Genomic DNA, 487587 nt, shown 5'->3' with positions numbered 1-487587 from the left:
AGAAGCAGGGTGAGTGAATGTGACTCAGTGGAAATAAGAAGACAAGACCTAATGAGGAGCCCAGCGGAACGAATAACTTTGAGCGACATTTTTCCGTTTTGTGAATGCCTGGTAGAAGGGAGGGTTAAAGAGGGTCTTGGCTGTGAACAGACTATTAACTAGACTAGCAACTGGGAGAGGAAAGCCACTTTATGCTTAGGAGGCAGAGTGCAGATGGGAGACAAGATTGTTAAATCCTGTTCTGCAGAGACCTCTCACAGAGTCTGTAGCGAAGCTGGATACATTAAATTATGACTCGCTTCTGTTCCATATTGCCAGGAATAATGCCTCTTTGCACGGATATGGAGGCTGTTTTTCAGTTACTCCTCAACAGGGCTGCATAAGTAGTGGCTGGCACTTCTGCGTGACAACAGGCACAGAAGGCACAAACAGCAGACTGGGCAATGCCATGCTGGATTTCCTCACAAATAAGACCTGATGCTCACATGTGTAAGACTCCGAGGACTGCCTACATTGGTGCCCATGTGTTCAGCTTGAATCTTGTATTACATGTTGTTCACCCTAAGGGTAGGTGGTAAACAGTAACATGTTTATACACCCCCATTCATGGTAGATCCTGCCTCTCCAATATCCAAGCTCAGCTGACCCTCGGCTACTCTCCATGGCACATTCCTTGCACCAGATGGAAAACTCAGCAACAACAGAAACAAGCCCATGGAACCAAAGCCCGGCTTATCCACTCACTGTGGCAGTCAGATGATGGGGTAGGATCATAGAATCATAGAATTCAAGATCAGAAGGGACCATTATGATCATCTAGTCTGACCTCCTGCAAGATGCAGGCCACATAAGCCGATCTACCCACTCCTTATAGAATCATAGAATTCAAGATCAGAAGGGACCATTATGATCATCTAGTCTGACCTCCTGCAAGATGCAGGCCACATAAGCCGATGCCGGCCAACGATTGGATGTCTGATGGCCTTCCACATGTGTCCAACACAAACGGGGACATTTCTCCTCCCTGGCAGCACAGAGGTTGTTGTTACATATCCATTAGGCTGTTTGCTTTTTCCCCCCCTCAACTATATTCTTGCACATCTTCTCGAGGAAAGTAAAAGGCTGAAGGCATTATAAACAGGACACGTTTGATTGCAAAAAGCCATGGCGGGTGATTACTTCATTTTAAATTCTCAGTCTTGATTGTAAGGCATCATCCAGTCTTAGGACTTGTTAATAGGCAGCTTTAACTGTATCTGTTTAGAAACGGACCTAATTAAAGTAGTACAACCCCCTCCTTAGTGTGGATGCAGTTATATCGCTGTAAAGGTGTCTACACCAGCATAGATTATTCCCATAAATGTATAGGAAAAAATGGTTACCTACCTTTTGTAACTTGTTCTTCGAGATGTGCTGCACACGTCCATTCCAATTTAGGTGTGCGAGCGCCCCGAGCAGGGCTGTCGGAGATGTTTCCCCTAGCGGTATCCGTTGGACGTGCTGGCACTCGAGGAATAAGCTAGAAGGGTGTAAAGCACCTGTACACTGGTATAACTGCATTCTCTAGAGGGGGTTGTACTGCTTTAACTATACTGATTGGTAGAGTGACAAAGGTAAAGTAGTACAAACCCAGCCCTTATACTGCAGGAAGGGCTCATGTGTGGTCTGATGGGCAGGGCACTAGAGTGGGACTCAGGATGCCTGGGTTCTCCTCCCAGCACTGGTACTGACCATGGGTGGCGCGTGGCATAGGTAGGGGAAGGCTGTGCCTCCTCAAAGAGCCTGGTGTGGCCCTGCCCATGCTTTGCCCGGAAGACCCCCTCCTGCTTGCCCTAATGCCTTTCCCCTTTGGCCCCAGCCCAGGCAGGCGGGTCACTCATCTTCAGGGAAGCGTTCTGGGGCTGGGGCCAGGGTTAGGGAGGCCATGGCTGGCCTGTGGCTGAGACTTGGGGTGGCTGGGGCCTCCGAGTGCTGAGGGGCCCCTGGGCAGTGGGGCTGTGCCACCCAGCACTGGTGGGGGGCTGCCTGCCCTGTGCTTGGGGGCCATGCACCGCCTGGTGCTTGGGGACTGGGGGGGCCATGAACTGCCTGTCTGGCACTCTGGGGTTGGGAGCTGCCGTCACCCAGCCTGGCAAGTGTGGGGGGAGGACAGGACTCTGGGCTCCGGCGGGGCCTCAGGCAGGAGGGGTGGGAGCTAGCCTCCCTAGGCCGGCGGGTCACCAGCCGCCCATGGTACTGACCTACTATGTGTCCTTAAGCAAGTCAGTTCACCTCTCTACACCTCTATTTGTATTCCTGTCCTTGTCTATTTAGATTGGTAGCTGTTCCCAGCAGGTTATGTGTATTCACAGCACAATGGGGCCAGATCTCAGCTGGTGTCTCTGGGTGCTCCTGTAAAATAAATAAATAGCCCCTGAATCAAGGAAGAGAAGCTACCTGTATAATCAGCTGGTAAGGGGCTGAGGGGAAACACTCCTTGTGAAAAAACAACAACGAGGAGTCCGGTGGCACCTTAAAGACTAACAGATTTATTTGGGTATAAGCTTTTGTGGGTAAAAAATCCACCTCTTCAGATGCATGTCCAAAAAGAGCATCTGTAATGCAGGGCACAGGAGGCTCAATGTTCAGAGGGGCTAACCCTGCCCAGGGAATCTCAGACAAGTGGCTCTGGGACACTGCAACTTTGTCTCTGGGAGCACACTGAGGGATGTTCTCATCATTAATACACAGTTAAATTAGAAATAATAACACTTAGCATCCAGCCAGCACTTTCTACTTTCAAAAACTCTTTGCAAACATTATTCAGTCCTCACAACACCCCTGGCTATTATCTCTGTTTGATACATGGTGCAAGTGATGCTTCCTTAAAGTTACCAATGGAGTGTCGGGGAGCTGAGATTAGAATTCTAAAGGCAGTCCCAATACTCACTTTACTAAACCACGCCACTTCCTAATAAATCACAGGTGGCCTAGTGCATTGTCTCTCAACCTCCCAAAGACCTCAGGGGGGAGGGATAGCTCAGTGGTTTGAGCATTGGCCTGCTAAACCCAGGGTTGTGAGTTCACCCTTGAGGGGGCCACCTGGGGCAAAAATCAGTACTTGGTCCTGCTAGTGAAGGCAGGGGGCTGGACTCCATGACCTTTTGAGGTCCCTTCCAGTTCTAGGAGATTGGTATATCTCCAATTATTATTATTACTACCATCCATGGCTTCTTGGCATAGACCTTCCAGCTCCCATAATCCATTCCAGCCACAAAGGTTTTTGCATTTGGAGTCATGGCAAGAAACGGCAGATAATTTAGGGCTCTGGATTGGGGACTCCTTCTGTGCACAGTGCTCAGCTTAAGGGCAGCACCAGTAAAAGAGGCTGGGAGATGCCTCTTGAAGCCAGGCTCTCCCTCCACAGAGTGAGTGCTGTGTGGAGGGAAGGGGGAGGCCTGAGAAGCTGCTCTGGGAATGGAGGGGCTGGTGGAGCAGTGGCAGAGGAAGGAGGAGGGAGCAAATTTCTCCTTCTCTCCAAGCCCATCTCCCATAGTGAGGGTGGGAGTTTGCTATTTTTACTTTGGTGTCTCATCCCACCAGAGGATGAAGTCCTGGCCTAGAAGTTACATCACCCTGAATTACATTAGCCTGTCCTGTATTAAGAAGTGAACAGCATCATTTCGCTTCTCAACACCCATTTTTATTTTATTTTATTTTTTTGACAGAAGACAATTGTGTTTTCTGCTGTCTTTCAGCTCCTTTTCTTACTAGTGATATGAGGGAAGGTAACATGGTTACCACACAGAGGTAATGAAGGATATGGGAGAGTTGGCAAACCCACAGACTAGGCTGTCCATGTCATGGAACAGGACATGCTGCCAAACTCACATCATCTACAAAATAATTAGTCTCTTCTCCTTGCAAAAGTTAGCCCTTCATAATCCATAGCTGTCACACTAGCAAGAGTTAAAGGCCTAGCAGTGCAGTGTGGCAGTCCATACACAGTGGGCTCACTTAGACGTTCTACATGCTTGATAGTCAGTAGGAGCCTGAGGTAAAACTCACTAACATCAATGGGAATATTTCCAATCACTTCGAGGGGCTTTGGATCAGGCCGCGTGCACGCAGAAAATCTCTTTCAAAGCAGCAGAAACAAAATACAATTACAGGAGGTCCATTCCCACTAATGTCCTGAATATCCTTAACTCCCAGTAACTTCAACAGGAGTTGAGCAGCCCAGCACTTCCCATGGCCAAGTTCGTCAGATACAAAATAAATACATACGGATTTATACCGAAACTAAGAACAGATTCTTAAATATTTGGTTTCCTTCATTTTTCATTCTTTAAAGTGCTAAATATCTAAATTATACAGGATTACAATTATATTTTTTTTTCGAACTTCACATTTAAAAACCTATATATATAGGAAAAGTACTTTTCAATTTCAGTTGTATGTAAGCCTTTGTTCTTTTCTTTTTAATGTTTAGCTCAACTAAATCTACTTGTCAAAATAATCTCTAATACTTCATGAACATCCAGTCAACAGTTATCAAAAAACTCGTTCTTCATACATCTCCTACACACTTCTTCTGTCCATATTACCAGTGCATATGCAGTGTTCCAGTAACTGTATGCAGTGTGGACATGAAAAGGATGCTTAAATTGGTCTAGTAACTAACAGCAAAACCATAAAGTTACACTGCAGATCCTCTCATGGACAGAAAATGCTTTAGGTTCTACATCACGCATTTGAGAGTACAACTGGATAATTCTTGGCTTTCCACTAAAAGTCTGCTCCGTGGGGAGCATCCTGGAAAATGTGTTCGGGTTCATCTTGATCTTGCTCCTTTTTACTGCAAAGTGGAAAAGATTCTTGAACAAACTGCCTACACATTGGACACTGTTGAAAATATTTCACACACCCATCACACAGACACGTATGCCTACAGGGCAGGAGGACCCAGTTCACTGTTCCATTTTGGCAGACGACACAGTCTTTACAGTTTTCCTCATGTAATTCTGATTCAACTTCGGCCAGTCCAACCTTTTCCAGCAAGCTTTTGTCAGTGCTGCTCTCTCCAGAGGCATTGCTCGAGGGCGGGACACTGTTGCTTGCAGACATGAAGAGTTGCTATGGACAAAAAACACACAACCAAGTTTCAGCAGAATTCAGTAATTGCACATTGTCATGTGATCTACAATAGAGCAAATGCGAACTAATGGGGCCTTTCTTCTCTCTACACACATGCTTCCTATTAAGTTCAACACAGGACCAAATTCAGCTCTGGAGTGAATGGACACAACTCCCCTGACTTCAGTTATGTATATTTTGGGAAGATAAAGAGGTGCAGAAACACTAAGGGGAAAATTAGAGATAAGGGACCAGATCCCCAGCTGCCACAAATCAGTGTAGTTCATGGACTTCAGTGGAGCTATACAGGTTTACAGTGGATGAGGTTCTGGTCAAGGCTTTGTACTTTCTAGCATGCTGCTCCATATGCCTGGACTTATGTCCCTAACCTCTTCTAGCAAGCACATACTCTCTCTCTCTCTGCCTTCAAATCCACCACATTTTATCATCTCTTGTGCTTTCCTGTCTTATTTCATCTAGACTGCAAGCTCTTCAGGGAAGGGAATAGGTCTTTCATGTTTGCAAAGGGTCTGTGTTTGCAAAGAACTACCTAACACCTATGATGCTATACAAACATTGTGTGTAAAACAACAGCATCACCAACATATGTCAGATATATAATTCCAAGGCACTGGAAAAGGAACACCCGACTCATTAAGAGAATGGGTAACACTGAAGTCTACATTAACTTCCTAAAGTGTCCAATTGCAAGGGGAAACGGAACTTTTTGAAGATATCTGGCTATTGACCTACCTGAATGGAAACCTGCTCTTATATTCTATTCTAAAAAGCAGTTAGAGAGTATATATATGTATATAAACAAATCTGTACACACAATTCAAAATTGTAGTGATTATGCAGATCCATTATTATTTGTTTATTGCCAATGGTATGTTTGATGCAGTAATAATACCCCCACCATAAAGCATACGGGGATTTTTTAGGGTGGGTTATGTGGAGCAAAAATCTACCAAACAAATTGCTGGACTTAGTGAGATAAATCTATTCACAGTTTAAACTTCAAGTCAACTGAGTTCCATCAAGGAATGAAGTTGGCCCATTCTTCATAATTCATGGATACTATACAGACATTATCTGTGTATTAAGTATATTGTATTTTACTGTTATACTATAAAACCAAAGACTTTAGAAGTTATCATAAATGATTGTCAATATCCACTTTCAGCACACTGATTTAATGCTGCACACTGGGCCCAATCCAAAGACATGGAAGGCAACAGAAGCACTCTCATTGACTTGAATGGGCTTGGATCAGGTCCATTCTGAACACTCTCTAATATTTGCAGCTATTATTCCTGTCAATCTGTTACTACCACTTTGACAAATCAGGAGGGCCTGGGGTTGCCTGGAATATAAATATATAAAAACAAAGGATTTCTGTAGGAGAGTTCAGACATTTTCAGATACGAATGTAGGTTGCATTGTAAGTCTGCATGGAACTAATTTAGTGACAAGATAAATTTAACCATCATCCAGCTCCTTGCATAATAACAGACTAAAAAAACCAGAGACTGTACCAATTTAGGGTAATTGTAATCTACACAAACTAAATGAACATTGCAGTCAGAGTGAAGTAAGACTCAGAACACAGCTTACCTTAAGGTCATGAAATTGACCTTGGGCCAGAAGTAGATACTGATATAATATTCTGCAGGAAAGTCTGTAACTCTCATCGGGAATATGAATTACGGACACCATTGAAATCTAAAAACAAAGGTTTTATTTAGCACTATCTACTTCCTTGTTGATTTATATACGTGCAGTGACATGCAAACAATAGGAAGTCTATTAAGAGATTAGACAAGGTAAAACAAGTATATGGTTCAGTTTATGTCCCTTCATAGCGTGTTTAACTGTTTGTCTTGGTTCTAAGGGTTGCTTACGGTACTGTCCCAGATAGCTGTTGAACATGTGATCAAACAGACCAATCCAAGCGTCAGATTCTACAGCCACTCTGTGCTGCGTAACTTCTTCTGTGGCTAATTCACAGCGAAGATTATCCTACTACTGCTCTCAGCTAATGGACTTGGGCCCAACCAGAAAAACACGTAAGCACATGTAGTCAAAAGTAGACAAATGCTTAAATACCTGATGACTGTAACCTCTTTGGAACACAGGCTGTCTTTAAGTTCTGTGTTTGTACAGCACCTAGCACAATGGGGTCTTGGTCCAGGACTAGATCTCCTAGATGCTACGATAATACATTACTGTTTACTATTATATGTGCCTCATGCTGGACCTCTGCACAGCAATGAATTTCATCCAGAGAGAGCATGACTGAAATTGTGACTCGCTCTTGCACAGGGGCACACAAAGAGGGGGCGAGGGAGTGAAACTCCTTGAGTACCCAGGAAAAGCCAATCACAGTCTGGCCTTAAAGAACCGTAAATAGTACAAGTCCAATATGACTTGGTCTTCTGTGGCTGGATTCTATCCTGCCTTGGACAATAGCAGTAACCAGCTAAGTTCTGACTGTCACTCCACTGTCACTTTCCTATTTGTGTTCTCCTTGCTACCACAAAACACTCAGAGGTTGGTTTTCAGATCCCAGATGGCATTTAGAGGTATCATCATTCAGCCTGTAAACAGAGCAAATACAGGACATAAAAGTCACTGAGAAGGACAAGATATGGAACCCGCAGACTGATTTTTACAGTCACTTTGCAGACAATAATAGTATTTTATACTTATGTATTGTGTTCAAGCCAAGAAGACAACCAACCAAGCAACCATAATGGATTGTAAAGAAGAGAGAAGCCCAATATTATTGCAAATTCCAAGGCTCTCGGAACAACGAGGAATCTATAAGTTGTTTTTTGTTTAAAGTTATTTTACAAGCTTGGGGATCAGACATGCACTTAGGATACCTCTAGTTAGCTAATGCAAACATAAAGCATGCAGAGATTAAATGAATTAAACATATGTATTTATACTAATCACATTGACTATCCCCCAGGGCTAGCTATAGCCTCATTTTTTAATCACAGAATATTTTACATCTTAATAGTGATCCATTTGTTTAGTTTTGGAATCAAGATGTCCCTAATACTCAGAATGACAGATTTGGTATTAGATAACAAGAATTTAAGAGTCAACAGCCCCAGTTCTATTAGTGCAATTACACTGTGTCAATTTGCAATAAGCAATGATTATTACATAGATCCCTGCTTAATAAATGCGACCTGGTCTACAGCTGCATTATCAAAACTATGTTTTAGTTCACAAGAAAAAATATATAATAGAACAGTAGAATACATTGAGTAGTATCCCTTAAAATAGTACGCAAACCCTCTGTGGGCATATATACGCTGCAATTAAAAATCTACAGCTGGCCCGTGCCAGCTGACTCAAGCTCATGGGGCTTGGGCTGCAGGGCTGTTTCATTGCAGTGTAGACTTCTGGGCTCGGACTGCAGCCTCACCTCTGGGACTCTCCCACCTTGCAGGGTCCTGGAGCCTGGGCTCCGGCCTGAGTCCCAGGACCCTGCGAGGTGGGAGAGTCCCAGAGCTGAGGCTGCAGTCCGAGCCCAGAAGTCTACACTGCAGTGAAACAGCCCCACAGCCCAAGCCCCATGAGCCTGAGTCAGCTGGCACGGGCCAGCCATGGGTGTCTAATTACAGTGTAGACATGCTGGTAAGGTTCTCACTATCCTCTGTGTTTCAGAAGCTGCTAAAAAACCCAGGAGAAGCAGCAGTGTATATAGATTCATAGAGTTTAAGACCAGAAGGGACCATTAGTCCTGACTTCCTGGATATTACAGGCTGTTAAATTTCACCTAGTTACTCCAGTATTGAGCCCAATAACTTGTTTGACTACAGCATAATGTGCATTTGGCTTAATCATATTTTCCAGAAAGGCAACCAGTCTTGAAGACATTAAGATATAGAAAATCCACCACTCCCCTTAGCAGATTTAACCATCACCCTCACTGCTTAACATCTGTACTTAATTTCTAATTTAAATGTTTCTGGCTTCAGTTTTCTAGACACTGGCTCTTGTTCTGCCTTCTCCACTACATTAAGAGCATTTTGGTATTTTTCTCCCCACTAAATACTTACACACTGTGTAATCAAATCAACTCTCAGTCAGTTTCAGCTTATCAGAAAGGTTAAGCTCTTTATGCCTCTCACTAATGCATTTTCTCCAGCTCTCAAATCATTCCTGTGGCTCTTTTCTGCACCCTCTCCAATTTTTCAACTTCCTTTTTAAAATGTGGACAGTTATTGGTCTCACCAATGCAGAACACAGAGGTAAAAATCATTCACTTACTCCGAACTCAGGACTCCCGTGTTTCTACATCCAAGGATCACATTAACCCTTCTTGTCACAGCCTGGCACCGGGAGCTCATGTTAAGTTGCTTGCCCACTGTAAACCCTAAATCCTTTTCGGAGTCACTGCTTTCCAGCAGGTACGAGCTGCATTTCTTATCTGCATGTGGCTGTATTTAAACACATTTTGTTTGAATGGGCCCATCTTACCAACCAATCCAGACTGCTCTGTATGATCCCCCAGCCCCCATTGTTATTTATTGTTTATCTATTGTGTGATATTCTGATTAACTAACATGTCACGTCATTTATAGTCATTGTATGTTGAATAGATTTAAGAGTAGAATTATCCAAGTATAAAGTTGACCAGTAGTCAGAAGGGATACGTATGTATTAGGCACCTAAGTAAGTAGGATTGAAATGTAAGGCCTACAGGCTGAGGCCTATAAAATGTCAGCTTAGCCATACTAGGCCAGAGGCTTAAGCAATGCTTGACATAAGATGGTGACCAAAGAATAACCCAATGCCACAAGATTACGGGAAAAGATGTGCCAATGAGTGGTACAGCGAAAAATTAACTGTAAAGTTAATTTTGGACTACAAGGTACCCGGTAGTCAAATTTCTTCTAACAAATGCCCTAACCTATGTGCGTAAATGCTAATGAGAACAAAAGGAACTATAAACAACCTATGAAAAATGGGGTTCCCAGTATTCTTAGGGGATACAATGCAAATAAGGAAAAAAGGGTGGACACCTTCATGCACATGTGCGGAGTATTAGGTGAAGTTAGAATCAGAAGATAAACTAGGGCTCCCAGACTGGGTAAAATGAGTTGCCTATGGGAAAACACCAGCAGGAATCATCCCTCCACTGACGATCAATTGGAAGGAATCCATCAGACCCTAAGAATATTGTTAAGGATGTGAGTATGACTTTATTTGTAACTTTGAGATCATAGCTATACAAGTATAAAGTTCTGTAATAATGAAAAAAAAAAACAAAAAAAAACTTTAGCATAGGTCTTTATAGGATTTCTATATGCATGTCTAATCATAACCTTAACTGTAACTTCAATAAAATTTGTAAAGAAGACTAGACCTTATACGTGTGAATATACGTGGGGTCACTATCCCTGGTCTTTGTGTGTTCCTAGAGGCTCTAAATCTGAAGCAGATAGCAGAGGTGATGTTCACTCTGAGCTTGAAACTGTAGCCACCAGAGCCAAACCCACAGTGGTGTAATATAACATTACTACATTCACTTTAAATAAAATAAAAGGCTAGAGTGACATCCACACATTTTATTATCAGCAGTCATTTTATATTTACTTCCAGATCCCTGATAAAATGTTGAATAGCATCAGGCCTAGTCCCCATCCCGTTGGAATCCCTCTAGAAACACCCCCATTGACAACTACTATTGGAGATCTTTCAGCCAGTTCTTAATCCATTTAATGTGTACTTTTCGGAGATTGTATAGTCCTACTTTTTAAAATCAGAACATTGTGCAGTACTAAGTCACACAACTTACAAAGGAAGTAAATTACATCTACACAGTTACCTTTATCAACCAAACTTGTAATCTCAAAGAATGAAATAGGTTTTGTCAAACAAACCTATCGTCCATAAAACCATGTTCACTGGCATTATATTCCTATCCTTTAATTCTCTATTAATTTAATCACATATGTAGCTGGTCCTTGCATCTCATATATAGTTAGTAAACATGGTTATTTGGATCCCATTCTGCTCATGCAGTTGCTTTATTTTACCTATGTTGTGTAAATAGCAAGTGATCCAATAAAAACTTATCTAGCCATGATAATGGAGCAAATAATTAAGCTATCAATTTGCAAACACCTAGAAGATAAGAAGATGATAAGTAACCAGTCAGTTTAAATAATAAACATATTTTAAATGTGTTAGCTGAGATTTCTGATAAATACATTCCATTTTTTCCACATAGATGAGACCTTTGATTCATGAAAACTCATGATTCCTACAATCCCATGCTCAATTAAAAAACCCACACATTATTTAGGTACACCTCTACCCCGATATAACACGAATTCGAATATAACACGGAAAAGCAGCACTCCGGGGGGGCGGGGGGGGCGGGGCTGCGCACTCCAGCGGATCAAAGCAAGTTCGATATAACGCGGTTTCACCTATAACACGGTAAGATTTTTTGGCTCCCGAGGACAGCGTTATATCGGGGTAAAGGTTTACCAACAAATGCTAATTGTGTGACAGCTATTAAAAAAACCAAGCATGAGTTTGCAGGGGAACATACCAGAGGTTTACCTTGGATGTATTATTAGACTTAAATATAAATATGCTTCCTTAAGATTTTTGAAGTTTTGCATCAAAGTTAGATTCAATCCTTCCATTTGGACCATGAAAAAATCTAGAATCTGTTTCTGCTTTTAATGTACAAGTGGATTCTGCTTCTGCTACTTTGGCCAATTGAAAGGTGTTTGACAATGACAATCAGGAAGAAAAACTATCAAAAAAAACCCAAAACAAAACAGGAAAATAAAGTGGGTTTCTCCCCTGGTAGGTGATGCAAAAAATGTCATGTTAAACAATCCAGCTTTCTCATGTTAGTTTAAGAAACCTTCTTGCAAGTTTGTTAAATCTACATTTTATCTTTATTAAACTAAACTGAATTATAAGCATACTTGGATGTACTGACTGGGGAAGGAGCTGGATACATTCTTCTGTTGAGGCCTTTATGGTGGGGTAGCAGGAAGCTAAGGGATAGGAATAGTTGGAAAAGGTAATATGTAAGTTTTCCTGGGTATTATTTTGGCCATGACTGATTTCTATATTAGTATGTAGAGAAGGTCAATCGTATTGGGGAGTTTGCCTTCAAATGTGTATGCCTCGATATACATTAGTATTCATGCACCTAAAGCTATTGGAACAAAATATAACATTTAAACTCAGAAAGACACTGGATAAATACACATATTGCACAGTGAACACTCAGGAACTGAAATCAATTCCTCTGTGGGAAAAAAAAGTTTTGGAAGGGATATTAAACTTCTTGCTTCAGCATTTAAGCTAATCTCTAACTATTAGGTATTAAGAGAAGATTTTCATGGGGAGTAGGTTACTGAGTATCCCTCTACTGTGGGATTTTCGCAACTTTCTCTGCAACATCCAGTGTTGCCATTGTCAGGACAGGACACTGGACAAGATGAACAATGGGTCTGATCTGATATGGCAATTCTTACAGTCTTAATCCTCTCCCCAGAGATCAGTCCAAATAGTTCTGCCAGGTACTGGGGTGAATCCCTCTTCTTGACCCACAGAAGTTACAAAGACTAAACCAAATCAAAGGCTCCACAACACTCCATATGGTAGGGGAAAGGATTTGCAGTGATTGATACCCGGGCCTGACACTTCCTTAGCCCTCATGCCCTGCTCCAATGTGCTGGCACACAAAGACCTTCATGGCTATGAGCTCTGTGTTGTGCAGAGGGTGAGCACTTCCTGAATGGCCCACCCATACATTCATCCCTACCCCACGCACAGCAGGACCACCAGGTGCCTCTGTTTAGGGAGCCATCATTAGTGCACAGGGGAGGCCTACATTCTGTTTTCGGCCAACATGAGAAGAGCAAGCCAGTCTTTCTACTCAATCCTAATGTACGTTCTGAAGCATCCAAACACATCAGTACAGTGCCCTGCTATACATTCTAAAATTACTCACAATGTCGTATATTTCTCTGTCGTCTTCGTCAGCTAAAGTCAACAAAGCTACCAGCGGGTAACGAGCTCTAGGCACTGGGCCAAAGCCTGCAATTTGAGCATCTTCTGGCAACTGACAGTATTTTTCTTCCTTGTCAGTTTTTTTAATGCTTTATTTGTGTAAAGGAAAACAATCAATGTCACTGCAATTGAAGACAAATGTGGCACTTGCACTAAGAGTATTCTCAATCCTATTCATTCATAAATGCACGGTGCCAAAAACTGCAGACTGCTCATGAGGCTCAATTCTCCCTGTGCCAGAAAATTAGCATAGTTTGTCAAAATATTTTTTTAAAATAAAAGGATACAAATACTGCTGTCGATAGATGTATTCGCTGTAGAGAGCGTCTTCTAGTGCCTGCGGAGTCTTTATTCTGAAGCAATAGACGTGTTTCTGCAAAGCTTCGTGTAGTTTTTGAACACTGCACCCCCAGTAGCAGGTAAGGATACAGTCTTCCAGACAATCAGGTGTCAGTGTTATGCCCCCTTAGAGAACAACATATAAGTGCATGAAAAGAAAACGCATCCTACACAATGCAAGCTTCATCAGCTCACCAGTATACAGAAATCCTGCATTTACCAGCCGTAATTCCTTAAAGGCAGCAGAGGGAAAGCAATGCCAGTACCCAGATTTTTTTTTTTAAATTTAGAGTGGATTTAGAGCACTTGAAAGGGGAAGGCCATGAGGTGCCTTTTGCTGCTCCAAGGGAACCTCATGCAAGGTAAGATTTACTGCTGACAGCATTCTATGTACTAGCTCTCTTAGGGGACTGAGTATGACTCCTACCCCAAAGACTATGCCGTTTGGAAAATGATATTTAACTAGACTCGCATCCTAGCACGTGCCTGTGCTTGATGGAAGAATCAGGCCCTACTGCATGTACACAGTGGGGATGAAACTATGTGCCATGTTTCTTTCCCCACTTGTTATCAGTGCAGGAGACAGCAATACTTAGCCATTAGGGACAGATTTTAAAAAGAGGTGTAGGCCAGACTTTCAAGAACTCAGCATCCACAGCTTGGGACAGATTTTCAGAGGAGCTCAGCTCCCACTTATGGTCAGATTTAGAGAAGCACCCAACACCCAATATGGTGAGCTGTTTGGAAACGCGGATCAATTATTCTGGTGCCTGAATGGGAGTGGTCAGTGCTTCTGGAAATTCTGGCCCTGTAATGCCAAGATTCTTTGTGGGAAAAGGGATGAGGAGACTTGAGCTCATTACTGCAGTGCTTTTTATTTGCATACAGGAAGGTTTTACAGGTTGGCTGCCCGACTTTGACACAGGCTGGGAGAGGATCTCCTGAATTCTGCGGTGACTCTGGAATGGACTGGATGTTTGAACAAAGCAGCACTTTAAAAGAAAAACACACACAAACTGCAAGCCACCACTTGAGTTTACATCCCAAGCACATACAAATATCTTTCTTCTTTGGCTGGTGTGGACAGCCATACAGGAGGAGACTGGGAGTAAGGGGGCTGGGCTGAGACCGGGCATTGCATTTATATAGATCCAGCTGCCCCAACACTTTGTGCAAGGAGCAAGAGGGGCTCCTATACCAGCCCATAAGCTGCAATAGCATCAGTGGAAAGCTGCTCATCAGCTGAGCTCACTGTTCCCAATTGGTGCAGAAGGACACAGATCTCCTGCCTCTCTGCAGTTCACCCGCATGGGGCCCAATTATTTCAATTTCAAGTGGATGGGACGGATTTCACAATGAATGAAGTTGTGTCCAGTATTTTATCATCTCCAGTTGTTTTCAATCACTGAAAATATTTGTCGCTAGAGCAGGTTTTATTAATGAAATTTATCTCTCTCCAAAAAATCTAATTTTTGAGCCCCACAATATTGACACTGCCACTTTAAAACACACAACGGTTTGGTAAGCTGCACCAGTATAGCTATTTCTATGGCAACTGTGTAAGGAAACACGTTATGGCAATGGAAGTAAGGGCTGGGAGCTATAGGTGGGGAAAGGGCACTGAATAAAACCTAACATAAAAAAATCCACTGACTTGTTATGGAAACTGCAGCAGGATGCGGAATTTCTAAGCCAAAAGGATTCTTCACTTGTCTCATCTGCTTTTTGGATACTCTTACGCTGGATTCTATTTCTTCTGAATTTCTCAGGATCACAGGAACATCCCAACCAAACCTAAGAGACATGGAACCACGAGATGCATAAGCGAGCATGTGTTAGTGCTAGCGTATTTGAACTGCCTTTCGGATCTAAATAACAAGCAACACAATAGAACTACAGCTTGGAATTACAGAATCTTTGCTAGGATGCATGCACAGTAAATACTGTCAATCAAAACCTGGATCCATGGAATACAGTGGTTTACAGTAATAAAAGTGGGAATCTTTAACACTAGTAAGAACATAAGAATGGCCATATTGGGTCAGACCAAAGGTCCATCTAGCCCAGTATCCTGTCTTCCGACAGTGGCCAATGCCAGGTGCTTCAGAGGGAATGAACAGAACAGGTAATCAAGTGATCCATCTCTGTCCCCCATTCCCAGCTTCTCGCAAACAGAGGCTAGTGACACCACCTAAGCTGATCCTGGCTAATAGCCATTGATGGATCTATCCTCCATGAATTTATCTAGATTTTGAATCCTGTTATAGACAAACTTTTGAAGGGAGAGTATTTTCCCTCTTTTTCAAAGTTTTGCAGAGGTAAAGTAATGAAGATGATTAGTGCCCTCTAGTGGTAAAGTTTTGACTAAACTTCCCCAAAACCAGATCTATAGGAGCTGCTGCTTGCTCAGTGGCAAGTGACGTTGCTTTCAGTGTTGGGACAAACCTGATGCGTTGTGTACTTTCAGCAGTAATAAGAAGCAGTAATAAGAAGCCTCTAGAGCCTGATCCTGCAGCCCTTGAATTCATATAGCTTTTGTTATAGCCACTGGGATTTGCATTCATGAGGGCCGCAAGATCCGGGTTTAACATTTTAATCTTGATTATGAAGATGTTTCTTTGAGACAGTTTCTGATTCAGGCCCAGAATCAAAGCCCAAAGAAGTTGACGGGGAGGCTCCAATTGATTTCAACAGAGTTTGGATCAGGCCCTCAAGGCTGAGGTTAGCATGCCAGCCCAAGTGGGGTCACTTGTATCAGTCCGGATCCTTGGCCATCAGTTTTTAAAATCATAGCTCCCTACCTATCATTACTCACAGGCACTGTTAAGCATGATATTGAACCTGAAGGAACCAAGAGGGAATACTGCAGGAGGATCCTATTAAATACAAAATGCACTGCAGCTTTTAAAATGCACCAGCAACAGAGAGCTGTGATGTACACAATCTAAGAGCAAAATACACACTCATTTCTGTTTTCAGATAAATTCACCTTTAGAAGTGACTGGGGATACTGTCCTGGAAACAGTATGCTAATTCAGAAGGCAATTTTAGGGACTGAATAGGAGAAATGTTGTTTCTGTATTAATCTATCCTAGATTTTATACAAAGGAAGCAGCAGACATAGCTTGAAGGGTTTGGGTTTTTTTGTCACCTCATTTTATATATTGTCATTTATTAGCTCCACGGAGCTGCACCATTAACATTTATGACTTAGTACATTCGCCAGTGCTAGCTGTAAAGTTGAAGTGATGGCCCTTTTAAAGGGTTTACAATGTTGGTTCACTCAGTCATCAGCATATTACACCCTGGGGAATTCTTCGGGATGCTCTACCTGCTTCTTCATAACAAACTCCCTGATAAGGATGGCATAAAATGTATGAAATCCCCAGATTTATTGTTTCCCTTAAATATGCTAGACTAGTTTGCTGGCACAATGAGATGGGTCTCATAGAAGCAAATCAAGCTTAAAGGGACATTGTCAGTTTAAATCTAGTCAGTTTTAAAAAGCGCTAAAAAAAGTTTCAGCTACAATGTCTGTCTCTGAGCCTGTCGGAATTTTTGTGGCTTCACAACCAATTTCCCTCTGTCGCTGTGTGAAAGGACCACGAAAAACAACAGGGGAAGCAGAACTATACACAAAGTGCTGGCAAATGGACAACTAAAATGAGATTTGTTTTTCCTCTAGTCTGTTAGTGTTTTATAGAACATAAGGTGTTGTTTGTAACAACAGCAAGTAAAACATCAGACAGAAGTGTGATTTTCAGGTTGACAGTGTCTCTTTAAGAAATAAAACCTCAAGACTGTTCTTGGTAGCAGCAATATGTTCCCAGTAGCTTAACAAAGGGCTCCCAGAACCACTGGATTCCTTAGCCTGCTTATCAGGATTGCGCATATTCACAGAAGGGAGGGCTAATAGGCTGGAAAAATCGATAGAGCATTTTTATTTAAAAGATGAATGTGTATCATAACCATAATCAAAGAAGGAGACAACAATACTTGGCAAACAAGCTTACATTTAACTGCACTTTGTTGGCAACGTTCACCCTTTTTCTATAGTATACTGAGTAACCTGGTAATTCAGCAGTGTTCAACTTGTGCACAAACGGCCAGTTCCTCAATCAGCAGCGCTCTACTGACTTCACTGGTATTATACTGATTTACATTAGCTGACCCTGAGAGGGTGGATTTAATATTTTGCAGGTAATCTCCCCAACTATTGCTTTTTTAATATACCTGCTCTTTTATGCCACCTGGTTGATTCCAAAGGTAAAAAGCTTTGCTCTTTGGAAGCATTTTGCATTGGTCAATAGCAATCAGATATTCACCAGGACAAATAGACATGGAAAAACAAGTCTCTAGTATAGAGTCTTTTCATCAGCGAAAGGCAAAAAATGTGTTCATCGATAACTAGATGTACTGAATACACAAGGCCCTTCATTTTCAGTTTTTATCTTGTTTAAAAAGTTTCCCAGGAATTTATCAGGGCTGATTAGCAAACAATATATAAAGTGAAAAATCCGTGCAAAAAATTAAGTTTGCAGTTTTTTAGGTAAATAACACTTTTCCTTTTTTTTTTTAAATCTTAAAAACATTCTGAAACATAGTTGTATATAGGTTTCAGAGTGGTAGCCATGTTAGTCATCGGATGCATGGGTTTTAGCTCATGAAAGCTTATGCTCAAATAAAGTTGTTAGTCTCTAAGGTGCCACAAGTACTCCTGTTCTTTTTATAGTTGTATATAGTTATTCATTTTTGACCCATTTTAGCATAAAAAGTAATTCGCTAACTTATTTGCTTTGAATGCTGATTACCAACTTACAGATAGGCTGGATAAATATGGGGTGGGCGGGGGATTTGACAACAGTATATACACTAGTGCTTAAGTCATTCCAGTACTTCTAACCAGGCTTCCCACTCTGGTCCAGGTTACTGCGCCACCATCTCTACTTCTGGAGTGGGCGCAGAAGTGGAAGAGGTGGCAGAGACAGTGTGAGAAGATGGTGTCCTCGTTTCCCCCATCTTTTCCACAGCCTCTTCTAGGTGCAGCCCTGGGAGTTACGACACTTTCAAAATTCAGGTAGTAGTAAAAACCTAATAATGGCTTCTGTGAAACCAGGGAAACTTTCAGTTTAAAAAAAAAAAAAGTAAAAACTGAAAATGAATACTAAATTCGAAGTTACAATAGCACTGCAAGGAGAGTGAAATCAAGGTTAGAATATGATATTCTAGTTATCAGGGGTCAGATCCTTAACATGTGGAAACTGATGTAGCTCCATTCAAATCAATGGAGCCACATCAACTTATACAGGCTAAGGGTCTGTCCAGGGGCAGCTCTAGGTATTTTGCCGCCCCAAGCACGGCAGGCAGGCTGCCTTCGGCGGCTTGCCTGCGGGAGGTCCCCGGTCCCGCGGATTGAGCGGCAGCCTGCGGGAGGTCCGCCGAAGCCGCGGGACCAGCGGACCCTCCGCAGGCATGCCACCAAAGGGAACCTGCCTGCTGCCCTCGTGGCGACCGGCAGAGCGCCCCCCGTGGCTTGCCGCCCCAGGCACGTGCTTGGCATGCTGGTGCCTGGAGCCGCCCCTGGGTCTGTCCCCATATCTTCAAAAGTATAAGCCTTATAATGCTGCTCGTGTGACACTAGTCTGAAGGCACATGTGAAAATTCAGGAGTCAAAAATCTGCATAACAAGTAAGGCCAACATTTTCAAAGACTGTCCACTAATTTTTGAATGCCCAACTTGAATCCCTTGGGACGTCTTTTTCAGAGTGCTGAGCCCACAGTTCCTGTTGGCAGCATTTGGGGATGCAGATACTCAGCTCCATTGAAAATCAAACCCTAGGTGTCTCAGGCATGCTACAAAAATGGAGGCATAGAAAGTTAGTGGATGCTTTTGCAAATGTAGGCCTCAGTGTTCATACGTTGTTGGTGTATCTCAGGTTGACTTGCTTAGTCAGGAACACCTCCATAAAATGGGACTGCTGATTGCTTGCAGAAAATGACTGGAAAACAAGAGACAAACAACATCATAGAAAAGGAGATTGTACCAAATTATTATTTATTGTTTAGATCACACCATAGGCATGCACAGCACTCGACAGAACAAACAAAGGGGCAATTCCCTGTCCTGAGTTTACAATTTTAAATCCTGTTTCTGCAATGAAACACATGCAGAGAGCCCCCGCACTCACTTGTAGCCCTTCTGAGGCCAATGGAAACCTGTGTGAGTACAGGAGTCTGCCTCTATGCACCTAATTATAGCATCAGGGCCTAAATCACACATAACACAGCAAGGGATGACCATGAACAAAAGGTGAGAGGGTAAGTAATGGTTAAAACATCAAAGGATCACAAGATATTGCTTATGTTTCATGCACATCTTGTTCATTCCAAGTCTAATTTTTCATTTTATTTATATATATGTAGCCTGGGTTAATGGGTCTGACAATGGGAACCAAGCTTGTTGGTGAGTAGATGAGAGATGGGGAAGACTGCAGTGTGTTCACCTCCCCAATGGACGGGGGCAGTGCTGAGCCTTGTGAGGAAGTGAACCCTAGGCAATGGAAGGCTGACTGAGCCAATCGGAGAGGGGATGAAAGCTCTGCCCAAGGGGGCACGGGCAATCTCCTGCCTCTCTTCCTCTGCCTGAGGGAGTTGCCCATGTTATCCTGAAAGGGGTTTGTTGAACTATTCTGGGAGCGACCAACTGGACTTAAACACTGAGGAGGCCCTCCAGCATTGTGGAGGCTTTTTCCACAAGGAGTAATGCCTATTGCTGCCGAAGAGAGGCCAGCTCCCTAGGCAAATCGGCACCCTCATCACCTCCTCGCACTCAAGCACCTTCAGGCCTAGAATGACTCATCAAGATATGTGAGGTTCCTCCACCTTACAGAGCCCACTAGTATGGAGTAAAACAGACTTGTGAATGCATGGAAATCCACCCTGCGGATAGTGTTACTTGGGAGTTGTATGGTATTACAGATGTACCCAGTCCAAATCAGTCCTCCTCTCCCCTTTATATGTTTCCTCTATATTTCCCCTTGTAGGTAAAGTGTAGCTTGATTGTTGGTTCATCCATTAGAGAGGTGTCAGAAGAATATATGTATGAGGTACGAGGCTAGTCACAGGGATAAGTACTGGGTGAGGAATAATCAAAATGACATTGGGAGGTAAGGTACGGTTCCTGATTACTGTAAACAGTCAGGTGGAAGCACCCCTAGTTAATGGCTAAGAACCCAGGCCACTGAAACCCACCGCAACCAAAGCAGAGGGACACTGGATAAGGGCTCCTGGTGGTGATTAGCAGCCCTTAACTCATAAAATCCCCTTATATATATATGCAGGCATGTTTCCACGCACACACACACATACACACCAAGGAATTGTTTAAGCTGTGATTAGCTGTTGTGAGTTCTTCTGTGTTTATAAAAATATTAAAAACTGAGGGAGCAAAAATGTGCTAGAGGTGAGAAGCAGACAACAGTGTTCTAAGGTTAACGTGTGAGGAGGGAGAGAAGGAGAATGTTAAAAAGGAACCACCACCTTAATTGTGTTCTACTTCCCATGCACACACAATGCCTGGCTTCCATCAAATTTCTTCAGATGATGCAATGCTCCAAGGGAAGAACCACCACGGATGGAAACTGGCAACTCCAGATTGCTACTGGTCAGTCGTGAATCAGTTTGGAGTTGAAGAGTCCACCACGGATTTATACTCAGAGTGGATTCTATGATGTTTAATAACGTGACAGAAATGTTATAATCTACACAATTTAAGATAAGACTTTCCTAAAATTAGGCCCCATATTCATGCACTTAAATAAGGAGCCTGATTTTCAGAAGGGCTGAGCACCCAGCATCTTCCATTAAAGGAGATCTGAGGAACAACTGATAGGAACCAGAGTGGTGCTTGCGGGATAAAACTCTATTATAGAAATTCTGTCCCTTTAATCAATCTCTTATTCTCTTCCAATACAGGTTAAATTTAGAACATTGGTATCATCCATGAGGCAGAGATTCCACAAGTAAGAAAAAGTAGAGTTTCTATGACAGCTTTTCCCACACTCAGTACATTTATGGAGTGTCTCTGCTGTGCAGATTCTCTGATGCACAATAAGGTTGGAGTGGTGACTAGCAAGCAAGGAAGGATCAGATTCTGCTTTCATTTACACCAGTATAACACGAGGGGAGTTAATAAAAAATGAGAACAGTACTTGATCCAAAAACATATTTGAGAATCCCAGTTATAGAAAAAGGTTATGCTTCTAAACATTGGAAAAGAAATCAAGAGGTAACTTTATATAATGCTCAAAGGAATTGATGCTACGAGTTTATCTAGTGACTACTAAATAAGAGGTGATAACATAGAAAGGACATTACACTAAAGGAAAAGTCAAGCAGAATATTTATAAGCTACCAAAAGTACCAATACCAATAACCAGAGTCACTAGTTTCAAAGGATGAGGAAAATATTGTCAAGTATCAGAGGGGTAGCCGTGTTAGTCTGGTTCTGTAAAAGCAGCAAAGAATCCTGTGGCACCTTATAGACTAACAGACGTTTTGCAGCATGAGCTTTCGTGGATGAATACCCACTTCTTCGGATGCAAGTCTTGCATCTGAGGAAAATATTGAGACTCAGTACTACAGGTATCAATGCTAATTCAATAAAGAGGCAGGATCTATGCTGAGTCAATTTCCTGACCCCAATGCAAACATGGCTTTCCAGACAACAGCCATCTAGACGCTTTTGATTATTTATCAGCTGACTAGCTGACAGGGAATAGGCTCTGCTGGAATGGCTAGATACCTCATTAGTTGCAACTGCATCGCATCCCGGCCTACCACTTGGTTAAGATCTGCATTTATTGCTATGAACTGTAGGAAGCAACCCTGTCTTGGCAGATGTGGTCTAGCCCGCGCTGCCCATCTCTATGGGAACAGTGGTGTCTGTTTCTGAAAGTAGTTGACAGTAAGACTGCTGCTGAATCCTAACTCTACAGGGGACCCTCCATGCTCTCTTCACATTCAACAGGCATCAGGCTGCCTCTAAGCTAGACCACCCACCACATAGGGAAACCAGACAGCAAATGTGAAAAATCGGGACAGGGGTGGGGGGTAATAGGAGCCTATATAAGAAAAAGACCTAAAAATCGGGACATCTGGTCACCCTACCACCACACGCAGGACACTGTCGCCTCTCCACCTAAACATCCACCTCCCACCGAGCTCCAGCACCAGAACAACCGGGCAGCGTCCAGTGACCCCTTAGCCCCCAGCCATCAACAAACTGCTGCCCTGTGCAAGTCCCGCGCTGCCCAGCCCCAAGCCCGCACCAGATCCCCCATCCCTCCATGCCGGTCCCAGGCTCCTGCTCCTCCTCCTCCCCCCCCCGCCCAAGCCGGTGCCCGACCCTCAGCACCCCCCGGCCCCGCCCCCTCCGCGGCCCCGATCCCGGGCCCCGCCCTCACCAGCCCCGCCCCCCGCGGCCCCGATCCCGGCCCCGCGCTCACCAGCCCCCCGGCCCCGCGCTCACCAGCCCTGGCCCGATCCCGGCCCCGCGCTCACCAGCCCCCCCGGCCCGATCCCAGGCCCCGCGCTCACCAGCCCCCCCCCGGCCCGATCCCGGCCCCGCGCTCACCAGCCCCCCCCGGCCCGATCCCGGGCCCCGCGCTCCCCCCCCCCCCCCGGCCCGATCCCGGGCCCCGCGCTCACCAGCCCCGCCCCCCCGGCCCCCGCGCTCACCAGCCCCCCCCGGCCCGATCCCGGGCCCCGCGCTCACCAGCCCCCCCCCGACCCCCGCGCTCACCAGCCCCGCCCCCCCCGGCCCGATCCCGGCCCCGCGCTCACCAGCCCCGCCCCCCCCGGCCCCGCGCTCACCAGCCCCGCCCCCCCCCGGCCCCGCGCTCACCAGCCCCGCCCCCCCCGGTCCGATCCCGGCCCCGCGCTCACCAGCCCCCCCCGGCCCGATCCCGGCCCCGCGCTCACCAGCCCAGCACCAGGCCGCTGGTAACCAGGAAGCAGACAAACACCACAGCGATGTAGAAGAGCGGGGAGTATTCGTAGAGCGTCACCAGGAACACGGCGGCCATGGGGCTTCGCGGCCTCCCCAGTACGGGGAGGGGGAGGGGAGGCTGCCAGCGGAACCAGCCGCCCGGCCTCCGAACCGGCCGCGCTCGTTCCAACTCCGACGGCTGCGGCCCTACTGCGCATGTGCACGGCTTTTGCGCATGCCCACTAGAAACGTGAGGCCCCACTGAAGCTGCTGCCCTTAGTCTGCCCTGAGTTTGGTACAGGAGCGGGAGCAGGGGCGGGGACGGCACGTGGAACGCACGGGGCAGGGCAAGGAGATGATCGGGAGGGGTAGGGGAGCATGTGCACGCGTTGCTAGCTCTCCTGCTTGTGTTGGGAGTCTCCCTAGAGGTGAGGGTTTCTCAAAGCCCCAGCTGCTGGAGTACAGTGAGGAGGTGAGAAGCTCAGCTTCCTTTTTTTTTAAAGTAACTGTCTAGCGCTCAGGGTTGGGGAGCAAACTTGAAAACACCACCACCTCGATGCACTCTGAAGACTAGGCCGAACCAAATGAAATGACTGTCAGAGAATTATCTTTTAAAATAATCTTGTATTTTTAAAGCAGTTTCATGATTTGTAGAAGCCTGGCTTGTGATTTTTGAATACTTGGCGTTGGACTGGAACAGGAGGGCAAAGAAATAACTCTGGTGGAGGGTGTGGGCAGATGGAGCAGCTCAGAGGCTGTGAATGGATGAAGTGGGAGATGAGGCAGCATGATGTGGGAGTGGACCAGGAGACATAGATATGCAGGGGATGTGGGATGATGGATAAGGGATGGGAAGAATATAAATATATGGATAGGCTTTAGAATTCTGATCTGGGTTTCTTATAGGGAACAAGAAAAATCTAGGAGGAATAGCTCAGTGCATTGGCCTGCCTAAACCCAGGGTTGTGAGTTCAATCCTTGAGGGGGCCACCTAGGAATCTGGGGCAAAAATCAGTACTTGGTCCTACTAGTGAAGGCAGGGGGCTGGACTCAATGACCTTTCGAGGTCCTTTCCAGTTTTAGGAGATTGGTATATCTCCAATTATTAAATTAAATTATTAAAAAAATTAGTGGATCTGGTAACTGAAGACAAGGGGCCCTGGCCTGCAGCTCTAAAGCCCCTTTCGGAATGTGGCCCTGGGAGCACGGGTCAGAGGACTCAGGGGGAGCAGGGGCAGGAGACAAGCAGCACGTTGAAGGGGAAAACAACCCTGCAGCCCCTGCCTGGGGGGGGGGTCGGGGCAGCTTCCCCGCTCGCTCGTTCCCTCCCTCCTACGGCCACTCTTCCCCCACGGCAGCGCTCCTCCTGCTGCACCCCCAATGGATCCTCTTGCTCACCCCACTTTGGAGACCACTGCTTAGCGTGGGACCAACCCCCGCCCGCACTTGTCCCTGTCCCGCCTTGGCCGCGCCCGCTGCTCTCTCAGCGCACGGAGCCCCGCCCCTTGAGCACCAGCTCAACCCTCCGCCAGGGGCGGCGTGAGCCTTCCCGCGTCCCGTAGCCGGGTGAAGCCCGCAGTCCGCTCCGGCCGGCCTCGCTGATTGGCTCCGGAGCTGCCCGGCGCAGGCGCACTGGAGCCGGTCGCCGGGAGGAGGTCGCCGGCGCTTTGGTTCTTAAAGTGCGAGCGGAAGGGGCTGGCGGCGGCTGCTGCTGCTGCAAAATGGTGAGTGGAGCCGCCTGAGGGAGCGGTGCCCGCCCGGCCCTGGGAGCTGCCGGGCAGGGCACTTGCTGGCGATCCCCCGGCCCGAGGCACGGCGCCGGACCCCGCGCCCCGCCGCGCCCGCGGAGGGGGTGGGTGGGTGAGGGAGGCCCGGGCGCTCGCAGCCGCCCTGCCGTGGGCACCCTTCGGCGGCGGCCGCCCCAGCCGGCGAGCCCGAGGCGGGGCCAAGCGGCCGCCCCCAGGGCCTGTCCTGTGCAGGGCTGCGAACCCGCGTGTGACTCAGGGCGCCGCCCGCAGAATGCGGCTGGGGGGTGTAAAACCCCGTGTGTCCCTCCCAGCGCTGGTGGAACCCGGGACACGCTGGACGGAGCTCGCAGCCCCGCCTGTAGCCGTTTCCGTGGCTTCCCAGCGACTCGGCAGACCGGGGAGGTTTGGCATTGATGTTGGGAGGGGTGTGTGTGCTGGGAGAGTTGTGTGGCTTTGTGCTGCCGTGAGGGTCTGTGTGTGCTTGGGGCTATTGCGTGTGCTGGTTGTGTCCCGTTGTGTGGCTGGCTGTGGTGCTTCATGATGAGCCGCACGGGTGATGCGTGAAGGGGGCGCTCTGCCCTTAGGGGCTAGGTGTGTTTGGGGCTGCGTGCTAGTTGTGTTGACTTGTGTCTGGATTGGGGGTGTGTGTGAAAATTCACGTTCATGTGCACGGGTGGCGAGTGCGGAGGGGGGGGTGCTGCAGTGAGGGGCTAGGTTTGTTTAGCGTTATTGTGTGGATTGTGTTGGTGCTGAGACAGTTGTGTGGGTGGTGAATGAGATGTGTGTGTTTGGAGTCATTGTGTGTGTGCTAGTCTTTGAGGAACTGTGGCAGCTGGGCCAAGTAAGCCACCATCTGTGCAGTCTCCCTCATAGAGTCAATGAAATAGTTTTATGCAAATTAGCTGTAGAGTCAGGGTGGTGGTTGGCTGAATTGTCTGATATCACAGTGGCCCAGGAGTCTTGGTAGGTAGTAGATAGATAAATGCCTTGCAGTGGGTGTAATTTATAAAGTCAAAATGGCAGAGAGTTTATAGATTACTGCAAATCCCGGTAATGATTGAACCTAATGATATTTGGAACAGAAGGCTCTCAGCCATGCTTGTAGCTGTTTCCATTACTTCATACTGACTCAACAGACATTCTAGGCTTCAGAGTGACAATCTTGGAATCTTATTTTGTATAGATGGAGCAAAAATTATACCTGAAACCAAATGGGCAGGGTCTGAAGGGGACAGGAAACGGAATCCTGCAGGTGTGGTCTCTTGAGTCACTGCTAGCGTATCACTGTTTTTCCACACGCTTCCTTTTGAGTTTGCTACTTTGTAATAGCTTTTGTTAGGTGGAGGTGTGAAAGGGGAGAAAGGGTTCTAAAATGATACTGTGTATGGAAACAAGATTGCAAACTGAGGACTTGTCTACACTGGCAGTTAACAGTGGTGCAACTTTCTTCCTCAGGGGTTTGAAAAAACACCCCCTGAGTGCTGCAAGTTGCAATGCTGTAAAGCACCAGTGTAAACGATGCCCCAGTGCTGGGAGCTGTGCCCCTCGTTGAGGTGGGTTTTTTTTTTAAAGAGCACTGGGAGAGAGCTCTCAGCACTGTGCCAGTGTGGACTAGCCTGAGAAAGCTGCATCCTTTTTTCTTGTAGAGTTCAGAAAGGTCACACAATGAGAAGTTCTAGCTCTGCTGTAACTGAAGATAAATGCTTCAGTTGAAACATGCATTTCTCAGCTTTTTGCTTACACTTGGTGTGTTGCTAGAAAGTGATCATTTGTGGCTGTGTGCGCACCTATGGGGAGGAGGGATATGAAAACAGTGAGACTAACTCTTAACAGGTTTCCATCCTGCCTTTCTACAGACATTGCAATATGAAAAAAATTCTGTGTAAACAGTTTAAAAAGTCACTCTTCTGTGATCAGTTGGGAGGAGGGCAGCTGGCTAAGCTATCAGTTTTGGAAGAATTTAAAGTGTGGTTCTAGCCAGAAAAGGGACATGGTATTAAAAAAAAAAAAAGGCACCCCCTTACTTAGTAGATTTGCTCTCTCTCGGTGTAGTCCGTCATAGAACTGCTGGCTTTAGTGAAAGCATATTTATTTATGTTTACCTCTGGTGTTGGAGAGCTAGTTTAGCCAACAGGGAGTGAACTGGATTATGTTCCTCCTGTATCACAAACAGAATGGTTTGTTTAATTATATTTACAGGGCTAATTTGAGCCACCCGTAGAACTCCAGGGGATTGCACAAGTGGTTTGGCCTGCAGTACTTTGTTTGCTATTTATGTTGGAGAGAAAAGAAGTCTCTCATCCCAAAATGAGTTTGTGGAGCTGGCAGTTGGAAGAAATGTCTTACTTTCAAAATGGAAACACTTGATGTGCAGTATCACTTAAAAACAATTAACATGGATCACAATGCAAGATTTAATCACTTCATGACAGCAGCAGAAGTAGATGCTAATACTAGCCATGTGAGAGAGGATGATCCAAAATAGAGTCTGGGGAAACAAGCACACAGCTGTCATCCTCATCCTTGGAGCAGCCAGGAGCCTGAGAAAGAGTAGAGTAGTAGAGTGCTATCACAGCAGACTCATAGGTGGTGGAAGAAGTCTCCATTCCAGCAGTCAAAGGGAGCAAACTCAAGACACCTTTCCAGAGGCTGATGAAGATGGAGTCCAAGATGCAGAGTCTAGAGACAGTGAGAGAATGCTTGGATGAAGTTTGCCCTTGTGCTTTTTTTTTTTTTTTTTTGGTGAGGAAACTCTCCTTTCTTCAATATTGGCCTCTAGTAAGGTGTCTGGTAAACTGCTCGAGGCCTAAGTTTTAAAGACTAAATTTCTTCTGATCACTAAACTAGTGATTCATTCTTTTACCGAATGATTCATTTAGTGGCTGCCTTCAATAATTTTAAAATTGTTGACTTGTATTTAAAGATAGGTTTTAATTAAAACCTAAGGCATGTCTGAGTACTTGCACGGAAACATTCATGGGACTTCCTCTCCCTAGCTAATTCTTGACAAATTCCTTTTTATGGAGGAAGCTAAGATAAGTGGACTAGGACTTTGGTGTAGTTGCATATGGGCTCAGAACCTTACTTCAGTTTCTTTCTAAACTCTAATTTATTCCTTTAAGACTTGCTCTTCATAACATGATCATTTAGCTTTATATATAGATTTTGTTAGCCCTGATTTCTCAGGAGTGAGTGTATAAAAGAAACTCCTATGTATGGTGGCTACAGTAGTATAATTGAGCTAAAGATGGTGAACTAATTTTTCTTCCTTCTGCTTGGCAACAGTGTTCTGGTATGCTTGGCATTCAGTCAAAGCTACCTGTGGTGACAGAACATTTGCTGAGCAGTGGAGCTGACTGTTACAAGAAGACACACAAGGGAGTGTGTATAAAGAATGGTGCAGGAAATTGGCAGTGGTCAGTATAGCGCAATTACAAATTAGACTTCTACCTCGATATAACATGACTCGCTATAACATGAATTCAGATATAATGTGGTAAAGCGGTGCTCTGGGGGGGTGGGGCTGTGCACTCGGTAGATCAAAGCAAGTTAATATAACGCCGTTTCACCTAAACATGGTAAGATTTTTTTGTCTCCCAAGGACCGCGTTCTATCAAGGTAGTGGTGTATATGTAAAATGGTTTATAGCTTAGAGGGCTAGCTGTGAAGGAACTGATCACTTTCTTTCCTACCTTCAACAGGATAATTTTTCTAATACTATGTTTTAGATTTCACTAAATCTAAGTTTTCAAAAAAGTGACTTGTAAATATAGTAGGGAAGATGCACACTTTTATCATTTAATATAGTTTGTTAAACACTTCACGTTAGGCAAAATTTGAAGGTTCGGAGTTCTGCTTTCATACCTAGCACCACAAGGCCCTAATTAGGGCCTCTAGATGCTGTTGAAATATTAACAGCTCTTATTTAAATATTCTTATTTCAGGACTAAACTTGTAAAATCAGTTGCATATCTGATTCATTATTTTAACCTGTAAGTTGTGGAAACAGGATTGCTTGATAAGGTAGAAGTATAGAAATTATTTTCTGACTTCAGGAATCAAGAATGTAAAGACATTTGGTCCACATTTTTCTGATATTTAACTTTCCTTTTTTGGCCCAGTATGAAAAGATAAGACAAGATTTTCACTGTGTTTAATGCTTATGTTGTCTTTTTTTGCACATCTGAATTTTATGCATGTTCTGAATCTTCAACTAACTTCATGTAGTCATATAATTTTGAGAGGATTTTTGTTAACTGAAATTCTTTTTTCTGTAGAGTGAATCTCTGGTGGTTTGTGATGTTGCTGAAGATCTGGTGGAAAAGTTGAGAAAATTCCGGTTTCGCAAAGAAACCAACAATGCAGCCATTATAAGTAAGCTAAAATCATTGCCAACAAAAGCAACAATGTCTTACAGAAAATCTCTTTGATAATTTTTAGCTGCTGCAGCAAAATGGCGTGCACTATGCTTCTATTATACCACTACCTTTGATATTTTTCCCATTCCCTCTTACCAGAAAATGTTGTTCTATTGTTATGGAACTAAAGCTTTCAGAATAAAAGCTGTCACACTTGCTGTTAATAGAAATACTTACGTGCTTAAACATTGCTTAAAGTGGAAAAAGTCTACCACTGGCTTCAAGAAAGTGGAGGAAAAAGCCAAGACTTACTCAAACCTAAGAGGGTTATGTTTGACATTCTTAAAGTGGGCTGTTTCGAAATTGCTAGTTTTGTAACAAAGTTTGGGGGGAGAAGTCTTTACTGCACTGAAGTTAAAATTCCAGTTGACTTCCGTGAGGCCAGAATTCCACTCACTGATCATTGTCAGAGAGGGCGGGAGAGAAGAGGGAGTGAAAGTACAAGATAATGCATTAGGTGGGTTAAATAAAATCTGATTATTATATGCATGTAATTCTAGAAAAGTTGCAATTTTAACCTTTTTAATTAAAAAAAAGTGTGGAGACAGCACCCCCTCTAGATGCACAGTTCACCTATGTTATGTTTTTATTATAGTGAAGATTGACAAGGATAAGCAGCTGGTGGTACTGGATGAAGAGCATGAGGTTTGTTATGTGAATTGTAAATAAGAATATCTTCAGCTTGCCATGTGGTGTTGCCGCTGAGGTACTGTCTTAGTGTCAAATTGTTCTCAAACTGTTAATCTCATTTGGGTCATGAATCTCCTTCAAATGTATGGTTAATCTGTGGGTGATGCATGACACACTATTAATTGAGCTGTACGGTAGCAATTGTTTGGATAATTAGCCATACAAGATGGTTTAAACATTAAAATGTTAATTAAATTATATTTTAATAAAAATTATGCAAAAAGCATCTCTCTCCATTTGCTGGCTCTCTGGAAGAATTCTTGCTGAGCCTTTTGCTGACTTGCACTCTGGACTCTACATTGACCTGCCATTAGTTAGAAGTTAGGATTGTCTTAATCCCTGTAGACAGGTGGAATAATAACTTGATCTCAATCTGTAGTGTTGGCTCACACAGGGACAACATGAAATCTTATGCAATGATTTAAGAAATAACTTTTAAAAATATATAATATTTGAAGAGGAAACTATTGGCAACTATGAATAGTTAAGCTTGTTCACTAGTCCAGGAACTGGTCTCTTACAGATGGAGACCAAGAGCTAGATTTCAGGATCGGTTTGTATTGCTGGTTGTAGCAAATATTGCACACTCGTGTTCAGTAGCAGAGACTGAAATAAGTGGTGAGTGCCAGTATATCTAACACTAGAGTGGAGCCACAAAACATCAGTTTCTTAAACTGCGAAGGACACAGATTTATTTTTTTATATTAACATTAAATCTCTTATACAAAATTACTAAAGCAGTTTAGCAGTCAATTAACAGTGGCATCTTCCTGTGACTGTTCCCATAGGATTGTTTTCAGTTTAGATATGTAACTGTAGATGTAGCAGTGTCTTACTCCCATTACCCTTGTACTCTAGCCGGTATAGTGTATAGGTCTGAGTTCACCTATTGAAAGACTGCTTGTGTTTCAATAATACTAGGACATTTCCCCTGATGAACTAAAAGATGAGCTGCCTGAGAGACAACCTCGATATCCTTTCTAATGTTGCTAGTATTTTTTTGTTTACTGAAAAAAATTAAATTGAAAATGCATTGGAAATTTTCCATTTTTTTCAAACAAATATTTGTCTACAGTGGAAATTCTCCCTATATTAATTCAAAAATTGATTACTTTTCATGATATATTCTGTAGTCACATGCCATTTCTTAGTGAAGACTTGTACAATAGTATAGTGAAGTCTCTACTTCTAAAACTTGGTTACTTTCACCATGTTTTGAATGGCTTTCAGCCCATTAATACAACAAAAAGATTTAAATTAATACTTTAGCTATAGGTTCTCCATTTAAAGGTTAGCAAAGTACATGAAACCATCCAATGTTTGATGTGCAAAGAGTTACCAACAAATCATTTGCCAAGAGTATGCAACGAGCAGCAAAAATCTCTTTAGAAAAAGAAATCTGACTACTTATGAAGTTTCAGCTAAATTAGATATTTAAAACATTGGAGAGAAATCATTGGGAAATGACTTTATAGTTCTCAATATTGTCCTTTTCACTAACATTTATTTTGCAAAATAGTCACACAAATCTCAGATGGGGGTTATGTTACTGAAAAGCAGGGTAAATCCTCCAATGGCTCAAACTCAAATCGGAAGAGAAACTGAGATGGGAGCAAGATGAAACAGTACAGAAACTGATGTATGTAAGCATCTTTTAGAACAAACGGCTAAGGGAGATTTATTTTTGCCTATATCAAGCTCAGCTAATGAATGTAAGGATTATGTTCTAAGAGATCAGTGAGTTGTGTTTTTTTTTAGTTTCCTTAACCTCAGAAAAACATTCATTGTGTATAGTTACAAGTATCAGCACGATGATGGAAGAGTTTCTTATCCATTGTGCTTTATCTTCTCCAGTCCAGTCGGTGAGTAAACATTGTGAATAGTAATTGCTATATCCTATAAATGTGGAAGTCCTTGTATCTATGAAACAAAAAAGGCCTAATGCTTAAGATCAGTGGTTTTCACTTAAGGCCAAATTCATCAGTACGCTCTCTCTGGCTTAAAGGGGTTGCAAATTCACAGTAATGGTTCCCTGACAAACTTCTTTAGAGGGGAGTTCCTGGCAGGCACAGAGCCAGTTGTATGCTACCTCCTACAGGAGTGCCAAATATTCCTGTATCCCAGCTGCCAGAACAGCTGTTGCATCTGGGGCCCACATTAGAGCAACTCTGTCTTAGTCCATACCAGGGACCGAGTGGCCCTGAAGAAACCTAGGAATGGGGAGGAAAAAAGCCAGCTCAGCACCTCGACTTTCTTGTAAGCTTTGTTCAGACACGGGGAATGAATTGGCCCCTTGAGATCAGTCTGCACTTTCTGAATTGTAATAGGGTGGCTTTCTGCAGCTATTAAATTATATTGTAATCCTTGAGAGAGAGAGAGCGCATTGTTTTACCCTTCACTACTCTGCTTAACCAGATGGGTGTTAAAGTTTAGCAATAAAAGTACGGAAAAAGGTGTGGATAAAGGTAATAATTGGAGATATACCAATCTCCTAGAACTGGAAGGGACCTCGAAAGGTCCTCGAGTCCAGCCCCCTGCCTTCACTAGCAGGACCAATTTTTGCCCCAGATCCTTAAGTGGCCTCCTCAAGGATTGAACTCACAACCCTGGGTTTAGCAGGCCAATGCTCAAACCACTGAGCTATCCCTCTTCAGTAGTTAATTTATGTAACAAGTTATAAGCCATGCCTACAGTGTTAGGTTCTGCTCTGTGGTAAGATGCTTCACGGGAGACCTTATCCAGAATTTATTTCTGTAATTATTGTATCTTAAGATTTTGTTTCTAGAAGTTCCCCTCTATTTTCAGTGTCTAGTTAAAACTACTACAAAGAGTCAGGACATCAATGGCTTGCTAAATGAAATCAAGCTGGTCATATTTATTTTTGGTCCAATCAGTTTATTTTTCTTTGTCTTGCCCTGAAAGTTATTGTACAAGATTAGTGGCTAGACTCAGATAAATGCATTCCTTGTATAAGACTGCATCTGTGGTTCAGGAAGAAATGGGAATCTATTAGAAACAGCAGCAAAAGTAACTTGCTTTCTGATCGATCAACGCTCTTGTAGAATATAAGATAGCAGGAAGAAGTGATGGGTTTAGCCTCTGCTTTGCTGGCTGTGCAGTTTGAATTGTGATACAATGAAGCTTAATAGTTATCTTCCTCTCGAGTACAGTTTTAAGCAGAACTAGAGAGACAGCTAGATATGACCTCCGACCCAGCCCACTTTCACATCACTTTAATATAGTCTTGACAAGTACTAAACATTCAAAGCAAAACTAAAGATGATACTGTGTACAAAGAGACAGTTGGGTCATTCTGTTGGTTGGAAACTTCCTGCATACAAGTTGGATTTAAAAAAAAAAAAAATCTTTAACGGATTTGCTTTCCTTCCCCACAACTACAGGATGCAAGCCTGAACAACAGATGATGTACGCTGGGAGCAAGAATAAGCTTGTACAAACAGCTGAACTCACTAAGGTACAATTTAATATCTAGCTGACCAGTTGCAAGAATCTTTCATAACAAGCAGAATGTGAGTGTACATAAGATACTGTTCTGTCTTGCTAGTCTGTCTCGCGTGTACACAATACAGCAGGATCATTATGTTCTTGCATGTTTTAAATTGCATTCAGCAGGTGTCCATCTTGCAGGAAGCCTAAAGAAAGAGGAGAGTAAGCATGGAGATTGATGGATCTTTTTTTTTTTTTTTAAAGAGGACAATGAGCCCTGTAATTCATGGTTGAACTAGGACGTTTTTAATAGAAGTACGTTGTCTTGATTTAAAGATTCCAGATGGTGTGGTAGAACCTCCATCTCTTGATAAGCTGTTGCAATGGCTAATTACCCTCACTTAAAAATATGTGCTTTATTGTAGTGAACCCTTCCTAACCATCACTGAAGCATGAAACACCTTAGGTGTCTATTTTCTAACAATGGTAGAATGGGTCTTGCCAACTGAAGAAGCATCCTCTGGTTGAATAGTTGGTTCTGACACTGTTGGGTCAGAAATAGGAGACTATAAAATCTCCTTTGGACACCTACAGTACACCTGAAAGTTAATGCTGAAACTCACAGGTGCTATTCTGCTTTCTTTTCCCCTTCCCCTCTTGGTTGCTGCTACCTTTGCAAATCTTCTACTTTAGCCAGGGCAGAACGGGCTTAGTGGTCTGGCCTGCAGTCAGCTCCACAATACATTTGGGAAACACCAAGCGTGGAGAAGAGGCCCCTCCAGTTGGAGGGGAGAAGTGGGAGGAAGCAGGCTTTAGAGAGCTGGCTGGTCTGGCAGAAGGAGACTGTCTCATAGGCCTGCAAGGAACTGAGGCATGAGAACTATAGCCTGCCAGAAAAGAGGGGAGACAAGGAGTGGGGTCCCCTGAGGAGAGAGGTGAACTCGTTCTATGCCCAGCTAATCCACTTGGTGAGTGGGGAAGACTGGTCAGGTTTCTCAGGAGCAAGGGAAGCTAGAGACCAGTTGCATGTGGGGGTTACCCTCTTTTTTTGGGCAAAAACCACAAACCATTTGAAAACTGCCTGGAGGAAGGCCGAGGAATGGGTGAGAGTCAGATCTGATCTTCTGGGACTGACCCCACTCTGTACTCAGGTCGGAGTGTTAACTTTCTGCTTCAGATTTAGATTTGAAATGTGCTTTATTCATACCTCTCACTGAAGCTTGATTTTTATTCTGGCTTGTGCTAGGGCCTTCTCCTGATCTGACTCTCATACGTGACTTAATCGACTTACCCCACTTCTTGGTGGCTTGGTAGATTAGCCTAGTTTCTGTTATGCTAGTCTGTGTTGTCATATTGATCTTTTTTTTTACTTTTTTATCCCATCTTTTACTACTTAAATCAATATGCCAGTAGACAGCACTGAATAACAGATTGAACATGAGAATCTGTGTCTGTAGGCTGGGCCTGAGAGGATAGAAAACAAGAAAAAGTGGAAATAAACAAAGGGACAAAAAAATGTAAACAAACAAAAAAAAACTTGGGGATTACTAAGAAGGTAGAATAGATGGGGAGGGGTAAACAGGCAATTCATGCCCTGCAATGGGTAAATTCACTGGTGATTTTATGTATTTTGTTATCCCTTTTATTGTCAGCTGAATACTGGAGTGTCAACATTAGCGCCATGTGTGTGTGGTGCTGAAAAACGTGACTCTTACTATTAAGACCAATGTGAAATGGTATGGTCACAATATCTTGCATTCTTCTATTAGTATATAGTGTGTATTGCTAATAATTCAAATCTGATTCTCCACAACTTCAATTTTTTTATCTTGCTTGCATTAGATAAAAGCATGTTCTCAAGGCTCTGTGGACATGTTATTGATACAACATTTTTTTATATTGACTTAGCAATTAACTGTCCTAAAAAGATTGGGCATCACTCAAATGAGTTGCAATGATTCCAACTGGAATGGAGCAGTATAAAATCCATCTGTTCTGTGCCATATCAAAATCCATCTGTTCTGTGCCATATCAAAATCCAGAGTTACTTTCCTGCTAGGTGTGTGTTGAGCAGGGAATGGTATACTTGTTTCTGTTTCATTTGCTGTATCAAGGCCTTACTGAAGACTCTCTCTTCTGCAAATCTTTGTATGTATTTAATACTTAGATACACCAGTGAGTACTGACACGATACCTTTAAGTATCAGATGAGCAAAATATTATGGTGATACTTTGAGGGTTTTGCCTGCTTACAAGTTAATAATAATCTTGGGCAGAAAAAAATTAAAAGGCTTCAGAGTTAATTCAGCCCAGAATATAGTTATTGTATTGCAAACAGGAAGCACCTTAACATATTATAGTAAATAGATCAGCATCCCTGAGCTGTGACTGACAATGCCACTTCAGAGTCATTTAAAATTTTTTTTTGTTATATCCTTATCATATATAATGTAGAACAGGGGTCCCCAACGCGGTGCCCACGGGCGCCCAGGGCATCTAAATGCGCCTGCGTCCTGGCCGGCGGTCAAGCATCTGCCGAAATGCCGCCAAATTTCGGCGGTGACGCCTCTGGATGATGCTGCTTGCTGCCGACAAGTCACGTCATCCAGAGGTGTTGCGGCCGAAATGCCACCGAATTTCAGTGGTGCCGCCATGGTTCTTCGTCTGGCACCTGCCAGATGAAAAGTTTGGGGATCACTGATGTACAATCTTAAGAGAACTACAAACGAAGGTAGCAAGTCCCAGAAACAGTAATTATGGCTCTCCATAACTTAACCAAATTGTAACATGTATTTCCATTAGGGTCTAACATTTTATTCTAGGTTATTAACCCGTCCTTGCAAAAATGTTCATAAAGCAAAATGGTGTATGGTGACTATTTATTTTTTTTAAAAGTACACTAATGCATTTTATCACTAGAACTGTGGTATAATGTGTTCTTTTCTTCCAAGTACTGGAATGTAAATATTTAACCTGATACAATTTTGTTTTAGGTATTTGAAATAAGAAATACAGAAGACCTAACTGAAGAATGGCTGCGTGAGAAACTGGGCTACTTCCATTAAGAGAACCTCTGTATTAAGTATTTATATACCATCCTGACAATACTGGAACCAGACATGAATACTTATGCCTAAAAATGCACTATATTTACAGCAGTTTCCTGCAGTATATTTCTCATACAAAGTTTGAGCAAGGAGAGGAAGATTAGTCTCCGTGAAGTAAAACTTTGCAAAGTGTTTTCTTGTGTATAACTATAAAAGGAAATACTTTTCTGCAGGGATTCTCTTTTTGCACTCTTGTGACTAATATTTCTATAATTACTACAGTTCAGAAACTGTTAACTATTTACAAACATTTGGAAGCTGACACTAACTTTTCATGAGCTGCAAATACATCCTTTTGACAGATACTGTATACTAGCAGTTTATATGTTGAAATAGCATACGGCCACTTGTTAAAATTGAGAATTTTTTTGAATTTCCCAAATTAAAGTCTATGGAAGTGTTTAATATTAAACTGAAACCAAGTATTTATATGACAAAAATAACTTAATGTGAAAAAATTCTTTTTAGGACTTTTCAGGACTGATTCTCTTTAATTTTAATGAGTATCTGACTCACAATCAAGTGAATCTAAATTTCAGGGCAAAGTTCTATGACCACTAGTCAGTCATAAACTAGTTTCTGTAAGACTATTTTATAACTCTTAAGGGCTTAATTACAATATTGGTTACATGCATTCTGGATTTTTACATGCGAGACTTAATATTACACTATTTATAAATTAACCTCTTCACTCCCATTACCTGTTATATGAACACCTGTTAATACTGCGTGCCTTTAATTTGTTAGCTTTAAAAGGACTAAGAATTTTACACTATTTACTCCAAATTTGGTAAAAACTAACCTTTGTTAAATGGTCTAAGTAACATGTTTTCTAATGCCTAGTGGTGCAATTAAACATTTATAAAATAAAACACACTGGACTTAAAATGCCAGCTGTCTGCTCCCATCAGTGAAGACCTGGGAGTGCAGGAGTTTAGAGCTCTTAAGAACTTATGAGAGATTTAGAATAGTCTGATTTTTTTTGTTGTTGAGAAACCTTGGCCATATATAGACCTTGTATCTTTTTAATGAAAGGAGGTTTCCTAACTTAATTGCTTGTCAGTCAAAAGTACATTCCAGCTAGGACTTCTGCTCATAAGTAACCTCATTCAATCTTGAAGTTTCATCTCTTTTTGGTAAAACGGCAAAAATTCTAATATGAAAATAGTACTTTTTATAATCTAGCTAAAAACTAACCCTTTAAAGGGTCTGTTTTTATATAACAGTAGAATAGTAGTTTGAGTTGGGATATCCTGTTTGGCCCATGCAGTGGCAAACAGGTACTCCTGTGACACTATCTCAATTGACTCACATGAGTGTTTGTCATGCTACTGAATACATGGCTTCTCATGAGCAGCTTCTAGTCATGAATAGCTGTAGCTTAAAGTATAGTTGCCCTAATAATGTGTGTTTTGGTGAGGAGGAGTGAATTAATCAGTTGTTAATTTTGGGAGGCCAGTATTTCATTCTGTAAAACCTTTGCTGGGAGAATGCATGTTTTCTTGCAAACACATGCTGTGTAAGAGTATTAAACATGACTCTGTTTAAGATGACCGTACGCACCCATGCAGTGCTCTTCAGTAGCAGCAGTTCATGTTTAGCTTGACTTATTGATTTATTCCTCCTTCATACACACACCTCTCAAACATAAGAGGGCTTTTCAATGTGTACAGGTTATGATGTAATTGGGAGACCATTAGTTCAGTGTAGGAAAAGTGACTTAATTGGAGGAAATAAGATCCTTATATTGATGGATTGAACTGGAACAACATTATTTCCTCATTTCCTTGGACAGAACATGTATTGATTGTAAAAAATGTTCCTTTGTCTTTCTCATGTGCTACAGATCAATAGAAGCAATTTCTTTAGTGGCAGACTTGTATAAATAAGGCTTTGGTATTACTTTCAAAAGCAATTTAAAAAAAAATCCGACTTGAAGGTCTTGCTTCACTTGTATTGCATGAACTATAAGGCATTGTGATGTCAAAGTCCAGTAGGACAGAAAGAAACTGCCAGTTGTGCTGTGAGCCTGTGGCATTCTTTAATATTCAGCCTAGCTTGCGGTGGGAAAACTGGATTTGTAAACCTCTAACCAGACCAGTGTGCTTTGTATGCTATGTTGGACTGGCAATAGCCACCTTACTACTTGCACAGGGTTTAGCAGGAAGAATGCTCATAAAGGGGGGGGAGAAATGTGCCCCATCAAGAAAACTGTTCTTAATGTGTCTTTTTGGATGAAAATATGGGGTTTTCTGCACTAAACTTATAATTGTACTTACAAATTAAGTGATTCTGTGAGAGTCACCTGGGGTGTCACCAGTTCTCTGCACAGAGTCTCCTCCTGCCTTGATTCCCCATACCAAGAGCACTTCCTCCTGTTCAGTTCTTCCCACTGCTCTGTAAGTTGTCGTCCCCTTTCTTCTCAGTTCTGCAGTGAAAGGGAGGGAAGTAACTGCAGCTACTGTGGGGGGAGTCCTTGCGGAGAATAGCCCTAAAACAGCAGCTGATCTACACTTAATATATGTCAAGATACTGTACAGTCTCCTGCTGCTCACTGTCCAGGTCTCAAGGTCCCAGGACTGGCTCTGAGATATGGTAGTGTGCAGAACTCCAGTACTTTTAAAGTAAAGGCATGACTAACCCCATTCAAATCTCTACTGTGGGTATGAGATTTGTAATGCTGTCATATCGCTGACTGTTGTTCAAACTGCCTTTCTTTACAGCTACCCATGAAGATTAGCAGGAGGCAGATACATGGTGTTCGGAAAGCCAGTATATTCTAACTTTGCTTATTGTTTAATTTATGCCTGTCTGATGTAACCAAACTCCTCTCTTCTCTGCCAGTGTTTCGGAGATCTCTAAAAAGAACTCAAAACATGGGACAGAGGTGTGCTTTAATTATCATGAGACTTGTTAACCTTTGTAGCTAAAGGTCATTATTTTTTTCAGGAGTCAATAACTCAGCCATAAAAATGTTTCCTGACCAGAGACTTTACTTAAAGGTCTCCAACAGGTGGTGTTTTTTCTGCCACACTTAATTTGGCTGTTTTAAATTTCAAATAGGTGTATGTGGCAGGGAGGAGGGGGAGAGAGAATCTCTTGTAATCCCGTGTGTGAGAAAAAGCCAAACTGACTAAAGCATGAGCGTTTTTGCATGTTTTCACTTCATAAGATGGACTGGTTCTATTGCATATGTTCGTGAAAAAAATTAAATGCGATATTTGGTGGTTTAAAAGTGTTTCTCGTACTATGTAGCCTCCCTTGATAGACCAGAATGTCAATAATGCTGGGACCTACACCTTCCAATGTATTGTGTAAAGGTGCCTTGTACATTCCCATTGAGCTGAGATTTTTCTGTCTTAAACTATAAAATGACATTTAGTCCAGAAGTTGCATTAAATTAATGCTAAGGGTCAAAGTTAAATGTGCAAAAGCAAGGGAATTCCGATTTTAAAAAAATCACTCTGATTTCTCAGTTGTGCTTTGGAATGTAAGCATGTCAGCATTCTGCTCAGACTGCAAAAGTGAGTTGTGATGGGAGTAAAGGCTGCAGTGGAAGCTCTCCATTTCTTTCTTTGCGTTGATTACGTTGGTCAGGTGTACAGTGTTACCTTTGGGTGCTGATTATGTATGCCAAGGCAAGCTGCCAGTGCTACAGATGGTAAAAAGATCAGGAGTCTTGAAATATTGATGGTCAGTCTTATTAATCTAACAATTCCATGTAACTGTTAATGCCAATAACTGGCACAACTTCCATCAGGTATTTAGTCTCTGCTAGTTCACATTGCATGTTTATTTTTAAACCAAATCGTTTGCTAAGCATGGTGCTTGTACTGGTTTAAATAAAATGTGAATACTCAAATCACTATGCTGGTTCTTGTTTCAGCTACCTACAGAATGCTGGGCACATGGCCCACATGCAAGCTAGCCACACTAGGCCTTTATTCCATTCTCCTGTAAGCCGCAGGCACTGTGAGTAGCCCCATCTGGGGAGAGGAGGAGCTAGTGGACCTGGTGGGTGGGAAGAGTACAAGTGCCATGCCATGATTCTTTCCTCCCCCACCTGTGGGATCAAGGTTGACTGTGGCAATTGGGGAGGTCTCTACCTCTTACACCTGTGAGGCTTCATCTTCCATAAGATAGGGCTAACTTTGTTGCCCTTAACTAACATCGTCACAGCGGGGGGGGGAGCAAATGGAATCCTGATTCTCCATTGCCTTGGGTCATTGTAAAAATATGATCAAATCGGAATGGTAGCACTCTTCACACCTGTGCCCCGGGAGTATAAGATGACAGTCAAGAATGGGCCTTAGCACAAATACTACTTGTGGGTGTGGGGTTTCAGGGCAGCAGTCATTAGACCCCCTTCTAACGGAACCATGCTACCATGGACGGAGTTGATCGAGTTCATCGCTTTCATTCCAAAAACCTGCCTCTGCTCCCAACTAAATTATTCAGAGGAAGCTAACTTCTACAGCATAGTTATGTGTACACACTGCTTAAGTCGGTATAAGTTGTAAGTATGAATAAGCTACCCCCCCGAGCGATGTAAGTTACACCAACCCAAGCACTAGTGTGGACAGCGCTATGTCTGCAGGAGAGCTTCTCCCACTGACATAGCTACTGCCGCTTGCAGGGGCTGGAGTAATTAAGTGGAGGGGAGAGCGCTTTTCCACCAACGTAGTGCCCGCACTAGGAGCACTATAGTGGTGCAGTGCATCGCTGTAAGCTCTGTAATGTAGCCATAGCCAAACTTCCCCTTCCTTGCCTACCTCTTCCTTTTCTTCTAGCTCTGCCATTGATTTAATTCTGCTGCCCTAGTTCTCAGCCCCCTCCCTGCTCTCTGCCAGAGAAGGTTCAGATGACTTTTGTACATCCTTCCTCAGTCACCTGAGATGGGGTGGGGGGTGACCTGGCCAATCTAGGGAGTCGATAAAACAATAACCTGCTAATATTCAAGAGAGGCTGCAAAGAAATGCCGTGAATAAGCGCAAGTGCTTGTCAAAGCAGAAAACTTGCAGCGAGAACTGTTTGTAGCTCTAAAAATGGAAACTCTTTGGATTTAGTCTCTAGACCTGTGACTGTTTGGCAGAGCAGTCCTGTAACTACTGCATGAAAGATTCCTCACAGTGCACTCCTTTGGTGCTGGAAGCCTGCCTGTTACTTCTCTACAGTGGTGAGCCACATGGGCAATGAGACAATTGCCTTTGTGTGGATCCACACTATCACTTCTTCCGTCCCCACTCTGTCTGGAATTGCAGAATATTTAGAGGAAGAAAGTGAGTGGTGGTTGGGGATGTTATCCTTTATGTTGTATTAGGGTCTGAGGTCCTAGCAGCGATGACAGATGCTGCTATTAATGGCTCAGTTAAGATTGCCTTATGATAGCTTGTGCCATTCCAGAACGCTGAGTTTGCCACTCAAACATCTGAAAACCAGGAAGTACAGAGTTAAGGTAAATGCCTACTGTGATAGTCTGTAGCCCCATATTCATCCCTTTTGCAAGCCTGTTAAATTTTGTACAAAGCATACTGTGTAAGGTATAGTTTGAAAATTCATGATTTGCTGATTATTGTCCTGGTAAAATGTGTGGCAACACCGTATGTAAAGATGTAAAATTTCACTGTATGATATTACCTGGACATATTCTGGAGGGCAGTCACAGACAAGTTCAACAGAGACAAAAGGCCAGCCAGGTGCCTGTGAGATCAAATGGACCACTGCCTGATTGAGTGGCCACTCTTGGGCAAGAGAGATCTACATTTTGACAAAGCAGCAATTAAAGTTCCTGGCCATACCAATTTTCTGTCTCCTGAACATCAACTGGAGATAATTCTTGCGCAAGAGAAAGGGCTATAAATCGAGAAGTTGGACTCCCTCCCCCGCAATCATCTTCCCCTTGCTCTCCACCAATGGCATCATCAAGACTTGAACAACAAGGAAGCAGCATTGGACTAGAGGGGCAGGGTGAGATCTTGACTGAAAGACGTTCAGCCAGTAAGATGGCGGGAACGTGGTGAGAGAGACCTTTGCTTTGTATTCACTTAGCTTGTTGGTTGTGTTTTGCCTTTTATGTCCTTGTAACCAATTCTGACAGATGCCTCATTACTTGGAGTCACCTATTAACTATAGAGAGAGATTTTAAATTTGTTGTTTTATTCTAATCAAGGTGTTTGGATTGAAGTGGTTGGGGAAACTCCATTTGGGATAACAAGATGTGTGCATACCATTTTCTAGTAATAAAATGACAGACTTTAGATGAGCTTGTGTTGTCCAGGAGTGGGCTGGGCAGTACAAGCTGCACATTTCTGAGGGAAAAGTCTGGGAATTTGCTGATGGTGTTCCCCTGCAGTGTAGTTCATGAGTGGCTGGCTCCAGCACTCATACAATGTAGCTGGGAGTGATTTACATGCTGGGGGCTGTGTGTGAGCTGACAAGGAGTTGCTCTCACAGTGAAGCAGTGTAAAAGGCATCCCAGGTTGGAGAACTGAGGGGACACAGCTGTTAATCAGTTCAGATTGCACCCTGGGGAATGTCACAGTAAGTAACCACTCTTGGTAATTGGATGGGGGTGGCTTTTGGCTCCCTAGAGGTCATAGGAAGCAATTTGGGATTGTGGGATGTTTCTGCCAAAATGATCAGCAGTGAAGTCGCTTCAGATATGAATGTTTAATTTATTGTTAGGTTTCAGAATCGCCATGACTGAGATGAATGGGCAGTTCACACTTCTGAGCTGTTGCTTATGGTAGACAACACTGGACGGGCTTGTGCTCCATTTGTGGTTTTCAGGGTTTCCTTTACAACCACAGCTCTTTATGAAGGCTTATATTCTGAAGTGCAGTTTGGTGGCAAATTTCACAGTTGTGTAATACATGGGGCTCTGACTTTTGCTTTTACCTTGTTCCATATATATATATATATATATATATATATATATATATATTTTTATTGATCATGACACTTTGTATTGAAAAGTTTAACTGAGCAATTACCCTATTCAAATTTTCTATCAACTGCTGATCTTTATCACTTGAGGTAGCAAACTGAGAATACTGGTTCTGGTCCACTTATTGATCTTGATTAGCAGTGGCCTTTTCATGTCCTGCTAATCTATGCAGAAATATGCTTTTATCACTGTAACCCTTTTCCTCTATTCTCTCCTGTCACTCCCTTCAGTCTTTATTTCACACACTATTATGATGGGGCTTAAATTAAGATTGTATAAATGCTTTGGAACAAGGGCTATCTATATGATACATCTTTACAGCACCTAGGACAATGTAGTCCTTGGTCTGGTTGGAGGCTCTAGACAGCTACTCAGGAATTGAAGCAAACACTTTTTTCAAGAGTAGATTTACAAAATAGGTGAGATTTATCAGCCTCTTTCACTTCTTGATTATTTCCCCACCACCATTTTGTAACATGCCACTCTTTTGGGAACCTCAAACATCCTTTCAGTTAGGTAATTTTCACTGTTCATGTTGCAGAGATGTCTCCTACCTAAATTAACTGATCTTCAGTGAGATTATACTCTGCCTAATCTGACCGCTCTAATAGTTTAGCTGTACTAAACAAGCATTCCTCAGCAGGAAGCTAGAATAGCGCAGAGGGTGCAGGCAGAAGAGATGTGGATGTTTGGGATAGGTACATGGTAGTCAGCCCCCCTCTCACTGCAAATGTAGTTCTGCTCGTGTGGGTAAAAGCAGCATGGGGCTTTTCTGGCAGGAACCTACTATCCATCCCTGCTGCTGTGATGGCCCATAAGGCAGCTAGCTCCAGGAGTCTGGCTTCTCTGTTCTCCTGGCACTTAGCTAAGCTACACTGAAACCCTGCTGCAGAGCAACATGTGCTGTAACATTCTCAGCAGTGGAAAAATAGGAAGGGGGTGGGGTGGAAAAGAGGATACATCAGCAATTGTTTGTGCAAGGGGGTCAGGAGATAAAGGGGACCCAGCTGCCCGCCTGTCAGAAGGGAGCTCCAATACAATCAATCTGAGTAGGGCAGGAGTGATCCTTTTATGCATCCTCCTTATAAAGATTTATTATTTAATACATAACCAGTTGGAAAATCCTAATGGATAACTGGAAGGAAAACATGCCTGCCCTGCTCCCCCATGCTGTGCCATCTGCTCTGATATCCACAAATCCTGCCTTGATTTGTGAATGTGATTAATTCAACTAGGAGGACTGGCTAGCTCAAGGGATCCCTTAAAGATATTGACATGTACTCTGCCCTTAACTGTGAGTGTGCAATTGTTTGCCTCAGAAATGCAACGCAAACTGCCAGCTAGGTTTGTGGAGGAACAGTCAAGTATATGCATCTTCTATGCAGCACATTCTATCTAGTTTAGATCTTTCGAGGCCCTCTCACCACAGTAGCTTACAATCTATGATGTATTTACCCTCACAATGCCTCTGTGAGCTACAGAAGTGCTCTTACCCCCATTTTACAGGTGGGGAACTGAACCACAGAGACACCAAGGGCCAGATTTTTAAAGGTATTTAGGAACCTAGTAGGATTTTCATTTTGAAATCAACAGGAATTGGATGTGTAAGTGCTGCTGGGTATCTGCCTCTTTAGGCATCTAAATACCTTTAAAAATGTGACCCCAAGTGACTTGCCCAAGATCATGCAGGAAGGTAGAGCAGGGAATCAAACCCAGCTCACCTGAGTCCTAACTTAGGACACTAACCATTGGGCTATTCTCCCTACAGCTAGCTTGTTCCTTAAACCTAACATACAAGGCAGAAGCTCTAGAACTATGCTGCACTCCTCTTCCTTCCACCTTCTCCTCCCTCATTTTTCTACCCCCAATCCAGCTCAGTCCAATCAGTACAGTATCCCTCATGTTACTTATTTTGATGTTAAATTCAATGGTTGAGATTTTCAAAGTGGTGTAAGGGACTTAGACACATTTTCTCTTTGTTTAAGATGTCAACCCAAGGTCCTTTGCCCACAAACTTTCAGTTTTCAATGTGCTGCTGATTTTTGTATAGAAGGTACATAATTGCCTTGTAAGAGTTGCTGGGGGGCGGGTGGGGACTGAAGGTGACAGTTGGGTTGGGATTTTTAGTTCCTGGGGTGGCAGGGGAAGTGGTTGGAATATTGGGTCTCCGAGGTCAGCTGAGGATTTTGGCACTGGGAAGGGGCTGCATTTCCCCTTTCATCCCTCCTTTTGGGCAGAAGCAGTGGTGACCTATTTTGAGGAGGATGCTTGAATTTCTAATTTTCCATCCCAGTAACTAGCATTCCATAGTGCCCTGCCCCAATATCTTCAACTGCATCTAGTAGTCATGGGTAAGTGTGTGTTTCTGCTGAAACAGTCACCAGTGAAATAGTGAAGTGTTGACTTAAATGTTAACTTCAAGGTACTTGGTAAATGGGACATTTTTGTCAATCTTTGACATGATGAACATGTGTAGAACATCTTATTCATTTGTCTACTTTTTTCTGTATATCTGTTTTACTATTGGACTTCTCTTTCTTTTTGATCATAGCATGCTATTAAAATTTTCTCTTGTGCTTTTAAAACCAATTAAATAAAAAAAAGAGGTTTGTCTCATTAATAGGTACTAGAATTTAAAAACACGCTGTGTGGCAGATCCATAGTACAGCAGCAAATGCGTGAAAGGTCACATACGACAAACTAATGCTTGAGAGAAAATACTTGGCAGTAATATTTGAAAACTCAGGTGCCATTTAGTGTCTTCAAAGTATAGAATTGGAAAATGTTATGCTATGTTGTTGGATAGATTTGGTGCTTATGAAAGTGAGTATTGCCTAGGTGTAATTCAGAGGAAGTGCTATGAGATCTCATCTTCCCCCTCCCCCCCACTTGCCAATATACTACAGTCATGAGCTGCAACAGGCTTGCCATACCAGTGCTGGGGTAAACCTCCCTTAAGATCAGACTATGAAACATGCTGACTTATGCCTGATTATATTATTATTTTCTGATGTGGACAGATGCTTTCTAGGGATTTACAATGAAATCAACTAACAGTGACATTTTCACTAGGGATTCAAACTAGGATTAAAATCCATGCATCTATAAGTAAAAGGATAATGCATTAAAGCTTATATGCCTCCTCCCAGCCTCCATGCTGTGATCACTAAACATTTGTTTAGTGTGTATAAAGTATATACATGGAAATTTCTGAGAAATTAGTGTCAATTGTTGGGTGATCTGAGAAGTGACATATATAAATGAAATGAGCATTGATTGACCATTGCCCCTAGAACTATTCTTGAAAATGTTTTTTCTATTGTCCTAGAAAGATAATCCTGACTGTAAGTAATCTTTCATTGAACAGATCCTAGTGATATAACATTGCAGTTGGTTTACTTCCAGTTTTCCCTGCAAAATAATTAAATTTTAGTGACTTCTACAAATGTGTGCAAGTATTAAAGCTGATGAAACACATTCTTTTGAAGCAGCAATAATACTAATAATAAATATAAATTCAGTATATTGTTAACAGTCCCTACTGTATGTATTGCATATCTGTATTGCACATGCATTTTATTGTAAATGCCAGCAATAACATTAGCAACGCTATTGCTTATGTAAAATAAATACTTCCTCCTTCTTTTCCCCTTCATGTTTAGGCTAAGATGGGGGATACACCTAATCCAAAAATACCAACATCTGTTATCATAAAGTCATAGAACTTAGAGTGGTCCCTTCTTGTCTTATCATCTACTCTGATCTCTTGTATCTCATCAGTCACGGGGAGTGATGTAGGCTGTGTACTGACAGAGCTTGAACGTGATAACAGCATGTCTCTCAACAGGACTTGGGAGGTTTCCTTTCTGAATAACATTGTAGGGTTACCGCCTCAAGCAATCACTAATATTGCAGGATTTGTTTCACTGAGGGATGGACATACTGAATAAAGCTGTAGCTAATAATGGTCTTGATGGCCCAGTGTTCTTTGCTCTAAACAAGGTAAATACACAACATTTCCTTTATATCTTTGCCCTGGAGAGGCTATGCTGCTGCTTCTCATCTCCAGTTTAAGCCCTGTCTCAATTACAAAATTAAGTTGACCTAACTTACGTCGGCATGTAGCCACCACAGTAATTACATCACTTGTGCATGTCTACACTTTGCTCCTTGAGTTGGTGGTGTGCATCCTTACCAGGTGTGCTTGTGTTGATTGTACTGTCAGTGTGGGGCATTGAGGGACAGCTCCAGGGGTTTTGCCATCCCAAGCAGCCAAAAAAAAAAAGCCTCGACTGCAATCTGCAGCAATTCAGTGGCTGGTCCTTTGCTCCGAGCGGGAGTGAGGGACCCTCCGCCGAATAGCTGGATGTGCCGCCCCTCTCCAGCGTGGCCACCCTAAGCACCTGCTTGCTAAGCTGGTGCCTGGAGCCGGCCCTGGGGACAGCTACTTGAAAGCCTGTAGCCATCAACATAAGCAACACAGCATCTACGCTGACATGACATTCACCTTGGTCCTATGCCGCTTGTGGAGGTGGAGCTTTTAAGTAGGTGTAGTGGGGCACTTGTCGGTGGAAGTGAAATTTAAGTGTAGACACTGCCAGTTAGGTCAATGAAAGGCAGACCTAAAACTTCTTATTCCCCTATATCATCACATACACTAGTCCTGCATGCATCCACTGTTGCTTCACCTCCTGTTGCCTCTTCTGATGGGAATGAACCCTCCAGCTGGCAGGCGTGAGCAGTTTGGAACAGGGAGGAGGTCAATCAAATGGCTTTGCTGGTATGTTTGTACCAGCCTGACAGCTCCTGGTAGGCCACAGTGATTACGCTCCCAGCAGAAGTAAGGGGTATGAGTCTGATATGCTGACAGAGATTGATGCCTAACCAAGGAACATGGCAGCATGACATAAGCCACACGCGCAATGAGTTGCTGGATGCCCAAGCACACACAGGCAACCAGACACACTGCTACAGAGAATGGTAGTGATGGATTGCCAATATTTCAAGAAGGGGCTCGCACACAAATGTGCTGTCAGCCATTAACACAAGTGATATTCCCTAAGCAAAAAATACTACTCCTGACACCATAAAAGCCATCAAGTACATATGCCTCACTCACTGCTCAGAATATTGATACATCTCTTGCTTCCTATCCCTTTCTCACCTCACCTCACCCTTTCTATCCCCCCTACCCCCACACCCTTCATCAATCCTTGCACCACCAGAATGGTGTTCTCTCACACTCACACGCGCACACACACATGCTCAGTTTTTACTGATTTTTTTTTTCCATCCAGTTTCCACATCACCTGAGTCCCACTCCTGATCTCTAGTTATGGGTTACTTTAACCAAATACCTACTACCCGGAGCTCATTCTAGAATAATTTATTACCCAAACTAACAATACCCACACTGCAGTCTGGTAAAGGACAGTGAGGTGAGACTAATAAGGAACTCATAGTATTTGCATTACTTACCCTGGGCCTTGTGGAAAAACCTGAAGTGTTAGTACTAGCCTTCATCTTCACCATCACCTTCCTCCTCGTCACTAGTGACGCTCATCCTAGTGTCTCCCCCTACCAAGGGATGCAGGCGTGATAAAGTTTTTATAACGTGTTATGCTGACGCCTACTGGGTTACATACAGTGGTATTGTGACGGTTAAGTCATTTTGGCAAAATTATCTGGGGAGCCTCAGACAGAAGGTGCAATGTAAATGCAAGTATTATTATTATATTTATTATTCAGATCTTGTTCTTGATTTGATGGAAAGTGTTGCTACTGGCTATATTTGTCGAAGAATTATTGTGAAGCTGCTAGCCAGGCTTCTGCTTTATTAAATGACACTTTTTTTTAATTGAAATTACTTGCATATGATTGATATAGCAGGAAAACATCTGCAGTTCCCCTCAAACGATTTGTTTTCTCATCCTCTTGCAGTTGCTGTTTCCTTTGAGTAAATCCCAAATTATATTGATTTTTGGATTGTACAAAACTTTTCCTCAGAGTCCTTCATAGTTCTTAACTGGCCTCTTATCCGTCTTACCCTTTTCCAGCCACGGGATGCTAATCTTATAAGATCTTATCTGCTGTGTCACTGTATTTATTTTCAGTGTATGTCTGTCTTCCATGTCTCAGCCTTGCGTTTATTCAACAAGAACTGGGTTTTTGTTATCTAACTTAGAACTTTAGGCTAAATTCTGTGCTCAAAATGTAACAATGTTGTTGATGTTTTTCTTACTTGTCAGTTTCACTTTGCTCAGTTTTGTGTCCAGTTGTGTTACATGCCCTCTTGGAGCAGAGGGGGGAAAACTATGGCCCGTGGGCCACATCCGGCCCCCAGGACCCTTCCCTTTGGCCTCTGAGCTCCTGCTAGGGAGCGGTGTCAGGACAGGCTTGCGGAGGAGCCAGCCCACCTCCCCGGCAGCACAATGAGCGGGGCGGAGGCTAGCCCTTGGCCCTCCCTTCTGCTCCCTTCCCTCCCTTTCAGTCACAGCTCCCCCCAGTGCCCGGGCAGTGTGGCTGCAGCTCCGGCCGGCCTGCACAGCTATAGCAGCGCCAGACCTGGTGCTCCAGGGTGGTGTGGTCACGGGGTGGGGAGCAGGAGGAGTTCTGGGGAGCCTGCAGGGGGGCGGTCAAGGAGCCTGGACCCTGCTGCCAGGGACAGGGGCAGAGCAAGCCAGGGCCCCCCTCCATCCCCAGCATGCTTGGCCCCTGTCCCCAGCAGCCCATCCCAGTCAGGGAGCGAGCCCTGCCCGACTGCCAGGGAGAGCAGCCAAACGAGCAGGGGAAACACACAGGGAAAGGACTGAGCCCCCGTTTCCCCCACCCCACAGGTAATGTGGGGCGGGGAGAGCAGGGAGGGTTGGATAGGGGGCATGGGTCCCGGTGGTAGTCAGGGAGTGAGGAGCAGCGGGGATTGGATAGGGGATGAGTGTCCCGCAGGGATGGTTAGGGGGCAGAGAGCAGGGGTGTTTTGGATAGGATGCGGGAGTCCCGGGGGCAGTTGGGGTGGAGTGGAGGTTCTGGGGGGCAGGGGCCAGGCCACGCCTTGCTGTTTAGGGAGGCAAAGCCTCCCCCAGTCTTCCCTACCTGGCCCTTTATACAATTTCTGTACCCGATGTGGCCCTAGGGCCAAAAAGTTTGCCCATTCCTGTCTTGGAGTCTCACTGTGCTTACAAAATGGTTTTATGTAAATTATTTTAGAAAAATTGAATACAGGAGTCGAATAATCTTCATTTCAAAAATTAAGGAAATAAAGGTCAAGTGTGTGAAAAATGCAGGCCAGAGCTCCATTTTAAGAGAAAGCAGAGCAGACTGTTTTGTCTGTCATACAAAATTATGCATAGCTCTAAATCATACACACCATATGCTCCTTTGTAGGAGGATTTTAAAAAATATATAGGTCAAAGGATCTGCTCCTGCTCCCACTGAAGTCAAGGGCAAAACTCCTTTTGACTTCAGTGGTAGAGGATTAAGCTCAAAGTGCATCCTGCTTGGATTTAGTATGGGATGTTAGTTCTAGACAAGGGACTACATGCTAGTCTCAGCAGCCAGGCCAATCAATGTCCGCAGGCATTGCTTGCTGTGTGGATAAGCTTAAAACTGTTGCTTCCCTTGATGCATTCTGTGGCCAGCTTTGGGCTGTAGCCTCCAGGGATACAAAGCCAGCACCTTTGTAAATGCCACCTTGACACTAAATAAAATTAAAAACAGAATTGGAGAGGATTGGGTTTTAATTATGTTAAAAGCATCTTGTAAATTAAACACACTGGCAAAGTGTGTTTTGTCCCCCTCAAGTGGCTGGTCCCTTAGAAGATAATAGCTTACTATTGCTACCATCTAAAAAAAGGGATAGATGCTTGTGCTTAAAAGTCCCAAGGTTGAAACCCTGCTGATGATGCAGGTGATGGTGGAGGGGGTCCTAACTTAAAGTCTGTCTCAGTCTCAACACGTGTATTGCAATTTTTCTCTGAGCCATTACAACCAAATCGTGGGCAGTATAATGACATTTTGCACTCTGATAGCATCTTTCATCTGGGGATTACACAACGTTTTACAAAAATTTGCTAATTACATCTCTCAATTTTCCTGTTTGGCCCCCCATTTGACAGATGGAGAAACTGAGGCACAGATGGATTAATTCCACGGCAATGTCGTTAAATCATTGCCAGCTCGAGAATAAAACTCTCATCTGTTGATATCTGGACCACAGACCAATCTCCTCCTTCTAGAAAAGTAAAAGATGAAGGGGGGATTTTCATCTACTATAGAGGGCAGATGGGAGGTTGAGACTCTCTGTACCTCAAAATGGCACCCTGGATCCCCCAAATTCACTACTGTAATATGATTATGACATGCTTTGTACAATGCATGCCTTGTGAGGTATCATTTAAACAGTCTTGATCTGTTGAACACTAATATTCTGTTGAATTGTCTGTACTGTCATTGTATGTGAAGTTATGAAGTATTGCTATATATTTGTTACTGAAATATGTGGTAAATGGGGAACGCCCACCGCTAGCTTTTCAACAACAAAGGAACAACTAACAAGACAGATTTATATCTAGATTGGCCAGACAGGTGTTGATGTCCCATTAAGGGAACTCCATGCTCCCAATGGCCATCCCAGAGACTCCTCAGAGGGCATGTACATGATGGAGGCAGCCTAACTCATGTGACCCAGCAAGGATTTTCTAGCAGCTGGAGGAAAGTATAAAAGAGGGACAGTGACATCACCACTTGGCCTCTCTCCTTCCCCATCTCAACACCCGGAGGATTGTCTGGAAGACAAAGATTTTGAATTGGGGAGATTGGTCCTAGGCTGAGAGGGAATTCAGCCTGTGTAATAAGAACTGTACATTGCCTGGAACATCCAGTGGGGTGAGAAAAGCTGTTTGATTCAAATCTTGTTTACTCTGTTAAAGTTAGAATTTAGATTGATTCTATTTTTATTTCTTATGTAACCAACTTTGACCTCTGTGCCTAACCCTTACAATCACTTAACATCTATCTTTCTGTATTTAATAAACTTATTTCAATGTTTTATCCTTACCAGTGAATCTGTCTAACGTGCTCGTGGAATCTGGTGGCTGGTGCATGTCCACTTTCCTTAGACAAAGGCTGGTGCATGTCCACTTTCCTTAGAGAAAGTGGCAAACAGACTGCAAGTAGCAGAAAAAGAGAGAGACTATGAGAGTCAGTTGAGAATGAAGGATCTGGAGATAAAGGACAATGAGAGAGAAACCGAGGCCCGGAAATAAGCTGAGACGTTAGCACATCAGCAGGCCCTAGAGCTGAAAGGCAAAGAAGCGGAGGCCCAGAAACTAGCCAGGGAGGAGAACTGAAGGGGTGCAGTAGTCCCAGAGGGGTGGTGTACCAGGGCTGAGGGCACTCTCCCCATGTTACAGAGGGGGAAGCTGAGGCACAGAGGGGCAACATGTGGGAAGTGTCCCTCCATGTCTCTGAGATGGCTGGGTGAGGATGTCCCAGGCAGGGGGTTGTGCCCCTCACATTTCTGCAGGGGAGTGGGTGAGGATGCCCCTAGGTGGGGGGGCTGTGCCCCCCCCAAAGGGCTGGGTGCTGATGTCCCTGGGTGGAGTGGGGGGACTGTGCCCCCTATATCCCTGCAGGGGGCTGGGTGCTGATGTCCCTGTGTGGAGTGGGGGAACTGTGCCCCTCATATCCCTGCAGAGGGCTGAGTGCTGATGTCCCTGGGTGGAGTGGGGGGACTGTGCCCCCTATATCCCTGCAGGGGGCTGGGGGCTGATGTCCCTGGGTGGAGTGGGGGAACTGTGCCCCCTATATCCCTGCAGGGGGCTGGGTGCTGATGTCCCTGGGTGGAGTGGGGGGACTGTGCCCCCTATATCCCTGCAGGGGGCTGGGGGCTGATGTCCCTGGGTGGAGTGGGGGGACTGTGCCCCTCATATCCCTGCAGGGGGCTGGGTGCTGATGTCCCCGGGTGGAGTGGGGGGACTGTGCCCCCTATATCCCTGCAGGGGGCTGGGGGCTGATGTCCCTGGGTGGAGTGGGGGGACTGTGCCCCCTATATCCCTGCAGGGGGCTGACAGGGATGCCCCGCGCAGGCGGGCTCCGCCAGGGGTCGCTGTGGAGCGCGCTTTGCTCAGACGGCGGGACGAAAGAGCAGGGGCGGTGCCGGCGGTTCCTCAGTGCGCCTGCGCTGCTGCATCCCCGGGCCCGGCCTCGGCCGCGATCCGGCCCGGCATCCCCCGCGCGCCTGCTGCCCCGCTGGCCGCGCGGCCCGCTCTCGCCGCCATGGCCTTCACCTTCGCCGCCTTCTGCTACATGCTGGCGCTGCTGCTCACCGCCGCCCTCATCTTCTTCGCCATCTGGCATGTGAGTGCCGGGCCGGGGCGCCCGGAGCGGGGGCGGGGGCGGGGCGCGGCTCGGCCCCTGCCCGCGGGGAGCCCGGGCACCGTTTGTTGCCTCCCGTTGTGGCCGGGTCGCTTCCCGGCCCCGGGGTGTGTGTGTGTGAGCGCGCGAGCTGCACAGCGCCCCCCCCCGCCGTCTCCAGACCCGCGCTCACAGGGGTGGGGGGCAGATCTAACCGCCCCCTATTGCTGCCCCCCCCAGCCATCCCCCGCCCTCACAGGGGTGGGGGGGCAGATCTTACCGCCCCCTACTGCTGCCCCCCCCACCCATCCCCCGCTCTCACAGGGGTGGGGGGGCAGATCTTACCGCCCCCTACTGCTGCCCCCCCCCAGCCATCCCCCGCGCTCACAGGGGTGGGGGGGGCAGATCTAACCGCCCCCTACTGCTGCCCCCCCCGAGCCATCCCCCGCTCTCACAGGGGTGGGGGGGCAGATCTAACCGCCCCCTATTGCTGCCCCCCCCAGCCAACCCCCGCGCTCACAGGGGTGGGGGGCAGATCTTACCGCCCCCTATTGCTGCCCCCCCCCGAGCCATCCCCCGCTCTCACAGGGGTGGGGGCAAATCTTACCGCCCCCTATTGCTGCCCCCCCCCCGAGCCATCCCCCGCGCTCACAGGGGTGGGGGGGCAGATCTAACCGCCCCCTACTGCTGTCCCCCCCAGCCATCCCCCGCGCTCACAGGGGTGGGGGGCAGATCTTACCGCCCCCTATTGCTGCCCCCCCCCGAGCCATCCCCCGCTCTCCCCGGGGTGGGGGCAGATCTTACCGCCCCCTATTGCTGCCCCCCCCCCCGAGGCATCCCCCCCGCTCACAGGGGTGGGGGGGCAGATCTAACCGCCCCCTACTGCTGCCCCCCCCAGCCATCCCCCGCTCTCACAGGGGTGGGGGGCAGATCTAACCGCCCCCGACTGCTGCCCCCCCCAGCCATCCCCCGCTCTCACAGGGGGGGGGGCAGATCTAAGCGCCCCCTATTGCTGCGCCCCGCGAGCCATCCCCCGCGCTCACAGGGGTGGGGGGGCAGATCTAACCGCCCCCTACTGCTGCCCCCCCCAGCCATCCCCCGCGCTCACAGGGGTGGGGGGCAGATCTTACCGCCCCCTATTGCTGCCCCCCCCCGAGCCATCCCCCGCTCTCACAGGGGTGGGGGCAGATCTTACCGCCCCCTATTGCTGCCCCCCCCCGAGCCATCCCCCGCGCTCACAGGGGTGGGGGGGCAGATCTAACCGCCCCCTACTGCTGCCCCCCCCAGCCATCCCCCGCTCTCACAGGGGTGGGGGGCAGATCTAACCGCCCCCTACTGCTGCCCCCCCAGCCATCCCCCGCTCTCACAGGGGTGGGGGGGCAGATCTAACCGCCCCCTGTTGCTGCCCCCCCCCGAGCCATCCCCCGCTCTCACAGGGGTGGGAGGGGCAGATCTAACCGCCCCCTGTTGCTGTCCCCCCCCAGCCATCCCCGCTCTCACAGGGGTGGGAGGGGCAGATCTAACCGCCCCCTGTTGCTGCCCCCCCCCGAGCCATCCCCACGCTCACAGGGGTGGGGGGGCAGAGATCTAACCGCTCCCCTGTCGTTGTGTCCCCCCCAGCCATCTCCCCTCTCACATTCATAGGGTGGGGGCAGAGATGTAATGGCCCCACATTCTTATTTCTCTGAGGCATCTCCCACCCCACCCCCACCCCCCGCATTCACAGGAATGGGGGCAGAGATCAACCCACCCCCACATTGCTGCCCACCCATCCCCGAGCCATTTCTCCTTCCCCCGCACTCAGGAGTGGGGGCAGAGATGTAACCTTCATTGCGGCGCCCCCCCCCCCCCCCAATCTCCACCCTCTTCACTGCTAGGGGTGGGGACAGAGATTGACCTGCCCCTATTTCTGATGTCCCAGAGCCCTCTCTACATCCCCATGGGCTCACAGGGATGGGGACAGAAATCCAACTCCCCTCCCCAGCCATCTGTACATCTCCGTGTATTCACAGGGGTGTGGGCAGAAATCTAATCACCTTCCCTCTGCCCCATTGCTACTCCCACAGAGAGCCAGCTCCATCCCACCTATGTGCACATGGGGTGGGGGCAGAGATTTCACCACTCCACCATTGCTAACCGTGTCCCTCCCCTCCCCCGCCCAACTCTGCACCATGCAGAATTGCACCCAGTTGCATGTGACCTTTGGCCATGGCTGGATGTGCTTAGGGATTATTGGTTTGAGGAATAGTGCCCTATTTTGCGTATATTTGAAATAGTATGTGTAAAATAATTGATCAGATATGTTTAGTAACTTCCTGTTGGTGTAAACCAGCTTTGCAAAATTGTCCTGAAAACTCACCAGTCCAGATACATAACCTGCTTGCTCATCATTACTTTAATGATGCAAAACTGACAATATTCACCTGTGGATGAGTAGAATTTTCAAAGGCTAATGCAAACTGGGTTTGTTTTATTAAACATTTTTGTTGAAAATGTGGGCGTCTTATATTTTTAAATATTGGTGTTTTATTTGAAGGAATATGTGTTTAAAATGTTTGAGTCTCAAGTCAAATAAAGTTTTGTAATTAATGGAAAAATTTTGCTTCCCCCCCCCCCCCCCCCATGGTTTGCTACCTTTTAAAATGCAAATCCTGTGTAAATATTACTTATTATTTGAGGTCTTGGATTTTCTATTGCCACAGAGGGGAAAAGACTAATGGTGGAACTTTAGGAAACCTAGTTTCAAGTGGCTATGAGATGCCTGCTCTTGGAGAGAAGCACTGATATGAAGTTCATTCCTAAAGATGATCTCCTAAGTGAATGAGTGGATTTTTTTGAAGATGATATTTTCCTTGATGAGCTTGGAGGACTAAGCCATTAATATCAGCAGAATTTAATTTTTTTTTTTAAAGAAAAAAGTTTTGGTCCTTGCAGTTGCTAAGATACCTATTTAGATGTGTACCAGATAAACTGATGATTTTTTCTCTGAGTATTTTAACCAATATTTTATAATTTTCTTCTCCATTAATCCAGTGCAACTTCTTGGTTTTCTGAATCTGTCCCAGGATGCATCATTGTGGGACATCCCTGTTACCAGAAGTCTCATGTAATCCAAGTGATGCCACAAAGATACATTCTCAGGCAGCTTTAAGCAAACCAGGAAGTACCATTGGATCTGAGGGAGGAAATAAATTAAAATGTGTGTTAAGTGCTTCTCCCCCAGCATCAATAGTGTGTGTGCGTATATAATATATTCAGATTTGTTCAGTTTCAATTTTTGCTTTGTAGTTATGTAATAAGCTTTTTATTGTAACTTAAAGGATGCTATGTAGACATGTTCTAGTTTACATTGAATATGAAGGATACTGATAGTACTGATTACGTGATGTTTTGGTTCTCATACTTATTTTTCTATGGTTCTTGCTTTTTTGTTTATAAATTACCTGTTTGGTCTTGTTTGGTGCCATGATATCCATTTTACAAAAAATGGGTTTGACTCTATTTCACCCTGGCAGGTTCACCTTTTCCTAAGCATCAGTGTATGGGTAAAACTTCTGTCATTAAAAGATGTTCTTGACTTTTTCCTGAATATATCTCCCTTGCCTGCCATCTCACACTCTGACCCTGAAGATAACACATCCATTCAGCCTCTTCAAAGACTCCATCACTTCCTTTTAATTAACTGGCTGGCATAAGTGACAAGCACTTAGCACAGAGGAAGTGTGTCACGTGTGCAACCTCCTGGTTTTTTTTATGCACCATGGATATATTCTGTGGGACTGAATTCTATTTGCAATGACACTATATAACTCCTCTGCATGGTAGGGGGAAAAGGGAATGAGGGAATGAAATGCAAAGATGTAATGCCAGAGCATTGTGAGTATATAAAACGTCTAGAATAATCTGAAGCTAATCTAAATGTGCTTGAATGTTTTTTAAACCGAAGCAGACCTGTTTCAAATACTTTGTTGCTCTAGGTGATTTAGTTTATGGAATTATTTCTTTTACATGAGTAAAACGACCTTACTAAGATTGTGTTTGTAGCACTTATGGCTCTGTACCAATAAATGATATTTTGTGGTGAGATGTTTTTTATTGCTTTTTAATTGAAGATTCCTAACTGTTCCAATTTTATTCTAGATTATAGCATTTGATGAGCTGAAGACTGATTACAAGAATCCCATAGACCAATGTAATACACTCAATCCTGTAAGTTACATAATAAGGAATCCTCTTTGCATAAATTTATAAATAATTTTTGTTGCTATTATCTTGATTTAATCAAAAAGGCCATTAAAAATTCTGTTCTGCTGGTAATGTCTAGTATATTTGATAGAACTTCTAGACAGAATTCTTTATCTGATTCTTCTTTACTTTCAATCTTGAATATTCTGACTATTATTAATCTGCTGATGATCTTGTCAGCTGTCCTACTAACATTCTTTCAATCTGCTTTTTACATTTTCGGCACAAAGACAGTTGAAAAGGTCAAAAAGATTAAAAGAGTCAAAATTGCATTAAAGGTGTGTACTGCTTTTTAGTTTAATGTTTTAATCCCACTTTTACTTTCATTTTGTTAGGAACATTTGTATTACTATTAAGATGTTTTGTTCAGTGTGCTTGCTCATCTGCCTGTTGTCTGTTCAGGTTTATAATAACTTCATGAACTTTCATATTTTGTGCAAAATAAGTTTGCTTGCTTACCCAGTGAAGTGGGGAAAACTGTTATATGCCTAAAATCTATTGAATAGTTACAGCAACTGAAGATGTACAATAAATGGTATCAAGCCAGGTTCACTGAACTATCTGATGTTCAGAATCTAGGAGACTAGTTTGTTTAAAAAAAAAAAAAGGGGTGGGTGTGGGGGTTTAATTCTGATCTGGCCTTACAATTTCCGGGGTGGAGGTCAGCTTCCCAAGGATATCCCCAGTGTTCTTTCAGAATACTGTGTGCTCTCTTGGATACAACTCTTAATTATACTCCTATTTGTTAATGCTGTGCCTCAAGCACTTTTAGCTTGCTTGTGTCTTTGACAGACAAATAATATTAAGGCTTTTTATTAGAAAGTCTGTATTTTCAGTAACGCAGTATGTCTGTGCCCATTCACCATCCCTTTCATTTTGACTTGGAGTGGGCAGATTGAGATAAAAATACAGGAAGGCTGCACTGTAAATCATGGTGTTTTGCAGAATTAAGTAGAATCACACCAATGGAGACTGAATTCAAAGCTGAAAAAGTATGTGTCTTAGACAGCCAGAGAGCTTTGCAGCTTGAGGGTGGGTGAGTGGAGAGAAAGAAGATGTTATGGAGAAGATTGCATCTTGGAAAGTGGTGCCTGAATAGCTGTGCATCTAACAGTTTCCCCAACTCAGTCTGTTTTACAGTCATTTCTGCAACAGTATGGGGGAAGGCAAATACTCATTACATTAATGCATTATGATCTTATCACAAATTTAATAAAAGGCTGTTATAATGTGCATGTTCAAAGCAAATATTTTATTAACCTAATGCATGAGGTGTTATATGATAGCTTTGTGTAAACTGAAAATCTTGATCGTGGTATTTACTATGCTAGTGGAGTTAGATTAGTCATGAAAAAGTGAATTTGCGATCGTTACTCTTTGAAGAGTATGGTAAATGCACATGGTGCTTTACAAATACATGAAGCGACATGATCCATTGTCTTGAAATTTAAATTCTAGGGGAGAACATTTTTAGTCATGAAAGGTAAATACTTCTCTAGAGTACCATTTTTGGTTCACATAATGCTTAGCATCTCCATCTCTGTCTGTGGCCCCCACCACAACAGTATCCAAGCTTCTCTTGAGTATTTAGAAATATTTCTTCCTTCCTAGCCTTTAGGGAAAAATGCATGGTAACCTGTGAACTAATCAAGCTAGTTCTTGCGTAGGCTGGAAATGAAGAAAGATAACATAGTTTTAAATACTTAAAAGGCAGTCTGATACTCTGGTGTGGGGGCAGAACACACAAACCTAGATGGAAGGAGCAAAGAATCCTGTGGCACCTTATAGACTAACTAGATGGAAGGGAAATACATGCTTTGAGACATATGGTTAGTCTTAATTTTTGTAGATTTCAGGTGTAGCAAACAGGTCTTGCTTGGTGGTCAAACTTTTTTTTAGCTTAAATAATTGGAATAACATCTAAAAGTTACATATGGTGAGTATACAAGAGTGATCTGGACAAGAAAAGTAATTGTTTTACAAATGTAAAGAAAGTTGATGACTTGGGTTTGTGTTGACGTAAGTTGGTTTTGTTTGACAATAGTCATTTACAGAAACAATGTATTAGAATGTGCATTAGGAACAAAAGTCTGTTTGCTTCTAGTTTATAGATTTCTAGTTAGACCTTTTTAGGTGTTTAAAACAAGTATCTGCTTTTAGACAGTATTAAAGAAAACTGCAAAATACATTCTGAGGCAGTCATCCTAGATACACAAATTGGGCAAAGTCAAAGAGTAAGAGTTGTCTTGTGTGTGCTTCACTTAGAGAGTAGACTCCTTAGTAATTTAACTACCAGTAAATCTTTAGTTTATGATAAACCCTTGACTGAAATATGTAGTAGCAATTGAATAAGTTTACATGAAACAGCTTTTAGTTATTTATCCTGTGAGCATTTCAAATATATGGATGAACTTTTGGGGAGAACTGTATAATTCAAAAGAGTAGGTGATACGATTCTTTCTGGTATATTTGCCTTTGAAGGATTTTACTTTTGTGATGAGCATGAGGTTTTCTTGAGTTTAGGGTATTTCACCTACATTTAATCTACATATATTTCTATACTGCTTATCTTTTAATAGCACTAGCAGGGTTACCTGGTATTTTATGCTCTCAGTAATCTGAGAGTAATCAGCATTACCTCTGTACGCTTCTGCTGGAAAGCACAATGTTAAAAAGGCAGGTGTTAGGTATTTGAAAGGTCTTGTACAAAGGAAAATGGAACTGGCTAATATGCCACAAATTGTATGTGTATTTTACTGTTGTTCCCTCCTACATTGCAGAAAGCATATTGCTTGTATTTGTGCATATTGGTGTGCTTAACAATGTTGATGCTCCTTTTGTCTAATAAAGCTTTGTACTGGAAATAAGGTTTTGGTAATAAGTCTGTTTTAATAAATACTGTACATATATAGTGTATCAAGTTCAAAGCTTCAAAAATAGTAGAATACAAAAGAAACTCTTGCATATAAACTGTTCTAGGGATTACTTTTCCCATGGATATTTCTATGTGGGGCATGTGCAGAAATATTTCAATGCTCTACTCTTATGTCACAGAGGTATGTTGTAAAAACATGGAAGCTGTTCACAGTGCACATAGCCAATTAATAAGTAATAAAAGCTTCCATAATCTGAGCATTCCAGCTTGTAAATTTTCTTCTGTATATTCATGAATACCCAAACTTTTCTGTAAATATCAGGGTGTATTCTGCCAGTTGCTGTTTTCACTTTCTGCAGTTTACTTGCCCATTTGAGGGTTTTTCTCTATATAGTAGTATGGAATTTTTACCAATAATTTACCTTATAAATAGAAATTCAAACCAAGCTGTATGATGTTTAATTACATGTTCTGATGCATATTTTTCTGTTTCAGCTTGTACTTCCAGAGTACCTCATCCATGCATTCTTCTGTGTTATGTTTCTCTGTGCAGCAGAGTGGCTTACACTGGGTCTCAATATGCCTTTGTTGGCTTACCATATTTGGAGGTAATATTGATCTCTCTACTCATGTTAATTATAACTAAGGCTAAGATTTTGTCAAGGATATTTTTAGTAAGTCAGGGACAGGTCACGGGCTTCTGTGAATTTTTCTTTGTTGCCTGTGATCTGTCCATGACTTTTACTAAAAATATCCATGATAAAATGGGAAGGGAGTGGGCAGCTGCGGGGTGGCTGGGAGCTCTGGGGCTCCCACAACCTGTTGGGGCTCAGAGCTCCAGGGTCCCCTTACTCCTTCCCCAGTGGTGGGGAGCTGTGGGATGGTCCCTCTGCCCTGCAGCGGTGGCCGAGAGCGTGGAGGTCCACTGCCTCAGGCGGCGGGGGTACCCAACAGCTCCCTGCCGCTGTGGGAGGCAGCGGGATCCTGCAGCTCCCAGCCACCAGGGCTGAAGTCACAGGGGTCTTTGGAAGTCATGGATTCCGTGATTTCTGCAACCTCCGTCGGATTCCATGATTTCCGCAACAAAATCGTAGCCTTAATTATAACTTACTGTCCTTTTGCGATGTTTAATTGTCCCATTTCTTCAGCATAAAGGCCCATTGTGATAAAATGGTGACAAGCTTACGCTACAGTTATAAAAAGTAAAAAAAAGACTATTTTCCTTTTATTTTTTAAAAGGAATGTGTTTTCCAACTAGATAAGCAGGAATGGGAGTACTGCAGTACATGTTTTAAACGGTTCTGAAGTTACCAAAGCCTTCCTAAGTATTTTACCATACCAATTACGTTTGGTTCTCTCCCATGTTGCTCTCTTCTGCAACATTTCCAGTTCTTTAATAAGCCTGTAATACGGTGCCTTAGATCCTACATTCTATTTTAAAGGGTTGTCGTGCCTACCCTTGGCATAGCACCATCTATAATGTAATATGATTTGAAGTTGAGATAAGTTGTGCTGGTGCAGTGCAGCTACAGTGCAAAAAACCACCATGAGAGCATAAGAATGGCCATATTGGGTCGGACCAACGGTCCATCTAGCCCAGGGATGGGCAAACTATGGCCCGCGGGCCGGATCCGGCCCTTCAGGGCTTTGGATCCGGCCCGCGGGATTACCCCTGGTGGTGCTGTGGGCCCGGCGCTGCTCTCAGAAGCAGCCCCCGGGCCGGGAGGCAAAGGGCTCCATGTGCGCACGCAGAGCCCTCTGCCCCCCCTCCCCCCCAGGGGCCGCAGCACTTCCTGGAGTGGCGTGGGGACAGGGCAGGCATGCAGGGAGCCTGCCCTGGCCCTGGTGTGCGCCACTGCCACCCCGGAGCCACTTTAGCTAAGCGGCACCGGGCTGGAGCTCAAACCCCTTCTGCCCCCCGCCCCCCAGCTTCCTGCCCTAAGCCCTCTGCCTGTACCTCGCACCCCTCCTGCACCCAACTTCCTGCCCTGAGCCCTTCTGCACTCCTGTGCATTCCAACCACCTGCCCTGAGCTCCCTGCTGCAACGTGCACCCCAACTCCCTGCCCTGAGCCCCATCCTGCACTCCGCACCCCTCCTGTACCCCAACCCCCTTCCCTGAGCCCCCTCTTACACTCTGCACCCCTTCTCTGCCCCAATCCCTTGTCCTGAGCCCCTTCCTCCACATCCCGCACTCCACCCGCCCTGCCCCGGCCCTGCATACAATTTCCTCACCCAGATGTGGCCCTCGCCCCAAAAAGTTTGCCCACCCCTGATCTAGCCCACTATCCTGTTTTCCAACAGTGCTCAATGTCAGGTGCTTCAGAAGGAATGAACAGAACAGGCAATCATGAAGTGATCCATCCCCATACAGGCAAGGCCTTAGGTTGGGGTCTCAGACTTTACTCTCATGGTTTGTTAATTGCTGGCTGGAGTAAATGTTTAGTGCAGTTAAAGATGCATGGTTCCTTATGCAAATTTCTATTTTGTGTTTTGGGGTGGGGGAACCTGCTTTTCCCATAGCTTGCTTTTCCAAACTTAACTGCTAACCTAATTTGTCTTTTCCAGGTATATGAGCAGACCTGTGATGAGTGGACCTGGTCTTTATGATCCTACAACCATCATGAATGCAGATATTTTAGCATATTGTCAGAAGGAAGGATGGTGCAAACTAGCATTTTACCTCCTATCATTTTTTTACTACCTATATGGGTAAGTTTCTTAGTCAGAAACTTTTTGTTTGAGCTTAACCCAGAGTGAAAATTTAAATTTATATGAAACTTTCTTTAAAAAAACAAACAAAAAAAACCCCAAAATGCCGTGACATTTTTATCTTAATGTGTAAAAATATTTCAGACGCTTAGCCTGGGATGTAATGTCTATGTATCTATTTTAAAAAACAACCCACCCTCCCACCAAAGTTTGGATCATAATTTAGCAAGACAGCTGAACCAAAGAATCAAAAATCCCAACCTTTTAATTTTTATTATAAAAGTATTGGGATTATAATATGGGTGAAATTTGAATATTTTAAAAGAAGTGACATTTGTCTTAAAATTTGGGTTTCACTGAAGTTTGTTGGTACAATGGTCATCATGGGTGAGAAGACAGAGAAGCTGTAAACACAAAGTCAGACTCTCTAAAAAGGGGGGATGTGGGAAGCAACAGCTGGTGATAATGTACGGATGTAGTACTATTCCCAATACATTGCATAGACTGACTTTGACAGCGTTTCTTCATGCGATCATACAAAAAGATTAGGAAAAACATGATTAAAAAAACTTCTTCCAATATATATACATATAGTGTGTTTGAGCCTATGCAAGACTGCCTGTTGTTACTGCCACTTGATCCCAGTGTCCAGAGTGTTATATACACGACACTTCTGTGCACGGGTTCGTTTTTAATGCTTTAACCTGGATTTTAAAAAGTCATGGGGAACTCTCAGTATTTTATTGTAATGACACAAGCTGTGTGTGTCTGCTCTTTTTCAGTGGGGAATGAATCTGTGCATAATATAATGAAATGCATAATACTGTTAACTTATCTAATCAAACTATTACATCTAAATTTAGTACATTTTACATTTTTCTTTTCTTTTCTAGCATGATTTATGTTTTGGTGAGCTCTTAAGAAGACACTCTGCAAACCTGGTTCCAGTTAAGTGCATGCAAAAGCCACAAAACAAAAGGATTCTTTCCAACAAGAATCTGTTGCCAAGATTAAACTATGGAATCTGATGATCACAGTTGCATTCGGAAAAAAAACAAACAACTCCCCTATTTTTAAAACGTTTCCACACTTTATACTTGTGGAAAGACTGTTTTCGTATATTTTGCTGGGACGTTGAAATTAAAAAGAATTAAGTGTAAATTGATATTAAATGATTCTCTGGTTTTGAACAGTTTTGACTTTGCGCTCCCTAAGGAACAGCCATAGCTCTTCAAGTAGTTCTTAATTACTGACTGTCCTTAATATCCTAGAATTTTTTGTTTACAGGACGTTATAGTGGCTCACTTTGGACTTTTGAAACTCCATTTAACTATAAATCAGCTGTAGCTATAAAGTGCTTCTGAAGGACTGAAAGCTTTATGTATTTTCTCTGCAGATATCATCACGGATACACGTGTAGAAAGAGTAGTTCTGTTTTTTTATATTTGGGTATCTTTCCCTGTGTATGCATGGTTCTGAAACTTCCCGTATTTCCACCAAACACTAAATATCCTTGCTTTAATTTTCAAGCATAAGTTATTGTGATAGGAAACACTGAGTTGTCTGTGAAGGAATGAATTTAAAAGATTTTATTTTTAAATGTTTGTGCAACAGTCTTATTAACCAATTGGCTAATAATGCAAGATTGATCAAATCCAATGGTAAAAATCCTGCTCCAATGGGTTCACAGGTCACACTAAAGACATTTCCAAGACCCAGTGAGATTGAGAAACTGCCCTGCTGTTCCTTAGCGGAATAAATAAAAATCTCAAATTCAGAAATGTTCAATTTTTTCCAGTGCTTTGTTTTTAAAAAAAGTAAGTTTACTTGCTGTACTTAACTGCTTAATTAATAATAGACAGTAGCATTACTATTAAAATTCATATTGAAGTGGGTTATATCTGGGAGAGAGATACTTACACAGCACTGAGACACTAACAAGGTTTCTGATCTTGTTTCCTGTACTTTCAGTTGGTCCCTGTGTTAATATTTTTTAGTGGGGGGAGGGGAGTGGAAATAGATGTGCATTGATAGACCTGCATTGTAATTCCTCTTGCTATGAGCTACTGGTTGGTTTAGCTTCAGAAGTTTAGAAATCTTTCCCACTTAAACTACGGTAGTTTAAAGAATGGTAAAATGTTTGCCTTGAGGAAGGTGTGTGGTGGTGCAGATTGTGTCTCTGGTTTTAGTAAAATGTGTTTACATAGATTGGTATTTGACCTTTCTGATATGGACCAGATTTTTGGATTCAATGCAGCCACTTCATGATGCAGATTGGCCTTCAGTTCTGGAATAAAGGAATCTGAGCACTCTTATAAAACTTTCTATGTGGATAATGATTTTTGCCTTAGCCAAATCAAAGGAGACAGCTGACAGAATAGATACAAACTCCATGAAATTAAAATCCCATAGCTTCTTAGTTTGAAGTGTTTTTTATCATATGGCATGCTTTTGTTGCAAATGTTTTTTTTCCCTCCATGGGATAGAAATAACTAGAGTTAAATTTTTTTTTCTATTTTCATATGGAATAATGTACCCCAAACAGTACATAATTGAGAATTCCATTGAGCCATTCTAATGATGAAGTATGATTAATTTGTATAGTCTTTTCCCCAGAACCACTGTTTGAAATTGGAGCTTTAAATTATGTACTTTCAGGATCATAGCACTCTTCAAAAAGGATTAAAGCTGATTCCTCTCTCTACCCTTTGCCTAGTTTAAAAAACGAATTTGACAAGCTGCTGAGCTGCAAGGAAAGTGTTGCATCCCACAGCAATAGATGAAAGTTAACATCTTTTGCTTTTATGGAGTTAAAGCTGTCATGGCTTTCAAAAGTTCTTCCCGCTGTGGCTTGACAGCTTCTGTTTTCAAACTGTTTCCTAAAGTATCTAATTAAATTGTTGTGACACTTTTTTGCACTGAACGCTGTAGATTAACAAACTATCAGACCATGAAATCTAGTATTGAGAAGCCTTCACGAAGAGTTCTGCCACCAGCCCCCAATCATCCAAAAGTTGGAGCCCTGTATTTGTCTGCTCCAGTGGGAGTCTCTCTCTCAAGTAGCTACAGCCTGAACCATTTTAAGTCTTTAAAGATCTAAATTAGAGGTGGGGGCTCAAATCATCTTGAATCAGAATATTCCTGAATAGGAGGGCTTGCAATCATATTCAACTCTGAACTTTCCAAGGGTGAACTTGCAGCCAAAATTTTGGTTTGAACCCATCATTCAGTATGCTTCTCATCATGGACAAATAAATGAAATGGAAGTGCCTAGGGTTAATCTAACTGGGAGAATGTTCTCTGAAACTTTGGAAGACTTCATAAAAGAAACGGTTAAACTGCTGTGGCATGAGAAGTTGTGGATTGGATTTGGCTAGTTAAAACTTTAACAGAAAATAGCATTTCTTTTTCTTGTTAAAAATTGTGTTACATCTAACCATAAACTACTTGTTTCTCATGAAAGCAAATATGGTCAGAAAAACCTTTGCACATACAGAAAAGGACTAAGGAGCAGAACTTGAGTTTTTCCTCTGAACAAAATTACTGTCCCTGTATTCATAACTGACAAGTATTTATGGTCCTAATTGTACAGCCTCTCTTACCTGTGCCTTGCCTTTAGGCATGGGAGTATTCTCCTCTGAATCAAATCATGCACATGGAAAAATGTGCAGAATTGGGGTCTAGAGTAGTAAGTTGAATTCCATTTTAAGCACCTGTTAAACTTAAGTGCAGTTTTACCTTTAAAACTGAGTTTGTAAAATTATGCAGTTTGCCAGTAGTGTCTTTTCTGTCACCCCTCTCTGCCTGCCACCTAAAGCTTCTACAGGATAAATTATGTCTACATCAACACTTGTTACTTCCATTAGCGGTCAATGGAGTTGCATAGGTATAGTTAGGGCTATAATTTGGCTTGCAGAATTGTAGTGCTAATTATAGGCAAGACAGAAGAACCCAGCTTGACACTCAGATCTCAGCCTTAGTTTGTAGTGCTGGTACAAATCCAAGTTTGGTATGGAAGTCATTGAGAAATGGGGAGCTCTGATCAACTAATTTTTCAGGATCAGACCATCTATGAACCTTTACTTGTAAACATTAGACAGTGAAGTGGGGAGATTGCTAAATGGTCTACTTTTCTTTCATTCTGATTTCTGTATTTTATGCTACCTATAAAGGCCCAGGTGCAGCAAGCTACAGTTATTAACTATCTCCAGGGTGATTCAGAAAAGCTTGCACTGACCACTTCACAAGTGGAGAAAAGAATACATGGTGCAGTCTAAAGCCTAACTACTTTACAATTTGTTGGGTAGGAATTAGCCTTTACACATGGTGGTAAATTTAGAACATGAGACTAGAACATGTAGTGCAGGTTAGAAAATGTTGTCATTTACACCTTCCAAAATTTAGGTCTCAAATTGTACAAGTATATTTGCACAACTCAGGGTCAAGTGGGTATAGTCTGCTACATTCATTTAGGACCATATTACTCAAAATTCTAGAAGTCCTAATAAGTGTAACAAATTCCAAGCTTTAGTCACTTTCCCCACAAACTGCAAATAGTTAGGAGTTGGATATGTGCTCAGGCTGAAAGAATTGGGTTTGTTTAGTTTGGAAAAGAGAAGACTGAGGGGACATGATGATAGTTTTCAGGCATCTAAAAGGGTGTCATTGGGAGGAGGGAGAAAACTTGTTCACCTTAGCCTCTAAGGATAGAGCAAGAAGCAATGGGCTTAAACTGCAACAAGAGAGATTTAGGTTGGAGATGAAGAAAAAGTTCCTAACTCTCAGGATGGTTAAACACTGGAATAAATTGCCCAGGGAGGTTGTGGAATCTCCATCTCTGGAGATATTTAAGAGTAGGTTAGATAAATGTCTATCCGGGATGGTCTAGACAGTATTTGCTCCTGCCATGAGGGCAGGGGACTGGACTCGATCTCTCGAGGTCCCTTCCAGTCCTAGAGCCTATGAATCATTTCTTGTTTAAAAGATCAATGATTGAGTCAGCAGATAAAATGGAAAGTTGTCACTTACAATAAATTGAACTAATTTTAGTTTAACATTCTAAGTTAAACCTGTCCCATTTTGAATTACAAGATGTGGAGCATAAAGAGCAAATAATGGCATGATGGCAAAGGTTTGAATAGTATTTCTTTACTCCAAGTCTATGAGCTCACTTTTCACTGATTTCGATTAAAATAGTGACCTAGGTGTTGAGTACAGAACCAGACCACCCCACACACACATATGCCATCAAATTACATTAGTCAAGGACTTGTGGAAAGAACTAGACTGCTGCTCTGGAACGCTTTGAAAATCCTTAACAGAAGAGTAAAAGGAGGCCCTTTCTGGCTCTCAGTAGTCTTGGCTCTTAGAGCTCAGCTGGCTACTGTTAAGTTACCAGATCTTTTTACTCCCATTTCAAGCTTCCCTCCCCTTTCACCCCCAACTATTCCTGCTGACTTACAAGAAAAAAAAGACAATGCATTAGTTTTATTTCTTATTTGACATTCCCTGTAATACCCTCCATTCAGTAAATACATAAAATGCAAAATACAGAAAACACCAAAATTTAAAAACCAAAATACTAGTTCAGAGTGTTGAAACTTGTATGCTGGTAAGGACATCCTTGATGAAGGGAATTAATGAATCAGCAGTTCACTGCTGAAGTTACTGTACTAAAACAAGTCCATTAGAAATGAAGGGGACACCAGCATAGCATTTCTCCCTTCATGGGTGGAAATACTTGTAGAGAATGAACTTAGAAATTAGTCCTTGGAAGTATGAAATGCAGGATATTACTATAGCTTACAAGACCCTTTCCAGCACCAGTCTTGTATCTATTTACAGTAGAGAGACTGGGTGTTAGGATAATACTTTGCTAGAAGCAGTGACTAATAAAGTGATATTAAAAGGTCATGTAGGTGAGAGATGTCTTTTTACGTAGAACTTGTACTCGCCAAAATACCATATGTAAACAGATATACCATGATGCCAATATTAGTTTATCTTGATACTGATCTTAATATTGCATCTTTTGTTGACTGATGTGCAGCCAGGTTCTCTCGAAAGTCATGGAGATAGTTGTATTGCTGAAAAACATACAATCATATTTAGCAAAAGTGCTGAATGTGACAGACATGTTGTAAAGTTTTAAAAGAGATATTAAATACTTCGTGGTTTAGGCAAGCCTCTAGCTATTAGGGTACAATAAGACCTAATCGGGGCAGGAGAGGGCAGATTACCCCACATCTGCCTACCTCACAATTACTACACCTTACTCTGAAGCATTTGGTGCTGGCCACTGTTAGGCCAGAGACAGGATATTGGACTAGATGGACCTTAAGTCTGATCCAGTCTGGCAACTCCCGTGTTCCTATTATAGTGAAGTTGGAGATATAATAATTCTGGTTGTGGTTGGCATTATTAAATGGGAAACCGTTTCATTTGTGAATAAGTAGCTCTACTTCCTCTGCATGTAGTCCAAGAAGAAGAACACTGCTTCCAGGTAGCTGAATATAGGGCACAACAATCTACATAGAGTGCTGGTGGGCCCACTCAGTCTTGAGTAAAGATTCCAAACGGTGTAAACTACATAACAAGTGTTCCAAAAAATATATAGGCAATCAGGGGAATTAAAACACAGATCCCCCATATCTAATAAAAGCAGGGTGGGACTCCCTAGCTTCAGTAAACAGTGCTTACTCTGACTTAGCTGAAGCGTGCCTGCTTCCCAAATCCTGTTCGGCTACTTCAGCTAGCAGTAGGCAGCCTTCTCTGCCACTCTGCCTTCTTTAGAAGGCATTTAAAATAACGTTAGATCTAGAAGTTGTGGTGAGATCTTGACTGGTGTATATTCTCTGGCTTTATGAACTATAGTCTTGCCTGTTGTATGACCTATGTATTCTGAGTAGGTTTAATACTAGCACTGGGACGTGGGCAGAAGATAAATGGTAAATGACAGCTAGAATAGGAACTAATATGCAAGTGTGAGTCGGAGAAGAGAAGAGTTTAAGAATCAAGGCAGATCAAGGTGCAGTGAGAATGAAAGGAAGGATTTTTCTAATAGAAAGGAAGAAGCAGCAACGCCTACTACGAGCCATAGGTGGGAGTGGGGTGGAGGGCAACAGGGGAGAGAGGTAAAGAACAGAGCAACCGGGTGGGGAGGGGGAGGGAATAGAATGGCTATTGGCGATAAAGGAGGAAAGATGTGAAGTTCTGGTGTAGACAGACTGAGGCTGAGTTGGTGTGATAGCATGTTACTACAAGCAGCTCAATCCCAACATTCAGAGGTAGTAAGGGCATGAATTACTAGAGACCTGCTTTAACTCTCAGAAAGACAAAGCCATCTCTTCATGAGGACAGATCCTAGTACAGAGGCACAGTCCCACCAGAGGTCTTCTCCGTTTTAGTATTCCCTTCCCCCCACAGCCTCCTTACCTTTATTGTCTGTATTGCCCCAGATCCTCTTAAGTCTCGGAGGCTCTCTATTGCCTCTTGGGGTTCCATTGCATCAGATAATTGAAGCAAAAGACATGCAGCTACTGTAAGGAAGAGACATGCATAAGTATGCATGCTAACAATCATTTCTGTATGTAATGAAACTTCTGCTCACTGATGTTTGTGCTTAGACAACCACTGGAGTCTCACGGCCACTTCAGAACTGCAATTTCTTCATCATACGAAGGTCCAGAGATCTGTTACAATGGATACTTCAACCTGGTTGCAGTTGGGGGCAGAACAAGGCCTGCCAGTCATTAGCAGCAGGGAAGTTTGCTCAAGTTTTCCCTGCATCCTCAGCAGCTCCCCCAGCATTCCTGGCTGCAGAACTTTTTGGAGGGAAAGTCCAAACTTTAATTCAAAACTTTAACAGGTTGGCCCCGTAACATCTCGAGGGCCGTTTGTGCATTTTGGGAGATTGTTGTTTCAGCTCCATTCCCCTTCTGTGGTGTTTGCAGCTTTTGGCACCCCTCAGGCTTTGGGGAGAGAACTAAGTTGAGAAAAAACAGACAAAACGAGAGCTGTGTGTCTCCTGCTTCCCCCTCATTGAGGGTCATGCAGGGAGCTCTGCGGGCAGAGTGCAGTCCCCACCATGGCGGGAATGGAGGCAAGTCACAGCGAAGGTGTGGAAAAGGAGACAGAGGCAAAGTCTAGTTTGTTCCCTTTACAAATCAGACAAGAAGTCTCTCCACACTTCCATATAGTTGAGTGCACAGAGCTATGGTGCATTGTTCACTGGCTTTTTTTTATTCTTTAAAAAGTCTGACTAAAGAAGTTTCTTGCTTGATCAGTACCAAGAGCTCCTAAATAAACTGGCTTGAGCCTGCTCCATTTATTACAGTGGATGCCTGGTCAGGCCTGATGTGTTCTCACCCATGTTTCTGCCAACAACTGTAGTAACCAAGGCCTGTCAAACTATAACCAACCTTATTATATGGAGGCTATTAAACTTCTCCCATTTTCCACATGACTCCATAAGGCCTCCACTGTGCAAGGGCACCAAGTTCCATTTCCAACTCAGAAACCCCTGGTTCATAATGCATTTTGGTCCCTTAGGTGCCAGACTAATATATATTTTAGTTCTATTACCAGAAGAGGATGTGGCTAAATTGCATCAATATTAAGCAATGACATGGGGGGAGGAGGGAAAAGATGCTTACTGAGACATGAACGTCCAAGTCCTCCGTAACAGCTGAAAGAAAAGAAGGACTTGTTTTAATAGTGCAGTAGAACTGGGGCCTTATTGTGCTTGGTAATCCTTGGGAGATCAAGATGGCTAGAAGCTACTTCCCTCTTCTGTGAACCCAGTGGAAAAAGAATTCATTCAAGAATACCTTGACCACAATTCCACTGTCTCCTATAATCTAAGGAAACAAGCCTCACAGTACAGCCTTGGGACATCAGAGTTGTGTGAAAATCCAGTCCTTTGGTAAAACCTGTGGGAATCCGCCCCTGCGGAAGAGTTGCGTTCTAGATTCACAGAAAGCAAGATCACATCATTTTGGTAGATTTTATGCCCATAGCTTCTCTGGTGCCCAATGGGAAAGAAGAAACACAGCATCCAATGGAAATACCTCATCCTACCTCTAGATCAAAATTCTTCCTCCCCACCCAAAGTCCATTTCTTAGTGGATTAGTAGAATGCACCATGATATCCTTATGTAAGGTGGATGGCCTAAAACAAAGTAGACATTTTTTAGTAGCCATTAGTGTTTCCTAAAGGCTCAAGGTATGTCGCCCTGGTAGCTGCTGTGAATTTTAGTTTCTCAGGTAGTACGCCATGGGTCATCCCACTAGACCAGCTAGGAAAAACGGGAGGAGGCTCTAGGTGTCCAGCCCTACAAAGCCTAGCATTATTTCTCACTGAACGGGGCAAGGAAATGGAAGTAGTTGTAAGTGTGTGCCAGACGAAGACACGGTGAAAGAGAAGGAATGTCACAGTTTGAATTAACCCTAAAGGAAGCCAGCCAACTGTCATTTGACATTATTATACATTAAAGTTTTGATTGTTCATCCATCTGGAGGAAAGTTGATAGATGCCTTGTGGAGGTAGGAAGGAAATAGGAACTTACTGTATTAATGTTTTCCGGTTGTTTTCCAGACAGCCCCTTAGTTCTTCCAGAATGGTACAGCAGTTGGCAATGTCAGGAGTGTCTCCATCAGGAATAGGGTGGTGGTGCACAATAATCCCATGCTGCTGGTAGGAGTTTAGTAGGTTTGGCACCCGATATTTTGAGAGCTCTCCTCTGGTACAGAGCACAAATATATCCTGTGTCCCATACCTCTTTAATTCTTCTGCCAACAAACCAAGACACTTGCAAATAAAAAAAAGCGCCTATCAAGTTAAAGATCTACTTAGACAAAAATGCTAATCAATTCAATGTCAAGGATTAATGTAAGAATCAGCAAGAACTAAAAATTCTTTTCAGCATTAGCCAAGTCCCCTCTTTTCTGATCATCTTTGAGCAGTCACGAAGGGACTTTTGCTGATACAACACAAGTCTTTGCTACAAAGCAGAGGTGTGTTAGAACAAAAGCTTGAGGAATCATATTAACTATCACAGCGTTAAACAGCAACCAGTGGAGATGTTGTGGTTAGCACAACTGCTGGTCAGCTAACATTTTGGTTCTAGTACGGTTTACCCATGACCAGCCGACACAAACACTAGAAGAACTGTAGGGTTAACCATGAACACTGTGTTTATGCTCATTGGTAGGATCCTGAAGTTGGCAAGTTATTGAAAAAGATTAGATGTATTTGTGCTTAGGCTTTGAACTAGCTCTTCTTGGGAAGCTTGCTATCCTACATTGGGATTATCAGAGCTTCCTGTTACGGTAGAGGAAAAAGTAAAGACAACTGCCTCTGACTATGGGCTGTACATATTCAGCAGTGAGTACTCTCAGTTGGTGGTGAACCCATGTAAGAGGTGATGTTTTTCTCTTGCAAAAGAGACTCATTACATTAAACAGTGCACACAGCTTCACATTCCCCCAAGCACATTGAGCACTACAGAAGCCCGGATTAACACAATTGTTAAATCAATACTCCCTCAGGAACTTTTCACCCAGTAAAAGGAAACACTACATGTATTTGTAAAAGGGAAACTCTGAACACTAATGGAGATGGCACAGCATAACTGTCATGATTGTTTCATTTCTGAGAAGATACACATGGTATCTGTAAAAAGAACAGGAGTACTTGTGGCAACTTAAAGACTAACAAATTTATTTTAGCATGGTTAGAAAGATTATGTGATACAATCTCCAGTCTAAGAGAGCAGGCAAGATTCTAGTGACTAAAATAGTAAATTTATGCACTTTTAATTCACCATGTGCATTTGAAAGTGCTTACTTACAATATGAAAAAGAAAGATCTAAATTAGTGTAGAGTCCATATAGAACATATAAATCAAAAGAGCAAGAGCATGTGTTCATGGGTGTGTCTATGTAGCATGTGTGCATATACACCTCTACCTCGATATAACGCTGTCCTTGGGAGCCAAAAAATCTTACCACGTTACAGGTGAAACCGTGTTATATTGAACTTGCTTTGATCCGCCCCCCCACCCCGGAGCGCTTCTTTACCGCGTTATATCTGAATTTGTGTTATAGCGGGTCGCTTTATATCGGGGTAGAGGTGTATATATTTTATATAAACCTACCTATATCTTTCTGAAGATTTCTTCTAACATCCTTGAACCTACAACCTAAAATAAAATATGAAGAAGTGAGTTGGATGGAATAGAAACATTTGAAAGAACAGTTCACTGTCGCAAGTAGAGTAGTTGTGTAGGGGAGTGCAGACAGAATCATCATGTTTAATAAAGTAACAGGGCAGCTTTTCTAAGCCTGTAACTAACATTTAGTTTTTAAGCCTTCCCAAAAGGGAGAGAGCTTCTGATATGATTAACTGGGCTACACTTAAAGAGATTGGCAAGAGATCAGCAAGAAGTGAGATAGTTGTAGGGTTACTAGTAAGAAGATTCCCTCCCTCCCTCCCCACAAGTTCTTGCATATAACCGATATTAAACTCTCCTCCCTACTTGGGTTTGCAGCGTGTCATTATCATTACCTTATTTTCTCCGACTTCATTCTACAAAGAAGAGCTACAAAAGTGCATTTAACATGATGCATATACCCACCTACAAGAGGTATCATGACAGAAAATGGGCACAGCAATTCCTGAAACCCAGGGGCAATTGCATGGGTTGCAGTATAGTGTAGAAGGCAAATGTATGTGGCTAGATTGCAAGCTCCAATTACTACTCAAACTATTCCTCTCCTCTAGGTTTGCTAACTTTAAAACTGCCCTTACCACCTTTAGAATTAGCTGCTCTCTGGAAGACATTTGTTCCCTTCTGAAGATGAGGTGTTGGGATCCTGCAAGTAGGAAGCTATAGCTGCCTGCCTCCAACACATGGAATTTTGTGAGGCAGGAGCAGGCAGGCAGTGTTTAAAGAACAGACATGAGTTAAGAAGGGACACAGGTAGTTTAAAGACCAACATTTCAAACATGTTTTCTATTGAACAGATTTCCAAAGCCTAAATGTTTATATAAAAAGTGTTAAACACATGTGTTTAAAGTGTCAATGAAATTCTGTTTGGAATTAATCCCCATTTTGGCATTTGCAACCCAAACATTACAACAGAATGCTAGTGCATGAGAACGAGACAGTGATAATTGATTCCAAACTGGGTGAAATACTTTACTAATATTTTACATTTTTAGAATGTAACAGTGTAGGATTTTTCAGATGTGATCTTTAGTTTGACATTCCTTATAGTGGAAAAATTTGGCTTGGTCAGAGTTGTCCCATTTCATGGGCTTGCATTGCCATTTACGATCATAAAAGGTACTCCAATTTGGAAAGCACACTAGTTTATCTGCAGTTACCTTTCATCACTTCTTCTGGATTAGGCAAAACAGTCTCAGGCATCAAACCAAGAGATCTGATACCTCCACTCTTTCCAATATTGTGTGCTCAGAAGACGTGTATCACTCCACTAAGCGAGTAAGGTTTAGAGAGATCTTTGGAGACAGCATAATTTCCTCCTAGCTTTAAACCATGCTTTCAACCAAACTTCTAAAACCAGCGCTACGTACCTGGCAGAGAACATATTCCCAGAAACTGAGAACAATAGACAGATGACAGGGCTAACCTACCAAAAGAAAATGCAGAATATAAACTTGAATTCCAGCTCAAGTTTTCAATACTAGACAGCTACTTTCTCAGTGGGGTTGTGGAAAAGTTATTCAGCAGTAGTCCAGTTTGAATATCAAGAATTAGAGCCAGAAAACTTTGTAGTGTTTACTGATAAAAGAGAATCACATGTCCACACTACAACATTTTATTTCTGATCACATGTATCATACGCTTAAGTGAGAAGAGGTACATGAAGTGTACACACACAGTGAAGAAGTTTTAACACTTCTGAGGTGTATATTAAAGTATCAATACTTCATTCCGAACCATTTTACTATTTGATTAAATTTCATGTTGCCTCCTCTGTAAGAGCTATGGATCAAATCTTCTTAACCTACAACATCTTCACAGTGTGTCAGAAATGATTAAGAATTAAGTTACTTGGGAATTAAAGTTAATGGATTTTAGTCACTCACAAGTTATGTTTTAATCAGAGTCTGGACTAATATCTTCAGGTTGCAGAGAAACATGGCAGTTATACTAGCAAGTTTAGTTGTCATGTATGTCCAGTGTTTGATTTCATTACTATTTCTATGACTTCTCTGAAATATCACTGAAGACAGTGGCCTGCTGCAGGTACCTTTAGGACAGGTACAATCTATTGTCCAGCTGTGTGGTTTTATGAATATTTAGTCCCACAGTTAGTGCAGATATTTAGCTGCAAGCAGCATACAAGTGTTCTTCAAACCTTATATATGTTACTTGGGATATTTCTGAAAGGCCAGAAATTGCTGAGTGAAACATCCATGAGGGTATGTGATTACAAAGAATTTTTTGCTCAAAAAAAGTGTGTCTTACCATGATATCTGAAATGGTATCTGATCATCTTGAATAGGCTCTTCATCAGATGAGTCAAACTCATTTGCTTGCATCGCGCCAGGCTTCAACAGAAGAGTAATTGCTATAAGGAATTGTTTGTCAACATCTGCTGTGTTGCAAGCACACTACAACAGATGAGGTTTTTCTCTTTAGTAAAAGGTTACCATTGTTCACATAGGATGCATTACTTATAAGACCACTTTGATGTAGCTCAAAGGTTTAGTTTAAGATGATAGCCACTATCTACACTGAGCCCAGGTATACACTAGCGGGGGTGGGAGGGTTGTCGACCTAAGATATGCAACTTCAGCTATGCGTAGCTGAAGTCGGCATATCTTAGGTTGACTTACCTGGCCGTGAGGATGGCGGCGAGTCAACCGCTGCCACTCCCCCATCAACTCTGCTTCCGCCCCGTGAGCTGGAGTTCCGGAGTTGATGGGGAGTGCTACCGGGGAGCAATTTTATCGCATCTACACTAGATGTGATAAATCAACCCCTGATAGATTGATCACTACCCGCCGATCTGGCAGGTGGTGAAGACCTGCCCTCAGGTTCAATCTTATATAAGATTTTGAATACTTGTCTGTAGCTCTCTGCTATATAAATAGTTCATCAGGCTTGTGAAAAAAAAACACAACAGGTTTCAAATAGCAAAAAATTATATATATTTCTTTAAACACCTGTCACTCTGAAGCATTCACATGAACATAACATACTTGAACAGAAGATATGGATGTTAGAAACAGGCTCTAATTTTAATGTATGAAGAAGAACTTTTTTTCCTCAAGGTTATGAGCACATCAAGGTTCTTGTTATTCCTATTTTGAAAGTTTTAGAACTGTCTATGAAGTGAGAGGAGAATCAATGGTGATTCAGAGCAGTGCATTGCTAATAGGTGGATCAACTGTTATTAAATGTTAATGAGAGGGAAGCGAGTGGAGCAGTGAACGTCAGGAGGCCTATAGCTATCTTAGCTAGAAGACTGGCATGGCACCTAATACACAGCACTGAACAAAACTGGCTAGCTCATTTTATTTTATGATCTTCACCATATTGATCTCATTAGATGGTTGTTCTGCATTCTAGCTAGTGAATGGAAGAGCTGCAAATAAGCGATTTGTTAGATGTATTCTGACTTAGCATGCCTAATTTTGAAGGAAGTGGTAGGAAACAAGGCAGTGAATGGACTAAAGTAATAATAAAGTCATCTAAAGCAACATGTACACAAGATAGGCTATGTGCTCAGCTCAAAGTGCAGAAAGTAGTTTCTTGGATTCTTTAATATCAGAGGATCCATCAAATGAAACTGTCTATTGAAGACAACAAAAACATTGATTAGTTTGATGATCCTGCAAATAAGACATTTTCAATGCTGTTGTCATCACTCCAGTCAGAATGATTGCTGAAGGAGACTTCAGTTGTGTCTGTTCATCTTTATCATCCAGAGATTAGCAATTATGACACTAACAACTGAAAGGCAGAGACTTGAGCCTAGTGTTCTTTAACACTAACCTCATCCCCCTCAGTGTAGTACAAAATGAGAAACGAAAAGAGACTGAAGCACTTCACCCTGGATATATCTCCATACAGATTTTTAACTTACAAGTCCACTAATACATGCTGCTAGAATCAGTAGTAACATTAGTATAGCAGAACCTCAGCGTTACGAACACCAGAGTTCCGACCTGACCGGTCAGCCACACCCCTCATTTGGAACTGAAAGTACACAAACAGGCAGCAGAAGGCAATAAAAGAAAAGAAAAAAAAAGCAAACAATACAGTACGGTGTTAAATGTAAACTGCTAAAAAAAGGGAAACGGAAAGTTTAAGAAAAGATTTGACAAAGTAAGGAAACTGTTTTTGTGCTTGTTTCATTTAAAATTAAGATGGTAAAAAGCAGCATTTTTCTTGTGTATGGTAAAGTTTCAAAGCTGTATTAAGTCAATGTTCAGTTGTAAACTTTTGAAAGAACAACCATAACGCTTTATTCAGAGTTATGAGCAACCTCCATTCCCAAGTGTTTGTAACTCCGAGGTTCTACTGTACAAAACTGAATACTAGCAATGATCTAATAACAGCTAAAAGCATCTATGCGGGGGGGGGGGGGGAGGCATCTCTACTTAATGCAAAGATTCTACGTCTGAAAAGAAAACTGTGCAAGTAGCTGCAAATGCCACCCAAAAAGGAAAAAAAATGACAAAGTTGTCTTGTTTTGATAAACTGAAAATAGAAGAGAACAAGTGTTTTCATCTTAAACATCTGACATATAGATGTTTAGCAAACTAGTTAAACCTTGTTGAGAAAATAGTGACAGTCCTAAAGTACACTGTGGAAGTTAGTTGACTTAGAACAACGCTTCCTTAGCTCTCGTTCCCTAACGCCCCTACTCTACTTGCGCTACATTGATGACATCTTCATCATCTGGACTCATGGAAAAGAAGCCCTCGAGGAATTCCACCGTGATTTTAACAATTTCCATCCCACCATCAACCTCAACCTAGACCAATCCACACAAGCGGTCCATTTCCTAGACACTACTGTGCTAATAAGCGATGGTCACATAAACACCACCCTATACCGGAAACCCACTGACCGCTATACTTACCTACATGCCTCCAGCTTCCATCCAGGACACACCACACGATCCATTGTCTACAGCCAAGCTCTAAGATACAACCGTATTTGCTCCAATCCCTCAGACAGAGATAAACACCTACAAGATCTCTATCAAGCATTCTTAAAACTACAATACCCACCTGCTGAAGTGAAAAAACAGATTGACAGAGCCAGAAGAGTACCCAGAAGCCACCTACTACAGGACAGGCCTAACAAAGAAAATACCAGAACACCACTAGCCATCACCTACAGCCCCCAACTAAAACCTCTCCAGCGCATCATCAAAGATTTACAACCTATCCTGAAAGATGATCCCTCACTCTCACAGATCTTGGGAGACAGGCCAGTCCTTGCTTATAGACAGCCTCCGAACCTGAAGCAAATACTCACCAGCAACCGCACACCATACAACATAAACACTAACCCAGGAACCTATCCTTGCAACAAAGCCCGATGACAGCTCTGTCCACATATCTATTCAAGTGACACCATCATAGGACCTAATCACATCAGCCACGCCATCAGGGGCTCGTTCACCTGCACATCTACCAAGGTGATATATGCCATCATGTGCCAGCAATGCCCCTCTGCCATGTACATTGGCCAAACCGGACAGTCTCTATGCAAAAGAATAAATGGACACAAATCTGACATCAGGAATCATAACATTCAAAACCAAGTGGGAGAACACTTCAACCTCTCTAACCACTCAGTGACAGAGTTGAAGGTGGCAATTTTGCAACAAAAAAACTTCAAAAACAGACTCCAAAGAGAGACTGCTGAACTCGAATTAATATGCAAATTAGATACAATTAACTCAGGCCTAAACAGAGACTGGGAATGGTTGGGTCATTACACTAATTGAATCTATTTCCCTATGTTAAGTTCTCCTCACACCTTCTATGGGTCATCTTAATTATCACTTCAAAAGGTTTTTTTTCTCCTGCTGATGATAGCTCATCTCAATTGATTAGACTTTTCCTGTTGGTATGCATACTTCCACCTTTTCATGTTCTCTGTATGTATAAATATCTCCTGTCTGTGTGTTCTATTCTATGCATCCGAAGAAGTGAGCTGTAGCTCATGAAGGCTCATGCTGAAATAAATTTGTTAGTCTCCAAGGTGACACAAGTACTCCTGTTCTTTTTGTGGAAGTTTAGAAGTTTTCCTGCAACTGCTAGCAGCTTCTTGGGTTTGTTGGTTGAAAAAGGAGGACAGATCACTCCCACTTCCCAACTACACTTGGTGGAACACAAGAAAGTTATGGCAGTTAGATGCATAAATATATTGAAAATTTGCATTAAGCGCAAGGAGAACTTTCATCAAAAATAGCATGTTTTACATAACAAAGGAACTGACAAAGACACAGTTTACAAAAGCAATTAAAGGGATTTCACAGAGTACAGGCTATCACCCATACTGCAACAGCAATATAAATCTGTCTTGAACTAATTAAAAGAACTGCAGTCACCAAAATCAAACTCAAAAAACAATTCAGAAATGCTGTAGCACCTTTCCAATACTTAACCAATGTGACAGATCCTAAACATAGATGTCACAGGTTTAGATTCTCCTGCCACCATCAAAAAATCTAAAACATGGTTGCCACCGTGCAACCCCAATATCCTTCCTTTTATTCTAAAACTTAAAACTGAAGACCCAGATCTGTTTGTGAAGGAGGTTGCAACAAAAATGAGCAAGTAAAATAAGGGAAGACAGGACAGCTGAATTCAGAATAGTGTTAGGTTTTTATGACTTGTGTTTCTGTCTAGTCAACCAAAATATGTACTGAGCACATACAGACTGTTTTGGTCAAATCCTTATAACACATAGGCCTGGTCTACACTGGAGGTGGGGGAAAGACTAGATGCGATAAATTGACCCCTGTTGGATCGATTGCTAACCGTGGATCCAGCCGATAAGGTAGACAAGCCCATAGTAGGTGATGAAAAAGGTGGTACATTGGTTACATCATCAGCTTCTGTAGGAAGGTACAAGAGTAATAACCCTAACCAGTTAGACTGGAGACACTTCTTGCACTTTAATGGAGATCTTGCACTTGTCTAAGTAGAGACAAGGTGTATGCTTTTTTTAAAAATAGTTGAGGAATAAATAAGTTTACTAAGGCCATGTCTACACTTACAAGCTTACAGCAACAGAGCTGTATCGCCGTAAAATTGCTTGTGTGGCTGTGTTATGCAGACGGGAGAGAGCTCTCCCATCGACATAATAAAAACAGTTCAACAAGCGGCAGTAGCTATGTTGGTGGGAGAGCGTCTCCCATTGACATAGCGCTGTGCACACGAGCGCTTATGCCAGCAAAATTCATGTCACTTGAGAGGTGTTTTTTCATACCTCTGAGCAACAAAAGTTTTGCTGACCTAAGTGCTAGTGTAGACATGGCCTAAATGAATCATAGTAGGCATTTCATTTCTAAAACCTCTGTAGGTTTTTGCCCTCCCTTCCAGGAAAAAGTGGGGTATTTTGTATTATTGGAAAAAAGTCACAATTCTGTACTATTGTCAAACAAAAGTTTCCATGAGCAACCTTGAAATAACCACAAAAGTAAAATCAGTCAAATAAAACATAGCATTCAAACGATACATGTATGATTGCACTAAAGGTATGCTGAAGATGGGAGCAAGTGTCAAAACATCAATCATATAGCACTTATTAATATTTATCCATAAACACAGCCAGGGGCTGCTCTGAAGAATTCCCCATGTCTTTAAATGATTGGAGTTTACCCTAAGCACACAGAGCTGTGTAATTGTGCCTTAGAACAAGTGTAAAATAATTCATTTCTACAAGGTTCCTCAAGCATATTTGTGAAACAAATCATCTGGATGGAAGATACATAAATTCAGTCTACACATGTCAGGGCACCTCCAATAGCAGAGTGTTGCCTATTTTTGTTTGAGTTGCATGCATGAAAGTAGTGCTTCTGAAAATCTGTGACATGAAAGCCCTGAAGACTGAAATCCTCTTGCCACAGAACAGGTACAACACTGGCACCTGCTGTGCATCCTCTCCTACCTTTTCATGTCTTTGTCTCAACATTATCCTAGAGAGATTACCTTTAGGGATGAGAGGGGAATTTAGTTCCCAGGCTTACTCAATATAGAGTGAACAGTTATTGCTAATTGGGATGATGATGGTTTGTCATATGAACTGGGCTGACACCACTATACCCATTTCAAACGATGGACCACAAACAGCCACTAGATAGTAATGATTTCCAGCCACTACCAACCAGGGAAGAATTCAAATGGTTACCCTAGCTGTCAAAGGCTCCATACTCATTACTTGTCTGAGCCATTCAGTTACGCTGCCAGGCAATTGCGAGCTCACCCATGTCAGAAACAAGAATAGTGTCCTGAAATGGGAATAGGCAACAGTGTGCTGGGCCTTAGGCTACGTAGCTAACAAGAAACTTCAGTGCCTGTAGTATGCTTAGAGTGGAGGTGGAAACTTCACAACTGAGGGCTAAGTGAAAGCAGCACCAACCTGGAACAAGGTCAGGGTTGTGGCAGCCCCATGAAAATCCCAGAACTGTAGCGAGAGGCAAAGAGCCTTGGCATTACTAGAACTATTCTCTAGCAAGGAAGGTAAGTGGTGCTGCAACAGCTTCACCAGCAATATTACAATCACAGAAAGGAGACATCATATGGATACATTCATGTACAGTAATTGGGGGGGGGGGGTAGCAGACAGCAGGGCAGAAATACAGTCCATAAAGCGGAGGCCTTACCACTTGTTAGCAGCCAGACTATTTCCCTAGGGTAGGCGAGCATCACATTTCCTGGGTTCCCAAGTCACTGACCTGCAGATTCAGGAAGTAACTAAATATTCAGAAGAGCTATCACAGAACAGAGGGATGTTTTACTGGGATGGAGGGGAACCCTGTCCTCCCCCCACAGCTCAGGAAGGAGGAGAAGGGAGAAAAGATAACCCTGTCTCCCCCCTCACCCCCCCAGCCACGGGGGGGGGGGAGGGATAACCCTGTCCCCTCCCCCCCCGGGGCTCAGGACGCGGGGGGGGGGAGGGATAACCCTGTCTCCTCTCCCCCCCGGGGCTCAGGACGCGTGGGGGGAGGGATAACCCTGTCTCCTCTCCCCCCCGGGGCTCAGGACGCGGGGGGGGAGGGATAACCCTGTCCCCTCCCCCCCCGGGGCTCAGAACGCGGGGGGGAGGGATAACCCTGTCCCCTCCCCCCTCGGGGCTCAGGACGCGGGGGGGAGGGATAACCCTGTCCCCTCCCCCCCCGGGGCTCAGGACGCGGGGGGGAGGGATAACCCTGTCCCCTCCCCCCCCCGGGGCTCAGGACGCAGGGGGGGGGAGGGATAACCCTGTCCCCTCCCCCCTCGGGGCTCAGGAACGGATGCTGGGGTAACCCGGTCCCGTCCCCGGCTCAGGGGCGGGGTAACCTCCCCCCAAACATCCCGGCCCGGCTGAGGCGGCCGCTCCCCGCCACACCGACCCCTCAGGCCCCGACACGCCGGGCGCCCCTCACCAGGTTCACCATCCCGGCGCTCGGCCTCGGCCGCCGCCACCGGTTTGAACAGGCCGCTGTCCCTCCCCCTTGGTTCGGCCCGGCCCAGGGCGCTCATTGGTCAGTCCCTTCCCGCTCTCACCCAATCCCCTGCAGGCAGGCGGCTCGCGCCGGATACAAATAAACCCCGCCCCCTAACAACGCACAAGCCTCTTCTCCTCCCGAGCAGCATGAAAAGCACCTTCTGATTGGCCGAATTAGGCGGTCTTTAGAAAACGCGCCCAAGCTTTAACTGGATTGGTTAGCTGGGAGGAAGGGGCGGGGATTATGACTGGTCAATGCGGATGCAGTTGCCAGGGTGCAGCAGGGGCAGGGAAGATGGTTGCCAAGGAGCAGCCCCTGGTGGTGTTGGTAGGGTTCCCTTTGGCCAAGGAAGGCAGGGGCTGAAGATGGCTGCTAAGGGGTGGGGCAGCAGCAGCAGGCAGGGGTAGGGGCAACTGCTAAGGGGTGAAGGAGACAGTAGGGTCCTTGCTAGCCAAGGCAGCCCCTGCCAGACCCAGGGCATGAGCATCCTACAGCTCCTGGGGAAAAAAATATGGCCTCCCTCCACAGGGTGTATTGATCCTTAGCTAGCCCTGTCGCATGTGTCTAACGGGCTCTTCTGGAGAGAGCAGCGCAGAGTGTCCATAACCAACTTAGGGATCAAAGTTCTTCACACACGCTGTGTGCGCTGCACCAGTCTTGCCCCTGTGGTTGTCTTTGGCATAGCAATGCTCTGCTGAGCCTGATGCTCTGCTGAGCACAACGGAAAGGAAGAGGGAGGGAAGTGTTGGTTAAGTGCAAGGGTGAACTCCCTACCACTTACGAAATGTGCTCTGGTGGTAGATTCTTCATGCACAAGATCTGAGGCTGAGTTTGAAAAGATGACCCTGAGTTTATACAAAGAGCACATGGGAGAGGAAGGATGTTCTTGTGGTTAGAGTACTGGATGGGGACTCAGGTAATCACTCTGGCTCTACTGCAGACTTGCGGTGTGACCGTGGGCATGTCACACACCTGGAAATGTTCAAAGGGCCTTTGACTGTTCTGCAGGGTATTTGGCTAGCCAATTTTGGGTGCACAGAAAATAGGGAATTTTCAAAGAATGCAGGCAGCATTTGTTATTTCAAACTATGCACTTAGTATTGGACACCCAGTCCCTGGAATGTCAGAAACTCACACTATATGATGCTATGCTCTCCAGGCACTGCTATTCTCCTAGGGGCAAACTCACCATTGCATCAGCAGAGAAAGAGAGAAGTCAGCTTGCACCATCTCTGTTCAGGACTAATTTAGTCCTTTCATAGGATAGGGTTGTCCTGAAGGTTGCCATAACTTGTCTTTGTTGAGATGGCCCCTGTTAGAAATTGCTGGGGCGTAGAAACAGCAAGATGCTGGTCTGCCCCGTCCACATCTGTGGTCTAGAATGTCCTCTGCAGCCAGGGCTCTTGTGAGGTGGCACACAGATGGCCAAACTTGCTCTACACATGGTGTAGAGGCTCTGGAATACAGAAATTGCACCTGGCCTATGGCCTGTTTGCCCCAGCCTAGCTGGGAGAAAGGGAAGACCACAGGCCAGCAATGAATCTCATCTGGCCCCATTTTAAAAAGTCACAGCCTCCCCCTCATTCAAAGTGTTTCAGCCAACCTCTTATGGGGCATCTATGGCTTATTGGGACAGTACAATGACATAGGAACATAAATTAAAAGCCTTGGGAATAGTGAGGAATTAATAGTTTGTTTGAAAAAGTGAAATTAGAACAGCATTTCACGTTCTGTGCTTGAATACTGTAGAACTAGATTGTGAAGTGGCTAATGGGTAGTTTCTATACAATCTAAAAAAAATGTTCAAAACCGAGGGTAGGCACAAATAGCTATTGGGGCCCGGATCTCGGGGTTGAAGTGAGATCCCATGAATTTTCAAAGTAGGTGTTTGGCTGTAACAAAGTTGCTGGGATGAACTGAGATTAGTGGGATTTTCAAAAGGGCCTGTGCAAACTTTCTTGGTATGCAGGGCCAACCTGAAAGCTATATTAAGTTCATATTAGCATACATAAATTATACATGTGTGTATGCTAATAAAATCTGAACGAGGAGCATTATAAAAGCAGGCTTATTTTCAGACACCTTTGGAGAATGGCCGAAAATCACAGGATTTAGGGTAGGTGCAGGTGATGGGAGCATCAAGAAGACCCCAAAATTGACACAATAGTTACAGAAATGACCTTGTTGAGGAAGAGCTGATGGGGGGAGTACGTGGGAACCCTTTTTGCCAGCACAGAGCAGAGGCTGTAAATGAGACAAACACTGTCAGAAGAAATGGGAAGATATGAAATTTGTGGCAGGAGAGTGAACCCCATCTTTGCATCTTCTGTGGCTGACACGGAACAGGTATGTTTTCTATTTCTATAAACTGCCTTATCTAACCCGGGTCCCTTCAGAGTTATATGTGCAACACTGACAATGTTCAGTACAGATAGGAAATTCACCATGGTATAGTATTCTTGCAGTTTTTTCTGCCCATTCTTGGGGAAGATAACAATTTTTATACTTGTGGATCACATTTAGGCACACAACAGCAATGGACTTGCTGATAACAGTAGTGTTCCCAATGGTCCTTTGAAAAGACCAAGTGACAAGGATGCCAAGTGCATCATTGATCAGGACTTGTGTAGAGATGGGATTCTGTAAAGACATCATGTCAGTACTGCCCATCATGACATCAAAAATGGTAAGAACAATTCACAGTGCTGTCTGGGTATTGAGAAATGTAAGAATAGAGCCTGAGATCTATTGTCAAAGGCAAGATATCTATCTAAATGTGAAATCTGCAGTGAATGCAGAAAACAGGATATAAAAGAACCACTGGAAACCACATGAGATTCCTGATCACACTTGGCCCAAGATTGGTGTAGATCTATTCAAATGAAATGGGACATATTATCTCTTATTAGTAGACAATCACTCAGGTTTGTGGTGTTTTTAAAAAAAATAAACTTGCCCAACGCAGCATGTTGCAATAGCACAACATTTAAATTGCAGTTTGCGCCCCAGGGTACGTTAGATGAGTTAATACACCTCTACCTCGATATAACGCTGTCCTTGGGAGCCAAAAAATCTTACTATGTTCTAGGTGAAACTGTGTTATATGAAACTTGCTTTGATCCGCCAGAGTGCGCAGCCCCCCGCCCCGGAGCGCTGCTTTACCGCGTTATATCCAAATTCATGTTATATCGGGTGGCATTATATCAAGGCAGCGGTGTAACAGGTAATGGTCCACAGTTCATGAGTGGCTTATTTGTGCAGTTCTCTTGATATATCAGTTCAAACTCACCAACATGAAGCCCTTACCTTTCCGACTTTCTAATCTGTCTAAGGAATGGAGTCTTGTGCAAAGTGTTAATAAATTGTATAGTCAATTGCGTGACCACACTTTGGTTCCTTATGAAATATACTCAAAAGACCAAATAAGCAATGTCAGTCAGGTTTATTAATATGGCACAGGAAAGGGTTCCATATGGTACCAGTCTCTAAAGAACAGCCCCATGCAGCGATGTTACATTTACCTTATGCAGAAGGTGTGCTCCCCAAGTTATACATTTCAGCTGGATTTATTTATATAATGATTTTACAAGTTATATCTCTTTACATGACACTAAAACCCAACTCATCAGTTTGTCCCAGTTCTCTAACTTGTACTTGTTTTGTTCTTTCCTTATCTTTGTTTTGGATACTAGCATTCCAGGTACTGGTCTGAGAAGGTATTTTCCTAGCTTGTATTAAGACCTGGAACAAGTGTATCTTGATTTGTACAAGTTTCCTATCTGCTTATGCCAAATGCTTATTTCAGGTAATGCAAGGAGTTATGGGATAATTAGCATAAATGAATAGGATTATGGTATAGGCCAGTTTAGGCTATATCACTGTTACAAGTATTTGTGCTTAATGTTATGGGTTCTTAATGCATATTAATCTATGTATGGTGCTGATAATGCATATTATTAATATGATATATTTATATACTAGTCAGCATATAGTCGTCAACAAAAGAGAGGGTGGGGAAGAGTCTTGGAAGGATGCCGTAGGGGGACAGAGTGAGAGATTTGGTTCACTTTCGAGGGAAGTTGTGAGGAGCGGGTCTGAGAAAGGGGACAGTTTAGGTAGAAAATTGTAACATGTTTGAAAAATATTAAAGTAATTTGGCTTTCTAGAAAAAGATTGGTCGGGAACGAATAACGGCTCAGTAGAGGAGGAATTGGAGATCATTTTATATTAAATAAATCACTGTGGGACTAATAAGAGATGCATATCTTCACCTTGATTGCGTTGCTTTGTGTGTTGTATCTCCTTCCTTCCTACGTCTTTTAGTCTTCGCTCCTGCATTTTGCTCTGCACAGATGAACCCCTATACTGGGGCAGGGCCTGTGTCTTCCCTCTGCACTAGGCAAATGCCTTACACATGGTGGGTGCTATCATAATCTAAATAAAGAATAGTGAAATATTTCTTATGTAAGCATGGGAAAAAACCCTGCTATCTCAGATACCACTGTGTAGTGACTGTTGACTTTAAGGGTTCCATCTACTGTTTAATTTATCTGTGCACCAAACGCCGAAGTATCTGCACTGTATCCATAAATAAGATTCACACTGAATGTTTCTGGAAAAAAGACAAAGTTTTTCACCCCTGCTTTTATTTATATGCTCTCAAGACTCCATCTTAAAAGTTTCCTAATGCTGGAATTGATGTTTACATGTCCTGTTCCTGATAACCGTTCTATTTTCAAAATACTTGACAGCAATAAAAATTTTTAAAAAACAGCTTGGCTTATGTTAAAGTTTCTGTTTACGTTGTGGCTGCTCAGGAATAGATATCATTTAGCTTTTTCAGGGAATAATGCTTGTATCATGTATAATATGTCACCAAGCGCTTATGCCTCCTAAGCAATAAATAAATTAAAAAATTCTCCCATACGCATCTAAGAATAATTTACAACATGAAGGATCAAACAGCAAGATTTTTCCAAGGAGTCCTATATCCAAAGATCTAAACACAAGGATAGGAGGGGTTTGTGGTCTGGCACCAAAGCATCTATGTGAATTTTGTAACATACAGAAACTGTGTGTGAGAATCCAAAGGGTTATGCTGAGTTAGTGGAGAATTTCCATGCAGACACAGTCATGACTGCTATGAAAGCAATCCTGTTTGAAACCTTTTGGGTTTTGGACCCTTTCTGTTTCTCATTTGATAGCAAGCAGGCTCCTGATGGCTGGCTCAGAGACCGAGGCATGTGCTTGTTGTATTGAGGCCTAAGTGCTTTGCTGAATCAGGGCCCTAGTGAAGGCATTTGTACCTTGAATATAGGGTATGTACAGGTAAAGGGTTAAATTTATGACTGTCAGACAAACAAGCATCCCACTCCAAGATAGAGGTTTGCTGGACAAACTATACTCAGCTTTTGCGAGGAGTTGAACGGAGATCTGGAGAGTAAAAAGCATCATTGTCGTATGTTTCCTTTGATTGGGACAATCATGGGTAATAGGATCCTTCCAAGCTACCATCATGCTTGTTAGTCACCTACCACTGCATAGCTCAATTTCTTGAAGGTCTTTTTGGAAAAAGGTTGTTTAGTTTTCTAAGAGCTCCATAGGAGTGGGGTTAGAGAGCTCCAATGGTGATATCGTCAGAAATCCCAAGGTGGCGGCATGTCAGTTTTTCATATTGTTTTGAAAAAATTATAGGTGGAACTGAGAGTTTCAAAATCTCTCTCTTCCCTCTCCTGTTCTATTTATCTTCCCTTATCTCTTTTTCCTTCTTGTTAACCACCCCCTCTTTCTTATGCCATTACAGGAGAGGTCCCCAAACTGTGGGGTGGGGAGGAATGTTTGGTAGGGTGTGGTGGGGTCCAGGCTAGCCCCCATGGGGGGCAGGGAGGGAGTGCCACCCAGCCCTGCTCTGCTCCCAGCTCTGCTCCAGCCTGCCCCCAGCTGTGGCTCCGATCCAGCCTTTGCTCCTGACCGTGGCCTGGCCATGGTCCCGCACCCAGCCCTTGTCCCGCACCCAGCCTTGGCCCCTGGTCATGGCCAGGGACGGCTCCAGGCACCAGCACGCCAAGCGCGTGCCTGGGGCGGCAAGCCACGGGGGGCGCTGTGCCGGTCGCCGCGAGGGCAGCAGGCAGGTTGCCTTTGGCGGCATGCCTGTGGAGGGTCCACTGGTCCCGCGGCTTCGACGGACCTCCCGCAGGTGTACCGCCGACTCCGCGGGACCGGGGACCTCCTGCAGGCAAGCTGCCAAAGGCAGCCTGCCTGCCATGCTCGGGGCGGCAAAATACCTAGAGCCGCCGCTGGTCATGGCTCTGTTCCCGGCCCTGGCCCCAGACCCAACCCCAGCTGCAGCCCCAGTCTCGGCCCCCTTACCACTGGTTTGTTCCCCCTCCTTGCTCCCCTGTCCCAGAGACAGATACCCACTCCTGGGTGTGGATGGGGTAAGGGGTGGAGTGACCCTGAAAACTTTGGGGACCACAGCATTAGAGTGTTATTATGTGTAACCCCGTTTCTCATGTATTGTTGCACAATTACAGCTCCCAAGAAGGTACATTTTTAAGGTGCAAAAGCTAGTCAAACAGACTTGTTTGCAGAGTGTGAGCACCGCTATGCTCTAGGGCTCATATTATGCTTTATAATGAAGAAAATAATGGAAAATTCACATTGTATGTGATAAAAATTGTTTGTGCCATGTTTGGAGAATGTTACTTTCTTGGTACACAAAAACTCAGAAGTCGCTGGTGGAATTTATAGGAGAGTCTATATGTTTTCCATGCTATTACCTAAGCATAGTTTAACGATTGATTATGTTCTGGTAGGGTTTTGTTACAAAGTTCTGCCAACAACACTCTGATTGTTAAAAATACATTTGAATAGTGAATATACACTGAAAGCCTAAATGTTTGCTGCAGGCAGACTTTGCAAGATGCCATTTCAAAAAGGGACAAGCAACTGAAACTGCAAAATATGAGGAAGCTTCATTTTTTTTTTTTACATGCATGTGGCTTTACATTGCTTTCAGCCACCACCCAAGCACATTTGTGGTAGACATTTGGCTGGAATTATATAACTCATTGATTGGCTGTCTTTTCCATCAATACAGTTTCAAATGAGCATGATTTCTCTGAAATTCAGAATGAAAACATACAACCCCTTGAGAACCATTGCTATCTAAGTGACTTCCTCATGAATAAAATGTTGCCGGATGCTGCTGACACAGTAGTGGACTCAAGAAAGCCATGGATTATTTTGTATTAGTATTTTAGTGTTAAAAATTCAGGGTAAAACAGAAGGGACCACAGTGAAGCTAGATCTGCTCCTCCTGTAATCTCATTGAATCAAAATCAGGCCAGAGATTTGGCCCCATATCTGGTGGTCAGCAACAAATTTGTAGATTAACTGCTGAGAACCGTGGTAAATTAGTAGCCTATGCCATTTTAATATAATTAATATTCATTATTCATACAAAGAACAACGTACTCTTGATTCTACAAAAAGGGTCCACTCCTGCTCCTGTTGAAACCCATGCCATAAATCCCATTGGGAACAGGTCCAAAGAAAAGTAATTATTCTATTTGACATCTTCACTGCAGAGCTCCATTGCATATTCTGGACTCATCATTTCTGTGTGGAATGAGTGCAGAATTTCAATACAGATATAGTGAGGTTTGGAGAGGGGAATTTTGCTTCTGGCTGTAATTCCATCAATGGAATCTAACAGCACAGCAGGACTGAAATGATGCATGTGTCTTACGCTGGTCCTCTGCACAGGAGTGAATTTCATCCTATTATCACAGTATATGCACTGTTTTTTCTATTTATACTAAACACAGAAATTGTCTTGTTTCCCAAAAGCATTTTCTGTAACTTCTAGCTTCTACTGTTTGCATGACTTTCGTTCCTTTCACAGTGGCTTCCTTGTGACTTTTTCCATAAAATTGCTTGGCTGAAACCACAGTCCCATAAATGACCATTTAAAAGCAAGATCTTCCTTAGTGTGTGGACCCATCATTTTCATTGTTTCACAGTTAAATTATCTGAGAAGAGGATTCATAAGGGGCAAACTTTTTCCCCCTATTTCTTGCACAATGGGGCCCATATTCTGATTTGGGTTTGGATTGGCCTGGAGTCTCCAGGAATTAAAGATTAATCTTTACAGATTATGTCATGTGATGAGATCTCCAGGAATACATCCAACCAAAACTGGCAACCCTACTTTTAGGAACTACTGTAATATAAATAATAATAAGTAACTAATGTTTCAGGTCAAAGATGCAATGGGTGAGGCTGCAAAAATGAACCCTTTGCAGCAAAAAACAGCTTTAGAAATTTGGCTGTCAACAGCATATTCTAAATTACTAGTCAATTTTTATTGTTTGCTCCTTGTTCTATATGAAAAGAGATTTTATTTTGCTTTTTTTATCAGAAGGGACTACTCGTGCTTTGTTAACATATTAAAACATGCTTTATTACAACTCATTATTGTAAAGGACTACTATGAATATGAAAAGTTCTACATGCAAACAAAATGATTTATATTCTGTTTAGTATTGTTTGAAGGAGAAAGAAGTCTCCAAGTAGTAATCAAAATAGCAGGTGGCAGTGAGACTAAGAAGGAAGGTAGGAAACAGAAATAAAAGGGAGAGATTTTAGGACCATATCTTCAGCTACTGTAAATTGCCATAACTTCACTGACTACACTGCATGCCCGAAGTAAAGGGGCAGGGTGAAATGCGTACACGTTACCAGGTTCCAATCCAAGGGGGAACCCTTCCAGAGGCCTACAAGCCCATCAATATGAAAAGAAAATTCAGACTTTGACTAAATATTATTTATATAATCCCCATGAGTAGATTTGTACCTGTGTATCTATGTGTGGGATGGGGGCCCATGTTATGAGTTTGTCCTGGGCCCAGCAAAATTTTGCTTGGGGCTTGCTACACTGATTTAGTCCAGCTGAGGATTTGGTTTTCTGTGTCTAACCAAGAGAGTTCATACTGAGTGTTTTCTTTTGGGTGAATCCCACTAGTGTTATGTTGTCCCTATTTCAGGCATAAAAAACATGGTTATAACCTCCAGCTGATAGAGAATTGTACAATTTCTTTATACTCAAGAATGTCAAGAAGAAAACATTACGCCAGGAGTCAGCAACCTTTGGCACGAGGCTCACCAAGGTAAGCATCCTGGCAGGCTGGACTGGTTTGTTTACCTGCTGCGTCCACAGGTTCGGCCGATCGCGGCTCCCTCTGGCTGCGGTTTGCCGGCCGCCGCTTCCTGTAGCCCCCATTGGCCTGGGACGGCAAACCGTGGCCAGTGGGAGCCGCGATCGGCCAAACCTGCGGACACGGCAGGTAAACAAACCAGTCCAGCCTGCCAGGGTGCTTACCCTGGCAAGCCACGTGCCAAAGGTTGCCGACCCCTGCGTTACACAGAGGATGTCTACACTGGGGGGGATCGATCTAAGATACGCAACTTCAGCTACGTGAATAGCATAGCTGAAGTCGAAGAATCTTAGATCGAGTTACCTACCGTCCTCATGGCGCGAGATCGACGTCCGCGGCTCCCCCTGTCGACTCCGCTACCACCGTTCGCATTGGTGGAGTTCCGGAGTTGACAGGAGCGCGTTCGGGGATCGATATATCGCGCTACCCGCCGATACGGCCGGTAGTGAAGACGTACCTACAGTGTATAAATGAATTTGCTTTTCAACTGTTCTCTCAGTGCACTGCCCAAATTGTTAGTAACCAAGCCAAGAAACATGCTTGAAACTAGAACTCTTGTGCATTGCTGGCTTGCTCTTGCATGCACTGTCTGTTCAGTGATACTTGAATACTCGGTCTATGACCACATGGTCTTCTGCAGAGGGAATGATATGAAATCCCAAACCGACAGCAGAGTTATTACCTCATTCTTTGTGAAAGCAGTAGGGGGTGAAGTTACGAGTGAATCTCCGTGAAATAGCTTCATGAACTGTAATGGAGGTGAAGGATCCAACCCAAATATTTAAAAGATGGACTTGCATTTAAATTATGTTTAAAGTTTGACAATCCAAGAGAATTTCTGAAGGTTCTAGTGAAGCATGCACTTTTTGTTGAATGTATTAGCCAGTGGGAGTCCTAGCAGAGCATGGAGTTGAGTGGATTTACTTGCTTCCTCCTTCTTCTTCAATCTTTTCCTTTGTGCATTTTATGTGGTTTTAGTGAGAATGAGCCACATTCTTGTCAGTTTAAGTGAGGGTGTCTGGTAGGTGACAGGAGAGAAGGAGGTTACAATTGTCTGGGCAGGACATTACTAAGGGTGTTTTAGCTCTGGGGTTAGAGAAGAAGGGATGGAATTAGAAGATGTAGAAGAAAAAGCAGCAAGATTTGACAACAGCTGGGATGTGAGAGGAGAGGGAAAGAAAGGAATCAAAGTCCTGAGATACAGGGAGAGTGGTGGAACTATCTCTTGTGATGGGGAATATTTTTGATTGGGGAGATAAGGGGTGTGGTTTTGTGTGTGTGTGTGTGTGTGTGTCTGCGTGCGCCATGCTGTGTTTTGCTTGTTGGCAGGAAAAGATGCTTAGAATTAAAGGAATTAAACAACAGCTAAACTACCAATTAAATAAAAGGCAAATAAACAATGAAAGAGTTATTGAATGTTTCCTTTCTTAAGGCTGTAATCTCAATTTGTACCCATAATTCCTGTTAACAGGAGAGCCACCATATGAGGAATCAGAAGAGTCCTCCCAATGTTTTATTTGTATTGCAATAACGCATAAGAACCTCAGTCATTGACCAGGACCCTATTGTGCAATGCGCTGTAGAAACAGAGCAAAAAGACAGTCCCTGCCCCAAAGAACTTGCTTATTCTGCTTTTTCATGTTACAGTTCTTGTCTGGTGTAACTTCACTGATACCAGTTGAGATACAACAGGAGAAAATTTGGCCCCTAGATTTCATTTTTAAGGAGGCATTGATAATGGCTTTAGGTGTAAGGTTACACCAAGATTTCCTGATCATGGGATCTTTGCAATCTTCTATTGAAAATACCAGTTCCAGAATCTGGGTCCAAAATTCTGTGTGAAGTATGCATTAATATAATTCTGCCAACCTAGCATCAGGGTTTGATCTCATTACAACTCTCAGACTAGAGCATTTGGATCTGATTCATATCTAGATGGGACATATCCCAGGAAAACTCAGGATTCCATAGGAAGTGGCATTTGTGATTCAGTCGGTGGACCTCTTCCCACTGAATATTTAACCAACATGCAAGGATGGTACAGGGCAGGGGGCTTGCCACAGGTACCATCTTTCCACTGAGATATAAAACTAAGATTCTGCTGCTTCTGGTCATTAAAGAGCCAGTACTTTTTGCAAGACTAGGATTGTTAACCTCAGTGTCCTGGCTGAAATCCAAATTTCACTCTTACTCCCTAAATTCCCCCCAGAAGGTAGCTGGCTCAGCCAGCAGGAGAGGCTGCATTCCTCACAGCACCCTGCCCCAAGGGGATGGGGGACCAGGGGGTGCAGGGCTACATGGGGACAGGAGGTGGGGGTGGCTGAGTGGGGGTGCAGGGACAGATGGGGAAAGGGGTTGCAGGGACACATGGGGACAGGAGAGGAGGGGTGGCTGAGTGGGGCTACAGAGACGCATGAGAATGGTGGGGAAGGGTGCAGGTGGAGTTGGTAGCAAAAAGGGCTGGGTTCAATATCTAGGGGTTCCTCTTAACAATACAACACAGAACCAGCTTGAGTCCCCACCCAATAATCTGTAAAAATTAAATACCACTCCTGAGCGCCTCTCACAAACACTGACACTGTATACAGAAAATAAAAAATTTTAATAGAAAGAGGAAAGGAACCTGGCATTAATTTGGGAAAATGCCACAAGTATGATTCTGAAGCCCAGGACCATGAGCAACCCTCCCCCCCACCCGCCATCCAGAGTATGTTGGGTTGTGTCCTTTGCCTTAGTTTCTCACCTTGTGTGAAAATCTGACAAACAAATGTTCCTTTAATATGCCGCTCCCCTCTCTCTTCACTGCACCTCACTCACAGATGCTCTCCATGGTCAGTGAAGACCTAGAGTTCAGAGACATTCATGTAAGTTCATGTAAGGAATTGAGCAGTGCCTCAGCTGCTGCTGCTGCACCATTCACGCTACATTGCTGCCCACTGCCATTGCTGATTCATTGTTCACTTGGCCACTGCGCCACTGGCTGCTCTGTCATTGTTCACTGTGCTGCCATTGGTCACTGCACCGTTGCTTTCTCTGCTGCAACCTCTGTGGTGCCTTGAAGTGGCACCACTTAACACAGCTCTCCACGATTTCAGCAGTTAGCGTGGGAAGGACCTCATTGAAATGCTGTCCCCCAGCAGATCTAAAGTTTAGCACTTAGAACTGGTTATCAGAGATTTCAGCTCTAGTGATCACTGAACAAAACAAAAGATTCTTAATTGAATCTAATCAGCCCTGTCCTTAAATAGTGGAGCGGGGGGAGGGTCAAATGGTGTCTAGGACTCTTTGGGCAGATCCCACACCACAAACACCTGTCCCCACCCTCTCTCATTCACTGGGGTTTGGTATCCCTAGCCCCTGCTCAGTGAGTGCAGTTCGGTTGAGGGTGACGGCTTCATCTAGGGCAGGACAAGCACAGCCCTGCTGCCTCTCACTTGCACAAGGACACAAACCTTTCATCACTCCTGCACCCAACACTAAAGTGACTTGCAATCCAACACCAAAGTGATCATTTGGGCAAAGCAGCTCCATCATGCTGTGCACCTAGGCAGAGAAGGTGTGTCTAAGAGAACAAGGTCGGTTCCTGAAATCTTTTCCCCCCAGCTCATCGCTACATGTCAGGGGAGAGCTCATTCAAACCCTGCTTACAACAGCCATTGATGAACCTATCCTCCATGAGTTTATCCAGTTCTTTTTTTGAACCTACTTATGCTTTTGGCCATCACAACTTCTCATGGCAATGAATTCCATAGGTTAGTTGTATGTTGTGTTGACAAGTGCTTCCTCTTATTTGTATTATGCCTGCTGTCTATTAATTTCATCAAGTGACCCCTGGTTTCTGTGTTCTGTAAAAGGGTAAATAACACTTCTGTATTCATGTTTTCCACACCATTCAGGGTTTTATAGACCTTTGTCATATCACCCTTTAGGTGTCTCCTTTCTACACTGAACAGCCCTAATTACCTTTGATCATCTTTGTTGTCTTCCTCTGAATATTTTCCGGTTTCTATATCCTTTTTGAGATGGTGTTACCAGTTTTTCTCGTTACTTTGGGGTATGCTCATTTATGAGGGTTACTCTTGGGGCAGGGGGGTGGGTGGCCTCTAATTCTATCAATGCTGCTTGTGTCACTTGTGTTCTCATACAGAACTCTACTTCTCCTTGCTGCAAGTTGTTCTCATACGGAGCTCTACTCCCTACTGCAAGTTCCCTCCCAGTGGAGCTATCCTGCAGGACCTAGGTTCCTCAGGGCTGGGTTCTTCCAGCCCCAGAATCAGACACATTAACAGAGCGCATCTGAGAGGACCGAGTTAGTCAGCACTCCCAAGCTGACCCCTTATATGTCCCTGGACTCAGTAGGCTGGGTCGAGCAGCACTTCCAAGCTGTCACCCTCATAGGTCCTTGGATTCAGCAGGCTGGGTCGGACAGCACCTCCAAGCTGTCACCCTCGTACGCCATGGGCACCGCACCAGAATAGAGCACGCCTGAGCAGGCTGGGTCGAGCAGCACTTCCAAGCTGCCACCCTCATATGTCCCAGGTTCAGCACTTCCCTAGTCCCACTTTCCCATTACAATTGTTCTGGTAGTAACCCATTGATGAGCAAACCTCACAGGAGTTTTGGGCACTGCAGGGATCTTTAGCTTAGGTACATGGAGCGTTGCTGCAGAGCGAATGAGGAAGCCAAAAAACACCCATGGGGGGTGAGGGGGGGAAGAAGCAACCAGCTTAACCATGAAAGTAATTTATTGGTAATAACCATAGGGGAGCCAAACAAAGAAAACAGCGATAATATTAAATCTAACTTAAATTTGATTATAAAACTCAGGTTTAGAAAACTAACTGATCACACAAGTCAGGGTCAGAAGGCTACACCTAGAGAGAGCTGGGTTCTCCCCACTCCGTGAAGCTTGAATCGATCGGGGGTCCCAGGTGGTGGTGATAGCTGAGGGTCTGGAGTGTGGGAGACAGGCAGAGCCCCCAGCATGATCAATCAGAAGAAGATGAAGTCCCAATGGAACTGATGCAGATTTTGGATCCAGGCATCAGAACACTTACTAGAGCATAGGTTGGGGTTTCTGTAGAGAAACAACAGTGGTTCAAGGGAGACACTAGATTTGTTTATGAGTAAACTGATGGCTCAAGGGAGTATACAAAAGTTGTTTTGTTCAGGCTAGACAGTAGGAACTGATCATTCCTGGCTTTGGGCGGTGTTCCTTGGAGGGAGCTCACAATGCAATTAGGGAGCTTCACTATTTTGGATACCAATAAAGGATTTATTACTAGAATTGGTCTGATAACTACTGAGCTGGATGTGAGTAGGCGGGTTCATTAACATCTGGAGCAGAGATCTCCCATCATGCAGTGTTTCCCTGCTTTTCTGGTCCCAGAGTTCTTTGCCGTTCTTGCCTTGGAATCTCTGTTCTCTATTCTATATGCTAATGGAGATGCCTCCGTATCCCGTCTTTGATGCAAATGAGGCTAGGGGAGTTTCCTTAATCCTGTCACCCTTGTCCCAGGGGTTTAGGTGCGTCTCCCACTGCCTTTTCATTGCGTTTGTAAGTCTGTCTTCTGATCAGTTTTGGTTCAAGCAGAGGCTGCGGGGGAAGGAAGGAGGAAAGGTCTTTCATGAGTCAGACAGGCTGGGTACTGCGCCCTGGTTCCCCAAGAACACAGAGCTGATAGGTAACATTGGGGTGATGAGAACTGGACACAGTATTCAAGGTGTGGGCACACAATGGATTCATATAGTGGCATTGTGATCTTTTCTGTCTTATTTTCTATCCCTTTCCTAAAAGTTCCGACAGTTCGCCTTTTTGACTGCTGCTTCACATTGAGCAGAAGTTTTCAGAGAACTAGCCACGGTGGCTCCAAGATCTCTTTTTTGGGTGGTAACAGCTGGTTTAGAATCCATCATTGTATATGTATAGTTGGGATTATTTTTCCCATTGTGCATTACCCAGTTTTGTGAGATCCTTCTGTAACTCCTCGCAGTCAGCTTTGGACTTAACTATCTTGAATGTAGTTTGTACTGTCTGCACATTTTCCCACTTCACTGTTTGTCTCCTTTTCCAGATCGTTTATGAATATGTTGAACAGCAGAGATCCCGGTGCAGATCCTTGGGGCACCCTGTTGTTCACCCCCTCAACTGTGAAAACTGGCCATTTATTCCTACCCTTTGTTTCCTGTCTTTCAGCCAGTTATTGATCCGTGAGAGGACCTTCCCTCTTATCCCATGACTGCTTAATTTCCTTTCTGAAAATCCAAGTACACTATATCGACTGGATCACACTTAGCTACTTGCTTATTGATTCCCTCAAATAATTGTAATAGATTGGCGAGGTTGACTTCCCTTTACAAAAGCAGTGTTGACTTTTCCTCCAACAAATTGTGTTTATCTAGGTGTTTGATAATTCTATACTTTCAACCAGTTTGGCTCACTGGCCTGTAATTGCCAGGATTGCCTCTGGAGGTTTTTTAAAAAATCAGTGTTACGTTTACTGTATTCCAGTCATTTAGTACAGATTTTATATAAAGTCTTAGAACAGCTTCTTAAGTCTATGGGTGATCCTTCTTTTTAATTGAGGAGAAATTGAAACATATGGATCTATACAGTCTCATAACAGTAGGGGGCATCCTTGTCTTAAAAACATTGGTACAAAATTCTTAAAAAACGTATCAGTGTTTTTCTTTTACACATTGTAGCAGATAGATTTGAGGGTTTTATCTCTGGAAATACATAGGATCAAGTGTCTGTATTATTGTCTGTAAATGTTATCTTTGTTAAAAATACTTGCAATAACTCTCAGGTTTTAAACCACACTGCAACATTTCTATATATATTCAGTAAGAGGTAAGAAAGTATTACTGAGTGATGAAACAAATTATAAAATCAAGTGCTTTGGGAATGCTATGTAGATTCACTGCAGTTGGGTCATATTCGGGAGGCAATATGAAATAAGCTTTTCAAGACTTTGAGAAAAAGTTGAACATGAAAATATTTTAATATTCTTCTTATTATTTGCCATCTAAGGCTTAAAAGAGTGACTTTATCCTAAATGTATTCTGCGAAAAAATTTGATACAAAATGCTTATCTGTTTTTGATGCTTGTGAATGGAGACAATTGATTGCAAATTAAGGCACTGAGCCAGCAACCGTTACTCACGTGAGTAGTTTATTGATGATAGTGGGACTGCTCTTGTGAACAAGGATTATTCACATGAGTTAGGATTACAAGATTGGGCCCTAAATTACCAAAATACAAAAATAAAGTGCAGCTAATTTATCATATAGTTATATTTTTGAAAAATTTTCCCTAATGGCATTAGTGAATTCTTTTAAAAACAAAACATATTTCAAACAAATGACTTTTACGTTGCATTACATGTCAACTGGTGACAAGTGTGCTAAAACATTTGGTCCCTGTGATAGGGGAATGATAAAGCTATTGTAGATGGCCCATCTTGATAAACATCTTTGTGAATGAATCTGCTTGCAAACGCCCTTAGTCTTCCAACTGTGTTTTCCTCTCACAGGCTTGTGGTAGTTACCTATGGCTCCAGGATGGAGCAATCCAGGGCAGTAAAGAGATTGAGATAATGACAGTTCATGGTGACAGCAGGACTGGCAGAGCCAGCCTGGGGGAAGAAAGTCACATACTTGTCAATAGAAATGTCTCCATCCTTTGGGAATTGTGACTTGGGAATCAAAGCTGACCTCATAGGCAAGAATGATGGGGAACAAGCTTTTGATTTATGACTAGATGAAGCTCAAAGTCTGCCCTTCTGATCTTTCCTCACAACACACCTTTTGTATTTTATTTCAGTTTTTTTCACTTTATTCTCAGAATCTTATCTTCTGAGGTATCATCTTTGGGTCTTTAGTCATCTGTTTCCTAAGAGGATTCTCTCTCTTTTTCTTTTTTAAATAAAACAGAAATTCCTTTTTTAGCATCACAAATTCCCCAGCCATTTATATTTTACATGGCTCATTGGCTGCTTTGCTTTTCATTAGTGTGGTGAAGTCTTATAAAAGCTGAAACCATTTTTACCTTCAGGACCCTTGATTCACACAGAGATCCCAGTTTGCAAATGTGGATGCCTTGTTAGGGCACTGCTTATTTGCACCTACATGTAAGAAATGGGCCTTTATCTGACTAAGTAACAACCTGGGCATCCACACTCATAATTTATGGGCCAGATCCTTAGCTATTGTACAGACCCTCAGTGGAGCTATACTGATTTACACCAGCTGGTGATGTGGGCTCACAATTCCTAATTAAGGCACCTACTGCTGTAATGGGCTCCGTATGTCCTGCTGTTAGTGACTCCTACTGTTTGTGTCCTATGGTCTGTGACTCTATCTAATTGAATCCTAACCAAAACCCTCAACTTCCCCAAACTTGAGCGTGTTCAAAATCTAGATCTGGCTCTGAATTTTGCAGCGCGTGCCTTTCTCTAGTTTATGCACCAACTAGGTTCTCTTTGCTTTAGGAAGGTTAATGTTTGTGGCCTGAATGACAAGCTGCCAGGCACAAAAAAAAGACATTTTCAATAATGGCTGTTATAAAGAGGGGTAAAATTATTATGGCTTAACATCAAACATTGCTTTTTTTTCTAGATCACTATATATATCGGCACTGGTATATCTGTGTTTAGGGTGCCTGTATTCGATATGTCTGTCATCTGCCTGCCTGTCTTCCCAACTTACATATATGTACTGTAGATAAATATGCTCCTTTGGTGATTAAAAGGAAGTGACCTCATAAGTTTGTCTTTTCAACCACAAAGGTTTGGTTGTAATATGACATTCCAGCCGATTACTCTGGTTTACACCAAATTCAACAACTTGGGGCCTGCAGATACTCAGAATAAAGAGCAGAAAGCGACTGACCTTGACAAGCTCATTTCTCATTCCTTTCTTGTTATAGGTAATATAGCTGAAAACGTGGTTTTAATTATAGCACTAATGAAAACTGAAAATCCAGACAGACACTTGACAAACTCTGGTACGCTTTATATTACATTGGTGCTAACTACAAAGTATCCAGCTGGGTGTAACATTATCTCTCTTTTCCTTGAGCATCCGCCTGACTTAAGCTGTATAATTAATGTGTGCTTTGGCTGGAGGTCAGCTTACAGTTGGTTTTTTAGAATTTTTACATTTTTAAAGATGTTGTAATGAAACGAATATGTTTATTACCTCTGTGCCTGCATTCTCCAGGGGGAGCTAATACCTGTGGAGGAGCACTGGCTGGGAGAACTCTAACAAAGTGCCTAAGCCAGCTGAATCTGAAGCATCAGGCAAAAATATTTTCAAAACTTTGTTAAGAAACATGACCAAAATCTGTAATTTCCATAGATGGATTTTGTTTAGGTTCATCTCCCTTATATGGTCTGACTCCAATATGGGACAGGACTATGAAAGTTCAAACACAAGAGTCATTTATTTGTTTGTTTGTTTGGAAAGGGCTTTGATTGCAGTGCTTATGAAAGAGAAACTGATGTCCCTGGCTAGAGGTAAATATACGAAACATGGGTTCCCTGCAAAGCTCCGTCAGTACACCTTCATCCTAACCTGTTTCAATTCTGTTGTTGTAATCTTGGGCCTTTTCTAAGCATGTGCATGTAATTGTGTTAAATTAAGTGGTGGTTTTCATGATATGGACAAATGCCCACTGGGGACTAGATTGAGTTTAGTTTGGAACTGATTTCATTGTGATTTCAGGCATATTTAAATTTGGGTTGCCAACGATAAAAAAGGCCAGTGCTTTACATGGCAGCGCCACTCACACCAAATGCCAGTCTGTTGCTTATGTCAGCCTTGCAGAAATTATTTCTTACATAAAAGGAAATGATTGCAGTATAACTGTAGTCACAATTGGGGGCCTCAAGGTGCTACTCTAATAGAAATGAATAAATAAGGTTTTTCAAATGATCTTTTCTGTCATGTTCATATGGCTATCTGTGGACTTTGGATCCTTTGTGAGCATGAATGATAAACTGATCTCCCAAATACCGCTACACTTGAAACCTGTTTGTTGATACAGGTTTCTATAAAGTGTTTAATTTTCTTCAAAGAGCCTCAAACTATCTCTTTATTCTTTCACTGAGTTCTGTGTGACCAAATATGAAAACAAAAGAGTAGTTTCTTACACAGAATTATTCACAAGCAGTTTTATTAATGTCTAGTTATCTGTGAAATGGCCAAATGTTACCATCTCCTCAAAAAGCTCTGCAGAAGTAATGGATGGATAGTCTTTGGTGTTGCTTCCCTAGAAGTGGCTAATGGGGCCAGTTCACTGAAGATATCTATATTGTTTATGACAGTATTTTGAAAACTATGTCCCCAAGATCATGAGACTTCCCCCTTGCCCAAAAGACTCCATTTTATAGGTTCTGAAAATTAAGGGTGAGATTTCAAAACACCAATTTGACTTAGGGGCACATGGCCCATTGAAAAACAAAGGGATGTATGCTTCACTCGCTTAGGTACTTTTGAATATTCCACCCATTATTATTATTTATTTGTATTACAGTAGCACTAGAAGCCCTGACTGAGATCAAAGTCCCATGATGCTATGTGCTTTGTGACAATCCCTGCCCCAAAGAGTTTACAAACCAAGTAGACAAGCCAGACAGACAAATCCCAGCCTTCTTTCTGCCCGCACTGCTGAGCTGGCTTCTGTATTGCCTCACGAGTGCCCATTCGGCATGAGGGTTATGCATTGGCATTAATAAAGGGATTTCCCATCTCAAAGAGGAAATAACACCTAGTCTCCAGTTAGTTAAAAGTTCAAAAAATGAATGAAACCAGACGTTGCTGGGCTCTTGATAGTGACACACTTGAGAGTGCAACCTTAAAAGTGTCCCTGCTGTGGCCCCGTAGATGTATTAAGATCTTATTTCCATCCTATAAACATCTAGTAGACTAAGTAAGCAACAGTATTCCAGGTGTATCCCATGTTATACCAAAATAGTTTGTGGCTGTATTGTTCCTGGAGGAAAAGTGTGCTGGCTGGGTAAAGGGGTATCATTTATTTGTTGGTTCTTTAATAATTAATTAACAAACTTGCAGGACAAAAAGACCTGAAAATGAATAAGATCTTTTGGGCTAATGTTTGTGCATTATAATGTTTGCTGTTCCACTAAGTGGAATTTTGTTGGGGCAAATCCTCCTTGCTTTACCCATGCAGGTGAATAGCCCCATTAACCTCAGTGGAACTACTTGTGTGAGTAACGTGAGTGGGATCAGGTATTTTCATTTCCTGATTTGGAATAATGCTCAGACACTAATTCTACAGTTGGCACCACTTACCAAAGATGTGCACTAAAGTGAGTACTTTCATAGGATGGCTCATTATTCCTCTGTCAGTCCTTCACAAATAACCACGAGTGCCCTTCAAGACAATAAAATGGATGCTTTATTGTCAAAAGGTTCTCTCCCATACCCAAGTAAGGAAAGCTATTTTGTTTTCCTTTGGTGTGTCTTGTTTTCTTACTATTGTTGAGAGAAAGCTAAGGCAGAGAGACAGGTCTTGCACCTGTAATTGAAGGCAATATCTGATTGATCTAACTGATATATCTCAAAATTGTTAATGGGAAATAATCAAGGAATGGGAGTGTTTCTAGTGGGGTCCTGTAGGGATCAGTTCCTGGCTGAACAGTATTCAATATTGTTATCAGTGATCTAGAAAAAAAATCTTTGCTGATAAAGTTTGGAGTTGGAATTGATGGAGTGGTAAATAGTGATAAGAGCAATCTTGATTGTAAAATGGGCATAAGCAACCCACATGTAAGACAACCTTGCATGTGCTGTATCAAAGCACATCTAGATAAAGAATGTAGGCCACGCGTGTAGGTTGGAGGACTGTATCCTGGAAAGTAGTGACTGAAAAGGATTTAGGAGTCAAGGCAGATTACGTGATTTTCAAGTGCAATGCTGTGACTAAGGCCTGGTTTACACTGTGGGGGGGAATCAATCTAAGATACACAACTTCAGCTACGAGAATAGCGTAGCTGAAGTCAACGTATCTTAGATCGCATTAAAATTACTTACTTCACGTCCTCGTGGCACGCCACGGCTCCCCCGTCGACTTTGCTTCCGCCTCTCGCCGAGCTGGAGTTCAGCAGTTGACATGAGAGCGATCGGTCATTGATTAAACGCGTCTACATTACATGCAATAAATCAATCCCCACCCGCCGATCCGGCGGGTAGTGTAGACGTACCCTAAGAGGACTAATGCAATCCGTGGATGTATCAACAATGAGAATGTAATTAGGGGTAGGGAGGTTATATTACCTCTGTATATGGCATTGCATGAAGATTTATGATACTTTTGCACTCTTTAATCTAGTGGGCAAATGCCTAACAAGATCCAACAGCAGAAAGTTGAAGCTAGACAAATGCAAACTGGAAATAAGGCCCACATTTTTAAGTCCAATTAATTAACCACAGTTAATTAACCACTGGAACCACTGGAACCACAGTAAGGGATGTGGTAGATTCTTTAACTAAAGATTGGATATCTTAAGGTATGCTCTAGTGCAAGCATGGGTTGCTGGGCTTGATGCAGGAATTACTGGGTGAAATTCTCTGGCTTTTGTTAGACAGGAGGTCAGACTAGGTTTGGTCTCTTCTGGTCTTAAAATCTACGTGTGTGTGAGATCTGAGGACATTCCAATCTCCTCAGGAGGGGGTAGCTGTTGTTGTGGGCTTGTGTCATGCGGTTCTCTACTCACCATTGAGGCACCTATTGTGGCTACGTCTGGGGAATAGCTCCACCCAGTCGTATGCCCTCTTTTATCTCTTGCTTGCGCTGAGTGCCAGTCCACACTCCAGGAGTTGCATTGCTTCCTCTTTGTGACTCAGGATGCTCTTTCTTTGTAGCTTAGCCCTCCGTCCAGGTCACTATAGTGTTCCCCTTCTGGGATATCAGACTGTGACTGGACTGCCTGTCTGGGTATCATTTGTGGCAATCCTCTAAGTCAAAGCATTGCCCTTTTCTCCACTCATTGGCTGGTAGGGGAACCTGGGTCCATCCACTATTCCGGTTTCCAGCTGGGAGACCCTCAAATCAGTGGTCAAGGTCCACACCATCCCAAACCTTGCTGCCATGTCCTGAGCCTTTTCCTACTCCACTTCTATCAGGCTTCCATTAGCTTTCTGAGTACTTCCTTCCCTCACGGCCCGGATCCCAGGGCTCCTACTCTACCCCTGGGTTTTCTCCTTTTCTCTCTCTAAGCCCAGAGAGTGACTGTAGGCTTCCTCACTGTAGCCCATTGCTGCTGCAAACTTCCCAGTTTGATACTAGGCCCATCTGCTCCTACTCAGGTGGGCTCCATCCTTAACCAGTGCTTACTCATCAAGCATAACTCTGCCTCAGGTGTGACCTACTTAACCCCTCCAGGTTAGTGTGCGGTGAACACCTCATCACAGCTTGGCACTGAGAAAGCTTTGCCTTCAGCTCTCATGTTTCTGAGTCTGGTTGTGGAAAGCTCCATTGTTTCTGAAAAGTGTCGCTGTCATGGGAGGCCTGGTCATGCAATGAGAGATGATGCTTTAGGTCATTGGTGGGCAGCCTGTGGCCCGCAGGCGGCACACAGCCCATCAGTGTAATCTGCTGGTGCGCCGCAAGACCGTTTGTTTACAGTGACCATCCGCAGGCCTGGCTGCCCACAGCTCCCAGTGGCCGTGGTTCACTGTTCCCGGCCAATGAGAGCTGTGGGAAACGGTGGCCAGCATGTCTCTGTGGCCCGCGCAGCCTCTCGCAGCTCCTATTGGCCGAGAACAGCAAACCACGGCCACTGGGAGCTCTGGGCAGCCATGCCTGCAGACGGTCAATATAAACAAGCTGTCTCGCAGCCTGCCAGCGGATTACCCTGACGGGTCGCAAGCGGCCTGAGGGCTGCAGGTGGCCCACCACTGCTTTAGGTACTTTGCACTCAACTCATGGAAGGATTGGGAAATTAGGCCCATAACCTTGAACTGGATCGGGTGAGTAATAGAGTTTCAATTAAGTCGGGGACTGCAGCACTGGAGTGATGTGCTTTCACCTCCTGCTGTTGCTGAGCAGGCGAGCAGCCATATTCTGGACCAGCAGGAGTTTCCCCAAGGTTTGCATACACATTCCCATGTATAACACATGACACTAACTGAGCCTGGAAGGCATGACATTCTGGATTGCCATGGGCATGTGTGTGTGGTGCACTTGGGGGTCAAGTGGAAGATAACCTTTCAGGTGGCTAAGTGAAATTAATAGGCAGCAGGTTTAAAACAAATAAAAGGAAGTTCTTCTTCACGCAGTGCACAGTCAACTTGTGGAACTCCTTACCTGAGGAGGTTGTGAAGGCTAGGACTATAACAATGTTTAAAAGGGGACTGGATAAATTCATGGTGGCTAAGTCCATAAATGGCTATTAGCTAGGATGGGTAAGGAATGGTGTCCCTAGCCTCTGTTCGTCAGAGGATGGAGATGGATGGCAGGAGAGAGATCACTTGATCATTGCCTGTTAGGTTCACTCCCTCTGGGGCACCTGGCATTGGCCACTGTCGGTAGACAGATACTGGGCTAGATGGACCTTTGGTCTGACCTGGTACGGCCGTTCTTATGTTCTTATGGTCTTATGTTCATTGCTATTTGGGTTTCTGGTGCTGATGAGGAGTCAGAAAGACCCAAAGGCGTCGCTTTGTGACAATCTGTGGACTGACTCTCTTAGTGTTAGGTGATATGTAGCTAGAGAGCTCTATGAAATGCCTGTCTCTTCCACCTGTACCACTTCCATCTTGCGTAGGTTCAGCTTCTGGCAGAAGGATGGGCACATGCTTCCATTTACTTGATTGGGAATAATTAATTATTGTGTCAGGCTTTATTTCAAACCCACGTGAACAACCATGGGCAGAACTTAGCTTAATGTACTTCACCATTTCATGGCTGGGTCCTTCCAGACGGGTGGTGAAGGGCCTTGTCTTTTCTGTTCTGCATACATTATATATAATTACACTGCAATACTATCGTTTTATTGCAATATGCTATTTGTGTTTTGCATTAATTATGTACTTATAAAACCTACAAAAGTACATAGAAAATGGATATGGAGGGGCTCATTGTCACCATCTTGTATAGTAACATGAATTGTTTTGTTTTATACACTTGACAAGCTGTTCATGATCTTGATTTAAAGTGCACAGAACACAGTATTCATTGGGGTGAGTTTTCACTCATGGAGAGGTGCTCCTTATTTGAAAATTCAGAGTGCTGATTTGAAGAAAATGGAGACAGTTTTCCTTTACATAATATGAGCAATGTAGGAGAAAGGTTAGATTTGTCCGAAATTAAAAAAAAAAGTGATATTTGTGTCTCACTGGAATCAGTTCAATGATTTGTGGGGCCAGAATCTTTCAGGAAGTAGCACAAATCCATATGTGTGCCTGAGTGGTTTTGCATTTAGACCTTTGATTTACTTGACCTGGCTGATTTGTATGGCTAGATGTTTAAAGCTTGGCTTCCTTATTTATGGTTCCAGCTGATGCCCGTTAGATGTTTTGGTTCCTGACTTGCAGAAGCAATCAGGTACCTCATTCTCTAAATGAGAACAGTTTCACTTGCAAATGACTGTGTGTGCAAAGAGTACATGGAAATATTTTTACTCAAACAACAGTGGGCTCAATAAGGAAGGCCAGGCTGCAGGTCCATTTAAAATCAGCCCATAAAATATTATGTAGCTGGACAGTTCCCTGTTGACTCCACAACTGAGAAGGATCAAAAATGTAAATTATTCTAGCTATTATTTTTTGTTGAGCATTGTCAGGATGCTCAATGCTGTACAGCACAAAGAAGGCTTTGAGGGAAAGCCGACAGGTGTGGAGGAGCACATAGTTCGGACAGAGACATCCCTTAGGGGAGGATTTATTAATGGAGATCTCTATGTCCTAATAAGGAGGAGAGGATGGAAGATGATAAAATACAAGTCAGCTCTGATGAGAAACAGTCAAATGAAAAAAAGTCCCATTCAATTACATCATGTAATGGCAGACAGCTAAAAAGTGACAAGTTTTTAAAGTGCTTATATACCAATGCTGGAAGTCTAAATAATAAGATGGGTGAACTAGAGTGCCTTGTATTACATGAGGATATTGATATAATAGGCATCACAGAAACTTGGTGGAATGAGGATAATCAATGGGACACAGTAATACCAGGGTACAAAATAAATCGGAAGGACAGAACAGGTTGTGCTGGTGGGGGAGTGGCACTATATGTGAAAGAGCATAGAATCAAATGAAGTAAAAATCTTAAATGTACCAACCTGTGCCACAGAATCTCTATGGATAGTAATTCCATGCTCTAATAAAAAAAATATATGGAGATATACCTATCTCATAGAACTGGAAGTTACCCCAAAAGATCATTGAGTCCAGCCCCCTGCCATTACTAGCCGGACCAAGTACTGATTTTGCCCCAGATCCCTAAGTTGCCCTCGCAAGGATTGAGCTCACAACCCTGGGTTTAGTAGACCAATGCTCAAACCACTGAGCTATCCATCCCTCTCACCACCTGATTAGGATGGTGATAGTGACTGAAATGCTCAGGGAGATTAGAGAAGGTATTAAAATAAAAAACTCAAAAATAATGGGGATTTCAGCTACCCCCATATTGACTGGGTACATGTCATCTTAGGACGGGACACAGAGATAAAGTTTCTTGACACCTTAAATGACTGCATCTTGGAACAGCTAGTCCTGGAACCCACAAGAGGAGAGACAATTCTTGATTTAGTCCTAAGTGGAGTCCAGGATCAGGTCCAAGAGGTGAATGTAGCTGGATTTAAATAGTGACCATAATATAATTAAAATTAAGACCCTGTGGTGGAGAAAACACCACAGCAGCCCAACACTGTAGCATTTAATTTCAGAAAGGGGAACTACACAAGAATTAGGAAGTTAGTTAAACAGAAATTAAAAGATACAGCACAAAAAGTGAAATCCCTGCAAGCTGCATGGAAACTTTTTAAAGACACCATAATAGATGCTCAACTTAAATGTAAACCCCAAATTAATAAAACATAGTAAGAGAACCAAAGGAGTGCCACTGTGGCTAAACAACAAGGTAAAAGAAGCAGTGAGAGGAAAAAAGGCATCCTTTAAAAAGTAGAAGTTAAATCCAAATGAGGAAAATAGAAAGGAGCATAAACTCTGGCAAATGAAGTCTAAAAATATAATTAGGAAAGCCGAAAAAGAATTTGAAGAACAGCTAGCCAAAGTAATAGCAACATTTTTTTAAGTACATCAGAAGCAGGAAGACTGCTAAACAACCAGTGGGGCCACTGGACGACCAAGATGCTAAAGGAGCACTCAAAGACGATAAGGCCATTGCGGAGAAATGAAATAAATTCTTTGTGTCGGTCTTCACAGTTGAAGATGTGAGGGAGATTCCCAAACCTGTGCCATTCTTTTTAGGTAACAAATCTGAGGAACTGTCCCAGTTCGAGGTGTCATTAGAGGAGGTTTTGAAACAAATTGATAATCTAAAGAGTAATAAGTCATCCGGACCAGATGGTATTTACCCAGGAGTTCTGAAGGAACTCAAATGTAAAATTGCAGAACTACTAACTGTAGTTTGTAACCTATCATTTAAATCAGCTTATTTCCAAATGACTGGAGGATAGCTAATGTGATGACAATTTTTAAAAACGGCTCCAGAGGTGATCCTGGCAATTACCTGTTGGTGAGCCTAACTTCAGTACCTGGCAAACTGGTTGAAACTATAGTAAAGAACAAAATTGCCAGACACACAGATGAACATAATTTGTTGGGGAAGAGTCAACATGGTTTTTCTGAAGGGAAATCATGCCTCACCTATCTACTCGAATTCTTTGAATGGGTCAACAAGCATGTGGACAAGGGTGATCCAGTGTATATAGTGTACTTAGATTTTCAAAAAGCCTTTGACAAGGTCCCTCACCAAAGACCCTTAAGCAGAGTAAGCTGTCATGGGATAAGAGGGAAGGTCCTATCATGGATTGGTAACTGGTTAAAAGATAGGAAACAAAAGGTAGGAATAAATGTCAGTTTTCAGAATGGAGAGAGGTAAATAGTGGTGTCCCCCAGGGATCTGTACTGGGCCCAGTCCTATTCAACATATTCATAAATGATCTGGAAAAAGGGGTAAACAGTAAGGTGGCCAAATTTGCAGATGATGCACAACTACTCAAGATAGTTAAGTCCCAGGCAGACTGCGAAGAGCTACAAAAGGATCTCTCAAAACTAGGTGACTGGGCAACAAAATGGCAGATGAAATTCAATGTTGATAAATGCAAAGTAATGCACATTGGAAAATATAATCCCAACTATACATATAAAATGATGGGGTCTAAATTAGCTGTTACCACTCAAGAAAAGGATCTTGGAGTCATTGTGGATAGTTGTCTGAAAACATCCGCTGAATGTGCAGTAGCAGTCAAAAAAGCAACTGGAATGTTGGGCATCATTAAGAAAGGGATAAATAATAAGACAGAAAATATCATATTGCCTCTATATAAATCCATGGTATGCCCACATCTTGAGCACTGTGTGCAGATGTGGTCGCCCATCTCAAAAAAGATATATTGGAAGTGGAAAAGGTTCAGAAAAGGGCAACAAAAATGATTAGGGGTATGGAACGACTTCCATATGAGGAGAGATTAATAAGACTGGGACTTTTCAGCTTGGAAAAGAGGTGACTAAGGGGGGATATAATTGAGGTCTATAAAATCATGACTGGTATGGTGAAAGTAAATAAGGAAGTGTTATTTACTCCTTCTCCTAACACAAGAACTAGGGGTCACCAAATGAAATTAATAGACAGCAGGTTTAAAACAAACAAAAGGAAGTATTTCTTCACACGACACACAGTCAATCTGTAACTCTTTGCCAGAGGATGTTGTGAAGGTCAAGACTATAACAGGATTCAAAAAAGAACTAGATACGTTCATGGAGGATAGGTCCATCAATGGCTATTAGCCAAGATGGGCAGGGATGATATCCCTAGCCACTGTTTGCCAGAAGCTGGGAATGAGCGACAGGGGATGGATCACTTGATGATTATCTGTTCTGTTAATTCCCTCTGGGTCACCTGGCATTGACCAATGTCAGAAGACAAGATATTGGGCTAGGTGGACCTTTGGTCTGACCCAGTATGGCCGTTCTTGTGTTCTTAGGAAGAAGAGAGACAATGCCTGCACCAAAGAGCTTACAAATTAAATTACATAAACAACCTAGAGACGTACCATAGTTTCCAAGGAAATGAACTATGAGCCACATTAACTTAAGCACAGTATTTTCTCTTCAGCCCTTTGCTTCATACATTATCATTAGGACTGTCGATTAATCGCAGGTAACTCACGCAATTAACTCAAACAAATTAATCACGATTAAAAAATTTAATCGCAATTTTAATCGCACTGTTAAACAATAGAATACCAATTGAAAATTATTAAATATTTCAGATGTTTTTCTACATTTTCATATATATCTGTATTCTGTGTTGTAATTTTAAATCAAATTTTATATTATTTCTTATTACAAATATTTGCACTGTAAAAATGGTAAAGAAAAGAAATAGTATTTTTTCAATTCATCTCATACAAGTGCTGTAGTGCAATCTTTGTCCTGAAAGTGCAACTTACAAATGTAGATTTTTTTTTGTTATATGACTTCACTCAAAAACAAAACAATGTAAAACTTCAGAGCCCACAAGTCCACTCTGTCCTACTTCTTGTTCAGCAAATAGCTAGGATGAATAAGTTTGTTTACATTTACAGGAGATAACGCTGCTCTCTTCTTATTTACAATGTCACCAGAAAGTAAGAACAGGCATTTGTATGACGTTTTTGTAGCTGGCATTGCAAGATATTTACGTGCCAGACATGCTAAACTTTTTTATGCCCCTTCATGCTTTGGCCACCATTCCAGAGGACATGCTTCCATGCTGATGACGCTTGTTAAAAAAATAATGTGTTAATGAAATTTGTGACTGAACTCGTTGGGGGAGAATTGTATGTCCCCTGCTCTGTGTTTTACCTGCATTCTGCCATATTCTTCATGTTATAGCAGTCTCGGATGATGACCCAGCACATGTTGTACATTTTAAGAACACTTTCACTGCAGATTTGACAAAATGCAAAACAGGTACCAATGTGAGATTTCTAAAGACAGCTACAGCACTCAACCCAAGGTTTAAGAATCTGAAGTGCCTTCCAAAATCTGAGAGGGACGAGGTACAGAGCATGCTTTCAGAAGTCTTAAAAGAGCAACACTCTAATGTGGAAACTACAGAACCCAAACCACCAAAAAAGAAAATCAGCCTTCTGCTGGTGGCATCTGACTCAGATAATGAAAATGAACATGTGTTGGTCTGCACTGCTTTGGATTGTTACCAAGCAGAACCCGTCATCAGCATGGATGCATGTCCCCTGGAATGGTGATTGAAACATGAAGGGACATATGAATCTTTAGTGCATCTGGCATGTAAATATCTTGTGACACTGGCTACAACAGTGCCATGAGAACGTCTGACATTGTAAACAAGAAGCAGGCAGCATTATCTCCTGCAAATGTAAACAAACTTGTTTGTCTGAGCAATTGGCTGAATGAGAAGTAGGACTGAGTGGGCTTGTAGGCTCTAAAATTTTACATAGTTTTATTTTTGAATACAGTTTTATTTTTTTACATAATTCTGCATTTGTAAGTTCAGCTTTCATGATAGAGATTGTACTATAGTACTTGTATTAGGTGAATTGAAAAATATTTCTTTTGTTTTTTACAGTGCAAATACTTGTAATAAAAAAAATACAGTGAGCACTGTACACTTTGTATTCTGTATTGTAATTGAAATCAATATATTTGAAAATGTAGAAAACATCCAAAAATATTTAAATAAATGGTATTCTATTATTGTTTAACAGTGCGATTAATCGTGATTATTTTATCACTTGACAGCCCTAATTAGCATATAAATTAATGTTGTTCTTTACTAATTATTTCCACTTGTACTCAAACAGCACTTAGCAAAGACATGGAAAACACAAGATCTGGAGATGTACCTGTGTGGAGGACAGAGCCATAGCATGGCCCAAGCATGCACTTAAGTATATCTCTATTCAGAAAAGCACGTAATCATGTGCTTACGTAGTTTCCTGAATTGGACCTTTGTTAAGTGTGGATTCTGAGGACTTCTCTCCACAGCCCCTTAGGTTATGTCTACACTTAAAACACAACAGTGGCACTGACATAGTGCTTCCATGTCTGCACTGGGTTTTAGGTTGGCTTAACTATGTCATTCCGGGGTGTGGATTTGTAACACCTCTGAGTGAGGTATCTCGGTCGATCTAATTTTCTAATGTAGACCAGTCCTGAGCCTTGTAACTAAAGCCAAATTTCTAAAGCTATGGATAGCAGATTTGACAATACCATTTGGCACTTACGACTAAAACATTATGGACAAGAAAAATGTGCAGCAATTTGATAGCGTGCTATAGTTGTGTTTAGACTTTTTACTACTGTAGGAAAAAGGAAGGATGGTCTTGTGGGTATGCAATGGAGCGAGACTCAGGAGACCTGCGTTCAGCTCCTAGGGTCTGTCACAAGACTTCCTCTGTGACTTTGGGCAAATCACTCTTTGATTCACTTTCCCAGCTGTAAAATGGGGTAATACTTCTTTTGTGTGACTTTTTTATTTAGATTGTATGCGCCTTGCAGGGCTGGCTCCAGGCACCAGCTAAGGAAGCAGGTGCTTGGAGTGGCCAATACAAAGGGGCAGCACTCCGTCCGCTGTTGGGGCGGCCCATCCAGATCTTCGGCGGGAATTCGGCGGTGGGTCCCTCAGTCCCTCTCTTCCTCTTTGAGCTGCCACCGAAGTGCTGCTGAAGAGGAAGAGAGGCAGTGAAGGACCCACTGCTGAACTGCCGCCGAAGACTGGAGCGGTGCGATTGAGCTGCCGCCGAAGTGCCGCAGATCGGCTTTTCTTTTTTCCCCCGCCACTGCTTCGGGTGGCAGAAAATCTGGAGCTGGCCCTGGCGCCTTGGGGCAAAGATTGTCTCTTACTATTTGTTTCCACAGCACCTAGCGCAGTGGTGCCCCAATCTCAGTTGGGGGCCTGCAAACACTACCATAATACAAATAATAATTGATAAAGTAAACACCTTACTATCCCAGTATTTCTCAGTTGCATTCTGCTACAACATTGCAGTAGGTGATTTGCTTTTAAAAGCAGCAACAATTTATGGTTTCACAGAGTAAGTTCTAGTCGTAATGACAGACATAGTTTGGCACTAATCAATGGAGGTATATATTCAGCATGGCAAACAATATACTTTCTGATACCTGTTTAAATTATGATGCAGATGGTGGCCTCTGAATTACGTGTGGAATAATTGTAGTGTTACTCGATGTGGCATTTTATACATGGGATGCAGAACTTTTATGATGGCCAATAGTCTGAAACTCATTCAAGCAATAAATTTACTTGCCTTTGAGTTTACAAGGCAATAAACAGTTAAGGCCTTTGACCTCAACATTTACCAAATACATTTGCAGCAGTTGTGTTTATTGACAACTATTTATAGGGAAGTATTTTATACTGAATTTCACATGTGAAATAAAGAGTGATTTAATTTTGCAGATCTTTTTCTTCCTTTTGGTTTCCATTTCTACTTCCTGGCTATTTGATTTGTTTCAGTTTATTGGAGTTTCAGGCTAATGCAGCAGAAAACTCTGCATTTGACTGGGACAGTTAATTTCAAACTTTGCAGATGTTAGAAATTCCTCTAGCTTTATTTAGCTGAGTGGGTTAAAAGTATGTTTATGCTACATTTTCAAAGCATTGTGTGAGGTTTTATCTACGGGACTCTCATTAGGCTCAATGGGAGTTACTGGTTTGGAAATGGTCCCTTTGCTTGAACAGGAAGTCCAAAGAGTAAAACAATAACCATTAAAGCCCCTTTCCCATGAGTTGTGGGAGTCGATAGTACTCAACATCTTCCACTGGGTGCTCAGCACACACAGGACCAGGCTCTGCGACATATCCAGAATGTCTGTCATGGAGGTTGAATTCAGTAGTGCTGTCATACAGACCAGGGGCTCAGTCCTGCCCTGTGAAAAGTCCCCTTTGCTGCTGAGGATTCCCCCCTGTTGGAGCATGTTGGAGGTAGGAAAGGGTGGGTTGAAGTGAGGGAGTTGACATATAGGGTGACCAGACAGCAAGTGTGAAAAATCAGGACGGGGTGGGGGGTAATAGGAGCCTATTAAGAAAAAGACCCAAAAATCGGGACTGGCCCTATAAAATTGGGACATCTGGTCACCCTATTGGCATACCAGGGGTATGAGGCAGTGGTACACAGCTATCTGGCTGATCCTCAGTTGCTGGAATTTTAGCCAACACCAGAGCCGTCCTGAGGCTGCTCTGGTTTATACCAAGGGCTAAACTAGACCTGGGCTGGCCACAGGTTTGCTAGGAGCAGAAAGGCAGCACTACTCTCCCATCCATCAAATGAGCACATATCAGGTGCACCTGAGGATTTAGCCCTGAGTTACCGTTCCCAGAACAAGTCCTGCTTTTGGAGTTGACACTTTTAAAATGGCCTTGGCTTTAATCCAGCCAAACACTTGAGCAGGTGTTTAACTTCAAGGATGAAACATTGACTTCAGTGGGACAATGCACAGGTTTAAAGGTAAGCACATGCTTGAGCACTTTGCTGGATCAGAGCCAGCGGGCCCATTCCCTTTCAGCATTGAGCCCGTAAGATGCTGGTTTGAATATGTTGAGCTGTTTTTACTTGACGGCTTTTTAAAAAAATGATCTTGTTTCAGATGGAATGAAAATAATTCAATTTTTAAAATAATGGGCTAGATCCTCAGCTGGTGTAAATGATTGTACCTTCAATGACTTCAGTAGAATTACACCCATTTACACCAGTTGAATATATGGCCCAACATTTTGAGGTTAATGTATCTGTATCTCTTTTTCTAACTTTTTTTTAACAAGAACAAGATGTTTATATATTGTGACAGACCCAGCCCAGAGGGGTACAGGAGTCTGGTAGAGGGCAAATATACTGGTCACTGGATGAGCAGTTTTCTGTTCCCTGAGTGACCAGAGCAGGGGCTGCACTAGAGTAATCAGGAACCTGCTAGAACCAATTAAGGCAGCCAGGCTGATTAGAACACCTGCAGCCAATCAAGGCAGGCTAATCAGGGCACCTGGGGTTAAAAAGGAGCTCACTTCAGTTTGTGGTGTGCGTGTGAGGAGCTGGGAGCAAGAGGTGCAAGGAGCTGAGAGGGCGAGGATGTGCTGCTGGAGGACTGAGGAGTACAAGCGTTATCAGACACCAGGAGGAAGGTCCTGTGGTGAGGATAAGGAAGGTGTTGGGAGGAGGCCATGGGGAAGTAGCCCAGGGAGTTGTAGCTGTCATGCAGCTGGTACAGGAGGCACTATAGACAGGTGCAATCCACAGGGCCCTGAGCTGGAACCCGGAGTAGAGGGTGGGCCTGGGTTCCCCCCAAACCTCCCAACTCCTGATCCAACACAGGAGGAGTTGACCCGGACTGTGGGTTCCACTAGAGGGGAAGATCTCTGAGGCGAGCAAATCTGCCAATAAGCGCAGGACCCACCAAGGTAGAAGAGGAACTTTGTCACAGTATAAATATGTACAGAGCATGTGCAGTAATTTGCATAAGGCCTTGGCATTACAAAACCTTTTAGAAAATCATATGCACTGGATGGCTAGAGCCTCAGCTGAAATTGGTCCACTGAAGTCAGAGAAATTATGTTCAGTAGTTAGCCTGCTGGTGTGCTGAGACTACAGCCCATCATGCTGACCAATATTGTCTCATTGTTTCCTTGTGTTCCTCCATCTGTCTGTATCCATCTTTTGTCTTACTCTTAAGCTAAGACTCGTGAACTGTTTGGGGTAGGGACTGTTGTCTTGTTCTGTTTGTACAGTGCCTAGCACAATGGGGTCTGGATTCATGACCAGGACTCCTAGGTGCTATAATACTACTATGATTAATAATAATAGAGTCATGTGTTGTCGTATAATGGTGAGTTTCAATCACAAGAAATAAGAAAATAGTCCTCAAATGTTTCAATTAGTAAGTAAGGAAGAGGCTTTATTAATGCAGCTTCCCCAGCTTGCTTCCAGTCCGTATCCTGGTTTCCCGACGTTTGCATTAGAAATCTGTAGAAATAACCTGAAGTGGAGCTGACTCATGTTGAAGTGGTGACACACCAGAGTTTTGGGGTGGGCTGCATTATTTTCTTGGCACCTCTGTCCTCTGGTTAATGAGGTGGCAGTGATGGCTGGCTCAGAGTAAGGCACTGTGTGATGAAGGTGTGGAGAAAAGCCCATTGCCTTGTTGGAGTGGACTTATAGTTGGCACCAGATCCCTATTAAGGAAATCCCTTATGGGGGCCCCCAATAAAGACATTACGCCACTATTGTTGCATAGTATTAAGAGGGGACAGACGTGTCAAGTTGAAGGGATGAGTGCATGCAGATTCATTAGAACCAAATATAAGTCCAATTAAAAAAAATGACATGAAGGAGGACCGTCTGGGCAGCCTGACGATATGACAAAGTAAAAGGCAACTCCGGAGCTGTCAGCAGAACTGTGTGTGGAGCATGCCAAGAAGCCAGATGCTGTTCCTGCTGCTGAAAGATTATTTTCTACAGCTCAGTGCTGGGGCCTTCTGATGTAAATCCCTGCCCCATGTGTGGCCATGGGCGCGGGACCCTACTGCTGGATAAAATAATGAAGGCGGGAGAAATCATGTACTTACCGGGGATGATTTATAAACTAAAAACAAATTAATTGGAGCCATGGAGTCCACTTAAGGGGGGGGGAAAGTTAATTTGTGTTATAATATTTAGTGATTTATGTGTGTGGTTAACAGCATCTGCCTTTATCTCTAGGCCTCTGAACTCTAGTCCTCCCCACAAAGAGCGATAATGAATGTATTTTTTTATTTTGTGTGGTTAGTTAATTTAAAAATACATGTTATAGAATCGTGGAACTAACAAGACGCATGCTTAAAATCACTGAGCATTGCTCAGCTATCTGCCTTTGGCACTTTCCATCCCTTTCTCTCTTCTATGCATCCATCTGTTGAGAATGTAAAATGTTTGGGGCAAGAACTTGTCTTCCTGGCTTGTTCAAGAATCATCTATCACACTATTGGCACAGTAATGAGAATTAATAATTTTGCAATTATATGGCACCCTTCATCTCAAAGATTACAAAGGGCTTTTTAACTAGTCTTTGCACTTACATTGCCACTGAAAGGCAGGCACCTCTAAAGGGGAGGCTGGTACTTAGATGGCCATTCAGGGTGAAGTTCACCCCATGCAGAAGGCAAGCACAAAGATCCCTGTTGTAGCGAAGTGCCTAAGCCAAAAAATGTGACGTTCCCCAAATTGAGAGCTTTGTATCTGGAATTCTGGTTTGGATGGTTTACTCTTCTCTTGGCATTTGAAGATTTTGAATATATCCTCCCATATGAACCCATTCTCCCAAGATCGTGCATTGACACAGACAGGATATGAAGACATCAGAAGGAGAATCAGCATGACATTTTTTCCCCTCTATCTCCCATTTTCTATGGGACAAATCCTCAACGTGGTGCATATATTGGGTACATGGGCTGTGCTGAGGCCTAGGGGCAGGAATCCTCCCCCTCCTCCCAAACTGCAGAGTAGCAGTGAACTATTGCAGTCTTGGAGTTGCAGTGGCTTCTATCGCTAACAGGAAACTGCAACAAATAAGAGAGGAAACAGGGAGAGATGAATCGCTGGGAATCCTTAAAGAAGTGATAATTAAAGGGTGGCTTGAAGAAATAAGCAGTTGCTGTCCAAGTATAAGAGATTATTGGAACTGCAGACATTAACTTACTATGATAGATGGGGTGATATTCCTGGGCAGTAAGATTGTAATTGCAATGAGCTTCTGAAAAGAAATGCTATGCAAGATCCACGAGGGTCATTTAGGAATTGAGAAGTGCAAACAATGAGCATGAAAGGGGCTGTATTGGCCGCGGATCAACCACAAAATCACTAATGTTATAGGAAATTGCTTTTCCTGCTTGAAATACAAGCCATGCCAACAAGCAGAGCCACTGAGACCTCATCCAGTTCCACAAAGGCCTTATGAGAAGGTTGGCACTGATTTATTTACCTGACCATCAAAGGATAATTTAATAGTCACAGATTATTATTCTCTGTATCCAGAGATGTGCACAGTGCACGGTAGTAATAGTAAGTCAGTGATAACTGGCATAATGGGAATCTTCTCCAGACATGGAATTTCAGACGAAGTCTTTAGTGATAATGGGACGCAATTTTCCAGAGCAGATTTTAGGCAATTTGCCATAGATTGGGATTTTCATCACAAAACATAAAGTCCAAATTACCCCCAATCAAATAAATGGACTTGTGGAAAGGTCTATATGGACAGTAAAGAACCCTATGAAAATTTTTTTCACAGTAGTGTGATTTGTGTAAAGCTTTATTAGTTTACCAACGTACACCTCTGGAGAATGGCTTTTCTCCAGATCAGCTGTTAATGGGAAGAAGGATTGGATCTAATTTACCAAAGGGCCTGTGATCTTCCATTTCTTAACTCAGGTGATAGTGTGTGCCTGAAGAATCACACCTCTAATACTTGGGACCAAAGGGGTTAAAGAACAGCTGCATCCAAGGTCTTATGTAGTCCAGACAGACCAGGGAGACACATTTTGATGCAATCGAAGGGATCTATGAATAATTTCAGAAAGTTTCAACACTTTGTCAGTTGGTGCGGACTCTGGCATTTCCCATCCTTTAGGGAGAAACTGTCAAGGAACAAGAGATCAACTCAGACTCCAATGAAAGGTTGATACTGAGAAGATCAAAGTGGTAGATTAAACATACTGAAAGACTCAAAGAGACTTGCTAACCTGCCTGGAGAAGGGGTATTTGAGGAAAGCGAATGGTAGAGATGGTAACCTCTCCTTTCTAGGTAGTTGACACATCGGGTTTACAGAAATATACTAGATGGGTTGAGAATTGAATGTATGTGTTATCAGATAGTGGTATTCCCCTAAGATTTCTGAAGGAGATCAGATATGAAATTGCAGAACTACTAACTCTGATATGTAACCTATTGCTTAAATCAGCCTCTTTACCAGATAACTGGAGGATAGCTAATGTAACACAGATTCTTTTAAAAATGGCTCCAAGGTGATCCTGGCAATTATGGGCCAGTATACCTAACTTCAGTACCAGGCAAATTGGTTGAAACTATAGTGATGACCAGAATTATCAGAAACATAGATGAACACGGTGTGTTTGGGAAGAATAAACATGGGTTTTGTAAAGGAAAATCATGCCTCACCAATCTATTAGAAATCTTTGGGGGTATCGACAAGCCTGTGGACAAAGGTGTTCCAGTGGATATAGTCTACTTGGACTTTGAGAAAGCTTTTGACAAGGTCTCTGACCAAAGACTCTGAAACAAAGCAAGCAGTTCTGGGATAAGAGGGAAGGTCTTCTTATGGATCAGTAACTGGTTAAAAGACAGGAAACAAAGGGAAGGAATAAATGGTCAGTTTTCACAGTAGAGTGAAGTAAATAGTACAGGAAGGGCTCCCCCAAGGATCTGTACTGGGACCACCGCTGTTCAACATATTTATAAATGATCTAGAAAAAGTGTAAACAGTGAGGTGGAAAAGTTTTCATACCGTACAAAATTACTCAAGATAGTGAAGTCCAAAGCTGACTGTGAAGAGTTACAAGGGGATCTCAAAAAACTGGGTGGCTGGGCAACAAAATGCCAGATGACGTTCAATGTTGACAAATGCAATGTAATGCAAATTGGAAAACGTAATCCCAGCTCTACATACAAAATGATGGGGTCTAAGGTAGCTATACTCCATGGATAGCTATATGAAAACATCTGCTCAACGTGTAGCAGCAGTCAAAAAAGTGAACAGAATGTTGGGAATAATTAGGAAAGGGATAGAAAATAAGACAAAAAATATCATAATGCCACTATACATGTCCATGGTACGCTCACACCTTGAATACTGTATGCAGTTCAGATCACCTCATCACAAATATGATACATTAGAACTGGAAAAAATACACAGAATGGCAACAAAAATAATGAGGCGTATGGAACACCTTTCAGATGAAGAGAGATTAAAAAGACTGGGACTGTTCATCTTAGGAAAGAGACAATTAAAGGGGAACTCCGTAGAGGTCTATAAAACCATGAATGGTATGGAGAGAGTGAATATGGAAATGGAATTTCCCCCTTCACATAATACAAGAACCAGGGGTCACAGAATTAAATTAATAAGCGGCAGGTTTAAAACAAATATAAGAAAGTACTCAGGGCCGACGAGGGCGGGGGAAGCCAATACAAATTACTGGGGCCCGGCGATCTGGAAGGGGGCCCAGGGCCCAACTATGTTGCATATGTTTTTATCTTTCTCGGTAGTATCATTATTTGTCGATTGTTTTTTACATCCATTGTAAAATCGGTGAATTTCAAAGAAAATAATAATGATATACAAAATTCCGTCAGTTATTGGCCAATATAGACTCTAATCAACCAAAGAACTACTAATTACATATTAAGAACAGAATATAATTATATTTTAAAGTAATTCTTAACAAAATATATATTTCATGCTCAATGCACGCACAGTTCTGAATAACAGCTTGTGAACTTGTGCCGTGAACCGAGCATTTCTGGTATTTCCGACTCTATACGAACATTCGCGTCTGTGCTTTGACAGTATGACAGTGCAGTCTCATCTTATTATGTGCAGTCACATTTGTATGTTTTCATAAGTGAACACCGTGTGAATACAACAAAGTTGTTGTGTGATACACATTGTGTTGTGCTACACATACAAGTTTAACGTTTAAAGTGTATGGTTAGTTCAGCAACGATTGTGTGGGTGCTTATATTATTGATATTAGTCATTAGGATCTTAATATTCTCAACAGGTACTAATATTATCATATTTATTATTAACATAAAAATGAGATCACACATTTATTTTATATTGCAGTGAATTTAAAATAACTATAATACATTTTTAAATTTTAGATAATGTTTTTTTTTACCCCTTTTCAATTCTTACTGTGGATTATCATCACAAATCTGGTGCAAAAAAACAGAACAAAAAAGAAAGAGAGAAAAAAGCTGCTGTAGGTCAAAGAAGTCTTGAATATCTCAGATTTACCATCTCCTCTCATTCTCATTCGTCTGAAGATCAGAAAGGAAATAAGTTAGTCACAAGTGAAGTTGAAATTGTTTCAAAAGAAAGAATTGGAAAAAAAAGAAAATGATGAAGTGAATAAAAATAGCTCTAATAATGAAAGTGGTTCTAGTAATATAGCAACTTGTTGTTCGAGCACTATACTATCTTCGGAATCACAATACACTTCTGCAGATAAAACTGATGTTACCGTCACTGAGGCTTGTTCTGCTTCTTGCTCAACAAAAATAATATTGCCGTCTTCTGAAATTGCGCTAAATAACAACGAGAAGCGATTAAATTGTGATATTAGCCTTCTAGAATCAAATTTCACAGTCAATGAAATAGAAGATGCCATTCGATGAGGGCTGGAACCATATCCTAAAATTTTACCACCTGATCAAGATGGCAGCCAATTTCCTGTTTATGTATTGAATTTTTGCTTAAGGAATAATGAAGTAGTTCCTTGAAATTGGTTGGTGTGGAGTAAAACTAAACAAGCCTTGTTCTGTTTTCCCTGTTGTTTATTCTGTAAATATCCAGAACTTCATAGTTCAATTTTCACAACTGAAATTGGCAGGAGACCTTCTAATGGTTATAAAAAACTTTATAACAGAATACCTGAACACGAAAATAGTAATAATCACCAAGCATGTTACGTAGAGTGGCGAAATTTATAAATGAATCTTAATAAGAATACTACAGTTAATTGTTTATTATTGCAAAACATACAAAGTGAAACAAGTATGGAAAGACTTATTACGACGATTTCTGGATGTAGTTTTGTTTCTTGCAGAACGTGGATTAGCTTTTAGGGGATGTAGCCACTTAACTGGGGATTCAAGAAATGGCAATTTCTTAGGAGCGTTAGAAATCATAAGCCATTACGACCCTCTACTAGCAGAACATTTGAAAAGAGTAAAACAGTCGCAATTTGAGAAAAAGAGATTGCCAGTACATTATTTGTCAGCTGAAATCCAAAACAAATTTATTTCATGCTGTGCCGAATATGTATTTAGCTGCATTTTAAAGGAAAGAGAAATTGCAAAGTATTTTTCCATCATTGTAGATGTGACACCAGACTCGGCACATATGGAGCAAACTACATTCATTTTGCATTATGTTCTTGTAAACAAACAAATGAATATGAAGTTTTAGAAAGATTTATAGAATTTGTAAACTGTAATAAAAAAACAGGAGAAGCCATTGCAGATTTAAATCTACAGACGCTTCAAAAATGCAGTATTCCAATAAGTGAGTGTCGTGGACAGGGCTACGACAATGGCTCTAATATGAGTGGATCGTACAAGGGTGCTCAAGCTCGAATTTTACAAATCAATCCACTAGCTATTTTGTCTCCTTGTGCCTGTCACAGTTTGAATCTATGCGTGTTCATGCGGCAGAATGTTGTCCTGAGGTAATAAAATTTTTTGGAGTCGTACAAAAGCTGTATAATATATTTAGTGGCAGTCCTCAGAGGTGGGAAATTTTGAAAGAAAACATTGGTAGTTTGCGCCACTCCATGTCAAACACACGCTGGTCTGCTACAGTTGAGTGTGTTAAACCCTTTGCAAAAAATCTTCCTGCGATTAAGAAGGCAAGCAAGTCAGTGTTGGAATTAAATCTAAATTCAGAAATTCGAACAGATCTAAATGGTATAAAAATATATATAGAATCATTTGAATGTGTTTTGATGGCATCTGTTTGGCTGAAAATTCTTACAGCTATAAATTATATAAGCACTGTTTTACAAGCACGAAAGACTACAGTCGATGTCGAAGTTGAAAATCTTTTCACTCTTCTGGATGATTTGGAAAGAATCAGATATAGTTGGCAATCCATCTTAAATGAATGCAAGCTAGTTGCTGAAAATTTAGGTATGCAGGCTGAGTTTATGATAATATGACAAAGAAAAAGGAAAAGAAAATCTGACGAATTGACAATAATTGAAGAATCCTTAAACTCAAGCCTGGAAGAGATATTCAAATACGGTGTATTTAATGTTCTTTTGGACACTGTTATTGGCAATATGACAACACGATTTGAGGCGGCAAAAGCAATAAATTCTTTATTCGGCATTTTATGGAAATTCCACGAATTAGAGGATATAGAAATTGTAGAAAAGGCAAAAAAACTGCAAAGTAATTATGAACAGGACATAAGTGAAAATATTTGTGATGAGCTAATACATCTTTAGGCAATATATAAATCAAATTTGCAAGAAAATTTTCTTTCACCAATAAACTAAGACAATTAAAACTTGAAATTCTTTTTCCAAACGTAGTCGATGCTTTAAGGTTGTTCTGCACCATACCAGTAACAGTGGTTCAAGCAGAACACTTTTTCAGTTGTCTTTCTAGAATAAAAGACGGGTTAAGGTCTACAATGGCCCAAAACCGATTGGCAGATTTAGGTTTACTGTTGGTTGAGGCTGAATTAGCAAGAAAATGCGATTTTTTTCTGAAGTTATTGATTTATTTGCAAATCGCAAAGCTTGTAAAGCTCCACTGATATAAATAGGATACAGTAAATTTCACAAAATGCAACTTTCCTGAATCGATTGTTTTAAAAATGTAGCTTTTTATGAATAAAGTTGCAATTTGGGAATTTTGGGTACAATTTTATTTTATTATTATAAAGTATATATTTTAAAATTTTAGTTATTCTTTAATTACAAAAGGTTAAATGGCCTACATATATATTTTACAAAAAAATTTATTTTTTAAGATATTTCTAACTGTATTTTCTCTTAGTTTTCAAATACACAAGATCTCATGTAAAAATTATAAAAATGTAAAAATGTAACATTCTAGTGAAAAACAAAAAGCAGTTGCATTTTGTGAGTAGTTAATGTTAAATATGTTGCATTATACAAGTGTTGCAATTTGTGAAAAGTTGCAATTTGCAAGGTTGCATTTTGCGAGTATTTACTGCAATGTGAATTATAATAATGTGATGTATGTGATTTTGATTTGTTTTTTTATATATTCTTTTCATTTGTATTTTTATATGTTCTTTAAGATTAAATGTTTTCTTTTCCTATTCCATGTTTCATGTTCCATGTATGCCAGGCAGGGCATATGTTTTTTTTTTTTTTTTTTTTTTGCATATCAGTACAAATCCTGTGTAAAGACTTTTAGCTGGTCCGCCCTTGCTGGGGGGCCCGAAAAAAATTTTTCACCGGGGCCTGAACCTGCTCTCGGCGGCCCTGGAAGTACTTTACACAATGCACAGTCAACCTGTGGAATTCGTTGCCAAGGGATGTTTTGAAGGCCAAAAGTATAATTGGATTAAAAAAAAGAATTAGATAACCATTGAAGGATCTATCCTCCATGAACTTATCAGCCAAGATGGTCAGAGATGCAACTGTATGATCTGGGTGTCCCTAAACATCTTACTGCCAGAAGCTGGTACTGGAGAACAGGATGGATCACAAGGATACTGAGCTAGATGGACCATCTATCTGACCAAGTATGGCTGTTCTTATGTTCTGAAGTTTCCTTTGTGGTGCATGCCAGTAAAAAGGAAGTTAATACCAGCTGCTTGGAGATGCAATTGTCAAATCTGATTGGTGTTCTACAGAAACCCCACAAATGAAGACTGCCCAGATGGATGCACTGAATTAGTCCATTGGCCACTGGCTTTGTCTCCCCACTCTGAGCTGTTCCTGCCATTTATGGGACTGTGTGAGCCTGCTCAGCATCTCTTGGTGATAAAGGGGTTGTGGGTGGTTTGCACTGATGCTCTCCCCCATTTCTCCTGCCAAGTTGCTGCTACTGGGGACCTGCAGCCTCCAAGGAGCAAATGGAGCCCATTTGTGTTAACTGTACACTTTAATCTTACATTAAACCAGAGACTTAACAATCCAAAATGTTTAATATTTGTCATTTTATTGCTCAGTATCCATTTCCCAAGTGCATAAATGAATCCTGCCAAAGTGATCAGATGTGACTGTTTTAATTAATTTAGGATGATAAAATGGGGGAAAAAATGCATATGTACCAAAAAATTAAACATGAAAGGAAACAAAGAAACTAAATCTCTGAAGTCTTTGAAAAACCCACTCTGTGATCAGATTCTTTTGCCGCCTTTATCTTTTATTAAAAGCTCCACAAAGGCAAAAGGCTACAGAACCTTCAGAGAAAACCAAAGGAGGTGTTGCCAACTCTACTGACTATATCACAAGCCTTGTGATATTTAGTGTTTTTCTTAAAGCCTCAGCTCTTGGAATCATGGGATATTTTTAACAATTTCAGCTTTCATGTAAAATGAAAAGTAAATGTCTATCCTCATGATTTTCTAGAAAATCTTAAGAACATGAACCCTAAAGGCTCAAAACCCAGAAACCAAATAAAAAAGAACCCAAATCTGTTATTTTTAAAATCTAATGATTTTGTGGGGGCTGACTCATGATTTTTGAAAGCTTGAGGTTGGCAACATTGGAGACAAACAACTAGCCAGCTGACCATGGCTAGGTAGGGATCACTAGCATATTGATACTTAATAAAATGAAAAACGTTGAACCAGAATTTGTTTGGCCCCATGCATGGGTGTATTGTAGCTGAGACATTACAAGCAGCAGCCTTTGACCTTCTAGCCCAGGGGGTCTCAAACTGGGGGTTGGGACCCCACAGGGGGTCACAAGGTTATTACATGGGGGGTCGTGAGCTGTCAACCTCCACCCCCAACCCCACTTTGCCTCCAGCATTTATAATGATGTTAAATATGTAAACAAGTGTTTTTAATTTATAAGGGGGGGTCGCACTCAGAGGCTTGCTATGTGAAAGGGGTCACCGGTACAAAAGTTTGAGAACTACTGTTCTAGCCCTTTGACCTCTCCTCCACCCTTCATCTGTTGCTTGTCTTCTTGGACCCTGTGCCTTCAAGTGACTAGGGGGGCAGGGTCCTTACCTGCACTATCACTTGCAGGATTGGGTTCTTAGAATTGTAGTGTAAATTTGGGTCAGCAACTGTGTCACACTGTGGATGCTGCCCTAACAGAAACAATAACCAGTAACGGGCTGGATACCCTGATATGGAATAGCACCTTACTACGGGAGTTGTCCCATTGATTTCACTGGGGCTCCATTTGCAAAGTAATATGAGCAAGGGTATTGCAATCTGGCTCAGTGAATGTAAAATCAGGACACTATTTTTGTTCTGTACTCGGGCAGCTCTAGCTTTTTTGCTGCCCCGAGCACGGCAGGCAGGCTGCCTTTGGCGGCGCACCTGCGGGAGGTCCCCGGTCCCACGGATTCGGCGGCTTGCCTGCGGGAGGTCCTCCGGTCCCGCGGCTTCGGCATCCCTGCTGCCAAATTGCCGCCGAATCCACAGGACTGGTGGACTTCCCGCAGAAACGCCGCCGAAGGCTGCCTGACTGCCGCCCTCGCAGGCACCGGCAGGCTGCCCCCCGCAGCTTGCCACCCCAGGCACACGCTTGGAGCGCTGGTGCCTGGAGCTGCCGCTGTCTGTACTAAAGCAGCTAATTCCTTAAACATGACGATAATTCCACACAGAGCACTTTGTGTCCTTTAAATTAAAAATCTAAATAATTCCCAGTTTAGAAGAAACAGATATAAATACCCGGTAAACATTCTAGCTGAACAATGTAAATGAGTAAAATGTAGACACTCACTTAAGCCCGGTAGTGCAAGTGGAATCCATTTCTTCCCGGTATGGGGGCAGGGGCGGAACGGGGGGCACGTGATCTCCTCATGTGACCCTCCACGTGACTTCTCCCTGTCCCTAGCCCAGGGCTCCCATGATCCACTCCCCTTACCTGGGGAGTGCGGGGGGGGGGGCTCTGTTCTCCTTCCGCTGCGCTGGAGAAGCAGAACATGTACCAGTCCATCCCATCCACGTAGGGTCTCCTCTGTCTGTACAGCAGCCAGCCCCGCTGGAGGACAGGGCTGGGGGTGGTACAGCATCTGGACTGGAGGAGCTGCCGCCATGGGTGGTCCCAGCTTCTGCTCCTATCACCTCTGCAGTTCCTGGGAGAGCTCTGCTGGGAGCAGACACAGCTCCGTGGAAGGGCAGGGGGGTGGGGCTGGGGTTCCGCTCCTTTCCCCGCTGCGGTTCCCGGGAGAGCCCTGAGCCCATCCCATGCCCTGCCCACAGCCCTTTTTTCCGGCAGGGCTGCTGTATAGATGGAGAACACCCTGTGTTGAAGGGCTGGGGGCAGTACAGCTGCGCCGGAGAAACTGTGGGCATGGGGCCGCCTGGTGGTGACGTTCTGCTGCTCCTCTTTCCGGCACGCTGTACCAGAAGTATCTTGCTGGTACGACATACCGTACCGTTCTACCCTACGTGTACTGCTGCGTAAGCCTGTCTGCACATACCACTGGTAACTATTCTCTTGGAATGGTTTTCCAACCAGTTATACACGCACCTTATAGTACAGGCGTGGGCAATAATTTTCACAGGGGGGCCACTCCACGAATTTTGGTAAGTTGTCACGGGCCGCAGATTTCTTATTAATGAAATTACCTCACCATCTATTGTAAAAAGACCCCATTATGTTCTTTACACAACAAACTAATTACATTTAATAACAATTAACTGAATACACGATTATCCAAAGCTTATCTTGCAAGGCAATTTATATTGCAAACCGTTTTGTGAACACTTGTAAAATTTGTAATAATAACACTAACGCAAAACTTTTACTTACAACTTATGTTCATCATTAAAATTAAGTGTAGAAGAAGAAATGAAACTCACTCAGTGTGAAGAAGAAAGAATCTGATGGGCATTAACAAGGGAGGTGAAGTCAGGTGTCATTTCTGTTGTTGCAATGCAGAACACTGCTGCAAGGTGGTCATCATTGATCGAAGATCTGTTCTTTGATTTATTGAATTTCATCACAGAAAATGTCTGCTCGCAGACATAAGTTGATCTGAACAGTACAAGCATCTTTTTGGCCTGAGCCTTGATCTTTGGAAAATTCTGTTAATTGAGAGATGTATAAAACCTCGGAAGTGGCGCTGATTCGAATTGCTTCGCAAGCAATGCATCACATTGGAAGTCAATAAGCTCAAGTTGGAAGTCACTTGGGGCGTTGTCCGCATCACATGTGAAAAGCCATGTCATTTTCTATCATTCTAAAATCCTTGAAGCAGCGAGAAAATGCAGCATGCAAAGCAAGCAGTAGCAACGTGTATCTTTCCAGGTTCTGGTCAGATATTGTAATCTGTTGCAAAGTGGGGAAGTGTGTGAACTGCTTGTTTCCAATCTGATGGGCAAAAAGGAGCAACTTCGTCATGAAAGACTTGACAAGGGAATACATGTCATGAGCAAAAAGCCCCCTACCTTGCTGTTTCGAATTCAGTTTGTTCAGTAACATCAATGTAGGGTGACCAGATGTCCCAATTTTATAGGGACACTCCCGATTTTTGGGTCTTTTTCTTATATAGGCTCCTATTACCCCCCGCTCCCATCCTAATTTTTCACATTTGCTGTCTGGTCACCCTACATCAATGGCAAGTGCAAAATCAGAGAGCCAGTTCACATTGTTCAACTGAGGGAAATCCAGATCTTTTCCTTTTATTTTCAAAAACAAATTAATCTCTGCTCTCAGACACCACACTCTTTTCAGAACTTTCCCCAAACTAAGCCATCTAACATTTTTATGGTACTGAACATCCCCGAGCTCTGACTCAGACTCCTCCAGCAGAGAGACAAATTGCCTGTAGTTTAATGCTCTTGCTCTAATAAAGTTGACCAGTTTTGTAACCATATTCACGACATTGCTTAATTTCAGAACACTTTTGCAGAGGACCTCGTGGTGAATAATGACATGTAGAAACATTATTTTCTGCTCTGCGTTTGTTTCTGTCACTTGGTCTTGTATTCTTTTCAACAATCCAACATTTTTGCCTGTCAGATTAGGGCTTCCATCAGTGGTCACACTTGCCAATTTTTTCCACTCCAATACCAGTTTTGAGATGCTGTTATTTACTGCCTCCAGTAGATCTTTTCAGTAGTCGTATTTTTCATTGACGGCATAGATGCCAGTTCTTCTGTGAGATCAAAATTTGTGGGCTGCTGATGGGGGAAGGGGCAAAAGGGGCAACTTCCCTAGGGCCCGGTGATTTAAAAGGGCCGGGGCTCCCAGTCACCACCACCGCTATCCCAGTATTGGCAGCGGTGGTGGCTGGAACCCCGGGCCCTTTAAATCGCCGCTGGACTCCCGGGAGGTGCAGGTCGGGCAGTGCTGAAGGGCTGGCTGGGGGAGGCTAGCCCCAGCCCCCGCCCCTTCTGCCCGGGCCCCACCCTTTCTGTGGGCCCCAAACCAGCCCCCCGTACCTTGCCCAGGGGCCCAGAAATTCTGTCGGCAGCCCTGCAGCTACCTCAGTTGCCTCAATTGCCGGGAGTCATGGCAGGCTGGACAGAAATATTAGACGTGCCGAATCTGGCCCGCGGGCTGTATTTTGCACACCCCTGTTATAGTAGCTCTATCTAAGTTGTATTACCCTGATTTGTTGGTACAGTCATGCGAGACAGTATCAAAAGCCTTACTGAAGTCAAGATATACCACATCTACCACTTTTCCCCATCCACAAGCTTGGGGTCCTATGGAAAGAATAGCATGTGACTATGTAATTAAAGTCATATGATAAAGCATATGCAGAATGTGGCCAAATTAAGGTTGCAGAGGCAGCTTCCGTTTTGGCATTTCCTCACTTTTTGAATGCTTGACTTTGCAATCTTAATAATCTGTTAACATAGTTTTTTTGGATGTAATAAATAATAAAGAATGATGCCTTGGAAGCCTGTGTTTCATCCTCAGCTCAGTGAAGCATTCCTAATCTTTTCCCCCAAGGAGCCTAGAGGGACTTTTTTGTAGAGTTCAGATCCCTGACAAATAGTTCACAGCAGCATTTTAGAAAACAGTCTTAGCGCCATCTTCCAAAAATGTGCATTTGCATTTCGCCTCTGCAGCCATTTTAGCAGCTAGACATCTCATTTGTACACTCAGAAGGGATTTGCACACATAGGTCAGGAAGTTGGAAGTACAATTATTTGACTAGTGTGCTCAAATGGGTTTGCCTGCAGTTTAGAGTGTTTACTTTTGTAGATTGTTTAAAATTAATTCCTTAAATATTATTTAGCATTTAAGGAACTGATCCAACTCCCATTACAATAAATGTTACAAGTCCCATTGTCAATTCAATGGGAGCTGGATTAGGCCTAAATATTAGACTATGATCCTGTTTCAGCAGAGCACTCTTGTCCAGCTAAATACTTGTGCACATACAGTACTTACATTTTAAGCGCATATTTAATTCCACTGAAGTCAATGAGATTTAAATACATGCTTAAAGTTAGCCACATGTTTAAATGGATATAAGCATATGCCTAACTACAAAAACATGAGTAATCCCATTGATTTCACGGGAACTACTCATATACTTAAAGTTAAAAATGTGCTCAAGTTCCTTAGTGAATTAGAACCAATGGGCTCAATTGTACTTTTAAGAGACTGATCTGAGTAGGGGCAATGTGGACCGACCTATCCTGCTTTTGTGTATTTATATAAAATCTTGAAGGTGATTTTAACGCAGTTGCTTTGCATTCACTTGCTTTTGTTTTTTAAGTAAAAGTTAGGGACCAAAGTTATGAAACCAACTTCCAGTCTACAACTTGTCCTGTTACATTGTGGCAATGGCAGAAAATGTAATAATACTGTGTATGATCTATGCCTTACAGTGCACAGACAGTCAGCCAACAGACTACAAAGCCTCATGGGAAACTGCTCAAGACTCCAAACTTCAGGGTTAAATACTCAGAATAATTGTCAGAAAGGAAATAGTCCCATGAATGGACTAGTGGCATGTCAAGTTTCACATTTCTATGGGAGTCATTTTTTAATTAAGAAAAAGTTCTGAAGTGTCATGATCCAAATTTGATTTAGGGGATGTGTATTTTTTAATCCAACTCTTCCCCTGGGGCAAAGTCCTGCTTGTTTTACTGATATGAGAAGCCCAAGTGAGTTAGGTTAGCATGGCCTAGGAGTGAATTGTACGTACTTTTCCAGTAGAAACATGGTCAGACCTTTAACTAGAGTGGTGCCGGTGCTAGAGGCTGGCTGCTATAATGCAGATGTTGCATGACTAAACTGGGTCAATCCAGAACGGTATTTCATTGGCAAGATTTAAAGTTCTTAATGCAAAGTGAGCCCTCTACCAGGGCCTCTTGTGCTGCAGATTTTATACTTTAATGAGGTAGATATTTAATCAATTTTAGAGTACATTGGCATCTGCATTTTGCATATGTTTCAAATAACTATGAAATTTATACGCAGATGAAGTAATTGAAGCATAGCCTGATTTCTGAAGGGCACAGAGTCTTTATTGGAGTGTAATTTGAAGAGATTGGGGATCAATCAAAGCATCTTAAAATTAAGAGTTTTCTGCAGCTGGGACACTCCCAAGTTGAGATTCGTTGCTTTCAGTTTTATAGCTCAACTTTTCCCCCCAAATCAAATAGTTCATTAGAGGGTTGTAACCAGGATTTTTTAGCTGTCACATCTGAAAATTAAAGGTCTCTTTGAAAACCTGATATTCTGTCAAGGTGCCCCCAAAGTAAAAGCTCTCATATCCAAGCATATGCCTGAACTCTGGTGAGAAGGAGGCTTGGATTCTAAACCCAGATCCACATTTCATTGCTTATATCTCAGAACTTGAATTTAATATTCAGCTAAACTAGCTCAGCTTTTGAGTTTATTTAACTGTTCCTACAGCAGTTTCAGTCTTGGCAATGAGTTACTGTTCTTAGGGAAAATAATAGTTTTTATCCCCCAAACAATTTTCTATCCTTAGCAAACAACTCGTATTCTATCCTACCGAAGTATTGGGTCCATGAACATCTGAGCTGTAAAATACAGGTCTGAATTGTGTTGTATAGGCCCATTGCAGCCTTTGATAATGTTGCTTTATAAATTCTCTTACCTTCACAGAGAGTAGATTTTCGAGCTTTTCTCCTGAGAGTATAATTGCTTAATTATTCACTTAGGGCCAGACTCTGGTACAGTTATGTTAAATAGCACTCTACACTGTGAGGAGTTCCACTGAAGTCAAGGAGCTCTGTGAATAAGGGTATCAGCATCTGGACCTGCGGACCTGATCCAAAGCCCATTGAAGTCAATAGAAAGACTCCCATTGACTTCAGGGGGCTTTGTGTCTGGCTCTTACCAATCTAACTTCCACTGAAGTCAGAGACTTAACATTGACTTCAAGGGCAGCAGAGTTGGGCCTTTTAGCAGTTCTCATAGATATCTGACCCATTTAGGTACCTCCTGCTACCTCTGAATTTCAGCATCCATGTTTGGATGGATCAGGAATGCCCGTAAATTATTGAAGTAGAACCTCAGAGTTATGCACAGCTTGGGAATGGAGGTGTAACTCTGAAATAGGGTCAATGGATTCTTCCTAAAAGTGCTGCTCCTACCCCTCCTTGTTCTCCGAAGGCCTTGCCCCCCAGCCAAGCCATAAACTGGATCCTGGCCGGGGAGCCCGGGCCCCTCCACCTCTCCGGGGTGGGGTGGGGCTGAGAGCAGCCCCTGGCCCATGTTCCTGCCCCCATGTCCCCTGGCTACCGACAGCTGCCTGAACTTCCTGGGCTGCTCTTACCGGGGCTGCGTTCGAGCTTCTGGCCTGGTTGGGGGGCAGGGCCTTGTGGGGAAGAGGAGAGGCTGGGGGCCAGGCCCTGGGGGAAAAGTGGAAGGGCCATAGCCATTTGTCCATTAAAACTGGCTTTTGCATGCTTTACATGGCTTTCTATTGTAATTTTCCTTGCCATTTTATGTAAATGATCCAACATTTTCCATGTTATTTCAGCCTTTTGAATGACAGAATATTTCATTTAGAAAACTTTAAAGTAGATGTACAGTGGGCATAACCTTCAAACTTCAATGCTGAATTGAGTCGTGCTTGATAACAGATGCATACTCTCCGGATTAATGTGAAACATAAGTGTATTGTAAGATAGCGTAATGCACTTCAGAAAATAAAGTCTGATGTATTTAGATCTGATTAGAAGACTGAACTATCAAGCCTTGTATTGGAGACATAAACTGCATGCACTTAACAGTGCTTCTCTGTGCTTATTGTCATTTATTTTTCCCTTCTAGATATATTGCTTGTATTGTGTTTTCTCCTTCTCCTGCTTCCTATGCACTTTGACATTGAACTGCAGACCTTAGGCCTGATTTGCATTTTTTCACTACACCTTGCAGGTTGTGCGGCCCAGCAGGTACAATCCAGGGAAGATGTGGGCAAATGTAGTTTTATAGCATCTTTGTTCTGTCCAACTTCTGCCTTGCCTGCCTGGCCCCGGTGCAACTTAGAGCAGTCCCAAGTGGCTGCTGTAAGTTTTGGCAGCCTTGCATGGCTGCTTATGGGCTGCTCCATCCCAAAATAGCCAGAGCACAGTCCTGCCACCCTGCCTTCGCTCTTCGCTCTTGTGTGACTGTCCCCTGCAGGCCACTATGCTGGAGGCTAGACAGGAAAGGGATGTAGGGTGACTCACATCACTTCTACGTTCATTGGGGAACCTCCTATGCCAGGTACTGCAGTGAGAAATATTTGCCAATGGCAAGACTCACTTTCTTTTGGAATGCTATTTAGTGGTTAGATTAAATTGCAGTTAGGTAGGGGAAAGCCCAAACAAAGCCACCACGAATTATTCAGCAAAATAAATATTTTGAAAAGTATTTTAAATGGCCCCTTTTTTAGGCAGTATAATTACACGGTGAACATGAAACCAAGCAGCAAAGTGCATTCAACCTTTAAAAAAAAAAAAGTCAGTGATTTGAAATATATGACATATATCTATCACACACATCTGAGGGAGACTAATGATAGGGATCCAGTGTGCTTCAGAACAGAAGATTCTCTGTGTTTTAGCCTTTGTATCAATAAATGAAAATAAAAACCCTAGAATTTTGTGGTTTGAATATGGCTTTAAGTGCATAGATAAGAGCCCAAGTAAATACAAGCACTCCTCCATTCCTGAGGGAAGTTGGTGGATTGCCCACATAATTTGCTGATAAAGTCCCATCTGTTAAAACAAAGTACTGCAGCACTGGTAATAAATTTCAGGCAAAGACCATGAGAGGTTATTTTTGCTTGACAGTCTTTGGTGAGATTTTTTTTTAAACCAGAAAACCATTTGAAAGTGAAATATAGATGATAATATTGGCTTTAAGTTAGCTTTACACTTTTATAGGGCGAATGAGAAATCCTGCTGCACTTTATTTCCCTGGTAAACAGTGTTGCATGATAAACTGTTATGAGACTAAAGTCATAAGGAAAACTCTGCTTCACAAATGACATACGTAGAAAAACAGCAGATGTCTGATGAAGTAAAGAACAGACTTATTGCCAAGTCCTTGGAAAACAAAATTAATTTCCTTTCGTCTTTGATAATGATGATGTAATGTAGTTAATAGGAAGAGCCTGCCATGCTCTTGGAGTTATTAAAGAAGAAAAGTTAGACATGCAGCAGGTCAGAATTATTGGTTTACTTACCAGTGCCTTAGCCACAGGAGTGTTTATTGACATGAAAGGAAAAGATGGAGAATAGACAGAGTTGATAGTATACTTGAATTTTGCATTGTGTCTTATTTGAACCAGAAAAAATTATAGTTAACAAAATTGTGAATGTCAGTTTAAAGAGCTGAGAACTGTGGTGGTTAAGTATTAGAGAAAAAAATCTTCTCTGGGGGTAACTTTTTTTTCTTTCAGACTAGGATCTTGTTTCCAGGATAATAAAATCTCTCTTCAGAGTAAAATTCAAAAATAAATAAGTTGCTTCTTGTTTTTTCATAACTGGGGTAAGTGAAGTGAAAATACTGGAAAGGAACACAAGATATTGGTTGTATTTAATGTACAGAAATTGTCAGAAGTGTTTCTCTTAACTGTTAAACATTTTAATTTTGTGTGCTCTGTGATTCAAAGAAAATGGAGCAGCTTAGTGATGTAACGATATGTTTATTTGCAGAATGTTATTGAGCCACTAGATGTCTCTGTGTGCTGTTTAGAGTTGCAGAAAGGGTGTGGTGCCTGGTAAACTAGAAAGGCAAAGCGAAAACTCAAGCTGTGTACAACTTTGTGTCTGTAACTGTTTTCATTAATAGATGCCTTTTGTTTAAGGAGGACTGTGGTTTTGTCTATCATGACAGGCTGCACATGAGAACTGGGGCCAATGTTGAACCTTGATGTACCGTCCTGGTAATCCTTTTACCGTATTTTCCTGCCACAGAAAGAAAATGAGATTTGGCCAGGGAAGTTGTTGAGGAGAGAGTTACCAGAATGATCAGAGGAATTGGGTGTGTTCTGACAATCTACTGGAGACTCACTACAATCTCTGGGAGATTAATACTGTAAGTGGTAGAGGGGTGACATTTAAAACTGAAGATTCATTGCTCCAATCACCAGGCCTAATTGCAATAAATATAATATAAATACCATAGCCTGGCAATCATTGTAGCAAGTGTTAATTTTATTCCACTCTAACAAGCTTTGCCAACAATGGCAGTAAGATTTTACATAGGGTTGTCGATTAATCACAGTTAACTCACGATTAACTCAAAAAAATTAATCATAATTAAAAAAATTTATTGTGCCTAATCGCATTTTTAATCGCACTGTTAAACAATAGAATACCAATTGAAATGTATTAAATATTTTGGATGTTTTTCTACCTTTTCAAATCTGTTGATTTCAATTACAACACAGAGTGCAAAGTGTACAGTGCTCACTTTATATTATTTTTTATTACAAATATTTGCACTGTAAAAATGATAAACAAAATAAATAGTTTTTTTCAATTTACCTCATACAAATACTGTAGTGCAATCTGTTTATCGTGAAAGTGCAATTTACAAATGTAGATTATTTTTCTTACATAACTGTACTCAAAAACAAAACTGTGTAAAACTTTAGAGCCTACAAGTCCACTCAATCCTACTTCTTGTTCAGCCAATCGCTAAGACAAACACGTTTGCTTACATTTACGGGAGATATTGCTGCCCACTTCTTGTTTATAATGTCACTAGAAAGTGAGAACAAGTGTTTGCATGGCACTTTTGTAGTCGGCATGGCAAGGTATTGACGTGCCTTCGGCCACCGTTCCAGAGAACATGCTTCCATGCTGATGACGCTCGTTAAAAAAATAACGTGTTAATTAAATTTGTGACTGAACTCGTTGGGTGAGAATTGTATGTCTCTGGCTCTATTTTAACCACATTCTGCCATATATTTCATGTTATAGAAGTCTTGGATGATGACTCATCACATGTTGTTCATTTTAAGAACACTTTTACTGCAGATGTGACAAAACGCAAAGAAGATACCAATGTGAGATTTCTAAAGATAGCTACAGCACTCGACCCAAGGTTTAAGAATCTGAAGTGCCTTCCAAAATCTGAGAGGGATGAGGTGTGGAGCATGCTTTCAGAAGTCTTAAAAGAGCAACACTCTGATGCGGAAACTACAGAACCCGAACCACCAAAAAAGAAAATCAACCTTCTGCTGGTGGCATCTGACTCAGATAATGAAAATGAACATGCATTGGTCCGCACTGCTTTGGATTGTTATCAAGCAGAACCCGTCAGCAGTGTGGACGCATGTCCTCTCGAATGGTAGTTGAAGCATTAAGGGACATATGAATCTTTAGCGCATCTGGCATGTAAATATCTTGCGACGCCGGCTACAACAGTGCCATGAGAACACCTGTTCTCACTTTGAGGTGACATTGTGAACAAGAAGCGGGCAGCATTATTTCCTGCAAATATAAACAAAACTTGTTTGTCTGAGCCATTGGCTGAACAAGAAACAGGGTTGAGTGCACTTGTAGGCTCTAAAGTTTTACATTGTTTTATTTTTGAATGCAGTTATTTTTTGTACATAATTCTACATTTGTAAGTTCAACTTTCATGAAAAAGAGATTGCACTGCAGTACTTGTATTAGGTGAATTGAAAAATACTATTTCTTTTGTTTTTTACAGTGCAAATATTTGTAATAAAAATAAATATAAAGTGAGCAATGTACACTTTGTATTCTGTTATAAGTAAAATAAATGTGTTCTATTATTGTTTAACAGTGCAATTAACTGCGATTAATTATTTTAAAATTTATATTAATATAATAATATTTATATTATGTAGCAAGTTAATGGTCGTACCTATTTTCCCTGAAATCTGATGTATACTTTTTAGTTAACAGATTTAGGTCTTTTTTTAATGCCTTCTTCCTGTGAATGGGAATACATTTAGATTACCTTGTGGGCCAAACTCAACCATGGTGCAAGTGGGCACAATAGAAATGGAGTTGTGCTTTCTGACAGTCCGGTTGAATTTGGTCCTCTCTTTCTAATAAACGTTTTGCTGCTAGTGGTATGCAGACATTCTCTTTCCAGGAGGTTAACCTCTAGAAGTGCAGGAGTATAAGATACACTATTATCCCCAAGCTATTTGCTTGCAAAGACTGTTACTGTGCTCTTTGAATAGGATCTTGGCCATTTACCTTGGTGGCTTCTCCACATCCATCATCTGACAGTTAGTTGTCTCTCCAACAATATTAATATGTGCTGGTGCAAATCCGAAATCTAGAAAGCTGAGCAATGCACAACATATGTGATCGTTGTTTCTAATTAGTTATGTAGAATAATGCCATAGGTTAGTGTAAAATGCCATACTTACCTCTCAAGAGAAGAAGGCTGCACAAGAGAATGTTACAGAAGCTGTTCTATTAGGCTAAAATGAATGCATAAGGTTTACTAATTTGCTTGTATTGTTACTGTTATATTTTTGCATATATGACTGGAGAGTTTATGAAGGAGAGTTTATACACATTTACTTTAGTGCTAGGCTGACCTATTTCCCTACTGACTTCTTCCAAGTTATTATGAAAATAATGAATTTGGTCCACTCCTATTTGTTGTATAAATGAAAAATTATTACGGTGATTAAAATAGATCCAAGCCAAGAGACTGCGTCTTTGTTGACCCTGGATAGTTGAACCTCTAAAGCCCATTTCTCCAGTGGATATATTTGATTCCAAAAGAACCACGTACAGTTCAATCAATGCAGAGGTTAAGACTAAATGAGACTATAAAGTGGGTTGTTCCTGAGTCAATGGAACCTACTTGTATGTCTTCAAAATGTTGAGAGGCTCTCAGCTCTCTACATTCAGCTGTACTTCAGGGTGAATTTGCAGTGATGTTGCAGAATGAAGTGAGTATCTTGCACTGGAAAGTTAGTTTTCCACCCCCAGAATTCCTGACTTCAGTATGAAATGAAAACTAGAGAGTTCTCGTTCATGTGTGAAGGTTTAAAAAAGTTATACTATATGCTTGTTAAAGTATTGAAAGCAATCATTTTAATGTTGCAAGATTCGCTTGAGATTAGGGAAAGCGTGACTCTGTTACCACTGAACATACCACAAGTGCTTACAAGGGAAAGTGATCTTTTTAAATCTTGTATTCAGTGCATGTTTATTCTAATTTTGTCTGTATAGCTAATAAATTCTTTATTGTGCTAACAGGCAGCTATGCATATGTGGAAGCCATTTGGGGCATGCACGAAAATGGAACCAGACTCATATTTCACATCTGAATATTTAACACTAGATAAGGTAGCCACCTGTTTTTGAAAGTTATTACAGCGTATTCAAATGCTTCTTTACTGCTCATCAGAGAATATGGGGATTATTTTTGATCTCCTCTAATGAAACTGGCCAAACCTATTTAATCACTTTAAAAAAATTCTAGCCCTGAGTACGCTTTGGAATTTGAAGTGAACCTATTATTATTAAGTTACACATCACTTAGAAAGGGGTTTGCAATTTTAAAAGCCATGTCTTAATATCGAAATTTTAGTACTCATAAAAGAGAGTCAGCAGAACCATGTAATGAGCACTCGGCATTGTGTAGGCAGGTGCTCAGCTGACATCTCCATGGAGCTCTGTCAGTTCTCTTCAGCCCTGACCAGAGCTGTGTGGAACATTTGCAATGAAATCTGAAACCAGATGAGTTGGTTCTGTGTGTTGTTATACATCTTATATTCTGTCCCAGTTTGCCAAAAGATTTGCCATGGCTCTTGAACACAGTGCAAGCCAGAAGTTGGTGGGGTGGGATTGCAAGCATTGGGTCAGCCAGAAAAATGTTCTGAATTACAATGTTTGGCATCCCTGCAGGGACCAAGTTAAGGCAGCATGGTTTTCTTGTGTGGAAGGTGTTCCCTTAATTCAGCATTTCCTCTTTTTCTAACATTTTCTGTTTGATTTTGGAATGCACTCAGATACCACGGTGACGGATATGCAACATAAGAACCTGAAGAGAATAATACCACATTATGCTCTTCTAATCTGCCTGTCACCTTCAGTGCAATGCCAGAGTGGATGGGAATTGCTGACATAATAGCTCCAACAACATAAATAATCCTCCCGTCACCATCCCACAGTGCAGGTGTCACAGTTGCTGGAAGCTGCTTACCTGTAAAAATAATGCCCCATTCCTTCCCACAGCCTCAGAAGAAAATGGTGTGTTTTGGTGTGTGTATGTTTCCGGGATTGGAGGGAAGGAAGAGATTCCTTAGTTTTGTGTTGTTTTTTGAGCAAGCTAATATGACATGCCTTGTTCTAGGGAAGGCAAGTTCTAAGATATGTGATTTGCATTTGGACTGGAATGTAGTAAGGTTTGTGATAGTTCTTAGGGCTGCCAGACTGTGGAACACACTTTTGTAGGAAGTATCTCCTGAGCAAGTAAGATTCACCTTTGTGGTAGCCAGTTGCATTGTTCCTGAATGGAACTGTTGAAAATAGTCATGGTCCTGGAGGTTAGGTGGTCTTCTTGGTAACATAGGCCCAGGCTGTTTAGCTCTTAAAAATAAGGACCAAGGGCTTAAACTTAAGAGGTGTTCTGTGGAGCCAGTGGAGGAGAGCATAGCACCAGGAATATGTGCTCTCAGTAACTACTGTGGCGGGTAAAGTGAGCTGTTGCATTCTTCATCAGCTGCAATTCTTATGGGGCTGACATTCAAAGCTCAAATGGATTGTATTGCCAAAGTCCAGATTGGAAATAAATAAGGTATTTATTGCTAAGGCCAGGTTATTATCACCACGGATGCAATGCAGACTCCTGGCCAGTCACAGATGGTAGAAAGCATTTCTCACAGATGTTGTGTATGAGAGCATCAGTGAGGAGTCCACAAGAGCTTCCAAACTGCAGACTCTCTTGATGATCTGTGAGCATGCGTCCTCAATCAGAGAGGCCCCGACTGCTCCTTGGAGCATTTCCCTCTGCCCATAAGCATATAACCTCTGTTTTGCTGGGCCTCAGCTTCAGCCAGTTCTTCCTCATATCCACGTGCTAATCTTGGCCAGACACTGGGACAACTGAGTGTCTGTTGGGTTATCCTAGGTTATAAACAACAGACAGAGTTGTGTCATCCATGAGCAAGTCTAATCCAAACAGTGGCCTGAGCGCCTGTGTACCATTGGGAGCGTTTTTGAATTGTGTTATAGGCGTGCTAGTGGGACAAGTGCTGGTTAACATGCCAAATTTCTCTAGCTCAGACAAGACTTACAGTTGAGGACATGTACATGAGACAAAAGCTGTGCACTAACATCCACAGCAGAAGCACTCAGTAAAACAGCTTGAGTGATTTCTCGCCACTAATAGCTTTCTTTCTTTAGAGGCAGATAAGTAAAGGAAATGTCTTTTAAGTGAATAGTTCCCCTTTGAGGGAACTGGTGAGTGTCAGAAAAGGCCAGTGGCAGGAAGTACCTATCACAGCTTTTGAAGATAGCAGTGACAAAAGACTTCACTTTTTTTTTTTGTTTAAATTAGCCTTTTTCATACAAAACACAGACACAGTGCTGGATATGCAGCTTCTGCAGTTCTTTAGCTGCTACAGGTGTAAGCCCAGGCTTGTCTGAAGTAGACAAGTTGCATTGGTTTCACTGCTCATTCTTAAGCTCCTTTCCCTCTAAAATTAAAAGGAGTAAAAATCTCTGTTGTCTGATAGACAGGACACTGGACTGGGAATCAGGAGACTTGGGTTTTGTTCCTGGCTCTGCCAGTAACCTGCTGTGTGATATTTCACTTCTCTGTGTCCCTGTTTCCCCATCTGTAAAATAGAGATGTTGATATTGACCTTCCTCTGCCAAGTGCTTTAAGATGTATGGGGGGAAACGGAAAATAGAAAAGGGGCCTGATCCAAAGCCCATTAAAGTCAATGAGTGTCTTTCCATTAACTTCAAAGGGCTTTCGATAAAGCCTTAACTGAGGAGGGCTAATTTACGTGGCAAGTTACTGCGTGGCAAGTCAGGGTGTGAAGCTACGGTGCAACAGCCAGCTGCGCGAGAATATCCGTTGTGGACACTGCAGTGAAAGTCTCCGAGTGTGGCGTTACTGCACGGCAAGCTGGCACACTGTAGATTCACACCCTGACTAGCTACGCAGTAACTTGCTGTGTAGACAAGCCCTAAATACTCAGACAAAAGGATCAAATGAGAAGGCTCCTGTTTGCCATTGCCCTGTCATTCAAAGTGAACAGCAACATGGAGAAGATTTAGAGGCCTTGTTTACACTAGGAAAATGCATAATATTTGAAAAAACAACTTGTTTTAAGTAACATGATTTTCCCTGTAGTGTGGGAAGGACAGTCATGCTGAAAAGCTGTTAGCTGGTCAAAATTAACCCTACAGGTCTTCTAGGGGTAGCCATGACCAACCAACAGACTTTTAAATACAACTTCTCCCTGTCTACAATAGGTACCAAGTCATGTTTAACACCATATTAATTATATCATGTTAACATGTTTTTAACATAGTGCATTTTCCCAGTGTATTCATAGCCTTAGCACAAGCATGTTTAGCTGTGATTACCCATGCGTTTTTACACACTCAGTTTTGTAATGCGTGATTTACACACACCTGCTAAAGTAGTGGTTACCTCCCTCTTTTCCTTCTTGGCTCACGCGGAAAGCTCAAAGCAACTCTCATACTGGTCAGCATGCCCTTTGCATAGGATTGCGTCGGCGACTGCATGTTCTGGAGGGAAGCCATGTGCTGTGTTCGGGTCTGTGGGACACAGCGAAACAGGTGGACTGGACTCTTGTTTTTAGCGTATGAGTACTGATCACAGATAGGCTTTCTCACTCAACACCGTACATCTAAAAAGCCAGTTGTTAAAGAGCTGCTCAGGACTACAATACTTCTAGAGTTCAAACATTGTGCCCTACTGTTTGCGCTACTACTCTGTAGTTTGCGAACCCAGTAGGAGAGAACCATCCTGGTGTGTTGTGAACGCTTTGTGTGAGCTGCACAGGCTCTTGCTGTAGGAATGCTGACACAAACAAAAAGGAGATAACTTGGAAATTCTATTGCTCAGTTTATGTTGTTATTGTAGTTAATGATCTGTCAGTGTTTCCATTATAAATCCCTATTTTCAGGGGTTTATAACTCAGCCGTAAAAATTCTCTCCAGGCTGAACTTGGCATGTGTGTTCCCAGCCTGAGAGCACATGTGGTGTTGTTTTTTTTTTTTAACAAGGATTGAGAAAAAGAATTGCGTTCACAATTTTTAAGATATAGAATTGTGAAAAAAAAAAAGCAACGGCAAGCCAACAAAAAATAGGTGATTGGTTACAGATGCTTTCTTTGCACTCATATAACTCAAAATTGCTGAGTTATTTCAGCTGTAATTGTGGGTATGTGTAAGGTTAAAATGTTGGATTTAGTACTGTTCCTTTCTTTATGGTGTTGGTATTTGACAAGTAAATAGAAAACAGACCATGATACTGTATACACTCATGTATAAGCCGACCCACGTGTAAACTGACCTCCGCAAACCTGCCCTGTTCTCTCCTCATCTGGGCCAGGTTGTTTAGCTTTTGGCAATAGTGTGGATGCAGCCAGTGGAGTGTGGGGGACAGAGTGTTAGTTTTTGGTGAGTTTCTTTTTCTTTTTTTCATTGTCTCTGATTATTTCCTGTTTGGTCCATTGTCATGATAGATAGAATCATAGTCCATTTTAAACAGAAGAAGTTTATGAAATAAATCAGCTATAACAGACAGAAACTGCCATGCAGCTTGAATCCCAGCTTTGTCTGTCTTGTTTACCAGGGGACTACACTCTGTCTGACACTCACTACAGCACACAGAGACATCTAGTGGCTTACTGATACAACTGCAAGTGTAAACCACATGTTATATACTGAATATTTTTAAAGGGATATAAGCAGTGTGGAGGAGCAATTGATTTTATCTGAATCATCTGTGTCTCTACACATGTGCTGAAAGCAAAGTAGCAGATTCAGCTAGAAGTGCCCAGAAATAGTAAGAAGAAGAGTGCTGTAGTTCCTGCACATGTTCAGTAGTTTTTCTTGAAACCATATAGAAGGTTACCATTATGGGCAAGCTTTCCGGTATGTCCTACATGTCCTCAACTGGAGAACTGAGCCAATTAGAGCTTGGGAGGAAATTTTATAAATATTAGAGCTACGGAGAATCCTAGTGGAGTATGCTGCTGACACAAGGCTAAGAAGATGGTTATTGAACACACACTTGTCATTTCATCTGTCACCCACATGTCCTGTCCTGAGCTTTCAATCTGCCGTCTCCTCCTCTGTTTTCCCATTTAGTTTTTTCCTGCCTCTGGTCAGCTGATGACCCATGATTTCTCTGGCTCTCAGTACTGGCTCAGGCCCACCCCTGCTTTCAGTTCAGCTTCATGGCTTTTCCCAAGCCCTGCACTCACACTTGTCTCTCCCACAGCCTTACCTGAACTATAAGTGAATAGATATATCTTTAAGAAGGGGAACAAAGAGGATTTAGGCCACTGGTTTCCCCAGGAATTGAAATTAGGGGGGGTGTTCGAATTTACAGGGGGGGGGTCAGAACCAATGAGATATATAAAAGAGATATGAATAAAGTAAATGTTTTGTTAGGATAATGCAAATTTAACATAAGGAAAATGCAAGTTACACCAAAACACATAACAGATCTAGATTTCTAAAAAAAATATATAATTTAAAAAAAATGTATTTAATTTAAATTGACTTTTGAAAAGTAAGCCATCATAGGGTAAGAGGGAAGGTCCTCTCATGGATCAGTAACTGGTTAAAAGATGGGAAACAAAGGGTAGGAATAAATTATCAGTTTTCAGAATGGAGAGAGATAAATAGTGGTATCCTTGAAGGGTCAGTACTGGGACCAGTCCTATTCAACATATTCATCTGGAAAAATGGGTAAACAGTGAGGTGGCAAAATTTGCAGATGATACAAAACTATTCAAGATAGTTAAGTCCCAGGCAGACTGCGAAGAGCTACAAAGGGATCTCACAAAACTGGGTGACTGGGCAACAAAATGGCAAATTAAATTCAATGTTGATAAATGCAAAGTAATGCACATTGGAAAACAATCTCAACTATACATACAAAATGATGGCATCTGAATTAGCTGTTAACACTCAAGGAAGAGATCTTGGAGTCATTGTGGATAGATCTCTGAAAACATCCACTCCATGTGCAGCAACAGTCACAAAAGCAAACAATGTTAGGAATCATTAAGAAAGGGATAGATAATAAGACAGAAAATATCATATTGCCTCTATATAAATCCATGGTACGTGCACACCTTGAATACTGTGTGCAGATCTGGTCACCCATCCTAAAAAATATATATTGGAATTGGAAAAGGTACAGAGATGGGCAACTAAAATGATGAGGGGTATGAAACAGGAGGAGAGATTAAAGTGACTGGGAATTTTCAGCTTAGAAAAGAGATGACTAATGGAGATATGATAGAGGTCTACAAAATCTTGACTGGTGCGAAGAAAGTGAATAAGGAAATTTTATTTAATCCTTCAAATAACACAAGAACTAGCAGTCACCCAATGAAATTAATAGGCAGCAGGTTTTAAAAAAACAAAAGGAAGTATTTCTTCACACAATATAAAGTCAACCCAGGGAACTCTTTGCCAGGGGATGCTGTGAAGACCAAAACTATAACAGGATTTTAAAAAGAACTAGATAAATTCCTGGAGAACAGGTCCATCTGTGGCTATTAGCCAGGATGAGAGGGATGCAACGCCATGCTCTGAGTGTCCCTAGCCTGTTTGCCAGAAGCTGGGAATGGGCAACAGGGGATATATCACTTGATGATTCCGTGTTCTGTTCATTCCCTCTGAAGCACCTGGCCTTGACCACTGTTGTAAGACAGGGTACTGGGCTATATGGACCATGGGTCTGACCCAGTATGACCATTCTTATGTAAAAATTAATTATAATAAAAATATTTAGTACAGAAACTCCCCAAAATAATGACCTCCCAAGACAGCAACAATGTGAGATAACAACCTTGGCAAATACTGCATTTTAAAAAACTTGGCCTACTGGGAAACATATTTATATAAGTTTCCATTCCCAGTCACAAATCTAGCATTCGGGAGCAAAGTGACTAAAATATAGTCCAACAAACAAATGTTTATTTAACGTGCCCCTCGCTTTTCCCTCCACCGCATTCCACTCACCGGTGTTTTCCTTGGTCAGTGGAGACTCAGAGTTCAGAGGTGCTTTCACGTGAGTACACCTCCCAGGTGGGGGACATAAAGGCACAGTTCGCTCTGGCCACGGCTGTTCGTTGTGCCACCGTTCACTCCACCGCTCTGTTGCCAATGGCCCTGCACAGTCACCTTCTGCTGTCACCTACCACTGTGACCTCTGCGAGTTGGTCTCTTGAGGTTCCACCAGCTCTCAGTGATTTCAGCTGAGCTCTCAGTGCGGGAACCTCGCTGCTAGTGCAGTCTGGGCTGTCTCTTACACAAAAACACTGTACCCACAGGAACACTGTCCCCACAACAGGACTAAGCACTTAGACCTGATTGTCAGTGATTTCAGCTGCAGTGATCACTTAACAGAACAAAAGACTATCTATGGAGCCTAATCAGCTCTGTCTTTAAACAGTGGAGAGGGACAGGTCCCCACCCTCTCTCTTGATGCCTTCAGATCATCACAGGCTAAGTACAGTTCTATTGCCCTTTACTCATACAATAAGAACAACATTTCATCCCCTCTTCCCCCCACATTCAAGTGGTTTGTAAGCCAACCCCAGCCAAAATCTATCACTTGGACAACACAGCTCTGTTTGCTGGATACCTAGGTAGATTAGGTGTGAATGTAAATATAATCGGGCCCTGAAGCCTTAGCCCCCAGCTCATCACTAGCTGTCAGGGTGAACTCATTTAGACTTTGCTTACAAATCATCATTTGAAATTATTAGGTTGGCCAACATCACCGAAATGAATGCACTGACATCATAAAAAACAGCTGTATAAGGAAGCAAGGAAGCTAGTCTATGTTCATACTTTTCAAATCTATTATACTTTTTCAGATACACTTATTTTATCATATACTGTATAAGCTTTTAAAGTGTGTATTAATGTTTCAGTTTAAATTCAGATTTCCAAACAGTCACTAAATTGGTAGGTAACTAGCTCACAAAACTTGGGGGGGTGTTGGGAAAATTCAGGGGGGGTGTAGGGAAATCACTGATTTAGGCTGATTGGTCTATAATTCCCCAACGTTGATACCTAGTAAGATACTGGAACAAATTATTAAACAATCAATTTGTAAGCACCTAGAGGATAATAGGGTTATAAGGAACAGCCAGCATGGATTTGGCAACAACAAGTCATGCCAAACCAGCCTCATTTCCTTCTTTGACAGAGTTACTGGCCTAGTGGATGGGGAAAAGCTGTAGATGTGATATACCTTGGTTTTGCTTTTGACATAATTCCACATGATGTTCTCATAAGCAAAGTAGGGAAATGTGGGCTAGATGAAATTACTATAAGGTGGGTGCACAGCTCAGAAGAGTAGTTATCAATAGTTCGCTGTCAAATTGGGAGGATGTATCTAGTGGGGTCTTGGATCCAGTATTATTCAATATTTTCATTAATGACTTGGATAATGGATTGGAGAGCATGCATATAAAAGCTGTGGATGACACCAAACTGGGAGGGTTTGCTAACATTTAAGGGGACAGGATTAGAATTCAGAAGGACCTTGATAAATTAGAGAATTGGCCTGAAATCACCAAGATGAAAGTCAGTAAAGATAAGTAGAAAGTACTACGCTTGGGGGGTGGGGTGGAAAATCAAATGCACAACTACAAAATGGGAAATAACTGGCTAGATGGTAGTACTGTTGAAAAGGATCTGGGGGTTATAGTGGATCACATGCTGATTATGAGTCAACAATGTGATGCAGCTGCAGAAAAGGCTCATAGCATTCTGGGGTGTATGAGTAGGAGTGTCGTATGAAAGACACCGGAGGTAATTGTCCCACTCTACTTGGCACTTGTGGGGCCTCAGCTGCAGTACTATGTCCAGTTCTAGGTGCCACAATTTAGGAAAGATGTGGTCAAATCGACAGAGTCCAGAGGAGAGCAACAAAAATTATGAGTTTTGGAAAACCTGACCTCTGAAGAAAAATTAAAAAAACTGGGCGTATTTAGTCTTGGGAAAAGAAGACTGAAGGAGGAACCTGATAAGTCTTCAACTAGGTTAAAGGCTTTTATAAAGAAGATGATTATCAGTTGTTCTCCATGTCCTCTGAAGGTAGGACAAGAAGTAATGGGCTTAATCTGCAACAAGGGAGATTTAAATTTTCTAACTGAAAGGATAGTTAAACTACTGGACTAGGTTACCAAAGGAAATTGTGGAATCCCCGTCCCTGGAGGTTTTTAAGAACAGGTTAAATAAACACTTAGCAGGGATGGTCTAGATATATTTGGTCCTGCCTTGGTGTGGGGGGGATAAACTAGATGACCTCTGGAGATCCCTTCCAGTCCTACATTTCTGTGATTCTGTATAAATGATTCACATATAAATTGACCTCCTCCAAATATTGAGGTGAAATATGAACACCGACTTTCAACTTTAATTTCTGAGCTATACAGATAACGTGAAACCCACAGATTGTGAATTCATTTATAATCAGAACTCACCGTATCATGAAGTGTGACATTTTCAGTGGCTTCAATGCCTTTTGAATGGATTTTCACTCCTCTTTAACTGGGTTCCACTGTGCTGGCCCCTTTGGGATTCAGCAGTCATCACCTTCCAAACAGACATCAAATGCTGCATTCCAGGGAGAGGGATTGTCACCTCCCTGTTTCTCTGCTCTTTTTTGAGGGAGAGGAGAGGCAAAATTGCCTCTGGCTTTTTGAGGTACAGGAAATGAGGAAATGTTTGCTTTCAGGCTTGCTTCAGCAGCTCTCAGTGAGCTTCTTTTAAGGAGTATTGGGCTAAAAAATGTAGTGATCAGCCCTCCCCAAGATGGTGTCAAGCAGGACACAGAAGGATGAGGAAAAGTCCAGTGTGGGTGCAAGGAGTGTCAATGTCTCACCTCTTGTGTCTATACTGTTAATTGATATTTACTGCCTCAGCTTCCTTGTATTTTGGGGATGCTCAATTCATGGCATATGTGCCACCCAGGAGAGGATTAATTTGTTAAAGTCAGCTAGGCCACTGTGTCCTACTCTGTGTCACTGGTCAGCCAGGGAACATGTGCACTGACGGTATGATTCTTCTGTTAGTTGTTTCATTGGATGCATGGGTTGTCACTCACTTTATAAACCTGGTTGGAATTGTTGACAGTTTTTTCTGTCTCAAAATGGCCTTGTTTAAAAAAACAAACAAAATTTTTCATGAAAAGCTGATATTTTTGAAATTTTCTGTTTTTCTCAATTTTTTCTATTTACTGAAAGTTTTACTGACATTTTAAAAAATTGTTTTCAACACATAGACAAAAATGTGTTTTCTTATTGAAACTGGATTGACTAAATACAAATTTTTGAAAACAATTTTAAAAATATTTCAGTATAAAATATGACAGAAAATTTCACAACAAAATTGAAAGTAGGTCAGTTTTTCTTCCTGTGAAACATCATTGAAATTTTTTGTAAAATTGTTCTTCTGATTTTCAGTCAGATCTCCTCACTATTCTGCTAGGACTGCTTTGTATGGGAGGAGCTGCATGCCATAGAATCCAGCCAGAGTAAGTGTCATCTGCTTAGAGAACTCTTTCTTCCACGGTTGAGTAAATCTCTGAAAAGGCCTTTGCTTTCTAATTTGACTCCACTCCAGGCTTATAGGACATGACTTTCAGAGAAACCGAAAATCCAATTTTAGGCATCCCCAGCTGAATACCTAGTTCAGTGCCTTTGAGAAACAGACCAAAGGTGTTTCACGTTGGGCTCTCAAAAATTGAAGCACTTGAAATCAGTGGCCATTTTTAAATATGTGGTCCGTTGACTGTTGGAAATATATTAGCTTTTAATATTCCCAATAGGAAATATTAGTTCTGAATAAATATAAAGCTATGTCATACTTATATAGGTACTTGCCCAGACACATACATACTTGTCAACATGTATTTCTGTGTGCAAGCGAGATGATGCTTGTCTGCTGTATATATACCTAAGTATGGGGTCAAGAATGGAAATCAAATTACCTTCACAAGAACATGTGAAGAACCCTCGTTAACTTGAGAGAGGGTTTTTAGTATCAGGCTCTAAAACAGCAAAACTTCCTATGTGAATCTCAGTGTTGGGATTGGTTTTCTTAAAGACACAAACACTGGTTTGAAATTGCAATATTAACTGGGAAATCACCCTTCATAATAAACATAGTGTTCCCACTTCTTCCAGCACCAGGGTCTAGTTTCTGATATCAGTGCCACCACTCTGCTGAGTGGGAGCAAATTTTTTGGGGATTGCAGGTTAGCTTCCCAATGGAGGAGATAGCAAATGACATGGAATTTGGGTACATTTAGGTGTAACTTATTCGATTTATACACATTCACCAGTGTGGGAACAGAGATGGTCAGATAGCATGCAGGCAATTCCTGTTTTCAGACTCTCAGCCCAATACAGTGCCTAGTTCCCAGGAATTTTGCATCAAGAATTGCCTCTAAACAGAGACTAAAAGAGAGAGAGCAAACTTTTCTGCTGCTCACACAACTCTCTCTAGATACGATTTTGCATAACTAAAACTAAGATCACCACAGCATGTCTTCCAAAGACTGAGCATTTGCTTGCACACTAAGAAAAGGAACTTAGAAGACTATGTTTAACAGCTCTACCTAGTGACATCTGCCATAACATTGGCATTTTACAAGTGTTAAAAGTCTAAAATCTATCTATGGAAAATTGCAAATAATATATACTCTAATATGAAAAAAAAATCTTATTTTGCTTTGTGTGTCTATTTTCCAAATATTTAACACTGTACATTTTCAATGTCTTGACACTTTTTCCATGATATTTTTAACATTCCTTGATATATAATGTCCCCTCGTATCCTAAACTTTTCCTTATGTCAATATGAAAGGTCATGTATTTGGGATGGTTTTTATTTCACAAACATCTGGTCTTATGAGATTAACAGAACAGTATACTACTGCCCTCTTTTTGGACTCTTTTATTAATACTTGTGAATTACATTTGTCTTCTACCATGTGGATTATACTTCAGTTTTGGGCAATTTCCTCAGTATAATAAGGGCCTCTGGCTTTTGAAACTCTCCAGTCTTAACCCTTATTCATAACTTCCATTGTTATTAGCTCAAATACAATTCTTTACGTAGTCAAGAGGAGACATTTTTATGTTTTGGTTGGATATGTCTGTCTTTCTTTCAAAGAACAGAATGAACTGGATTTTCTTCAAGAAGCTGTCACATAAAATTCCAAAGTACATATTTAAGGTCAAGTTTGAAACAGAGATATGTATTTAGGCATAAAGTTTAGCATGTGCTCAAATGCCTCCTTGCCTCATTCACTATAGACCTTCCAACTTCTGAAACAAATGAGGGGGACCTACAGACTACAATCTCTTTCACTACACTGCCTTGCCCTGATTCATCCACATCCTGTACATGAAAGGGGCAGGGGTCCAGTGGAAAAAATAGTATGGGATCATGTAATTAAAGACTGTCTTATAGTGTATACATCCAATTAGGCTGAATTAAAGTTGCCCAGGTGTTTCCTAACTTGCAAGCATTTCTGAATGCTTGATTTTGCAACCTTAATAATGTTCTTTTAACTTAGGGTTTTTGGTGGTGGAATTTCCTAGGTATTTAAAAAAGTAAACTGAAAAAAGAAATTCCATTATGTGGCATCACATTGATAGATCCATGGTTCATAAGCAGTGTAGTGACCATTAGATCCTCCGCTCAGACCTCAAGGTGCTTGAGCTAATAGAATAACTAGTGGCTATAGTAGGTTGTCATCCTTTATGTGGACTATCGCTAGAGGGGGATGAGATATACACATTGTCCGTGGGTTTCCCAGATGTTTGCTGACAGCAGAAGAATGGTGAGACTCATGAATCTTGGATTGCATTCCAGACCCTGGATTGTGAGCACAATCTCTTTTTCCTGTTTCCCTCAAGGTTGACCCCCTTCAACCCCGTCCTTGTCCCTGTCCTATCTCTTCCCCACTTCTTCTCCTCTTTGTCCTAGTCCCAGTCTCCACTCGTAAGGCTTCTCCTCCCAGTGCCCTTGTACAGCCACTCTGCACCTTTCCCTCTAGGCTTGCTGTTTGAATCCCAATCTCCCCACAAGTCCTAATCTCCTTCACCACACCCAGTCCCAATCTCCTTGTCCAGCCGGTCCCAGTCTCCCAGCCCCTCATCTGATCTCAGTATTGCTCCCACACTCCCAGCCAACTAGCTCCCGGTGTCCCTCATTGGCTCCCACTCCTAGTCTTTCCTCCCTTGTCTCCTAGACCCAGTCTCTTTGCCCAGCCAATCCCAGACTCCCCTTTACCCCAGGCTCCCAGTCCCAGCTTCCCTGCCTAACCAGTCTCCACTTCCTCCGGTTCCCAGTCCCACACAATTTCCCTCCCCTCCCCCTTCAGTCCTAGTCTCACCAGCCTCCTTGTCCCAATCTCCTCCGTTCTTTGTATCCTGCTTTGGCTCTTGTCCCCTCTGCATTCAAATCAGATGTCTTTCTCCTCCATGCTGCCTGGATGCCTCTGGGGGTCACTGAAGGTACAGGAGAGACAAGGCTTGCCTACACTTAAAATGCTGCCCAGTTGCTCTGCTGCAGCTGTGCCACTGTAGTGCTTTAGAGAAGACACTACCTATGTCGACAGGAGGGGTTCCAGGGAGAGGCTGGCTTTTTCCATAGCACGGGGCTGGAACATGCTCTGATGTTCAGGGCTGTGAGAGGCTCTAGCATGCTCAGTGAGGATGGAATCTTTGGAGCTTTTAGCTGTTAAAATTGTAGAAGTCACTACTAAGCACGTGCGAACTGTGATTTTTTTTTCAAAGGTTTATAATTTTACTAATTCTAGGTGGAATTTCATGAGGATGGTAAAAGGCACATCCTTAACACAAAGGCGGGTGATTTTATGTCCCTGCTGCAAAGTATACAGGTGCTAGAACTTTTTAAAGAAAAGATCTCAAGAATTTGTTAATGTCAACAAAACAATGCATTTTTTCCCACGCTTCATTCTTGGAAAGAGCTGACCCATTTTGTCTGAAATTTTATAAAAATTTCAGCCTGAGTTGGGCAACCAGCATGGAAAATTTCAGCTAAAATTATGAGCAACTTAGAATATCAGGGTTGGAAGGGACCTCAGGAGGTCATCTAGTCCAACCCCCTGCTCAAAGGGCAACCCATCCCTGGACAGATTTTTGTCCCAGATCCCTAAATGGCTCCCTCAAGGATTGAGCACACAACCGTGGGTTTAGCAGGCCAATGCTCAAACTACTGAGCTATCCTGTAGGTTGTATAATAGGAACTGTCAGGCAACCTTAATAATAGGTGATTCTGCCAGCCATGACAATTATGTATATTTGTGTGTATGTGTGTGTAAGTTGGAACTATTGTGAAACACTAACCACCTTAGGTTTTCATATTTTGTTATGACTTCCAAAAAATGTAAAAAAGAAAAAAAAAACTTCATAATTTTGACAAGTTTTGAATCTCAGAATTTGAAATGTAATTCACAGACCAAGTTTGTTTTGACATGAAAGTCCCATTTAGAGAAATGTTATGGGGACAGAAATTATTGTGCAATTTTTTGGACTATTTCTTTATGTTTTTATATATATATATATATATATATATATATATATATATATATATATATATATATAAAAACACAATGATGCACAACATTGTATAAAGGTTTCATCTTCAGAAGAATGGGAGGTCTGTAGTACTCATGAGTGGCCATGCCATGAGTGAGATATGCAAGTCATCCAGATTGTATGCCAGTAAAAGCCTTACATGATGGTGTGGTGCGGTATATTCTGTATAGGCCACATGTGTAAAAGAAAAGCTGTTGCAAAAATATTTGAGAGAAAAGGCAGGTGCCTTATTACAATCAGTTCAAGCATATGGAGCTTGGAGGGAATCATAAAAACCTCTAAAAAAACCTCCCTAAAATAACGTTTCTATACCCAAATATGTCATTATTTTAGAGTCCAATATGGGGTCCTTCCAGGGCTAGCAGCAAGCAGTTGGGGAGCTGGGATTCTCCCTAGAAATGGTAGAAAGCTCTCATTTCTAGCTCTGCAGAGGTGTGAGATATCAGGCCATAAACTGTCACCAGACCAGAACTGAAACTTGCCTCTCCAAGGCTTTGAGACAGATCCACAATTGAGGGAGGGAGAAAAAGGAAAAATGTTCTGACGGCAAGACAAGGTCCAAATAGGCTTGTGCATTTGGATAGGATAGGGGGGTCGGGTGAAGCAGGGGCAGTACAGCTATGTCCGTGACTTTGACCCTGGAACTCCAGTGTAAAAGGATCTGGAGGGAACCCAGAGTCCACCTTTGTGTTATGAGGTGAATGGATTTCATTACCTCAAATTCCCATGCAGCCAAGCTTACACAGCCTGCTTACACATGTTGCCTTATTCATCTTCCTCCCTCTCCTCTTGCTGCACTGCCCCATCTCAGCCATTCTGCCCACGCCTCCTGGGTTCAGAATAGTTGTCAGTTCTGACCCAGCGTGAGACAGCTGGACCCCAGAACCAGCTGGCATGTGATATTCAAAATGCTTCTCCAATGGGAAATGGACTGAGACCAGCAACTTATTTCATGCCTGTCACAGAATATAGCCATCAATCAGATGGTAACAACTTTCAATTGCCCCTTTCATTTGCAATTGCATGTGTTACCACCATGTCTGTTGTCAGTCAGATCACATCCTTGTGGCAAATACAGCAGTTGCTCACCTGGAAAACTCATATCAGAGAAAAATTCCTGTATTTTTAGCTGTCTTTTAATGTAGTTTAGCAGCTGGAAATGAGGACCAGCTAGCACCATGTCACCAGCCTGCTTTTCATGGATAATGCTTGGAGAACTGCTGACCTAGAGATAAAAGGCTGTGTACTATACTACCTCACCAGTCTCCTGAGCTAGCAAGTCCTTTCCCCGTCTCCTTTTGTGTGTGTGTGTTTTATCTACTGTAGTCAGCACTTTCGTGGCTTTTGACCACAAGATGGCATCTGGTTTCATGATCTTCCCTCAGAAGCACAGTTTTCTGTCTAGGTTTGACCCAGCAATACACTAATTCTCTTGCAGCAGGTTATAACTTACTATCTTCTTTCTCTGCCTTAGGGCAAATACTCTGAAACAAACTAGAGTGGCTTTTTATCTGCCTTCCTAGCGCTGAAATATCCTTCTTAGTACTTCATAGTGCCAGGGATGATGACTTTGGCTCAGTGATGCCCCCCATAAAGACTCTGCTGTGTGTCCTCCATCACCTTTCCTGATGTTAGCAATTCCCTTTGTTTCAACTGTCACCTTTCTGTTAAGGGAAAATTCCAGCAATTCTAATTAATTACGATACCCAGGAACTGATCCAAAGTCCATTGAAGTCAGTGGAAAGATTCCTACTCGCTCCAATAAGACTTGGACTAGACCCCTAATTACAAAGAGAAGTAATTGTCTGACAGTGTCTTAATTCTGCTTGAAGTGTCTTAAACCTTGGCTCGTTTTGTTTCTTCCTCCCTGAGCTCCAGGTGGGCTCCTGAGTTTGGGAACTGGAGAGGATACTCAGGCTTGGGGGAACAATCAGGGAATCTCTAGGAAGCCAACTGCATCCCAGGCATGACTAGGCAGAAGCGAAGGTGATAGGGAATGAGGACAGCACCTTGCTCAGTGGATCCGAGAGAGTTTTTGGTGCCCCCTCCCCACCCGAAAAGCACAAGCAACCCCCTCCAAATAAAACCTGTGGATTTGGCACCCCTTAATATGATGATTTGATGCCCCCAAATGTTGGCACCCAAGTGATTGCCCAGGGAGCAGGAACCTGGGAGATATTAAGCCAGAGAAGGGTCACTTCTTGCAATCTAGGGTAGAACAATTGGGAAGTTTATGCAGGAGTGAGGAAGCTGAAGGTTTTAACTTTCAAACAAAAGGTCATGTCATGTGGCCGAGTTTTAGGTGGAACTACATAAATACCAATGGCATGTCATGGCCCTCTAGTGTGGAAATGTTGTGCCATCTGGAAACCCCTGGCTCCCCCACATGGAGGAGGGGTGATTTGTGTTCTTCTGATTAACTTGAACAAATAAAATCATTGTGAAATTACCCGAAAATGCTTTATAAAATTTAACAGCTCTTACCATGTTTCACAACAGCTTTGGAAGCCTTTTTCATGCATTCAAATGCCAAACTGCCTATCACCTGTCTTAATTTACGTCAATGATCTTCAAACTTTTTTTACAGTATATGGACCCTACCTCAACAGGAAAACCCTCAGATCTCCTGATTGCTATCCTATTTCCTGTTCTGCTCTCCACTTGTTCCTCTTTATTTACTTGAATGCATCATTTTGATTCAACACAGTGTTATATATTGAAGTCACTGGAAAGTAGCAAGTATTCTGCTAACTGATTGGATTATGTAGCTTTGCTAATATTCTGACAAACTGCTTCCTGGAAAGGAAATTTGATATATAAAACACCATGCTCTGATTTCTAGATCTGGATTAAATACAGAACACTTCTACTCCAATATAACGCTGTCCTCGGAAGCCAAAAAATCTTACTGCGTTATAGGTGAAACTGCATTATATCGAACTTGCTTTGATCCGCCTGAGTGTGCAGCCCCCCCCACCCCCCTAAGCACTGCTTTACCGCGTTATATCCAAATTTGTGATATATCGGGTCGCGTTATATCGGGGTAGAGGTGTATTTACATACGGTGGGGTCAAGCAGACTATAACTTGTTCCTGATGGGCCCTATTCTGCCATGCTTACTCGCACTTACCTTCCTCCATGAGTGGCTGCATTACTCTCAGTGAGACTACTCACATTGTGAAGTACTGCTCAGCATAAGCCAAAGTGATAAAATATGGCTGATGTCCTTATTCAGGCCCTCAGTGCATACTTATTGATGCATCTTCATTTGGAGAATTTGGAATTTGTGAATGGAACCAGCAGCCTTTGAGAATGGCTCAGATTGCAGAAATCTTTGACAGTGCTCAGCAGTGGCTTGATGGACTCCTGAGCTTCTTGGCAAAGTTAATATAATCTGCTGTAGGCATGAACGCAAGGCATTCTGAAGACAAGCAGCGAACACGCTATTTTATGGCAGAAGTGTACTCCTCCTGTTTCTCTAACACATTAGCCTGAAGAGCCTTCTGATTCTAGTTTGCAGCATGATTAAAAATAACCTCTGAGGCAGGTGGTTGTAGACACCCCCAACTGTGATTATGAATGGTTTGTAGGTATTTTGAAACCTTGCCCTTTGTCTGAGATGGTGCTGGCATGTTATTGGATAAAGTACTGCTTCTCAATGGTGCTGGCATGTTATTGGATCAAGTACTGCTTCTCAATGGTGCTGGCATGTTATTGGATCAAGTACTGCTTCTCAATGGTGCTGGCATGTTATTGGATCAAGTACTGCTTCTCAATGGTGCTGGCATGTTATTGGATAAAGTACTGCTTCTCAATGGTGCTGGCATGTTATTGGATAAAGTACTGCTTCTCAATGGTGCTGGCATGTTATTGGATCAAGTACTGCTTCTCAATGGTGCTGGCATGTTATTGGATCAAGTACTGCTTCTCAATGGTGCTGGCATGTTATTGGATAAAGTACTGCTTCTCAATGGTGCTGGCATGTTATTGGATAAAGTACTGCTTCTGAGGCTGCTCTGGGGCTGGAAATGCTGGTTGATTGACACCTTTCCTAGAGCCACCACCTTCCAATTAGCTAATGTTTGGGCAGTGTAGGTGCTATGTTGTTATGTCACACCGAGTGGTGTCCATTAAAGTGTTATTGAATATGTACTATGTAGCAAGGTGCTCCTATGTCCGTAGGTTTTAGGGCCAGAAGGATCATTAGATCATCTAGACTGAGCACAACACACATAACTCCATATAGGAAACAATTCAGTGATATTTTTTGGTAAACTGGTCACTAGAGGATGGAGGGTCAGGAAGACACTTGCACATCTTTCTGGTTCTGCCTCTAATTCTTACTCTCTATAACCTTTGGCAGCACTATTAACAGTTGCGCTTGCTGTCCCCGAGGGGTTTGTGCAGTTCCATTTAAGGTATGCCAAGGTCTCTGAGACTCTTGGAAGAGAGATGCTCAGTAGATGCAAATTATTTCAGATCTTATTTTATTACTTGTATGTTAGTGAGGATGGGGGACAAGGACGGAGTTTTGAGAAAATAGAGTAAATTGAGAAATGCTTGTGAGTATCAAGGAGAAATGTTTTGTGATTAACTCCTCACACTCCATGAAGCTGGTCGTGAATCTCAAAGTACATTTGAGGACGGTCCATTAAAAAAAAATGTCTGCACTATTTTTATTATTTAATTAATGTTTTCACTTTTTACAAATACAACTAGGAGATGCTCCTATCCCTTAAATTAAAAACTGCAGCATAAACCCAAAGGACTGCCCAGCAATATTTCAAGCTCCAGACTCCCCAGTCTTAACAAAGAGGGGAAGAAGATGGGTGTTGCAGTGTGGCTAGAAGGTTAATAAATCTGGGCTCTGGTGCAAGTTCCAAAATCGAGGACCCCTCACAGAGAACAAACGCCCTGTTAGCAGCCTTGTCTAATGTACATGGAGGGAGCTCCATCTTGAGTGCCTCTGCTGATCTCAACTGTGGCAGTATATCATGTGCTGTCCATCTGAGGGTAGCAGAAGGGGCAGTAAATGAAAACATTTACAAAGGGGCATTGTCCGGTGTTTAAACATTTGTCTTCTTGCACTCGTCTAGTTGGTGAATTTCCATTGACTGCACTGTCAGAAGCCTGCTTCCTCCTTCTCTGCAAGTGGGTTGAGGGCTTAGGAAGGAAGGTGGGAGATCGGGTTGACAAAGAGAATCAGGGTATTATCCTAAGGATAAATGAGCTAACCCATCACTGCAAGTACTGGGTGGCTCTGTGCTGGCGGATTTCAATGCAATTAGCTCCCCAAATACCAAGACAGGCAGTCTGCAACCAGACTAAAAGGTCTTCTAAACAATTAGGGGACCACGGCCCCATGGACCCCTGTCATGCACATTAATGTCACTGGCCTTAGCAAAGGGTATGTGTTTTCTTTGATGACAGGAGAATCCAGAGTTTGATTCTGTCCCATAAACATCATATCCCTTTTGGTCTAACTCATGATTCCATGGTGTTTTATTTACTACACTTAACAGCATTTAGTCAATAAACAAATACAGGTTAGACAGATAGAAGGTCTATCGTGATCTTAATTACCTCAACTCTCAGGCTTGCCTTTTGTTATGTACATCACGGATACTTGACAGCATTAACATTCCTGGAATTGTATCTGACCATCCTTTGTAAAGGGATTGAATACTACAGCATTAGTTTGGGCTCGTGGGGCATTTGTGTCACCAACAACAGCTTAATTATGGACATTGTTTACTAATCAGTATTAAATTGACAGACTATGAGGGCTAATCTGCAGATTAACACAATAGTTTGTTTTCATTTTGTTCTTCTAGCAGTGTATTGAACGCAGGATTTAAAACAAGACCCCTTTTGTGATCATTACCATCCACATCATGGTGCGTGTGTGTGTGTGTGTGTGTGTGTGTGTGTATGTATGTACATGTGTACACAAAAGAGATCTGTATATTTCCTTCCTAGAATTTAGTGCTTGAGCGCAATGACTCTGCTTAATAAATAACAACAATCCATAAATGTCAGGTTATATTTCATACCATTCAACATAAGAGCGATAAAACTTCCTTTTTGTAGCATCAGCAATTCCAGAACTCTTTAGGCTGCATGTAAGCTTTCTGACGGCAGGAGCTGAGCCTTCTCTTTGTTCTGTCTTGCAGGCACACTGTGAACTCTCAACAATAAATAATAAAAAAAGTAATATTTGTGCAATAAGTATATTTAATATCTCTTTGTGTTGACTGTTCATCCAGCGTCAAGACAGTGCTGACTTTTGGGTGTTCACTGTTGCACAGATAAATGATTAGCCCCTACAGTGTAGATGTGTACCTATTTTGCATGTAAAAGAACCCCGGATTTGCATGTGCAAAACCAGTAGCTGATCGCCAAACCCTGGGGTCTGCACTTGCAACCGGCTGTTTGCCCATGCAAAGTAGGAGCATGCTCAGTTCTGTGGCACAGTTGGTTGAGTGTGTAAAAGAGGGCACACAAGAGTGAATGCTGAGGCAGAAAATACTGCCCATGATGTATTTTTGCAGAACAGTCTTCTTTGCACGTTGCTCATCTTTCACTTCTTACTGCAGCTGAGAACACTTTGGGTTTTATAGTAATGTCAGTGATTTTGGCAGATCATATCTTCCAGGTCTGCAGGGGATAGACATAAAGTTGCCCATCCTGCCTGAATTGTAGTTTTGCAATGGAGGTTTTCATATTGCTAGAAGTGTCTTGAATTTTGTATGCCGTGTTGTTGTAGCCATGTCAGTCCCAGGATATTAGAAAGACAAGGTGGATGAGGTGATATCTCTTATTGGACCAACTTCTGTTGGTGAGAGAGACCAGCTTTTGAGCTACACAGAGCTCTTCTTCAGGTCTGGGAAACATACTAGCAGGGCTGGCTTTAGGAAGTGCGGGTCTCAATTCGAACAGTTTCGACGGGGCCCCCGCAGGGATGACTAAAAAAAAAAACCACATGTAAAAAAACATGTGGGGCTTGTACTCGCCGGGCGGTGCTCCGAGTCTTCAGCAGCACTTCGGCGGCGGGTCCTTCACTCGCTCCAGGTCTTCGGTGGCACTGAAGGACCCGCCGCCCACAGCCAAAGTGCCGCCGAAGACCTGGAGCGAGCGAAGGACCCGCCACCGAAGTGCTGCCGAAGACTCAGAGCACCGCCAAGTGAATAAAAATTAAAAAGGTGCCTCTAGCCAGGGAAGGGATTCTCACTGAGTGCGGGGCCCTCTTAGGCGCGGGGCCCGATTCGGGGGAATTGGTGGAATAGGCCTAAAGCTGGCCCTGCATACTGGGAGTATCATAGCTAAATACAAGATCAAACTGGTCCCTTAGAATTTGTGTTAACTACTTATGCTAAACTATCTGTTTGATCTTGACCTGAAGAGGAGCTCTGTGTAGTTCGAAAGCTTGTCTCTCTCACCAACAGAAGTTGGTCATTTAGAGATTTTTACCTCATCCACCTTGTCTCTCTTGAATTTTGTGGTCAGAAAACCCTGTTTATTTGAGGGATCGTGTACCTGATTTTTGTTAGCTAATCAAATCAAAACTTATTTGATAATAACTAGGTGATTATCTTATGTTTTCTCACTCACCTTGGTTGTGCTTGAATTGTGGGTTTGGGGTACAGGAACTTACACTATACCCCACTTCTCACCACCGTTGGTGGGAGAGGGAATAAAAGGATGTGGGGATGGGATGGGAAGAGTGGTTACCTTCATTACCTCTTTCCCTCCATCAGAGCACTACTTCTAGGCAAAAGCCATTGTTACATTTATCTTTTCTTCGCAATATAATTAGATGATATGAGGGTAGATGATAACGTTAGGATATGTCTACCCTACAATGGCGAGAACGGCACTGCTTCAGCTGTGCCACTGTAGTCCTGTAGCATAGATGCTTCCTACATCAACAGAAGGGGCTTTCTGTTGATGTAGGTAATCCATCTCTTTGAGAGATGGTAGCTATATTGATGGAAGAATTCTTTCATGAACTCAGCTGCGTCTACAGAAGGGGTTAGGTCGACCTAACTATGTTGCACAGGGCATAAAAATTTTCACAGCCCTGAGCAATATAGCTAGGTCAACCTATGTCTTAGGTGCAGACCAGGCCTTAGAGTCACAGCTGGAAGGAAAGTGAGGGGTCTTGCTCTTCTGAGATACCGCAAGAGACATTTGGCTTAATTCAGCCAGAATTTCTCCTGGGTTCAGTTCCCAGCTCTCTCTGACCTTTGAGAAGTCACTTAATCTCATTGTGCCTCAGTTCCCCACCTGTAAAATATTTCCTGTCTCCCACCTGTTGTCTGTTGAGACAGTAAGCTCTTTGGGGTGGAGACAGTTTCTTACTGTGTGTCTGTACAGCCCATGGCGCAATGGCGCAATGGGGCTTAGCTCTCAATTGGAGTTCTTGGTAGTGTTCAAACACCATAAGATGTTGCATTGCAGACAAGCCCCAAGTACCTGTCTTCTTTGCCTGGGCCAAGGAAACGGGGGAGGGTTCCTTTTCATCCCCTTCTTTCTCCTGCACATGAGTTTGGTCACAGCTTAGTCCACAGCGTTCAAGTCACTGTGGCAGCAAGTCATTATCTTGCTTGTGAAAAGATTGCAAATAGATGACTGGATACATTCTGCTGGACATGTTAGTGCAAAGTCAACACCCTTCTGGCCTGCGTGTTCTCCATTTTTGAACTAATTAATTAATGTAAAAATCCTAATCTTTGTTTTTGCATCCGAGCCACGCGGTATAATCCAGACTTTTGGAAGGATAAGTCAATGTTTGTGAGCTCACTTGGATTTAATGTAAACAATGAAGGGCTAATTCACTAAAATGGCTTAGACCCATCCGGATCTACTTTCATGAGCTGTGGTGCAGGGCTGGGAGCCTAGGGGTTAGAGCTGCAGATTTGGAATGCCTCAATTTTTGAGTGCCCAGTTTAAGACACCTTATTGGGGCCTGATTTTCAGAAAGTGCTGTATTCACACCCTGTGATAATCCAGACTTCTAAACATTTCTCAAGGTGGGCGTTTGAAAATCATTTGTCACTTTTGAAAGTCTTGGCCATTGTTAACTGGAGCTATGTCATGGTTTCCTTTGAAGCCACTTTTCCTTCCTTTCCTTTCCCACTGTCCACTCTTCCTCTCTGTTTATTCATTTACAAAGGAGGAATTGGGTTTTTCAAACACAGAGGTGCTGCAGGGTGTGTTCATGGATATAAAGGTACATGAATAAGCAGGTATTTTAATTACCATAAACAGTTATAAGCACTTGACACCTGAACCAGCCTTTTTAAAATAAATTGTTTCGAGCCTGACCATTCCTGAACTAGGTTCATGCCTGTTGGGGAGGTGGTAACTTTTGCTAGTTGAGCCTGCTGTATCAGGCTGCATCAATCAGATCAGTTTACTACACGGTGGCTTTTAGAGAAGCTCGGTGTTTATTTTCTTTAAGAAGTACTTGTGAATTGTTTGTTTCCTTAATCATATTGTAGTGTTAATTAGCTGGTTGGGTTACTCATCAGGAGGAATGGCTAATTTGGGCGTCTTTTGTTCCTCAGGCAGTAGGTGACATCTGGCTATTTGGTGCCAGAAACAGTGTACCCTTAAAAACATCCCAGTGCTTAAAACAATGAAATGACTAAAAGGTGGGTTTTTGGTATGTTTCCAAGGACCTGATCCAACTCCCACTGAAATAAATACGAATCTTTCCCAGTGACTACAATGGGAGTAAGATCAGACCCCATAAAAGGGTTTCTCTACTGCACTGTGGACAAGAGAAACAACATTTGTGAAAACCCTCAATAAGAATCCTCTTAGCAAGTTTATGATATGCACAAGTAGTACCTGCAGGCCCAACGTCATGTCCAAGTTTCGCTGTGTGCAGCTCTAAAGGCACAAAGAAGGTGGGGCCAGTGCTAGGGCCAGTTCTGTGCTATCTGAGAGGGAGAGCAAATAAATAACAATTTTGCTGATGCTCACAAATGTACAAAATCTGGAATTGTAGAGAAGCTGCATCTGGAATTTTAGTTTCAATGTTAAAAACAACAGCAACAAACCAACCAGTCAAATATAAACAAGGCCAAATGCAAAAATTAAAAGTAGAAAGGGAAAGAATTTTCCATGTAGAGTCTAGTTTAAATTATATTTTCCGGTGGAAAATGCCTCCTAGGCCCCTTACTTTAGTTGGATGTCTTAATCCTTCACCACACCCAGTATTTCAGATGTCCCAACCTGGGACCTAATGAGCTACATGAACTATGAAGCAACTATTTCTTAGGTCAGCAGCATTTCTGTGTTGGAGGCTATAGGGGAAGCAGGTTAGATTTATGATTAACACACAAGAATACAAGCTTATAAGACCTGGGTTCTCTTCCAGTGTGACCTTGGGCAAATCGGAGAACTTCCCTATGCCTCAATCTCCTTAGCTGTAAAATGGGGATCCTGTAATAATATTCATCTTCCTCACATAGGAGTTGTGAGACCAAATTAATCAGTGCATTTAAAATGCTTTGAGGATTTCCCCTGATAAGTGCAAAGTAGGCTCTCAAGCTGTCCCTGGTTCTTAGGTAGAACCCAGTCTCAGCCCAAAGTGCTATAGCAACAGACAACAGTTGACTACAAGACAGAACAGGCCTTTGCTGTAGGTAGGGATCAGACTGGGCAAGCAAAGGTGATGCTACTCTTCCCAACTCTGCCCACAAAATAAACCCACCCGAGTCACCAGAATGAGACATTGTTCATTGTAGATTGTGCAGATGTTCAAAATATGATTGTCTGAGCTCCCTGCTGAGCTCCTTTGGCTTGGCTCTTTCTTGATTAGAGAGTGTGGGAGATGCCCCCCAAGGATGCCATGAGAGGCAACAGGTTTGCTGCTCCTCTCTGAAAATGTGCTGGTGATGATGAGGATTGCAGAGCATTGGGTTCCCCTGGAAGATAATTTTGTCCAAAATTAACAAACCTCTGTGAATTGAGCAAAAGGAGAACTCCCGTAGCTAGCAGTAGTAAATAATTCCTGTTATGTGCCTCGGCCAGTAGAGGTAACATTGCACACACAAAGCCAACTTGGTACATTACACAAGGCTTTAAAGAAAACTGCCTTGAAAAATTTCCACCCAGTGATCAATATTATATTCTTAATTTATTCAATTACAGCAAATTAAGAAGTTCTTAAATCAGTTAAAAGGAGGGAAAACATTATTCTTGATCTTTGTGCACATTCTACATTAAACGATATAGGGCTAGGCTGCGAACCCCTGAATGGGATTACTTATGTGAGTAACTGCTCACCAGTGTGAGCAAGGAATTCATAATCTAGCCCCTACTGGGTAGGGAAGATGCTCATGGGCCCTCATTTCTTATCGCTCTGTCTCAGATGAAATTCCAAATTGCATTTCTAGGCACGTGTAGACACCATCAAACTCACTTAAATTATTGCTAATAATAGAGATGTTAATATGTCGCTCTGCATGTGACTGTATTTCCCTCCAACAGCTCCATCTTGTGTGTCAACAAAGGATCTAACAGCTGCATGAGGAAGGGAAAGTGGCCTGTGTTAATTAGAAACTCTTCCTCAGCTTCTCCCAGTGGCAAACTATCAGTTGGTAATTACAACGCACCAGTAACTCCCCATTCTTCTCTGCTAATGCTGGACAGCGAGCTAACGAGGAGGAGAGGAAAAGCTAGCGGAGGAGGATGTACTGTGAAAGAGCATTGCATGGTTTCAAGTTCACGCTCTAACAACAAAGACGAAGCAAAACTATTTGGGGAATGTTTGTATCGTTCTTTTAAAAACGAAGCCTTCAATATAAGGTAGGGATCTTTCCCATTTTTATGCTTTTTTAAAAAAGATTCTCCTGTCAAAGATTGTTTTAAAATGATGAACAACTCTCAGTTGCGGCTTCATTGTGGATTTGCCACTAACTGCTCCAGGAGTGCAAATTGGTCCCTTGTCCTCTTGCTCCGGAGCAGGAAGTTATCTGTGCCAGAACTTTTCCTGGTGCAGATAACCTATTACTTCACAGCAGGTCAGCTGTTCTGGCTGACACGTTGGAAGGGGTAGAGTCATTTCCACTTCCCTGTGACCCATGATGTGGGGATCCATGCAGGAAGGTAAACGGAAAGGTAGGTGAGGTAATATCTTTTATTGGACCAACTTCTGTTGATGAGAGAGACAAGCTAGTTTACTCCCCTCCCCCATGCCCTCCAGGGGCACCTGGGGTGAGCTGTGAAGAGAACAAATGTTCCAATCCAAGTTTTTAACATATATACCTGATCTCGAAACCTTGTCACTAATCAGTGGCTCAAGTCCTGAGCTGGGTTAAATTGACCCCAGCTGAGCATCTGGCCCAGTGCTCCTAGGACCTTTAAAAATGGCAGCTGCCATGTTGTTTAAGATGTTTTATCAATAACAAGATGGACATCTAGGTCCGAGAGCAGGTCCAAAATGGGAGTGGAGGGGGACTTTTCATTCATTTTTTCCCCTTCTTTTGGTTAAAATTTCAATTTCAATGATAATTTTCGTTAAATAAACGCCTCAAAACTTAAAGTGTCATCAGCTCTATAGCTGGTTAAAAAAACTGAAAAAACAAACAAAATAACCAATATTGCAAACATTTTGTCAAAATTCACCCCATCCCTTTTTCCCCACAAAATTTGATATTTAGATTAAAGTTTTCATCAACATTCCAATCATTCCAGCCCACATTACTAGACCCTGTGGTTGGAATGACTTATGTATGTACACAGAGGTGTTACTTTTGGATACTCAATTTCACTTGTTTCGGTGAGATGGGGGCACAAGCTCTGTTTTCAATTTTAGATGGTATCTATTTTGTGCAATTCATTTTTAATGCATTTTAAGATTCTGCTGCGTGTCTTGGCTTTGGTCCTAATTCAGCACCTACTTAACTTTAAAAGCACATGCTTCACACCATTCCTCTGCAGAAAAACACTTAAGCATGTGCTTGTATCTCCTTGACTTTAGTGGGACTTAAGTACCATTGATGCTCAAAGGTAACCACATGCTTAAATGTTTTGCTGAATAGGGATAGAATTACGTACATGCTTACAGTTAAGCTAATGCTTAAATTCTTTAATTAATTAATTTGCAAACTGGATACCATCAGATTAGGCCTGAATAAAGACTGGGAGTGGTTGGGTCATTACAAAACCTAAACTTAATTTCCCCGATACTAATTTCTCCCTACTGTTACTCACACCTTCTTGTCAACTGTCTGTAATGGGCCACTCTCTTACCACTTCAAAAGTTATTTTTCCTCCCTTGGTATCCTGGTGTTAATTGATTTATCTCGTTAGACTGACCTCACACTTGGTAAAGCAACTCCCATCCTTTCATGTATGTATATCTGCTCCTGTATTTTTCACTTTATTCATCCGATGAAGTGGGTTCTAGCCCACAAAAGCTTATGCCCAAATAAATGTGTCAGTCTCTAAGGTGCCACAAGGACTCCTCGTTGTTTTTGCTGATAGAGACTAACACGGCCACCACTCTAAAACCTTTACGGAGTCGGGGCGTTTAGGATCAAGGGGGGAGAGACAGACAAGCAGAGCAGGGAATTTGGCTTAAACGATCTCCCAGAGCATCAGTTAAGGCTGCTTTGGGTCAACTTTATATCATTAGAAGAGAGAGGCAGGCACCTGGGATGAGACCTCGAGCATCAAATTTCTAGCTGAAATGAGTTTTTATGGCCAAAAAAGAGTTCCATGGTGGTGGATAGATGGGTTTGTAATGGAAGTACTGTTGGCATAATAGTAGCCATCAAACTGAATGGAGACTTGGAAAGAGCAGTGCTTGATAACAGCTGTGTTGGCACTGCACATTTTAGTTCAGAAAGCAGCTCTGTACCATAGATGTAGAATTCTTCTGCAGAATTTGCATACGGAAAGCATGGAATGCTCTTTACTGGGTAAATTCTTTGCTTCTGCTATTTATTACACTCCCTCTTTCCCCTGAGCATAACTGGCTGCAAAGGCTTTGAGTTAGTAGAGAAAACAGGTGTGCCTGTTCCAAAGAATGAAAAGCATGTATTCCAAGTAAAAGTAGGGTTGGTGTTTAAAATAAGATGTATAATACCAGGCTTCCCTTTGGGGGTCAGCCTAAACTGACTCCTTGGCAAAGCTGGATTAAGGCATAGGAACTATAAACCTAGGCCTAGAATCCCAGCTCCTGGAGTCTATTGATTGCATCAGAATATATTTTCATGGGGCAGTTACCACTACTCAGAGCTATTGTTCCAGGCTGTCTGCAGACTCAGGCAGACACCAATGCATTGATTATGTTCAGGTTACATTTTTAAGCTTTTTGTCACAACTGTGAGGGCTAAAAAAGTAAAGACAGTTGTGACAAAAAGTTTTAAAATGTGCCTACTACTACCAGAACAGCCTCACCAGCTTGGGACTTGTGGGGCTTGGGCTGTGGAGCTGTTTCTTTGCTGTACAGACTTCCGGACTTGGGCTGGAGCCCGAGGTCTCAGACTTTCCCACCCTGCAGGGTCCTAGAGCCTGGGCTCCAGCCTGAGTCTGGGAGTCTACACAGCAATGAAACAGCCCCTAAGGGATAGCTCAGCAGCTTGAGCATTGGCTTGCTAAACCCAGGGTTGTGAGTTTAATCCTTGAGGGGGCCACTTAGGGATCTGGGGCAAAAATCAGTACTTGGTCCTGCTAGTGAAGGCAGGGGGCTGGACTCAATGATCTTTCAAGGTTCTTTCCAGTTCTAGGAGATAGGTATATCTCCAATTATTATCTTTTTTACTAAGTCCCCCAAGCCCTGTGAGCCTCAGTTGGCTAGCATGAGCCAGCCACAGGTGTCTAGTTGCTGCATAGACATACAGAGAGACTCTTATGACTGGTCTTTGCCCTAACCAGGTTATTCCCAAATAGGTTTGGGAAATGCAGAATTTGAATGCATGGAGTTTCTCTGGAATTGTTCCTTTGGTGGCAGTAGGTTTTGTTGCCCTCCTGGACCAAAGCAGCTGGAGGTGTGGCTCACAGAACTATGCATCTCCTAGCTGCCTCCCACCTTCCCTGCCTCCAGGGAAGCCCAGCTCCAGCATGCTGGAATTTGGCCAAGACACCGGGGTTAATACCCTCAGTCTGGCAAAAAGTGCTGTCAAATCTTTAATGACCACAAGTGGTCAGGGCCTCACTTTTACATGTCATGTGAAAGACTGCATCCCCAGCAGCACAGTGCCCCAATACCATTTTGGGTCACTGGTTCCGTAGTGCCTCAGAGGGAAGAGACCCATCTAATGAATCACCATCATCCCTTCTTATAACAACTAGATGTTCCATGGAGGTCTCTGATCCAAACACTGACCTGACCCCACCCGGCCCTGCATAGCTTGTGAGATCTGATGGGATCACAGCATAAGGTGGTATATGGCTAATTGATTTTACACCATGTTTGGTGACAGCAGCACTATCTTTCCTTTTGTGGAGAGGGACAAAGTGTATAGTGACAGATATTGTAACTCTTTTGGTGTTTCTGCTCTGTTTGTCAAATCCTTGTTTATTTTTTCATTGAAAATCATCGAGTTATGAATGGAGGTGAAATATGAATGGCCCGTCTCTCTTTCATATCCAAAGGAGAACACCTAATGGTGATATCCTTTCTCTGTCCCGTCACACAGAATCCTGGGAACATACATAGGATGGTCCAGTAGATTGAATGTGGGTTGGGGAGAGAGAAGGCATGTGTTCTAGCCTGGCTCTGCCACCTACTCACTATATACTAAGTCACTTACACTCACATTTGCAACTGTGGCCTTTAATTTTTGAGTGCCCCGTTTTTTGAGTGTCCAGCTTGAGATAGCTACATTATCTCAGGTTGAGACCCAAACACTGAAGCATCAAAAATCAGTGGCCTCTTGAAAACTCTGGACTAAATCTCTGTGTGTCTCAATTTCCTTGTTAGGCATTTATATACCATATGGATGAACATGGTGTAGAAACTTAGATTTCATGTGTAGAACAAAGGTAAACTTACTCTTCATGTTCTTTATTTGGGCTTGAAATAATGTTTGAACAATGTCCTTTGTATGTAACTTACAAAAGGCTTCACTGTTTTAAAATAAAGGTTCAAGGTTGAAGGACAAGTGGACAATTTTGGAAGCATCTCTTTTTCGTGGTAAGAACAGCATTAATTTCTTAACGCTCTGTTTTGTGTTAAGGGAGGGAGAGTGTATTCCCATGGTTTCAAAAGAAGAGTCTATTGAATATGACTCCCATCTTCTCTCTCTTCGTTGTTCTTCCCCAAGTCCTTAGGATTCCTTATAAATTACAGTCTTTTTAGATAAGTGAGCACTGTGCTATTTCAGCCACTTTGGAGGGGAGAGGGGTAATATAATAGGCTGAGAAGTGTTTTCTTACAATCTTAGTTGGATTGTTTGTTGTGGCCTGCAACAGGGTTCAGCGGCTTGGACTCTGACAGCCCCAGTGGGACTATATGTGGATATAAGAGTTCTGCTGCAGGATCAGGACCTTCAACATTGCTTCACACTTAGGACACAATAGCATCGTGATTTGTATAGGATGACAGTGTGATTGTACTGGGTAGATAGTGTGGCAAAAGAGGAGCTGCTGTGTAAGGATCTAAGAACACAGATATGTAATGTTCTTCTTGAGAGAGTTACAAAACTTTTCTTGTGAGGCGGGGAAAGGTGGTTACTGATATTCCCTGGACACCTAAATTCAGTTCATTTAACTGAGAAAATATGTCCACCAAAGATGCCAACTGTGATAGCCAAATTTCATCTTTAAGACAGCCCGAAAGCTCAAAAGGATAATCCATAGAAAGCAACAATATCTCTGAGTGAAGTTTGAAGAAATGGGTCACTATCTTACCCCAGGATAACCAACAGACTCCCATGTGTAGAAGTAATGTCGAGGGTTCACTTCCCATGTCTCTGGAAAGAATGTTTCTATAAAAAAATTTCAAAAAATATCTTCTGCTGTTGTGCATGTGGGCAAAAGACAACAAATCAAAAAGTCTTCAACCATCTCATCACCAAAAATATAATAAATGTATGGAAGATTAGCCACACTAGCAAAGTCTGTCAATTCATCGATTTCCAAGGCATTTTATGGACACAGCTGCAAGTGAAACACCAGTTGTTTTTCCACTTGATCACTTGTGTCAGATATTCTTCTAGATACCGTATTGTTTGACAGGGGAAAAATTTCAATTGTTTTCCTTGCTTCTCTCCTAGCACTATGTTTGCCATGTTCTTCACTGCTGGAAGAATCAGTTCTTCAGCAATTGTGTGCAGTTTTCCAGCCTTAGCAATTCTGTAGCTAACTTTATATGAAGCCTTGGGAGCTTTCCTATTGACATGGGTCGTGTTAATAATGCTCAGTTTTCCAGCCTTCACTTAGCATAATTTTATTTGAAAAATTCTACAGGCTTATCTTTGTATGGAGCCTGTTTGATAGCTAAATAACAGCTGAGTTTGACTGGTTTTATACACTCATCAGAAAGCACTTTGTAACATAAAACACATTGTGGCAACTGTATATCTTCTTGTACGACACAGGTGTAAAGCCAAATTTAATGTAACGGTCATCACATGTCCTGTTCTTCTTTGTGCTTTCATTCAGTTTGTCAGCTTCTGTATTTTTATGTTTCTCTCCAGTGATAATAATTAATGAGGCTTCTCTATCACTGACTACACTTCTGTTGTCACTTTGATCCTTGTTGATTTCATGTACTTTTTCAATAGTAGATATATTTTTCTTTTTAATCCTTCTGCTTTTTAACCACTGATCCATTTTTGTCACATAACCCTTATTTTCACTTTAACTAAAATTATTTTGTGGTATAGTCCTGAATGGACACCCCCGCCACGCCAGCTTGACCTCTCATGTACAATATGTGGTCCCACTCTGCAGAGAATGCCATTTTGAGAACCAAATGGTGTCCTCCGTGCAGCAAAAATGCCAGAACACTTTTCTGGTGCATTCCGGCCACAGTGCAGTTCTGGCCCCGCTGCCCCCAGCTCAAGGGATGGACCCCCGCATAACCTACAGTGGACCCCCACTGATCCAGGGACCCTCTCTGAATCTTATTTTGATAAACTAAATAGATTAAGCTTCTTTAGTCTCTCACTGTAAGGTAGGTTTCTTCTTTGAGTGCTTGCTCATATCGATTCCAATTAGGTGTGCACACGCCGCGTGCACGTTCGTCGGAAGATTTTTACCCTAGCAACACTCAGTGGGTTGGCTGGGTCGCCCCCTGGAGTGGCGCCGTTATGGCGCCGGATATATACCCCTGCCGGCCCATCACCCCTTCAGTTCCTTCTTGCCGGCTACTCCGACAGAAGGGAAGGAGGGCGGGTTTGGAATGGATATGAGCAACACATCTCAAAGAACAACAGTTACAAAGATGAGTAACCGTCTTTTCTTCTTCGAGTGCTTGCTCATATCGGTTCCAATTAGGTGACTCTCAAGCCTTACCTAGGCGGTGGGGTCGGAGTGAGGATGCTTGGAGGGAGGTTCTCGCCACCTTTTTCCCTTCTTCCAGCAGGGCCGCGAATTCTTGACGGGACTCTTGGGGAATAAGCTCTGTAAACTTCCCCATGGAGGTGAGTAACCGTCTTTTTCCAGACCTCAAATCATTCTTGTAGTTCTTATCTGAACCCTTTCCAATTTGTCAACATCCTTTTGAAACATGGACACCAGATGTCAAGGCTGATTCCCCACTCTGGCACTTCGAGTGCAGAAGGTGGGGACCCACAAGGACTCTAAAAATTAATACTGGCCACTCCAGGCTGGTATTAAACTCCCAAGGTTACAGCTTTCTCTGACCTTTGATTGATAGATGCTGCCACCACTGAAGTGTAAAAGCCCTTTGAGAACACAGGAAGGCACACGTGGGAATTCCTTCCTATGGGGTACCCTCAAGCCATTTCAGCCCCCTCTTAGGGGAAGAGCTGAGAAAGGGGGAAAAAAAGAAAGGAAATCAGCTGTTGCCACCAGCTAATTAAACAGCATGTGCACAAACCTCTTAAGACACAAAAATCCAATTCTGTTCTTAAAAAAAGGTAAATTTTATTAATAAAAAAAGAAGAAAATACACCTGGGAACTCAGGCTTTTGCTAGATTTAAAAAAAAACAACTACAAGGACTAAGCATCAAGAATAGCTCTCTTGAGGTCCAGCTTAAAGGTTACAAGCAAAATAAAAGCACCTGGGGTTAGCACAGGGGAATCCACAAGCCATAAATTTTTGGGGCAAAAATTGGTCCTGCTAGTGAAGGCAGGGGGCTGGACTCGATGACCTTTCAAGGTCCCTTCCAGTTCTAGGAGATTGGTATATCTCCAATTATTATTTTATTATTATAAGGAAATAAAAGGGATAAACCTAATGGTGTCTTCCTAGACATTTCCTGATCTACTTACATATCTGGGGTTTTAGATGAGTAGTTTCTAGGTATGATGCTGATTACTTTTCATACTTGGCCCAAGCTTCTCACAGCATAACTGCTCCCTGTCTGCCTCTCCCTGAGAACAACAGACAGACAAAAGGGGAGTCTTGTTTCAATTTTTAAAAGTTCTAGCCTTCCCATTGGCTATTTTGGGCAGGTGCCCACTCACTTCCTTTTATCTATGTATCGAAGTGAGACTTTTTAACCCTTTACAGGTAGAGCAATTAGAGAACAGCTACTAAGAGGGATTTTACAGCTACTGGCTGGCTGGGTGTCGATAAAAGGGAGCTACCCTCCCTGCCCCCCTGCATTTATCACATCAGAACTGGGCACAGTATTCCAGTAGTGGATCCAGTAATGCCATATACTGTGTTAATACCACCTTCCAACTTTACTCAGTATTCCCCTGCTTAAACATCCAAGTATTGTGTTAGCTTTCTAAGGATATGTCTGCATCACCTGCCGGGTAGTGTAGGTGGGTAGTGATTGATCTATCGGGGATCAATTTATTGCATCTCATCTAGGTTAAACATTGATCCCCAAACGCATTCCCCGTCGACTCCGGAACTCCACCAGGGCGAGAGGCAGAAGCGGAGTCGACGGGGAAGCGGTGGCCATCGATCCCGCGCCGCAAGGACGCAAAGTAAGTCAATCTAAGATACATCGACTTCAGCTACGCTATTCTTGTAGCTGAAGTTGCGTATCTTAGATCGATCCCCCCCCCAAGTGTAGACCAGGCTTTATCCACCACATCACACTGAGTGCTCACATTAAACTGATTGTCCACCCGCGTCCCTAAATCCCTTTCAGGATTGCTGCTTTCCAAACTACAGTTCTCCACCCTGTAAGTGTGACCTATACTCTTTATTCCTAAATGCATGACCTTTAAAATCTATGTTGTTCATATCAGCCCAAGTGATCCAGTGAGACAGATTACTCTGCAGAACTGACCTGACCTTATTGTTTACTGCTCCACCAATTTTTGTGTCATCTGCAAACTTTACCAGCAATGATTCTATATTTTCTTCTAAGTCATTGATAAAGATATTGAATAGCATTGGGCCACAAACAAATCTCCGTGGGACCTCACTAGAAACACCAGATAATAATTTCCCAATTACGGCTTTTTGAGATCTATCAGTTAGCCATATATTAATCCATGTAGTATATGCAACATTGATTTTTGTATAGTGCTGATTTTTTCATCAGCTGTAGGGCAGTACTAAGTCAAATGCCTTATAGGACTCCAAGTACATTATGTCAGCACAGTTAAGTCTATCAGCCAAACATGTAATCTCATCAACAATTAATATCAAGGCTGTTTGACAAGACTTATTTTCCACCAAACCATGTTGATTGGCATTAATTGTGCTGCCATCCTTTGATTCTTTACCCATAGCAGCCTTTCTTATGATTTTCCCTAGGATCCATGTCAGGCTAACTAGTCTATAATTGTCCAGGTCATTCCATTTACCCTTTCAGTATTGGCACATTTGCTTTTTTTTCTACTCCTCTGAAATTTCCCCAGTATTCCAAGATTGATTAAATACTAATACGAATGGCTCAGAGCTCTTCAGCCAATTGTTTTAAAGCTCTTGGGTGCAAGTTACCCAGTCCTGCAGATTTAAAAACGTTCAGCTTTAGTAGTTTCTGTTTAATATTCTGCCTAGTTACTGTTGGAGTAAAAAGTAACACACACACACTTTCTTAGCTACTACAATGAGGGATGCTTCAGAGAGCCCTGTGATAGAGCAGACATATACACATTCATATGCATATCTGTGTTTATGATAACCACAGAATTCAGCGGGTGACATTTTATTCTGTGCCTCTTCTAGGTCTGGGGGCATGAGGGCGAAGGTGGCGTTATGCCATCTGTGTGGCCTCCTGACTCTGGGAGCTGAAACAGCCACTGGAGTAATTTAGGCAGTTCAGGAATCTCTATATCACACTAACACTATGAAAGCTGATACGAGCCACTCCACAACACGGAGCTGTTCAGAACATACCTTGCAGCCCGGCCCTGCCCTACCTCCTTCTATTATTATTTATTTGTGTTACCATAGCAACTGGGATCACTAGTCGTGGACCAGGACCCTATTGTGCTAGGCACTGTACAAACACAGAACAAAAAGATGAGGCTTGCAATGGGTCATATATTGTCCTACACATTGTCCGTGCCAGAATGGATTCTTCCCTGTCCATCTTCCCTGTGTGTGGCTTTTAGGCCCTGTTTGCTACAGGGCATGGAGCCATAGTGGGTGAAAGAATGCCTCCCACTGTGTTTATTTTTCACCTTTGTATTGTTTACCTGCATTTTTTTATGCATTCGGGACTTTAGAGAGAGCTTCAACTATTTTGCCGGTTGCTTCTTCCTACAAGCAGTAACATAAATAGCAGATTAATCCCCAAACAGTTAATCCACATTTACAAAAGAGACGGTTAAGAGACTGGCACAATATCTGAAAAATGAAAAGCCCACTCAGCAATTACTTTTCAAGGTCAACTTTCAGGCATTTTGCCAAAAAAACCTAAAAATTATGTTGGTCATCCTCAGCTGCCATTGCATCTTGCTATTACAACTTGTGCTAATGACGACTGTTTTGAAGACTTTGAGTAAAACTAATATATATGTCTTAAGGAATTACCCTGGAGAGTTTTCATTCATTGTCTGGGTTCAGGGTTTTGGCAATGTACTGTATTGACATTTGTTGTTACACTTGCAATATTTTGTATTACGTTACTGCATGAATATAGTTTTGTAGCCAGACAGAAAGCAGTCTGAAGGAGAGAAGAGACATAAATCAAAGTATAAAACTGCCCCAAATAATAAGTTTTGCTTCACTATATTGACCTGGTAGTATGGGATAAAGCAGTTTTCTGCTTTTGCACGTTCCTTTCTCACTTTCTTGAGTCTGCTTCAGGCTTGTTGAGGTTCTTCAGTTTGTATCAAATGAGCTGTAGTGTGCTGCAGCACATAAGGGTTTCAAAGCAACAATTACGCTATTATTTCAGCAGAGATTATCTGTTTGAAATGAAACCTACACTGAATCCTTTCTGACCTGTTCCTTATTGTGATATTGATAACGAGCCACACTTTCCAGCCTTTATCTTACCTCCTACGGGGCAATCTTTTCTTCTGGATCTTAATTCTACTAATAGCACCGTTGACTGGTTGCCAGACAACAAACACAAGCAGGTGAAAAATGAATGGCTCCAGTCTGACAACTGATAACTACTGAAGACTTTTTATTCTCGGAATTCCCTCCAAAAATACAAGATGACTGGTTGACAGTCAATTACATTCCTTGTATGCTTCTCCCCCTTCAGATTGTTGATGCTTTGAAAGAAAGGGTGATGATTTTTCTACAGTTTCAGATTCTTTTTTTCCCCTGATCAGCAGCAAATGGCATATCCAAATGGTGCAAAATACTTTCAGATCAGATTGGTTAATGCATAGAGTGTATGCTTATCTAATTCCACTGCTTTATGTGGTAATGATACAATGGAAACCCGATGTGCAGTGAAGGTATGCAAAATAGTTTGAGACTGTAAAATACTTTTCGTTTCTTTTTCTGATTTATTGTCCATGGAAATGAATTATAGACACGTGAAGAAAACAGAAGTTTTTATTTGCTGAACTCAGTAGGCTGCTTTCTGGGGACTTGAACTCTGCAAAGTACTGAAAAAAAGATTACTGCATTCCACCGAATAGGAGATATACAGTGCCCTACCTGTCTGCTTCCCAAACAAAAACTCAAGGCCATCTATTATTAATCTGCTGTATATGTAAAAGAGAAGATTAAGGCCTTGACTCAGCCAAGCATCTAAGCACATGCTAAATTTTAAGCACATGTTTATGTGCTTTGCTAAATCAGAATGGTCTTAAGAATGTGGTTATCTTTCATCAACTGTTGTTAAAGCCAATGGGAACAGAAGGCTCTTAGTACCTTGCAGGATTGGGCCTTATATGAATCAAAACCTGTATTCCCAAAGGATCAAGATACTGAGCTGGTGTAAATTGGCATAACTGCACTGATGCCTGGGAAGCAACACTAATTTACACCAGCTGAGGATCTGGCCCCTAGACCTGTTAAGTTTTTAACATTTGAGCATATGATTATAAAGTAACCAGTTAGTGCTAAAGGGGAGTGTGGTTGGCTTTGCTGGAAAATATAAAAGTATCAACTCTTCCTTCAGGGAAATCATTTTAATAGATAACAGCATGTTGTACAATGTTTCATCAGTGATATTTAGATCTAAATTAAGAGCAGTTGTGAGATGGGTTGCCGATTTTCTTGTGATAAAAGGGAAATAGTTCAAGAAATATAGACCAGATGTTATCTTAATCCAATCCTCATGTACAAAAGCAAAGTATGAGACAGTAATAATAGTCCATTCTACCTGTTTCTAATTTTCCTGTTCTCAAACACCCCCTGTGAAAAATAGATTAAACCAACACATCATTTATGAATCGGCACTAGAAGGGTTGAATTTTTATGGAATGTGGTGTGCGCTGCACAGACTGGAGGGTGCAGCCATTGAGTTTTGATGCATGTTTAAAAATGCTCCTCTGACAGTAACATTTAAGAGGGCAGCTCTTTGTGATTTAAAAGGCAAACAGCCTGTCTGGGTTTGAGTCAGACTTTTGGTTCAGCATATTCCTACACAGTTTCAAATTTGTCATCAACCTTTCTAGGGTGTATATGTTATACACTCCAAGACAGGGGCGCGGGGGGTGGTGGTGGTGTCGGGGAGGAGGAAACGTGTGCGGGGGGGAGGGTGGCGGCATGGTGATTCTCAGCTGCTATAAATCAGTGTCCTGTCGTTGACTAAAATGGAGCTATGCTGGTTTACACAAGCTTGAGGATCTGACACAAAATGTATTAACCTTAATAACTGAAAACCCTTCACAACAAAGTGTTCCTCCACATCCCAGTGGGTAAACATTAACCAATATCTCTCCATGCCCATTATAATGTTTAATATTTGAATCGTTTCCTATTTGCAGAGGCTTTTGAAACATCACTCTTTGCTTGGACCTAAAAAGTTAAGTACTGTGTATTTGTAATGCTTAGTACACCTCCTTCCATTAGACTTCAGCTGAAATTAAACACTGTACTTGGATCTTCACGTCTGGGAGCCTGAATGTGCCAAGGAAGCATTTTTGGGAGCTCTGTGGGCATCCAGGACTCAAGACTTGACTTTCCACCATGGAATACAGGAATATAAAAATGCAGCATTATTATAAATCATCGTGTGGCGATTTTCAGCACTGATTCTTTTTGCTTACTCCTCTCAGTGAAAATGGCAACAGCGATGATGATATAATGGTACAAATAAGAGAAATAATAAGGGTATTAGTAAGAGTAATTCAACTCCAGCGTACATGCTTCACAGTGTTTGACTCCTCCAAAGTATTTTTCAATCAGAATTAAGTTCTGTTTTCCATATTGGCTATTTCCATATTTCTGTGGACAGAGAAACAAGAGCAGGCAATAAGATGATTAATCTTTAGAGACTGCCCACACAGCTGGCTCTCTGCTACAAAGATTCTCCAGAGATGAGGCCAAATGTTTACTTTTTAAAAGAAATTCTTCACTCTTCAGTAATTTTTTAAAAAATTGTACGACTGCAAATGTATTTTGTACCCTTGTAATTTTTGCAACAGCTTTATAGATCAGTAGAGAAGATTTTGTTGGAAAGAATCTCCATAAAGAGCCAGAGTGCAATCCTTTTACTCGCGCTGGGAAGCAGGAGTCCTGTTGACCTTCTAAGGGGTTAATGCTCTGGCCTTACATATATAAATATTACAGTGTGGTGTACCAGTGCTTTGGGAAACTACATTTGGCATTATTTTATGGAGGGAAATGTTTTCATTACACTTTAATGTATTAAATATAGATTAACAATCCAACCATTATTTTATTTATATTGTGGTTGAGTCTAGAGGCGGCAATAAAGTATCGGAGCCTCACCATGCTTGGCGCTGTACAAATGTGAGCTCCGAAGAGCTCTCAGTCTAGGATTATGAGAAGATGCAATAGATGGATCAACACAAATAGGTGGGGAACCCAGTAATGGGTACAAAAATCATGGTACAAGCTCAGTGAAACACACAAGGGAGCAGATCAGTGAGTATAATATATACAAACAGTCCTCCCTTTGGGGTCCTGATCCAAAACCCATAGAAATCACTGGAAAGGTTTTGACCTTTGCGGGCCTGCATGGCACACTTGATGGATTAAAATGGCTAATATAAGAGAAGAAAATGGGTTGAAAGAGAAGAACAAAGAGATAGGGGAAAGAAATGATAAGAAGAGTGGCAATGCGCTCTGCTAATCTACATCTAGATCAGGAAGATTTTGAACACTACAGCACTGGCATATATTTATATAAAAATCCAAAGTGCAATTTGGAGAGCTTAATACTCAAAAGGCACTGATGGTGATGGTAGTGGGGTATATAGGTTAATATTCAAAACATGTTATTAGTAATGACCAACGACCTTTAGTCTCAGGTCCAAAATTATTTTTTACAGTGTAGAATGGGAAAGTAAACTGTATGATGTTGGGCTATTTAGTAACCTATTAGTACATTCATCTTTTCATCATTTGACAGGTGGAAGTAGTAGTCCAGCTTTTAGTTTTAATTATAAGGGATTCCAGATGTAGAATAGGATAGAAATTAAAACCAGATCTACTCATATGTCTTTTCAAAGTAAGCCAACTTTGAGATATCTGCTTTTCATTTCAAACTGTTATTAAAGCTATTACTAAGAAATTCATAGTCTTAGCGTACTTCAATAATTGACACCTTTAAAGTGACTAAACAGATTTAGAGTGTGCAGAAAAGTAAATTTGTCTTAGAAAATGACTCTAATCATCCATTTACATAAAATGGACAAATCAGTGTCCGTGTTCTGAAAGTCTGGGTGAGCAGCCTGTGCGGATACTCTTCATGTCTAGTGGTTCCCTTCTTCCCCTCCCTGATCTGAATTCTGGATCTTAGTTTGTTGTCATTAAGTTTGACTTGTGCTGCTCTGTGATTGGAGGTAAACATTTAGGGCTGATCCAAAGCCCAATAATGTCAATGGGAGTCTTTTGATGAGTTTTGTATCAAGCCAGGATGGGCAGGAATGATGTCCCTAGCCTCTGTTTGCCAGAAGCTGGGAATGGGTGATGGGACGGATCACTTGATGATTACCTGTTCTGTTCATTCCTTCTGGGGCACCTGGCATTGGCCTCTGTCGGAAGACAGGATACTGGGCTAGCTGGACCTTTGGTCTGACCGAGTATGGCCGTTCTTATGTTCTTAAGCCTCTTCCATGTGTGCTGACTTTAGCTGTGTTGCATTATGTTGGAAGTTGATGCTTTTTTCAGAAAATTAAATCCAGAAACATTTTTTGGTGGTGGTGTTAAATCCCTAACTGTGTAAAGAAACCTGCAGGCCTTGTCAAAAAACGTTTGCATTCCCCCTCCCCCAAGTCCTATTTATCTAACAATATATTAGAGCCATGCAAATAAGGCTGCACATCTGACTTCATAAAAAGTCTGAGGTTTCCAGTAATTAGAATGATAGCTGGCAAGTCTGATAAATTAGAGAAATAACTTGTTTGGTGTAAACTGAGCCTGTTTCTGAGGCAGAAATGTTAGGCTTTTATCCTCTGGAGTGTGATTGAAAGGGTGAGAAGTTAATTTGGCAGCTTCGCTTCTATGGTTTCATAATGCTTCTCTCCCTCCTCCCCTCAGCTTCAGTGAAGGACTGTGATTTCAGTGCTTTGCGCCTGCCCTCATACAAGGCAAGAGCATGACCCGAAACGAAACCCCTCTCCCCAGGGCACATCCTGAGCGGCAACAGCTTGGCTCAAGTGTTTCTTATGAACAGCCGTCCTGAGCACTTGATCTAAATCATGCCATTTCCTTCACAGTATGGCACAGTTAACAAGTCAGTGCATCAACACAATCTGCAGATGGCAGTTCAAAAGGTGCACGTTCCCCAGCAAGATAAAGGGCAGTGAGTTCCATGGGTAAGCTCATTACTTGGATTCAGGCAGGGGCTCCGGAGGGGTGCGAGGGAGGGAGGAAGAGGGGGCAGGAGGATGCAGGTCTGCGCAAGTAAAGTCAGCATCGCGAGACCCACGTTATTGAAGTAAAGTGCAAACAGCTTGCAGGGAAAGGCTTCCTTGGGAGGCGGCGACCTTGTCTGCTGAAAGCAACGGAAAAAAGGAGTGAAACTGGTGACAATGTGCAGCACCTACTCTGCTTCATTTATCTGCCAGGCCTGGCAAATATAATGCAATTTCCTGAGCAAAGCCCTGAAGATCAAAAGAGGTTAGGAAAGCTATCAGCAAATGCAAGAGGCTCTCTGTTGCCTTGCGTCTCACTTGGGAAGGGATCTGACTTCTGGAGGGTTACAGAGGAGATTCTAGAGAGCAGCTTACACTCCTACACAAATTACATTAGATCTAAACGTCCAGTGAAGAATCCGTGAGACATATTGGTCCTTTAGACTTCAAAACAAGTTTAAATTGGAACCATATTGCTGGAATGCGTCTTAGCTAACATTTATATTACTTCAGTTACCAAATCCAGACTGAGTCCCAGGACTCGGCAGGGGAGGACATAATATATTAGGAAGTAAGATGGGGGTGTGTGCACTTCTGGCCCCTTTTTTTATATAAATGTACAAAAAGTTTCCTCACACTAGCAAGGAAATGACTACAAGGCCTTAAAACGCTGATTTCCAGAGGCAAGAAAGTCCACAGCCCCTCCTCTGCCCCTTCCCCCCTCCCCCACCGTTCTGTGTGTGCCATGCCTTTGGGGATAGTTTGGATTACTTGCAATAAGGCTGTTGCATTGAAGCTCAGGTATCAGAGCAGATAATTATACACATATAGCTAGATACAGCAAAGGTCTCAGTGAATTGTCAGAGGATGAGATATATCTCGGGAGACTAAACAAGCCTCCCCTATACTGATCTTTGTAAATGAATCTCTTTGGGAACGATCAAGATGGTGCTTTACCACGAATTTCATTGCTTAGGAAAAAGGAACTCTTCTGAGCTGTTTCTTTCTAGGTTGCATCAAAAGCTGGCAAGTGAAGATTTTTTCTTTCTGCACGTATTTTAACATGAAGGCACTGAAAAGGAGGTAAGGGTCACGCTGCTCCCTGAATTTCCACAGTGGAACAGTTTGGAGTGGGCGAGGAAAGAGAGATTTGTAAAGGAACATTAAAAAAAAAATCAGCACGACAAAGGCTTCCTTTGCAATGAGCCCTTGGGAATTGCTCCCTACCCTACTCCAAGAATTCCTACAGGGAAACAAGCACCCAGGTGAGGAGAGTAAAGCAAGGCTGACCCGCCAAAGGTATGTTGAGTCAAAGTCATACCCCATTGACTCCAGTGGAGTTATAGCAGAGAGAAATTTGGCCTGCAGATTTTAGGGTGAAATGTCATGCTGCTTTCTTTAACGTGTCTAACAGGTGCTGAGCAGCAGCATCTCCCATTGGGTTAAATCCAGTGGTCCTGCCTCAGTTTTTACACAGTCCTTATTCAAGCAAACTCCCAATGGGTGTAGAGTTAGGCCTGGTCTACACTAGGGAGGGGGGTTCAAACTAAGGTACGCAACTTCAGCTACGCGAATAGTGTAGCTGAAGTCGAACTACCTTAGTTCGAACTACTCACCCGTCCTCACGGCGCGGGATCGACGTCCGCGGCTCCCCCGTCGACTCCGCCACCGCCGTTCGCGGTGGTGGAGTTCCGGAGTCGACGGGAGCGCGTTTGGAGTTCGATATATCGCGTCTAGATGAGACGCGATATATCGAACTCCGAGAAGTCGATTGCTACCCGTCGATCCGGGCGGGTAGTATGGACGTACCCTTAGAAACTAAGTAAGGACCTTAGGATTTGACCCACTGAGCACTGGAAGTGCGCAACACCTTTCCCTAGGCCCCGTGTCTAGCTGTTGCTCACTGTCCTGCATGATGCTCTGTATAAGTGTTGCTCTCCCTGAGTCCAGTGGCTTAAGGATGGAGTGCTCCAAGCCTCACCTCTGAGCTTTTCCTGGCTTTTGTGAGCCCAGCGGGACACTGGCAGCTGAGCGCGCTCAGTTTGAGTGTCCTTTGTAGTTTAATTTCCGTTTCACAGGAACTGTTCTACCTTCCATTGAAATCAGTAGGAGGCAGATGGGGCCTGTGGGTCCAAGGTCCAAAGTGATGAGTTGCATTCTTCAGTGGTACCCTTGGCTGCTCACAGCTGCCACACAAGCATGAGCTATACAGAACAATGCTCCGAACTTGCGCTTGTTGGACCATCGCCATCCCAGCCACTGCCAGAAGGGTCTTTACATGTGTACGTATGTAGACATTTTACAGGAGTCCTATTTGCTGCTCTCCTCTCGTGCAGTGACCCTCCAACTGTGCTCTGTGGACCACTGGTGGCCACTTAGTAACATTCATATCCACAGAAGCTGGGCACTTATTGTTAGACACAGACCCACAGTGGGGGCATTGTGGAACCTCCCTGCCCGAGGAGAAGCCCAAAGAGGCATTGTGTTCCCATGTGCAAAGGGGCAGCAAGAGCACCTTGATGGGGGAGCTGTATGCACTCCTCTCTGCAGCCATGGCCCTGCCTCTTTTGGGGTGGCTAGTCACTGGAGGCACCCGTGAGGAGCTGTCTGTGTGCTCAAGGCGGGTCTTGTGCAGATGAACTTTTCTTGGTGGCTAGTCAGAATCAGGTTGTCTGGGGCTCCAGCTTCTCCACAGTGCAGGTGGCAGGGAGTTGAGGTCTGGCAGCTCTGATCTTGGGCTGTGCCCTGGAGTTAGGTTCCAAAGAACTTCCTTTTGGGCCCCAGTTTATATAGTTAAAAGTTGAGTCCTGCTTAGTTCTACCTCAACCAATCATTTAAAACTAAAATACTACAAAACAGTATGTTTCACCAATCACAGCCCATTTTGAAACAGTTCTTTAACCAATTATGCCCCACCACCTTAGTTGATTTAAATCTTGCAAAATTAGTTATGCAACAGACAGAAATAAACAACGAATCAGACGGAGACCATCCAGATAAACAAAAGAGAAGGAGGGACCATAAAGGCAAAACAATAGAAGTATAGATTTCACAAGCACAACTGTTGATAAGAGATTCCTTGCCAGACAGAATGCTGTCAAACAAAGTTTTCTTTAAACAGCTTGAGATCTGTTTCTTTACTTGGTGATGGTGGGTACTATTAGAACAGGATCGCTTTCTTAACAGCCTGATAATACATAGTTTTAATGTCATTTAGATGGAATGTGAGCGGGGTGCCTTTTTGCTTTTTAGCTTATGGCTGCTGTCCTACCGTAGCTGCAGAAAAAGGCGACGACCGTACACTTCTGTATTCTTCTTACTGAGTAACATGGTGTTTCTTTGAACTGCAGTGGAAATGACAGTATCTTCATATTTGAAGGGGTGCAGGATGCCAGATTCTCATATTGCCTTAGTCTCCTAGAAAATCTTAATAATTGTTATTAATTATTAGTTTTATAATAGTACCTGGAGCCCCCAGCTGAGCTCAGGGCCCTGCAGTATCCGGTGCTGCACATACCCATAGTGTGAGGTGTTCCTGCCCGGAAGATCTTACAGTCTAAATAGACATGAGACACACAAATCATGGGAGAAAGGAAATGTTGTCATTCCCATTTCACAGATGGGGAACTGAGGCACAGAGAGGTGAAGTGACTTACCCAAGGCTGTACAGGAGCTCTGCAGCAGAACTAGAAATTAACCCAGATCTCCTGAGTCCCAATCCTGTGCCTTAATCACAAGACCATCCAGTTGATTAAAATGACTAGCTGTAAGTCATTAGACTGTCTTCTTAGTACTGCAGTGTGTTCCTTCCTTCATGTAGACTGAGCTTTGTAGTGTGTTTAGGGCAGTGCTTAATCTGTGCCAGGGATTGCCAGGACTGAGCCCTGGCACCTCTCGGCTTGCTGCATCAGTTATGAATGTAAACAAATTGCTTGAGCTCCAGCACCCAATTGCTTGAGGCCTAGCACCTCTTTCATTACAAATTAAGCACTGATTTAGGGCCCTGGGTCCTCGGGGTCCGTTGCTTCTTTGGTGTCAGGTTATTATAGAGCATGATGCTATCTCTGTCGTCACTATTTAATATTTTCATTAATTTTCATTCATAATTTGGCTAACGGGGTAAAGAGTAAGCTTATAAAATTTGAGGATGACACCAAGCTGGGAGGTATTGCAAGCACCTTGGACGACAAGGTTAGAATTCAGAAGGATCTTAATAATTTGGAGAATTGATCTGAAATCAACAAATTGAAATTAAATAAAAATACAAGTACTAGAGGAAGGAAAAATAAAATGCACAAAAGGGACGGCTTAGGTTTATTTCATCCTGCCTCAGTGCAGGGGACTGGATTAGACTTCTCAAGGTCCCTTCCAGCCTTCCATTTCTATGGTTCTGTGAAAATGGGGAATAACTGTCTAAGCACTAATATTGCAGAAAAGGATCTGAGGGTTTTAGTGGATCACAAATTGAATAAGATTCAACAATTTGATGCAGCTGCAGAAAAGGCCACTATCATTCTTGGATCTGTTAACAGGATTGTTGTATCTAAGACACTGGAGGTAATTGTTCCAAGAATGGTGTCCCTAGCCTCTGTTCGTCAGAGGATGGAGATGGATGGCAGGAGAGAGATCACTTGATCATTGCCTGTTAGGTTCACTCCCTCAGGGGCACCTGGCATTGGCCACTGTCGGTAGACAGATACTGGGCTAGATGGACCTTGGTCTGACCCGGTACGGCCATTCTTATGTTCTTATGTTCTACCTGCACTGGTGTGACAAAATCTTGGTTTACAAAGCTGTTGTCATCCCCACCCTTCTCTATGATCTGAGACCTGGGTAACTTACAGATGACATCTCAAGCGGCTGGAGTGGTTCCAACAGCGCTGCCTCAGAAGGATTCTCAAGATCAGCTGGGAAGACTGATGCACTAACATCAGCGTTCACTCTGCAATCAACATCAGCAGTATAAGAGCGCAGGTCATGAAACACCAACTCTGCTGGGCTGGTCACCGTGTATGTATGCCTGACCCTCGCCTCCTGAAGCAAGTGCTCTTCTCTCAGTTAAGTCAGAGAAGAGGGGCTCGCGGAGGGCAGCAGAAGCGCTTCAAAGACATACTGAAAACACACCTTAAAGAGGGAGGCATCAACCCAACAAACTGGGAGGAGTCGGTACGAAACAGAACACGGTGCCACACCATTCACCAAGCCACAGCTCACTTTGAGGAGAACAAACATGTTCATGAGACAGAGAAGCGACAAAGAAGGAAAGAAAGTGCACAACAGTCCAGCCAACAGCTATGTCTCCTCCAAGATTACACCTGTCACTCCGGTGGGAAAAACTGCAGGGCACAAATTGGGCTCCTCAGCCACTTAAAAACCCACCAATGAACCCCCCTTGGCAGACATCATCCTTGAATGGAGGGGTCGCCGAAGACATTTCTATGATTGTGATTCTTTCATGACACCCAGGGAACCTGTTTTTGAAGTTTGCACCTGGTCACAGGAATGGAGTGTGGATGGGGAGCCAGCTGTGTTTGGATGTTCTGTTATTGGAAAGTGCAGGGTTTCTCAACCTGATGAGCAGGTCCCTGAAGGGCTCATCATTAGCCTACGTGTGTGGAGTGCAGGAGAGGAACATCAGGGGTTGGGGAAAGCTGTATGACCCCTGGGCTGTATTCCCACCACTACCATCACCCACCCTCTTAGCTTGGCCATGAGAGCACACACATTCTTGCCCCATGAACCCACAAAGAGATGGCTCCTCCCTCTCTGCTCAGCCCCTGGCAAGTGGGGAACGGGCAGGGAAGCTTATGATATTTTTTTATAAAAAGAAGTAAATTAATAGTTTGTATCATGCAATAATAGCTGTGTCCTTTGTCCCTAGTTCTCTTCTCCCCTCACACTGCCTCGGTTCCTGGCTCTGCCACTGGCTTGCTGGGTGACATTGGCAAGTCATTTAATTTGCCTATGCTTCAGCCTGCCTGTCAAATAGATAGGGTACTTACCTAGCTCACAGGGCTATTGTGTAACTAAGATCCATGTGGTCTGAGGACTATCACAGATCCCGCAACTTGCTTCATGTTACCTGCTTGTTGAATGGCTTGGGGCAGATCTAAAGCCCGTTGAAGTAATTGGGAAGACTCCTTAACTGCAGTGAACTTTGGATCAGGCTCCTTGTGAATGAAGCCTGGAGGACTGGGATAGTGGGTCAGAAGATGGTGCCTGGGAAGATCTTTCTCCAGTAAGGAAATCTATTTGATAAGATTTTGGTAAGGGTTAAGGGTGTGTTTCTCAGAACAATGAAGGGCTAGAAAGGAGCTTTGATGTAGTAGTGGCAGTGTTCCTGCCGGAATAACCGTTTTAATGCCAATGGGGTTCTGTGTTTAATATTAATTACACCCTGGGGAGCCTAGAGCCTTGTATAGGTTTTTTAAATTATTCTTTAAATACAAATAAATCCAAAATGATCCACAGAATGAAAAAGCTGGAGAACCACTTGGAGAGTCTACCTAATAAATGTTTGTAAAGTGCTTTGAGATCCTCAAGTGAAAGGTGCCTCATCAGTGAAAAGTATTTATTATTATTATTATTTATTGCAGTCTAGCATCTTGCTTTCCTCTAGGAGGGGAAGTGACCAGTTCCAACCCCAATTGGTAGAGAGACTGTCCGTTTTGCTTCCTTGCACTGGCCAGTGAGAGAGTGTCATCCTGCCACAGCCATGAATGAAAAGTCCTCTCTTGTGTCCAAGCTAACTGTGGAAGATAAAAAGTAGCAATGCAGGGCTAGATTGTACCTTTAGCCACCACGGCCCTGAGTAAGGGCTGGTGCGTAGGCTGCACCGACCCAGGACTAGCCCTGGAAAACATGCTTCAGAAACACCTGTCTGAGGCACAATTCCTCCCATTGCTTCTAGGGAGTAGTTATTTGTTACTGGCCTTACCAGCCAGTTACCACAACCCCACGCCGACCCAGCGGTGATGGGGGAGAAGCTAAGGCTCTGCCATTCCCACCCAGTTATTCTGTGGCGGGAGTGAGCCCGTGACTAGTCCCAATTGTTATATGCGCCTGGACTGAAGTCTGGGTAGCCTGTCAAATGGGATGAGGGGAGATTTTATTCCTTACTCCATTGCGTGAATGTGCAGTGTCTGTGTATGCATTCCTTGTAGTGTGCCTACTCTGTCCTGTCCTAGTGGGAAAGTCCTATAGGATTTAACAGGGTTGGCGCCAACTGGATTCTGTAAAAATCCACTAGTGTTCTATAGAAATTACTCAGGCCAGGGCTACTCTACAGACCTATACCGGTATAACTATGTCACTTAGGGGTGTGACAATCCACACCTGAGTGATGTAGTTATACTGACCTAACCCCCAGTGTAGACCTAACCCCAAGTGTATTCTTGCATCAGTGCAGCTGCGCCGATGCAGCGTTTTAAGTGTAGGCCTTCCCCCCCGAGAAGGCTGTCCCTTCGATAGGGTACTTCAGAAAACCGTAGACAGGATTTCGGAACTATCTGAGAGATTTCTGTGGAAGGAATATCATTCTCTATTCAGTTCTATAGGAAGATTAAAAAAGCCCATGGAAAGGTTCTCCTTTTCCGTTAAATGCTATAGGACTTTTCCGTAAGGAGTATATATTTTTAATACTTATAGTTTTTAAGGCCCTAAATAGGAGGCTTTGTGAATTTCTTAAAGTAAAATTCATTCACTAGGGAAACATTCATATTTTACTGTCCACAAAGTGTGTGGGACCGTAAGTTGTAAAACCACATAGAGAACCACAATTCCTTTGTACTTTAAAAATAGAGGTGAAAATCATTTTTTCCAGAAATCCAGGGCAGATTTGTAGTGGTGACTTTTCATTTCTGTAAATGGGGTTACAGAAAGTGTTGGTCTGCTTCTGAAAACTGCAGGCTAATAACTAAGTAACTTAACTAACTTTTTAAAAATAAAAGAGAGACTTAGAATAGTTAGCCTATATCTCAGCAAATCGCCTCTTCATTATGCGCTAGATTGCGACTGGCCCTAATGCAGCTGCATGAGGAATTAAGGTGCGTCCCCTCCAGTAGAACAGCCTGTGGGCTTCAGGTACAACTTGGGTGTAGTGGGAGAGCAGAGGCTGAGCATTCATTATCTCTCCCACTGAGCAGAGAGGTGGCAGATAATGGCAGGAGGATCCTTGGCTCCACCTCCTTCCCTCCCAACCAGGGCCGGCTCTAGACCCAAGCGCGCGCTTGGGGCGCCGTGCCGCCGGGAGGGCGGCAGGCGGCTCCGGTGGACCTCCCGCAGGCATGCCTGCGGAGGATCCGCTGGTCCCGTGGCTTGGGTGGAGCATCCACAGGCATGTCTGCAGGAGGTCCACCAGAGCCGCGGGACCGGCGACTGGCAGAGTGCCTCCCGCAGCGTGCCGCCCTGCTTGGGACGGTGCAATTGCTAGAGCCACCCCTGCTCCCAACATGCCAGCCAGTAGAGCTGAGCCTTTGTGAAGGGAGAAGTAAGTAGCACCTGGTTAAGGGCTGCAGTCAATTCTTCCCCTCCCCTGTGTCAAGGGGTAAGCAGGGAAGGAATTGTGACTTTCGAGTTATCGCTTGTTTCCATGGCTCTTACTGCGGAGGGGCAGCTATGCCCATACTCAAGGCTTTGAGCAAACAACTGTCTAACCCTGTTAGCACTAGTCCGCAGCCTTCACAGTATGGTCTGTGGGATGGCGCTGGCTCTTGCACATTGGGACCTGGTCAGTGTCTGGATGGGAGAAGCATGTGCACCAGGAAATGTGGTGGTACTTCAGAAGCTGGCATTCTTTTGAGTCAGCACAGGAACAACACCCCAGCATGGCGAAGGGGGCACTATGCTGGTGGAGGCAGTTTCCATTAGTGAGATATAAAAATGAGGCTATGACATTTTCCTAAGAGTATGCCTATGTCCTGTCCACATTTCAAATGGGATAATAACATCCTGTTTACTAAAGTTTCTCCTGTCATTTCAGTGGGTAGAATTTTCTTTTCCATGTCCTGTCCTAAAATGGTTGCACAAAGGAGCATCCATGTGCATTGTTAATCAGCTGCTGCCTTTCATCCTGGAGGTGGCTGCATTTCAGTGGTGGGTGATTGATCTCTGTTGCCAAATCTCGCTTGCCTTGCTTGTGTGTAATGCCAATGAATTCTTTCTATTATTATGATCCCGTTTCCCAAAGTATAGAACTATCCTTTTCTTGTTTCATTAAGTGCAAACAGTAGAATAAGATGGATGTCTATCAATTCTGGATGTTGATTTAAGCTCTCATAACAGAAACCTGCAGGGCTGGCCTTACCATGAGACGAACTGAGGCGGCCGCCTCAGGTGCCAGACTGTGGGGGGGCTCCACTAGGACCCAGAATTGTGTCTGCTGCTGGTGCATATGTATTCTCTTTGCTCTAGATGCATAGAGATGGTGGAGTGCTGTGCTGGAGGAAGGAGGGCACAAGAGACATAACAGGCAGGCAGGAGAAAAGGTGAGAGGGAATAACAGAAAGCAGCAGGAGCTGCAGGGAGCAGGGGTGACTCTAGATATTTTGCCACCCAAGCACGGCAGGCAGGCTGCCTTTGGTGGCTTGCCTGTGGGAGGTCCCCGGTCCCACGGATTCGGCGGCACGCCTGCGGGAGGTCCGCTGAAGCCGCGGGACCAGCGGACCCTCCACAGGCATGCCGCTGAAAGCAACCTGCCTGCCGCCCTCGCGGCGACCGGCAGAGCGCCCCCCGTGGCTTGCAGCCCCAGGCACTCGCTTGGCGTGCTGGTGCCTGGAGCCACCCCTGGCAGGGAGAGAGAGGAGGAGGAGCCTCTTATGTATCTCTCTAGCACCCCCAGAAGCCTGGACTGATTCACACCAGCTTCTCAGGGACCTTCCTGTTTCCTGCTGCTTCCTTGAACCCACTTGAGGAGAACAGGCAGTCAACTGAAGCAGTAGGAGCCAGTTAGGCCCTTAAGAGGCTGATATCTTCCCTCACTCAGGCCCTGCTACCAGCCTGCTTATTTGTCCCCTTCAACTGAGTGTTGAGACCTATTATAGCTGGCACAGAACAGCACTCATGTGTGAAAGAAGAAAACGCCCCTCTGAGGCAGCATTCATAAAAAGAAAGAAAGCGAAGGAAGCTTTTCTATCTAAGCAGAAGGAGGTCTCCTGAGATACATACAGTAGACACAAATGTTCACAGTGAGCCTTCTGGCCCCAGTGAGAATGTGAGTGGTGAGGAGATGCCTGATCTTCCAGTGACCTGGCAGCTACTGCAGCATCCATATCTTCATCTCAAATGGATGTAACCATGCACATTCCTGAAGAAAAGTGTAGATCAGAGAAGAGTGTGGTGGAGGCGCAAGAAATAGCTGCTGCTGAGTTTAGTTCCTTAAGTCTAGATGATCCAGGACTGTGGACTCACTTGAGGAGTAGCCTGAGGGACTTCCTTGTACTACATGGGCCACAGCAAGTGAAAAACTTCATGTTCCTCAAAGACAATGAAAATAGAAGTTTCCATCCAACACATTACCGGTGTGAAATCCCCAATGGTGACAAAGTGGAGAGTCCATGGCTTATGTACTCAAAAACCCAGAATGCTGCATATTGTTTTTGTAGCAAACTCTTTCAGTCTAATGTTCCAGCCACACTGGGTTCTACAGGAACAAAGGACTGGAAAAATCTGGCTAAAAATCTGACATGCCATGAGAAGGCAACAAATCACCAGAGAGCATTCCATAGGTAGAAAGAGCTTGAGATGAGACTAAGGTTAAAGGTCATCATAGATGACCAGCATCAAGAGAAGATTGCATCAGAGTCTCTTTACTGGCAAAATGTTCTGAAAAGACTCATTGCCATTGTGAGAATGCTTGCTACCCAAAACCTAGCACTGTGTGGCTCTTCAGATCAGTTGTATGTGCCAAACAATGGAAACTTCCTTAAAATTGTGGAGCTGATGGCTGAGTTTGATGCTGTACTCCAGGAGTATCTAAGAAGAGTCACCACCCAAGAAATGTACACGCACCACTACCGTGGAAAAAACAATTCAAAATGGGATCATAGAGTTACTGGCAACAAAAGTCAAACAGAAGATTGTGGCAGATCTGAAGTCAGTAAGATATTACTGTTATTCTGGACTGCACACCTGACATCAGCCATACAGAACAAATGACTTTAATGGTGAGTTTTGTAACAACAACAGAACCCAGTGAAAATGTCCCTGCAATGGTGACTGCCAGAGAGCATTTTCTAGAATTTATTGACATTGATGATACTACAGGAGCTGGTATGACAAATGTGCTTCTTAAAAAGCTGGAAGATACGGGAATTGCGATAGCTGACATGAGATGTCAGGGCTACGATAATGGTGCCAACATGAGAGGAAAGAACAGAGGAGCACAGACACGGATCCGAGAGTTAAACCCTTGAGCTTTTTTTGTCCCGTGCAGTTCTCATTCATTGAACTTGGTGGTCAGTGATGCAGCATCAGCTTCTAGTGAGGCTGCTGAATTTTTTAATGTAATTCAAAGCATCTATGTATTTTTCTCTGCATCAACTCATCAATGGCAAATTTTGAAGCAACATCCTCTTTGACACTGAAACCACTAGTGCCACATGATGGGAAAGTCGAGTGGAGGCGATAAAGTCTATCAAACACCAAATTGGGAAGATAGATGATGCCATAGTTGCCATTATGGAGGATAATGCTATGACCGGAACTGTTCGTGGGAGAACAGTGGCAGAGGGAAATGGAATTCCCAGAAACATACCTAACTTCAAATTTCTGTGTGGCTTCGTGTTGTGGCATGACATACTGTTTGAAATAAATGTTGTAAGCAAAAGACTCCAAGGTGTTGACCTTGATCTATCTGGAGCAATGGAACAACTGGACAAAGCAAAGTCATACCTGCTGTTTTACCGGTCAGATAAGGGATTTCAAAACATTCTGAAGAGTGCACAGAAGTTAGTAGAGGAACTTCACACTGAAGCTATTTTCCCACCCATTCAAGAATACAAGAGTCACTGTAGACATTTTGATTACGAGGCACGGGATAATCCCATAAGAGACCCCAAACAACAATTCAAAGTTGAATTTTTTAACCAGGTGCTAGATTGTGCAATACAGTCAGTTGAAGAACATTTCATGCAGCTCAAGGAACACAGCAGTATATTTGGGATGTTGCATGATATCCCAAAACTCCTCACTATACCTGAAGAAGACCTACACCAGCAATGCAAGGCACTAGAGACAGTGTTGACACACAATGACATGCGCGATATTGATGCGAGTGAACTGAAAGCCCTTTAAAGATACATTTCAGCAGGATCAACTCCAAAGGTTGTTCTGGAATATAGGTGCACAAATAAGATGACCACCCTCTTTGCAAATGCTTTTGTTGCTCTGCGCATACTTCTAACACTTCCTGTAACAGTTGCCAGTGGAGAACACAGCTTCTCCAAGCTGAAGTTAATAAAAACACATCTACGCTCCACAATGACACAGGAGAGGCTGGTCAGCCTTGCAACCATCTCAATAGAGCATGAGCTGGCCCAGATTGTGGACCTTCAGAAAGCAGTTCAAATCTTTGCAACCAAGAAGGCATGGAAAGCACCACTTTCATTATTTAAACAGATAAAAATACCAGTGTTTACTATGCAGACAAGAAAAATTACATTTGCTGTTCAGGTGTTTCAAGGTTGAGTGTTACTTAAAATTTTTGAACAAGGCATTTTAAGTTGTTAGCTCTCCTTTATTGGGGTAGGTAGCAGAGCAGTACCATGAGTAGAACAGGAAGAAGGCAGAATTGAGACCGTTCAAAATTTTGGCCCAAGTGAGGGGGTGTGGGGGCATCATTTGAGCTCCCCGCTTCAGGTGCCAAAATGTTGGGCCGGCCCTGGAAACTTGCTTATGGCACGCTGTCTAAAATTAAACTTTAGAGGCCCCGGTACCTAATGCGAAGTGGAGCAGATGATTTTTCATTTTCAAGAGGGATGGAGGAGACAAGGAGATTCCAGATGGACAACATTCCTGTGAAGGGCAGCTAGACGGCTGGAAAACTGAAAAGTGAAAAACTTTCCTAGTTCTCCTGTGCAGCTGTCATCATTCGTATGGACAGGCTGGTGCTGCTAGAGCTGCTGTGCTGCTCAGTGCAGTCATTTAAAACAAACGTGCTGCCCCACCTCATAGCATTTAAATGGCTTCAATTGGTTGCCCAGCCTACTGAAAAAACCCACTTTGGGCCACTAATTCATGACAACCGTTTGTTTGCAGGTTGTGACTGAGGGTGTGTCTAACTGCAAAAAAAACAAAACAAAAAACATCAACTACCCACTGAACAAACAAACAAAAATAAAACAACCGCCCCACCCAAAACCAATACAAAACCCTGCATCAGTGACTGTCAGAGCCCAGGTCAATGGACATGGGCTCAAAACACCAGTGTAGATGTTCCTGCTCAGGCTCAGACCCTGTCAGGGAGTGGGTCTCACAGCCTGGATTCCAGCCTGAGGTGGAATGTCTACACTGCTATTTTTAGCCTGTAGCACAAGCCCCCTGAGCCCAAGACAGTTGTTCCTGACTCTGAGATTTGCTGTTATGTTTTTTTGGAGGTTTTTTGTTTTTTTGCAGTGTGGACATACCTCAAGTCAGTTCCCATTTGCCAGAGCATATTGAAAGGGCTGAAGAGATCTGATCTGGGCCATGGAACTTTGAATAGCATGGGAAGAGCAGACTGTATTATGTGAATTTAGAATAGTGGACTGATACATGGTACAAAGATTGGTTCCAAAAGGGAGTAACCTCCCAGAGAGGAAGGATGGTGCAGTGATTAGGTCACTAGCCTACGTCTTGGGAGACGTAGGTTTAAACCTGGCCGAGCGCCTTCGCTGCTGAACTGAGTCTATGGTCTTCTTGAGCAGTTCAATCGAGGTCTGCTGCATCAGCTGTCTGTGCAGAGCTGAGGCAGCACACAGAGAGCACACACGCAGCCAACAACTGACAACAGCATAAGTGCAGCTGTGACTATTCCCTCAAAAGCTCTTGAGCCTCTCTGTTGGTGGGAATTAAAAAACAATGTATGGACACTCCATCTCCATGAACAGAGGTTATCACAGATGCCCGCAATCTGAGTTTGTGGGTCTCAGTTATGAAAATTCATAGCTCATGGCCATTGGAAGATGTGGGAAGCCACATAAACCCTCTAGAACTGCAGGCCATCAAACAAGCACCAAAGCGCTTTTTGCCTCTACTCAAGGACCACATAATTCAAGTACTGACAGACAACCCCATGGCAATGGTCTATCTCAATGAACAATGGGAGCTCATTCCCAGACAGTCTGTTGGGAAGCAGTGTCCTTCTGGGACTGGTGGTTAGTTCATCAAATGCATCCTGTGGCTGGTGAAGAAAATGAGTGGGAAAAGGCTAGTTGTATACCACAAAATAGCACAAGTGGTCTCAGAAGCAGTTATTGTTGGATCTGCTGTTCATGATGTGCAGTTTCCCTTCAGTAGAGTTGTTTTCCAGAAGCAGCAACGCAAAGTGACCTTAGTTTTGCTCCAGAACGATCATGAAGATCAAACAGGAGAAGGCTGGCAGTCTAATCACTTTGGTCTAAGCTAGGCAATATTGGTATGCGGATCTCCTGGATTTTTCAAAGGTCTTGCATGTAGTCTACCAGTATCTCCAGATTCCTTATTAAGGGAGACTTTCTTAGGGCTTATCTACATTACCGTTTAAGTTGATCTAATTTATGTCACTCAGGGGTGTGAAAAACCACACCCCTGAGCAATGTAAGTTACATGTACTTAAAGGCAGCAAAGAATCCTGTGGCACCTTATAGACTAACAGACGTTTTGCAGCATGAGCTTTCGTGGGTGAATACCCACTTCTTCGGATGCAAGAATGCAAGACTTGCATCCGAAGAAGTGGGTATTCACCCACGAAAGCTCATGCTGCAAAACGTCTGTTAGTCTATAAGGTGCCACAGGATTCTTTGCTGCTTTTACAGATCCAGACTAACACGGCTACCCCTCTGATACCATGTACTTAAAGAGATGTCTACACCACGCTATGTTGGTGGGAGACGCTCTTCCACCAACATAGCTTCCGCCTCTCAGTTACGTCAGCGGGAGAGCACTCTTCCATCGACATAGTGCGTCTTCACCAGACACGGTACATCGGCACAGCTGCATCGATTCAGCTGCACCGATTTAATGTGATAATGAAGACAAGCCCTAAGTCACTTAACCTCTCTGGACACTGACATCTGATTAAGCATGTTCTGCAAAGATGCAGGGTATTTTCCCTACTATTTCCATTATTTTCTCATCACAGAGAAGAAAGAGGGGGTTGACTTTCCATTCTGGATCTTCAGCTTTTCAACAAATTCATCTGTCATTTCAAGTTCAGGATGATTTTTTTCATTAAATCCTCAGGACTGGTCTGTGGCTCTCGACCTCCAAGGAGGCTTACTTTCACACATCCATTCATCCAGCCCACAGGGAATACCTCACATTCCTTGTAGGAACATCTCACCACCACTGCCCTGTGGCCTTTCCACAGCACCAAAGGTAGTCCCCAAGTGCCTGGAAGTCATGGCAGCACATCCAAGAAGACAAAGAATCCAGGTACCTTGACAATTTTCTGTTAGGATGATCTTCCTTGAATCAGCCAGCCATCAAAGGGGGTGAATAACTGGATCCAAGTAAATCTTAAAGCTTTTTGCCTCACTGGGCCTCAAGGTCAACAAAGGAAAATCCACTCTTACTCTGACTCAAAGCATAAAGTTCATAGGAGCAGTGTTAAATTCCAGGTCAGTAAGAGCTTACCTTCCACAGGAAAGATTCCAGATGATACTAAACCTCATCAAGCTGATCCAAAAACATCAGTAAGAGCCTGCCTCGGACTTCTGAGGCACATGGCCTTGTGCATCTATGTGATACAGTTTGCCAGACTTCACTTACGCTTCATGCAAGGCTGGTTGAAATCAGTGTATTTATCCCACAGAAACCGTATGGACAAGACAGTCACAGTCCTGCATGAAGTCATCTCCTTGTTAAGCTGGTGGAAAGACCCAATTTAAGTGTGCAGGAGAGTACCTGTCTCTGCGCCTCTACCTACCAAGACTCTGATTATGGACACTTCCACTCACGAATGGGGAGGGGAATCTTCAAACTCAGGGGCTTTGCACTCCTATAGTAGCTCCTCTGCATATAAACATCCTGGAACTCAGAACCATCAGTCTGGCATGCAAAATATTCCTACCTGTAGTGTGAGCATCCACAGTCCAAGAACTGACAGACAACACCACAGCTATGCATTATGTCAGTAGGCAAGGAGGAGCCAGGTCATCTCTGCTCTTTCAGGAGTCCATTCAATTATGGAATTGGTGTACTCTGAACCAAGTCACAACAGGGGCTCTGCACCTTTTCTGCTTCAGAACACACGGGCAGATCAGTTCATCAAGCAGTTCTCCAGTAACCACGAGCGGTCTGTCAACAATTCAATCCCACAGTGTATCTTCCGCCTGTGGGCATTCCTAGAAAAAGACCCATTTGCCATAGAGCAGGACAGAAAGTGACAGATATTTTGTTCTAGAGAGGGGTTCAGTTTGGGGTTCCTGTCAGGTACCCCTGGACACTGGGACTGATATATGCCTTTCCTCCGATCTACATGATACTGCCTGACCTTTAACTCTCCCTGAAGTGGTCACAAATAGTCCAGGTGTGTGCCTGAATGTTTTTGTCCTACCAATGTAAAAAAGACAGTGCCTCTACTACATCAAGTGTATGAAATTTTGCTTCCCCAAGCCTCTCTCCACCACAGGGGAAGCTAAACTTCACACATTTGATGTAGTAGGGGCACTGTCTTTTTTACATTGGTAGGACAAAAACATTCAGGCACACACCTGGACTATTTGTGACCCCTTCAGGGAGGGTTAAAGGTCAGGCAGTATCATCTCAGAGGTTATCTAAGTGGGTCCCCACAACTGTATAAGAATATGTTATGAGTTAGCTAGGTTAGATCCACTTAGTCACATTAAAGCTCATTCCATGAGAGCTCAGACAGCTTCTCTTGCCTGTTTGAGGAATGTCCCTATTTCTGAAATTTGTAGGGCATACATGGAGCTTGGTCCACTCCTTTAAAAGACACTACTCTGTGGTAGAGGCTTCCAGTTCTGATGTCTGCTTTTGTAGGGCTGTCTGACAGTCACTGTTTAAATAGGACACTTACTACTCACCTCCAAGCAAACAGATAACTGCTTGTTAATCACCAAGAGTAGAGTCTGTGTGGACAATCACTCAGAAAAAGAGAGAATAGTTACTTACCTTACAATAACTGTGTTTCTTCAACGTGTTGTCCACATGGATTCCACAGCCTGCCCTCCTTCCCTGCTGGTAGGGAGTCCTGCTCCTTTGGGATGTAGTGGTGAAGAACAGAGGTATGGTTGGCCCCACTCTGCACTTTTTGCCCGTGGGTGGGTGGCACGTGGGTTTCTAGGGGACAGGTGTGGCTCCTATGCACACAGCAGGCCAAAATAATCTGATCTTGGAGCTCCTGTGAATCAAGAGTGGAATCTATATGGACAACACATCTTGAGCTACAGTTACTGCAAGATGAGCAGCCATTCTTTGTTGTCTTTCTGCCAGTCAGGTAACCTGTCCTGAAATGGGATCTCACATTAGTGCTGACAGAGTTCATGCACTTTCGGGGAGTGCTCGCTCTTCCATCTGTTGCTAAAGACACCATTCTTGACCATAAAGATGTCTGCAAGAAGAGGTGAAAGAACTGTAGGCTTTGACAGCTTATTCTTCCATTCCACAGAAACAAAGTTGTCCTGTGCCCTTATCCAGAATTGTCCTACATCCTCAGCCAAAGTCTTTGCCAAGAGCAATATCTGAGTTCTAAACTAGACCATTAATCTTCAGGTCTTCCTTCTGGAATCCTGTTATCCTTCCAGGGGTGCTGGAACAATTTGTATACTGGGGGTGCTGAGAGCCAGTGAGCCAAACTATAAACCTTGTATATGATGGAAACCACTTCAAGCCAGGTGGTGCAGCCACACTCCGAGTTCCAGCACCTACATCTTGGGAAGCTAGGCTCTATGACCTGGCTGTAAAAGGGCCTTGAGGGTAGCTTTTTTGGGAGGGGTAGGAAGGGTAGGGACAAAGTGTTTAGGAAGTCACCTAAACCTTTTTGTACCTTTAGGCATCCATGTGAGGGGAATGCCATTTCCGCTCAGTGCCTTTTTATAATGGGCTCGATTGTACATTGAGACGTATGCTTTGGCTAGGATGTCAGCCCTTGGTTTTGGGGCTTACAGTGGTTTCTGTGGCCTGTCTTCGTAATGGTTTCCATTATGGCACGGCTGCTACTTTCAGACTCCTACCATTGGGAGGTCAGTTCTGCAATCTTTGTTCAATTAAACTCCTCCATCCACCTTCCTGTAGGGTTGTACCTAAGCGTTACAGTGAACGAGAAGCTGGATATGAGTCAACAGTGTGTCCTTGTTGCCAAGAAGGCTAATGGCATTTTGGGCTGTATAAGTAGGGGCATTGCCAGCAGATTGAGGAACATGATTATTCCCTCTATTCGACATTGGTGAGGCCTCATTTGGAGTACTGTGTCCAGTTTTGGGCCCCACACTACAAGAAGTATGTGGAAAAATTGGAGAGAGTCCAGCAGAGGGCATAAAAAATGATTAGGGGGCTGGAGCACATGACTTATGAGGAGAGGCTGAGGGAACTGGGCTTGTTTAGTCTGCAGAAGAGAAGAGTGAGGGGGGATTTGATAGCTGCTTTCAACTACCTGAAAGGGGGTTCCAAAGAGGATGGATCTAGACTGTTCTCAGTGGTAGCAGATGACAGAACAAGGGGTAATGGTCTCAAGTTGCAGTGGGGGAGGTTTAGGTTGGATATTAGGAAAAACTTTTTCACTAGGAGGGTGGTGAAGCACTGGAATGGGTTACCTAGGGAGGTGGTGGAATCTCCTTCCTTAGAGGTTTTTAAGGTCAGGCTTGACAAAGCCCTGGCTGGGACGATTTAGTTGGGAATTGGTCCTGCTTTGAGCAGGGGGTTGGACTAGATGACCTGCTGAGATCCCTTCCAACCCTGATATTCTATGATTCACACTCCCAAAAAGGGGACTATGCAGAGGCCAATTCAAAGAAAGAAAGGAAATTTATTTACCAGTGACTATGGTTCATCAAGACTTTTTTCTTTATGGGGGACAAAGAAAACATGTATTCCTTCAGTAAAATGTGACTCAGTGTATCATTGGATGTCCGTCCGTCCTTTACTTTTCTGGTTTGTGTGTGGGGGGCTGTTGGGGTGGAAAGTGCTATTTCTGGTTCTTTAACTTGGGGAAAAATGTTAATTTGATATTTTCTGGAAAGACTATGGGCATCCAAACAATTCTGGTAGAGCATGTGTTTCATCCAGTGCATATTTCATACTGGGTCTGCCCATGGATATTTATGAAATTAAGTGGTGCTTGATTTGATTTGGTGAGAGGATTATCTTTTAAAAAAGACAGGAAAATGAAAACAGATCAAAATATCTTTATAAAATCAGGGAGCCAGGGTTGCTGGCAGCAGGGAAGGAAGGATGCAGAAATCAGGCTATTTTGTGTGTGGGGGGGGGGGAGGGAGCCAAGTTGGGAGGCCAACTTGGAGAATGCTGGGAATGTTCTATGTGTTTACAAGCTCTGTTTATCCACACCTGTGGGTTAGAAATGCTGTCATCCGAGGAGTGGCCCCATATTACAAGAAGGTCAAGCACCAAGCAGACCTAATTAAAAGCTCATTACAAGAGACAATCTCCATTAGCATGCCAAGCTTCATGCAAATCCATTAGCACCAGGGCTTTCTTCGGAAGCTTTAAATTCCAGTCCTGTGCCCCAGGGACTGGAAACTGTGGCCGGTTAATTTGCCGTTCTCAGTCTGTGAACATTAGGCACAGTCCTCTTACTTTCTGGATTATTTCACATTCCAGCAAATTAGTTTTATCCGTTCTGAGAACATTTTAACAAAGAAAGTTCTTTTGGCATCACATGGATAAAATAACAAGGGATAAAAGAATGAGCACTTCACCCAATCAGGAACAAATAACTTTAAATCTCGCCTGAAAATGCAGCCTTTCCTGTTATTCCCCCCGCTCCCCACCCCCTTCATTTATCTTTCAGCAGTTGGATTTTTTAATTACGGTTCTGCAGCCAGACCCCTTTCTCTCTCTCTTTTATGATATCCTTCTCAAGATACATGTTTTTTTCTTTATTCCATTGTAGCAGAACTTGACTAAAGATCTCCAAACTTGTTAAATATAAAGTTGGTAAATGATACTATTGTTTGAGTTAAGGGAAAAAAAAGGGTAGTTTATCTGGGGTGGGAGAAGGTTTTAAAAAAAAAGGAAAGGAAAAAAGGCTCAAATGAACTGAAATGGATCAAAGTAAACAGAGACATCTAAAAGCTTTTGTAAGTTAAATGTGGCTATCTGTTGCAAGTCCTGCCTCATTAACTACTGATAGAAGCACTGCCTTGGCCTTCTGGGATATCTAACACCCACTGCCTATAACAAGATGAACTCTGGGTTATTCCCTCTTGCCATTCCCTGTGTTGCTGTGCCCCACTGCTTACCCTCAACCTCTTCACAAATGTTTATCCTCTCCACTAGGCGCAGCAATGGGAGATTCAGCCTTCCAATCTCCTGGCCAGCCCTAGGCAGGAAACATAAGCTCAGATGTGAGGAGCAAAAAAAAAAAGGAAAGCAAGTTTCTCCCCTGGGTTTTCGGTTTAGCACTGTTTCCGTACGCCTTTTAGAAGAGTGAATAGAGTGAGAGATGGAGATCAGCCTCCAAGCTCCGGGATACAGTATCCCCATCTCCCCTGTGCCATTCAGTTGGGAAAGCAAGCTGAAACTGAGAGGTCTGTCTAGCAGAAGTAGTGAAGTTTGGGGTGGGAGTGGGGGGACGATGGTTCTTTGACTAGGACCAGATAGGTCTCTGTGTAGAGTAATATTACAGCTCTCTTTCTCATAAACAAGCTGCATGCCTGCTTCTAAAGAGCCCATCTGGCATAGCTTTGAGAATGGCAATAATTACAAGCTGATGACGGACATGGAAAAAAAGCCCCACTGAGCAAGCTCATAAGGAAGTACAGGCCAGGACTGTAGGGAAATTACAGGCTAAACCCCTTTTTAGTTTAGGCCTTTTGGTGTTCTTAATCACAGACTTTAAATGTTGTAATAAACACTGTTGCATTTTATTGACCAACTCCCATGACAGGCAATTTTATTTTATTTTATTTTATTTTATTTTTACCATTTGTTAGTTTTCGAAAGCAGCTTGAGCGTGATTACGAGTCTGTAGATTTACTGCTATTGATGAAAGGGACGCAAACAGAGAGTCTCCTACATGACTTTGCAATTAAAAAAAGAAATCTTTAGAAGCTCCACTTACACCCATGTGTTGTAAGGTCACTGCTGGTGGCGGCCTTCTTTTGAGATGATCATTCGGTTGTGCGCACAGTGAGGAGCGAAGGAAATAAAATGAGGCCTTCCTGGTTTTTAGGCAGAATTCCCATTGACTTCAATGGGGCGGCCAGGATTTCACGCTTGGTAATATACATGGAAAGGGACTGAAAAAATCCAGCATTTTCCTAGCTATGCTGTTTATAGGCCTAATCCTGTGCCCACTGGTGGCAATGGCACAACTCCCATTGACTTCCATAGCAGGACAGGCCCTATAACAGCATGGATGGAAGCTCGTTAGCCTGATCTGCCAGTACTGTCAAGTATATTATTTCCATTGTGGCTCAAAGAAGCATTTTTAAATCCCGGGGAAGATTTTAGAGATTCACTGAGGTTCTGGAATCAATGGGACTCTTGATCTAGAGTCGTAAAACGTATGCCCAAAAGCGACTAGTGATTTGGGGTCTGATTTTTGGAGGGTGGGTGCTCAGCATTTAAACAGAAGCATCTAAAATCCCTAATCACTTTTGAAAATGTTGTCTATAATTATATACAAGCAGATCCTCAGCTCTTGTAAATTGTCATAGGTCCATCATGAGAACTGACAATTTACACCAGCTGAGGTTCTGTTCCATAGAGTCTGCATTTTCCCCCAGACTAATTCCACTCTCTTTTTTATTCCACAGGCCCTAGAAGATCAAAAGTTAAACTGTTCTGAGTTTTATTTGACTTGAGTGCAATAAATCTCCTAGGGTGACTGATAGATTTTGAGAGTTATCCGTCTATTCGGTACTTTGAGTGTCAAATCAACAGTGAATGCGGCACATTGCCAGTTGTTTTAAATAATGCTGTTTTGACAGTATGTGGTTTATTACAATTCAACAATAGCCTTTTTGGAGGAAACCTAAATTTATTTTATACTGTTTTTTTAGTTTAAGAATTTCAGTCATGAATTAAAAATGCTGCATAATGCAGTGGACTGAATTTACTGATTCCGTTGAATCCTGGAAATGAGTCCGTGTTTTTACAAGACATGTTTTCTTAGAGTATCCCATAGAGCAGAGCGTTCTCTTCCTTTAAACAAATGTTTGCCTGCAGGTATAGCTTTGCTTTGTAAGTTCCGCTCCCATCTCCACCCCAATTTCTCATTCAGAGTAATTTAAAGGCTTGTATTTGACTCATAGCTATTTGCATCCCAGCACTTAATACCCCCGATGCATTAGTTAATTTTACCCATTAGCATTTGATTACTTGTTCAGGCATCTAAAATAGTTTGTAGTTTTGCAAAGTTAAAGGAATGAAATGGCTGGACAGTGGATATTTACCAATCCAAATGCAGACTCTTTCCTTTCATTAACCTCCTTTTGGCTTTCCAGTCTGAAGCTCCCTTGTCAATGTGAAATGATTTCTTGATATTTAACTGCCTCTTTCTGATACAGACTGGAATTGTTCCTAACAAAAGAAGCATGAATTGGTGGAAACTATATATTAAATGCAAGAACTATTTGTCTAGTTTTCATTAGGTTGCTGAGTGAAAAGCCTAAACTCCTTTCTTTTCCCAAGGTACTCGGATATCCACGAAGTGCCTTCATCCTACAGCCTGGTTTCTTCTCCCAGCAAACCAGCTATCCAAAAGAATGCTACACTCTCTGCTCTTTCTACTGTCAGCAGTGACAGCAACCAGCAATGCTGACATTTCTTATTGTTTACAAGGGATAAGCACCAGCAAGGCATCTCTGCTCATCTGATAAGCTCTTTTAACCCCCTCCCCACACAATCCTCTGCTTTGCTGACCAAACTAACCTTTTCACGGTACATTGCCTATAATTGCCAGTGAAAGATGCTAACCAGAAAGGATCAAAACTTTATCTAAACACAAACAAACCAGCAAAACATCTATGAAGATAAACTGCTTCCAGCTAACATTGCTCTGCAAGCAGTATACCCCCAGCAGAAACCAAGTACCCCGGGGGAAAAATATCTAACCCTGAATTCCTTATGTGCATATATTTTTCATCTGTATTTGAAAATTCCTTGAAAAAACAGGCTAGAATAGCATTAAATTAGCCTTATTGTTTATTATCATAATCCTGTGTATTTAATATCCTTTTTCCCTTTCAGATTCCCCCATCCCTGCAGAAACTGCAGCCAACACAGTGATCAGACAAAGTTCATAGTTTCTTCTAATGAGCCCAGGACTTGCAATCAGTTACTGTTAAGAAATCACACACGTTCATGCTGTTTATTTAAAAAAAAAATCAGTTCAGTGAGCAGAAGATGTGTATTTCTTACTATTTTGATAGCAGAAGATATTTGTATTTCTGTTAAATGGGAAGCACCAGACTTTAGACACTTCTTCCTCCTCCTTTTCCATGTTACAAAAAGTGAACGGGAGAAGAAGGCAGTATCAGTGGATTTTGTTTGCCAGGAATGGTGTTGTAGCTGACAATATTATACAAATGGCCTAAATTCTGCCCAAATGGGTTTACACTGAGTGTTCCAGTTTCTGTCCTGATTTAGCTTAATAACAATCTTGCCTTGGAAGTAGGTCTGGATAGTATTAATTTCTTTAATGCTGAGGAGCTAAACATACTTTGTCCAGGAGGGAGCGGTTTTATTCCCTGTGTCATTCTGGGCTCTTTCATCTTCCCTTGTTCTGTCTGTGTGGAATCCTCCTCCTAGTAGAAGCTCCTGTCCCACTTATGATGGCCAAACTGGCTCAGGGAAAAACAATAAGAACCAGCCCACATCTCAAGCTGAGCCAGACCTGACCCTGTATTGAATAGCATTGGTTTGGGTCAAGTAAAGACACAGTACCAACAGATAGTGCTCTGTCTCTGCACCGCACCTTCTCATTCTCTCCTGTAATGTGTTAGAAATACTACCCCCACAAAGTCCCTAGGTGTCCTGTCATCTCAGCAGGGTGTCAGCCTTTTCATCACTGAAAGGCCATTTGCCAACATGCTTCTCTTCTAGAGGTGCCAGTGATGGAAGGAGTGTTACAGAAGAATAACTAATGTGGCATTGGAACTCATAAGCAAGTAGTGTCTATGCTGTCTGCGTCAGTACCTGGATGTTGGGAACATCTAAGACAGGGGTAGGCAACCTATGGCACGAGTGCCAAAGGCGGCACGCGAGCTGATTTTCAGTGGCACTCACACTGCCCAGGTCCTGGCCACTGGTCCTGGGGGCTCTGCATTTTAATTTAATTGTAAATTAAGCTTCTTAAACATTTTAAAAACCTTATTTACTTTACATACGACAATAGTTTAGTTATATATTATAGACTTATGGAAAGAGACCTTCTAAAAACGTTAAAATGTATTACTGGCACGCGAAACCTTAAATGAGAGTGAATAAATGAAGACTCGGCACACCACTTCTGAAAGGTTGCCGACCCGTGATCTAAGAGATCTCTCCTGATCTTTTCCTCTACTACCACTAGGTGACACCATCATTTGATGTATGAAACGACTCGTAGTTTAACCACAGAACTCTGGAACCTTGGTCGGGGCTACTGCAATGCAAATAATTGGTTGCTAAATCTGAAAGCACCTGAATTCTGTCCTGTTCTGAGTTTGCAGCGCTTCTGTGACTAGGCAATGTATCTGCAATCTTTTACACAGTTTTCCCCCCTCATTTTTCTGGATGTTGATGTCAGCTTTCTTGAGTTCTGAGCTGGGCTGGGTGGGGTTTACAACAGGTCTAACAAACATGGTATTTTTAAAGGGCCGCTGAGTGGCTCAGCCGACCCAATGAATCATATAATCATAGAATATCAGGGTTGGAAGAGACCTCAGGAGGTCATCTAGTCCAACCCCCTTGCTCAAAGCAGGACCAATCCCCAACTAAATCATCCCAGCCAGGGCTTTGTCAAGCTGGGCTTTAAGGGTGGAGATTCCACCACCTCCCTAGGTAACCCATTCCAGTGCTTCACCACCCTCCTAGTGAAAGTTTTTCCTAATATCTTACCTAGACCCCCTCCACTGCTACCTGAGACCATTGCTCCTTGTTCTGTCATCTGCCACCACTGAGAACAGCCGAGCTCCATCCTCTTTGGAACCCCCCTTTAGGTAGTTGAAGGCTGCTATCAAATCCCCCCTCACTCTTCTCTTCTGCAGACTAAATAAGCCCAGTTCCCTCAGCCTCCCCTCGTAAGTCATGTTCCCCGCCCCCCAAATCATTTTTGTTGCCCTCCGCAGGACTCTCTCCAATTTGTCCACATCCTTTTTGTAGTGGGGGGCCCAAAACTGCACGCAGTACTCCAGATGTGGCCTCACCAGTGCCGAATAGAGGGGAATAATCACGTCCCTTGACCTGCTGGCAATGCAGCCCAATATGCCATTAGCCTTGTTGGCAACAAGGGCACACTGTTGATTCATATCCAGCTTCTCATCCACTGTAATCCTAGGTCCTTTTCTGCAGATTTGCCACTTTGCCAGTCGGTCCCCAGACTGTCCTAAGTGCAGGACTCTGCACTTGTCCTTGTTGAACCTCATCAGATTTCTTTTGGCCCAATCCTCCAATTTGTCTAGGGTCTTGTGGTCCTAAGTCACTTCAGTACTTTTGAAAATCCCACTCAAGTTGTCTTTTCCACTTTTATGGCTTCTCCCCCAAAGGACAATGGCCAAGGTGGCTGCTGTCCAACTTTCACGTCTGCATGAAATTTTGTAGCCATAAAGTTCTTTGAGTACTTGCTCATGTTCATTCCATTTTAGGTGTGTGTGCTTGCCATATGCACCGCTGCTGGAACTTTTTCCCTCAGCAGTATCCGTAGAGGACTGGCTCTGGCGTCCCCTGGAGTGGCTCCTGCATGGCGTGGTATAAGGGCCACCGCCGGCTCCCCTCACGCTCAGTTCCTTCTTGCCGCGAGTGACAGTGCACAGAACATTCGCTGCTCTTACTAGCATTGCTTAGGCTTCGTTCGTATGAACTAGAGTTCTTGTAAAGTTACTGTACATAGTTAGTAATTGAGTTAGTTAGCCCTTAGCAGTAGTTAGTTTTGTTAGTTAGTCCCATCAGGGACCTAGCCGGGGGACAGGGCATGCCGATTACCTGGCGCAGACCCACTGAGGCACGTGCTCCCCGGAAGGAACATGTGGACTGGCTCTTCGTGTCACTGGAATGCCGTTACAGATCCCGGGAATGATTGGAGGACTGGAGCCTCAGGCCCTGCCAACGATCCCCAAGATGGGTGTCACAGTATTCGGGGAGATCCGCCCAGCCCGTGGTATCTCCAGGTCCTGCTCCTCGTCCTGTTACCGGTCTTAAAGCACGAGGCGTGGATCGCTAGTCTCCCATCACGGATCCGCTGACCGCTGCTGGTCATCGAGGTCCCCACGGAGGCGCACGTCCCACTCAGACTGGTCCTTCTCTAGACGTGACCGCGATTATTGCCAGGCACGGGGTCACCACTCCAGTGGATCTGGGTCAGTGGATAGTAATCACTCCGGATATGGCTCCAGTATGGAGCAAGGCTTCACATCGGCTGGGCAGCCTCCCAGACCCTTATTGCCACCTGCATCATCGGTACTGAAACCTGCCCCAAGATCCCAGGCCCAGTGGCCAGGCCCATGGATCCTGGGGGGCGTTCTCCCAGCCTGCCCGCTTGGTGTTGGGAGGGAGCCTGTGGCCTCGATGACCCAACTCCCTACGGTGCTTGAGGCCCCAGGGGGTAAGACCTCGCAAGTCCATGTGCACCAAGGGGAATAGCCTGCTGGACTACCAGTGGGTGTCTTGGAACCCACAATACTGGCCTCCTCCTTGTTGTCACTGGAGGAGGCCATCACGGAGCCCCCTCACCCGGTTCCTCAGGATGACGCTAAGGCGCATCAGGAGCTGTTGAAGAAGGTTGCATCCAACCTTGGCCTGCAGGCGGAGGAGTTGGAGGAGCAAACAGACTTCCTGTTCAATGTCCTCCCCTCCACTGCCCCTGCTAGGGTGGCCTTTCCCCTTCATGAAGGGGTATTGAAGATATCCAGCGCCTTGTGGCAAACCCCCTCCTCTCTGCCCCCCATTTCCAAATGGGCAGTGTAAGTACTTTGTCCCAACTAAGGGGCACGAATACCTTTACTCCTATCCTGCCCCAAATTCCCTGGTGGTCGAGGCAGTTAACCACAGGGAACGCCAGGGCAACCTGGAGCTACCCCCAAAAATAAAGACTCCAGGAGACTGGACTGTTTGGATGGAAAATTTATTCTTCGTCTAGCTTACAGTGGAGGGTTGCCAACCGCCAGGCCCTCCTGGGCCGCTACCACTTTAATATGTGGCAGACTGTGGCCAAGTTTGAGAATGTCCTCCCAGAAGGTTCCCATAAAGAATTCCGGGCGATCCTTGACGAGGGCATGGCTGCTGCCAGGGCGGCCCTTCAAGTGGCATCTGATGTGGCAGACTCTTCCGCCCGCACCATCTCCATGCAGTGAGTGTCCTGGCTGCTCCTCTCCGGGTTGTCCCTCGTGGCTCAGCAGTCAATTCAGGACTTCCCCTTCAATGACCAGGCCCTATTTGTGGAGCAGATAGACAACAAATTACATGGGCTGAAGGACCCCTGAACCACCCTAAAAACACTGGGGCTCTACGTTCCAGCCCCAGCACATAAGTGGTTCAAACGGCAATTTCCCCGGGGGCAAGGAAGCCAGCCCTGGCAGGACCCGCTGCACAAAAAGCCCAAGGGCTACAGATGGTGCATGAGCAACCCGCCCCCACCCTCTGCCCAGTCAGGTTCAACCTGCTCCAAGCAAGGAGCTAAAAAGTTGTTTTGAGGGTATGTCCGAGTGCGTCCTACCAGTCTATTTCCTGGATCTGATTTTCCCAATTTTTTGCAACCGCCTTTCCTTTTTCCTCCTGGTGTGGTCAGCAATAATTTTGGACCACTGGCACCTCAGTATGGTGGCACACAGCTACACCCTCCAATTTATTTCCACCCTCCCTCCCATCCCCCTTCCTCATCCCTCTTCAGGGAGCCTTCTCACAAGAGTCTTCTCGAGCAGGAAGTTCAGGGGCTCTTATAGCAAGGGGCAGTGGAGAAGGTCCAGCCTCCTTACCAGAACAAGGGTTTCTATTCCCCATATTTTCTGATCCCAAAGGCCAAGGGTGGTCTGCGTCCCATCCTGCACCTGCGAGACCTTAACAGATACCTAAGGAACATAAAGTTTTGCATTTTCTCCCTGGCCTCCATTATCCCCTCAGTGTCTCCTAGAGACTGGGATGCTGCCCTCGACTGGAAAGATGCATACTTTCATGTAGCGATCTTCCCAGGACACAGACGCTTTCTCCGTTTTACAGTTGGTTCGGCTCACTACCAGTGTGGTCCTTCCATTTGGCCTGGCTACAGTACCAATGGTGTTTACCAAGTGCATGGCGGTAGTCGCGGCCTACCTCAGGCGTCGGGGTATCCAGATTTACCCGTACCTTGATGACTGGCTGGTCAAAGGCAACTCCAAGGCTCAGTTCCAACATGACGTCACTACACTACAAGCCACGTGCCGGTCCTTGGGACTACTGGTCAACCACAAAAAGTCCACATTAGTTCCAGTTTAAAGGATAGAATTCATCGTAGACATGTTTGACTCGACCCAGGTGAGAGCGTTCCTGCCGTTAGACAGGTTTCAGGCCCTGACGGACCTCGTTGCGGAAGTGATGGCATTTCCCCTGACAACGGCAAGGGTGAGCCTGCACCTGCTAGGCCACAGGGCAGCTTGCACATATGTGGTCTGCCATGCTAGGGTCCGCATGAGGCCCCTGAAGCAATGGCTGGCGTCTACCTATTCCCAATTCAGGGACCACCTGGAAAAGATCGTAACCATTCCTCTGGCGGTTCTCACCTTGCTGCGGTGGTGGACCGATTGCGAGAAGGTCCCGGAAGGAGTCACGTTCGACAGTCCCACTCCATCTACCGAGCTAGCATCGGACGCTTTGGACCTTGGTTGGGGGGCACACCTTGGACATCTCTGGACCCAGGAGATGTTGACCCCGGCGGAGATAACATTACATATAAATGTCAAGGAGCTCAGAGCAGTCCAGCTGGCCTGCAGGGTCTTCCTGCTGCACCTGGTGGGCAAAGCGGTGAGAGTCCTGATGGACAATGAGGCCTCGATGTTCTACATCAACAGGCAAGAAGGAGCGCGCTCGTCGGCTCTCTGCCAAGAGGCGCTCCATCTCTGGGACTTCTGCATTGGCCACGGCATCCATCTGGAAGGTGGTCACCTCCCCGGCATCAGGAATGCCCTAGGAGATCACCTCAGCAGGGACTTCTCATAAGAACATAAGAACATAAGAACATAAGAAAGGCCGTACCGGGTCAGACCAAAGGTCCATCTAGCCCAGTATCTGTCTACCGACAGTGGCCAATGCCAGGTGCCCCTGAGGGAGTGAACCTAACAGGCAATGATCAAGTGATCTCTCTCCTGCCATCCATCTCCATCCTCTGACGAACAGAGGCTAGGGACACCATTCTTACCCATCCTAGCTAATAGCCATTTATGGACTTAGCCACCATGAATTTATCCAGTCCCCTTTTAAACATTGTTATAGCCCTAGCCTTCACAACCTCCTCAGGTAAGGAGTTCCACAAGTTGACTGTGCGCTGCGTGAAGAAGAACTTCCTTTTATTTGTTTTAAACCTGCTGCCTATTAATTTCATTTGGTGACCCCTAGTTCTTGTATTATGGGAATAAGTAAATAACTTTTCCTTATCCACTTTCTCAACACTTTCTCCTCTGACCACGAGTCGTCACTCCACCAGGAGGTGGCCTGCATGACCTTCCAGAGGTGGGGAACTCCCCAGGTAGATCTGTTTGCTACCAGATGAAACAGAAAGTGTCATCGGGTTTGTTCCTGGCAGGGCCTGAGCAAGGACTCCCTCTCTGATGCCTTCCTCCTGCAATGGGCTGAGGGTCTGATGTACGTGTTCTCGACGATTTCTCTCCTCAGCTGGATCTTAGTAAAGATGAAGAGGGACAAGGCACAGGTTACCATGATTGTCCCTGCGTGGCCTCGCCAGCACTGGTTCTGCATGCTCATGAACATGGCAGTGGCCCCTCCCTTACCCCTTCCCTATCGTCCGGACCTGCTGTCACAGGCTCACGGTCGGCTCCTACACCCCAACCTCGAGTCTCTACACCTCTCAGCATGGATGCTGTGTGTTTGAACCCGGAGGAGCGTATCTGCTCAGAGGAGGACCTGCTGGACCTCCTTGGAAGTAGGAAGCCATCCACAAGACTAACTTACCTGGCCAAGTGGACGAGGTTTTCCCACTGGGTGTCAGAGCACAGCATTTCTCCCTCATGTTCTTCAGTGCAGTCCATCTTGGACTACTTACTGCAGATTAGGACCCAGGATCTGGTGCATTCTTCCATCAGAGTGCACCTTGTGGCCATCTCCGCATTCCACCAACCGATCCAAGGTCAGACGGTCTTTTCTCATGACATGAATGTCAGGTTCTGAGGGGCCTCAAGAGGCTTTACCAGCAGATACGGGCCCCTGTCCTGCAGTGGGACCTTAACCTGGTCTTCTCCAGGCTCACTGGCCCGTCTGTCCAGCTGCTGGGATCCTGCTCCCTTTCCTACTTGTCCTGGAAGTTCGCTTTCCTGGTGGCGGTGACGTCGGTGAGATGAGTCTCAGAGATTAAGGCCTTGACCTCGGAACCGCCTTACACACTGTTTTATAAGGACAAGGTCCAGCTGAGGCCCCACCCAGCCTTCCTCCTGAAGGTGATATCTTCCTTCCACATGAGCCAGGACGTATTCCTGCCACTGTTCTGTCCCAAGCAGCACAAGACTCCTGAGGAGAGACGTCTGCACACGCTGGATGTTCAGAGGGCCTTGGCTTTTTACTTGGAGCATACCAAGCCTTTCTGTAAATCGACCCAGCCATGCATCACTATGACAGATAGGATGAAAGGCCTTCCGGTTTCTTCGCAGAGGATTTCCAGCTGGATCATCTCTTGCATAAAGATCTGTTATGAGCTAGCAAAGGTCCTGCTGCTGCTGATCATCAGGGCCCATTTGACTAGCGTGCAGGTGTCTTCAGCAGCCTTCCTGGCGCACATCCCGATCCAGGACATCTGTAGAGCTGTGATGTGGTCCTCGGTCCACATGTTCAGGTCTCATTATGCCATCACTCAGCAGGCCAGAGATGATGCTGGGTTCGACAGAGCTGTATTACAATCTGCGCAGCTGTGAACTCCTGCCCACCTCCACAGGAACTGCTGGGAGTCACCTAATGTGAAATGGACATGAGCAAGTACTCGAAGAAGAAAAGACAGTTTATCTGGTGCTTCTTCGAGATGTGTTGCTCATATTCATTCCACGACCCATCCTCCTTCCTCACTATTGGAGTTTCTGGCATGAAGGAACTGATGGTGAGGGAAGCCGGTGGCACCCCTTATACCATGCTATATGGGCACAATTCCAGAGGGCGCCAGAGCCGCTTTCCTACGGATACTGCTGAGGGAAAAACTTCCGTCACCGGTGCACGTGGTGAGCACACACACCTACTGTGGAATGGACATGAACAACACATCTCGAAGAACACCAGTTACGGAAAAGCTAACTGTCTTTTCTGGGCAGAAGTGGCTTTTCATCTATCTCCCTCCCTCCCCACTTCAAAGTGAAAAGCATCCATTGCCCTGAAATGTCATGAAAAGCAAAATTTGCCAAACAGAACCAAGAACTGGTGTGTGCCCTTATTTCCTCTCAGCAATTCTTGTCACGGTAGGTTTGCCCAAGTAAATCTATTTCCTATTCAATACTTGCAATAACATACATAGCTGCAAACAGCATAGATGTGCATAGTGCAAGGGCATTGACTTCAGTGAAGCGCAACTGATGTGCACTGGCTGAAGATTTTGTCCTTAGATCACTGTAAAAACTTGAGGATAAACTCAGTTTCTATGCCAAACTATTTTTGAGATAGGACAGGACTAAAAGAAAAGCATTATAAGAATTTGCAAAATGCCTCTGACACCTAATTTTTAAAAAACTCCCCCAGCTAAGAAATGGCTTGTCTGATGTACCTCACATTTGGCTGAAAATAGCCCCACTGGCTCCAGAACACATGCAAAATGTGAAAGAATTTGGGGTGGGGGGATTGTAGTGCACGTTGTGAGAGGGAAAAGGGTGAGTGCAAATCTGCCTTACAATATAAAGCCTTAACTAAAGAGAAGCTGCTTCCTCTCCATAAACACTGGAAGAATTTTAAGGCCAGAAGGGACCCTCATGAAGGCTGCATTTGTAATGACTGCCGTCTTGGCTAGCACTGGGGACCTCCCGAGGTAAAAGCGGGAGTCTGTACAGCATGAGCTAAAGAGCCGGGTTCTGTTGCTGGGGGCAATAACAGACTCTCATCCTCTGTGGATTGGGTGTAATGGGAGACATGTAACACACACTGACCAGTGGGTTACACTGTCACTGCAAGTTACACTATCAATGTCCTTCTTCCTGCTAGAACTGTAATTAGGGAACAAGTGGAGTCTTTGTCTCTGCTCTCCTTTTATCTTCTTTCTCTTTTATGTTTCTGTACTTTCTTATCACTTGCATGCTAATCTAGCAGTACTTGGTTAAGTAATCACATGTTGTTACGTTGGTAGAGTAAATGGGCAGGCTGGGTATTTGAACTTGGCCCATCTTGAATCATTTTCTCACCGTTTTCCACTAGTAACTCAGGCTGGAGTAGCACATGATTTGCAAAGCTGAAGAGTCCATCTGAGGTGAAACTAGACAAGGAGCGATACCAAGAACACACAAGTCAGATAAAAGCATTTTTTAATTCCTCCATGCTCGCACATATGCTAGCGTTGTAATAAATCAGAGCAGTCCATAAATTAAGATGATGTGGAGATGCCACTGATCCTTTGCCCTCGTATTATCTCTACCATAATGAAGTCATGTCTTGGTGTTTCACTTCCATGGTCCAATTAAGAGTTTCATTTCTGAGTGTGATTCATTGCAGGGAGAATTGCCTTAGAAAATGCTGGGGAGGAAAGGGAAAGCGATGTGGAAATGGATGTTTTCTTCTACACTGATTTGTTCATTCCATCTCATGTTGAAAAGACTTACAAAAGCAAGTCTCATAATTCTGAGTAACAAAGCATTTGCTTTCTTCGGGTCTGATCCACACCCCACAGAATTCAGTGGAAAGACTTCTATTGATTTCAACGGCCTTGGGATCAAGTGCTTAATGCTGATATGCTAATAGTTGTTCTTGGCTCATGGCCTTCACTCCCTCTGTTTGCAACTGCTGGTAAAAACGTGAGCTCAGTGTTTCTGTTATTAGTGCATCAAAAGAGCTCCACTTAGAGAGATGGTTAAGTAGAGTGATAGCCCTGTGTCACATGACTGATTTTGGTTTCTCTGCTTCATGTACCTAAGATGAACTGTTGATTGTTAGACAAGCTCAGTGCTTCATTAGGTATTGGGTGAAGCTGACTTTTATTCTTTTCTCCCTGCATACAGCACAGTGGTTTGAGCATTGGCCTGCTAAACCCAGGGCTGTGAGTTCAATCTCTGAGGGGACCACTGAGGGATCTGGGGCAAAATCAGTACTTGGTCCTGCTAGTGAAGATAGGGGGCTGGACTCGATGACCTGGTGCCCAGGGATTTTGTGCTGTGATTTCCTTACTCAGCAACTGTACTCATCTGTCCAGGGTATTTGGTCAAGATGCCAGAAACATACCTCTTTACTGTATTGATTCTGCCCAATTCTTTCCCAGAAGAGCTTTTCAGTGCAGAGCCTTTCATGTACATCATTAGATTTATTGAATAAGACATTTCCCCTTCCCGATGACTTGGTCAAAATCTCTTCTGCAATGATTAATTTTTTTTAAAGGTTCACTTTTTTTATTCTTTGTTTAGAAGCTCCCAAAATGGCAGGTTTGCTAATTGCTAACGTAATGACTGTCATCTTGGTCATCATTGGGGATTGCACATTGGAAAAAATAACCTCAATGATACATACAATATCATGGGGGCTAATTTAGCTACAACTAATCAGGAAAAAGATCTTGGTGTCATCATCGACAGTTCTCTGAAGATGTCCACGCAGTGTGCAGAAGCAGTCAAAAAAGCAAACAGGATGTTAGGAATCATTAAAAAGGGGATAGAGAATAAGACTGAGAATATATTATTGCCCTTATGAATCCAAGGTACGCCCACATCTCGAATACTGTGTACAGATGTGGTGGTCTCACCTCAAAAAAGATATACTGGCACTAGAAAAGGTTCAGAAAAGGGCAACTAAAATGATTAGAGGTTTGGAGAGGGTCCCATATGAGGAAAGATTAAAGAGGCTAGGACTCTTCAGCTTGGAAAAGAGGAGACTAAGGGGGGATATGATAGAGGTATATAAAATCATGAGTGATGTGGAGAAATACAAGAACTACAAGAACTAGGGGTCACCAAATGACCAAACTACAAGAACTAGGGGTCACCAAATGAAATTAACTAAATGATTAGAGGTTTGGAGAGGGTCCCATATGAGGAAAGATTAAAGAGGCTAGGACTCTTCAGCATGGAAAAGAGGAGACTAAGGGGGGATATGATAGAGGTATATAAAATCATGAGTGATGTGGAGAAATACAAGAACTACAAGAACTAGGGGTCACCAAATGACCAAACTACAAGAACTAGGGGTCACCAAATGAAATTAATAGGCAGCAGGTTTAAAACAAATAAAAGGAAGTTCTTCTTCATGCAGTGCACAGTCAACTTGTGGAGCTCCTTGCCTGAGGAGGTTGTGAAGGCTAGGACTATAACAGCATTTAAAAGAGAACTGGATAAATTCATGGTGGCTAAGTCCATAAATGGCTATTAGCCAGGATGGGTAAGGAATGGTGTCCCTAGCCTCTGTTTGTCAGAGGGTGGAGATGGATGGCAGGAGAGAGATCACTTGATCATTGCCTGTTAGGTTCACTCCCTCTGGGGCACCTGGCATTGGCCACTGTCGGTAGACAGATACTGGGCTAGATGGACCTTTGGTCTGATCCGTTATGGCCGTTCTTATGTTCTTATGTTATGTTCTTAACTCGCAACCTACACAGCTAAGAACATTTGTCACTAGAGCTAAAGAACAAAATCCCATCTTTGGTATCTGTAGCAGAGTCACATCCTTTGTGGGTGAGGTGCAGAGGGAGTGACACACTGAATAATGGTTTACACCAACTCTTCTGAAGATGAACTGTTTAAGATCCGTATTGAAAGTAAAATTCATAAATAACAAGCCTGTCTGTGTGAGGCAGCACACCCCAAAGGCATAAAAAGTGGTAGAAAAGCACGTGACTTTGAGCACATCTGCTACTGGAATTGCAGGCTCTTATTGGTGCAGAAGATGAAAAAAAATTCTGCTTCTTTCTATGTGCACAGGTTTTGGGGAGGTAGCTTTGCCAGTTGGTCTCGGCCAGTTGGGGGAGGGGAGACAGTATGGGGGGCTTGGCTGGGCCCCTCCAGGCAAGTGGGGGTGTTGTGTGGAATGGCATGGGCCCACCCCCAAGGGAAAGGGGCATGCTGGCAGCACAGGCCCAGATGGGCCATTGTGTGTCTGGCAACTGCCGGTTTGTAAATCGTGCCCTCGCACTGGGCTGGGCGGAGCGGGGCCGCCCCTGCCATGCCAGGCCCCTGATTCACCACTGGCTCCAGGGACCGACCCCCTGCACCGTGCTCCATTGCCCCCATGGGGGCCCACAAATATGGTTGGCGCCGGGCCCACAGAAGGTTAATCCGGCCCTGGGATATAGGGGATATAGGGCTGTTAGAGCCTTCCTCCGGAGCAAGGGGGAAGCAGAGGGCACACCGTAGTTCTCTCAACCACAATTTCATCCCTGGGGCAGCTCAGCTTTGTACTGCCCCGTACTTAGGGCTCACTGGAACTCAGCAACCCAGCTCTGTGGGAATAACCCCATGGAAACCAGTTGACCTGTATTAGCCAGACTTTATATAAATGCCATTCATCCAGCTGGGCACAGCTTCCTGCACGAATGTGCTGTGGCCTGAGAATGTTTGATCTTTCAGAACTCCACCATCCATTTCCTCCCCACTCCTCTCCTTCAGTGCACTAGGGTGAGCCTAGCAGCGCGGAGAGAGCTCCTTGCTCAAAGCGTCCATGCAAAGAACCAGTTCCTTGCGATGTTTGGAATGGCAGTGGTTTTTAAAGGCTGACTGAAGCAGAGTTTACTGGTGTTGGATAAACCTTTGTTTTAAATCCACTATAAAAATGTTTCGGAATCTGCCAAACATGGATTAAAATATTTGTCTCCAGTTATGCCTATGTCTAACCTTTTGGTTTCTGAAGAGCTTTAATCAGTAATCTTCAAGTAGGAAGTTATTCATCTTTATTGCCAGTCAGTTCTCAGTGGTGGTCGCAGCAACAATCTTTTCATTGCTTCTGTGTTTAGTTGTTCTTTGACATGATAGAAGTCAGCTGCAGTTCAATGAGCTCACTATTTGTGCAACTTAATTGCTTGCTTCCTTTAATATGTACTCAATTTTTCCTTTTATGAGTAGGGTTGTTGGAAAAATTAAGCTTAAGGATATAGCTATCCACTGTTGTTAACCTCCTTCCCAAACACATTAGTAAAATAGGTCAAATAACTGGTGAGTGTTAAGTGTACCATTACTAAGGTATTTCTCAGCTGGAAAATGAACCTTGTATTGGTTAAGGCTGGGATGTTTCAGAGAAGACTAAGGGAGTTCGGTGTCCAAATCCCATTGTAATTCACTTGGAAATGAGTGCCTATTTCTCTTGTGCTGGGATTTTCAAAGGCATCTAAATGAAAGAATGTGCTAAAGAGTTTTGATCCTGTGTGTGAAAAAAGAATATTGCTTTAAAAATTGACTCAAAAATGCTTCTTTCAGTAATTTCTCTTTTAAACTAAATAGATTGTCTTCCTTTATATTAAGATGCGATTCCCCCCTCCCCCCAAGAACAAGGAAAAAGAGAGACTTGGTTTCTTCTAAGGTATTTGTAGTTCACATTAGTAAGGATGCCAAATCTATTTGCTCTTTCAAGAGTGACTAATATTATTATTCAGATTTGAAATTCCTTGAATAGCTCTGATATGTGAGGATGTATAAATGTGTTTGATGAGTATAAAATATGCTCAGTGAGGGAACTGATCTCTCAAAACAGCTTTATACAGTGATAGTGTAATTTCTTTCCATGTCAGGGTTATATCCAGATGGAAAAATCACTTTAATTGCCGTGGTGATAGATTCATTGGAACTTTGCCAATTTAAAACAAAAATTGTGTGTCTAATTTTTTTTTTAATACCTTGAATTCGGTTGAAATGTACAGGTTGCTAGTTTTGGTTTCAATATATTTTTATTTGCATGGGGGAATAAGAAATGGAAGTTGGAGAAATTCCCATAGGGATAAAGGCCTAGGTTTTGCTATGATTACATCTCCCAGTTGTATTTCCCAAACCAAGCCTTGAGGTTTATCCAGCCAGCCAATGAGACTATTTGCATGAGTAAACACCACTCATCTAACTATTGTTATCATTATGTGTTATTAATTTTATAGTAATGCTTAGATGCCTGACCAAGATGAGGGCACATTGTGCTTGGGGCTGGGCGTACCCGTAGTAAGAGCCAGTCCCTGCCCCAAAGAGCTTACAATCTAAACAGGCAAAAGGTGGGAGAAAGGAAGTATTATTGTTCCATCTTTATACATGGGGAACGGAGACCAGAGAGATAAGTGACTTGCCCAAAGTCACGCAGTGAGAACATGGTAGAGCAGGGTGCTAGAATAGGATCTCCAGGGTCCCACTTCAGTGCCTGAATCACAAAGTCGCTAATTGCTTTGTACAGCATCACCAGCAAGAAGACTGTAGTGTCAGAATTTAATTGTAAATGGAGGGATTTATGTGAACAGACCCTATCTGGTAAATACCAAAACATCAACCAACAAGTACCAATGTTAATTACACTTCCAACTTTAAGGCTCCTTTGGACTCCTGGAGTGATGCAAAGGGGCCTTATTGTAAATGAGAGGCAGGCCCTGATTCTTAGTTTGAAGAGATGCATTCAAATTGTTGGAATTGTTGTGATACAACCACCAGGAAATTGTATTTTTGCCGTATGGCTGAAACCAACTGAGAACCTCCATGGAGTACTTTCTTTGTTACTATCACTGTAAAATAGTGATGAAGAGAATTAATGCTGAATTACAGTAACCATCATAGAGACACACTCATCTTGATGTATTCTCAGTACTAATATCCAATGGGTTACTACTCCACAGAATTGAGGAGCTATTCATTGGCTTTCATAGGCTACCATCTCATCTACATGTTCGTGTTTCCATGTGGCATTTTGTGATGCAAATCTGAGACTCTTCTGGAAATACCTGATGCACAAAGGATGTGAAATATTTGAAAAGTTCTTGCAGTTACAGAAAAAGCTAGGTGTTTCTACTACTGTACTGTAGTTTGCAGAGCTGCAGTTACACCCAGAATACACTGGATTGACACTACAGTATGATTCATGCGCCACTACTTGTGGCAAAAGAAGTTTTCTATTTCCAGGTCCTGATACTCCTGGCCAACAGAGGAGAGGGGGGAATTGGCAATTACTCCTTAGCTTATTTATCTTCCTCTGAGGAGCAAAACAGTCTGTGGATAGCCAAGCTGTAGAATTGGTGTACAGAACATATGGTGCTTGACAAATGGCTAGAACTTTTCAGGGCTATGCTGCAGGGCAGATTAGGGTCTACTATTCTATATGGAGCGTCCTCTGTTGTGTTGCTTATGTCGAGCATAATAAGAATCTGAATAGAGCAGAATATGAAAGTATGCTGGACTAAAGTTGCACAGTTGCTGTTCCCTTAGGACCATTGCAAAAGTGAAATATTGTATGGGTTTTATGAGGCTATCCCAGTCAGCCACATTCGAAATGAATAAACAAATTACCAAACATTTGTATGACGGTTACTCAGCAGGGCGCTGCCATTCATTCATGTAGTAGTGTATTGGAGCCAGCAGGTGGCACTGTGGATACTGCATTTGAGCAGTCCCTGTAGGAAGCAAAAGATGAAAGTGGGGGAAATATTAGGATACTGAGTTAATGCAAATTAGCCTACTGCTACCATGGAATGTTAACCAGGGATCTGAGAGTGGTATTAAGCAACAGCATGAATATAGAAGGCAGCAGTTTAAATGTGCATTTTTCTGGATACTGGTAGTGTTCCTCAATATTTAGTCTTCAGCTTGCAAGAGTTTTAGTCTGTTGTCTCCAAAATAAAGTGTGCAAAACTTTGAAAGTTTTAGGTTTCGTTACTAGCCCCAAGTATGAATGAAATCCACCCGGAGGTTTGGCCTGTGCTAAATTGACCCTAGGCTGGTTTATAGCTTTGGGTGGGGAAATGTGGAACAATCATTGGTTTTGACCTGAAACCAGGCACAAGTTTTGGCACTTTTTCTGAGTTGTGCATTTCAAGCCCCTCCCCAGCTCCGCTGACAGCCCATCTTATCCTTGGAAAAAACCCTTTATTTGTTTCACCTCCTTATATCAGTAAATAAGCATCACCGTTGTCAAGGTTAATTCAGTAGAGAGAGAGATGAGCAGGTTGATGAGCCATGGTTACCAAAGTAGGAGAGAAGACAGACATTGGGAAAAACCCTATATCAACTCCCAAAGAAGTTTGCTGTGACTCAGCACATACCTCTGGGGTGGCACCAGATGAGAAAAACTCCCACCTATCCATCTCCTTACTCTAGAACCTATGTGTATTTTGAGGAGGATTCTGTCTGATATTCAGGGGGAAATTCTTATTAGGTTCTTAAAGACAATTTGGATGGAGAGTCCTCTGGAACTCCAGGGGTTATTCAGAGGGACAGTCCAACTGAAATTCCTCCCCAGAGTTTTTTGGCAACATTTGTCTCACCAGGTGAATTATTCACTCTCTTGGTTAGCTACCTTGCTCAGGTGTTCTGAGGTACTATAGAAAAGGGTGTTGTAAGCTTCCTGATGCCACTTAGCCTGCTTCCACTCCTGTTTGCACTACAGTGAATCTGGAATAACTGTATTAAAGTAAATGGGGGTGCACTGGCGCCAGTGAAAGGAAAATCAGGTCCTCTGGCTTCCTAAATGTGCCACCCAGTATGAATTGTGTCTCTAGGTTGCGGCTCAATACTGGTCAGGATTGGCACCTTGTAGCTCATGCTGAGAAAGGGGCAGTGAAGTAGCCCCAGGAGCAGAACAGAGACGGAATTGTGACTCTTGGAGTAATGTCTCTGAGAGCCACAGTTTGGTTCCTACTGCCCATTTACTCCACGGGGCAAGTAGCTGTGCCAGCCCTTTTCTGGGCAGAGTTTCCCTCCTTCTCTCCCCACCCCCATCTGAGCCAGTAGGGAGGGGAAAGGGAAGTAAACCAAGACTCTACCCACTCCAACCTCTTCCCTCCCACTCCCCATCCCCCTGTGTGGGAGGGGAAGAAATGGCCCTGCACTGGTAGCTCTTTCCACGCACACAGACCAGCACACTTCACTCCACCTTATGCTCCCTTATTTCCCTGTGTGGACACTTTAGGGGGCTGTCAATGGTAAGGACTGTGTGTGTGGGCTAGGGGGTTGCAGGATTGCGCCCACGCTTGGCAGCAAACGACTTGGCTCTGAAATACTATACGTGACTTACTGCGTGCAGAAGCCAACCCTTCTTTCTGCTTTTTCTGTTCTTGCGGAATATTGAACCTGGCCAATGGTCGTGCAGCCTCGAAGTGCACACATTTCCTGTCGCTTCCCTCTTGGCAGGTTTTGTCTGCAGACACTGGCTTCAGTACCCCATAATTACTTTTTCACATTTTTTAATATAGTAACACACGGCTGGGCTTGTGGGTAGGGAGCCAAGTGATGTCTTTAGGCCATGACAACTATAAATAACCAAAGGGATCATTTTATTTGGTTAGGGAAGGAAGAGTCTCTTTCTTAAGTAACAGCACTTACTGTACATACAAAATTCGGGAGCAAATAAAGATTCTTGTTTCTTTATAGAGGGGGAGATACCGATGAATTCAGCAAACCAAAAACATGCCTGCAATTTACATCTATCTGCAAAGTGCCTAATGCACTCTGAGTACAATACAGATGCTTTACAGTAACTTTGTTTGCATTTTAATTAGGGCCATTCTGCCGTTGTTACAAATTTTAAATAGTGTATATATATAAAATATGTACAGTGCCAAGCACAGTAGATGCAATCCATGATTGGGTTTTCTAGGCTCTGCCACAATTCAAATAATAAATAGCTCCTAATGGAATGCCTCTATGTAGCAAGATAGGACTTCCCAGGGCTGTTTCCTGTGACCATACATGTATGCACACACTTGATCCAGTTCCCGATTGCCCTGCATCATGTGCAGTCATTTACACCAGTGAAAAGTGGGTGTGAAACACTACCTAATCAGAATGGGAACAGTTTGCACTGTGGGATAAATGACTGCACAAGTTGCAGGGTAAAGGAGAATTGAGCCTCCTGTGTATTTAATTAAATCCTGCTTTGAAGTGACATACCCATGGCCTATTAACTGGATCTTCCATAGACAGCGTGTAGACTTGAACATAAACTCCTCCTGAATGAGAAGGAACGAGCATATGATGATAGCAATATATTTTCAGTGAGATGTTTGTGCACTGATAGCAGCTGGTATCATAAACAAAAGATTATGGAATATCTTTCTGTGCCACAGGGGCCAATATGCATAACTGCTGTACCAAGTTGTTTAAAAATGGCATTAACTATATAGAAAAAATAGCTGATTAGCCATAAAGCAAAAGCATTAACCATGGAGAAAAAATAGCCAATTCTGAGTTAAATTTGCCATCTTTGGGTTACAAAGTGCGGTCAAACTCCACTATGCCAATGACCAAATAGGTCAAGAGTATTTATTCCTGCTGAAAATTGAAACCGTGCCTGATTCTCTTTGGAGAATGTGCTCTTCTGGACATCAAACTGTTTATTCAGACAAGCACCTAACCTGAAGCACACCTATTGCAGAGGTAAAGTGCTATTTATTCAATTGCATTGTTACACAGAGGCTATAGCTGCATTATTTTCCTCAATAAATGGTGCTATCAGATAATTTCTTTAAAAAAAAAATCCTACAGTGCAGTGAATCTGATAGCGCGTATGTTTTGATGTGGTGCAGTGACAGCAACAATGTCTGTCAAGAAGAACAATGACAGATTAAATAGCAGGGTGCTCTTCTATCATGATGGGGCAGTTTCTGGGAAAAAGCTCGCATTGTTTTCTAGGCCAACACAAGGCTCTGTTGATTAAATGAACTGGCAGTAGAACAGCAAGTTCTTGTTAACCATCGATGCCAAAAAGCCCCTAACACAAACAATCCCTATTATAAATTAAGCCTTTTACAAACAATATTTCAAAAAAAAAATACTTGTCCGTTTTCCCTGCCATTATCCATTTTTGGGATGATTGCATGCTTCTGCTGGATAATGGCGCTTAGCCAAAGGCAAAAATGGAGTTTCAATAAGGCTCATTATGAAGTGAAAAGTTTTTCTATTCCTACCCTCTGAAAGGAAAAAGCTACTCACAGATAAATGTCTGATATAATTACATTGCTTTAGATAATCAGAAGCATTACTTCCGAAACGATAAGGACGTGTTTCTGCCCTTCCTTAATCACATAGGCCACTCTGAGTCTTTTAATAGGAAGTGGTGGCAGCTGTGAAGGCCACTTGATTGTTTGGAAGCTGCCGGAGTACTAGGCCACCATGCTGGTAAAAGTCAGAACATCAGTTATTAGGATCCCTGTTAGAGGAGGAAGTTTTCTCTGAAGGTGCTGGCCAGGCCAGGCAACTTTTCAAAGTACCGCTAGGCTGTTATGTTCCATTATAAAGCGTCCCCTCTTCCTATACAACTCTACAAATGACTTGTCCCTCCCTTGCATTAAAAGGCATTACAATGACTCTCTAAGATGACACATGAAATGGTGTGCTTTCAGTATTAGGGCTTGATCCTGCAAGATGCTGAGCAACCTCTGGGGTTTCAAGCACTGTTGACGCCCATTGAATTCAACAGGAGTTGAGTGACTCCCTGGGAAGCTGGGTGTCATTTGATACCTAGATCAGTGCTTCTCAAAGTTGGGCCGCCGCTTGTTCAGGGAAAGCTCCTGGCGGTCCGGGCCGGTTTGTTTACCTGTCGCATCCACAGGTTTTGCCGATCGCGGCTCCCACTGGCCGCGGTTTGCCGCTCCAAGCTAATGGGTGCTGCGGGAAGCAGCATTAGCTGAGGTGGGAGGGATAGCTCAGTGGTTTGAGCATTGGCTTGCTAAACCCAGGGTTGTGAGCTCAATCCTTGAAGAGGCCACTTAGGGATCTGGGGCAAAAATCTGTCAGGGGATTGGTCCTGCTTTGGACAGGGGGTTGGACTAGATGACCTCCTGAGGTTCCTTCCAACCCTGATAGTCTATGATTCTAAGAGAAAGGATGATCTTGTGGTCCAGGCACAGGACAAGGACTCAAGAAACATAGTTCAATTCCTGGCTGTGCCACAGACTTCCTGTATGATCTTGAGCCAGTCACTTGATCCCTGTGTATCTCAGTTCCCCATCTGTAAAATGGGTATGGAAACACTTCCTTTTTTTCCTATCTTTATCTATATGGTCCATTTAAATGGTAAGTGCAGCAAGGCAGGGACTATCTTTTGCCACATGTCTATATGGGGCCCTGATCTCAACTGGAGCCCCTAGGTACTACCATAATTTACTAACAACTTTCCTGTGATATATGGCTCATGTCATCCATTTCATCTCTACATGTGTGCACCATTTTCCTTTATATTCTTTCCCCCATCAGTACAGCATGAGTGTCACCAGCTGGGAGGAGGGGCAAATATTACTAGCTGGCTTGAGAACAAAGGTTCTGATTCATGAAAATACATTTTGAGGCAGCAAAAGCAATTTATTAGACCCATGGAGCAATTATGGTTAAATCACTGATTCTGGGATTTCATTACTACTATTATTATTAATAATAATAATTAATAAACCTTTTGCACATTTAATAATTTCTTTCATCTGAGATCTCAAGCTACTTTATGAACATTAATTAAAGCTTTGCAGCATCCTTGTGGGGCAGGTAAGTATGATTGTGCTGTGCCAGCTAACACTTAGTGGGTTTGGGCAGGCTAACTGACTTGTCCGGGTCACACAGCAAGTCAGTGGAACAGGTAGGAATGGGCACAGAAAGCTGCCATGACAGCTAGGGGTTACCCTTGCCCAGGGGAATCCCCAAGTGTCATTGAGCTGGTAAGAATGTAAGACGTGCTCGGGGATGACTCAGCTCTGTGGAGTGAAGGAGACTTTTGTCTGTAGGACCCCTGCTTTAGTTGTTGGAGAAGTGGGAAGGGGTGTGGTGAAGGGATGCTTTTATGTCTTAGGTAGTTAGACGTCACCCTGGACAATTGGATTCTATGCCCGCCACTGCCATAGAGTTCCTAGGTAATGGTGAGCAAGTAACTTAAACCACAGTCTTGAGAGGTTTCAGAGCGGTAGCCGTGTTAGTCTGTATCCGCACAAAGAACAGGAGTACTTGTAGCACCTTAGAGACTAACACGTTTATTTGAGCATAAGCTTTCGTGGGCACTAATTGTGTGTTCCTCATTTTCTGGTGACAAACTTGAGGCATTTGGGGTCTGATTTGCAGACTGCAACTAAGGTCAGTAGGAGCTGTGATTTGAACATATCATGTGCTATAAAATACTGAGTGTTCTGAAAAATCTGGCCCTAGGTATCTCCTCTTGGACACCCAAAATTAGTGGACACTTGACAGTATTGGCATCCATTCCCCATGTGTCAAACAGGGATAACAGTCCCAGCTTGCCTTGCAGAGCTGTTGTGAAGATAAATTCACTTATGTTAGTAAAACACTAACATACCATGGTGATGAGGACTTTTTTATGGTGCTTGAAGAAATTTATAATTCTGTATTCAGAGCAGGGTTTGGATGGTGTGCAACAAATAAGACCTGGGGCCACACGTTGCACAAGGAGGATAATAAGCAATGTCAAAGTTCTTCCCATTCATTGAGCACTGTCCATTCTGTGCACTGAATGAAGCAGGGATCCAGTGGAAAAAATAGTAGGTGATCATGTGATTAGAGATTGTCTCAAAATGCATATGCACAAGGGAGCTGGGCTACTTTAATTCTGGCTCCTGCTACCTTTTGAGTCCTTGACTTTGTAACTTTAATGCTCTTTTCCATTAATTTATTTGTGTGTAATATATGTAAAAGAGCTGAATACATGTACGTACATGTTGATAATAGTTAATACAGAATGCTGTCTACTGGCACATAATATGTAACATTGTTCATGAATTTGTAGTGCTATTAACGTTGTGTGAACTGCAAATGGCTTATGGATTACACAGCTTTCAAGAGTGAGAATTATTGCAGGCACACTTTTGTACCTGCTAGTAATTGTACCTACATTTTTGCAGCCACAGTGGATTATAGGCATAAAATTAGGCGTTGGACGTTTAACTACCTATTTGTACCTACAAATGAGTACAATTTTTAGTTACTACTGTTTGTGCCTGTGAAAACAGAGACTGGGTTGTGTCTTGGTTGCACAATCTGACTACAGTGGCTTGTTACCGAATGTCACGCAGGATGTCTGTGGCAGAGCCAGGAATATACCCTGTTCCTCCTTTGCCATAAACACAAAGCTATCCATTCTCCCTTTACTCTTTAGGTTGTCCCGTCATCCCAAGCCTATTACCTTTACTAATGAAGAGAGAGCAGAAGAAATTATTTCACATTTCTGATAACAACCTGGCAAGAAATGTCTCTGTTCCTAGGGCTGGGAACTGAGGGCTTTGCCCTAAGCCCACTGAAGTGAGTGGAAACGCTCTTGACTTCAGTGAGCTGAGGATCAGACCCTAAGCAAGATGCTCATTCTGACTGCATTTGGGGAGCTGGGCACAGTTACAGCAGGTGAGCTCAAGGCTAGAATGATGACCGTCTTGGAGAGTGGAGGGAAAACACATGCGGGTGGAGAGTTTGATTACGTAATGAGAAAGAAACACGGCGGAGAAGCATTGATTCATGGGCCAAGAACAGCACTTACACGGGCCTTATTCCAAAAAGCATCAGAGTGAGGGACAGGTGGTGGTTGGCCTAACACAGCGGAATGGGGGCTAAGACTCCAACCTTGTTAGGTTTCCCTGGACCTCAGGTCTAGGGGGGCGGGAGAGAACAGGGGCTGCATGAACTCCCAAGAGGTGGGTAGAGAGGTGGCAAAGAGAGCTGAGGATGGGGCAGTACCAAGAATCTCCTTCCCCTACATGCCAATGAGCAGAGAGGGATAGGGAGTGGGAAGACCCTTGGTTCCAACCCAACATGCCAGTCCAAAATGTTGAGCTGGTTGAAGGTGTGGGGAAGGACACTACTCACAGTAAATGGCAAATTACCTTCATGGAAAATAAGGGAGGAATTGTAACTCTGAGTCACTATTTCTCTAAGGGCTCCTCCTGATGTGGCACAGCTATGTGCTGCCCCTTACTACGGGCGTTGACCCAAAGACTCAGTCTAGATCGAAAGGAGGAAGAGAATCAAAGGAAAATCCTTAAATGGCAATTTTGTGTTGGAGCCTTATGGAAAAGCCTAGTAGGAGTGAAACCAGTAGGGTTCTGTAGAAATTCATGAGCATTCTATAGCAGTTAGTCAAAACCCCTATAAAAATTAAAAGACAATGATAGCCTTCCTTAGGTCTTTTGAACCATCCTATAGAAGGAAGATGATTTTGTAATAACCTTTATAGGATGGCCCAAAAAACCCTATAGAAAACAGATGGTTTTAAATCACTTGAATATTGTGTCCAATTCTGGTGTCGGCATTTTCAAAAGGACGTTGACAAACTGGAAAGGGGCCAGAAAAAAGCTACAAGCGTAATAAATGATGATAATGAGCAAGTTCCTCTTACAAAGCTAGTCCTTCTCTCTAGAAGGTTTTTGGCAAAAACTACCTAATTTTCAAACCACCTTTCTGCCTTGCAGTCCATAGTGTTAATTTTCTGATCTTCTCTTTGAACGAGATCCGCAGCAGCTCATATGGCTGACATTCAGGGCCGGCTAGGGAGATAATGTAGATGAAAGCAATGAGCATGAGATCGAAACTGCCCTGCATTTTGAAATGGTTTGCCTTTTTTAATTTGTACCTCTTCTCCTTTCACCCATACGTGATTGTGAGCAAGTCTCAACCAAGGAATTGCAGGTGCCATGGTTATCTTGCTATTTACTGCTTAATGCTGCTGCTACCAACTATTCAATACTAGGAAATGACTAATGATGTGGTGGAAATTATGAACCAGGATTAATAAAACTTGAAAAGGAGCAGTCTCGTCTGTTTGATCCTCTGAAGAGGAAGTATGTCTGTGTGCTAGTCTTTTCCCTGAGGTGGTGTTCTTATTAGTCTGTTCTGAGTTGGGAGCAAAGGAGATGGAGTTTGGAAACTGTTTAAAAAGAAGACATTAAAAGAGGACATGAAGCATTGCTCAAAATACTATTGACAGGTTCCTTCCTTGTGACGCCTTTCAAGAGACTGTTGTGAGTGAGGTGTTATTTTATAAACTCCAGCTTTCTTGGTTTGCAAACTTTTTCTGTAACTTAAAAAAGTTTTATGTTAATAGAATTTCAGACAGCTCTGTTGCCAAGGGGTGACTCCAACCCTATCAGCCTAAGCAAAACTGTTGCTAGTTCCACAGTTCTTTGCCAGTAAAAGCCCTGAATATTTTCAGAAACGCAGAGAGAATGAAAGGCTGAGTGGAAGGATGAGTGAAGAAATAACATGCAGGACATACAGGAGTTTAATTTGCACCCCTTAACCAGGACCCTAAAGGAGGGGGGAGCCAAACCTGTATCTTAAGGACTCATCTTCTGATCTCATGTTTTTTGTATTCCTGAAAGGCCATCTCTTATTGCTTGGGGAAATATGTCGTCACAGGACTTCTAGTAAGAGGCCAGACTTTCCAGACGGACCAAAGGTTAAGCTCACCCACCGTCAGCCCAGATTGAACCATGTTATCTGGGTATGCGACCTGTAACCCCCTGATTTGCTCAGAAAGATCTTTGTGGAGATGCTGTGGTGGAGCAACCTGGAACGGCAACCTTAAAGGTCCAGGTAAATGCAGAAGAAAGTGTGATCCCGTTGGGCCAGCACAACACCACAAAGGGCTGCAGCCCCTCCTTTCCCTAGGAAGCAGGGGACCAAAACTACTACAGGCTCTGCCAGCCCGACCAGCCAGGTGCCCTGGGAAAGCCCCCTAGCCAGTACAGGGCCAACCTGGCTACAACAACACTATATGGACCAGCAGCGTTATCTTGGTTTACTACTTCCATGTAATTGAGCCACCCTTTTTAGGACACTATCTCTTGTAGGGTTCGGGGGGGGGGGTTGGACACATTAAATGAGTTAAGTGGCCTTTCTGCGCAGATGTTCAAGTAATTCATGTTTCTTGTTTTCCCTTTAAACTAGACAGGTGGAAAATTCTTCTTAATTTCAACAAACTTGAGTTTAAAAGGATGTTTAAAACCTTACATTCAGTTCAAATATGAGCTAATATTTCAGATATGAATTAAGATAGGTACCCAACTGACAGGCAAAGCCTAGCTGAGCTTTTTGTCTCACATCGTAAATTCTCTCCTTTGCTATGAAAATGTAATAAAATATGGAGCATGGCAGATTTATAATTATCATGCTGCTGCTTTGTCAAGGGAACTATTTCATCCTTTTGTTTTAAGAGACAGTTTTTACTGTACTACATGCAACGAGTGCTTCCTCCAAGAAAGCAAAGTCCACAAGCCTCACATTAAGTTAAATATGATCTCAGCAACTCTTCATCAACTTGTTACACCGTCATCTCCTTGCTGCTAATAAATTTTAGGAGCTAAAAATTTATATGCAAATGTTTGACTCAAGCTAGCATTAAATTAAGATTATCTGTAGTTAGTGTTTACAGTAGATTCCCCACCCCAATTACATCATCCTCGTAGACAACTATGTTCAAGCTGCCTTTAACAGCCACGCTACAACACTAGCTAAGTAATCGTACATCTTCAAAGCAAGCACACATGACCCCCTGACCTCACATGTGCAGTATCCGTCACTCCTAACTATGGCCCCGATCCTGCAATCTGATCAAGCAGCAGACTCTGTGGACATATGAGGAGCCCTGTCAGGGTGACCAGACAGCAAGTGTAAAAAATCGGGACGGGGTGGGGGGTAATAGAAGCCTATATAAGAAAAAGCCCCCAAAATCAGGACTGTCCGTATAAAATCGGGACATCTGGTCACCCTAAGCCCTGTTCACTTCAGTGGCACTCCACGTGAGAAGGTAATAGGCCAGTGGCTAGGGCACTGAACCGAGACATAAGAGGATCTTTTACTCCTTGCTGTGCCAGACTGGGCATGTCACTTGACCGTCCCATCTTTTGTCTGTCTTGTCTCTTTAGACATCATCAACTTAAATTCTAGGGCCAAATCCTGCCCCCTTTATGGTGAGCAATGCTGTACTCAGCAGCCTTACTTCTGGAATGAGGTATTACTCGGTGTGAGTTGGGGTAGTGGAAACTGGTCCTTAGTGAATTGAAAAACATTACTTAGAAGTAGTTTCAAGAATTACACTTACCCCAGAGTCCCGTTGCCAGTTTTTGTAGCTTTAGAGTTAGTGTTTTTCTTTCACTTGGTGCTCTGGGAAAGACCCACACAAACAGGAAAGCCTGGCTTTCTATACCGGGAAATAAGCGAAATTGATTCAACATAAAGTGCTGTCAGTTGTGCAAAATGAACAGCGCCCCCCCCGCCATATCTTTCCCTTTATAGTCGTCTCTAGTCTTTGTGGTAACAGTAGTAGATACAAATTTCACGCAAGTGTGAGCTTTATGTTGGCACTGTCCCTTCGATACGTATGGCTGTTTCCCCTTCTGGCTGCCGAATTAATGAATGGTTCTGATACGGAGTCAGACATCTGAAATGGCTGCTACAGACAGCAGTGTGTTATTTGTTTGTGTTTTACTGTTTAATTTGGTCACGTTAGGAAGTTAACAAGGTATCGTCTGCAGTGATTTCCTGTATCTCTGGTTTAACTCAGGAATTGTATTGAATTCTGTATTATGTTTGCGTGCTTCCCTCCTCCCCCGCTCCCCTTCCTGGGCCCTACGCTGAAAAGCAAAGAGCGAGGAGATAATCTCCGGTATTTATAAACATTACGGATAAAATCTTACCCCCCTCCTCTATTTATTTATTTGGCGTATGCAGTCTGGTCAAGCCAAATCACAGCGTTCTTATCAACGATGTTCAAGGCACGAAGACCTCCAGGAAACTGAGTCATTTTGCAGTCCTCAACAATATGTGTCATGGTTTGTAGAGGACTGTCTCTAAAACACCGCTGAAATTCTGCTGCAGCACAAATTCCATGTCTGATATGAAACCAGTTCAGAAGGCTCCATTGCCTTTGCGATCAATCAAACCTGGGTTGATGGCGAATGGGGTCCGAGACAAGATGATTCTTTGTCACTTTCTTTGCAGATCGTGAAGCTTGTCACGTGTCCTCTACCATAAATCCCTCGCCTGGTAAACTTATCCACACCGGGCGACATGAGGGCAGTTGACTATGTGGTGCATTGAACAAGTCTTTAATTAGCGGTAGATATGGCATATCACGCAATTTCATCGCAAGCTTTGCTACACTTTCCTCTCTGCGAACACTGGGCAGAACAATATTGCAGAGAATCGGGAACTATGGTAGAGGAGTAGATTTAAGTGTGCCTGAAATAATATGCATGGTGGAATTAAGTTGTACATCAATCATCTTTGGGTGAGACGAGTGAGCTCGTACTGGAGCGCAGTACTCTCCTACTGAGCAACGGAGTGCCACAGCTGAAGAGCGTAATGTTTGGGCATTGGCTCCCCATGTCATTTGGGCCAGTTTTCTGAGCAGGTTGTTGTGCATTTTGACCTTAGTCGCTGTCTTTGTAAGATGGTCAGAATAGGTGAGAGTTCTGTCCAATGTGACGCCTAGATAGATTGGGTGTGAATCATGCTTTATTCGTTGTGTGAGGTTAACCCTAGCAGCAGAATGCTCTAAAGCAGTGGCTCTCAAACTGTGAGTTGAGACCCCAAAGTGGGTCCCGACCGCATTTTAATGAGGTTACCAGGGCTGGCTTAGACTTGCTGGGGCCTGGGCCGAAGCCAAAGCCGGAGGGTTTCAGCCCTGGGTGGCAGGGATCAGGTTACAGCCCCCCTGCCTGGGGTTGAAGCCTTGGGGCTTAACCTTGCCCCCCCCAGTGGTGGGGCTCAGGCTTCAGTCCCCCCTTCTGGGGTCTTGTAGTAATTTTTGTTGTCAGAAGGGGGTCGTGGTGCAGTGAGTTGAGAACTGCTGCTCTAAAGGCAGCAGAACTGGTGTGTTTCTGCTACATGGCCCTGATTCAGCAAAGCACATCCTTAAGTCCATCGTAGCTTTGTGGCCATTCACACTGCAGAGTCAACTCCTAGGGGACTCCCCCATACCCTCACCCAAGTGAAGTTTGTGGATTAGGACAGCATCAGTCCAGGAGAAATAAAGGTGGAACATACTATTATGGGAGATCTGTAAGCTTCTGTCTTTTGTTTTTACTTCCGTGCTGCTAAGAGGTTTTTAGATCTGCCTACATTATAACATCTCTGGGACAGGAACTAGCTTCTTTATTAATTGTCTGTACACTGTTTAGCATGATGGTGCCCTGAATCTTGATTGGGATTTCTACATGCTACTGTAATAAATAATTAATAATAATATCACAAGTAAATAGCAGGAAATTTCAAGAGACTAGACCTCGGCGGGGAGATTTAAATGATGATGATCTGGATGATTTTTTACTTCTGGAATGCAAATGAATTTATCTAAGTAATTTTTCCAGTGGACTGAAACAATTTGTGGTTCTCAAAAATGTCTGCTTATTATGTACCAGATTGTTATGTTTTGTACATTTTTCTGTGTCCCTTGTTGCTAAGAAAACATTTTCCATTTTTATTGCATCTATGAGAATGGTGTGATTTGCCTTAGGATTTTCCTCTATTCCTGTAACTACTAATGGGGAAAAGTTCTGTTGACTTTAATTCACGTTATTGCCTTTTAGTTCGTTACGTATTTGTAATTATGTTAATAGATCAATGTAATGATGATGATAAAAGTTAAAAGACCCATAATGGAAAATACCCAAAGAGAAGTTGGGAGCTACTGTTCTCGTGTGTCTTAGTTTCAAATGTTCACCAGGTATTTCTGGTTCGTCCCCCAAACTTTAGTTATAAAGGCATGCTCTTGTCCTCTCCGCTGGTGTTGCTGCTCTGTGAGGTGGCCGTGGTACCACCTATCTAAACAAGAAGTCCCAAAGACCAGAGCATTGTCAGTGCTGGCACCAACCCTGAGCAAACTATGTACTGCTACTTTTCTCCTCTGCCATTCAGCAAACCAGAAAAGATCATTTGAGGGAAAACAAAGGTGTTAAACATGGTAGGCCTGATCGGTGTGTTACTTAGGCCTGGTTTACACTACAGAGTTAGGTTGACGTAAGGCAGCTCCCTCCCCAGAAAATCTGACAGGCCTGTTAGGACTCTTACTGTTGACCCTAGAGCTTCTGCAGGCTGTATGTTTACACTATGCTATGCTATGCTATACTATACTAAAGCCTCCTCTAACTCAGCTGCTCCAATTCTAATTAGCTAACAGGGCACCACCTGGCACACTGGATTGCTCACTGGTGTAGCCCACACGGTTTCTGTGGGCCAATCAGGCCCTAATTCTCCTGAAGCAAGGGGTGGGCAAACTTTTTGGCCCGAGGGCCGCACCTGGGTATGGAAATTGTATGGCAGGCCATGAATGCTCATGAAATTGGTGGTTGGAGTGTGGGAGGGGGTGAGGGCTCCGGCTGAGGGTGCGGGCTCTGGGGTGGGGCCAGGAGTTCAGGGTATGGGAGGGGGATCCGGGCTGGGGCAGGGGCTTGAGGTGCAGGTGAGGTGAGGGCTCCGGCTGGGGATTGCGGGCTCTGGGGTGGGGATGGAGGGTTGGGGGTGCAGGAGGGTGCTCTGGGCTGGGACCGAGGGGTTTGGAGAGTGAGAGGGGGATCGGGGTTTAGGGTGCGGGAGGGGGTCGGGTTGCAGGCTCCGTGCAGTGCTTACCTCAAGCAGCTCCCGGAAGCAGCAGCATGTCCCCCCTCCAACTCCTATGCAGAGGTGCGGCCAGGCAGCTCTGCATGCTGCCCCATCCACAGATGCTGCCCCTGCAGCTTCCATTGGCCACGGTTCCCAACCAATGGGAGCTGTGGGGGCAGCATGTGGAGCCACCTGGCTGTCCCTACATGTAGGAGCCAGAGTGGGGACATGTCACTATTTCCGGGAGCCGTGCAGAGCCACGGCATGTATGGAGCAGGGCAAACCCCTGATCCCACTCCCTGGCTGGAGTGCCAGAGTGGGGCAAGCCCCGGACCCTGCTCACTGGTGGGAGCTCAAGGGCCAGATTAAAATGTCTGAAGGGCCAGATGTGGCCCCCGGGCCATAGTTTGCGGACCCCTGTCCTGAAGGATCATTGGCCCCAGGACAGCACCTATCTCCCATTGAAGATCTGGGCTTTTGTGCTCCTAAATCATGTAGGTACTTTTGATAACCCCACCCACATTGACTAATAGGGCCATGGAGGCAGGGGCGGCTCTAGGCCCCAGCACACCAAGTGCATGCTTGGGGCGGCAAGCCGCGGGGGGTGCTCTGCCGGTCGCCGCAAGGGTGGCAGGCAGGTTGCCTTCGGCGGCTTGCCTGCGGAGGATCCGCTGGTCTTGCAGCTTCGGTGGACCTCCCGCAGGTGTGCCTGCGGAGGGTCCTCTGGTCCCGCGGCTTCGGCGGACCTCCCGCAGGTGTGTCTGCGGAGGGTCCGCTGGTCCCGCGGCTTCGGACCTCCCGCAGGCACGCCTGTGGGAGGTCCGCCAAAGCCACGGGACCAGCGGACCCTCTGCAGGCAAGCCACCAAAGGCAGCCTGCCTGCCGTGCTTGGGGCGCAAAATCCCTAGAGCCGCCCCTGCATGGAGGAAAACATGCTGACTGAAGATCTGAAATTGAAAGCACTGTACCTTCACTGAGGAGAGCTTTCTTTTTATCCAGGGATACATACACGTTCCCAAGTGATGAGAAAGAACATGTCTCATCCCAGAGTGAACTCTAAATGGTCTACAAAGTTAGAATTCAATTATTTTCAGGAAGTGTTATACCGTTTGATGTAAAAGAAACCTGGTGTTTTCAGTTATTCAGCAAGCGTATGGTACATTGCTGTGCATTTACACCATCTGTTGCACAAATGTCTGGGCTGGTGGACATCAGGGACATTAGTGCTGAAGTACCATTTATAAGACAAATATTGGCTCAACAGGTCAAAGGGCACATCAACAAAGGGCAAGGATAACGAGGCATCCAGGGCTAGTAGTAAGTACATGGAGCTATGCCAGCATCCCCTAGTCACAGAAGACAATTCTATACTTAAAGGACTGCATGGGGTAGCTAATTTCTACATTCTAGAAGTTTTCTTCCTAATTTATAAGGAACTAGTGAAAAAGTAGTTATCACAGTAATTAATACAGACCTGGGTGAGTATATGAGAATTTTAGACCAAGTCGCAAATATCAGCATCAAAGACAAGAGAGCCAAAATAGCTTCTGCTGATCCTCCTGACAACATGGGATTGGCTTAGCCAATCAAAGAACCTGAACTAACACTGTACGCAATAAACCATGTGGCCAGTCCCAACCATCCCAGCTTGAAATCTGCACTGAATTTTCTGCAGCCATAAGGACAGTAAGTAAATGTGTCAAGTATCAGAGGGGGAGCCATGTTAGTCTGGATCTGTAAAAGCAGCAAAGAGTCCTGTGGCACCTTATAGACTAACAGACGTTTGGGAGCATGAGCTTTCGTGGGTGAATGCCCACTTCGTCGGATGCATGTAAATGTGTTGTGTCCAAATTCATACTTGTTCCAGTTAATATGGATTCACCTTCCTTTGTCTTCAGGAACACCTTTCAGCTGAGTGAGAGCGTATTTGGAGGTGGCTCACACACAGGGAGTGCTGGGCACCAGCAGCTGCTATTTCTACTTCCCATCAATAGAACGGGGATAGTGATATTGACAGGTCCCCCAGTTTACCAGTTGCACCTTAGATCACAGCTCCGCTTAACACATGGCACTCAGATTTGTTTATAGTGAACGCAAGAAGTTTATTTAACAAGGACCAGAGATTCAAGAAGAGACAAGTAGAAATAATGGAAACAAATGGTTACGTATAAAATGAAATCATAAGTGCTTTCTAGACCCTAAACTTAATTAACAAGACACGCCTCTAATAAAGTTTAGCTCATCCCAGGGTCTTTCCAGTATTTTTCAGCCAAGTCTGGCTTTGATCCTTTTTTCATGAAGCAAACACACTGTCAGTATACTTCCTAGTTGAAGGATGCAGAATGAAACACACTGTCAGTTTACCTCCTAGTTGAAGGATGCAGAATGAGTCCCTGTACCTATGGCTGTAGTCCAAATATCTATTGTCTCCACTTGCAAACAGGACTCTCTCCTGGTGGTTTATTTCTTCCTGTAATTTTCCTCTATTGAGGATTTTACAATCCCTTCCTTAACATTCAGCTCAAACCGTAAATGAGTGTCTGTTGTGAACCATACAATTTAAATATATCCAGCCAGATAGATAAATATCTCTTGCCTGAAAGAAACTTGTGTATCATGTTCTGGTGACCAGCTCCAATTCACGGACCTTAAGAACATAATTTCAGTATATAAACATAGCTTCTTACAGATAATCACTGTAAGATGTCTGTACGGATAATGATGACCAGTGTTAAATAGGCTTCAGTAGAGATGTATCTTGACATTCTTTGGCGAACTAGTATGAAGATATCAGACCCAGGAGATCCCTGTAACCCTTATGTACGACAGTGCCCTCTTCCCGTTGGCTCCAAAAAAGGTCCCTGGTCACAATATCTCAGCTTTTGCTCACTGTTTATTTCATTTTATTTGTGGATATTTCACACAGCTCAGTGGTGGTTAGAATGCTGGTGGCCAACAGCTACGGGATATAAGTTGTATATTGCAGTGGTATTTGTAACAAAACCTGTGTTTGTTTTCTGTTCAAACTAACCCAGTGGATCCACTTGGCTCTTGGCTATTTAGTGTCAAAGGACTAAACGCAACTGTTCTTCCTTTCTTGTCTGCTGCATGTCCTGGGGCTGGGCCAAATATCTACCTAAAGTGACTCTACTGAGTTCAACAGAGGGTGTGACTGCGATAACATCGATCCAATATTTCTGGCAACAAAATTAAACATGAGGAACTTGTTCAGTTTGTTTGAGCAACAGTTGGCGGCTAATTTGTTAGTGATCATGTGCCAGTTAGTTGGTTGCTAGCGATCTGAATGGCTGATGGTTATTGGCAATTCAGCTAATGACTTGCTGACTATCTAAACAGCCACCTAACTGCCTGCTGGTTATTTGAGCAACTTGCTAGTCTTTCTAGTGGCCAACCAAATCAATAACCTTCTGGTTATTCACAAAAGATTTGTATACACTAGGAAAATGTGCTGAACATGCCTTTTTATTAACATGGTTTTAAACACTAGTAAGCACCTAGTGTAGACAGGGTCATGTTTCCAAAACATGGAAGCTGGTCATGACTAGGATGCTAAGGAATAATTTAAGGCTATTATGTAACTTTGCTGGGACTTTGAGAGGCTGTTACAGGGTGGAGAGAATCCAGGTGCAGATGCTTCTAATGGAGCTACCTTAAGCTAAATACCTTTCTCGTGGAGTCCCCTAAAATTGCCAAGGTGGACACTATGTGAGCCCTCCCCCTGGGCCAATGTGTTTCTATTCTACTTGGCTTGGGATTAGGGTCATTCATGGAGCATCTCCTTCTATGTGGATCTATAGGGCACAATCTGACCCCAAGGTCTTACTGAGGCAAACCTCCCTTTGAAGTCTATGGGAATTTTGCCTGAGTAAGGAGATCTGAATTTGGCCTAACAGAATCATTAATATGCGTGCACACACCCAAAACATCCACACACAGATACAGATATGTATAAAATAGAATGGTAAAAGTACAGAGTAAATCATTCTGACTGTATGGAGCATTGCGTTATAGCTAGGATGCTGTAAAACCCAGTGACAAAATTAAGTACAGCTGCACAATAGGCAATTAAACTGGCTTCCACATGCCTGTAATTGAGTTAGCTCTCTTTAATGCTCATTTAAGCATTCTTTCTCTTTTATAGGACTGTAATAGTATGAACCCATTCTTTTTTTTTTTTTTTGGCTTCTCCTTCCAGTCTCCAGCAATGTTCTGTTTAATGCTCTACCTATATTTTATTACTCATTGAAGCCAAACTCCTCTGAGCCTCCATTCCCAGAAACAGGGAACTTCTTGGTGGGACAGGATGGAAGACTCCTGGTCATGGAGTAGGACCAGAGCCACTCTACATTAGTTATACCAGCCTAATGACTGGAGTAATGCCTGTGGGGACAGAGGATAGGAACTTGGCAGATTCCCCTCACCTCATTTCTGCCTCAACACCGCCTTGTGAGGTGAAGCCAGTTGTAGGGTTTAAGGCCCGACAGGATCACAGATCATCTAGTTTGACCTCCAGTATATCACAGCACACCAACACCGCCCAGCACCTGCACACTAACCCAACAGCCCAAATTAGACTAAAATATTACCGCCCACAGGAAACTAAGCTATTATGTGCCACAGGCAGAGAATAGGAAGAACCAGGGTGCACACTGCCCAAGGCCTCTGCAATGCAAAGGAATTCATTAAGTGAAATACACCCAGATAATCCTGGTGAATGACCCGCACTCCATGCAGCAGAGGAAGGCAAAAAAACACCAAGGTCATTGCCAGTCTGGCTTGGGGGGAAATTACTTCCCAGCCCCATGTATGATGATCGGTTAGATCCTGAGCATGTGAGCAAGAACCAGCCAGCCAAGCACGTGACAGAGAGACTGCTCGGTGCCATCTCGGAGTTCTGGTCCCGTCCCGTGTTCCGTCACCAGTCATTGCCATCTCTGATGTGTCAGAGGAAGGAGACCAAACCCCGCCCCCCTCACAAGACAAGGGGAGGGAGGAATCGCTTCCTGACCCCTGTATGTGACCAGCTGAAGCTCTGAAGATGAACTCTAGGAACATATGCCATAAACTGGAAGGGATCCCAGGGCACCGAGCCCTCTCCCCACCTTCACAAGCAATCTCATCGTACAATTCCACTCATAAATGTGTTGAGCTGTCTCTCAAAACTAATTAAGATCAGAATCCAGGCACCCCAACAGGAGAACAGGGGGTCTGAACCTAAAAAAATAAGCAATTGAATCAACTGGTTGTATTAGGGTTACCATATGTCCAGGTTTTCCCTCTTTGCCTCTTTTTTTTTTGAGCCTCTGTCCTCTGTCTAGGTGGATTTTTCAAATAACAGGCAAAGCCTGGGATTTTTTCAAAGCAGACACAGCAGTTCAGAAAGAGCTCCAATTGGTCTGTTTCCTGATTGGTCCATTCCCCACAGCCATAGCTGCTGGATCCTGCCCGCCCAGGCCCTGGCTTCCAGTCCTGGGGAGGGGTCCTGCAGGGGAGGTGCTGTGACTGATGGTTGTTGCTGCGTGACGGGCTTGTGTCAGTCCCAGTCCCACCCCCGCCCCACACACCTCCAGTGAGTACCGCCTCCAACTCTCCCAACTGTACCCCCTCAGCTATCCCCCCGCCCCGCAGTGTCCTCTTTTTTAGGAACCTGAAGTATGGTAACCCTATGCACTGTGTTTGTGTATACAAATATGTCAGGTAAGGTTTTTTATGAGTGCTTGTCATGTTGTAGACTTGATGGTCATTATGAGATATGCATACAGATTGTGGTTAGCAATTTATTAATTTGTGTAGATATAAAACTGTGTTCATAATTTTTGCCGCAACATTCAGCTTCACCTCACTACAAGGAGATGGTCAGGCAGGCAGAGAGGAGCTGCGTTCCCAACCCAATAAAACTAGTTCCAACCACCTAGCATTGTGCAACCCAGAAAAAGATAAGCGATCGTCCATTAAAATTAATGGGAAAACACTGAAACAGCTTGAAACTGAAAAGAAAACCCCAGTCTTAGAAAACTAAGAAAGGAGGGAATTTCCTTCACCATGAATCACCATAGTCAGAGAGAAAGACGCCCCCACCCCACAAACCCTGTTAAAGGTAAAGGGGTTTGAAGTGAAAGCTATCCAATCCTGAGGGACAGTCTTGAAGGTAGGGGGCTGTCTGTGAATACTGGATTCCCCCGTAAGTCCAGGGGAGGTATGCTGGGAAACTGAGCAAAGGCAGTAGGTAACTTATATTAGAAAAGGGGGTTTTATCTAATGTATAAATATAAAACCAGAGGTTGCATCTTTATGTTTATTTTCTGTGTAACTTGCGTATGTTTGCTTTCCTTACAATTTCATCTTTGACTCTGCGATTTTTCCATTAAATAAACCTTTTGTTTATTTTTACCGTAAACTGGTCTCTATCACGCACGCTATGTGGAAAGTATCCCCCCAAGGGAACTGATAACCGGGGGCAGGTTTCATGGGCGATGAACCGGGGGGAAGAATTCAAGAGCCTGATGGTTAAGAATTCAGGGTAGACGGATTTGGGGAGACTCAGGACCGGAAGGACTGTTGAAGTCACCCTGCAAGGAGTAACTAGGCTGGTAGAAGTCAGGGTGGGACCTCAATGCTTGTGGGCTAATTACTGGTGTCAAGGCTCTGAACTAGAGCAGCACAGCATTAAGGCACCCAAAGTTATAAGGCAGGTGGTGAGAGAACCCCTTATTAGTTTGGGTGATTGATCCCCAAACATCACAAGTTGTTTGCCCCCACAACTCCTATTGGGAGGCTGTTCTAGAACTTCACTCCTATTATGGTTAGAAACATTCTTCTAGTTGCCGGCCTTAATTTGTTCATGGCCATTTTATACCTGTTTATGCTTGTGGGTAGCTGGTAGTAGCAGCATAAGCTGCTCTACTTCAGGGTATGGTGGTCTCTGCCCAGGAGAGCCTCAGGTCCAGCTGACCCCAGTAGGAAGTACCCGATAAGGGCCCCTGCTCAGGTTAACAAGCAAAGGCCAACAATGGACTCAGCAGATGAGGGCCAGATTACCTAATGGTGGTGAAGGTGGATGAGCTTTTACTGTAGATGCATAGGGCAGAAAAAGAGCTAGATCTTCATAATGGTCACCCATGCCTTCAGGAACCAATGGCATCTGGCAGAAGAGTTCCTAGGATGAGGGATGGTGTCCCAAAAATAACCTCCCTCTACATCTCCCCACTTCCAGCGAGGCAGAAACAAAGGGCCAACCAGCCATGACAGTCCATCACAATAGCACCAGGGTTAAAACCCCTGTTTCTACTGACTTCAGTAGGAGGGGAGTGTTCTGCATGCATAGGATGGGCACAATCCAACCCCGCATAAGGAAAACACAGCCCCACAGACCCCCAACTTCCTTGAAGTCCAAACCAGATCTTAGAGGTGTGTTCCTTGTCGCCATATGGAATATGTTAACACCGAGTGGCAGTGGGTACAAGACAGCTCTAGTCAATGAACTCACCAGATCATAATCACTAGCACCATTGAGGCCCATCTGTCACAAAGCAATCAAGTCACTGTAGAAGGAGCAACTTTCTTCCTCTTTAGTGGTCTACATTGAACTCTACACTGCATGGCACTTTGTTATTAGACAACCTCTAGCACAGACTTTAATGACTCTGTACTCCGCTCCAACATTGTCGGGATCACTTATCTGTCACTGTGGCCTACGTGCCAACAGAAAACACATCACTTGCAGAAGAGGGCACCACCACCAGCTAGCACCAAAATCCAGTCAACTTTGCCACATGACACACTGCTATTGCTTGGAGATTTCAATGCCGTGACTGGTTGCAATCAGCCTTTGTATGGAACCGTGATATGTCCTTTGGCATGGGTTCCCCAAATGATACCGCCACCCAGCTTTTGACATTGTGTGCTGCTGATGGCTTGTTTGTCATGGGCCCCTGGTTTAGGTGCCTTGACCACTGTAGCAGGACCTGGATTTCAAACAACGGATGTGCTATGAAGGAAATTGACCACATCCCCATCAGAAATCTCTCTGGGTCTTTGGTAGCACAGAAGCACCAGCAAATTGAGACAATTGACTAGTTGTTGCTTAGCTCTCGCTGCATTTTCCAGCTGTCCACCAACAGTACAATGTCAAGCATCAGTCTGAAGATCCGGTTGAAGCCATGAATGTAGTCCTCTTTGAAAGAGGACTATATTAACACAAACTTTTAGTTTGTGCCAGCAGTGTCCACCTGGGGCACAACACTTTGGCAGGCTCTACAATTCACACTTCCATAGTCCACACTGTGGCAGGGTGTAGACAAATCCTTAATATGGAGTCCCCAAGCATATAGATCTGTCTCTTCCTGGTGTTGGTATGAATCTGTCTTATGTTCTCTCTTGCAGTCCCATGTATGTCATCTTCATTTTTCCTTGGGCTCCAGTCCCTAGCTGTCTCCATTGTTTCTTCCTCTCTTCTGCAGCGACTGGCTGTGACCTAGGATCCTCTTAATGCCAACTGGCAAGAGGGTGCAGAATGGCTACAGGGAACTCTTGGGTCTGACATGTACATTTTAGTTCACCAAAGAGTATCATGTGAGGTCTCAAATAAAAGCCAGTGTCACACTGATCATCAGTATTGTTGTGAAATGTGTGTACAGGTACTATGTAAGGAATTATGTATACATGCTGAAAATGATATGTTCTTAATGTCTTTGGGGCTTAGTTACCAGCAATGGTGAAACACAGGTTTTCTGTCAGACAAGACATGTTTATTCATCTATGTGTAAACTGAGTGTTGTCTTCTTCACAATGAGTTTCCTATTATCAATATGAACTGAATGCAAATGCATTATTGTAAGAACCTCAGAAATAAACTAATAGGAAGATAAAAGTCGGGGGAGGGGAAGATAAGCTTATCTTGAGGTGCCCTTCCAAGGTTTGTTCCACTATATGCAGTGGGCAAAGAAGTCACACAGGCATCCTTCACTGAGGAAGTGAAAGGACAGTGATTTTGCTTCATGAAAAAGGGGTCTTAGACAGGTTTGGTTGAAAATGTTGGCAAGATCTTTGGGTGAGATAAACTTCTTTGGATAAGAGGGTAACATGGCTACCACTCTGAAATCTAGAAAGAGTGTTATAAATGTGCTTTATATTTAACCAATGATTTCCAATATTCTTTCTTACTATTGCTTAAATCTCTATCCTTTGATGATAAACTTTTATTCTTGTTTTCACTATAAATATATCTCAGTGCTGTGGTGTTAAACAAAGAGATGGTCCTGAGTTGAATCTTACAAGCAGGTTTGTACTGTTCCTTTGGGAACATCAGGCCTCATAATTCTGTGACTATTCAGTGGATAAGGGGCTGGCGACTGCGGGGAGTGCTCTGAGGTCTTGGGGGTAGGCATGTGCCTATCGCAACCCTGTACAGAGGGAGGCCTGCAGGGGCCTGGAAGGCAGTGCTTGTGCTGCTAGAGGCTGGTGATTTCAGGGAGCTGATCCAGAGCAGGCACAGACAAGATTGCTTCACACTAAGGCAGGTGGTGGTGACATGCTTTATAACCCTGGACTCCCCTGGGGAGCACCACAGTGGTGTAGTCAGCAGGATTTATACCCAGTTTCCTGGCTAGCTAAGGATCGCACTCCAAGTACTTGTAAACTAGTTTCTGAGAGATTCACCAGTGAGAAGGTTGGGAATAGATAAAAAAGGATAGCTTGTTATTTTCCAGTGATTTATTGTGGATAAAGGAAATAAAACAAAGGAAAGTATAAGATGAGTAAGCAGGAGAGATGGCAAAGAGATCCACCAAAGGGACCGAGCGCAGGGGTGGACCGAGCTTGGAAGATGAACACAACAGTTCTAAGTGAAGCAGCCATGAAATTCAAACTATCTCAGGTGGAGGTTCAAAAGATGGAGATAGCGGAGCAGACCAAAAGGCTGGGAATAGAAGCTGAGAAGCAAAAGCTGGAAGCAGAGAAGCAGAAACTGGCAGCCAAAATAGCAGCATGCTAGAGAGCCCTGTAGCTGGAAGACAAAAGGTGTGAGGCCTGAGAAGCAGAAGCCCACCAAAAAGAGAAGTGTTTCCAACTCCAAACCTCCAAAAATCATGAGTTTGTCCTAAAAGCAATGGGATTTAAAAATAATATATTTTGGGTTCTTTTTCTTTCATAGATTTATAGAATTTAAGACCAGAAGGACCTATTAGTCTCCTAATCTGACCTCCTGTATAACACAGGATTTAGAATTTCACCACGATTCCTGTGTCAAGTCTAATAATGTGTGGTTCAGCTAGAGCTTATCTTTTAGAAGGAGCCATCCAATCTTGATTTAGAGAACTCAAATTCAGAAAATGCACCATATCTGTAAGATAGTTGTTTCAATGGTTAATTACCCTCACCGTTAAAAAATTGCCTGCTGATTTTTAAGCCTTTAAGGTTCATGTTTTCAAACTCTCATAATTGTTGAGAACTATTTTTTTTTAAACAGGAAAACTGAGATTCTCATGTAAATCACGTGATGCCAGGAGTTGGGGTTGTGACAGAACATACCCCTGTGTCCACATCCTACACACTATTGTAATAATCTTTGCACAGAGTATGCCTTGTAAGGTATCATTTCAAAATTAATAATTTGCTGATCATTATTATCCTGATACAATATGTGTGGCAACATTGTATGTCAAGTTATAAGATTTCACTGTATATTGTTATTAACACAAGTTCCAAACTGAGGTTGGCAAACAGGTCTGTCTCAAACAAAAGAATGTGTGCTTTGATTGATTTGCATTTAAGCAGTAAACAGAGTCATCAAGCAGGAAGGGGAAACAAAGGCCACTCAAACAGGCGAGGAAAAAGCAGCAGGGAACATCCTTCCCCATAGACCATTTGTCTTCTGGTTCTAATTGGAAATGTTTTTCAAGAGGGGGACTGAAACTATAAAAAGGAGGGACAAGAGCCCCAAAGCACCCCCCCGCCCTGCCCATTGTATTCAAGATACCAGAAGTGATAAAGGAAGCATTTGTTGAATTCTAGGTGAAGGGGTTCTGCCTTAAGAAGTTTGATCAGTAAGACTGCTGAAAACATGTGCTGAGAAAACTTCACTTTGAATTTAATGTAGTTTAAGTTAGACACCAGTTGCATTTTATCTTTATTTTTCTTGTAACCATTTCTGATTTTTATGCCTTGTTACTTGTACTCCCTTAAAATCTATCTTTTTGTAGCTAATGAACTTGTTTTATTGTTTTATCTAATCCAGTGTATTTAAATTGAAGTGTGTGGGAAATGCCATTTGGGGTGGCAAGTTGGGTGCATATTATTTCTATTAAAGAAATAACGGACTTTATATAAACTTGTATTGTCCAGGAGAGGGCTGGGCAGTACAGGACACACACTTCTGGGGGAAAATCTAAGACTTGGAGTGTGTTGGGGACCTTCTGTAGTATAACCAAGGCTGGTAGGACCTAAGCTGTGACTGGCTGGCTGCAGCACACATGCAGACATAGCTGGGAGTGACTTGCATGCTGGAGGCTGTTGGTGAGCAGTCCAGGCTGGAGGCTACTGCAGCCAAGCATTGTGAAGGGCACCTCAGGTTAGAGCACAGGGGTGACGCATTTACTCATTAGCCTGGATTATGCACTGGTGTGTCACAAAGGAAAACATCAAATATTGTGAGACAAGTGATAAAATTGATAGAGTCGGCAGAACAGGTATTGCCAGCTTACCCACTCAAACCAAGATGAGGAAAGGAGTCTGGTTCTGATTTACTCAGGGTTAGCTGATTGTTTACCTTTTTTTTTTTTTTGGAAGAATTAATGCTCCGTCAATCCAAGGAACTGTATCTATGTGGCAATAACAGTAAAATGGATTTTTTTCATTGATTAAAATATTGTTCTAAAGTTCTCTTGGTCCCTAGTGACAATGAGTACATCTGCCTCTATGTTGAGAAGAAGACAGAGATGAATTTGGATACAAGTGAGAACTCAAACTGTCTCGGTGGCCTGTTTTGTGGAGACAATTAAAATCTTGGTATGGGAAGTTGTACAGGTCCTTGTGCTCTTGAAAGGGTGCCAGAATTCCATGTCTGCTTAGTGCACCCACATGGACTGGAAAGGGATTGCTGTGCCACATAATATGTCCAAGTTACTATTATAGAATATCAGGGTGGGAAGGGACCTCAGGAGGTCATGTAGTCCAACTCCCTGCTCAAAGCAGGACCAATCCCCAGACAGATTTTTGCCCCAGCTCCCTAAATGGCCCCCTCAAGGATTGAATTCACACCTTTATGTTTAGCAGGCCAATGCTCAAACCACTGAGCTATCCCTTCTCCCACCCAAAATGACTAGATGCCAGACTGGACTTTTTTCATTTCCATGTGTTTGTAAATTAAAGAATATGCATTAAATGAATTTTCAGTGGGTGAGCATCCAAATGACAGTTTGATATGGGTAACCAGGCTTCAGAGAGTCATACCAGCACTGAAGGATTTTCTATTTAAAATGGGTGCGCATCCTTAACTATGAATCTGATCAAACTTTCCTTTACGTAAAGAATCCCCTTTATATAACTCTTTTTTCTTTGTTCTGCAAATTAAGCAATTGTCATTTTAATGATCAAAGGATCACATTTTGCAGATTTGTCTACAGTTGATTACTCCTGTTTGCTGCTTTGATGTATTCTGATCTCTCTCATTCTTGTTTCAGATTTTTGGGGAAAAAAAACAAATATTGCCATTTCTGCTGTCAGACAACCTGTGACTATGACTATGTTTTTTCCACCAAATGTCTTTTCCACCAAACCCAATAGCATTACCTGGCTCTGATTCATGCAAGAACACAGTATAAATAAGGCGCTGGATTGTCCCCAGCCCACAGGGGATCCACTGCAACACCCAGATTCTCTTTCCAGGGAGAGTTTTATTTCCCAAACATCGGCAAAATGCAAAAAGCAGTTCTTCCACCCATCTGGGCTCCAGCTGCAGGGGGATTTCCCCCTTTAAGTCCTTCCTGCTTCAGGGTCTGTTACAGGATCCTTCTTGTCCTCTTTTCACTGAGCACCCGCTCCCTCCCCAGAGCTTTCTCCTTGGAGACCCCTTTTCCCCAGCAGGTTCCCAATGTCTCCCCCCAACCCCCGGGGATCTTCCTCACTGACAGCCTGGCTCTTCATAACCCCAGGTGCTGCCCCACTGCCCCACCCTCTTAATTGGCCAAACCGGGAGCAACCATTCTAGCCTGAGGCACTAGGCCTGCTTCATTTAAAGGGGCCAGCCACCCTGTGAGAGACAGTCTGAGTAGATACTGTGTTTGGATACTGCTGCTGCATTTCTTGTGACAGAGTTTGCTAAGATATGATCAGCGAGGGGGCCTTGTGCACAGATGAAACAGGAAGAGGGGTAGTGTATTCTTGCCCATGGGAAATCAGTAAGAACCAAGCTTATAAGTCACTAATGATGCTCTATGGGCAGAACACTGTAGTTTCCCCTAGTCACAGAAGACAATTCTATACTTAAAGGACAACATGGTGTATCTAATTTATACTGTCAGCTCCCTTGTATCGCCCATATGGAAATGAAGAGCAAAGAAGCACATGTGCAAGGAATCTGCAAACCTTATGAGTTTTCTTCCTGTTTCCATCCAAAGAGCATCCCCCCCAATAACGTTTCTGGTTTAATCTGGAAAGACTGTAGCTAACATTTAGACCATGCTAATTAGAGCTATGAGCTTTTGATGGTTGCATGATTGCATGTTCTCCCTTCTTTTAGGTGTCAGGTGATGCTCCCGTCCAACGTATGTCTGAGAGAAGACTAGTCAGCTATTTTTGGTACTGTCCCAGATGTGTAATTAATTGATCAAATGCATTTTAAAAATATCTGCCAAGAAACCGAAGGTATATTTTTGATAACTGACCGCAAGAATTTCATTCAGAAGACGGGTTTTACAAAAGGCTTTCCATTCAAAGTGCATGTTATCATTTCCTCAGCATTACATATGTGCTTTGAAACAGAGACTTGGAATTTGGCAGTGGGGTGGCTTTGTGTCAGGAATTTGCCTTTTGCCATTCCTGTGAAAATCTATCCAAATATGACCAATTTTTACGCCTTTGAAGAATCTCAGTTTGTACATGCTCATTAGAGGCTTAGGTTTTAGCAGCTAAAATCTCTTTCTAAGCAAGGAGTCAGGTGAGACTGTGACTGGAGTGGTGGGAGGAGAGAAACTGTGATTGGGAGTTAGGGGAGAGCTGGTGAGGAAAATTGTGGGGGGATGACTGGGAGCCAGTTGGCTTAATGATGGGAGAATGTTGTGGGAGAGGAGGGGAGACAGATCTGACAAGAATCTGGAGTGCAAGGTGGAGAACGGGGATTGGCTGGGCAAAGAGATTGGGAGAAGGAGCCAGGGAGGGGGAGACTGGGACAAGAAGCTGTGGAGGGAGGTCAGATAGGAGCAGAGGCTGAGATTTGATGAGAATCTAGAATAGAATCCAAGATTCCTGAGTCTCACCATGCCTCTGCTGTCAGCAAATATCTGTGAAGCCCTCTGGTGCAGTGTGTGTCTCATCCCCCCCTAGTCCCAGGCCACGTAGAGACAGGTTTCAGAGTGGTAGCCGTGTTACTCTGTATTAGCAAAAATAACGAGAAGTCTGTAAGGTGCCACAAGGACTCGTCGTTGGTTTTGCAGTCCACACAGAGGATGGCAACCTACTATTGCTATCATTTATTCTGGTAACTCAAATGACCGGTTTGTGTGGCGGATCTAAAGGGTCCATGTAGGTATCAATGTGATGCCACATGATGGAATTTCTGTTTGCTCTTTTAAAAAACTAGGAAATTACAGATAAAAAAATACGTTAAAGGAATGTTATTAAGGTTGCAAAGTCAAGCGCTTAAAAATTCGAAAATGCCAGAATTCAGGTTGCCTGTGCAACCTTAATTCTGCTCTTTTTGTGGATGCATAATGATACATTCATTAATTACAGGATCACATACTATTTTTTCCACAGGCTCCATCCCTCAATCAATGCACAGAATGGACCTGCTGTGCAGATGAATGAGGGCTGTGTAATGAAGGAGGCTGTTGGCTGTAGGACCCTGACTCATTTGTAGCAGACGTTGGAAGGTGAGTAATGAATGAGGCAGGGGGCTGCAGGAAGAGCGAGGACCGTCTCATGATTAAGGAAATTAAATGATGCCTTGGGATTTGGATTCTATCCCTGTCTCGGCAGGCAATGTTAAATCTGGCATTTCCCAACGTTTGACTGCTTGACTTTGCAGCCTTAACAGTGTGCTTTTAACATAGTCTTTTGTGTAATATATATAAAAGCCTCCAGGATGTGGGTTTTAGGAAAGGTTTACAACCCAAATGGATTTAGTTTAAGAAAAAAGGGGCTTTAAAAGAAAAAGTGTGTGCAGAGACGTAATTATAGATGACAAACTGCTGATCCTGCATTCTTTGCACACCCCAAACCTCCACTGAAGTCAAAGGGGACTATCCCGTTGTTATTTATTTGTGTTATGGTAGTGTATAGAGGCTCCAATGGGGACGGAGGACATTGCCTACAATCATAGTAAGATGGTCCTTGTCACTAAGAGCTTACAGTCTAAATAGACAAGAGAGACAAAGGGTTGGAGGGGAATAAAGGAGATAGAAAGGTGAATCAATTTAACAAGGGTCATAGTCATCCAAGAGCAGGGACTAGAACCCATCTTCCAACCCAGTGCTCTATCCACTAGGCCATGCTACCTTTCTGGCTCCCATTGACGCCAAGGGAAATTCTGGGCGATCAAAGAATGTGCTAGGATTGCATGCTAAATAGCACAATGTGGACTTGTCCCCCTAGAAAATAGTATCCAAAATTATATATATATAAAGAAACGGAAAAGAGCAAAAGCAAATGGGTGGCTTCCTTTCCTGAAGTGCCTGACTACCACCTTTACTTACATTCTTGACTACCTTATTACGCGAGTAGTCTCGTTTGCAATTGGTAGGACTACATTACACGTGTAGTAATGTAATACTCAATGTGATTGACGGCCATAAAGGAAAACTTTATCTTGGCTATGAAAGAGGGGAAAGTGAGTAGTAGTTTTCGTGTTTATGCAGGTGTCAGAAATGTCCTAGATGCTTCACTCGACAAATACAAACACAACAAACTCCCTGCCATGAAGAGTTTATAATTCAATGTTAGCTCCAATACAACCAGGGTTAGGACAACTTTAAGGAAGAAAGAAAGAAACTCTCCTAGATTTTAGAGCACAAGAGGGCAGCCATCACGGAAAATACCAAATTTATCACCTGGTGCGACCCATCCAAGACCTATCCTCAGCTTTATTTTTGCATTGGTGCTGGTCATATGTTTGCAAAGTCAAAATCCATGGTAGATGTAGCAACAATTTGTACAGCCCTCTTTGTATACTAATTTAAGTCGACCCATAATGCCAAAATAAATCAAGACATTCTTTCTGGGGGTTTGGTGGTCATGTTTGCTTTTGTAATGAAATGGTGACTAATTTAAGAAAAAGTTTAACAGCCTTCCACCATAGTAATGTTTGACTAACTGCAATAAGGCATCAGAAGAATTGAATCTGATCAGTTATGTCATAACTGAAGAAGAGGACGACAACATATGTTTTTGCTAAATTTATTTAGGACATCCTGCTGTTAGTGCTGGCCTACAGAGTGGTCAAGTTTCATAAAAATAATGTTCAGACTATTTGTACTCAATTAAATGTTTATTTAAAATTTCCTCTTGGTTTACTGATGTAAATGTATTGTTCATTTTTCACATACCAAGCACTGTTGTTTAGTCTCAAAGGAATTACATGTTACAAATTTAACAACTGTGATATATTAAGAAGAACATGTAAGGAAGAAATTAGGGGTTGAGAGGATATGACCAAATGTTTCCATGGTGTTTTGCCAAAATGTCACTTATATGCCAACAAGATTTTAATAGGGATATTTCTTTCAGAAATCATCTTACGCACCAATAAAATAAATCTTGTCTGCATCAATACCAGGCCCGTTTTTATTGAACTTGACAGAAAACCATTTCTGAAGCTTTTCTTTTCATATTTGAAACTGCTTTTAATATGGGAGATGAACATTCTCTCTCGGCATATTAAGCATCCAGTTAGCAAGGGGAGACTCCGTGGTCAAGGGATGTCTAGGCCAACATTTTCGTGCTGAATGTCTAAAGTTATGCACCTGCATCCATATTTAGACAACTAGGCCAAGAAGTTCAAACACGACTAGTAATTTTGGGTGCCTCCACTTTTGGATGTTCAATCTGAGACACTTTAGCAGTGTCTGATTTTCAGGAACTTCTGAACCTTTATTCTTGGGAAATCAGTCGCCTTTAAGGTGCCCCAGGTTGGGCACGTAAAAACAGCAGTCACTTTGGGAAATCTTGGCGCTAATAGGGATGTGGGTGACTAACTTCAGGCACTCCAGTTTGAAAAATTATGACTGTAACTGTCTTTCCATTATGCATCTAATTTTGATTACCCCTGTAACGACATCAACACAAAACTTTTCCACTAGGCATTTTCTGATATATGATCTTTTACTGGAGAAGAACTCTTTGGGAAGGTTTGGGACTGAGTGTCAGACAAGGCATGCCTGAGAAATATGTGTCTGAAGAAGTAGAGGTGTTTTATCTTTTACCATAGTTTTCTAATAGTATTTTCCCCTCCCTATGGAAGATCTTATCTGAAAAATATCTTGATCTAACAACCCCAGATGTGGTTTATTCCTGTGTCCTCAGAGAGAACTAGTGCATTTGAGTAATTTTAGGAAGTACAGATGCTTAAGTTACGGGTTATTGACTACAATTTTTTTGAAGTTGGCTGTATGTTGCCAGAATCACCCTTATGTTGGGGGTGATCCACCATTTGATTAGGGTTTATTTATGGTGAGATTACACCAGTAGTGGCATGTAAAGCAGTGACACCACACAGAGGATATGGCCCATTGCTTAGCTATAGGAAAATATAAAACATGTATCCATTTAGAATAAAACACATCAGATCTGGTGCCTGAATACCACAGTTATGGGCAGATTAGAAATATATAGCACAGTATCTCACTTATGTGCATGTTGAATTTCTCATCCTTGAAAATGACACTATTTCTATCTCCTTTGCTCCCTCCTAGGCAGGTGAATAACTCAATCCCCTCAGATTTCATGTGTTAATCTAAGTGATGCAACATTACATATCATGCAGTATATAAACAAGGTCTTGTGTGAAGAGAGTCTCTGTGATAAACAGAGCTCAGTGTTTTTTGTCTGTCCCTCAAGAAAGCCTAGGGTGCAATCCAATGTACTTGTACAGTAATACATAGTAGATGTTTATTTAATTTTCTTATGAACTTTTGATATTGTATATCTGGGAAGTATCGTTTCCTTCCTTTCTCTTATGAAACCATTAATTTTTTCCCAGTTGTATTTAAAAATATTGCGGGGAAATAATGATTGACAATTGTAATGCTGGATCCAGTTTTTCACCTCTGCAGCTTTGTGTTGCATCTTCCTGGAACCTGTCTAATTTTAATATATGACACCCACTGACGATCTGTAATGGCCATGTGTATGCAGAAAGATGCAGAATGTTAGTTTGCCAGAGGGAGCAGCCATCCCTAACTGTGCAATGGGGGAATCTATAGCTTGGATGATCTAAACCAGTGATACATCATTAGGGAGACCTCAGGGACCCAAGGCTTGGCAGCAGTTGTGACATTAAATGTACAAGACATTACTAAAGGAAGCACTTGAGCAAACTTTTTTGGCTTCCTGAGACATGAACCTAAAATGTTCTCTGCTGTGGTAAGTACATTGTTAGTGAATTAATGATGAATCCAATATTGTGTCCTTGCCCTGCACAGACAAAAGAGCATGACTCCGCCAGCCCAGAAGCTAGGGTTGCCAACTCTGAGTGAACCTAATCCGAGAGATTTTTCCCTCCAAGATGACATAATGTCATTTTCTTAAAATATCCTATTAAAAACTCCTGGGTTGCTTTCAATAGTCACTGGGAAATCGATGCCGATTCTGGGAGACTCCATGCCAATCCTGGAGGATTCGCAACCCTACCAGAAGTTGTCCCTAGTTGTAGATCCCAGTGTCAGATGCCAATGAGCAGCTGTATTTATCCTGAGAATTTCAGCTGTGTGACTGAGAGATGCTCATGCTATAAAATTCAGGTGGGAATTTTGAACATTCCCATAGCTTGTCTTTGTAGTGGGGTGGTCACCCGCCCCTGCCTTAAAAGGGTTAAAACAGCCCGGGGAGAGGGCTGTGGCAGGGAAGGAAAAGCGGGGCTGATTGGGGGAAGCAGTCTCAGCTGGGGTCCATGACTCAATCAGGCCGTGACTGGCTTAATGAGGGCCCAGGTGGCCCTTATAAGAGAGCTGGGGCCAGAAGCCAGAGACAGAATCTCTCTCTAGCGATAGAGAGAGAAGGGCCTGGCTGCCGGGGAGCTGAACAGGGTACCAAGACTGGAGCAGGGCTGAGGGAAGGCCAGAGGAGCTGGGGAGCTCTGTACTGGAAACCCCCCAGGCTGCAGGCCTTGTTAAAGGCCAGGAAGGCTACTGGGGTTGCAGGGGGCAGCCCAGGGGTAGGCAAAGGCAGCAGGTCCAAACCCCCCTAGCCTATGATGAGTGACACTCACACTGCAGTCTGCCCTAGGGAACAGGGGCTAGGTGATGACTAGCAGTGGCCATAGACTGAGGCAAGGTGGGGATTGGGGGTTCCCCGGGGAGACCCAGAGCTGTGGGGGTACTGCCAGGGGGCAGCACCCTGGCGTGAAAGGGGCACCAGGGTCCAGGAAGGACTCGGGCCCAGCGGCATGCGGGACAGCAGCCTGCAGAGGGCGCCCCAGAGCTGGAAACACTAATTCCCTGGATAACCAGCAGGAGGAGCCACAGCAGCGAGTCCTGCCCCATGACAGTTTTGATTTGGAGCTTCGGTTTGTTTGTCTTTAAATCTAAAAGGCCATTTTGCAAAATCTGGAATCAGTTTCAGAACAGTCCCCAACGTTCTGGAGTGTATGGACCTGGGAACTTGTGTTTGGGCCCCATCTCTAACATCAACTCTTCGGGTTACAGCGTATTTCCAAGTCAGAGCGTGAGGAAGACCGGAGTACGACGACTGCTTCAGCAAAAGCCACAGAAAATGAGCCACAACTTGGACGGGTATATCTTTGTTCTTGGGTGATGCAGTAATAGCTCAGCTCCTACAGCTGATTGTACAAAAATATTTACTGTAGCAAAATTAATTCCAGATCACTCTTAGTTTCTTCCTTTGTCATATTTATTCTTGTTTCCTTCATTTGACCCTTGATGAGGTGAGCGCTATGCTGGTGGCATGCAGAAACTATGGCCTGGTCTACACTACACCGTTAGGTCGACATAAGGCAGCTTATGGCGACCTCGTTGTGTCAGTGTACACACTACAGCCTTGCTCCCGCCAATGTAAGTGCTCTACTGCACAATCATAGTAACTCCATCTTCACGAGATGGAGTTATATTGGTGTACTTGGTGTACTTAGGGCCATGCAGTGTCCCTGAAGACACTGAGTTACTTACATTTATTGGCTGTCATGCTTGTCTATTTCACAGCGCCACGGGAACCCTGAAATTGACAAAAAAAGCCGCCTTCCAGTTCCCCAGCTGGGCTGCTGCCTAGTCTCCACTTCCAGCCCGGCTGCTACCAGGCTCCCGGCTCTTCACTCTGATCTGGGCTCCCTGCCTGGACTCCCTGCTCCGATTTGGGAGCATGTCTGCACCTGGCAGGGAGCTCCATGCCTGGAGTCTGGTCGGCTGCTCTGATCCTGGTAGGGAATGGGGAACCGAGAAGCTGGGAGGGGGCAGCCGGGCTCCTGGCGGGGAGCAGGGAACCAGGCTACTGGTGGGGAGCGGCTCATGGATCCAAGAGCCCCCAACACTGCTCCTCTTAAGTCAGTGGAAGCACTCCTGATGAGGACATGCACTACCGACAGAAGGAGGGCAGTGTGGACATGAACCACCGAGTAATTACTGCAGTGGCTGTAAGCAGACCTAACATACGTCGACTTAAACGTATAGTGTAGACATGCCCTTACACTTGTAATAACATGATCCCAATGACATAAGGGCTTGCAAGAAACACAAGAAGGCACAGTGTCACTGCGTGGCCATGTGCATTGAGACAGCAATACAGTGATGTTGAAATTCAAGTTGCAAAGGCTTCAGATCTGCCTTACTTTGTAAAAGAACAACATTAACATTTTCATAAAATGTTCTTAAAGGAGTTTGCTTTGGCTTAACATTCAAACACTTAAGCCAAAGAGTTCGTCCTGAGCAGGAGAGATGGGTGTAGGCAGGGAGGCAGTGTAGTGTAGTAAATTTAGGTCTCAGGGCCTGTAACACAGTTTTAAGAATATAGTAAAAATGCAGCTATTTTTAAAAAGTCTTTTGTTGTTGACTGTGCCTAGTGGGACTAGAAATGTACATGCAAGCAATACATATGATACTGCACCTCTAGAGACAACTGACAGGTTGAGTCCTGGGTGAACGCCAAAAGGTTCAGAAGAATTCAGATGCGGTTTGGAGAAACAACCAAAAGTTTGGCAGCTTTTCTGACGCTTATCTGAACTGTCCAAAGCTTTGTGAACCATGCTGGTCAAAGAGTCCAAAACAGTAATCTCAAGCATTCAAAGAGAAAGTTAAGAAGTGACTTGATCACAGCCTGTGAGTACCTACTGTACTCGAGAGTCCCTCACCTTCTAGTGCCCTGGAGTGACTCAATAATTTAAAGAAAAATTGGGGAAAAAACAACCCAAAATTATCCCGTTTCCTTCCATTGTATAGCTGGGATATATTCTCTGGTGGCCTTGTGCATTTGTTATATGCCCTTACAGATCTTGCATTAACTGTAGCAGAGCTATTTAACCAGGGGAGCACCAACACCACATAATAACAACAATAATAATTAATAATGCTTATTGTCAAGAGGAGATGTTAAGTGACGTGACTAAGGTTGCAAGCTCTGACAGTTCATTTCTCTCTTGCTCTCTGAATGTCCTTGAAAACAATTTTAGCTATGGCCATTTTGTGCTCATTAGATCTGAAGACCCAAGCCAAATTAGAATATCTGCCTCTTGTGTAAAGGCTTCTGTTAGAGGCTGTTGTATTCCAGGGGTATCCTGTGGGCTGTAGGTAACTGGGCAATGGATCCTCTCTCCTTTCAGAGCCTGGCTCAGTCTGTCAGTTACGAAGCTGAGCCTTGCCAGAAATGCAGTAGATAAATCATCCAAATGCAAGATCCACACCAGGAAAAGATGTCTCAGACAACAGTGTTTTTAGTCTAACAGATAAAGGCATAATATGATCCAATGGCTGGAAGTTGAAGCTAGACAAATTCAAACTGGAGAATTGGTGCAAACTTTAACAGTGAGGATAATTAACCATTGGCACAACTTCCCACGAGATGTGGTGGATTTGAAGTCTGTAAATCAAGGTTGGAGGCCTTTCTAAGAGAAAGCTCTAATGCAACCACAAGTTACTTTAGATGCAGGAATCACTGGATGAAATCCTATGGCCTGGGATGTGCCAGAGGTTAGACTGAATGATCATCATGTTTTCTTGTGGCCTTAACATTTATGATTCCCGACGGCTGGCCAGATCAACCCTGTTCATGCCCTTATCATTCGCTGTTTCGGAATGTGGGCCTGAATGGATTTGTATTTGCATGAATGTTAGGGGGAATGGTTGTTTGAATATTCATACTTATAAAGGAACAGCAGGATTTACACTTCATCATACTTTATTTTCCCATTTTAAAAGGTTTTGCTCATCCCCTCCAAGAATGGAAGCAGTTCCATGTGACTCAGGTGAAAGTTCGTGCCCCAGGAACACCGAATAGTTAAAGTTAACAGTTTCTGAACAATTGACTGTCCACCCAAACTGCACAGCATGTACTTGTGTAACAAATATATTCTCCCAGATTGAGGTTGATTCGTGAACAATTTTCACTGGATAATTTATTTGCAACAAATAATTCAACCGTCTCTTCTCCAGATTCAGGCAAAATGTCTAGATGCCTGGGGCCAGATCCTCAGCGGATGTAAACCAACATAACTCCATTGCCTTCAGTGCAGTTATGCCAGTTTACACTGTCTGAGAATCTGGCCCCAGAAGTGCAGAGGCACGTGAAAGTGAAAAAATAATTTGGGGGAGGGGTGGCTAATTAAACATTTCAGAACATTCAGAAAGGGTTCGGGGGTCAGCTGTAAATATGGTCTGGTTTTGTGTGGATCATACAAAATTTGTCTGTCTTACATTCTGATTCTCCTATTCCTAGATGTAACCAAACGCATGAGTTCCCCCTGTTACTGCATTTACAGGCTTAAAAGTGCAATTGCCTTGAGTTACCTCCCTCTACCCCCAACAGCAACTTCAGATATTTGAAAATGAAGCAAATCTTCCCAGTTTCGAGCCCCAGGCAGGTCTAGGAGGAGGCATGACTCCTTAGAATAGGAGCACCTGGGAACCTGAAATTCATTCTGGCCACTGGCATTGCTACTGCGGTATCCTGAACTTGAACTGTTTTAAAAAATCATTTTTGCTTTTAAAATAAATGTTAGGATTAAATATTGTGCCTCATTGAACTCAAACCAACCTTGAAGCAAACCAAACTCAGGGCTTAGTTGCTGTTAATCTTGATGGATGTAAAAGTTGTGCCAGCTGAAGCAAATATTTAAGGGGAATACTTTAAGCGAAATGAAACAAGCCTCTGACTTCACTGGGAGTCAAGCAGCTAAAATCGCATTGCACCACTTTGAAAATGTACCCTTCTGGCTTTTCTGGTTGGGGACTGTTGTGTGTGGTAGTGTCAGTGCATGAAAAGTCAACAGTTGGCCCTGTACGATCAGTTGATCTGTATTATTCGTCGGGAGAATTTTCTCTTCTGTTGGAATTATTCACAATGTTCCTTGGTATTGGGCAAGTATCTGTTAGCTCTGCCTGAGTTCTTGCTCTGGTTTATCATATAGTATCAGTTACACTTGGAAATAAAAATTAAATAAGCATCATATCTAAGTCTTATTAGGGTTATTTATTATTATTACAGTAATGGTCAGAGGCCCCTACCTGGACTGAGAATGCTACCCCCTGTACAAATACATAGCGAGACAACTCTTTACCAAAAGGGCTTACAGTCTTAATAATACAGTTAATATTACATAACTTCTCCAAAAGAAATCTAGGGTGATTTCTCTTATCCAATGACCAGATATTTGCAGAAGGACAAGATTCACCAATTACTTAATCTGACGTTTGTTTGCCATTCGAGTTTCATGGATGGTCTCGGATTTCTGAATTATTACTGCAACAAGCAATGCCAGTAAAAATGTTTTTAAAGTATTAAAAATAATCTGTAAAATCTGTGTAAATGCCAGCGCATAACTTGCTTGAAGAGTGAGAGTCCATGAATCTTGTCAGTAATCCTGTTTTAAGTATAGGAGACCTTTCTGATGAATCTTTGAACGAGGTGGAAAAGGTTTGGAAACTGGGCAAAAAGGCTTTAAACAGTCTCAGGAGTCAAATATTTGTAAATGCTTGGTTCTAATAACTTAGAGTCACATAGAATCATAGCAGTGTAGGACTGGAAGGAACCTCGAGAGGTCATCGGGTCCAGCCCCCTGCACCAAGGCAGGACAAAGTAAACCTGGACCATCCCTGATAGGTTGTTCTTAAAAACCTCCAGGGATGGGGTTTCCACCATCTCCCTTGGAAACCCATTCCAGAAGTTAACTACCCTTAAGTTAGAAAGTTTTTCCTACTATCCAACTTAAATCTCCCTTGTTGCCGATTAAGCCCGTTACTTCTTGTCCTGCCTTTAGTGGACCTGAAGAATGATTGATCTCCGTCCTCTTCATAACAGCCTTTAACATATTCAAGAGCTATCAGGTCCCCTTATTAGCTTTTGAGAGTCTCCTCTGCTGGAATAAGTGCATGTAGCTCTCTTGCCTCCAGTACAGCTATGTCCATTGGACCCAAGAAGTGTGGTTGTAATCAAAATACTGTAGGTTCTTAAAGAGTTACCATCGTAATTCACATTCACCATGGAGCGCTCACGGGGGGTAAAACACAAAAACTACTTTCAAAAGTGGTTTAATTGGTGAATTAGAAAATAAGCGTGAATCTGATGTGTCCGGCTGTGCAAATAAAATGTGACTTTAAACATAGCTGCCCTGTGCACACTGCATAGTGGTGAACTTCAGACCCAGACCGAATGAGGGAAAGATGGCTGGCTCACAGCTCTCACAAGCACCGTGTCTGAAGGCTGAAATCTTTACAGAAGTAAAAGAGAGTTTATTTTAAGTGTAACTAAAAGGAACTAAGTACCAGTTACCACAAGCAGGGTGATCTTTATCTTCCTTTGTTGGCTTGTGTGGAGGGGAAGGAATCTTAAAAGACTTGAGCAGCTGCAGGCTTCACAAAGAGGACATCTCCCTCACATTTCTGACGTGTCTTAAATTTTTCCGGCGCTACCTTACATTAAAGGAAATTAACAAGTCATTTTAATGCCCTTTTCCTTCCATGACTGCTGGATAGGTGTGATCAAGTAGCAAAACACTTACACAACCGACATTTTTCCAAAAATGTTTATGTACCCATCCAGAGATTGTTTAACTAAAGCCATTGTTATTTTCTTCTTGTGCAGTTTTTCGGCTTGGGCTATCTTTGAGCAGCACCTGTAAGCACTCACTTTGAGAGATTGCTAATGTGCTAATTACCCAGGACCCAAAAATGTAAGCTCTAAACAAATGAGAACTGTATTTATAATCAATCAGTTTTATGACCTTCTGATGGTGATGATATCAGTGGAGTTTACATTGGAAGACCTTGTACTCCTCTACAGCAGCTGTGCACTTATGTTTTAGTTACAGCTCAAGGAAGATTTTGCTAATTTTCGCTAGCAGGCGTACTTAAGAAAATATTACCTTTCCTAAATGTCTGGGGCTATTACCAAGCCTCATTTTTAAATAATACAAACACACTGAGTGTCATTACATGGAAGATGTATGGTCAAGCGACAGGCTGTTTTCATACATCAATGGCAGAAAGTTAAGATGTTAAAGCAAAATATTGTTCTCGTGTATAACTCACTTTAAGGCAGATCCAGATCCCTCTGATGTCAATGGAAAGACTCCTGGTGACTTCAAAGGTAGTTGGATCAGGCCCTGTTAAAAATATTACTGTCATAACTCCATAAATGCTATATGGGTTATACACTAAACGTTGCTGTTCATTGGGGACTCCGGGTGCAGTGTACCTGGCTACTTACATGCAACTTACAATTTTGTGTTTGCCTTGCCTTCGGTTTATGATAGGAGAGTGCTTATAAAATATGATTTGTGAAGTGTAAAAATGATGTCTTGGAAAGTCACCCAATGCCAAGATATACAAAATGCCACTTTAATACCTCAGCCAATGCAGGGCCATCCAACTTTTCTGATGTTACTAAGTTCTCCCAAAGAAAAAATAACATTATTTAACCACAGGCAGGAGTGTTTAAAGTGGCTGAGTTGTGTGTCCTCATTCTGTTCCTGGAAGCCTGAGCCTGTCACTTTAAATTCAAAATAGAGCTTGAGAGTAGAGTGTATTTCTGTATATTCAAGGCATTGCTAATGGCAGCTGTGGATGTGTAACACAGTGCTCCTGAATAGTCAGCAGTAGTGGGATTCAATCCAGCACTCCTGCATTTAAAAACATGCGTCTCTACTGCCTGAGCCATGAGACCTCCCTATATTAGCTTATAGCCAGTAGATTCAAGTTCTTCTGAAGAAGCAGCAAAGAATCCTGTGGCACCTTATAGACTAACAGACGTTTTGCAGCATGAGCTTTCGTGGGTGAATACCCACTTCTTCGGATGCAAGTTGCATCCGAAGAAGTGGGTATTCACCCACGAAAGCTCATGCTGCAAAACGTCTGTTAGTCTATAAGGTGCCACAGGATTCTTTGCTGCTTCTACAGAACCAGACTAACACGGCTACCCCTCTGATACTTGACAAGTTCTTCTGAGTGGCCCCTCCACTCCAGGGGGACAGAGCACACTCTGTGTAAGTGCAGATTACAAATGGAATGGTTTGTTCATCCTTGCCAGGGTTGTTTTAGGAGCATTGAAGTGGCCCTATCAGATCAGAGCTCCATCTAGTGCAGTGTCCGGTCTCCAACATTGGCCAGTATCAGATGTTACAGAAGAAGGTGCTAGAATCCCCGTACTGGGCAAGTTGTGGATCGACTGTCCACAGGTGAAGTTTCTTCATAACTCCTGTCAGTTAGTGGCTGGCTTATGCCCTCAAGCATTGAGCTTTACAGCTCATGTGGAGCATGTGTGTCTCCTTTCCTGCTCTCTCTGGTGCAAAGATGATGCAGAGGTTTCTTCCTTTAGGATGGTGCAGACCTCTCCCTCCTTGCCATTGGCCCTATCTGCCATGACCTCATCTCCTCTCTGCTTCCCCTTTGGAGGTGTGCACCCAAGGGGCACGTGAAGGGAGCAATCATTGCACTCCCTTAAGCCCAGTGACAGTGCAAAGCATGGAAGGTGTCTGAGAGACATTGTATGCCAACCCTCTGTACAAGGTCCAGGGACGATGTGGCTCTTGTTTTCCAGCAGACTCAAGATATCGCAAATATCCAGCTTTGGAGAAATCGCTGCCAGTCCTGGCTGTGGACAGAACAATCCATTCCGGCAATCGTGCACTGCTTCTCCAGGGAGCTGCTTGAAGAAAGCTGTGTGTTTGAATATTAAAAAGCCCAATAACAATGCTGCCCTGAGCTCACCAGTTTAACTTTTCAGATCCTGGTTGGAGGACAGGAAACATTATAACAGCCTAGACAGCCAGATTGCCATAGAAAAGGCGACGTCTGGCCTTGCTAGATTTATGTGCAGCAGTGAGTGGAGTCCTTCTGGAGACACTGTGCCTAATGAATGAGAGAATGAGTAAAATACTCTATACTCGCTGTCAGAGGTTAACTGCCCTTGCCTTCTCAATTCTGTCCCCCTCAATGTTTTCCTTCTTTGCTCCCCCGCATTCCCTCCTCTGCCATATGTTCCTATTTTCTAAGAAGTGACACCACCCCACTACCCCAGCCATCTCAGCCTTTTCCCCATGGGGTGCCTAGACTAGCCATGGTTGTATACCCACTTGGCCCCCAATTGGCAGTGTTCCACAGTGCTTGGGAACCCGTAACATTGGACCGATGGGTCTTAGAGATTGTCTGATCCAGGTACTCCATCCATTTCACCTCCCTACCCCCTCCACAACACCCTTCCCCGTCCCTCTTCGGGGACCCTTCCCACAAGAGTTTACTAGGACAGGAAATAGATCGCCTCCTCCAGTTAGGAGCTATAGAACCAGAATCTCAACATCTAAGAGGCAAGGGGTTCTACTCTCATTACTTCCTAATACCCTAAAGAAAGGGAGGTTGGAGACCCCTACTGGACCTCAGAGCTCTCAACAAGTTTGTCAATGCTCAGAAGTTCAAGATGGTCACCTTATGGATGATCATTCCAACAATGGAACAGGGAGACTGGTTTTCAGCCCTCAATCTTCAGAATGCCTACTTTCACATCTGAGGAGCCCTGTCTCTCTGGGAGGCTCACCAAGCCATCAACAATATGATTCACTTGTTCGCAGAACTGGGTGTACAGCTCAATACCCAGAAGTCATCTCACTCCAGTGCAATGCCTGGAATTCATAGGGACTGACCTAGACACCCTAGAGGCCAAAGCCCTCCTACCTCAACACAGGTTCCTATCCCTTGTTTTGCTCATAGACACCATTCAATGCAGTCTATAGATACTGGCCAGACTCTGCTTCCAACTCTTGGGACATATGGCAGCGGGCATGGCAGTAGTACTGCACACCAGACACCACATGTGATGCCTCCAACTATGATTCAGTTCAGTTTATAGACCAAACAGGGACAGGTTGGACAAACCCCTGTCACTACGCACTAGGATCAAAAACTCCTTAGGCTGGTGGAAGGACCTGGCCAATGTTTGCAAAAGGATCCCCATCTCGCAGACATCACCATCATCACTCCTTACCACCGACACGTCACTCATAGGGTGGCCTCACAACGCAAGGCAAATGGTTGCCTATGGAGATATCCCTCCACATCAATCTCCTTGAGTTGAGAGTGGTCAGGAATGCCTGAGCCCATTTCCTTCCACCGATTGCAGCATCACGCACAAAGACCCTAACGGACAACATAGCCTGCATGTACTACATCAACCGACAGGGAGGAGCTAAGTTGCCCTCTCTATGCGGGGAGACAATGAGATTATGGAACTGGTGCCTCTCCCACAATGTCACTCTGTCTGTGGCTTACCTCCCGGGCACTCAGAACTTGATAGCAGACGGTCCCAGTCACAAATTCTCACATGATTGTGAGTGGGAGATACACCCATCAGTACTCCATAACTTATTCACACGATGGAGAACACCTTCCGTGGACCTGTTCGCCACTTACCAGAACAGGAAATGGCCATGCTACTGCTCCACAGCAGAGATAAGACAGTACGGTCTGGCTGATGCTCTTCTCCTCCCCTGGGACAAGGACCTTCTTTACACCTTTCCTCTGTTTCCTCTACTGATGAAGGTCCTGCTAAAAATAAAAAGGAACAGAGCTCACATTATCCTGGTTGGCCTCCCTTGCCTTCTGGTATACCTGCCTGAGCTCCTTGATCTTCACATGGCATGGCTGTGTGTCCCTTTCGTGTCCCTTCTCCTGCATACCACTAGCAATCAGCCTGTAGGTATCAAAGTTCCTACAGCTGGAGCGAAGCTCTGGCTGCACAGCCTCCTCTCTCGATAGACTCAGATCCAACAGCTCTGATGTACTCCACGCGGCAGATCGTCTCCTGAGGAAAGCCGGCATGGTCAGCTTGGACGATGCTGTGTGAACTGTCCACGCAGAGCAAACAGGAAGAGGAATTTCAAAAATTCCCAGGCCATTAAACGGGACACATGCCTATGTACCTTGGGGCAGCGGAGTTCAAACTGTTGACGAGATTGGTCCTGATGGGCATTATGGCACACCTCCTAGAGGTCAATTAGGGCGACATAAGCAAGCGCAGCGTCCACACTGTCACTGCGTCAATCTGACTTAGTCACAAAAAGCTCTCCACCTTTCATCGAGGTGGTTTTATTTTGTCAGCATAGCAGGAGAGTTAAATCGGCGTGGGGAGCATTGCAGTGTGCACACCTCCACGGTTTTGTCGACAAACCTATGTAGTGTAGACAAGGCCTTAAGGTTTGATTGGGTGCTGTGCCAAGCATTCTCAGCTCCCATTGACTTGAAACTAAGGATGATCAGCTAATCAAGCTAAATGGATGCCTGCAGAGCAAACTTCAGGCTGTCAGCCTACCCTCTTGATAGACTCAGTACTGCCTTTGATTCTCGTTACTCTTAGCACTCAGAATCAAACAAGGACCTTGAATGTTACTCTCTGACTTCTAATTCCAGGCCACGTTTAACCACCCCATCATTAAACATTAATTTATATTCATTTGTAATAATAATTAATTTTTAAACCCATGATTAATGGCTGTTTTAAGAGCTAGAGAGTAATCTCTGTGTTGATTCATTATCTTACGTGCAGCTGTCTCTGAGGCTTCTCTGTTACTGGGCCTCCTCTAGAAAGCTTTATATGATCATTTTATTGTTTCTGATAAAATTGCTGGGTCTTCAAAAAGCTGTGATAAAATAAAACCAGAATGGCCATCGGGATATTAGAGGCCGCTGTCGTCTGTAGTGTGGTTGCTGTCAGCTAACAATTGTGACTCACTTATATAAGAGGTACCATAATTTACTCTATACTGACAGTAGGACATAATGATAACTGGGTGGTTTCTCTTGGCAAATGTTGACTATTGAATGGCTACCAAAGTTATTCATGCTTAAGTATTTGTAGAATTGAGGCCTAACTTCGGAACAAAAACATGCAGTTTCACCTGAAGGAAGACCAGAGGAGCATTGCCAGCTCTAGTGATATCACAAGTCTCATCTTTTTTTTTATAACCCTAATTCTTGGAATCATGTGATTATGTGAAAATGTCAGCTTTCATTACAAATGAAAAGTAATTTTTTTAGCTCTGGAGTAACGCTTGAAAACCTGAGCCTAAGGGCTCAAAAACCATGAAGAAAATACCCCCCCTCCCCAATTTTTAAAAAAAATCTTATGATCTTCTGGGGCCTGACCCATCGTTTTCAAACACTTGAGGTTGGCAAAGCCAATGAAGCGCTGTCTACACCGGCGCTTTTCATCGTTAAAACTTTTCTCATGCAGGGTGTGTTTTTTCACACCCCTGAGTGAGAAAAGTTGTAATGATGAAAGTGCCTGTGCAGACATAGCCCAAATGTTTGCAGGATCAGTGCTTTCAATAGAGCTGGTCCAACATTTTCTGTTGAAGCGGTTTTCAGCTGTCAAAAACAAACAGAAATTTAAAAAAAAATAGACTTTTGGTTTTTCAACAAAAATGTTGATGAGAAGGAATTTTTTTTCCATTTTAATCTAAATATTTCATGGAAAAATAAATAATTTGGTCTAGCTTGAATTGGCTGCCTTCAGCTGTGTTGGCTCATTGGATCAATGACATAGTGAGCCTGATCTTGTTTTAAAAAAATAAGTACACCTCTACCCCGATATAACAGCACCCGATATAACACGAATTTGGATATAACGCGGTAAAGCGGCGCTCTAGGGGGGCAGGGCTGCGTGCTCCAGTGGATCAAAGCAAGTTCGATATAACACGGTTTCACCTATAACGCGATAAGATTTTTTTGGCTCCCGAGGACAGCGTTATATCGGAGTAGAGGTGTACATACTCAAAGAGTCGATATAGGTATGGATGCTAGTCTAATAGATTCACAGTTATGATAGATTGGGTAAATACTGTTTCAGCCACTAAACCATTTTAAATTAGGGACAGTTTTGTTATTGTAGAGCTCAAATAGTTTGCCAAATATATTTCTTAAAACTCAAACATTTTCACAATACAAGCAAACACAGAACAGGATCTGGTGCCCTTTTATTTTGTGTGTGAGTACTTCTATCATTTAAAGTGGTCTAACTAAAGCCCCCAAGTCTACAAATATTTGCATTGATGAATAACTTTGCACACATGAGGCTTGTTATATTCAATGGGATGTCCCACATGTTTAAAGTTACCCACACATGAGAGGTTTAATGGTCCACTGACATGGGTACCGGGCTGAAAGAGAGATCTAGAGGGCTGGCTTCTATTACTGGTTCTGCCACTAGCCTGCTGCATGGCCTTGGACGTCACCCTCTCATCCCTCCCACCTTTGTCTGTCTTGTAAGCTCTTTGGGGCAGGGAGTGTCTTTTACTATCAGTTTGTACCATGCCCAGCATTATGAGGCCTTCATCTCATCTGGGGCCTGTAGGTGCTACCATAATATAAATACTGAAAATGTGTTTGCTGGATTGGGCACCAAGTTTGGTACAGGGCTTATTTATTACCAGTATCCTATAGGTTGTTCACAGTAAACAATGCAGGTTTTATGATGTGTAAGTAATAGGAGAGCTGTGCATTTTTCCACTAACAAACGTGCCATGGGTAATTATTCCTGAATTAAAACGACATGTGGCCATATTTGTGACATGCAGCAGTCCCATTTCTTTGAAGAGAAGTATTATTCTAAACAAGGTTAGCCACCACTTATTTCAAGGGGCTCTTGCATTTCTGTGTTCGAAGCGCTTTTGTGGCTTTCCTTGTCTATTTGATAATCATTAACATGCTCCGTCGTTAACCTTCAAGCAGCTTTGCTTGAAACTTTATATCCAAGTTTTCAAACATTTGTCTTGCATTGCAGACTGTGGTTTGCTGGGGCTGGTTTTATAATCACTCGAGGTACAATCAAGAAGATGAAAAATGGGCGTGTATTGAAGTGCAGCTCATCCAACATTCTAGACCTTAAATTAGTGACGAGCATAAACATTGCACACAGAGCTTTTTCAACTCGATTGCAATTATATTTGAAATTACCTACAATTACCAGTAACCATCTCAAAGCTAGAAGTTAACGTCTTAGGCTCCCCTCCAGATGGATCAGCTGTTAAACGTGCTATATTGTACAGCTGAATGGAGGGAGGCAAAAGCATGAAAGAGAGGCATGAATAGCAACTGTGTTGCGTTCTAGCACGAGCGGAGTTGCTGGGTTGCTACCATCCTTCTTGGGTTGTAAATGTGTATGTTTTCAGTTTGGACTAAACCAGTGGGTTTTTTAGGATGGTGATTGTGGTATCCACTTAAAAAGCCTCTGGATCCAATTCTCTGCTGCTGCAAATGGCCACAGCTCTATTGACTTCAAAAGACTTTTACCCATTTACGCCAGTGGAAGATTTGGCTCTTTATTTCTGACTATTGCCTCAGAAACTGCTCTCTCTCTCCTCCCTAAAGGAATAACAGAGAGCTGGGGTCAAGTCAGAGCCTTGGCAATCCCCCCACTCTCTGCACTAGCTGGCCATGCCTATTAAGAGTTGTAGCAGTGTATATCAGGTTGCTGTGGGAGGTAGCATCCCTCTTGGAGCTGGAATGCCTCCTGTGCTCACTCTGGAGTGCTGTAGCTCTGCGTCCCCCGCCTCCCCCCCCCGCTATGGACTCTGTGCAATTTACAGAGCTTAGTGCGTTGAGATTAATTCTGAGAGCAAGAAAATGCTTTTAAGCTACTATCAAATTTTACGGATAAGTAAAAAAAGAAAAATAGACACTTAGAACAAAACTCTCTGATCCTTGCCCCAGCACCTGGCTCCAGTATCCTGCATTCTTTTCACATGTGGACCTCAAGTGTGTGGGGAGTGGTATATCAAAATTTTCAACCTCCCTGGACACACAATAGCAGATTTAAAGGTAGCCATCCTGCTGCAAAAAAACTTCAGGACCAGACTCCAAAGAGAAACTGCTGAGCTTCAGTTCATTTGCAAATTTGACACCATCAGCTCAGGATTAAACAAAGACTGTGAATGGCTAGCCAACTACAAAAGCAGTTTCTCCTCCCTTGGTTTTCACATCTCAGCTGCTAGAAGAGGGCCTCATCCTCCCTGATTGAACTGACCTCGTTATCTCCAGACTGATTCTGGCCTGCATATTTATACCTGCCTCTGGAAATTTCCACCACATGCATCTGACGAAGTGGGTATTCACCCATGAAAGCTTATGCTCCAATATGTCTGTTAGTCTATAAGGTGCCACAGGACTCTTTGTTGCTTTTTACAGATCCAGACTAACACGGCTACCCCTCTGATACTTTCTCCTCAGGGTAGCAGAATTTTATCCTTATTTATTTGTGTATAATATCACATACTTAATGTAGGTCTGTGTTCTTCCTGATCAATCAGAAAATACAACTCACCAGTTCATACACATCCTGCCAGTTTCCTGTTGTTACTTCTTCAACTGATCTTAATATTTAATTTGACTAAGGTTATAAATATGTCTTCAGCAGCCACCACGGGTAGAAAGATTCAAATAGTACACTTAGTTACTCCACAGTAAATCAGTTGTGCTGGAGTAATTCCATTGGCTTTGGTGGAGTTACTCCGATTTTACACTTGTGGACCTGGGAGAAGAATTTAGCCTAAAGCATCTAAGAAATATTCACGATTTCAGCTTCCAACATGACTTTGAGTCTTGGGAGTTAGCCTGTGCCAGGAGTGTCAGCGACAGCTTTAGAAATGGATTGTTTGCATAAACTTGAAAACAGTACAAGCATAAATGTATTTCCTTTGTTTAACTTTTCACTCGTGTTTACTCATTTCTGCTTCTAAAAGGCTTTGTAAGTAAACTCCCCAGTTCTTTAAGTGATGCAGGCATTAAAGGGGGGGCTGGAATTCTGGGTTCTGTTCCCGGCTCTGCTCTTTGAGTAGCCTTCTTACCTTGGAAAACTCATGAAAGGCCTGATCCACAACCCACTGAAGTCAGCGGAAAGACTCTTGTTGACTTCACTGGGCTTTGCATCAAGCCCTAAATTTATCTGTGCCTGGGTGAAATAGGGATACTAGTATTCAACTACCTCACAGGATGCTGTGAAGCTATGTTCACTAATGTTTCTAAAGCATGTTGAGTTCCAAAACCCGCGTGTGCTTCAGAGGCAGTCACACAAACATTGGCACTGGAGGACGGGGTCTAACTTGGCTAATCATCCAGGCTTTGGGGGCTCATCTAAAGTTCTGGAGGTTCACCCATTGATGCTGCTGCAGCAAGCAGAAGCTTCTGTGCAGCCACTTACAGTGCCGTGGTTTTCTTTGCCAAGTATGGTACCTTATACCCTAACAATTCCCCTTCCCTTGCATCTGTCTGATGAATCCTCATGCCTCATCCTTTCCATGCCCTTTTAGGGAATTAATGCAGGGTGTAATTGGGGTGTCGATATGGATCTATAAAGCCCTAAATGGATAATACCCTGGCTATCAGAGAAACCAAATGTCTCCTTCCACGGTACCACAGTTATAAGGATTTATTGAGCTGCTTGAGCCTATAGCTCCTTGGTATAACAATAACAGGAAATGGGAAGGGGGCTGATGGCATGGGATTTTCAGTAAAGAGGCCTTCAACTCTGGAGCTCAGCTCCTCTCCTTGCTTTGGGCCAGACTGGAAACCTCCCTGCTCACAATGGTGAACAGTTACTCACATGTGCAGTCTTCCTGGAATCAGTGTCACTATCCAGGGGAGAAGCCACTCACTAATGGGACTAACAGGTGCACACAAGCTGTATGAAAAGAACACTAGAAAGACGCATTCTCTACTACCTCAGATCATTCCCCCACACAGGAGGAAACTGTCAAGGAACAGGAAGTTAGGAAAGATAAGGAAGCTACCACCTCAAACATCTCCTTCTCATCCCCAGACAAAGCACTAGTGCCACCTCGACTGTCTATGGCCAATGACTTTCAGTAGTTCCAAGACCTCATTAAATGAGTGTCAGATTCCCCTCATGCACCATTCAAGGGGGTCAAGAAATAGCAAGACAGACTATTGGACACCTTCCAGTCGGCAACACATCCAGAGTCGCCCTGATCAATGAGGTACTTCTGGATCCTACGAAAACAATTTGGCAAACCCCAGCAACAGTATCACCAACTTGTAAGAAGTCTGACTGTGTTCCCATCACAAACTCAGAATTTCTGTTCTCCCACCTCATTCTCTGATGTTTGATGCAGTGAATGAGCAGGCATAGAATATCAGGCCTACGTGGCCCCATGTGACAGGGACCAGAAGTGTCTGGACCTGGTCTTATTCATCTGTGACTCTACATTTTTGGATTGCTAATTATCAGGCACTCGTGGCCAAATCCAACCATATGAACTATGCAAAGTTCATGGTTTGTGTTCATGAACACTAGTTGCAGTGTTTTCCCAAATTAATGTTGAGTTAATTCCCTCCTTTTATTAAAAGTTTTTGCTACACTCAAGTTTTTGCTAGATTCTGTGCTTGCTAGTGGGGAAGTATTGCTATGGGGGGAGGGATAGCTCAGTAGTTTGAGCATTGGCCTGCTAAACCCAGGGTTGTGAGTTCAATCCTTGAGGGGGCCATTTAGGGATCTGGGGCAAAAATCTGTCTGGGGATTGGCCCTGCTTTGAGCAGGGGGTTGGACTAGATGACCTCCTGAGGTCCCTTCCAATCCTGATATTCTATGATTTATTGAACACCTTTGTCCAGATTAGAGAGAGTGATTTAAGGCTGAAGGGCAATGACTAGCTAGGACATCCTTTCAAGCATTCTTGACACTGCAGCCCCTTCTGTCTCAATGGTGGTGGTTATGCACAGAGCATCTTGGCTTTGGCTATCTGGTCCCCCAAGGGAAGTCTAAAGCACTGTAGATGTCAGAAGAGGATTGTCCTTCTATCCAGAGACTATCAAGTTGGATTTCACAGTGTATTATAACTTGCTATGATACTGCCAATGACCAGACTCCTGCTGGGGTATTGGCCCACTCTACGAGGTCACAATTAGTGTCTGTCACCCTACTTAGTTGTTCCAGTAACTGAGAGCTGCTACATGGTTTTCACTACACACTGTCACCAAACACTATACTTTGGTCCATACCTCTAGAACTGACATGGCATTTGGCAGTGCAGTTCTGTCCTCAGTACTGGATTCTATTGTGAAGCTCCCTTCTCCTTTTAGGAATACTGCTTGGAAGTCACCTGAAGTGGAGCACCCATAGGGACATTACTTAAAGAAAAAGAAGTTACTGACCTTGTGCAGTAATTGGAGTTCTTCTAGAGATGTGTCCCTATGGGTGCTCCACTACCTGCCCTCCTTCCTCTCTGCTTTGGAGCTTCTTTGGCGGACTTTGTGGTGGAGAAAGAACTGAGAGTGGTTCACCCACACAGCCATGCCTAGCCTTAGTGCCAGGCCCAAGGATGTTTAGGGTGAATGAACAGGCCAAACAGACACTGCTAGTGAAAATCTCCAATTGAAGGTGCATTGCTCATCTGAAGTGGAGCACCCATAGGGGGACAATCTCGAAGAACTACAATTACTGCACAGGGTGAGTAACCTCTTCTTTAACAACATGGAATACTTTAGATTTTCTTACCCTTGCCCTTGTCACTAGTGTTTCCTCCCCTGCTCCAATGCCACAACCACCATCTTCCTTAAAAGCTCTGCAGCCTGGTTATTTTCCTTCGAGGAGGACTGGATAAAGTCCCTCCAAGGCATGCCAGTGCTGCTTCAAGTGTTGACCACGTAGTGTTACCTAGGAGCCAAGGAAAACCCTTCCCACCCACAGAGGTTGAATGTGCTGGCTCTTCTGAGAGATTGGAGATCCAAGGAGCATGCCCATTGCTAATCTTGCATTGCCCGTATGATGGTGCAAAGACTTGCTACTGCCACCCACTTGAGTAATAATTTTGATTAGCACTCATTAAGGCTAATTAACATGAAAGGGCGTTCCTTGAACTGACTGATAAGTCCACATTTAGGCCTGATTCAGCAAATCACTTAAGCATATGCTTAATCAAAACCTGGCTTAGACAATAAAAGAGCTACTGGATAAGTATCTGAATCATGCATATCCAGGTCTGTCTCAATACTCTGTGACTCCTCCACCAGTTCTGATGTAAATCATGCCATTCAAAAGCCAGTTAGTTGTAGAAGTACAAAAGGGCCTGCTTTTCAGAGCTTATGAGCACTGCAGCTCTCACTGATTTCAAAAGTGGGGCTGGATGCTCAGCACATCTGGCAAATCAGACCCATATTACCTTGGCGACTTTATTAAGTCAACCAGTGGTTTGGCGCTCATGAGAAATTGTCACAGATTTGTATCTGCGGCTCTTTTTGCTCTCTTTTGGTGACCATCCTGCACTTACCGCTGGGATCATGACCCACTTCTCAACAATAAACTGTTTGTAGATCAGTTAAGAAATAAGGAAGGTGGAAATATGAAAGATGATGAGATGAATAAATTCTGATCACAGTTACAAGTGTCAGTTCGGAGTTTTGCAGTGAATAGTGTTCTTCCAGAATTACCCCAGCATAACCGAGTTCAGGATCTGGCTCAGAGAGAAGTGAAGTGAGGTCATGCCATGAATGATGGGTGTGTTCTTAAGTATGACAATAATACAATTTATTTTGTCCAGTGAAACAGTATTCACTTAGAATCATAGAAATGTAGGGTTGGAAGGGACCTCAAGAGGTTATCTAGTCTATCCACCTGCACTGAGGCAGGGTTAAGTATGCCTAGACCATCCCTGACAGGTGGTCATGGAGAACAGTTAATCACCATCCTCTTTATAACAACTGTTTACATATTTGAAGACTGTTATCATGTCCTCCCCCACCGCCCCAAGCCTTCTCTTCTCTAGACAAAAGAAGCCTCAATTCTTTCAACCTTTCTTCATAGGTCATATTTTCTAAACCTCTTATAGTTTTTGTTCCTCTCCTCTGGACTCTTTCCAATTTTTCCACATCTTTCTTGAATTATGGTGCCCAGAATTGGACACAGTCCTCGAGCTGAGGCTCACCTGTGCCAAAGAAATTAAACATTTATCTCCCATGTCTTACATGTGATCATCCTGCTAATATATTCCAGAATGACATTTGCCTTCTTTGCAACAGCATCACTTTGTTGACTCATATTCAATTTGTGATCCACTATAACCCCCACTCCTTCTCTGCAGCACTGCTGCCTGGCCAGTTATTCCCCATTTTGCATTTGTTCATTTGATTTTTTTTCATTCTTAATTGTGGTTGTTTGCACTTATCTTTCTTAATTTCATCTCACTGATATTAGACCATTTCCCCCATTTATCAAGATCATTTTAAGTTCTAATCCTGTCCTTCAAAGTGCTTGCAACCCCTCCCAGCTTGGTGTCACTTGTTCATTTCAAGGTTCACTGCTTTGTTTGAAATGGGGACCAAGGATGAATGAAGCCTGGTGTTAGCAGCTAGTTACAAAACTAAAAGGAAGATAAATCAGGGCTAGGTGTCAGAAGACACCAAAAGATATTTTAAAAGGGCTTTATGTTTGTATCTTACTTTCTTAACCCATGGTTTAATTCTAGGTGGAAGTAACAATGGACAAGAAAATATGGTCTCCAAAAATGAATGTAAATTATACACATAGGTCATGCTTTTAAAAAGGGGCTAGAGATTTTGGGAGCCCAACTTTGCGACATCCTGCAGGGGCTCGAAGTTCAGAGTGACGGACGCTCGCCCCTTTTTGAAAAGCAAGCCCCCACTTGGTGTCTCAAGTTGGGTACCACACATTGCTGTCTGCTTCTGAAACTCTTGGTCATAAATCCAGCTCAGAATTTTCGTGCACAAAGTAAAATGCCACTTTCCATAAAATCATTTTAAAAAAACAAAACCAAAACAAGCTGCTGGACAAACTGTGCTCTGACTTGAACCCTGCACAACCCAACTGGAGTTGAAGGAATTACGTAGGGTTGAAGTCAGAACAAAGTTTGGCCCAGTATCAGCTATTTTACCGGTCAGTAATGTAAGAGTGCAATCAGCCTCTATTTACATCAAATAATATTTGTGTTTAGTGTGTAATTACCATCGAGCCTGTGTTGACATCTGTAGAATTCTAAAAAGGCTCAATATCTCCAAAGCGTGTTTGTGCTTCAGGTTAGACGTGGTCTGATTGTCTAAATTAAAGACATGTCAAACCACATGAAAAGCTAAGGACAGAAGGTAACCACACAGGACGTGGCATGTAGGCCAGGTAATTATGATGGGGTGAAACAACGGCAACGTGAGGGAGACCCTATCCCCTGCATGCTTTGGAAAAGAAATGCTCATCTTTGTTTTTAATAGGAAATAAAAATTAGTAAATGCACTCTGTGGATCCAAGGACACATAAATAAAGAAAAACAGATGTTCATTAGCTAATCACTTGTAATTCCCCCTCCCGACTCCCAGTTCTTCCTGGAGAAAAAGAAAATCGAGCATGTGGGAACTTGTACTCTGAGAAAGCATTTGTATCTTCAGTCATTTATCTACCTCACCTCTGGCTCAGTTCAGGCCTCCATTAAAAGGCAGGCAGGGTGCTATCACAAAGAAAGGTCAGTTGGGATCATTTCAGATGCCTTTTAGCTGGGGTAACGCTTAAGGCTATTTTTTTTTCCCTTATGTCTTTCTTTCTTGTACATTTTGAGTCAGTTAAAAAGCAAAAAAGTCTAGTGAGCGCTGAGGAACTTATTCTTTGAACTACTTTGCTTGTGTTTGTCTTCTTCCGAAATTACAGTGTCATTTTTATACAGTGCTCATTATAACCACATGCGTGCACCAGGAAGTGTGTTTATTACAACGAATACCAAACGAATTCTGAATGGCAAGCCACTGATTTTCAAGTGTTATCAAAGGAAAGTTATTTTAGCATAACCCTCTCTTAGGCCTTCATTCTCTTTTGGTTTATGTGATTTTTTCCCCCCCTATTCAAACTGTTTCCACAAGACAAAAATAGTTGCACCCTTTGTAATGCAGCTTGTGGACTTTATTAATAGTAATCTGTTAGTTATATGAACAAGCATCAAAACACACCCCTTAATTTTTAATGGTGGTATTAATTTGGGTGAGATTACAGTAGCTCAGCAAGCATCTCTTCATGAGTGGTGCTCATTTCATGCTATTAAGCCATCAATTTTAATGCATAATGACATAATTAAGAAAACGGGAGCTAGACAAAAGGCTTGGCAGGTGTAAGATCTCTCGCTCTGTTGTCTTTTACCGTGTCATTCACATAGAATCCGAGTGCCTTTCAAATTAGGGAGACAGGGTGAGTGAGGTAATAACGTCTATTGGATGAACTTGTGTTGCTGAGAGAGGCCAGCTTTCAAGCCACCCAGAGCTCTTCTTCGGGTCTGGGGGCAGGTCTGCACTACAAACGCCGTGTCCAGGCAGCTGTGCCACTGTAGTGCTTTGATGAAGATGTTCTAAGCCGACGAGAGCTCTCCCATTGGCTTAGTTATTCCATCTCTGCGAGAGACCAGGGGCAACAGAACTGAGGGCAGGAAGACAGAGGGCCACGCAAGTTTGGGAGGCAGGGGGTCATGTCACCCCCTCAAACTGGAAGCCTCGGAGGCAGCCAGCAGGGGCTGTGCTTCGTGGCAGGGGTGACCAGCTCCCCCACCATGAAGTGCAGCCCCTGCCAGCAGCACCAGCCTCCTCCCAGTGTGGGGCCTGAGGTGTGCCACGAGGCCCAGCCCCGCTCTGTGGACCCATCCCTGCTCCTCCTCTTGCCTCAAGGCTCCGCCCCCTCACCAGGCCAGAAGCCGGAGCCAGGCAGTGATAAGAGCCGCCCAAGGAGCCTGGACCACTGTGGGGAGTCCCCGGCCCTCCACCTGCCCAACAGGTAACAACTCCTGTCTCAGCGCCACCCATCATCCCAATGAGTCCAAAATGGTGATGTGCAGCGTGACCCATCCCAAACAGAATGAAAAGAATTAATGTACAAATTACAAACAATACTTACACAGTGTTTTTTGTCAGGACATATTCACATCACCAACCCATCTGATTTCATTTCCATCCAAATTTCCTTGGGGCTTGTCTCTCCCTGCCCAATTTCTTTCAGCCAACCAGTGGGGGCCTCTTCTAGTGGGACCCTGCAGAGTGTCTGTTGTTTTTTGTGCAGTCTGCTGGCTGGGACCCACTCTGTCCATTTTGTTCTAATGGGGGTTTCATCTATGTCACAACTCTTCCAGGCTTAGTTTTTACAGCTCCATTGCCAGTGTCTGAGGGTAGCCATGCTGAAATCCTGTCCCTCTGAGACCTTCTCAAATGGTCCTTATGGATAACTTTGGGTTTCATCCTGGGACCCAAATGTATTCTAGACACTACTTCATTTGGGTCGGTATTGTATAGGTTCATTGAGCCTAGGCTCCTTCCTTTCTTCCTCCTAGGATTGTGGAACCAGACTAGATCCCTTCTTTTAACTTTTCACATATGACTTTATGTCAAAGAGTCTTTTCATTTGGTTAGAGGCTACCATCAAATTTTCTCTGGCAAAGGTGTGAGCGTTCTCCGTTTTGTAATAATGCAATAAAATAATAAATACATAATAATGGTAGGATTAACCCATATAGTTAAGATTAATCTCTGAACTGTGGAGTTAGGTGATCCAAACTGGGGTGTGTGTGTGTGTGTGTGTGTGTGTGTGTGTGTGTGTGTTGTTGCAACTCCAGCTTTTATGATCCAAATTGCAACCCAGAGAAGAGGTGTGTGTGGGGCTCGGTGCAGTTCCTCAAGGAAGTGGATGGGGCTTTATCCCTGGCTGCAAGAAGAACATGGGCAGGGAATTTATCTCTCTGGTGGAGGGGAGATGCCTGCACACTGCCTCTTTGCAGTCCAAGGAGCTGTCCAGCAAGGTAGTGAGCAATTGCTTGGCCTTCCCTTTCTTGGCCCTGGGGAGGCGGGCAGCATGGCTGCTTGGAGGATGCCCTGGGTCTTGTGCTCTGTGAGGAAGCGAGGCATCTTTTGGCAGTGCAGGAAAGCCTGAAAAGCATCCCCTGCTCCACTTGCTTGCGGCGTGTCAGTGGTCAGTTGTGAGTGTAAGATGTGATGATGTCATGAACCGAGATGTGCGGCCAACCATCCAAATTGGGACTTTACAATGGCAAAGGAACAACTTTAAAAATTGGGCCAGATACAGGACATCCTGCATGATGAGGTATGGTGGTCAGTTTCCATCTTCCTCACTAGCAGCTGTTTCCTTTTTTGGTGGGCTGCTGCAAGGAAAGAGTCAAGTTCTGTGGCAACTTCCATATCTTCTTGAGGTGTCCTTGTCTTCCTTTCACTGATCTTCATCTGCAAGTTCACGTCCACCTAAGCATCTCTTAACTGGTCCATTGCCAATTGACTTTGGAAGTCCTCATTGGGTATCTGGGTTCTCAAGTCTTCTGCTATTTCAGTTGGGGGTCTCTTCTTTCCCTCTCCTAGGTATTACCTGTGACCTGGCCAACTCAGATTGATGGCTGATTCCACACAGCATATCAGTGGCTTCTAACAGATCTGGATAATGCAGTCTCTTTTCTGGAGGTAAATTCTGCATCATGATCAGAGCTGAGCCACTCATGTTGGCTGCTATAAATTCCCTCTCTGTTCATCCCCCCAAACATTCTGTGATGTTGAACTCAGCCAAATAAGCTACTAGAGAGTTTTTTCCTCAAAGGTAATGGGATTTTGCATTATTTGAGCTGAGATAATTTGACCTTTCCCTTCTGGGTCTCTGTGAGCTACAGCTGAGGTAGAAAACTGTTGTAAATGTCCTGTCTTACCCAAGTCGTCTGGCTGGCTCAGTTACTCACCTAAGTGAGTAATTCCACCGTGAAAGCCTTCCACTGTGGTCTGCAACACTTTGAATTCCTTCTCAAGATGATTTTTAGCTCTTGAAATCCTTGCTGCAGTATATCTCTATTAGCAAATTCCAAATTGGCCAACATTTTCTTGGGTTCCCCCATGTCCTGCTAAACTGTCCATGACACTCGGGTTGCTGGTCACCTGTTGAATCTATTTTGCGAGTCCAACTTGGGAGTTTTTCAGTTGGACGTCTCAATCTGCCCAGACACTTGGTAGCTGCTGCCCCAACAAAGATTTTGTCTCCAACTGAAGGTAATTTCTCCTTTCTGAGAAGCTTCCAGATGGTGCTTTAATTTCTTTTGCAAAATCTCCAACTCTTGTTTGAGGTCTAATTTTAATTCCCTTTGTGAGGTCTCCAGCTCCTGTTTTAAATCCTTTTGGCCATCTTTGATTTCTGTGAATATCTCCATTATTTGTTCCACTGTGGCTCAAGAGGAATATCAGCTCACAATTTCTCACCTTGGAAATTGGATCCCATGTCGGCCACTGGAGGCCCGAATGATTAATCAATATTTGGGATCTTGCAGGTTATTTCTATTAGGAGGAGAAATTGATGATAGTCAGGTATATCTTTGATGCATTCCCGTTTATTTACAAAGAATGTACAAAATCCTGTTTCTCTGATCACACTAAGATAAAATGACAGGAGGCTGTTTCATGCACAGGCGCCAACTTTCATTGTTTCTGGGTGGGTGCTCCACCCCTGCTCTGCCCCGAGGCCCTGACCCCACTCTGCCCCTTCCCCAAGGCCCCTCGCTCTCTCCACCCCTTCCTGCCCCAGCTCCACCCCCTTCCCCAAGCACTCCGCCTCTTCCTGCCCCTGCGTCATCTCCTCCCTCCCAGTACTTCCTGCCAAATTGCTGATCGGTGGGGCCCACCAACTGCTGATCAGCGGGTGGCTGGTGGGTGCTGAGCATCCAGTACTTTTTTTTCTGTGGCTGCTTCAGGGCTTCCCTTAGATCAGTAGTTTTCAATCTTTTTTCATTTGTGGACGCCTAAAAAATTTCGACTGGAAGTGCAGACCATTTTGGAAATCTTTGACATAGTTAGCGGATGGACCACAGATTGAAAACTACTGCTCTATTGTAACAACATCCTTTTGTGGATCCCTTAGACATAGTCTCTGAACCCCCAGGGGTCCGCAGAGCACAGGTTGAAAACCACAGCCTTAGATTGTAAGCCCTGCAAGGCAGGTATTATGTGTCTATGTTTCTATAGCACCCTGTGCAATGATGCTCCAATCCCAATTGAGGCATTTGGTTCTTCAGCAACAACAATGAATAATATGTTTTCTTCTCAAAGCTCAGCCATAGGCTTTAATTCAGTATCTTGCTCCTGGGAAGATATTATTTTTTTAATCCACAATCTTTAGGCACATGCACTTAGAAAAAAACAACCACCACCACCACCTTTTCTTTCCAGTTCCGTCCAACATAACCCATGGTTGTGCTGGTTTAAATGCTGCAGCTTCTGCTCCAGTGCTGGGAAATGCTGATTTTAACACATCTAATGTCTATCTTCTGAGTTGGGTTCACAAGATGGGTCAGGAACACATATAACTGTACTGTCCAAAAAATCTCATTGAAACAGACACTGAAAAAGTAATGTTGGGTAAGCTCCTGGCTCCACTGAAGTCAGTGAGAGTTTTGCTCGTCACCTCAAAAGGGTTAGGATTTTGCCTGATATTTTTAAGCAAAACCTGATATTCAGAAAATAATGACATCGCTATCACTTCACACTGGCAGATTCTGGAAGCAGAAATGTTCTTTCCATTTTGAAAGGTGGATTCAATTCTCTCTCTAACGTCTCAAGCCAGCAAAATACATGCACACACTTAACGTTAAGAATGTGAGTAATTGGGTTGACTTCAGTGGGATTTCTCATATGCTTTAAGATATGCATGTGCTTACCGGTATGTATTTTGCTAGATCAGGACCAGACTTCTCAACCCCTAAAGTAGTTCATAAAAACTCCATGGTATCCCCATCCAATTCCTTCTTTTACAACAACTACTCATCGTAGTCTTTTTAGCCCTGGTATTATTTTCTGGTACCGCAAGGTTTTCCGTACCACTGTGATTTCTTTAATTAGTGGCCTAGAATCAGCCTTAAGACAGTGTAACTCCAATTCCAATGTGCCCTGTCAAATCTTTTCTATTGTTTCTTTAAAGGTTTCTATAGCATAGTTCAACAGATCTGTCCATTCTTCATAACTTTAAGGCAAGTGCATCAAGTTAATGCTCAAATCTTTCTTTCTTAGCTTTGCTGGACAAAAGACTGAGCCCCACAGAGAAATATGAAGAGAATCATTGATATCAGGAGTGAAGTCTCCAGAGCTCTTTTCTCAACTGTATTAGGCAAGCTGTAACCTGCAGCTTTCTTTTCCCACCGCATTGGACCAAAAGTATAATGAATACCTAGAGAATACTGATATGGGGCTAATGTTCTCTCACTGCCAACGACAACTGTCCAGTTTTGATGTGTGTCCACTGTATGTGTGGGCTGTAAATTCTGTTTCATATTGTTACATGTTCAAAGGACACGGTATCTTAAAGCTGTCCTATACGACCTGGCCTATCCATTATTACCCTACTGGAAATGCGTGAAGGCTGGGAGCACACCAGATATTGTGCCAAAGAAGGAACTAAAAGCTTTCAACGTGTGGTGGAATGGTGAATGCACAGGAAGGGATGTGTGGGGAATCAGATTGCTGGATGCTCTCTAGGCATGCTGCTTTCATTTCTCTCTAGATTATAAACTGATGACTTTGGTTATTTTAAGATTGGATTATTTAATGACTTTATTACTGGGTAGGTAAAAATACCTGACAATATATAAACCCTGGATCTATTAACAGTTCAGCAATGTCCTCCTTGCATGTCATAAACCGGGAAAGGGGCACACCTTCCTAACCGTGGGATTCTGGCCTGAGATTCCAGCGTTTGGGGAGATTCTCATGCCCTCCAGGCTACCTTTGAAGATCTCATCTTTGGTGGCCATGTGGCAGCCATAGAAGATGCACCTTCCACCGCACTGGGAGCTGCAGCTCTGAAAACGATGCTAAATAGAACCATGGAGGCATAGAGCCCGTCCCAGAGAAGATGACCCATTGGCCCAGCCACTGTTGAGATTTACCAAGGGAAAGCCTCCCACTGACGCTTTTATGGGGGGAGGGGAGCATTTATTGTTCTAAGTTATAAAGAAATTGCATTTATCAGAGGTCTTTTTTTTTCTAAATTAAAACTCAGTGGAAGTGGAGGGCAGGGGATTTTCAGTTTCCCATTGTGGGGAGGGGTCTATGCAAGTTGGCTTTTTTCACCATCAAGAGACAAGGATTTATTGGCTTCTGAAACAAAGTGGCTCAGTATGTCTACTTAGGCCCTCAGCCTGAGGCAGGCTGGCTCATTGTGAATGGTTTGATTGCACCCTTCATTAAAAGGAAAGTTACCCCAAATTAGAAGGAAACTAACACTGAAAGAATCCAGCCGAATCCCCATTTTATTTCTCAATAAAACATCTGTATTGTTCTTTCAGGATGGCTCTGCCAAACAAGTCAACAATAAACCAAAGGCCTGGCAATAGACGAAACGCTGGAAAGCGCCTTTTTAATATGGAAAAGTATCCTGCAGTGTCGCAAAGCCCCCAGTGGAGACTGCCTCTCTCCCCTGTGAAATGTATAAATAATATATGGCCAGATCCTTAGCTGATGTAAAGCAAAGTAAGTCCACTGATGGCAATGCACCTATGCTGATTTACACCAGATGGGGGAACTTGGCCTAAATTGTTTTGTTTGTTTGTAAGAAAAAGAAGGGGGAGCTCTTTCTTTTTTTTTTTTTTGTATACAGAAACGTTGCAAGTTCTTGTTTTATTGTTAGCTCGTTTGGCAGGAGCAGCTGAGCAATAGAAGTGTTTTATTTGGAAATACTTTAGGGGAAATTTGACAGAGTCCTAGCTGCCTTATGGTTGTTCTAGCTCTGAGAGGTTTTCACCTCTTCTTGGAGGCTGCACCAGGCTAGGATTATCTCATTTGATTTCCTTGGATCTGCGTACAGCTGAGAATTGAAGAAAATTAAAGGTTAGTGAAGTTTGCTTTCATCTCACACTAAGAGCTTTCAGTTATTTAAATGTAACTTGTTCTCCCTCTTTCTTTTTTTTTTTCTTCCTGACAACTGCCTTCTTGTTTTTGTGAACTAAAAATACCACTCGAGATTTTATTTAGTTTGATTTGGTTCAGTAACCAAACTGTGACCCAAACAGCTTTTTCTCCTGTGCAAAAGAGGCTCAGAGGAAGAGGCCTGGGGCCAGATTCTGATCTCAACTACGCTGGTGTAAACCCAGCGCAAGCCACCGACAGCTGAATCTGACCCATCCGTTTGAGTATCAGGTGCGGAAATGGGCACTCATTTATGGCCAGCAATAACACGCTGGGTTATTTTGATCTGTGTTGTCACACTGCTTACTTTATTTCTCTCCAAATCTGTAAAAGCCCATCAGAAAAGCTCTACTCATTTTCAAAGAATGAAAATAAATCAGCAAACTGCTTCTTACACTCACATAGCCAGTTCTTTCCTCTTCTTCCCAGGTCAGGGCCAGATCCTCAGCTGATGGGACCTGGCATTGCTCTGCTCACTTCAACAACCAACGTGCACCCAATGTGCTGAGCTCCTTTGAAAACCTGGCCACTTATCGTGGGCGCTCAGTGGGAGCTGGCCTCTTCTGACAATCTGGCCGCAAATGTGGGGGCTGAAAATCTTGCTCTAAAATTCTAATCTTGGCTCTGATGCTGAATGGCTCTGAACCTCTCTCTGTCTCCAAAGTGTCCCCATCCATCAAATAGGTATAATACTTGCCAACCTCCCCGGGCTGCTGAAAGGGTTAATTCATTAATGCTTATAACACACGTTGCAGACGGAAAGTGCTATTTCATGGTTATATGTTATTAGAAGTTTGTAGGAGTTTGCAAATAAAATGCAGCATTTCCCTGCTGGAGTGATATTCTCCAACTAAGCTGCAGCTTGAGTGACTGTCCAGCAATTTATACCCACCTCCACAGAGAAACACCTTCTCAAATTCTGGTGGAATTCAGTACTCCCAATCCTAAACATTTGAAAATCGGGAGTCAGGCCTCCAAAAATCTAGAGATTGGCTTAAAAATTATGATTAAAAAAAAACGACAACTACTACAATTTTTGGTTTGTTTTATTTGCTTTCTAGTTCATAGGGTGACCAGACAGCAAGAGTGAAAAATCGGGACAGGGGGTAGGCGGTAATAGGAGCCTATATAAGAAAAAGCCCCAAATATCTGAACTGTCCCTATAAAATCAGGACCTCTAGTCACCCTACTGGTTCATGACCCTTTAGGGTGCACTCGGGTCATGTTTTCAAGTTTCTCGCCACAACCAGAAGGGCTGGACACTGAGCTGGGATTGCAGAAAAACCCCAGACGTGGCATTGTGATAAAGTTGCAAGTGTTGGCAATGCTGGAATTCACTTGTGAAACGGAAAGCTGGGCAGTGGGCATGGTTCAGGATTCAACGGACACCACGAGCCAGATGATCCTCAGCTGGTATCGCTCCATTGACTCCACCAGCTCCAAGGGAACTATGCCAGTTTACAGCAGTCTAGGGTCTGGCCCCCTGGGCTAGATTTTAGCAGTTCGTTACTGACCTATGTTGGGGACAGTGCATAGCAAAAGGAGCACTAGCTGGAAGCAGGAAGCCACCTGCAGTTCCCTGCTGCTCAGTGGAATGCACCCACTCTTTCATCTTTGGGGGTGCTGCCCCCTGCAGTTCGCCAGCTGTACTGGTCGGTGCAACGTGGGGGCTGGCCCTGCCCCTCTCCATCCCCTTGGGAGTTGCCTGTGCCCAGGGGGAGGGGTTATCTTGTAAATCAAGGAGACCAGTCATTGAGATTGCTGCGGGTTCCTACATAGAGTCCAAGGCGGCGGGAGTAGAATTTGGGGAGGGAAGACGTCTCATACCTCCCCGCCAACCTGTGCACTGGAACAAAGGCCAGCACACTCTGCTCCTTAGCGTCAAGGCTGCAGGACACTGTGGCTTTGGAGATGATGATCATAGAACCACAGAATCATAGGACTGGAAGGGACCTCAAAAGGTCATCTAGTCCTGTCCCCTGCATTCCTGGCAGGATTAAGCATTATTTAGACCATTCCTGACATGTGTTTCTCTAACCTGCTCTTAAAAATTTCCAATGATGGAGATTCCGCAACCTCCCTAGGCAATGTATTCCAGTGCTGAACCACCCTGACAGTTAGGAAGTTTTTCCTAATGTCCAACCAAAACTGCCTTTGCTGCAGTTTAAGCCCATTGCTTCTTGTCCTGTCTTCAGAGGGTAAGGAGAACAATTTCCCTCTCTCCTTGTAACAACCTTTTATGTACTTGAAAACTGTTATCATGTCCCCTCCCCCCAGTCTTCTCCAGACTAAACAAACCCAGTTTTTTCAATCTCCCTCAGAGGTCATGTTTTCTAGCCCTTTAATCATTTTGCTGCTCTTCTCTGGGCTTTCCCAAATTTGTCCACATCTTTCCTGAAACGTGGCACCCAGACCTGGACACATTACTCCAGTTGAGGCCTAATCAGCGCAGAGTAGAGCGCAAGAATTACTTCTCGTGTCTTGTTTACAACCCTCCTGCTAATACATCCCAGAATTATGTTTCCTTTTTTTTCCGCAACAGTGTTACACTGTTGACTCATATTTAGCTTGTGATCCTCTATGACCCCCAAATCCCTTTCTGCAGTGCTCCTTGCTAGGCAGGCAGTTCCCCTTTTGGATGTGTACAACTGGTTGTTCCTTCCTAAGTGGAGCACTTTGCATTTGTCCTTATTGAATTTCATCCTATTTACTTCAGGCCACTTCTCCTGTTTGTCCAGATCATTTTGAATTTTAATCCTATCTTATGATCTCAGCTTTCTCTCAGCTGGAGTCCCCAAAGACTTGAGGATAGAAGAATCCCCGATCGTTTCGGGGAACAGACGGTGAAGGGGTGAGGATGGTTAATTTTTAACCTCCATCTATAGTGTATTGTATTGCATCGCATTGCATCTTGGGGAAGGTCGTCTGGCAGCATCCATACAGCGCTTGCAGAATGTGCAGCTCTTGGAATGAATATAATTTTACAATTGGCCTGAAAAAGCTCCATCTAGTTGTCAGGGTTCAAGAATGTTGTTTTATTAGGATTACGGTCTTGTTCTTCTTTGGTGTCAGCAGGCGTTTATGACTGTTACAACAGGAATGAAAAGCTGGGTCTGGAATAAGTGTTGCTTTCTCCTGCCAGGCGCAGGGTTCACTGTGGAGGCCAGACATATGTCTTTCTTTCTCCCACAGATGCTACTTTCTTTCTGGATGAGGCGGTGGACTGCACCCTCACACTGGAAGAAATGGCTGATGACAGCTCTGACCTGAGACATAGCTGCTGCACTGCTTGCGATGGGTTCATATGGTGATGGTAACTGAAGGACCATGTCATCCCCTCTGCCTCTGCAGTGGAGGAAACCAAACCCTGGTGGGTGTGACAGGGAGATCGTGATGCAGGGAATGCCCCATGGAAGTCCCTTAATGGGAGCCGTGCAAAGTTTGCTGGGGTGAGGTAGGGGTCAGAATAGGGTTGGGCTAAGTGGGCAGTCACTGGCTGTAGCTTGCTCCTTCTCTCTGCTCAGCCGGTCTGTTATGGGTACATTAATCCAGAGCCTGGCTTCCCCTCTGCAAGATGGAATCCGTCCTCGGGGGAGTGGGCTCTGCAGACAGCGTGAGATTCCCATGACAGCACAGCTCCTACCCAGCCACTCTGTCCGAGCCAGAGGGACACAGGAGAGCCAGAAGAGAAGCCAGTGCAGAGCTCCGGGGGGCTCTGTGCCGATTACCCTGACCTCCACAGATCCCCTGTGGTCCATGCAGATCTTGGCAGGCTGGTCTGCGGAACTAATCACCCAGCTTGTTTCCCAAAGGTGAACAAATTCTGCGTGGCCCCAGGGAGAATGCCTGGGAAGCTCTGCATGGAGACCCTCTCAGAGCCTTCAGTCCTCCTGTGGGTCATTCCTGCCTAGGGCACATTCAGGCCATTAGCACTGTAATAATCAGCAAATCCTGCTGAGGATGGAAAAGTTGGCTGGCTGTTTGCTTGTTTGTTTGTATTTTCTGAGACAATCCATATGCCTTTCAGATTCGCTTGCTGTCAGTGACTTGAGGAATAGCGACGCGTCGAGGTCAGTGGAGTTTTTTGTTTATTTGAAATAGCAGATGGAGGACTGGCAAAAGGGGTTAAGTTTAGCTCCTTTGTAGACCGGGAGAACTCTCAGGTCTTAGTGCAAGGATAGCAGAGCAGGCGTGGCAATGCCCAGTGTGGGATGTCGAGTCGGGGATCTTCCCAGAAGGCAGAGTTATGGATTGTCTTTTGGATACCACTGAGCTAACATAGCTCCCCTTTCCTTTGGGGGAAATTCTGATAAAAGGGTTCATTTTATTCCTCTGCACAAACTATTGATTTTTCACATAACGCAGGTACAGCCTCCGCTTTGCAACCATGACCTTCCTCCTGCAGTTGGAATTACTAAGGCTGCTTGCATGAATAAGTGTGTGTCAGTGAAATGGGATCACAGAACGGGCCGTATATAATGCCCAATCCTGAAGTCCTTACTCAGCCAGAACTCAGTTTAGCCAGTAGGAATTTTGACTAAATGAGGACTGAGTAAAAGCTATGTAGGATCCTCAGGATTTGGCCCATACATCCCACATGTAAGTTTTTGGGCTGCATGTTAATTACTAGTGTGAATTATACATCATGTACCCTGAAGAGCCCACAGAATTCTGTGGGGTTTCAATTTAGGACAAGGCATAATGTTCTGTGATATAAGAGCTATAATCACTGGAGCGTGTGGGGTCTTGGTGGTTATGCTGTATGAAACTCCTTGGGAGACCTCAGATATAGTACCTCACCCTCCTCACTGGCCCAGTTGCAATCCCCAGAGAAACAGGATACCGTGCTCCTGGAGAAGGAGGGTCCTCTCTGTTTCTGTGACACCTGCAGTCAATCAATGCTGCAGGTCGTTTCTGCATTCAAAATACAGTTTGATCAATACGTGAATCTGGAATACCTTCAAAGTCATCGTCTGCCATCATGATCAGAGCATCCCAGATTTTCACCCAGTCAGAATTAGAGACCTGAGCTGGACCACTTTAAATCTGAAGGTGACAGCATCCAGTTATTCATAAAATTGCTCCTCTTGTGAGGACATTTCCAGTTACCAAGGGATGGTGCCTCTCTTTCTAGGGAATGGAAAACATATCCAAAGCATAGTATCTCTTCCATCTGAGTGGGTCAGGAATCAGGACTTGCAACAGCACCAGACTCTGGGCAACCTAACGAGCGCAGCTGGCTTGTAGTCAGCTGCCTGATAGTCTACACCGCCTGTTTGGTGGGAAGAGTCAGCAGACCAGCTCTTAAGCCCAGCAGCAGCAGCAGCAGTTTGGTGGCTTCTCAAAGCATCTGTCCACAGCTATGATAGTGTGTCTGCTTGTCCCCAGCCCTGCTCCTGCCTTGGACCGAGCCGTACCTTGCTCCAGGTAACCTGGTCCCGACCCTCGGCTCTGATTCCTTACTTTGGCACTTACCCTTGTCTCTGGCACCTGCCCCCCAGTGCAGCGCCGACCCTGGGCTCCGATTCCTGGCTCCCGATTCCAGCTCCAACCACTAAGCACGACCGTCCACGTCCCAGTCACTGATAGAACGTTCTACTGAAATCTCTGCTGTCTCCACTCGTTTAAAAGATATTCAGCAAAGTTTGTCCGATAACTTTATGGAGCCAAACCTGCACAAACTAGAAGCACAGATCATCGGCTCTAAATGTTTGCTAAGAGACGCTCCAGCCCACTATTGGTAACGTATTCGTGACTACAGCTTCAAGGATCAAACAGAATATCGTACCACCCTCTTGCTTGTGGATGAATCTGAGTCTTAGGTCCATTCCTAAAACTATATCACCTCCACGACTTTGCCAACCTGAACCCAGTGCTGAGCAAAACAGATTCAAAGCTACTGACAAATGCTGCTTTGATTCCCTCAAGTTTATTCAATCGTTTCTCCTCAGGAGTCCCTATCTAAGATGCAAGTTGTTCAGCAGGTCACAGCCTTGCAGGGAGCATCTGTTCACATGTCTGAACATCCTACACCTGGTGTAAAGATCTCCAAGCTCGCTTTCTAATATGTAGTACCTGTAATGGTGCACTCCATTATGAAAGTATGCTTATGGATCTGATGTAACTGGAATATGCTTTATGCAAAAGGTCTCTTGTAAGGTATCATAACAAAGATTATAAACTACTGAATACGTTCCTCCTATTTGTATGCATCTATCATTCTTGTATCTGAAGCTAGAAATATGAAGTATAACTCTGAGGTCCTATTGTAATTATGCAAAGTGTGGACCATTAATGGTGGGTTAGAATCTTGATGGCTCCCATTGACTAGGACAACTGGTTGTAAAAGGTTTATTTACCCGCATGCCTTACTGTGTACCTGTGGGTGAACCCAGGAAAAATGGAGACTGGGGTCTTACAGTGACATGTGACCATGTCACCTGACAATGAAATCCATCTTAAATCTGGTACTTTTCCATTTATAAGGAGGGGTGAGGACGCAAAGAGACAAAAGATTCCTGCCTTGTGCCAAAGCTATAAAAGGGGTGGAGCAGGACAAAGGGGGCTGCCAGTCATGAGAAATCCCGTAGTTACCACCTGAGCTGGAACTAACAAGGACTGTACCAGGGGAAAGGGTTGGGCCCAGACTAGGAAGGAGTCTAGGCTGTGAAAGAAGCTTACTGGAAAATCTCTGAGGGTGAGAGGACCTATATTTAGTTTCTTAATGTATTAGGCTTAGACATGCATGTTTTTGCTTTATTTTTCTTGGTGACTTACTTTGTTCTGTCTGTTATTACTTGGAACCACTTAAATCCTACTTTTTATACTTAATAAAATCACTTTTGTTTATTGATAAACCCAGAGTAAGTGATTAATACCTGGGGGAGTAAACAGCTGTGCACATCTCTCGGTCACTGTTATAGAGGATGGACAATTTATGAGTTTACCCTGTATAAGCTTTATACAGAGTAAAACGGATTTATTTGGGGTTTGGATCCCATTGGGAACAGGGTGTCTGGGTGCTGGAGATAGGTAACCTGCTGAGCTGTTTTCAATTAAGTCTGCAGCTTTGGGGGTGTGGCAGACACCCTGGGTCTCTGTTGTAGCAGGCTAGTGTGTCTGGCTCAACAAGACAGGGTTCTGGAAGTCCCAAGCTGGCAGGGAAAATGGGCTCAGAGGTAATTTCTGCACATTGGGTGACAGTTCCCAGGGGATCTCCCTGACCGAACCCGTGACAGTACTTAAAACTGCATGTGGTATTCCAGATATGATCATATCGGTGTAACACAGTATCTCTTACTTTTCCTGCCTGATCCATAACATGATGCCTCTGTGTATGCAGCCCAAAGCTACACTGACCTTTTCGGTTGCTATATCCTGGTGCACTGCAGACTCAGGTCTGATTTGCTCTCCTCTACCACTTCTAGCTTTCTTTCAGCATTATTGCTTTCCTTCCCCAGAACAGCTATATTTTGGAGTGTTTGTTCTCCATATATATTTATTTGCATTTTTCCAAGCCCCATCTCTTTTCTTTTGTGTCTCATTGGCATGCTATGTGCTCTCTCTTCCAGACCATCAATGAAAACATTAGGTAATACTGGATCTGCCACCAGTCCTTGTAATATTGCACAGATCACTTCCAATGGATTTGATACACTGCTGCTTATTGTTATACTTTGTTTATGACCCTTCCACTGGTTTTCAGTCCTCTAGATACAGCATCAAGACCCCTGTTCACCAAGTCATAGTACAACTCACATGTTCAAAATAACGCACGTACATAAGTACCTGGTTGAATCAGAGCCTGAATATTACTTGTGTCCAAGGCTTGATCTACACTACAGACTTCTGTCAGTATTACTATATCACCTAGAGGTATGGAAAATCCACACCCTGAAGCGACGCAGCTATAGTGACTGAACTCCTGGTGTAGATAGTGCTATGTTGACAGGAGAAACTCTCCCTTCGCTGAAAGTAGCATCTTCACTAAGCGCTACAGTGATGCACCTGAATCAATACAGCTGTGCCGATGAAGCACTGTATATGTAGACAAGCCCCAAATCTACTACATCTACATCCCTTCACCCCCATCTTTTATAATTCTGTTCAATCAAGACTGGCTTAAAAGCCCTGCTCATTGCAGAGGATGCTAGTCTTTTCTTGATGTTCAGTGATATTTTTTTTTCTCTTCATATTTGTTACATTAGTTTATAAGAGACAGAAGTTCATTAATGTAGCTTATTAATTGCGGGATCATTCTCCTTTCCTTCTTTGAAGTCAGTACAGCATTTGCTTACTCCAGAATCCTGACCCCTCCCCACTTGCCCATGATTTTCCAAAATAATAGTCAGCAGGAAAGTAAGTCCCTTAGCTAGTACCCTTCATATTCCAGGAGATATGTCATTCAGACTAGCTGGTGCGTAGGTGAAATCCTAACCCACTGAAGTCAATGGCAAAAGTCCCATTGACTTCAGTGGGGCCAGAATTTCACCCACTAGCTTCCAATTTCCCATGTATTTCCTCACCTGCTGTTTATCAGTATTTATTTTTCCAGGGCTTTCCTTCCTTACCAGAAGCCAGATCACCAGCTAGTGCAAATATGGCAACACTGAAACAAATGGATCGCTGGATCTCTGATCCTTACTTGTTTAAATTTGTTTTCATGCTAAAGACACACAGCTTTCAAAGTTCTGTTACTCCGGTTCTATGCCTGAATGACTCTGGGCCAGCCTAACTGGCCAGTCTTCACTCCATTAAGTTCCAAGCCAAATATTACAGTCTAAATTGGTTTACCCCAGTTTGTAAACTTGAATCATCATTGGGAATTAGGGCATTTTGTTACCGTATGCCCTGGTGAATGAATTTGCTGCGTGATGCAATCAGAGATGCTCAGTATTTCTTTGTCACTCAAGGAAATGATAAAGATAAATGATAAATTGGCTTCACTTTGTCTGTGTTCTTAAATATGCAATGACTCCTGGAGGTTCCCTTGGGAGTGGTACAGCTCCCTGCTACCGGCCCTGATCCAATGCCCATTGAAGTTAATAGGAATCTTCCCACTGACTTCAATGGGCTTTGGATCAGGTCCACACTTCTCTGCTTTAATGGTTTAAGCTATCGAAGACTTTTCTAAATTACACACAAAAATCTATGTTAAAAGAACATATTAAGGTTGCAAAGTCAAACACTCAAAAGTTAACCTCAGTTCTGGCATTGGTTATCTGTGCAGCCTTAATTGAGCTCCCTTGTGTGGATACATTCTGACACAGTCTTTGGTCACATACATTTTTTCACAAGGCTCCTTCCACATTTATGTACAACAGGGGTTCCCAAACTCTTTGCAGGCATGGCCCCATTTTAATGAACTATTTCCTCCCGGGGACCCCAGACACCACGGAGGATACCATTTTGAAGAGCAAAATGGCGCTCTCCGCACAGCGTGACCTTGTATGTATGGTGTGTGTGAGGTCATGCTGCATGGAGGATGCCATTTTGAAGAGCAAAATGCTGTCCTCCAAGCATCATGACCTCACACGTATCGTACGTGCAAAGTCACGCTATGTGGAGCAAAATGGCGTCGTCCGCACAGTAGGGATCACCACAATCCCATCTGCCCCATTTGGGGTCATGACCCACAGTCTGGGAATGGCTGATGTGTAAGACGGATGGTGCTCAGTTAATGAGCTGCTATTCAGTATGTGGCTGTCCTCTCATTCTTCAGTGTATGCCCCAAGAGCTTATGTACTGCACACTATTCAAACCCTTCAGAGAAGACAAAATTATTAATTTTCTCCTAGGCTTTTCTGTCACGGCTCTCATCACTAGAGTAGCTCAGTGCTCCATAGACTTTTAAGGCCAGAAGGGACCACTGTGATCATCTAGTCTGACCTCCTGCCCATTGCAGGCCACAGAACCATGAGCAGTGGGTACCATAGGCTGGGGAAGGCTAGGCCTCCCCAGACAGCCAGGCATGGCCCCGCCCATGCTCTACCCCCAGGCCTCCCATGTCCTGCCTCCCACTCTGCACAGAATCATAGTGTGCAGGGGCCCCAGCTGGAGCCGTGCCGCTGGCCCTGCCGAGCTAGGAGGCTGTGGCTGTGTGCTACCCGCCCTCCCGGCGCTCCAGGGTTGGAGAGACTGCAGCCGCGTGCAGCTAGCGGTCCGGGGCTGGGGAGTCTGTGGCTGGTGCTGCCCGCCCTCCCTGTGCTCCGGGGCTGGGGAGGCTGTGGCTGGCGCCGCCCGCCCTCCCGGTGCTCCCGGGCTGGTGAGGCCGCAGCTGGTGCCACCGGCCCTCCTGGCGCTCCGGGGTTGGGGGGGGCTAGCCTAGGGTAGGGGCCAGTGGCCGTGGTGGGGGGGATCTGGACTCTGGCGAGGGGTGTGTGGAAGGGGTTGGGTCTTGGGTGGAAGGGGCGGGGCTGAAGGCTAGCCTCCCCCAGCCGGCGGTTCACACTCTGCCCATGCACAGAACCTCACCCACCCACCCCTGTAGTAGACACCTAACCTCTGACTGAATGACTAAAGTCCTCAAATAATGATTTAAAGACTCAAATTATAGAGAATCCACCATTTACACTAATTTAAACCTGCAAGTGACCCATGCCCCTCGCTGCAGAAGAAGGAAAAGACCCCAGGGTCTCTGCCAACCTGCCCCAGGGGAAAATTCCTTCCTGACCCCAACTATGGTGACCAGTTAGCCCCTGAGCATGTGGGCAAGACTTACTAGCCAGACACATGGGAAAGAATTCTCTGTAGTCACTCAAAGCCCTCCCCATCTAGTGTCCCATCACCAACCACGGGAGATATTTTCTGCTAACAGTCGTAGATTGGCTACATGCCATTGTAGGCTGTCTCATCAGACCATCCCCTCCATAAATTATCAAGCTCAGTCTTGAAGCCAGTCAGGGTTTTTTGCCTCCATTCCTGAACTTCACTCCTCCAATGGTTAGAAGCCCTCATCTAATTTCAAGCCTAAACTTGTTGATCACCAGTTTATATCCATTTGTTCTTGTGTCTATATTGGTGCTTAACTTAAATAACTCCTCTCCCTCCCTAGTATTTATCCCTCTGATGTATTTATAGAGAGCAATCACATCTTCCCTCAGCCTTCTTTTGATTAGGCTAAACAAGCCAAGCTCTTTGAGTCTCCTCTCGTAAGGTAGGTTTGCCATTTCTCAGACCATCCTAGTGGCCCTTCTCTGCATGCACCAGTTCCAGTGTGAATTCATCTTTCTTAAACATGGGAGACCAGAATGGCACACACTATTCCAGATGAGGTCTCACCAGTGCCTTGTATAACAGTACTAACACTTCCCTGTCACTACTGGAAATACCTTGCCTGATGCATCCTAGGACTTCATTAGCCTTTTTTCATGGCCACATCACATTGACAGCTCATAGTCATCTTGTGATTAACCAGTACACCCACATCTTTCTCCTCCCCTGTTGTTTCCAACTGATATGTCCCCAGCTTATAGCGAAAATTCTTCTTGTTAGTCCCTAAATGCATGGCGTTGTATTTTGCACTATTAAATGTCACCCCATTTCTATTATTGCAGTTTCCAAGGCCATCCAGATCTTCTTGTATGATATTCAGGTCCTCCTCTGTATTGGCAATACCTCCCGATTTTGTGACACTGCAGATTTTGTTAGTAGCAAAGAGTCCTGTGGCACCTTATAGACTAACAGACGTTTTGGAGCATGAGCACATCACACGATCCATTGTCTACAGCCAAGTACTGAGGTACAATCGCATCTGCTCTAACCCCTCAGACAGAGACCAACACCTACAAAATCTCCACCAAGCATTCTCAAAACTACAATACCTGCACGAGGAAATAAGGAAACAGATCAACAGAGCCAGACGTGTACCCAGAAGCCTCCTACTGCAAGACAAACCCAAGAAAGAAACCAACAGGACTCCACTGGCCATCACATACAGTCCCCAGCTAAAACCCCTCCAACGCATCATCAGGGATCTACAACCCATCCTGGACAATGATCCCACACTTTCACAGGCCTTGGGTGGCAGGCCAGTCCTCGCCCACAGACAACCTGCCAACCTGAAACATATCCTCACCAGTAACTACACACCGCACCATAGTAACTCTAACTCAGGAACCAATCCCTGCAACAAACCTCAATGCCAACTCTGCCCACATATCTACACCAGCGACACCATCACAGGACCTAACCACATCACCGGTTCATTCACCTGCACGTCCACCAATGTAATATATGCCATCATATGCCAGCAATGCCCCTCTGCTATGTACATCGGCCAAACTGGACAGTCTCTACGGAAAAGGATAAATGGACACAAATCAGATATTAGGAATGGCAATATACAAAAACCTGTAGGAGAACACTTCAACCTCCCTGGCCACACAATAGCAGATCTTAAGGTAGCCATCCTGCAGCAAAAAAACTTCAGGACCAGACTTCAAAGAGAAACTGCTGAGCTTCAGTTCATCTGCAAATTTGACACCATCAGCTCAGGATTAAACAAAGGCTGTGAATGGCTAGCCAACTACAGAACCAGTTTCTCCTCCCTTGGTTTTCACACCTCAACTGCTAGAAGAGGGTCGCATCCTCCCTGATTGAACTAACCTCGTTATCTCTAGCCTGCTTCTTGCTTGCATATATATACCTGCCCCTGGAAATTTCCACTACATGCATCCGACGAAGTGGGTATTCACCCACGAAAGCTCATGCTCCAAAACGTCTGTTAGTCTATAAGGTGCCACAGGACTCTTTGCTACTTTTACAGATCCAGACTAACACAGCTACCCCTCTGATACTTGACAGATTTTGTTAGCACACTCCTACATGTTGTGCCAAGGTCAGTGAAAAATGTTAAATAAGATTGGTCCCAAGATCAATCCCTGAGGAACCCCACTAGTAACCTCCCTCTAGCTTGACAGTTCCCTTTTCAGTATGACCCGTTGTAGTCTCCCCTTTAACTAGTTCCTTATCCACCTTTCAATTCCCATGTTAAGCCCCATCTGGTGCAGTTTAATTGATACGTTTGAATGTGGAACTGTATCAAATGCCTTGCTGAAATCCAGGTAAATTAGATCTACTGTATTTCCTTTGTCAACAAAAATCAGTTATCTTCTCAAAGAAGAAGATCAGGTTGGTCTGGCACGATCTACCATTTCTTAAACCATGCTGTATTTTGTTCCAGTTACCATTCACCTCTATGTCCTTATCAGGGGTGAAAGTAACTTACAGGACTTACAGGTACTGCCGGAATCCTGACGGGATCGTGACCTCATCCAGAAGAGGCGTGGCCTCAACTGTAAGGGGCGGGGCCTCTCATGATTTAAAGGCTCTGGTGCTCTGGCTGTGGCTGGGAGCCCCAGGGCCTTTAAATCAAACTGGGGCTCCCAGCTGCAGAGGTGGCTGGGAGACCCCGGGGCTCAGGGGCAAATTAAAGGGCCTGGGGCTCCGGCCGCCACGGCGCTCCAGGCCCTTTAAATCCCGACCGCAGCTCCCGCTGCTGGAGCCACGGGCGGGGTTTAAAGGGCTCTGGGCTGCCCGCAGCGGTGGGGAGCTCTGAGCCCTTTAAATCCTGGCCCCAGCCCGGCCGCCGGAGCTGTGGGTGGGATTTAAAGGGCTCTGGGCTGCCCGCAGCGGTGGGGAGCTCTGAGACCTTTAAATCCTGGCCCCAGCCCGGCCGCCGGAGCTGCGGGCGGGATTTAAAGGGCTCTGGGCTGCCCGCAGCGGTGGGGAGCTCTGAGCCCTTTAAATCCTGGGCCCAGCCAGGCCGCCGGAGCCGTGGGCGGGGTTTAAAGGGCTCTGGGCTGCCCACAGCAGCGAGGAGCTCTGAGCCCTTTAAATCCCGGCCCCAGCCCGGCCGCCGGAGCCGCGGGTGGGATTCAAAGGGCTCTGGGCTGTCCGCTGCGGCGGGGAGCCCAGAACCCTTTAAATCCCTGCCGCGGAAGCCAGTGTGGTCCGGCACGGTGTACCGGCTCTTGCTGGTATGCCGTACCGGACTGTACCGGCTTACTTTCACCTCTGGTCCTTATCTATGTCACTTTCAAAATTTGTTCCAAGAGCTTTCATACAATTGACGTTAAACTAATAGGCCTGTAGTTTCCCAAATCACGTTTTTCCCTTTCTTAAAAATAGGATCTATATTAGCAGTTCTCCAGTACTAGGGCATGACCCTTGAGTTTACAGAGCTTTACACTTTAGCTATAGAATGTATCATAGCCATTAAATATAACCGCTAGGGAATCTGATTATCCCATGCAGGATTAATAACCACTCTTCCATGACCATGACATTTATTTTCTTTCAAATAAATATTAAACTTACCAATTCCTGTTCTATGTGAATTATTGTCATTTAAAAACAAACAAACAACTGATTCACTATTATTCTTTTTTAAACGTGGTTCACTTTTCATTATTATGTTCCCCTGTACAGAATAGCTAGACTAAGCACCAACATCACCAGCAACTTTCTATTCACAAACAATTGATTGTCATCCTCTGAGGGGGATGGTGGTGGTATTAGCTCCCTGGTACAGATGGGAAGCTGAGACAGAGGGAGATTAAATAAAGTATCCACTAGTTTTGGGTGCCCAATTTGAAATACCCCAGACCCGATCTTTCAGAGTACTTAGCATTATATAGCATGTTGTGTTCAAACACATTGACTTCATATGTAGCTGTGAGTGCTCTGCACATCTGCAACTCAGCTCCCAGAGCCCAATGTCAGGCACCCAGAAAATGAGGAACACACAATTAGAGATCATCTCCGAAAAGTTTGGTTCAAGTGACTTGCCCAACATCACTTAGGAACTTTGTGGAAGAGGCAGGGATAGAATCCAGTTCTCCAGGGCAGTATTCAACTGCCTCACCTGTGAGACAGACCATCCTTCCTCCTCCTGCAGCCCCCTGCCTCATTTAGTACACACCTTCCATCTTTTGCAAGAAATGAGTCAGGGATCCTATGGACAACGGCCTTCTCCATTGCAGGGCCCTAATTCAGTCCTGTGCATGAATGAAGCAGGATTCCTCTGGAAATAATAGCATGTGCTCTTGCAATGAAAGACTGTATCATACGCACAAGGGGCCCAAATTAAGATTGCCTGGGCATCCTTAATTCTGGCATTTCCTAACTTTTGAGTGCTTGATTTCGCAACTGTAATAATGTTCTTTTAACCTCGTTCCCCTTCCCCCATAATTTCCTAAGTTTAAAAAAAAAGGCAACTGAAAAACCCATAAATTCCATCATGTAGCAGCATAGTGACACCATAGGGGTAATGAGTGGGAACGTTAAGATCTACTGCACAGACTTCTGCCACTTCAGCTTATGGAGTAACTGATAACAATAGTAGGTGGTTATCCTCCATGTAGACATGCACTAGAGGGGGATGAGACACACATTTTGCCAGAGGGATTCCCAGGTATTTGCTGAACATACGGGAATGGTGAGATTCAGAAATCTTGGTTTCCATTTCAGTCTGTGGAAGGGAGTGTCTCCTGTGGGCACAGACTCTTCTGCCCATTTCCCCCAAACTTGACCTCTTCAGCCCTGTTGACTCCAACTTCTCTCCTCCGCACCCCTGGCTCCTTACTCCAGTCCTAGCTCCCCACTCCTGGTTCCTTGTCCAATCTGTCGCTCCCCTGCCCCCCAACAGGCTCTCAATGTGCCCCCCTACCTTCCCTGACTCATTCCAGTCCCTTTGTCCAACCATCCCAATTCTCCCCCATAACCCAAGCTCCTTGTCAGCTCTGTCTCTCCTCTTCCCTTCCCTCGTTCCACCCCCGCCCACTGATTCTTAGTCCCAGTCTCCCCTCCTCCACTCAACTCCTCATTTGATCTCGGTGTTTCTCCCCAAGTCAACTAGAACTCAGTCTGCTCCAGTTCTCTGACCAGTTCCCAGTCCTGGTTTTCCCTCCCCACAGCTCCTAGTCCCAGGCTCCTCCCTCCAATGCCCAGTTATAGTCTTCGCTCCTCTGTCTCCAGTCCCCGTCTCCTCGTCCCAGTCTGTTCCTTTCCCTTCCCCGTGATCAGGCTTAGTCCCCTTTGCATCCAAATCAGACAGCTTCATCATGGGCGGCGGGTATAATAGGCCAGGACGCCTGGTTACAGGTTTCACGGGGGGAAGCTTTTGCTTTATTATGTACCATGCAGGTTCTGGGGTGGCTGAGGAGGAAACGGTATGTGCTATTCAACTTCATGGGTTCATCAGTAACCTCCCCAGACTCCAGAGAGATTACTGAGGAACCCAGGAAGCTGAGTAGCAGATACCTCCTCCTCCACTGCCCCGGGACCTGCATGGGGCATATCAAAGCCCAGGTTCTTCTTCGGGAAGATACGCTATCACGCTGTGGCTTTTCCTGGGTGGCTTGGGGTCTAGGGAGGGGAGGGGAGGCACAACATGGCTGCGGCTGGCCAGGGGCTCCTCCAGGCAAGTGGGGGGTTCAGAGTTGGGCGTGGGGTTCCTCTGGGCAGGTGCAGGGAGTGGGGCTTCGGCCAGCCTGGTGCTCCTCTAGCCAAGTTGGGTGGGGTACTTGGGCCTCTGGCCAGCCTGGGGCTCCTCGGGGGTGGGGGAGGAGTCTTGGGGCTCTGGGCTTGGTGGGGGGGAATGCTGGCAGAACGAGTGGAGCTGAGGGCTAGCCTCCCCAAAGGGGGGCTCCACCCGCCGCCCATGAGCTTCATCCTCCACACTGCCTGAGTGCCAGCAGTCAGCACCCAGAAGGGTCATTGAGAGCACAGGAGAGAGGCCCCCTGCTCACAGTTCCACGGTCCATCTCCTTCCCTGCCTGGAGCAGCCATTACAGGGAAAGTCCTTATGAGGTCCCAAAGCCCTGAGCTGCAGCACACTCAGTCACTTCGTAGGGATGGAGCATGTGCAGTCTGGTCTGCACTTGGAATGAAGGTAGGAGCACGTTCAGTGAAGACACAAACTTCAGAGATTTAAAATGAAAGAAGTCTCTAATAAAGTAATTTGGCCAAATTCAGGTGGATTTTCATGACGATGGTAAAAGGCACATCCCTGATACAATGGTCACCTCCTTCCCAAAATTCAAGACCATTCTCAAAATTCTGGGGGGTGATACATTTTTTTCAAAGCAAAGGTCTCAAGAATTTATCATCATGGACAAAACAACTTTATTTTCCATCGTCTCATTCTCACAAAATGGCTGACCTGGTTGGACTGAAATTTTCCAAAAATACTCATGCCCAGGCAGCCGCCTAGCATGGAAAATTCATCCCAAATGGTTAGAGTTTGGAAAAGTTACGCAGCTGAAAATAGGGTGTTATAATGGGAAATGTTGGGCACCTTTAATAAGGCCCTTCCCCTACCAAGACTTACGTACATGCTTAAAATTAACCCTATAAATCTTTACAGGACTGGGCCCTAATGTAGGAAGGGCTGGAGGCTAATAAAAACAAATTAAGGTTAGATTCTGCCGTCATTACCTGAGATTATATCAATGGGACTACTCAGCAGAGCTAGCTGGAAAAGGGGAAGAACCCCATTCATAAATTACCTCTGGGGGGAATTAACTTTTCCGCATAGGGAAATGTGAAAAATTATCGTCTGAAAAAAGCCTACTTTTCCTCATTTCTTTTTTGTTTTCCCACATTTCCTCTCACTGTGACTGTTTTCCAACTGGAAAATAAAGTCTAGATGTTACTTTCTCTCACATAAAGAGAGCGTTACAAAGTGAAATTGTTACTTTTAAAAGTGAAAAGTAACACACTTAAAAACTCTTTACCTTTAGAAAAAAAAAAGTCCCCATTTTTCTTGGTGAGGGGGAAGATAGCTAAAAAAAAATGGTGAGGTCAGCATTTCTCATAATGTTGAAATGAAAAATCTTCAGAAATGCAGAATAATTATTTTTCTCCAAAACTTCTCATTTTGAGGTGTTTTTAAAAAAAAAAATGTTGAAAAGAAGAATTTTTATGTGAACATTTTTGTTTTTGATTAAATCTCACTTTTTTATTAAAAACCCTTTTCTATTTACTCTCTAGGGTCTCTATTACTCAGGGAGTAAATTACTGCTCCTCATGAATAAATGTAGCAAAATTTGCCCTTAAAGTTTAGATACAGTCTGCAGCCCCAGAATTTATCTTTGTAGTAAAATTCATCACATGGGTGAGCTATAAAAAAAGGACTCACTGTACAGTCAGAGGAAACCCTTTTTTCTTGTAAATTAGAAAAATGTGAACAATGTCATTAAGTGATTATACAGAAATCTGAACCCACCTGACCTATCTTTTGTTCAGTTTTTTATAGTTGCCTTAGTTGGGGTTAGTTTATTTACTTACTGCTCTCCAGCTCTTCATCACTGTTTAAAAAGTAGACCAATAAGCAAGTTGTTTATTGCAAATGCAGCATTCCTGGAAGTCAGATTGCTACTGCTGCCTGAAGTACATTGTTGCGAGGGAAGAGACCACATATTGGGGGAAGGAATTACCTTTTATTCATGAAATTGCCGAGCAGCAGTTTTGAATGTATTCTGGTACCTCCAGCCATGAGATCCTCAGTGACTCTTCGGCCTGTGTGTGTGATCTACTTAAGTGAGGTATCATTTAGAAGTGTTAATTGTGATCTGTTTCGACTGAAAGAACCAAAAAGATTGTGGCAGAGTGACTGAATTAGAGCAAGGCAGCGGTTGACCTACAAAAACAATGTTTGAAATGCTATAGTCTCCCCCCGGAATATATCCGTTGGTCAAGGCCTGATTTACGAGTGCCTGGGTTACGGGTTCAGAACTTGAAGAAAAAGGCAAACATTCATTTTGTGTATCCATCTAAACACGTTTCACATGTGTTAAGTGGTCGTGCCATGTAAAATAGGGCCACAGTGGCAATTAAAATAATGAGATACGTAAAAAACACCTGCTTTAAATGAATACAGTAACCTACCCAAAGCTCAGTGAGTGGAGCGGTGTTCAGAAAGAGCTCCTAAACCTGCATACCTACCTATGCTTAACAACATAATCATTAAAGAACAGAAACCTTTCCTTCTAATCCCTCTCATACAGGCCAACATGTGGATGTTAGCATATTTGAACTGCTTCACATTCCTTCTTGCCTGCTTTTGAGAACATACTACATTTTAAAACTTGTTGGGTTCTTTCATGTTTTATTTGACCCTATGTAATTGCATTCCTGAAGGAATAACAGGCTCCCACAGTGATTTATACCCTGTATTAAATGTCAGTTTTGAAGAGACACAGTTAGCAGTTTGGTTTAACCTCTTGTCTTCCTATGTAAGTTCAAAACTGCACCGGAGCTGGGATTCTGAGGGGGAAGAAATGAGGAGAAGATGGGCTTATAGGAGACATTGTACGAAACGGATTTGCACCCTACCCCTTGCCTTTAAACGCCATTAGAACAATATTCCGTAAAGCCATCCCTGTTTTTATTATTTGTGTAGTTCATTGCTGGCCTTGAGCGGTTGGGAAGGCTGTAAATCAGTGCTGCAGAATGAAATTGCAAAAGCTCTGCTTCTTGTAGCCACTCACTGCTCTGACTGGGGAGACTCCAACAGTAGGCCAGAACATTTTTTCCTCCAAAACAAAACAAAAAAAAATCCACCACCCATTGAATAGTGGATTTGGCATCTGGCCCAGTAATAAGGTCAGGAAAATAAATTGTCCTTGTAATTTAGTGTTGGTCCTTTGTCTTTATGCATTTAACTTTCTGGATAGATACGCTATTATTGTTTTAAATATTTCATTCTCTTTGTAGATTTCCTTATGACACAGTTAACAACTGCTTAATCATGTTATGAACTAATTATGGGGGAACGAGTTAAATAAATCTTGATGTCATGGTACATTCCCTGATGTCTCTGTGTGTGTGTGTTTAAATCTAAAAGTAAATACCGCCCACGATATAATCTGGCATGAGACTTAAACAGTCATTGTCTTTAGAAAAACTGGTAAAAAAAATACGTAACAAGATAACCTCTCTAAAGACTTAAAAGCTTCTTTCTTGCACCCAAAACAACCTTCTCCAACTCCCACCAACAATTGCTTACTTCAGTGTGTGACTGTGACTTTAGAACTTTAGCAGCAAGTGCTACAAGAAAGACAGTCTCCCTTCACAGTGAGAACAGTTAGCCCTGTTCTACACTGAGGGGGGAGGATCGATCTAAGTTATGCAACTTCAGTTATGTAGCTGAAGTCGACGTACTTAGATCGATTTACTGTGGTGTCTTCACCGTGGTGAGTCAACTGCTGCCACTCCCCCGTTACTGCGCCTTTACCTCTCGCGGTGGTAGAGTACAGGAGTCAATGGGAGAGCCCTCAGGGATCGATTTATCACGTCTAGACTAGACGTGATAAATTGGCCCCCGCTGGATCGATCGCTGCCTGCCGATCTGGCGGGCAGTGTAGACATACCCTAAGTTTGAGCCATGTGCATCATCCTCACTTGAAACCATTGAAAGTGCTTGAGTAAGGACTTCTCCAGTGAGGAAGTGTTTGCAGGATCAGAGCCAATGGGCAATTGGCACATAGCTCCATTGAAGTCAGTGGGCCAGACCATCACTTGGTGTAATTCAGTGTGGTTCCGCTGGTTTCTAGCGAGTGACACTGATTTACAGTAGCAGAAGATCTGGCTCAATGTTTGGCCCTTTGCTGGTTAGAAAGTCTAAAGGTGATTCCGTAGCTGGATGGGGAAACACAGATAATAACTTTTTCTTAGTTAGTGTTCACCCTAGGTTATACATATTATGGGCCAGATGCAAACTGGCATAACTCCACTGAGTTCTTGTGATGTATCCCCAGACTTCTGCTTCTTCATCAGACTTCTCTGCACACTGCTAGATCACTAAAACTAAGAGCATGTCTACACTTTCCGGGGATTGACACTATGACAATCGAAGCACCGGGGTCAATTTAGCGGGTCTAGTGAAGACCTGCTAAATCGACCCCAGATTGCTCTCCTGTCAACTCCGGCACTCCAACGGCACGAGAAGCGTAAGGTAAGTCGATGGGTAAGTCCTGTTGACCCAGCACAGTGTACTCACTGCAATAAGTCTTAGAATCGTAGAATATCAGGGTTGGAAGGCACCTCAGGAGGTATCTAGTCCAAATCCCTGCTCAAAGCAGGACCAATCCCCAACTAAATCATCCCAGCCAGGGCTTTGTCAAGCCTGACCTTAAAAACCTCAACTTAGGCTATGTCGACTCCAGCTACATTATTCATGTAGCTGGAGTTGTGTAAGTTAGGTCGACTTACCCCTGTAGTGTAGACAAGGTCTTACTGTGCCTACTGCACTAATGACTCTGTTGGGCCACATCCATTGCTCCTTCCCCAGTCAATTGGCAGTGGAAATCAGCGAGTGTTTTCCTTAAGTGAAGAGTACAGGTTCGGGCCCTCTGTGTATAATGGTATGTCTCTGTGGGGATGTTATGGGTACACGCAGCATAAGACCCTCTCTCAGTCTGTGCCTTTCTCGGCCGCACTTTGCTCTCCTCTCTTTGCATGGAGAAGATGGGCAGATTCCTTCTGCAGCCCTTTGGATAACGATGCCCTTCCTGGAGCTACAACAAAGTTATTGGAGCTAACGTTAAAGTACAATTGAATCACCTAACTTCATTGCCATCCTAAAGGGGTAGATAGCTGGTTAAGTTAGCACGAAGCCAACTGGTGGCACCTCATCAATGTTTTATTTTAAAATGTCAGCTAACCAGAGGTCACTAGGGTCTGGTCATTCCTATAGACAATTAGAACTCTTCTCCATTCAACAGGGCTTGGTATAAGGCATCTAGAAAAAAAACCCTTTACCGTAAAAAGGAAAATGTGCTTAAGTGTCCGATTCAGCAAAACACTGATTTAAACCATCCCACTAAATAGATTTAAGCATGTGGTTAAGTGCTTTGCTGAATCGGGATTTATAAGATGGTAGAAAGGGAAAAAAAATGAAGCTCACCACTTTTTCATAAGTAAACTCTTAGGTGGGTTAGCGGCTTGTCTCTACTAGGAAGTTTTGTTGCTTTAAATCTACTAGTATATTTAAAGTGCTACAGCCTCCCTTATTATGGACGCAGTTTTTCTGTATAAAAGTACTTATATCAGTGTAGCTTATTCTGGTTCAGAAAGCAGAATAAGCTATTTCTGTATAAGGCACCTTTAATTGCATCAATGCTGGGGTTTATACCAATATAACTACATCTCTACCCCGATATAATACGACCTGATATAATGCGGTAAAACAACGCTCCAGGGAGGCGGGGCTGCGCGCTCCGGTGGATCAAAGCAAGTTCAATATAACGCGGTTTCACCTATAATGCAGTAAGATTTTTTGGCTCCCGAGGACAGCGTTATATCAGGGTAGAGGTGTATATAGATAGATAGATTACATCCCTGATCAGAATAGTTTTACAGGTATAACTTTCTACAATAGACCGGTCATAGATCCAACATCAGAATCTAGTGTGAAATGTCCTCTGGATTCTGGGCATCTCTTTACAAATAAAAATCACCTCCAACCAGCCAAGGAATTAAAGCAAAGGCAAGAACCAGGAGAGGGAGACCAATCTTGTTATAGGAGCAGAGCTGCCATGATGTCATACTCAAACAAGGACGCAACCAGACGTAATAGAGACAGGTTAATTTTAATTCCATTTGCAAACACAAGGAAAACCACTATGGTACGAGGCCAAAATGGGAAGAGGAAAATGTTTTCTATTCAGTCCTCAAGAAGGTAACTCTAAAAATTGGAAGGGAGGGGAGAAATGATGGGCCTGGACTTTGAACCCTTACTCATGTGAGCAGTCTGATTAACATCCATGGGATTTTACTTACATGAAAAGGGACAAGTTGTATAAGTAACGATTTCGGGATCAGCCCCTCTCATTAGAGAAAAATCATCTGAGGATTTCCCTGGAACACCACCACAGGTCCTTGTAGTCCTGGAAAGCCGCCTTTTTGATTGACTTAATTTGTACAAATCTGGTTTTCATCCCAATTGAACAAAAGTGATCATTTCCCACAAAATAATTTAACTCCCCCTTATTACCTTATAAAATACTTTCTTGCCCAGTTCATACATGGGTGCTCATTGGTACAGCGTCCTGGAGGGTACAAGATTAGCTACACCCAATTCAATTACTCTGTGTGGATATGCTTGGGTTTTGTTGTAACAATACTTTCCTACCAAGAGTCACAAAACGCTTCACAGAACGGGGGGATGGGGGAGTGAGGTTCTCCTACAGACAGATGGGGAAGGAAGAGGCAGCAAAAAGCAAATAAGACTTTAGTCTTTATTTATTCATCTCGGCTAGTTCTGGGGGAGGAGTGGAAGGATATGGAAATGTGGAAATAGAAAACTATTGTGTGGGGAGAAGAGAGTTAAAGGCAATTTGCCAAGGGAAAAAAATGGGCTCTTGCCTCTTTTAAAAACCCCGTTATTATTAATGTAGTATTGCAGTAATGCCTCGGGGCCTTAGTCGTGCACCAGGACCCAGTTGTGCTAGGTACTGTACAAACAGAGCTAACGGCAGTCCCTGCCCCAAAGAGCTTCCAATCTAAGTATCAGACAAGCACCACCACACAGTTGCGGGAGCACAAGGAAACAATGGGAGAATATTGGTCAGCATTATTGGCAGTTGTCAACACACCAGCTGCCCAGCTGTTTATTTTGTTATAGTGGCTAAAGACTGATTGAAAGGAGATTTTTTTAAAAGCCTTGTTTTTTCTGTTTTTTACCTTAGAACTATCAGAAATGCGCAGTCTGCTTCTCCATGCTTCTGTCTGAGGTTTCCTTGAGGGACCCAAACAATTGGAGTGGCAGCTTCCTGAGTCCTTAATTGAAAGTGCAAGTCGTTGAATTTACATAAAAATATCTTGTCTCCCCATGCCCCAGCTGTTCGTTAGGCCTTGGGGAAAACCGGTGTTAACAACAACAAACCAAACCCAAAGAGCCTGTAGCAAAACCCCTTCCCCTTCCAGTTAAGTCCTGGGTGTTTGTGATGTCGTAATCATATTAGCTCCCCGCATGTCTATAGAGTCTATTGGGAGAAAAAGCATAGACAAAACCTGAATTTCTAATGTCAAAATTAAGCAGAAAAAGAAACACTTGTAAAAATAATCCAAGAATCAACCTTTCGGGCTTACTTTGTGTACCCGAGAGAAGCAAAAAGGAACACAAAGGTTTTTTCCCTCCTCTCCTTTGCTGATCACCTATAATGTCACAAGGCCCAGCTAGCGTTTTAAGAGGAGATTCCTAGAGGAGGAGTGACTCATTGTTCCTGCCAGATACCTCCAGGTTCATTCCGGATCACCCATCTTTGAAGTGGGTTATGCGGTTCAAGGGCTTCCTTGCTCAGAACATGCTGTTATGCTGAAAGGTGTTAACGACTGCCATGAAGTGAGTCTTTGATCTATATAGATCAGTCACAGACCTGGCTAAATTTGATGGGCGTGCTAAGCACCTTTCATTCAGGCTAAATGAAAGAGCAATAAATGCCCCTTTCTGTGATGATGGCTGAGACAGCGGAGGCAACCACCCAAGGAACTGACCAGCATGGAAGGGTTTGGGCCGAGACTGGGCCCCGTGGGCAGGGAGATTTCCCTTGGGGGCTTCTTGTAAGTGCAAGGGCTGGAGAACTGAGCACCTGCAGGTATGTGTGTCTGTGTGTGAGAGACAGAAAGCACCAGAAAGCTGCAGAAAGCCAGCATACAGTGAGAGAAGCAATTGGGAGTGTGATCCTTACAGGGAGTAGAGACAGAGCTCCTTGGGACATGGGACTGGTCAGAAAGGCAAGCTTGGCAATTATGAGCAAGGAAGTGTTGTTTATCCCCACTGTGTTCAGGGAAACAGGACTTTGTGCACGTTCTTTGTAAATAAATGGGATTGCACTAAGGAAATACCTGATTCGTATGATCGATTTCTGCTCCTAACAGAACAGTCCAGCAAGGCCTCAACCTTGGCTAATCACTAGGGGCAAGGGTTGGAATATGTATATGCTTTGGGCTAGGACTAAGTTTGCTTAAAAAAACAAGGGGTGAAATCCTTGCCCCACTGAAGTCAATGACAAAATTCCCATTGAGCTCAGTGGGGCCAGGATTTCACCCAAGGTGACCAAGAAAGAATTTTCAAAAAATCCACCTAAATGAATAGAAATCATTTAAAAAGCAGCACTCTCCCTGTTCTCCTGAATGCATTTTTTGCTTATAAAGATCAGAACAAAATAGTCACATGTTCCTTAATACTTAAAATAGACATTTGGGTTTTTCCCCTTTAAGCATGTGAACAACACAAGAAACATCTTATTACAGTTTGCTTCTGTGATAAAAAAAAATGTTAATCTCGTTGGAAGAGAAATGGTTGCAAAGCTGTTGCTTCCGCCTTGTGGAATGACGATCACCTCTGTGTGGGGAACACGCACTAGACCTGTGTACCATTTAGGTCTCTTCCCCCCTTGAGGACTTAAGAGATGCATAGACTTTGTGCTGGCCCTCTATAATGGAGTGAATTTCACAGTACGCCTTTAGAATAACAAGCAATATGCAAAGAGATCTGTGTAGTTCGAAAGATTGGCTCTTTCACCAACAAAAGTCAGTCCAATTAAAGATATCACCTCAGACAAGGTGTCTCTCTAATATCCTGGGATCAACATGACTACAACAACACTGCAAACAACTAGTGTATGAAGAGAACATAAAGAAAAGAAAGATTTACCCTGAAAAATGGATGTGCGTATCCCTCTTTGCACAATAAGGGGAGAACAGAAGGATGTAGCAGAGGGCCACTGGAAAGGTGAGAGGTTTAATGTATTCTGGTATTTGTGATGCAGAAATGCAGAATTATCTCTTTGGTACCTATGTGAATGAAAAACAATCAGTGCAAAGTGCATGTAGTTCTCAGACCGATGAAAGCCTGTTTTGGAAAGAGCCTTCCAAAAGGATCCATCACCAAATCACTTTAATTGACCCGTCAAATCTAAGGATTCTGTTTGTTAAATTTGAAGCCTTATCTATGGTGAAGATTATTGAGAAGTTTCCTATAGTTCTTCAGCAGATGAACGAAATGAAACAGGTGTAGTGAAGCCAATGATAGCCACTTGGTGCAAATGACTGAACAGAAAGGAAGCTCTTCCTCAAACTTTGCCATCTCATCCAAAGTGCAAAGGTTCACTAAATTTGTAAGAGCAAGATTCTAAAAGAATGCGTCCAACATTTCCTCTGAGCAAAATCTTGGGGACCAGTGAAGTATTTTGGCTGAAGGGAGCTCTGTTCCCCCCTTCATATGCATGTAGGTTGATAGCTTCCAAAACTATGATTATGCTTTGATAGAGAGATTGGGGGTTGCTATTGTGTTGTATTACAGTAATAATCAATACATTATTCTGTTTTCAAAGAAGGGACTTTTTGCACCCACATTTTATTGCGAACTTGTGAAGATTCTTATTTTTTAAATGTATCTAAAAAAACCCATATTTTTCAGAACTAATTAGACATCAAAAGAAAACTGTATAAAAACAATCAACTTGATAACAGCTTCATCTTTCACCATACTCAACTCGCCTCCATAGCTAACGACACATCACCAAATATTGCAGTTCATTTAGTCCCATAATTCAGCGAAACACTGAAGCACATGCTTAACTTTAACTATGTGCTTAACTGCAAGCCGTCAGCGTTCAGCAAATGCACTTGAGCATGTGCTTAAATGCTTCGCTGAAGAATAGGGATGGACTTCAGCTCAAGCTTAAAGAGAAGCATGTTTTTACGTGCTTTGCTGTATTGCGCCTTTCATTAGTGCTACAGTAACAAGACAAGTGAAAGATCCCATAATGGATGAAACATGAACAGATGCACCAGTACAGCTACAGGCTTTCTGGCCTAATTCAGAACCCAATCAATGGAAAGATGCCCTTTGGGATCAATGGGCTTTGGGGGCAGAATTAAAGGCAGATAATGAACTTACATATCTAGAGTTTTCTTGTGGAGGTTCCTTCTCATGTATCCAGGTATTGCTGGCAAAGCTTTTTATTGGCTATTGCAAAAAAACAAGAATGGCATGTTTCTATTTCTTGAAATATATGCACAAAAGTACGGAGAATAGTCATTCTGCAGTAGTGATTCATATCTGTTGAGATGTGGGTGTACTTCTGAACTACCCCAGTTTTTATTAATGTGTCCTTAATTTTTCTTGGTCCCATTAAACTTAAAAGAAGTTTTGCCATTGACTTTGTTAGGAGAAAAATTGACTCCTGAACAATTTTCCCTCATGAGGTGTGATGAGGTGAGCAAAAAAGAGAAAATTCCTTACGCAAATATCATCTATTTGAGAGGGAAGAATTTGCATGGTAGGATCCCCGAGTCACTTAGAGCCAGATTCTGATCCTCTTACTCATGTTGAAGAGTCCCATACACCACAAGTGGTCCCACTGACATCACTGAAACTATTTCGCCTCTCCGTCCCTTAGTTTCTTCATCTGTAAAATGGAGATAATGAGACAGACTTTCTTTGCAAAGCACATTGAGATCTACAGGTGAAAAGTGCTACAATAAGAGCTAGGTCTTATTATTATTATTTATTACAACTTAAGGTGTAAGATGTTAGCCAACAGGAGCCAGGATATCAGACTCTGTCTGTTAATGTCTCTGTGCCATTGTTCACTATCTATCAAGAATGGGGATGATCGTTCCTTTCTCCCACCTGATGTCTGTCTTGTCTGTTTAGACTAGGTTAGATTTAGCTTTTGGGGGCAGGACTATGTGTATAGATAGCACCTAGCAAAATGTGGCCCTGTCTGTGTTAGGCCTTCTAGATATTACCATAATACAAACTATAGTTATAATACACAATGGCCTGGCCATTTCTCTTTACTATTTGAAGTAGTGCAGCCCAGGGATTAGCACAAAAGGCATGTGATGTTTTAGACATATAAATTACAGTGATGTTATGCTCTGACCCTGCTTTCTATTGGAAAATTCTTTTCCAAATTCTAAAATGTGAAGAAAAGATTTAAGAACTGGGTGTCTCTTTTCACTAGCTGGTCAGACATCACAGTCAAAAATCACTTGAAGCACTTTTTTCTCTTAACATCAAACTAGATTCTGGCATCAAAGTAAAATGGAAAGAATGGAATATCTTTAGAATGCTGAGAAGTCATCGGAGACTTAGACATTTTCCATCATTTACTTCTCAAGTCATTTTACAGCACTTTGAAGTTGTAAATCAATAGATAAGTGCTAAATATCCTTGCTATTATTTTATCGTTATCTCATTTCATTATGATTATCTAGTAGGACTCACTTCTAACTACTCACCTGGAAGAGATTGTTTGTCTCTAAAGCCTGTATCTTCTCCTTTCTTTTTGGTGGTATTTCGTGACCTGAATCTGCAGTCCCTATTCTTGTAAAAAACTCCCACTGGCATGAAAGAGCTAAGAAGAAAAATGTTAACTTCTTGAAAGAGCAGAGGGGGGAAATACTTTGGTTGCTCAAACACAGATAATTAGACTGAGGACTTTCTCCAGAGTAAACCGTGACAATCTAACAATCATCTCTGGCTTTTGCACTGTACTGAGTTTCTTTACATTGTTAAATGCATTCCATGTTTCAGTAAATGACACCAGGATCACCAGCAGCGAGTGAGTGATTAGTTTATCATCCTCTTAGTGCAGCCATCTAGATCTTTAACTCTTTAAGCAGTGGCATTTAAGTCTTGAGAACACCCAGGATCATGCCTGAGGCTTTAGACATTCTCAATTCAGACAAATCTTTGGGTATCAAGAGAACAGGAATAGAAGAAGATAGGTGGGTCCATACCGATAAGACAAATTCTGATAAGGCCTTAAGCAAATCTAGTAAGCTAAATTGCAAATAAGCTCCATGCTTTTTGCAAAGGAAACCTACTCCTCTTTCTAGGACCAGATCCTGCACCATTAGGAGCGTGACCAGCATTGCAGCCTGAACGCATTTTGCAGCATAAAATTAATTGGAGCATACCTGATAGTTAGGCTTGGAAGGATTAGTATTTTTAATTGGTAAATGTCGATTCCACTGCACACTCACAAACTGCTGAAAAACATTTCCATCGATAATAGTTGAAGTTTATAGATAGGCAAAGTAAGAAAAACGCTGCTTGAGAACTTCCCCGAGTTTGATTTAAGAATATTTAGTTTGCATATTTTGACATATGAGGTTCACAATGTGTGTTTTAATGGTTATGAACCTTTAGCTTTTTGAATCTCAGTTTCTACTGTCATGAAATAATTATTGTCGATTTCCCACAACTCTGAAAATTTAAATTAATCAAAATAAACATTGGTGTTATCCGTCAAAACTATACAAAACTAAACACTGACTTATGCCAAGCCTGCTCATAGCACACAGAGGAATGAAAGGTTTCAGGGTAGCAGCCATGTTAGTCTGTATCCGCAAAAAGAACAGGAGTCCTTGTGGCACCTGTAACAAATCTGCATTTCCTGAGAATCAAGGCTACAGGATTGGTTTTGTTGTGTCTGCTCACCTTTCATTAGGCAGTAAAATTAACGGTTTTGCAAAACACCTGGCTATGACAAATGTAATTGGGCTAAAAAATGAACAGCATAAAGAGATCCCTGTACTTAGGTCTGAGTTGTGCAAAGCATAACTTCATGCACGGTCGGTAATGTCAATGGGACTGCTCAGAGTGTATCGTAGGTCGACTTACCTCGTATCCTCACGGCGCAGGGTCCCTGTCGACTCCGCTTCCACCTCTCGCCGCGGTGGAGTACAGGAGTCGACGGCAGAGCGATTGGGGATTGATTTATTGTGTCTACCCTGGACACAATAAATCAATCCCGAATAGCTCGATCACTACCCGCCGATCCGGTGGTTGAGTCAGAGTTATTGTGTGACCTTCAGCAAATTATAGAATTTCTGTGACTCAGTTCCCTTCCCTGTCTGTAACACGGGAATAATACTCCTTCCTCCACCCTGGTCTATGTAGAGTGTAAATTCTTCACAGCAGAGACTGTCGCTTACTATGCGTTGGTCCAGTGCCTCACGCAGCAGGGTCCCAATTTTGATTGAGGCCTATAGGTGCTAATGTAATACAAATAATTAATCATAATAAAGTGCCACCCTTGTACACAGCCACACCCTGAAGAATTTGCAGTCAAAGAGAAACAAGACAAAGGCAAATTAAAACATGGGACTCTTCAGGGGAAGAACAAGTGTTCAAATTTTCTATATGTTGAGCCCTGCCCCTGGCCCCCCCAGACTCTATTCCACAGTGTTGCTAACACACAGGATAATGTCATGATATTTGATGTTTCTCTTAAAGCTCTTGGAGTCATGTGATTATGTGCAAATCTCAGCTTTCACTTTAAATAAAATGTAAGCTTCTACCCCTCATGTGTGCCAGGATAAGCCTGAAAATGCCTAAAGGCATTTATTATTAATAAATCTGACATTTATTATTTTCAAAATCTTCTGATTTTTCAGCCAGTCTCCTGATTTTTGGAGGCCTGGGCTCATGGCTTTTACCAGGCTGGGGTTGGCAGTGTTGGATCTAGCTAGGATCTCCCCCTCTCATGTAGTGACCTGGGAAGGGCAGGGTGGTGGTGATGCCACTGGGACAGGATTGCAGATGGTACAAAGTAGGAAGGCTTTCTGGAAGAGTGCATGTTTGGAAGGAGGCTGTGAGAGAGGTGAGACCTAAGCCCCCATTTTAAGCATGTGCAGACCTGTTATGCTTCCTGCTTTCAGGTACTGTCTACTAGGTTCCTGAGTGGCTACCAGAATCTCCTAGATCACAGAGGTCTCAGCTTCTGCTACAGCGGCCTGCACACTCCCGTAGACACCAGGGATATTCAGCCAGCGGCCTGGAGTGCCCCTGCTCAGCCTGGGAATACCATGAAAGAAAACCAGTTCTCAAAAGCGGTCACTTTGTGCTGTTGCCTGAGCAGTGTCTTAACTAGTCCTCTGGAAAAGCAGCAAAGAGTCCTGTGGCACCTTATAGACTAACAGACATATTGGAGCATGAGCTTCCGTGGGCGAATACCCACTTCGTCAGTATTGCATGCATCCGACGAAGTGGGTATTCACCCACAAAAGCTCATGCTCCAATACGTCTGTTAGTCTATAAGGTGCCACAGGACTCTTTGCTGCTTTTACAGATCCAGACTAACACGGCTCCCCTCTGATACTAGTCCTCTGGAGGCGTCTCTCAGTTCTGTGACACCACTGTGTAAGGCAGCAAGCATGACCTCTGTACACCATGGGACCTGCTGGTCATGGCTGCCAGTGGGAGCCACATGTCAGCTCAAAAGCGGTCAGCCCCAGGCTGCAGCCTGGCAGGCAGAGGTCCCCATGGTGGGGGCGTGCTCTGGAGGCCAGAGTGGCAGGCTGGATCCAGGGTCCGTGGGGGAAGGAAGTTCATCCCTGCACCACCTCCAGCCAACATTCCCCCAGACCCAGCTCCTCTCTGCCCCTCCACTCTATCGCCCTGGCCAGTCCAGCCGCATAATAATCCTCGCCCAGGCCCAGTGTAGGCACTTCATTCTCCCTCGTACAGCCCCCTCAAGTCCCATCCCACCCATCCTCCCTCCCTCCCCAGGCCCCACCCCATGCGCCTAGCCTGCTTTCAAGTGCATCAGCATCTTTCCCCCTATTCCACCTCCCCCTCTGACTTGTATACCTGGGAATAGCTTAGTGGCTGAAGTGGCTTCTTGAGGTGTAGTGAATCTGGGCCTGGAGGAATGAGTGTTAATTTAATTCCCCCTGGTGGGGGCGGGGCGGGGAATGAGCTAACTTGGGGGGCGTACAGTGCAGTGCTATTGTGTTGCTGTCACCCGGCTTGGTGCTGTTTATGTAAACGGCAGTGCATGTTCATTAAACAAGCCAACTGGGCTATTTGCATACAATACCTTGTTTACACACGTTTTATCAGGTGTGCATCTCTGAGAGTGGAAGAGGGAAACAATATCTGCATTCTGGAGATAGAAGAGGCGGGGTGGAGGGAGGGAGAGGGGATGCATGAGCTCCTTGGGGAAGGCACAATGTCTTCATTCTGTGACTCAGATATTGCCAGCATTCGGCCCTTATATATGGATAAACAAACAGGTCTTGTCACATTCATAGAACTTGCTGGATCAGATTCTTTACTGGTACCTTTCATTTCAAATATCCAGGTTGTAGGTTCAGTTCTTTTTGTGCCTGGACAGTAGTGTGCCACTTCTGATCGAGTGCCGCTGGATACAATTCCTGCCCGTGCAGGGAGCGAGCACAGAGCCTATGTGCCTAAGTCCCAGTGAATTAAACCCTGTTTTCTGGACTCCAGTGATGTGAGGCCTTGCGCTGGCCCTCTGCACCGGAGACGATTTCCCTCTTGGTCTCCATTTCTCTCCCGACTCAAGTTTCCCTCCTCCTACTCCGTGTTCCAGCTGCTCCTTCAGGCTGGGGCCCCGTAATACTTACGCGCATTCAACTTGCCTTCCGTGGGACTGCTTGTGTGTACGTGTTGGCAGGGTTTGGGTCTTGGCTGTGTCACTTCTCTCCTTCCCACCCTGCCCGCCCACACCATCCTCTCTTAGTGGTTTCTTTTCTCCCATTTTGCTTTCCTCTTTGTACTACTTTTTATGTCTCCCCTTCTCTCAGATCTTTCTTCTTTCCCCACCCTCTTCTATGAGTCACTCTCTTGGTTTTCTTGTCTTCTGTGAAGGCTGCTCCAGGATCAGTAATTTAGAAATGAAATAAGCAGATATTGCAAAATGCACTATTAATAGCAAGGCCAGCTTTCCTGCGGGGTGCACACATGTACAGTATATGTATACAATGCCAGTCCCCTTGCGTCACTTGGATAACCATCAGCAAGAACATAGTGTCCTCACATGGAAGCCTGCATGCGAGTACAGTGGGCTTCCCTTAAATTCATGAGCCTTATGGCTGTCAGCCAGTAATCAAAAACTCCGCTTACTATTTCTGGAAACTTTTGGAAATCCACCTCTGGCTTTGCACAAGATCCTTGTTTCCAAACACGTGCACTCTCTCGTCTTTCTCATGCAGGAGATTTTGTTTCCATCATTTACAAGATATCCCAGACACAATATTTCCCTTTGCCCTTCCATTCAAACCAGCATGTCACATTGCTTCATGTATGATTGAACCATAAATTCAATGCTCTTGTTTCTATGGCAATGAACCAGAAATATTGGGTAGTGTTCCCCATGCATTAAGGAGATAGGAGAGGCAGTGGTAACCCTTGTGGTTACTCTTGGCTTTATGTGATGTAAGTAGGGGATCAGATAGCACGTGTATGTATCACAGTGCTCTCTGGTGAATTGTAGGGGTGAAAGCACAGTTTTGAAAACATTACATTTACGGTTCGGGACCTCACGCGGACAGAGTGAGCATGTTCATTTTGAGTGAGTTTTCAAAAGAAAGTTTTTAAAGATTGTCAAGATCTTCCTATATGATCAAAAGTGAAGAGCTCTACCCCCACCTCCGAACAGCTTGCACAACCCTTAATCCTGATCCTCCGCCAACATTCTTCCATAGTTTTCTATGATTAGTTTTCAACGATTGTTAAGCATGTGCTTAACACGTTGCTGAATCAGGTCCCTAGTGACTCACCCAAGATCACACAGGGAGCCTGTGGCAAAGCCAGGATAAGATGAACCTAGGTCTCCTGAAAGTCAGTCCAGTTCCTTTAACTGTAAGACCATCCTTTCTCTTTAGGAAACCCATCACATTATAGCTAAAGAAATATTTTAAAATATCGATACCACATTCTGTACCTGACAGCAGCTAAATGGGCGATTATATTCAAAGTAGAGAAAAGATGGTATCAAGGATCCCCGCTACCAACAGAAACTGGAGTCGTGTCTACCTAGATTTTTAGGTGACTGATTGGTGAAGACACCTGGGTACAATATTGCAAAAATGGTGCACACAAAATGGATTACTTGCTAGTGCAAGATGCAGGCGTTTATGGTCCTACTTCTGGAAGTTCAATATCCCCTACAGTGAAGATAACTTAGTATGGGGTGAGCACTAGCATATAAAGAACTTTTGACCTTCTAGCTTGCACTTTTATTACGTAGAGCAGAAAGGTTCACCACAGATAGAAAGATACAATAAATTTGGTCCTGCTCAAAGGCACAGCAGAAAAGACTGAGTTCTTTCAGCTGCTTCCTCAGGGCAGGAGTACAAGGCAACAGGGCTGTGCTGTCTTGTAGCCCCTACAACAGGGAAATATGCATGGAGGGTCCAACCCTACTTTCATCGAAGTCAGTGGGAGCTTTGCCCATTGACTTCAACAAGAGCAGTACTGGCTCTGAAATTAAGTGAGTTGTCTTGAGGAAGGTCCTCATTTATTATATATTATTTTGTATTACAGTAGCTCCTACCGGTCCTAACCTAGATCAGGGCCTGCTTGTGCTAGGGGAGGTACATACATGGGAAGAGACAGTCCCTTTCCAAAAGAATTTATCACCTAAACAGACAAAGGAAGGATTATTATGCCCACGTTACAGCTGGGGAATTGAGACTGGAGAGATTAAATGACTGATCAAGGTCATGGAAAAAGCCTGTGGCAAAGCCACATCTGCTGGGGTCCATTCTGGTACCTTATCCACTAACTAGCCTTCCCTACAGTAGCCTCTTTACATACCTACATACAGAGCAAACCAACTCTGCTCTTACAGCACGTCTCACAGCTACGCTCAGTCAAGTGTACCCTTATTCCCAAGTCTTGGGCAAATTAACTCTTTGGGATCCTGTAGAACGATTGGGCCAAACCCTACATCCCTCACCGGTGTGAGTGGCCCCATAGACTCATTGCTCACTCCAATGTGACTAATCCCAACAGCACATATCACCCATCGGAATGGCTTTCAGGACTTGGACCAGGTACTTAGGCACCAAAAGATGCAGAAAGGCCATGGATTAGCACATCCTCACCTCGCGGGAACTAGAATCGTAGAATCATAGACTATCAGGGTTGGAAGGGACCTCAGGAGGTCATCTAGTCCAACCCCCTGCTCAAAGCAGGACCAATCCCCAACTAAATCATCCCAGCCAGGGCTTTGTCAAGCCTGACCTTAAAAACCTCTAAGGAAGGGGCTTCACCGCCCTCCTAGTGAAAAAGTTTTTCCTAATATCCAACCTAGACCTCCCCCACTGCAACTTGAGACCATTGCTCCTTGTTCTGTCATCTAGTATCACTGAGAACAGTCTAGATCCATCCGCTTTGGAAGCCCCTTTCAGGTAGTTGAAAGCAGCTATCAAGTCCCCCCCTCATTCTTCTCTTCAGCCTCTCCTCATAAGTCATGTGCTCCAGCCCCTGAATCATTTTTGTTGCCCTCCGCTGGACTCATTTCTCCTCAACCTCCTCATTTCTGGTCACAGCAGTCTATAGGGACCCACTACTGGGCTCCCCCTCAGCCTTCCAATGACCTTTGTCAGCCTGTGTCTTCTCCCAGTTCCCCATCTGGGTGTTCTGTGGGTTGGCCCTCTGGAGAAGTCACATAAAAATCTAAACCTTTCCAGGGTAGCACAACCAAGTCCAAACAAATTTCCAAACTAAGAGCCCATTCAGCCCCATAGTTGGCTGTACCTCAGGGGCTTCCCCCGTAGGAGCCTAACCTGCTCCTGTAGTGTCCTGCCTCAGTTGTTACCTCTCTGTTAAACCCTCTCCCAGGGCTCCTCACCACCGGAGAGACCGGTGTCCTCTGCAGTGTCCCCGCAATTGAGCTCCCTCAGTCTAGTTATAAGGCCCAACCCTGCCCCCTTAGGCCAGGAGGCAATTAGTCAATCATGCCTCAGATGTGGAGCATGATTCACTGGGGTTCCTTCCTTTGCCTTGCAGGTGATGGGGGGTAAGCCCCATCACTGGCCCCCAGTGGAGTTTTTACTAGGGGCCTTTCTGCAAACTATCAGTGCCGAGATACCTTTACATCTGGCCCTTTGTCCTTAACACAGATTGGCCCTTCCACCTATGAACACAACATTTTACTTTACAGAAGATCAGAAAACAAACAAACAATACAGCCGAGGGGTTCTTTTCTTTCCCCAGGCACGCTGGTAAACTCACATCCCATACCAGTCAGTTTGCCTTTACCCCAATAGGTGAGCACTGCCATTTAGTTATACAATTTACAGCTGTACGTTTGCCCAGCAAAGCTGATTTCCAGGGAGCTTTGTGCAGGCACAGAGGGCTTCTTGCCTGGATGAATCATAGAATATCAGGGCTGGAAGGGACCTCAGGAAGTCATCTAGTCTAACCCCCTGTGCATATGCATATCACTGTGTCTACTCTTACTGTGCTTTGAATTGGGGCACTAGCCGCTTCATGTATATCACTTGACTACAGAGGCAGGTGAATAATTTGTAACAATGTATTTGATTCATGTCATCTCTTTTTCCTTTTGTGAATTGTTTGTGGGAAGACTGGGGTTTTTCATCATTCAGAATTATTCAGTGAATAATTTCTGTGAATAATTCTCAGTCTGTGGGTTGTTCTTAACCAAGCAGTTCATTGCAAATATCTGATTTAAACAAAGCAGGCTGATTAGTTTTGATTGGACCAGGAGGCCACATGGGCTGTTTCTGTCCCCTGATTGGAATGTGGTAATCAGTGTGAATATTCACGTTAATGAATTCAAAATTCCATCTTTGCAACTATTTCCCAAGAGCTGCAAAGATTTCTGCTAGTACGCTTGCTCACTAGACGATTAATGGAAAGCAAATCAAAGGGGTGTGAACACAGTCAGAGCAAACTTGTTTTAAAAAGTCAAACAGCTGTTCCGAGAACTATTTTTCCAGGAGCCACCCAGTTGTGCTTATTTCAGTTTTGCTCTAATGTTTGAAATCATTAATGCTTTTGGTGATAACAGATCTCAAGATACAATTAAAGGACAAAGACAGATGTCAGCACCCTAGTGGTGCTCCGTGGTACTATGACGTGGTAAATTTGGCATGAGTGCCTAGACAGTAAGGAAACGTAAAGCATATAAATATCTGTGTCATAGCGGAATTCAGACAAAGCCACATATCAGTGCGAGAGGCATAGTAAAGAGGGATTTCAGAGATGCTGCCAAAAGCTTGTGGTATTCTTAAAAAGGACCCATGACTCAATGGATCCAACATGCATTTGCTTATCTTAGATAGCTGTACAGTCTTGTGGTGTATGTTAGAAGAATCACATTCTTTATTAGTGCCAGCTACTATTTCAGAACATGAGGGCTGGGGTCTTCATCTCCTGGAGCTACTTATTAGCTGTCAGAGTTGTGGTTTGATTGAGTAGGGATTAATAGAGTGTGGATGTGTGTTTAAAAGTGAAATTTCACTTAAGAAACTGCATCAGAGCCATGCGTGGTCTCCCTGTAACACTGATCAAGGAAACCAAGCAAGGTGTAGATGATGTTAGGACGGATGATTTAGAAAGATATTTGTAACAGAGTTCGGGGGAATTTTAATATCAGGCCTTGAGAAATGACTTTAGCTTTATGTTATTACGTGTACGACAGTAGCACCATGGGTAGCACACATGAGAGAGCCTCCCAGGCCAATTCAGCTTGCATGACCACGCTAAAAATGTAGGCGATGTGGCCTGGGCTGAAGCTTGGTCTCTGAAACCTGCAGGGCCGCCCAGAGGATTCAGGGGGCCTGAGGCAAAGCAATTTCAGGGGCCCCTTCCATAAAAAAAAGTTGTAATACTACAGAATACTCTGTTCTCATGGGGGCCCTGTGGGGCCCGGGGCAAATTGCCCCACTTGCCCCTCCCCCCACGCCCCCGGGCAGCCCTGGAAACTTGGGAAGCAGGGTGGGGGGGAACAACTGTAGCTTCAAAGTGCTATCTACACAGCTATGTTTAGTGAAATGTAGCTCCTACAGCACTAAAAACTGGTAAATGGATTCAGCCAATTTAGGGAAACATCTTTAGGGGCAGACATTTTACATTCCAACTTCTGAACAGGTATTAAAAAAAAGTTTTTTTGAACAAAATCCAAGAAAACGACCAAGCCTGCTGTTTCAGTGATGTCTGACTACCAGCAGTTCTATTTTTGTGTATAGTTCCACTATTGGCAGTGCCAGCAGGATGGGGGGAGGGATAGCTCAGTGGTTTGAGCATTGGCCTGTTTAAACCCCGCATTGAGAGTTCAATCCTTGAAGAGGCCACTTAGGGATCTGGGGCAAAAATTGGTCATGCTAGTGAAGGCAGGGGGCTGGACTCGATGACCTTTCAAGGTCCCTTCCTGTTCTAGGAGATTGGTATATCTCCAATTATTATTATTATGGTTTTAGATATAAATCGTATTTGTAAAAAAAAAATGGCTTGCAATAATATAGCAATCTTGGGCCTGATTCTGCTCTCAGTCGCACTGGTGTAAATCAGAAGTTACTCCGTTGAAGCCAAAACAGTTATTTTACTATAAAACCAAAGTAGTCTCAGAATCGGGTCCCTTGTGTATATCAGGAAAAGCCCGAATTTCTTTTTAAACCCTGTACTTGTGAGCTATGCCAGCTTTAGAAAGTGCAGAAGAATACTGAATAAATCAGGGAGTTGTTCAATATACCCCCACTTGCCACTCAAGCATGTACACTTGCTCTTGCTTATTCTAGTATAGTCTCTAATTATGAGCTACTTTGGAAGGGAAGTATGCAGCTCATGGGAGTTGTTCTTTCAGTTCCTTTTGTTTTAATTGACAAGCTTATCCAGTTACAAAGAAAAAGATAAAGATTCCAGCTTGGTACACTGTGGGCATCTGTTCCTCTAACCATAGACACCGACTCCAGAGGTGCTCTGGGGCTCAAGCACCCACCGAAAAAAAATAGGGGGTGCTCAGCATCTGCAGGGCCTGATGAATCTTTTGTGGGCCCCAGTTCCCAGACCGTGGCCATATCCTCTGCTTTGCCACCAAGTCCCTGCCCCTGCTTGGCCTTCCCCCCACCCCCTGAAGCCCCGCCTGCCCCTCCATCCTGAGGCCACGCCCCCACTTGGCTTCTTGCCCTGGAGGCTCTGCCCGAAGCCCCACCCGCCGCTTGCACAAGGGGAGGGGGCGAAGAGGAGCACCCACCGGCAAAAACAAAAGTCAGTGCCTAACACAGGCCATTAAAACAGCTGTGACTTTATTTTAATTTATTTTATTTAATTTAATTTAATTTTATTTTTAAGCTTGTTTCTGCTCAGGCACAAATCTGGTGGGGCAAGTTTTGCACACGGTAGATTGTTTGCAAACTTCAGAACCCAAAAGGTGCAGCTGCTCTAAAAATAACTAGGGATGCCAGAACTGGTTTGGGAAGGTCTTTCTGCCTGAGTCCAGAGGCATCTTCTGAAATGCTGCCATTAGGGGAAAGCGTTGCCTTATAATAGAGCTGGCTTGATTTTCAGCCGGTCTGAGCATCCACAATGCCAACTGATGTCCAATGCGGTGTCAAACCACACAAGTATAAAGGGCTGGGATTTTATCAGATGGGAGACCTGTGCAAATCCATGATCACAAGGGCAAAGGGTCATTTTTTTTTTCTTTTGGATTCTTCTAAAGATTGAAAAAAGTAAGTAGACAAAGGTCCTCAACAGGTGGCCTCTGTAGGCAGCAATGAAATCATTGGTAGCATGCAGCATCGCACCAAATCTAAGTCCGTAGTCAATCCCTGGGGATCTCAGTATTGTCAGGCAGTGCATTTTTCCCGGGGTGGGGTGTATATTTGTGGGAATTCAGCTCTTTTCCCTTTGGCATTGTTTGCGGCATGCAACCCGAGCGATCTCAGTCTGTACGTGCTCCGCTCCAAACAAGGCCATCAGTCTTCTGTATGGTGCGTCCTTGGGCAGGTACCCCTCAGAAGGCAGTTCACTGAGGTCAGAGAGGAAAATGCCGTCTGCAGAATCTCCAGCACAATTAAGGCTGAAATTCCAGACAGGAACCTCATTCAAAAACATGCGAGACTTGAACCCCTCTGAAGTTTGTGTGCAGTTTGTATGACCTAGATGAAGCAGCTCCTATTTTAGATTCGGTGGATCGTTAAAGTACACAAGGTAGCTGTGACTCTGAATGAGGCAATGTTTGCTTTCCTGAGCTTCCTAACTTTTATTTTTAGCTGCATTTTGACATTCACTGTTTCGCTTTGACTGTATATCACACTTGGCTCCTTAGGAAGCATGGGCCAGATTCATCTCTTGGGTAAGTCCATTGCCTTCAGTGGGTGCTACAGCAGGGATGAATTTGCCTCCAGAGGTGTAAGGAAATACAATCTCTGTTGGAATATATTTCAGTCCCCTAAGTAAATGGTACACTATGTCCATCAATGGTTATTTCTGTTGTGGTTTGGGACTTATGTATTTACATCTTAGGGAATAAATGCTAAGTTAAACAGCACAGTTTTCCTCCATGACTAACTCTTTTTAATAACCAATAAGCCACTGAAACACCCCCTGACTTCCTCAAGTTTCAGAGACAAGAACCTAACCCACACCATCCTCTACTGGATTTCTGTCCCCTACTGTCCCCTTACAGATGCATGGTTTACCTGAGTGGCATAAGTGAAATGCTTTGTATTTCACTTTAAAAGGCCAGTTCACTAGTGAAAGATACAAGGCACTATGGAAAGGGATTAAATTGCTTACACTGACAAATGTTTTCACTAAACATGGATGTTTAGTTATATAAAATCTGAGTTGGCTATTTGGACAAGTGGGATAAAATTCATTCATTATAGATTTGTTTGCTTGTACCACAGAAGTTGAGAGTCAGTTTCTTTTACAAATCCAGAGGACTGTTTTAAAAGCAGAATTATATAGGCACTCGAATAGCCTTTGTTTATAGACTGGAACATTTTCAATGAAAATATTATTTAACTTTAATGAGGTGCACAGTAGCTACTTTTCAAATGGTTTCCCCCTGCTATGAGTAATGTACAGTATGACACATGTGAAATGGTTAGGGTGATATTTTACCAGCTTTGATGGGCTCTGAGATCAAATACTTTGCAAAAAAGATGTTGCTTTTAAATATCCTGGTATAGGAATAAAGCAGGGGTATGTCAATGTAAGCATTGCCCTTTGTCCACACACGTACTTTCAGTGATGTCAGTAGACATTTGTAATGCATGGGCCATGAATGAGCTAAAGAAAATGGAATAAAAAATAAAATAAAAAAGCAATGTTATCCTAGTTCTGTAGTATCACTGCAGCTCTGGTGTGTAACATCACATCCTCAGCTCAGACTCTATAAATACTTGGGGCACAATGACATGGTGGTTTCTTGGATGTGTTGCTTTACAGTTACCATTTCTGAGTTTGTTCCAGGTTGTGTTACCGTATTAAATGTAGGTGGTCCTGTAGCATTGAAGGCCAGAGTTCTCCTAGGTGGCTAAAACTGTAGGTTCAGGTCCTGCACCTCTATGCAGCAAATTTCCCACTGCCTTCAGTGCTAGGTATTGAGGGGTGAAAAGGCTGAATGAAACTGTGCCAAGCAACATCTGCGATGCAAGAGAGCAGTATGACAACACTAGAGTCAGTTTTGGGGCTAACTGAAAGTAACAGGATGAAAGAACCTGGAGATGAAATCATCCATGGCCACTTCTCTGGCTATATCTGTGTCTCTTTCGGCTTTAGACCTTTGGATAGGCTTGGATAGTGCATAGGGTGACCAGGTGTCCTGATATTTGGGGCTTTGTCTTATATAGGCACCTATTACCCCCCATCCCAATTTTTCCACACTTGCTGTCTAGTCACCCTATTAAGGCATGTTCCTCAACACAAAGTCAGTGCTTGGTGATATCACTGAATTATGATAATGGGACAATGTCTGAAAGAACGGCAGCATTGATGGTGTTTCCTTTGTTTCTGATGTGGCTGTCCAGGGTGCTTTTTCTCTCAGTATGTGGAAGTCCCTTCACTAAGGGAGACTTGTGCCTGGTCTACACTTATGGCTGCCTATGGAGTGCAGGCACTACACATAGAATCATAGATATCAGGGTTGGAAAGGACCTCAGGAGCTCATCTAGTCCAACCCCCTGCTCAAAGCAGGACCAATCCCCAGACAAATTTTTGCCCCAGATCCCTAAGTGGCCCCCTCAAGGATTAAACTCACAACCCTGGGTTTAGGAGGCCATTGAGCTAGCCCTCCTCCCAGCTATGAAAGGTGCCAGCAGGAGGACATGGGAGGCTTGGGTGAGTAGAGAGCTGGGTAGGGGACATGCCTTAGGGTTCAGGAGTATGGGGCACTCTCCTTGCCTAAGCCGTGCCTCACTGTCTACACTGCTGTTCATACCCACGTGATCTGGGTGTGCGTGTCTGTACTCTACACACCCCCATCAGTGTAGACCTTTTGAAAGCTAGTGAACCCCCATTGTCTTCCCAGGGGGTTCACTACCTCCAAGGTGACTGGAGGTGAAGCCCCTGTTTCAAGGACAGCTGGGTCTGACCCAAAATCTCAGATGTGAACTGCCTTGAAGTCTGCGGAAGTCTGCATCTGAATGGTGCAGCTGGCCTATGTCTGTGGTGAGCCAACCCCGCCCCACCCCAGATCACGGTTCCCAGCTTTCACGCGGTAAATCAGCACCCCGGCTGTCACAACAAGCCAGAAATCAAGCTAATCCCATTTCAAAACAAGGCCAAAACAAGCCAATCCCTAAGAACCCAACACTCTGTGACTAGATCCCCACTGCGTGCAGTCTAGGGCTGGGGTAGGCCCCGAATTCCCACAAATACACACCCTGACCCTGGAAAAATGCACTGCCTGACAATACTGAGCTCCCCAGGGATTGACTATGGACTTAGATTCGCTGGGCACCCCCGACTCACTCTCCTGCTTGCCGGGAGCTGATTAAAAAAAAAGAAATAACAAGCTACAACAAGCAACAAACTACAAGCCAAACAAGCTACAAGCCAAAAACTAGCCAACAAGCAACTCACAAGCCAATTGCGCTGAAAACAAGCCCAATGGCTGCGTTTTTTCTGTGGGTTTGACATGTCTGCCCCAGATCCCAGCCACCTTCAGGAAAGTGTGGATCTGGGGTTGAACTCTGAGGGGTGGGTCCATCCCTCATTCAAGCAATCAGCTGGCGCGATTACTGTGATCAGGGTAGTCTCTAAATACCTGTGTCTGAAGCGTACACCAGTCAGCGGCAGGTAGTCTGTGCATCCTTTGGATTGCCATTGCATGGGGTCGGCTAGTCCAGCCTGGCCGTGGGGGGGAGGGGGGGAGTGACATCCTCACAGGTGGCTGATGGGAGCTCCCAGGACTTGCATGCAGGAGCCCAGTGAACTGGCTGGGGTGGGTTAGCCTGGTCCCTGGTGTGGGTTAGCCAGGGAAGGCAAAGTGGGAGGAAGGGATGTGGGAGAGGTCGGGGGAAAGGAAGAGAAGAGGGGGAGAGAGGACACTGACTTCTGAAGTTGGCGCTGGTGACAGGGGCGGCACTAGCCATTTCGCCGCCCCAAGCACAGTGGCATGCCGCAGGGGGCGCTCTGCCGGTCGCAGTCCCGTGGCTCTGGTGGACCTCCCGCAGACGTGCCCGCGGAGGGTCCACTAGTCCCCCGGGTCCGTGAAGCATCCGCAGGCATGCCTGCGGGAGGTCCACTGGAGCCACGGGACCAGCGGACCCTCCACAGGCACGTCTGCGGGAGGTCCACCGGAGCCGCCTGCCACCCTCCCGGCGACCGGCAGAGCGCCCCTCGCGGCATGCCACCCCAAGCACGCACTTGGCGTGCTGGGGCCTGGAGCCGCCCCTGGCTGGTGAATACCCATGCAAAGTGGCTTTAGCAAGGACCGAGGGTGCTGCTGGCAGCTGACTGTGGTGTCCCCTCAGTGCTGGGATTAGCATTTAGTACAGGGGTGGGCAAACTTTTGGCCTGAGGGCCACATCTGGGTATGGAAACTGTATGGCGGGCCATGAATGCTCACGAAATTGGGGGTTGGGGTGTGGGAGGGGGTGAGGGCTTCGGCTGGGGGTGCAGGTTCTGGGGTGGGGCTGGGAATGAGAGATTGGGCATGCAGGAGGGTGCTCCTGGCTGGGACCTAGGGGTTCGGAGGGTGGGAGGGGGACCAGGGCTGGGGCAGGAGGTTGGGGCGTGGGAGGGAGTCAGGGGTGCAGGCACCAGGCAGTGCTTACCTCAAGCAGCTCCTGGAAGGAGCGGCATGTCCTCTCTCTGGCTCCTATGCAGAGGCGCGGCCAGGTGGCTCTGCCCCATCTGCAGGTGCTGCTCCTGCAGCTCCCATTGGCCGTGGTTGCTGGCCAATGGGAGCTGCGTGGGCAGTGTGCGAAGCCTCCTGGCTGCCCCTATGGAGGAGGGATGTGCCACTGCTTCCGGGAGCCATGTGGAGCCCTGGCATGCATGGAGTGGAGCAAGCCCTCGACCCTGCTCCCTGGCTGGTACAGGGACAGCACCGGACCCTGCTCCCCAGCTGGAGCTCGAGGGCAGATTAAAATGTCCGAAGGGCCAGAGGCAGCCCCCAGGCCGTAGTTTGCCCACCTCCCCAGACTGCTGTGTGTGCCCCCCTGCTTCCTGCACCCTCCATCAGAGCGTGCCAAGGATCATGCTGGTGCATGGACCTGTGGTGAGAGATTGGGGCAGCACCACCTGCCCTGTGTCACCCCAAGGACGATGCTCCCCCCCAGACCTGACTCTGGGCTGGGGGTAACCAGGCCTCTTTCCCCATCTGGTGGGGAGGGGGGAAAGAGACCAGATCTGTAACCCTCCCAGCGCGGCTGCTTTTCATTCCCAAACTCTGCCTCCTCTAGCGCAGGGAGAGGCGACTCCCCAGGTCCCCTTTCAAAGGCAGTGTCCTGCGTGATCCTTGGGGGTGTCCGATATCCTCTTTGTGCGCTCCCCACCCCGCATATTCCTTGGGGTGATCAGCCCCCCAGGGACGTTCTTTGGGTCTCACCAGGCGAGCGCAGGTGACAGCTGTTCGCCGAGGGTGCGGTGCGCTTGGCTGAGGATTTCCGAGGCGCTTCTCCTTGCGGGGGGAGGAGACGGACGGGTAGAGGGAGTAAACAGCGGCTTGATTTCGGGTGATGTCCGCATCTGCCCCGTTCTGCCGGAGGAGCGTGGTCTGATCGTGAAAAGGGGACCTGAGGATTTGGAGCGCCGCCTGGTTCCTCTGCTTTCGGGGGGGGGGGCATTTTTCCTCCTCCGCAGGTGACAAGTTCTACAAATACAATCCTGGGCTTAAAGGGAAGGGCCAGACCCAGCCGTCCCAAAGCGGGACCATCTGAAATCTCCTTATTCGCACTTCTAAAGAGTTTCCTCTAAGTTCGTTTTAAACCGCCCGTCACTGAGGAACCTGCCTTCCAGCCTTTGAGGAAGCGTCGGGTTGACCCGCTTTCCTTCAGTCGCAGTTACTACGCAATAACCCCCCCTCTCCTGCATTTTCAAACATCAGCGGTTCCTGTTTAAAACTCGCCAAGCCCCGACCGGGGGACGCTGCTGCACCTGCAGTCCCCGGGGAGATCGTAGCTTTCCAGTGCAGCGCGGAGCAGGAGATGCTGAGTGAATCCGCGCTATTTCCTGTCCAAACGGATTTCGGTTTTTATTATTGCTCCTTTTCACGAGTTCACAAGAGCGAGCCACGGGGACAAGTGAAATACACCAGGTGAAGTGGGTGGTCAGCGAGAGACAGGGCGGAATGCGGCTGCTAGGACGGGGTTGGTGCCAGGCTCAGGTGAGTGGGGATGGGGTGGGATGGGATGTCTCTGCTAGCTGGGCTCTGTGGCGCTCCTTGATGGCCCTGCTTTGGGCCTGAGAGCGCTGGGAAAGGTGGTGCCCCGGTTTTGACTTGACCCCGTGTAATGTTTTTCAATAGGCCCTGTCCGATGACAGACTCCTGCTTCCAAGCGTCCCTACACGCCTGTAAATTACTCGAGCTGCTGAGATGTCCAGTTCTGGGAAGCCGGCATGTAGCGGTAAGAATTAACTGAACACTCAAGTGCCAAGACAGGGGGTGGGGGAGGATCAGATGCCAAAGGCTAGTTCCTATCTGACTTGCTCCTAGAAGCGAGGAAGACGTTCCCAGGGCCCCCTCCCTCAGCTGGGGAGCTCAGCGTCAGGCAAAGCTCCCTGCCTTTTCTCCCGGGTTTGATGGCGCTGGTGAAATTGACCAGGCCTTGGGTTGCCGTCGTGTTGTTGTGTTTTTAAACTCAGGTGGGAGCTTGAATCGCAGCAAAACAGGCCTCTGCCCTATTCGCAAATCCTTCTGTCGGTTTGTGAAGAACATCAGGATTTGACAGCCCCCCCCCATCTAATTCAATGCTGGCAAGATTCCTGCAGGCTGGGGAACACGAGGGTTCTCCCCCATGTGTCTAGTCCTCTTGCTTAGGGTTATTTTGCACCAAAGGTGCAACGCTGGGGGACACGTGCGCTCAGTGTGTGTGTGGGGGGGGGCGGGGGGTTACTTTATCTACGGGGAGGGAGAGCTGCTGGGTCGCACACACAGGCTTCGCTAGACAAGCGCCAGGCTGCAGGGGGAGGAGGGGCAGGGCAGGGCCGGGCTGACGGGGGGCAGTGGGGCGCTGGAGCGGTGGGGCTGGGAGGCCGGCTGCTCAGGAGCTGCAGTTCTAGACACACAGGGTCGGTGCAAGCGCAAGGCAAAGGAGGGGGGGTCTCCAGTTTAAAGCCCGATCCTGCTCCCCCTGCAGTCCCCCTCACCCCCCACCCAGGCCAGGGGATTTCAGTCGGGGCAGGGCCCGGCCTGCCCCTGCCCCTTGGCAAGAGGAGGTTTCTCCAGCCAGGAGACTGACAGGGGCGGAGGGGCGGGACATCCCTTTTGGAGCCCAGGGGGGGCGGTGCCCGGCTGTGACGGACAAGCGGTGCAAGGAGTGACTGGGGCCCACGTGACTCTCCGGGGCTGGAAGAAAAACAGAGCCAGTCCGCTTTGGAGGCTCATTGGATTCAACTATTCACTTTAGGAGCCGCTCCGGAGTCCCAGCCCCGGCAGCCTCCGAGCCCCTGAGCTTTTCCACCCGTTTGTTCCAGACTGGCTGGCAAGAATCATGGACTGTTTTTCCATGCCTTGTTTGCTGTCAGTGAGTAGCCCCTTCTCCTCCTTCTCCTCCTGCCCGCGGGCTGGGAAGGGGTGTCACAGCCTGGCTCGGCTCCCCGCTGCCTCCCGGGGCTGGCCGGCCGGCGGGCCGCCCCCCTCCGAACAGATCGGGGGCTTTTCGCCCTCTCTCCGCCTTGGCTTCGCCGTGACCCGAAATCCCAGGGACTTCCCTCCTCCTGGCTCTCTCCGGCGGGTCCTCGCCTTTCCCCCCAACCCCTGGAAGGCCGCGGCCAAGCTGCAGCCGCGCAGCGCCGGCAAAATAAGCCAAGGGAGGGGGACACGTTGTTTCGGTGCAAACCCCTCTGCGCGGGGATCCATATGCTCCCGGAGACCCCCCCACCCCTGCACCGGCCCCTGATCAGCTGCACTGCAGCCATCCGTTGGGCTGGCGAGGAGGCGGGAGGGAGAGGGGAGAAATTCCACCCAAGCCCGATGTTGGCTGTTTATTCTCGAAAGAAGTTAGGCGGAGACCCTGGCTGAGATAGCAGGGCCCGGACAGATGAGCCGGATTGCGGCTCTCTGATTGTGGGGGCTCTGGGGCCGTCAGCAGCTCCCAGCGAGCCCATTACAGGCGAGCCCTGTGCCTCCGAGCCGCGTTCGCTGCGGCGGGCTCGGGGTTTGGGGGGAGGGGGAGGCGGGGGGGCTGTTTTTAATCTTGACCCTCCTTGTTGTTGCGTTTTTGTTGTTGTTGTTTTTTTTGGGAACCCCAGAGACACCATGATTCCCGGTAGCCGAATGCTGATGGTCATTCTGCTATGCCAAGTTCTGCTCCGAGGCGCTACCCAGGCCAGTCTGATACCCGAGCCGGGGCGGAAGAAAGTCGGAGAACTCCAGGCTCAGGCAGGATCTGGACGCCGCTCCGGGCAAAGCCATGAACTCTTGCGGGGTTTCGAGGCGAGTCTGCTGCAGATGTTCGGGCTCCGCCGGCGGCCGCAGCCCAGCAAAGCAGCCGTCATCCCCGCGTACATGCTGGATCTCTACCGGCTGCAGTCCGGGGAAGAGGAGGAAAGCCTGCAGGACCTCAGCCTGCGCTATCCCGAGAGACCCGCCAGCCGGGCCAACACCGTGAGGAGTTTCCACCACGAAGGTCAGTGCCGCAGTTCTGGGGGGAGGGAGGCGATCGGGATGTGGAGACTCCCAGCTCAGCCAGCAGCAGGATGCAGGCGGACTCCCCCCCCCGCCCCCCAGCCCGATGGCCTGGGCTGCTCCCGCGGCTGCATTCTCCAGCATCCCGCGCTGAGATTGGCATGGACCCGTTTTGGCGAAGGGCTCCAGTCACTCCGGGTTTGTGCCCGTGTCACCCCCTCCTGAGCTCCCACGGAATTCACTCCGGATTCAACTCCGGAGTAACCGAGATCCCTCCCAAATCGCGGCCCGTGTGTGTTTGTTTTGAAATAGCAACGCGATCGCTGCCTGCTTGGGCTTTTTTTTTTTTTTTTAAAGAAAGAAAATAAAAAACCTCCTCGATCTTGAATACCGACAACAGCGTGTTTGTGAGGTTCGTTCAATGGGGCCTTGTAATCTGATCCAAATGTTTCGTAGCGGATGTTTCTTTTCCAAAGTCAAGCGGAGCTATTAATCCACCAGCATCATTGCTGTGTCGGAATTTAACCCCCCCCTCGCCGCCTCCCCAGTAATGGGATCAACAAGGCAGGGCTCTCTGTTTCCCAATCGCTGGGCAGCTTGTGAGCAGGATCCTTGGGGTGGGTGGGGGTTAAAGAAACGTTGTTTTAACCCACCCCCCGGGTCTGTAAATCCATAGGAATCAGGCCCCGTGGCGGTGAAGCGGGGTTCCGGGGCAGGAGCTGGTTGGACACGGGAGATGATGCGTTGGCGAGCAGGGGGGGAGGTTGCTGCCTCGCCTTTTGGAGGCACCCGGGGATGTGGACAGGGAGGGCTGAGCTCTCTCTCTGCGGGGCTAGGGACAGGTGAAGCGGTGCGGCCGGCAGGGAGGAGCGGTGGGGCCCGACTCCCCCGGCGCCGTGTCTGGGGGCCCCCAAACGTTCACACGCTTGGTTTTTGCAGAACACCTGGAGACCCTCCCCGGGCCCAGCGACCCTCCCCGCGTCCGCTTCCTCTTCAACCTCAGCAGCGTGCCGGAGAACGAGGTGATCACCTCGGCCGAGCTGCGGCTGTACCGGGAGCAGCTGGGAGCGCGGAGCCCCGCGTGGGAACGGGGCTCGCACCGGATCAACATCTACGAAGTGCTGAAGCCCCCGCCGGCCCGCGGGCAGGTGATCACGCGGCTGCTGGACACGCGGCTGGTGCATCACAACGTGTCCCGGTGGGAGAGCTTCGACGTGAGCCCCGCCGTCCTCCGCTGGACCCAGGACAAGCAGCCCAACCACGGGCTGGCGGTGGAGGTGACCCCGCTGCTCCCGGCGCCGGCCGGGCCGGGGACTCACGTCCGGATTAGCCGATCTTTACCTCAAGGAGCCGGGGACTGGGCCCAGCTGAGGCCGCTGCTGGTCACGTTCAGCCACGACGGCCGGGGCCACGCACTGACCCGCCGGGCGCGCCGCAGCGCCAAGCACCAGCGGCCCCGCAAGAACAAAAAAAACTGCCGCCGCCACGCGCTCTATGTGGATTTCAGCGACGTGGGCTGGAACGACTGGATCGTGGCCCCCCCGGGCTACCAGGCCTTTTACTGCCACGGGGACTGCCCCTTCCCCTTGGCCGACCACCTCAACTCCACCAACCACGCCATCGTGCAGACCCTGGTGAACTCCGTGAACGCCAGCATCCCCAAGGCCTGCTGCGTGCCCACGGAGCTGAGCGCCATCTCCATGCTCTACCTGGACGAGTACGACAAAGTGGTCCTGAAAAACTACCAGGAGATGGTGGTGGAGGGGTGCGGGTGCCGTTAAAAACCCGCCCCCCCTCCCCCTCCCCCGCCAGGACTGCTTGTGCCAGCTGGACCCTGAGCTAAACTAAACGTTCACCTTATTTATGACTTTACGTGCAAATGGGTTGACAATAATGATCCTATATTTTGACAAAATATATTTATAACGACATATTAAAAAGGAAAAAATAAAGCGAGTCATTATTTTAAAGGTAAAAGGCATCTGCTGTGTGCGGCGCCTGAGGGGGCCAGGCTGGAGAGGATCTTTCTGCAATGGGGACGATTCGCTTTCTGGTTCTTGGCTGGGGGGCAGGCAGGAGGGGAAAGCCCCGGGAACTCCGGCTTGGCCGCCCCGGGGAGCGACCCTGGACGTGCTAACTTGCTGGAAGCGTTTGCAAAAGTGCCTGTGAAAAGCGGGGCTCACGCCGGAGGGGTTTGTGCTGAACCGGCGGGGGGTTTGATGTCCCCCACCCCCCAGTGTTCAAAGCGATTCGCGTGTTGTTCTGGAGGGGGGGGGGAGGCGGTCATGGAGACGTTAATGGAAGGTTTGCATGAGCCTTTGAAGACCAGATCTCCCAATTACACCCCCCCCCCAGCAGTTCCCTATGGGTTATGCTAACGCCCACCTGCGGCTGCGGCTGCTGCCCCGGGGCTGCGCAGCGGGAACGGCGGGGGGAGATGCCTTTAAAACTCTCGGGTTCGGAGCCGAGCGAGGCTCCGTCGCAGGAGTGCGGGGCGTATCGGGGGCTGCTGTCGCTTTGACTCCGGGGGATTCGGCTCCGGCGGGGTTTTCTGGGCGACCTCGGGTCAGTTCGCAGCGGGCTGAGCGGGGGCGGGATCCTCGGGGAAAGGGCCGGGGGCGGGGTGTGCACGGGGCGCTCGTGTTCTCCAGCCTGCCGAAGCGGGCAGCTGAGGGGAAAGCAACCAGCCCAGCCGTGGCCGGGCTGCCAAGCGCTCAGCTCCCCGGGGAGGGCAGGTGGAGGGGCCGGAGCAGGCCAGGGCGGTCGCGCTGGAAAACGCCCCGCAGCGAGGTGCCTCCCCCCGCGGCTCCCCGTTGCTGACATCGTCTGGGTCTAGCGGGGGCCGATCCGGAGCGATCGGGCCCCGCTCCCCCAGCGGTGCCCGCTTCCCGGCCGCTCCTAGGACTTGAACTAATCCCCCCAGGCGCGGGTCCCACTGGCTGGCCGCTTGTCCGGACCGGAGAACGCGGCTTGTTTGTGCAGCCAGCTCTGGGGGCTGGGGAATTTACCGTGACATCCCGCGAATTGCATTTACCTCGTTAGCGGCCCGGCCCTTCGCGCTGCTTGGAAAACAAAGGCCGGCGGCCCCCCCCCCTTAACGCTTGCAAGCCCGCTCGCCACTCGGGCCAGCCCCGGGGGGATTCTGCATGCGGGGGGGGGGTTGTTCTGTTTGCGTGGGGGTGCCCCGGACTAATACCCCGGGATCCGAGAGCCAGCAGGGCTAGCAGCGGGGAGGGGGCCCGGGACTAGCAGCGGGGAGGGGGCCCGGGACTAGCCCACCGCCCCCAGCTGCTTTGCACCTTCTCTCCCCTGCCAGCGCGCGGAGACACTGGCCGAGCCGCCGCAGCGATCGCTGGGTGGCTTAAACCGACCCCCCCAGCCCGGAGCGGAGCGTGCAGCCATCGCTCCTTGTTACCAGCCAAGAGCCCCGGGCAGGTGCGGGCTCTGCCCCGCAGCACCCCCAGGTCCTGCAGCGTCTTTCCCCGCTCGCCAGCCCGGCCCGGCCCGGCCCCCCGCAGCCCAAACCGGGAGACACTCGGCCCGACCGGCTGCAGGGGCCGGACTGGCTCCAGCGGGCGTGGGGCGGGTAGGGGAGCTCCCCGGGGAGCCCGGCTGCGAGCCAGGACGCGGCGCTGGGCTCCAGGAGGCTCTTTTGGGTCGCCCCCCGCCCTCATTCCTGTCTTGAGCCGGGAGATCTATGGCCCGGGGCAGCGGCGACCTGCTGCCTGCGCTTTGATGGCGGCGGCGGAGCAGGCAGGGCCCGGCCCAGGAATGAATTTCATTGGGAAGTGGCAGAAGCTCCAGGGGGAAGCGCCTTGCAGCTGCCTGACAGGGCAATTACTGCCCGCTCCACTGATCTGCGCCGCTGGAGATAACCCGGCTGGGGGGCCCCCCGGGGAATGGCCTCCAGAGCCAGCAGCTCCTCGCCAGTCTCCGGCCCAGGAGCAGGAGCAGCCGCCGAGCGGGCACCCTGCAGGGCAAACCCCGCTTGGCAAGAGAGAGCGTCTGAGCGGGGGGGGAGGTGGGTGTTGCACTGCTGTAAAAATTCCCCATCACGGCTGGGTTTTTTAAAAATGCCTTTTTAGGCCCCCACTTATCCACCTGCTGAACCTCACTAGGGCGAGAAGGGCAGGCAAGGGGAACGCTCCTCCTAGTAAAGGTAAGCGGCACCCAGTCTTTGCAGCATGGAGAGGGGACTCAGGTGGTTAACGGAGGGTGAGGGTTATAAAAACCAGTCTGCCCCTGCATGTTGGTTTTTGCATTTAACTGGTGCAAGCCAGGGCTTTGGGCCTGCACTGAATGGTGCACCTGCTTCCTCTCACAGGTGGTGAGCACTCCCAGGGAGCCCAATTACTCACCTAGCTTGTTATGCCTTTTATTTCTAGTGGGTTTCCCTCCGTCTCTCTCCTGCCCTAGCATTGCCCTGCAATGGTTGGGTTGCGAAACCTTCAAGGGCATGTTTGCCCCACGCGCTGTTATAACAAGCAATGGGGAAACAGCCGGAGAGCCATGAAGCATTTTTAGACGTGGTGCAAAACTGTTATTATAAACGCTTAGCGGATTTTAATGCATAATATGTGGGTGAATTCCAATATCTATCTATCTGACAAGGCGGATGAGGTCATTCTTTCATTGGACCAACTTCTGTTGGTGAGAGAGAGAGAGAAGCTTTCCAGCTTCCGCAAGTGCTCTTCCGGTCTGGCAAGAGCTCTGTGTGGCTTGAAAGCCTGTCCCACTCACCAACAGAAGTTGATCCAATAAGAGATATCACCTCACCCACCTTGTCTGTCTAATATCCTGGGATCAACATGGCTACACTAGCACAACATGTCTGTCTAACATAGATACAGGAAAACAAGCCAAAGTTGTGTCTGAAGATAGCAGGGATCCTGAAAAAAGACAGCAGGATGAGGGCCTATGTTGGCGTAAGATATTTCAGGCCCGCCTTGTACCACTGATGCAGTGGAAATGTCATTCACGTCAGTGTGATACAGGTAGGGTGACCAGATGACCCAATTTTATAGGGACAGTCCTGATTTTTGGGTCTTTTTCTTATATAGGCTCCTATTACCCCCCACCCCATCCCAGTTTTTCACACTTGCTGTCACCCTAGAAGTGAAGTTGCTGGTGATCAGAACAGTGTTACCTGGCTAAAGGACACTGCTTCATACAGGGGATTGTGAATTATGCTCCAGTGCAGGGAGACCCAGGTTTTTTAAGAGGAATTTAAATGGAGGATTATTATGCTGTTTTAGGCATGTGTTTAGCATAACACAAATGGGTTTCGACCCTGCTCTCCTTGAAGTTAGTGCAAAGGCTTCTGCTGCGTGCTCCCCTGTCGTACCACGCTGCTTTAGCTTTGTCTTAGCTAATTAACAATAGACACTAACCTTGCTCACATCGGTTGAGAGATGCTGGAGTGCTCTTTGGGCCCTAAGCACTTACTCCGTGTTAGCTTTATCTGCAAGTATAACGTTTTGCATATGTATCTGTTGTGTGCCTGTCATAAAGCCCATGGATCTGGGGTGTGTTTTCTGCAGACCTGACTTACTTCATAGTGATTGAATGCTTTCTTTATGATGGCGAGCAGAGCAAGGCCTCGACTTTGAGTGGATTTAATTCAGGGATTTGAATAGCATGAGGCTCTGAGAGAATTTATAGCAAATTTAATCCTCCTCATCCTCCCCAAAATGCAATGATTCAAACTGAAGTTTGAAAAAAAGAGGTGGAAGCGGAGGCTGATTATTGATTCAAACAGTCCGGAGCAGTATTCAAGGGATTAGTTTTTGGCTTCTCCCGGTAGCTGAAATGCAGGGTATTGAACAGTACGAAGAGAGAGCCCCTGCTACAAATGGTCGGGGCTCTCTCTTTACTCTGTGTTTGGGCCTAACACAGCAGGGCCTTGATTTTTGATGGGGCCTGTAAGCATGATTGAAATGTAATAATGACAGGAACGAGCTGGACGGCCCCTCCATTGCGTGCATTGTTCTCTTTATCAGGGGCGGCTCTAGGTATTTTGCCCCCCAAGCACGGCAGGCAGGCTGCCTTTGGCTGCCTGCGATGGGTCTGCTGAAGCCACGGGACCGGTGGACCCACCGCAGGCATGCCGCCGAAGGCAGCCTGCCTGCCGCCTCGCGGCGACCGGCAGAGCGCCCCCCGTGGCTCGCCGCCCCAAGCACGCGCTTGGCGTGCTGGTGCCTGGAGCCGCCCCTGCTCTTTATAGCAAGTGGGGATAATGAGGGGAGGACAGAACTCACAGAGGCTAATAATCCTGCATGATTTCAACTGAGTTGTCAATAGTGATTTTAAGGCCTGTCCACGGTGAGCTCTGCCTGGCTCGAGGTAATAACGTTCCCCTCCGTGCTCTCCTCTTGCAGAACAATTTATGGGGTGAGGGAGGGAGTGGTCAGTCTGACCGTCCTTAACTCGTGCTTATTCAAAGGGGAGGGATCTGAGAGGTTATGGGCTCAGCCCCCAACCACGAGAGTCTGAGCTGCCATTGGGAGATAAGACTTCAAACCTGACAGCCATGAGATGGATCTCTTCCTTCTTGCGGCTCCCCCATCCTCAATGGCTCCACCCCTTTCAGCACTCAGCCTCTTGCTTAGGGTTGCCAACCCTCCAGGATCGTCCGGGAGTCTCCAGGAATTAAAGGCTAATCTTTAATTATCGATTATGTCATGCGATGAACCCTCCAGGAATATGTCCAACCCAAATTGCCAACCCTACTCTTCCTCTGACTATATTGCCACTGTAGAACCTTCACAGATCAAGTTCTCCTGGTTTTCAGGCCCCTTAGAACTTTTTGGCAGATGTTTTTTGCCTGCAAGTCAAATTTCCCAGCATAGTTTTAGGGAAAGATACTGCAATGGCTATGTAGCAACTGAGGAGAACTCGTCACACAGCCTGGCTTCACTTGTGTCTCCTACCTAAAGGGAATGAGACTTTGGAAATTAGTTTCACCATGTCAATGTGTTCGAAGAGAAACGCAGAGGTTTGCACATTACTATATAGGGAGGGACACTCGGGCTGTCCAACAGAACTAGCAGGTGCTGGTTTGGGCTCTTTTCATTTTCTCTGCAACACTGAAACAACCAATTTTGTTTTTTCCTGGTATTTATTAGCACTGTGATGGCTTGAAAAATCGACTTCTTCAAGTAACCATCGCTTTGTGCTTTTTATCTTACATTAGTAATTGTGTTCCGGTAATGCCTGGAGTCCCCAGCTAAAATGGGACCCCTTTTTGTTAGGCATTATACAAACACATAGTAAGACGCAGGCCCTGTCTCCAAAGATCTTACATGCTAATCAATAAGACAAAGTGTGGGCAAAAGGAAGTGTTATCACCCCATTTTACAGCTGGGAAACTGAGGCATAGAGCGATGACGGGACTTTGTCAAAGTCACACTGGGAGATTTTGGTAGAGTCAGGAATTGAATCCTGAGCTCCCAAGCCCCAGTGCAGTGGCTTAGCTGCAAGATCATGCTTTGTTCTTGAATCTCCTCTTTTGATGATTCACAAACTTAACCTCAAAATAACTGGATTTCCATGTAAAATAAAGGCAGTTGAAATTGCATCATATTTTGCTCTTTCATTTTCATGTGCAGATGTGGTCGTGGGAAGGGTCTTCAAATTGGACCCGTAAGTTGTTGTATCCTTCCATGTTTCTTTCCCCTTGAAGTATGCCATGCTCTGGATTCTGAGGGGTCAAACAGGATTTCCAATAATCTTTTCATTACGTATCATGGGCAAGAAAATGGACTGTGTCTTGCATTCTTGGAGGTTCATCCATACTCCTTCTAACACTCACTGTTTCAGGAGAACCATCTCCACAATTCGATTATAGGCTGGGAGGTATTCCCTTGTGTATATATCTAGTTGAGGCATCGTGCTACAGTTAACAAAATACACTTGTATATGAGACACTGATGGCGGAAGGAAAGTTTTGAACAACTGAAAGTCAACACCCGAAGGAGTTTGCAACAGAAAGGCACCCTGACTAGATGGCTTTCCCAGTAGTGTCTCAGAGAGGTGAGGAAAGCTGGTTCTAACTAACCATACAGATCCATTGAGACACTTGCCATGTGTACAGGAGAAGGGTCATATTTATATAAACTCACATGCACAGTGGGTTCATGCACTACCTCCAGATCCTCCTCCTTTCAGATAGTGGCATAGGCCATATTTATGAATTTGGCTTCTCCTGCCTTTTTTTTTGTCCAAACCACACCTCTTTCTGGGGTTCCACCATCTCACAGGCAGAAGTCATGCAGCTCCAGTCTTGCACACCCTGTAGCAGATACAGGAAATGGATGGAAAATGCAGATAAGTCTCTCACATGCTGACGCTATTCCAAATTCAGGAGATGAACGGGGCAGGTCTGAGGTTCCACTGGAGTTCTTACCAAGGTTAACTTACGCTGCTGAGAAAAGCAGCAACTGGAAAATTAAACATTTCATGGATATGCCTAAACACTGTAATTTGTATCTTAAATTTGGGATCCCAGTGGTCTGGTCAGCTCCAGTTTCTCTACAACACACACATCCTTGAGTCTGTGTGGCCTCTTCAGGGATAGCCGAGGGCCACCCCATCACCTTCTGTCCCCAGGGTGAGCTGCCTGGCAGAACCACTGGTCCTCTAGTCCTTTTGGGTTTCAGGAGGGTCAGGGAGCCGATATAAGGTAACACTTCACCTCTGTTGTCAGCCAGGAGCTACAACGAAGCAGAGGGAGCGATGCTATTTTATAATCTCGAGCGCAGGAGCTGAGGAATTCTCTGCAGTTCCCACTGTACATTAGGGCTTATGCTTTTGGGTTCTCACTGAACCATTCCCACAGCTGTTGTAATACTGTTTTCACAGGAGAAAGGGAAGAAAGGCATTAGCTCATTCTTGTTTAAGCTTTGGCCTTTCTTCATTAGATAATCTCACTCTTAAGTGGTTTAGTTCTGTAACACGAATTACTTTTCTCCGGGTTGAAATGCGACCACAAACCCCTTGTCAGTTACAACGTAAGTCTAGGCTCAGCCCAGAGTCCCACAGGCAAAAAGCAAGTGCTTTTTCAACTAATCCACTTGTCCCTCACCTCTCCCTCCAGTAACATGAGATTATATGTTATGAAGTAATGACTTGAAACAGTCGGCGCTGTTTTACATATTAAATTATATGGAGGACAGTAGGCACTTGGCGTTGCTTTTATTGGCTTTGTTCATTTTGTCTAAACTGTAACGAACACCTGTTATTTAATACTAAAATAAGTAAAATCCTTCATGCCGAGATTAGCTAAGGCATGCTAAACTGAGGATAGATCTTGTTTTGGGGGGAGGGGAGAAAGGAAGGGCCTGTGTGAACGGAGTCTAATAATGGATAGAACCTGAAAATCTTTGAGGGTTTGCTGAACGGACTAGGGGCATAGCGAAGAATAAAGCGGCATGCACAGATACAGGAGATGCTGGGATGCATGACCTCCTATATAATATGAACTTAATAAAAGCCAGCAATGGGCCTGACTGTCTCTCTGAGTGGTAAAACCCAGGGGAGAGAGCTCAGAAAATCTCACAGCCAACCACGTATTTTTCTCTCCTGTCCTTTCATCAGACAGTTTGCCCCCCCACAGAATAGATGGTAGGACCGTATGGATCCATAGATGCCAAGGCCAGAAGGGATCATTGTGTCATCTAGTCTGACCTCCTCTATAGCCTGGGCCATAGAACTTCCCCCAAATAATCCCCAGACCAGAGCTTTTAGAAAAACCTCCAATCTTGATTTAAAAATTGGCAGTGATGGAGAATCCACTGTGACTCTTGGTAAATCGTCCCAATGGTTAATTACCCTCGCTGTTAAAAATGTCCGCCTTATTTCCAGTCTGAATTTATTTAGCTTCAACTTCCAGCCATTGGCTCATGTTAGACCTTTCACTGCAGAGCCCATTATTACATATTTGTTCCCCATGTAGGTACTTATAGACTGTGATCAAGTCACCCCTTAATCTTCTCTTTGTTAAGCTAAATATATTGAGCTCCTTACGTCTGTCCCTATAAGGCAGGTTTTTGTAATCCATTAATCATTCACGTGGCTCTTCTCTGACCCCTCTCCAGTTTATCAACATCCTTCTTGAACTGTGGGCACCAGAACTGGACACAGGATTCCAGCAGTGGTCGCATCAGTGCCAGATACAGAGGTAACATAACCTCTCTACTCCTACTCAAGATTCTCCTGTTTATGCGTTCCAGGATCGCATCGGCTCTTTTGGCCACAGCATCGCACTGGGAGCTATTATCCGCCATAATCCCCAAATCTTTTTCAGAGTCCCTGCTTCCCAGATAGAGTCTCCCATCCTGTAAGTATGTCCAACATTCTTTGTTTATAGATGTACGCATTTACCTTTAGCTGTATTAAAATGCATCTTGATTGACTGCCCAGTTTACTAAGCGACGTAGATTTCTCCAAATCAGTGCCCTTGTCTTTTTTATTATTTACCATTCCCCCAATTTTTGTGTCAACTGCAAACTTAATCCATGATGATTTTATATCTTCTTCTAGGTGATTGATAAAGATGTTATATAGCATAAGATCAAGAACTGATCCCCAGGGAACCCCACTGGAAACACACTTGCTTCGTGACAATTCCCCATTTACAGTTATATTTTGAGACTTACCAGTTAGCCAGGTTTGAATCCATTTAACGTGTGCCGTGTTCAGTTTATATTGTTCTAGTTTTTTAATCAAAATGTGCAGTACCAAGTCAAACGCCTTATAGAAGTCTAAGCATATTACATCAACACTGTTACCTTTATTAACCAAACTTGTAATCTCATAAAAAAACCCGTTAAGTAGTTTGACAGGATCTATTTCTATACTCCCATATTGATGTGCATTAATTATATTACCTGGGTTTAGTTCTCTATTAATCAAGACCCATACCAGTCGCTTTGTTATCTCGCCCGGGATCGAGGTCAGACTCAGGGCCGCCCAGAGGGGGGGGGCAAAGGAGGCAATTTGCCCCGGGCCCCGGGCTCCGCAGGGGCCCCCAAGAGAACAGCGGAGGCTCCCACCTCCGCCCCTCTCCTGGAGCCTCAGCGCATCAAGCGCCGAGTCTCCGGCCGAGCCCCTGAGCCCCGCCCCGCTCGGAGCCGCGTCGTCAGGGGGCGGGGCTGGGAGCTCCGGGCTGAGTTCGGCTCCCTCCGCTGGGCGTGGAGCTCCCAGCCCCGCCCCGTCCCCACGCGGCTCTGAGCGGGACGGAGCTCAGGCCCCGCCGGCCACACGCTGCGGCTGTTCCGGCGAGGCGCTGAGACTCCGGGTGAGGAGGGGGCCGGGGGTAAGAGGCTGGGGCCGGGGTGGGGTGCGGGGGGAAGCGGGACCCGCCGCCGAAGCGCAGCCCGGTCTTCGGCGGTAATTCGGCGGCGGGGGGCCCCTTCCGTTCCGGGACCCGCCGCCGAAGTGCCCCGAAGACCCGTGGCGGGGCCCCCCCGCCGCCGAATTACCGCCGAAGACCGGGCTGCACTTCAGCGGCGGGTCCCGCTTCGGCGGTAATTCGGCGGCGGGGGGGGCCCCGCCACGGGTCTTCGGGGCACTTCGGCGGCGGGTCCCGGAAAGGAAGGGCCCCCCGCCGCCGAAGACCCCGGGCCCCCGGAATCCTCTGGGCGGCCCTGGTCAGACTGACAGGCCTGTAATTATCCTGCTATCCTGTTTACCCTTTTTAAAAATTGGCACAACATTAACTGTCTTCTGGAACTTCCTCAGTGCTCCAAGACTTACTGAAATTCAACATTAACAGTCCAACAAGCTCCTCCGCCAACTGTTTTAAAATTATTGGATGCAAGTTATCTGGACCAATACAATTGTGAGTATTCTTTTTGATCCTAATATATTTAAAACACTCCTTCTTATTCTTAATTCTTCTGGCCATAGATTTATCCTTGTGTCCCTTGGCTTCCCTTATCAACTTTCTATAATTCCTAACTTCAGATTTATATTCATTACTATCAGCTTCCCCTTTCTTCCATTTGTTATATTTTATTTTTTACTGGTGCCTTCACTTTCCCCCTAAACCAGGTCCATTTTTTAACCAGAACAGCCTTTTTTCTCAACTGATTGTAATGATACGTTTATTTGTAATATATGATTCAGCCATTAGAAATCTCTGTGTGATGCATAGAGTTGCAGATATGGTTCGGCCCCTGGTTAACAAGGGGGACAAAGCTGGAACTCGATCTGGGTGTGGAAGCCTGTTTGTCGTAGCTGTTCTCTTTCATAAATGCTCCCTATTGCAAATGGACTGTGTTTTCATATATCATGCCATTGATGAAGGGTCTCATAACACAGGGAGTCAGTGTCAGACCTGGCACGAGTCTCTTGCTTTGTCCACTACACTGTGCTGCCTCTCATGCTATTCAGCTGCCCCTTCTTGTGGCCAGAGGTCATGCTGGCTGCTTAGCAGATGACCTGTTCAGTCAGAGGTAAACCAACTGGAAGGGGTTTTGCCCAAGGCCTATCTGTGGTAGCCCGAGCATCACTGCCTACTCCAGTTGTGAACTTGAGCTGGGGTGTGAGCATGGGGGGATGAGACTCTGTTGGTTTCTGGTTTTGGAAAGGTGGGACAGATTCTGTAATATTAGGGGAGGGCATGGGGTGAGTTGGTGGGACAATGTTTTGCAAGCCTGGCAGGAACTGGTGAGGCCCTGTGTCGAGCGCTGTTGTGAGCCCCCGGAGCTAGAGAAGCACTGCACTGAGCCCTATGAGGGGCTGCCAGCAGGGCTGGCATGGACCTCTCCATGTTTCGGAACGGGTCTCCACGCCAACCAAGCGTATGCTGGTGCAGAGGGTGGAGTGGGAGTGGGCAAAGGATCTGCTCTGAAGGGATCCCACATGACAGGATCCAGAGCCCTGGGCTGGGAGATTTTATCTCCCACCCCACCTCACCCACACAGTGCCCAGTTATGCACCTGGTAGGTGGGTGGAGTGACATTCACAAACAGCGGCATGGGCTCCGGCCACCCTGGGGAGGTAGCTGCCCCCAGCCCAGTGCCCTTCCTGCTGTGCATGGAGGAGAGAGGATTTCCCCCTTTACATTCCTGCGTGTGTGTTTTTTAAAGGGGAAGACTAAACACCTTCACTAGGCTGGTCTGAGGAATTACGGTGGCGTAAGTGCCTTGAGAGCATTGGGCCTGCACTGGGGAGGAGCCGTGCTTTGCCCTGTGCTGGTATTAGCCAAACCAAGCATCTAGCCCCACATCCGAATACCGAGCCGAATTTCATTGGTCTTAGTTCCTATAACCAGGCTGGATCTCCATCTGCGGAGCCTCAGTGGGTGGCCAACGCCATGTCCCTGAGGGCCTGATTCAAATCCGTGGGAGTCTTTCTGTTGATTTAAATCGACCCAGGATCAGGTCCTTACTGAGAACAGGCTGCGAGACAGATGCTGACCCTTCCCGTTTCTGTAGCTACTGAAGCAGTAACAGGTATTGCTAGGTAATCTTTTGAGAGCCTTCATATAGATAAATCTTATGTAGCTTCTATTTACTCTGCTATTTAAAGGCATCCATGGACAGGCACAGCAGTGCTCCTGGAAAGACAATTAATAAGCTGGCCTCTGCTCCAGTCATAGACGATCCCAAAGGATCGTTTGCAAAATTAAAATTTTTCATTTGATTAGCTGTTGTTATCAGCCAAAAGACATAAGAAAATGTTTGGGGCATAGTATTTGCCTGTGAAAAATGTTTTGCAATATACTCAGCAAAAGATGCCGTCTAGGTGAAAGAATGCTGAAGTAACAAGATGAGTTTCCAACAGGGCTACCAAACACAAGCGGCCAAGTCACTTGATGGCTGTATTCCTCAGTCTTCCCACTTGCAAAAGTGGGCCAGTAATGCTCAGATCCGTGTTAAAATACTGGCAAGAATGGGTATAGCAACAAATCGTGCTTTTCAAAGTGCTTTGAGATCTGCAGACGAAAAGGACCAGCGCTGCTATAAGTGTTTTCAATGTTATTTTGCTGATTCCAGTTTAGCAAACTTGGCCCAGGTGATGGTTAACGACATCAGTCAAATTCAGTACCCGGTTGTCATTAGCCAGATATGTGCTCCGCGGACTGCAGCTCCAGCGGGGCCACCTGGGAAACCCATCACGCAGAAACTCGCTCCTGAGCAATGGAACAGACTCCGTCATCCCCTGGGCAGGGCTTCGCAGCAGGAATGTGCAACCACAGGTGTGTAGTTTTCATGAGATTTAAATAAGGTTGGAGCTTTCGGGAATCCAATCTGGTTTTGGTTAGGAGTGTCTCCTGCAAGCTGGAGGATGGGTTCATGCTGCCCATGTGCAGCTGTGCGCTTGCTACAATGTTAATTGCCTTTGTGGTATCTATAGAAGAACAATAATAAAAAAACCAGCTCCAAGTAAGTGGAGATATGTAGGCTGTAGTCTAATCAAATATTGATCCTAAGCCTATATTCTGCACCCCTTCCTTATGGTGAGTAGTGCCTAGCTCCACGAGGAGTGATTTCATGGCTCACATCGCACAATCTGTCCCTCTGTGTTTTGTATTATTCAGCATGTAATTGGTACTAAACAGCTTTGTTACAGCAACTTTATATGGCTGAGGGTTTGTTTTTTTTAAGCAGAAGATTTTTACGTGACTGAAATGTGTTAATGTGCCTGTAAAATGAAGTCAAACAACTGAAAGTTGTTTTGAATGCAGATGGGACCAATAGAAGGCCCAGCCCAAAGCCCATTGGAGTGTATGGAAAGACCCCTGATATGGCCCGGTCCAAAGCATATTGGAAAGACCCCGCCCCCCCGATATGAATCAGTTCAAAGCCTGTTGGAGTCTATGGAAAGACCCATCAATGAGTTTTGAGATCAACCCCCTGACATGCTTTTTGAATCAGTTTCAGCCCTTAACGAAAACGTGACTTTGAGCTGAAACAGGCTGGATGGTCTCTGTTTACAGGAAATGTTTTCGGTAAAGCCATTGCCATGTGTGAAGAGTCCCAGCCTCCAGGTCCATTTTACTCACACAGCCCCCCAGGTTCTCCCTTTTTTGAGTAGCCAGGATGGGATGTTTCCAAAGTTAGCACATGGGGGACTGGCCTGGGCTGGTTCTGATTTGTAAAGCAAGGATCTTATTCCAAGAGGAATCAAACTCTGCCCTGGAGTGACGAATTCCCCGGAGGCGAGGGACATGTCTGTTGCTTGGTTTTGCTTTGCTGCCATCCAAGGCACACTGATGGCTACTCAGGCTCTCTCTGTTCCCCACTTTGGACCGCTTGTGCAATCCCCTCGTCCGGTCGGGCAGATGAGTTTGGAAGCCAATGGGCTCCATTCATCCCTTACATTCCTCTGGCAGAACACACTCTCCAGACCTCCAGTGGCAGAAAGTTTGCCAACAGTAGGGATGTGGCGGAGTACGATTCTGCAACCCCCGCTGTGCCAGGGGACTGGAGCAAGCTGGAGCAGCCCCAAAGGGTACGTCTACACTGCACACTAAGCCCAGGCTCTGTCTCAGGTTGGAGTCCAAATTCCCCTTCTATCCCCACACAAATCAGGTCAGCAAGGATTCAGGACCTAGCACCCTGCTCAGGGGGTGGGTCAGAGCCTGAGTCCCGCTGAGCCTTGGCTCCCAACCCCTGTCATTTTGCAGTGTGGATGCAGAGCAAGCTGCAGACCCGAGTCTGAAACAATGGTGTAGTGGGGCCGGCTTTCTGTGAAACCACGTCCTGGCACTATTGTCGCGTGGCACATGCCATTTTGAGGTCGCACCGCACGGAGGATGCCATTTTAGAACGTGCGAGGTCATGCTGGCAGGGGCATTCTGGCAAATGCCAATTCAGGACTACACCCCGGGTCAGAAGGTCTGCGTAGTGCAGTATAGACACGTTAGCACTGCTGCGTCGGGCAGTGCGGACCAGGGACCAGCCATTGTAAACCCAGGTTTATAATGTAGTGTGGACACTCAAGTGGCGGCTTGGATACATGGAGTCCCACAGGCCCGAGTTCACAATGCACGATAGATGTATCCGAAGTGGGCAGAGCCAGCCCAGGAGAGGGTGTGGCCAGGCCTGTCAGGAGCTGCGTTGATTCAGTGCCTTCCTTGGGCAGCCTCCACTCTCCTGGGGAACCCTGGGCTGATATTCTCTTTAAAGCTACCTTCTCTAGTGAAACAACTGTGGGAGGCAGCCCCAGTGCCACCCTCCCCACAGGGAGAATCCCCCGTGGGGTCAGTTAGTTCCCTGGCTGCTCCCACAGGAGGACACCCATAAATTGTAGCTCCTGCATCTGACTCCTATGATGTTCTGCCCACCTGCCCTCACCTGTGCCACAGTAGCAGAGACGTGCTGGGGGAGTGGTGGTCCTGCTGGTGGTTCCCTTAGAGCTTTGGGATCTCTGGGATAAGACGTCGTCCTGTGATCTTGGCCACTTGTGGCTTTTAAGAAGGTCAGCACCGTTCTTGCAGGGATGTTAACCACAGGCTCCAGGCCAGACTTCAGCTGGGGGATTCCAAGGGGCCAATGTCATCTTTGGTAAAACTTCATTGACCTCAACATAGTTACACCAGGGATAAACTATGCCAGCTCATGTGCCAGGACTCATGAAACTGGACGGTCACATATGTTATAACCTGATTGTGGTCATAGGCCATCTACCTACTCATGCCATATCACTCCTTGGTAAGTCCTGGGTGACTTCTCATCTCCATCAGGAGTCAGGACTGACATGTACAACCTCCCGTAAGGTGGAAAGGTCACACACTGATGTGATTGACTCCATCTGTAGCAATGTGTTGGGTGAAGCTAATGTGGCTTGAAAGCAATGTGTTCACGGATTGAGCAATATGTGATGGATGCTTGCTTGGCTTCTTTCTCTGGCAACGCCCATAAAATGAACTTGTGACAAAGAATCTGAGAGCAGAAATTATTTGACAGACCATGGGATTGCATGGGAAACCTTCCCTTTCCCCCACTAGCCAAAACATCGAGAGTCCTTGAATAGCAGCTTTGTCTAGCTGATATCTCAGGAATTGGTTATCCATGGAGAGGACAATTTGGTAGGGATAACACCATCCTCTGATGTTCAGCTCCACTCCCCCTGGTGTCTTTCCAATGAATGAAGTGTACTTGCAGGGCAACAGAGGCTCTGTGAATGGAGATGAGTAAGATATTGGAAGAGAAAATGATTTTTTAACCCATTTTCATTGTGCTTTATTAACAGGCTACATAACCCAGTGGGGAGGGTATTTTTATAGGACCTCCTCTGTACAGATCTGCAGAGGATATGAGTCCATTACAGCTCTACTTAGGGAGCCTTGGGTCTCTAGCTCAGTCTGTAGCAACTCATACTTTCGGATCTGGAGGTCCCCTGGCAGTCACAGACACACACGCCTTCCCCTTCACACATGGAAAAATCCCGGCTGTTGAATGAAAAATGGACAACGCTACAGAATGGAGCCGTTTGCTGACTGCATAATATCCAGTGGGTATTACCCAGGGATCCTTCTGAATGGCGCTCAGCAATCCCCCGATCTGCCATTACTTGCCACGGGGAGGAATTTCTTGTGGTAAAGATGTCACTTTCTGTGATGTGCAGTCCTGCTTTAGCTAAGCGCTACCCAGACAAATGGCATGCTGCACTGTTAGCAGGTCTAGTGGTGCTCTGGCAAACAGCCATGAGTGCAAGCATGCATGCTAAAGACACAAAAGACCAGATCCTCAGCTGGTGTGATTGGAAGTGGCTCCATAGACCTCAATGGAGCTATGCCAAGGTACACCAGTTGTAGGTCAGATTAGTGTTCTGGGCACGGATATCTTTCCCAGAATGTTGGAAAGGGGCTCCAGGCACCTGCAGATGAAAGGACATGGCAGCTCTGGGCCGGATTAACTTTGGAAATTTATAAATAGCTTCTGGAGCCATGTAAAGTTTTGGCTCAGGTGACTCAGCATTAGTGTAACATGGTGGGCGAAGATGAGTGATCTAATGAAGTCTCCAGCCTGAGCTGCTCTCTGCAAAATACACCTGCACATCTTGGCATAATTGGCCCTGCGGCCTGGCAGAATTTTCTGCTGAATATTTTGGCTGGATCCAGGACCTTGTGCGGCTTTGTGGCATGGAAACTGCATATAATTTCTGCTGAATAGAACCCTATATATCAAGTTGACAGTTTCGGGACATTATAAGACCATTTAGTGCTTTCTCGCTCAAAATGAGTCAAAACCAGAATGTAATTATTTAATGATTATTTGACAAACCGTGCAGTAAGAACACGATTAAAAAAAAATAAATACTCCAACCCTATTATCCCAGCAAGTGACTGAAAATGAAAAGGCAACTGTTACTCTCGAGCAGAACCCAAAGCAGGGCACAGGTGTCACAAACAGATAGGGGGTATTCAGCTGTGTCTGCGTCACCCACAATTTACTGTGCTCGTTTATTTGTTCAAAAGGGTCTATGGGTCTGATCCTCCTCTCACCCACACTGGTGTAATTCCCCAACTTCAGCAGGGTTGCTCCAGAGAAGAATCACCTCCCAAATGTTGCCTCTTCTCCCGGAAATCTCTGCTAATGCCTGCCACGGAACACTAGCTGTTCCAATGGTAGAAAATCACTTGTTAGCTTTGGCCAGCTGGGCAAAGTTGGTCTTGAGTCAGTCATCCGCAGGAGGCAGATGCATTTACAGGCCAATTGCAGGAGGACCAAAGAGACTAGACAGATCTGGCTTTTACAGTCTTGTTTCTTCTGTTTTCCCCAAGAGACGTAAGTCCTGTGCCTGGCGAAATTTCCATATGGCATATGCCTCAGAAACTGCCCTGTGTGTATCTGCATCCAGAATGGTCTTAAGCTTTCAGAGACCCAGGAGAAGGCCAGCGTTGGTATGACAGGTGTCACGGAGTCACTGGGCAATGCTCTGGAACTACTCCATATGAAGCCAGTCGGGACTCTGGGGGAGCCTCCTCTCTGTCTCCAGGGCAAGAAGCTTACACAGCTTCAACCTTCCTGGGTCTGATCTCGGAGCATTCAGCATCCCCTTTTCTCACTGGGCCCTGCAAGCCCAACTCCGCAGTCAGACGTGACTCTCAGCCAGCCAGTTAAACAGAAGGTTTATTAGATGACAGGAACACAATCCAAAACAGAGTTTGGAGGTACAGAGAACAGGACCCCTGAGTCACGTCCATTTTGGGGCCAGGGAGGCCAGGGCCCCATCTGGCCCCCTCTCCATTTCCCCAGCCAGCTCCAAACTGAAACTCTCCAGCCCCTCCTCTGGCCTTTGTCTCTTTCCTGGGCCAGGAGGTCACCTGATCTCTTTGTTCTCCAACACCTTCAGTTGGCACCTTTGCAGAGGAGGGGCCCAGGCCATCAGTTTCCAGGAGACAGGGTGTCAGCCAGCGTCACACTGGCCCTCTAAGGCTCTGCAACAACCACACATCCTTATCCCACCACCTAGGTACTTAAGAACTGCATAGGGGAAACTGAGGCACTCACACAGTATTCAGAGAAAACATTAAGAACATTCCCACTTTGTCACAACAGGATCCCGGGGGTGCAGCCTGGGACTGCTGTGCCCTCTTAACTCTCCAGCCTGGGCTGTCTCTCACAAGCAGCAAACCCCTCCAGGCGCTGTTATCACTCAGCATGTGGAACCCCACACCCAGCTAGATTGCATGAATGCTCCCAGAGCCACTCACACATCATGCAGAGAAAGGCACCAGCCAAATCCCCCCAGCTCCGAGCCTGGTACTTCAGGAATATACTGTCCTGCACTGCTCAAGACCCTTTCTTGAGCAATGCAAGTTTATTAATTAGCTCACCACTTCATCTATGGAAAGTGAATATACACCAGCCTTTGTAACCTGAGCAGATTTACCAAACACGTTGGGCAAACTCACTGGTGAAGATAAATAGTGAAACAAGTTTATTGATTACAAAAGATAGATTTTAAGTGATAGGCAAAAAGTCAGAGTGGTTACCAAATAAAATAAAATAAAATATAAGCACACAGTCTAAACCTTAACACTTATCACCCTAGATAGTATACAGATCAAGCAATGTTATCACCCCGCTGGATCTTACAGTCCTTTATATATAGCTTTGTCTCTTAAACCTGGGCCAGTCTCCTCTTTTGGAGTCTTCAGTCTTCTGAGCATCCTTGTTGCTTGCAGCATAGGTGGGGGGAGGAGAAAAGGCCAAGGACGGGGCCCCTGTGGTTCGTTTTATACCCTTAGTCCGTGTGCTTGGAGAACACACGTTCAGGCATGTCTGGTGGGCATTGCTGAGTCACAAGGTGAAGCAATACCCCCGGCGTGGCTCCTGGGAGTGAGTCATGGAACTGTAACTCCTCTTCTGGCCAATGGCTGGTGATGTCTGTTCAGCACCCACCCGGGCGCTGGTTACCTCTTCTCTTGTCATTGTCTCTGGAGAGCTGGTATCTGGGCACTTCCCAAACCTGGAGCATATTTTAGTGAAAACCATACAACACAATTCTTACAATTTTATATGCATTAATAATACACATATTTAGATGGAACAATGGTTTTCAGTGGGTCATAATCATTCCCACGATACCTCACATGGCAGGCTTTATATGCAATATCACAATTATATGTAAATGAGGACTAGAAGGGTTACAGGGCACTCCCCCAAGGTATAGACTGTCACAGTTAGCATCTCTGGTAAGCACTTAAGGGTGGTACATTAAGCTGGGCTCTCAGCCCAGAAGATCTGAATACAGGTTTGGAGCCTTCCTAAACAATTGTTTTGAAAACCAAAGAGCCAGATTGTCGTCTGGTGTAAACTGGGATAACGCCACTAAAGTCAATGGAGCTCCTGCGACGTATACTAGCTAAGGACCTGGCCTAAGTCCTGCGTTTGGATCAGGATGTTAGAAATCAAACAGATACATTTTTCATGCCAGTTCTCCTCAGATTTAATATCCTTTTCCTTTTCCCAATGGGCTCCTTAAGCAGGGCCTTCTCAGACCCACTGCGTCATAATATAATATACCCCGAGGGAACAAACAGCAGCAGAAAGCCTACCCCAAGCAGAACTCCCTATAACCCCGAAAAGGAGAGGAGCCAGATGCGCCATGAAGTCCACCAGAGATATTGCTCCTGCCCATCTATTTAACACAGAAGCAGGTAAGATATTATGAGATCTGGCTTTTAACTTTGCAAATGGCCCTGAGCCAGAATCTCCAGAAGCTTGGGATATTTGAAGTCCGGATCCAGACCCACATTCTGCACTTTAGCCTCCCACTATTCTATTGTGTTTTTGTTTCCTCCTTCTTTTAGACCCAGGTCATGCTGCAGGTTGTGCCATGAGTGCAGGGGACTGGACTAGATGACTCTCTAGGTCCTTCCCAGTCCTCTGATTCCCTCCATCCACCTTGGAGCTTTTATTTGTGCTGGTGACCGAAATCCATGCAAGGCAGAGTTTATTTACAGTGAAGGGTAAGTGGGGGGCTGTGATCAGGATGGGATTCGAGGACAGACAGCACTTTTGTCTAGGAACTGTAAATTAGTTGGGTCTGGGAATTTGCAGAAGCTGTTACACCCAGATTTTTCCAAATTCCTCTCCGTTCCATGGCCTGGGTGTAATAATGTACATTTATACCTGTCTTTGAATGGACGTGTGTGTATATGTTTACTTTTTTACAGATGATTAGTCATGAACTATTAGGGTTTTCAAGCCACGAGCCTGATCCTTCAACCACTGCTTCTGCAAGCAGTCAAACGGATTTCAACTGACTGCATGGAAAACATGGTGGTTTTAGATACGGGGGACCTCAGATGGTGTGAACTGGTGTAGCATCTTCAAGATCAATGGAGCTATTCCAGTTTACCCTTGAAATCAATAGGGCTACTCACGTGAGAGCCCTCTGATGTTAATGAGTATCTACCTTTGCAAACATGAGATTTAATCTCGGTTTTGCGTGTGGTTCAATTATGCTGTGATAACATTTCCTGCCATGTTGCCCAGCGTGTGACACACACACAGACAGAGACAAGATGCTGATATTTAATCAGAGCTCTGCTGCTCATCAGCAGGATGTGGTGAAATGGTGAAGTGCCCTGACTGAGAGATGTGGATGCAATTTGATGGTCTGGGTTATTTCTAAAATCATTGCTCCTAAGGGACGGCAGGACGGACAATCCTGGACAGCCTGAGTTTTGGTGGTACTGGGGACAGCTGAATCACTCTGAGTAGTAACCAGAAACATTTCTTTGGCTCACAAGTATGTGGGATGTTCAGCTTCTCTGTGGGTTTTTTGCACTTCACCCCCACAGGCTCTGGGGTTCCTCTTTGGGGGGGGTGTTCTGTAGTCTGTACCCCCCGTTCCTGTTCTCATCCAGCATAGAGCATCCCATTTCTACCCCTTCTTGGGGGTCTCAGGCTGCTCCTCCATCAGGTTCAGAGGAGCTGCCTGCTGAGGCCACCTAATTTCAGACCAGACCAAGAAATAGGGGGAACAACTCGCTCACCCCAGAAGAGATCTAGAGTTAGTCCCTATGTGAGGTGGGTCCAGGGCTTCTGGGGACACTTGGTGTGTTTGGGGACAGTGGATGCTACAGTAACTAGCAAGACTAACCCAAATTAACCTCTGAGCCTGTGTCCCCACATGTGTTGTGCAGAAGGGGGTGGGTGTGAGCCGACCCAGGGAGTAAAACGGTTAAGGAGAAGAGCTGACAGGGAAATGAGATTTTGTTGTCTGCAAAAAGGATTCCCCCTCATGGTTCTCATCTAAAAAAAATTTGGAATTTGGAATTGGGGGAGGGATTGTTGACAACATAAAATTTCTTTTGGAAAAAACAGATTTTTGGGGGGGTTCAAAATCTCCATTTTGAGGTATCTCATTAGCACACTTTAAAAAATGACAGCGGAGGTAGACTTTTTAAGGTAGACTAGGGGATTTATGCACACGCCTACTGAATTGTGTGTCTAAATCCTGTGGTCAGCTTTAAAAAAATCTCCTCCTTGCCAGTTTTCACAGCATGTTATTATTAATGTCTACACGTGGCGGCAAAGTTTAGTTGTAGCGTATACAGCTCGCTCTGTTTACTGACAAAGCCCTGCTGGAAGTCTCCAAAGGCAGGTCATAACCATTTTCTTTCCCCCGCCTGTGGTCATCTCTTTCTAAGGTCAGAGTGACGGCTTTTGTCAACGGGGAGAGTTTAAAGGGAGATGGTTCGAGAATCCTGAGCAAATGCCAGCTTTTTTCAAATGTGAACACCCAGGAACCTCTCCCCAGAGAGTAGAAGCACAGAAATAATTCACAGCCCTGATCCTGCAATTGGCTCAATGTGGGTGCAGGATTTGGGCCCATATGTCCCTTCATTAATCTAGTCCATTTGCTATCTGAGCACTGACTTTGTCCATGAAACATGATTGTAAGCCTGTTGAGACAGGACTGTCCTTTTGCTCTGTTACACTACCTAGCATAATGGGGCCCGGGTTCATGACTTGGGCTGCTAGGCGTAATAATTAATAGTAATACGAGATGAAAATGAAAGTACTCAGTATTGCCAAAGCCAAAGAATGTAAAAATTCGGAGTCAGCCCCCCATCCCCACCTCCCAGATCATGAGCTTGGCTTAAAAATCATGAGGTTTTTTTTATAAAAAAAAGAAACTTCTGCATTTTGGGTTCTTTTTATTTGCCTTCTGGTTTCCAAGCCTTCAAGGTCCACAGTTTCAAGCAATCATGAGGTCTAGAAGCATCCATTATTTAGTAAGGGAAGCTCCTCTTTTCCCCTCGCAGGAGGGACAGGTATGGGGGGAAGGAAGCTGGGGGGCACTCAGCCTGATGGGTGATGCTAGAGGGACTGTAGGGGACTAAGCCACAGGGGAGGACATGGATGGGACATGAGACCAGCTTGAGGGATACAAGCTGAAGGAAGATCAGAGCCATAAAGGGCTGGGGAGCACTCTTATACGTTTGTGGTATTTTTCATTGGCCTTCTGAGTTTGGGGGCTTTGGGGGTCATGTTTTCAAGCTTTCCTAGCCAACCATGTTATATTTAAGAGAGTCTGTGTCCCCAGTGCTGCCAACTGTCATTATATTTAGTGCTTTTTCTTAACGCCCCAGCTCCTGGAATCAGGTGAATATTTAAGAATCTCGGCTCATGTGATTTTATTGTGTGGCTCGGGATATTTTGGTGTTCTTCTTAAAGCTCCAGCTCTTGGAGTCAAGTGATTATGTGTGAGGGTGTCAGGTTTCATTTCAATAAAAGTTGGGGAGGAAGTCTACTGGGGAGGAAATCTTGAAAATGTGAAGCAAATTCACCTTAAAAATTCACAAGCAGAAGCAAGCAACAAGAATGCCAAATGTATTACTTTTAAAAAAACAAACAACCCTCATGACTTTTAAAACTAATCTCATGATTTTGGGGCGGAGGAGGGGGATTTGTGACTTTTGAATGCTTGGGACTGGCCACACTGTAATTTGGTGAAAATGAATTTCCAAGAGTTATGTTTTTTCCAAGTGCAAAGTGATAGCTTGAATCAGAATGACCTTTATGTAATGTTAAGATGGTGGCGGTGCCAAAACGAGGGAACAAAAGTAAAATCTCCAGGAGAGAGCATGGCCTGTGGGTCGTCTCTGACAGTCTGCACAGAGCTCGGAAAACAAGAATGGCTGAACTCTGCAGATTTGCTTTGAAATTTAAAGATGTGCAATACACAGGAAACAAGAGGCACTGTCATTTCATGGCTACATGCATCACAGCATGCAAAAGTTTTACATGATCGCTAAAGTTTCCATGTTTCGGTGACAATGTCCACGCAAATCTTTACAAACATCAGTGTAAATCGCTGAGCAAAGGCGATTGCTATCCGGCCACTGATTGAATTACTGAGAAGATACTGAACAGCGCCATGTGAGTGCAGAAGGAATTCAGGAAACGATGGGCAAAGACATAAAAGACTGAACAAAAAGAAAGAAGGCTCCCTCTGTAAAAAACTCTTCCATAAAGGTCAGAGGGATGTTAGAAAGAACTCAAAAATAGTTCCCAGCGACCTTTTTAGGAGATAATCTCAGATCTCCCTACTCTGGGGGTGAAATTCACCCATGTGCAGAGGAACACAGCCCATGGTCTCTGTGCCATTTATGTCCTATTTTAAGGATATAAGTGATGCTGGGGCCGCTGCATGAGGGTGAATTTCACCCTATAGTGATACAAAAGGAAAGGGGAGTTTGGATTAATGTACAAGGAGACTTCGTTACAGGAACCAGGCGTAACTTGTTCCAAGAGCTGAAAACACGTAGTGCACTTCCAAAGACAAGCTTCTACTGACATTTGCAAAACAGGCCTTAGATTTGCTCCAGATCTGAAGATCTAAATAACCGACCCCCTGCAAGTAATACAGCTGAACCCCCAGGAATTCACCAACGGAATCAGCCCTGTGGAAGAAGCAATAATGGAAGAAACTGACACAAACAATGGTCTCCCGAAGGTCGTGTGGGAAGCGTATTTAGGAAGCCGGCCTCATGGGAGGGGAGAGTGGGATGTGACTTGTGCATTGATCTAAAGCCAATTGATGCTAAATACTAAGTATCCCACTTTTCTTTATGGAATGACCATTATCGTACCTCTACAAAAGCTAGAGCAGGGGCGGGTTATCGGTAGGTGCAATTGCTGGAATTGTCACGCAGAGGGGAATGAAATCAGCGTCTGGGTGACTGGGTGTTCTGCATGCATAAAGTAGGTTTATGTGAGCATATAAGTGCAATTGTAGACACCCGGCCTAGAGGGCTTTGTAGCTTTTCTGCAATGAACAGTTTAGCACCCACAGAGAAATCCAACCCCCACCCCGCAAGCTGCTGGAGCACCTGCCTGGTATTATTCCTGATTTACATCAACCTCAAGGACGTCAGGATCAGGTGCAATCTCTAGAAACATGGCCAGCTCTTGCTGGGGGGCTGAGGAACAGTCATCACCGCTTGGAAGGAGCCACCTGAAACCACCTTCACACTCTCCCAATCCTGGACTGCTCAGCCCCAGGCCAGTTGCCATTTAGAGCAGCCTGAGAGCTGCTCTGAGGTGTGCCAGCTGCTAACAACCCCAAGGGACCACTGTGGCAGATGGGGTACAAGGTGCCCTGGCTATGCCCCTTCTCCTCTGGCCATATCCCTGGAGCAGGCCCCAGGAGAGGTTTGAAGTAGATCTGCTACACTAGCTTTACACTACATGTTCTCCCTCTGAATGGAAGACCACCTGGGAGCTGGAAAGACAGTTTTGCTCTGGGAGAGCAGTGCAAAATTGCCCTAAAGTAGCTCAAGATCTGGCCCACATAGCACGAGGCTCTTTATAAAACTAAATAGATACTGACATGTCATCAGCATCTGTTTTTCCTGGAGATGTTTATACACAACCGTTCTCTGAAATCAGCCCACCATGCAGCCTCCTCTTACTGAGAAAATGCGCTCAGATGATTTAACTTAATGACTTAGTTAAATTGAATGGTTTCCAGTAGCACAGTAATGTGTTTGGAGAAGGAAGAACTTTTTAAAAAGAAGCTGTTTGCCCATCTAATTCAAACAACTTTCCATTCCTGATGGGGAGAAAGGAAAGTCTGAGAGCTTTGCAGAATTAATACAGGGTACCCATTACTTCATTTTATAATGCTTGGCAAGGAAAACCACACAAGCCAGTGAAATCTGGTTATTTGGCTCTTCCGTGCATTCCACAGTTATGGGGCAACTAAGCAGAGGGAATTTTCAGTGAGTTAAAATGCATTTGCACTAAGATGACTTAGAAGAAGGATTGCAGTTTGGCTGCTCATATCTGGCTAGGACCCTTGTGTACCGCAGTAGTTGTATTCTGAATGTAAGGAATTTCTTTGCTATCTCACAACACAAATAATTTCTGCTTTTCTCTCAGAAGAGTAGCAAACGTATGGGAATGAATGTTATCGGTTCTGTCAAGCATACAGCGATACTAAAAATGTTTTCTTTAAAGGAAAATGTAGCGCACACACAAATTGAGTAGCATTAAGTTGTGAAACAGCCAAATCTCTTGGGATCTGATCCTTCAAACACCTTCAGAGTTTAGTTGGAATACTCATGTGAATAAAGTTACACCCGAGCTTAGGTTGTTTGCAGAGTGGGGGCCTAAGTCACGATTGAAATTACAATAGGTTGATGTTTCTAGGCTAAAAAATTTTCCGGGCCAAATATGGGGGGTTTGTAAAAAAAAAAAAAATTCTTGAGGAAGATTTCCTCAAAAACAATATTTCCAATTTTTTCAGTGGGAAACTTCTAACCAAAACATTTTTCTTTTGCAATTTTGAAAATCCCGACATTTGAAAAGGAAACATTTCGATTGGAAATGTCAAATGATTTTGTCTTGACATTTCCAAATCACATTTTTTTAGAACTTTTCATTCCACGAAAATCTTTTGATAGTTCAACGTTTTGTCCCAATTTGGGATGCAAACGAATGTCAAAAATATCGGCATTTCGTGCATGACTGAAATTCCCTTTTCCAACCACCTGTATTACTTTATGCTCGGAAAATGTTTAAAAATCCAGTGGCTCATGGGATATTGATAGGAAAAGAAGCTCGTTATAAACAGACAAGGTGGATGAGGTAATATATTTTATTGGATTAACTACTTTGGTGAAAGAGCCAAGCTTTCGAGCGACACTGAAGCTCTTCTTTGGGAAGAAGACCTGATGAAGTACTCTGTGTAGCTCGAAAACTTGTCTTTCTCAGCAACAGAAGTTGGGCCAATAAAATATATTACCTCACCCAAAGTGTTCCTCCAATATCCTGGGACCAACATGGCTACAACAACACTGCAGACAAGTTATAAACAGACATTTTAGGTGGGATTCTGAAAGCCACCTGGAGGATATGGATACTCAATTTCCTTAGATGGTTTGGAAAAATCCATGTTTCAATTAATCAACTTTTCAACAATAACTTTACTCGTATCAAAGCCACATGATGACTCATGTACACAACCACATCTGAACAGTTGACCTTCCTTCATCTCCTTTCCACTCCTTCACCTTAAAATTTATCTGCCACATAAGAATTGTCTTTTTATAACAAACAACTCAATGTGATTGATCAGTTATTTAGGATTTCAGCATAGATTCTTTGTTAGCTGGATTCAATTTTGCTTTTGTTTTTAGTGTCCAAACTGGTAAAATTATTATAGTAGGACCTGATTTTACACCTGACCTTAATTCAGCCTTTCTTTTGACACCTGCAGCTATTTGCAGATGCTGTTTATGACATTTAGCCTTCTAAATACCTGATTTGGGAGCACAGTCATGTACTTAGACATTCCAATGACAGAAATGGTGCATGCAAACAATTCTGGTGAATTTTTTAAAATCATAATTATATTTTCCTACAATTTGCAAATGCATAAAAGGCAAGCAGTTAAAACTGCCTGTGATGCGGTATTCACCCCACACCCACCTCAAAGGGTAAGGTGATTAGGTGGGCCAATTAACCAGCTAGGCAGCACCTGGAGGAGGGGCCATGGCGCAATGAGGACTAATTAAAGATGAAGCTCAGCTGGACAGGAACAGGAGGGGCTGGTACAAAGCCAGGTAGCCGAGGGCAGAAAGGGGCTGCAGGGAGGAGGTTTGCAGTCATTCTCCCTGAGACGAGGGATAGCAAAGAGCTTGGCCTGCAGGGAAGGGCATACCCAGAGGAGGGTGGAGAGGGGGCCTGATAGGGCAGCATAGGAAGCAGTCCAGGGAAACAGTAGCACGGCGTGGGACAGTGCAGACATTAGCTGCTGGTGGAAGGGTCTCTGGGCTGGAACCTGCAGAAGAAGGTGGGGCAGTGGGGACGAACTGGAAGACTGCCTGTGACGGCTGGTACAGAGAGACCTTGGTACCATGGGCAGCGCGTGGACATCCCCCTTCGGGGGGGCTAGCTCCATGGTCCCGCCCCTTCTGCATGAGGCCCTGCCCCTCACGGCCACAGCTCTGAGCCCCCCTCCACCTCGCGGCCACAGAAGTCCTGGGCCAGCCCCAGCCGGCCAAGCAACCTGAGCCCTGGCCCCAGCAGCCCAGCCACCGCCGCGGGCTTGGGCCCGGAGCAGCTTCACCTCCAGCCCAGAGTCCCACGGCAGCAGCTGCAGCTTTCCCTGGCATATTATACCGCCCGCCGTGCTCGGTGCACAAACCTGGCTGGACGGGCAGCCCATGAGAGGGAGCAGTCGAGTCCCGAGAGAGGGTCTGAGTGAACCCCCCGCAGGCAGGGGCATCAGCCTGGCAGAGCTAATCCCCAGCCGTGGTCGCAGGGAGGTGCTCCAGCGGTGAGTAGAGCACCCCTCGACACTGACCTTCAACCATAAATCTGACGCTAGCCTCTGTGAGATGTTAGCGAGCTATTTAGGGCCTGATCGAAAGCCCACTGAAGTCAATAGGAGGCTTTCCACTGACTTCTTTAGGCTTTGGATCAGGCTCTTTATGTATGAATTAGAGTAACTGCAGCCTGCAAGTGCCTGCTGTTTAGTTTTCCCTTGGAGGCATGAATCTTTGTTTGTTTTCTCCTTTGATATTTATCTCGTCATTAGTAAGATTTTAAATCGCTGGAACACCTTAACGACGGCTGTCCGCCACAGGCAGCGGCAACCTTACACATCCACGTTTGTCATGGAGCAGGCATCCGGAGGGAGGTTTATTGGAAGGAAAAATTCATAATGATGCCATGATGCAATGAGCCGTTTTATCTCACAGGGAGGTTGAACTAGGCCTAGTAATTGCAGAAAGATTTATGTGACTGGAATTATACATGACTGGTGCTGGCTAATGTATCTGTGGTGTGGATGTTGTGAAAGCACCTTATGAGACAACATGTATAGAAACTTCAGAAGGCGTATAATCTCCGGAGACAGAAAGAAAAAACACTCTCGCTTGATTCGTACATGGTGCTGACAGGAATCTTCTGTTCCCTATGGCCAAAATAAAATCTCTTTAGCTGACACATTTGTGTTGCATCAGATAAACAGCGGCAGGGTTAGTGTGCTCATGTTTCAATTTGTCTTTAATACTCTCTTGGGCTTTTGCATGCCAAGGGATCATATTTGATTTAATCATCAGTCACCTTGAAAAAGGAAATATCTGAAAATCCACATGATTTTCATTCAACACAAGCTCTTGATAATAGTAATCCGGGCTTCTTCGGAAGGAACGAAGGTTGTCTTGCCAAATTCTTGGCTGGGTGTAAATCCAGAATAACACTGCTGAAATCAGTGGAGTCAATCCAAGTCTACATTGGTGTAGGTGAGACCAGGATTTGGGTCATTTTTTTGTTAGGCCGTCTTTGTGACATTCATTAGTTTGTGTCAACCTTTTTTGCAAGACTGCAGACCCCTTTGGATTAAGCCAATGGCTTAGCAGTAATCGTATTATGATTTGACGTATTTACCACACCAAATCAAGCCTGGCCGACGTACTTATTCCTTTTGATGACCAAAGCATCCCGATCAGCTGAATGGCTGTTATTTTACGTCTTGACACGTTTACCCTAGCGTAGCTTGTATTTAATCTAGTTGGCCTGATTACAAGCCTACGGTATTAATCAGATTGAGAAATGGTTTCTTTTTTGTTACTTTGCACTTTTTAGCAGCCCCTTGGCCTTTCCCCTCAGAGGCCTGGCGCTGCGTCAATGAGCTATGTCACCCCTCCTTAACACCCGCCAAAGCAGTGATGTCTACTTGACATCTGTTAGACTAGTCATAACTGTCTTCCTGACTCCTTGTGCTCCCCACATCTATTGCATCGACCCATTGCCTCTCAGTTTATACTTAGACTGTCAGGTGACTAGGTCAGGGAATGTCTTTTCAGTATATGTTTATATAGGGTCTAACATAATGAGGGCCTGATCCTCGTCTGGGACTTCTAGGTCCTTCTGTAATACAAAGAATCAAAACTACTGTTGCTTATGTATCTCCACTACTGTTTGTTCTGCTGGGGCGAGGAGGGGTAGGGCTACTGGGGCATCTTCTCCAGAACGCAGTATAAGGATGGAGAGGTGATTTTCTTTCATATTCTTCTTGACCAGAGTGCAGAGACCTCTTCACTTGTACTTCAGTTCTTGCACCTGTCTGTGAGCAGCAAAGAAACTACATAAGAACATAAGAGCGGCCATACTGAGTCAGACCAAAGGTTCATCTAGCCCAGTATCCTGTCTTCCGACAGTGGCCAATGCCACTAAAGCTCCTGTTCCACATTCTGGCTTCTTTTTCTGGATCCTCCTTCGGTGCTCTGTTTCCACAATGGTGTCTGTATTATTAAGGTGACTTCCCCTAGCACCAGCTTGGTGTTTCCCACATGGCTGCCTGAAGAGTCACTGGGAGGGCTAGATCTTCAGCTGGTATAAACTGACATAGCTGTTGAAGTCAGTGCTCTGTGTCCATTTACACCATCTGGTCTACCTTAGACTGTGAAGACCTACCATTGGAAGTAATTGGAGCGACATTCTCTATACAGTAGCAACAGCATAAAGTTCAGATTTTTCTAGAACCCCCACTGGAACTTCTCCCTTTTCCGGAGAGCATGTGTTCATATCTGTGTTGGGTCAAGAAGAGTCCTAGTTAGGACAAGCAAGTGATGCCCATTTAAATTCTGCACCCAGTAATGTGTCCTTGCATTGCTGTAGTCAACCTTGCGTAACTCAAGGATAGCAAGATTTTTCAAATGAAAAGTGAAGGAGGTTGTGAATGTCTATGAAATGAAAGTGAGCGCCCAACCGCAGAATGGGGGGAGGGGGGGAAATCGTAAAGCCCTTCACAGCCCTTATAAGACAGTTTGTCTGGCCACCAGTTCAAGACATTTACTACTGAACATAAAAACCCTTATTTTTTATATCTTATTTTTATCTTTGTTTGTTTTCTCCTTTTACAAAGAATGTGTTTGCTTGCACATTCTTTGTAACAGTGCAGATCTTGACTCTCCCTGCATTACACTAGGAGACACCATGGATCTCCATTAACAGTATATCTACTTGGCAGTCAGGTGGGTGGACCCACATTAGTTTTAATCTAGCTAGCATGGATAAAAATAGCAGTGAAGACATGGTGGCATAGGCTATAGGGCAGGCTTTACAAGCATGCCGGGGACCATGGGTGTGTACTCCTGCTCCTTGCCCATGCCAGGTGCTGGGTCTTCACTGCTATTTTTAGCTGTGCTAGCTAGAGTAAATCCAGCAGGGGTATGCCTACCTGAGCTGCAGTCACACCTCGGACTGCAGTGTAGACACACCTGACCCTCGGAGCCCTTGGATCAGCTCTGCTTGGCAGGACTCTGGCATCCCAAAGAGCAGCAGAGTCATCTGATGGCTTTCTGTGCTGCCGTCAGAGCAGGGGGGAGACAGCGCATGACAGATTCCCCCCCCAAATATTCGTCTGGGGTGAAATTCACCCCGTGCAAAGTCCATGCGCCCCTAAAATCCCACTAAAGATCTTAAGGGACGAGTCTTCTAAGCAAACAAGACACCTTTGCCCTGTCTATATTGCTTCGGACAATGTAAGTAACGTAACACGGTTACAGCTCAGTTTGCTCTCCTCTCGCTGAAATACTAGGACTGTCCGCTGAAGAATGAACGGCTCCTTTACTGACCTCAGTGAGAGCAGGATCAGGCCCAGACTGCATTCAGCCCGGGGAGGCTTTCCTTCAACATCGGGCTGAGACTGATGGGACTTTCCTGTTCCACTTATTTCTGTTCATTAGCCAAACCCCACTCTGCCCTGCCACTGGGGAGACCCACCCGGATTGAATTCTCTTTTCTGCCACAGACTTCCCATGTGACCCTGGAAAAGTCCAGTATCAGAGGGGTAGCCGTGTTAGTCTGGTTCTGTAGAAGCAGCAAAGAATCCTGTGGCACCTTATAGACTTATAGTGGCTTGCATCCGAAGAAGTGGGTATTCACCCACGAAAGCTCATGCTGCAAAACGTCTGTTAGTCTATAAGGTGCCACAGGATTCTTTGCTGCTTCTGGAAAAGTCCGTCTCACGGAGCCTCAATCCAACCAGGGGCTTAGAGCCCTGCCCTACCTCCCAGGGGTGTGTGTGAGGCTAAATGCACTAGAGATTGTGAAGGGTGTTGAGATCTGCTGATGGACAGCACTATAGGAGAGCTCGGTGTTATTGTATGAAGTCTCCTAGCTTTCAGTGGGAATATTTGAAAAGCAAGGTAGGGCTGAGCATGAGCCCTAAGGCCCTGGTCCTGCAAAGACTTATGTGCCGTGAGTAGTTCCATTGCCTTCAGCTATGAGTCTAGTCTCCTGAGTCCCTGTCCGAAGCTCTATCCACTAGACCACGCTGTCTCGGTCTCCATATATGTTGCTAAATATATATCAGATAGTTCAAGGCAATGTATCCACTCCCATCCCCTTCAAACTATTTAAAGATCTATAATATGGAGGCAGTGCAGTCCAGGGGTTTAGGCTCAGGCTTATGGGATATAGGGTCTTGTCTTTGTTCTGCCACAGACCTCGGGCAAGCCCCTTCACCTCTCTGCCTCGGTCTCCCCATCTGCAACACAGGGATACTTTGTATTATCCTTCCTTTGTAAAGCGCTTTGAGATTCATTGATGGAAAGAGCTAAGTATGACTGTTATTATGGGGGCCAGGCTAGCTCCTGGTGAGTCAATGGGAAGAATCCCGTTAGCATCCTGCGTCCTGTCCACTGAAGTGAGTGGGGGTTTCACACGCAGGGGTTGTGTATCTGCTGGAACATGCTATGCTCTTGTATAAAATACAATTCCTATAGTATTACGTTTACAATTAGGTAGTTTTAAGTGGGGGAATGGGGGATGTATCAAATGTTCATCTTTGCCGGGCAGAAAGGAAATCTGAATTCAACAGTACACCCCCACGCTGGGAAGCAGAACTCTTCCAACCAAACAGCTGTCGAGACCCCTGCTAGAAGCCAAGCCCGTTACGACAGCAAGATACACGTAGGCGCTATGCAGTGCACCAGGGCGCCGCCCCCAAATAAATGGCTGCACACTCAGTAAATCGGCTACTGAGCACTTTTGAAAACCTGGGGCTCACTTGGGCACGGGGCACTTGGAAGTCTAGCCTGGAGCGCTGTTGGCAACGTGGCCCTGTCTACACTGCAAAGAAAAACCCACAGCACCAAATCTCGGAGCCCGGCTCAGGCTCGCGGGGCTTGGACTGCAGGGCTAAAAGTAGCAGCAGTATAGACATTACCACTCTGACGGGGGCCTGGGCTCCGAGACCCCAGCAAGCCCCTCCCCGGGTTTCAGAACCCAAGCGGGAATGTCTACACTCTTATTCCTAGCCCCACAGCCTGAGCCCTGCCCCTCTGCAGGTTTTACTTTGCTGCATAGACATACCCAGGCTGTACAAAAGGTGAGGGAATTTTTCCCTTCATTTTTTTCCCCATCTTTAGCATGATTGAACTATGCACATTTGCGTTTTTTTGGCCTTAATCTGCTTTGTCTATAACGAGCGTGAGCATATTTAAGAGATCCTTTGTTGAATGAATGTTGGGTAATTTCTGTTTCCCCGGTTACAGCGCACACTCGCACCTTGTTTGTGGGACCGCATCTGTAGGCTGTGCAAAGTTCTTAGAAATGCTTGAAATCCATATCGGGGTGGGCAGATAGCCTTCAGGAAAAGATGCGCTAAATTATATGGTATCACCTAAAGGGAAAAGCTTTGTTGAACTGGGAGCCCCAGGTAACTTCAGGAACATAGAGAGATGGAGCACAACACAGCCTTCGAGCAGATTTCTTTGTATTTTTGTCTTATGAACTTTGAATTGAACTTGTGCACCGGATCTGGTCTGGATGAAATGTCATATCTGAGGCTGATCCTTATCTCTTAAACCTTTCCTTTGTTTCTTTGATTCTTTGGGCTTTTCCCTCTTGTTTTATTGTGAGTGGCCTGAAGCTTTGATCTTGCAATAAGCCCCAGCGGGCAACACAAACCTTGGTTTGGTGTGAGACACACAGAGGGACATGGGGATACTCAGATAATCTAAACAGACAAGAGGTTACTTCTTCTATGGCTAAGTCTAAACGCAGGGTAACTTCAGAATTTATTGTCTCCCGTTACATTATGGGAAAGTGGAAATTCACACGGGTATTTCCACATTAAGGAAATGCACCTGTGGGAACTTGATTGTTCTGTATCTGTTTCCAATTTTATTTACAGTCCTTTTTATTTTTTTAAAGAGTCTGAGCAATTTAAGCTTACCTATCCCTTAATATAAAATAATTGAAACCAAAGCTCTTAAATGCTTTATAATGTCATTCTCTCTACTTTTTACAATCACAGGCAGAGTTTGCATTCTTCCAGAGTATCTAGGTTTCTAAGCCTGAATTATATTGTACCTTTTCAGGAAGTTCTTTCACTAGAAAAGAACAGCTGGTCTTAATCTGATGAGGTGGTACCTGCTGATCTGTACAGTAAGTGCAAAGTGAGGGCAAAAATTTGGCGCGCATCCTGGGTTACTTTGCAAATATCCATTGGTTGTTTTGGGGGTGGTTTTTATTTGTTTTTTAAAATGATGTAGAAAGACACATTCCGCCTATTCCCAACAGTTTCCATTAGCAGCAGTTGAAACCTTTGAAAAATGTACAGTGACTTGTCTATGTCAGCTAGGTAACAGCATGTAGCTGTTCATTCACATTTTTCATTTAATCCAACGGCTTTGAATTCCTTGCCTTGTAAGTTCCTATATATGAAGATTAGAAAGCGCTTCTGGCTATGTAGAATTATATGCTTTTAGATGAAATTTAATCCCTTGTAAAAGGTTTTATTCACAGCATTCTTTCCTCTTCACAGCAACTGTATTCCTTGTAGAACTCAGATGGCACAGACAAGGACTTTAGTGAAGAATGGCCCAAAATTGTATCAGATGTTTACGATCAAATCGATATCAGTATTTCTGGAGATTTGGCAGTTTATAGACTCAAGCCTTTGATTCCAGGAGAAAGTATACAGAAATTAAAGCCTGTAAAAATTATTTTTTAAACATCAGCTTCATCTAGACTTTGACAGGAGGCCAGGAGATGAACTGAGAACCCTTAGCTTGGGATTCTGTTTCTGTGAGCCAGGCATGCCCCACTATACATCACAGCTGAAATGTGTGCATGGGTGAGTACCCGTAGATCTTTCTCCTGTGATGAGAATCCCCAGCAGGGAAGATCCGAATGCTTTCCATTCCCTTTACGCCACTTCCCCAGGCTGAAGGCAACAAATGGGGCTCAGGATTGAGCTCACACAGTTTTTAACAAGCTAAGGGGAAACACTGTGGGGTGCCCCATGGCAGCACATCAAGAGTGTTGGGTTCCCTGCACAGAAGTGGGTCAGGTGTAGCAAAAGAGAATGCAGGTGTGCTCAGGCAGTGGAAGCATGTGCCTAAAATGTAGGAAAAAGGGACCCTGGGAGGACACATCTGTTAAAGCAAAGGAATCAGGGAGAGAGGCTGAGCCCAAGAAAGTGTGAATGATGCCAGTCTGCACTCATGAAGAGGGCTGGATGGTAAATCTTGACAATGTGCAATAGTGTTAAATTGAATATTAATCAGTGGAACCAGAGGTAACTGCCTTTGGTCAGTAAATTAAATTCTTTTCAAGTGGAAACAGCTTATTAAAGGAAGGTCATCCAATCAGGGAACAGGAAAAAAATACCATGTGACTCAGATGACCAATCATAGAGCTTCAGTAGCAAAGACACAAAAGAATACTGGCAGCAAGCAGCTTGTGGGCAATCCATTGACTGAAATTTGTTTGCACACAACATTTGTCAAACAACTTTGAGTAGTGAACAAATAGGTAAAAATCGCTGTCTGTTTGCAGACAATTTGCAAAGAAGAAAGGGCTCATTCACTGAATGAATTGTTCTTTGCAAATTGTTCACCCTGCTCTAATAGAGTTAGTGGGTTCACTGAATCAAAAGCTTTGAGAAATTTTGTTTCCAAATAAAGAATGGAAGCCTTCCTTATAAGTGGGTTGCTCACTTTTTATGAATGAGGCTCCAAAGTATGCTGGCATTCCTAAGAAACAAGCCTAGAATAATACTGCTGGCTTCCAGGTGCAATTTACAGATTATCAGCAAACAGCAGTCTACAGAGTATGAATAGTTTTTATGTTGAGGCAGCCATTATGTGAAAAATGGCTGTTTTCATGTTCATTGTGCACTCTGTCATAGCATAATGAATATAAACTGTACAATTGGCTTCATCAAAATACTATTTTATTTTTGGTTTATTGACCAGATGCAATGAATCTCAGATCAATTAGTTTTGCTTTGAAGTTTGCTCTTGATCCAGATCTTCAATAAAAAGGAAGTTTCCAAATCACTGGTCTGTGAACAGTGTTTGTGATTAATTACCCTTTTATAATCTTAGGAATTCTGCTCGTTGCTGTATTTTGAATAACTCAGACTGCATGGGGAGTCTTATTTTGGCTGGTGTATTTGGAAACTGCTAATAAACACCTACTTCCTGTTTTTCTTGCTACTGTGTATAACAAATTCTTTAAAAAAAACTTGCTTTCCCATCTCAGCTGCCTGCATGTTCAACCAGACTGAAACTGCATCATTGGTTAATCAACATCATATATCATTTGCCAACAAGTTTCTCACAGTTGTTAAATTCGGGACTTTATCTTTTACTGTGACATAATGTGGGTGGCTTTACACTACAGTAGGGGTGAAATAAGATTAATAATATTAAATCTGTGATAGAGACAAATAATAGTTGGTTGATTTAAAATCCATTAACGAGTCTCATGCAAAGCATTCTAAAAGAATTGAGTGTATTTTCCCCATAGATCCCTGCAGTCAGTAGATCAGTTGGGATAATGTAAGGGTAAGTTTGTGACAGTCAAAATGTTCACTTTGTTGATTCCTGGGAAGCATCTTAAGAGCAGTGCCTAGGAGAACTAACATCTGTTGGTGTAGACAGCACAGAGATTTTAAGGCTAATATTGTATGGAGGATGTTTGTTTCGACAGGATGAATGTTTTTGCGAAATATAATATAATCGGCTACGTCTAGGTATGTCCGGCTGGCGTTGAGGTCCAAATTTTGCATGTGAACAAACGTTAATTAACAGTAAACATTTGCAGTTTGTTGCTAATGCAATACAGCATAACGGTGGAAATAGATTCGTTATAGTTGCTTAAAGGTTTGTATGTTTTTGCCTTGTATGAGTTTGTGTTTTTGTTTTGTTTTAACCTAGCTAGGATACAACACCGGGCTTTTGAGATACACACTGGTGCCCTGCAGTAGTTGCAGACCAGATGACATGGACAATTCTGTGAATGCAAAAGGTGTGTGTACATGACTTAGTGGACAAGGAAGATCAAGCCATAGCTTTTTTGGGGCTAGCAGTAAGGAATGTGTTTTGCAATTTCACTGCGGCTGTGCATTCATTGTTTCAATAGGATGTTTTGATGTGCAAATAAAACCCTTTCAAATTAATTCATTTTAAGGAGCATACCTTTAAGACTTTACAGCTCAACTCTCAGTGGGTACACATGTAATGTATATTGCTATTTATTTGTATTAAAGTCGCAGCCAGAGGCCTCAACAGAGATCGGGGCCCCATTGTGTTAGGTACTGTACATGCACATGGTGAGAGACTGTCACTGGCCTGAAGAGCCTACAGTCTAAGTAGCCAATGGAGAGCAAGAGTGGGAGGAGAAACAGAGGCACTGAGAGGGAACATGCTGTGCTCAATATCACACGGCAGGTCAGTGGCAGAGCTGGGGATAGAACCTTGGTCTCTAGAAGCCAGTCATGAGATTTGTGGGGAAGCTTCCAAACGCACAAATGGCAGTGTGGCATTTAACTCCCTTTGTCTTCCAGTGGGAGTTAGGCACCCAGCAGCCATGTGTGCAGCTGGAAATCCCTCAGTGAGGTTCCTAAGCCACTTCTGAAAATGTAACATAGCTCCTAAGTCACGTAAGAACTTTTGGAAATTTTACCCACCATCAAAATTACCTGTGAACTCTGTTGCTGTGTAAAAGTTATTTTTGGTTTTACACAAATTCTTTCCCCCACTTTTTCTTTTATTATTATTTATATTGCGGTAGCGCTGAAAGACCTAGTCTCCTCCATTTTCAAATAAAATTTGCTCCTTCCATTTTTTAATTTGAGTTCTTTTCCTCCCGCTCAGCTCAGATGTTCCAGATGCTAATTTTAGTAGCTCTATTTACATTTCTTATATTTTTTATACCATGGAAGGTTTTTCACACCTTCTGTGTAACCGCCTAATTATACAGTATGGGAAATCCTGACACCGTGCTAGCGGATTTAGATTTCTAAAGACTTTTTTTTCCCCTTGAGGTCAGTTGGCCTCTTTTGCAATCAGTTTACATGCCTGTTGGAGGCTAATTTGCCTACTGCCACCTAAACTGGCCTAGGGATTTGTTCCATAGAAAATAAATTATGCCCAGCGGTACAGTATAATATAAAAGCGTGTGATGATTTTTTTTGTTTGTTTTGTTCCAAAGGCTACTGGCAAACCATGAAAACCAACCTTGAGTGGTTTGTATAGTATATATTACAGTTAGGGCTGGACAAAAATTTTCCATCAAAACTGTTTGTTTTTTGACGGAAAATTGGATTTTCAACGAAATTACATTTTTCACAAAAAGGATCTGATGTTCTTGGAAAATGTTGCCTTGTTGTCAAGAAGCTAAACATTCTAGGTTTTGGGGTGTCCATGGAAAGTTGAAATTTTCCATGAAATTTCAACAGAAACATTTAAGAACATTTCTTAGAAACCTTTTTGCAGCCCTTCCTAGTCATTTTCCAACCATCGCAACTTACCAGAGTCCCAAGATCAAATTATAACCTTATCCTATGGATAAGTTGGGTGTATGTGGATATAGTTTGGCTATGGATTACTTGGATAGAGTTTATTACTTATAATAATCACATACCCATGCAGAAGCATGGTAAAGATAACACATTGATATCACCTTGGGGCCTGCTCTGGGTGGAATTTATCCCTGCGTGAGGCCTAGACACCACTGAAGTCCAAAAATAGGCCTTACGTGGGACTTAAGTGGTGCATATGTCTTGGACTGGCCTGCTGTATAGGGGTAAATTTCCCCCCGTGAGTACTGAGTGCTTTCAACTCCTGTTGAAGTCAAGGGCTGCCGAAGGTACGCAGGCCCCAATTCAGGAAAGCACATCAGCACGTGCCTAACCCCAAGCAAAGCCTAAATCCAGCCAGGTTCAGCACAGCTCTTAAGCACCTGCTGAAGTCCCTTCGCCCAGCACTGTGCCGATGAAGCATGTTCTGCCCCCTCAGTGTATTTTAATTCATTCATCTTCTCTACCCCTGTCCATCAGCCTCCTTTGAAGAGATTTTTGTGCAGTGCAGGCTTCAGAAAGGGACCCTCGAGTTTGAAAAATCCACTAAGTGTAACACCATGTTCTGTTACTACAGGCTATGGCGGCTCACACTAACGTACAGTCCTTGGATAGGCTGCAGTTCGTGAAGCTATGTCTGTCGGTCCATCCCTGTGTTTTAGAGGCAATAGCTGTAAAAATGAGCAAGACTGAGATTTAATTAGCGATGAAAAAAATGGCGGTGGTTTAAAAGACGAACTCCTCCTCACTACCGCACTGTCACATGTCCGTCAAACACAGCTGAACCGTTGTGTCCGCGTAAAGGGACATCTGTCACCCTTACAGGTATGGAAGGGAGGGCTCTCACCCAACACAGGGACGGGGAGGATTTCTCCGCCCCACAGTGGGCACTGAGGATTACAGTCCACAATGCCTTTTACAGTCTAAGAGGCAGAGCAGCATGTTGCAGTGGAAGAGTTACTGCCTCTGCTGCTGCAGAACGGAGCTCCCAGAAGATGTCCACTGAGTGGAGTGGTCAGAAGACAGTTCTGCAGATATTCGAGGGGAGGAGCTGACCACCTAGCCAATTCCCCTGGCCTCCCAAACTAAGGGGGCCTGCTGGGATATACCCTCCTCGGAGGTTCAGAGAATTTAAAAAAGGATCGGCACTGGTGGATGCTTAACCCTAACTCTGCACCTCTTGAGTGGAGAATGGTCCACAGCAAGACACCAAAGCAGAGCTCCCCCACCCTCCCCACCCCAAACTTTCAAGGAGGGGATCTGGAACTCACACCAGGAACTGAATTTCTCCTCTGGCTTCTATTGCTGTAATGGACCGACCCAAAACCTTGATCCAAGTAACCCTGGACTTTGGGGCGTTCCAAATCTGGGATCCAAGTATTTGTATCTTCTACCCATCTCTTCTCTTGCCCGGTGCTAATTAGAGGTTCACACATCATTAATTAGAAGTTGACCAGGTGAATAATCTTTAATACCACCCACAATCTGCATGAAAAATAATCCACATGTACCAGGCCATCAACCCATTCATTAGTGCACACAAACCCATGTTTCCATGCCCTGACTGCTTAACTGCATGAGCAGATGGGGCTATGGGGGTGCAGGGTCTGTGCTGGGGGAAGTGTGGGGGCCAGGACTGGGGCTGATGCATATTTCCCCCACTCCAGCCCAGTAGTTAATCAGAAAAGTTAAAGGACCTGCATGCTGTATTACAGTTTTTATAGACCCTTGTTGGGGTCTGCTCTCACCATGGGAAGGAGTATTCCCTAGAAGCATGGCTTCGCTGAAGCTGTGTTCCCAGGGAAAGATGGGTCACAGCCAGAGTAAGGGCACTGCCCTGGCCTGCTGCAGATCTCCCGGGGTCCTCCAGATTAGTGGGCAGCTTTTCCCCGGGTTGGGAAGAAGAAGAATGGAATAATGTGGTGTATCTCTGCAAGGGACTCTTCCTGGAGATTTTCTAGCAAAAAGTCCCCTCCTGCAGCTTTTAGCCATGGGAGGAGACACCTAAATCTTTGCCTTTCTGTTGTGCCTTTGGATCAGCACTTCAGTATTGCTCGTAGACCCCTGATAACTCGACTCACATGGACCGTATTGGCAGACACTAAGTAGAGAAAAGAACTGGGGCTAGATTAAAAGCCATCAGGAATCCAGCATGCAGTGACAGCAAGAACAGGTCTCTGGTGACCTAGAAAAACCTCTGAGTCAAATAGGGCTCCAGTTACATTAGAACAGCACCAGCTATAGTGGAGGTCACTAGAACGGCTAATCTTTCCAAGGTAAATTTGCTGTGAGACTGCTGCGCTGCTCATAGACCGACATTGTCTACCTTGTGGCTTAGTGGTGAATTTAGCATGGGATGATTACACTCTTTCCACCATAATCCACTTTTTCCGCCTCTCTGGTTCCAATTTAAGAACATGAGATGGTCTAAGGAAATTATACGGTTCTCATTTTTATAGCCTGATAGATATCCAACCGTACCCGAGTTGTGCCTGTCAGAAGCCATTAATAGATAACTAGAGCTCCCAGCCGAAAGTTCCTAGGTACCCTGCCCGGGTAACCTTAGCCTTATCGTGGGATACGTGGTGGATCAGCCTGCGGCAGTGTTGCCACCTCTTCAAAGTATCCCACCTAGCAATGGCACACCTTAAAATCGACTTCTTTTTTTTTCATAGGCTTGTTATGCTTACAGCTAATCTTTGCCTGCGCCTCTTCGGTGTCATGCCTGCCTAATGCTCTGTAATTGCAACTGGCTCAGTTCCTGTGCCTTGCCCTCAAATGGCAGGTCCTTCCCAGGTGGCTGGAAAACAGCCAGCCCTGCAATCTAGGCTCTTGGCAGTGGGGATTGAGGGGAAGGAAAGCTTGTTACATCCTTGTGAACTCGCCCTGTTACATCCAAACTAGCCCAGATAATCCCAGTGTTGCACAAAGTCCTTTCTGTGCTGGAGAACTGGGCATTCCCTGACCTGATGGGTTTATAATATAAATAGATGCGGCAGAAAAAAAAATCCAGCAGAAGTATATTTTACCCCATTTTATAGATGGGAAACTGAGGCACAGAAAGATCAAATGATTTACCCAAGGTCACAAAAGAAACGTGTGTCAAGCCTAGAAACTGGACCTAGATCTCCTGCATACCAGTGCAGTGCCTCAATCACAGGACCAGCTGCCCTTTAACTCAACGACACTGGTTTTACATCAATGTAACGCCACTGAAGCCAGTGGCATGATAGTGGTACAAACCCAGTGTAATGGAGTAGAGAACTGGGCCTTCAGGTGTTACTCAAACCAAAGAAGCTCCGGGGCTGTCAATGCAAGTTTTGCGTGAGTACAAGGTGCAGGGTATGAGCGGTTTTTGTGTGTTTACATTGCCCCAGAAGGATGTGATTAGAACCTGACGGGAGGAACAAAGCAGCTCACTTTAATATGCTAAACTTTATTAATGTCTACAAAATTGTTAAAAAAAAAAAAGGTAATCTGGCGAATGCTTGACACTGAGCCTGTCTGTGTTTTGAAATGACCCAATGTGTGTGTTTTACGATAACCATAACCATTCTGAGAGAAGATAAGAGGTTTAACATAATGTTTTTTTTCTTATTTGGGATTTTTTTTAAAGCCAACATACCATTGATGAAGAACATAAACAAAGTAGCTTTTTATATCTTTTTCCTAAAGCCGGGATTGTTCCAAATGTGTGTTTTACTGAATGGCTGGTGCTTTTTTTTTTTTTTTTTTTAAAGTAGCAAAATGTTGGTCAGTTTGAAAACAGTTCCTTACAGCTGTCCACATAAATAAATTTGAAGTTAGGGTTGGTTTAGCGTCCACTTCCTGACGCTAAGGCCAAACAGGATTTATTCCCTGTTTTCTCTGTCACGCAAGGACCATCGTGTAAGCACACAGGTTATGAGTAGAAGAGTGTTTCAACCTTCTTTCTGTTTAATTAGTCATATAATTAACACTTACTAAAAAGCAGTAATTTTTTCCGAGGTCTTGTAAACTCCTAACCACTTGCTTGAGTTATTGCAACGTTGAAAAGGTTTCTGCAGAAATGCCTGTGTTTTATATCTTTTTTTTTCTTCCCCTATCAGCAAGCAGGCTACAGAGTCAGTATTATTCACTGACACACTGTGGGTCTAATATGAATCTAAAAAAGCCCAAATTATTCCATTTGGCTCTCTCTTAAAGGTACCATCCATAACATGTACAAAAAGAAGCTTAAAAAATGGAGGTAGTAGAGGAGAAAAGATGAGCCAGCAGGAACATATAATGCAAAAACATTCACATAATGATTATTATCCGACAGATTTACTGTTAACAATATATTAGAAGAGATACTTAAAATTCTTACGTGACACTGAGACAATTGGGAAAAAATAACAGGCACAAGGCGTCTGATGGATACAACCAAAATCTAAGCTATTTAATCGTTGCGTCATTTTATGTAACTTGGTATTTGATGGTACAATAACCATGAGCATTTATAGCATTCTTTCACCCATACATTTCAAAATGTTTTACAAAGGAGGGTATTATTATCTCTGTTGTACAGTTGGAGCAACGAAGTCACAGAGAGAAGAAGTGACTTGTCCAGTGCCAATGGCACAGCTATGAATAGAATCCAGATCTACTGTGCCTTATCCCCTGGACCACACGGCCTAAATACTCAAATACTGGCTGAAATGTACGTTGCATTGTACCAGCGTCCCATTGTACCAGGTGTTGTATGAACACGCAATAAGGAATAGTTCTTGCCCTGTAGAGTTTATAATCAAATGTAAGACAAGGTGGAATAGACGTGTGTAACAAACAGAGGGAATGAGAGTGGGAGAGTGAGGGTAAACCGTGATTGATGTATGTGGTCATAAAAGCTTGCAGTGCACATGGTTAGATGGTACAGAACAATTCAGATGTCGATAACTAAAATATAAACACATCAGTGTCACCCCTTTGTTGAGTGATAGCAGACGTCTGGGGCTTTGCTGGTCAGCTTCCCAGGGAAGGAGATATCAGTGGTGCAGAGTCTGGATATATTCCAAGTGTAACTTGCTTTATTTACACACACACCACCCACCAGTGCTAGAACAGAGATGATCAAACAGCATGCAGGGTAATGCCTTGTTCCAAGAATCCCAGCCAAACACCACTGCCCACTTCCCAGGGAGCAACTCTGTTTCAAGAATTGACTCTAATCAGAGCCCAAGGCAGAGAGAAAAACCTCTGCTGCCACTTGCACAGCTCCTTCTACCCAGAACTTTGTATAACTCAAACTAAACTCAACACAAGCATTTCCTCCAAGTCTAAAAACTTCCTTGAACACCAAACAAAACCAAAACAAAACAAAACAAAAGAATTGGAAGACTAGATGTAACAGCGCCACCTGGTGAAATCTGCCCTAACAATATTAGCAGTGCCTGCTGCAAAATACACTCTTTGGGACAAGTCCCTGCTGAAAGCAACAAGTATCAGTGAAAGGAGAGAAGGTGTAGGCAGGGCAGAGCTGTTTAGAGCCTGGAAGGTGAGGGGAAAGAACTTGAACTGAATGTGGAAGTCATTGCAGAGCTAGTGGTGGGACTCAGAGAGAGGCGTGAAATGGTCAGGGTCACGGGGCCAATGACCTGCTGTACAGGCCAGAGGTGGGTATCAGGAAGGCAGCACAGACGATTCAAAACAGCAGACAGGAGGCTTTCTGGGCTGACTCTAGGCCAGCTTTTTTGTTAACATAGCCTCTAACAGCCCAGAGAATGGGCCCGGAGCTCTTCAATAGGCAACAGCTAGGGCTGTAGCATTCAGATGGCCGTGCCACAAGAAACTTGTGCAAGCTGCACCACACAGTGGTGAAACACGTGCAAGCTACGCCAGAACCCAGAGTGCTGCTGTGCTGTCCCTGAGCCCAGAGGCATGTGCTTGGCCCTGCGTGGCGGGGCGGCTGTGCTCGGGCAGCGCGCAGCGTCAAAAAATAGGCATGACCACAGAGGGAAAGAGAGCATGGCTGGAAGCCAAGCCACTCTGCTCTATCCTCGGCCCAGCTGTGTGTGGGCAGCAAAGAGGCCAGCAAGCTGCCTCAGGCAGCACATTGGCAATGGGGAAGCCACAGAGGTCAGGGCCCAGCACGTGATCCAACCAGAACCAGCCCTGCTGGGTCACTGAAAAACAGTGTGTGTGTGGGAACTACCCTGATGGAGCACGCTGGAGAGTGAGCGGCGCAATTCTAGGGAGACGAGTAAACAGAGTGACGGTTGTCTTACCTCCCGGCCTGTCCCCCTGCCCACACATTATGTCACTAGAATAGCCCAGAAGTTTGTTTTCATGACTGTTCTCATCGCTGGGGCCAGCCAGACGCTCTGGGTGAGTGGCGCCCCTTCTTGCAAACCTCTCTACTGTGCTATCAGTCAGCAGCCTAGCAGCAGGTGTAGCTGCAGGAGACGGTCACTTGCATATTGCACACGGCTCTTGTAGTGCAATTTCCTGCATGAGTTTTAATGGTTCATGCTCTTCTGACGCGAGCAAGGGCCCTTGTGCATAATAGCCTGTTGAGGTACTGTAGGGAGTGCTAGCCAGCCTGAGAGACAGTCATGGGAAAGTACAAGCACCACCAGGAATTAATCCAAAAGGTTGGCTAATATCTTTAATGTAAGCAGGGTCTGAATGAATGTTTTCCTGAGAGCTAACTGGGAGGGGGAGAGACTTGGGTGTGTTTATCTAAATACAGTTTACTCCAACTCTGCTTGCATATTTAGCAGATACTACGGTGTCAAAGTGATCAACTTGGCTGGGGTTTGGTACAAATCACCTTAGTACTAAATGCAGGGGTAGTGAAATATGATTACCAATGTTGTAATTATTGTGGGAATACAGAAAAGCAGGACTGTGCTTAACCTGTCCCAAATGAGGGGGTCACCCTTAGTTGAAAGAACCTCAGTAAGCCAAGGGCTCGAATGTCAGAGCCCTGTCAAAATGGAGTCAGGGAGTGATGGATGGATGGAAGGACCTTCCTCCCTCCCTCTCTCTCTCTCAGCTATGAGGTTGGATACCCTCAACAAGGGTTCTCTCTAAGACTGATTCAACAGTCAGGACAGATGCTTTCTCCAGCCAGATTTATGCTACTACTCTGAAAGGATAACTTGGATCACTTTTGTTGAAGGTAAATAGGGTTCATTAGGATCCTCTTTTGTTATGTTAAATTGCTCAATCAGAACTGAAACCATTTGTGGTAGGGCTGTGTTTCTGCCCTGCCTACTTAGAGCTGGAAATTACAAAGAGACTGATGTGCAGAGGCCACAGCAGCGAGGCAGGTGGCAGCAGATGGTGACTGACAGTCAGCTGATGAATGAGTCGCTGGTGAGGCGGAGAAGTGCAACAAGCAGCCAGCAGGGTGGTGGAGAAGCATGATGAGCAGCCCACAAGGTGGCTGGTGGAGAGGCATCATGAGTGGCCAGCAGGGTGGCTGGTGGAGAGGCATGAGGAGTGGCCAGCAGGGTGGCTGGTGGAGAGGCATCATGAGCAGCCCACAGGGTGGCTGGTGGAGAGGCATGAGGAGTGGCCAGCAGGGTGGCTGGTGGAGAGGCATGAGGAGTGGCCAGCAGGGTGGCTGGTGGAGAGGCATGAGGCGTGGCCAGCAAGGCGGCTGGTGGAGAGGCCTGAGGAGTGGCCAGCAGGGTGGCTGGTGGAGAGGCATCATGAGCGGCCCGCAGGGTGGCTGGTGGAGAGGCATAAGTAGTGGCCAGCAGGGTGGCTGGTGGAGAGGCATGAGGAGTGGCCAGCAGGGTGGCTGGTGGAGAGGCATGAGGAGTGGCCAGCAAGGCAGCTGGTGGAGAGGCATGAGGAGTGGCCAGCAGGGTGACTGGTGGAGAGGCATGAGGCATGGCCACCAAGGCGGCTGGTGGAGAGGCGCAGCGAGAATGTTGAGTAGGTGGCCGGTGAGAGTGACTGGCAAGTAGCCAGCAGGATGGCTGGCAAAGAGGGGCAGCGAGCCAGTGCCTGACCAGCGGAGCGAATAAGGTGCCTCTTTACCCCCCGCCTCCACCCAGGGTGGGAGGTGAACTCTGCACCTCTGAACTCTGGGTCTGCACTGACCAAGGACAGCAACTGTGAGTGGTGTGCAGAGAAGGGTCGGGCATGTGAAGGGGGCTTTTGGGTTGCTGGACTTAAGAACCTGAGTGGAAAAGGACACTGCCCAACCTACTTGGGGGTGGGTCTTCTACTCAGGGTTTATGTTTATGAACCCTGTTTGCGGGGTTTTCCTAAATTAACACAGAGTCACTTCCCTCCTTTTATTAAAAGTTTCTTCTCTACACTGAGTCTCTGCTTGCGAGTGGGGAAGTATTGCCTCTCAGAGGCGCCCAGGGGTGGTGTGTAAATTTCCCAGGTTACTGGGTGGGAGCTCAAGCTGGTTCTGTGTTGTATTGATAGAAAGGAACCCCTAGATATTGAACTTGTCCCTGGCTGCTGCTGGCTCCACCTGACAGAAGGGTTACATTAAGTTGGGATATTTGGCCAGGAAGGATTTCAGGGTTTGGACCCCCGAGAGGGGTGACGGATTGTGGGTGGGGCGGGTCTGGGCAGATGAAGAGACAGTGAGCAGGCCAATGGGAAGAAGCTGGGATTGCAGGCAGGAGGAGAGAAGGAGCTGAGTCCACCACAGCCAGAGAGGAGCTCACCTGTCCTGTACAGCTGGCTTTGCTCAAAAGGCTGTAGCACTCCCTGAGCACCGCAGCTCTTTGTTTACATTAATTGGTGGAGAGCAGGGCTCAGATGGCATTTGCTAACCTGGTCGCCGGGGAGATCTGCCCTGGAAGTATCAGAGCCTCCTGTGGAAGTGGGGGAGGAGAGGGAAAGGAATATAGTGTCAGCAGCCAGACAGTCACAGCATCCATCATCGCAGGCCGAACACTGCTGCTGTGCAAGGCCTTGGATGGGGGTCTGCATTTATCACGGTTACGCAGTGTGGTTTTGTTTTCCGAATGCCACATCAGAACCTAGCCACTGCGAGAAGGAGGCAGCAGTGCAGATGCACAGCAAGGAAGTGATTCCTTTATAACAATAGGCGTGCGGAAGCTCCGAAAACTCCCTTTCCCATTTGTCTGATTTGTGTGTTGTTATTACTGACTACTTGGAGCATTTTGAATGGGAGAGTCAAACACAGAGTGCCCATTCACACACGAATGGATTTTTTTTCTCTGCTGCGTCTAGGAACGGCACCCATGCTTAAGTATCTGTGGCGGTGGAAAACAGAAGAACACAGAGGACTCAATTTATGGCACACCTCTAAGTGTAATGTCAATAAATAGGATTTCATTGCAGGCAGCCATATCCAAAACAAGTTCAGAGTCAGAACTACCCTGTGTAACATATTCTACTCTGGATAGCAAGAGTTACAGAGGGGGTAGCATCCTGAGAAAAACCACCCTGCTGCTTCACCCTAATGATAGGGACTTCTTAGACGCTACCAGCCTCAAGACTGGGAGCAGAGATGGTTTGGCAGCAAGCCACTAATCATGGCACAGTTGCTTTAGCAGCAATATGGTTATGGTTAGCATAAGGCTGAAAACCAATAGGCAATGCGGAATTAGAATGAAAAAAGTAGCAATAGTTTAATGTAGGGGTTCTCAAGCTTTTGCAGTGTGTGAAGCACATCTTAATATGAAGCTTGTCTCACGGACACCTCCTCTCTCATGGCAGTTTCATAGTCCACCGTTCCTCCCGGTTGCTATCACCTAACTTCCCCTGGTGACTATAGCTATTGTTTACATGGAAAAGAAATCCTAGAAAAGTGATGGTGCATTTTTAGCTGTCTTTAGTGCAGTCAGTGGGTTGACCTTTGAGAAGACAATTAATCACACAGTCTTGCTTTTGCTCTTCATTTCTTCTCTCCACCCACTGGCTTTGTTTCTCTCTGCTGGAAAGAAGGAGGAGGAGCCAGCAATATGTGACCAGTCAGTTCTCCATGGGCCACCAGAAATTGCTTTGCAAATCACCAGTTGTCCCAGGGCCACAGTCTGGGAACGTCTGGTTCATAGATTCCAAGGCCAGAAGGGACCATTGTGATTATCTAGTCTAATCTCCTACGTAACACAGGCTGTAGAACGTCCCCCAGATAATTCACAGAAGAGCAGCCCTCCTCAGCCTCCTTTCTTCATGCAGTCAATCCAATGGCCATAAAAAGTAGATCAAGTGAAAATAGTTTGGGAAAAAGGGGAATATCTGAGTTGTAATCCTTGCTTTGATCCTGGCTTCCTAGTGTGGTCATCTCTGTGTCTGTTTCTAGTTTGTAAAATTAGCACAATACTACTTAGCTGCTTTTTATTTCTGTTGCAGTAGCATCTACAGGCACTGGCTGAGATCAGGACCACATTGTGCTAGGCACTGGACATACATAGAGTGCTAGACAATCCTTGCGTATAAGATCTTATGGTTTAAACAGACGAAACAGTAAGGATGGGGAAGCAGGCTGCCTGTGTGGAGTAGTTATCATTGTTGCCACACAGCAGGTGAGTAGCAGAGGGAGGAATTGCACCCACGTCTCTGGATTCCCAAGTCAGTGGCCCTCTTCCACAGGACCAAGCTGCCTCTGGCTACCTTGCAGCCTGACCGGGGGTGTGTGTGTTAAACAGTTGCTAGGTAATGATTATGCAGCTCTTTGTGGATTTGGGGGTTACACAAAAACTAAGCAGCATTACTGGGCTAAATCCTGAATTTCCAAAACCCTGTTTTTACTTAGACAAGACTCTACTGCAGTCGGTGGGAGTTAACTGAATCACATAATACCCAGAGGAGTTCTGGCTAAGTAAGGATTTTGAAATGCTACCTGTTGTTAATAAGCAATGTGTACAGCCCTAGGCCAATGGTGGTCTGTGTGGGGATAGCCCTGGGATGCAGAAAACACCCCCTACACCAACAGCTCCACTCTTTGTAACAGTCTGAGCCCTGTTGGCCTTCTCCGTTGTATAGGCACACCCAACATACACGCCTGTCCTGGAACTGGCCCTTTAAATTTGACAGAAACTAACAAGCTCCAGCCATTTTGTAACTGTCCGGTGTTTGCTGTATTTTCTTCTTTTCCAGCTATAAGTACTTGTAACTCCTGTGATATTCCCCACCCTTGCCCCCAAGACCTGGTACGTTCTCATTGTGCATGTTTAGCTATTGGGCAAGAGAACTTCAAGCCGATCTAATAGGAGATGCCTGGGGTCTGTGTCACTCGTGTTGGTTCAGGCTGCCGACATGTTTCCAGAACAGCTTCCTTTTCCCAGACTGTGCTGAGCACCCACTCTCTGAAAAGCAGGCCCTGGTCAGGTGTTTCAAGCTGGGCTCCTAGAGTCACTAGCCGCTTTTGAAAATTGCGGCCTAGCCAGCTCGGGAATGGTGCAAATAATCAAACCAGCTGCTGATGAAGTAAATGAGTGGGTACGTTGCTTATAGAGCATGTTGCACAAAGGGTACGGGGGCACCCGTGTGAGGCACTGCCTTTGCAGTCTTTAATGGACCTGTTCCACTTCACAAAACAACAGAACATGGCATTCCAGTCATTGGTGCAAATGAACAACATCTCCTGAACTTGTCTTTGTTTTGGATTGTCTGTGTGGGCTTCTAATGATCTGTAGACTTGCTACCCCCTCCCTATGTGCCGTTAATATAATCTCAATAAAAATGAAATTACCTAACACCCCCCCCAACCAAACCCAACACAGTTCATTGGGGCTGGACCAAACAGTACCAAATGTATGCCAGCATCAGGCCTACTCTGGCAGTGAGATCGGGTAACTAGCCTACTAGCTCTTTCCTTTGGAGATCATCGGGACTCCAGTCTGATCTCACACCAATGCAATTGGTCCTACACCAATGCAACTGACAGCATGGTCAGGCTCTTTCACTCTATACTTCTGCCACCCTTGTCAGTAATTCTGAAATCCTGATCTATTTAGCTCTAAAGGTCCCCGAGAAATGCTAACCACATCCAGTTGTGCTTTAGTCTGTATGTTGTTAGCCTTCCCACTCAGGCAGTTGATGAGTCTAATTTCAGAGTCAATTCATGTTTCTATTTATTATGCTTTTTCCATTCTGATGTCCATTTTCCCCCACTAAAATTTGTACCTTACCCTTCCTGGCTGCAGGGGCCTGGGATAGAGACGGCACTGCTTGTTTCTGGCTGCTTCCTCCAGTTTGGCACTTCAAATATTTATTTTGGCTTGGTCCTGCCTCTTTTAGACTCATAGACTTTAAGGTCAGAAGGGACCATCACGAGCATCCAGTCTGACCTCCTGCACATTGCAGGCCAAAGAACCTCACCCACCCACTCCTCTGATAGACCCCTAACCTTTTACTCATGTTGCATAGCATGTGATTCCACAATTAGCCCAATTGACTTCGATGGGACTATTTGGAAACATGGGCCTACTTAATGTGATTAAGGGTGGCAGAATCTGGCCCATGCTGTTCATTTGTAATCAAGCTTAGGTGTGGCTGTGGGTCTATATTTGTTTATTTCTAAGCTTACTTAAACTGGAAGCTCTTGGAGGCAGGGACTGTGTTCTGCGTTTGTACAGCACCTAGCACATTGGGGTTCTGGTTCATGACGGGTGCTCCTAGGTGACAGGGAAATACAAATAAATATCTTTCAGACCATTTCTGCTCTGTAGGTGGCTTCACTTGAGTGGCAAATGGTGTAGCCAGAATACATTTGCAGCAGTGTCCGGAGCTCAAGTTAAATGTATCTGCCTTGCTGTGCAGCTCACTCCACTGCCTACTGTCCCCCAAGAAAAAACGCCCACAACAAAAAATGAAAACCCAACTTGCCTTATTGGCAGACCAGTTCAAAGCACAACTCTGACCTTCCCATGACCGACCTATGTGTCCAAAGAGTGCCGTGGTCCCAGTTGTGGAGATGGCTAATGCACTGACGAAGGAAAGCATGGTCTGCCCCTGGCCCTCTGTCAAGCTTTCTAATGAGCAGAGGAAGGTTTCTGGAAGTGAGCGCTCTTGGAATGGACAGCGAACGCTGCACTGTGCGCCCTTCTGCTTTCTTTTCAATTGTTTGCAGGGGGTAAAGTGGAGCAAGCTGCACTGAGGGTATTGTGGAGCAGCGTGCTTTGTTACGGTAGCATCAGCCCAGCCATGCTCTTTAGGCCAGGAATTGGGGCCTGACTTCCAGCAGATTGGACTGTGAATTTGCCACTTGCTGTGAGTAAGGGGCAGCGTGTAACTGAGCAGCTGTAGGAGCTGGCCCAGGCCCAGACTGTGATTCAGAGTAACAATTCATTCCGCTGCTTTGGGGGGAACTCATCTGCATCAGTCCATTCCTCTCCTTGCTGGCTGAGGAGGGATGGTGTCAATGCTCTAGCTACTTCCTTGCCACCTCTCCTTGCTCACGTATGTGCGTGGGGGACTAATGGCCCCATGGAGGTGTCGTGTATTGAGACTGGGTTGAAATGGCAAGCTATCACATCAGAATGGTGATGGTGATATGTGTGTGTGGGTTCCTTCCTGATCCTGCTTGGTAGCGAGGGGGCTCTGTAGAGAAACATGCCATCAGAATCAGGCTGGAAAGAGCCAGCCTACAGTAAGGTGAGTGAATAGTGCCTCTGTGTTAGGGAGCAGCCTGCTTTCTCTCTCTCTGTTCTGGGATTCTTGTGTGTTATCATTCTGAATTCTACATTGCAACCTTCCAGCAAAAGCGTTTCATGTTTTTATCTAACTTCTTTGTGTGTGCGCAGGGGACACAACAGAATGCTTTGCTCCCAGTGGTATGGGTAGCTTCGTGTGTGGGTAGCCTGCGCAAGCAGCACCTTACTCCTCCGCAGGGATGCTGGGCAAATGACACTCTTTCCTATCCTAAACATTGTTTTCAGGAGTTCAGAGGTCAGGCTGAGTCATTGATATAGGAATAATGCCTGAGGGCCTCCGGCAAGTCCCGATCCCATTGTGGTAGGGTCTGTGAAAATGCCTACGAGGGGTGAGAGGTTCTACACCTAGTTGTTGTGAACAGGTGCCAGTGGCTTATGATCACCCTGCCTGTCCCATACTGCTAAATGGGAGACAGGTGGTGGTATGGAAAACATTGAAAACTGTTGAGCTAGGTAATGACCCTCTCTGTCCCAAAGACCTTACAGTCCTGCGGCCTAAACCTGCTCCCACTCCCCAAGCGGTTACTCCCACTGAAGCCAGTGGGACTGCCCGCTCGAGGCAGGCAAGCAGGGGTAAATCTTTGAAGCGCCATGTCCTAGCCCAGAGCCCCAAACTGGAACGTGTCCCGTGAGAGTTATACGGGTGAAGAGTAAATAATCTGACAACAACAAAAGGTGAATAGTTACAAACTGGGGGCCTGCTCCCACTCCCACCCGAGTCAAGGGGAGAGTCTGCCACCGGTTCCATTGGAGTAGGATTGAGCCCTGTAATGCAAAGAATTTAAATATATACTAATATAGTGAAAGCCCTGTAAGTGGTCTTTATCCCTGCCCCCACCTCCCTTGCAAATAATAGAATCATAGAGATGTCGGGCTGGAAGGAATCTCCAGATGCCAACTAGTCCATCCTCTTGTGCTAAAATAGGGCCAAGGAAACCTAGACCATCCCTGACGGGTGTTTGTCTAACCTGCTCTTAAAAACCTCCAGTGATGGGGATTCCACAAACTCCCTTGGAAGCTTAGCTCAGAGCTTAACTACCCTTATAGTTAGGAATGTTTTCCTAATCTCTGACCTAAACCTCTCTTGCTGCAGATTAAGCTGATTATTTCTTGTCCTGCCTTCAGCGGACATGAAGAACAATCGATCACTGTCCTCTTTATAAGACCCTTAACATAACTGAAGACTGTTACCAGGCCAGGGATATATACTGATTAAGAACCTGGCTCAACCCCCATCCCCACTTCCATATGGAACTGTGGAATGTGATTCCTTCATTTGTCTTTATATTTGCCTAACAATTTCAGACGAGATGGTGTCATTTTACATCGTAACAGTCTTAGAAATGACTCCTCTACTTTCTTCAAAGCCTTCTCCCCGTCCTCTATTCCAAAGACGTCTCTTTCCTATTTAAAGCTGTGTTTGCATTGGTGCCAGTCCTGCAAAGACATATGCACATGCTGACCCCTAAGCATAGGAACAGTCCTATTAAGTTCAATGAGACTCCCAGTTCACTATGCACGCAAGACTTTGCAGAATTGGGTCCCATATTTGTAATAAATAATTGCACAATAGATCGGCCTTGTCTTTCCAATGTCTGAGAATAATTCCTAGCCATCAGAGAAGTCAGTGATGGAAAACACCAGTTGCTTCATCCAGCCTGTGCAGCCTTGTTCATTTTTTCTCATCAGATACAAAAAGATCCAGGTGCCTGGTATTCTGTTTAGGCTGGACACATCTGCTAAGATCTACATAGTTGAGTCCAAAAAGATGTTTTTTGTTCAGTTATATTTTCAAATATTTGGAGAACATTTGGCCAAAGTGTCCTTTGTTTTCCTGGCACTCCTCAAACTGTCAATTTAAGCAAGTTTTATGTGCACCTGTAACTCAGAGCCATTCTTGTTTTGGTTTGTTTTTAAAGCAAAAGGGTCCAGGTGATTAGTTAATCGCCAGTGCTTTTTAATCTCCCATTTTTGGAAATAAACTACAAAACGATGAGCTGGAGCATTGTAAAATGATTTCATTTCACTGCAAGTTTCATAGACGGGTCAGAGCGATTGCAGGTGCACAACAACCACATGACCCAGAGAGACTGCAAGAATTCTTAGCCTAGCCAGTAACTGAATCAGAACGTGCACGCTCTGTACTGGCAGTGCCATGTGCAAAGGAGGCAACTGTAGGCAGCGCCAGCCAGCAGATCTGTCTGCACGAGGAAATGCAGTAAGGGGCAAGTCTAGCTCTCCTCTGCCATGCAATTCCACTGCTCCTGGAGAGGGTTGGAGGATGGATGCAGAGGGACCAATGCAGTGCAGTGCAGTGGTAGGGGGCCCACGAGCAGCAGCATGCAGGGGGTGGGAGAGGGTAGAGCATGGGTGGGCTCAGGATGAGAGGAACATTAACTACACACACAGAGAAGAGCAAGGGAGCATGAACACATAAGGAAGGACCTTTACAAATGAGGCCCAGAGTGTTGGCAACATGCAGAGAAGGTTCTCTGCAAGTCCAGTCTAGGAGGTTGTAGGATGAAGCTGGAGGTACTGGTTTTCATGGTCTGTTTTTTTGCACACCAAGTAGGGGATAGCTGGTGGAGAGTGAAGGACAGAACTCTGTGCTCTCAGCAAGAAAAAGGGCTGTGTCTCCGATGAGGTATATAAACCATTACCAGCACCATTCACTAGTTCTCGTCCTTGCTTTACAAATAATATTTTTCCATGCAATTATTCAGAGTTCCAAATACCTCAATAGTAGAATTCCTACACCTCCTGTTGGGTGGTATGAGTAGAGGTTAACCCGCCGTAACCTTTAAATTAGATACATATGCAAAAGTAAATTTGATAAGCACCACAAAATGATGTTTGAAGTTGGACATAAAACCCCCAAAGAAATGGTGATGAAGCATTTGAAATGATTTCGGAAAATGAACTATAAAAAAGACTTTCACTGCAAGATCGTGCAATCTATAGACACCCTGCCATCTCTGGAAGCAAACAAAAAGACTATGCAAAATCACTGATAAACCTAACCACATCATGGAAATTTATGGAAGGAACTTGATGAAATGTTCTGACTTCATGGGTTCATATAACGTGTTTGAGACAGAAAAACGGGGGTTTTAGCCAACATTTTCAAATGGGGGTGCTGAATATTAGGCAACTAAATCCATAGTTCGGTAGCTAAATAAATGGCCTCGTATGAGAGAAATGCCAAGCACCTACAGTTTCCACTGCATTTGGACAATGCTACAAGACTAAATCCAACAGTCATGGAGAGCAGAATATGGATGACAATAGACATATCTTTGATTTAAACAAAATAATCAGGCGACTGATGCATTTAAGGCTTTCCAGGACTGTTAATTCAGGAAAGCAGAGGCACTTAATTGTGAAATTTTGGACTGTTTTCTAATAGAATATTTAGTGCTGACCTATAGATACGAGAAACTTTATAGATTGCCAGCTGCTGCTGATGTCAGGTAATACCCGAATGCTGCTCCGTGCTTTAAAAGAATAACAGTGACCTTGCGAGACATGGGGTTATTGACTGACAAACAGGGAAGTACCCGATAGGTGGAGACATAATTAGATCTGGGCCCAGATTTTTTGAACATCTCTAATAATGATGTAAGCAGAGTCAGGATGAGCTCTACCTTGACATCTGGTAGTGAATTATGGCAAGTATGGAAAATAATTTCAGGGGCTGATCTTGTTTGCATAGGCACACCCACCCCGCCTAGCATGAGTCCACAGCAGCCTGAAATGGTCGCTTGGACAGCTGTGGGATCCCCAATTTCTTTGTTATTGGGGCAGGAGGAATAAAGTGTTGTTACCATGATTATGTGAATGAAGGACTATGAAATTGTTTTATGACAGAGGGTATCACCATCAACTATGTAGCACTTGCTAGACAAGGGACATAGGTTCCAAAACCTAGTGAACTGAGTGAGGTTGGGGACTGGTATGTGTTCCTGATGGTATGGGCCCCTTTTGAGGGCCTGGCACACCAATTGCACTTCCTCTCTCTCTCTCTCTCTCTCTCTTCCTCCACTGTTGAAGAGCAGAGCTAATTTTGAGTCCATTAGGAGTCTATCTAGAAGCTGCTGAGCTGAATTCACTTTGGGCCAATGGTGCACCAGCACTGGGGCTCCCCTACTACAAGCTGAAATCACTAAGAGCTGAAATTACTAAAAGAGCTAAACTTACTGAGCTGAGTGCTGTGTTAAAACTAGTGGGGGAGCCTGAAGATCTATCGCTAAGCGGCTGGCAGAGTGGAGCAGTTTGCAGCACGGTTGGAGCAGCCCATGGAACAGTGAGTGGAGCGGAGCGGCGCTGAGCAGTTTGCGGGACGGTTGGAGTGGCCCACGGACCAGTGAGCTGAGCAGAGCTGAGCGGTTTGTGGGACGGCCCACGGAACGGTGAGCGAGTGGAGTGGAGCGGTTTGCGGGGACGGCTGGAGCGGCTCATGGGTCGGCTGGAGGAGCAGCGAAGCTGGCGGCGCAGCTGGTGGAGTGGAGCCGGTCGTGGTGAGGGGTGCAGGGAGAGGTGGGGCAGTCGGCCTCAGCCCACATAAGATGCCCCTGAACACCCTGTGTGCCCCCCACCCATTTTCACCCAGGCTGGGGGGTGGGTAAAACTCTGCAGATAAACTTTTGAACTTTGGGACGGCACTGACCAGGGACAGAGACTTTTGGGTTGTTGGACTTTGGGGTGATTGGACTTAAGACCCTAAGGGGAAAAGGACATTGCCAAAACTTACTTGGTGGGTCTTTTGCTCATGGTTTATGTTATGAATCCTGTTTGTGGTGTTTCCCCAACGTAATGCCACGTTGTTTCCCTCCTTTATTAAAAGGATTTTGCTACACTCAGACTCTGTGCTTGCGAGAGGGGAAGTATTGCCTCCTAGAGGCGCCCGGGGGGGTGGTAGGTAATTGTCCCAGGTCACTGGGTGGGGGCTCGAGCCGGTTTTGCATTGCGTTATTGAAACAGAACCCCTGGATACTGAGCCCGGCCCTTGTTGCTGCCAACTCAGAGGGGCAGAAGGGTGACAATAATACCTGGAATTAAAGCTAAGGGGACAATATTGCAATGCTCTGTTAGCATAGAGGCGAGTATTGTTTAATATAGGGTAACATAGAAACTGTAACCCTCAGTAAGTGCTGACGCTAATTTAAAAGACAGTATTACATCCTTCATGTCAACTTCCTTGAGGCACCACTTCCCATTCCAACAACGCAGTTTGAAAGAACCTGGCAGAGCCGCCCAGAGGATTCAGGGGGCCTGGGGCAAAGCGGGGGTGCTTGTACTCACTGGGCGGTGCTCTGAGTCTGCGGTGGCGGAGGGTCCCTCACTCGCTCCGCATCTTCAACAGCACTGAAGGGCCCACCACCAAAGTGCTGCCGAAGACCCGGACTGCTACCGGGTGAGTAGCCAGGGAAGGGATTCTCGGCCAGGGCTCGTGGGGCCCCTAAGGGGCCCGGGGCCTGGGGCAAATTGCCCCACTTGCCCCCCCCTCTGGGCGGCCCTGGAACCTGGCCAGCAGCAGCCCTGTAGAAAGCGATTTCCAATCCAAAGCATGAGTGACCCAATGGCTCACGCCAAACGACGTTGCTTATTTCAAGAGCAGCTACCACTGCTAGAAGGAATATCACTGAAAGAGGATGAAATTCTTGCACCTGTAAAATGAAATCTTCAGAGCATTCACCAGAGAGGACAATCTCCAGCTGCCTTATGAAATGATGTAGGGTATGTCTACACTGCACACTAAGCCCATGTCAGTGGGACCCGGCTTTGGGGATTGAGTGTTTCCAAGCCCATGCTTGAGTGTCCACACTTCATTGGAAACCTGAGCTTATAATTGCTGATCTGGGTCTCATAGCTGTGCTAAACTGTCCACACTGCACCACGTGGACCTTGTGATTCAGCTCTGTGGCTTGACCTGTGTCCACATTGCAAAATGACAGGGCTTGGACCCCAGTCACAATGGGAGCTGGGTTCTGACCCACCCCCACTAGCAGTGTCCTAGGACATGGGTCCTGCATGCTTGGTGAGCTGAGTAAAACTGATTTGTGTGTGGATGGAAGGAGGGATTGGGCTTAAACCTGAGTCAGACCTCAGGCTTTGTGTGTAATGTAAACATACCCGTACTGACCAATCAGTAGTAGACCTTCAACAGGTGATGGAAATTAGTCTAAGGGTAACATTTTCCAAAGCAGCTTAATTACTTAGGCGCGTAAGTCCCATTTTCAAAAGTTACAGTTTATGGCTGATAAACATCTAAGTCTCTTTTAAAAACAGGACTTAGGTGCTTCTGAAAATTTTACCCTACCTCTTAAATATCACTACAGTCAACTAACAGAGCCAGTGGTGGCAGGGAAAGAGCTTTCATACCTATGGGAAAAGTAAACTCAGGCTTATTTCATTGTACTGTAAATTTGCATGCATTAATTATTGATTATTGTTCTAGCTTTCAGAAAATTGCCAAACACACTGTCATGTAATGCTGTACAGTACCCTAAATCTGTATTTATTTGCTGCAAAATCCAGGCAGTGGTTAATTGCAGCTGATGAACCACAGTTTCCCAGCAAAGAATTTAAAATGTTTGCATCAATGTATAAATTAACACGGGACACCATGTTTATTGTCTCCCCCACCCATCATTTTTTGTGTTTGCATTGGATTACTATTGAAGGTTTGAAGGGCAGCACAGGTGAGAGTCTGTAAACTGGAACAAAAGACCCTATGATGCAATTCATAACAAAAGAAACATCCAAAGAAAAAGAAGGCCGGAATTAGCATGTGCAATGTGTACTATGCAAGAGAACATGAAAAGCAGCTAATCTGACTCATATGCACTATATCCCTTGTAGTAATAAACGATTGTTTATCTATAAACTAGGAAGTTTTGCTTAAATTTGCAGCAATTTTTGAGTATTTAAATTTTTTTATTTTACTATTTCAGAGGTGAGAGTTTGGTACAGTAGCGTTACTTATTTCTAGATGTGTTTCAGGATTCTTAAACGTAGTTCTTTTCACTCCTCTTCTAGAGGCTGTGTCACGGATTCACGGGATCTGGTCTATGCCCTGACCTGTAACCAGTTCCTTGGGAGGGACCCTTTTAGTGTGCCAGACCCCAATAGTCCACACAGTTCCACAGCGGCAGGCCCACGGCCTCCGTTGCTCTGAAACTGGGCCTCTGCCTCTCTCCAGGCCTGTAGCGAGTTCAGCCATGCCAGACGTCTGCGGGATGCTTGTTCCCACCCCCTTCAGGGCGTAAGGTTCTCAGGCAGTATTTGCAGTGACAGCAGGCAGCCTTTTCAAAACCACAACGATACACTTAGCAAAGGTCTGTAGCACTGAGCGTCCCTGGCCACATTATGCAGCTTTATTCTAAGCATCTGAAGGCTCCACGGGGTTATTATTGGTCTGGTGCAGCTAGGTTAATCGGGGACAACCACGTGGCCACATCTAGTCTGTGGCTGAGCAATGTCCCCTCCTGACCTCAGGTCCAATCTTCAGGGCTCAAGGTGCAGGGACTTTATCTCTGAGACGGGCTATATGGCCAATAAGCACTCACTGGCGGTGACCGATGGTAACTTCAGTCCTCTCGAGGTCTTGTCTCAGTAATACATCTGTAATGGCGTGGGCTGAGGAGCCTAGCGGTTAGCATCCATTCGGTCGTGGGGCAGTGGTAGGGGAGCCCGCGTTCGCCCACTCCACCTGGCTCCAACCCAGGGCCGGTCTCCAGGAGGAGCCTTCTGAGCTACCTTCCCTGGGTCGCTTCCTACCACCGCTTCCTTCCCTCTGCTTCTGGTTCCAGACAATGGGAAAAGAAAATGAAAATGGAAACTAAAACTGCTGGTCCTGGCTGGGTTCCGCATACAGTTCTGTTCCTTCAGGAGCCTTCAGGGTAGGTCTGCACTCCTCCCCCCGCTCCTTCCATTCTGAGCTGGGCTTCTCCCTTTTCAACCCTGTTTCCAGTTGGAGCATGCTCTGCAGGGTTGATGGGGCGGGGCTACCTGAACCCAGCACTGTCCTTTAGCCCCTTCTGTACCAGTGCAGGGTTTGTATACCCCATCATACAATCCCTATTACTGAGAAAAATCCAACCACCTTATGCCCAGTAGTCACCACTGGCAATGCCTATGAAATGCCTCCAGGCTCCGATGTCTTGTTCAAGCAATGTCCATGTTTCAGATCCGTATCAGAGAATCGGAAGTACACAGGTTTGATAAATCTGTACTTTTGTATAGGATTTCACCTTCTTCTGACTCCAAATCCTGTGCAGGTCCTTCATGGCAGAGGCTGCTAAACTGGTAACCATGCTAGTGTTTTCTCCAGGAATTGAAATTGGAGGTGGTGTTTGAATTTATGGGGGTGGGGTGTTGGAAAATGACTAAATTGGTAACACTGCATGTAACTAGGTGATTACTGGGGGAGAGGGGAGTTCAGGGGGAGTGTACATCCCCCTATAGGGGATGTAGGGAAATCCCTTTATTAATTATCTGCCATGCAGAATCTGAACGTCCTTAGGTTAACATAGAGAAGCAAAGGTTAAGGTACTGTTCAGACTGGGCAACACTAGGGTTCACCCAGCCAAGCTTCTTGTAGAATCCATCTTGGCTCTGTCTCTCGGTCCCAGGTGAGAGCTGCTCTGAGAGGCCAGTTCTTGTCTTTGCTTCCTGTCACCTCTCGGTCATCCTCCTACTGAGTTCACATGTTCTGCCTGCTGGAACGTCGCACTGTTAGGTGCCTATTGCTCAGTTGTTGGGGTTCCCATTGTCTTTCTGAATCCTCCATTGATATGGACTGGGTCTAGCCAGCCCTCAATGACCCATTCACACCACCCTGGACAGTTGCGTGACACGAAAGCCTAATGTCTCCTGCCCTGCCCAGGAGCAGCATTTGAACCTTTATGCACCCACTGGGTAGCAATACCAAATCAAGTTAGTCACTGCCATGCATTTCATTCATAAAAATCAAGACACTTGTACTTCTAAGTCAGCAGAAGCGGTGCATAAGAACTTGTGGTAGTTGGATTCTAAGTCTTCTCCGGGACCTGGCTCATTGCCTACTGATGACTGGTTACCTAAAAAAGATCTTGTCTACTCTTGGGGACAACTAATGCCCAGGAGTGATGTACTTTGTGGACTGTCCCATCAGTACTTTGGTGGGGGTATTTTGGCATGCTCCTGTTATAATGTCATTGTTCTCATTTTTGGAATTAGTGCTGCAGTTGCACTGCTCCCCCTTGATACCTTTGAATTCTTCAGCTGTATTGGAGGGAGGACACAAAAGACTCCCCCTTGCTCCTTGCTTCCATGTATGGTGACCAATTTCATTGTAAAAGCAGCAAAGAATCCTGTGGCACCTTATAGACTAACAGACGTTTTAGAGCATGAGCTTTCGTGGGTGAATACCCACTTCGTCGGATGCAAGTAGTGGAAATTTCCAGGGGCAGGTATATATATGCAAGCAAGAATCAGGCTGGAGATAACGAGGTTAGTTCAATCAGGGAGGATGAGGCCCTGTTCTAGCAGTTGAGGTGTGAAAACCAAGGGAGGAGGAACTGGTTCTGTAGTTGGCAAGCCATTCACAGTCTTTGTTTAGTCCTGAGCTGATGGTGTCGCAGGCTATTGAGACTGGATGGCTGATAGATTCTATGAAAGGGCCCAGTGGAATCCCTGATGGACACTTCTGAAAATCCCACCCCATGACTATGTGAGTTAGACACTTAAGTGCATTGAAAGTCGATGGGATTTAGGAGCCCAACTCCCTTAAGTGTGATTGAAAAATCTCACCCTTGATCTGCAGTTTCAATATATAGTCATATCCCCTCCATGATGACCAGGTAAGGAGCCTCTCTCCTGTTAAGTGACAAGATGATATGGTTTTGACAGCATTCTTACATTTGCCAGGGTTAATCAGTCTGAGGAAGCAGTAGTAAGGGAAATAACTGATCTATATGTGTGATTATCTGCATTGTTCTTTAAATGTGCAACCACCATAATGCTCTCAAATTTAGCCAAAATAAATTCCAAGACGTACCTGAGACGAATGCATTTAAAAGTACCTAAAATGTTAATGCTAGCAGCACCTTTTTGGTTCTCGAAATTCCTACCTTTAATTTAATATAATACACTGCTGTTTAAAAGGGATATTAATATTCTTTTCAAAGTGGGCCTTTTACATAATTTTAAAAATATTTGCCAGCTGTTTTGAATGTATCTGCAAGCAGTGATGGACAAAAGGCATAGCCATCCATAAGAACTTTGTCATAATACATTTCATGTTAACGTAAGCAAAGAAAAATGTTTGCTTAAGAATACCAAAAAAAAAAGTGATTAGAAGACTTGCTTTTGAGGCCCTTGATGTATTTCTGCTAAACAAGTTACGCTCTTTATTTTTTCTGCGTTCTTATTTAATTGGTTACTTGCATCTGCCGTTTAGAGTAAGCAGCTCTCTTTCCATTTGGACAGTCTGTAGATCTCAGCTTGGGCCATTTGTTTTAGATTTCCAGAAATGATTTATTTGTACTGTAATGGGATGGAGCCATACAGTGAATCCCATTTGAACTGAGTTCAGAGTCTAGTTTAAGTTCACATAGCATGTTTGGGAGCGCTGATTCCACTATTGCATCCAAGCACCACAAATCTTTTCTTCCGCACTGTTTGCACCTCTCTCTCATTGCATAAAAATGGAAGTCACAAAGTCAATGTTACATTAGGGGGAAAAAAGTGAAGGGATTGTCACAGAAGCTGCAAATGTTGCTCCTGGCTAAACAGTGGTGTGTGTGAACATATGTGAAATACTATAAACAACATGTTGAGAAGACTCTTCTTTACTATTTGTATTCCAGTAGCACCCAGAGGCCCCAGCCAATGCTGAGCTCTCCTTGTGCAAGGTATTGTACTTATGCATGGTGAGAGACAGTCCCTGCCCTGGCGTTTACAAACTAAAGAGACCAGACAACAAAGACTGGGTGAGAGGAAGTATTATTAGTCCCTTATAACAGTTCAGAAACTGAGGCCAGGTTCAGAAGACCATGTCTGTAAGGGTTTCACTCTAGTTGAATTAAGACAGTGGATCAATTTCTAAGCTTATCATTCTGAATTTGGCAATTCCTAATGAACGGTAGGCCTGATAAAGCTCCGTTACTTTTCTGGTTTTCGAGTCACTAGAATGCTGTGTGTACATGAACAATAATCTTCTTTTCTTACAGTAACTAGCAAGGTTGTATGCAGTGTAGTTAGAGTCATGTCAGGCTCAGGATATTAGAAAGACTCTGTGTTGCTTGGAAGCTTGTCTCTCTTACCAACAGAAATCGGCCCAATAACACGTATTACCTCACCCAGCTTGTCTCTCTAGTAACTAGCAGTGACAAGAGACTCTTCATTTTCCTGTTTTTCAGTCTTTTTAAACCCAAAAAGTCCTTAACAAAAGACAATGGCTGGTTTTGATGACATAATTTAAGGGCCATTATGAATATATTTCCGAGTCGATAGTGTTTTATGGCTATTCAACCAGCAGATCTAATGATCCGGTTTTGTAATGAATGGATTGTTCTTGCCGTGATAATAGAACATGAGAGTATAAAAACTTTGAAGTGCAGAAGGCAGCTGAAAAGAAAACAATAAACTATGTATATGAGACTAGCTTGTTGCTTGGTGATTAAGAGATGAGGACCTTTTAGGTCAAGTCCCTATAGGTACAAACAGATGTTTGCACTGTTTCACAGCTGCTAAATATGATATAAATCCAAAGAATTTCTCATGTTTTTATAAAGTAAAAAAATACCCAGACAGCAAATTTTTGGTCATTCAGATACTCTTACCAAATGACATCTGGTTTCTGTACTGCTTATTTAAGCAATCCTTAAAAAAATGTTTGCCAAGGGGAGTAACTCAAAACTTTTAGTCCTTCGCCATATATAACTCTACAGTTTAGATTACAATGTAGCATGCAAGGTTTATTATAAGCAATGCAGTTCTTCATTTCTTAGCTAGCAAGTATTACTTTAAAGAAAATAGGATAAATATTATGTAATTAGTTAAGGGAAATACATGTGTAGTTACATTTTAGAATATCCTAGTTTCAGATCCAAACGATGACAAAGAAAATGAATTGTTTCCATATGTTAGGAGATAGCCTGACAATTATGAGCAGAGAGTTAAGCTATAAAAATGCAACAGGACTTCCAGTAAATGTAAAGAAACAAAAACAGCAAGCAGCACGTTGGTAGCTTTCATACCTCAGTATGAAAACACTGTAAATGTACAGTAGATGCTTACAGGACCAGGGAATAAGATGAAAAAATGATCCCATCAGAAAGATCATCATAATTTTTTTATGAAGAGAAATACTTAATGCCTTCAATATCTAAAAATACGGTGCTTTTGAAGTAACATATACCCTGGTGCACTTAGGAATAACTTTATGCAGGCAAATTCAATGAAACTGCTCTCGTGAGTAAAGTTACTCACAGGCGGAAATGCTTTCAGGAGTGGAGCCATGGTTAGTGTATGATTCTATTCTAAAAATGAGTGATTGCCCTCTTGCCTTCCTTTTGTCCTTGGAATTTGACTCTCTTAAAGCACAAAAGGAATGTAAGCACCATACTGCCAAGTGTCGACCATTGATCTATTGTTGACATCTTTTTGTCTGCGAGAGACGGTGGGAATTGCAGCCTATGATGTAGATGGTTTGCAATGTCTCACGTGACTGAATAGGCCAATCTGAGATTTGCATGATCTTTGGAAGTTATTGCAAATGTATGGATCTTGGCTGGCTGCTTCTTGCTTCCTCCAACCTCTTTTCTCTTCAACTGTAGGAGTCAGCTTCTGTCATGGACTTTGATACCCTGATGGAGGCGATGGCACCACTTGTTACGAACACTTGTCAAGATTTCTCATTGGTCAGGATCAATTCCAAATTCCTTCATATCTCGCTTGCATGTGTCTTTATAGCAAAGCTTGGGACATCCTGTTGTTCTTGTTCCCTCTGATAGCTCCCCGTATAGCATACCCTTGATCTATATAATGTTAATATTTAAGTGAATTCATTGGAACTTTATTTTTTAATTTCTTTTGATCTGGGTTCTTTCCAGTGATACTTGGGAATCAATAATGCCGTTCAAAGTATTGGTTCCTTGTGGCATTTGCATCATCATTTGGTCATCTGATGAATATTCACATGACATTTGGATTGCAGGGAAGCGTTCAATAGTTAGGAACATGCTGGAGTTGCATGTTTGGAATATGGGCACCATATGTCCACATTTTGACTATTTTTTTGTTGTTCCTCTTCTCCATGAATTGACTTCTTTCTCCCAGTGTTGAATACAATGGGTCAAATATCCAGTCAAGGGCTGTTCTACACTGAGAACTTACATCAGCATTGCTATGTCTCTTAGGCATGTGAAGAATCCACAGCCCTGAGAGACATAACTATACCAACCTAACTTCCAGTGTAGATAACACTTAGTCGACAGAAGAATTCTTCGGTTGACCTAGCTACCACCTGTTGTATTCAGAGTATTATTCTGTACCAATTTCATAACCAAAATTAATTAAAGCTCCAATCCTGCAAACCTAGACTCGCTCACGCAGTCCCACTAACTTCTCTTTATTAGGAAGCTGTCGATGATAAGCCTGTTTTGCTCTCCTGGTCTTAGAGTATGTCACTGAAACCCACACCTCTCCGTGGGCTTCAAAGCCCAAACTCCAGCCTGAGCCCGAATGTCTACACAGCTGTTTTTAGTGCTGTATGTTGTGTATTTGGTTGTCGTGGTTTTTGTTGCTATGGCAACTGAGTTAGATTATTAGGGGATAGCTCAGCCTGTTTCGGCCGGCTGGGTTGGCTCTATCTCTGTAAATAAAATGGTAGTTTTGTTAGCTGTCTGCTCCCTGGCCTCAAGTGATTTCTTCCTAAACCGGCTGCCCCCAAGGATATAACAAGTGGCGAACTTCTGGTGTTGTTGCACCCAAATGGGCTCAGGGTCCGCAGCACGAACAGGAGGAGGTGGTATCAGCTCGTGCTAGGCAAAGGGGTATCTCAGCCACCGGCAGTAATGGAGGAGAACAGTCAGGAACAGGTGATTCGTGATTCGGTGTCTCACCAGAAGAGGTGAAGTCAGACCCCTCAACTGCAGATGTGTCCTGAGGACTGGCATGACCTGGCAACAGCTGATCTACATGTCACCACCAGGTAAGATTCTCTGCAGTCCGGACTGTGTAGGAAACAGGTCCTGTTTGAGTGATGATTGTGGCAGGGACCCATTTAGTTCTGGAAGTATAATTCTGAGCCAAAACTGGCTGTCCCGGGCTAAAGGTTCGGTCTTTTGCTCTGGGTGCCCATCTGATGACTTGATATTGCTGCTGATGTTGCACAATTGTCGGGGTTCAGAAGGTTTCAACAGATCAAAGGAAGTGCGCAGCTGTCGTCCCATCATTAGAAAGGCCGGGGATGCCTGGGTCGTAGCATGAGGTGTGTTTCTGTAGGAAAGTAAGAAGGTATCCAGACGCTTTTGAATGGAGTGTTGTCCCCTTGCTGATGTCAAAGCGTGTTTCATTGTCTGCACAAATCTTTCAGCTAATCCGTTGGTGGACGGATGATATGGTGCTGACGTGATGTGGTGTATCCCGTTTGCCTTCATAAAATTTTGAAATTCCTGAGAGACGAACTATGGTCCATTGTCGCTCACAAGTTGTTCTGGCAGACCAAAACGACTAAAGAGTCCTCTTAGTTTTTGGATAGTACTCTCTGCAGTAGTGGACTGCATTATAGAGACTTCTGGCCATTTTGAATGGGCATCTACTGCCACCAAGAACATGCTTCCTTCAAGGGGGCCAGCGAAGTCAACGTGAATACGTTGCCACGGGTTTTCAGGCCAGTCCCATGGGTATAGGGGTGCCCACTGGGGTGCATTCCTCACACCCTGACATGACATACAAGCTTTTGCCTTCTCTTCAATAGCACTGTCCAATCCAGGCCACCAAAAATAGCTTCGTGCAATTTCCTTCATGCGCACTATTCCACAGTGACCGGAATGTAGCTGTTCTAACATCTGTGATCTCAATGGTGGTGGAATAATGTAACGTCTCCCCCACAACAAACAACCAGATTGGACCGATAACTCCGTCCTCCTGGACATGTAGGTAACAAGGTCAGGTGAGACCGGAGAGGTTTGTCGAGATTTTCCATACATCACCAGGTCCATAACTTGGGACAATACTGGGTCAACGCGAGTTGCCTTCTTTATCTGAGTAGCAGTGATGGGTGTATTCTCTACCTGTTCAAAGTAGATGATTTCCTTTTGGGCACTATCTTGATGTTTGACTGGCAAAGGCAACCTTGAGAGGCCATCTGCATTGCCGTGCAGAGTGGATTTCCGATATTTGATTTCATATGTGTGTGCTGAAAGTAACAATGCCCAACGTTGCATACGACTAGCAGCTAATGGGGGAATACCTGTGTAGGGTCCAAGAATTGACGTCAGAGGTCGATGGTCTGTGAGAAGAGTAAACTTTCGCCCAAACAGGTACTGATGAAACTTCCGAATTCCAAAAACAATTCCTAATGCCTCACGTTCGATTTGGGCGTAGTTAGTTTCTGCTTTGCTTAGAGTGCGTGAAGCAAAAGCAATAGGTCTCTCTTCTCCTGAAGGCATAATGTGTGACACGACCGCTCCCACTCCATAAGGGGAGGCATCGCAGGCCAATTGCAGGGGTAAGGATGGATCAAAGTGTGTTAGAACTTCAGAATTTAACAATGCATCCTTAGCTTTGTTAAATGCAACATCACAGGCTTCAGTCCACTTCCAGGCCTTGTTCTGCCCAAGGAGCTCATGAAGTGGTTTTAGCAGCCCCAAGGATATAACACTGTAGACCTGGGCTCTGAGACTAGAGGGGAGGGATAGCTCAGCGGTTTGAGCGTTGGCCTCCTAAACCCAGGTTTGTGAGCTCAGTCCTTGAGGGGGCCATTTCGGGATGTGGGGCAAAATACAAAAAAACAAACCCTGTCAGGGACAGTACTTGGTCCTGCTAGTGAAGGCAGGGGACTGGACTCAATGACCTTTGAAGGTCCCTTCCAGTTCTATGAGATGGGTATATCTCTATTACTTGCTGCTGCACATTTTCAAAAGTAGCGTAGACATACCCATAGAGGCCTCGTCTTCACCAAGGGGAAAGGAAGTGTTCTTAGCTTGTGTTAAGTAGCATTGGGGAAAATCCTAGTGTAGACAAAGCAGTTTGTAGCTTCCACATGAGTTAGCAGGTCCAGGTAGACTCTAGGCTCCCCCATAGCCTTTAACTTGACCTGATCACGTGTGCGAAAACACCAAACTGCCTTGTCTTCAGTCGAATTTTAACTCATGTTAGCTAATGTGAGTTAAGGACCCACCTTATTGCCTAGTGAAAAGACAGCCCGAGTCACTAAATGCTTTTGTGTGTTAAACACCAATTCTTCTTCACTGGAATTGTGAGGAAAGGTTTGTGGGATCAGGCCCTTCATCTGCATAACTGAGGACAGTGCGCCAGGTGCAGAAAGGATGGTTTTCACGTTTAGGGCACTGAACGGAGATCCAGGAGACTGAGGTTCAGTTCTCAGCTCTTCCACACTCTCTGCTCAACCTTTGGCAAATCACTCGGCCTCTCTGTAGCTTAGTTCCTGACCTATAAAATAGAGTTAATAATCCTTCACCCTGCCTTGTCTACTTCAGTTGCAGACTCCTTGGGATATAAACTGTCTCTTACTGTGTGAGAGAGACAAGGTGGATGAGGTAATATCTTCTGCTGGTTTGTCTCCCTCATATCCTGGGACGAACATGCAACACCTTGCAAACAACAGTATTGAATCTTACTGTGTGCACATAAAGCACCACCTAGCTTCAGTGGCCCTGATCGCTATTGTGGTTTCCGGGCAGTAATAAGCTCTAACATCTAACACTGAAATAAAGGACATGCCTTTAAATAGGAATAAACATTGACGCTCTTTTTCTGATGTAACTTATCAGACCTGTTCTCATTGGTGGAGAATCGAGGTTGTAAGTGAATCTATCAGGGGAAGGGGTGGCACGGGGATGGGGCCATGGTTCAGGTCCCAATGCCTCCCCCCCCACACACACTTTTAGGGAGCTTCTGTCACTCTTGACAATGGGTAATTCTTTCTTTCATCTTAGTATTTAGCAATGTACTGTAGCGAGAGGCTGGGGTACCACTGAAAGGCGTTGGCACAGAGAATGAAAACGATACCCTCATGCCTCATCAGGCTGGGCCTGCGCCCTCAGCCTACAAATTGGAGACCCCAATTTCCAACGAGAAGGAGTGGTTGCTTCTAGATCTTGTAGGCCCTGAGAATGTTGGACCTCAGAAACACAATTTTATTATGTATGGACAAGCTGGTTTTAGGTTAAGTTTTAGAGCTTTCTAGAATGCGTTGATTATAATTTTCCTTCCCCTCATGCTCGGCTAGCTGGACCGGGGGTGTTAAGGAAGCCTGGCTTTTGAGGTGTTATGAAAAATAGGAGCAATAAGAGCTTTCCATTTCCGTGAAGCATTTTTAAATGATCTTTTCTGTAAGCGATGTCACATAGTGAATAGATGATGGGGCGATGTGGTCGAAAGCTTTGAACTTATGTGGGTAAACCCTTCCGACCACACTATCATGTATTTTGTGCATCTTATACAGAAGTCTAAAGCTTTACAAATAAAATCAGACAGAGTGGTTTATTTGATCAGAAATGTTTTACTTTGATACACTGGTTCTGTAAATGTTTTTTTAAGAATAAAGGCCCCTGAACAAGCCAGCTCTAAATAGCTACTCTGTTGTAGTGGATGAGCAATACCCTTATTGGATATTCTCCAGGAGTTAGGATTGTCTGGATAAAATACTTTACTTGTCTTGCCAAGAAGGATGATAGACATTAACGAAATACTCTTCTCTTTGTTTTAGTTGTCATCAGGATAATACTTAAAGGTGGAGATGAATGTATGCAAAATCTCTTTATCTAGTTCTACCTCCAAATGATTATGAATATCATTAGCACTTGTCAAGATGCAAAGTCTTACCAATGGTCCATAGTCAGGTGAATGTATCACTTAAATATTTAACGTGCTAGAATATGTCTGCAGGTTGCAGAATGAGTCTAACATTTTTGACTTAAGTCACCATAGCCATGAGAGGGGTGGGGATATGCCACAGACAAATTCCATTTTTATTATTATTGCCTTGTGCTGTTGCACAGGCAAAATTTCTAATTAACGACTCTCCCAAAATTCTGCTTTGGCAGCCAAAGGAAATGTGTGGAGGTGACGTGGTGACAAATGTTAAGCTCCATTCGCGGTGGTGGGTTGGCTTTCCAAATCTCTGCCAGAGCATGAGCTGAGTAAACCTGAAGCATAAAACATTTCAGTCCCCTGGCAGTCAATTATTAATGATCACAGAATCATTTAGAAAGGGCCCCTCTTGTTAGTTATCTGGTCCATCCTCATTGTTCAGTAATGAGGAGAGACAAATGGTGTTTTTTAAATAAAAGCTGGGGTGCATAAAAGCCTATTGTTGCGTAAAGGTAAAATAATATTTGCTTATAAGACTTTAAGCTATAATTATTTGTGTTCCAGTAATGCCTAGAAACCCCAAACAAGATCAGGGCTCCATTGTGCTGGACACAAGTGGGAGACAGTCTCTGCCCAGAAGTGTTTCCTGTCTAAATGAACAAGACAAAGAGTGGGAAAACAGGTGAAATTACTTGTTTAAGGTCACATATCAGGCCTCTGGTGCACCTGTGATTAGGAACCCACGTTCACTCACTCCCAGTCTAATGCTTTGTCCACTACATCATACTGCCTCGCAGACATTGGCTTATGCACTTGTACAAGCCACATTGAACAAGCTAGGGAAAGATTGGCCACCTACAGTACAGGAGGTCACCATCCGCTGTTCTGATTTCACAGAATATAGTCTGATTGTATCCAGTGTGCTTTCCCTTGGTGCGGATGCATGAGCACTAGAGACTATATGCTTCCCATTCACCAGGAGCATTTTAGTTACAATGCACCCAGCTCCTCCAAACCTCAGCTCTTCTCCTCTCCCACAATTCAAGGTCCACTAAACCCACCCACTTATGAGAAACTTGGGACAATAGTGATGCCTTGAGATGGTGCCCTGCAGGTCAAAATCTTTGGACTCTGTCAGACCACGGGAGAATCAAATTCTGGAGCTGAGGACTTGCAAAACACCCTGCTGTTATTTAGGGTCTCATTCTCACAGGTGGTATCACATATGCAGTGAAGTGAGAGAGATGAGGTAGCCAGGGGTCCAAGCCACTGTAATTCTAGCCTATGATTTATTATAGGTGCTTCTGATAGGGTTAGACAGGTTAATTTAAAGTGGAGATGGTGGCAGCTTCGGGTGTTGAGAACAGCCATGGACTTTTCTCTACTTGAGACATGGAGAACAGGGGGCATATCACACTCTCAGTCCTGCTGGTGTCAAAGGAATTGCATGAACCGATCTTAGGGAATATATCACCATTTGTGTTGCAGAAGTGATACATCTGGTCTCAAACACACCTCATGTTCAGCCCACGAAGCAGCCTTTGAAGAAGCTCCCTGGCCCATCAGGAGCATTGTGTCTAACATAAGCATTCTTAATAAATGACGCACTACAGTTCCTCAGCAGATCATGGGTACCATATGACTAGTTGTGGGGGAAGTCAAACTGAGGAAGTGCTAGTCAGCATGATTATAAAAGCTGCATTGAAATAAATGCTCGAGTTAATCTATTTCACCTGGCTTGATTTAGCTAACCCACACAGTCAAGCGCCACAAGAAATGAAGTTTTGCCCTGGTATCCATCTAATGGAAGAATCTTGTGTAATGGAAAAGTAGAGTAAATTGTAGTTTAGAGTGAAGAAAATAGAGAGAAAGTGCTTCAATATCTAGGTCGTCCATTAAAAAAACAAAACTCGATAGCACAGATTGTCTTACCACATACTTCTGATGTTATTTATTTGATTGGCTGCCTTAAATATTTTCTCTGTCACCAGAACTGATTGTAGTGACACCTACTGAGCAGGGCAAATCTCGCCCATTGCAGAATTCCTTTCCGCTGAGCTGTGCCAGCAAAAGGCTCAGTGCGCCAGATGTTGCTGCTTTTTGAGAAATGAGAACTTAATAAACCAGGCTCACCCTTCCTCCTGGGGTGAATGCAAAGACAGTCAGATATGGAAAATCACTGCTCAGTACCATGAACAATGTACGGACAGGGAGCAGCAGCGCTAGCACTTATTTGTCTTAATGAAACAGAAAGCCTAGACGCCCACTGCAGAAGTCTGAGCTGGCAACAGCCAGCGTTTTTAATATACACTGAAACCTATCCATGAAAGAATAGTCTTAAACCAAAAGGAAAAGCCTGAAGGTATATTTAAACAAACTGAAAAAGAACAGATAGAAAAATGTTTCTGCCTGGCTTTAATAGGTTACATTTTTCCCAGGCTTTATTTTAGTTCGAACTGTTTTATTGCTTTATACATTTATAACAAACACGCACAACAAAAATACACACAGTGAAGACATTTTTATAGCATGTATCACAGTAGCACCTGCAGGGCCCAGTGTGGTTTGGAACCCTATTGTGCTAGGTGCTGTACACACATGACAAAGGACAGCTACATGGGGATGCGCACTCTGAAAGGGTTCAGGTTGAAATGTATCAGTAGTACGTCCCTCCCACTGTCTGGGAGCACTACGGACAGGTCGGCCAGGCAAGGGTGTCTGTGTCCCCTCTCACATTGCAAAAAGGGTCTGGGCCAACGTGGCCGGCTGTGATGGGGGCAGGCCAGAGGCCTTGGGTGAGGGCTGCACAGCATTCCTGCTCACTGGCTCTGGGCTGTGATCTCCCCAGCTCCTTCAGGCTCTACCTCGTTGAGCCTTGTGTAGCTGGAGTAGATTTCACTCTCCGTGCTTTGTGTGACTCGAAAGCTTGTCTCTCTCACCAACAGAAGTGGGTCCAATAAAATATATTACCGCACCCACCTTGTCTCTCCAATGTCCTAAGACCAACACGGCTACAGTGACCCTGCTGACTGTCTGCTGCCATTGTGAGTACTTTGCTCATCTGGCCTTTATCATCAACATCTCCAAGCACCACCTCGTCGTGAATGGGCTTTGATCCTTCTGACCTTCCTGTGAGGTAGGGAAAAACTTATCCCCATTTTACAGGTGGGAGCACTGAGGCAGACGGGAGAGGAAACGACATGCCCAAGGTCACGCTGGAAATCTGGAGCTGAGCTGGGAGTGGGCTGCAGCTCTCTCCCGTCCCAATCCAGTGCTCTGTCCACAGGACCAACCTCTGTATACCCTGGGCACTTCAGCTGTGTCCTCACTCCCTGCATTCCAGCAGGCCTAAGCTCAGCCAAGGTATCAGCCAGGAGGTCTCAGCTCTCCAAATTCCCCTCCCCCTCTGGGCATAATTTAATTTAGGAAAATTCTATCTTAAAAATGAACCTGTCGTAATTATTTTATGTAGGGTTGCCAACTTTGGTGTTCCAGAAGACCTGCCCTGCCCCCTGCCCCACCAGGTCTAGGAGGCCATGCCCCCCACTCACTCCATTCCCCCTCCCTCCGTCACTCGCTCTCCCCCACCCTTGCTCACTTGCTCATTTTCACTGGGCTGGTGCAGCGGGTTGGGACGTGACAGGGGTGAGGGCTCCAGCTGTGGGTGCAGGCTCTGGGGTGGGGCTGGAGATGAGGGGTTTGGAGTGCGGGAGAGGGCTCCAGACTGGGGCAGGGGGTGGGGGGGCTGGAGGGGGTGTGCGGGCTCTGGGCTGGGGGTGTGGGCTCCAGGGTGGGGCCAGAAATGAGGGGTTCCAGGTGCATGAGGGGGATCCAGGCTGGGGAAGGGGGATGGGATATGGAGGGGTGCAGGCTTTGGCTGGGGGTGTGGGCTCTGGGTGGGGCTGGGGGTTGGGGTGCAAGCTCCAGGCAGCACTTACCTCAGGTGGCTCCCGGGAAGCAGCGACATTTCCCTCTGGCTCCTAAATGGAGGCACAACCGCATGACTCTGCGTGCTGTCTGCGCCTACAGGCGCCGTCCCTCAGCTCCCATTGGCTGCGGTTTCTGGCCAATGGGAGCTGCTGAGCTGGCGCGGAGGGCATAGGTAGCGCGCAGAGCCCCCTTGGCCGTCCCTCAGCCTAGGAGCCAGAGGGAGATGCTGACAGTTGTGCGGAGCCAGGTAGGGAGCCTGCCTGAGCCACTGACTGGACTTTTAACAGCCCGGTCAGTGGTGCTGACCAAAGCCGTCAGGTGTTCTGGTCGAAAACTGGACACCGGGTGTTCTGGTCGAAAACTGGACACCTGGGAACTCTAATTAAATGTATACCTCAAATTAAAAAACACAGTAAAAGAACTAAAAAAGAGCCACTGTGGCTTAACAACCATGTAAAAGAAGCAGTGAGAGATAAAAAGGTATCTTTTAAAAAGTGGAAGTCAAATCCTAGTGAGGTAAATAGAAAGGAGCATAAACACTGGCTTTTCTTATTACATTTTTACACTTAATTTGGCAAAGAGGAGTTTGAAGAACGGCTAGCCAAAAACTCAAAAGGTAATAACAAAATGTTTAAATACATCAGAAGCAAGAAGCCTGCTAAACAACCAGTGGGGCCCCTGGACGATCGAGATACAGAAAAGGAGCGCTTAAAGACGATAAAGTCATTGCGGAGAAACTAAATGGATTCTTTGCTTCAGTCTTCACGGCTGAGGAAGTTAGAGAGATTCCCAAACCTGAGCTGGCTTTTGTAGGTGACAAATCTGAGGAACTGTCACAGATTGAAGTGTCACTAGAGGAGGTAATGGAATTCATTGATAAATTTAATAGTAACAAGTCACCGGGACCAGATGGCATTCACCCAAGAGTTCTGAAAGAACTCAAAGGTGAAGTTGCAGAACTATTAACTATGGTTTGTAACCTGTCCTTTAAATCGTCTTCTGTACCCAATGACTGGAAGATACCTAATGTGATGCCAATATTTAAAAAGGGCTCTAGAGATGATCCCGGCAATTACAGACCGGTAAGTCTAACATCAGTACCAGGAAAAGTAATTGAAACAATAGTAAAGAATGAAATTGTCAGACATGTAGCAGAACATAAATTGTTGGGCAAAAGTCAACATGTCTTTTTTTCTGTAACGGGAAATTGTGTCTTGCTAATCTATTAGAGTTCTTTGAAGGGGTCAACAAACATGTGGACAAGGGGGATCCAGTGGACATAGTGTACTTAGATTTCCAGAAAGCCTTTGACAAGGTCCCTGTGATCGGGGCCTCTTACCCCGCACTAGCCCACACAGGGTTAAGCCCCAGGTATTGACAGCGGAAGTCCTGCCTCCCTTTCAAGACTGGGCATGCTCCAAGTGCTCTAGTAGTATAAAGGGAGAGAGGCCAGCTCATTCTGGGCTGGAGGCTGCAGGGGAAGGACCTGCCTAGGAACGTGGGAAGCTCCTGCAGAGGGCCAGCCACAGCTTCTGACTCCGCTGGGAATTGAAAATGTTCATGGCCCGCCTGCACCCCGGCGACTGGAGGAGACCCTGGAGACGACTGGACCTGCCAAACTCAGAGGACCCGACGTCTCATGGGAAACTCCAACACAGTCTCTGGTAGGAAGTGACCCAGGGAGGGTGGTGGAGTGGTACCTGCCGCACGGGGAAACTCAGCGTGTTTCGGTAGGATCCCCTCGCTGAGTCAGTGGCAAGCCACTACGCCACTGTTAGGGCCCTGGGTCGGGGCCCGGTGGAGTCAGGTGGGCCCGAGCCCCCCTACCGGGGCTGTCAAACCCCAGTGCCATAGACACTGGCCACTAGGCAATGCTACCTGGCGCCAAAGGGTTGCTTTGTAGAATCTGGCCGTTAGGCCCCGCTGCCCTACACCAAAGGGGGTGCTATAGACTCTGGCTGCTAGGCCACACCACCCTACACCAAAGGGGGTGCTATAGACTCTGGCCGCAAGGCCACGCCGCCCTACACCAAAGGGGGCACTATAGACTCTGGCCGTGAGGCCACGTGACCCTGCGCTGAAGGATCCTTTACGAACTGTGATGGATAGCCCATGCTGCCCTGACCCTAGGGGTGTGGACCGTCACAGTCCCTCACCAAAGGCTCTTATGTAAATTAAGTTGTCATGGAATAAGAGGGAAGGTCCTTTCATGGACTGAGAACTAATTAAAAGACAGGGAACAAAGGGTAGGAATAAATGGTAAATTCTCAGAATGGAGAGGGGTAACTAGTGGTGTTCCCCAAGGGTCAGTCCTAGGACCAATCCTATTCAACTTATTCATAAGTGATCTGGAGAAATGGGTAAAAAGTGAGGTGGCAAAGTTTGCAGATGATACTAAACTACTCAAGATAGTTACTACCAAAGCAGACTGTGAAGAACTTCAAAAAGATCTCACAAAACTAAGTGATGGGGCAACAAAATGGCAAATGAAATTTAATGTGTAATTTAATGTGAAATTTAATAAATGTAAAGTAATGCACATTGGAAAAAATAATCCTAACTATACATGCAATATGATGGGGGCTAATTTAGCTACAACTAATCAGGAAAAAGATCTTGGAGTCATCATGGATAGTTCTCTGAAGATGTCCACGCAGTGTGCAGCGGCTGTCAAAAAAGCAAACAGGATGTTAGGAATCATTAAAGAGGGGATAGAGAATAAGATGGAGAATATCTTATTGCCCTTATTTAAATCCATGGTACGCCCACATCTTGAATACTGCATACAGATGTGGTCTCCTCATTGCAAAAAAGATATACTGGCATTAGAAAAGATTCAGAGAAGGGCAACTAAAATGATTAGCGGTTTGGAACGGGTCCCATATGAGGAGAGATTAAAGAGGCTAGGACTTTTCAGCTTAGAAAAGAGAGACTAAGGGGGGATATGATAGAGTTATATAAAATCATGAGTGATGTGGAGAAAGTAAATAAGGAAAAGTTATTTACTTGTTCCCATAATACAATAACTAGGGGTCACCAAATGAAATTAATAGGCAGCAGGTTTAAAACAAATAAAAGGAAGTTCTTCTTCACGCAGCGCACAGTCAACTTGTGGAACTCCTTGCCTGAGGAGGTTGTGAAGGCTAGGACTATAACAGGGTTTAAAAGAGAACTTGATAAATTCATGGAGGTTAAGTCCATAAATGGCTATTAGCCAGGATGGGTAAGGAATGGTGTCCCTAGCCTCTGTTTGTCACAGGATGGAGATGGATGGCAGGAGAGAGATCACTTGATCATTACCCCTCTGGGGCACCTGACATTGGCCACTGTCGGTAGACAGGATACTGGGCTAGATTGACCTTTGGTCTAACCCAGTCCAGCCATTCTTATATTCTTATGTTAATTGTATGCAGTACGGTGGTATCCATGGTGGTCCCAGGATATTAGAAAGACAAGGCGGATGAGGTAATATCTTTTATTGGACCGAAGTCTGTTGGTGAGAGACACAAGCTCTGTGAGGCTCGAAAGCATGTCTCACTCGCCAACAGAAGTTGGTCCATTAAAAGAATGGACTCTCCTGTCACAAATTCAACATGGCTCCTGGGTTATTAACTGCAGATGAAACAGGTGATTATTAGATTGGCAAGTCGATGCTGGAATCAGTCGGAGCAGAGATGACTGTGTCCTAGTTATTCAGTTTCTACTGAAAGTACTCCCCTCCCCAATTTTTTTTTTGATTTCTTGACAGTCATACATGACACCATAGGAGTTTGGGTTTTTTTTAGTGTTCCTAGATCCTCAGCGTTGCTATTGAAACAGCTTGGTGGTTTCTAGGAAAATCAGGTGGATTAAACAGCCCACTTTTGTGAATTACACTAGCGTTTGAAGCATCTTGTCAAGGCAATGAAGAGGATTAACATTGAATGCTAAGGTGCTAAATTACTGACCAAGGGCTTGTCAGCCAAAAACCCACCAAGACAGCTCCCTGGTGTGTATTCAATCAGACCTGCTTTCTTTAGCTCTCCTAGTTTAACTCCTCTTAGCAGAGCCAACACAACTACGAGAATGAAATTGATTCTATGTTGGCTCATTCAGCAGCAGATTTGTTAGCTAGATTCCAGCCACAGGACCAAATTCCACCTTCCTTTAGATCTGTTCAGTGTTCAAAGCATAAGAAAAGAGAGCGAGAGCCAAGACAGTACAACATTAAGGCTTTATTCCTTCCTGCACATGTGCTGTCCTCTTTCATCAAGCGCTCCCTGAAACGAGAACGCCCTAAGTTCCTAGACAGTGGCCTGTACAAAAGCACACTATCGTATTATCGGGAAGCTATCGTAACATCCCCTTTTCACGTTTGTTTCCAATAGGAAAATTAAATATGAACACTGTAACATGCTTCCATGTTTAAAATAACAGAGTGAGTGAACAGGTCAGGGGAATGTCTCGGAACATAGGGACTTCTACTTTCAGATCTGACTAAATACACACAAGGAAGCTGTGACGAGGGGTACCAGGCCTTCTCTGCCTCCAACTGGAGGGGTTGCCACCCTGACAGACCCTCCCAAAGGAAAAGAATCACCTGCACAAGTGAATTTAGACCTCTGAGTAATGGCTAGAAAATCCACTCAGGCTCCGGTACCAACCAAACCAACAAGACTTGGTCCTCCAATGGCTAGAAGGACCAGGAGGAGGTGGTAGCCAACCAGGACCCTTCAAGTGAGATAAGAAGGCTTCTCCTTAGGGGAGTGCTTTGGTGAAGCGGAGACAGGAGAGGATTTCCCTGGTTCTAACCCAAAACACTCAGGCCCAGGTCAAGGCCTAACAATCCGACTGACCTTCAGTTAAAGTGTTAAACAAACTGTTTATTTTTGTCTTGGCATTTGAAAGTCCAGGTGGCCATTGTTGAGTTGAATGTCGATTAATGGCTAGAGGACTAGCAAGGGGCTCGCTGTATGAGACACCTTGCTCCTGGCGAGCTGTGATAGGAGCACATTTGAAGCCTGATCCAACACCCCTTGAAGTCAATGGGAGCCTTTTGATTGACATCAGTAGATGTCAAGCACTTGCTGAGTGAGAAGGTGCCATCTGCACCAGGTCACTTTACAGATTAGCGCTTTGGTGACCTATCCTGCTAAGGTGCTGAATGCTCCCACTTCCAGCCAACTTTAATGGCAGGCAAGAGTTCTCAGCACCTTCCAGGGGCAGACATTAGCTTCTCTTGTGAACGTTATGATGCAATTCAGTCCATCTGTCTAAGGCCTCATTTAAATTGGTTTTTGCCCCCACATCAGCCAGCAGTGTAGAGGCATCAATGCAAAACCCATGAGCAGGCGGGCAAAGCCCTGATAAGCTGTGACTGGCGCTGGCGTGGCTTGTCCAGCTGCCAAGCAGAATTCAGCAAATAGCAGCATAGCCTGTCTGTCAGTAGAGTCTAGTGGTTGGAGTGCTGGACTGGGGATGAGCAGACCTGGCTTCTCATCCTGGCTCTGTTGCTAGTCAGCTGCATGACTTTGGATTGAAGCACTTCACCTTTCTGGGTGTGTTTCCTCTCCCACCCTTGGTCTTGCCCATTTAAATTGTCAACTTTTGGGAGCAGGGACAGACTGGGTTGTACTTTGTGCATGAACAGAGCCTCGCACAATGATCACTGGTGAGGGGTGCCAACTTTCCAATTTCTGGAAACTGGACATTCCTGATCTGCCCCCTCCTCATGAGGCCCTGCCCCCTGCTCTACCCCCCTGCTCCACCCCCTCCCCTTGAGGCCCCACTCCACTCCGCCCCCAAGGTCCCACCCTCTGCTCACTCCTCTTCCCCCCAACCCTGCGCCCAGCTTGGGGACCGCAGCACACTTCCCACCCCATCAGTTACCTGCGGGGGGAGGGAGGCTCTCGCCTCCCACTGCACCTGCCCCTGGCATGTTTGGCTCCTGTCCCTGGCAGCCAGGCATGGGCAGGGGGCAGCCTGCCGCCGCTGCCTCCCACAGGCAGGATCTCTCTCAGGCAGCCCAGCGACCGCAGTGGGCAGCTGGCCTCTCATGCCAACCCCAAGCGGAGCGGCCAGCAGGAGAAGTGGGTGGTCCTACCCCTTCTACTCCCCGGCACGTTTCCGGTTCACTCAGCCTCTGACCCTGGCAGATAGGCCTGGGTGGGGAGTGGAAAGGGTGGGACCACCTACTTCTCCTACTGGCCACTCCCCTCTGGGTTTGCGTGAGAGCCCAGCCAGCGCAGCGACTGCCTGTGAGAGAGAGCACCTGGTTGGGGAGGCGGCTGCAACAGTGGGACAAGGACAGAGCTCCTCTCCCCACCTCGGCAGGCCAATCTGGGGAGGCACTTGCCCCCACATGTCCCCGCTATGCATCGCCCCTGCTCCTGCAGGCGGCAACCGGACTTTTGATGTCCGGTCAGTGTTTCTGATTGGACATGGTCAGGTGCTGTTTTCGACTGGACTTTCCGGTCGAAAACCGGACACTTGGCAACCCTATCACCGATGCAGCTTCGCTGGTCGCCAGCCACCGATGGCTGAGAGCCCCAGCAAAGACAAGGGCTTCAGTGACTTTTGTCCATCTTAAAATTCATGTGTAAAAATAAATAAATGCTGCACTGTCAATAATCAAGTTTTCTTCATGGATATGATTCTTTTATAAACTAAAAGATACTGAGACTATCCAGAACATGGTGTCTGTGGATTGAGTTTTAACTGTAGCTTGACACATCTCTCGGTTTTAGAATAACAGAAGAACATGGAGAGTTGGATCCTTTAGGCTACAATCACCTTCAGTCACCTGTTTCTTCCAGGGGGACAGGTGCAGCCCAGATTGTCTGCAAACTATTCTGATGCTTAACAACATGGGCTTGAGTGCAGTTAGCAATGCCTTTATGAAGTCCTACACCCCTGAGTATTTTTGTATAAACATATTTAATCTGTGGCAAGCCAGTTTATTTGTTGTGTTTTGTCATGTCAGTGCAGACTGTAGTCCATTAGGCACTGAGATGAGGCTACTAAATGTTTTCAGATGTTTTTTATTTCCTTGACTAAGAGCTGGATTTGAACCAAAGCGCTGAGGTGAAAGGGTGATGTGTAATATATTGAGACAATCTGAAATAAAATAATGTAATGTTTTTAATATTTAAGAAGAAAAAGGCAGCAGTAAAACATCGTGGAAGGAGGCAGCCATCATGAATACCTATATATTTTAATTTTAAATGCATGCAGATGTTGACTTTTAATCAGAGCATGTCAGAATCCGACTCTAACAAAGGCAAAAATGTGAGATCTGTTTTTTTGAATTGCTTCCACATTTTGTGCTTCACATTTTTATTACACAGAGCAGTGCATCATCATATATTTCTGTAAAATGCCAGCATCCATTGGCTTAGCAGATACATGATGGTTAGCATATAAAATGCCTTACCATGAAGGGTATAGTCTTCTCTGTATATACAGTATCTATTATATTACACACTCCCACACCTTCATACAGAGCGACAGAGCTTGTCTTTAGTGTAGTGTTGATCTTGTTCCTTTTGGATCTTTCAGTGTCTTAGATCTAGAGGGCTGGGCTGGTAAGGTCTGATGTTGTGCTTCTATCGATGAGGAGCAGGATGTTGGGTGGAGTGGTCTGTGTTGTGTTTTTAAAGGGGAAAGGATGGGAATGCTGTCCTCGAATTGCTGGCTGACATGGCAAAAGCAAGTGCATTGTGGGTAGGCGGCATTTTGCTCTCCTTTATGTTAGCACTGTTATTATTTGTATATAGGTAATGCCTAGAGACCCCAACTAAGCTACTGGCCGCAGCGTGCTAGACACTGTGCACACACATAGTGAGAGACAGTCTCTGTCCAAGAAGAACTTACAGTCTAAACAGAGAAGGAAGATGGAGAATTGAGGCATAGGGAGACTTGCCCAATGTCACAGAGAGGGTCTGTGGGTACATCTACCCTGGAGCTGGTGATGTGATTCCCAGCTTGGGTAGACCTACCCACACTAGGTCTGATGGAGCTAGCATCCGTGCTTGCAGCTCCACGGGCTAGCTGCCCCCTCTGAAACTGTAGGTGTGAACTCAGGGTAACTGGTCCATCCTGCCTGTCCATCCTTCTGTGGCTGCACCACTATTCTTAACGCATGACCCTAGCTTGATAAGAGCTAACATGGGTATGCGTACTTACCCTGGAAATTACATCTCCAACTCCAATGTAGACATATCCTAGGTCAGGGGTAGGAATTGAACCTATGACAGCTGCATCTTACGTCACAAAGCCGCCTTTCTGTGTACTCTGTGCGTCTTCCTCTTGATTGTACTGAGTGGGATTCTGGTCCTTCTGTCACCTTTCTTCTTTCTGTGTGATTTTCCCCCACCAAATTGATTCTCTTGCCTTTCCTCTCCACATCAGTTCCATTTTCCTGGAGCAAAGCACACGGCATGCTTGCGTCACTAGTATTTTCTTAAACAAAGTATTGTATAGGGAGCTTCTGTTCTTTGCTTTCTTGTGTCAGCCTGTGGCTGGCTCTACAGCGTCTGACCTGCTGCCGTAGCAGTAATGTTGGTGAGTTTGCATGGCCACATCTTGGCAGGACAGCCCAGGCTGGCGAAGAGCAAAGGAGGCTTCATGCCATGTTTGCACCCCGTGAAGGCTGGCCTGGCAGGAGGCTGGGCATACTCTGTCCTGCAGCTGAGAAGTATTTTTATTTCTCAGTGATAGCCATTAAATTTGGGATTTCCAGCTCCTTCTGCAGTATGATTCAAGGGAGAGGTCAAGACAGCTTTCCCCGATGTTTCAGTTTCATCAGATTTGTAGATACAGAAATTCAAGCTTTGTCGCCTTCCTAACAACTTCCCCTTCCAAATTCTATCACGGAATGATCTTGGAGTATGTTAAACACTGTACTGTTCAACTGCACACATGCCTTCCTGACTGTGCCAGTCCTATGTACAAACATTTCGGAGGCTATGAATGAATCAACCTGTTTCTATAATTTACCGACTAATTTGATCCTCCCCTGGAAAATTCTCTTCTGTGCCCAAACATCCTGGATCCTTTCCCCCATACCATCTGAGCCACTAACTTTCCCTCACCTTCTCTGATCAACTGAGACAAAGCTGCAGGATGAAACGTATTCCCATTTGCTCATTCAGTTCAGTTCTGGATGGCCATTCTCTCTGTCCTCTGAATACCGCTTTAAGGCAATACCCAATTGGAGCTGTGTTAAAAAACCTGGTTCAAGGGCCCCAATCTCTCTTGTTACAGAGAAGATATCTATGTTGGAACGATAGCCTTTAGTGAATGCCTGGCATCTCCCATTGTTCCCACAGAACGGTTTCTCCAGCAAAGGACTAAACCATATTGAGGTATCCATGGGGAAACAGGGAGGCTGGATGTATTATTCCCATATCCCTTTGCATGCCCTTTCCATTTTTGGGGTGGTCTAGGTAGCATTTAAGTCGTAAAGTGTGTTGCTACTTTGATTTTATAGCTGGAGGCTTCTCCACCATTGTACTCAGTAATGAGTGTGTAAGGAGGCGCCCTGGCTCCCTGGCATGCCTGAGAGGGACGAGCCAGACCAGGCACCAGAGTGGGTGGAGCCACCGCCGCCTGTCCCCGCCCCCCGGAAGTCAAGGGGCAGGACAGGAAGTATAAAAGCCTGGCCCCAGCGCTCAGTTAGCAGAAGGCGGCCGGAGAGGATAGACGCCGGTGCTCAAGCTCCCGCCGGCCCTAGCCTTCCCTGTGCTCCGTATCCAGAAGAGCACTGGCCGGACCTTCCCCGGGCCCGGTACCCTGAGGAGCTGCCTGAGCGTCCCCGTGCCCGGTATCCGGAGGAATTGCCTGAACTCCCCTACGCCCGGTACCCAGAGGAGCTGCCTGAGCTCCCCTCCACCCGGTATCCCGAGGAGCCCATGGTCTGGGACCCACCAGACGACGCAGGCGAGAGACAGGTACCTAGGGAGGGGGAGATTGGAAGTGGCCCGGGGTAGCCGACCCCAGTCCGGCTGCAGCAGACCCTGAGCCTATGTCAGAGACTATTGGTTTGCTCCACCCCTGCGGAGGGGCGTGAGCCGGAGACGGATTACGGCCTGTAGGGAGGCGCCCTGGCTCCCCGCCGCGCCTAAGAGGGACAAGCCCCTTACCAGAACCTTACAGAGTGGTATGGTCAGTGTGAAAAGGAACATGAGGTTTATGACCCTTGGTTTGAAGATTGGTTGATCTGGGTATGTGTTACCTGGGAGCCAATGCAAGCAGAGAAGGGGAGGAGGACTAAGAGCTTGATTTTCCAATGCCCGCTGACTGCTTTGGGGTATTCCACTGTTGCAGAGCAGCCATCACCTCTGCTTAAGTGGTCCTAGGAGAATCCCCCTGACCTGTGGGATTCCTCATGTGGTACAGAGCCACAGAACTTGGTGGAAGATGCTTTGTCCTAAATATTCAGTTGCTCTGGGAATTCCTTCCTTTAGATAAACACACCTCGTCCTTGAATTGTGAAGGGGCTGAGCTTTTAAGTCATTTTGCAGGTTCTGAGGAATGGATGATATTGCATGAAAATCGACAACACTGAAGGTTCCTGCCCACAGAGCTAGAGTAGGTCATAGTCTTAAAGTTTGCCAAGTATTGCTCTTTGTACTCCATTCCAGTCTTGACTTCAGCTCTTACAGTTGTGGAGAAAATGAGACAATTCTAGTCTCTCTGAGCCATTCAATAGCCAACTAGAAGGTGATCTACTCATTTGGTCATCTCAATGAGGTAGTTCAAAGTTAACTATTTAAAACATTCCTTCAGAGCCTGTGGAACAGCATCCGGTGTCTTGTTTTTGCAGAGAGATGCTTTAAGCGGGACACAGAGGATTCAGGCATGATTGAAGCATGTGATATGCCTTTCATTATCTGCACTAAAATGTTTGTTACGGAAAATATAGGGGCAGAGAAAAGACCTGCATGCTAAAGTCAAATAAGCAATTTGTGTTAAGTGCATTGGAGAAATTGTTTAAGGACAGTTATTCTGAGCAAAAATATGACTCTGACTTTCTCTTAGCGTTTCAGCGAAGAGTAAAAAGGTTCAGCCACATGGAGACAGGAAACAGACTCAATGGATCAAATTCAGCCCCTCATAGATGCAGGGTCCAGGGGTTAGTGCCTTAGCTTAGAGCTTGAGAGTTCTGGGTTCAATTCCTGGTTCTACCACAGACTTTCTCTGTGATCATGGGCCAATCACTCAGTCTCTGTGTGTCCCATTCCACACATGGGAGTAACAGCACTGCTTTCCCTCACAGTGGCACACAAGGATCAATACACTACAGATTGTGTATCAGATACAATAGGGCTTATATAAGTACCTAAAACAGATAGGGTGAAGTCAGGGGCGGCTCCAGGCCCCAGCACACCAAGCGTGTGCTTGGGGCGGCAAGCCGTGGGGGGCGCTCTGCCGTGCTTGGGGCGGCAAAATCCCTAGCGCCGCCACTGGGTGAAGTAGTTAAACCAGGGATCATTTCCTCATAGGTGGTGTGAAAATAGGAAATGCTGCAGTGACGATAATGCCACAACCCCTTCTCCTGCACAGTTTTGTAATGGAGTCTTTAATAACCACTGTTACCATTGAATTACAAATCTCAGTTATTCGATGATGGCTATTAGGGATGTATCTCTGCTTTTCCCCGTCTTAACCCTCAATTTTCTGAGACTTGTGAATGTTTGTGACCTGGTATGTGTTTGGCCCAACTCCTGCAGTCCTTTCTCAGGCAAAAATCCCATTTGAAGTCAGAGGCTTCAAGTCTTCCCTTCCCGGCTGCAATGGGAGTTTTTCTGGGAAAGGGCTTCACAATCAGACCCATGCATAGGTGCTGGGACTAGGGGTGCTGGGGGTGCTGCTGCACCTCCAGGCTTGAAGTAGTTTCATTATATCCAGGGTTTACAGTTTGGGTCAGTGGCTGACAGCAACCCCACTATAAAAATTGTTCCAGCACCACTGGACCTAAGTTCCCTGTAAGCTGCGTGGCCATGTAGCAGCCTATTTACTGCTGCACGGGCACCCAGGGAACCTGCCCGGGAATCTGCTGCGGCTGGGGCGGTGTGGCCCCAGGAGTGGCCCTCCCCTGGACCGGACCTGCTGGGGCTGGGGGAGGGGCACCTACCCTGCAGCCCCAGCCCCAGAGCTACCACCTCTCCCCCCCAGCCCAGGTGCTGCTGTGGGGGGAGAGAGCTGGGGGGAGTCCTCTCTCCCTGCCATACCCCTGGAGCACCTTTCTTCATCCCAAAGCCCTCACCCCCTGCACCCAACCCTTTGCCCGGCCCTGAGCCCCTCATCCCCGATCCCACCCCAGAGCCCACCCTCCCAGCTGGAGGCCTCACCCCCTGCACCCAACCATCTGCCCAGCCCTGAGCCCCCTCCCACACTCCAAACCCCTTGGCCCCACCCCCACCACATGAATTTTGTTATGTGCACCACTATAGAGGTGATGTGTCACACATCACCGCCATAGTGGTGCACATAACAAAATTCATTTCGCACATGGGTGGGAGAAATTAGAGTGACCACTGCCCTGGAGCCATGTATGTTTTTCAGGGTTTTTTTCAGGTAAAGTCTTCTCATAATTTCTGCTACAAGGTACTGAGTTGTCAGCGTTGCAGTTGTGCAGGATTCCAGCTCTTAGTTAGAACAATATCCTAAAGGTTGCAAAGCGTTGCAACGTGCCAAAACAAAAATGGAATGTTCCACTCTCCCCCCTGCCTTGACTCAATTTAGTTATGGATCCTAATGAATCTTTCTTTGTGTAATTTCATGTCCGGAGGGCAACACTGAGAGAAGACTTCCTAATTCTGTCAGGATGCTGGCAGCCTTTCTGCTAGAACAGCATGTTCTTTGGTCCTTCTCTGCTTTGCTGTGTTTTGCAGTATACACAGAACACGCAGAGAATTGTTGACGCCAAATATATTCTGTTTGCTATCAGGGTAAGTTCTGCAGCATCATCCCTTTTGATCTGTGAAAGGAGCCTGTGTTTGTCCAGCAGGTTAATGTGTGGTGGTCTTGCCCCGAAGATATTTGATAATACATGTGCCTAGCAACGTCAGTTTTTTGACGTAGCATTTTTAAAATAGAACCTATTCCAATATTTCAAGTGGTCATTCAGGGTGGAAGTCCCGTTCCCTTTGCAAAGCCCTAGGAAAGAGACATTGCATGCCCAAGGCATGAAAGACTAAAGAAATCTCATCCTTGCTCACTACGGCTGACCAATGAGAACAATAGCACCTCCCCCTCATCATTATTATTACTGATTAACAAATCAAATGTACAGGCTCACCAAAGGCCCCTGTGAAGCTGGCAAACCAGATGCCAGCTCTTGCCACAGCTTAGGTCTCAGCTGAGCACTGACAAATTTAGAGCTGGAAACCAGACCAGCTCACCGGTATGTTAGTACTGTTCAAGACAGGGGTCTGACTTATCAGACACTATGGAATGCTTGTACATTGCTGCAGGCATTAATTTCACTTGTAATGTCTGTATCCTTTGCTATAAGGTAATATGTACATTTTTGCTTTATAACTGTAAAAACGTCTGCTCAGAACCTTTACAACTGTAAAAATGCCTGCTGAGAACTCAGTCAGGAGGAACGGTCCACCGCCCATTGAGGGCTATCAAAACTAAATGGGGCATTGTGGAACATCACAGTCCAAAGACTTGGTTAATGGCCCTCTCACATCCATGAAGGTGGTACCTGCAAGAAAGCCCGTCCCGTTGGCTTGAATGCTGGAAGAAGGGGATAAAACAAGGACACAAGAAATTTTTCTCTCTGTCTTTGCTGTTTGAACTCTCACAGGACTGGAGCTAGGAAACAGAAGCAGAGATCCCCAGGCTCAGCCTGGCTCAGCCCTAAAAGACATTCAGTGCTGACAGATTGCTACAGCTCTGTCACCTTTTAAAACCATGGCCAGTAACTCATGTGTAGCTCTATGTTTGCCTGTTTTAACCTGTCAATTACTCGTTTCTTTTTCCTAGTTAATAAATGCTGAGTTATTTTACTATAGGATTGGCTACAAGCTTCGTCTTTGGTGTGAGATCTGAGGCACAGATTGACCTGGGAAAAGTGACTGGTGTCTTGGGACTGGAAGCTACCTGAATCTTTTGTGATCTTTGGTGTATGGCAACCAACTATCACTAAGTCCAGTTTGCCTGTGCGGCAAGAAAAGACCAGAGTGCCTGTCTGTGACTCCATAATCAGACTGTGATAGTGCGTCAGGAGTTCAACTTTTGTTACTAGGTTGGTGAAATCTAATTCTAGAACATACTCCCCAGTTGGGGTGTCTGCCCTGCTTCTGGACAGTCGGCCCTGAGGTTGGCACTCCTGGCCGTGAGCTGCTCCACACAGTGTGACAGCCCCGATCTGGAGTTGGGCTTTACGACGCTGGTCATTGTACCAACACATGAAAACATGGCTCCCTGACCCAAAGAGCTTACAATCAGAGAAGACAAGTGGCATGTGAAGGGAGCATTTTTATTTACATATAAACATGGGTCGCTTGCCCCCCTGATAACTGTAAATATCTACAGTACGGGGCCACCTATGCCCATCTGCCCCTCAAACCACTGTTAACTGGCTGGTGTCCTGTAGACACCATGGCAGACGTGGGCATGGTTGACAGATTGGGTGTGGGACTGTGAGCCAGTGGAGCAAGGCAAACTCCTGGCCCCCGAGACTCTTCCCGTGCTTCCACAGTCTCCAGGCTAGTGCCTCACAGCAACGTCGCTCCCCACAATGTGTGTGAGGCTTGAATCCTGCTGGCACGGCCCTTCTTGGGCAGGCCCCCCACCAGGCAGAGCCACATTAGTGATGCTGCATATTGGCTGGCCATGGCCCTTCTAACAGCTGATGTCACTTCACTGGATTTGAAAGAAATTGCTTTACATGCATCAATGGCTCCCTGGTGGTTCATAGAACCTGCTCCAATGGTCAGTCAATGAGAATCTTTCCACTGACTCCAGTGGACATTGGCTCAGGTCCCTAGTGATGAATGGAAAATAACAATTCTTCTGGTAGCTTCTCAGGCAGCACTCTGATTTCATTCCCTTCCCTGCCTTCGTAACTATATTGCAATCCACACAACCGACCTTAGAAACTCCTGATTTGCCTCTCTTCCCTGTGACTTTGGTGTTAGCTTCCTCCCAGGTTAAACCAAAAATCAAATCAACCAATGAATCTGGATTGCTTTTAAACTCTGCTAACATTTCTCACGTTGAGAAGAAGGGTGCCTATGAAACGCTTCTTAAGTGAAAACTTCAAGTGTAAAACGTGGCTAAGGATCCTCACCTTCATTTGTAAGGTGCTTTGGGGTTCACCCATAGGTGAAATGTGCCATACAAGAGCTAAGTGTCATTGTTTTGCATCTGTACCGAGGCACACATTTAAGTAACCAGCTGTTCCTGCTATTTGTCAGCCTTCTGGATTTTTATTCCAGTCCCAGGCTGGTAGTAAACATATTATCTGCTATTTCCAGAAAGTTGTATACGTTATTGCTTTCTTATGGTGCATTTATACCCGTGCATATTTTTGTTCCTGCTCTTGCTTCTCACAAAGCTCCTTCTGGAGACATTCGGGGTCACGAAAGATAGTTTTTTAAAAATTCCAGGACACGTCTTCACTCTGAGTATGAAAATTAGTTAACAGCCTGTCATGAGACCTTCCTCTGCTCTACAACTGTTCTCACTCTCATGACACCAGACATATAGTGCCTGGGCTTGTGAATGACCCAGGGTTTATTTTGTGACTCACTGTTAAACATTATGAGAAATAGCCTTCCCAGTTCATAAATTCCAGGTAAACTCAATTTCCCACATATTCTGTCAAATGACCATCAGCAGGCTGTTTGAACTGATTCATGCATTCTTGCACATCCATTCTTTAGGGGGTGGGGATCAGACATATTGACAAACACATGGGCGTATTTTGGGCTTTGTTCAGACCCAGACCTGTTCCCTCTTCTCAACCTCAAGATGCATATGTAGCCTTTAACTACAGTACAGATTGTTCAGCCATCTAAACCGCAAGCTAAATATTTGAACTTCCAGTAGATTAAGTAAACACAATCTATCTACACCCCTGCTGTAATGAGAGAGGCCGATTTTTGGGATGATCTCGCTCCGTATAAAATAACTGCAAGTTCAAAAATATCTAGTGTAAACCATGATCACTTAACTGCAGATTGCTGTAAACAGATGTAGCTGTTGAGGAGTGGCATCAAATTAAATCATAGGAAACAATAGTGATTTAGCGGTATTTCTAGCTGCTGCTTTTTTGGGGGTGGGGTGGGGGGTAGTGTTTCATAGGCCAGACCACAAGTATGGCTAGCTTGAGTTCTCTGTATAGCTCAACAGCTTTGAAAAGCCTGAGATCCTGAGCTACTCATATTGAAGAACTCAATACATCATTGAAGAACTTCAGTTAAAAACTAGCGCTGGAGAAACAAGTGTTCAGTTGGAGAAAGACAGAGGACGAATGAGTAGTTTGTGGATACCAGGTGAAAAATGGAAAGTCTCCAATAGATCATTAAGGTCTTAGGATCCCAACAAGAAGCCTGTTGAAACATTTGGGTGGCAAGAGACTGAGAGGTGATCTGGGAATAAAGACAGGTGCTTCCACCTGAAACTGCAAAGGGCGGCTCTAATTATTGAAGTTCTTGCTATTGTTATAACTACCTTGTGCAAGCTTTAAGTAAATATTTTGATCTGTCAATAACTTGGTTGGCTCTGCTCCTAACTGTCCCACCTACTGTTTCCCAGGTAAAGTTTTAGCCGGATTTCTTTTAACATTTTGGTCAATGCCTGAGGCGCTATTAAGTCAAAATGTACAGTGCTCACAAGGATTGTCGGCTACCTTCCTTTGTAACACACATCAACCTTCTTCTCGCAGAATGGAAGTTCCAGTGCCTTGTATTGTATGAACTGTCGCACAATACTCACTAGTTCTCATGGATGTGAGTGTATTTCAATTTGCTGAATAACAAAATTCTCCTTCCCAGCTCACTTTACAGGCTTGATAAATCCCTCTTTATGGTTTCTTTAAAAATATTTCACTACCAAGAATAAATCATAAATATAATGGACTAAATTCTGCCCTTTGTCACTTTCGGGTGTCATTGAGGGCAGAATTGTTCCAGTATCTGGAAGGCATCTCTCTCAATATCTGTGTGGCCACCATCGCAATATTATCAGAGCAACTTGCAAACATTAGTGGGCCAGATCCTCAGGTCTGGCTAACTTGTGTTCAGTGCAGGACCCAAAAACAGGGAGTCTCCAGGTCAGTTTTCTGCTCCCCTGATCCTGGGAGGCCCGTTTGGGCTGCTGTGTAATTTAGAGGAGCCTTAGGACTGCTCTCATGATGATGGTAATGGCCCAATAGGAACCATTTCATTGGCCAGGGTTTCAAGGAGTGCAGAACACTTCAGCCATCCTCCCGTTTACTCTAACATGCCTCCTATGCTGGGCCAGAACCAAGTTGGAATACTTTAGGCATACCTTTTATTATTCATGGAGTAACTCTTCCAAAGAATAAGATCGAAACAGTAGTTTAACCAGCTTAACGCTCACAAACAGCTCTCAAACTTCTCTTCTGCGGAGTTCTGACTCAAGGCTGATTGGACAGGGGTAAGCTAGAACAACAGTTGCAACAGGCTTGTTGCAAAAAGTGGTGAAACTACTATTCCCAGGCACATCTAGCCAATAGAAACAAAACAATTCACATGGACTTCAGGATAGCTAATGTGCACACATAATATGAGATATTTAACCCTTTAGTACTGGAATAAAAGACTATATCTAACAGCTCGTATGACAGTTCTTCATTTCACTTCGTACTCAAAGAGTCCGGATACTTGCTCTTTTCTACAGAAGCCGCTTACAGCATTATTGGACTAAAGTCAAGAATAACAATTTTTTGTACGGAGCTCTCTAAGCTATTTATCTCCCAGGAAAAGTTGGAGATGCTGTGTATCTGGGAACTGTTAAATTCAGATTTGTACTCCTTTCTTTGGGGGTCAGATTTATTGTTAAATAACAATAGGAAAAGCACATGATTTCAGTGGAAATATTTCAACAACAGGATTTGCTCAGTAAGTGTTAATGTTGCACGTTAAGGGCTTCATTGCTCCTCTTTAGTTTTATTAAGTGTGCATCCTGAGCATAAATGCCTAAAACATCCAAGCGGTGCTCTTCCAGTGGGACCAGTCTTTTGACCAAAAGAAACATGATGTAAGTCCCTGAAGTTTTAGTTTCCCTGAGTAATGAAGAAAGTCTTATTTCCAGCTGCCGTAATAGGAAAATATCACACAGAATCCTAAGTTTTTTGTACCCAGGCAAAAACTTTTGTAATTACCATATATCTGGCGGATTTTGGATTTTTGCTGGTTATCTCAGCTCAGGACGATCGCAGCTGATGCCTGGTCTGTGCAAATGTATCGTGCGCCTCCGGAGGAGATGGGCTCTTTCAATTTGCTGCCCCATCAGTGGGTGGAGGGAAGAGGCTTATTTGCTAGCCCATGTGGTGAGTAGGCTTGCTGAGGTGCACAGCCTTATGTTTTATAAACAGAGGATGAGCCACATTTGCTGGCTTTCAACAGCACCAACTGTTATTTGATTTGTGCTTTGGCAACTGGTTTATTTGATTTTTACTTTTTTTAAACGCTTGCGCCTGCAATAACATGCCACCTTGTGTTCCCTCTCTTCTAATCCTTGTGCTCCAGGAGCTCTTTTAAAGAATTACTAAAAATTCTGGGGGCCTGATTCTGACCTCCCAGGTTCCCACAGAGTCACCTATTCACACCAGCATTAATGAGAGCCCCATGTTTCCTCTTCCAAGGGTTGACTTCCTTGACTTCCTCCCTCCCACCCATAAAGTAGCTCCTTGTTGTTTAGTTGATTTCACAGTGTGCAGCAAAGCCCCTGTTCTAGCAGTCAGGTCCCCGTTGCTAGCCGATGACGTACGCAAGGCCCAAGGCTCTACCTGCTCAAAAAGGAACAGACTGAGAAAGTATTTTCTGAGTGAACTGTATTTAAATCAGTGAAGACGTGTTTTCCCATGGACTGCAGTATTCTCCGGTACCACTCTGCAGCCATTTGATCATGGCCCCAATCATCCCTGTCTCTGTAATGCCTCTCTGCCCGCAGGACGGCCCGGGGGAGGGGGCTGGGGGAAAGTGGGGCAATTTGCCCCAGGCCCCGGGCTCCGCAGGGGCCCCCACGAGAGTTTTTCGGGGCCCCTGGAGCGGGTCCTTCACTCACCCCGGAAAACTCTTATGGGGCCCGGGCTCCCGGAGCTTCTTCCACTCTGGGTCTTCGGCAGCAATTCAGTGGCAGGGGGGTCCTTCCGCCCCGGGACCCGACGCCGAAGTGCCGGGTCTTCAGTGGCAATTTGGCAGCGGGGGCCCCCCACCGCCGAAACCCCAGGCCCCCTGAATCCTCTGGGCGGCCCTTTCTGCCCACACTCCTCCATAGTACCCTAGATGAAGCCTTCACAGAGCACAGGGACATACTGGTGCTGCAGATCCATGCACCAGCTGTCCACAGCCACCTCACCTCACTTCCTGTTCCCATGCAGCAAAGCTACTCTGGCTCCTCTCCATTTCAGGCCCTGAACCCCTAGGTGTTGGGCCTCAGTGAATACATGGAATGATGTAATAGCAACGTTTTTTCATTTTCATGCATAATGGTGGGTGGATGAAAGAAACATCTTCTATGTGAAGAGCCTATAGTAGAAAAAAAAATTCCTAACAAATAACTCACTGTGACTCTGACCTTTGCACATTATCTTGTGGTTCCTTCCAACTTCCAGCATCCACCTATTGTCTCCCATTCAGATACAGTCAGTTCTAGCCTCCCATCCGCCACCCGAGTGCTTGCTGCAGATTGCACTTCTGTCTAAGTGCCAAACATAGCATCTAACAGGGTATTGTTTGCGTGTGTTCCCGAGATGGAAGTGATTAACATAAAATACGTAAAAGGATTATGTCAGGAATCCTACCCAGAGCTGCACAGTTAGCGAGCCATTCTGTTTTGCATTACAGAATTACAGTACGTTCTGTAACTGCTTGGAGGTGCACGCAGATTTGGGCCTATTTCGCCAGTGTTTACAAACATAGAAGGAGGTTGCGCAAAAATATGGCCAACTGCAAATATATTTATGGCTCTCTAAAGGCATATTAATTTGACACACAGGGTATTTAGGTTGGCTTCATGTGGTCTTCCAGGGCATACCGGTAGGGTCTTAAATTACCCATCAGAATCAAACTGTTCACCCACATTTCAAATGCTGGCAAACAAGCCCCTCCAAACTTGGCAGTGTCTCTGTCTCTCACCGGATTGACTCTCTCTTCATCAAGAGTGTGTTCTGTAGGCTTACGATGAATTTGGCTCTGAAATATGTGGCAATATCTTCACTGACTTGGTGGAAAGTTCACAGGGTCCCAGGTCTGGGAGCCAACAAAGCTGCTGAAGCATATGGCAACACTCAGTACCAGATCCTTGCAGCCTGATCCCTTTAGGAGCCCAGTATGTTGCTGGCCTTATTATCAACTCTCAGGGGGTAGTCTGGGTTTTCTCTCCCCTTCCTATGCAAATGACTCCTGATGCACAGAAGTGGGGTTAGCAAAGAGCCATTTAAGTGTTGGGATAACTGCCCCCGGGCCAAATCTACCCTGGGTGTAACTCCACTGACATCAAACACCTGACTCACCACTCCACTACCTCAGTTCTATGCCAGGAGTTTTAATGGGTGTTTCTCCACCCTTGCAACAGTGGAAAGCTTGGAGCAATTCTGTGGTGAACTAGGCTGAGCATGTACCTTCATTGACCTCACTGGAGTTAAGTCAGGATTGAATTTTCCCACTGGAGCCTGTGAAGGCCTATCAGCCTCCCACCAAAGGCAGACTTCACTGTGCCTCAGCCCCAACGTACAGGAGCGGTGTGAGGGATCATCATCTCAGCGCTGGCCTTGGGACTGTAGGCACTAGGGAGGCTAAGTACTAAATGGAGGCTGGACTGGATGCTCACTCCGAGAAGGAGGCTGAGAGAGATTTAGGGGCCCGCCTCTCAGAGTGAGGGTCCGGGTCAGTCTCCAGTCAATACTTAGCCTCTCTTCTGAGAGTGCCAGCAAGGGCGCCAGTCCTGAGGAGGAGGAGTGGGGGGTGTTGTATGTACGATGGTAAGCTCCGCCTCCTGTCTATCGAGAACGGCTCTGAGGTCACCCAGGCTGCTGTGTCGGCTATTGAAAAGGGGAAGGTCTGCTGCCCGCTAACAATCATAGCCAAACCTAGAGATGTCGGTGAAATCTTGGTCCCATCAACGTCAATAGCAAAGCTCCGAAAAAACGTCTGGTCTGAGGTGTGGTCCCTATTTGTGACAGGCTCTGCACCTCATTTATGTTCCTTCTTTTTAAAAAGCCCCGACTTTCTAAACTTCAGGCTGAATTTACACAAACATTGAGGGGGACTTCACTCCAGTAACCCCTGTGAGATGCTCATGTGAGATTCCCCCCGCACGGCATCTCTGCATACCTTCTGGACAGAGCTGAAACAGTACCTTTGCCTTAATGCAGGGGCATCCCTGGAATGGCAGCTAAGCAGGAATCAAAGCAGTTCCAAAGGGAATGTCCACATCTCTGGGTGATCCAACTGCTCTACCATTGCTAGTCTTCAGAACAGTTTGGTTGCTGGCCTGGCATTCAGATACTACAGGGATGTGGGTAGCAGTACAAAATCCTGAGACAGATATGTGGACAATGGATATTATTTATTCAAATAACTAATGTTTCTTGGCCTTTGACTTCTGACGAGGACATAAGGGGAAAGCAAAGACCCTGTGGGGAGAGGAGACCTCAGCAGCTGCCTTCTGGACCATGGGGGAATCAGTCTGTTTGTTTAACTCATGATTTTTTCATTTGCCCTCATGGATTTCAGGATTTCTTTGATTTAATAATAATAATAATTAATAAATTAATAGCAATCTTTAAAGGGGGCATAAAACTGTACATAGGGACTTGACCACGTGGGCAAAAGAAATGGACAGTGTCTTAGTTCTGAGGGCATGGCACCAGCAGGAATGAAGAGGTGTAAGTTCCACGCTGACACAGGATCCTATGCGCACGCTACATGAGTCAGGGAGGCAGCAGTGGTAATGGGGTCTTCAAGGAAGAAAACCATCCTTGGAGTCTGATTTACTATGGCCCTGCTCTGCATGTGGTTCTTATCACCTGGGCACGCTAGGTGTAAAATGCAAATCAGGTCCAAATGGCCACACAAGGTGCTGGAGAACCAGGCTTCCCTTATAGACCATTGGAATCCTCTGGGATGTGAATCAACCAGTCCAGTCAATCATTCTTAACCCTTCCCCCTTGCTCAGCAAGCAGCAGATGGATGCTGCAATGGAAGGAGGACATCTTTAATTTCCTTATCTGGAGTCAATGCCCAGAAAAAAATTATTGGGAAGAGGTCTAAGGAATTGGGAAGAGGTCTAAGAATGTGAGCAATAGCATAAAATCTTCTTCAGGAACAACTAAAATATCTCTACAAAACAGGCTTTTACAGAGCAGAACAGAACAAAACAGTGACCCCATATTTGTGTGGGATGTACAAAATGGCATAAAAGTCAGAAGGGACCATTGTGATCATCCAGTCGGACCTTCTGTACAACACAGGACTTTCCAGAATTTAATTCCTGTTTGAACTTGAGCAAACACCTGTCAGGAATGGTCTAGATAATACTTAGTCCTACCATGGGTGCAGGGGACTGGACTAGATGACCTCTCGAGGTCCCTTCCAGTCCTATGATTCTATATCTTTTAGCTATTATTAGCTAGGTTAGTTCTGTTCAGTTACACTGACGGAAAGTGAGTCTCGACTGAATTAAGTGGAGTTACTCTGGCTATACCCAGTGTAAATGAGGACAGAATCTGGCCCTGGTTATAAACGGCAGTATACAAAAACATCAGGCCAGATGCCCAGGTAGTGTAAATTGAAATAGCTCACTTGAAGGCAATTACACCAATTTACCTTATCTGAGGCTGTGGCCCAAATTATTTTCCCCCTTTCCTAAAGCCAGCACATCAAATGGGATGTTTTTTATCCAGCGTTCAAATACTGATGGAGAAGTATTAGGCTCAGATCCTCAGCTGGTGACTTCAATGGAGCTAAGCTCACTTTCACCAGGTGAACTTTTGACCTGTTTTATTTGTTTTTCTATGCAATTTTTGGAGAGAGAAGCAATTAATTCACCCCCAAATTAGGAGGAAAATTTCCTATATTCTAAGAGTTTAAAACGGAACGTATTTTTAGCCCTTTCACACTCAGCCAATCTCTGCTATGATTTATGGGCTCTTTAAAGTTTTAATTCTCCCTCCGTCATGCACCTTCCTCAAGTTGACAGTTTAAATGAGTATTTAGACATGGCTTTCATAATGTCAGCTTTTGTTTGGTCGTGGTCATCTCGTGGAATTCCTTCCATTGTATCTCAAGTGACTCATGGCAATACATGACTCCTTTCTTCCTTTGTTCTTAATCAGGGAAGAATGGACTTAGCCATGTAATATTTGTAAAAGAGCAGTCTTAATTAGTTCTCAGCTGTAGCTAGAGATGCTTGGCTGCTCTCTGTGGCATGGTAATGTAGGAAGTGATGTGTTCACATGCGCAATTGCCATGTTCCTGAAAAGCCTTGTTACAAGCACAATTCCTATGAATAAAGGTGTTTCCCAGATAAAGGAACGACGCTGATCTTATTTATACCTGCATAAATCAGGACACTCCCCACCAAAACCATTGTGTGAGATCACATTGGCCCCGAGTCCCTTCAAAACAGTGGAAAAACTGACCTGTTTTAAAGAGTTTCATCTGGAGGGTTAAGATTTTTGTCACTTAAAGAAATAAACTCCCAGGCCAAATTAAAAGGCCAGGCTCTCCTCTCACACGCTGTCAATTTACAGCAGCAGTATAACCCCATTAGCGCCAATGAAGCTACACTCATTGACACCAACTGAGGAGACAGCCCAAAGTCTCTCCTGTACTGCTTAGCTCACTAACATATTGAAGAAATAACAAAATATTGGCAATTAGTTTTGTGTTGTTCGGCGCTAAATTCCCCACCTAACAGCGAGCAGAATAACAATTTTCAGCCAGTGCCAGCATCAATTTTGTTTGAACCACTGGGGCAGGGCTCTGTCCTGTTGTTACCCTGCGCCCCCGCCCCCTTCCTATATTAGAATATAATCTAATGTTCAACCAACCCTTTTCAGAGTTTGTGGATGGTGGCACTTATTTTTCTTGTAACATTTTTGAGAGCAACCGTATTCCTTAACAAAGTAAGGGGAGATAGCGTTCCCCATGCACTTCTGTCTTCTCTGTCAGCACTCCTGCTATTCCAGCCCTTGGCAGACCCTGCAAGTTATGAGATGGCTACGAGGCAGGGATAAATGAAGAGTAGGATGAGGCCTACACATTTTCACTTGTCTCTTGAGTAATGATTGGAATTTGAGTCTTCAGGTGCCTTTTGTTGCTGAGGACCATGTACAAGACCTTTCTCACTGTCCCCCTGACAGGATATTAACAGGAAGGGGAGGAAATCATTTCAAAATCGAGATGGACACCTCTTCTGCCTATATAGAAACTGAAAAAGAGGTGACCGAGAGAGCAAAACACTTGGGAAAACACTTCAGTGCCGCCCTTCCTGCTCTCTCCCCAAACTAGGATGACCAGATGTCCTGATTTTATAAGAACAGTCCCAATTTTGGGGTCTTTTTCTCACATGGGCATCTATTACCCCCCACCTCCTGTCCTGATCTTTGATGCTTTCTATCTGGTCAGCCTACCCCAAACCCATAATGGACAGTAGAATTCTTACTCCACAGATGGATAGTAGAAAGAATAACCACACATGAGAGATGTAAGTCACATTGGTTAATGCACTACAGTGCCGACAGCCATAATAATATATGGAGATATACCTGTCTCTGGAAGATCATTGAGTCCAGCCCCCTGCCTTCACTAGCAGGACCAGAATCCCTAAGTGGCCCTTTCAAGGACTGAACTCATAACGCTGGGTTTAGCAGAACAATGCTCAAACCACAGAACTATCCCTCACCCCTAAGGACTTGTATAGAATACAGTAGACATTTCTTGGCTCTCCAGTGGGGCATGTTCTTGGGCTGAGCCTAGTACCATGAAGCATGGTCAGCAGATTTGTGTATGTAAATCAGGGAGTTCTGGGTGTAGAAACCCTGGAAACCTAAAATCTCAGGTGCAAATTGAGAGGTTGCTTTTGGAGATGTTGGGTGGGATTTTCAAAAGTGTTCAGAGTTGGTCTATCTCTGCTCCACTGACATCAATTTGGAGTTTTACCACTGATTGCAAGGGGAGCCACTAGGCCAATGCTGAGTGCTTCTGATAATACCACTCATTGCCTTTAAAATGTGCCTTATTTGCCCATCCTGCCTAGAGAAGTGTATTACACAAAGCTGTTATATAACTGAGGAGGTGTCAGACTCCCCAGTTTGTAGACATGCCAGACAGGAATCTTGTCAAGCTCCCTGCGTTGTATAACTGAAAGGCTGTTACTATGCCTACAAGGATTGTGAGCCCCAGCTGACTCCTAATTGGATATTGGAATTATTTTATCTTTAATGGGCCTCCTGTTTCATGCTCCAAAAGAAAGAGGGCGTGTCACAGAGCAAAACAATCCCTCCAGTGGTTTGGTGGGAGGAGTTCAATCAGCATGTGAGGCTATTCCCTAATGAAGTGCCAAGAGAAGTCACTAAGGACCCAATTCTTCAAGCTGCTGAGTGCCTCCAAAGAAATGCTGAGCAACCACAACCCTACAGAACCCCATGGGAGCAGAGGGCACTCAGGAGCTTATAGGATCTGGCCCCAAGTGAGAGCTTCTTGGGGAAATGAAAATGAAGCATGGATTAATGAGGTTGTGATGAGAAATCCATGAAGAGTTGGACCCAGGAAGCCATTTGCAATGGACAACAATAACTTTATCGAACCTACTAGCTTCCGAACAATGCTACACATTCTTACATGCTATTTGGATGGTGCTCTTTATTTTAATAATCTGCTTATATCTATATCTATCTATCTATCTATCAATATATACATGTGTCTCTTTTACATAGCACCTGGAGCAAAGCCAAAGAGAGCTCACTGGGAAGCTTAGGAGACTGGGCGTTTTGTCACAGAGGAATAAAATATACAATAACAAAATCCAGAGAAGAAAGTCACAACTTTTCTCAAAATATTTTCAAAAGTAAGGCAAGGATCTGTGCAGTGGTGTAGCCATGTGGGTCCCAGGATATTAGCGAGACAAGGTGGGTGAGGTAATATCTTTTATTGGACCAATTTCTGTTGGTAAGAGGCAAACTTTTTAGTTTACACAGAGCTCTTCTTCAGGTCTGGGAAATGTACTCAGGAGGGTCACAGCTACCTACAGGGTGGAACAGATTGTTTAACTTAAGTAGTTAACACATATTTCTAGGGAGCATTCAAGGTGAAGTGGCCCACTGACACCTCACCAGTGAAAAAGCTGTGGGGTGGGTGAGTTGGTGTGTTATAAGAACAGGAGTATTTGTGGCACCTTAGGGTACATCTACACTACCCACCGGATCGGCAGGTAGTGATCGATCTATCGGGGATTGATTTATCGTGTCTAGTGTAGACGCGATAAATCGATCCCTGATTGCTCTGCCATCGACTCCGGAACTCCACCACGGCGAGAGGCGGAAGCGGAGTCGACGGGGGAGTGGCGGCCGTCGATCCCGCGCCACAAGGACGTGAAGTAAGTGATTCTAAGTCGATCTAAGATACGTCAACTTCAGCTACACTATTCTCATAACTGAAGTTGCATATCTTAGATCGATTTCTCTCCTCCCTCTCCCCCAGTGTAGACCAGGCCTTAGAGACTAACACATTTATTTGAGCATAAGCTTTCGTGGGCTACAGATTGTTGTGTTATAGATTGTTGTAATAAGCCATAAATCCAGTGTCTCTGTTCAGTCCATGATTTTTAGTGTCTAGCAAAGTTATGAATTTAAGCTCCCAGGCTCATCTCTTTGAAGGTCTTGTGCAGGTTTCCTTTGAGGATGAGGACTGAGGGTAGATCTACACCACGATTAAAAACGCACGGCTGACCCGTGCCAGTTGACTCAGAATTGCAAGGCATGGGCTAAGGGGCTGTTTAATTATGGTGTAGATGTTTGGGCTGGAGTCCGAGCTCTGGGATCTCCCCTACCTTGCAGGGTCCCAGAGCCTAGGCTCCAACCTGTACCTGAACTTCTACACCGCAATTATCCAACCCCTTAGCCTGAGCCTGTGTCAGCTGACACGGGTCAGAAGCAGGTTTTTAAGTGCAGCGTAGACATACCCTGAGAGGTCAGAGATAGAGTGACTGCTTTGTGAAAGCAGCAGAGAATCCTGTGGCACCTTATAGACTAACAGACGTTTTGAAGCATGAGCTTTCGTGGGTGAATACCCACTTCGTCGGATCCGACAAAGTTGGTATTCACCCACGAAAGCTCATGCTTCAAAATGTCTGTTAGTCTATAAGGTGCCACAGGATTCTTTGCTGCTTTTACAGATCCAGACTAACACGGCTACCCCTCTGATTCTTTGTGAAAAGCGTTCACCCACAGGTGATAGGGTGTTTTTGTCTTATATCATATTTCTGGGAAGCCTGGGTTCTGCAGACAGGGGAATACTATTGACTCTGGATGTACAGTGGTATAACTAAAAGCAGAATCTGGCTCTTTGTCTTTATTTTTTATTTAACTACCTCTCGCATAATTGTACATTCACTAGTATTTTAAAGGTGGTGGTAAGTAGGTAGTAAATAAAACAGGACAATGGCTCATGATACTGTGTTGTATTATTTTCTTCTTTAAAACCAAGGTGGCCCTCTCTCTATTAAATCTTGTAAAAGGATATTGCCTGACAATTCTCAGTTGTCTGAGGTTCGTTAACACTTGGCTTTATCTCTGCTACTTACAAATGGTAAGGGATCATGTCTTTCTTTCCTATATGTTTGGAGAGGGGCTAGCAGAATGGGACCGTGATACTGATTGTGCAGCTGGCTGTTACCATAATACAAATATTAAAGAAGAACAATAAGGTACACGTTTTAAGAAGCATCTGATGAAGTGGGCTGTAGCCCACAAAAGCTTATGCCCAAATAAATTTGTTAGTCTCTAAGGTGCCACAAGGACTCCTCGTTTTTATTTTAAGAAGCATTTGTCAGAGCAGCACAATGGTCCTTATGGCTGGGGTTTTCAGAAGAGCCTAAAGGGTTAAGGCGCCTAAACCCTTCTGGCATTTAATGGGAGATGGGGTCCTAACTTACAAATGGGTCAGATAATTTTGTAAGCATCACCTTCCCTATGCCTAGATACAACCTTCTTACTGGTCTCAAAGTCAGTGTTAACCGTGGTGCCAATGAACAGAATATTGACAATAAGGATCAATAAATCTTCATATGGATCCTGTTTGCTTGCTTTACAACTACCTTCCAGTGGAATTACTCTTTACACAATGCAAGATCATTCTCCATATTTGGCTTGGCCCTTTCGAGTTACATTTTTTTTTCCTATTAGCATTTAAGACACCAGACTTTCCAAGTACCCTGCCTTTTATTTGACAGAGGTTTTCTGGTGTATTCAGTTTCATGTTATTTATTACCTGAGACAAAGTCCAAACGTTCTGGGATGCATGTGAAATGACTGCCTCTCAGTGTGCTTTTTTGGTAGTATCACCACCTACTGTGTACAGAAATGGCGCGCGGTTATAAATGTATGGGACTAGAACCACAAAAGAGTTTCAGATGTACTGGCTGCAGAGCCATGCTACTGAGCTGCCGCATCTGTCACGCAGTCATGTGCACTGCTCTGCACTAATGACAGGAGAATTACTGGTGCTGTGCACTTTAGATTTTGTTTAGATTGTTTGGTACCTACAAAATTTTAATGAGTGCAGAGAGAGCAGCCTATGTACGAAATAATACACGGCCGGGCGTGTACCGTTGCTGTAATGAGGCATATACGTGCCTCAGGCATTTGAGGCACCAAGCCAAAGGATGTCATTATTGCACTTATAAAATGTTTTTTTTAAAATAAATAAAATGCAGAAGTTTTTACTTTGAAGAAAAAGTAACATTTGTATGCTGAGTAATACCACGTTTGGGGGTGGGGGAAAGGGTGGATTGAGCCCCGGTCTTTTTCTTTTTTCATTTATGTTTAGCATATGTTAACTGAGTACAGATGCACCGTCCACTTAGTGTTATGTGGCCGTCTCTTCATGGGTTGCAGCTGGGTTCATGGACCCTGAAGTCTATGCCATTCACTCAAAAGACAACAGAGCCTAATGGATAGAGCTCGGGGAAGTGGGGTTAGGTTCTTTTCTTGGCTCTGCTACTGACCTGCGTGTGACATTGGTCAAATCACACCGTCCCTGTGTGTCTTTGTTGCGTGCTTCTGTTTCCCCTGCTGCTCTTTGTGTCTGTCTAGGCTGTGAGCTCTTCAGCACTGGAATGGCCTCTGACTCTGTGTGTGTGTACATGTACTTGACGCTGGCTGCCAACCCACTGTAATCCTGACAGGAGGCTCTCTGAGAGTGCGAGTGTTCACAACACCGAACGTCGAGTGTGTTAACAAAGGGCAGGAAATACACCAATCCCTATCTGGTCCCATGAAACGCCTTCAGCATCAGTGCAGCCGCTGATGCAGTGACTTAAAAAAAAATTCATTAGTAATCCTCAAACCTGATGTAGTCTATGAAATGACACCTACCGGCACACACATTCCTAGAGGCAGCAGCAGCCCTCCTGTGGACAGAAAATGGAGCACAAAGGGGACTTTCGGAGCAAGGCCTGAGTGTGAATTTATCCCCAGTTTGGTGAATAGGAAGAACCAGGATTTTGCAGCTCCCCTGACTCAAACGCCAGTAAAACAAGTTAGCTTCCAGTAACTAGCTGTAAAATTGGCGGATGACCGAGGCATCTAATAGAGAAGTAAATTCATGAGTGAACACACTGATTTTTAACCTGGCAATGCCCCGGCCCTAGCCCCAGACTTGCCCCCAGCTGCAGCCTCAGCCTTGGCCCTGTTACCCCATCCGCATTCCCCCCCTTCCCTGGAGAGCTGCGGCCCCACTCCTGGCCCCGGCTCTGGGATGGGGGCAGACAGAGGTAAAGGGGAGAGGGGCGTGATGCTGAAAAGCTTGGGGGCCACTGGTCTAAGGCCTGTTCATGGGTCTGACGAAAGATCCTGTTGCCAGCAACATAAGTTGCAGTATAGTGCATGGACAGACTGGGACCTCGCTCTGAACGTTAGGGCTCTTTTGCACACTTTAGGAGCCATAATCAATAGTCAGGGTAATGTCAAAATGGATTATTTCTCAGCGTTCAGGCATGGGAAGTGGAACCTTATTTGCTGTAGTCACTGTAATTCTGTCCCGATTCAACTGAAAAAAAACCAACCATTTTCCCAGGCGCGGCAGTAGCCTCATTTTCAGAGTACTTGAGTACCCTTGGCGTTCTCATGTGGACTCCCAGGAGATGTTCAAGCAGTGAGAATGAAAGCCCATGAATTGGAGGAAGCGTGACCATGATCAAAATGTTGGTATAATAACTCTAGGGAAGTTGGCAAGGAAAAGGAGTCTGATCCAACTCCCATTAGGGTGACCAGATGTCCCGTTTTTAAAGGGACAGCCCAGTTTTTTAGGACTTTTTCTTATATAGGTGCCTATTACCGCCCCCCACACCTGTTTTTTCACAGTTGTTATCTGGTAGCCCTGACTCCCATGAAAGTGAATGGCAAAGCATTCATTGATTTCAGTGGGAATTGGATCAGCCCCAGTATCTCCCAGGAAATATGGAGATGCTTATATCTGGAATTTCTTACTATATTTATATTGATTTCCCACCGGGAAAGGTACAATGGTCTTAGTCAACCCTGCTTCATCAACAGAATTTGCGTGATCGTAAAGTCCGTTCCAGTATTAATGTTCAAAGCTGAGAGCTGTGCTACTGGCTAGCAATTTTATTAAGAGAACATCCTGAGCATAAATGCTTAAAGCATCCAAGAGGTGTTTTTCCAGTGACACTAGTGTAAATATATCTTGCCTTTCTTTGACCAAAAGAAACATCATGTAAGTCCCTGAAGTTTTCCTTTCACTGAACAAGTTTAAAAAAGCACATTTCCAGCTGCTGCACATGGAAAATCAGATACAAAATGTTGATATTTTTATCTTTACAAAGGCTTTTGTGATTGTTAAATATTTGAAGGTTTTTTTTTTCTTGTTCTTGATCATTCAGTTATATAGTTTGATGGGATCACAGCTGATCCCATGTCAAAGGTACCATGTATGTCCTGGGAAGGTGTCCTCTCTCAATTTGCTACCCTGACAGTGGGTGGAGTAAGAGTCTGATTTAATAGCCCATGTGGTGAATAGACTTCCAAGGCACACAGCCTTATGTCTTCACGATGAGGGATGTTTTATAAACAGATGATGAGCTGCACAGATTGAATTTCAGCAGCTTTGGCTGTAAAACTGGCAAGTGACTTCATTGGTCATGAAGATCCCAGTGTTCACTTAGTTTGCAGGTTTTTACTGGCAACTACAAGGGCATCAGGGATAGGGTGCAGGTGTATCCCACACACCTCTGTGGGTTACATACTTCCCCTAGCTGAGGAAGCATGTCCTGAACTTTGGAGACTTCCCAGTTGAAATCCCCAATGAGCCTCCACTTGTAATGTTGACAGAACCCAGTTGTTAGCAGGGGGGATCAAACCGGGGACTTCTGGAGCTTAGTGTATGACCCTCTGTTACTGAAGACAGTGTTCACACCACCTCCCAGCCCGTTTCCCACCCTTTTCCCTCGCTCCCTTGGCCTCATGCCGCCCCGGCTGACTCTGCCCAGCAACTAGTGATGCTGCCTCCCTGGCTGCCTCTGCCCGGCAACTACTGATGATATCTCTGTCCCCCCTGCCAGCCAAGGGGAGCTGGGATGGCGCCTGCAGCAGACAGCTGGCAGTGTGGCTGCATGGGTCGCGGCTCCGCCGGCAACAGCAGGGATAGGGAACCGAGCTGCCTGAGGTGAATGACACGTTGCCGAGTGCAACGCCTGGGAGGGTCCCAGGAGCAGCAGGATGGAGCAATGTTGGGGAGAGGGGCATGTGAATCTCTCCTGCCCACTCGCCCCCTGCCCCCACCTTCGGCTGGCAGCCATGAGTGCCGGATGAAAGAACTTTTCAGAAAGTTTCCATGGGCCGCAGGGGGGAGGTTCTTGGGCCGCAGATGGCCCGCGGGCCGGGACTTTGAGACCGTTGCTCTATAGCATGAGCTAAAAGCCAACTGGTGGTTAGCGAAGGCTGTAGAGCAGACCCATTTTATCTCTCTCTAAGTGGTCTCGGTGCCACCAGATGGGACAGAGCACCACACCCAGGAGGTGTCTGGGTTAAACAGGGATCTTTGGGGACCCCAAATCCCTGCTGCACCTTGCCCGGAGTGGGGTCCCTTGGAAGAGGCCCTGCCAAACAAACAATGGCCTGAAGGTTTGAGGATTAATTTCCAGGCAGGATTCAGAGATAGGTCAGGTTGACATTCTGAGCTAGGAGCTAATCTGATGCAGCTGAGCTTATTTAGGTTCAATATCTTCAAAGGAAGGGTATTATGAGACAAGGGGTTATGGTGACCAGAAGCCAGGGCAGGGAGCTCTGGGGAAACATGGGAGCGAATGATCCTGTGTGGTTTGGACGTCTTTTGTTTTTGAGTTTACAGCTCATAAAACTGCATGGAGGGAATATACAGCTGGAAGGCTCTTGCCAACCTGGTGTCAGTTTGGGTGAGTCCAGAAGCCCTGGGATCAAACCTTACCCAGAGGGTGATTTGTGTTCAAACCTGAGCTTCCATTATTCTTGTTTCTATTGTTATTGTCCCCAGGGTCCCATTGCACGAGGCACCATGCAGCCCAAGAATACAGACAGTCCCTACCCCAGAGGGCTTCCATCGTCCTCCCTCTCACGCCCAGGCACCATCACCCAAATCCGCCCACCTTCTTTTCTGTTTGACCATGTCCAAATTCGAGCTGGGGAGTTCTTTGAGCAGGGACTTTGACCATTTGTTCTGGGAGGCACCCAGCATTGCACATCATAAGCTTTTCTTCCCGTATCCCTAGGTATCTACAGGACTCTGCAAATACACATCTAAGGCCAAATTCCAGCCCAGGCAGGCAAACGGGTGTTGCCCCCCAACCCAATTTTCCTCCCGAGCTACCCCAGCTGGGCTTGTGCACCCTCCTTGCTCGTCTCACCCTCCTTCTCCCTTCTTACGCCCGGGGTCAGCCATAACGGCAGCTCCTGTGTTCTGAAGACCAGGACTGCTCCCTCTTAGTGCCCCCTAGCGTATAGATGGAAGCTGGATCCATGCCTTCCTTCAGTCTGTCCCCACGTGCTGGCCAAGGGAGTCATGTGGGGAAACACACACTGAGCTCTCCTAAGGGGTAACGCAGCAGATGAGCATGTCCTGCCTGCTGGGGAGTTCTGGGAGGTGTTATGGTGCTTCTGCTTCAGGCAGCGCATCTCTGCACCGTTGCCTTCTCAGGACTCAGCCTAGCCCTTGCGTGTGTGGATTGAAGCACTGTGCCACCAAAACCAGCAGGTGCCCTTTGCCAATTCGGCCCTCCCTGTAAATTCTTCAAGTACAACGCTAGCCTACTCCCCACAGAGCAGCTCCTATGCACATCATGTAGATTCTTGACTTAAACAAAGCAGCATGAATACTTTTACTGCCGGGAAGTCATTTATTCCTGCGGTTTATTTACAGAAGGCAACAGGCAACCAGCAAGATTGAGATCTCAGTATTGTTCCCATATCAGCCCTCTGGTTGGCAACACCAAGTAGTCTGAAAAGCATCATAGGAAACAACCTTAAATTATTCATGTCCTGTTTAGGGGAAATGGATCTTTCTGAACAGGGCAAGTAAACGAAATATCTTTGAACTGCAAATTATGACTGCATTAGCTTTGTTATTTGGTTGACCAGACTTTTGTTTTATCTGCTATGATCATTTGTTTTGGGTGATGCACTACATTAAATTAATTGAGGTTTCGAACAATATACATTTCCCTTTGCGGCTACTTTCACTGCTCGCGAGATCTTATCTGAGTCGTTAGCCTGGCTGGTCCCATTTTCCTGACATGTCACAAATGCAGATCCTGTAGAACTGGGGGTGGGTGGGTGGGTGTCTTTTTGGTTTGTTAACAAAGATGTTTACTTTTGAAATTAATCAGGCCATTTCCCGCTTTTTTTTCTTCTGAACCATGGGTTACTGCCTCTTTGAGGTATTTCCCCGTCATATATTTCCTTATAACAATAGCCTATCAGTGCTCTCCAAATGCACCATAGTAACAGAGCTCCTCCAAGCCGTATGGAAATACAACCACTAAGGCCAATTCAGGCTGGCTAGGCCCTGTGTACCATGTCAGTATTCTACTCAGAAGCTGGCGAATGGGAAGTCCTGGCTCTAGGCCGCATGTAGGCTCTAGGCCGCTCTAGACCTCCTGGGGTCGCTGGAGTATGTGCACCACAACTCATTCCTGGTGCTTTAGCGGCTACACGCTACAGGCTCTACCACCCAGTGTGTCCCCGAAGGCTCAGACACATGGCTAAAATGAAAGGATGACTCACTACAAAGGCTCAGACACATGGCTAAAATGAAAGGATGACTCACTAGGGTTGGCAGAAAAGGTTCCACCCCAGATTTGCTGCTTGTACTGAGCCTGCTTCCATGCTCAGTAACACTGCTGAGGCTGTCTGCCCTCATTCTGTTCCCCCCGGTATCGGCAGGCATGGGCCGTCTCTGCCTAGGGGGTTCTCAAACTGGGGGTGGGGACCCCTCAGGGGGTCATGAGGTTATTACATGGGTGGGGGTCACAAGCTGTCAGCCTCCACCTCCAAACCCCGCTTTGCCTCCAGCATTTATAATGGTGTTAAATATATAAAAAAGTGTTTTTAATTTAATTGCGGGGGGGGTCGCACTCAGAGGCTTGCTATGTGAAAGGGGTCACCAGTATGAAAGGTTGAGAACTACTGCTCTAGGTGGTGTCAAATGAAGGGGCTTGGGCTCCCCAGGTCTGGCGAGAGCCAATCGGGGTGGGGGGGCATTTGGCCTGGGCCTCAAGCTCAAAGGGGGCCTCAGCCCTGGTCTACACTAGGCGTTTAAATCGGTTTTAGGAGCGTAAAACCGATTTAACGCCACAACCGTCCACACTAGGAGGCACCTTATATCGATTTTAATGGCTCTTTAAATCGGTTTCTGTACTCCTCCCCGACGAGAGGAGTAGCGCTAATATCGGGATGAACATATCGGAATAGGGTTAGTGTGGCCGCAAATCGACGGTATTGGCCTCCGGGCGGTATCCCACAGTGCACCAGTGACCGCTCTGGACAGCATTCTGAACTCGGATGCACTGGCCAGGTAGACAGGAAAAGCCCCACGAACTTTTGAAATTCATTTCCTGCTTCCCCAGCGTGGAGAGCTCATCAGCACAGGTGACCACGCACAGCTCATCAGCACAGGTAACCATGCAGTCTCCTGAGAATCGAAAAAGAGCCCCAGCATGGACTGCACGGGAGGTACTGGATCTGATCGCTATATGGGGAGAGGATTCAGTGCTAACAGAACTGCGTTCCAAAAGACGAAATGAAAAAGTATTTGAAAGAATTTCTAAGGCTATGACGGATAAAGGCCACAGCAGGGACTCAGTGCAGTGCAGAGTGAAAGTTAAGGAGCTCAGACAAGCCTACCAGAAAACCAAAGAAGCAAACGGAAGGTCCAGGGCAGGTCGAAAAACATGCCGCTTCTATGCTGAGCTGCATGCAATTTTAGGGGGCTGCGCCACAAGTACCCCACCCCTGATCGTGGATTCCGAGGTGGGGGTTGTAATCTCTGCCATGGCTGAGGATTATGCAGACGGGGAAGATGAAGATGAAGAAGAGGAGGAAGACCTAGCAGAGAGCACACAGCACTCCGTGAGCCCCAGCAGCCAGGAGCCTTTTATCACCCTGACGGAATTACCCTCCTCCCAGCCCTCACAATCAACTATCCCAGACAATGACGCCATGGAAGGGAGCTCTGGTGAGTGTACCTTTGCAAATAGCAAACATTGTTTTTTAAGCAAGCCTTTTTTAATGAATGATTTGCCCTGAGGACTTGGGATGCATTCGCAGACAGTATAGTTACTTAGAAAAGTTTGTTAACATGTCCGGGGATTGAGAGGAAATCCTCCAGGGACATCTCGATGAAGCGCTCCTGTAGGTACTCCAGAAGCCTTTGCAGAAGGTTTCTGGGCAAGGCAGCCTTATTCCGCCCACCATGGTAGGACACTTTACCACGCCATGCATGTAGCAAGTAATCAGGTATCATTGCGTGGCAAAGCATAGCAGCGTATGGTCCCGGTGACTGCTGGCATTCAAGAAGCATCCGCTCTTTATCTTGTTCTGTTATCCTCAGCAAAGTGATATCGTTCAGGATAACCTGGTTAAAAATCAGGAATTTAAGTAAGGGTGGTGGCCATTTTTCTACTGGGTTCGTGGACTGCAGCAGCTTAAAAAAAAACCTTTCCTGCACGTAGCGAAGCGGGGGGAGGGGAGGAGTGAAATGCCGATGATCTTTTTTGTGTTTGGTCACTGGCGATCTTCCCCAAGGTACCAGACACGCAGTGGGTGTGGGGGTGGGAAGGTTGTTGATTAGCAGGGAGCTAGCGTGATATTAGCCATGCGTTGCGGGGGAGGGGTAAATCACTACAGAAGCCAAAAGACAGTGGCTTACCATGGCCGCATGCAAGCTGAATTCTGATGCCCGGACCTGTGTCTGTGAGATCTGTAACTCCAGAGCTGCAAGCACTCACTATTAAGATGAAAAATGCGACCTTGTAGGGAAATCACATGTGCTAGGTGAATAGTGCTGTTCACTGTGAAAGAGTATAACCATTGTTCTGTAAAATGTATCTTTCTAAATATTTATCTCCCTCATGCAGCTGCAAATTTTTCAACCATCCCTCCTCCATCCCAAAGGCTAGCACAGATAAGGCGGAGGAAAAAGAAGACGCGAGATGAGATGTTCTCGGATATTATGGAAGTTACACGCAATGAAAGAGCTCATCTGAATGAGTGGAAGGACATGGTATCAAATTACAGGAAAGAGGTCAGTGAACGTGAGGACAGGAGGGATGAACGTGAGGACAGGAGGGACAACCGAGATGAGAGGTGGGGGCAGGAAGACCGGCAGGAAAATCAGCGGTGGCGGCAGGAAGATCAGCGGTGGCGGGATGCAACTCTGGGGCTGCTGCGTGATCAAACTGACATGCTCCGGCGTCTGGTGGAGCTTCAGGAACGGCAGCAGGATCACAGAGTGCCGCTGCAGCCCCTGTATAACCACCCTCAACCCTCACCATGTTCCACATCCTCCTCACCCAGACGTGTAAGAACGCGTGGGGGGAGGCTCCGTGCACCCGCCCACTCCACCCCCGTGGACAGCCCAACCAGAAGGATGTCGTTACTGTGAATTTTTTTTAATGGCCTTCTCCATCCCTCCTATCCTCCTCCCAAACCACACCCTTACTTCTCTCCCTCTTTTTATAATGAATCAATAAAGAATTCATGCTTTTAAAATGAGAGTGACTTTATTTGCATAAGTAAGCTGTACTCGAAGGGGGAGGGGGAGTTGCTTACAGGGACTGAGTCAATCAAGGGGGTTGGGTGTTCATCAACAAACACAGCAGTCACACTGTACCCTGGCCATTGATGAAGCTCATTTTCAAAGCTTCTCTGATGCGCACCGATTCCTGGTGTGCTCTTCTAATCTCCCTGGTGTCTGGCTGCGCGTAATCAGCGGCCAGGTGATTTGCCTCAGCCTCCAACCCCGCCATAAAGGTCTCCCTCTTACTCTCACAGAGATTGTGGAGAATACAGCAAGCAGCAATAACATAGGGGACATTGGTTTGGCTGAGGTCTGAGCGAGTCAGTAATGTCCGCCAGCACGCCTTTAAACGGCCAAATGCACATTCCACCACCATTCTGCACTTGCTCAGCCTGTAATTGAACAGATCCTGATCACTGTCCAGGCTGCCTGTGTATGGCTTCATGAGCCATGGCATCAAGGGGTAGGCTGGGTCCCCCAGGATAACGACAGGCATTTCAACATCCCCAACTGTTATTTTCTGGTCTGGGAAGTAATTCCCTTGCTGCATCCGTTTAAACAGAGTAGTGCTTCTGAATACGCGAGCGTCATGAACCCTCCCTGGCCATCCCGCGTGGATGTTTGTGAAACGTCCCTTGTGATCCACCAGTGCTTGCAGCACCATTGAAAAGTACCCCTTGCGGTTTGCGTACTGGGTGCCCTGGCGCTGCGGTGCCAAGATAGGGATATGGGTTCCATCTATCGCCCCCCCACAGTTAGGGAATCCCAGTGCAGCAAAGCCATCCACTATGGCCTGCACGTTTCCCAGAGTCACAACCTTTCGTAGCAGCAGCTTAGTGATTGCTTTGGCTACTTGCATCACAGCAGCCCCCACAGTAGATTTTCCAACTCCAAATTGATTCCCGACTGACCGGTAGCTGTCTGGCATTGCAAGCTTCCACAGGGCTATCGCCACTCGCTTCTCTACTGTGAGGGCTGCTCTCATCTTGGTATTCTTGCGTTTCAGGGCAGGGGCAAGCAAGTCACAAAGTTCCATGAAAGTGCCCTTACGCATGCGAAAGTTTCGCAGCCACTGGGAATCGTCCCACACCTGCAACACAATGCGGTCCCACCAGTCAGTGCTTGTTTCCCGGGCCCAAAATCGGCGTTCAATGGATAGAATCTGCCCCATTACCATCAGGATCTCCAAAGCGCAGGGGCCTGCGGTTTGAGAGAATTCTGTGTCTACGTCCTCATCACTGTCATCGCCGCGCTGCCGTATCCGCCTCCTCCTCGCCTCGGATTGAAGGTCCTGGTTCACCATAGACTGCACGAGAGTGCGCGAGGTGTTTAAAACATTCATGACTGCGGTATTGAGCTGAGCAGGGTCTATGCTTGCTGTGCTATGGCGTCTGCACAGTTCACCAAGCAAAAAAGGCATGAAACAGTTGTCTGCTGCTCAGGGAGGGAGGGGTGAGGCTGTACCCAGAACCACCCGCGACAATGATTTTTGCCCCATCAGGCACTGGGATCTCAACCCGGAAATGCCAAGGGGCGGGGGAGGCTGCGGGAACTATGGGATAGCTACGGAATAGCTACCCACAGTGCAATGCTCCAGAAATCGACGCTAGCCTCGGACCGTGGACGCACACCACCGATTTAATGTGTTTAGTGTGGCCGCGCACACTCGATTTTATACAATCTGTTTTGTTAAACCGGTTTATGTAAATTCGGAATAATCCCGTAGTGTAGACGTACCCTCAGATTTAGACACTTGTTAATTTTTTGGCATTTGATAAGTTTCGCAACTTGTTTTTATGCACGTCCCTATTGGACCAAAATGTGACACCCTCTCTCAGCTCAGCGCTGCACATTTAAGCAAATCCGAGAGGTGATTTGGTAAAAGACATAATTTTTTTGTTAGCTGATATGGATTTTGTCATATTAAAGAGTTAAAAATGTTCACAAAGATTAAGAATAATGTATCGGCTTGATGGCACAAGATTAGACCGTGATGAACGTGTCCTCTCAGCTCAGCTGATTATATAAACAAACCACCGCTAGTGGCTGGTGCTGGATCAAGTGCGTGTTGAAAGGTAGGAAATTGTGACATTTTAGTGTCTTTATAGTTTTACGTCTAGTTTTTGGTGCCTTATTTTGTTTTCACGTGTCGTCATTTTTAATTTTTATTATGGCTGGGGGCCTCAAAAGCTAGAAGTGGCCCGGGCCTCTCTGGACCTCTGAGAGGGCCTGGATCTGGCACCTTGTTGGCATCCTTTCATCTGTGAGAAACGGTGGGAACTGCAGCCTATGAGGTAGATGGTTTGCAGGGGGACACATTGGTGGTGGCTCTTCTTGCAGGATCAGCCCTGAGGCTAGTAGCCATCGAGAATCATTGGTATATGAAGAAATATTAGCTCATCTCCTCTGTGCTGAGGATCCTCAGTACTGACACTTAGGTAGCAGGGAGGAATAGTTCCTTCCTCTGCAGGAGTCACTGAGTGGGATTCTCTGCCTTGGGGTTATGCAGGAGCTCAGATCATAGCGACCTTAAAATCTATGAATAACCGTCACCATATCTGACACTCGCTGCCTCTCTTTTTGGCAGAGCATAGCACAGAGGCCAAGTATGAAATAGGGTGGAAAGTGATCTGCTCTCCAACTCGACTCAAGCCTCCCTGGAGCAACTAGTCCCACATCAAGGGGAACTTTGCCCGCCAGCCCTGTTCTGTGGCTAGCTCCATTCATCAGAGCGATCAGTCCGGCACTGTTCAGAACCACGACTTTGGAAACAGAACTCCCCTAAAATGCTGAGGTCAATATCTTGGGCAGAAAGGGATTGACAGTAAGCTCAGTACTGCACGTCCTCCATGTTGCCTTGGTAGCAATGTGCAGCTTAGGCTTGGAAAATAAATAGCAAAGCCTGTGATGAATTGCATGGTTGCTCCAGAATCTTCACCAGTCTTGAAAACTTGCCTCCCCATGCACGTGGGGTGAAGCAAAAGGCAATCGCAAACCAGCGGCAAGTCGTTCATCATGCTATCTGGGAAATGAGCCTCTCTGCCTGTATCCACTTACATTGTGCTACATATGGGCTGTACGTGCTGTGCGGGATCTTCTCTAAAAATATATCAAAATTGATCTTGTTCTAGGGACAAAAGAAGAATTCCTAGAAAGAAAAAACAGAGTGAGAGGTTACCTAAGGACATATGCAAACTCAGACCACAAAAACTCCAGTACTATATGGCTTAAAACCTCAGAAACCTCCCTTAGAAAATCATACAGATTGAGTGGGACACTTGATGGACCTAAGATCTGATTATTATTTGCATGACGGCAGCACCTCTCTGAGATTGGTGCCCCATTGTGTTAGGTGCCGCACACATGCTGCCAAGAGAGACTGCCCGTGCCCATAAGAGCTTGCAACCTAAAAAAGGCAAAGAGTGGGAAGGCAAACAGGCCCAGAGATGCAAGATGAAGTGTCTTGCCTCATGGTCACACAGAAAATTACTGGCAGAGTGGGGAATAGCTCCTGGAATCCCAGGTCAGTGCCCTGACCCCTGGACAACATTTCCTCTGGATTATGGAGACTTTCTTTCTGTAAATTGCAAGTTCAAATCCAGTCTAGGTTAGTAGGGACCAAAAGCTTTTACCATCTTATAGACCTATCTGGTGTTGGTTGACAGTCTCAGTCCAATTCCTAGTAGATAGGTGTCTGTATCATAAATAATACAATCACAATTTCCAGTCTCATTAGAAAGATAGTGACCTTCCTTTGTAAAAACCTCGTGATCCACTGCTGAGATGGACTGAATGAAAAATAAATTGTTTTTGTGGTCTCAGTTTATTATTTTCACCATCGTCTCTTCTCACGAGATGGTTCCTCCAAACGATGGTGGACCCACGTTGGTGGATAGAGCCGTGTAGCTTTCCCTGATGCTTCAGCTGTTCATACACAAGTGCAGAATCTGGCCCTTAGATATTAACTATTATTTGCTGGAGTGGCTGAAAAGGTGAGTGCTGCTAGGATCTATTGCTTCAGATCTACAAGGCTTCTGTTTCAAGTGGCTAAAGAAGACATCTGGTGAGAATTTTGGCATCTGGCACCTTAAGCCCCCCTACGCAGATGCATAGGACAAGTGATGATCTTGCCCTCTGTGTATTTATGAAGCAGAGATGGTGAACCTCTCAGAGTCTGAGATTTGTGAATCTCTCCAAACCATGCTTCTGGGCTAGCAGGATTTGCAAATACAGTTTGTGCTCGTGCATCTTTTATTCCCAAGCTCCTTACAAAGAGATTCCCTTTGAAAAACTCTCTAGCTAATAGGAAGCCTTTTGTATATCTTAGAGGTCAATAGATTCTGAAAGAGCTAGCTGGCACCCATGCCGTGTACTGGGAGTATAGTATATTCCCCATTTATATTCTCATTAGAATTACTCTGTTCCTTTCTCCAGTCCCATTGTATTTGTTTTTCACTTTGTCAATTTTTCTGCTTTGTTTTTTCTCCTCCCTTCTCTCTGCTTCCTTTTTTTTAAGTATCTCCCAAGTAGAATGAAACCTAATAATGCTGAATTTGAGTTGACCTTTCATGCTGTTCAAAATTAGGCAAAACGAGTTAATTCAACATGCATCCCATTTGTTTGTCTCTAGCCTTTGAGGCCCAGCTGACTCTGCAACCTGTACTCATGCATGTCATCCTTACTCATACGTATAACCTGGTTGTTCCTGCTGTGCATGTATAAGAGTTGCAGAATTGGGCTGTATTGTTCTGAAGCTCAGTGTGTTGCTAACTCTAAGCTGCAACGTTTTGCATGTGATTTCTGTGTCTAAGCTGAAGATTGGAATTTCCTTTGCATGTGTTGGAATCAGGGGCGGCTCTAGGAATTTGGCCGCCCCAAGCACGGCGGCACGCTGCGGGGGGCGCGCTGGCGGTCGCCGGTCCCGTGGCTCCGGGGGACCTCCTGCAGACGTGCCTGCGGAGGGTCCACCGGAGCCGCGGGACCAGCGGACCCTCCGCAGTCATGCCTGCGGAAGGTCCGCCGGAGCCGCCTGCCGCCCTCCCGGCAAAATGCCGCCCCAAGCGCGCGCTTGGCGTGCTGGGGTCTGGAGCCGGCCCTGGTTGGAATGTAGGTAAGGATGAAATTTACAAAATAAATGTATCTTCTGCATTTCTTGTCTGTTTCATTGAGATTACTTAGAGATGGTCAAAGTATTAACTGCAAATAAATTATCTAACTAATTTAGCCCTTTTTTCTTGACCAGGAATTGCTAAAAAAACAGTCCCTGATTTCAGTTAAAATGGTTTTCATAAGCATGTGTCAAAAGCTGGTGAGCAAATTTCAGACTCTGAGTTGGTTGTGAACTGAGCTGCCTTTTTTTTTTTTTGTGGTGCATTTTGTCGCTGGTCATATATTGTTTTTGTGCTCTCTGACAGAGTGACTGGAACTCTTTGATCAGGAGAACAATCACTAATCCATGCAAAAGAGCAAATAATAAGCAATGAGTATGACACCTCCATAACCAGCTTTCAGATAAATAATCATTCATGGTCAAAACTTGTGAAACTTGCAAGCTTGACAGCCATTTTCACAAATAAACCAGCAGTCACCTGGATACTCATGAACAATGAATAACGTGCCCCTACAGTGAACAGTGGAGCAAACTCACCAAATTTCTCCAAGAAAATATTGGCAAATCACCTCTGGCATTATCCAGCCAGCTCTCTGCTTTACCTTAGTTATGCTTAGAGTGTGTGAAATATATTTTTGGATGTAGGGGTTCCCCAAAGTCCAGTGTGCTTCAACAGCAGCCCTGGGAGCTACAAGTTGTGGACTGCACGCTGAGGCATGCTGGAAGAACTTCCTGGTTCCTGCCAGGATGTACCCTCGGCCCCGCAGCAGGAGGTCTCAGCACTGACTGAGCTGGGAGCACATAGAGGCAAGCAAAGAGGAGGCTGCTGGACTGTAATCTTATTCTTTACAAAATAAAGCCTTGTTCCTGGTGGTTTGTCTGAGTGGGTCTGGTCTGAGACGAACACACATTGACACACAACACAGGGCACACAAAGGAGCCTCAGGCCCAGTTTTCCAGAGTTGTGTAAAAACTCGCAAGGCAGGTTCTCCTATCTTGAACAACCTCATACTGGGCCAGTCAACAGGGGGTGGGGGCATATATGAAAAGCCCTATGACTCGTCATGACGTGAGACGTACTGGCAGGCTATTTGATTAAACTCTCACACTCTACATCCCAGATTTTTATTAAAGGAGGGACAGCAAGGAAGAAAGGAGTTTCCAGACATAGTCCGCCTAGCCCAGTATCCTGAGTCTGACAGTGACTGGCACCCACTGCTTTAGAGGAAGGTGTAAGAACCCTGGAAAAACCCATTATGGGATAGCCTGTCTCCAGGGGATGTTTCCTCCTAAACCCCAATAGTAAGAGGTTGACTTGTGCCCCGAAAAAAGAGGATTTATGTCCCTTTCAGAACTCTTGGTCTTTTAACATTTATTATTGTAACTTAACTATCCTGTGCTCTTATCCTGTGGCAATGAGTTTCACAGGCTAATGCTGTACTGCGGCAATGCATCGGGGAGCAGATGAGATTTGAGAGCCTGAGGTATTGGTTTTAGCAGTCATTACCCCCAACACCTTATGATATGAGGTAAGTTGTCTGTCCTCATTTGCATCTATGTTGGTAAGGGTATAATATGCATACATGCGTTGTTGTAAGAACTTATAGCTGCAGCTGAATATTATTTACAGCAGCCCATATCCTGAGAGTGTCGAGTGTAAAGGTTTAAGGAAAGAGATGGAGAGCTGTAAAATGAATGCTCATCACAAAACGTTTTTGGACAGGAAGTGGCACTCTGCTTCCTTAAAGAGATACAGAGCCGTGGTTTCTGCACTTGTATATGAATGGAAAATCTTCTAATTTTTCAAATATTGTTTATGATTCCTTCAAGGAAAAGGCAGAGACTGGGGGCACCAACTCGTTTCACTTGAAATGGTTGGCTTTCCAGTAGCTGATTGCAATAAACAAATTTGTACCTCCCGGAATAATAGAGGAAATATCAGGATTCACCAGAGAAGGTTTCCCATTGAATGGGATGGGGTCCGGAGAGACTAATTCCTTGGCAAATAGATCATCTGTCAGATAGTTTGCATAGATTATTACGATGATGGTGGTGGTGGCATCAGTCCTCACAAAGATAGGATTTGTCAGCCTTTCCATTACAATTCCCTTTTCTCAGTGGCTTATAACGTGACTATTTTTTTATTTAACATTTATATTGTGGCTAATCATCCATCATAAGGGTAAGAAGGATTCTGCTTAAGGTTGGGTATCAGGAAATCTTTTAAAACTATATGGATCTCTAAACACTGGAGCAGATTACCTTAGGAGATTGAGGAATTCCCATCCTCGGCAGTTTTAAAGAACAGGTTAGACAAACACTTGTTAGGGATGGTCTAGGCATACGTAATCCTGCCTCAGTTTTGTGAGTGGCAAATAGCGAAGAGTCAACAACCCGTAGTCTGGAAATTATTTGTCTAAATTATTTGTTAATTGAAGAAGCTTTTAGACAACTGGCTATGTTGGTTTGCTCCCTAAAAGAAGCCAAAAGTCATTGTATTTTTGACACAACGAATGTACTTGACCAGCTATTATTTAAAAAACACACATGCTGAGTCATATTTATTATTTTAATAAAATAAAGTCAATGAAATCATTGTCACCTATCAGAATTTTAGTACCAGTTTCTTCTTTCGGATATCTACCAGCGTCTCCTACTGAAATCAACGGAAGTTGTGCATGCATAACTCAAGGCAGGGTTTTGGATCATAGTAACCTTTTAGTGTTGAGTGCGAGGTCAGGCATTATGCTTTTGCTGCAATGTACCAGACAGCTCAATGGAGCACTTCCACTTGTGTCAATTTGCAGTTACGCTAGAAAGGAATATTGTAATAAAGAACAGCAAGCTTTACATCTGAAGATCTTTTGTCTTCTTCTTTTACACTAATCACTGAAGGGGATTTCCCCTCTTCCCCTCCACCCAATATTTATTTTATTGCAAACATTTTAGCAACATTAACTCAATTTAAAATTTCAACTGTTTCCTTGCCAAGGACTTCAGGAATTTTCATTATTTCCTTTGGGAATTCGGAGGCTGTGGTTAGCCAGTTTTGCGCTCAAGACATTAGAATGCCAGCGCAACTTAGGACTTGGCTGAAAAAAGCTTTTTTGACATGAAAGAATTCCAGAGTTTCATAAAAGGAAGTGTAGTACTTGAACAGCTATGTTGATATAAGTAAGGTCTTAGCAAAATGAAAGCCACTCTATTATTTCTTAAGTATCAAAGAAATCTCTACGTAAAGGTGTTAAGCCCAGCTGGAAGAGTACAAACCATGTCTATTTATTTGTTGTATATTTGGGTGTTTTATATCTGATTAGACAGCCAAGCCAGTATTACTCAGCTGGCTGAGGTTTTAGTCTCTGGCTTTTAGGCAAACATTTTAAAAAGGCTAAACTTATCCTGTACTAGTGATTTGATGTGTCTGAAAAGCTTAACAAAGCCATCATTTAAAACAGAGCCTCCTCGCGCTGTAGGTTGCTTTACAAAACTAAGCTCTGCGCATTCAGGTCCTTCTAAACGATGGGATCTGAATTCTGCCGTCATCCTTGTGCAGCTCCATGGAGGGCACAGTTTGGTCTTGGGCATTGATGTGTAATAGAATGGCGAGCCAGGGGCTGGTTACGCTTTTGCAGTACATTGGACCAGATCCTCAGGGCCTAGACTAGTTATGTTTGACCCAGAACCTGTGGTGAGGGGCTGAGGTAGCAGGACATCACCTTTTGGCTCCCTATAACAACCTGCCCCATACGTGACTAGCAACTTATAGGCAATACACTAGAAATATATCACCTGGATGGGGTTTGATTGAGCAGTGAATATGGGCCAGGTGTTCCACGGATAAAGGGGTTGCCTCATTCTTTTGTGGGTGCTGTGCAATTGACAAAATTGCCACGTTGGCACGTGAACGTTTGTATAACAGGATAGAGGCCATCAGGCCAAGCTCCATACAGTGCCTTGTGCCAGCTACTTCCCGGAGCAATTCAAGGTCAATATTTGGGGCATGAGCTACACCAAATAGATTGGAGGTAAGGGAAAGGGGAGGCAAATTGGCCACTTGGATCAATAAAGGGTCTTACCCAAGGGCCAGAGGCGAATGCAAAGCCAGGCAAGGAATCCCAGGGAGTCCCCTCCGCTCCTCACTGGGTGGACTCTCTACACCTATCTTTAAGGCTAGCCGTCAAAGGTCACAGAGAAGCGGAAGTTTTGCCAAGTTCTTCGTTTACGTCAGCACACACTAGAAAACCACGCGCTGCTTGTCAGTAACAGCTGTCAGAGGCCCGCTTGAATGTGCCCGGATCTGAAAGGGCTTTCTGTTCTCAGTTCAACGTTTCCTCTCACCTTGAACGAGCTTGTCTAATTGTAAACAAACATGAAGTGAGGTCAGAAATGAACGGGTTTAAAGTGGCTGGGGTGTTTTTTTAATGAGGAAGCCAGGGCTTTTGCTACTGCTAAAAAACACAGGTAATCCTGGGTTTATTTTCCCGTTGCTTAAATTTACAGTGATGTCAGCTGGGTGTCTGAGCGGCGTCGTTTTCCGACAGCGTGAGTGAGTCTGGGCGTTGCGATGTATTATCAGTTTATTCATGATCAAGAAAAGCATTTGGGGCCAGATCAGCAGCAGGCCCGGGGGGGTGCTCAAAGGGAAATGGGGTTGGGCCCCTCCCGATGCCTTGTGCTCCACACACCCAGTGCTGGCTCTGGTGCTAAGGGATCACGGGCTGCCCCGGGGCGGGGGGGTGGGGTGATGGGAGAGGTGTATCCGCGCTCCATTCCCCTTGCCCCTCTTCCACACCGGCTCCGTGCCTGGTGAAGAGTATGCTGCGTCCTCTCAAAGGGGGTGGCGGAGATCCCGCAGCCCCACGTTGTGCCTGTGTAACCCACGGGCCAGTGTGTGTGACACGTCTCCCCTCTGTGCCGCTCCACAGGGGATACGAGCCCCCAGCTAGAGAGCCTTGACAACGGTCTGGATGTCTGCGTCCATCTGAGCTCTGCCCTGCACAGGATGGGGGGTGGGACGAGGCAAGTGAGGCAGGGGTCACGGAGCCCCATTTCTGATCCCCCTGTCTTAGGTCCACTAGAGCAGCTTTGAGCAGCCCAAGCACTTCTCCCAGTTATACTAGCAGGAAGGGTCCCCGGGGATCACTGGAATGAAAGGGGGTCCAGCCACCAGCCCACCCCCTATGCCAGGTAAGGGCAGCAAATAGCCAGTGTAGCACCAGCTAGCCTAGCTTTACGCCACCCACACTGTCCCCTGTGCCTGGAGCTGCTGCTGTGGCAATTCCCCTCCAGGCTGGCTAAGGTTCGGCTTCTCTATCTGCAGGCAGAGTTTGCAGAACCACCATCGTGCCTGCACTTCTCCTCCCCACCTCTGGGGGCTGGTGCCTCTCTCCCTTCCGTCCCTGATCCGTGCCATCCGGCGGGCAGGCAGAGGCACAAGAACCCAAATCAGTGGCCACAGTTAGATTGTGGGGGCAAAAACATGGGCGCCCGCCAAGATGGAGACTGGCCTTCTAAAAAGCTGGCCCTAAATACCCAGGTTACACAAGCACCAGCTTCTTTCAGCCTCATCTGCCCATTCAAGCCCCAACGGCGATAGGAGAGTAACCGCCAACCAGCTTGACTTTGGAGCCAGTTGCCCCATCAGCGTCTCCAGTTCTCGGTGCGCGGCAGAGACCTGTTCCTTTAAATTAAGGCTGTATCTCTTTTTTTTCTTCTTCAAGTTGTCTACGTAACAGAGCAGCCTGATGGTGACAAGGGGTAATTAGCAACACTTCGCAGCCCTGAGAATTGAATTAGAAGATCTGTGTCTCGAATAATGGCCACCAACAGCCAAGCTGGAGTTTTGTTTTCACATCATAGGAAAAATACCAAGTGCCAAGGCGTGTGGTAAACCAAAATAGTTTATGAAGTGTGCAGTTTTTGGAATAGGGGTAAGGATGAACCAGAAAAATGTCTATTAATAGAGACTAAAAAACCAGATAATCACATGACCCAATCCAAAAAAAGCTTCAGTGAAAAGTTTTTGTCTGGGTTTATGAGCCCTACTCATTGCTGTAACTATGTGCGGTATGTCTTCTTTCACAAAATGTCTACGACAAATATTTTTAGGCTTTTCTCGTGTAAGGATCTTAAGTTGAAAAGCTTGCGAATATGACTCAAATATTAGCCTTTCCAGCACTGGGTAGAATGGCTAGATATTTCCCAGGGGCCAGATTAGGCCATCTCTGCTTTCAGGAAGCAGGGTCTTACTCCACTGATTTCAGCCGTGCTTTACTCCTCGCTACTTGAGGTGGCAAAATCTGGACCTAACTGATGGCCAGATTCTGTCCTGGCTCAGCCCAAACATTGCGGACTCATATCACTGAGGCCCCAGCAGTGTTTTACTAGGTCTAAAACTGACTTGGGAAAGGAATTTAAGGTTAAATTCTGCTCTCACAACCTGATGCTGTAGGGTGCAGTGAGCTCGCTGGGCCCTCTGTTCTCACTGATCCTCCAGTCCTATCAGGCCCCAGTTACACCTGTGTAAATCAGGAGTTGCTCCACTGGTGCTAGGGGAGTTGTGCTGGATTTACACCAGCGTTGCTGGGAGCAGAATCTGGCTCCTTGTCTGCGGGTACAGCCAGAGCACTGGATTAAAACTATTCCCTCTTCCGTATGTCTGGTTTGCAGGTGAGCATTGGGAGCCGCAAAGCACTTAGCTTGCATTAATCCTAAGCATATGCATTGTCCGGATGGATTGCTTACGTGCTTAAAGTTAAGCACGTGCTTAACTGCTTTGCTGGAGTGGGGACTAAACTGGGATTTCTTTTGCAGGCAATGCAGACCCTCTGGGTAGATTTGCAGCACCAGGGTAAGGAGGGGCTTGCATCAGCACCAATTAACCCAGTGCTCAGACGGGGTTTGCACTGACATAACTACACTAATGGAGTTACACCACTGTCGATTTCCTTAGACTAGACAACCCCTTAAGCTGGACACTTCAGTCCATTACTGATAAAATGAAATTGACATGATGGCAGTGAGTTTTCCCTTTTTATTTTCTTATATCCCCGAGGAAGGAAGACTTGATTTTTTTCTGATCCACCCAAAAGAAACCACAATAACCACAACTGCAATTATATATATATAAAACTTTCTGGCAATTCTTTCACATTCTTTTTTGAGCTTCTTTGCTGCATTTAGAAGAACAAATGATTTAAAGACAAAAATGCAAAGACACTTGTTTGGACACAATATTCAAAATTAAATTTGTTAACGGCGACAAGGAGCAGTTATTAGCAGATATTGGCTGACCCATGCCAAACAGTACTCAAGTAATACTATTTGCAAGTCAACAGGATCCAGATTAGATCAAGTTTCTTCCTAAGGTAAGAGCTGCTTTTTCATAGCTCTCTAAATGTCACATAGTAATTATAAGAACGGGCCCCAAAATGTGTGCTTTTCTAAAGCTATTTTTGGTATTGAATCATTTTAGGATTTTTCCTATGTCCTAAAAAGTCAGACAAGTCAACTATCATTGATCACAAGGCAGTTTTCTCATGGATTGGATGATGCCAATCTGTCACCAATATCAAATCCTTTAGCGTTGATGATTTTAGAATAATACGGTAGACATGAAATGTAAAGCAGTAGGATTCCCTCCCTTGCAAAGACGATAAGGAGACATCTGGATTAATCTGTTCAGTTGTATGCCAGCCACATGTTTAGTATAATCTTCAGCTCCTAAGCTTTTTCTGGCCTGACACTATGCCCATTGAAGTCAATTGCAAACCTAGCGTTGCTTCAGTAACCCAGGATCAGGCCATGAGAGAGAGAGAGAGAGAGGTTGGACTTGTTGTTAAGGCACTTGACTGGAACTCAAGAGATCTGGCTCAATTCCCAGCTCTGCTACAGACTCCCTGGATGATCCCGAGGAAGGTCACTTCATCCAGCTGAACTTCAGGTCCCCGTCTTTAAAATGAGCCTGAATCTGTCTTGACTCTTTAGATTGCAAGCGTGCAACGGGGGTTCCATGCCCGACTTGCACGCTTCCTTGAGTCTCCGTTGGGGAATGTAGCTCTCGCTGAATCAGGTGCCCCCTGCTGCTCGTCGCTCGCTCTGCAATAGTCTTTCTTCCGGTCACTTGGCCCTCCAGCCAAGTCACTGTCCAGTCCACTCCTTCGGGGGGCACAAAGTCCAACAAGACCATTGGCCAAATGCTGCTGCCCGATGGCGTCCAGCCCCTCTCGGGGCTCTGTGCTGCTGGCAGGGGAACCTGGGGCTGGCTGTTATATTGGGTTCCACCCAGGGACCCCACAACCCGCAATCCAGCTCTGCGCACTCCCAGTCCCTGTTGCTGTTTCCCTGGGCTCCTTCCTCCCCAACCTCTCAATCTTCTCTCGCCTGCTTCTGGGTTAACCATGGGAGTCTACTCTAGACCCCATGGCTACTTCAACCCCCGCCCCCTTACCAGACTCCTTACTCCAGGACTTGGTCTCCCCCAGGCTTCCTTCTTGCTCCTGACGACCTCCCTCCTTCCAGGGAGTGACTGCAGACCCCTTCCCCTCCAGCTCCCTTCTGCTCTCAGCCTCTTGGCTTTCTAGTGCTGGCCCAGCCTGCCTGCTTGGGCTTCACGCTCAATTAACCCTGTCTCTACCTCTCTCAGGTAACCTAACTGGCCAATCAGGCCCCCGTTAACATTGGGAGGTGCACGCCTCATCACAACGCTTTTGGGGCATTTCCCTTGTAAATTCCTGCTCAACCTGGGCACTGTGTCAGGGGCATGATACAGACATTGTAAATTCTCTGGGGGCAGGGACCATCTTTTCCCCCCTCTTGCTATGTGTATGTGCAGCTCCCAGCACAAAGAGGCCCGTTTTGGTTGAGAGCTTCGATCTCTACCACAATGCAAAGAATGAGTAACAACAATATCAACATAACACTGTTTGTTTCCAATAAAATATATCGAATTCTTGTTAAACTCTCCCGGTTCTGTGTCCTCCTCGCTCTCTCCCACGCATAAGTAAACCCGAGTTTGTTATCTTTCATGCTGAGTTCCCCAGGAGAAGAAAGGAAATGTCCCATGGGCTTGCAATTTGCCCAGGCTGAGGGTGGGAACAATCCAATATAATATTGCATTGGCTTTAAGACGCTGTAGCCTCGGCCCTGTAGTTGGCTATTTTCCCACATAAAAACTGCAACTGAAGAGGTGAAATTTACAAGTCCCATAACTTTCTGCTGTTTCTGACAGTCTAAATCATCAGCGCACGTGGGCTTTTATCCTGCATTCCTTACTCAGGCAACTCTCCCCTCACCTTCAGGTTCATGGCAAGAAATTCTGGTGACAAAGAAGCCAGCAGGCAGCTAAATTTAGAGTTACAAAGCTGCCAGCAGGAAATTCAGTGTTGGATTTGAATCTTATCATTTCTATAATAAAGACGCAGTGTCAGTTCCACAAGGCTATCACCACAACACTGGGGTAATTGCTATGGTCTTACAGAGTAGTTGCTCCAGAGGGTTATTTCTGTCCTGCCAACTATAAATTACATACTAAATGTAATAAACTTATAATGAAAAACGTGGCATCCTCAAAGTAGCTACCAACAGCATTTTAAATTTCCCTGTTTATTGCAAAATTATGGAGAAGCAATAATGAATCCATAGTTAAGGTCTGGTTCTATTTTGCGCTTAAAACTGGGGGTTCATACTCAATTTTTGTAGGGAAAGCAGTGTATCTGCCAAAGATTTTCAGGACTCATTAAAGCTTAAATTTTCTGAGGATTTTCAAATAAACTAGTTCATTTGAGTCCTAATTGACTGACAATTGACCTTTAAGAAAGACCATATACTGAGTCTCCTAATTTTTTAGATGCCTCTCACTTAAAAACCACAGACTATAGAAAGCCAAAAGTTTATATGCAGTGAGAGTTCAAAGGCCTCTTTGGACGTATGTGATTATTTTTGTTGATGAGCAGAGAGAAAAATAATTAGCATTGTCTGTGAAAACTGAAGGCTTACATGTGTTGCATAGCTAACTGAGGACATGGTTTACATTGGCTTCTACCATTCTGTCTAAAATACCTACTGGCACCAGCAAAATTCTGGGATGGCTAGTGTAACATTGTCATGGGGGAACATTTTCAAAAGCACCTAAATCCCATTGTCAAACGGGAGTTACAGCCAGATTTTCAAAGGTACTAAGGCTCCTAAAGATGCAGATAGACACCCATTGGGTTTTCATAACCATTTAAACAGGTTAGGTGCCTAACTCCTATTGAAGAGAAAATTGACAGGTTCATAAAAGAACTAGATACGTTCCTGGAGGATAGGTCCATCAATGGTCAGGATGGGCAGGGATGCAACCCTATGCTCTGAGTGTCCCTAGTCTCTGTTTGCCAGAAGCTGGGAATGGACAACAGGAGATGGATCACTCGATGACTTCCTGTTTTATTCATTCCCTCTGAAGCACTTGGCATTGACCACTGTCGGAAGACAGGATTCTGGGCTAAATGTCATTGGTCTGACACAGGATGGCTGTTCTTATGGGACCTATGCGTCTAAATCATGTAGTCACTTTGGCACATTTTACCAATGTTCACTTGTAGCTTTTAAAATGTTACTAATAGGATTTATACTGAGTTCTAGAAAATACAACTCTGTGCCACACATTGTTTGTAGTTCATTCTCAGAATGCAAGAATGAATAAACTGAAAATCTCATTTTGAACAAACAGGTGACTTTGGAAACTTGCCCTCCCCCCATTTTAAACTCAGAGTTAAGGAATTCTTAGGGCAGGACTACACTACCGCTTATGTCGCTATAACTTACGTTGCTCAGGAGTGTGAAAAAGCCACCCCCTGAGTGACTCAGGGTACACTGACCTAAGCATCAATGTGGACAATGCTATGTTGGAGGGAGATGCTCTCCTGCAGACACTGCCTCTCATGGTGGTGGAGTCAGCATAGAGCATCTTCACTAGACGCGCTACAATGGTGCAGCTGCATTGGTGTTTCGTAGTGTAGACTAGCTCTCAGTGACAGGTATGGAGGTAAGTAGGAGATCTCCCTGTCCTTGTCTTGAACCTATGACTTTTTGCTGTTAGCTTGTAATTTGCAGTGCTGTTGCAGCCATATTGGTCCCAGGATATGAGAGAGACAAGGTGGGTGAGGTAATATTTTTTATTAGACCAACTTCTGGTCTCTTAGGGTACATCTACACTACCCGCCAGATCAGCAGGTAGTGATAGATCTATCAGGGATGAATTTATCGTGTCTAGTGTAGACATGATAAATCAATCCCTGATCGCTCTGCCGTCGACTCCTGTACTCCACTGCGGTGAGAGGTGGAAGCGGAGTTGACGGGGGAGCGGTGGCTGTCGAGCCTGTTCCGTGAGGACGTGAGGTAAGTTGACCTAAGATACATCGACTTCAGCTATGCTATTCTTGTAGCTGAAGTTGTGTATCTTAGGTCAATCCACCCCCAGTGTAGACCAGGCCTCAGAATCATAGAATATCAGGGTTGGAAGAGATCTCAGGAGATCTAGTCCAATCCCCTGCTTAGAGCAGGACCAACACCAACTTCTTGGTCTCTTCTTCAGGTCTGTGGAGCTTGAAAGCTTGGCTCTCTTACTAACAGAAGACAGTCCAATAAAAGATATTACCTCACCCACCTTGTTAGCTTGTTAAGGTATTTTCATACAGGGAGCTTCCTGGCCAGTCATTCTTTGGCAAATCCTATTCCTTCACCCGTGGAGATGCCGAGAGAAGCTGCCTGGAAAATGTTTCCTTTTTTTTTCAAGTTCAGCAGAAAATTTTTGATGAAAGTCAACATTTTTTCACTTTCATCAAATTCTCAGCAAAGAATGTTCTGACGTGATGCCAAAACCCCCAAACAGAACAAAATTTGGCAACCAAAAAGCTTTCTGCTGAAATGTGCAAAATTTCACTTTTCTGGCTTTTTTGGTTTTACGAATGAAAACTCACAAATTTTAGAGGAAAGCAGACACACTTTCACACTTTTTATTTGGTCAAAACCCCAATTTTCCCTAGTGCACAGTATGCAGCAGGCCTGGCATGGTTCACTGCATGGGGTGAATGGACAGTAGCCTGGGAGCACTACCTGGTGTCCCTACCCCCATATACCCAGGAGAAGAGCTCAGCAGAAGAACTCTGTCTGAAAATTTTCAGACAAATAATTTATTTGTTGAAAACTGCAGTTTCAGTTGGCCTGAAACTATTTGTGAGTTTGGCCTGATGGCTTTGGCTGGGGAAAAGTTTGTTGGGACCAACAAATAGTGGATATGCTTCTATTTACCAGCCCCCCTTTAGCCCAGGGGTTAGAACACTTACCTGGGATGTGGGCAAGCCAGGTTTGAATCCTTACTGTGGAGTATAGCCCTGGCCTCAGCTCGCCTGGGGTAGGCTGCTCTCAATATCACCTGTTGAAGTTATTCTGCTTTGCATTAACATTTAAATATTCATTGGGCCAAAGAGAGAGACGAGAGCATCTCTATAGCCTGGTGATGAAAGCGCTTTCCTGGAGATGTGGATTCAAGCATTCTCTCTGCCTGCTTCAGAGGAGGGATTTCAATCCAGTCCTCCCAGCGTATGCTAGGGCCTATGCTGTTATCCTGTGCAGAGCAGCATAGCAGGAACACAAGCTGTGGCACCTCTGAAGGCACTTGCCTTTCTGCTCCCCATGGATTTCAGCTCATCTACCAGGTCTGACTTGGGAAGGCTTGGATTTGGATCTGACTTTCAAACTGCCAAGTGCCTGAGCATTTGGAGTTGGGCTGTAAGTTATAGAGCTGGGATGTTCGGAGCTGCACTCCAACTGCAGGTTGTTGGCTGGGTCCCATCTCCAATGCGAAGCCTACGTAGGCATGTTTGCTAACAGACAAAAGGGTTCCAGGTCTGCCTCTGAAAGGGAGAATGTTATTATTTACCACAGGGAGTGTGACTATAGAAGGAGGAGCAATGGAGAAGGCAGACAAGTACATTAGCATAGGAAGTGGTGAACCTTGCAGACACTGGACCACACTTGTCTGTGTTGTCAGCCCAGTGACCTCAGGGAGTTGAGAGGAATTTGGTCCATAAGGTTTCCCGTGGAAAAAGTTTCTAAAAAAAAGAAGTTTCCAGTTACAAGTTTCCCTCCCCGAAATTAAAACAGGATGGAGAAAAGGTTAATTCTCCCAAGCCCAGGCACCCACTTCCTAGCCTCCAACCCAAGACACGAGGCAGACATTGCAGCTGCAGTAAAAATACACTAAATTAAAAGCATGTACATGAGGACAGATGACCACTCTAACACCAGAAAAGAAAACCCAGGGGAAAAGCCAGCCGGACTAGGACAAACAAACAAACAAAAGAGCTTTGAAGGTGGGTGGCTTCCATGTACTGCCATTTGCCATTGACTGCAACAAAGTTATGCTGTGGTTTGTAATTGAGTGGATGTGAGGGGAATGTAGGAGCCTTTGAGGTGGGTGTGGTTAGAGGGCATTTAGGACTGTGGTGTGTTGGGCTAAGTATGGAGATGTTCTTATTGCGGCACTTGACTTTGAACACAAATGTTGTCCAGAGTGTGAGGTTGGGTGCCAGCTGAGCGAAATGCCACAACAAATAATTTCCCATTTGAGTGTGAGTCACTAGAGAGTAGCCCCTGGTGTAAAGGCTCGGTCCGGCTTGTCTGGCCTACTGTCCAGGAGGGTTTCTAAAGAAGTCATGGACTCATGGCGGCTGCCCAGCCAGGGGTGGGTTTGGAGAGAACCGAGTCAGGTGAAGAGCTCAAGTGGGGACTCTCACAGGACTGTGGAAGGAAAGAAATGGAATGGTTCCAAACAGCTGTCTAAAGAGCCATTTGTTTCAAAATGAAAGGGCCTGGATGGCGATGTCTGGACCTGAGAAACACCCCTGACCAGAGTGAGGGGAGTTCAGAGGGTGGGTTAGGAGTTTACCAGGGAGGAGGACAGGTGGGGCCAGTGCTAGATTTTGCAGGGCCCTACAGAGAGTACAAAACGCAGCCCCCCAACCATCTCCCTCCCCGTGTCTGAGCCCCCAGGCTCTGTGGCTGGGCGAGAACGAGGGTGAAAGAAGAGATGGGTGGGAGTAAGGAAGGGAGAAATGAGGGATGGGAGAAGAGTGAAGATCCTACTTCAAGATCCAGTATTTTAATACACGGCCCTAGAACGTTGTGCTAGCTTCCAACGGGTGATGTAACATAACACCAGCTGAGTCCAAGGAAGCCGCGTCCGTGCCCTTTATGAAGTACAGAGCTGTAACATTCCTTGTAACAGTGTTATTAGCACTGATCATTATTATGTTGAAAATGTATACGCTGGAGATGCATGCAGTGCTTCAAACACCGTCAATCAGAATCACCAAAAAGGTTCAGATTCTGCCGGTGTCTGTGGTGAAATGAGTATACATTGGATGCATTTTGGACACATAAAACATGTTAGGATCATATTTGCAGGCTAAGCCATACAGACTCCCTCCTGTGGTGTGATTATGGTCTGTCAAGCAATAGGCACTTTACAGTATGTGCAATAACTCAATACAGGGCAGACTCATCTACTGCATCAGAACTCACGAGTTCCTGTAATCGATTTAGACTCAATCTGGGAACTAACAGCGTGTTGTTTAGTTGCAGAATCAGGGCCTCATTCCTTTATCTACAGCAGTAGCAGAAAATAAAATAAGCTGCAGAAATCCGAGTCATGTCAGTGATCTGACTTGCAAGTTGCAGAAGGTGTAACTCCATTAGCTGGCAGCGGTAGTAAACTCCTACCCTCTGACGTGGCCTCCCATGCTCCCATTGTGGAGTACAGAAATATTTCTGAACCTCCAAAAGCATCGTTTGAGTTTGATGTGCAAGGTTTGGGGCTTTTTTTTTTTTTTGGTCTTTGGACAGATGCTGGGCCTATGGGAAAAGCCAGCCAGCCAGCCAGCCAGAACTTCACTCCAGAACAGATGGCTATAGAATAGAATACGTGAGCAAACGCCATCAACAAAATGAAGGCTTGTGCCCCTGCTCACGGAGCCACACTTTTGAGGACAGAAGATGAGACTGACTAGTGAATGGTGTGAGAGAACTTGGAATAGCAGGTTCAGATTTTCTGTACATCACCAGGAAATTAAATATCTGTGTTCATGTCACGTGTATCTCCGAACACTGACACAGAATCAGCTCCCGCTCTCATTTACACCTGTATACAGCCTTCCTTCAGGAAAATTTTCCTTATTCAGGGCAGTATTTAAGCACAAGCTTAAGCGCAATTGAAGTCCGTTGTGGTTTTAGCACACACATAAATGTTTTCCTGAATTAAGGCCTATGATGAGGCTATGTAGCCTAATGATCGGACCCCTGAACTAGGACTCAGGAGATGTGGGTTCTGTTCCTGTCACAGGACTGTGGGTGTCTCTGTGCCTCAGTTTCCCCATATGTAAAATTGGGATAATGCTACTTCCCTCCTTTCTAAAGCACTTTGAGAACTAAGAGCTAGGTGGTATGTTGCCAAGAGTAAATACAGCAGAGTTACTCCAGCGTGAAAGTGGTGTAAGAAAAAACAGCATGTGGTCCGTTAATTTGGGGGGTAATGTTAAAAATTCCATTTATATACACCCAACAGGATTTGTTTGGTTTTTTTTTAAGTAAAGAGTTAATTAGTTCATTAAACCCAGAGAGAAATAACAAGAACGTTTTGCTTAAAAGGCTGAGGTGTGAATGAGCATAAAAGAAATAGGACTCCCACAGGGACAGAATTTTATGTTGTCTCTTCCTCACCAGCAATGTTTCTGTGCAACTTTTTTCTAGAGTAAAGACAGTTATGACTGAGCATTTCCAAGAGAGAGGAAACATCTCTTATTATTTATTATTTGTATGACTGTAGCACCACAGAGCCTTAGTCATGGACCAAAAGATGGACCCTGTCCCCATCTGATCTAAGTATAAGACAAGAGACAACAGACTGACGGGGACTATACGGAAATGAGACAACCCTGGTCAGCATGATCAGCAGTGATCTCAGTGCACCAGCAGTTAGCTGCTCAAAGTTTTTTGTAACATCACAGCAAAGGAGAGGTTTGAGGTGGGATCTGAAGGCGGATGAGGTAGCTTTGTTGAGAGAGAGAGAAGCTATGGCGTGACTGCAACAAATGGCACATAGAAAAGTTTCTAATCATATCCAGTCTCGATCTGCACCTGAGAGAGCTGAAGTACAGTGTGATGAGTTGCTACCATGCATTATAATCCATGCGCTGCTAAAAACAAACAAACAAAAAAACACCGAGGCTGAAATCTTTAAACTGCTTGTTTGAGAGAGCAGCAAAGAGTCTTGTGGCACCTTATAGACTAACAGACGTTTGGGAGCATGAGCTTTCGTGGGTGAATACCCACTTCATCAGATGCATCCGACGAAGTGGGTATTCACCACAAAAGCTCATGCTCCCAAATGTCTGTTAGTCTATAAAGTGCCACAAGACTCTTTGCTGCTTTTACAGATCCAGACTAACCCCTCTGATACTTGTTTGAGAGAAGCATTCAGTAGATACCCCTGGGTTACTCTGCAGAGCTGCTGCAGGGACCTCTCTCCTCATCTGATCTCAGCTTCCAAGACTTCTGTAGCACCTCACTAGAAACGTGGTTTCAACTGATGGGTCCTAGGGAGTCTAGCATAAGGGATAAAGTGAGTTCTGGAAGATAAACGACAGCAAATGGACATGCTTTGGCAAGCACAGAAGCATCGTCAGTGGAGGCTAGCTCGGCCAATCACTCCTAGGAGTTTCATTGGGCTGAAAATGACCTGCCTCATCCATACCTGGAGAGTGCGTCATCATCACAATCCAGATACAGCCCCTGGCCTGATTCTGAGGCCTGGGCACTTTTCTAGTTTAGCCGAATGGAGAATATTTTGTTTTCTTGCTTCCCACCCTCCCAGTTCCCAAGTTTTTGTTTCTCACTCAATTTCATTCACCAGCCGTACTAGCTCTGAGTTGGGCATGGTCATTTCCAGGGGAAAGCCTTTGCCATGCTCCCGATGTAAGCTCACAGATCCCCTGATGCAGATGCACAGCCCTGATTGGTATAGGCCTGCCAGGGGCTTTGTGTGCCGCAACGGGCCTGGCTGGGCACTGATACACAACTCCTAAAAGAGAGAAGAAGGTAACGATACTGTCTGAATCAGAAAACCGACTTGGGGTTTGTTTGCAATTTGGAGTAAGGCTCTTTATACTTTCCAGACCGTTTTCTCCATCTTTACTTCTAGCCATCTTTACTAACAGTGACACACAGGAATTGAAGATCAGTCCAATGGGCTATGTAAACCCTAGCTCTGACAATGGTAAGAATTAGAGGTTTCGGAAGGAGGTGCAGGAAACCCTGCATTAGGCAAGAATGAAATAACCAGCCCCCAGAGAAAGTATCTTCCTAATCGCCATTAGTTAGGTTGGCTAAGTGCCCTGAAGTTTGAGAGTTTACATCCCTTCCAAAATGTTAGCTTTTGTTTTAATCCTTACTAGTGTAACTCTGTGGCAATAAGTTCCACTGGCCAATGGTGCTTTGTATGAAGCAGTATTGTCTTTCCTCTGTGTTCATTTCCTGGCGTGTCCCCTTGTTTCGGCATGCTCGGGAAGGTGGATAGAAGTGCACAGTTCTTGTCTTGGTGCTGTAGTGTTCTTTGGCCACTGCCAGACAGTCATTTTGTACAATATCGTAATTTGGACTGTGTTCCAGTGTTAATCAGAAACTCAGCCTTGTCTTCCATGAGTCAGCATATTACCCCACTCAGATAACCATGAGCTATTGTTTTTAAATCTAAACCAGAAGGTTGGATAGACAATGAGCCCTGACCTTCAGAAAGCCACGGTAAAATATTTTACATGATCTAGAGGGAAAAGCCTTAAATTCAGTGACTTTGCAAAGCGGATTTGCCGAAAGGCTGATGCTGTAGTGAAAGCAAACAGCCGCGAAGGGGGAGTTCCAGGTTCAATTCCCTGCTCCACCAGAGCTGTCTCATGCAATCACTTGTGTGCAACACAAGGAGATGAATAGTAGGAGAGGGACCTAGGTGCAGTGATGGATTAACACTCAGTTGAGCCAGAGTTCAGTCCAACCATAGGGCTTCACACTGCATGTCCTGGGGCTCCTGGCACTCCTGGTCCCTTGGCCATGCTACCTGCTGCTCCCAAGACACTCTGACAGAGGGTCCCCACTGCACGGAGGCTGTGCACATCCATGGGACCCCACATAGCCCAGCCCCAGATCCATGGATCCTGCTTTAATTCACTCCTGACAAGAAGCTCTCTCCTTACACCTGCTTGAGGGCTGGGTACCACATCGGTGGGAAGTGCAGGTGAATGACCAGCTAACATGTTTTAAAGATGCTAAACCCTGCCGACACTTGCTGCTAAGTGATGTTTAAAACCATGTTAATTAGCATGAGTTAGCTAACATGGTTTAAAACAACCGACTATCCTTGTCTAGGCATGCCCTATTTAAAATCCAGACACCCCTGCACAACATGAAGATAACCCATACAACAGCTCCGATCTTCCCCCTGACCTGGGCTGCTCCTATGGTTCCTCCTTGTAGGTCGCTCAGCTCACATACTAGATCTTCTTTCCCCTAAAGCAACACTTCCTCCACTCTCATACCAAGACAGGGAAACAAGTCACCTGACTTAGTGAGACAGCAGAACTCACTTTCTCCTCTCCCTGAAGCCTGAGGCCCCTGCCAGCAAGGTCGGCATACACTGCCATCCTGTCACATTCCAGTTCCTTTTACATTCCTGGCACAGCACAGTAGTGATATAACAGGTATTTTTGCCACTGACATTTTGTAGAGGACTTGGACTTACACAAAGGGTGAAATCCTGTTTCCATTGAAATCAGTGGGAATTTTGCCATTGTCTTCAACAGGGCCAGGATTTCACTGTAGCGTCTTTTATGCAAGGATCACAACATGCTATATAAGATTAACTAACTACTGCACCGAATGGGACTTTTGCCTGACTTCCCCTATGGACTAGTCCTCTGCTCCTGTGGGGCACCAAAAAAGTTGTGTTGGGTGTCATGGCATTATAATGGAGTTGGAACTAGCCAGCCACAGTCAAGATGTTTTCTGCAGTACTCATACAAATTAAATAAAACAACAATGTGTTGAATTAACTTTGCTGGCAGGGGACATTGAGAGTCGATTGGTAAAGTAACTGGAATGTGATGGTTTTGCTGTGCAGGTCATTTCTAATCTTGTCTGGGGGAGTGTAGCATTGTATTCCTGTGTATGAACCAACCAAAGAATGCAAATGTATGAGAGGCTGACAGTAAAATCAAAATGTCTGTGTTTCTTGGTCACAGGCTAGGGATTAGTAAAGCACCATTAACCCGCCTATAAAAACACACCAGCTATGGCTTTCTTTCATCCCAAACACAGTTTTATAAACACACCCTTATCACTCAGAGAATGTTTATCTTCATGTGCTATAAGTGGATTCCCAAAAAGCACCAGTAGCTAATGAAATTAATATGATGTTTGGGGATACAATTTTCTCTGTCCAATCAAAAAGAAAAAAAAACGACTGAGATAAGAGTAACAGTGGAGTTTAGTTTATTTTCAGCCTCCGCTTCCTCCATTAATTTAGAAGCCTTGTTAATAAATTTGAAGAAGCCGGGAGGGAGGGAGAACCTATCTGTGACTTTTCTTGTTGTTTAAACAAGCTCTCTAAAAGCAATTCAAAGGACAAGACTTTGTAGTTTGAGCTCTGGGAAGAGTCTGAACACATTGTGTAATTTATGATCATTCACTTGGGGAAGAGGTTAATGGCAAAGGAAACCTAATTATAGACTCCCTAACTCAGCACAGCATGCTTTGGGCTCCATTTTTAATTATTTTCTATTTATATTCAAGCTTCCAGGGGCTAATTACGCAGCAAAAGACCCCCAACTAACCCCTTCCACTAAAAGCTTCATTTATTCTTAATAACATGTTTATATATCTCTCATCATTTTTCATTAGCAGGTCAGGTTTGTCATGCACTGTTGGTAAGGAAATGATTAAGGAATCCCAGAAACAGTAGAAGATCCTATTAAGGAACAGCAAAATTTATATGATAACAAAACACTTTCCCCACTATTTGAAAATCAGTTCTTGGATATAGTCAGTGTATGGCAGTAGACAAGCAAAACTTGGCTACCACACGTCAGGTTACTGCATCCCAATTAGTCATGTCAGCCTTGATCAAAACATAAATCATCCCCAGAACTGTGGATTTTATCAATGGGAAAGGGCGTTGGGTACAGAAGAATTGAACCAATACGTCTCACACAGGTAGGAAAATATTATTGCAGACTGTAAACGTGTCAGTACTTAGCTGGGTAGCTCATATCAAGTTGCTGCATCGCAGTGTCCAGGCCAAACGGTGAAGCTAAACATAAAGCTTTCGGGGGGCTGAAGGAGAGCTAGAGGGACGTCTCAATAGAAACCTCACTGCATGGGTGGAAAACAAAGGGAACGGGGGCTGAGTTAGGAAGATGGCTTCATTTATTTTTATTCTTTATTCAGATCATGACACCCAGGACCTAACCATGGACCCAGGACCCTGTTGTGTTAGGCACTGTACAACCACACAACAAAAAGGCAGTCCCTGCCCCAAAGAACGTACAGGCTAAGTACAAGACAACAAGGTCATGCAGACAGCCAAGGGAGTCCCAGGAAACAAGGTGTTAGCCAGCATGATAGGCAGGGATCTCAGTGCACCAGTTGCTCAACCCTTGCGTTCGTAACCAGACTAGCCAGCTTTCAGATGTGGATCCAGTTCATTACCTCAGCCCAACCATCAACGCTTATCAGTGCAAAAACATCTACAGGTCATGGAACTGCCGCGCTGATTCCATAGTTAAAATGGAAGAATACTCACCCAAAGGTCATGTCACCTGCGATGTTCCAGAGAGAGCCGGTCGCCCGAATCAGGATCATTCTTTTGGCAAAACTGGAAGTAAGACTGGGCCATTTCTGAGCTATGTGGCTTTTCACAGCCGCCGGGATTTCACTTGCTGAAATGTCGTGGGAGTGCAGCTGGTGGAAAGGTTTTGAGGCATAACGAGAAATTTGGTTGCATTTTAATGGAAAAAAAAATGAAAGAAACATTTGGACAAAATTTCCCCTGCTTTGTAGAGATGCTTGAAATAGCCAAATTCATCCATTTTGATCATTTCAATGAAAAAATAGGCTTTAAAATGGCAACTTCTTCCTTGGCTTTTGGACCACCTCAGCTTCTAAGATTTTGGTTTTCAGGGAGAGGGTGTGCAGGGTCATCCCTAGGGGGGTGTGGGCCTGGGACATAGGCGCTGAGTTTCTAATCTGCAGAGGGGGTGCTCATCCAACGTCTTTCCAGTAACTTCACAGCCAGCCTTGGCTGTGATCTTCTGATCATGAGACACGTCATGCTGCCAGCGTGTCTTCAGGGTGAAAGATACAGGGTCGCTGTTTGCACCCCCAAATAAATCAGAACAATCCATTGTCCTTATTCATAAGCAGGCTGTCCCCCCACTGATTGTTTTTTCCCCTAATATTTCTTTCTTGTATTCTTTCACAATCTCTTAATCAGCGTTTGGCTCAGTATGAAAATAGGCCTCCCATTGTGAGGTGCACAACACACAATGACCAGACAGGGAGATAAGCCTCTGTTACCCCCTGCCTGAAAGGAACCTGTCCAAGACATATCACTTCCCGGGGACCTGCCTTAAGAATATGTTTTCAGTACCGACACAACTCCTTAGGTGTTATCCATACACAAATTTTGCAATGTTTATGACAACCTGAGGGCTACTGGCTCTCAGTAGACACCTTACATGCCATCCTTTAATCAATTATTATGCATATATCAAACACAGGGGATCCCTGTAAAATCCTACGCATCCCCTCTGCTCTCTGCTAGTTGGCACCAAGCAATCCCTGGGTCACGGGGGAGGGGATTGTGGTGTCTTCTGGGTCTTTGCATCATTCTAAAACAGCTTATGTTGCATTTGCTAGACTTTTAGGAGAATTTGAGCCTGATTTTAGAATAATAATAATAAGAAGCACAATGGCCATATTGAGTCAGACAAATGGTCCATCTTGCCAGCATCCTGTCTTCTGACAGTGACCAGTACCAGGTGCTTCAGAGGGAATGAATAGAACAGGGCAATTTACCAGGTGATCCATCCCCTGTTGTCCAGTCCCTGTCTTTGGCAGTCAGAGCATGGGGTTGTGACCCTGACCATATATTCCTACCCTTTGTTTCCTATCTTTTAACTGTTTTCTGACCCATGAGAAGACTGTCCCTCTTATTCCAAGACTGCTTACTTTGCTGAAAAGCCTTTGGTGTTGAAGGCTTGTCAAAGGCTTTGGAACGTCCAAATACACTTTATCAGTGGGATCACCTTTGTCCACATGCTTGTTGATCGCCTCAAAGAATTCTAACAGATTGGTGAGGCATGGATTTCCCTTTACAAAAGTCATGTTGCCTCTTCCCCAACATATCGTGTTCATCTATGTGTCCGATCATTCTGTTTTTTAGTCTAGTTTTAACCAATTTGCCTGGTACTGAAGTTTTTGCCAGCGGCTGAGCACCTCCTGCCATGGGACTGTGAAATGAAGTCAATGGGCAAGAGTGGCTTAACACATTATAGAATCTGGCTACTCCTGCATAGGGGTATGTTGACTCCTGCTAACAGGCTAATACCAAAATTCTTCATTACAAAAGAGCCTAATTTCTGGGGGGCTGATTCTCCCGTCTTCTCTGCTTGAGCCTGTAGTGTTACAGACAAGGGGACTGACAGTCAGCCAACCGGGATGAGGGAAGTCTAGCCTAGTGGCCGGACCAGACAGGAGGCCTAGTGGTTGGAGCGGACAGCATGCCTCGGGGCTTGTGTCGGTCACCAGAGCCATGGGTCAGAACTGGAGGTCAGGAACTGGGTACCAGAGCCAGGGGGTCGAGCCAGAATCCATAATCAGGAGCCAGAGCCAGGGGTCAGAACCAGAGGTCAGGAAATGGAGCAAGCAGGGGTATCAGGCAAGGACAGAGTCAAGGCAGTGATGGGAGTGAGGCAAGACTGATTGCAAGGCAGGGACAAGGTAACACAGGAGCAGGCACCGTGGTGGGCATGAGCGTTGAGAAGCCGGTGAGCTGCTGCTGTTTCTGGCCTCAGAGCCAGTCTGTTGGCCCCGGCAGCCAATCAAATTGCGTGGCTAATCAGGCAGCTGCTGCAGGCCCTGGTTCCCGACACATTTGCAATTCCAGCCGTTTCTACTGACTACGAAATCAGACGGTCTTAATGTTCGATGACTTATGAGCAGGGCTGCACTTGTCACCTAACCATGGAGAGCTCAGAATTCTATTGTTCCCCACGTGGTATATGACATCTCTGTGGCCAGGCACCCAGTTCAAATCCAGCTCTGCTCAGTAAGCACTGAAACTTACCAGCACCTGATGGCTTTTAAAGGCTTGGCAAACACAGTCCAGTGGAAAGGATTACAGATCATATTCTCACTTCCTATTGGCCTTGAGGTATTGCCCAAAGGCTCCACTCAGGGCGCAGGATGGCCTTGTGCTGGGTGCTAGACAAATGTAACCCACTGATGAGTGTGTGGGTGTTACAGGTTTCTCTCTGTGCCTGACCTGGTCTGAGTCTGCTACAGCCCCAGCTTCAGAGTCTAGGCTCCTTAGCTCAAGCTGTAGCAGCTCATGCGTCAGTGCTGGAGATCCCTGGGTTAGCTCCTACTGTGTTGGCCAAGATAGCAGCCATCACACAAGCACACAGGAAAATTCCCCATCAGTGGCTATTAGCCAAGACAGTCAGGGACACAAGCCCATGCTCTGGGTGTCCCTAAACCTCTGACTGCTAGAAGCTGGGACTGGACAACAGGGGATGGATCACTCAATAACTGACCTGTTCTGTTCATTCTCTTTTGAAGCATCAGCATTGGCCACTGTCGGAAGACAGAATACGGGGCAAGACGGACCATTGATCTGTCCCAGTATGGCCATTCTTATGTCTTTATGGCCTCATTCTACTCCGTGAGCCAGGCTCCTCACCCATACTACATCTCCCATGAGGCACCATGGCCATGGGATTCCCAGGATGTACCACCTCCCCTCACCAAGAGGGAAGACTGGTGTATCATGGGAAGATGTAGTCCAATCAGGGTTCCACAAGCCACTGAATTCACCTATACCACTGAATACGTGTGGCATGAGGCCACCTGGTCACTAGCAGCCTGGGCTAACTTGTAACCAAGGTAAACATTTTGTGTCCCATTTATCAATTCCTTCATCCTACCAAATAGCCTAGGGCAGTGCTCTCCAACCTTTTTACGCCCAAGATCACTTTCTGAATTTAAGGGCAACTCAGGATCTACCCTGCCCCTTCCCTGGAGCCCCACCCCTTCCCCAAAGCCCCGCCCCACTCACTCCATCCCTCCCTCTGTCACTCACTTTCCCCCACCCTCACTCACTTTCACCAGGCTGGGGTAGGGGGCTGGGGTTCGGGAGGGGGTGCAGGCTCTGGGCTGGGGCTGAGGGGTTCACAGTGTGGGAGGGGGCTCTGGGCTAAGCCTGGGGCAGGGGGTTGGGTACAGGAGGCGGGTGAGGGATGCAAGCTCTGGGAGGGAGTTTGCGGGCAGGAGGGGGCTCCAGGGTGGGGCAGAGTGTTGGAGGGCAGGAGAAGGTACAGGGTGCTGGCCCTGGGAGGGAGGTCTGGGCTGGGGCAGGGGGTGCAAGAAGGGGTATGGGGTGCTGGCTCTGGGAGGGGGATCAGGGCTGGTTTGGGGTGCTGGCTTTGGGAGGAGGCTTGGGGCTGGGACTTGGGGTGCAGGAGGGGGTTCAGGGTGCAAGAGGGGGTATGGGGTGCTGGCTCTGGGAGGAGGCTCAGGGCTGGTTTGGGGTGGTGGCTTTGGGAGGAGGCTTGGTGCTGGGTCTTGGGGTGCAGAAGGGGGTTCAGGGTGCAAGAGGGGGTTTAGGGTGCTGGCTCCAGGAGGGGGCTCAGGGCTGGGGGTTGGGGTGTGGCCTCCCGCTGGGCAGTATTTACCTCCAGCGGCTCCCGTTCAGCGGCGCAGCGTGGCTGCCACAAAGGCAGGCTCCCTGCCTACCTCGGCCCCATGCCATTCCTGGAAAGGGCCAACGCGCCCCTGTGGCCCCGGGGGGGGGGGGGCAGCACGTCTCTGCAAGCACCGCCCCTGCAGCTCCCATTGGCCACAGCTCCCATTCCCTGCCAATGGGAGCTGCAGGGGTGGAGCTTACAGGCAGGAGCAGAATGCGGAGGAAGGCCCTTCTCCCCCTCCCCCCAAGGCCGCAGGGCTGCGCTGGCCGCTTCCCGGAGTGACGTAGGGCTGGGGCAGGCAGGGAACCTGCCTTAGTGGCAGCCCCACTGCACAGCCAGAGATCACGATCGACTGGGAGATCCTCCACGATCGACCAGTCAATTGCAATCGACCGGTTGGTGACCACTGACCTCGGGAATATGTTTCTAATTGTACAGTAGGGTCAGTACAAATTGTTTTAATTTTTTTTAGTGTAGGACTGGGATTTTCAAAGGTGCCTAAGGGCATGAGGCATTCAAATCCCACTGAAAGTCAACCCACCACTCTATCGCGTCATGCTAATTTCCACATTAAATAGAATTTCACCTGGCTCTTTTCTGGGCCAGCATTCACCCTTGACTTAGAAGAAGAAGAAATGTCTTGAGGTGTGGTCACTGGCCTGGGACCCTGCTAGTCTGGGATCATTTCTCATCTCTCCCACAAGTTCCCTCTGCCTTCCTGGAGAAGTCACTTAGGGTAAAATTTCCAAAAGCATTTAAATCCCACATACTTTCAATGGGAGTTAGGTCCTTTTGAAAATGGTACCCTTTAATCTCTCTGTACCTCAGTCCCCCAACTGTAAAATGAAGCTAATAATTCTTCCTTTCTCCTACTCTTTGCCTATTCAGATTGTAAACTCTTTGGGGCAGGGACTGTTTCATGCTGCGTTTGTACAGCACCTAGCACCATGGGGCCCTGATCTTAGCTGAGGCCTCCAGGCATGACTGGAATAAAGATACATCACAAAGCAACCGAAGAATCTTAGATGCATGATCATATCACCTGCAAATTGTTACGTATCCTGAGACAACAGTGATATGCACAACTGGCAAATCTTCAGCAAAAATCCCCAATCCAAAAAGGTCCAACTTTGTCTTTATAACCACAGTTTGTCTTTGGAAAGCAGAATCAAAAACGAATTTGGCTGCCTGGGATCACTTGGTTCGTAATGATTTCATTTCTCCCCTCTCCACTTCCTTTATAGTTTCTATTATGTAAAATCCTAAGAACTAATTAGAAGTGGGTGGATCAAAGATTATACATTTTAATTTTGCTTCCAGCCTCACCCACTTAAAGTAAAGAATCCCGCATAGCCCATTAAACTGTAGGTACTTGCTGACAGAAAGGAAAACAGCTGGTGAACAACTTCTGTTAATTATGTTGGAACATACTAAGAAGAATAAAGTACAGGCCTTAATGACCTTTCCCTTGGTGGCAGAATCCAGTGCAGAGTAGACAGCTGTGGCCATGAGCCAAAAGCTAATGGTTAGTATTGGCACAAAATGCTTAAGCACACTAGTACTTAGTAATTTCCCTTAGCAGAGCAAGTATTCCAGGCATTCTAAGCATAAAGCGTCCTAGCACCTGCATGTAACCAAGCTCCAAAATAGTCACTTAGTGCATTATTTAGAGTCCCTTAGAAAATGTGCACTTTGCATGTTTACTTCCTTGTCGTGTTCTTTTCATTTTGTCCCATCGGATTTGGTCCCAGCTGCCCTTTCGTTTGGTTTTGTTTTAACAATGCGCAATATTTAGATGGGGTCTTTTGGCAAACGAAAATGGCAGTTGTTTCGTATTCCTGAGACACAGAGATACGCGGAAACGTGTGTCCATTGTGGGTGACATAAATGGAGTGTGCATACTGTATGTTCGTTCTTACATAGCTGATCGGTTAAACCAATGTTGGGCTTCCCTTTTTTCAGGCAGATGGCTTTGGGGTCAGATCCAAAGCCGATTGAAGTTGATGGAAATCTTTTCACTTACTTCACCAGACTCTGGATCCGACCCATAAAGTATCTGGAGATTTTGATTCTGAATTACCCATCTGCCTTATTCCTTATCCACTGTGAAGCTTTATTTTATTTATTAGCATATTTTGCAAGGCATGTGTACTTGTGTTTCCAGGGATTAAATTGGGGGAGGAGCTGAAGCAAAGGGGAGAAACACCTCATAGTCAGTGTATTTCCACTACAGCCATGTCCCTCGATGTTAAAAAAAAAAAAATCAAACCTTTGAACTGCGTTTTAAATTAGATGAGAAATGTACATGGACACTGTTCCAATCCATTTAGTGTCCAGGCTTCTTTACATTCTAAAGTGGAGAGTTTCTGCACAAAATGATTGTTCATTTCAGGTACTATTTCTTAACATCACCACTGCAGACTTTAGCTAGGAAAGCATTTTCTAGGTATCTTTTTGCTCACTTATTGCTCTGATAGTAATAGGTAGAGTCAAGACAAAACATCAGTAGTAAATTAAAAGCTGTTTATGTCTAAATCCTCCCATCTGTGTCTCTTGGATAAAAGTCAACCATCTTTGAAACCACATGCATCAAGCAATTGGCTAAATGTCCTTGTAGACAGGATGTCTCCTATTTGCATTTGAAGTGCTGTTCTTTCTGTTTAAACTATAAATGCAATTCACTTGTATTATTTACTTAACCTGTTTACAAATAGTGACAATCGCATAACTGAAAATAGGTGTCAATGTGCTAAGGTTGTCAAAGTGCTTTATAGTATCTTTGTGTGAAATACACGAGATTTATTAAAACCACTCGAGTTACAGTTTAACCGACCTTCCCCTCCCCACAATTTAGCCCACCACCACCCACCATCATCTTTGAAGTTTGCTCGTTGGTCAGAAACATGTTGCGTGCTAGGGTACACACCTCTCATTGAAAGGGCTATATGTAATCCACATGACAGTTTTAATCAGTCCCTTGGTCTCTTAGAAGTGCAGCTGTTGGTAAATTCTTTTTTGTTAATGTAATATTATAAGAGACTTAAGTTAAAACTGAAGCGTCCATTGAAACCTCATCTCAGTCTCCAAGACGAGTATTTTCTGGATCTAATTGGCATAAACATTTTTGTGGGGCTGCACTGGGAAATGCTGAATCACAATTTAAGGGACCATTTCAAACAGAAATCCAGCTAATGAAGGCATTGGAGAATAATCCATCTCCTGTTAGCGCCAGTTCTCCCACAATTATTATTAATAATTATTTGTATTGCAGTAGCACCCAGAGGCCCATTGGGCTGTTACACACACAGAGAACAAGAGACAGCACCTGCCCTGATCTTACAATCTAAATGGACAAGACAACAAAAGGAGCTCCCTATTCCTACCAGTTCACAAACCAGGAAGGCATATAGCCTCAGTTGGGCAATTTGCCCAGAATCACACAGGGAGCTTGTGGCTGACCTGAGATTTGAACCCCAACCTCCCAAGTTCCAGTCCAGTGCCTTAACCACAGGCTCATCCTTCCTTTTATTGGGAAAATAAAAATCTGACCCACTTTGGCAGCTTTGCAGTGCAGATGCTGCTTTTTCGATCACAGCGGAGGTATAAAGGAAAACGTTGGGGATTTACAGCAATTCTTTCTAACTACAGATTGTCTAGCCTACAAGTGTCATATTGTCAGCCCTGAAACATACCCTCAAACTTTCTTTTGTCAGAACAAACATAACCCCCTAGAACAGTTCTCTGACGAATAAATAAAACAGAGGAGTAATCAGGGCTGGAAAATCACCAGGTTCTTAATATGACCTCTTGAATCATTGTTAGAGATGCTGTGAAGAAACGTAGGGAATGTTACAAACAACTCACTTTCTGAAAGAGACGCTGGAGGAAAGTCTGTGAATGAAAACTTCTGAATGTAAACTACAGTCAGTGCGAAGCACTCGCGTGACTCCGGCAATCTGGATGGTCTGAATGTATTTTTCATCGTGTGCTGGTGGGATGAATGAGGAAGATGATGGATTCCAGGCTGTTAGGCGATACTAAATTGTTAGTTCCCCGGACACAGAAGATAAAAGCTCCAGCGCTTAGGGGAGTACTCGATCTAATAAACACACAAATGGAATATAAGCAATGAAGGAATAAAAAGGGTACAGTACTCCACTGAAACCCACCTCCCTCCTACAATCACGTGCTGCTAATACATTTTGCAGTGTATATGTATACACCAGTCACACAGACGATGTCTGCATGCACATACAGCACTCAGCCCCAGTTGTCTGAGGGTCCTGAGAGATTCCCCCAAACTATTGAGTAATCAGGGGTGCTGAGTCAACAGCACTTGAGTTCCGAGGTTAGGATCAGGGTGTCCATAGGAAAGAAAAATTACCTCCCCTGTCACGTGTTGCCCTCTGCCTTCAGCACTGGGCATTCTAATTAGAGTCTCAATAAGGTTTGTATTATACAGCTATTGACCTTGCAATCGGGCACCATTTGTGACGTTTCAGTGCCTTGGGCATTCTCAGAAGAGGGTTTCTGTTTCCTCCTTGCATGTAGATATGAACAGACATAACTGAATAAAATGCTATCAAAAGGCTGATAGTCCCCTCTCGTAAAAACTGGAAAAAGAAAGGAGTTAAATTCCCCCTCCTGATAGTGCAGGAGTTGTTCTGCAGGAGAAGCAAACGAGAGTTCTGCATGGTTAAGGGCAATAGTTTTGGACCCATAAATCTGTACCATTAGGACCCTAATCCTATCCCATTGGAAGGCCCTGTTAGGGCCTTTTTAAGCTACCTACTAGCTACGTCTGAAAAGCTCCTGCCCTAACAAACTTATGAATCATGCTGATTCAAATGGAGTGGACATGGCTTTGGAGTAACACCTCTAACGAGAGAGCAGGTACTGTGATGTGGGAGCATAGGAAAAATGGCAATTTGCTGGCAGATTTTTTTTAACTGCTTTTTAGCTAAAGCCATCTATAAGAGCGATGTAGGGGTTTTCAGCAGATTGGAAAGGCATTTCAGCCTGTTTCCTCTTGTTCGTGCAGTCCAGCAGTGCAGCCAGTGATATGACTAAAGACTTTTGATAGATCTCGACGTTATCTTGTGTGGTGTATATAAACTGGAGTGTTTCAGCAAAACCAAGGCAATGAATTCCACTGTTTAGCTGGGTGAAAAAGTACTTTCTTGTATTGGTTTTAAGTTTGCCACCTTTTAATTTCATTGAATGTCCCCTTGCTTCTGTTCTCATAACATAGGAACTCCTGAGTTAGCTTCTCTGGACCATTCATTACTCTATATACTTCTATCATGTTCCCTTTTATTAATCTCCTTTCTAAGGAAAAGAATCCCAATCTTTTCAATCTCTCTTTGTATGTATGACACCTTTCAGGCCAAAACTGCAGATTTAACCTTCTGACAAGTCAAGGCTTGACATTTACATATCAAAGCCCTAAAGATATTCAGACACCTAATTAAAGCAGGAGGCTAATCTTAGCTGATCTACTCTGGCTCCTTCTGCAGTGATTCTTGGTTTATAATTCCCACACTGCTCTGTGCAGAGCAGCACATTCCGGATTCAGGTCTGAGTTGTGGTGTCATATGTGGAGGGAGCTCTGCTTAACCAGTTGGTAACAAAGTGTACGTCAACCACTGCAAGAACAAGGGCCCAATCCTGTGACTGCTTGAGCAGACTCTTGCATCCACATGGAGCCCTGCTGACTTCCAGGGGGGCTCAGCACCAGTGCAGAGGTCCTCCCGCGCACAGCAAATTGCAAGGTCAGGGTAAAAGATGGTAGCTTTGTGCTGGCGGGCTAGCTGGTGGCATCCAATTAATTGAATACTGTTCTGCAAGGACCAGTTAGAAGGAAGAAAGAGGCATTAGGAAGTGACCTATGCTTATGCATAAAAATAAATCTTTGTCCATTATTTCTTCTCCTCACAGTGAGGTTACCTCTTGACTTCAGTTATAAGCCTAGACCCTCAGCTCCCAAGCCTGATGCCTGGAGGGAGCTATTTAAAATGAAGAAATCTTGCTCATTGGGTGGCTTTTCTCGCGCTCAGCCAGTTCCACTCTGTGCAGTGAGGCAGTTTCCATCGGACTGAGGCCGACCCCGGGCCAGCTTGGTTTGAACGTCAGAAAGATGTGTCCCTGTGGTTGGAATAGCCGGGGGAAGGTCGCAAATGACTCTGTCCTCAGACATGTTTCAGGGAGCAAATCCTTCAGCATCACCACGTGAGGGAGCAAATCACAAAAGTGGGGGGTGGAATGGGATCTAAGGAGACTATGAACCCAGAGAGACTATCAAATCTGCCTGGCCTCCTAGGAGTCCTGAAAACACATCTGCCGCATTGCAAACCCCAGCGTGAAATCAGCAAGGAACGAGCCAGAGAACCTGCCTCTGACCCTCAGGACACGGCTTGGAAAATATTTTCCAGAACTCGGTGCCTGGGGACCTACAGCTAACAAACATTCTGGAAGTGTGATCTCTGCCTTTGGCTCTGCTGCCGAGCCACCTACGGGAGGTGGGTTTAAAGACAGCGGCTTTAAAGCTGTCAACAGGAGGAGGCAGGAAGCCAAATTGCTTTTGTGCTTGCAGTCGTGTGCCAATTGGTTTGTCATCGGATTGGTATGTAGTAAAGATAGAGTTGTCTGCAGAAAAGCTGTATTATTCTTTTTTGGATGATACCACTGGAGATCTTTCAGGGCCTGCAGTAATCTCTTTAGGGGGCCAAATTCTGCCTCCTTTACCTCCTGGCTTCAGTGTGGGTGCACAGGGTTTAAAGTGAGATCAGAAATTGCCCGCTGGAAGAGGCAGAGAGGCAGACCTGCTAGGAGGCTGAGGCTAAGAGAACTCAGCAGCTCACCTACTGCACTGTAAACACACACTGCTGTATTTAGACCTCTAGCAGTGATAACTGATAACACTGTACAGTTTCCTGTGGGCCAGATTCTGCTCTCTTTACCTAAGTGTGCATCTAGAGTAACTCCATTGGCTTCTCTGGAGTCACTGCAGATTTATGCCAGTGTAACTAGACTGGATCCTGCCCAGTGCTGAGCACTCCCATTGACTCTTGCTGCAGTCGGGGGCATTCAGTATCTTTTGGAATGAGGTCAACTGACAGCAGAATTTGGCCTTTTATGGCCAGTGATAAGGACTGAATTGAATATTCGCCAGGAGCTTGCATAGCAGGGAACAGGATGTAGCTGTTGATATCTTAAATGCAGAGTTTTGCCCGTAAAGATTACCAGTTCCAGTATGTAATGCTCTGTCTTAATCCAAGGGGACCTTCTTGAATTAAAAGGGAATGTTGTGTAATGGATTAGAAGTCATCAGCATAAAGAAAAATTCAACAACACAGGTATTTACACTGGCAGAAATCCTGAAGACCTTATTCAGTTTTTACTTTATCCCTTATGTGATACACTGACACAGTGTGTGCCCCATCTCCCTCTGGTGGCTGGTTTCTAGGGGATAATTGCCTACTACTGGTAAGAGCTAACGGAGTTACTTTTTTAAATTCAAATGGTAGAGGTCTGTGTTGAAGGTCCCATGCTGGGCATCATGACACCTATTCAGAAGAACTGGCATTGAATGCCTCCCTGATACTTCAATGAGTGTTTTGTCTGAGTAAGAATTTCTAAAGCTATTGTTCAATATTTGTTATTAGATAGTTTACGACACTGCAGTGAGAAAGTGGTTAACAGTGAGCCTTGAGCGTTGCATGCTGGGAGGCGTAGTCCTTAGGAAGCAAGAACTATGGAGGAAGTAGGTTGGTTTCACTCTCCCTCCTGCTCCATACAATGGTATTTGCTGTAAAGTGCTGTTATGCTGTTTCACAAATATTTTATTGAATCATATGAAAAAAGACACAAACCAGCCAACTCCTACTAATCAATCAAATACATTTGCCGTCTGACAATCTAATTTATTCTTTTAATTTTTTTAAGTCTCTTCCCACAAACTTCCAGAGTTTAAACTAGTTACATCATCTGTGATGCATACAGTACACTGCCGCAATCTGATAATGGTGGAGGGGTGTGATCTCTGCGACTGACCCACTAAGAATTGTGGTCCTTCTATTGTGTATTTTTCCTACCTTGTCTCCTTCACCTCATTCCCATTACATCTTTGGGACAGAGATTGTCCTTTATATATTGTACAGCATCCAGCAACCTGACTGTGGTCTTTATACCTACTGCGGTATAAATGTTAAATAATAAAATACAGCTGAGTGATCCAGGATGATCTGTAACTGAACATGCAGATCACAGGGCTTGTGAGCAGGTGCCTATCCCTCCCCTACACACACAGTCGACCTGGAATGTATAGTCCAAACTTGCACCTTTCTGGTGTGTGGCTTTATTAACAAAGAAAACAATAAAATAACGACATTCAGCTCAGCTCGTCTCCCTGTATTTCACTGCTCCTCCCTCAGGAATGCTCAGCCCACACCCTACATCCCCTTTTCCCCAGAGAACCACTCCTACTTCATTATAGCCAGTTGGAGTAACCAGCCATCTTCCCAGAGGCAATGCATGTGGGGGGTATGTGGGGTCATGTGCTCCTCCCCCAGATTTGCTGTTTGGCTTGTACTGAGCGTGCTCAGTCCATGTGAACATGCTGAAGCCGGCTGCCCTCACTCTGCCCCCCCACTATCAGCCGCCAGGGGTCATCTCTGCATCTGCCACAGTGAGCCAGGAGAACCCATTTAGCCCTTTCCTACCATCATGAACCCCTGCTTCACAGGCGCCGGCTTCCTCCTTTCCCCACGCTCAGCCCCAGGCCCTGCCTTCACTCCATCCCTTCTCCAAGCCCCCACCCAGCCCTGCCCCTTCCTGCCCCCTTCCCGCCCCAGCCCCCACCCCGCCTCTTCCCACCTAGTTCCGTCCCCTCCCCCGAACACACCCCATCCCTGCTCCTCCCCCTTCCCCCAGTGCCTCCTGCACGCCCAGAACAGCTGATCACGGCGGGGGGGAGGCACTAGGGGGGAGGGGGAGGAGTTGACCAGTGGGGCACCGGTGGACGGGAGGCGCCGGGGGAGAAGGGGGGAGCTGGCTGTTGGTGGGTACTAAGCACCTGCTAATTTTTTTCCATGGGTACTGCAGCCCTGGAGCACCCATGGAGTCGTTGTCTATGCCCTGCTTACAATGTGTCATGTTTCAGGCAAACACTGCGAGCCTGTTACGGGGTCCCATTGTTCAATCAGTTTTTATTGCAAGGAAAACTCCCAGTGAAGTCGATAGGAGTTTTTCCTGAGGGAAGGGCAGCAAGACTGGATACCGAGGAGGGACCATGAAGTAAGCTGGAAGGAAAGTTAATTTACTTTTAGTATCTAGGCCAGGAGCTCCCTTGTGCAGTATGTGGTTCCCTGGGTTTCCCTGAATCCCATATGGCTAATGGAATATCTTAGAACCCCTCTTTGATTTCCATCTGGAACTGTTCAGCAGCCCTTTCCTCTGCCTCCTGTACCACCCTGGGGTGTACAACTAATCAGCTACCACCTTCTGCCACAGAGGTGGCTGCATTTATTGGTGCGTTGAGTGAGCCATCCCTGATCTCCCAGAGAAGCTGTGAGGCTCACTGAACTGATCTTTATTGAATGGATTAAGATCCTTAGACGCAAAGCATTATAGAACCCTGTGGCGGGGTGACGACTCACCGGCACGGCGCCTCCTGCTGGTTGTCCAGGGAATTAGCTCTTTTCCAGCTCCAGAGCGCCCTCTGCAGGCTGACGTCTCGCCTGCTGCTGGCCCCATGGCCCTCCGGGACCCCACTGCCCTTTGCCCAGGGGTTCTGCCCACCGCAGTACCCCCTCTGTCTGGGTCTCCCTTCCCAGGGGAACCCCCACCCCCTATCCCCACCTTGCCTCCGTGGGGCAGACGGCAGTCTGCAAACCACTCATCATCGGCAAGGGGGGGTTGGACCAGCTGCCTCTGCCTATTCCTGGGCTGCCCCTCTGCAGCCCTGGTGCCCTTCTCTGGGTCCTTAACTCGGCCTGCAGCCTGGGGCTTAGCTAGGCTGGAGCTCCCCAGCTCCCTCTGCCCTTCCCCAGCCCTGCTCCACCCCAGGTTCGCAGGCAGCCAAGTCCTTCTCTCTCTAGAAAGCTAGAGAGAGTGTGCTCTAGCTTCTGGCCCACAGCCCTCTTATAAGGACCAACTGGGCCCCGATTAATCTGGCCACAGCTGTGGCTGCTTTCCCAGCCAGCCTACCTTTTCCCCGCCACAGCCCTCTCCAGGGCTGCTTTAACCCTTCGGGGCCAGAGTGGGGTGACCACCCCGCTACAGACCCTCCAATGTTACATCACATAAAGCCACATTAACCTTCCGTTTCGATATGCTCGAAAACGTTCTCTTTCCCCTCATTAGAATCGCTCTCGATTATACGCTCTCTCAGCCTGTAGCTGAGTGGCTTGAGCAGTGGGGAAATGGGAATCGAGCCACTGAGCATTCCCACAGAAATGTAAATCAGTGCCATTGATCTAGGTTGTGTAGGGTGACTAGAGGTCCCCTTTTTAGAGGGACAGTCCCGTTTGGGGGGACTTTTTCTTATATAGGTGCCTATTATCCCCCACCCCCATCCCGTTTTTTTCACAGTTGCTGTCTGGTCACCCTAAGTTTGTGTGACCTTGGCAGCTGACAAAGTGTAGGCAAGCTCCCAGGTTCCTCCCAGGCAGTGAGGCAGCTCCCACAGGCTTGGCTACGAGTGGGGTAGAGGCCTGCCATTCCCTCCAGGTTCGTGTTATGGT

General features: G+C 44.8%; 6 protein-coding genes and 1 long non-coding RNA gene across 17 annotated transcripts; 4 read left to right on the top strand and 3 right to left on the bottom strand.

Moving 5' to 3' along the window:
• Nucleotides 1-3660: 3660 nt before the first annotated feature.
• Nucleotides 3661-23720, bottom strand: CGRRF1 (cell growth regulator with ring finger domain 1). Of its 3 annotated transcripts, XM_045012329.1 has the most exons (8): nt 23503-23630; nt 21061-21245; nt 19440-19520; nt 15176-15315; nt 13470-13647; nt 13124-13271; nt 6733-6840; nt 3661-5115 (listed from the first exon to the last, which is right to left on the bottom strand). In XM_045012329.1, exons 4-8 carry the CDS (start codon nt 15237-15239, stop codon nt 4768-4770), a joined length of 846 nt encoding a protein of 281 aa, XP_044868264.1. In that variant the 5' UTR covers nt 15240-15315; nt 19440-19520; nt 21061-21245; nt 23503-23630; the 3' UTR covers nt 3661-4767. The 3 variants fall into 3 exon arrangements, with proteins under 3 accessions (XP_044868264.1, XP_044868263.1, XP_044868262.1); XM_045012328.1 differs by lacking the exon at nt 21061-21245 and having other exon boundaries at nt 23503-23654; XM_045012327.1 differs by lacking the exons at nt 19440-19520; nt 21061-21245 and having other exon boundaries at nt 23503-23720.
• A 129-nt stretch (nt 23721-23849) lies between these two features.
• GMFB (glia maturation factor beta) lies at nt 23850-40781 on the top strand. Of its 5 annotated transcripts, none has more exons than XM_045012333.1 (8): nt 26260-26307; nt 28543-28673; nt 29535-29631; nt 30271-30320; nt 31287-31336; nt 32145-32227; nt 33767-33840; nt 36806-40781. In XM_045012333.1, coding segments are annotated over exons 3-8 (330 nt in total). In that variant the 5' UTR covers nt 26260-26307; nt 28543-28673; nt 29535-29630; the 3' UTR covers nt 36878-40781. The 5 variants fall into 5 exon arrangements, with proteins under 5 accessions (XP_044868265.1, XP_044868267.1, XP_044868268.1 ...); XM_045012331.1 differs by lacking the exon at nt 28543-28673 and adding an exon at nt 26441-26509 and having other exon boundaries at nt 26269-26307; XM_045012330.1 differs by lacking the exons at nt 26260-26307; nt 28543-28673 and adding an exon at nt 23850-23981.
• Nucleotides 27720-53453, bottom strand: LOC123367949. The gene is made up of 3 exons (XR_006578653.1): nt 52921-53453; nt 49344-49442; nt 27720-27936 (listed from the first exon to the last, which is right to left on the bottom strand). It is a non-coding gene; the product is annotated as an uncharacterized LOC123367949 (long non-coding RNA).
• Nucleotides 53454-54045: 592 nt separating this feature from the next.
• CNIH1 (cornichon family AMPA receptor auxiliary protein 1) lies at nt 54046-65826 on the top strand. The gene is made up of 5 exons (XM_045016308.1): nt 54046-54221; nt 58359-58427; nt 61834-61946; nt 63906-64049; nt 64943-65826. Exons 1-5 carry the CDS (start codon nt 54141-54143, stop codon nt 64968-64970), a joined length of 435 nt encoding a protein of 144 aa, XP_044872243.1. The 5' UTR covers nt 54046-54140; the 3' UTR covers nt 64971-65826.
• Nucleotides 65827-69210: 3384 nt separating this feature from the next.
• Nucleotides 69211-84799, bottom strand: CDKN3 (cyclin dependent kinase inhibitor 3). Of its 5 annotated transcripts, none has more exons than XM_045012289.1 (9): nt 84696-84799; nt 83934-84005; nt 77546-77648; nt 76648-76703; nt 75206-75250; nt 73616-73838; nt 72704-72735; nt 71484-71584; nt 69211-70135 (listed from the first exon to the last, which is right to left on the bottom strand). In XM_045012289.1, the coding sequence occupies exons 2-9, from the start codon at nt 83974-83976 to the stop codon at nt 70049-70051; spliced, it is 690 nt and encodes a 229-aa protein (XP_044868224.1). In that variant the 5' UTR covers nt 83977-84005; nt 84696-84799; the 3' UTR covers nt 69211-70048. The 5 variants fall into 5 exon arrangements, with proteins under 5 accessions (XP_044868224.1, XP_044868225.1, XP_044868223.1 ...); XM_045012290.1 differs by having other exon boundaries at nt 69212-70135; nt 71484-71587; nt 73616-73835; XM_045012288.1 differs by having other exon boundaries at nt 69219-70135; nt 71484-71587.
• Nucleotides 84800-85188: 389 nt separating this feature from the next.
• Nucleotides 85189-243555, top strand: LOC123368201. The gene is made up of 5 exons (XM_045012786.1): nt 85189-87104; nt 152250-152320; nt 167922-168239; nt 172525-172575; nt 243369-243555. Exons 1-5 carry the CDS (start codon nt 87009-87011, stop codon nt 243553-243555), a joined length of 723 nt encoding a protein of 240 aa, XP_044868721.1. The 5' UTR covers nt 85189-87008.
• An 88699-nt stretch (nt 243556-332254) lies between these two features.
• Nucleotides 332255-335512, top strand: BMP4 (bone morphogenetic protein 4). The gene is made up of 3 exons (XM_045016504.1): nt 332255-332485; nt 333213-333589; nt 334528-335512. The coding sequence occupies exons 2-3, from the start codon at nt 333220-333222 to the stop codon at nt 335367-335369; spliced, it is 1212 nt and encodes a 403-aa protein (XP_044872439.1). The 5' UTR covers nt 332255-332485; nt 333213-333219; the 3' UTR covers nt 335370-335512.
• Nucleotides 335513-487587: the final 152075 nt, after the last annotated feature.

This window comes from Mauremys mutica, chromosome 4, assembly GCF_020497125.1.
Source record: "Mauremys mutica isolate MM-2020 ecotype Southern chromosome 4, ASM2049712v1, whole genome shotgun sequence".
NCBI lineage: Eukaryota > Metazoa > Chordata > Testudines > Geoemydidae > Mauremys > Mauremys mutica.
The sequence above is the reverse complement of the archived record's forward strand: the minus strand, read 5'-3'. Positions and strand labels throughout refer to the sequence as shown.

Coding starts and splice junctions, on each gene's coding strand:
- LOC123368201 (XM_045012786.1), top strand. CDS start 87,009: ATGAGACAAACACTGTCAGAAGAAATGGGAAGATATGAAATTTGTGGC. Junction 87,105..152,249: donor CTGTGGCTGACACGGAACAG/GTATGTTTTCTA, acceptor TCTGATTTTCAG/TCAGATCTCCTCACTATTCT. Junction 168,240..172,524: donor AACGAAGCCTTCAATATAAG/GTAGGGATCTTT, acceptor TTTAAAATAAAG/GTTCAAGGTTGAAGGACAAG.
- CNIH1 (XM_045016308.1), top strand. CDS start 54,141: ATGGCCTTCACCTTCGCCGCCTTCTGCTACATGCTGGCGCTGCTGCTC. Junction 61,947..63,905: donor TTGGCTTACCATATTTGGAG/GTAATATTGATC, acceptor TGTCTTTTCCAG/GTATATGAGCAGACCTGTGA. Junction 64,050..64,942: donor TTTTTTTACTACCTATATGG/GTAAGTTTCTTA, acceptor TTTCTTTTCTAG/CATGATTTATGTTTTGGTGA.
- CGRRF1 (XM_045012327.1), bottom strand. CDS start 23,606: ATGGCCGCCGTGTTCCTGGTGACGCTCTACGAATACTCCCCGCTCTTC. Junction 15,316..23,502: donor AGCGGCCTGGTGCTGGGCTG/GTGAGCGCGGGG, acceptor CATGTCTCTTAG/GTTTGGTTGGGATGTTCCTG. Junction 13,272..13,469: donor ATCTATCGACAGCAGTATTT/GTATCCTTTTAT, acceptor ACACAAATAAAG/CATTAAAAAAACTGACAAGG.
- BMP4 (XM_045016504.1), top strand. CDS start 333,220: ATGATTCCCGGTAGCCGAATGCTGATGGTCATTCTGCTATGCCAAGTT. Junction 333,590..334,527: donor GAGGAGTTTCCACCACGAAG/GTCAGTGCCGCA, acceptor TGGTTTTTGCAG/AACACCTGGAGACCCTCCCC.
- GMFB (XM_045012330.1), top strand. CDS start 23,865: ATGATCGGGAGGGGTAGGGGAGCATGTGCACGCGTTGCTAGCTCTCCT. Junction 23,982..29,534: donor TGCTGGAGTACAGTGAGGAG/GTGAGAAGCTCA, acceptor TTTTTTCTGTAG/AGTGAATCTCTGGTGGTTTG. Junction 29,632..30,270: donor CAACAATGCAGCCATTATAA/GTAAGCTAAAAT, acceptor TTTTTATTATAG/TGAAGATTGACAAGGATAAG.
- CDKN3 (XM_045012288.1), bottom strand. CDS start 83,976: ATGCTCGCCTACCCTAGGGAAATAGTCTGGCTGCTAACAAGTG. Junction 76,704..77,545: donor ATACCATTTCAGATATCATG/GTAAGACACACT, acceptor TTCTTTTGGTAG/GTTAGCCCTGTCATCTGTCT. Junction 71,588..72,703: donor ACTTGGACGTTCATGTCTCA/GTAAGCATCTTT, acceptor TCTTCCTTACAG/TAGCTGCATGTCTTTTGCTT.